Genomic DNA, 576,716 nt, shown 5'->3' with positions numbered 1-576,716 from the left:
GCTAAGGATGACAAAATTTCAAAACAATTACTCCAGTTATATAGCTCATGATATTAGTTTTAACTATAACAAAGACATTGAGAATAAGGTTTAATAATCTCAAGCTATCTGCAGAACAACTGGATGAAATTTGGGAAGTAAAGTACGGAAAGGAACACATATAAAATTCTATTAAGTTACGGGTGTATCTACCTTTTTGTATTGTAGCCTTATACACTTACTATTGATCGGTAAATAACATGAACGATAACAAACGAAAACGAAAAATAAATAAAATGAAATTTGCTTATGGCATTATTGATTGGGATACACCATCTGGCATGTTCGACCGCCTCGTCCCAGTCATTTTAATCGACCCCACTTGGGCGTCTTGCGCATCGGTGACGGTGACATAATCATGTGGCAACACACACACCCATTCTTGAGCAGAGAAAATCCCGGACCTGGATGGGAATCAAACCCAGTGCCCCGTGACTATCATGTACACAGGCAGCAGATGTGTACAGTAGATCATGACAAATGTAAGACTGCAATAAAATTCGTAATATAAGGAATGAAACAATAAGATCAGTTTTAAATATCTTTTACTTGGTAACAAGCTAGAAGGAGATACACTATGTGATCAAAAGTATCCTGACACCCTCAAAAACGTACGTTTTTCATATTAGGTGCATTGTGCTGCCACTTACTACCAGGTAATCCACATCAGCGACCACAGCAGTCATTAGACATCGTGAGAGAGCAGAATGGGGCGCTCCGTGGAATACACGGACTCGAACGTAGTCAGGTGACTAGGTGTCACTTGTGTCATACATCTGTACGCGAGATTTCCACACTCCTAAACATCCCCAGATCCACTGTTTCCGAATGTGACAGTGAAGTGGAAACGTAAAGGGACACGTACAGCACAAAAGCGAATAGGTCAACCTCGTCTGTTGACTAACAAGGAGACCACCGACAGTTGAGGAGGGTCGTAATGTGTACTAGGCAAACAACTATCCAGACCATCACACATGAATTCCAAACTGCATCAGGATCCTCTGCAAGTACTATGACAGCTAGGCGGGAGGTGAGAAAACTCGAATTTCATGATCGAGCGGATGCCACACATGCCGGTAAATGCCAAATGACTCCTCGCTTGGTGTAAGGAGCGTAAACATTGGACGATTGAACAGTGGAAAAACGTGGTGTGGAGTGACGAATCACGGCACACAATGTGGCGATCCGATGGCAGTGTGTGGGTATGCCGAATACCCGGTAAACGTCATCTGCCAGCGCGTGCAGTGCCAACAGTAAAATTCGGAGGCGGTGGTGTTATGGTGTGGTCGTGTTTTCAATGGAGTGGTCTTGCACCCCTTGTTGTTTTGCGTGGCACTATCACAGCACTGGCCTACATTGATGTTTTAAGCACCTGATTGCTTCTCACTGTTGAAGAGCAATTCGGCGATGGCGATTGCATCTTTCAACACGTTCGAGCACATGTTCATAACGCACGGCCTGTGGCGGAGTGGTTGCACGACAATAACATTCCTGTAATGGACTGGCCAACACAGAGTCCTGATCTGAATCCTATAGAACACCTTTGGGATGTTTTGGAACGCCGATTTCGTGCCAGGCCTCATCGACCGACATCGATACCTCTCCTCAGTGCAATCCGTGAAGAATGGGCTGCCATTCCCCAAGAAACCTTCCAGCATCATTACTGAACGTATGTCTGCGAGAGTGGAAGCTGTAATCAAGGCTAAGGGTGGGCTAAGACCATATTGAATTCCAGCATTAATGATGGAGAGCGCCACGAACTTGTAAGTCATTTTCAGCCAGGCGTCCGGATATTTTTGATCACATAGTGTAGACTGAAATGTAAGTCTCAAATAATGAATTATCAGCAGACGGATGAATGATAGAAGTCGGAACAGGTGACCATAACTTTTGTGACGGCTCCCCAAACCCAAGGTCCTCGGCGGTACTTTTGCGGCAGCCACCACAAATTGTATAAAGCGTGGGTTTTGAGCAGGATGTAGCTATGTCTGTTGGGCCGAAAAATAATTAATGACAAGAACTGCGCCAGCTAGAATGAAGAGATAACTTATCTTTATTTCTGACGAAACGTGCACCAGCAATACAAGTCCAAGTAATATCCAAGAGTAATCCGTGTACTGAGCCTAGTCGAATACAATAGCAAATATCACACTGCAATGGCTCCGCTATAAACTCCACGAAAGGCTAGCAATAGACAAGTGACAATAGACTGTCCGTCTCCGGGCCAACGCTCCTCCTTATATGCAAAAGGCAGAGGGCGCTGCGGACCCGAGCTCAGCCATGGCGCGACCTCTTCCGTCGGCGGTAACTCCCAGAGACGCCGACGGCCGCGACAGGAACTGTTGCCAGCGATGTCACGGTCAGGGCGCGCGTGTGCGAGTTGATTGGTTGGTTGGGTCCGTGGACACAATAATAACACCTAATCCTGAAAAAAAATGATGGTGGTGATGATCTCTGCGCCTCAGGTCAGAGCGCTGATCTGTCCGGTGCGGGGAGAAGTAGCCGACTTTTTCTAACCACGATGTGAATGTACTTTTTTTTGTGGCCAGAACATTATTATGAGGACGATATTGTCTGATTGATTCCAAATGTCCGATTCACAGCCTGGCTCGCTAGTGAGTAGTAGCGAGGCAGGATATGAATCGGATATTCAACAAAAATACGATCCCTTTTGAAAATGTCCGCCTCTGATGGGGACGAAACGTATGGTTTTAGAGTGAAATCCCTTCGACCACGGCATAATAGCCCGGAATATTTTATTAATTGTGACAACAGAGTATTGTTGTGTCACTTGTCTTTTATTAATGAAAGTTTTGCAAATGGAAGAATTTGTGTATAACATAGGATAAATATAGCTGTTTTAGGTGCAGAGTGTTGTTCAAACTGATCATCGGCGAGAGCGTTACTATCAACAATCAGCTCATTCAGTGTTAATCCACTACTTTCAATACGTATCCAGCTGTCTCAGGAATCGCACACTATGGTCATTAATTATTGTATCTTGCTCGGACGACGACATCAATTCCGCCAGAGAAGATACGGACGCTATGAGCTCAAAGAGACTGCGGGACACGTCAGCTCAGGATAGGTGGCACTCCTGTCGTTCAACCTATCCCTCCCAATAGAGATCAGAATGTCTTTATAAGCAGTGGCTGGCATATCATCCACCAAATGGACTTATATAACGCTACTGGAACCCAGCTGCCTACTGTTGGATAGGGCTAGGGATTGCTATATGGACTATTACTGTACTGATAACTACTTTGTAAGAGCTTATAGAATTTTGGGTATTATTCCACCACCATCGACTTTCCTCACTCAAGGTGATCCTAAACTTTGTTCTGGGTTTTTTAATTGTAAATTGATGGAGTGCATTTTGGTACACTTCTCACCTTCGTTGACTCATAGTTTGTAGCTCGTTTCTCTACGCAACGTTTTCCTTTACAGTAGAAGCATCACCAAATTTTTTTTACCACGATCTTTTTCCCAATAGGGTATTATTCCATTGCCTATTACAGTACAAAGTTCCATTTCGTGAATCATTCGTCAACTGTTTGGAAATTGTGCCACTAATAACTGAAGCGAAACTACACTCCTGGAAATTGAAATAAGAACACCGTGAATTCATTGTCCCAGGAAGGGGAAACTTTATTGACACATTCCTGGGGTCAGATACATCACATGATCACACTGACAGAACCACAGGCACATAGACACAGGCAACAGAGCATGCACAATGTCGGCACTAGTACAGTGTATATCCACCTTTCGCAGCAATGCAGGCTGCTATTCTACCATGGAGACGATCGTAGAGATGCTGGATGTAGTCCTGTGGAACGGCTTGCCATGCCATTTCCACCTGGCGCCTCAGTTGGACCAGCGTTCGTGCTGGACGTGCAGACCGCGTGAGACGACGCTTCATCCAGTCCCAAACATGCTCAATGGGGGACAGATCCGGAGATCTTGCTGGCCAGGGTAGTTGACTTACACCTTCTAGAGCACGTTGGGTGGCACGGGATACATGCGGACGTGCATTGTCCTGTTGGAACAGCAAGTTCCCTTGCCGGTCTAGGAATGGTAGAACGATGGGTTCGATGACGGTTTGGATGTACCGTGCACTATTCAGTGTCCCCTCGACGATCACCAGTGGTGTACGGCCAGTGTAGGAGATCGCTCCCCACACCATGATGCCGGGTGTTGGCCCTGTGTGCCTCGGTCGTATGCAGTCCTGATTGTGGCGCTCACCTGCACGGCGCCAAACACGCATACGACCATCATTGGCACCAAGGCAGAAGCGACTCTCATCGCTGAAGACGACACGTCTCCATTCGTCCCTCCATTCACGCCTGTCGCGACACCACTGGAGGCGGGCTGCACGATGTTGGGGCGTGAGCGGAAGACGGCCTAACGGTGTGCGGGACCGTAGCCCAGCTTCATGGAGACGGTTGCGAATGGTCCTCGCCGATACCCCAGGAGCAACAGTGTCCCTAATTTGCTGGGAAGTGGCGGTGCGGTCCCCTACGGCACTGCGTAGGATCCTACGGTCTTGGCGTGCATCCGTGCGTCGCTGCGGTCCGGTCCCAGGTCGACGGGCACGTGCACCTTCCGCCGACCACTGGCGACAACATCGATGTACTGTGGAGACCTCACGCCCCACGTGTTGAGCAATTCGGCGGTACGTCCACCCGGCCTCCCGCATGCCCACTATACGCCCTCGCTCAAAGTCCGTCAACTGCACATACGGTTCACGTCCACGCTGTCGCGGCATGCTACCAGTGTTAAAGACTGCGATGGAGCTCCGTATGCCACGGCAAACTGGCTGACACTGACGGCGGCGGTGCACAAATGCTGCGCAGCTAGCGCCATTCGACGGCCAACACCGCGGTTCCTGGTGTGTCCGCTGTGCCGTGCGTGTGATCATTGCTTGTACAGCCCTCTCGCAGTGTCCGGAGCAAGTATGGTGGGTCTGACACACCGGTGTCAATGTGTTCTTTTTTCCATTTCCAGGAGTGTATCATTCACCTCTTGTTGTGTGCTAGAAGCGCAAAAATTTCTGTCTTTTCAGTTCTTGCAGTTAGGAGAAATGTAATCAAACAGCATCCATGAAACAAATACTCATAAAATCGAAAAAAGAGAAGGAAAATTTGAGTTAACTTTCCGTCGAGTTCAAGGTCATTGGAACAGTAGCCCTGAGTCGGCAATAACCAGCAAGGAAATCAGTCTTAGATCTTTCGAAGGAACCATGAAGGAATGACTCAGTGAAACCACTAGAGACTAGGCTTGTCTGGACGCTGAATTGAATCTCGCTCTTCCAGAATACCAAAGTGCAGAGCTGCTCGACACATGGCGTTTTCACAACTGAGAAGAGCCGTCGGAACTCACCCGAATGTATTTGAAACTGTCAGACGAGGGAAACAGCGATCGAAGTATTATACAAGATTTAGCGGAGCTGTGCGAAAAGTCACCAAATTGTGTATAGGTCTATCCAGAACTTATGAATTCATTAACCATCTCTTCTACACGTACATATGTATTTCTCGAATCACATATCAGAATGTATATTTGGTACTATTATCATTTCCCCTCTTCTCGATTTCACTAGCGAATAATGCTCGAGAAAAACAACTGTTGATAATTTCTCTCATTTTCACGTCATGGTAATTTTCCGTGACGTGCGTGGAAAGCAATATACAACACTTCTCTTGTAGCGTCTGCCGCGGGAATTTGATGAGCACCTCTGACATGCTCGCGCTCTCTAAATCGACCTGTGACGAAACTCGCTGCTGTTTCTTAGAGTTTCTCTGTGTCATGTACTTCGTGAGGATCCCATTCCGACGACAACTAATCAAGAATCTCTCTAACGAGAGTTTCTGAGCTACCTCTTTCTCAGGTGGATTGTACTTTCAAAGAATTCCTCCAATAAATCTCAGTCTGACTTTTCCAACGATTAGCTTTATGAGATCTCTCCACTTTGTCCTTTGGGCTGAGGCTCTGGAATGATTTACCGTTTATTCTGTTTCCAGTGATTCGTCGACATATGTGAAATACAACAGTATTGGGTCATTCAGCCATTAATGCGTAAGGTGGTTCATTCATCTCTGATGAGGGTCAAATTCATCCTTACACCCAACTCCTATCCTCTGAAGATCTTCCTGCATTACGCTACTGTTCTCTGGTGTTGCGATTCCCCTGTTATTTAGAAACAATGACAGTACTTTAGCACTCCCTAAGCTAATTTTACATGTGATAATTTCGCTGCATTGAGGACGGCGTCAGGAGTTATATCTTCAAAGAAGTTCTGAATCCAGTCACAAAGCTAGTCCGCTTTTCTGGAAAACTGTATTTTGTTCACTCGACGAAATACTTTTTGAAAGCCGATGAAAACGGCATGAAACTAAGCGCCGTTATTTACTGCTCTCTGGAGTAACAAACTGAGTTGAGGTTCAGAAGACATCTGATTTCCGAATCCTCACTGATCCCCCAAGAGGAGATTTTCGTCAGAGAGGTATGCTTAAATTCGAAAAACGTCCGGATTACACAGTGTAACATTCTTTAATAGTAGTAATAACTTTAATAGTAATAACTGTAATAGTAATAATAACTTTGTGTTATCTAAATTTACTATGTGATGTGTTGGTGAGCAGATGGTGTGCTTAATCAGTTTTACTCTAATCCAAAGAAAAATTAATCAATTTAATCTGGAAAATCAATATGTAATGCCTATAATGAAATCAATGCCTCTGAAATTTACTCAGACTCGTGAGCACCGACTTCTAAGCCCTGTGCAATTAATTGATAAAATTCCCTGTGCAGATATACACCGAAATTCATTTTTCTTGCTCTTGAGTCGCAGCGGATGTAATCTCGGTATTCTGTTCACTCCACAGTAGGCATACACAATATTCAATCTTGGCTCAGCGAAGTGCAACCGCGGCCGTAAAATAGCTTCATTCAAAGAATGTCACACGACATGGTAGAGGCTGAGATACTGAGAACATGATATGCTAAGACCGAATTCGTCATTTAGAAAATTGTATTCAGAATAAAGTTTCTCCTTCACAGAATCTAATATGAAACAATTTACATTAACTTTAAAGTCAGTGAACTTCTACAATTCTCACTTACTGACGTAGTTAACAATACTTGGATCGTTCATGACAAAAGGTCTAACATCGTTTCACAAAATAGATTCCAAAATTTAACTTCCTTGTATCAGGTTTACAAAATACACAAAATTACAAATCTGGCATACCTAATCCACCCATACATTAAGTCTGATGTAAGATAGTTGGTTACTACATTCAAGGGACGGTACTGTTAGGATCAGCAAAATCCACATCACGTTGCTGCATACTTAAAACTAAATATCCAAAATTTCATTACCTTACAAAACTGTATTTTGCTGCGTCCATAGGCCAACAGCTAAATTCTCACAGCTAACCACTAGCGTAAAGTCTTACATCCTACCTATAACAGGGCACAATGGCAACTGCTACTGCGCTCTGCGCGCCCGTACTTACAATCGATTCTGCCACTCAGCAACATCATTGGTTCAGTGATGTCAAATATACAATCTCTTTTATATGTGATAACCAGTTTATGTCATTTTTCATGAAATATATTACAAACACGGGCTCCCTCACTCCTGAGGTGACAAAAGTCATGGGGTACCACCTAGTATCGTGTCCGACGTCCTTTTGCCCGGCGTAGTGGGGTAGCTCGACGTGTAATGGACTCAAAAAGTCGTTGGAAGTCCCCTGCAGAGATATGGGACTCATGTAGGGCGATCTGGGTGCTCAAATCGTTCGCTGAAAGTAGCCATAATTTTCTTAAAACCTACTGGGAAAAATTATGGGTCCAGTAACACCGTTCTTTGGAAATGCAAATAATCTCCAAGTAGTCGAAAATAACCATTTCTAGTGAATGACCGGTTCAGTTGGACCAAAGGACCCAGTCCATTCGATGTAAACACAGCCCTCACCATTACGGAGCCACCATCAGCTTGCAGTGTGCCTTGTTGACAACTTGGTTCCACGGCTTCGTGGAGTCTGCGCTACGCTCGAACCCTACCATCGACTTTCGCCAAATGAAATCGGAACTCATGTAACCAGGACACAATTTTCCAGTCGTCTAGGGTCCAACCGATATGGTTCAAAATGGTTCAAATGGCTCTGAGCACTATGGGACTTAACATCTATGGTCATCAGTCCCCTAGAACTTAGAACTACTTAAACCTAACTAACCTAAGGACAGCACACAACACCCAACAGATATGGTCACGAGCCCAGAAGAGGCGGTGCAGGCGATGTCGTCATCTGCCGCCATAGCCCGTTAACGCCAAATTTCGCCGCACTGTCCTAATGGACACGTTTGTCGTACGTCCCACATTGATTTCTGCGATCATTTCACACACTGATGCTTATCTGTTAGCACAAGCTGTTCTAAGCAGCCGCCATTGCTCTCGGTCGTTATGTGACGGTTATCGGCCACTGCGTTGTTCGTGGTGAGAGGTAATGCTTGAAATTTGGTATTTTCGGATCACTGTTGACACTGTTGATTTCGCAATATTTAATTCCGCAACGATTTCCGGAATGGAATGTCTCATGCGTCTACTCCCGAATACCAATCCGCGTTCAAGATCTGTTAATTCCTGTCGTGAGTCATAATCACGTCGAAAACGTTTTCACATGAACCACGTGAGTACAAATGACAACTCAGCTAATTCACTGCCCTTTTACGCCTTGTGTACGCGATACTTCAGGCATCTGTACATGTGCCATGTGCATATCACTGTCCCATGTCTTTTGCCACCCCAGTGTTTACGCATTTAGATGTACGGCGATGTCAGTATTTCTGGAGCCCTACAGTTTTTGTAATGTGTGTTCAGGTTTCTTCTCTATGGAAGAACAGTTATGAACTCTGAATAGATGAAAAATCATTGGTCACTAACAGGTTTCAGTTCCGAGGGGATAAAATGTATGGACTTAGGAGAATAATTACTGTCGGAGTAGAAGATAGTCTTAGCCTTCTATCTTGAGGATAGTATAGCTAGAAACACATGTTGTTTTCCGGTCGGTGTTTCAGTCTAGTGAATGATTTTAGAATCAATTGAAGTAATAAGCAATACAGACCACCATAAGCAGTTTCCGATACGAGGGTCAGTCAAAAAGTAATGCCTCCTATTTTTTTTTCTACGTTTAATTGTCAGGAAATTTAAATGCAATTACATAGGTTGAAAACCACAACATTGAGGATCATTTTGTCATTTTTCAATGTAATCTCCGCCCATCTCTACAGTTTTGGTCCATCTTTGAACAAGGGCATGTATCCCAGCACGGTAAAAATCACAGCTCTGCTTCCTAAGCCATTGACGCACGGATGTTTTGACGGCCTCCTCATCTTCAAAATGAATCCCACGATGAGCTTCTTTTAGTGGCCCGAACAGATGGAAGTCTGATGGTGCCAGGTCAGGGCTGTATGGGGGATGAGGCAAAACTTCCCATCCAATTTTGACAATCTCGTCAGAGGTGTGACGACTGGTGTGTGGTCTTGCATTGTCATGCAAAAGAAGAACATCTGCCATTGATTTTGTTGGGCGAACTCGCTGAAGACGTGCTTTAAGTTTTTTGAGGGTTGTGACGTATTGAACAGAATTTATTGTGCATCCCTGCTCCAAAAAATCAACCAGAATCACACCCTCTGTATCCCAGAAAACTGTTGGCATAACTTTCCCTGCCGATCGCACAGTTTTGAAATTTTTCTTCCTCGGCGAGCTTGTGTGACGCCACTCCATTGACTGCCTCTTTGATTCGGGTTCAAAAAAATGCACCCATGTTTCGTCCCCGGTCACAATTTTTTTCAGAAACTCATCTCCCTCCAAACGGAAGCGCTGCAAGTGTTGGGAGGCTATTGTTTTCCTTGCCTCTTTATTCTGATCGGTTAACATTCTTGGAACCCACCGTGCACAAACTTTTGAGTACCCCAATTGTTTAATAATCGTGATCACACTGCCTTTACTAAGAGAAATAATGCGACACACTTCATCTGCAGTCACCCGACGGTCACCACGAATGATGTCATCAACTTGCTGAATGTTGTGTGGAGTCACTGCACTCACCGGCCTGCCGCTCCGCTTTTCGTCAGTCAACGGTGTTTGCCCTTCAGCTTCCTTACAACGACGAACCCATCGTCTAACAGTGCTGACATCCACTGTCACAACACCATACACCTTCTTCAGTCTTTCATGAATGCGTATGGGCGTTTCACCTTCTGCATTCAAGAATTCAATCACACAACGCTGTCTCAAACGAACATCGATGTCGGCCATCTTACAAACTTCTGCTGTGCTGCCACCTGTTGACACAGAAAGTTACTACTGCAGTGGATTGCAGAAGAAGGTTTGAGGAATGGCGCCAAATTCAAATTTTTCACTTAACTTAATTTCTTTAAGTAGAAAAAAAATGGGAGGCATTACTTTTTGACCGACCCTCGTATTTTCTGCTGTTTTTACAGCCTTGAGACACGAGGCTGTGTTTAGTGCTACATTTTGAATTATTTTTAGTCATACACATTCAAGTGGTGTATCATACATCAAAGTATTTATAAGATATTGTTAATTCCTAAATTACAGAATTTTATGGCAAGTAAAATTCTACATCGTGTATGCGGTTAAACCATACTTTGTCTTCCATGCAGGATCTTGTACCTTGAAGTGCAACGAGTTATTTTCCCATAGACCATGTTATATTTGCAAATGAAATGAGTCTCTGTAATCATCTAATAATTTCACTTGTCCTGAAAACTAAAATTTCTGTTATGTACCAGTAGCTTCTGTTCCAAAATATATATAAATTGTAACTGATTTTTGATAATACTTTTACTTGACTTGATGTCACTTGCTGATCATTGGTGCATAGTAAAATAGTAGTGTACGAATAGATAACTAAATACAGGGTGTTTATAAATTAATATCGGGGTTTTAACGCTTTATCGTATTTATTACACTAAAATTACAGTTACAAATGATATGTCAAATGAAAGAGCAACTCAAACAGTTTTACCAAGAACTTTATAAATGTTCAATGTGAGCACCATTTAGCCGGCCGTCGTGGCCGAGCGGTTCTAGGCACTTCGGTCCGGAGCCGCGCTGCTGCTACGGTCGTAGGTTCGAATCCTGCCTTGGGCATGGATGTGTGTGTTGTCCTTAGGTTAGTTAGGTTTAAGTAGTTCTAAGTCTAGGGAACTGATGACCTCAGATGTTAAGTTCCATAGTGCTTAGAGCCATTTGAACCATTTTTTCAGCACCATTTCTCACACGCCACATATCAAGTCTACAGCCGACTTCTTCCCAAACACTTGCTTTGCATGGCCTCCACGTTCACCCGACCTAACGCCATGCGATTTTTTCCTTTGGGGCTTCATCAAGGTCCTTGTGTACGTGCCTCCACTACCAGTAGACCTCCCTGAATTAAGAAACCGGATTGAGGCATCTGTTGCTACAATCACTGAAGACACACTTATCAACGTTTGGAAAGAACTCGGCTAGAGACTTGAAGCGTGCCGTGTGACAAATGGTGCTCACATTGAACATTTATAACGTTCTTGATAAAACTGAGTTGCTCTTTTATTTGACATATCATTTATAATTGTAAGTTTAATGTGATAAATATTGTAAAGCGTTTAAACCCCGATAATTCATTTATAAACACCCTGTACAGTATTGACCAGATTTTCTCGATTGAAATGCTTTTAAATTGCAATAGAATATTTTTTGCTGGGTATAGGACCACGTCGTACGTTACAACATTTTTTCACATTTTGAAGAACCTTATTTCCCGGTGTAATTTTTGTAATATTGGGATAATACTGCAGCACAGAAAAACTGAGTGTCATTATTTAAAAATGAAATAAGAAAATGTATTATACTTTCATAACATGGAAGTATAGAGACAAATGTCTGGAAAGTCTTTCAAGGCACAATATTGCCTCCCACTGCGTTTCGGTGCACTGTCAGAAATAAACACAACAGCAATAACGATTAGATTACCTATTCTAGAGTCACTCGGTTTAGAAAGACATGCCTCATTTCTCGTTTTTATTAACGTCTTTTTGATGTCATCCATCATTTGTATTCAAGAGAAATACGACGGCTTAACCTTTTTTCTTCATTCCAATAACTATCAAAGTAAAGCTATTTAATATCCGTAAATAAAGACAAATGATTACGAAAACTCGTTTGATCACGTATATAACAAGAAACGGATCTGGAACACATCCCTAATACGCTAGATCAGGGGTTCCCAACAAAATTTTCTCGAGGACCCCCTCATTGAGCATGATTCGTACCTTGTCATATCACAATATCAAGTACCTAAAAAGCCAAATTAAGAGTCTTTTTATACGTTTTCTATTTTTGGTACTCAGAAAAAACATTAACAAATTCATTATTGAAAAACTATTGAGCTTAAAACTTTTTCAATTTAGCCATCATTGTTATTGTTAAATTTTTGATTATTGCTCAAAATTTTTGTCTTCAAATCTGGGTGTTTAGTATAACAAACTCCTTAAAAAAATAAAAATTGAGCATGAACTGAAAATGACAGGAAAAAATTAAAGCTGAGTGTATTGGTCTTTCAAGTGTACTACGCTTAAGCTTCCATTGAGTAGACATGTGTGAAAAATAAGAAAACACTAATTTTCATACAAGGTATTATTTATTTGAAAAAATACAACAGAGTACTCCATCAGTATAAAGTTAGTTTTAATGCTCAGTTCTTAATGAGATGACTTCAATCTGACCTTTGAGTCCATAATTTCTGAAATATTAGGTTCCAAACATGAGACTTTCACTCTGAAATCCGACGGAATGTCGAGCCGATTCCTATATTTGTTTTTATGAAACACATGGAAGAAAATGCTTGCTCACACCGATATGTAGTTGCAAATGGAAGGAACGTTTTCATTACCTAATCTCCAAGTTTATTGTAGTCCTTGCGTGCTGATGCCCAGAAGTCTGTAATTTTATCACCGATGAAAATATTTACCATCGTACCACAGCTGGACAGATCCACAAGTTGATCTTGCTCTTCTTCAGTGAGGCCTTGGATTTTGTCTATTTCTTCACAGCTGAAGGGATTTCGAATCTATCTCGTCAGGGTCAGGTTCAGGGAAATACTCTCTAAAAGTGGACGCTAGGCTGCGTAGATGCTCGGCTACCTTGATCTTGATCTGGTCAGGCAAACTCTCCTCTGATGACTCCAAGAATTGTTTTAAAGTAGAGCCGGCCGAAGTGGCCGTGCGGTTCTAGCCGCTGCAGTCTGGAGCCGAGCGACCGCTACGGTCGCAGGTTCGAATACTGCCTGGGGCATGGATGTGTGTGATGTCCTTAGGTTAGGTTTAATTAGTTCTAAGTTCTAGGCGACTGATGACCTCAGACGTTAAGTCGTATAGTGCTCAGAGCCATTTGAACCATTTTTTTTTAAAGTAGAAAAGTTAGTTAGTGACCCGTTTTCTATCCTTGACGCCCAGATATGACACTTTTTGACCATAGCACTAATCTTATCCTCAGCTTTGAACATGTCAAAATTTTTTCCTTGTAAACTCAAGTTTAACATATTCAAGTGTTCAAACACATCAGCTAAGTATGCATCTGAGCAAAGCCAAGAGAAGTTAGTGAGAAAATCCGCGTAGTTTGTGTCAAGAAGGAAGACACGAACCTCGTCTCTAAGTTCAAAAAATCTTGACAAGATCCTACCTCGAGAAAGCCATCTTACTTCCGTAGGAATAAGAAGTTGCTCATGTTCACTGCCGATCTCGTAACACAACAAAGAAAAGAATCTGGATTGCAGATGTCTAGTTTTAATGTTGTTGATCATTTGAACTACTTCGTTAAGTATTTTTGCAAAGGTTCAGGCAATCTTTTGGCTACTAAGGCTTCACGACTGATACAACAGTGAGTCCATTTCACCTCAGAGGCTACTGCTTTGATACGAGCTAGAAGTTCTGTTGTTTTGCCAGCCATTGACTTTGCTCCATCCGTCAACAAGCCTACACATTTTTTCCAGGTGATATCCTGTTCATTGAGATACTTATTTAATGCAGTAAAAATATCGTATGCTGTTGTATGCAGTAGTGCGCATGAAAAAAGAAAATCTTCGAACACTTGGTCCTCCCATAAGAATCGTACGAAAACCAACATTACAGCTTTTTTGATATGTCTGTTCTTTCATTCAATTGTAGAGCGTACGTGTCACTCATGCAAAGTCTAGCCAGCAATGTTTCTTCGATGTTAACTGCCATATCAGTCATTCGTCTTTGAACGGTATTATTTGAGAGCGGGACAGTTCCTTTTACCTTAACAGCTGCATCACCTAACGTTCTCTTGCAAAGTGTTATTGCTCAGCAATTGTGTGGTTTTCCCACATTTAGCAACAAGTTGAGTCACCTCGTAAGACGCAAGGGTTGCATTTTCATTTAAATTTGCACCACAGTGGTTGATAATTGTTTTACGAGGTGTTTTCAACTCTCCTAATTTATTTTTTTATAATATCTAATGATTTACTTTTGTACACTGGGTGCTTTGTTTCAAGATGGTGCCGGAGTTTTGCTGGTTTCATACATTCATTCGAAAGGCTTTCATAGCAAATTACACATTGAGGTTTAGGCTGCTGCTCAGGTCCAGTGAACGTAAAACCGATTTCCAAGTAATCAGAATTATATTTTCTAATTTTTCCAGTAAGCTAAACACTGATCTTGGAAGGATTAGGTTCAAGGGACGCCGACGATTTAGGTTCAATGGACACTGACAACTTCGGTTCGAGACTCACTGACTTACTTGCTTGAACATCAAATGCATTATCTTCCTCTTCATCTGAAGACCCTTCACGTTTTAACGAACCACTTTTTAACCAACGGTCGATTTTTAACTACAGGAACAGTAGCTTCCGCTAAAAACAACGCTTTACAAACACTACTGTTTTAATACAGAATATTGAATATGTAAAGCACTGGCAATAAATTAACAATGGCCGACTGTCGTCTAAAATGCGAGTTTCTCTGTAAAGTGACTGTCAGTTGTCAGCTGCAAAGAGGCAGCGCGCGCAGCTTAACGGCATACAGCAGAACTACACTACTGGTCATTAAAATTGCTACATCAAGAAGAAATGCAGATGATAAACGGGTATTCATTGGACAAATATATTATACTATAACTGACATGTGATTACATTTTCACGCAATTTGGGTGTATAGATCCTGAGAAATTAGTACGCAGAACAACCACCTCTGGCCGTAATAACGGCCTTGATACGCCTGGGCATTGAGTCAAACAGAGCTTGGATGGCGTGTACAGGTACAGCTGCCCATGCAGCTTGAACGCGATACCACAGTTCATCAAGAGCAGTGAAAGGCGTATTGTGACGTGCCAGTTGCTCTGCCACCATTGACCAGACGTTTTCAATTGGTGAGAGATTTGAAGAATGTGCTGGCCAGGGCAGCAGTCGAACATTTTCTGTATCCAGAAAGGCCCGTACAGGACCTGCAACATGCGGTCGTGCATTATCCTGCTGAAATGTAGGGTTTCGCAGGGATCGAATGAAGGGTAGAGCCACGGGTCGTAAGACATCTGAAATGTAACGTCTACTGTTCAAAGTGCCGTCAGCGCGAACAAGAGGTGACCGAGACGTGTGACCAATGGCACCCCATACCATCACGCCGGGTGATACACCAATATGGTGATGACTAATATACGCATGCAATGTGGTGCGTTCACCGCGATGTCGCCAAACACGGATGCGACCATCATGATGCTGTAAACAGAATCTGGATTCATCCGAAAAAATGACGTTTTGCCATTCGTGCACCCAAGTTCGTCGTTGAGTACACCATCGCAGGCGCTCCTGTCTGTGATGCAGCCTCAAGGGTAACTGCAGCCATGGTCTCCCTGCTGAAAGTCCATGCTGCTGCAAACGTCGTCGAACTGTTCGTGCAGATGTTTGTTGTCTTGCAAACGTCCCCATCTGTTTACTCAGGGAATCGAGATGTGGCTGCATGATCCGTTACAGCCATGCGGATAAGATGCCTGTCATCTCGACTGCTAGTAATAGGAGGCCGTTGGGATCCAGCACGGCGTTCCGTATTACCCTCCTGAACCCACCGATTCCATATTCTGCTAACAGTCACTGGATCTCGACCAACGCGAGCAGCAATGTCGCGATACGATAAACCGCAATCGCGATAGGCTACAATCCGACCTTCATCAAAGTCGGAAACGTGATGATGGTACGCATTTCTCCTCCTTACACGAGGCATCACAACAACATTTCAAAAAAAAAAAAAAAAAATTCAAATGTGTGTGAAATCTTATGGGACTTAACTGCTAAGGTCATCAGTCCCTAAGCTTACACACTACTTAACCTAAATTATCCTAAGGACAAACACACACACTCACCCATGCCCGAGGGAGGACTCGAACCTCCGTCGGGACCAGCCGAACAACGTTTCACTAGGCAACGTCGGTTAACTGATGTTTGTGTATGAGAAATCGGTTGGAAACTTTCCTCATGTGAGCACGTTGTAGGTGTCGCCACCGGCGCCAACCTTGTGCGAATGCTCTGAAAAGCTAATCACTTGCATATCACAGCATCTTCTTCCTGTGGGTTAAATTTCGCGTCTGTAGCACGTCATCTTCGTGGTGTAGCAATTTTAATGGCCAGTAGTGTATTTGCCTCTATCTAATTCTAGTTTTGCGCTAGAGTGTGCTAGTGCCAGTTGACCCTAGGAAGACGCTAGACGCAGAAGTTAGCGTTAGCTAAAGCTCTGCTCATGCAGAAAGCGGCCAAAACAAAAAATGTGTTATCATACGAAATATATTTGATATATGTTTTGTTCTAATAGCATTTTGCGGACCCCTCTGGCATAGCTCGCGGACCCCTGGGGGTCCGCGGATCACCTGTTGGGAACCACTGCGCTAGACCATATCCCCGGAAGAGGGTAGACAAATTTGAACAATGTATGTGAAATCGCCCTTGACATAGTAGATGTCACAAATGATGTTCAATCGTCCAGAGAGAGGACATCCCGCCACAGCAGGACCTACGGAATTTGTCGATGCCTCTGCAGATAAATGCTGCTAATACTTTAAGCGCCAGGCACTACCGCTCTCTGCTCCTCCATAATTTCCTTATGGAAACCAGTCATAACTCGTAAAAACCTATACGCTCGCCAGATTAATCTGTGTACCGCTTTGCGGATAACCACTGCCAACAGTTTAAGTGCCAAGCACATCTGTTCCCACCACCTTTTCATTCTTGACCAACCAGAAACATACTCCCCTTCTCCTCCCTCAAACCGCCACGCTTTTAAAACTAGCGTGTGTGACTCCGTTTTCATATAAATAAGTAGTTAAAGGCAAGGCAACATTTCCAGTTTTATTTTTCGCTTACACAACACAGTAAATGTTCTTAGGGGAGCTATTTCCTCGTTAGAGAATGGCTTAAATCTGATCGACAAACTGGTTTGTTCGCTTAAGACTTGTGGAACAACGCTCTGGGAACCAGGCCTAATTAAGCGATATTGGATTGAGAGAAATATGTTTCTCGTGCTTTAATATAGCACTTCTGTGTAATACATATACTGTTTGTTACAGCTGAAAACACTTACACAGTTTTGCACAGGGTCCAACACACGATCCATACTGTAGTTGTATATTGTAGCCTCCAGTCTGGTAACATCAAGTTTTTTAGCCAAGGACGACAAAAAAGTTTCTCGTAGTTGCGTGTCTGGACACTTTATAAAACCCAAGAGGTGTTTACCGATAACTATGTTCACACTGGGGCTTGTGATTTGACATATAATTTTTTAATATTTCTTTACAACTGGAGGTCATCCACACTAAACAGTCTGCTCAAGTTGTTTTATCTTTGACCACAATAACATTGGTGTTCCACTGTCAGTGTCGCTCCGTGTCGAAGTCGTGATTTGATATTATGTAGTCACAAATTTCGATTTTATTAAAAATCCCAGAGAGATCTTGCATTATGTTCAAATCCTGAGGTATAGTCGTCTACACGTCGCTGCTGCTATGTTCCAGGCGGCTCTTCTATAAGAAAATCCATTTTAACGTCCGCTACCTTCACTTTATATCGTACAGCCACCGGATCTTTATATTTCTTAAAAATGCTTTCCATTGCTCCTTTGTCGATTATTCCTCTCGCTGTCACATTGTCGTTCCCGTATAGTAGAAATGTTGGCTTCGCCTTGACACTATGTCTTGCAGTGATGAACTTGGAGAATTTAGTACGTAGATAATAAATGACACACTCATCTCCTTCTTCGACGTTACAGATCGTCCTTTCTCTATTTATTCTGGCAGTCTACTTGATAACAGATTTTAACTGCCATAACGCCATCGTAAAACGGTCTTGTAATAGGATTAAGCACATTTAAATTATTTTTGCTGAGGGCGTACCATTTTCGGTGTAATTTATGTACTCATTGTCAAAAACAAGACTGTCCAGGTTCTCTAACAGTAACCATAAACCAAAGCATTCATTGGTTGGTCTTATCCTCCTCCCTAGAAACTGGGGGCTGTTAAGCACTTATGGAGGTATGCATGTTGACACTTTTAACTACCACAAAAGGCAGAGTGGTTGCAGCGCTCAAGACTCCTTTTATACTCTAAAGCTCCAAGATGGTGGCACTTCCAGGAACGTGATCTTCCAGTGATATCTTCTAAATTTCGTTACACTTGTAATCCATGGATTCCAGTTATGATACACAAATACAGAATGGATCGTGTGTTTGGCCCTGTGCAAAACTGTTTAAGTGTTTTCAACTTTAAGAAACAGTATTTACTATGTGATCCACTGTATTTTGTGCCACTCACATCCATGTGCCGTCAGCAACCTAATAGCTTACAGAACAGCTGCTGTGTGGTGTTTAACAACGTTCTGCAGTTAGTCTATTGTGGTAACAAGAATATCCGAAAACTGACTGGTGTGCTAGTAAGTGTTCAAAATGGTTCAAATGGCTCTGAGCACTATGGGACTCAACTGCTGAGGTCATTAGTCCCCTAGAACTTAGAACTAGTTAAACCTAACTAACCTAAGGACATCACAAACATCCATGCTCGAGGCAGGATTCGAACCTGCGACCGTAGCGGTCTTGCGGTTCCAGACTGCAGCGCCTTTAACCGCACGGCCACTTCGGCCGGCTCTAGCAAGTGTGCTAGAACGTCAAGAACGAGGGGAAGCTCATGCATTTTAACTATACTTTGTAATTATCTACCTCTAAACTACGTGGGGATTTTTAGCACTGACTCCAACAGAGAAAATATATGTATTACACAGAAGTTCTATATTAAAGCAGGAGAAACATATTTCTCTCAACCCAGTATCGCTGAATCTTAAGCGAACGAACCAGTGTGTCGATCAGATTTAAGCCATTCTCTAATAAGAAAATTACTTAGTGAAGTACAATTAGTGTGTTGTGTGTACGAAAAATAGAACTGGAAACGTAAAAGACGGTAGCAAAAAACGAAAACTGGATTATATGACGAAGACAACTGCCATAAAAGAAGAATATATACAGCAACTGGAAAAAGTTATTGCAAATGTGCAGGCTAGGCTTACATGTTGCTTTAAGCACAGTGTGTGTGTGTGTGTGTGTGTGTGTGTGTGTGTGTGTGTGTGTGTGTGTGTGTGTGCTGAAATCTGGCTACCAGTGGGGAATATAAAATATCAGCACTTACAGTTAATAGCAATGGTAAGTGGCCATATAATTGAGTCCTGGCCAAAAATGATTTACTTCATTGAAGGACACACGAGAAACCTATTTATAAAGCTCGATTCCGAGCTGGATCTGATTCAAGGAATGGTTAATCGTATCTAAATGTGCAGCTGCGGACTTTGTGCACCTAGCGACAGAACCGTTTGCAGATCTTGAAACCAATGGAATAACAACATTTAATCATCACTCGGTTGCAAATGTCGTGAACATAGTGTTCTGTATGGATATACCACAAGAATGCGCGGCAGAACCGCAGGGAGCGAACGTCCAGGAATATGTGGAGTTTTATAATAAGAGTGTTACGCAAGAAATAAGAGGTTAACATTATAATCACGGAATGCCCTCGTCTAGAAGAACTGCTGGGAGGAACAGAGCTAATTGTGAAAGCCATAAAACAGATATTTTGCGGGAAAAAATAGATATGTTTTGGAATTTGAAAACATAGCTTCTTTGTGTTTGTCTAATTATTGGCTGGAGAAAGAGTTAGAAGAGCCCAATGTAGATTTAAATTAGAAGATAAAAATTAAAGTGGGTGGCATTAAAGCCAGATGAAACGAAAATAAAGAAAGGGTTATTTTCTGTGTATAAATGTATATGTAGAAGCTAATAAAAATTTGGTACAGAATACTTGTTTTTCAGATTTTCTCCACTACGCTAAAAAAATACAACAATGAGTCCAATTAAGATGATCTGGGTGTGTGGAGAGTGTGCAGTTGGATGACCTGGCAAAATAGTTGAAACTAGGTAGCTGAAGGCAAGGCAATCCTCATTTCTTACGCACATGAATTTCACACCTCAAAAGACTGTGGGGTTTTGGTGCTGGAATCATACTATCATAGAGAGAGGTGAGGGGGCAGTTCGATCCTCATTGGTCCAGAGGGAAGGGGAGAGTGAGTTCCCACCATTTTTATCTCACATGTCACAATTCTCCGGGTGATTCCCCGGGGTGACTTGATCAGTTCCCCGTGGTGGAGGGTGTGGTGGAAGAAAGGAGCACAAGTGTGTAACCTGACACTGAATGTGTAATATGACACAAGATGCGATAAGATCGTCATCTGGACCCGTTCCGGCCCTGTATTGCTGTTCATGTTTCCGGACCCGATACACACTGAAATCTGCACGCCTCAGTAAACATGCAGCTAAAGGAGCCAAAAAAATTGCACAGCCCAATGAGAAAGTGGAGTATCGTGCGCTAATTCGTTTTCTTCACTTGAAGGGAGCAACGGGGCAACGATCAGTGCAGGATTAATATAAGTGAAAATCATTAAGTGAAAATCATTCACGGACCAGTACTGCGTAACATTTTGTACATGTGAAATTTCGCCCCCTACTGGGTTCCACGACTGCTCACACATATTCTAAACATGTGCCAAACCGACGCAGCGGCGGGAATGTTTCAGTTGTGGCAGACCAAACCCAATGCCTTCTTCAGCCGTGTAATCTACATACAAGAGCGCTGTATGCTTCACTCTTTGTGTCACTGTTTGTGACACAATGACAAAGGAGCAAAGCAATCAGTGCAGACATATGGATTCAAACCTTCGAAAAATGCGGAAACGCAACATCGGGCGAGGTGATACTGTTATCTGGGAATGCTGTCATTTGATGCTAACAGATTTTTCTCGTGGCAGCAGACTGTCACAAGAACATACTGCTGACAACGTGGCGTGAAGCTGTCGGAGAGGGGATTTTTTCTCCACTACAACACACCAGTCTGTTCTGCTCTTTACGAAGTCGTATATGATGCTTCTGTGTGCTATTAAATTTTGCCTCACTTCCCGTATTCTCCCGACATAGCACCCAGTGATTTCTCCCTGTCCCCTCGGATGTAGAAACCATTACGTGGCATACATTTGCAAATGTCAACAAAGCGATTATTCTGGTTGAATGTTTTTGAACGGTAAAATGCATACCTCTGCACTTAAGTTCTCTGCCAAACGACCTGTAGTTGAGAAGTTTAACACTGTCAGCGATTCCGATGGTCCAACTTGATTTTTTTCTAGGCAGTGATTAAAACTTCATGACGGTTGTTAGTACATGATGATAATGCATTATACCCCTAGGTATAGAGGTACGTGTTAATAAAAATGTTTCGGTGTATGCCAAAGTATATCACACTGCCACCATAGCTGAGTGCTATGTGGAGGTCCCAGGTTCGGTTCCCGTTACTGCGAAGGATTTTTCCTTGGTTGGAGAACTGATACGAAGTGCACTCAGTCTCGTAAAGCCAACTGAGGAGCTTCCTGACCAAATAGTAGTGGCTCCACGGTATGGAAACAATACAAAATGAACAGGAGAGCGGTGTGCTGACCCCATACGCCCCTCCATACCGTACCCGCATGATGACGCAAGACCGAGGACGGCGGCTGGTAGACATTTCTTTGGCCTTCACGGCCTGGACGAGGAGCTTGTATTAAAGTACATCGCAAGGTCTCAGGCAGTTGTAGATATTTGAATTTTAACAAAGCTTCTTAAATGAAGAGATTGAAAAATCAGCCAACCAGTTGCAAGTAAAGGTTTATTAGCTCTTGATCTTGGTATCGAAACCTAGATCAAGAGCTAATAAACCTTTATTTGCAACTGGTTGGCTGATTTTTCGACCTCTTCAACTACACACAGATACTGTTTCGCAGATGTTTAAGATTTTGAGATTCTTAAATGTTTCATCTATAGCTGCATACCAAAAGGTGGTGAAAATTAGAGGATTTTCTAAACAGCATCTGAGATGGAGTTTGAGAGACTTTAAAGAGAAAAAAAACACACACACACACACACTTGCAAGATGTCAGCCCCAGCAACTGATCTCACCGCAGATATAGACTATATGACGTTTCGAATGTACAGCTTTTAAACTTCGCATGTGCACCCGTTGTTTGTCAATCCCTGCGCCCTACTGCAGGCGCCTAATGCCCGGCGCGAAGTACCATAGAGCGGTTTGAGTCAGAAGTCTGTGTTCACAATGTCGATGAACCAACAAGCGATACTATGGCAGCTGCAGGAGCGGTATGGAATGACAGACAAACTGTAGCGTTTGAACGTCAAAGAATGAGCTCCTGAAAGTCGTAATTATATGCGGCTATAAAAGGCACGCGAAAAGAGTATGGGACTTTTTTTGTCCCATTACTTGTACATTTCAGTCTTTCACGATCGACGAGAAGATTTATGTATTGCCCACACCACCAGGTACGATAAGGCATTGGCAACCGCTGGATTATTTCGCTTCTGTGGATTCAAGGATTCTGTACGCAGTTTTAACAACTCTCCTCGAATTCTAAGCAGCGATGCGAACTTCGGCCAGCGTAACAAAATCCTTCAAATGCAATCCCATATTTATAAGCAGTTACGTGCCCCAGCATTACGGTCAGTATTTCAGTAAGCTTGGTATCGAAGCGGCTACGCTTGTGACCGGATAGATAACTTTGAGCATCCAGTGAAATACGTTTTGACACTGGTAACGTGCTTGGATTATTGTGCCAAATTGTGAGGTTCCTAATTTGTAACAGGTTCCAGAGATCACTTTGGTTTGTACATTTTTATGTAGCCATTCAAAATTGCAGTGGAATTGATTGAGATGAATAAGTGTGTCACTAAAGAACTAGTGTAGCCCTATATGCTGTTCGTTATTTTCTCTGGATTCGAAAACTGAAACTGTTAAAGTGTTACAGGTTTTGCGCCGTTCCTCAGCCTGATCAGCAGGATTAAATAGTAAGTAGAAAATCATTAGCTGCATTCCACAATAGTTCGTCAGTTCTTTAGGTTTATTCATTTTGATATAAGTATAAATTGCCAAAACGAGATTGCCGAAAGAGAAGTTAACATATTGCGTACTCATATTACTTAACTCTTTTTCGGGAAAAATAACATGTGTACTCGAACAAGATCTCAAAACACGTTGAGCAAACGTAATACCCTTGCATCTCCTCCTTAAAAAAAAAAAAAAAAAAAAAAAAAAGGCTCCAAGCACTATGGGACTTAACATCTGAGGTCATCAGTCCCTTGACTTAGAACTACTTAAACCTAACTAACCTAAGGACATCACACACATCCATTTCCAAGGCAGGATTCGAACCTGCGACGGTAGCAGCAGCGCGGTTCCGGACTGAAGCGCCTAGAACCGCTCGACCACAGCTGCCGGCTCTCCTCCTCCCTCCCTATCAACATTCCACTAATTGGAGGGCTCTGTTTGTCATTGACAGGGAAGCCCTTGAGGTCGTAAGTTCAATCTTTAGTGAGGCTATTTGAAAGTGTTGTCTTAACGGTTACGACAGGAAAAATATTAGCTGTTAATGGCTTACCAGGTGCATCAAGTGGGCAACAGAAAATGAGTGTCCTGTAGGCGCAGAGATCGCACTTCTATGGGATGTATGCATTACACTTCACAAAATGGATATCGTTGCCATTCAAGAAATGTCCAAAACAAACCATTAACTTGAACCATGAACACCGAATGATAAATGGTTTGCCATGGCGAACACGAAGATACGCACCGTCAGGATCGAAGGCAAACTTCTTGAGAGTTACAAATCGTACCGGACGTCCAGCTAGGTATCCACTCTTAAATAATGCATAATTATAGAAATATATTGCTGTAACGAGGTGATGAGAACCGAAGGAATGTGATGGCATGCAATCGTATGCGAAACAGTCTGTCGTGGAGCTTATCATGAAACTGGCTATCCTTTAAGGTGTAGCTACAGATAGTGCGATTATACGGTTTAGAGGCACGAGAAAGGAAACATCCAGAGGCTGAATTTGTCCCGTCGTTCCAGCTGGCAAGAATTGCTATGCAACGCACTTTTCAGGAGCAATAGGGTGCTCTAAAGGAATACGATTTCTATACGCAGACCAGGAATCAAGTAAAAGCAAGTTATGTTGACCAGCTACAAAAGCAGTACTCAGAGTTGTATTTCTCGTACGCCCGTTTTTCCACTCTTGCTTTCTGTGGTGAAAATACTTCTTACTGCCCTTGCAAGATCTCTCACACGAAAAAGAATCGTAGGGGCCAGAGCACGTCCAACTTCTCGCAATACAATAAATAGCCTAACTTTCCAGCCAATTTAACACTCAGATAACAGTCGGCATTATTGCCTACGATTGCGTCAAGGCGTTGATGCCAGTTGATCTCAGTACATTTGTCTTGGTACCTCTAACCTCCAGAGTTCCTTTGATACGCATTTCCTCTTCAATGCCCGATTGATCAGAGTTGAAAACAAATTCCTTACTGAACGATGGGATAATGTGTTTATCTCATCCACAAGTTCTCGGGCCGAATCCGCAGTTTGCTGTGCATCGTCAAGTTGACACTCGGTTTGATATTTCATAATGTTACATTTTACACTTCTATAGCACTGTTTGAAGTTATGAAACCATTCATTGCTTCCCTTGACATCACTGTAATCTATATCGCACGCAATTTGATGTCCGTAATGTAGTAGGTTACTGTCACGAACACACCTGTAAACTGTATCAAGCATCCTTGAAACGCGCTACACCAGTTTTTGTAACAATTGTGCCTTGTCCTCCCTTGATTATCCGTAGTTTTCCTCATCCACTAAACGGTCATATTGCTGCGGAATTATTGGAAATCTGTTCATAATTGTCTTTTTTTTTTACTATGCTGTGGATGATCTTCCATGTACGTAACTATGTTTAGTAGTCGCTCCTTGCACAACGATTGTCCTTTCTTACGTTTGATTGGAGACGGGATTTGTGGCTCCCAGTCTGACAAGGACGATGAACTACATGGATCGACACATGTTCCAGTATCGCTGTACTCATGTACATAGTCCGCAAATTCCATTAACTCATCTTGCAGAAACCCTAATATTTCATCTGTCACTTATAGATCACTATGTGAAACTCCTCTGGTTTCTTTCTGAATTTCAGTTTCCGGAACTGTTGTTGTAGATATATTGCAGTGTTTGCTTTGTCTATCGTTGCCACTGCTATTGTGTAACCACACCACTAACACTGTGTCACCGTTGTGTTACCCATCAACTGTACATTTCAACTACGCTCCGTCGCCTCATGTTGTGCTCACCCTAGGATACCTCCCGTCGCAACCCCGTTGCCATTAGCAGCTAATATTGTGGTTCTCTCGTAGACAATGTGTGGGGCATAGAATGCTGTAAACATCGTTGCCCTTTTGCGACGTCGCACTCCAGCTGTACAGTACTTCGCAATCTGGCATTTGGCAACTACAGTGGGCGGAGCGAGTTGCCAATAACCGGCGCATGCGAAGTTTAAAAGCTGTACATTCGTAAGGTCATAAGTGCGTACTATCAGAAATGTGCCCTAATATTCGCGCTCGATCGATTGCCGTGGATGAGGCTGATCCGATGCGTGCGTGCTTTTTTTTTCCTCAGGAAAATACGAGATTAAATTGGTGACGTTGCCTTGTGAGAAGCGGAGACGGAGCGCGTGGTGGCGTCGCACCCCTTTAAGGATGAGTGGCTCGGCAGCGCCCCGGCTGCTGTATCGATTGTCGCCTCGGGCGCGGGCGAGTCGACTCGGACAGCGGGGCCAGGCCAAGCCCCACCCAACGGGCGCCGCCTTGCGCGCTGCCCGCCTGGTGCCTGCCACGCGGCGCGGAGGCCGCAATCGATGGGCCACGCCCCGGCGCGGCCACTAGCGACGACCGCACTTCGACAGGCGGGCCGGGTGAACTGCTCGGAAGGAAAATTAGTGAAGTTCCTGCCAGACACTGCGTCCTGTTGCAAGAAATATCAGGGATTATAGAGTAGTAACATTTTCGTGTAGACAATATCGAAAAACGAATAGTTGAAACGTATGTAAAAGTTGGGTAAAAAGTCAAACACACTCTAAGAAAAAAAGAAAACGACGCACCACCAGGAAACTGTCTGAATGGGACGAAAAATGGTAGATATGAAGTACATGTACAGACAAACAATTGATTAAAATTTCAGAAAAATTGCATGATGTGTTCATCAGAAATAGATTCATAAATTGAACAAGCCTAACGCTTTGGTCCACCTCTGATCTTTATGCAAATAGTTATTCGGCTTGGTATTAACTGATAGAGTTGTTGGATGTCCTCCTGAGGGATATCGTGTCAAATTCTGTCCAATTAGCGCATTACATGGACAAAATCTCGAGATAGTTGTAAGGCCCTGCCCATAATACTGCAAACGTTCTCAATTGGGGAGAGATCCGGCGACCTTACTGGCCAGGATAAGGTTTGGCAAACAGGAAGACAAGCAATAGAAACTCCCGCCGTGTGCGGGTGGGCAGTAAACCCAGGGTGACATGATGTGCAAAAAAAAAAAAAAAAAAAAAAAAAAAAAAAAAAAAGGGCGGGGCGTATAATGTTGTCGATCTACAGTTGTGCTGTAGTGGTGATACAGATGACAACCGGAGGGGTCCTGCTATGAAAAGAAATGAAACACCAGACCGTTACTCCTGGCTGTCGGTCCGTATGGAGGCGACAGTCAGGTTGGTACTCAACAGTTGTCCGGGGCGTCTCCTGACACGTTTTCGGCGTGCCATCTTATCGACTGGAGCAGAATTGTTTCAGTAATGAATCCTGCTTCGAACTGCGCCAAAGACAAGCGATTTTGTCACGGCATCCCTCAGAAGAACATCCAATAACTGTCAGTGCCAAGCCGAAAAACAGCTTGCTTAAAGGCTGCAGGTGCGTCAAGCGTTATTGAATTGATCATTTTGCGAATCTCTTTCTCTCGAGTAAATCATCCAGTTATTTTGAAACTGGAATCATTTGTTTGTCTGTGTGCGTATATCACATCTACCGATTTCCGTTCCGTTTGGATAATTACTTCGTTGTGGGCTTCTGTTGCCTTAGATTGTACATTGAAATAAGCAGGTTTTGTGTAAATCAGAACCTAGAAGCGTGTCGTCGTAGTTGTTACTGCAGAATGCTTCGCAATTCCAGGGTAGCCCACGGAAAGCACTATATTTTCAATTTGATTTCTACCAATTGTAGCGTGCATTTACAGAAATATAACTAACAGACAATTGCTCTATACACAATGTCACTACGGAAAGCCAAGCACAAGTTCATTTCTCAGAACGTACATCACACATGGCTTTCATCATTGATAATACATTGCTGAAGATGTTAGTGTAAGCTCCTCATTACGTTCTCAGTACTTTCTTGAGGATTAGCCTCTGTCTCTTCCGAGACTGCGACTTTCAACTCGTGGAGAAGCACCTCGTATATAATCAAGTGAAAGAAATGGAGACAAGGAAGTCGCAAGGTGTAGATGGAGTCTCACTTCCGTTGTACAGAGAGCACTTTGCGGTATTGGCCCCTTAGTTAGCTTGCATTTATCGCTAATCCCTCGCCCAGCGCAAACTCCCAAGGAGCCGGAAGAAAGCGTTGGTGACTTTCGTAGACAAGAAAGATAAAAGATTAATATCCTTAACCTCGGTTTGCTGTCCACAAATGAGCACGTACTTAGAAAGCATCGTTAGTGCGAGATTAAGCTTACTCTTTTCTCACATCATATCCTGCGAATCTTGGATGAAGGCCAATAGGTAGATTCAATTTGGAAGGAGAGAAAATTTTAGTGGCAGGGGAGAAATCACAACGCGAGCTCCACAGCGCTCAATTTTGGGTCTACTTCTATTCCCTATATATGTGAGAAACCTACCGCTAACTTCATCAAGCAGAATTTTTTCATTTTGCAGACGATACTAATGCTATAATAAATACCATTAGAGAGAAAGCAACAGAAGAAAGTGTTAATGGTGCGGTTCGAAGAATTATGAAGAGTTTCTCTTGAAACGGACACTCACTGAACTGTGAGAAAATTTACCATACTCAGTTCTGTACAACAAATAGTCATCCAGCAACTGATGTAGCACACGAACAGGAGTCTGTAAACAGGATAGAATGGTCTACGTTTTTGAAAGTACTTATCTATGAAACTTTGCATTGAATGAACCATATGACTGAGCTGCTAAGACAATGGAGAATATGTACTTTTGTTATTCGTATAATCGCTGTTCCTAGAAACAAAAAAATCAGTGTCCTGACATATTTTTAATATTTCCTCTCAATTGTTTCTCATTGAATGATTATTTTGGGTAGCACATCACTTACAAAGAAAGTATTGATTGCACAGAAGCGAGCAGTAAGAACAACATGTGGTGTTCATTCTTATTCGGTGATTAAATTCCTCATAAATAATAGATCACAACTTGAGAAGAATAGTGATATCCATAACTACAGCACAAGAGTAAATAATTACCGCCGCCGGCCGCGGTGGTCTCGCGGTTCTAGGCGCGCAGTCCGGAACCGTGCGACGGCTACGGTCGCATGTTCGAATCCTGCCTCGGGCATGGGTGTGTGTGATGTCCTTAGGTTAGTTAGGTTTAAGTAGTTCTAAGTTCTAGGGGACTGATGACCACAGCAGTTGAGTCCCATTGTGCTCAGAGCCATTTGAACCATTTTTAATTACCGCCTGCCGCTGTGGCCGAGCGGTATCAGGCGCCTCAGTCCGGAACCGCACTGCTGCTACGGTCGCAGGTTCGAATCCTTCCTTGGACAGGGATGTGTGTGATGTCCTTAGGTTAGTTAGGTTTAAGTAGTTCTAAGTCTAGGTTCAAATGGTTCAAATGGCTCTGAGCACTACGGGACTTAACATCTTAGGTCATCAGTCCCCTAGAACTTAGAACTAGTTAAACCTAACTAACCTAAGGACATCACACACATCCATGCCCGAGGCAGGATTCGAACCTGCGACCGTAGCAGTCGCGCGGTTCCGGACTGCGCGCCTAGAACCGCGAGACCACCGCGGCCGGCTCTAAGTCTAGGGGACTGACGACTTCAGATGTTAAGTCCCACAGTGCTTAGAGCCATTTCAACCAATTTTTAAATAATTACCTTTAATATCTAATATTATAGCTCAGCGGCTCAAAAACGAGTTCAAAATATGTCAATAAAAGTCTTTTATCATTTCTACAATAACGTAAAATGTCTGACAGGTAGCAATGCAAATTTCAGATCTAAACTAAAATCATTTCTGCTCCAGAACACCTTCTATGTCATAGGCGAGTTTTCATTTAAAAACGAGTCGCTTGAAAAAAAGAAAAAGAAAATCTAGAGCCTAGAGTTTCAGAGTAATTAAATGTGTAAGACGGAAAATTAATAGGATCATTAAAGTTGAAACTAATCATGTATACACAGTCAGTGAACTCAGTCGGTTAACATCATTTCTATTGCGCACATTACCCGTGGAACATGCAACTAACTAACTAACGTGGCCGAAACGTTGGTTTTTACTCTGTTTTACGTCGTCATTTTACTGAATCGGACTCCGGGAGAAATACATTGGTTCAAATACAAATTACTTAGTTCCTAGTCTCAGCAAAATGTTCGTTTTGAGAATCAGCGTATTTAAAAAGAAGACGCTGCGGCAGCACCCTCTGATTACCGACCTATTTGCACTCTTCTTGCACTGTCCAAGACCTTAGAATATACAGTCCACTACCAGCTAACAATCTACCTAACAACAAACTATCTACCAGACGAATACCAATCCGGATTCCGTAAACATTGTGGCACAACATCTGATTTAATAAAATTAAGAGATGACCCCAAGCTTACCATGGATGCACAAGGGGCGACTATCAAGTACTTCTTGTACTTTAAAAAAGCCTTGGGCACTATCTACTTCGATATTTTACGTGCCAGACTTGGCAGTCTAAACCTCTCGCAAAGTGCCGTGCAGTAGGTTTGCTCATACTTTACGTTTCGCCAGCAATGCGTTATATCCGGTCCCATAAAGTCACAATGGAGACAGAGTCAGGCGTCCATCAGGGTTCGGTATTAGGTCCTACACTCTTTGCATTGCATGTCGGTGATGTGTCATCAATTTTGTCCTACTACAAATACAATATGTAAACTGATGTCACCCAGTTGTACCTAAGCGGAAAACCAATAAACCTGAAGACAGTTATCGAAAATATTAGGGCCGATCTATGTGCATTATCAAAATCGGCACAGGATATAGGGTTAAAGCTCAACCCATCCAAAAATCGGGCGTTACTGTTTGGCCATTATAAACTCATTAGCCCCATATATCTGGAATGCCTACCATGTTTAACCCTAAATCGGAGAAACACCAAGTTATCTCCCTCAGTAAAGAGTCTACGAGTAGTAATAAATGAAAATCTAAATTTTACTGGGCACTGAACTGCAATGTGCAAGAAGGCATCAGCATCTCCCCATCCCTACAAAAATGCAATAGTCTCTTCCCTCTTGACCTGAAAAAGAAACTTGTACAAGCACTTATAATTACAATTATTGATTACAGCGATGTTATCCTACAAAGTCTTTCTCAGGAAAGAACAGAGCGCCTGGAACTGATTATGAATGCATTTGTTCGTTATATCTGTGATGTTAGACTCTTTGATCATGTCTAGCCATCATATATACAGCTGTCTTGGCTGCGTGCAGAAAAGCGCAGGGATTTTCCTGTCCTCTGTATTGTGTACTGTCATGTCAACGGAAACAGTCCCTCACATCTTTCCTCAGCCTTAATGCTCTTGTCTGAACAAAACGGCAGAAACACCCGTTTCCATCAGATCAAAATGTTTTTTGTCCCATACTATCGTTCAACCACTTTCTCTAAGTCCTTCTCAGTATTAAGAACCCGATTCTGGAATAAACTCCCGTATTTTATTATATAATTGAATTACACTTCCAGTTTCAGAAGGCAGTTAATGGCATATCTAGAACAGCAACAATAATGATTATTGTATGGACTTATTACCCTTGTACATCTCTCTTTCCAACCAGATCTTCCTCATTTCCAAATATTCTTAGCTGGTACAGTCTCCTTAATTTCCTATCCCCAGAACTCGCTACATCAGGAAACATCTATTTTGTACACCTATAAATTCTTCTTATATCTGCCACTATCATTATGGTTATTATTGGCATTGTTAACATCATTTTCGTTACAATTATCATTATGAATGACAGCAACAGCAACCGGCATTAACTTTATTAGTTCACAGTCAATATTATTTACTCACATTGTCAGCAGAGACACTTAAATCATTTTAATACTATTTGTCACATAGAAGTTGTTATTTCTTAGGTAAAATGATTTTAAAAAGGTACTGTGTGTGAAACCCCGGTCTGACATAAGAGAGGGCCTGACAGCCTTAATCAGATCCGTTAAATAATTCAATAAACATACGTAGCAAACTTTTATGTTGCGGGGCTCTGGCCGCCGAAGCCTACACACTTTCAGTTTCTTTACTTGTAACAGCCTTTAGAACAGGATGAAACCTACCTAAAGCACTTAACTCTTATTGTTTTGGCAATCAAGAACTTCAATAGTTACTAGAAATAATATTCCAGAGACTCATCTTAAAGTTTTACGTGGAAATGTGTAACTCTACAGATCAACTGAAGTTGAATGTCAATTACTACTGGGGGATAACACGTCTGATTGTTTATGATATTACTGGTCCATAAGATTTTCATGTGTGTGCCGGTGGAGAGAGAGAAAGAGAAGGAAAATGACGTAGCGTGGGAGACGGTAGGGGGGGGGGGGATAATCGTTGGTGAATTCTTTTCTCTATTTTTGATTAATGGGAAATACATTGTGTACACGAAATTATTAAACTGTGCCTTACAGTAGATAAGAGGTTAGTGTTTCTTTGTCAGCCGCTGACAGGTGACGTGATATTAGGCTGCGGAGAAATTCTGGTTTGTAACAAAGCTGCGCTGGAAAGGAAGATAAACATCCACTCACATTTTCTGCATTCTATTGGACAAGGGAAGGTATCCCCTGCCCTTCCTCCCTCCCCCCGCTCATCGTAAAGATTAGCAAGTTGTAACTAAAAAATTGTGCCCAGTTTTCTGTCTATCGATGTCTTCTAAAAGTGAGGTTAGCTGTAGGGTCCATCAGCAAGCGCTTTTTCTGTGCGTATTCTTTAATAACATTACCTCGCAGTTCTCTGTTATCGTCAGGGGCTGCTTACATAGGACATAGTGGAAGATGTCATAATTACGTGATTTCACTTGTGTCAGCAGACAACATTACTCTTACAACAGCCGGCCGCTGTGGCCAAGCGGTTATAGGCGCTTCAGTCCGGAACCGCGCTGCTGCTACGGTCGCAGGTTCGAATCCTGCCTCGGGCATGGATGTGTGTGATGTCCTTAGGTTAGTTAGGTTTAAGTAGGTCCAAGTCTAGGGGACTGATGACCTCAGATGTTAAGTCCATAGTGATTAGAGCCATTTGAACCATTTGAACTCTTAAAATATTCAGTTTTAATCAAATTTGATACTGTTATAATGTATTTGCGAGCTATGGCTAGCCTGAGTCATAGCGTGCGAGTAAAATGTATTCAGCTGCCGAGACCGCGGACACAGACAGCCACACAGAAGACTCCATCGCCAAGGTACCACGCAAACCGTGTTCCCTAATGCTAAACTCTTTCTCTCTCGAGTCCGCTCCAGTTGTTATGATTATTCCTACCTCCAAAGCCACACTTCACTGTCGTTTTGCAATCAGCCCACTAGCTCCACAGCTGCCCACATAGCGGAAGTATCGGAAGTATTGATTATCACATACGAGCTTTTCGATACTGAGTGTCCTTTTGAAAGTCGGCCATTAATATCTGTCACTGACTGTAGTCTGCTGTGCGGAGTCGTTTACAGCCAATAAATATCCTGAAAGCACCAGCCAAGGAGCGTAGCTCCTAACTGACAGCCTTGGTGGAAAATAGAGGCAAAAATGATTTGTGCTGGGATCTAGTCGTAGCCTAGGAGCCATCCGGTGTACCAGAGAAGGAAGACTACTTTTGGTTTATCGCCCCGCCGACGACAAGGTCATTAGAAATGGATTACAAGCTCGTATTGGGGAAGGGTGTTGGACGTATCCTTTTCGAAGGCAACATTCTAGGATTGGCCTTAAACGATTTAGGAAAGCCACGTGTAACCAAAATTAGTATGGCGAAACGGAGAATGGAATCATTGTCCTTCTGAATGCGAGGCCGTGGCTCATCACGGCACTTCCTTGCTGGGTGTCAAGGTCCTGGGCCTCTCCTAGGAGCACTTGCACATCTTTGTGATTTTTAGGTGGTTTTCCTCGCCGTTTTAGGCAAATGTTGACCTCCTACTCAATCTTCGCATCGTAAAATACGATACACAATCAGTTAAATTACGATAACACACTAATCATAGCTTCCTGGATTCATAGACAGATGACGTGCACGACTTTGCGTCTTTAGGTTAAGTGACACTGGGGCAACAGGAAGAGCAACCGGCCATAAACTCAAAATAAAATAATTTTGCTACATCTTGAAAACAGTGGACGCTCTACGACGGGTGAATGCTACGAAGGAGAGAGAGAGAGAGAGAGAGAGAGAGAGAGAGAGAGAGAGAGAGAGATTCTGATACAAACAAGTTAACAGTACAAGACTACAAGTAATCAAATCACACGTTTGGCATACTATCTAAGAGGACCACGGTGAGGGTCTTAGAAGAAATTTTTATACTCTCAGCCTCAGGCTACAGTAATAGTATCATTACCGATTTAGCCTTTTTAACAAGCCGTCATCCCTTGAGTAGAAGAAGTCACATGGCGACTTGGCTGCTGAACAGGTCACAATGTGCACATATACTGAAAAAAATAAAAAAGAATTACAACATAAGCCTTTTTGAGGTGACAGTTTATGCAGTGAATCCTGGTTGAAACACTAACTGTCACAAGATGGAAAATCTATGCATTCTAAAAAGTATAAAGTGCAGAAAGAAAATGTTTTATTCGTAGTAGGCTCAATTTGGTGATAGGATGTAATTCATTTATACCTTTACTTTCAACGTTCATATGTGCTTTGCTTCGTCCCTTGCGTGGTTTGTATCTGCCACAAAAAGAATAAGCTTCGTATCTTCTGATGACAGAGTTGTATAATGTAATGCGTACTTAACAAACGCGACGCTCCTCTTTCTCCTTCACTATTTATTTAGCAAAAGCATGATAGATGGACAGAAAGCACTTGAATCTGAAGAAAAGCAGGGCTATAGTACCACATTCTATTAAAGACGAAGTTTTTTGGTACATAGCTGTTTGGACAGTAGTGGTGGGAGGAGGAATCAACCGTGGTGTAGTTGTCATCCGAACTAATTTGAGGAAAACAACGGGGTCCTATCAGGATCACTCTCCAGGTATCCTCAAAGCGCTCTCCCTGAGTATGCACAACCATATCACCTCAGTTTGTGCAAGCATTCACCTCTAATATAAAAATCAGTGCGAGTAGTACGAGCACTGCAAAAGTGTTCTTTCTTCGGAACAGATAAATAAAAATTTAAAAAAATATCTACGAGGATAAAAATTAATAGAAGATCTATATCATGACTCATCAGTCAAAACAGTATGTCACCTTTTTAACAGTGTGTTGGTCCACCTTTGGAACGCAATACAAGATCGATTCTATGCGATACTAGTTCAACAAGTCCGGATGGATGTATCTGACACGAGATGTCTACCAACAGTTCACCTGGTTCCCCGCAGCTCGTGGTCTCGCGGTAGCGTTCTCACTTCCCGAGCACGGGGACCTGGGTTCGATTCCCGGCGGGGTCAGGGATTTTCACCTGCTTCGAGATGACTGATTGTAGTTGTGTCGTCTTCATCATCAAGGCAATGGCAAACCACCTCCACTAGGACCTTGCCCAGTACGGCGGTGCGGGTCTCCCGCATCGTTCCCCTACGCTCTGTAAAGGAGTATGGGATTTCATCATCACATAATTCCCGTAAATCACTGGCCGGTAGTGTGTGGGAGCGACGATCGCAACCGATAGATGTGTTCATCATATTCAGATTAGGCGGTGTTGGTGGCCAAGACATCTACGCGAACTGTGATATCATGCTCCTCTAACGATGCAGCACGATTTTGCCCTTGTGACACGAGCATTCTAATGCTGGGAGAAGCAACCATTGGGGAAGAGATCCAGCATCAATGATTGTAAATGGTTCGCAATAATGTTCATTTGGTCCACAGCTGTAATGCTGCTATCAATTACTGCTTCAAGACCCATAAGAGCCCAGGTGAATATCTCATGGCATAATACTGCACCCACGAGCCTGCGACCGGTGAATGTCTTGAGCAGCCACTCGCCTGCTTATTTGACTATCGAACTGGTGCAACAACAAACATGACGCACCTGACCAGGTGACACTCTTCTGTCGATCCACGGAGCAATCTCGATGATCCTGTGCCGACTATAATTGTAATTAACGATGCCATTTGCCCTTCTGCAGGGCCCTATGTACAGTTATGAGCTCTGAATGGTGTAACCCGAAACTCTTGCGTCTGCACCGGCATTGACTCCGTCAGATCTGCCTCACATCACCATCTCTACTGTCTTACAGAGCGGACAACCTTCTTATCTCAACATTGTGCTATGAGGTATGTACGTCCAGCACCTTGCAATCTACTCGTGGTTCCACCATCTTTCAACCACTTTCCATTGATGCTCACAGCAACAACACTCGGAAGCCGACTAGCTTTGCTATTACCAAGCTGCTCGTTCCTAATCGCTGGACATTGCCAAAATCGCTTATTTCAATTGATATGCTCATTTTCGTTCTTTATCGTCGCTAGAATGATTCGCTATTCGTCTCTGCTCACCTTACATACTTTACGAATCATGTCACGCACCTGCAACGCCACCTGGCTGTATTCATTGTCGGCGTAGACAGCGGCCATGTTTTGACCCGTCAGTATACGTCATATATCATCCCCTCTTTGTGGCCTGTGAATTACGTGAACACTGTAATCACGAGCGAATGTGGTTTATAAGTTAAAGCACACAGTGATTCGGTGATTGGCTGGGCCATGTTTCTGATTCCGGTCACCATCCTGCCTTTTGTGTAGCCTAGTGTCAGCGCACTGCTTGTGTGAAGGAAGGAAGGAAGCAAGGAAGTAAGACTGGATTTAACGTCCCGTCGACATCGTCTCTAAAGACGGGGCACAAGATCGGATGATGTCAAGGTTGGGGAAGAAAATAGCTTACGCTATGTGATCAAAAATATACGGACACGCCCCAAAAACATACTGCTACTACTACTGCCTACTACTGCCAGGTATTCCCTACTAGCGACCTCAGTAGTCATTAGACATTGTGAGAGAGCAGAATGGGGTGCTTCGCGGAACTCACTTGATTGGGTGTCACTGTGCCATTCGTCTGTTCGTGAGATTTACACTGTCCTAAACTTCCCTAGGTCCACTGTTTTCTATGTGATAGTGAAGTGGAAACGTGAAGGGACACGTACAGAACAAAAGCGTAAGGCCGACCTTGTCTTATGACTGACAGAGACCGCCGACGGTTGAGTTGGGTCGTAATGTGTAATAGGCAGACATCTATCCAGACCATCACACAGGAATTCCAAACTGCATCAGGATCCACTACAAGTACTATGACAGTTAGGCTGGAGGTGAGAAAACTTGGATTGCATGGTCGAGTGGCTGCTCGTAAGCCACACATCACGCCGGTAAATGCCAAACGTCGCCTCGCTTGGTGTAAGGAGCGTAAACATTGGACTATTGAACAGTGGAAAAACGCTGTGTGGAGTGACGAATCACGGTACACAATGTGGCGATCAAATGGCAGGGTGTGGGTGTGGCGAATAATTTGAGTTTATACTCCATGGCAAGTAGCAACGCTGTCTGTGGAAAACATCACTTGGAACGTTAAGTATAGGATACATCAAAATGTGGACACGCTAACATCATGTATTACTAGCACGTCGTGACGATAGATTCCAGGAGCATATATGCGCCTCGTTTGATGACATCATTTATTATCCTGCTGCATAATGTCAGTTGATTTGGGAGATACACCTCAGGTAACACAGCATATTTTCTTGTTAGATAGCAAGACACAATATAAAGCCGAAATTAGCGCAATAAGATTGGTCAATGTGCAGCTACAACAGAATGGCAGCTATCGTGACAGAAAGTGTATGTGAATGAAGTTGCCCGATTTGTGGTGTATCTTTGAGGAATGTCTAAAATGAATGCTATGCTCTTCGCAGTCATGTAAAATTGTGAAGATCAGTGGTCGCAAAAATATCCTAACTGAAGTGAACATAGACGAGTGCAGCAATTGTCAGCGATTTCAACCCGCAGGCATTGCTGCTGTCAGCAAATAGAAGTCCACTCAACCAGCTTCTGAGCGAACAACTCGAAGAGAATTGCATGCAGCAATGACTTGGATCCGTATACCTCAAAAACAGGCCATTTCTCATAGCGGTATATAAAGCTGAACTTCTTCAATTCGCCAAACAGGAGAGAAACTGGACGGTAGCTTACCGGAAGCATGGCGTGCGTGCACACACACACACACACACGCACACTTTCAGATCAGATAAATTTCCATTCCCCCCCTCCCCCAGCGGACAGTTTTCACCAAACATTCAAAATTAACGCCACACTATACAGAGACATAACTATGAACACGCGAGCAGCGACAATAACATAGCGTGTCTCTAAGAGTATGGCGACATAACCGCTTTCTCGAATCTTGTTATTGTGTAAAAATCGAGTGAAAATAGCTGAGAGTAAAGTAAAAAAGGCGTATAAAACAGTCTATATAATCACAATAGGAAAAGAAAACACACCGAAGAAGCACAACAGGACGAAAGACGTAAGTACAGGACGTGCATAACCACTAGTCACGAAAAAGTATTTTTAAAAGTAAGACCACTCTCTACGACCACTTTACAGATGGAATGCTGTCAAATGATAAGAGGCATAAAAACAAGTGGACCTGTGGAAACCCACTTTCAGAAGTAATATAGATTCAAGTGAACAATCGAAACAAAGTAAATGAAATGCATGTTACAATTTTTAGACAATGAACCTTGTATGATATTTTACAGAAATAAATCGATGCCCCACAGAAGATGAGACACTGGTGTCAAAACATGTTTCGGTAAATACAACAAGAAATACATTGTGATTTGCAGAAAAAATCCAGTCAAATATCGGAAAAGGACTGTACCTTGCAAAACGTGAGGTAGAAAATTTAATTTTTTTAACTCTTCCAAAATAATTGTAAAGACTGGAAAACCAAGCTTTACTCAAAAAAACATTAAAAATTTCGAATTTTTTTCAGTTGGTTCACAACATCTAAATTTCTTGTGCTCCTAGCGCCTTGGTTTGCTTTTCAAAAGAGCACAAAAATATCTACTACTTTGATTACTACAATTTTATTCTGCACCAAATACCAAGGGCACTACAGTTCGTTAAAAAGCAGTGATTTTATATATTTTATACTAAATGATAAAATACTTAGTTTTTGACCACTTTCATTTCCTTATCTGTTTATTATTATTATTTATTATTATTATTATTACTAGCGAAAATGCCCATTGGAGAACAATAAGCAGGTGATTCTTCAATAATTCTTAGGGTTCGTCTTATTTTCCCAATACTTCGTTTTCTCCTCAAAGGCCTTCTTTCTTCCTTCGGTCCACTTTGGTCGGTATGGTTATGGTTCCATATCTGGAATAAACTTCCACTTATCAATTTCACTTCTGAATGTATCCCTGTCTGATGTGTTTGTTATGTCAATTTTTGCTTTTGTCAAATCCTTCTTGCCCGCATCTCGTGGTCGTGCGGTAGCGTTCTCGCTTCCCACGCCCGGGTTCCCGGGTTCGATTCCCGGCGGGGTCAGGGATTTTCTCTGCCTCGTGATGGCTGGGTGTTGTGTGCTGTCCTTAGGTTAGTTAGGTTTAAGTAGTTCTAAGTTCTAGGGGACTTATGACCACAGCAGTTGAGTCCCATAGTGCTCAGAGGCATTTGAGCCAAATCCTTCTTGACTTCAGTTCCATACGAAAGACAAGGTTGTGACTCTCCTTTCTTCGATCAGTGTTGTAAAAGCTCTGACAACTACAGTTTGTCCTGTTCATCTTTTAACTCTTTTCCAAAGGATTTGTTTAATGAAACACGATGAAGAAGAATTACAGCCCTTTCTCAAATAAGAACTTGCTCCTTTCCAGATGCCTTTGTCCTCAGGAAAGGACATGCGAATGGGAACAAAATTTTCATTGTACAACACCTTTGTTCCTGTGAAGAACGTGAATGCAGATGGACCAAATAAATTTTTTGTCGTTGATGTAGGGTACCTTATAAGCAAATTAACTTGGTCTCGAAATGTTTCTTTCAAATCAATAGCCCAAAGCTGTGTCTCTTACCTGCAACGTCATTTTGGGTTTTAATTTGCTATTGTATTTGAAGGAGAACCCAAGCGATGAAGAGCAATGTAGAACAAAGAATCCTGAGAGGATTTGTAGGTCTTCGGTCGAAGATGTAATTGAATCACAGATGGTAAACCAAGTCCCTCAGAACAAGATTTTGTACGACGAACGAAATCGGATCGCTTGCTCACACTTGTTAAAAAGATATTTGCAGATTGTATTGTTGAGATGGACCAGGCACAAGAAGATGCTGACGTTATGCTTGTAACATCTGCCATATCAAGAAACGACAATTTTGGAAGTACGCTAATGACAGGTTTAGGACAAGGAATCAAAATTTATTTTCCTTAATGTCGGGAAGAGGATGTGCAGAAGACAAGTGGTTTTGCACAGCAACCTACAGTTAGACAGTGAAAAGACTCTGTCCACACCCATAGTTAGTGGACGTGATATGACATCCGCTTTTGTGTCAAGGAAAAATAAAGTCTTGCAACATTATTAAGAAACATGAACACTTAAGCTCAGCACTGGCCATGTTCAAGAAACCAAACGCTACTCTCATGAAATGATAGAAGCTGGTGAACAGATTATTACCGCATTGTATAGTGACGTCAGAAGTTCCCAGGCGCTAGAAGATTTACGGTATCAGCTCTTATCCAAGTCAGTAACAATAAGCAAATTGAATTTTGCCACGCTGCAGCACACAAACGATGCTGTGAAACGTCATTCGTTACGGAGTTACCAGCAAGTTCAAAGTCTGAATTGGAAATCTCTGGAGAAATGAGGCTAGACTCAGAGTAACCATCGTCAGAGGCCTGTTATGATCAGCCGAGATCCTGCCCTTAAGTCAGTTCTTCACATAGTTTCGTGCTCATTTAAGTTCAGCTGTTCGGAATGTACTCCTGCAGAAAAATCTTCCATTTCCAAGGACAGCAGTAGAGTCAAATGCGAAATCGTGCTAGAAATTTTATAGGAAGTAAGTGAATAAGACGTAAGTTTCACGGAAATTTTTGCGGAAACATATGTTGAAATCAACGAACTAGAAGAGTCTGACTCACTGTCAGAAGAACAGTGATGTCTGGTACCCACTCCACCTACTTACCCTGTTTCTACTTCTCAAGGCAGGCTTGGCCGATCGAGACGTTGGAAGAGACTAATATACACCTATGCATCTCAAGTGCGCCAAAGGCTGATCACACCCAGAGTGACTGAATACCGAAAAGTGACATGCTCAGTCGCAGTATGTAACGTAATATATGATACATTTCTACTATAAGGTTCAGTCAATTGAAAAAGTGAAATCGCACATATCCTCCTATGTTACATTTGTTGCGCATGGGCGTAGTATGACACATTAGCAGAGGTTGGTTACGTATCACTGGTTCCTTTCCCTTTCCCAGGTTAGATGTGGCGCCGTGTTTCAGAGTCATGGAGGTGCCAGTGACGGACGTTGCCGAGGAAGAACAACGGGGTGTGATACGGTTTCCTTGCGCGGAATGTGTCCGTCCAGTGGACATACACAGGAGAACGCAGGATGTGTATGGTGCGAAGTGTGTTTCAAAGTAGTGCGTAAGTGATGTCGGTGTTTTATGGTGGTAGGGAGACACTGATGGATCATGTACGATCCGGGCAGGCGACGAATCATATTCCTGATGAGACAGTTGCTTCTATTGATAATTGCATTCAAACTGATAGACGGGTCACATTGGATGCCGTTAGTGCTCAAGTATTTGTGCTCCATGACAGTGTGCATGACATTGTGGCAACAGACTTGTTTACCGGAAGGTTTGTGCTCATTGGATCCCCATATTTTTCTCGAGGAACAGCGACACAACAGAATGGAAATATCACTGAACCATTTGACGCAATGTCAGAACAAGGGCGGCAATTTGGTTTCCAAGATCATTGCCTTAGATGACTCCATTTGCCCACTGCTTCAATCGGAACCCAAGTGTGAGAGTATGCAGTGGAAGCAAGCGTGGTCGCCTAAAAAAAAAGAGCATCCGTTCCGCAACATGAGCTGCTAACGTCATGCTGACTAGTTCTTTCCCAGAAGAGAAACGATAAACGCCAACAAATACTGCGACGTTCTCTGACGGCTGCGGATAGCAATCAAGGATAAGGCCAGGATAATCTCACAAAGGGCATCGTCTTTTTGCACGACAGGCCTCATGTTGCCATACAAACACAGGATCTTTTGGCGTCGTGGAAGTGGGAAGAGCTAGACCATCGCTTTTCTGGATCACCCAAGAAACTCCTATGGGGCACCGCTATGCATCGGATGAAGAAGGGCACCAAGCTGTGACAGAGTGGTTCCATACTCAACCCAAGAAGTTCTTCTTCCAGGGCATTCATCATCTCGTACCATCGTGGTATAAGTGCCTAAGCAGCCATGGTCATTATATGTAGCTCTATCCAGTCTTTATAATAAAGTGTATACGTGAAAATGGACCGCCGACCGGCTTGGCCGAGCGGTTCTAGGCGCTACAGTCTGGAACTGCGCGACCGCTACGGTCGCAGGTTCGAATCCTGCCTCGGGCATGGATGTGTGTGATGTCCTTAGGTTAGTTAGGTTTAAGTAGTTCTAAGTTCTAGGGGACTTATGACTTCAGTAGTTGAGTCCCATAGTGCCATTTTTTTTGAAAATGGACCTTTTCATTTGACTGCGCCTTATACATAAACAGAAACTGAATTAAAAGTTGTCAAAAACGAGGATTTTTTTCCATTTTGCACAACGTTTGAAAAACCTTTTTTTTTTTTTTTTTTTTTTTTTTACGAACTGTAGCGTCCTAGGAATTGGGTGCACTAAATAAGCTGTAGTAATCGAATATGTAAATAATTTTGTGCCTCTTCGAAAAGGAAATAGACGCTAACGCTCTCTAGGAACACAAGACACAGATATTTTTTGAGAAAACTGAAACAACTCCGAAATTTTCAGAGTTTAGCCAAAATGAATTTTGTTCAAAAAACTTGGTTTTCGTATCTTTCGAACCATATGAGGGTGACAAAAATTAAATCACCTACACCAAATTTTGCAAAGTATACCAACAACTTGACTGGACTAAAGGTGGGGTTTAAAAACCGCAATTTAAAACGGAAACAGAAGCTTCCAATTCCAGCAAAATGATTACCTAAAAGACTGTTACCAGTTTTTTATGGAAACTGTAAAAACGACACAAAACACGATACTGAATATCGCTTGCTGTATTGCAGCACAATGTTACCACGTATATATCCCCTGTTCCCTCAAAAAGGCATCGCGCGTTATTTCACCTCTCGCCAGATTCACGAAGAAACAAAATGTCCTTTATTTCTTGGCCGCTTTCGCCATCCGTGAGACCAGTGCTGGTAAATTACGTGGGTTCACAGCCGCACTGGCGGCAGGTGTCCCGCCACCACGGGGGTCCGCCGTAATTAAAGGCTGGCCAGCCGTGGCGTGGCGCGGACAACGCCCAACCCAGCGGCGCCCAGGCCGCACTAACTCACCAGAGGAGCCGCGGCGCTTCTGGCCGCACCCAGCGCGCCGTCTCAGCTGCGTTACGTCGCGAAACGCCGGGGCGCTGCTCCAGCAGTTGCGTGCCACACTGTGCTCCGGCGTTGCCAGTAATGAAAGTGCTGTACCTATGAGCGGCTTGTTTAAATACTTTCAAGCGACTGCCGTTTCTACTTGGTTCGGGAAAATAAGTGTGGTATTAAGAGCTGGACCGAATTACTGAATTGCTGCACTCGCTTCATACACACTCACATACATGCACACACACACACACACACACACACACACACACACACACACATAGATAATACAATCAAATTCACCCACCTGCAAATGGTCGAAAAGAGACGGGGACCAAACTAAAAGCGCTTTTTATTGGGCTACTTCACATGTCCCGCCGCTCAGTCCTGGCCCCTATGTTTGACGCCAAAGCGACGGCTTTCAGGTTAGCTGGCTGAAATGTAATAACTGCTCAGTGCAAAGGTAGCCTTCATCTCTCATACAGCAGTGACAGGACCACTAAGCATATATCTTCCACACCCTCATCATGCCCTCGGTCGATATGACACTGCGGTGTGGTTTGGAATTTAAATCGCAGCATTAGCACAATGGCTATACCCCTGTCTGATAAACACTCCTCACAATAATTTCTTGTCCCACGACGATGTGAACTGCTTACATCCCAAGTCCAGTGTCACAGTACAAGCATGCTTTAGCGACCTCAGCAAGACATGTGATAAGAGCACTGCCCGCGAAAAGCAAGGTCCCTGATTCGAGACACTGTGCAATACAGTTTTAATCTATAAGGATCTTCCAGGCGCCAGCAGCTTCGTAAAATTCCACCTATTGAGCGTTACTATTATCATGACAGTCGATTCGAGTCTTACATTATTTTTGTCGTTATTGCTTTTAATGTCCAATAAGCCGTGCCAAGTTATTGCCACTACTTTAATATGCGTGCTAAACCTGGACATTCCACCAAAAAAGTTACCGCTATAACATCATGAGGAAACATCTCTTCAGACTGATAGGAATAAATTTAAGCCCACAGCAAACTGAAGTTTAGAGTGTGAAACATAACCATAGGATGATGATATTTCATTTCTGGGGCGCCCAACTGCGCGGTCATCAGCGCCTGTACAAAGTCCCAATTTTTGCACACTCCATTTTCTTTTCGCAATCCAATCTAGTCACTCTCACAAATGATGATGATGATGAAATGATGAGGACAACACAAACACCAAACCCCGGGCAGAGAAAATCTCCAACCCGGTCGGGAATCGAGCCCGGGACCGCGTGATCCAGAGGCAGCAACGCTAGCCTCTACACCACGAGCTATGGACATAATAATAATCATACGATGTTGCAGTGTCTAAGGAACATGGCATCGCACTTCTTACAAACACAGGCACTGCAGTATCGCATTTACCCACCAATACCAGGCTAGTGACTTTTGATCTAATGTCTCGCATGTACGGAAATTTCCGTGCATGAGTGCAGGTTAAAGGCGCATGGACGACGACGTATGGAAGTTTGGGATAGGCCGTGAAGCGTGCACGGATAGCTGAAGTGTTGGTGGCACGATAGCTCAGCGAGTTCGGTCAGAGGGTTTGCTGCCCTCTGTAATGAAAAACTGAGTGGATAGGTCAACGACGAACTTGAACTGGTGTCATGGGACGTTCGCTCCGAAAGAATACAACGAATAAAATGAGATTAAAAAAGTGTTTAAGGTGGCCGCTTGCGACAAGTGAGAAATCCATGTTCGCTTCCAGGTGCGGCATAAATTTTCAATTAGTCATTCCGTTCTACAGTTGGTGGTTGCCCTTATTCACAACCGCGAATACGTTTCCTGTGAAATGGAGATTTTTTCCCGCGTCATCCTGCAGGCAAGATACTACGCAACCACGCGAATATTAATTCGTCCTAAGAAGAAACATGTACCATCAACACAGTAAGCGATAACGAACCACAGAAAAAGTTTGAAGTTGGGATACGTCGCGGTATGTCACCATAAGACGAAACAAATAACTTATGTACAGGTTAATCTCAGAATAAGGCTGAAAGATTACAGGGAGATCTGGGATCGAATTGTAGAACACGATCCTGAGGCTTGAAGAGCTTTCTGTCCTCGGAATTTGGAATATGCAAACGCAGTAAATGGTATTAGTTGTCACTGACCCGCAGGCTGGAGAATGCAGCTACACGGACGTTTAATACGAATACGCAAATATCTGTAAATTGATTCCAGACTCAAATCATCAGTTGTAACTTCCTTGATCGACTCAGAAGCAGAGAACGAGCTGTTTACAACGGAAACTTTCTTGAATTTCGCAAAAAATACTGTGCCTTTACACTGTATTCTGGACAGACAAAAAGATCTTGATCAGTGGAACGAATCGGGACCCGTGTACTCAGTTTGATCCAACCTTGTAGATAAGATACGCTAACTGAGCGTATTTAGTTAGTACAAAGATATCCGCCATTAGTTTCGATCTTTTGTGTCAGATCTTGTACACGACATATTTTGGTGGAAAGCAAGAGCAAGTCTGGTAAACTGCTCTTCCACTGCCACTGGGCTGATCGTTTTCGATTAACCACGACCACATTATAAGAACACGATTTAAGATCAAAAAACAATTGATCACTAATTCACCTCGATGTCTAACGCGAATGGTTCCGTTTCGTTTTCTTTGCATGTACAGTTCGTCGTCGGTGACAATATACGTATCTGGCCAAGCCCCTGTAGCTGCAATGTAGTCCAGCATAGAGATAAATCTTCCTGGCATATGAAACCTGTGAGCCGGATCGGGACTCGAACCCAGCACCCTCCCCTTAACAGACAACGCTCATATCAGCTGAGATTCCGAGCTGTCTAACTGGAAGTTTCAAAACAGCGCACATTCGTGTGGAGAGCGAGTGACTTATTCTGGAATCATGTAGATATATGTATGTCCTCTTGGGGATGTTCCACGCTGACTGCACCCGATATTGCAATTATCCGAGGGATATTGCCAGTAACGTAGACCTGACGAGACACCATCGCATATTTCAACTGTGGTCACTGAAGGATAAGTCTGTGTTCGTGCTGGCAACGGTGGCTGACAATCACCTTGGAAAGCGTGTTGGAAAATGCGGTGTGTGTGTGTGCGTGTGAGCAGCGGTTTTATCCTTCTGGAAGTGCACGGTGCCGTAACGTAGAAGGAACGGCAAGAGAATGAGCTGGATATTGTTCTCAATCAGTGGAGTTCTGGTTCACCCTGAATATGCGTCGTAGCACCTTTCACAGAATGCTGCTGTACCACAAACGACAAAGTCCAAATTTTTAATCCCATGAAGATTGTATCGCGCTTTTCATTTCAGCTAAACTTAATTCCGCGTCGGTATGTACTTCGAAGTACTATTGTAATCGCAAAAGTGCGGTTATGTCGGCCACAAATGTCTACGCTCTATCTGTTCATGCGATAGAGTGATATTGCGCCCAGACGTATTGGCTCTTAGCTTTCATTCGGAATCTATGCTCAACGTTTCTTTAATGATTCTTCTGACGTTGTGCCTGCACGAGTGGTGACATTCTGAAAGATCACGCAGTGGTTAGCACACTGGACTCGCACTCGGAAGGACGATGGTACAAATCCGCGTCCGACCATCCTGATTTCCACAAAACTGCCTAAGGCAAATGCTGGGATGGTTCCTTTGAAAGGGCACGGCCGATTTCCTTCTCCATCCTTCCGTAGTCCGAGCTTGTGCTCCGTCTCTAATGACCTCTTTGTCGACGGGTGATAAACACTAATCTCCTGCTCCTCAACGGTCACCCTCAATGCTGGTGGGAACCTGTAAACTAATTAAGTTTCCAGAATGAAATTTTAACTTTGCAGCGGAGTGTGCGGTGGTATGAAACTTCCTCGTAGATTAAAACTGTGTGCCGGACCTTGACTCAAACTCGAGACCTTCGCCTTTCGCGGGCAAGTGCACTACTGACTGAGCTACCCAAGTACCCGTTCTCACAGCTTCAGTTCTGCCAGTAACTCGTCTCCTACCTTCCAAACTCTCTTCTGCGAACCTTGCAGAACTGACACTCCTGGCTGCGCGGAGTGACCGCGCGGTTAGAGGCGGCATGTCACGGATTGCGCGGCCGCTCCCGCCAGAGGTTCGAGTCCGCCCTCGGGCATGTGTGTGTGTGTGTGTGTTGTTCTTAGCATAAGTTAGTTTAAGTAGTGTTTAAGTCTAGGAACCGATGACCTCAGCAGTTTGGTCCCTTAGGAATTCATACACGCACACACAAGTACGCACGCACGCACGCACTAGCACTCCTGGAAGAAAAGACATTGCGGGGACATGGCTTAGCCACAGCCAGTTCAGTTTAGCAGGAAACACTTGCAGTATGAGCATTCAAGAGTATTTCCATGTTCAGTAATATGAAGTAGCTCGAATTCCTTGTTACACTTTGTGATCAAAAGTATCCGGAAACTTATTCGTGGACATTAATGTGGAGTGTGTTCGCCCTTTGACTTTATGGCTACTTAAACTCTACTGGTGACGCTTTTGAGCAGATATCGCAATGTATTTGGAGCAATTTCAGCCTATTCTTCATCAAGAGCCGAAACCAGAGAAGGCAGCGATGTTTGACGATGCGTTCTGGAACGAAGTCGACGTTCTAACTTATCCCAGAGGTGTCCCGTTGGGTTCAGGTAGGGACTTCCGGCGGGCCAGTCCACTTCAGTAATGCTACTGTCCACAAATCATTGCCTCACATGTATTGCTTTATCACAGGGGGCAGTGTCGTGCTGAAACAAACGATCATCGTCTTCGAATTGTTTCTCTACAGCATGCAGTACACAGTTCTGTAAAATGTATTCATCTCCTTCCAAATTTAGCGTTTACTTAAGCCGAATAAGGCGATCGGACCCTAAACCGAGAAAAACCACCATGTCATCCCTACTTCATTGCTCAGACTCCGCATGGTGGCAAGTAATGTTCTCCGCAAACTCAAACCCTTTCATCGGACTGGCACAGGCTATAGTGCGTCTCATCACTTCAACTCACTCCTTTCCAGCGGTCTACTGACCACTTGCGTCGCTCTTTATACTACCTCAACTGCCGCTTGGCGATGACTACAGATATTTGTGGCTTAGGAGGAGCTGCAGGGCCATTCTAGCACACCCTTTTTAACTTACGCACAGCCATTGTGCTATCTGGATTGCCCGTAGCATTTTGGAACTCTCTAGCGATTCCTTCCATTGATTTCATGCGATTTTTGGCGGCTAGCAACGTTCGACGCTCCCTGTCCGTCAGTGGATGAGGTCTTCCTGGTCTTGGTTCAGATGTACTCATTTCTTCTCGTTTTCACTCGAAAATCACATCACCTACGTCTACGTGGGCAGTTTTGGTAGGGTTTTAACGTCCTTGACGGATCTGTTATTCAGGTAAAATGGAAATGAGCGTTTGGCGTCATTGGCCGGGAGGCCCCTTACGGGGCAGGTTCGGTCACCTTAGTGCAGGTCTTATTACATTCGACGCCACATTGGGCGACCTGCGCGCCGGATGAGGATGATGAAGACAACACAACACCCAGTCCCTGAGGGGAGAAAATCCCAGACCCAGCTGGGAATCGAACCCAAGCCCCTTAGGCCGCTAGTCCGTGACGCTGACCATTCAGCTATTGGGGCGGAGTGTTATTCAGGTGACATACAGTGACTTGTCTGAAACCATTGAGCTCTCCTAACCAACAGATTTTCCTGTTAATGCTTCTCTACTGACAGCACGATACACCCCGCATCCTCTTAAACTGACGTGTCAGCCTCTCGTGACAAGTAGTGGTCACTTACGATTTACATAGGGATGTCCGGATAGTTCTGATCATTCAGTCTATATCGATAAGAGTACAGTCAGAATGTGAGGCACATCTTTCCACTGGTAACATGCAACTACGGCCACTTTTACAGCTGGAGCCAGCGGCGGCTGCAGGCCGACAGCTGTTATCGATTGCCGGCAGGCACGCCCCGGTCCGGGCCCGGCGCTGCGGGCCATCTCCTTGAAGAGAGGAGAGAAGTAGGAGGGCAGAGGAGAGGAGGGAAGTAGGTCAGCGGAGCGGCCGCCGCACGTGGACCATCGACCGCACGGGCGCGATCGGAAAGCCATCTGGGCGCCGGCCAACTTCGGCGGGCGGTCACGCGAAATTACTCACAGAAAACGTGAGCGCGCTGCTCACTTTACGAGGACTGCGCTTATTGCGTTCCTCGCTTTGACCCTTTGCGAATGGAGCCGTCGGACGCTCTAGCAAAACCGGCTTTCGACAGTTTATGCAACTAATACCGTGTTTTGTTTATCTGAAGAGAATTAATATGCTCAAAAGCATTCTGAAAATATATGTATGAACTGTACTGTAACAGATAAGTGAATTTTGTAATGGGTCAATATGCAGCAAAACGGACTCTACCGCAAAGCTGAAATCTTTTTAAATGTGCAAACTCGTGTCTGCTGAGCGTCATACCTGAATACAGATGAGGAAAGATGAGGATGACACACAAATGTACATCGAAATATATAGTAACGTGGAGAAAGTAAAACCCATTTCAGACTTACCGAGTGTAGCATTTCAAATGAAACACCAGTATTTGAAAATACACGAACTTAATAATTCGGATTGGTTCTATATGATAAGGAGTTGAATTATTAAAGTTTGATTATGGCGTTCCCAGTCACTTTCTGCTTAGGCGGATATCTCTTGTCTACTTGCACATCCGCAAAAATTTTTCACGCACATTTTTTTCTTTGACACGTTTCCCTACTTTTAGTATTTATTTATGGCTCTACACATTTCCTGAGTGAAGAACAAGCTTACAGACTGTATAAATTCATAAGACTTAGTAGATAATTAGGGAATTCAGGGGTCAGTTGCAATAACATTTAGTTTGTTTTGTAATGAACAATGTACTTATACTCAGGAAAATTATGCAACTAACTGAATAAAATCTTCGTTTCTTATCAGTTAGGAATATAATCATTATGAATATATATTTTATATAGTATTAAAACTGTACTCTTGACTGCGGTGTATTACATTTTGCCCCCAGATGTGTGTCAGTTGTAACACACATTGGGGTCAATTCCAACATACTCATTACGTTGTAAATTACAATTGTCGTAATATCTTCTACAAAATATCTTATGGCGTATATTATTTATATAATATCTATTGTAGTGATTATTTACTACCAAATGCAATTTTCCAGACATTATGAAGAAAGATGTAATTTTAACTGCTATTTAACATGTATTTGTAAACCTAAAATTAACCACACAAATATTAGAACACTGAGGCATAAAAGTACAAACACTTCAACGTTTGTAGAGAAGTAGGCAGTAAACATGAAATGTAAAGTGAAAAAACAACTCTGGCATTCATAAGGTTTGTCTCCCTTTGTGCAGCTAACATGTTTACGTCAAAGATCATCTTCGTCGCTTTCAGTTTCGTCGTCCTGAAACTGAAGTAGTAGCTTTTTTGGAACTTTTTGTCAGCATTTATTTTCCTTTTATATGCCATTTCTTCAAGTGCAAGTTGTTCTGAAATGCAATAAGAATTGAAATTTCTCCTTCCATTCTTGTTGGACGTCTTATGGAAAGTTCCGTTATGCTAGCCTTATAAGACGGGCGCTTCACTTGAGGTGAAGAAGACTCAGATGCCTTAGGTGACATTGCAGTGCTAGCTGACGATTCTCTTAACTTATTAATAGGACTATATGAGTTGGTTTCTGGATTTGGTCTGTCCATAACCTGGCTTGGTAGGAAGTTCGACTTCTGAAACATATGCCCATTAAAAGGCAAAATTCCACTTGCAGAGGATCATGACAGAATACTTGTTGATAGTGCTGCTTGAGTCAGGGCAGTACCAACTATTTCTGGAATATTATGTATTGTCATTCTTCTTCCTGGATGATCCTTCATCTGCGAATTTATTGCAGAGTTAAGAAGGGTCCCTAAACTCCCAAATATGAAACCGAAGTAGGTAAGCAGTGACTCTGCAATGACAAAAGAACTATTCCACTCTCTGTACAGAATTCGATACTCAGAAGATACACTGATCAGCCAGAACATAACTATCACCTACCTAATAGCCGGTATGTCCACCTTTGGCACGGGTAGCAGTGGCGACACGTCGTAGCATGGAGGCAGTGACGCCTTGCCGGAGTGGCCGAGTGGTTCTAGGCGCTTCAGTCTGGAACCGCGCGACCGCTACGGTCGCAGGTTCGAATCCCGCCTCGGGCATGGATGTGTGTGATGTCCTTAGGTTAGTTAGGTTTAAGTAGTTCTAAGTTCTAGGGGACTGATGACCTCAGAAGTTAAGTCCCATAGTGCTCAGAGCCATTTGAAACGTCCCAGTCGTCCGAACCATGATCGTCATGAACGGTTGTACGTGGTCTGCAACTACTGTACGATACTCCTGGCTGTCATGGTGCGTTGCCCAAGCTCCACTGGACCCATGGATTCCCACATGAAAGTTCCCGACAGCACAATGGAGCCGCTCCCAGCTTGTCTCCGTCCCGCAGTACAGGTGCAATGAGCTGGAAGACAATGGATTCGCGCCCTCCCATCGGCATGATGAACAATGTATTGGGATTCATCAGACGTTGCAACGCTCTACCGCTGTGGCAACGTCCAGTACCGATGGTCCCGTACCGATTTCAGTCGTAGTTGCCGATGTCGTGTAGTTAACATTGGCACATGCATGGGTCATCGGCTGTGGAGGCCTGGGATTGTTCGGTGCACTGCGTCTTCAGACACACTGGTACTTTGCCCAGTATTAATGCTGAGTTAGCTCCGCCACATTTCGCCGTCTATCCTGTTTTGCCAGTCTGCAAAGCCTACGACGTACGACATATGCGATGAGGGGTGGCCGCCTAATCCCATGATGTTTGGACATAGTTTCACCTTGGTTTCGCCACATTTTGAAGAAATTCACCGCAGCACTCTTCTAACACCCGCCAAGGCGTACAGATTTCGAAATGCTCGTGCCGAGCCTCTGGGCCATTGCAGTCTGCCCTCGGGCAAACTCAGATAGATCACGTGCGTTCCCAATTCCACACTACATGCACTGTGCGTTTGTCTGACTAGCCGGGTGAGGCTGCTATCACCTGGACGGGTTTACATCTATAGCAGATCGATGACCATAATATTTTGGCTGATCAGTGTATATCCCTCTCTCGTGTCTGTTCCAAAAAAGCAACACTTTGTCTTCTACCGAAAATTATACATGTTTTGCAAAGTGCTTCATAGAAATTAAAAATTCTGATCGCTGAATCCATTCAGATCCGTTGGCAGAAACGTACAGTAACAACTCACATAAAACTGTACCGGAAAATTTTACGAGGGAATAGAAGCAAAGCACGAAGAAACAATTTTACGTATTATTTACTTTTACGCGAATTATCACAAAATTTCTACGTTCTGTGAAAGTAACTCTTCCAGTTTGATTCTTTTCCTTCTCTGCCAATATTTTTTTTTGGAGACTGGACGGCGTGGACACCAGTATTGTATAGTTAAACACGTTCTGTTCCCGAAATTTGTGGTCATCTAATGAACTTGGAAGTTTCTTTAAAAAATGATACCATGTTTTTACGTTTCAAACGTGAATCCGGCCACTCTGAAGTATGATGTAGGTTTTCCGTGATTTCCCTGAATCGTTCCAGGCAAATGCCGGGATGGCTCCTTTACAAGTATAAGGTCGACTTCCTTCCCCATCTTTCCCTAATCCCAATGGAACCGAAAACATCGCTGTTTGGTTCACTCCCCAAATCAACCAGCCAAAACTGCTAGGCTAACTTTCTAATGCCCCTTGTGGATAACCCGTAATACAAATCGGCAGAATGTTTTCTTCTTCTGGTTCAAATGGTTCAAATGGCTCTGAGCACTATGGGACTTAACATCTATGGTCATCAGTCCCCTAGAACTTAGAACTACTTAAACCTAACTAACCTAAGGACATCACACAACACCCAGCCATCACGAGGCAGAGAAAATCCCTGACCCCGCCGGGAATCGAACCCGGGAACCCGGGCGTGGGAAGCGAGAACGCTACCGCACGACCACGAAATGCGGGCTTTCTTCTTCTGCCTGGCACTGAATACACGATAGTGTGGATTGTAGTCTCATTTTACAATATCGTTATTCCTCATTTTCTGACAAAATATATCCACGATACGTGACATAAATCGAATTCTCTCGCCCATCTTTAGGGAAGCAGCCTACTCACGCCATATAGCAGAATTCGTTTTCCATTGTGTGCCAGCCTAGTACGATGTAACTAGCTATGACGTCACGAATGTTGCGCAATACCTTAAAAGTAAAGTAAATAATCTGAAAAGCTAATAGCATGTCAGGAGTGATGCTAAAATGATAATGTGTTAAGTTTCAGTTTAGTAACTTACACAGTTTTCGAAATTTGGACGTTTTACATAAAAATCATCAGCGCAACAGGAAGGGGCTAGAAACTTCAAAATTTATATTCAGATTTCTTTTTCATTGTAATATAACGGAAACAGCATGCTGGATCTCACAAAGTAGTATTTTGGTTGAAATTCATGATTTTCTGTTTTTGTGACCAAAAAGTTCGGAAGAAAGATAGATGAAGTAAGTGATTAGATAAAGATAGGATGTTTGGATTTAGGTAGAATGGAGATACGCTATAATAACAAAGATGTGAGAAGTTTCAAAAGGGCAAATTCAGAGCTTATCGATTACTTGCAGTACCATTAAAATAATTCTCTCCCCAAAAGTATTTAACCTAGCCACATTAGAATTTTATTATAGATACTTACCTACGTGCTGATAGCACAATTAAATCGAGAGCTTCATTGGCCTTCAGCGAACGAAGCAATCAATTATTTAGTAAATTGAACTGGTGTTTTACTAGCCCAGCAGCTAGTCAGTAAGGCATTGTGGTCGGCTGCGCCTTCGGCGAACCGTACCGCGGCTATATAAATAAGAGCATGCGACCTGGAGTAAGGCCCCAGTTCTCTTCTAGATTCGTATCAGCGCGCACTCTGTGTCGGAAGCCGCGTTGCGTTTGTGCCGTTGCCAGGAACAGCCTTGGATGCCGTATTACGTAACTCGGTATGCACGTAACAATGAGTTCGCATGAGTTAATAACGGAACGACTCCAGTGATTTATTCTCAGTTTGCGTATGTCGTATTTTCACGTGTCGCCGCAGGACAGACTTTCTACCATTACTAGCGTGGCATTTGATGAGTATTAACATCAAATTTTGGCGAGCATTCGCTTTGAATATTTACATCGATAACGATTATTGAACAGTTTCATTACCTAGGGATAATAGGATCCGTGCAAAAGACTCTGAACAGCTCTGATAGTACGAAAGCTGATATGGGTAATCATTTGTCTTGAATTTTACGCTTTATCGTATTCAGAATATAGTGAAATTATTATAGTAAATTGCATTTTCTATGAATCCCAGACATCATCCTAAATCCTCAGAGTAATGAACTTCAATAATCAGTAACTCCAATTCTCCATCAGAGTGGGCACAGTGAACTCCAATTACAGGCATCACGTTTTTGCTAATCACTTTCTGGTTGCCAACACTGTAGCTAGAGAGCCTGTGTTGAGTACGGCAACATATAATATATATAAAAATAATTTTATTTTCAACGTGCCGCCCCGCACCACTCCTCAATGATTTTCTGGAACTTAAAACTTCCTTCACAGAAGCTTCCATAGTGTCATGTGGTACTTGCCCTCTCTCTTCTGTGCTTTACGATTTCTCTATAACAGAGATGAATATACACTATTTTAATAAATAAATCAAGTAGATGCTGTTCAACAAGATAAATTGTGCAGAAGTAGGCACAAACACGATTTGTTTTCACAGGGAGTCAATTTCAACATTCTAGAACCGTTCGCATGGACACTGGTAAAACTGACCACTTCGCACCATCAGTACATTAAAACTGAATAGCTCCGGTCAAAGGAGAAAATATACGTTCTGTCCTATGCGATATGAAACTACAATGTTTATCATATATTTTCGTACAGTGTGTCCCACGTAACTTTGCCACTTCATAAATTTCCGAAATGAAACAAAATGTGAAAAATACAATTGGCCTGGAATGCACCTATGTCAGAGGCTCACACAATCGCTGGAATGCAAAGCCCTTGCAAGAAAACAAACTTAATTTTCAACAGCTTTTTTTTCTTAATGGCACATGTACGTCTTTTTCTACCGAAATGAAAGCCAGAGATTAAATTAGTGATCGGGGACATGGTTTCACTGTTCTAAACCTTATACCTTCAGGTCTAAGTAGACTTTAAATATCGGAAAGGGTGCCACAGTTTCTGCAGTACGAGTAGTACTGTACTGCCGTAATTTGGGTGCCTGCACCGTCCTGAAGCCCAGCTCCATGCATTGCAGCAGAGCTGTGGCGCTCTTGCTATTGTTTGAAGTGTGCGTATTTCAGGTAGTATGAGGTTCCGAACAGTAAAAACAAGTCGATCATCACTAAATGTACAACTGGTTTTCATTATTGTAGAAAAAAAAACGTATATGTGCCATTTAAAAAACGCAACTTTGTGTTGAAAGTGATGATTGTCTTCATTTATGAAATCGGCAATCCTGCCAATTGTGTGAGCCCCTGACATAGGTGCATACCTGACCAATAGCATTTTTCAAATTTTATTTCGTTCCGGAAATATATGAGGTGACAGAGTTAGGAGGGAAGACCTGCATATCAGTTAAACTAAATTCCCCTATCCATTCCATCCTTGCCGTTGCTGGGGTGTCTTGCGTGCTTCAGCGACACAGAAAGCCGTACCACAAGTGCAACCACAACGGAGGGGTATCTGTTGAGAGGCCAGAATAAAGTGTGGTTCCTGAAGAGGGGTAGCAGGCTTTGGAGTAGTTACAAGGCAAAAATCTGGATGAGTGACTGACCTGGCCTTGTAACATCAACCAAAGCGGCACTACTTTGCTGGTACTGCGATCGGCTGAAAACAAGGAGAAACTACAGCCGTAATTTCTCCCAAGGGCATGCAGCTCTACTATTTGGTTAAATGATGGTGTCATCGTCTTGAGTAAAATATTCTGGAACTGAAATAGTCCACCATTTGAATCTCCGGGCGGGGACTACTCAGCAGGATGTCGTCATCAAGAGAAACAAAACTGGCTTTTTACGGATCGGAGCGTGGAATGTTAGATCACTTAATCTGGAAGGTAGGTTAGAAAATTTAAAAAAGGAAACGTATTGGTTGAAGCTGGATATAGTAGGAACTAGTGAAGTCCGGGGGCTGGAGGAACTTCTGGTCAGGTGAATACAGAGTTATGATACAAAATCAAGTAGACGTAATGCAACAGTAACTTTAATTATAAAAAAAAATAGGAACGCGGATAAGCTACTATTAACAGCATAGTGAACGCATTATTGTAGCCAAGGTAGACACGAAGCCCATTCTCACCACAGTAATACAAGTTTATATGCCCACTAGCTCCGCAGATGAGGAAGAGATTGAAGAAATGCATGATGAGATAAAAGAAATATTCAGATAGTTACGGGAGACGAAAATTTAATAGTCATATGGATTGGAATTTGATAGTAGGAATAAGGGGAAAAGGAAAAATCGTAGGTGAATATGGACTGGGGGAAAAGAATGAAAGAGGAAGCCGACTGGTAGAATTTTGCACAGATCATAATTTAATCATCGGTAACACTAGCTTTAAGAATCGTCAAAGAAGGTTATATACGTGGAAGAGACGTGGAGACACCGGAAAATTTCAAATGGTTGAAATGGCTCTAAGCACTATGGGACTTAAGTTCTGAGGTCATCAGTCCCCTAGACTTACAACTACTTAAACCTAACTAACCTAAGGACATCACACACATCCATGCCCAAGGCAGGATTCGAACCTGTGACCGTAGCAGCAGCACGGTTCCGGACTGAAGCGCCTAGAACTGCTCGGCCACAACGACCGGCGGAAAATTTCAGTTTGATGGTATAATTGTAAGTCAGGTATTTCGGAACCAGATTTTAAATTGTAAGACAATTACAAGGCAGATGTGGACTCTGACCACAATTTATTGATTATGAACTGTAGATTAAAAACTGAAGAAACTGCATAGGTAGGAAACTAAGGAGATCGGACTCAGATAATTTGAAAGAACAAGAGGTTATTGAGAGTCAGCGGAATGTGTAGCTTTGAGAGATGAAATAGTCAAGGCATCCCAGAATCAAATAGATAAAAAACAAGGCCTAGTAGAAATCATTGGATAACACAAGAGATGTTGAATTTAACTGATGAAATGAGAAAATATAAAAGTGTAGCAAATGAAGCAGACTAAAGGGAATACACACGTCTAAAAAATACGATTGACAGGAAGTGCAAAATGAATACGACGAAATATATAGAGGAGAAATGTAAACATATAAAAGCATATTTCACTAGGGAGCTCAGATACGCCTTCAGGAAAATTAAAGAGGCCTTTGGAGAAAAGAGAAGAAGTTATATGGATATCAATAACCCAGACGAAAAACCAGTCCTAAGAAAAGAAGGGAAAGCTGAAAGGTGGAAGGAGTATATACAGCGTCTATGCAAAGGAGATGAACTTGAAGCAATATTATAGAAAGGGGAGGTAGATGAAGATGAGATGGGAGATATGATACTGCGGAGAAGAATTTGACAGAGCTCTGAATGGTCTAAGTCGAAACAAGGCCCCGGGGTGGAAGATATTCCGTCAGAAATACTGATAGCCTTGGGAGAGCCAGCCATGACAAAAGCTTGATGTGCAAGATAATGAAATGGGCGAAATACCCTCAGACTTAATCAAAATTCCAGTTCCAAAGAAAGCATTTAACAAACTATCCGTTTAATAAGTCATGGTTGCAAAATATTAACTCGAATTCTTTACAGAAGAATGGAAAAACGTATAAGCCGACCTCGGGGAAGATGTGTTTCGTTTCCGGCAATATTGACCCTACGACGTACACTCTTTGACATAAAACTTGACCGGCGGCCGGCCGCTTCAGAGGCTATGTCCGCGCCGATCGCGACATGGGACAAAAAAACTGGCCAACTCCGGTTATCTGCACAATCTGGCAACACTGTAGACTGCGGCACTTCCTGGAGGAAAACTTGTCCCATGATAGAGAAACTCTAGGCTGATTACGCCTGTGGTCTAACGGTAGCGTGCGTTGTTTCTGTTCATAATGTCAGTGGATCGAGAGCAGCTGGCATAAAATATTTTTATAGCCTCTTCTGTCTGAATGCTGAAGACGTGAATGTAATGGTAGCGCAGATTCAATCTATTTCGCTTTGTGACACACCGATATCAAAATTTTATCCAGTAACGATTTTGCGGCAGATTTCCTGCAGACTGTCCTCCTCTGGACGCCGTATGCGGCAAAGCTCCGGGATCCATTTGCTGGCTACTGGCAGCGGCCGTGGCGACAGCAGCGGCGCTGCGCTCCCCCGTTCTTTATCGAAAGCGCCTGCTACCGCTCATCGCTTTTGATGATTTAAAACGCTTTATTATTAAATGTTGCTCCACAGAAAATTTCTACAATTTCCATTCACGCTCAAAAGCAACGGAGACAGACGCCCTGATTAGTAGGCGGGTATTATATTACATTAATCGGCAAGAGCTGAGTATGGCCCGAAATTAATTTTATAGACTGGGACGAAATTAAACCACCTCACTACATTCGATGAATTTATAAATGCTTCATACCTCGTTTCTTTTCCTTTCATACTCAATTATTTGTGCAACTTTTGGTCAATGTTTGGATGTTTTCGTCAAGCCAGAGTGAGCGTCTGTGGTGTAAAGTGTATTACAGTTCTTGTTTCATTCCTTATGGTAAGTCTATGCGATAAACTGTGTGAATACCTTGCAATGCATGCTCTGTAGCAGTGCAGGAACACTGCACATTTGGAGTTCCATGTATGGGTTCATGAAGTATTTATTGTTGATCGGAAGTGATAGTTAAGGTCATCAGATTTAAACCAGAAAAATTTGTCGTTTTGAAGGTTTCAGAGAACGGAAAGGAATTGCTAACGCCGGTGTTAGAAAACGTCTACAGTTAAATGCTATTGCAAAAATTTAGAAGAAGGGAACTACATTAATGAACATGTGCACTTCATAAACAACCTTCTGACATGTTAGACCTATATGACGAACAAAGCTCAAATTTATATCGTTGACAGTCGGTTTGAATCTTTTCAGGGTCTATTTTACAGTGAAGCACCTTGAAATTTGCAAAGCAGAAATCCATGATATTAACGTAATTTACTAAGTCGAAATCGGACGAAGATTGATGTTTAAAGGCATTCTTCAGATTTCGCATAAGACATTTTTACTAGCAGTTTGCAACTCCATTAATTAAAATGGAAAATAAAAGGTTGTAGTCAGCGGCTTTTACCGTGATTCGAACTGCTATGTCTTATAGTACAAGCACTGCAACGCACAAGGGAACCTCTGAGCTAACGACACACGGGCGGCCAGAGGCGGAATATAGTCACTGCGATGTTGCCTGAGCCTCAAAACGCAACCTTAAACACACGAACAGAGGAGGTGGAGATTACTGTTTTAACGTCCCGTCGACAACGATGTCATTAGAGACGGAGCACAAGCTCGGATTAGGGAAGGATGGGGAAGGAAATCGGCCGTGCCCTTCCTAAGGAACCATCCCGGCATTTGCCTGAAGCGATTTAGGGAAATCATTGAAAACCTAAATCAGGATGGCCGGGCGCGGGATTGCACCGTCGTCCTCCCGAATGCACACACAAACAGGTGTTACTTATGTGAAGAACGCCGTTCTTGGAGTCCAGAAATTAAATATACTTTCTAATTGTGTCATCTTGCAGTGGATTATATCGTACGAGTCTTCGATGTGGAAAACGAATGTCAAGTGAATTTAGCGAGGTAACGCCGACCTACACCCGGAAGTAAATGCACTATCAGAGTGTTGACAAATACTTGCTACGACGCTGCCATTTCTAGGCTCTCTGACGAGGCAGCTCTTCAGCGAAATGCTTGCCGTGATTCTCCGATACGGTTCTTCAGAGTGGAGACGCGCGCGCACGTTTGGTTTTTATGCGGCGTTCTCCCCTGATGGTTTCTGATGTCGCCTTGTGGGCTATGTATACATATGAGACATTCAATTATCATTAATCCAGAATGATACAAGTTTCAGCTTCCGGCGTGGAAGAAGGCTGTTGACGCCGACATTATATCATTTCAACGTAGGGAAAGCAAAACGGATCATTCAATGTTTCTCATTCAACATAAAGCATGTGAGATAATTTTCCGTAACGTTCATAATCATCTAAAAATACAAACGAAGTAAAAATACACCGGAAGCTTATTCGAATTGAGTATAACGATTTGCACCTCGATGTCGAATTTGTCCACTTGCAATCTTTTGCAGCATACACATAGAATGTCATGATTACCACGAGAATGAAGAAATATGTTGGTAAGGATGGAAGCAAGAAGAGACGCAGTCAACAAATATTCTATTCCTCATGGCATTCATTTCATTTGACACGTAAGAAGAGGTAAAGCGGGAATTTACTTTCGTTAACACGAAAGATATGCCGCACATATTGATAACGAGGAAGTCTGCGTCTTCATACGTTTCCTCCTTGAAATCTGTATGCTCTACTATATACTAAGTAGCCCGATCATTGTTTCAGTAATGTTACCCTCTTGTTTGACCCCGTAACGATGAACAGATTCCAAATGCATGTCTCCCTTCCTGGGTTGTTTTTTGTGTTTTATTGCTTGGAATTCCTGAATCAGACCACTGTGCCTTCCCCCCTCGTGGGTTAGGTCTCAAAACTAAACCGCTTTGTATCCAATGGCATAATTTATTCAGACAGCATCAGCATAAGACTATCAAACAAAGCCTTCCATTTACAGTTGCAGCACTCTAACCAGCACTGACCAAAGTGTAATCCACGGTCATGGTCCTAAATTACCAGCTGTCTGCTACTGTGGCAAAGTCCGTACTACACTGTCGATTCCGCAGCACCATTTTATCTGGTAACACTGTGTAGTTGCACAGTTGTGCTACCAGGTCTGTCCTCACACTGTCAACTTTATGTATCTCACTTCTCCTGTAGCGTAGATCACGAGGAGCCGAAGTAAATGAGTGTATTCTGCATGACGTAACATTCAGTATTCCCTTCGTTCATAGCCACTCTTCATGTGCATCGATACCAAATAGGAATGCGAAAACTCTTGCGAGTGAGAGAATGACAATAACAATCGTAACAAGAACAAGCAAATAATGAATGATGTTTATTCCAACGCAGAACGAGAATGGCTTTAAACATAAAAATCTGTATCTATATCTATATCCATATCTATTGATCTTTGAGTTGGCACAATGCAAATATATTCGTAGCATTTAGTTACTGAATTTAGTTCTGGATGTTTGCAGAGAAAAGGAAAAGTCGGTACTTCTCGCTAGTGTAATATAATGTGAACCAGCAACTACCCTTTCCTTAGAACACGACTCAAGCAGGTCCTCAAGTAGGTAGCAAGGCACTGCTGCATTCTCTTCCCTGACATTGCTCTGATGACGGTTAATGCAGATAGTTCCGATTATGAAATACAAAACGTATTGCAGGTTAGTTCCTAGGATAGTAACATTAAATTTGCGTTGTAGACGGCACATGAACGTGACGACTATCCATATTACTCATCAATATAAAAAGACAATATTTTGGGACTTTAGCAGGATTACTCAAAATGAATTCTGAAATTGGGTGACTGACTGCACAGGTGCTAAACGTCGTCAAGAGTATACGATGTCCTAATCGCATTAGGAATATGAAGATCGTCTTCGACAGCTCGCAACTTTCACATTGCTATCTCCACCCTACTCCAGACAGCCCTCGGTGGAGTTGCACTACGTTGCCGATGTTATGGAAGGCCTTCAAACCGACAACAGACCACATATTGAAAAATACAAGCGAATTCTCTTGCAGCGTAAGCTTATTGTAACTAATCTAAAAATTATTGGAGAGGAACATTGTCCTATTCAAAAAAAGTAAAATGTTACACACTGTTGACGTCAAACGGACATTATCTATGTCCTGTCTTGTGTCCTACTCATCTATAATATCAAGTGTACTATGAAAATGATTATATATAATGGATGATAGGGTAATGCATTGATACCAGATGGTGGGGGCCGGCCGGTGTGGCCGTGCGGTTCTAGGCGCTTCAGTCTGGAACCGCGTGACCGCTACGGTCGCAGGTTCGAATCCTGCCTCGGGCATGGATGTGAGTGATGTCCTTAGGTTAGTTAGGTTTAAGTAGTTCTAAGTTCTAGGGGACTGATGACCTTAGAAGTTAAGTCCCATAGTGCTCAGAGCCATTTGAACCATTTGAACTATTTAACACAAAATGACATTAAAAATTAAAGTTATTCACGAGCAGCTAGTTGAGAATATGTATGAACATTAAATGACACGACGAACTGAAATAATATGACGAAGAGTTCAGCGCTCACTGGGAATAGAGCCCCACACATATCGTTGTTGACTACACACAAAGAGATGTCAGCTACCGAATTTTTCTCCACCAGCTGCTCAGAATAGCATCTTGAACTTACAGTCATCTCGCAAATAGTTCTGTGTCTCACTGGGAGTTAAAAACGTCAGATATCGTTAGTGTTGACAACGAATGAAAATACATTAAAAATCAAAATTATTGTCCACCAGCAGATAGGTGTTCTCATGATAGAGCTTGATAATACATAATTAAATCTTTAGTGCCGGGCCAGGATTCGATCCCATTCACGCGTAATATGTGAAGGCGTTGAGGAATCTGCAGTTTTGAAAAACAACAAATTGTAGCCGAGCTGTATTGCCACGAAGGGATCAAATTCCGCGTTAAGGGCGGTCTGAGTTGCATTCCCAGTTTAGAACCAATTTTATCGACATACAGAAGCACAAATAAAAGATGGAATAAGTGTCCTGTGACCATACATAGCGTTTGTGTCGTCACTTGAAATAAATAACTAGTACAAGAAAGGTTACTGGTGATAGAGTTTCTACATGTCGCCACTCCAGACTTTATTGTGGTTCAACCTACCGTCTACTTGGTAAAGAAGGAATATCATCTTTAATGTGAATTTTCAGACCACGCAGCCATTATATCTCCTTCACTTGGTGTAGCCAGGAGAGAATGGAATCTGTCTCTCCCTATCTAAAATCATTGACGGAAGTGGGAATCGAACACAGACCATAGGTATAACAACCTACCATCCGTCCAACAGACCACGAAATCCTCTTCTCTGCGAGTCATTTTTCTATCGTAACGCAGTTGCGCCACACTGGATGAGAATTCTGACACACAGGTTCCCTGTAGTAATTTGCAGCATGTTCAGTAAATTCATTTACTTGGTTGACCGAATCACCATGAACTAGCTGCCTCGGCTACCCAGTGCATACATTCGACTATTTTGTAATCACAGAAATAAAATCACGTAACTGCCACCTACACACAACTGCCAACAGTGTAGGATGCAGAAGTTTAAATAGGAAGTGTTCCTTTCCACTTGAGCTATTCTATTGCGCTATCTGTTACTAGAAAACGTCGTTCAGTCCAAAAGAAAAGCTGTAACTGTTTGTCTCTCAGAAGTCAAGACCTGGCCATATGCATAATCTCACAGTGCTGTGGAATCCAAAGGTTCTGGAGGAATAGTTGCCGAGCTCTGGAGCTGCTGTAGCTACGTGTCAGCTTGTAGCATAGATAAGATGTCGCGAGTTCGAATACATTCAGTGCTACATTTTTTAAAACGCAATTCTGCTCTCTGCTGAAGGTATCAATCTAATGGAACTTTGAACATAATTCCCTTCACTTCTCAACCCAAAGTAGTCGCATGTGGAAAAAGGGCTAACTACTGTGACATTTTGTTCTATTCAGGTTTAATAGACAGCAGGCAGCAGATGCATCTCGAAGATGTGCAGGGAGAACGCATCGTGCCACAATATGTCAGAAAAGTATTTTCTACATTAGCCGTCGTGTGGTAGTGATACTATATTCTTCTTCAAACTTTGTTTGACAGCTTTAACTCAGAACAAGTTTTCTACATGCATGTAATCAATAAACTGCATGTGCATTGTCAGACTGTCATAGGTAACATCAGAGAATTCGCATATATCGTTGATGATTAATTTCTCTCTCATGTTTACTATTGTTTTAACAACACTAAAGGAAACCTTACGAAAATTGTGTACTGTATTATAAGAAATGAAATAAAACTAACCATGATAACCTTACGACGAAAGTATCTGTACACAAGCATGCCTCTATCGACACGAATTAGTAAAATACTACTCACTTAGATTTTGATTGGGTCTGTGTTTAATTGGTATGCTGTGTCATACTCAAGAGGTATGCAAATGTGGCATTTCATAAATATAGTTACGTATTCCTAGAAACACAAAATTCGCTTGTCAGTAGCGGAAAGAGGCCTTACCTGTTGTGCAGCATTGTAAGTTTTTCAACATTGCACTATGAGCTGAAAGCATTTTCTTGCGATTTCCTTATTGATGTTTGATCTGACTGCTTGTAGCTCTTTCACAGAAGGGATAAAAACGTTACAGTCAGCGAGACTGGAACTGCGAACCGTAACAGACGCTTTTTCACAAGTCAGCACGTTACCACAGAGCTGGCGAGGAGGTATGGGTCTTAGCTTCCTATTACGAGGGCAATAGTAACTAGAACTCGTAAACCGCTATTTGAAGGTCGAGATTAGTTGCGGTTTCCACCTGCAACGACTTTCCTGGGCTGAAAACCGTACATTTTCAGTCTTTTGTTACTCTTCAAGCGATAATAACTCAGATTATTCAACGGAAATGACAGGTAATATCAAGTGAACTTTGAGGCTTAATTCCGTGCACACCAGGAAGTAACTCGTCGATCACAGAGTTGCCAAACATACGTTGCCTTGTTGCCAAATCTCAGTTACAGTACCAGCAGGAAGAAGACGAACCGATGTGATCCTACAGCGGTCTGGGAAGTGACCATAGCTGGTGTCTCCAAGTCGCGGCTGCTACGGCCTGGAATACGTAATGCGTCTGATTCGCTTTCTGTAACTAGGTTTAGGGACTGAAGCGTAGTTACTAATAATACTCAGAACTGACTGAAAACTGAGCATCATAAATCAGTAACTCTCATTGTTGTTTTTATATTTCTTTCGTAAGTGTACTCAAAACTAAGAAAGTCATTCACAGGCGTTTTCGTGCCTCGCCGATAGTCGAGCACAACATACAAATAAAAATAAAAAGGAATGTGTGTGTGTGTGTTTGTGTGTGTGTGTGTGTGTGAGAGAGAGAGAGAGAGAGAGAGGTAAATAAAAAGCAATGAGAGAGAGTGTAAAAAATTGTTGTAAAGAAATTGAATCATGGTATTTAAAGAAATCTTTCATTAAAATGACACGTTCCACATCATTACGAAATGTCGTATTCATGATCTATGGAACAAGAGTTAATCTAATGTAATCTAATCTAATCTAATCACATAATATTGATGATTAGCCATGAAGAGTCATGAATTACCGAAATTTTGGCCAATACCAGTAACCATATCTAAACTTGAAAATAAAAGACGACAATTTTTGTAATAAACCGTGACTCCTATCAAGACCCTTTCGTCCCTGTTATCTAACCACGAAAGATGTCTGATATACCTCCATTCTGAAGTAACAAAGTGTGCATGCATTTAAAGATGAAGTGCATGATGTGAAGTTCTGTGACGGAGATACGAACCCAACACGTAATCCGATTGTTAACTAAGAAAAATCAAATGTTACGTATCGGTTTTTCTTACGAGCCGCTAGGTGTCTGAATCTAAAATAAGGATACAAACTTTTGTGCCTAAGCGACAATCGAACTGCACACCTACCGTGCATCCACGAATATAGCTTAAGTATCAGTTGCTTACTCATGAACAGTAAGATGTGTGCGTGTTTGACCAGAAATAACGACACCTGTTGCGATTGTTGGAAACACATGAACAGACATTGAAATTGCGCGTTAATTTTCACTAGCAGGTGGGTGTGCACTTGATAAAGCTAGAAATGAAATTATGAATATTTTTGTACTGGATCAGGTTTCAGACCCACATACTTACCTTTGGAGGAGACCTAGAGAAGATTGCAGTCTTGGGAAAAGGACCGAAATGACTGAACTATACTGTTCCGAGAGATTCAGATCCTCGAAAGAGGAGATACGAATTCGTATCACAGTCCAGCACCAAATTTTTAAACGTCTCTAGTTCAATCAAGTACAAGTAAAATAAGAGCCCTGTCCCTTTAAATGGCTATCGGTTCATCAAATAAAATAAAATTTTCTAATGTAAGTAAGCTTACTGGCGACTGTATTTCTGTTTACCATGACTTCCGCTGTGTCATTTCCCAACGTAAACCGGCTCTGCCCAGTTGGTAATGAAGGAACGTGATGTTTAATGCGGATTCTGGATTATAACGTCTTTCTCTTGAGGTTACCAGAGGTAAAATAAATCTGTTTGTGCCTCTTAAAAGTAAATGCCTGAACCCACGCATTGCACCTGTGATAGCTCGTTCCACCATACCATTGTGGCCACATTACCCAGCCCCAAGAGTGTGCTGTAACGGATGATGTGCTTAGCTTACAAAATTAGTCACGGTGGAAAAAATGCGAGTCTATTAAATGGTCAAGTAGAAGCAAGCTTCTGACGCAGAGATTATGCTATTCTCATGTCAGCAGGATGTAAAGACTCTTCTAGGCATCATAGGCTGGATGTGAAGCCATTTTGATTTTTCACAAATTCAGCAAATTTCTTAGTTCGAGAAAATCCACTGTGAAGTGTAAAGTTGCCGGATAATTCGATTATTACTGTTATTATTACTATCATTTTATTCATATATTGCTTTTTATTTCTCTCTCTCTCTCTCACACACACACACACACACACACACAAACACACACACACACATTCTTTTTTATTTTTATTTGTATGTTGTGCTCGACTATCGGCGAGGCACGAAAACGCCTGTGAATGACTTTCTTAGTTTTGAGTACACTTACGAAAGAAATATAAAGACAACAATGAGAATTACTGACTTATGATGCTCAGTTTTCAGTCAGTTCTGAGTATTATTAGTAACTACGCTCCAGTCCCTAAACGTAGTTACAGAAAGCGTATCAGACGCATTACGTATTCCAGGCCGTAGCAGCCGCGACTTGGAGACACGAGCTATGGTCACTTCCCAGACCGCTGTAGGATCACATCGGTTCGTCTTCTTCCTGCTGGTACTGTAACTGAGATTTGGCAACAAGGCAACGTATGTTTGGCAACTCTGTGATCGACGAGTTACTTCCTGGTGTGCACGGAATTAAGCCTCAAAGTTCACTTGATATTACCTGTCATTTCCATTGAATAATCTGAGTTATTATCGCTTGAAGAGTAACAAAAGACTGAAAATGTACGGTTTTCAGCCCAGGAAAGTCGTTGCAGGTGGAAACCGCAACTAATCTCGACCTTCAAATAGCGGTTTACGAGTTCTAGTTACTATTGCCCTCGTAATAGGAAGCTAAGACCCATACCTCCTCGCCAGCTCTGTGGTAACGTGCTGACCTGTGAAAAAGCGTCTGTTACGGTTCGCAGTTCCAGTCTCACTGACTGTAACGTTTTTATCCCTTCTGTGAAAGAGCTACAAGCAGTCAGATCAAACATCAATAAGGAAATCGCAAGAAAATGCTTTCAGCTCATAGTGCAATGTTGAAAAACTTACAATGCTGCACAACAGGTAAGGCCTCTTTCCGCTGCTGACAAGCGAATTTTGTGTTTCTAGGAATACGTAACTATATTTATGAAATGCCACATTTGCATACCTCTTGAGTATGACACAGCATACCAATTAAACACAGACCCAATCAAAATCTAAGTGAGTAGTATTTTACTAATTCGTGTCGATAGAGGCATGCTTGTGTACAGATACTTTCGTCGTAAGGTTATCATGGTTAGTTTTATTTCATTTCTTATAATACAGTGCACAATTTTCGTAAGGTTTCCTTTAGTGTTGTTAAAACAATAGTAAACATGAGAGAGAAATTAATCATCAACGATATATGCGAATTCTCTGATGTTACCTATGACAGTCTGACAATGCACATGCAGTTTATTGATTACATGCATGTAGAAAACTTGTTCTGAGTTAAAGCTGTCAAACAAAGTTTGAAGAAAAATAAAATATCACTACCACACGACGGCTAATGTAGAAAATACTTTTCTGACATATTGTGGCACGATGCGCTCTCCCTGCACATCTTCGAGATGCATCTGCTGCCTGCTGTCTATTAAACCTGAATAGAACAAAATGTCACAGTAGTTAGCCCTTTTTCCACATGCGACTACTTTGGGTTGAGAAGTGAAGGGAATTATGTTCAAAGTTCCATTAGATTGATACCTTCAGCAGAGAGCAGAATTGCGTTTTAAAAAATGCAGCACTGAATGTATTCGAACTCGCGACATCTTATCTATGCTACAAGCTGACACGTAGCTACAGCAGCTCCAGAGCTTTTTTTTTTTTTTTTTGTAACAATAACAAACATAAACTGCTTCTAGCACTTTTTTTTTAAATATGTAAGACGATGACTTTATAAAATAAAAGTTTTCTGGGAAACGTAAATAAGTAGACTTTTTTTTACATAATAGTGAAAAAAATAAAATAAAATATCCTGCTTCTGTCAGTACAAAACAATAACGTTCGACGTTCCTCTTTTAGGCGCGTACCTCGTTAATCCCGTCATACCTCGCGTTGGTGTCGGGTACGTCTTCACGTGTGTTTGTGGATCCTCTCCACTGTCCTGGTCCTTTCTTGTTCTGATACTTATAGACAATAATTACATTCTCCTACCCGGGACACCCCAACTGGGTGGGGGATCAAGCAAGGCACTCCCTAAAAAATTTGCGTAATATGATCGATATCTCGGATGTCTCATAAGCTGTGAGTGGTGTTCCTGTTGTAAGGCCCAAAAGTCAAGCACATTCTTACTGCCGTCTCGGAAAAGATAACGCACAGTCAAACCTCGAATCCAAGTCACTGCGTTTGTCTTCGTTCGGGGATAATACGTCCTATCTGGGAGAAGTAGTGTACGTGGTTCTATTGTTCGCGGCCCCACCCGAAGGAGGAAGGCGATCATTTTTTTGACCAAACACCATACGTCCGCCGAAGGACCGCATATCAGGCGATGCTCCTCAGTGTCTATAACATTGCACTGCGGGCGGACACAGTGGCTCGTCCGCCATATGAATTGTATGCAACCTGGAACGAGTCACGTATTTCCCATTGACCACCTGATACCACAGTGCGCGCGTTCCCGTATCAAGGTGTGGGTGGTGCACTGTACGCCATACCACTGACCACGTAACCGTTGGTTGGCGGCGCTCTACGGCATTATTCGGCCGTCGTCGAGTCAAGATGTGATATATATCACGTGCCGTTGCCGTCCTGGTAGTTGGTAGTTCCATATGTACATAACTGTGTTCCACAAAGAAGGTTCGCATATGGGCAAGCGATGGTGAGATGTGAGCCACCGCTACCGGAGCCGAACGAGAAGGTGGAGCGAGTTCGTCTATCAAGCTGCCCGTCAGACTTGTCTGGTGTCGTGTCCACATCTTTATCATCGTGGTTACATAAATAGCCACTGCTCGGTCGCGTACATGGACTAGTCCAAGACCTCCACGACTACGAGGAAGGGTGAGGGTTTCGTATCCTACCTTAAAAAGCAGACCTGTGCTCACAAAATATCCTAGTGCCGCCAGGATTCGGCGGGCCAACACCACCGGCATAGGAAGAACTTGTGCCAGGTGGGGGATGCGAGAGGCTAGATAAGTGTTGGCAAAGGTGACCCGTTGTATCATATCCAGTGCCCTTAACCTGTGATTTCGGACACTCGCACGAATTGTTTGCAGAAGATGTCTGTAACTCAGTGCCGCCGTGCGTCGAACGTCTGTAGTGAAGATAATTCCTAGGCATTTCATCGTGGTGATCGGCTGTAACGGTGCTACACTGCCTGTCGGGAGTCCTCTCCCGATGTTCATCGCTCCCGACTTTGCCATGTTCAGGCGACTTCCCGTAGCCATACAATACAAATTAATCCAATGCTAGGCCGCTCTTGCCTCGTCGCCTGACCGTGCTAAAAACACTAGGTCATCTGCGTATGTTCGGCATATAAACTTGTTGTGCCTTATCGTCATTCCTTGGAGTCGATTCCGGAGCCCGCAAAGCAGCGGCTCGACAGCGATGGCATACAATATCGTTGACAGCGGGCACCCTTGTCTGACCGATCGTGAGATGGTGATGGGCCCCACCAAGCGTCCATTGATGAGCACTTTGGATGCGGCTCCGTGGAGTAGTCTCATGACGACGGTGACAAAACTTTCCGGAAACTTCATTTTCGTCATCACGTCCGTGAGATAAGCATGACTCAGCCTGTCAAATGCGCGATCGAAGTCTATCGATACCAATACACCCCGGAGACGACATGTTGAAGCCAGTGCGATAACATCGCGGTAGTCGCTGAGTGCCGTTTGTATATTGCTAGCTCCTCCTAGCTGGGTTTGGTCGAGTGATATCACTTGGCGTATCACGCGTTTAAAGCGTGCTGCAAGTATCCTGGCGTAGATCTTGTAGTCGCAATTAAGAAGGGTCAGTGGCCGGTAGGCCTGTATCCCTGTGCCGCCAGATGGTTTGTGGATGGGGATGATCATTCCTTCCACGAAGGTGGGCGGAAGAGGCACGATGGGAGACATCAATTCGCAGTACATGGCAGTCCATCGTGGAGTCATGAGATCTTTAAATGTACGATAGAACTCTAACGGAAACCCGTCGGGCCCCGGCGATTTGTGCGACGCTCCTTTATCAATCGCTTCCATTACGTCGTCAACTGTGATTTCACCTGTTAACTCCAGGTTGGCCGACTCGTCGAGACACGCGGAGAGCGTTTGTCGGACCTCATGAAAGGCTGCCTGATCGTGTTCCACTTCTTCATAGAGATGACCGTAGTGTTCCACGAAAGCGTTGGCAACGTCTTTTTGCGTTGTCATGCGGCGACCATCTGGCAGTACGACCGTCTGTATTAAGGTTCTGCGACTACGTTGTTTTTCTCTGATAACGTGATAAATCGACGGGGATTCTCCACGGACTCGTTCAAAGGCCCTTGCACGGATTGCGACACCCTCCAGTCGGCGGCGCGTTATGGAAATTATTTGGGCCTGTGCTCGTTTTATACCTGCACGACGCTCCTGTGAAGGTGCTTGTACAGAAAGTTCGCGGAGCATCGTGAAATAAAATTCCGTCGTGTATCGCCGCCACATCATCTGCTCCCTTCCGTATGCAATTAACGCTCGGCGCAATGCAGGCTTAACGCATTCCAGCCACCACTGCAACGTCGTCGGATATGTCGGGAGGCGTCGTTCACACACGTGCCAAGTGTCTTCGACTAAGCGTTTGCACTCAGGTTCCCTAAGGTGTGCTGTATTCAGTTTCCAAACACTGCGACTCCTCCACACTTGTTGACTACTCAGGGAGACCGTGCATATATATGCTATGTGATCTGAAAAGGCGACAGGCCACAATTCTGCATCTAGGATCGCAGGTTCGAGACGACGTGTTACGTAGATGCGATCGAGACGACTTGCAGAGTGACTCGTGACGTAGGTGTATCCACGTCTGTCGCCATGTATCTTCTCCCATGTATCAATGAGATTCATGTCCTGTACGAGTTGCCGCAGCTCCGGGCACGAAGTATAACGTGGGTGTTGATCTTTTGGTGCGAGCACGCAGTTGAAGTCGCCTCCAAATAAGACATGTTCATACCGACCTAAGAATAGTGTTGCAATCTCCTCTGCATAAAATCGGGATCGGTCGCGCCGTCTGTCTGACCCCGACGGTGCGTAAATGTTAACGACCCGTACTCCCAGCACTGTGAGCGCCAGTCCTCGCGCTGACGGCAGGTACACCACGTCCTCGGCTACTATGCCGCTACGTAGAAGTATCGCTGTTCCGCTGCCGCCGTCAGTAGTAGGTGTAATGTACGTATCGTACTCATAGAGGTCGGGGAAGCTCTCAACACAGACTTCCTGCAGCAGAACGATGTCGACGTCTGACGCATGCAACATGTCTCTTAATAATTGCAATTTGACAGGCGTTCTGATCGGATTAATATTAATAGAGGCTGTTCGATATGCCTGCCGCTGTTCCTCAGTGCGTAAAGCGCACATGAACGCTTATGGTAATTTGTGTGCTTCTGCCCGGTGACATGCTGTCTGTGCGTCAGTCTGCATCTTCTGCGCGGTTAACATCCTGTGGACTAAGCACTCGCCATTGCGGGTGCGTCGTCGGTGTGGGGGTCAGTATCGGAGTCGTCGGCCCAGTTCCTGTGCTGGAGGTCCAGCTCCCGTCGTGTCTCTCCTGCCGGGCTGGCCGAAGGCGGTGGCGGTGCTGCGGTGGGTGGAGGGACTCCTTCCGTCGGCTTTCCGTCCGGTGTGTCTGTATTCAACCCCTGTGTAGCATAATTCGCGTCGTACTGCTGTGTGGGAGGTAGAACCTCCCGTTGCGCATCCGGATGCACTGTATCGACGTTACACCCAAGTCCGTCTGACGTGGACTGCAGTAAGCAGGTATCCGAAGGCGCTAGCCGTCGTTTCTTGTGGCGCTTCGGCGATCGTTGTTTGCGCGTGTGCGCCTCCGTATCCGAGTGCGGAAGTGACTCCCGGTGCTCAGGGACGAAAGCAGCTGTCGGCACAACAGCAGGATCAATTTCCATTTCTCCTACCGATCCTTTCCGCTCGGTTAAGTGCGTCGACGGCGCCGGAGCGGCAGAGGTGTGCGTCGTTTCGTCACTGGAGGCGGTCCCCGCCGCAGTCGGTTGCCGTAAACTGTCAGGATTTGGTAGCTGGTCATTCTTCGGGATGGGATCCGTTCGAAATGCGTCCGCATACGTTAGTGGCAGCGGCGTCAACGTGGACTGAGGTACGGTTTCGCCGTTTGGAACTTGCACTATCCTCCGCTGCATACATTCGGAACGGACGTAGCCCTCTTTCCCACAGCCTGAGCATGTTTTGGGTTGTCCATCGTATATGACTATAGCTCTGCATCCGCCGATGAACAAGTACGAGGGTACATGTTGTGTCAGTTCTATTCTGATTTGACGCACCCCATTGAGAACGGGGTAAGTCGTGAAGTTGGACCATTTTTCCTCAACGTGGCTAAGCACTCTTCCATATGGGCGTAAGGCGTCAACGACCAAGTCAGACGGAACCTCGAAGGGAAGTTCGAAAATACGTATGTTTCGTAAGCCCAGTCCTGCATGATCAATAGTTACTTCTCCAACATGTCCATCAGAGTGCCGAAATTTGAGTCCATGTTTAGTATCTCGGATGATTCTGTCACATACTGCATCGTTAATCAGCTTGACGTAAACAACACTGCTCACTATGGAGAGGTGGATTCCGATAAGTTCGTTGTAGTCAAGTTTAACTTCGTCTCGTAGGAACCTTTCTATTTCGTAGGCTTTCGGTCTCGCATATTCATTCGAAAAACTAATCTTGAGAGTCGACTTTCGGTATGCATGTGCCATTCTATATCGAGTCGTCTAAACGCGAGAGTACGCCGAAGAGGTAAACAACTGCGCGAGCGCGAACTTCTCCGGCAGGGACGTAAACAGACGTCCGTGCCGTAGCACCTCCGAAGGCAGACTGTGTTTAATATTCGCTTCTATAATGTAGGACAGTATTTCACAGTCGCAAAACTCGCATCCGAAACGTTGTCCTTACACTTAGTCGCTGACCATAAATTCTAGCTCAGAGTGACACCAGTTTAAATAACCTAATGTAGCGAAGACTGTTTGCCAGTGCTCTTTCTCACCGGAAAATACGCAATTCACTCATTTGGCTCCATAAGTACACTGTAACAGTAATTTCTGTGTGAAATTTGTCAGTAAGCTTTTGCCTTCCAACCGGCAAAATACGGCAGAGTACGGCCGGTAAACAATTCACAAACCACGATTTAGTGCCAATAAGACGATTTCTTTAAACATTGTCGAAGCTGAGGGAATTTAGTTTCTGCTTAAATCGTCTTAAGCAGCAACGTTCACAGATATCTCAAATAGGAAAAAGCTGTATATCCAGGTACGAAGGTTGTAAAACAAACTTCCCACAGTTTGTGTCAGGTTGATCTTTTCGTCTGATAACACTGCTTAAGTATTTTGTCTAAGAGGTATCACAAGTAGTATCCCTGTAGCTGTGGGAATCATTGGTTGAAAACGAGTTTAACACCAATGGGTACAGTGCTGCTAAATTTTCACAATTATTATCAACCTAAGTCTGAGTTCATCCACAAACTGAGGCGTATTTATAATATTGGAGCTAGACTGTGTATCCTTGTCTTTCTTGAGTGGTCATTGGAAGGCGTTTACACACACGTATACAATACTATGAATACTTCGAACGCTATGGTTAACGTTGCTCTCATAAACTACTTTTTTTTAATTCTTCTGGGTCTTCAGCGTGCAATATGTGTTGTAGATACAGTCTCAGACCAAAAAATTGACCGCCCAGTCGTTCACGTAAGGTGGACAATACAGTCGTGCTCCTCTCAGAATTATATGTCTGGCAATATGCTCGATCTAGCAACATGTAGACTGCGGCACTTCCCAGAGGAAGTCTTGACTCCAGTCTTAGTACATTACTCTTGACTACGACCGTAGTCTTGAGGTAAAACGCGAGACCAGCTAATATGATATTGTAGATTCGCTTGAATTACACTCATAGCTTCAGCACCGAGAGGAAAGGGGCGATAAAAATTTTGTCGATATGTGCTTTCGGTCGCCAGATGTCATATTAGATGGTCTCGCGTTTTACCTGAAGACTACGGTCGTGTTCCAGCAGCGGTATGAATAAAATGATAGTAATAATAACAGTAATAATCGAATTATCCGGCAACTTTACACTTCACAGTGGATTTTCTCGAACTAAGAAATTTGCTGAATTTGTGAAAAATCAAAATGGCTTCACATCCAGCCTATGATGCCTAGAAGAGTCGCCGGCCGAAGTGGCCGTGCAGTTAAAGGCGCTGCAGTCTGGAACCGCAAGACCGCTACGGTCGCAGGTTCGAATCCTGCCTCGGGCATGGATGTTTGTGATGTCTTTAGGTTAGTTAGGTTTAACTAGTTCTAAGTTCTAGGGGACTAATGACCTCAGCAGTTGAGTCCCATAGTGCTCAGAGCCATTTGAACCTAGAAGAGTCTTTACATCCTGCTGACATGAGAATAGCATAATCTCTGCGTCAGAAGCTTGCTTCTACTTGACCATTTAATAGACTCGCATTTTTTCCACCGTGACTAATTTTGTAAGCTAAGCACATCATCCGTTACAGCACACTCTTGGGGCTGGGTAATGTGGCCACAATGGTATGGTGGAACGAGCTATCACAGGTGCAATGCGTGGGTTCAGGCATTTACTTTTAAGAGGCACAAACAGATTTATTTTACCTCTGGTAACCTCAAGAGAAAGACGTTATAATCCAGAATCCGCATTAAACATCACGTTCCTTCATTACCAACTGGGCAGAGCCGGTTTACGTTGGGAAATGACACAGCGGAAGTCATGGTAAACAGAAATACAGTCGCCAGTAAGCTTACTTACATTAGAAAATTTTATTTTATTTGATGAACCGATAGCCATTTAAAGGGACAGGGCTCTTATTTTACTTGTACTTGATTGAACTAGAGACGTTTAAAAATTTGGTGCTGGACTGTGATTCGAATTCGTATCTCCTCTTTCGAGGATCTGAATCTCTCGGAACAGTATAGTTCAGTCATTTCGGTCCTTTTCCCAAGACTGCAATCTTCTCTAGGTCTCCTCCAAAGGTAAGTATGTGGGTCTGAAACCTGATCCAGTACAAAAATATTCATAATTTCATTTCTAGCTTTATCAAGTGCACACCCACCTGCTAGTGAAAATTAACGCGCAATTTCAATGTCTGTTCATGTGTTTCCAACTATCGCAACAGGTGTCGTTATTTCTGGTCAAACACGCACACATCTTACTGTTCATGAGTAAGCAACTGATACTTAAGCTATATTCGTGGATGCACGGTAGGTGTGCAGTTCGATTGTCGCTTAGGCACAAAAGTTTGTATCCTTATTTTAGATTCAGACACCTAGCGGCTCGTAAGAAAAACCGATACGTAACATTTGATTTTTCTTAGTTAACAATCGGATTACGTGTTGGGTTCGTATCTCCGTCACAGAACTTCACATCATGCACTTCATCTTTAAATGCATGCACACTTTGTTACTTCAGAATGGAGGTATATCAGACATCTTTCGTGGTTAGATAACAGGGACGAAAGGGTCTTGATAGGAGTCACGGTTTATTACAAAAATTGTCGTCTTTTATTTTCAAGTTTAGATATGGTTACTGGTATTGGCCAAAATTTCGGTAATTCATGACTCTTCATGGCTAATCATCAATATTATGTGATTAGATTAGATTAGATTACATTAGATTAACTCTTGTTCCATAGATCATGAATACGACATTTCGTAATGATGTGGAACGTGTCATTTTAATGAAAGATTTCTTTAAATACCATGATTCAATTTCTTTACAACAATTTTTTACACTCTCTCTCATTGCTTTTTATTTACCTCTCTCTCTCTCTCTCTCTCACACACACACACACACAAACACACACACACACATTCCTTTTTATTTTTATTTGTATGTTGTGCTCGACTATCGGCGAGGCACGAAAACGCCTGTGAATGACTTTCTTAGTTTTGAGTACACTTACGAAAGAAATATAAAAACAACAATGAGAGTTACTGATTTATGATGCTCAGTTTTCAGTCAGTTCTGAGTATTATTAGTAACTACGCTTCAGTCCCTAAACCTAGTTACAGAAAGCGAATCAGACGCATTACGTATTCCAGGCCGTAGCAGCCGCGACTTGGAGACACCAGCTATGGTCACTTCCCAGACCGCTGTAGGATCACATCGGTTCGTCTTCTTCCTGCTGGTACTGTAACTGAGATTTGGCAACAAGGCAACGTATGTTTGGCAACTCTGTGATCGACGAGTTACTTCCTGGTGTGCACGGAATTAAGCCTCAAAGTTCACTTGATATTACCTGTCATTTCCGTTGAATAATCTGAGTTATTATCGCTTGAAGAGTAACAAAAGACTGAAAATGTACGGTTTTCAGCCCAGGAAAGTCGTTGCAGGTGGAAACCGCAACTAATCTCGACCTTCAAATAGCGGTTTACGAGTTCTAGTTACTATTGCCCTCGTAATAGGAAGCTAAGACCCATACCTCCTCGCCAGCTCTGTGGTAACGTGCTGACCTGTGAAAAAGCGTCTGTTACGGTTCGCAGTTCCAGTCTCACTGACTGTAACGTTTTTATCCCTTCTGTGAAAGAGCTACAAGCAGTCAGATCAAACATCAATAAGGAAATCGCAAGAAAATGCTTTCAGCTCATAGTGCAATGTTGAAAAACTTACAATGCTGCACAACAGGTAAGGCCTCTTTCCGCTGCTGACAAGCGAATTTTGTGTTTCTAGGAATACGTAACTATATTTATGAAATGCCACATTTGCATACCTCTTGAGTATGACACAGCATACCAATTAAACACAGACCCAATCAAAATCTAAGTGAGTAGTATTTTACTAATTCGTGTCGATAGAGGCATGCTTGTGTACAGATACTTTCGTCGTAAGGTTATCATGGTTAGTTTTATTTCATTTCTTATAATACAGTGCACAATTTTCGTAAGGTTTCCTTTAGTGTTGTTAAAACAATAGTAAACATGAGAGAGAAATTAATCATCAACGATATATGCGAATTCTCTGATGTTACCTATGACAGTCTGACAATGCACATGCAGTTTATTGATTACATGCATGTAGAAAACTTGTTCTGAGTTAAAGCTGTCAAACAAAGTTTGAAGAAAAATAAAATATCACTACCACACGACGGCTAATGTAGAAAATACTTTTCTGACATATTGTGGCACGATGCGCTCTCCCTGCACATCTTCGAGATGCATCTGCTGCCTGCTGTCTATTAAACCTGAATAGAACAAAATGTCACAGTAGTTAGCCCTTTTTCCACATGCGACTACTTTGGGTTGAGAAGTGAAGGGAATTATGTTCAAAGTTCCATTAGATTGATACCTTCAGCAGAGAGCAGAATTGCGTTTTAAAAAATGTAGCACTGAATGTATTCGAACTCGCGACATCTTATCTATGCTACAAGCTGACACGTAGCTACAGCAGCTCCAGAGCTCGGCAACTATTCCTCCAGAACCTTTGGATTCCACAGCACTGTGAGATTATGCATATGGCCAGGTCTTGACTTCTGAGAGACAAACAGTTACAGCTTTTCTTTTGGACTGAACGACGTTTTCTAGTAACAGATAGCGCAATAGAATAGCTCAAGTGGAAAGGAACACTTCCTATTTAAACTTCTGCATCCTACACTGTTGGCAGTTGTGTGTAGGTGGCAGTTACGTGATTTTATTTCTGTGATTACAAAATAGTCGAATGTATGCACTGGGTAGCCGAGGCAGCTAGTTCATGGTGATTCGGTCAACCAAGTAAATGAATTTACTGAACATGCTGCAAATTACTACAGGGAACCTGTGTGTCAGAATTCTCATCCAGTGTGGCGCAACTGCGTTACGATAGAAAAATGACTCGCAGAGAAGAGGATTTCGTGGTCTGTTGGACGGATGGTAGGTTGTTATACCTATGGTCTGTGTTCGATTCCCACTTCCGTCAATGATTTTAGATAGGGAGAGACAGATTCCATTCTCTCCTGGCTACACCAAGTGAAGGAGATATAATGGCTGCGTGGTCTGAAAATTCACATTAAAGATGATATTCCTTCTTTACCAAGTAGACGGTAGGTTGAACCACAATAAAGTCTGGAGTGGCGACATGTAGAAACTCTATCACCAGTAACCTTTCTTGTACTAGTTATTTATTTCAAGTGACGACACAAACGCTATGTATGGTCACAGGACACTTATTCCATCTTTTATTTGAGCTTCTGTATGTCGATAAAATTGGTTCTAAACTGGGAATGCAACTCAGACCGCCCTTAACGCGGAATTTGATCCCTTCGTGGCAATACAGCTCGGCTACAATTTGTTGTTTTTCAAAACTGCAGATTCCTCAACACCTTCACATATTACGCGTGAATGGGATCGAATCCTGGCCCGGCACTAAAGATTTAATTATGTATTATCAAGCTCTATCATGAGAACACCTATCTGCTGGTGGACAATAATTTTGATTTTTAATGTATTTTCATTCGTTGTCAACACTAACGATATCTGACGTTTTTAACTCCCAGTGAGACACAGAACTATTTGCGAGATGACTGTAAGTTCAAGATGCTATTCTGAGCAGCTGGTGGAGAAAAATTCGGTAGCTGACATCTCTTTGTGTGTAGTCAACAACGATATGTGTGGGGCTCTATTCCCAGTGAGCGCTGAACTCTTCGTCATATTATTTCAGTTCGTCGTGTCATTTAATGTTCATACATATTCTCAACTAGCTGCTCGTGAATAACTTTAATTTTTAATGTCATTTTGTGTTAAATAGTTCAAATGGTTCAAATGGCTCTGAGCACTATGGGACTTAACTTCTAAGGTCATCAGTCCCCTAGAACTTAGAACTACTTAAACCTAACTAACCTAAGGACATCACTCACATCCATGCCCGAGGCAGGATTCGAACCTGCGACCGTAGCGGTCACGCGGTTCCAGACTGAAGCGCCTAGAACCGCACGGCCACACCGGCCGGCCCCCACCATCTGGTATCAATGCATTACCCTATCATCCATTATATATAATCATTTTCATAGTACACTTGATATTATAGATGAGTAGGACACAAGACAGGACATTGATAATGTCCGTTTGACGTCAACAGTGTGTAACATTTTACTTTTTTTGAATAGGACAATGTTCCTCTCCAATAATTTTTAGATTAGTTACAATAAGCTTACGCTGCAAGAGAATTCGCTTGTATTTTTCAATATGTGGTCTGTTGTCGGTTTGAAGGCCTTCCATAACATCGGCAACGTAGTGCAACTCCACCGAGGGCTGTCTGGAGTAGGGTGGAGATAGCAATGTGAAAGTTGCGAGCTGTCGAAGACGATCTTCATATTCCTAATGCGATTAGGACATCGTATACTCTTGACGACGTTTAGCACCTGTGCAGTCAGTCACCCAATTTCAGAATTCATTTTGAGTAATCCTGCTAAAGTCCCAAAATATTGTCTTTTTATATTGATGAGTAATATGGATAGTCGTCACGTTCATGTGCCGTCTACAACGCAAATTTAATGTTACTATCCTAGGAACTAACCTGCAATACGTTTTGTATTTCATAATCGGAACTATCTGCATTAACCGTCATCAGAGCAATGTCAGGGAAGAGAATGCAGCAGTGCCTTGCTACCTACTTGAGGACCTGCTTGAGTCGTGTTCTAAGGAAAGGGTAGTTGCTGGTTCACATTATATTACACTAGCGAGAAGTACCGACTTTTCCTTTTCTCTGCAAACATCCAGAACTAAATTCAGTAACTAAATGCTACGAATATATTTGCATTGTGCCAACTCAAAGATCAATAGATATGGATATAGATATAGATACAGATTTTTATGTTTAAAGCCATTCTCGTTCTGCGTTGGAATAAACATCATTCATTATTTGCTTGTTCTTGTTACGATTGTTATTGTCATTCTCTCACTCGCAAGAGTTTTCGCATTCCTATTTGGTATCGATGCACATGAAGAGTGGCTATGAACGAAGGGAATACTGAATGTTACGTCATGCAGAATACACTCATTTACTTCGGCTCCTCGTGATCTACGCTACAGGAGAAGTGAGATACATAAAGTTGACAGTGTGAGGACAGACCTGGTAGCACAACTGTGCAACTACACAGTGTTACCAGATAAAATGGTGCTGCGGAATCGACAGTGTAGTACGGACTTTGCCACAGTAGCAGACAGCTGGTAATTTAGGACCATGACCGTGGATTACACTTTGGTCAGTGCTGGTTAGAGTGCTGCAACTGTAAATGGAAGGCTTTGTTTGATAGTCTTATGCTGATGCTGTCTGAATAAATTATGCCATTGGATACAAAGCGGTTTAGTTTTGAGACCTAACCCACGAGGGGGGAAGGCACAGTGGTCTGCTTCAGGAATTCCAAGCAATAAAACACAAAAAACAACCCAGGAAGGGAGACATGCATTTGGAATCTGTTCATCGTTACGGGGTCAAACAAGAGGGTAACATTACTGAAACAATGATCGGGCTACTTAGTATATAGTAGAGCATACAGATTTCAAGGAGGAAACGTATGAAGACGCAGACTTCCTCGTTATCAATATGTGCGGCATATCTTTCGTGTTAACGAAAGTAAATTCCCGCTTTACCTCTTCTTACGTGTCAAATGAAATGAATGCCATGAGGAATAGAATATTTGTTGACTGCGTCTCTTCTTGCTTCCATCCTTACCAACATATTTCTTCATTCTCGTGGTAATCATGACATTCTATGTGTATGCTGCAAAAGATTGCAAGTGGACAAATTCGACATCGAGGTGCAAATCGTTATACTCAATTCGAATAAGCTTCCGGTGTATTTTTACTTCGTTTGTATTTTTAGATGATTATGAACGTTACGGAAAATTATCTCACATGCTTTATGTTGAATGAGAAACATTGAATGATCCGTTTTGCTTTCCCTACGTTGAAATGATATAATGTCGGCGTCAACAGCCTTCTTCCACGCCGGAAGCTGAAACTTGTATCATTCTGGATTAATGATAATTGAATGTCTCATATGTATACATAGCCCACAAGGCGACATCAGAAACCATCAGGGGAGAACGCCGCATAAAAACCAAACGTGCGCGCGCGTCTCCACTCTGAAGAACCGTATCGGAGAATCACGGCAAGCATTTCGCTGAAGAGCTGCCTCGTCAGAGAGCCTAGAAATGGCAGCGTCGTAGCAAGTATTTGTCAACACTCTGATAGTGCATTTACTTCCGGGTGTAGGTCGGCGTTACCTCGCTAAATTCACTTGACATTCGTTTTCCACATCGAAGACTCGTACGATATAATCCACTGCAAGATGACACAATTAGAAAGTATATTTAATTTCTGGACTCCAAGAACGGCGTTCTTCACATAAGTAACACCTGTTTGTGTGTGCATTCGGGAGGACGACGGTGCAATCCCGCGCCCGGCCATCCTGATTTAGGTTTTCAATGATTTCCCTAAATCGCTTCAGGCAAATGCCGGGATGGTTCCTTAGGAAGGGCACGGCCGATTTCCTTCCCCATCCTTCCCTAATCCGAGCTTGTGCTCCGTCTCTAATGACATCGTTGTCGACGGGACGTTAAAACAGTAATCTCCACCTCCTCTGTTCGTGTGTTTAAGGTTGCGTTTTGAGGCTCAGGCAACATCGCAGTGACTATATTCCGCCTCTGGCCGCCCGTGTGTCGTTAGCTCAGAGGTTCCCTTGTGCGTTGCAGTGCTTGTACTATAAGACATAGCAGTTCGAATCACGGTAAAAGCCGCTGACTACAACCTTTTATTTTCCATTTTAATTAATGGAGTTGCAAACTGCTAGTAAAAATGTCTTATGCGAAATCTGAAGAATGCCTTTAAACATCAATCTTCGTCCGATTTCGACTTAGTAAATTACGTTAATATCATGGATTTCTGCTTTGCAAATTCCAAGGTGCTTCACTGTAAAATAGACCCTGAAAAGATTCAAACCGACTGTCAACGATATAAATTTGAGCTTTGTTCGTCATATAGGTCTAACATGTCAGAAGGTTGTTTATGAAGTGCACATGTTCATTAATGTAGTTCCCTTCTTCTAAATTTTTGCAATAGCATTTAACTGTAGACGTTTTCTAACACCGGCGTTAGCAATTCCTTTCCGTTCTCTGAAACCTTCAAAACGACAAATTTTTCTGGTTTAAATCTGATGACCTTAACTATCACTTCCGATCAACAATAAATACTTCATGAACCCATACATGGAACTCCAAATGTGCAGTGTTCCTGCACTGCTACAGAGCATGCATTGCAAGGTATTCACACAGTTTATCGCATAGACTTACCATAAGGAATGAAACAAGAACTGTAATACACTTTACACCACAGACGCTCACTCTGGCTTGACGAAAACATCCAAACATTGACCAAAAGTTGCACAAATAATTGAGTATGAAAGGAAAAGAAACGAGGTATGAAGCATTTATAAATTCATCGAATGTAGTGAGGTGGTTTAATTTCGTCCCAGTCTATAAAATTAATTTCGGGCCATACTCAGCTCTTGCCGATTAATGTAATATAATACCCGCCTACTAATCAGGGCGTCTGTCTCCGTTGCTTTTGAGCGTGAATGGAAATTGTAGAAATTTTCTGTGGAGCAACATTTAATAATAAAGCGTTTTAAATCATCAAAAGCGATGAGCGGTAGCAGGCGCTTTCGATAAAGAACGGGGGAGCGCAGCGCTGCTGCTGTCGCCACGGCCGCTGCCAGTAGCCAGCAAATGGATCCCGGAGCTTTGCCGCATACGGCGTCCAGAGGAGGACAGTCTGCAGGAAATCTGCCGCAAAATCGTTACTGGATAAAATTTTGATATCGGTGTGTCACAAAGCGAAATAGATTGAATCTGCGCTACCATTACATTCACGTCTTCAGCATTCAGACAGAAGAGGCTATAAAAATATTTTATGCCAGCTGCTCTCGATCCACTGACATTATGAACAGAAACAACGCACGCTACCGCTTTTTTTCTTTTTTTTTCGCTCTTTTATTTTTTTTCTATTTTTTTTATACTGTGTGCCGGACCGAGACTCGAACTCGGGACCTTTGCCTTTCGCGGGCAAGTGCTCTACCAACTTTTTTTTTTTTTTTACGACCGTAGCAGTCCCGCGGTTCCGGACTGAGCGCCTTTTTTTTGTGTATGGAGGACGTTATTTTTTTTGTTTGTAAATTTAATAAAAGTTAATCCGATTACACGTATTTTTCTCATTACATCAATTGTAATATAAATAGTAAAGAAAATGACTGTGTTAGAAATTAAATAAAAAAAAACTGACGAGCGAGGACTCGATCCAGCGATTATTGGGCTTGAACGCTAACCACTTGTTTTTTTTTTTTTTGCAGACGCTCTATCCATTTTTTTTTTTTTTATACAGGCGACGGTGGGGGCGCGGGGGGCAAAGTGGGCAGGGGTCGAAACCTGAGGCCTGGCCACAGTGTCCCCCCCCACCACCACCGAGCCTGTGGTGTTTAGGGAAATAGGAGACACAGGAATCAACAGTTGTGGAAGGCGTTGTTATTTATTTATTTGCATGTGTTTTTGTAAGATTCACTAATATCATGAAATTATGGGAACACATCGGCGAAAAAGAAAAGAAATATAAATTCTGGTTAAGGAAAAAGGAAAAGCAAAAAGAAATAAAATCCGCGCAATCTGCGACGCGCTCTCCCATCCGCGGAGGTCAGAAGTAGAATAGATCGTAGGCGGTTGAAACTCAGACACCGCCAGGGGAGGAGCCAGGCACCCCCCAACTCAGTGGAGGTCTAACAAAGACCGCTCGAAGATAGTTAGCAAATAATGTTCGGTATCGTGGCGAGTTTTCGAGAGCTGCATGGGCTGTTCGTAAATAGGTCCAAAAGTCGAGGCGGGATTTAGGTCCCTCATGAAAGAGATAAGCGACCGCCCATCCTTTGACCCACGTAATAGCATGACATTTGGCGGCGGGAAAATGTCGGTCCTCCGGGTATAGAAACATTCGAGGTTCGATTGTGTCGGGTGGCACCCGGAGATAGCAGGCAATGATTTGCTGCACGAAGCGCCATACATCTTGCGACGAGGCGCATGTCAGACGGTGTTCATCAGTGTCCAGTTGCTGGCAAAGGAGACAAAGAGGGGATTCTGACACGCCAATGTTGTGCAGGCGCTGCTTCGTGGCAAATTTCCTGTTGACTATGTGATACCACAGTGCCCGGACGTTCGTAGGGAGGAAGGGCTGGTGGACGGTAGTCCACACTATGGGCCACTGGATGGAGGGATGTTTGGTCTCCATCACATTCCGGGGAACACAGCGCAGCAACAGGCTGTAAAAATCCTTAGTCCTAGGTGGGCGTGTATCTGGGAGACTGGTATGTATGTAATTGTAGTCGACAAAAAAGGTCGAAATATGGGACAAATAAGGCACGATATGGCCGACAGACACCGGTGATGAGGTGGAAGCAGGTAGGAGGACTTCAAGCAGGCTGCGTGTTAGAGATGTACCCTGGCCCATCCACTGTTTGCTCATGGTACTCATGTACAAGGCTGCAGCTCGCATACGGACATTGACGAGCCCGACGCCACCATACCGTGAGGGCAGGGTAAGTGTCTCATAACGGACTTTAAACATCGAACCAGCCGTGAGATAATAGCCAAAAGCCGCCTGAAGGTTGCGCCCAATTGCAGTTGGCAGAGGGAGAACTTGCGCGATGTGAACCAATTTTGATGCCACATAAAGATTAATAAACTCAACCCGTTGAAGTGTGTCCTGGCGGCGCAAGAGGTTCTGGCGGACGTCGTTGCGGATGACGTGTAACAGGCGATGGAAATTCGTTGCCGCTGTGCGTGTTACCGTGGGGGTAAAGGTAATGCCAAAGTACCGGAAAGTCCGCACAAGCGGCAGGGGTGCAACTTCACCCTCCTGGAGGCCTCGTCCAATGTGCATTGCAGAAGATTTGGCGACATTCATGGCACTGCCAGCGACAGCCCCATAACGGGTAATCAATTCGAGGACTTCCCGAATCTCAGAGCCGGAGCGAATGAGGAGGAGGAGGTCATCAGCATATGCCCGACAGCGAAAAGTGTGTTGGCGTAGGGTGAGGCCAGAGAGCTTGGTCGTCAAGCCACCAAGAAGGGGCTCAAGGGCAATGGCATACAGGAGGGTAGAGAGGGGGCACCCCTGCCGTATCGAACGGCAGATAGGTACCGGCCCTGCTAAACGTCCATTGACTTGGACACGTGAACTGGCACTGTCGTAAAGACGCCGGATGACGTCGAGAAACGGAGGGGGGATGCCCATTCGGGCTGCCACCGAAAACAGGAAACGATGACGCACTTTATCGAAGGCGCTGTCGAAGTCTATAGCGACAACCGCTGCCCGGAGTCTGCAGGCCGCCGCTATCGCAATTAAGTCGCGGCATTCCCCTGTGGCAGTCTGTATGTTAACCTGTCCGCCAGGCGTCGTTTGCTCTGGCGAGAGGATATGAGGGAGTGTAGTTCGGAGCCGCATTGCCAGTAAGCGCGCGAAAATCTTGTAATCGGTATTGAGTAGGGTGAGCGGTCTGTAACTCGTGACCATCGAACCTCGGGCTGGTTTGTGGACCGGTATAATGATGCCCTCAGCAAAGGCTGGTGGGATTGCTTGGTCAGATGTCATCAGTTCTTGGTACATAGTCGTCCACCGTGGTGCCATGAGGTCCCGAAAGGTACGGTAAAACTCAATCGGTAAGCCGTCAAAGCCGGGCGATCTGTTGACTGCACCCTTGGCGATGGCATGGTTCACTTCGTCTAGCGTGACCGGCACTGTCAAAGCATCCGCCTCCGTGTGGGGGAGGGTGCGCGTGACGTAATGCAAAATGGAGTCGTCTGCTGCAGTTCCAGCGTCTTCATCACTATAAGTACGACGGTAGTGCTCGACGAATGCGTGGACGATGTCATTCTGAGTGGTCACCTGCGTTCCATGAGGCGTGGTCAGAGTGCTGATGATCTGCCGACGACGCCTTCGTTTGTCGGACACTATATCATGCATGGATGGAATTTCTAAATCCGCGTGATCGTGGCGCCGCGTCCTTATCACGACCCCTTGCAGTTTCCGGCGTGCCAGCGCAATTATCTTCGCCTTAGTTCGTTGCCGTTCCAACTGGTTGTCCGGGGTTGGCGGTTGAGCATCCAGATCTCGGAGAATCGCGTAATAGAAGTCAACAGTGGTGCGATGCCAGTCGGCCATGTCCTTCCCGTATCTCATCAGTGCCCTCCGGATCGCCGGCTTGGCACAATCCAACCACCACGTCAATGTCGAGTGGTAGCGGGGAAGGCGTCGTTCGCAGGCTGTCCACGTTTCAGTGACTTGTTGGCGACACGCCAGGGCATGCAAGTGTGAGGTATTGAGTTTCCATGGCGCACGGCTGCGCCATACTGATTGCGGCGGAAGGAGGACCGTACAGATGTAAGCGCAATGGTCGGAAAACGCCAGCGGCCATCGTTCGGCGCCCCGTATCGCAGATCTAAGAGTTTGTGAGACATATATCCTGTCTAGTCGACTTGCGGAATGACTGGTAAGAAAGGTATGGCCAGAAAGGTCGCCGTGTTGAACTTCCCAGGTATCGTGAAGCAGGAGGTCTCGCACCACTATACGTAGCTCCTGGCATGTAGTATAGTGGGGAATCTGATCTTTAGGATGCAGAACGCAGTTAAAATCACCTCCTAGTAGGCAATGGTCATACCGCCCTAAAAACAGGGGAGCGATTTCCTCGGTATAAAACTGGGCTCTTTCATGCCGTCGGTCGGTGCCTGAGGGAGAGTAGACATTAATGATGCGTGTCCCCATGGCAGTGAGTGCCATGCCCCGAGCTGATGGAAGGAAGGCGACATCGGTCACAGAAATCCCGTGGCGGACGTAGATGGCCACCCCGCGGCCCATAGGATCACTCGCGGAGGCGTGGGCGGTATAGCCATTGATATCCGGGAGACTAGCCATGTGAACTTCCTGCAGAAGGGCGAAATCAATATCCGAAGCCCAGAACATCTCCTGCATAAGGCGGATTTTCACCATGGAACGGATGTTGTTGGTGTTGATGGTTGCTATCCGGTAGGCCTGGTGTCGGATTGCTGGAGGCTGGTCCACTCCGCTGTCCGCGCAAGGGTGTGGGCGTCGCAGCGGAACGTTATCCCGCTGGGCCGCAGGGGAGTCTGGGGAGAGTATGATTAGTGGTGAGGCCGTGACGGCGCAGGGTCCCATAACGGGTCCTGCTCCTCGACCTCCTCCTCGTGCCACGCCGTGGAAGCGGAAACTGGTGTATCGTCCATTTTGCCTGCAGAAGATGTTGTAATTGTGCGTGGTGTAGTATCGCCTGTGTTACGTTCAGGATTTAGTTCAGCGTCAGCACGGGGCGCAGGCACACCGATAGATGTCTCCGCGCTCATAACGTCTCCGTCAGCAGTAGCGGGTTCTGAGGCCTCGTGCTGGTCGACGGTTACGTCCTCCTCGACTTGTAACGTCTCCTCTTGGCCGGAAACGGTGCGACGTCTTCGCTTGCGACGTTTCGGGGAACGTTGTTTCCTTGTGCGACCCTCCATGTCAGACGACGCAAGGGAGTCGCGTCGTTCTGGCAGAAAGGCCGCTGTAGGAACGATGAGCGAGTCGATCTCCATCGTGTTTTCGAGGCCAGGGTCAGCGTCTGGTTGCGCCGGCATCTTCGGAGCGGCGTCGATGGCCGGCCGAGGCGGCGGGTCGTCCGAGGCGCTCTCCGTCGGTGTCGGGTCGGGCTCGTTGGTGGCGTCGTTTGTGGTGCCCTGGCGACGTTGCAAAGCGGTAGGAGAAGCTAGAGCAGCGGCATAGGTCACCGGTAGCACCGTAGGTTGCGACGTGGGTGGTTCTTCGGCAGCTGGAAGTTGCGTAATACGCCGTTGTAGGCATTCGGATCTAAGGTGGCCTTCTTTACCGCACCCGGAACAGGTCCGAGGCTGGCCGTCGTATATAATTATTGCACGGCATCCGCCAATCTGTAAATAGGACGGGACGTGGCTTCAGAGATCTATGGTGACCTGTCGGACCCCGTTTAGGACAGGATACGTCCGAAACTGTGTCCACTTCTCCGCAGTGTGGCCATGGACTGTGCCGTATGGGCGTAGTGCCGCGACGACTTCCTCAGCAGGAAGTTCGAATGGCAGTTCGAAAATGCGTATCGTTCGCATACCTAAGCCTGCGTGGTCGACGGTTACCTCCCCCACATTGCCATCAGCGTGTCAGAAGCGGAGCCCCTGTTTGGTCTCACGTAGTATGCGTTCGCACGCCGCGTCGTTAATGATTTTCACATAGACCGTGCTGCTCACGATGGACAAATGTATGCCGATAATATCGGTCGCCGGGATCTTCACTTCCTCTCGCAGAAAACGCTCCACATCGAGTGCTTTCGGTCGGGCATAATCTTTGCAGAAAGTAAATCGGAGGGTTGATTTACGGTAACGGTTCGCCATGGATCGTACAAGGTAAGCCGGCACTTAAGCAACGGCCGTCAGAAAGTAAACAAGGCGAGCTCGCGCGCCGCACGAAGTCAACACGTACGCGTCCGCTCTGTTGCCCTGCCGAAGGCAGACTGTTAGACCACAGGCGTAATCAGCCTAGAGTTTCTCTATCATGGGACAAGTTTTCCTCCAGGAAGTGCCGCAGTCTACAGTGTTGCCAGATTGTGCAGATAACCGGACTTAGAGAATTAGCGAGTTGGCCAGTTTTTTTGTCCCATGTCGCGATCGGCGCGGACTTAGCCTCTGAAGCGGCCGGCCGCCGGTCAAGTTTTATGTCAAAGAGTGCACTTTAGAAGATAGGTTAAGGAAAGGCAAACCTACGTTTATGGTATTTGTAGATTTAGAAAAAACTTTCGGCAATACTTTCTTTGAAATTCTGAAAGTAGCAGGGCTAAAACACAGAGAGTGGCAAGCTATCTACAACTTGTACAGAAACCAGACGGCAGTTATATGAGTTGAGGGGGCATGAAAGGGAATCAGTGGTTGAGAACTGAGTGGCAAGGCTTGTAGCTTATCTCCGATCTTATTCAATCTGTACACTGCGCAAGCAGTGAAGGACACCAAAGAATAGTAGGAATAGGGATTAAAGTTCAGGTATCAGAAATAAAGACTTCGAGGTTTGCCGATGATTTTTAATCATGCCAGAGTCACCAAAGGACTTGGAGGAGCAGTGGAATGGATTGGACAGTGTCTTGAAAGGAGGATCTAAGCTGAACGTCACCGAAAGCAAAGTAAGGACAATGGAATGAAATCTGGTTAGGAAACGACACACTTAAAGTGGTAGACGAGTATTGCTGTTTGGGCAGGAGAATAACTCATGATGGCCGAAGTAAACAGTATATAAAATGTAGACTGACAATTGCAAAAAAAGCATTTCTGAAGAAGAGAAATTTGTTAACATCGAATATAGGTGTAAGTGTTAGGAAGTCTTTTCTGGAGGTAGCCATGTATGGAAGTGAAACATGGACGATGAACAGTTTAAACAAAAGAGAATAGAAGCTTTCGAAATGTGGTGCTACAGAATAATGTTGAAGATTACACGGGTCGATAACGTAGCTAATGAGGAGGTACCGAATAGAAATGAGCAGACAAGAAATTTGTGGCACAACTGGTCCAAAAGAAGGGATGGGTTGATAAGGCACATTCTGACACACAACGGTATCATCAATTTAGTACTGAAGGGAAGTGTGAGGGGTAAAAATTGTAGAGCGAGACCAAGAGATGAATACAGTAAGCAGATTCAGGACGACGTAGATTGCAGTAGTTACTCGGAGATGAAGAGGATCGCACGGGATAGAGTAGCATGAAGAGCTGTATTAAACCATTCTTTGGACTTGAGACCACAGCAACATCAATAGCAACAACAACAGCAACAACAACAAGTTCCCTTACCTTGAAATCGGTAGAAAAAATTATAGGAAATTTATTTTCACTTCAACACGCTAAAAACAAGTTTCTCCTACACAACCAACTCAGAAGAGATCGTCTATCTGCTTTGTTCCGTTGCTTATGGAAGACAAGAGAAGCTATTTATTGGCGATTTGGTATTAAGTCGTACCACGAAACAGGTAAGTATAACCTTCTCACGCTCTTCGGTACATCACTGCCCCGTGTAACCTAATGTTTTGCTGTCCGCAACAAAGGCATCGATTCAGAAGAATAAATGTTAATCGAAATAATGCCAGTAAGATTAAAATTTGATCGTTATCAAATAAATACTGATACAGAACAACAATGATTGAGAGCATATTTTGTAATCCGGTTAAATAATTTAGTACAGTTAGCTAAGTCTGTAATTAAATAAGTAACTGAGATAGATTTAAATGTTAATTATTGAATAATGAAGTACGGTCGCTAGCTTACCTTGAACAAAGGTTATGAAGTTTGTATCTGACTGCTTGCATAGAAACTATTACGTAACACATCGTCACAGCACGGAAGCACTGTGACAAAAATGTTTCACATGGCAGTGCGCAGAATCACAACTAGGGGGGTCGGGGTATGCTCGGTTTCGCTATTTGAGCCATGATCATGGGTGGAAAGTTTTGGTTTAACTCGTCCCAGCGGCCATTTGTACAGCCATTCGAACATCAGGCAAATTGTGTGAATCGTTAATTGCTTTTTCCATAGATTCCAATTGGACTGGAAAGAATGTTCAACAAATATTACCATTTGTATGGCAACCGTTTGGATTTTTTGTGCAAATTGCGTGGAAACAGAACGTTTTTCTGGAGGTTTTTGGAAGCGTGTCACTTCTATACTTTGCACTTGTACGAATCGATTAAAACTTTGCATTAGGGTGGATAAATGAATAAAGTCAAAACGAAAATTTTGCTATCCAGTAAGCTATATCCGTTGTCGAGATACGATGGTTTAAAGTCGAGGTAAATGTAGTACATAAAAATTATTCTTACGTGAATTGAATACTCGGAAACGCTTTAAATTGGTTCAAATAAATAAAAACTGCATTCTTACGATAAAATTTTCTTTGAAAATCTAGCTGTATTCGAATTTTACTTATTTGGGAGTTTTTTTACACGTGCTACGCATATGTTTCAGGCTTGTGCGAAGCAGTTCAGATGTTGTAAGAAGGTATACAAATACATCTAATTAATAGTCGTCCTATTGTTTTGTGAAAGCTTTATCCATTGCCACTATGTAATCAACTGGGTTCGAAAGACAACTGAAAAAAATTATAGCCGGCCGTTGTGGCCGAGTGGCTCTAGGCGCTTCAGTCCGGAACCGCGCTGCTGCTACGGTCGCAGGTTTGAATCCTGCCTCGGGCATGTATGTATGTGATGTCCTTAGGTTAGTTAGATTTAACTAGTTCTAAGTCTAAGAGGACTGATGACCTCAGATGTTAAGTCTCATAGTGCTCAGAGCCATTTTGAAAAAATATCTATACCAGATCAGTCGTCGCCTTAGCAAATATCTACATCGGTTGCCAAACTATGGCGGGCTAATGTCAGACTTATGGTTGAGTTGGGAGCCAGAATGGAAAATGCTTTTATCATAGCACTAAAAAGCCGAATACGTTCTGGGTTGTGGTAGGGATGTAAAAGAATGGATAATATGATGACGGGAAAGGATCCTACTGTGGTTGATGACGTGGGTAAATCAGAGACACTGAAGTTAATTATGCTTAAACAATACTAACGTGATGTTCGCTGTAGATATATCTACGACACGGACAATCCTTATAAAAAGCTACACTGCTAAATGGCATAGTATTACGTTGTGGTGAACTGCAGATGATGATGCAGCAAAATGCATTTCGCGACTACAATAATTGGCAAAAGGTTCCTCTTTCAATAACGAGCAAATTGTGTTAACTTCAGCCCCACAGTACTCTTCTTCGGCTATTCCATTTGGCATATCCCCTTGATTACAACATGTACTGTGACCCAGATAAATGCACATTCATTAAACATATCCAGTGCTCTGCCGCACTTTTAATACCACGCCGACTATGCACATCATTACTCATGCTAGCACCTCCACCTTCTGTCCATGCTACTACACTGTACGATTGCAACTATTCGACTTTGTCTGCTTGCGCTCGCACCCCAGCGAAGCTAGTGCCATTCTCTTAACAAACTCTTTGAATTTTACAAAGCAAAATCACTGGCATGGCCAGCGTTTCTACTACAGAATTTTACAATATTGTTTTTGAATATTTCGTTACAAATGGAGCTACAGCTTTTTAATTGATGATCATTAGTAACATAATATTGAACTACATACTTTGATATTGAGTAAACAATATTAATATTGCAAAAATAAATGAAGTGGTAATTATGAAGCACTATGTTTTACTGTTATAACGCCTACTGCCACCTCTGAGGGTTTTTCTACGAACGACATATGTGCGGTGAATTTGAAATGTTACACCTGACTTTGTTTGCTGGCTTACCTACTTTTTGTGATTGAATACGTTTGCTTTGGATTCAAAGTATTCCAAATGCAACTAACACTTATGAAATTATAATTTTGTGTGTGTGTGTGTGTGTGTGTGTGTGAGAGAGAGAGAGAGAGAGAGAGAGAGAGAGAGAGAGAGACAGACTAACAGAGAGAGAGAAGGGGGTCGATTGAGGGATGGGGAGGGAGAGGGAGGGAGGGAGGAGTGAGGGAGGGTGGGAGGGTGAGAGAGGGGGAGGGGGGTGTAAATAAGAGGAACAGAGGAAGTGGAGAGAGGGGAGAGGGGAAAAAGGAGAGAGAGAGAGAGAGAGAGAAGGGTGTGGAAGATATAATGGTCTATAAGAATGACACGAGACAAATAAAGAATCGCAAATTTAAGGGATAGCGAGTGGTTTATGTTAATAGCTGAAGAGCTCCTGAAGGATAGCGGGATATAAAAATGGAGGAGAATAAGTAGAGAGAAGTGTCAGCAAGGGAAAGAAAGAGAAATGTCGTTTTGTGCCTGATTCCCTTAACAAATACACTGCTGTACAAAACGATAGTAACTTTCATATGAAGTGTTAAGTAACATGGGTCTATAATAACTGGACTATAAATAGAAAGAACTGCTAGAGTATAGTGCAGTAGACAAGTGAAAGAAATATGCAGTGAAACACACAAAAGGCAATTTCCCTGAGAGTCCGTATTTATACAGAGAGTTGCGGTACTTCGGATGTTCAGCATAAAATGTCAGATAAATACACCTTCACCCGTCTAAATTTCCTGTTGTTATTTTATTTAAGCAAAGACTTTCAGCGATGCATCACTCTATCTTCATACCAGGATGATCTAAGGAGTTGTTGTGTCAACAAAAACTCTACGGATCTGCAACGAGGTCCCCCGATGGCCACAAGGTCGGTAAGGAGTTCTTGAAGTAGGACTTTCCATTCCACCACCAGCTGGGATGCTCGTTGGCGCACGTGGACGTGCTGCAATGTCCCCTCAACGAACCCCACCTGTGTTAAATGAGATTTAAGTTTTGGGAACGGACAGGCCAGTGCGTTCGCCCAATATCTTCTCGTTTCAAGAGTTCCTCCATCTGCACCGTTCGATTCGGTCGCGCATTGTCATCCATAAAAATGAAGTGAGAGTCGAATACATCTCTGAAAAGACGCATATGGGGAAGGAGTACAGTGTCACAATAAAAGTGACCGGTGAATCTACCGAGTTCAAAGATTGTGTCAGTAAGCACATGCAACATTATGCCTCCCCACACCATAACACCCGGTCCATCAAAACGATCTTGCTCCTCATTGGGGGTTGTCCTTCACATGGCGAAGGGTGGGAACATCGGGAATAATGTTGAACGTGAATGTTTTGGTAGTCGAGCTGTTAATGTGTGAGGAGGCATCTTGTTGCATGGGCGTTCTGATCTCCAAATCTTTGGCACAATACACAGGCCGGTCAGCGTTATTCTGACACTGTAATCCTTCCCCATGTGCGTCTTTTTCGGCCCTGAATTCATTTTTATGGATGACAATTCACGTCCACATCGAACAGCGCAGGTGAAGGCGCTCTTGAAACCAAAGGATATTCAGCAAGTGGACTATCCTGCCCATTCCTCGACCTAAATCCCATCTAGCACATGTGGGATGCGGCGGGGTGATGTATTGTAGTACGTCCACTTCCACCAACGACGATCCAGCAGTTATCAACCGCTTTTATGGAAGAATGGAACGCTCTGCCGCAAGAACTCGTTACGGGCCTACAGGCCGTCATAAGAGCACGTTGCAGAGCATGCACTGCCGTCATCGGTGGTCACACGTTATGTTAAGTAACATGTACTGACTTTTGTAACGTCCAGGGAAACGTAATAAAACGCGATCACTATAGTGTAATTATAGTCTTTGAATAAAAGTGTTATTTCTGTTCGTTTCATTGCGTACTTCCTTCAGTTACCTTCTGAACTATACCGTAGAAGTTTCTAGGAGTAATCTAGCTTTCATCGAACTGTGTTACTTGGGAATAACGCATCATGCGAAAGCTACTATCGTCCTAAAGTTTTGGGCACTGCTGAATGGAAGATCATGCTATGATTCGTTCTGCAGAATGACTGCATCAGCAAGTCATGTCTCTGTTGGAGAACGCAAAAGGTAGCTGTTGTGTGTAGTTCCGTCAGTTTAAATGCTACTTGGAGCAGCAACGGCTTGTTTTCGAATTGTCTGTCGTTCGCAACTAACACAAACCCAAGTTGTTTCCTACTGTAACAGCCGACTCCCTTACACACGATACCACAACACGGCACAGTGCGGTTCTCAAATGGTTCAAATGGCTCTGAGCACTATGTGACTTAACATCTTGGTCACCAGTCCCCTAGAATTTAGAACTACTTAAACCTAACTAACCTAAGCACATCACACACATCCATACCCGAGGCAGGATTCGAACCTGCGACCGCAGCAGTCCCGCGGTTCCGGACTGCAGCGCCTAGAACCGTACGGCCACCACGGCCGGCATGCGGTTCTCAATCCGAGGCACAGATTTCACTTTGCCATCTACTTCATCTACTTCATACTGTTAAAGATGGTTCTGAAACGCCGTAGTCTGCTCTTTTATGTCCTTCTCGTTATTCCAAATATGAAAAATTGACCGTCTGTGCGTTGCCGTGACCTTATTGGTTAATGATTTTGGAAACTGCACTCATTCAGAGCGGGTTCGCAGGGAAGAGTCGACCCAGAAGCGTATTACCCACTTACTCGTACACTGAAATGATGAATGTTCGTGCAGTTATGTTTTTTTTTATGGCAATGGAATTTTTCATCTCATTAAAATAGTGGTAATGTAGTTAAGAAGTGGGCAGTAACTTTTGGGAACTATTTCAGTGCCGCAGCTCTCACAGTTCATAATTTTTAATTAAAAAAATGTGATTTCTTTTACTTCTGCATACATATCTGTGAGACTGAATACATGCAGCTCCATTAAAAATATCTCAAGAGAAACAGTCACACAACAACGGCACTGAGTTTCTCATTGCAGGCATAAATGATGCACAGACCACTCCGTGAGCCACTCTGTCTCACAACAAATATAATAACAAATTGAATTCTCTGACTGCAACTTCCATGCATGTTACATGAACCGCCGCACTTTACCTCTCTCACTCAAAACGAAGTTACACATTAATAAACTGAATTACCTGATCACATCCTACATGCTCTCAGCCACTCTAGATCAGATATTATGCAGCTGCCTTTTACATCATCAAAGCTTGGAGGTATCCGGAATTCTGTTATCTCTTTTCCCAACATTCATCCTAATATCTCTTAACGCACCATTATTACGCCACTATAGTAAACAGAAGAAACTCTCTCAGTTAACATATCCTAACAATCACTTTTTAAAGCAGTACATTTTCACGTTAAGTACAAAATTATCCATGATAAGTTCATTTGGATGTGGGCTTTCGTGTGGGGCCAAGTAACTGCCATGCGCATCGACGTCATAAATAGACACTAGGTAATTTAGCCGGCTTCACTTTCCACCTACAGCAGATACTGAAGGGAGAATACGTGAGTAGTGCATCACGATCCTAAGTGTGAATCAGAGAGCAAAGTGCTGATTTTGTCACTCAGTGTCTAATGCTGAAATCTTATTGAGGTATCGTACAGCCTAAAGTTAGAAAGTAAGGGGTGATGTGATCTTATAATAACTACAAAAGCAAAGACTACGCAGACAGTCTAGTCGAGCAAGTGCATCGTAAGGACACATATGAATTCAGGTCTGCAGCAAATCACAGCTACATTACAGATTGAAAGTGGCTCAACTCCCTTTTAAATAGTTGTTTCTGACATTTGCATTCTGTTGCTTTGAATTAACAAGCATACATACGAACACAGCTCCTCATCTATAAAACGACAATTTTGCTCATAATGACGTTGAGCTGTTTGCTGCTTAAGTAGAGATTCCGAAGATGCCGTTCGAATCACGTGTTTACATTCAACACTTACATTCCATCCTAGCGTTTTAGAGTATTCCGACACTTGTGAGCACAACAACAGCGAAACGTCTTAAATTCGACCACTTATAAATGGCTCTTGTTTTCTATCTAGAAGTGCATCCTGGTTTGGTTATTTGTCGCAGATCTGTTTTGTTTGTTAAAGAAAAGTACCTTATCTAATAATTTTTTCGCAATTTAACACCACCGATTGTTGAATTACGAGGTCCATTTGGAAATCTATGTGTATACTATAAAAATATCTAATTAGCTGAAATCTTAAAAACGAAATATTATATAATAAAATAACTGCGTGACAAGTGTGTTACCTGACTGGCCATCTAAATAATTAAGAAATGACATTAATCATTCTATGTTACGTGTCGTTAACATCTTTCAGCTATCTGGGTGATCTAGATGAACGTGAAATATAGAAATATAAATTTGAACAGCCAAGGTTTTTTATGACCATTTTCGGCAAATATAAGTTGCCATCGTTGGATCTGATGCAATTACATTTCAGTATAATGATGGGGATGTAATGAGATGTATTAGCATATGATCCGATGATAGAAACTTAGACTTGCCGAAACCGGCACCAAAGTAAAATTATAGTCAACAATCATGGCTGTTAAAGTATTTAGTTCTACATTTCACAATACTCTAGGTACAGTTTTAAAGTATTTCCGACCCGCAGAGTTCCGTACAAAATTATTTGTCTCCAAATCATCTACAAGTTGGGAATAGCTTTACACATTCACCACCGTTTCACACAGTGTACACACACCCATTAGTCCTTTCGTTATTATTTTTTTCATTTCCCTTCGATTGTTTTATAAGTATTAGGGTGTTGAAAAAATTATATATAAACTTTAAGTATCACAAATAATGATATTCGAAAAAAGGTGTAAGTAGCCATGTTAAGTATATTAAGCGCCTCTAATTAACGCTGTCCTGTAATAAGTGATGGAGACAAAGTTCAAACCGCGTAAAATTGTCGATTTACATATGGTATCGTTTGGAAATTATTAATTATATCTGGAACCGGCAACGAACTCTTTTACATAATTAATATCAAATATAACATCACAGCAAACAGTCAATAACTCTTTTTCTTATGAGTGTGAATTTATTACCTGATTTACGACAATTCAAATAAAAATTTTCGCCAATACCAATACTTTTTGTAAGCCGTAGGTACTCAGCTGTACATTTGAATAATCACATTGTTTTTGTGTATTACACTGTAAGAAATACTTCAACCAGCAAGAAGTGTTCCTATAATGATTTTGTGCCGTGCGTCTAAGTCTTCCACAATTTTTTTTTTCTTTTTCGACTTTTTGCCTCTCTGGTGGAATCACAGGTTGTGAAGAATCTCTTTACCAGAGAGGCCTGTGGTGCGAATGTGGACCGCGAGGTGGCGTGGCTCGGGCAGTTGAAGTCTTGACTTAGCAGCGGCACGAGAAAGGTGCGTAGTGGTGCCCTGTGCTGGGGGCGGCCCACGTATGTGCCGCAGAACGACTTGGTTCAAATGGCTCTGAGCACTATCGGACTTAACTTCTGAGGTCATCAGTCCCCTAGAACTTAGAACTACATCAACCTAACTAACATAAGGACATCACACACATCCATGCCCGAGGCAGGATTCGAAACTGCGACCGTAGCGGTCGCGCGGTTCCGAACTGTAGCGCCTAGAACCGCTCGGCCACTCCGGCCGGCAAACAACTTGGCCGCACTTGAAATGACAGCGCGGCCTAGTCATAGTTAGAAGCCGTTGTTTGGGGAGCTGTAATTTGGAAAAGAGCTCCCCTTTCCATGCACAATACTGGTGTTGCCCAAAGGAGATCGGTGGTTAAAGCGACGACTGGAGGTCCATACAGCCGTCACTACAATGTCACTGGGCCCTGGTACTGGTAACTCAACGTGAAGCTGAGTAACCTTATTGTCCATGGTGTGTTTTAGATGTTCATCTTGCAGAATTGTAATTGAGTCTGCTCTTATGAGGCACCATTATGTCCACTCTTTCGTGACTAGTCATTTGTTTGTTTCAAGTGTTCATGTTACAAGGTTGGTGTGGCCTATTATCTGTATCCATGTGTGGGATCTGTGGTAACTGTTTTATGTTTCAGGTGCCATCACGCCAAATTAATGATGTGTGTAATGTATTTCCAGGAAGTGTGCGCAAGATTTCGGATCTGTAAATCCACTGAGGTAGCAGCGGATGAATTCTTATACTGCAGATTTGTTTTTTGAGTTAAGTTATTACCATTTTAATTGAATAATTCACACATGGAACTTCCTGGCAGATTAAAACTGTGTGCCGGCTGAGACTCGAATTCAGGATCTTTGCCTTTAGCGCGCAAGTGCTCTACCAACCGAGCTACCCAAGCACGATTCACGACCCATCCTCGCAGCTTCAGTGCTGCCAGTACCTCGTCTCCTACCTTCCAAACTCCGCTGCAGAGTGAAAATCTCATTCTCGAAACATCCCCCAGGCTGTGGCTAAGCCATGTCTCCACAATATCCTTTCTTCCAGGAGTGCTAGTTCTGCAAAGTTCGCAGAAGAGCTTCTGTGAAGTTTGGAAGGTAGGAGACGAGGTACTGGCAGAATTGCAGGTATGAGGACGGGTCGTGAGTCGTGCTTGGGTACCTCAAATGGTAGAGCTCTTGCCCGCGAAAGGCAAAGGTCCCGAGTTCGAGTCTCGGTCCGGTACACAGTTTTAATCTGCCAGGAATTTTCATATCAGCGCACACTCCGCTGCAGAGTGAAAATCTCATTCTACAATTCACGCTCCTTAAATGGGCGTTCATCTGAAGAACTTTGCACCTAAACTTGATTCAAATTGTACGGTATTCCTGAACAGTAAATGAGCAAATTTTCAGCTATGGCACAGTAAAAAAAGCGCGCACAAAACTTGTGATAAAGAGGTTGCGCTGTCATTTGTTGTGTGCTTCATGTGCTTTCGATAGACTGGATTTATCTTAATACTGTTTTTAGGTCTGATTTGCGGTCAGATTGTTATTGTAAATTTGTTTAATGGTTATTGCATGTATTTGGAAATAGCCTTGGACATTTTATTCTCTTACCTCAAAAAGTTATCGTGCTGGAGTTGAAACTTTTAATAGATGTAATTGTTTTGGGCTCAAACACAATGTCTTCTAATAACTGTTGAGTAAGAACTGTTGTTAATAAATTTGTTTGGAAGGATATCTGAATTCATGCTAGCCCGGCACGTTATCACTGCTTCACAGATCCTACCGTACCAGATTTTACTAGTTTTGGGCCTTCGCCAGTCTTCAGATCGCGTAGCACACTTAGTAGATTAGATTTGTACGTGTCCGATAAGCTCCAACTGACATAGTGGCTTCTGTTCTTCAGCTGTGAACACTTGAAAACGGCCTAAGTACCAGTGCATTTCGTATGAAACCGCCGATGCTATTACAAGACAGGGACATCTGTTGATACACTGAGGTACTTCTACGAATGTAGTGCGTTTTGCGCTCACTTACGGGGTCCAAAGTTATAGCTGACGCGGAGATTGTGCTACATGAATGTAGGAGATTGTCATAGAGTTTTTTTTCTCTCTCTTTTTCTATTCAATGGCCATAGTGAGATCACTGACAATGAAAGTAAGTATATCTGAAGTAACTCTAACGAAAATTTGAGTCTGCACTACTGTTTTTATGAGTGATGTCGAGAGTAAAGCGTTTTTACCATTTTCTCGCCGTCATCAGCGGATATCTAAATAACTAAGCTCATCAAATTGCTCAAATTTTAACGACATATTCTCTCTACATTATATAGAAGTGCCATCTTCCCGGTTTCAGAAATGCGTTATCGAGAAGCACCCCAAAATCACGGGTTTTGGGCACCAAATCCGAGCCGCGGTTTCCAAGACGGCTACGCACAGCAAATGGCTGAAATTTTTATGATTTATTTCTAAGACGCTATTCTTGAACAACCTTAAAAGTTTTCTTCCTGTCCTTATCCGTTTCCTAAATACAGAGATTGAAAGTTGCTCTACTTGTAAACGTAAAATAAGCACTTAAAATCCTGTGTGAGGAGAAAACGTAGTTTATAAAATTATCATAAAAAGGGTTCTGGTAACGGCATGATATGGTACTGAAGCACACGCAAAATTTTTGTGCACGTAAAATCCGATATGAAGTGTAAAATTAGTTTTTCGTTAGTTCAATTTCACTCGAGTTAAGTATGAAAATTATACTGACCCGTAAAGTTCTTTCCGTATGAGTGACATGCACTGCTGTAGCGGGGAAAAGAAGGAACCAGGGCAAGCATGCTCCTATCGGAGCACAAAAAAGGCGAATATGTTCGTGTTTAAAATAGTCTGACTGAAAGTTGTGTGTCAGCTGACTCATTCTGCCTTCTTTAGTACTCTTAAAAATATGCCGAAAAATATTGGCATTCGGACATACTAGCGCTTTTTTGTACTGAGAGAGAAGGAGATAGTGGCAGTGTCGAAGAGATGGAAAAGTAATAAATACTGGAGGATAGAAGAGAGTGGTTGTGCTATAGAAACAAACACTAGTGTGAAAGGAAGAGAGAGACACGGTAGCAGTGGAACAAAGCTGACAGTGACACAACTGTGCTAGGAAAAGAGCGGCGACACTGCGGGGGGGAGGGGGGGGGGCGGTGGAGGAATGAAGAGAAAGAAAAAGTGTAAGTGGGTGAGACCCAATGATAATGAGAGACAGAGTATATGACAGTGACAACAAGGAAGCGAGAGATATTGATAATGAAAAGAGACAGCAGCAGTAGGAAGGAAGGAATGAGATGTTGGCTTTAAGAGAAAGCAAGAGGGAGACAGTGTCAGTGAGAGGAGGCTAGTCGTTGGACAACACGACAGGGACTGCGGCTGTGACAAAGGAGACAATTACTCTAATTAACTCTTTGTGTTCCTCTGTCATTGTCACCTTTGAGACTGTTATACTGAATGAGTGAGTGAGAAAGGGCAACAGGAAGTTGATGGGTATGAGCAACCTACAGCGATGGTCTAGATGGTGTGTGCGAGTTACAGTTACGGTAGCTTGTGGGAGCCAGAGGTGACCTGCATGATAAAAAGAGCTAGAATGTGTTCGCATGTCAAAATTTTTTGGAAAATTTGTAAAGGTGCTGCCAAGGATACGCAGATGACCTTGTCATAGTAATACTTGGCAAATTCACTGACACAGTCAGGAATATGGCACAAGGAGGGTTGGATATTGTGCAGAAATGGTCCATTAAACAGGATCTGAGGGTTAATCCTAAGAAGACTGTTGTGGTGCCATTTACGAAGAGACATATTCAGCATGCAAGTTGGAATCTAAAGCTCTTCGATGAAACTCTACCTGTGAAGGGGACAGTGAAATATCTAGGGGTAACCTTGGATGAGAAGCTAACTTGGACCCGTCATATTAAGAGTATCTGCTCCAAGGCAAAAAGCACTTTAGCGAGTACTAGGAGGGCTTGTGGCAAAAACTGGGGCCTAAGCCCCAGGGGTATGCACTGGATATACATCACAGTGGTTTGACCCAGGATTTCCTTTGAGGCCGTAGTGTGGTGGAAGAAGGTAGAACAGCGGTTTGCTGCTAAAGAGCTTGCTAAGGTGCAAGATTGGCCTGCTTAGCCATAACGGGCAGAATTAGCAGCACACCAACCGCTGGAATGGAAGCCATGCTGGATATGCCTCCACTTCACCTTTGGGTTAAGATGGAGGCAGCAGCTGGGGCATACAGACTTAAAACTGGCCAAAACTGGGTCTCATTCAGATATCCAGAATCACACACTAACATAGTGAGTTAGGTAAATATAGGTATGGCTGGGGAAATGCCCGCTGTCTATATAATAACTCTGAACTGCTTCGACAAGCCTTCCAACATAATAATTGGAAGTACGGAGCAGTGGGAGAAAACAGTTCGACACCGTATGGGGGACATCGTTTGGTTCACCGATGGGTCGAAAACAGATCAAGGCGTTGGGGCAGGGTTGTACGGGATTCAGCCAAGACTGGAGAGCAGCATCTCTCTAGGGAAACTGGCCTCTGTATTCCAAGCCGAAATTACTGCAATCAGGGCATGTGTGGAGGAGAATATGAGTAGGTGCTACAATGACCGTAGCATATACATCTATTCAGACAGCCAGGCAGTCCTGAAATCATTGGCAGCTCCTGCAACAAGATCTAAGATTGCTGCCGATTGCCACAGGGGTCTGGTGGAACTAGGGGGAAGCAATAGGGTGTACCTAGTGTGGGTCCCTGGCCACTCATGGACTTGTGGAAATGAACAAGCCGATAGATTGGCTAGGATGGGAGCAACAACTCCATTTATTGGACCGAAACCTGTCTTGACAATCACCAAGGCTATGATCAAATTAGAACTACGGAACTGACATGTTGGTCATGACTGGACTGATGACCGGCCATGGGAACTTCAAAAACCACCTACACACAATGGGTATAATGGAAGAGGACCCTAAATGTAGAATCTGTGATGAGGTGAAGAAACTGCATCACACCTAATCTTTGAATGCATGGCATTGGAGAGTAAAAGATACTGAATCTTTGGGACAACTAGACCTGAAGAAATTGTGTCTAACAAAAAACTGGTAGAGGGACTCCTTGCACTATTTAAGGGCACTGGTTGGCTTTACTAGACATACAGGGAGTGATGCCGCACAATAAACCTAGTTTCGGGGCGGGCAGTGGCGGGTTAGACCTAAGCTGTTTTAGCTCTCCTGTTAAAGTAAATCAGTCAATCAATCAAAGGTGCTGAGGTACCTGGAATGAGGCAGCTGGTATCCCACTTCTCGATCAGTCTTTTAAACGGGAGCGTATGCATCTATTTTGTGTTCCGATAGGAGCATTTTTCTGTGGTACATAAACGATATTCTGATAGTAATTTTTTTTAAAAAATTGGTTGACAGAAAACAGTACATCCCAATGAGGTAGTGGAGTCGTTAAAACACTGACCTCATTTTATTGAGGGGGCGGGTATCAAATCACCTGCCGTATATTCAGAGCTGAAACAAAAAGGTCAGAAATGACCCTCCTCTTATAGCAGACAAAGAAAAGTCCAGTCGTTCGATAGCAGTTTATGCTGACGGCCCCTCTCTCTCTGGCGTTTTCTTGTTGGAAGCTCGAATATATACGGCCGCAGCGGAAGCGCAGGTGCTCGGTCGCCGTGTGGATTGTGTATGCTCGCGGCGGCTGGCGCCTGTCACAGTAGAGCGGAACGGAGGAGGCTGAGTTTTAGGTTTTGCCGGCCGGTGACCGCCTGCCCCCCGTTTGTCTTGTCGCTGAACGCCGGGCCGGGCGCCGCGCTACACGTGTATTCGCGACCCGCGGCCGGCGCTCCATCATAGCTCTTTAATATTAATGCTCACTGACTTATTTGTTACGAGCCGCCGCGCCGGGCCACCTACGGACACAGCCGGCCCTTCACTTTGCAGCTGAGGCACGCCGCACACCACTTGGCGCAGTGCTAACTCACTCCTGGAGACGGTGCCTCTAAGAGATGGGCAGGTGCTAAGGGAACTTGGGCGAGAGCTTAGTCTGCTATTTCAAGGTATTATTAACCTGGGAAAGCACGACAGTACGATATTACATCCCGTCGAGTTTTGTGGTGCCTCTTTTCTGCTGATGTTGCAGATTGTTCCACTGGAATTCCTCTAGATTTATTGACTTGTAACCACCCACTTTTCGGATACCTAATGACCCACCTTTGAAGTGAAGGTCGTTAATGCTTGCCACTTCGGCGGTGCTTCTCTCAGAGTGTCCGTTTCATTTTCCGTTTGGTGCAACAATTTTTATAGCCAATATCTGGCTGGCAAGAAGACGTATGGTTGCATAGTGATGCCGTATGGTACTGCCATTAATGATCTGTCCGACAATTAAACTCTGCGGCCCACTTGAAAATCAACAGAATATTTAGCACTCCGTCTTCAGGCCACGAGTGGCCTACCGGGACCATCCGACCGCCGTGTCATCCTCAGTGGAAGATGCAGATAGGAGGGGCGTGGAGTCAGCACACCGCTCCTCAATTGGAAAAAAAAAGAAAAAAAAAGGTTTAAATGGCTCTGAGCACTATGGGACTTAACATATGAGGTCATCAGTCCCCTAGAACTTAGTACTACTTAAACCTAACTAACCTAAGGACGACACACACATCCATGCCCGAGGCAGGATTCGAACCTGCAACCCTAGCGGTCGCGCGGTTCCAGACTGAAGGTAGAACAACTCGGCCAGTCCGGCCGGCTCCCTCAATTGGCATCATGAGGCTGAGCGCACTCCGAAAAATGGCAACAGCGCATGGTGGCCCAGATGGTCACCCAACCAAGCGCCGACCACGCCCGACAGCGCTTAACTTCGGTGATCTCACGGGATCCGGCGTATCCACTACGGCAACGCCGTTGCCAATCAACAGAATATTGCATACTGGAACTGAGTTTTATTCTTCCTCCTCTTCCTCATTGCACGAGTACCACTTAACACATTATTCATTATTATTATTATTATTATGTGCGATTGGACCCATACGGATCACGCAAAGCTTTTCCGATTCAATTTTTTAATTCTCCAAACTTCTCTCATTCTTTCCCCATAAATTCTCTTTCTTTCCTCTGTCCATTTTGTCCCCTGTCTCTTGCAAACTTTATTCTCGGGTTGTACTTTCCAACTATGATTTTTTGCCTGTATACATTTCTGTTTATAACTTCTGAAGAATTTATTTGTGCATTTGCTAGAGCTGTTTTGGTTTCTTGTATCCAGGGTATGGTTTTCAATTTTTCAATGTATATTAAAATTTTGTGGGAGAGTCTGGGTGTTGGGAGTCTGTGGATATGACCGTAAAATTCCGGATGTCTGCGGCGAGGTTAGATAATTTTTCTGTAGTTTTCCGAGACTGTAACCTGTATCCATCTTCAGTTCTTTTTGGGCCAAGAATCTTTCTGATAATTTTGCGTTCCTCTTTCAGGATGCCTTCACGATCAGAGTTCTCAAGCAAACTTCGTCCCCAGGTTCCCATGTACATTGGTACCTTTAACATTATTCATTTATTTATCTATTTGCTATTTTCTTTCTTTCCTTTCTATTACGTTGGTTCCGGACTGAAGCGCCTAGGACCGCTCGGCCACAGCGGCAGGCGTGAAATCTCAAAAAGATTCATTAAGTACTTAAGTAACTTACAGTGTTCTAAGTAGTGTTTAATCTTACAGTGTCCTGGCTGCCGGTCACGTTATTTTCTTGTCCTCGTTTAAACTGGTTTTATGTGTACATGAACCATGGACCTTGCAGTTGGTGGGGAGGCTTGCGTGCCTCAGCGATACAGATAGCCGTGCCGTAGGTGCAACCACAACGGAGGGGTATCTGTTGAGAGGCCAGACAAACGTGTGGTTCCTGAAGAGGGGCAGCAGCCTTTTCAGTAGTTGCAAAGGCAACAGTCTGGATGATTGACTGATCTAGCCTTGTAACAATAACCAAAACGGCCTTGCTGTGCTGCTACTGCGAACGGCTGAAAGCAAGGGGAAACTACAGCCGTAATTTTTCCCGAGGGCATGGAGCTTTACTGTATGATTAAATGATGATGGCGTCCTCTTGGGTAAAATATTCCGGAGGTAAAATAGTCCCCCATTCGGATCTCCGGGCGGGGACTACTCAAGAGGATGTCGTTATCAGGAGAAAGAAAACTGGCGTTCTACGGATCGGAGCGTGGAATGTCAGATCCCTTAATCGGGCAGGTAGGTTAGAAAATTTAAAAAGGGAAATGGATAGGTTAAAGTTAGATATAGTGGGAATTAGTGAAGTTCGGTGGCAGGAGGAACAAGACTTCTGGTCAGGTGACTACAGGGTTATAAACACAAAATCAAATAGGGGTAATGCAGGAGCAGGTTTAATAATGAATAGGAAAATAGGAATGCGGGTAAGCTACTACAAACAGCATAGTGAACGCATTATTGTGGCCAAGATAGATACGAAGCCCACACCTACTACAGTAGTACAAGTTTCTATGCCAACTAGCGCTGCAGATGACGAAGAAATTGAAGAAATGTATGATGAAATAAAAGAAATTATTCAGATAGCGAAGGGAGACGAAAATTTAATAGTCATGGGTGACTGGAATTCGAGTGTAGGAAAAGGGAGAGAAGGAAACGTAGTAGGTGAATATGGATTGGGGCTAAGAAATGAAAGAGGAAGCCGCCTGATAGAATTTTGCACAGAGCACAACATAATCATAGCTAACACTTGGTTTAAGAACCATGAAAGAAGGTTGTATACATGGAAGAACCCTGGAGATACTAATAGGTATCAGATAGATTATATAATGGTAAGACAGAGATTTAGGAACCAGGTTTTAAATTGTAAGACATTTCCAGGGGCAGATGTGGACTCTGACCACAATCTATTGGTTATGACCTGTAGATTAAAACTGAAGAAACTGCAAAAAGGTGGGAATTTAAGGAGATGGGACCTGGATAAACTAAAAGAACCAGAGGTTGTACAGAGTTTCAGGGAGAGCATAAGGGAACAATTGACAGGAATGGGGGAAAGAAATACAGTAGAAGAAGAATGGGTAGCTTTGAGGGATGAAGTAGTGAAGGCAGCAGAGGATCAAGTAGGTAAAAAGACGAGGACTAGTAGAAATCCTTGGGTAACAAAAGAAATATTGAATTTAATTGATGAAAGGAGGAAATATAAAAATGCAGTAAATGAAGCAGGTAAAAAGGAATACAAACGTCTCAAAAATGAGATCGACAGGAAGTGCAAAATGGCTAAGCAGGGATGGCTAGCGGACAAATGTAAGGATGTAGAGGCTTATCTCACTAGGGGTAAGATAGATACTGCCTACAGGAAAATTAAAGAGACCTTTGGAGAAAAGAGAACGACTTGTATGAATATCAAGAGCTCAGATGGAAACCCAGTTCTAAGCAAAGAAGGGAAAGCAGAATGGTGGAAGGAGTATATAGAGGGTCTATACAAGGGCGATGTACTTGAGGACAATATTATGGAAATGGAAGAGGATGTAGATGAAGATGAAACGGGAGATACGATACTGCGTGAAGAGTTTGACAGAGCTCTGAAAGACATGAGTCGAAACAAGGCCCCGGGAGTAGACAACATTCTATTGGAACTACTGACGGCCTTGGGAGAGCCAGTCCTGACAAAACTCTACCATCTGGTGAGCAAGATGTATGAAACAGGCGAAATACCCTCAGACTTCAAGAAGAATATAATAATTCCAACCCCAAAGAAAGCAGGTGTTGACAAATGTGAAAATTACCGAACAATCAGTTTAATAAGCCACAGCTGCAAAATACTAACACGAATTCTTTACAGACGAATGGAAAAACTATTAGAAGCCGACCTCGGGGAAGATCAGTTTGGATTCCGTAGAAACACTGGAACACGTGAGGCAATACTGACCTTACGACTTATCTTAGAAGAAAGAATAAGGAAAGGCAAACCTACGTTTCTAGCATTTGTAGACTTAGAGAAAGCTTTTGACAATGTTGACTGGAATACTCTCTTTCAAACTCTAAAGGTGGCAGGGGTAAAATACAGGGAGCGGCAGGCTATTTACAATTTGTACAGAAACCAGATGGCAGTTATAAGAGTCGAGGGACATGAAAGGGAAGCTGTGGTTGGGAAGGGAGTAAGACAGGGTTGTAGCCTCTCCCCGATGTTATTCAATCTGTATATTGAGCAAGCAGTAAAGGAAACAAAAGAAAAATTCGGAGTAGGTATTAAAATCCATGGAGAAGAAATAAAAACTTTGAGGTTCGCCGATGACATTGTAATTCTGTCAGAGACAGCAAAGGACTTGGAAGAGCAGTTGAACGGAATTGATGGTGTCTTGAAGGGAGGATATAAGATGAACATCAACAAAAGCAAAACGAGGATAATGGAATGTAGTCGATTTAAGTCGGGTGATTTTGAGGGTATTAGATTAGGAAATGAGACACTTAAAGTAGTAAAGGAGTTTTGCTATTTGGGGAGAAAAATAACTGATGATGGTCGAAGTAGAGAGGATATAAAATGTAGACTGGAAATGGGAAGGAAAGCGTTTCTGAAGAAGAGAAATTTGTTAACATCGAGTATAGATTTAAGTGTCAAGAAGTCTTTTCTGAAAGTATTTGTATGGAGTGTAGCCATGTATGGAAGTGAAACATGGACGATAAATAGTTTGGACAAGAAGAGAATAGAAGCTTTCGAAATGTGGTGCTACAGAAGAATGCTGAAGATTAGATGGGTAGACCACATAACTAATGAGGAAGTATTGAATAGGATTGGGGAGAAGAGAAGTTTGTGGCACAACTTGACCAGAAGGAGGGATCGGTTGGTAGGACATGTTCTGAGGCATCAAGGGATCACCAATTTATTATTGGAGGGCAGCGTGGAGGGTAAAAATCGTAGAGGGAGACCAAGAGATGAATACACTAAGCAGATTCAGAAGGATGTAGGTTGCAGTAGGTACTGGGAGATGAAGAGGCTTGCACAGGATAGAGTAGCATGGAGAGCTGCATCAAACCAGTCTCAGGACTGAAGACCACAACAACAACAACAATGTGTAGAGAAGCACGGATAACTAAAGATTTCGTTTTAAACTTGCAGGTGATACAGCTTGTGTGTTTTTGTGTACGGTTAGCTACTTGTAGTAATCGCTTTACGTTACGTGAATTTATTGTATACTTGTTTTGATCTGTTCAAAATTTTGCAGATGCAATCTGAGCTATAGGCCAGTTTCATAAAGAGCGATTCTCGTACTATTAATGGCTGAATACGACACCGTCTGCGTAAGTTGATTAATTTGTTGGTAGCTCCATTGACACTCTTGAGGGTCGCCTCACATATAATTACGTGATTCTGATCATTAACCATTTTTTGTTTGCTGCAAGCTTGAGTCTTGATATTGTCATAAAGCATTAAGATCATGCTTCGACAAGCAGATACACTATGTTATCAAAAGTATCCGGACAACCCCAAAACATACATTTTCCATATTAGGTGCATTGTGCTGCCACCAACTGCCGCCGGCCGGAGTGGCCAAGCGGTTCTACGATCGCAGGTTCGAATCCTGCCTCGGGTATGAATGTGTGTGATGTCGATAGGTTAGTTAGGTTTAAGTGGTTCTAGGGGACTGATGGCCTCAGAAGTTCAGTCGCATAGTGCTCAGAGCCATTTGAACCATTTTTTGAACCAACTGCCAGGTACCCCATATCAGCGACCTCAGTAGTCATTGGACATCGTGAGAGAGCAGAATGGGGCGCTCCGCGGAACTCACGGACTTCGAACGTGGTGGGGTGATTGTGTGTCACTTGTGTCATACGTCTGCAAGCGAGATTTTTACACTCCTAAACATCCCTAGGTCCACTGTTTCCACTGCGATAGTGCAGTGGAAACGTGAAGCGACACGTACAGCACAAAAGCATACAGGGCGACCTCGTCTGTTGACTGTCAGAGACCGCCGACGGTTGAAGAGGGTCTTAATGTGTAATAGGCAGACATCTATCCAGACCATCACACAGGAATTCCAGACTGCATCAAGTACTATGTCAGTTCGGCGGGAGGAGAGAAAACTAGGATTTCATGGTCGAGTGGCTTCTCGTAAGCCATACATTACGCCGGTAAATGCCAAACGACGCCTCGCTTGGTGTAAGCAGCGTAAACATTGGACGATTGAACAGTGGTAAAACTCTGTGTGGAGTGGCGAATCACGGTACACAATGTGGCGTATGATGTGGTCGTGATTTTCATGGAGCGAGAGGGGGGGGGGGTGTTCCATCCCATGTTGTGGCACTATCACAGCACAGGCCTACATTGATGTTCTAAGCACCTTCTTGCTTTCTACTGTTGAAGAGTACTTCGGGGATGACGATTGCATCTTTCAACACGATCGAGCACCTGTTCATAATGCACGGCCTGTGGCGGAGTGGTTACACGACAATAACATCCCTGTAATGGACTGTCCTGCACAGAGTCCTGACCTGAATCCTATATAACATCTTTGGGATGTTTTCGAACGCCGACTTCGTGCCAGGACTCCCCAACCGACATCGATACCTCTCCTCAGTGCAGCACTCCGTAAAGAATGGGCTCCCATTCACCAAGAAGCCTTCCAGCAGCTGATTGAACGTATGCCTGCGACAGTGGAAGCTGTCATCAAATCTAAGGGTGGGCCAATACCGTGCTGAATTCCAGCATTACCGATGCAGGTTGCTACGAACTTGTAAGTCATTTTCAGCCAGGTATCCGGATACATTTGATCACATAGTGTATTTCTTACAGCTTCTGTAAATTATTGTGAGCTACTCTGAGGTTGTCTCACTGAGTATTTAGCGAAGTGTGGATATTTAAATCTGGTATAGTTGAATAGCACGTCCTTGCATTATTCAGGGTTTCAGCAAAAATTGTAAAATCTAGAATTTTTTGTTTAGTTACAGTTAAGTAAGATTCACTCGTCGAAACATGTTTAAGCTTCAAGTGAATTTTAGATTGTGCTGATGCTTCATTAATTTTCCCACTGTGACCTTAAATCCCACTCTGTGGTTGGACACATCACACTTTATTTTTCTTTTTTTTTTAATTACTTTCTTAAAACTTAACTTCCACTTCAGAGTAGAGTGTCAAATTTTCACTTTGTCAAGAAAAGAACTTGAACGTTCATGGCAAAGGTTTTGAACAGAGTTATCATTTTATGTAAATGTTTAAAGCAGGTCAGGGCAGGGCAGGGCGTGCAGCGTGCAGCGCGTTCGGGCTGCTTGCTGGCCTGCGCCCGGCCTGTCCTTCGGCTTCGTTCGGACCTCGTCAGAGGTACCCGGTACAGCACGACATTTCATTTAGCATTGCGATGCGGCATTTTTCGGTCGGCACAACTCTCTGAGTTCGGCAGAATCGTTAGCGGTGTTTATCCTTCGTCACTCGTTCGTGGTGTGGGACTCCACAGGTCCAGTGACTGTTTGCATAAAAAGAGTCAATCTAGCGACCTATCGTCACAGTTTTTTTTAAAACGAATGGGAGTAGCAGAAGAGAGGGATGAGAATTCTCAGTTCGCATATGTGACAAGTACTTCCTATTTGCTACTAAACAACATTACAGTACAATGCAGAGAGAGTTTAAATATTTAATTGGCAATGGAAGAACAAAAAATTACAACGATCGACAGGCGGGATCAATTGTTCTGTACAAGAAGCACTTCGTGCGAAATTTGCAGGCCTGGAGCACGTGAAGAAATTGTTGGCGCGAATAGTAAAATTTATGAAGCAACATTTCGCATTTTATGTGGACTTGACTGCAAACTACCCACAGTAAGACGTTGCAGGATAACTTCTTTCTGATCTGATGGGGATTATTTTAAAAAGAAAATCGCTTTGTAGAAGAACAGATTCTGACAAAGATGCTCAGTTTATCTAAGCTCACTGGCGTTAAGAAAAACGTGCGGTTTGAGAAAGCTCACTCGTTTTAAGGAAAACGTGTGGTTTGAGAATTCATTGTGGCCTTTTTCCGTTTTCTTTTCAAGACCGCATGCCGTTTCAGTTGATAGAGCCCCGTGCATGTGGCGATGTAGCTGATCGACCTGCAAGGTAATTCCAGTTTTAATTACAAACCTTTTTATGATAAAACTGTCCCGGACGTCTTCATTGATTTCCTCGGGTAGAGTTTCCACGACTCATTAATGAGGTTGAAAAAGTACTACAATTTTTCGAGCGAGATATTTGTGTGAAAGCCCTTTTTTCGATTATGACACTAAATAAGTCACGATTACGTGGTAACTTTAGTGCGAAACTCTGTGAAATTGTCTGCGTCTGTCCACATGACGACAGTCTGTACCAGATAAAAATTATATTATGTCTTCAGTGCGCCAAAAATAATTCAAAAATGGCTCTGAGCACTATGGGACTTAACATCTATGGTCATCAGTCGCCTAGAACTTAGAACTACTTAAACCTAACTAACCTAAGGACATCACACAACACCCAGTCATCACGAGGCAGAGAAAATCCCTGACCCCGCCGGGAATCGAACCCGGTAACTCGGGCGTAGGAAGCGAGAACGCTACCGCACGACCACGAGCTGCGGACCCAAAAATAATTAAATAATACTGAAAATTCGTTTTGTTTTTGTGGCCTACGTTGTTGGGAAATGTGAAATATAAAACCAAGTAGTGTGCATATGCTACTGTACTGCCATTTAAATGCTTTATTTCGTAGTCAGGTAGTCGTGAACCGTGCATACTGTAAGCTTCCACCTCCACTCGTCCTATATTTCAGTGGACATTGTCGGTAGCAAATTTAATTAAAGACAATCAGATATTGTGTAGTCGGGGGTGGAGGTTGGGGTGAGGGGAGGGGAGAATTCGCATACAGGTAAACACTGGAAGTTTAAGAACTGTGTTTGGGTGCCTAGGACACAAGTTCGATTTAAATTAAGCGTGATTACTATCCATTTCGCTTCAAATAGATGGCTAAGTTCGCACGGTTCATATTTCATAATCATATGAAGGAAGTATGTAAATGAAGTCACTAACAGTCATATTTCGCACTCCCACTCATCACTACTGTCACAATACTATTTAAATTATGACTGATGTTAATCCGCAAAGTTACCCTATACCATTACTAAATTTTATATGAAATATCTATGAAATTACTGTACCTTATAATTCACCTGCGATTATTAATTTTAACGTCTTGAGCTACTAACAACCCGAATACTGTTTTCTTAATAACTCCTTATTGCCATCTTTTCTTTTTATTACTAGTTAATAATGTTCCTCTCATCACGTCTCTCCAGTTTACGTATTATCCTCAGTAATTTTATATTCATTAATATTGCACATTAAGCAGACTCAAAATTCTGACTGCCTCCATTAGAATCCAGGTGCGACTCATTAAAAATGTTGGAACCAAGAATCTACGCATTACAGAAAGTGCATTGAGGGTAAACCGAAAAAGACGAAAGTAATCAGGAGCAGCAGAATGCGATAGTGATAAACTTCACATCAAAATTGAGGGCCATCGAATCGAAATAACGCATGACAGCAAGACGAAGCAAGGAGAACACAAAAAAGCAGACTAGCACAGGCAAAGAGAGCATTCTTGCCCAAAAGGAGTCTACTAGTGTCAAGTGCAGGCCCTATTTTGAGGAAGAAATTTCTGAGAGTGTGCGTTTGGAGTACAACACTGCACGGAAAGGAATCATGGCTAGTGGGGAAATGGAAAAGAAGATAACCGAAGCGACTGAGATGTGGTGCTGAAGAAGGATTCTACAAGACAAGCGACCGTGCCAGCTAGTAATCACCGGTATCCACCAAATTTATCGTTTATGCAGGACTCAGCGAGAAATAAAAGCGACAGAGTGGTAGCTCCTTATGGCCAGATGGCGCGAGTCAAGCGAGGCATGAACCATTCATGTTAGCGTCGTTGTCAGAGAGCGGTTGGCTCACTGGAAAAGTACAGAACGCTAATTCGAGGGTACTGAGTTGGAGCCTCTACGTTGACACTTTTTATTTTCATTTTCCATCTTTACATTACTCTCACTGCAAATAAAGTGAAACAATGCTCAATATATTCCATTTATTAGGCACGATAAGTAAAGGCAATTGACGGTTAAGGGGAAAAATATAGCAATGTCGCCATTACATCATGAAAATCTGGAACGCTTACAACAATCTTCTAAAAAAAGAAAAAAAAAAGAATTACTGATGCGATGAGGCCATGCGTTCAGAAGAATAAATTTATTTTGTTAATTGACTCGTGGCGAGGACAAACAAATCCACAATCATATGACGAGATTTTTCTAGATGAAGTAGGGTTGTCAACGTGCGTGGTATTAAAGTCATTCCCCCATTCCCCAGATACAGTCCGCTAGTGCAACCCTGCAATGTCTGTTTTTATCGTCCAGTAAAGAATTTGATCATAAAGCTTCAGAACTGTTGCCCTCACACACAGATAGAAAAACGAATAAACATCCCAAGCAGACTGCATCAAATGACATGTTACGTGTGGTTTGCTGCCAATCTTCGGCATGTGAGATAACCTTTCGTGAAGATGTACTAAGTGTCTTTCTGTAGAAACTTTACGACGATTAGGTAATTAAAAAACTGCTGCGTCTATAAGTGTACGAGATGCCGAAAAATACTGCTTCCCCTGCTTTTTTCAATGTATATCATCCCTACATGTGTAAATCATCTACTGTAGAATGATAAATATAATTTTATATACGAAGTTCTTATGTACACCTTACAGTTCCTTCTTGGAAATTTATTTGCAGTCCCAAATTTTACTTTGTCTTCCCTTTTTATGTGGTTTAAGAAATTGCTAGCTGTACGCTGCCACCCTTTGCTGTGGCTAAGTCTGCTTAAATGGAAAAGAGAGGAAAGAGAAATTCACGTTTTAATAGGTATGGGAACTGGACGTTCGTCCTAATGTCCTTCCCTCCCATGGCTCTGTGCATCGCCCCCTCTCCCTTTCTTTGTCCATGTCCTCCTCCTTCTCCCTCTCTGTGACCCATAACTCCTCTCCCTCTAATCTTCTCATCCCCTCCTTCTCTCTCTCTCTTCATCTCCTCCTGCCCTTTCTCTCAGTACGCCTCCTCCACCCTTTCTCCATTTCATCACCTCCCATACTAACTTTCTCGAACTCCTCCCTGCCCTCTTCATCTGCCCATTTCCATCCAGTTTTCTATGTAATTTCCTCACATCCTTCTCTCCAACTCCACTTTCTCCCCTGTCTCTGACTTTAAGCCTTGTTTAGTGTCTTCCAAATACGGGTCCTGTTCTAGTATTCTAATTATATATATATATATATATATATATATATATATATATATATATATATGAAGTGCCAATGAAACTGGGATAGGCATGCGTATTCTGATAGAGAGATATGTAAACAGGCAGAATACGGCGCTGCGCTCGGCAACGCCTATATAAAGCAACAAGTGTCTGGCGTAGTTGTTAGATCGGTTACTGCTGCTACAATGGCAGGTTATCAAGGTTCAAGTGAGTGAACGTGGTGTTATGGTCGGCGCACGAGCGATGGGATAGAGCATTTCCGAGGTAGCGATAAAAGTGGGGATTTTCCCGTACGATCATTTCACGAGTGTACCGTGAATATCAGGAATACGATGAAATATCAAATCTCTTATATCGCTGAGGCCGGAAAAAGATCCTGCAAGGACGAAACCAACGACGACTGAAGAGAGTCGTTCAACGTGACGGAACACTTTCGGAAATTGCTGCAGATTTCAGTGCTGGGGCATCAACAAACGTCTGCGTGCGAACCATTCAACGAAATATCATCGATATGGGCTTTCTGAAACGAAGGCCCACTCTTGTACCCTTGATGACTGAACGACACAAAGCTTTACGCCTCACCTGAGCCCGTCAACACCGGCATTGGACTGTTGACTGGATGCGTGTTGCCTGCTCAGTCGAGTCTCGTTTCAAATTGTATCGAGTGTATGGACGTGTACGGATATGGAGACACCTCATGAATCAGTGTACCCTTCATGTCAGCAGGTTACTGTTCAAGCTGATGGTTCTGTAACGGTGTGGGTCGTGTGCAGTTGAAGTGATGTGGAACCCCTGATACGTCTAGGTGCAGCTCTGACAGGTGACACGTGCGTCACCTGCATCCATTCGTGTTCATTATGCATTCCTACGGACTTCGGCAATGCGAGCAGGGAGCAGGACAATGCGACACCCCACTCGCCCAGAATTGCTACAGACTGACTCCAGAACACTCTCCTGAGTGTATACACTTCTACTGGCCAAGAAACTCCCCAGACATGCATATCTGGGATGCCTTGCAACGTGCTGTTGAGAAGAGATCTCCACCCCGTCGTACTCTTACGGATTTATGGACAGCCCTGAATGATTCATGGTGTCAGCTCCCTCCATGACTACTTCAGACATTATTCAAGTCCATGCCACGTCGTGTTGCGTCACTTCTGCTTACTCACTGGGGCGCTATACAATATTATGCAGGTGTACCAGTTTCTTTGACCTTTCTGTGTACATATTAAAGAGTTAGGCAGCTAAAATTATGCCAATATTAGAAATCAACGTTGTCAAAATTTCAGAGAAATCGGTCAAGAATTTCTGGAGATGAACAATTTTGGAAAACCATCATTTACATTTATATAGCGTTTCCCATTTTATTACATGTATATTACTTCTATAGCAGATGGCGTTCCAGTAGGTATATAAAAACACTTGAGTTTTCGAATACAGTGATGTGTCAAAGTATCAAACGAATCCGTGAAGTATTTATGGAGATTTGACAAACCTTTTCATTGGTATACGTCCGTGTTTTCATTTATTTGTTTTTCTAAATATTTATAACACGTAAACATATATAACTTTAATATTAGGGAAACACTGTTACCAAAAACCTCAAAGTTCTTGTAAACTATATGTTGCAAACTATACATTAAAAATTAGCTATTTAAAAACACGTATGTATTAGAATTCAACGTTATGCCAAAATTTCAAAGCTATTGGTGCAGAGCTTCAGGAGATTAACGATTCTGAAGAAACCAACATTTATATTTTTATGACATTCCCCCTTTTATTAAATATATATTACGTATATGGCAGATGGCGTTGCAGTTGGTATATAAAAACACGTGAGTATTCGAGAACAATGTGTCAAAATTTCAAAACAATTTCAGAGATTTGAGTTTTAGAAGAAGCAAACATCTACGTTGTTACAAACTGTAAATGTCCCTAATCGTAAATGTCCGAAAGTTTTCGACCAAATGCTTTGAAATTTTGACACAACGTTGCTTTGGAATACACGTGCGTTTTTGTGTATGTATTTCTTAAAATATGTGTAACACATGATTTTTATAAATTTAATATTAGATAAATGTTGTTACAAAAAGGAAAATATATAAACTGCGAATATAAGAAATTATCCTCATAGGAACACGAAGCAATGAACCTCGGATTGCCATGCTGTACTCTTCCCGATGCACTAACCCTTGCCTGTAAACTACGCTAACATAAATGGCCCATGTCTCACCTGACCTGCGCCAAAAATGATATTCTTGCTAAATGCCTGCCCATCTACAGCTCAGTTTCACAATTTCAGTCACTTTAATTTCTGACTAAGCCCTGCATACAGCAAACATCTGGACAAAATTGGTGATAATGTGCAGGTGCGGCCCCCTTCTGAATCAGAATAGGACTCTTTTTTATTACATTTAGAAACTTCACACGCAATACCTTTTGCATAACTTACTTATACCTTACACTATTTCTATTTGCACTAACGCTGCTAGGCAACGAACTGTTCCTGGATAGGGACAAACAACACCAATGGAGGAATGTAACTGCTACACATTATTTCACCAATGATGTGTAGTACTATGGTCAAACGAACCCGTCCTGTGTGTCCGTTGCTTTTCATGAGCATTATCATCTTCTGATCAGTATACAGAATGAATGTTTGTGCCAGCCAATCAGGGCCTAGCACCTTCTTGCACACTACTTTAACTTTGGATGTAGTTGTGTATTAACTGAGGTCTGAAAAGAATAAATCTTTCCAGATAACATGATGGGAGATTCGACTCTGTTTGTCGACATGTCGTTGTAACACTACAACCCAGCGACTCAAGTATTTTTAGCTACTTAATTTCATGAGTTTAAAACCATTTTTGTAAATATATGTATAAATGAATTTAGTCACTGACTAGTGTTTATGAAAATGTAATACATGCTGAAGGAATAAGTAGGAAATTATATCAAATCGTTGTAGTAAGCACGCTGGCAATGTCAGGGAAGTGTATATTTTCGGAACACAAGGAATATCTTTCATGTAATAATAACATCCTTGGTGCTAGAGTGTAGTCCTAGACATGAAGGGAGAGGAAGTTGTGAAGCATCTGTGATATGGTACAGGCGTGTGTGTTGACGCGCAAATGCCAAATGGCGATTCTGTTGGAAATGGTGTTATGTGACAGGGCAAAATATTACTGAGCGAACACATATATGGGAAAAATACTCGGCCACAAGACGATTTTGGAATTATCGAAGAATACTGTGACCCACAAATTCACTCAGACTGCTCGCTGATCAAGGAGAGGCTATTCTCAATAACGAATTTCATAATAAGCATTACATCGCACCCCATGCAACTCTATAGGAATTAAGATACACCTGGTATTGTGTGATAGGCATGCCAGCATAATAGCAATTTTTTTTTTTTTTTTTTTTTTTTTTTTTGGATGGGGGAAGAGGTGTTGGAGTGTGTTTGCTTGAAGCATAAACTTTGCAAGTGAAATTTTACTGATACACATCGTAAATCATTAGCAAGGTCGTTTCCTCTTGATATTATTTGCGTATGTTTAAGTAACATTAGTATTAAGAAATAGTTGTTGCCATGGATGGAAGTTTTGGTGGCGTTATTTGAAAAGTAATTAGTAAAGAATAGTTATTAAATTCGGTCACAGTTAGGCAATCACCCAAACAGACAACATTACTGTGAGTGCATTTTTGTCATGTATAGACATGGTTGGAGACCGTGGCAGTTATATAAAGTAAACTGTTGATGGTGTGCAGCAACCAGCCACAAACTGGTTTCAGGTTACTTTATTCAAAAAGTACAGTTAACGGTTTCGAAATTCTTACAATCCATCATCAGACGGTTTTTTCATGCTTTCATCAATACAGATTATATACTGGTCTCCTGTGAGTTGCACTTGGATAAACAATAATTTACAAATTACAAACGTGTAGCCAAATTGGCTACTCTGCATATTTTTGTTGGATTGCAAATTACGTGAAATGTCCATCTGCCGCAGTTGTATTAGCAGTTTTCTTGCAATGAAATACATTCTCAAAGATGTTTCTATTCTCACAGTAACAAACGTTGCACTACATTGTAAGCCACTTTCGTTCGGTCTCAAAACGAATTTTGCGATTTGCACCACATTTTTCGATGTCTAGCAAATAAATAAGAACATAAATTTTCTTGATCTTAAAATCTGTAATGCTAACCATAAATATCAGTTTAGTATCTTCAGGAAACCCACCATCACAGATGTCAATATTGACAACTCCTCATGTCATCCCAGCCAACACAAAACGTCACATTGCAGAGAAATGATAGACGAAATGCAAAATGTAGCTATGAATCACACAGATCAACAAAAGAACTCAATTTAATTAAAACAGTTGAGAAAAGTATGACTATGACTCTGTAATATCAGACATACTCAACAACAAAATAGAAACAAAAGCCACAGCCCCACAAAACAGTAATTCACGTAACATTCAATCCAAAACAGATCAGCCTCCTGCATAAGCCAAACCTACTTATACTGTTATCCCACACATAGGCCCAGTATCTTTCCAAATTACCAAATTATTTAAAAAGAAGAATATTAATATTGACTTCTCTACTAACAATAAATTACAGCAAAAGTGATCCATGATGTAAATCTTTCCAAGGCCACCTATAGTAAATCAGGAATATACAATCTCTAATGTGATTCATGCCCAAAATTCAACATTGTTTAGATTGGCAGAAGTTTTGAGGTTAGGTACAAAGAACACCTCGATGCCTTAAGGCTTAGAAACTTGAATGAATCTACATTTGCAGCCGTCATTGCAGAAGAAAACCAATCAGTGACAAACATTGACAGAATTATGAAAACAATACATGTAGCTAAAAAATGAGGCACTATGAATATATTAAAGGAAACAGAAATACATACACTCAAAAACACTTCCTCTGCTAATAACTTAATGAGCATCTGTATGGGCTAACACTGCTTTCCTGAAAAACTTCCAGAAAGTGCTTTTTATGCTCCAATATAAATAATATTTGTACATACCTCTGCAGATCAAGGAACATATGTTATAATATTGTGTGTATCTACAATAGTCTGTATTATTTATGGCACTAAATACTAATGAATTATAATCAACACCCTATTATCATCAACGACGTTCAGACAGCATCTAAGAATTCACGCATGTCTTGCCCACACTCGTATCTCTTTTGTTGAATAAAATGAGTTTGTAGTGCTATAACTCACAAAATCCCATGTATTTATCGTTTCTGTCTGTATTTAACGCCCTAGATTTAACGTGAAACATTATTTCACTCTAAAAAAACAGTAATTTACGTTTCCTTCCCCCCAAAACAATACATATCTTTGTATCATTGCATTGTAGTATCTTTGACTATTATGTACTTTGCAAACTGTGTACTTGCTTGGATGTGTTGTGTTCTATGTTGTTGACGTAAATATCTCCTAATACTCCAGCTAAGCTACTTCCCATTGAAAAACCATCATGTTGTTGGTAAAAATTATTGTTGAAGCTAAAATAATTGTGTTCAGGATGAGTGTATTTCTAGGAGTTCATAGATGTCTGTGGCACTAATTTCCTTATGTGAGACCTGAGTTTCTCCTGGCGCATACATTTTCAAACAACATACGGGAATTCAGCCAGGTAATATTTATAGCGACCGCCGATATTTCGGCGGGAGTACACCCCGCCATTTTCAAGATGCAAACTCAAAGGACAGGCGATGTACAGGCAAATTTAAAACCTCGGTTCTTGGAGTGATTCAGGAAAGATAAATCACACACACACACACACACACACATACACTGAACACTAATGCCACCAAAGGTGACCAAAGTTAGAAATGTCGATAGTGAAAGAGTACGAACTGGCAGGTGAGGTAACATTCACTCTGCCCCTCTGTTTTTTGACAAGAGCGAGAGCAGGATTCCAAGCAAAGTTTAAACAAAAACCTCTATCCCTGTTTACAAAGATGCTCGCTAATTTAACCGCAACTGCCTCCTTAATAACACTGTCCCAATAGCTCAACCTGCAAGCCAATACCTCGGTATTGTTATATAACATAGGGTGACCAGTATCCAAGCAGTGTTCGGCAGTTGCAGATCTACTTGGCTGCTGTAATCGTGTGTGCCGTTTATGCTCAGTACATCGGTCCTCCACGGTCCGGACAGTCTGAGCGATATATACCATGCCACAGCTACAAGCAATGCGATATACACCCGCCTTACGCAAATCAAGATCATCAATAACAGAACCCAAAAGCACTCTAATTTTATATGGAGGTCGAAAAACACATTTCACATCGTATTTCCGTACTGTAGTGAGTAATATCAGAGCTCCGCCATATCATGTAGCCATGCATCTTGCTTCTCTGTTGAGTCCACAAGTTTGTCGGTGTGAACATCATATCAGGAACTCAGCTGATTTCTTTCGGTATGTGTCGACATCCACTTACATTTTATTTAATGACCAGTATTACGAGCAGACAGATGGAGTTACGATGGGTAGTCCGTTGTCTCCTGTGATCGCAAATTTGTTTATGGAAGACTTCGAGGAGCGTGCATTGGAGTCGGCGCCTTTGAAACCCGCCTGTTTCTTTAGATACGTTGACGATAACTTCGTTGTTTGGCCTCATGGTAGGGAGAATTTGAATGTCTTTCTAGAACATAAGAACTCGATCCACCCGAACATTCGTTTTATGATGGGGGTGGAAGAGGATGGTTACCTTCCCTTTCTTGACGTGTTGGTTAGGAGAAAGGATGATGGATCATTGGGACATGCAGTCTACAGAAAACGTACTCATACCGACTTGTACTTACAGGCTAATAGTTGTCACCATCCGGCTCAGCGTGAAGGGGTACTTCGTACCTTGGTACAGAGGGCACATGTCGTTTCTGACGCTGAGACTTTGCCAGCTGAGCTGTCCCATCTTGAAGTTACATTTCGTTTAAAATGGTTATAGTGATAGACAGATTGAACGTGTGTTGCGCTATCGACCAACTGTACATCGGGTGATTGATGATAATTCTGAGTCAACACCTAAGTCTACTGCCTTTTTGCCTTACGTAGGAAACACGTCCAACAAGATCGGTCATATTTTATGGAAATACGATGTGAAATGTGTTTTCCGACCTCCATCTAAAATTAGAGCACTTTTGAGTTCCGTTAAGGATGATCTTGGACTGCGTAAGGCGGGTGTATATCGTATTCCTTGTAGCTGCGGCATGGCATATATTGGTCAAACTATCAGTACCGTGGAGGACCGATGTACTGAGCATAAGCGGCACACAAGATTACAGCAGCCAAGTAGATCTGCCATTTCCGAACATTGCTTGGATACTGGTCACCCCATGTTACATAATAACACCGAGATATTGGCATGCACGTCCAGCTATTGGGACAGTGTTATTAAGGAGGCAGTTGAGATTAAATTGGTGAGCAACCTTGTTAACAGAGATGGAGGTTTCTGTTTAAACTCTGTTTGGAATCCGGCTCTCTCCCTTGTCAAAAAACAGAGGGACAGAGTCAAAGCTACCTCACCTGCGAATTCATAGTCTCACTATCGATAGCTCCGACTTTGGTCATCTTTGGTGGCACTAGTGTTCAGTGTGTGTGTTATCTTTCCTGCTTCAGTCTGAGAACCGAGGCTTTAAATTTGCATGTACGCCGCCTGTCCGTTGCAGTTTGCCTTGTAAATGGCGGGGTGTTCTCTCGCCGAAATATCGGCGGTCGCTAAAAGTGTTACCTGGCTGAATTCCCGGAAGTTATTTGAAACCTAAGTTTACTGCCTTTCAGCCTTACGTAGGAAGCACTTCCAACAAGATCGGCCTTATTTTACGGAAATACGATGTGAAATCTGTTTTACGACCTCCATCTAAAATTAGAGTGCTTTTGGGTTCTGTTAATGATGATCTTTTGCGTTAAGGCGGGTGTATATCGCATTGCTTGTAGCTGTGGCATGGCATATATCGCTCAGACTATCAGTACCGTGGAGGACCAATGTACTGCGCATAAACGGCTAATACGATTACAGCAGCCAAGTAGATCTGCTATTGCCGAACATTTCTCGGATACTTGTCACCCTATGTTATATAACAATACCGAGATATTGGCATGCAGGCCCAGCTATTGGGACAGTGTTATTAAGGAGGCAGTTGAGATTAAATTAGCGAGCAACCTTGTAAACAGGGATGGAGATTTTTGTTTAAACTCTGCTTGGAATCCTGCTCTCGTCCTTGTCAAAAAACAGAGGGACAGAGTGAATATTACCTCACCTGCTAGTTCGTAGTCTTTCGCTATCGACATTTCTAACTTTGATCGTCTTTGATGGCACTAGTGATCAGTGTCTGTGTGTTATCTTTCTTGAATTACTCCAAGAACCGAGGTTTTAAATTTGCATGTACGTCGCCTGACCGCTGCAGTTTGTGCCTTGAAAATGGCGGGGTGTGATTCCGCTGAAATATCGGCGGTCGCTGTGACTATTACCTCGCTGAATTCTCGTAAATCGTTTGATAATTTCTTTATACCCAAACAGATTTTGTATTATAATGTTAATCGTTTCTTTAACATGGAGTTTTGTGTAGAGATTGACTAGCAAATTTAGCTGTGGGTGGGAAGTGGATGGCTTCAATAGAGGCTAGAGTTCGCTGAGTCTTAATGAGCTCTTTCAGCTTACAGATTATAAAATATGCAGAGCTGTTTCTCGAGTTTACTATTGGGCGAATAGGACAACTTCCTTCATGTGCATGTAGTTTTGGTATTGAGGAATTCATTGTGATAGAGCTGTGCACTTCATATGCGTTCAATAAAAAGTTATAGTTATTTAGAAGCTTATGGAGTTTAGTTTGGAATTTCATTTTGGGACCTCAGCAAAATGTATAAAAGCATTAAACTGACAGTTGAGCATGAAACACATAAGAGCATAAATTTTCTTGCTCTTAAAATCTGTAACAAACATCAGTTTGGCATCCACAGGAAACCCTTCACTGCAGATATCAGGACTGACAACTCCACCTGTCATCCCAGCCAACACAAAACGTCATATTTCAGAGCCAAAGTACACTGAAAGCAAAAAGTTCCTATGAATAATACCATTCAGTGACAAACATTGAAAGCAATATGCAGAAATTCCATGTAGCAGCATAAGGAACCACTGTGAATATATTACAGAAAATAGAAATACAGACACACAAAAAGACTTCCTCTGATAATACCCTTAATGAGCAGATTGTATGGGCTAACACTGATTCCCTGAAAAACTTCCAGAAAGTACTTTCTTTGCTACAATATCAATAATATTTGTACATCCATCTGTAGATCAAGTAACAAATCCTATAATATTGTATGTACCTACAATTGTCAATATTATTTATGGAACTACATACTAATACATTTTAATGTATCATCATCAATGATGTTTAAATAGCATATAAGAATTCACACAATTCTTGCTCACACTCGTATCTCTATGTTGAATAAAATGAGTTTGTAGTGTTGTAACTCACAAAATCTCATGTATTTATCGATCTGTCTGTATTTAAAGCCCTAGATTTAATGTAAATCTCTATTTCAGTCTAACAAAACAGTAAATAACGTTTCCTTCCACAATACTTACCTTTGTATCACTGCATTGTAGCACCTTTGACAATTACGTACTTTGCAAACTGTGCATTTTTTTCGTAGGCTATAAATCGTAATACACGGTGCAAATCGCAAAAGTCGTTTTGTGACCGAACGAAAGTGACTTACAATGCAGCGCAACTTTTGTTACTGTGAGAACACAAACATCTTTTAAAATGTATTTCATTGCAAGAAAACTGCTAATACAACTGCGCCAGATGGACATTTCGCGTAAGTTGCATTCCAACACAAATATGTAGCGTAGCCATTTTGCTTACAGGTTTGTAGTTTGTAAATTATTGTTTATCCAAGTGCAACTCACAGCAAACCAATGTATAATCTATAATGATGAAAGTAGGAAAAAAGTCTGATGAATTGTAAAAGAGTCGGAACCAGTAACGGTACTTTTTGAATAAAGTAACCTGAAACCAGTTTGTGGCTTGTTGCTGCACACCATCTGTGAGTTACGTAATGCAGTACACTTTCCACGAAGTGTTACTAGTCATTGCATGCTATTAATGATAGTAATTGTAATTAACATGACTGCATTCCAGATTCAAATCTTTAGTTTTCATGTTACAAGTGTTTTCTAAGGTTGCGCGAATGGATTTTGCTCAGCTGCTGCATTATGATTCTTGCCCAGTGTTTGCGTGATTTGAAAGCCATTAAAGTCATTTACCAAATTTAATTTTTGCTTTTTATTCTGCGGTCTAAATTCATTCAAATAACGTTTAGTGTACCAAACTACGATTAACTATGGTGAATCTTTATCTTATTACTATTTTTTACACATCTATCATTATTGTAAACAGTAAACACTCGTGCGATAATGGTCAGGTTGTAGCTAACTATATTCTATCAGTAATTTGTGATCTTCTGGTTCAATGCCTTGTTTCTATTAATTACCGAATTAGGTACACGTGTCACAAATAACCGTTTTATACACCGGAGCGTATATATACGCTATATCTTGAATACAGGCGCAGTAGTTTTTAAATCAAATAAGACGTACACAGTTAAAAACTGTGCTTTGATTCATTGTCTCTGTTTTTGGCGGACTTCAGTATTTTTTTAGGTTCGCAAAGCCGATTGAACTGTTGAATCCCACGCCAGGGCGTTCTACGGTTTTACCTAAAGCTAGTCCGTCTCTAGCCTCCCCCACCCATCGCGCCTTCCCCTTTCCCACCGTTCCACCCGTCTGGGCAGCACTTAATAGGGCCATGTAGAATTCGCTAATCTGACTCTTCAAATCTTATGAATGTGTCGGCGAGTACCTGCATGTCCGCTTCTTTTTACTTCTGCACTAGCACTCCCATGATTTTTGTGCATAACCTTAACATCTAAGTATACAGTCGTTACTTTCTTAGATAAGTGTTCTGTTTCATTGCAATGTCGGGAGCAAACACCTCAATACAAACAAAGAATGATCATAGTGAGAATAACCCCATACCAAAGGAATGACATATTTGTGAACTAGTTACCTGATCTGAATGGAGACATCCTCAAGGCCACTATAGGGATTGAAGGGAATTTGAGTTGTAGTAAGCAAACAGTGTTCTCTCTATTAAAGAACGTCTGGCACTCTAGGCAAAACTTTTTCACAGTCCATTAATGTGTCGTGCACGCTTGCTTTGTTGGGATCACGTCTACTCTGTTTTTCTCTTCCACTTTCAGCACCCACCACCTACCTCCTAGTTTCTGGAAGACAATTCCTGGAGCGTCAACTGTCCAAACAATAGTTTCTTGAGGTAAGTTTCGAGTTGATGGCTTTTTGGCTGAATGTTTGGAAACTTGTTAACAGTCTCAGTTGATGCCTGGATGCGCAGATGTTCCAACGGCATTTCACTAGTGTGAGGCCTGGCCACTGGGAGCAGCTGAGCCGGATTCGTCTTCCTGCCACCTGAGAGTGAGCGTTATGTGAGCCAGGAAAATCTCAAGTGTCTACGTGTGTCCAAATGTCTAACACTGCACACAGCAGAAGGAACAAATTCTCACTAGCGTGCTCTCGATACAGAGACAATTAGACACTGTGCATGAAATACAACACACATCCCCAAATCATTTTTTCATACCAGTTGGCGTAAAAACGTGGTCTGTTCCACCCCGGTAAAGTGTGAGCTTATGGAAAAAGTGGCATGTAAATATTACATTTTTCAAAAACGAGAATTTCCCACTATGGCTTCCTCGGTTATTTCTGGTGTGTGACACGTACAAGCTACAAATTGAGCAGGATAGTGCTGATATTTTCGTTCTGTTACTAATTGCTAAACACACTCTCTACTTACCATTTTATTCGTCGACATAAATGTCTGTATTGATCGCTATTTGTATCTTTATTTTCCTTGAAAGACACTTTACAGGTTTCTTCCACAGCCGTCATCAGTATCTGCCAGGTAAACAGAACAAACAAAAAGATATAGTTCTACAATAATTACAACAATATAATATAGAAAGGAAATTAAGACAGCACATTTTAAAAAACTTGATACACCGTATCTTGTCAGTTCACTCTTATAACTATGTCATGATTGGTGCTGTTTAGTGAGGCACCCTGCCTTGAAAAGCACTCTGCATCTGTTTGGTAGCGTTAGGAGTAATAGGACTTTTCAATGTTAAATTCCAGTTAAAGTTTGCAATTGCACAGTCATTCCATAAAAGTAGTCAATAAAGCAAAAAATAGGAATTGTCACACCAAAATTCAAAACTTTGAATAATTATGTAGAAATATTATTTCTTATTTGTGCTGTTTATCTGACAGAGTCTGATGATTGCAGTGTTGCCAATCCTGTCACACTAATTCTGCTAACTACCTTTCAAAATCTGCTAGAAACCGACCAGAAAAAAATTTGTATGAGTTACTTCTTTAACGAATTGTGTTAATACTGAGGATCTTAGGTTACCACTGCTAACTCCACTACTGCCATAGGCTTATATGATACTTATGAGAAAAACAATATTTTTTTTGTGAAGTGTGATAGTGTAGAAAACTCTAAACGTTTATTGCGGTTATTCAATTATTCTGAATATTACCTATTTTTGTAGAACTGATTCACCAAACTAAAAGTTGTGGTAGTATATTCAGAGGCGTCGAATACAAGCACGAATCGTCAGAATACGAGGGTCACTCCAAAAGAAATGCACTCTATTTTTGTAAAAATACAGTTTTCATTCTGCATGTGTGAAAGTTTTGCAGTGTGTAGATACATCCTTCCCTCTTGTTTTCAAACTTAGTTCAACCGGTTCCTGTGAGTGGCGCCATCTTAGCATGTCTTCAAGATGGTTGCTGCACTTGACGTTCGTCAGAAGCAGCGTGCTGTCATAGAATTCCTGTGCTGTGAAAACGAGACAGTGGGAAACATCCATAAGAGGTTGAAAAAGGACTACGGAGATGCTGCTGTCGATCGAAGTACAGTTAGTCGGTGGGCAAGCGGGTTATGTGATGAATGCGGGTACTGCAATGTTGAGGATTGTCCTCGTAGCGGCAGACCTCATACTGTACTCACTCCAGATAATGTGCAGAGAGTTAACGAATTGGTGACTGCTGACAGACGCATCACAGTGAACGAGTTGTCACGCTACGTTGGGATAGGGGAAGGAAGTGTTTGCAGAATACTGAAAGTGTTGGCGTTAAAAAAAGTTTGTGCCAGGTGGGTTCCCAGGACGTTGACAGTGGCTCACAAAGAAACAAGAAAAACGGTATGCATTGAACGTTTGGAACAGTACGAGAATGGTGGAGATGAATTGCTAGGAAAAATTGTGACAGTTTATGAAACATGGCTCCATCATTTTTCACCAGAGACGAAGAGGCAATCAATGGAGTGGCATCATGCAAATTCTCCCAAGAAAATAAAATTCAAAACCACACCTTCTGCTGGAAAAGTTATGGCTACGGTGTTTTTCGATTCCGAAGGACTCTTGCTTGTGGACATCATGCCAAGTGAAACCACCATAAATTCTGATGCACATGTGACGACACTGAAGAAACTTCAAGCTCGACTGAGTCGTGTTCGACCACATCGGCAAAAGCAGGATGTTTTCTGTTGCACGACAATGCACGGTCACACGTCAGTCAAAAAACCATGGAAGCGATCACAAAACTCGGATGGACAACACTGAAACACCCGCCTTACAGTCCTGACCTAGCTCCATGTGACAATCTTCTCTTTGGGAAACTGAAAGACTCTCTTCGTGGAACAAGGTTTGAAGATGATGACTCCCTTGTGCATGCTGCCAAACAGTGGCTCCAACTGGTTGGTCCAGAATTTTACGGTGCGGGTATACAGGCGCTGGTTCCAAGATAGCGTAAGGCAGTTGAGAGGGATGGAAATTATATGGAGAAATGAAAATATTGTTCCTAATGGATGTATCTACACATTGTAAGACTTTCAAACATCTAGAATAAAAGACGGATTTTCAAAAAAATAGTGTGCATTTCTTTTGGAGTGACCCTCGTAGAATTGAACATGGCGTTTCCCCTCCTGAAAGTAAATACTATCTTTTGGCAATATTCATTTCATTAATGAACCTCCCTACGTCTGCATTTAATCAAGGCTACACTACAAGTATCTTAGTCAAATTACACTGTTCACCTAAAGGCTAGTGTTTACTTGCATTCTCATATTTAGATACTTCAGACCATAAACCAATCGTGTCTGTCACATCTTCCGTCTCTACTAAGTTGAGTTTTACCACTGGAGCTATACGTCAGACAGACTGGGCGGTCTGATATCTATTTACGAAGCTAATGACGTGATATTGTCCTTTACTCTTCTTAAACAGTTTTGTGGTGCTATAGATGATACCATGCGCAGCAGTTCAACATTCTTCGGGAGACGGAATTGAAGCTCACTCACATCAGAATGCGATAATAAAGTTAATGCAAATTTTCCGACTCCCATTTCACTATCCACAGTCATTCTACCGTTAATAAGCAAAACTCTTACTTGCTTTTCAAAGGCGGAACCAAGGTGGCTTAGGATGAAGAAAATTCTTAACATTTACAAAAATCAGATCTTCTTGGCCCCTTTTACGATTACCATTTGTACAAGTGTTCTTATTAAAATAATGAGATCTTTCAGCCACTTGGTGGGGTCAGCAAATGTAGACTGGACCGCTTGATAAATTACGTCGCACTCTCTAGAATTGGTTGTAGAACTATGAAAAACAATTTGTTGATATTGTCTTTCTCATTTTATATAGAGTCTGAGAGACAGTGTACTTTTCATTCGTCGAGGCTTCCGTGAAGGCCACTGTTAGAGCCTCCCACTGATTAAGTAGGCGTTCCAACAGGGGGTTAACTGAAATCCATTGTGTTCCTGCGATTAGTAGTACTTGACGCGATCCACGTCGTTAAGTGCGTTGTCCAGATCACTGTAGGCCACACACCAGTTGTGTGTTTCTGAAAAAATGAATTCCAGATGGGCTATTAACTCTTCACAAAAGTGAGAAATGGCCAACTGGATGGAGTGACAAGAACATGGTATGAGGATCAGGTTCAGAATTTCTCGCTTCGCTACCCATGCCGACAATAACAGATCGGTTATCTGTACCTATGCCACGCCTTATCTACAATCTCAGTTCAGAGTCAGCTAATATAGCTTTCACACTTTCAGCAATTGTTTTCGCATCACCTGAATCATTTTCCAAAAGTTTGAGAAATGCTGAAACTCTACAACCTTTGTTTTCTGAGAAGTACAAAATACGTATACTGAAGAGCGAAAGAAACCGGTACATCTGCCTAATATCGTGTAAGACCCTCACGAGCACGCAGGAGTGCCGCAACACGACACAGCATGGACTCGACTAAAATATCAAGTAGTGCTGGAGCGAATGGACACCATGAATCCTGCAGGGCTGTCCCTAAATCCGTAGGAGTACGAGGAAGTGGAGACCTCTTTTGAACAGCACGTTGCAAGGCATCCCAGATATACTCAATAATCTTCATGTCTGGAGAGTTTGCTGGGCAGCGGAAGTATTTTAACTCAGAAGAGTGTTCCTAGAGACACTCTGTAGCAACTCTGGACGTCTGGGGTGTCGCATTGTCCTGCTCGAATGAACCAAGTCCATAGGAATGCACAGTGGACGTAAATGGATGCAGTTGATCAGACAGGATGCTTGCGTACGTGTCACCTGTGGGAGTCGTATCTAGACGTTTCAGGGGTCCCTCATCTCTCCAACTGCACACGCTATACGAGACACGTCCGACCAGGCAACATGTTTCCCGTCATCAATAGTCCAATGTGTGTGTGTGTGTGTGTGTGTGTGTGTTTGAGGTTTACGGGCGCTAAACAATGTGGTCATCAGCGCCCAATAGTCCAATGTCGGTGCTGACGTAAAGCCTTGTGTCTTGCAGTCATCAAGGGTTCACGAGTGGCCCTTCGGCTCAGAAAGTCCATATAGATAATGTTTCTTGCAGGTTCGCACGCTCACACTTGTTTATGCCGCAGCACTGAAATCTGTAGCAATTTGCGGAAGGGTTGCACTTCTGTTACTTTGAAGACTCTCTTCAGTTGCTGTTGGTTCCGTTCTTGCAGGATCTTTTTCCGGCTGCAACGATGTCGAAGATTTGATGTTTTACCAGACTCCTCATATTCACGGTACACTCATGAAATGGTCTTATGGAAAAATACCCACCTCATCGCTACCTCGGAGATTCTGTGTGCCATCGCTCGCGCGCCGACTACAACACCACGTTGAAATTCACTTAAATCTTGATAACCTGCCATTGTAGCTGCTGTAAGCGATCTAAGAACTGTGCGAGACACTTGTTTTCTTATACAGGCGTTGCCGACCGCAGCACCGTGTTCTGACCGTTTACATATCCGTGTATTGAATACGCATGCCTATACCAGTTTCTTTGGCGTTTCAGTGTATGTATATATTTATTTATTACATTTTTTATCACTTCACTGCTGCGCGAGGTAGCTGTACGGTCTGAGGCGCCTTGCCACGGTTCACGCGGCTCCCTCCGTCGGAAGTTCGAGTCCTCCCTCGTGCATGGGTGAGAGTCTTGTCTTTAGCGTATGTTAGTTAGATTAAGCAGTGTGTAAGCCTAGGGATCGATGACCTCAGCAGTTTGGTCCCATAGGAACTTACCGCAAATTTCCAACTATCACTTCACTACATTTTTTGCGATACATTTTCAGACCAATTATTTGGAAACACCGTTTACTCAGCTTAGTGAGATGAACAGCACACTGTACAGCACAATGCACACTCACAAATAAGGCCGTACCCCTTCGGCTGTAGCCGTTGTGACTGATGAAACTGTAGGCTGAAAATTCAGTTTAGACTGTGTAACACACGAAAATGATTTAACAACTTTTCCTTTTTTATTGGATTTAGAATGATCTCTGTCACGAATACTTGCAGTTGAGAAGGCATTGACAAGGAAACATCGCACCTTTCTTTTATCTGGCAGCACCTTCGTAACCAGTCTTTTAACTCTTCATATTTTAACCATTCTTCTCTACATTGTTGCATATATGGAGGTTTCTTCCGCATTTTTCAACAAAATCTACACACGTTGTATTGCAGATAATAAGAGTGGATGTAATAGCACTGCAGACTGTGTTGTAGCAAGTGTATTAGTTTATTCGAGCTGTGGTCCAGCTGCAGTCTGTTACTGCGTCACGCAGCAGGCAACAACAGTCAGAATGCTGATTGTTAACAATGTATTAAGGTATGTATTCTAAAAGTCCACCCAAAATATCAATTGCATTATTAACTCAACGTTAGTATTTCAATAATAAAGTGTATTAAGTTAACTAAATTAGATTAATTAAACTATCTGATTACGTTTCAGTTATTAAAATACATCAGTATGAGAACTCTGCCAGGTTTTCGGCTGCAGTTGAGAATAATATTTTCCGGCTTTAAGGAATACAAATCCGCCAGAATCATCTGAAATTCAGCCGAGTTAGCAACGCTGGATGGATTTAGTCGAATCACGTTAATACGTATTTAAGAAAAATAAAGAGATATAAACAGCGACCAAGACGGACAATTATACTCATTGGTGATAATGACTGCGGAGACATATATTGATTTTTAGTCATTTATAGGCGTTACCGTTGTATGTTACGATTTAATGCACTACATGCACTGCCGCCCTAGACACATTTTTAATCTCTAATTGTCAGTTACTGTCGATAGTAAAGTAATCACTGCGCTTTAGTAGTTGTGTTTTATTTCCGTAACAACCGTAGCAGCGTTATTCGGAGTAGCTATCTCGCTGACGTGGATAGAATTTAGAATTCATTTTTGCTGTGAGGGGTCCATTGACTAGCAATTACATCAGCTGAAATAACGTAATGGCCCCTTAGCAGTATAAATTACGTCATTAGAATTACGACCAGCGCTCGTTAAGGGCAGATATCACTACGGGCATTCAAATTACTTAAGTCGCTACAGAAATATTAAACAAACAGACAGATATTGAAGAAGGGAGACATACTCCTTCAATAGCAGATATAGTTTGTCATCTCTCTGAAAATGAACAGAGACGCTAACTGACCCAGCTCAAATGAGTGGCATGAAGTTTTGTTATTATTCAGTATCCGACCAACCAGTATTGTAGCTCCACACAAATATTTTTCGCGTTCTATCAGGGTGTACATGAAGCATGCAATCATTCACTGCGTAATATAATATGTTTGGAGCGATACCATTATACTGAACACAAAAATCCAATTTATGCTGCCGTTAAGATACTGTACTGCTTACGATTGTACAATCACTGTAGTGATTGAGCCGTTAGCGAGATAATTATATGTAAATTAAGGAAATCAACGAAGATAAAAATGAAGAACTTTGAGATCTTACGCAAGAAGTAATCGCACTGTTTAGGGAGATGGTATAGGAACTTATTGTGGAAACAAAAGCGTTCGAGCTCCCTTTCGTAGACTAGAATGCTTGCGTATTTGTCAGCGAGCTCGGTCGCAGCGACAGTTCCCGTATCAGCATCTGTGTGCCTGGCAATTTATGCCCTCAATTGCGCAGAGTAATGGGGGAGCGCGCGGCGGGCGACATTATACGGGACGGTATCGAAGTGGCCGCGGTGATAAAACGACGGGCGTGCGGGTTTATGCGCCCTCCGCGGCCGGGGGCCCTCCTCGTTAGCCTTGAGCTTCTCACGGTGCGTGCACGCGACAACATGAGACTGCAGCGGGGCGGGCAGAGATGCTGCGTGCCCCTGATTGGTCCGTAAATCAACATCGTGTCTACACAAAGAGGGAAGTACAGCATATGTATGTCGAATGGTGTATCAAACGGTGTCGCTCTGCCATTCTTCCCTACAAATTACCTACGCTGATAATCATATTATTACAGCCACTTTCTATATGCGTTGTGCGATGCCCACAGCAAGATGCCCATTACATACGTGACGCGAGATGGACTGATGAAATAATTGTATAGGTCAATCACCTAAAATGTGCGTCGCGAATATTGTGGAAATGGAAAGTGCCGTTTATGTGCGGTTTTCACAGAATGCATCGGTACTCAGGCACTCGTATTGTTAGCCGATCAACAAACTGTAATAACACATAGAAACTGTATTAATTGTGCAAACATACACTTTTTGAAGTAGGGTAGGACGTCAAACGGGCCGACTTGGAGCAGGAGAGGCATCTCAGGACATTTTAATTTCCATTTTCTATACTTTTACAAATAAATTCATAAAACTTTCTCAGCACCACCAGGAAGGATTCAGGGTTCCCACCCATTGCAGTGGACGTTCGAAAACATAACAAAATAATTTTTTTTACGTGCGAAATTTCATCATTTTTTCACTTACTAGTGGCTGCATTTGTTGCTATTGGTACACTTTTCTTCATAAGTTAGAGAGATCCTTCGATGAATTTTGCACAGCATACATACCATACTTACAGGTGTATGAAACTCTAGAATTTATTTAATTTATGAAAAGAACGAATGAACTGTTATAGTTTAAACTTCATGTTTAGAGACAACACAAATTTTATAGTTAATTATCTCAATTTTTACCACAGTTTTTAATAGATGTGGAAAATTCTAGAGTTTCATACACCTTTAAGTATGGTTTGTATGCTGTGCAAAATTCATCGAAGAATCTCTCTAACTTATGAAGAAAAGTGTACCTATAGCAACAAATGCAGCCGTTAGTAACTGAAAAAATGATGAAATTTCGCACGTAAAAAAATTATTTTGTTATGTTTTCGAACGTCCACTGCAATGGGTGTGAATCTTGAATCCTTCCTGGTCATGCTGACAAAGTTTTATGAATTTATTTGTAAAAGGATAAACAGTGGAAATTAAAATGTCCTGTGGTGCCTCTCCTGCTCCAAATCGGCCCGCTTGACGTCCTACCCCCCTTAAAGGAGCTATACCTCTGACATTATCAGACTAAAAGTAGGGTAAATTACAATGTCAGTGGCGTTCTTTGCAGGATTGTATTGTGAGCCGTTTACGAAATATGTTTTGAAGAATTCTCACACCGACACTTGTATAATACCTGTGGTAGCACACTTTAAAGAATTGTTGTTGTGGTCTTCAGTCCTGAGACTGGTTTGATGCAGCTCTCCATGCTACTCTATCCTGTGCAAGCTTCTTCATCTCCCAGTACCTACTGCAACCTACATCCTTCTGAATCTGCTTAGTGTATTCATCTCTTGGTCTCCCTCTACGATTTTTACCCTCCACGCTGCCCTCCAATGCTAAATTTGTGATCCCTTGATGCCTCAAAACATGTCCTACCAACCGATCCCTTCTTCTAGTCAAGTTGTGCCACAAACTTCTCTTCTCCCCAATCCTATTCAATAGCTCCTCATTAGTTACGTGATCTACCCATCTTATCTTCAGCATTCTTCTGTAGCACCACATTTCGAAAGCTTCTATTCTCTTCTTGTCCAAACTAGTTATCGTCCATGTCTCACTTCTATACATGGCTACACTCCATACAAATACTTTCAGAAACGACTTCCTGACACCTAAATCTATACTCGATGTTAACAAATTTCTCTTCTTGAGAAACGCTTTCCTTGCCATTGCCAGTCTACATTTTATATCCTCTCTACTTCGACCATCATCGGTTATTTTACACCCTAGATAGCAAAACTCCTTTACTACTTTAAGTGTCTCATTTCCTAATCTAATTCCCTCAGCATCACCCGACTTAATTCGACCACATTCCATTATCCTTGTTTTGCTTTTGTTGATGTTCATCTTATATCCTCCTTTCAAGACACTGTCCATTCCATTCAACTGCTCTTCCAAGTCCTTTGCTGTCTCTGACAGAATTACAATGTCATCGGCGAACCTCAAAGTTTTTACTTCTTCTCCATGAATTTTAATACCTACTCCGAATTTTTCTTTTGTTTCCTTTACTGCTTGCTCAATATACAGATTGAATAACATCGGGGAGAGGCTACAACCCTGTCTCACTCCTTTCCCAACCACTGCTTCCCTTTCATGCCCCTCGACTCTTATAACTGCCATCTGGTTTCTGTACAAATTGTAAATAGCCTTTCGCTCCCTGTATTTTACCCCTGCCACCTTCAGAATTTGAAAGAGAGTATTCCAGTCGACATTGTCAAAAGCTTTCTCTAAGTCTACAAATGCTAGAAACGTAGGTTTGCCTTTTCTTAATCTTTCTTCCAAGATAAGTCGTAAGGTCAGTATTGCCTCACGTGTTCCAACATTTCTACGGAATCCAAACTGATCTTCCCCGAGGTCCGCTTCTACCAGTTTTTCCATTCGTCTGTAAAGAATTCGCGTTAGTATTTTGCAGCTGTGACTTATTAAACTGATAGTTCGGTAATTTTCACATCTGTCAACACCTGCTTTCTTTGGGATTGGAATTATTATATTCTTCTTGAAGTCTGACGGTATTTCGCCTGTCTCATACATCTTGCTCACCAGATGGTAGAGTTTTGTCATGACTGGCTCTCCCGTGGCTATCAGTAGTTCTAATGGAATGTTGTCTACTCCCGGGGCCTTGTTTCGACTCAGGTCTTTCAGTGCTCTGTCAAACTCTTCACGCAGTATCTTATCTCCCATTTCGTCTTCATCTACATCCTCTTCCATTTCCATAATATTGTCCTCAAGTACATCGCCCTTGTATAAACCCTCTATATACTCCTTCCACCTTTCTGCCTTCCCTTCGTTGCTTAGAACTGGGTTGCCATCTGAGCTCTTGATATTCATACAAGTGGTTCTCTTCTCTCCAAAGGTCTCTTTAATTTTCCTGTAGGCAGTATCTATCTTACCCCTAGTGAGACAAGCCTCTACATCCTTACATTTGTCCTCTAGCCATCCCTGCTTAGCCATTTTGCACTTCCTGTCGATTTCATTTTTGAGACGTTTGTATTCCTTTTTGCCTGCTTCATTTACTGCATTTTTATATTTTCTCCTTTCATCAATTAAATTCAATATTTCTTCTGTTACCCAAGGATTTCTATTAGCCCTCGTCTTTTTACCTACTTGATCATCTGCTGCCTTCACCACTTCATCCCTCAGAGCTACCCATTCTTCTTCTACTGTATTTCTTTCCCCCATTCCTATCAATTGTTCCCTTATGCTCTCCCTGAAACTCTCTACAACCTCTGGTTCTTTCAGTTTATCCAGGTCCCATCTCCTTAAATTCCCACCTTTTTGCAGTTTCTTCAGTTTCTATCTGCAGTTCATAACCAATAGATTGTGGTCAGAATCCACATCTGCCCCAGGAAATGTCTTACAATTTAAAACCTGGTTCCTAAATCTCTGTCTTACCATTATATAATCTATCTGAAACCTGTCAGTATCTCCAGGCTTCTTCCATGTATACAGCCTCCTTTCATGATTCTTGAACCAAGTGTTAGCTATGATTAAGCTATGCTCTGTGCAAAATTCTACAAGGCGGCTTCCTCTTTCATTTCTTCCCCCCAATCCATATTCACCTACTATGTTTCCTTCTCTCCCTTTTCCTACTGATGAATTCCAGTCACCCATGACTATTAAATTTTCGTCTCCCTTCACTACCTGAATAATTTCTTTTATCTCGTCATACATTTCATCTATTTCTTCATCATCTGCTGATCTCACACAAGTGAATTTACTAGTTATGTGGATTCTGGTCAGTAACGAGCAACTGACCATAACAAGTTGTGTTCGAAACGACCACCAGCAGCGGAAATACACACTTTCTCGACTACGGGAGTTTCCTACAAAATGCTCGTGATGAGATATAACGATGTTTCCAGTATCGGAAGACTTTTGCCAACTACCTCATGCGAAAATTTAACGCTCCGACTCAACTTCGGGGTGTGCCCAGTGCGTACGGAACGCCAGTATAGTTCTTCTTTTCCCATTCCTGTAAAGATTCTGGTGCCCGAATGCGCTGACATTCACTAGCCCTTACATTTTCGGTTACGTGTTAGTGTTTTGAGGGCCACATTGCTTATTAAAAAGGAAGGAAGATTAGGATGAATGTCCCTTCGACATCGAGGTCATAAGAGACGGAGCACAAGCTCGGATGGCGTCAAGGATGGGAAAGGAAATCGGCCATGCCCTTTCAAAGGAAACATCCTGACAATTTCCTGCAGAGATTTAGGGAAATTACGAAAACTAAATCTGGAAGGGCAAGCGTGGGTTTGAACCGATGCCCTCCGTAATGCAAGTTCGGTGTGCTAACCACAGTGCCACCTGGCTCGGTCACAGTGTTTATTCCCTCCCTACACCGCAAACTGTTGTGGTGATGATGCCGGGGACGCCGTGGCCAGGCCGCGTGTGCCTGTCCCCTGCCCAGTCCGCCCCCGCATGCTGCTGCCACGATGGAGGTTAATCAGTTGGCTTCCCGTCGCATTTCTCACCTATTTGTTACCCTCATAGTCACCCCCCTCATCTATGATAATGCGACTCCAACGTTCTTTGAACACTGACTGTGATTCATAAATTTATATGTCAACGAAGTTGTATTGGCCTCTATGTCGTTTGGGTTCTCCATGGGAAAAGAAAATAAATTAAAAAAATGAAAAATGAGATAACGCAAATGAGAGAGAAAGCGGTAAAGCTCCTGACTAGATACTGAAATGTTGGAGGATCCAATCCTCGCATGGTCACTTTTTTCTTTCCTGCTTTTAAGCTAGCTTTTAACCTGGCAGTGATGTGGAGATTAGCCAGAAACGGATTCCACGTTATCCTGTAGCTCCACTTTTACAGCTCGGATAACTGGTTAGGGACATACAAGTCACCTAAGTGACATCCAGTTGATTGCGATCGTTTCAGAACATCTCCATAGCGAGGAAAGCATGCGAAACCAAAATCTTCGGGTATCAATTCTTTATGCATAAAATAAAGAGCAGCATAGTGGCGGGAAAGATGTTATTTATTTGGACACTTTGAAATTATACAGAAGACTGGTAGACTGGCAAGAAAGAGATGTAGGTCATTTAAGGATCATGAAGACATGGCCACAGTCTCATATGAGATTCAGAAATTTCTTGCGGATGAATGTACAAGATTTGGAACTGCTTCTGCAGGTAGTTAAGGGACGCATTTCGAAATATGACAATTACAGACTGTCACTTTCTGCTTCTCCCACATTGGCGATCGCAATTCTTAATTCACTGCAAATTCTTTGAACAATGGGCACTGATTATTCTAATTAATCTGATGAATAATGAAAAGGTAATCACCTAATCGTGAAATGTGCGACTTAACAGTTTGAAATTAAAGTACGCTTTTAACCAAGAGTTTCCCTGCAATCGTATGAGAATAACAGCATAAAAAATTGCAGATCCAAAAAATGTTCTGTTTTATTTTTTGTGCTTCAAGTAAAACGTTTTCCGAAGGAGCACTTCCATAACGTTGCTTATTTTACAGACGCTATGTTCTCTCAACAGCGCAGCAGTTATGATATGTGGGACTTATTGGAATTAATGGCCGGCCGAAGTGACCGTGCGGTTCTAGGCGCTACAGTCTGGAACCGAGCGATCGCTACGGTCGCAGGTTCGAATCCTGCCTCGGGCATGGATGTGTGTGATGTCCTTAGGTTAGTTAGGTTTAATAGTTCTAAGTTCTAGGCGACTGATGACCTCAGAGGTTAAGTCGCATAGTGCTCAGAGCCATTTGAACCATTTTTTTGGAATTAATGAAAACGTGGAAGGGAGGACCCACCAATTTAACTTTCTTTTCACATAACCTGTTTATTTAACAATATATAACCATAAAATTTTCTTTAACAAAATGCACAAATTTGCTAAATTCTTTTGACCTTAAACCTTAAGTTGAATAAGTTTTTGCAAAAGAAATCTAAAGTGCTGTATTGCAAAACAGCAAACAATATAACAATGATTACAAGACGTCCAGACCTGCAGCCCGCCCGTTATTGGGTGAAACAGCAGTATTTACTACCGCGCTGGACACAGTCTGTCTTCTGCAACACATGAAAACTATATAAGCACCATTGATGACAAGAGTGATAGTTACTCAAAACAGATGACGTAACTTTTAATTTGAAACATGTATGTCTAAAGGTTTTGGGGTTACGATGCCCACCTGTACTTAAAGGTTAAACAGATTAGGAAACAATATGACAATGATAAGGCTTACTTCAAAGCAACCAACCACTAATTTTAAAAGGCAACCAAGGTGCGACTGGATCCCAACCCGTTCCTTCTGATAATTTTATTTTGACTAAAGTCCTGGTGACACTTGGATGTTAATATTTCCAATGTTAAACTCCTTGTCAGTTATTAAGACTGCTCTGAAGGAACGTCTTAAAACCTTACTTGTGAACATTCATTACAAGAGAACTCACTCGGCGGGACCACAAGATTCAGCTAAAATACACAAATAATGACCCGGTCTTTCAAACACAGCAACGAACAGCTTAGTACAACAAGTTGTTCAGATTATAATTAATGTCAGAGAAATGCAATTACAATCAAAGAATTGAACCGGTTAACATCTAAATCTCACCACAGGGTCCCTCTTTGTTTAACGACAACCTGTGACTTAGTACAATTGTTCCGCTGTATTTACGACCAGGAGCCGATTCATTAGAACATTAATGATAGGGTAAAAACCAGAAAGGAAAGGCAATATAATAGAGGGGCAAACTTTCAAACGACAACTAGTGTCTTGGTACAATACTACTAGCCTATATTTACGACCAAAGAGCCGACCGTGTAAAACTCTGAGAGTCGGTTACAAACCAGAAAATAATGAGGGGAGGTTGACAATGACTCAAGTCACCAAGAGTATTACAGAATGTTACTCCCCTTTGTCAGCAAACAGTTCCATGGATCCACGGTGCGTCGCAGCGGTTACTGATTGGCCCTGATGAATGCCCGCATCTCGTGGTCGTGCGGTAGCGTTCTCGCTTCCCACGCCCGGGTTCCCGAGTTCGATTCCCGGCGGGGTCAGGGATTTTCTCTGCCTCGTGATGGCTGGGTGTTGTGTGCTGTCCTTAGGTTAGTTAGGTTTAAGTAGTTCTAAGTTCTAGGGGACTTATGACCGCAGCAGTTGAGTCCCATAGTGCTCAGAGCCATTTGAACCATTTTTTTTGGCCCTGATGAAAGTCAGGTAGAAGAGGGCAGCCAGGCCACGAGCGGTCGACCGACACGAATGTTGCCACGAACCACCGGGATGTCGGCCTGCTGCTTGTATTCGACGCTGACCCCGGTGGAGTGCTCCGTTATCTTAGCTCTGCGCCAGCCGTCCTTGCGCAGCTCGTGGCTTTGGCCGCTCGGACCTCGTGACCATCTCTTATCGTGACGCTACTGCCAATCCCCAAACTTCGTGCCTCGCCCTCGGGCCAGTGAACCTCTTATAAACAGGGTGGTCCATTGATAGTGACCGGGCCAAATATCTCAAGAAATAAGCATAAAACGAAAAAACTACAAAGAACGAAACTCGTCTAGCTTGAAGGAGGAAACCAGATGGCGCTATGGTTGGCCCGCTAGATGGCGCTGCCATAGGTCAAACGGTTATCAACTGCGTTTTTCAAAATAGAAACCCCCATTTTTATTACATATTCATGTAGTACGTAAAGAAATATGAATGTTTTAGTTGGACCGCTTTTTTCGCTTTGTGATAGATGGCTCTGTAATAGTCACAAACGTATAAGTACGTGGTATCACGTAACATTCCATCAGTGCGGACGGTATTTGCTTTGTGATACATTACCCGTGTTAAAATGGACCGTTTACCAATTTCGGAAAAGGTCGAAATCGTGTTGATGTATGGCTATTGTGATCAAAATGCCCAATAGGCGTGTGCTATGTATGCTGCTTGGTATTCTGGACGACATCATCCAAGTGTCCGGACCGTTCGCCGAATAGTTACGTTATCTAAAGAAACAGGAACTGTTCAGCCACATGTGAAACGTCAACCATGACCTGCAACAAATGATGATGCCCAAGTACGCGCGTACTTTTGTTTTTCAGCAAGACGAGTATCCAGCGGACAGTGTCTCGAGCACTATGGACTGTCAGCTCGGCGACCATTGTTGCAGTTTCCCACCACGCAGCATCGGAAACAGGCGCACTAACAGGTATGCGCCCAACGACGTCACTGCACACTGGAATGGGACAATGTCATCTTTACCGATGATTCCCATTTCTGCGTACAGCAGACTGATACGCGATGTTGTGGAACTTAATGACTGCGTCTTTTAATGTTATTAGCTGGCTAAACTAATGACAATATGGTACTCTGAACAGAGTTATGATGAATTAAAAGATAGTACAACACGCATTTACAACATTTATGTAGTAAAACCTATTGTTATTGTCGTTCAGTTTAATGAAAACTTGTTAGTAATAAAATCCATTCTGTAATTTCATCAGTCTTTAGTTTTGTAAATTTTATGTTATTGTACAACTACATTTTCTGTATTTTGGCAACGTTAATGATATTCTTTGACCTGTTTGTCAGTCTGGAATGTTTGTAATGTTTTATTAATCTAAATTGTGTAACTCATCCTCTAAAACTGTTCAACTTTTAATTGAAACCATCAAAATTACCATGTTAAACAATGTATGTAGCAATGTTCCGGTCGTTAGAATCTGCGCAAACCTCGGCGCCGACAGCCCGAGGCAGTAAGTTTTGAAACAGGTTTCATAATAGCCAGTTTTATTACACATTTTGGAAGGCTCAATTGTGTGTGACGTAATATTGTGATGCAATAAAGTGTTATAAAGTAGATTTACGCGTTTCGGCTACATCGTTTTATAGGAGAAGATTAATTACGACCTAAACAGCCTGACCATTCGGGAAATCCAGGATCTAATTTTCAGATGGAGAAAAATGCAGCGAAGAGATACACCCCACCTACCAACATCGGCAATAAAAACTGAGTATTTTGATTTTATTTATATAGACTGAAGCGGCGAGGGAAAATTTTGTTCGAAGGCCAGGACTCGAACCCGGTTTTCCAGCTGACCAGGCAGATGCGTTAGCCACTAAACCACCTCATCACAGCGCTGCAGACAACTGCACAGATTACCCTGGACGCCTCCGTTTTCGATCCAAATTCTCACTGCCGGCAATTCTGTTAATATGAAAGGAGAAATTTAAAGTAGACTAGAACGGCAGTGAGAATTTGGATCGAGAAATGAGGTGTGCCAGGGTAATCCGTGCAGGTGTCTGCAGCGCTGTGATAAGGTGGCTTAGTGGCTAAATGAGCTTTCGGCAATTGTGAGGAGAGCCGCGCGTTTTTTTTTTTTTTTTTTTTTCTTCCGGGTAACGTACGAAACTGAACGGTTTGTACGGAAGGAAATGCGTCTCCCGCCGCAATATTTTCTCGGCATTCATTTATCGACCCTTAGTACCGCTGTGTACATAAATCTGGTGAATGGAGAGCTATGCACCGACGTTGAGTGGCGCCGTGCTACTAACGATCTCAAGTTCAGATACTCTGACGGCCATATAGGAACTGTAGGGGTTGTTCACGCTGGTTTAGTCCACCGAACGTTACGGGTTTTCGAACTCCCGTTTGAGGTGCCATCGGACGTTGTGGTAGCCGCTTTTAAACCTTACGCCAACGTCGTCAGTTACGTTGCTGAAACGTGGAAGACGTTCGAAACGTACCGTGTCCTCAACGGTGTCTGGCAGATAAAAATTGAACGGAGGAAGCACATACCTTCCTACTTTGTAACTGCCGGCTGCTGAGCTGTTGTCATATACACAACTGTTCCGGTTGTGTCCAGGAAGTCCGACGTAGACTGGTTCAGACGCCGCTCCCTGCGGCGGCGACTGTGTTACACTATCTCATGCGTCCGCGGTGGGGCTCTCTGCTGTGCGCACTCTGAAGCAGTTGGCACCGGCGTCGACTCCTCTCGACAATGCAATGGACGGTTTGCCTGTCTCCGCCGGAGGCAGTATCAACGGACGATGGCCGTCGTTGTTGATCATGGAGTTTCACTGAACCGGCCCAGTGACACATCTGCCTCGTGAGTGTATGACGTCGATGCTGAGGATGGGCGTTCTGGAGATGTACAGAGCCTTGATGGATCGGCGCGCTCCCAGTCACAGTGATGTGCCCTTCCACGGGGTCTAACAGGGAACTTCCTGTGCTTTCCCCGAGTTTGAACCGCCTTTCCTTCTGGCAGTGGCACCTTTCAGGGTTACTGCATAGCCATGGTCAATGTCAATACTATTCACGTACACCAAACACTGACTTTAGCCCCTGACTTGGTGTATCCTGCAAACGTTAACGCTGCCCTCTTTCAGGAGGTGCACTTTGCAACTTTCTGTGCTCCCCATGGTTTTATAGCACATATCTCCCATGCTTCCCCTACTGGTAGTGGAGTGGTGATCCTCCTACATGACGGTACCTTTGCTGATACACTTTCCTCTATCCCTGATGCCAGAGGTATAACTCTCACGTTTAGTGGCGTCAGGATCGTCAACGTCTAAGCGCCGTCTGGTTCGGGTCGCCACCGTGAACAGTCTACTTTCTTCCCCGAGACAGTCACGCTTCTTTTCCTGGGACGGCAGGATGCACTGATCATGGGGGCCTATTTCAACTGCACCCAGGCATCCAAAGACCAACTACAGCGTCACTCTCCGTGCGCCGCCCAAGCGACAGTTCTCAAGCACCTCAGCCTCACGGTTTCTTGGGAGGATATACATGATGATCTTACAGGGCTTGCGCATTTCGCTAGCTATTCATCCTGCCGCCTCGATCGTGTTTAATCTCCCGCGACATTGTCAGTGGAGTGCAAACTGCTGAAGTCTACCCCGTTGCTTTCTCTGACCATGGCGCATATATCTGTGCAATCAATCTCTGCCGCCAAAGGGTGTGCGCGGCCGTGGACCATGGAAACTGAACAAGATCTAGCTTACTTAACTCGACTGCCGGCATCTCATCGAGAGGACGTGGACAGCTTGTCGTCTACGCATTGACGCGTATCAGTTTGCCTTGTCATGATTGGTGCTCTGCGCAAAGCCTGGCCTCCACAAGGCCTTGATTCGTTACGTTCGCGGCATGGCGGAGACGAAACCAGGAATTTTATTTGACCATTATCCAGGAATGCACTATGACGCTATATTCGCCAGAGCGCCAGGCGATGGCGAGTCGTGGCATGGCACAGCTGACACCCCTCTCTTGCCGTCACCTTGAAGGAGCTATGTTCAGGGTACGTGCACACGGCAGGTTAGTGCAGGAGCATTCGCCTATGTATCGCGTGAGAGCGGGACGGTGCCACCATAGGAGGAATTTGATTAATGTTCTTACAATCGATTATGGGCGACGTTTAGATACCCAACGCGATATACAGTCTGCCTTCTATGCACATTATGTCACGCTGTACTCTGAAAATGTCACCACCTAGTCATCAATACAGTGATCTCCAGACTTCCTCTGGCTTAGTTCCTGGGGATGCAACGATGGATCTTCTTGCTGACGTCACGGAGGACGAAATCGACGGCCTCCACTGGAGTTCTATCCGACATTTCGTCCCCTAATGGCGCCAGTGTGGACGGCAATCTCTCAGCTCCTTACGTCACATTTCGTGCAGATCCCAGATGGTTTCCCCAGCGGTCTGTTCGTTCCCATCACAAGCATCAGGATATCTCATGGATATGTGATTACGACTCCCTGACGTTGCTCAACAGGGATACCAAGTTCTTTACACGGCTGTTGGCTGCATGACTTAAACGGACGGTCCTGTATGTTGTTTCCCCTGATCGAATTTTCTGAGAGGTGCTAATTACATCCGCACTGTCCTTTGTCGCTATCGGGACATAATCGTCTTGCTCACGATCGTCGTATGCCTGGTTTCTGGCAGCTCTTGACTTCACCCAGGCGCTCGATCAGGTCGATCACGACTGACTGGAAGGGGTGGTCTGCAATATGGGATACCCTAATACTACCGTCGCCGTCGTAATGTGTTTCCTTCGTGGAGCTACGTCGCGTATACACTACAATGGCTGTCTCTCTCCTCAGATCTCGATCCGTCAATCAGTGTGTCGAGGCTGCCCGCTCTCTTCACTGTTGTATGCTTTCGCCGTAGAACCATTGCTCTGTGGCCTCTGTCAACGCCTGTCTGAGATGTCTCTCGGTGGCCATGTTTTCATCTGCACTGCTTATGCAGGCGTTCTCGTCATCGTTCTTCGTAGCGGCGCTGAGGTCGGGCAATCACCTATGGCGAAGCTCTGGTAGCTGTCTTAACCTCCGCAAATCGAGCGCCATGTCTGTAGGTGCGTGGTTTCCTGCGGACAGCGGTGCTCCATTGTGTGTAGTTGATACTATCCGATGCTTAGGACTCGATTATGCAAGTAATGTGCACCGCACGATTGCCCTCAACTGCGAGCATGTACTGTCCCAACTACAAGGTGCACACCCTCCCCCCACCCAAGGGGGCTCGCCACTCTTTGGCAGGTTCGTGCTTGGCTACCATGGAGCCCCAGCCTTTGCAGTACTTTTTCCCTTCTGTGCTGTACGTCTATCCTCTTGCTATTCTTCTTCCCCTCCCTTGGGGAACATGTCTGCGGTATTATTGGGAAAGTTCTGCACTCTGTCCTGAACTGTGAACAGTCTCAGCTTTCCTTTTGTCTCCGTTTTCGTTCTTTGTTTCCCTTCTCCTCTCGTTCCTCCGCTTCGGCGTTTGAGGATCCTCTTTTTTCTTCTTCTTCCCTGTACGCTCCTGCGCCGGCCCATATGTCTGACGTGTGAAAGGTGACTGGATAACGCGTAATTCCCAGCGCCAGGTCGACGGGTAGAGTTTGCACGTACTTCCTGGTACAGGCCAGGCCCAGGGAGGGTTGATTGCCTAAGCTGCAACCTTTCCAAATTGCCAATTGGTCCCTCTATCAGTTGTTCGGGAGGTGTGGCCTGAGGTGTGAACAATAACCTAAGGCGAGTGTGCCCCCTTGTGAAGGGGCACCGCAGTTGGAAGGAGTGCGCCATCGGAGACGTTGGCAATCATGGGGGATTTCCTAAAAATGAGTCAATCATCGTCTCCATCGACATCGACGAAACGTAAACGTAATGAGGCTACTGATTTGCAGACCCTTCCCACTGCACTGCGATTGCTTGTGGTATCACGTACTGAAGATGGTCGGTCCTTCACCACAGTCTGTTTATTATTCAGAAACGTGTTGATGCCGTTGCTGGCCCTGTGAAAACCTGCTCTCGTTTACAAAATGGTACTTTTGCTTTTGGAGACGACTTCTGATTCTGAAGCACAACAAATACTTGCTGCCTCACTTCACGGCTACCCAGTTCGTGTCAGGGCACATAGAACTTTGAATTCTTCTTGTGGTGTAATTTACACCAGGCTGCTTGACAGTCTAACCGAGGCTGAAATACGATCTTACCTCTCTGATGAGGGTGTCATTGCCATCCATCATGTAATGAAAAACGTCGATTCCTCCTTGGTGCCCAGCCACACTCTTTTCCTCATCTTTGATAGGGTGGTGCTGCCGCCCAAGATTAAAGCAGGCTATGAAATCAACACAGTCCAACTGTACATTCCGATTCTGATGCGCTGCTACCAATGTCTTCATTTCAATTACACTCGAACATCTTGTCGACACCCAGCCAAATGCGTAACCTGTGGCAGGGATTCACACAAGGGCGATTGTCTGTCTCCTTCACCTTGCTGTATCGACAGCAGCGGCGGCCATGCCGCCTCCTCCCGAGATTGTCCCGCGTATCTAGATGGGCAGGTTGTTCAGGAGATTCGGGTAAAGGAAAAAGTGCCTTACCCAGTAGCTCGCAAGTTACTGGCAAGTCGCAAATGCTGTGTTCTCCCATCTGGCACCTATAGTTCTGTTCTTGTTACCCCTCGCTCCATGAAGGACATGGCCATGCAGACATGCGACCTCAGATTTGTCTCTGAGGTTGTGAAGTCGCCCAGTGCCAAGGTAGCATCGCCGTCCCCCCATCCCGCTGAGCAACAAACCGTCAAACTCGCGCCTAAAGGGGCAAAGCTACCCACTACACAACCAGCAGGCAGGAAAGGACAGTAGGAGTACTCCCTTGAAGACTTCCTCCATCCCTCCAGCCAAACAACACCCAAGTCTTCTCCTAACCAGAAGGGCTCAAAGAAGTCCGCTAAAGACAAATGGTCTTCTCCTTCACTAACTCGAAGATTCTGGTCGCTGGTGTCACCACGTGGTCACTCAGCCTGGCCAGCCTCTGTCCTGCCAGTGCACACCACAAACCGTTTTTCAGCCTTGGACTCCACAGACTGACCGCACAAGCACTCCAATGCTTCTGTGGACCCCATGGAGCAGGATCCTCCTGCTTCTGTGCCCTGTAGTAGCGACTCTACACTGGCTGTCCCTCGGCGGCCGCCGAGTTGACACCCCTACATCTCTTCCTCCTCTTGACTGTCCTCCAATGGAACGTCTGTGGCCTTCACTCCCACAAAGAGGACTTACAGCTGCTTCTAACATCGCAGCATCCCCTTGTACTCTGCCTTCAGGAAACGAAATAGCGCCCTCAAGATTGCTTTGGGCTTTCACATTACTTGCCAATCCGTTCTGATCTTTCCCTGAGGTCGGCATCCCATCTCACTGGGGCGCCAAACTGCTCATATGGGATGACCTCCATAGTCAACCCATCTCCCTGACTACCCATCTTCAAGCTGTTGCTATTAGCCTTTTCGTTCCCCACCTTACTTTCTCCCTCTGTACCATTTATGTACCTCCGTCCTTCGATGGCATGAGGGCAGACTTCCTTCACCTTATTGGACAGCTACCTTCCCCATTTTTGCTACTCGGTGACTTTAATGTGCATCATTTTCTTTGGGGCTCTCCTAGGACCTGCCAGAGAGGATCCCTCTTGGCTGACCTTCGTAACCAACTCAACCTCTTCTGCCTTAACAATGGAGCACCCACTTTCCTTTCTGACTCCTTGCACACCTATTCTCATTTGGACCTATCCTTTTGCTAAGCCCAGCTTTCCCATCGTCTTGAGTGGTCCATTCTTTCTGATGCCTACTCGAGTGACCATTTCCCATATGCTCTCCATCTGGTGACTGCTACTCCATCCACATGCACGCTCAAATGGCAGCTTACTAAGGCTGACTGGCAGCTTTACTCTACCCTTGCGACCATCACAGAACATGATTTCCCGAGTTGTGATGACCAGTTGGACTATATCACCAACGCTATACTTACTGCTGCAGAACATTCTATTCTTCGCACTCCCTCTTTGCCACATCATGTCCCAGTCCCTAGGTGGACTGAGGCATGCTGCGACGCAATTCGTGCACGGAGACGGGCTCTCTGCGTTTTTACCCGCCACCCTACGCTGGAAAATTGCATCAATTATAAACAGATGCATGCAAAGTGTCGTCGAGTTCTTTGGGATAGCAAAAGAGCTAGTTGGATTTCATTGAATAGTTTTTAACAGTTCCACACCTTCCTCTGTCGTGTGGGCCAAACTCTGATGACTCTATGGAACCAAAATCCATTCCCCCATTTCTGGCCTGACAGTAGGTGCCGATGTCATCGTGTATCCTATTGCTATCTCCAACACCTTGGGTCACCATTTTTCGGAACTTTCGAGCTCTTCCCAATATCACCCTGTCTTCATCCATCGGAAACGAGTGGAGGAGGATCGGGCGATACCCTTCTCTTCTCCGAATCGTGAGTGCTACAATGCTGCCTTCACTATGAGGGAGCTAGATCATGCTCTCAGTTCATCCCGGTCCTCCATCTGAGGACCAGACGCTATCCACATTCAGATGTTGCAACACCTTTCTGCTTAACATGTACAACCACATCTGGGCAGAGGACACATTTTCCGGACTTTCATGTGAAGTCACCGTCATACCCATACATAAGCCCGGTAAGGACAGAAACATTCCTTCCAGCTACCACCCTATCTCTCTCACCAGCTGCATTTGCAAAATGATGGAACGTATAATTCGTGCCTGGCTGGTATGGTGGCTCGAGTCTCGAAATTTACTAATGAATGCACAGTGTTCTGCAGTTGACATCTCGTTACTTGGTCCACCCATGTCATGAATGGTTTTCTGCGGAAAACCCAGACTGTGGTCGTGTTTTTCGATTTGGAGAAGACCTACTACACCTGCTGGAGATCTGGTATCCTCTGTACCCTTTACACTTGGGGCTTTCATGGGCGCCTACCCTGTTTTCTTTGGGCATTTTTACAAGACAGAGTTTTCAAGGTGCGTGTGGCTTTTGCCTTGTCAGACACCTTTATTTAGGGAAACAGTGTGCCTCAGGGTTCTGTCCTGAGCGTCATCCACTTTGCTTTCGCCATTAACCCTATAATGGCCTGTCTCCCGCTGGGCGTCTACAGTTCCCTTTTCCTCGATGATTTCCCCATCCATTACAGTTCTCCACGCACTTGTCTCAGTGAGCGGCGTCTTTAGTGCTCTCTTGATCGTCTTCACTCCTGGAGCATCGCCAATGTCTTTCGTTTTTTCACTGACAAAACCGTCTGTATGAATTTCTGGCGGCGCAAATAGTTCCTCCCAACATCTCTACGTCGTGGGCCTGATGCCATTATCTTCGTTGACACTACGAAATTCCTGGGGCTCTTGGTCCTCTCATGTTTATTACCTGGCAGCCCGCTGTATGCAGTCCCTCAGTGTCCTACATGTCTTCAATCGTACTTCTTGGGGTGCCGATCGAACCACCCTCCTCCGTTTGTACATGTCCCTTGTCCGTTCGAAATTCGACGATGGCTGCTTTGTTTATGCATCTGCACGCCCATCCCTGTTACACTGTCTCAACTCTATCCATCATCATGGCATCTGTTTGGCCTCAGGCGCCTTTTACACCAGTCTGATTGAGTGTCTGTATGCTGAACTACTACTGCCTTACTGCCGTGACTTTCTCCTCAGCAGGTATGCTTGACATTTGTCTGTCATGCGTTGCCACCCCTCCTATTCCCCTATCTTTGATGATCCCTTTGATCGTCAGTATGGGCTTGTCCCTCTTCTCTGTTACCCCCTAGAGTCCGCTTTCGCCACTTGCTACGGCGGCTTAACTTCACGCTACCTGCAACTTTCCCAGTGGGTGTGAACCCTTCACCACCTTGGCTTCGTGATGCAGACCATGTGAACCTTGGCCTTCATTCGCTTCCTAAGGACACCACTCCTACCTTGGTCTGTCGCCTTCAGTTTCATGAACTTTGCATGGAACTTAGCTGTAGTACCTTCGCATACACTGATGGCTCTCAGACTGACCATGGGGTCAGGTCTGCCTTCCACTGGGAAGAGATTATTTTAACTCGGGTGCGTATTGGGCACTGCCTTTTTAGCCATCGTCATTTGCTCAGTGGCGCTGCCCCACCACTTTGTACACATTTCGCCCAAATTTTAACTGTCTGCCACTTCCTGTTGGAATACCCTTTTTTTACCTTTTACATTCCAGCTTGGGTTTGCCATCTGATTTATCAGCCGTTTCAGCGAATGACGCACGGGCTGTCGACCACGTTTAACTTTTATCCTGTGAAGCAATATGGCGAAGGCCATTTAATTTTTATTTTTGGACCTCCATTTTTGTATGGTGTTTTTTTTAGCCCTTTTTCCGCTTGCGTTTTTTGCAAGTAGCTGTCTCCTGTTCTATCCATTGGGACTGACATACAGTCGTTTCCCTCGTTTGTGTTCTGTAGTTTTGACCTGGGCGCGTATGGCCCCAGTTGTTTTTTGCACCCTAAAACAAAACAAACAATACGAGGTGGCCTCTTAGGTGCTAGAGGCACTGAGTTCGTATGTTTGCCACAGCATATCGGTTGGGTCCTAGACTACTGGAAATCTGGGACCTGGTCAGATGAGTCCAGATTTCATTTGGTAAGAGCTGACAGTAGGATTCGGGTGTGGCGCAGCCCCACCTAGCCATGGACCCAAGTTGTCAGCAAGCCACTGTGCAAGCCAATGGTGGCTCCATAATGGTGTGAACTGTGTTTACGTGGATTTGGACTGTGTCCTCTGGTACAACTGAACCAATCATTGACTGAAAATGTTCGACCACTTAGATGTATTTTTTTTTTGGATGACAATGCGCACCGGGCCACAAATGTTCCTGATTCGTTTGAAGAGCATTCTGGACAATTCGGGCTAAATATTTGGCCACCAAGATCACTCGACGTGAAACCAATCGATAATTTTCCAACGACTTGTTGAGTCCATGTCACGTCGAGTTGGTGTACTACGCCGAGCAAACGGAGATCCGACACGATATTAGGAGGTATCCCATGACTTTTGTCACCTCCGTGTATAAATACATATTTAATATAGTAAGGGGAAAAGTTGTTACCAAAAGTTTCGGTAAGTTCTTGACCTATTTGCTTAAAAATTTTGCATGTTAATCTAACAAACGTTCCCACGGAGATAGGCTATATATTTTTTAATATATCTAACGTATAAATGTATACTTAGTATACAATATGGAAACGTCAGCGATTTACTTAAAAATTTTACAGTTCACTCTAATAAACATTCATTTGGATACAATTATGTATCTTTTTAAACAATACTGTACTGGTTTTCTGTTAATACTGACTACAAGGACGACGTTTTTTTCTATTCTTTTTTTTTTTTCCTCACAGTCAATTTAAACTACCACTGCAGTGTGTTCAACCATCAGAACGACAGTTTCTCCTATACATATTCTTTCTCATTATACAGTATATGCGTATTGCTATTCAGTATTATAACAGTATTATTGGTATGTAAAAACATGCGCGGATCCGAATGCAACTTTGTGTCAAAATGTCAAAGTAATGGGATTAATGTACGGAGATTTGAGGTTTTGAACAAAAGACCATTTAAATTTTATTTTTGTTGATGACTCTTCGGTATCCGATCTGCAGACGGTACTCTATTAATTCTATCCTTTATTACTTTGAACCGTCGCAGGTGAGTCTGTTTCTGGGAGCCAGACATACTGTTTTGTTTTTCATGCTCGCTATTATTGCTATTTTGACACATAGTGTGGTTGCACAGAATTGCCAAAAGAGAACAAAATAAAAAACAAAACTTTTCAGCACTAGGAACATTTTTAATTTGTAGAATCTGCTTTCGTGTAAAATTAAAGCCAGGTAATAATTTATGAACAAACTCCACAATCTTTGGCATATCTTTCCACAGCGCATCACTCGTGTGGTCTAAGGTAAGTAATACACTCCTGGAAATTGAAATAAGAACACCGTGAATTCATTGTCCCAGGAAGGGGAAACTTTATTGACACATTCCTGGGGTCAGATACATCACATGATCACACTGACAGAACCACAGGCACATAGACACAGGCAACAGAGCATGCACAATGTCGGCACTAGTACAGTGTATATCCACCTTTCGCAGCAATGCAGGCTGCTATTCTCCCATGGAGACGATCGTAGAGATGCTGGATGTAGTCCTGTGGAACGGCTTGCCATGCCATTTCCACCTGGCGCCTCAGTTGGACCAGCGTTCGTGCTGGACGTGCAGACCGCGTGAGACGACGCTTCATCCAGTCCCAAACAGGCTCAATGGGGGACAGATCCGGAGATCTTGCTGGCCAGGGTAGTTGACTTACACCTTCTAGAGCACGTTGGGTGGCACGGGATACATGCGGACGTGCATTGTCCTGTTGGAACAGCAAGTTCCCTTGCCGGTCTAGGAATGGTAGAACGATGGGTTCGATGACGGTTTGGATGTACCGTGCACTATTCAGTGTCCCCTCGACGATCACCAGTGGTGTACGGCCAGTGTAGGAGATCGCTCCCCACACCATGATGCCGGGTGTTGGCCCTGTGTGCCTCGGTCGTATGCAGTCCTGATTGTGGCGCTCACCTGCACGGCGCCAAACACGCATACGACCATCATTGGCACCAAGGCAGAAGCGACTCTCATCGCTGAAGACGACACGTCTCCATTCGTCCCTCCATTCACGCCTGTCGCGACACCACTGGAGGCGGGCTGCACGATGTTGGGGCGTGAGCGGAAGACGGCCTAACGGTGTGCGGGACCGTAGCCCAGCTTCATGGAGACGGTTGCGAATGGTCCTCGCCGATACCCCAGGAGCAACAGTGTCCCTAATTTGCTGGGAAGTGGCGGTGCGGTCCCCTACGGCACTGCGTAGGATCCTACGGTTTGGCGTGCATCCGTGCGTCGCTGCGGTCCGGTCCCAGGTCGACGGGCACGTGCACCTTCCGCCGACCACTGGCGACAACATCGATGTACTGTGGAGACCTCACGCCCCACGTGTTGAGCAATTCGGCGGTACGTCCACCCGGCCTCCCGCATGCCCACTATACGCCCTCGCTCAAAGTCCGTCAACTGCACATACGGTTCACGTCCACGCTGTCGCGGCATGCTACCAGTGTTAAAGACTGCGATGGAGCTCCGTATGCCACGGCAAACTGGCTGACACTGACGGCGGCGGTGCACAAATGCTGCGCAGCTAGCGCCATTCGACGGCCAACACCGCGGTTCCTGGTGTGTCCGCTGTGCTGTGCGTGTGATCATTGCTTGTACAGCCCTCTCGCAGTGTCCGGAGCAAGTATGGTTGGTCTGACACACCGGTGTCAATGTGTTCTTTTTTCCATTTCCAGGAGTGTATATTACATATAGCAACAAAATTCATAAGGTAATTAGGAATTACATAAGAGATTTGTACCTCTTAGTTTAACTATTATATATAATTCCTACAGCATTGAAATAATTATTTTTATTGAAAGTTAAAAGAGTTAGACACGATGGAAATGGGCACCAGTTGTGAAGAATTACGTCAGTTTCTAGGAATTATTGTGTACTCTAATTACAAATTCAATGTAACTGATTACGTTTAGATGTTAGCTACAGGAATGTTAATGACTATTTACTTAAGAAATTAACAGAGCTCGTCTTCCCCCCAGAAAATCTCTTTTCTACACTCTGTATATATTACCCACGCTTCTACTAATTAATTTCAGTAAACGGTTTCATCGCGCTAAGCACCTCCGACACCAGTTCAGAAAGAATGTTAGAGTTCGTCGTCATCGACCTCGTTAAACCCCGTGCAATCGCTTGGAGGAGAATTCGCAGAAAGTCTTGGCAACTCCCTGTCGGGGGAATGGTGATAGTCGCGTTACCCCTGAAGAATGAATTTTTAATTCCAAAGAGTGTTTTACGGTGATCAGCCCGTCTGCTGTATCTTAATAGTCTTGAATTGCCGTATAAACAGTCCGTTTGTTTCTTTCCTTTGGCTGTTATGTACGCGTACTTCACACAGTGCAAGAATTAAGTAGACCTTTTGAACAAATGTAGTAGCATTGCCACCTCTCCCTATTTCAGAATTATTTCTCTCGCTTCACATCTCCTTAATGTGCTTAGCATTTGCAAGCAAAAACAACTATTTTAAAGCTATGGTGGCTTAAATCTTGCTGTTATGTTTTATTCTCGGCAATTTCCCTCCTTTACCGACAAAGGTAATTTGTGTTCCGATTTACAAAAGAATGCTAGATGTATTTAATGCCACTTGAATGTTCCATCTGCGTTGGAATTCCAATCTGTGTACACAGCTGGCAGAGAAACCATTAAGATGAAATAGGACATAAAACAGAATGGTGGCGTGGCTATTTCGTTTTGCTGCCGACGTTCTGTTCAGACGTTCCTTTTGTCTTGAATGAAAATCGTTATTCACCATCGTTCGAAAGCTTCGCTTTACTCGCCATTCAATCTTTTAATTAGATTTTGCCATTGAGGATGATGTAAATTTTGCTCTTATTCACCGTTTCCTTAACTGCCATCTTGTCCGGTATGTGAATTCCCATTCAGCAACAGCAATACACCGTTCAGAATATCTCAGCCTGTTATAATTGAAACGAATAGCCTTCGTCGTCGTAAAATCGCTCAACTTGTTAGTTTTCCCGCTGCTGGTCGTCAGCCCTCATATACCGGAGCTGTTGGATCGTTATTTCCGGAGATTAGCTTCTCGGGAGACGAACTTCGTGTTACACCAGTTTCTACAGTAACGTCTCCCGCATTTCGGAATGATGGTTTTCTTCTTTTCTTTTGTGCCTTCTGTAACAGGTCTTTATCAAGGAAGGAACGGTATAAACTACGGTCACGAAGAGCCGTTCCTACTTTCAACTTACGAGATTTAAGGGAGGCTTCGCGGATCTAGTTTTCGATGACCGGGCGGGATTTTGAACTAGAGGACGGTCGTTAACAAGGGAATGGGTCCAAACAAACGGTTTACTGAACTAAACGAAAGGACCGAGGAAATACTTCTAAGGATCAGTCGTTCACTGTTCCTTTCAGGTCGATCTCGTTCCCGACTCGGTTTCATTTGATCGGGCCCGTTCCTCATTCCAGCTCCACCGTTCTTCGTCCTGCGTTCGGCATTTCTTGTTTACCTCCAAACCTTTTCTAAATCTCGAGTTCTAGGTTTTTTGCGTACGTCGTCCAACGTCCATGGCCGGTAATTTATAACGTTGTTGTAACGATACATTAAAATCAACACAAGAAGCCCCAAATGGCTGTAACTTGGTATTTGATATGCTAGTGCGTTTTTTTTTAAAGCAGAGTCCCATAATTTCCAATTTAACTATCACAAATAATATCTGTCAACGCAATATTTAAGAATCGTTTATGTATGAATTGTTACAAAGAAATTAAATGAAATTATCGAAACTGATTACTATACCATCTTCAGTTTTGGCTTTGGCTATGCAACAGGTAATCTTCTGAGTGGATTGAAAAGCAATCAGGCTACATGGATTAAATTCTGATCTGATTCGTCCACTCAAGTCATCAACCTTTATCGTTCAAATTTTGAAAACTTCTGATCCCACTTGACTTTGACTTACTTACAGTATTTATGCAATAGGGGGGCCTTATGGACTGGTCCTCATTTACTATCTGTAAACTTACAGAATTTGAAGTTCAGTGCCATGACATAACTTCCTAAAGCAGTAGAACACAATTCTAAAGAAACTCGATAAATTAGGTTTAAAGATAGGAGATTTCCGTGCATTTTTAAGTGCAGTTGGAAAGCGGTCTACTTCAGACTTTTTCAGTTTTCGCCATTTATATTTCTTAGTCATTACGATTACAGGTTACACAGGTGTTTTCTGGACTACTTGATAAAGTCTTCGGAAACTTTTATGTGTTGTGCTAATATGGTTTTATTCATCTTAGTACACTACTGGCCATTAAAATTGCTACACCAAGAAGAAAGGCAGATGATAAACTGGTATTCATTGGACAAATATATTATACTAGAACTGACATGTGATTACATTTTCACGCAGTTTGGGTGCATAGATCCTGAGAAATCAGTATCCAGAACAACCACCTCTGGCCGTAATAACGGCCTTGATACGCCTGGACATTGAGTCCAACAGAGCTTGGATGGCGTGCACAGGTACAGCTACCCATGCAGCTTCAACACGATACCACAGTTCATCAAGAGTAGTGACTGGCATATTGTGACGAGACAATTGCTCGGCCACCATTGACCAGACGTTTTCAGTTGGTGAGAGATCTGGAGAATGTGTTGGCCAGGGCAGCAGTCGAACAATTTCTGTATCCAGAAAGGCCCGTACAGGACCTGCAACATGCGGTCGTGCATTATCCTGCTGAAATGTAGGGTTTCGCAGGTATCGAATGAACGGTATAGACACTGGTCATAACACATCTGAAATGTAACGTCCAGTGTTCAAAGTGCCGTCAATGCGAACAAGAGGTGACCGAGACGTGTAACCAATGGCAACCCATACCATCACGCCGGATGATACGCCAGTGTGGCGATGACGAATACACACTTCAAATGTGCGTTCACCACGATGTCGCCAAACACGGATGCGACCATCATGACGCTGTGAACAGAACCTGGTTTCATCCGGAAAAATGACGTTTTGCCATTCGGGCGCCCAGGTTCGTCGTTGAGTACACCATCGCAGGCGCTCCTGTCTGTGATGCAGCGTCAAGGGTAACCGCAGCCATGGTCTCAGAGCTGATAGTCCATGCTGCTGCAAACGTCGTCGAACTGTTCGTGCAGATGATTGTTGTCTTGCAAACGTTCCCATCTGTTGACTCAGGGATCGGGTGGCTGCACGATCCGTTACAGCCATGTGGATAAGATGCCTGTCATCTCAACTGCTAGTGATACGAGGCCGTTGGGATCCAGCACGGCGTTCCGTATTACCCTCATGAACCAACCGATTCCATATTCTGCTAACAGTCATTGGATCTCGACCAACGCGAGCAGCAATGTCGCGATACGATAAACTGCAATCGCGATAGGCTCCAATCCGACCATTATCAAAGTCGGAAACGTGATGGTACGTATTTCTCCTCCTTACACGAGGCATCACAACAACATTTCACTAGGCAACGCCGGTCAACTGCTGTTTGTGTATGAGAAATCTGTTGGAAACTTTCCTCATGTTAGCACGTTGTAGGTGTCGCCAGCGGCGCCAGCCTTGTGGAATGCGCTGAAAAGCTATTCATTTGCATATCATAGCATCTTCTTCCTGTCGGTAAAATTTCGCGTCTGTAGCACGTCATCTTCGTGGTGTAGCAATTTTAATGGCCTGTAGTGTAATAAGTAACCTGTTTCCAACTTGACCTTGTTCCTAAATATTATCTGTAAGAGTGAGCGAGATTTTAAATAGGCTGGTGATCGGAGAGTCTCTTTTCTATAGCGTATAGTTGCCATCTTTCTAGAGCCCCTCCAAAGATGTCTGGCAAAGTAGTTACCTCATGTTTATGAGCTCTTTCATTTTGTCTTGGCTAGATGTCTTAGCTAGATGTCCGCCCCACCTTTCCGGAAAGAAACGGGTCTTTGCGGCACTGTCGCTAGTCAGCGCTTTTTAAGTCACTCTGAAATTCGCCATCGTACTATGAGTATGCCCTGGTTCTCCGGAAAATGAGTTGGCATGATTACGTTTCAGATAACTGAACTTAACGGTTATTTTTTAGGTCATCATTCAGCTATTTAAATAACGCATTTCAGACCTTCTGCGATTTTATTCGTAATGTAATCCTGATGTATTTGCCGGCCGCGGTGGTCTCGCGGTTCTAGGCGCGCAGTCCGGAACCGTGGGACTGCTACGGTCGCAGGTTCGAATCCTGCCTCGGGCATGGATGTGTGTGATGTCCTTAGGTTAGTTAGGTTTAAGTAGTTCTAAGTTCTAGGGGACTGATAACCACAGCAGTTGAGTCCCATAGTGCTCAGAGCCATTTGAACCATTTGAACCTGATGTATTTACTGAGAGGTGAACGAACTTAACTTTGCGTTGGTTCGCCTCTGGCCATTATGCAAGCAGTTATTCGACTTCACATTCATCGATAGAGTAGTTGGATATCCTCCTGAGCGATATCGTGCCACACTCCGTCCAACTGTTGCACTAGATCGTCCAAATCCCAAGTTCGTTGGAGAGTCCTGTTCATAATGATCCAAACATTTTCAACTGGGGAGAGATCCGACGACCTACCTGGCCAAGGCAGGATGTGGAAAGCACCAAAAGAAGCAGCAGAAACTTTCGGCATACTGAAATGTAAGCAAAGAATGGTTTGTCAAAAGGGCAACAGAAAGAAATGAAAATCGTCGACATTCCACTGTGCTGTACGTGTGCCGCAGATGGTGACCAAAAGGGTTCTGCTATGAAAATAAATGGCACCCCAAAGTACCATTCCTTGTTGTCAGGCCATATGGCGGGCCACTGTCAGGTTGGTATCCCACTTAAGCGGCGCGTCGACGACGTTCTACGCTTATTTTCTTGCCCTTTATGGCAAGCCATCCTGGACTTACATTTCAGCAAGATAATCCCAGCCCGCAGACGGCGAGAGATTCTACTGCTTGTCTTCGTGCTTGCCACATCCTGCCTTGGCCAGAGAGGGCGCAAGAAATCTCCCCAATTCAGATCGTTTGAACCATTATGGGCAGGTCCTCCAACGAGATCGGGATATTGACGATCTAACGCACCAATTGGACAGAATCTGGCACGATATCCCTCAGGAGGACATCAAACAACTGTAGCAATCAATGCCGTGATTGACTTGCTCAGTTTGTGAAGCTCTTTCTCTTGAATAAACCAACCAATCTTTCTGAAACTGTTATCATTTGTTTGTCTGGACATGTACGTCACATCTCCGATGTCCATCCCATTCGGACATTCCTCCACGGTGCGTCGTTTTTTGTATTAGTGTTTTAGCAATGTAATTGTTAATTAACAAATACTGAGTGACAGTTTTGGATAAAAATTAGCTTTTAATTATTGGCCTATGAAAATAAAGTAAAATTTAGAACAGGCTTACAGTATTACATAAGTAGGTAAAAAGGGAACGGTGAACCAGTAGAAATGGACGGGTCCCGTAAACGATCGATCAAGTGAAACAGTTCCTCAAAATGAAGGAGCTAGTCCATTTCTAATTTGAACCTCATGGCGTACCATCTAGCTGTTTCTGATCCTATGTTATCTGTGAGAGGAAGCACCAAATCTTCAAATGTAGCCGGCTCGTGTGGCCGAGCGGTTCTAAGCGCTACAGTTTGGAACCGCGCGACCGCTACGGTCGCAGGTTCGAATCCTGCCTTGGGCATGGATGTGTGTGATGTCCTTAGGTTAGTTAGGTTTAAGTAGTTCTAAGTCCTAGGGGACTGATGACCCCAGCAGTTAAGTCTCATAGTGCTCAGAGCCATTTGAACCATCTTCAAATGTAAACAGCACACATATATAACAGAATTAACTGTAGTACACTAACATTCCACAACATCTTTTATGACAGTTGCAGTTCATAAATCTGGTCACACGTCATGTTTACATTTTCATTCAGTCATGAAATGTGTGCGAGGCTATTAGGAACCTACAGAATTTGAAATTTGCTTACATTGCAACTGAGGTCGAACCAAGGTACTGAGTGATGGATGGAAAGACTGTAAAGGATCAGGAGTGGAGGAGCTACCACTTCTTAGTACAGAGCAGGATACAAGAACGGTCCAAAGCCAGAGTCTGAAACCATCTTCAGAATGTAGTACGCAGTCACATTGATTGGTTCAAAGAAATAATTGATAGCCTAGGGAAGGCTCAAGACTAGACCTCGCCAAAGATTATTATCAAATACTAGTAGGCGAGAGGGGCAGGGAGAAGACAGTGTTCAGCACACCAACGAGACATTATGAATATAATAAAATGGCGATGGGCCTGAAGACGGCTCCATCTACGTTTCAGCGTCTAATGTATACCGTGCTGATGGGCGTGCAATGGAACAAAGTATTCATATATCTTGATGATATCGTACTCGTGGGCTCGCCGCTAAAAGAGCACAGTGCCCATGTCAAAGAGGTGTTTGACTACCTGCGGAAGGGAAATTTAAAGTTACAAAATTGATAAATGTGAATTTCTCCGCAAAGAGACTACGTTTCTGTGACGCATACTAACGGGAGAAGGGTTTAAACCCGATCCCACCAAGGTGGAAGCAATAGAAAAATATCTGCAGCCAAAGACAACGACACAGTTCGTGAGCAATTTCAGCAAAATTACTAAGCCGCTGCACGAACTATTGAAGAAACGAGTTACGTATAAATAGGGCGGATCCCAGAAGGAAACGTTCCAGCAGCTGAAAGAGAAGCTAATTAGCCCTCTGATTTTACAGCATCCGGAATTCAATATTTGGTCACGGCTGATGCAAGCTTTCACTCGCTAGGCTCATGTATCAGCCAAGGACCAAAGAGAAAACACTTGCCTATCGCGTATATATTCAAGACGCTTAACAAAGCAGAACCAAATTAAAGAACCAAATTAAAGAATGAGTTGCTAGCAATGGTATGGGCTGGCGAATATTTTCGGTCATACCTGTTGGAGAGGAAGTTCAAGATAATAATGGACCGCAAACCACGGGTGTGGTTAGGTAGTTTTTATGATCCGGCTGTGGGATCTGAAATTTAAAAACCTCTCTCAAACCGGCCTGATTTAGCTTCACTGATCAGGATAGTAAAAAACATGCGTATATTAAGGGAATTTACATTCACAAAGCAGGCTTATCGCATTCACACAGTTCAATACTGTTCTATCCTGATTAAATTGAGCTTAACTTAAATTCCATAAGGCAGTGCGACGAAAATTGTCAGTCGATCTCCTGAAAACATTTGTAATAATTATTAACTTTCGGTGATCACATGGGGAAGACCGGAGATCTGCTGGTAAGACCGTGTTAGCCCATTTATTGAAAGTAATAAACTGGATATCTTGAGCGTACAAAACGGCAGGTTCGTCCAGTGTAAATCAGACGTTCCCCACTGATCCCGTGCAACACAGCGTAGTAAGGAGACACTGTCAATAATAATCAGTTAAATAATACGCGAACACACTTACTTTAGTTCATGTATTAAATTCCTTCTTATACAGAATCTCATCAAGATGGCGACTAGCTCAGCAATACATACATATACATCTTCGTTCTTTCACGGCTAATCGGCAAGATCTGAATCATTCTTTTCATAAGAGAAAACATAGATAGCAGAGAAGCTATTCCATGGAGTAAATGCACGCTCCAAGGAATGATAGGGAGCCGGCCGGAGTGGCCGTGCGGTTCTGGGCGCTACAGTCTGGAGCCGAGCGACCGCTACGGTCGCAGGTTCGAATCCTGCCTCGGGCATGGATGTGTGTGATGTCCTTAGGTTAGTTAGGTTTAATTAGTTCTAAGTTCTAGGCGACTGATGACCTCAGAAGTTAAGTCGCATAGTGCTCAGAGCCATTTTGAATACTAGGGCTTGAAACTACTTTGCATTGATAATCATCGTATATTAAAGTTTAGGAATCGGTAAGATAAGAAGAGATATTTCGAGATATGTACTGAGTTATATAATTTATAAAATTTCTGAAAATATTGCGGAGAGACCGCTACAAGAGACATTACACGGCGTCTAGGCTGATGAAGTTCCGTCTAAAGTTACAGGAATATGACTATCAGGTACTGTACAAAAAGGGCAAGCAGAATCGAGTAGCCGATGCACTTTCCTGTGTTCTAAGGATTCTTGACGGGGATACGCAGCTGCAACAGAGTACCGAAGAGTCTGCCGAAGAGAGGGGTGAGCGTGGAGGGAAGCAGGCTGAGGCCGCTTCAGTCAACTGGAGCAGTGATAGCGGCCACCGAAACGCAGGACAGGGAAGGGACATCGACACGCCAGAGATAATCAGGGAGAGTGTGATGAGTCCCTTGAACAAATTGGCAGTGTTAACGCAAATGTTTATATCCCCCATAGGCGGACACCAGGGGATGGGGAGAACTTATGAGCAGGTGAAACAGTATTGCACGTGGCCTGGAATGAAGGCAGATATGGAGAAAATTATAAAATCATGTGAGAGTGTCAGAAAAGCAAAATAACCCAGCTGAAGACGAAGCGACCATTAGAATTAACTCTGACACCGGAATCCGTGTTTTTAAAGATGCAATATTGACATCTGTATATTGAGCAAGCAGTAAAGGAAACAAAAGAAAAATTCGGAGTAGGAATTTAAATCCATGGAGAAGAAATAAAAATGTTGAGGTTCGCCGATGACATTCTAATTCTGTCAGAGACAGCAAAGGACCTGGAAGAGCAGCTGAATGGAATGGACAGTGTCTTGAGGATATAAGATGAACATCAACAAAAGCAAAAAGAGGATAATGGAATGTAGTCGAATTAAGTTGGGTGATGCTGAGGGAATTAGATTAGGAAATGAGACAAAGTGGTAAAGGAGTTTTGCTATTTGGGGGGGGGGGGGGAATAACTGATGGTCGAAGTAGAGAGTATATAAAATGTAGACTGGCAATGGCAAGGAAAGCGTTTCTGAAGAAGAGAAATTTGTTAACATCGAGTATAGATTCAGGCGTCAGGAAGTCGTTTCTGAAAGTATTTGTATGGAGTGTAGCCATCTATGGAAGTGAAACACGGACGATAAGTAATTTCGACAAGAAGAGAATAGAAGCTTTCGAAATGTGGTGCTACAGAAGAATGCTGAAGATTAGGTGGGTAGATCACATAACTAATGAGGAGGTATTGAATAGAATTGAGGAGAAGAGGAGTTTGTGGCACAACTTGACAAGAAGAAGGGACCGCTTGGTAGGACATGTTTTGAGGCATCAAGGGATCACAAATTTAGCATTGGAGGGCAGCGTGGAGAGTAAAAATCGTAGAGGGAGACCAAGAGATGAATACACTAAGCAGATTCAGAAGGATGTAGGTTGCAGTAAGTACTGGGAGATGAAGAAGCTTGCACAGGATAGAGCAGCATGGAGAGCTGCATCAAACCAGTCTCAGGACTGAAGACGACAACAACAACAACAACATATTGACATCATAGATCCACTGCCACCAACACTATCCGGGAACCAATATATCCTGACATTTCAGGACTCACTCACAAAATTTGACTTGGACGAGTCACTGACCGACAGGACGCCAACAAGCTCGCGCGTAAGTAAGTGGAATATGTGATTCTGAAATTTAGAATCCCTACCGCCCTGCTCAGCGACACGGGTAGTAAATTCATAAGCGACACTATGAAGTGGGTCTGTAAACTGTTGAGAATAGACAAAGTGCAGACAGTCGCTTGGCATCCTCAATCAAACGGCGCACTAGAGGGCACACGTCACACACTAACCGGAATGTTACGGCACTATATTAGCCGAGGGCAAGACCAATGGGTGCCCTTCGTGACATTCGTGTTCGACACGATCCCGCATAGTACCACAGGGTACATTCCGTTTGAATTGTTTAGAAATTGCAACTTACCCGGATGGTTACAGAAAAAAAAACCGCGAACATAGTTGATAGATGTGAGGATTGCGTGACCGAGATCCGACAACAGACGCAGATGTTGCATCAGGATGCTTCCGTGGCGACACAGGCAAGCAACGAGAGAAATAAGGTCAATTACAATGAAAATCAAAAGCCAAAGGAATTTAGGAAGCATATCCGCGTGTTATTGTATGATGAGAGCGTGCATAGAAGGCGCAGTAAGAAGCTGGACAGTCAATGGCGAGTACCGTTCACTGTGGTTGATGTGCAGGGACCAGATGTAATAATTAGATTGAAAGAAAAGAAATGCAAATCGCTTGAAAGAGTTTTTTTGAGTCCTGGGGATGGTTACAAAAGTATCCAGAAGATACTCACGGTTAGGTTAGCAATATGAAGTGTAATGCATGTCAGAGTGAATTAGTGCTCACCTAACAGAGTTTGCGCGAATGGAATTGGGAGGTTGAGAACGCCTTTTCTATTACAGATGCCAGGAGTGAAGGCACTGTGGATGTCAGCCATTATGAGGAGTACGTTTCTGGCCGCCTCGCTGAACGAGGCAAGCCGCCACTGGACATACGAGTGCAACAGTTTAAATCGGCACCTTGGATATTACAACGACCATGGTATAGTTAGTCTGTATAGTACAACTTGGAGAATTGTGAGTCATTTTAATCTACGAGTATTGCACGAAAAAATCTGAGCAGACCAAAGCATTGGCCAATAGAGCATTTGCGCTTCGTGTGAACATGTTGCTTCAGGAAGGGTGAACACTGGAGAGTGCGAGAACGTTCAGAAAAAGGTAAAATGGCACGTGGGTAAATTTACTGAGGCAAAAAGTTAATTGAGTGGTTGGCTAGGCAGTAGCCAACGAGGGCTAAACGAGGAACACTAAACTTTATTGGTGAGATGAGCAAGGTACTGTTCGCTACGTTAGATGAAGACGATGCGGCATTCTTTGAAGCTCAAATAGATGCATTATGTAAAGCTAACATAGGTGCATTATGTAAAGCTAACATAGATGCATTACAGGGGCAACAAAGGAAGCTGTTGCGGTTATCAGACAGCAAGTGACGATAGTAAGGACGTCACTGACAGGGGTAAATCAAACACTGAACGCAGTAATCAAGAATTCTCGAATTATCACTGATGGAATCAGAAAGTTAAGCGCGCATGTGGAAGATTACGAGAACAGTACCAGCAGGAAGGTACAACAGGACCTAATTCTAATAACTATCTCGGAACAGTTATGGTCAATCACGGCCATATTTAATGAATTGCAACGAGAATATGACTTCTTGGTTTCTGCCAGCGTGAATGCACAGGAAGGTCTCTTAGAACCACATTTAATAAATCCTGTGCAGGTAGTTAAGTATCTGGAACTGATAAAATAGGAGAACTGAAAGACAAAAAGTTTCCAGTTGAACTCACTAAGGACCAAGGACACCTGCTACATCATATCATAAATTTAGACGTATTTTTAGCCGGTAATACATTAAGTTGTACATTAAAAGTACCTCTAGTTGTCAGTAATGCGTCCGCACCTCGTGGTCGTGTGGTAGCGTTCTCGCTTCCCGCGCCCGGGTTCCCGGGTTCGATTCCCGGCGGGGTCAGGGATTTTCTCTGCCTGGTGATGACTGGGTGTTGTGTGATGTCCTTAGGTTAGTTAGGTTTAAGTAGTTCTAAGTTCTAGGGGACTGATGACCATAGCTGTTAAGTCCCATAGTGCTCAAAGCCATTTGAACCATTTTTGAAGCCAGTAATGCATATACATTATATAAGGTATGGCCACTACCACCTGAGAACGATAAGGCAAAGAAATTGCTCATTTATATAGCAACAGAAAAGAAAATCATATTACAGACGAAGCGAAACGACAGGATGCGAAGCTGTCCAGTGACCAGCTATGCTGTAAAACGGTCACTTTGAGAAACCAGATCTGTAAACAAATTTTCATCTTAATGTCCACTTACGATCACGAGCGATGTGAAGCTAGTATGTTACAACCAGTAAGAGAAATTCCCAACGATTGCAATACATGGTCTTAAACGAAAGTACGTGGACGCCGATACAAGACAAGTAGTGGTTGTACGTAGCCCCAAAAGACGAAGCCTCAACAATATTATGTAATGATTCGTCGTCCAGCGACCTTATTGTGTGGGGCACTGGTAAATTTTGTAAGTAAATGTTAGAGATATGTGCACAGATTATGTTGCGGGCCGACCAATCATTCGACAAATATCAGTTAAATAGACATAGTTCTTATGTTAACCATAGACATAGATCGTTGTATAACAGACGAGGAAAAACCACTAGTGACTCAAATCCCCATATTCTCATCATTAGAGGCAATAATTTAGATGATCTAACAGTAGCAGGTCATAAAATAGACGACTTACAAGTCAATTAGAATACCAACAACGGACGACCTTCAGGGTATGGTCGAAGAGCGCGGATTCCATGTGGGGATACGCTGATTCGGTACTAATCTGTCTAGTAATTATAACCTGTTATATCGTGTTTATTGCAAATGTTGTGGAAGGTGTGGAAAACGGCTTTGTGAAGTGGGAGGCAGCTGCTGTACCAGAGTGTGTGACGAATACAGTAGGAGCTAATAGCAACCCTAAGAGCAGTGTGAGGTACACTCCCTCGCATCAGACTGAACATTACGGAGAGGAGGAAGATGTAGCAGAGTACGAATTGAGGTCCGTACAATGCACCCCTCTCTCCTACCGAGTGTTTACGGAACGTAGTCAGACTCCAAGACTCATCAGAAAGATGGAGGTAAATACACCTGTGTTGAAGTCGTTAGCGCTACGGTCTGTCAAGAGATAAATTACCACCAACCCATTAGCTATAACTCCAATGTGCAATGTATCGAGGTCATTAGATGACCTATATTTTTGTCAGTCCAAGTATAAATATGTAATGACTTGAATACTCGTGTGGTGAAGTGAAAAGAGTGACCTATATCTGACGTAAGGTGAAATGTAAGGGGTGTACTCACACCAAGCAACGAAACGAATGAGGTCAGTGACCTCGAATAGCAAAGTTTTGTTGAAAGGTACCATATACCGCAACCAATATGTAACCCAGTTTGTAAACTGGGTGCCCTCATAGAAATTGTTGTGAGATAAAGAACCTATAAACATTGTGATGTGGAACGTAATGTTGAAAATAAAAGCTGGCAAAGTCCACTGGCACACGGTAGTAGATGACGAAAACTTTGTCCGAGCTTACAAAATTTTCCCAGGGGTAAGGGAGGTGTCGCGAACGGTAAAACATTCAGTAGTAATGTATTCAGCTGAAGTTAGTAAGAAAGCAGAGAAATCGGTTCTTGGCGAGAGGAAGTGAAATATTTGTGTGACGAGTTAGACGCCGCTATCCAGTGTTTGATCAGTTAACAAGAAGTGGACACCGGAGCGTCACGAGGCTAGCAGCGGGCTGAGCAACTTGACATTTGAACGGTACAGGCACCAGCGCTACGGGTATATGACGGAAAAGTACAGCGGATTGCAATTGACACAATCCTCATGGCATATTAGGGAAGGGTGGTGCAGTGTGCAACGGACAACGACTCCTTATAAACAGGCCAACCACCGACTGGAGGGGGGAGATCCGATCGTGTCTGGGACACTACCGCTGTACCTCTTGGGATCAAGGGCTGGACTTGTATTATCTGTAACAGGCAGTACTATGCCTCCACCACAGTAGGACTTGTACTTTGAAGAGAAGAGAAGAGTAGTATGATCTAATATGAGCCATTCTACATACTTGTAAATAGTAACTCGTACGTAGGAAATGTGCCAGGGGGTATTCCCAGGGAACGTTTTCTTTCCTACCAATATATGATTTACTTCTAGTCTCCGACGGAATCCTACCGAGTTTCTTGCTCTACACCACTCAATAGTCTATTTTCAACCAAGGTTGTGGCAACAGTAGGCGGCAGTTCCTTACTGAAGTCTTCGAACGAGTTCGCCTTTCGCGCTTTGCACGTGCATTTCTGACGCCCTCTCAGGACACGACAGGTTGCTGATAGGAAACCCTTCCAGTCCATCTATGGCATGAATCAGCAAACCAGTGTTTAATAGTGTTAGTTGAAAACAGTCTTGGTTGCGATTTTAGTTTTTTTATTTATCAACTACCCGTTTCACCATATTTGGGCATCTTCAGGCTGAACTTAATTTGGTATTTCTTAGGCCGCTCCTTTAGACAATGTAGCTAAAGGGCTTCGTTAACCTCAGTAAATACTGTGAACGTGTACGCGTTATGCAGGTCTTGGAGTCACTCACGTCCATTTAGAAAGTATTTACTGATGTTAACGAAGGCGTTGTTGGCCTTATGTACTCGACGATGCCCTTTAGCTACATTGTCTAAAGGAGTGGCCTAACAAATACCAAATTAAGATCAACCTGAAGATGCCAAAATAAGGTGAAACGCGTAGTTGATAAATAAAAAAACTAAAATCGCAACCAAGACTGTTTTCAACTAATACTGGTAGGAAACCGTTTCTTGTAGACACGTTCTAAAGCCCGCGTCGATACGGCAAAAAGTCGGGCAGTTTTATTCACGATGTTGTCATGGGCACGTCTAAACATGATATGGTTCCTGTCTGCCATTCTGTAACGTCTCGACATCGATCCATCTTACTGCCCTTTGCTACCCACTCACATCCCTCAGAGCCCTGTTGTACACCAACAGTGGACCGCTTAGTATAATTTCTATTCTATCTAGACAGTTCGAAAGCGACCAGTGTGCTCCTTTAATGGAGCGACTAACAGTTTGTCCGGCGCTACTGTCAAAGAGTATATTAATATATTTAGCACGTCTCTGCAAGAGTTGATATTATTGGAAGTGAGGTTTAAGTGTTAGATTAATATTAAAGGATAATAACAGACACACCTGAATTGCCGTGCATGTTAAAGCGCCACTTCTGGGACGGGTAATTGCGCTGGTAACGAATCGAATTCGCCCGGTCGAGGGTCAGGGGTCGGTGTGTCGGTGTGTCGGCCAGCCTGAATGCAGTTTTTAGAAAGTTTCTCCCATCCCACTCGGTAAATACTGGGCTGATATCCACCTCTTGCTCCATATAAAAGATTCACAAACATTTCTAAAACCTTAGCTCACTTTCACATGAATACACTACACACATACACTTAGGGTAAACGTGTTCCGTCTAGGGGAGTAACGGGTTGACAGGAAGGGCATTCGGCCACCCCTTAAGCTTACCAAGCCAAACCGTAAATAACAATGCCGACCCTTGGCTAATGAGGGACACAGGCACAAACAAAAAAAACTGCAGAACAATGATACGAAGTCTGTAGATGAGACATAAGACCATATGTACTTACTGTAAATTTAAAACCAATAAAGTTATTCGAACAAGCGTAATGTTTTATGTTTTGTAAGGAACAGCCAAGTGAAAGCGAGACAGATGGAAAAAAAGTAAGTGAACTGTTCATTATTTCAAAAGTAATCGCCACAACTGTTATCTCATTTATCCGACTGCAAGACAAGACGGTCAATGCCTTCATGGAAAAAGTGTCTACGACTGCCTACGAAACATTGATTGTAAGCACCTTTTCGCCCGAAGCAAATCGCTCGCTTGTTGCCAAGTTTGTTTCAACTAAGCTGCAAAATTTTTACAGCAAAGTCCTTACACATACTCCATACAGTCCCGATCCTCCCCATAGGATTTCAAGACATTCGTGGTCGTCGATTTGCTTCAGATGAAGGGCTGTACATCTGGGTACAATCATGCTTCTGTAGGGAACCGGAAACATTTTTCTATGAAGCCATTACCATATTGCCTCACAGTGGGTACAATGTATTAACAGTTAATGTGGATTACTTTTGAAATAATACAGTGTCTATTTACGTTTTTCCTTCTGTCTCTTTCTTCATTTGATTTCTCCTTATACTTAGGTTGAAAACTCATAATTATAATGAAGTTATGTGAATTCATTTCTCAGTGAAAAATGTCTATCATATTACTCTCTAGAACCCTCCAGAATTTATAAGTATCATTCAGTTACATCATCCATCCTTCCCACAAGGTGAACCCTTTGCATGAATGGGTGGAAATGCTATCGAGCTTGATATGGGCTATGAAATGTGGGCTGTCGGCAGGTTCCTTTCATGTGTTGCTGGATAATAGCCATTTTTTGTTAAGCCTCTTCACGACAGTTGGCTCGCCTGTCCGTCAGCAAGTCATCTGCGGAGCGCCCTGGGCGCGTTCCACGGCAGACAGCTGCGGTTCACTCTGCTATGTAAAGTTATGCGCGCCGCGCCGGGCAGGGCAGGTGGCGTTCCGGCCCAGCGGCCGTAGACATCGTCGGGTCGAGGCCGAGGCCGAGGCTGGGTGGCCCAACGCACTCCCAGCATTCCTCGAGGGACTTCAGTTTCCTTTGCCGCCGACTTTTAATCAAATCTATCTACACAGCTATCACAAAAAGCGAGGGAATACAGAAGCCAAGAATCTCACATCGGTGTTGTGATACGGGTACAGAGTTTGTAGGGAGAAAATTCATCTAAGGAAAATCATGATTTCTTACTTGCACTTCGCTATCCTTTATGTAAGATTTCATCAAAGCGCGAAATATATCCTTTTTATATTGCTTCCTTTTGTCTTATTATACAGGGTGTTACAAAAAGGTACTGCCAAACTTTCAGGAAACATTCCTCACACACAAAGAAAGAAAATACGTTATGTGGACATGTGTCCGGAAACGCTTACTTTCCATGTTAGAGCTCATTTTATTACTTCTCTTCAAATCACATTAATCATGAAATGGAAACACACAGCAACAGAAAGTACCAGCGTGACTTCAAACACTTTGTTACAGGAAATGTTCAAAATGTCCTCCGTTAGCGAGGATACATGCATCCACCCTCCGTCGCATGGAATCCCTGATGCGCTGATGCAGCCCTGGAGAATGGCGTATTGTATCACAGTCGTCCACAATACGAGCACGAAGAGTCTCTACATTTGGTACCGGGGTTGCGTAGACAAGAGCTTTCAAATGCCCCCATAAATGAAAATCAAGAGGGTTGAGGTCAGGAGAGCGTGGAGGCCATGGAATTGGTCCGCCTCTACCAATCCATCGGTCACCGAATCTGTTGTTGAGAAGCGTACTAACACTTCGACTGAAATGTGCAGGAGCTCCATCGTGCATGAACCACATGTTGTGTCGTACTTTTTAAAGGCACATGTTCTAGCAGCACAGGTAGAGTATCCCGTATGAAATCATGATAACGTGCTCCATTGAGAGTAGGTGGAAGAACATGGGGCCCAATCAAGACATCACCAACAATGACTGCCCAAACGTTCACAGAAAATCTGTGTTTATGACGTGACTGCACAACTGCGTGCGGATTCTCGTCAGCCCACACATGTTGATTGTGAAAATTTCGCCGGCCAGTGTGGCCGAGCGGTTCTAGGCGCTTCAGTCTGGAAACGCGCGACCGCACCGGTCGCAGGTTCGAATCCTGCCTCGGGCATGCATGTGTGTGATGTCCTTAGGTTAGTTAGGTTTAAGTAGTTCTAAGTTCTAGGGGACTGATGACCTCAGATGTTAAGTCCCATAGTGCTCAGAGCCACTTGAACCATTTTTTTGTGAAAATTTACAATTTGATCACGTTGTAATGAAGCCTCATCCGTAAAGAGAACATTTGCACTGATATGAGGATTGACACATTGTTTGATGAACCATTCGCAGAAGTGTACCCGTGGAGGCCAATCAGCTGCTGATAGTGCCTGCACACGCTGTACATGGTACGAAAAACAACTGGTTCTCCCGTAGCACTCTCCATACAGTGACGTGGTCAACGTTACCTTGTACAGCAGTAACTTCTCTGACGCTGACATTAGGGTTATCGTCAACTGCACGAAGAATTGCCTCGTCCATTGCAGGTGTCCTCGTCGTTTAGGTCTTCCCCAGTCGCGAGTCATAGGCTGGAATGTTCCGTGCTCCCTAAGACGCCGATCAATTGCTTCGAACGTCTTCCTGTCGGGACACCTTCGTTCTGGAAATCTGTCTCGATACAAACGTACCGCGCCACGGCTATTGCCCCGTGCTAATCCATACATCAAATGGGCATCTGCCAACTCCGCATTTGTAAACATTGCACTGACTGCAAAACCACATTCGTGATGAACACTAACCTGTTGATGCTACGTACTGATGTGCTTGATGCTAGTACTGTAGAGCAATGAGTCGCATGTCAACACCAGCACCGAAGTCAACATTACCTTCCTTCAATTGGGCCAACTGGCGGTGAATCGAGGAAGTACAGTACATAGTGACGAAACTAAAATGAGCTCTAACATGGAAATTAATCTTTTCCGGACACATGTCCACATAACATCTTTTCTTTATTTTGTGTGTGAGGAATGTTTCCTGAAAGTTTGGTCGTACCGTTTTGTAACACCCTGTATATCAGGTGCATTATGCGAACCTTGAGCAGTCTTGGTTATACATATCTACAGGGCCATAAAAAATATCCTCTGGTACGATGCCTACTTTCCTTATGATTAAATACGCACATCCACTGATAAACTGCGGAAAGCTGTGATAAAGCTTCTAACTACCCGAACATGCACTGAAACTAACTTGTAAAAATATTGATCCCTAAGAACTTTCGAAGTGATGAATTCTGAATTCCTGAATGGTATAGAAACCGTAGTTTGCATGGCCGATCTGTCCTTAACACTCGTGTTCTGACTTTGTAACGACGATACGTTACCATTCACTCTATTGAATCTTGGACAGGCTTAGATTAAATACTGGAGTGTCTCTGAGAGTTTGTTCAGCTCTAATGACTCTCCATGTGATTTTGCATATTACGTTCCGTTTCTTTAATTCCGCTAACTTTAAGCTAGCTTTTTGAGCCTGTCAGTTTCTTTCTTTTCTGCGGTTTGAGTGAATCTTGATTTCCTGGCCCTTTGCTGTTCATCAACACTTGGAAGAAGATAAGATTCTGACTCTTTTCCGGCAACGTTTGTTTCCATCTACGAAAAATAAGAAAGTGTACATCGGTATGTTGGCAGTCGACAACTTATATTTTCGTACGAATCTCCTCTCTTGAACTGGAATCAAAATGTCGCAGTAAGTCGCTGGTTTTGCGGTGAGGTTAAAAAAATAGGAAGAGTACTGTCGCTGTTGAGTGGGAAACCGGGGGTTTTCGCTCGAACAGCTACCTTGCTCTTGTTCATTCGGTTTCTACTTGACTCTGCTGAGCGTAAAAGACTGTAATGAGTGCTTGCAGTGTACGTGATACCAGGAAAAGTGTGAACTGCGGTATCAGCACAAAATTCATTCCGCTCAACAGCATTAAGAGGTCACAGAACTTAAAATATCTTTTGGTGTGGACAAATAACAATCAGAATTGTGACATGCCAACGATGAAAGAGGTTCTGCACGTATATTTGCGTGTTAACGCAGGACGTTGACGCACAGCCTAATGATATGCGACTTTTACGTATTTACCTCTCCTTTTCTTGCTGTAAAAAATCATTAAAACGTCCTTCACTTTATCGGAACTCCGACCATCTCCTATTGGCCAAACACTGCGATAGTATATTGTGCACCAGTGCAGTGACGTAGTTGACAGCAGTGCGACATGTAACAATACACAAGTAACGGAATCCGCATAAGTCGCTTGCGCACGGCGAAATTGAAGGCATTGACAAAGTTGCTGCTCGAGTGTGTGCTGAAAGGTTTCGCATACTTCCACAGCTGTTCAGATAGAACTTTTCGGGAGTTTTTTTTCAATATGATAGAGTAAATAAATAAGATAGTGCGTATTCGTGGCTTGTTTACTACCTACAGTAGTACTGTGTGATTTTGACAATGTTACTATACGTATGAATTATGTAGCAGAGTTCTTGTAGAGTGTCAAATTCTTTAGGATTAAAGGAGAACACTTACTGAAAGGGGGAAGCGTTGAGTCATCGATAGCACACATAAAAGAAGGAAAATTTGCCAGCTTTCGGAATAATCCTTTGACGAGCTAGATTAAACAAACACACTTACACTCTCACACACGCACATACACACGCCTGTGCGCGTCTACAGACGATTCAACACTATTGCTTTTAGGTGAATGGTCTCCTTTAATCCTAAAGTATTTACTGTATACATGGTGAATCCTAAAATATTTACTGTATATATGGTGAGTATTCTCAATAGTGCATTAATTATTCTGAATTTTTTTTTATTAAGTTTGGAAACCGAACGCAAGCCGTCCATGCTCATTTCGAATGGTTTCTTCGAAGACGTAATGTTCATCAGCACTCGTCAAGTGGTGCTAGTATTGACTACATCTCATACTAACACGTTGGAATTGTCCACATTGATGAGTTGTTTTAAGTTGATTACCTTTCTTAACAATAATATAACTGATTTTTGCGAGTCATGTGCCAGTTGATATAAATAACCAAGTACCTTGGTGAGGTAAGGTAGAAGAACAGCAGTGATTGGGAGGCTCATACACTCAGGGCAAGGAAGGCGTAAATGAACTTTCAGTTGACTGAAGATGTGTACGATAAGAGATCTATCTCCTCTAAAGGAAATTTGCAGCATTATGTTACACTAAAAAAGTAGAATGTTTATACGCAGCCAAATGCCAAGAATTGCCTAAGATAGAAAAAAAACAGAAAACACATAAAAGATAGAGAGGAAAATCCTGGGAAAAATATTATGGCCACAAAACAAAACGATGAATACAGGAACAGGTGTAATGAAGATATGTACCAGAAAGTTAAACAATTAAATACAGCGACGAGAAAACGTAGAATGACGTTGTACAGCCATTTGCTTCGGACGAATGAAAACATACACAACAGACTTTTTGAACACGTCAACCGGAATAAATCACCCTTGTGCAAGTGGCTCCAAGAATTCGGAAATGATCAGGATGAGATGAAGATGGAAGAACACAAAATTCTGAACAGATATATGTTTCGAAACGAAGACATTAATTTCCCTTGTCAAAGAAAGGAAAAATAAAAAGAAAACTGCAGAAAAGTGCTCAAAAAGTTCGGAAACAACAGCACACTGATCGAATGATTCATTACTGGAAAAGCTGCAAGTTAAAACTAGTTATTTACGTCAACCACACTCACACAGTATTCTTTATCGAGTCACATTAATGTGACCATCTGCCAAAAGCCAGAGTAGCCAACTTTCGCATCACGCATGGAATGCCACGAAAACATTCCCAAACCATAAAGCTCTCTCCTTACTTGCTTTCAGACGTTTCACGCCATACATGCCACAAGCCATCTGTGCGACGGAGCATAAAACGTGATTCATTTGAAAAGGCCACCTGTCACCATCCAGTGGACGTATAGTTGTGGTATTATCATGCAAATACCAATCTTCGTCTTCCATTAATATCAGTCAGTATGGATGCGTGAACGAGGTGACCCATACGCAGCAACGTTCACTAAGCGGTCTTTAATGAGATGCTGTTGTTAGCCTTTTGGTTCATGTATACGATCAGTCGCTCAACAGTTGCACATCTATTCACCCGTACATATCACTGTACCCGTCGTTCACACCTGTCATCCACGACCAGTGGTGTATTACAGACGCCCCGCCGGCCGGAGTGGCCGTGCGGTTCTAGGCGCTACAGTCTGGAGCCGAGCGACCGCTACGATCGCCGGTTCGAATCCTGCCTCGGGCATGAATGTGTGTGCTGCCCTTAGGTTAGTTAGGTTTAATTAGTTCTAAGTTCTAGGCGACTGATGACCTCAGAAGTTAAGTCGCATAGTGCTCAGAGCCATTTGAACCATTTTTACAGACGCCCCGGCCCGGTGATTGTTAGAGCCATTTTGCCTTTTAACTACGGCGGCACATGAACAGTTTACAGACTTAGTCATTTCAGTATATGTCAAAGCGGTTGTAAGTAGGCTGTTTAGGTTTTTTTATTGGTAACGCCACCTCTGTGTGTTTGTGTACCCTTGAGTATTTGTGTACTTCCTGTCTTTATGTGTTTATCTGATAAGATGTACACTCCTGGAAATGGAAAAAAGAACACATTGACACCGGTGTGTCAGACCCACCATACTTGCTCCGGACACTGCGAGAGGGCTGTACAAGCAATGATCACACGCACGGCACAGCGGACACACCAGGAACCGCGGTGTTGGTCGTCGAATGGCGCTAGCTGCGCAGCATTTGTGCACCGCCGCCGTCAGTGTCAGCCAGTTTGCCGTGGCATACGGAGCTCCATCGCAGTCTTTAACACTGGTAGCATGCCGCGACAGCGTGGACGTGAACCGTATGTGCAGTTGACGGACTTTGAGCGAGGGCGTATAGTGGGCATGCGGGAGGCCGGGTGGACGTACCGCCGAATTGCTCAACACGTGGGGCGTGAGGTCTCCACAGTACATCGATGTTGTCGCCAGTGGTCGGCGGAAGGTGCACGTGCCCGTCGACCTGGGACCGGACCGCAGCGATGCACGGATGCACGCCAAGACCGTAGGATCCTACGCAGTGCCGTAGGGGACCGCACCGCCACTTCCCAGCAAATTAGGGACACTGTTGCTCCTGGGGTATCGGCGAGGACCATTCGCAACCGTCTCCATGAAGCTGGGCTACGGTCCCGCACACCGTTAGGCCGTCTTCCGCTCACGCCCCAACATTGTGCAGCCCGCCTCCAGTGGTGTCGCAACAGGCGTGAATGGGGGGACGAATGGAGACGTGTCGTCTTCAGCGATGAGAGTCGCTTCTGCCTTGGTGCCAATGATGGTCGTATGCGTGTTTGGCGCCGTGCAGGTGAGCGCCACAATCAGGACTGCATACGACCGAGGCACACAGGGCCAACACCCGGCATCATGGAGTGGGGAGCGATCTCCTACACTGGCCGTACACCACTGGTGATCGTCGAGGGGACACTGAATAGTGCACGGTACATCCAAACCGTCATCGAACCCATCGTTCTACCATTCCTAGACCGGCAAGGGAACTTGCTGTTCCAACAGGACAATGCACGTCCGCATGTATCCCGTGCCACCCAACGTGCTCTAGAAGGTGTAAGTCAACTAGCCTGGCCAGCAAGATCTCCGGATCTGTCCCCCATTGAGCATGTTTGGGACTGGATGAAGCGTCGTCTCACGCGGTCTGCACGTCCAGCACGAACGCTGGTCCAACTGAGGCGCCAGGTGGAAATGGCATGGCAAGCCGTTCCACAGGACTACATCCAGCATCTCTACGATCGTCTCCATGGGAGAATAGCAGCCTGCATTGCTGCGAAAGGTGGATATACACTGTACTAGTGCCGACATTGTGCATGCTCTGTTGCCTGTGTCTATGTGCCTGTGGTTCTGTCAGTGTGATCATGTGATGTATCTGACCCCAGGAATGTGTCAATAAAGTTTCCCCTTCCTGGGACAATGAATTCACGGTGTTCTTATTTCAATTTCCAGGAGTGTATATTGTAGAATTTTTCTAGTACTAAGCTACATTCACTATGATGAGGAATACTGTTATCCTCAAATATAATTTGCATTAATTATATGTTATTTTCTTTGTAAAGATGTTTATAGACATTATTAATTCTGTTTTGTTTCAATGCTCATGTGTGAAATTAATGTTTCGAAAACTATTCTCATTATTTTATTTATTTACTTATGTCATAATTCCTGTAACACTGATGTATATGTTTATTTCTGTTCTTTTGTAAAGTTTGTATTACTACAAATGTTATCTGTATTATTATGTTTTTAATTATGTATTTTGTACCTTTGTTATTGTATTCTTATGTTATAAAATTGTAATTGACAGCAGTTCATCAAATTAAGTAACTTGTAAGTTCCATTTCACTGCACACGTTTCTGTTGGTCATAGTATATGGACAATATGTGAGAAGTAGGGACTGTTAGTGTTTGCATGTGTGTTAATAATTCAGCAAGGGACTGGATAACAGCATTGCTGGTTCTAAGGACAATTTCAAAAACTTTGTGAGTGCACAAGTGGTGGTTTATGGACTTGCTATATTGTCCGCAAGACTCTTCGATGGTGATTGTGCACCTGCATAGTCACAACAGATGGCTGCTGGCCATCTCTACAAGGACTACAGTGGGTCTGCATCTTTGATGACCCACCAATACCATTATTTCTACAAGGACTACAGTGGGTCTACACATTTGCTGACTCACCAGTACCATTATTTCTACAAGAACTGCAGTGGGTCTGCACCTCTGGTGGCCCACCAATACCACAATCTCTACCAGGAATACAGTGGGTCTGCTCTGTGATGACCTACCCACCAATACTCTTCAACTTCGACTGACTCTGCTGTGGGTTTGCTCTGTTGTGGCCCATTACCTATCTGCATGTCAAGAGTCAGCACTGTCTTTCCATTGGAAGGACAACACTACTTCTTCAAGACTGCATGGAAATCCACTACTTCCGTGTGCATTTTCTTTTACTGCTCAGACTTTGAGAAAAACACTGCAATTCAACGATCAGGACTGTCTTTATGGACTGCGAGAAAATGTTTGCTTTTGACCAACATTGTATCAATAAGTGTGTGCATTTGATATCTTTGTTATTGTAATTATGAAAAATTTCTTCAAATCTGTATTGGCCACTGTCCAACACAATTTGTAAAATTTTTTGTGGGGAGCATGGGGGCTATGTAAGTAGGCTGTTTAGGTTTTTTTATTGGTAACGCCACCTCTGTATGAAAATCACTGGCTGTGCTGTGTGCAGTCTGTGGCTGCTTTGCATTGTTGTAATACTCGCCATTGTAGTGTTAGGCAGCTGGCTGTGAACAGCGCGTAGCGTTGCGCTGTTGGAGGTGAGCCGCCAGCAGTGGTGGATGTGGGGAGAGAGATGGAGGAGTTTTGAAATTTGTCATGAACTGCTATATATATTATGACTATTGAGGTAAATACATTGGTTGTTCTCTATTAAAATCTTTCATTTGCTAACTATGCCTATCAGTAGTTATTGCCTTCAGTAGTTTGAATCTTTTATTTAGCTGGCAGTAGTGGCGCCTGCTTTATTGCAGTAGCTCGAGTAACCAAGATTTTTGTGAGGTAAGTGATTTGTGAAACGCATAGGTTAATGTTAGTCAGGGCCATTCTTTTGTATGGATTTTTGAAATTCAGATTGCGTTGCGCTAAAAAATATTGTGTGTCAGTTTAAGGACAGTCCAGTAAAATTGTTCAAAGGGGACGTTTCACGGTATTCAAATTGTTCTCTCGCTGCAGCGAGCACGTCTTGAGTTACAGTTTCCACAATGGTTCAAATGGCTCTGAGCACTATGGGACTTAACATCTTAGGTCATCAGTCCCCTAGAACTTAGAACTACTTAAACCTAACTAACCTAAGTACATCACACACACCCATGCCCGAGGCAGGATTCGAACCTGCGACCGTAGCAGTCCCGCGGTTCCGGAGTGCAGCGCCTAGAACCGCACGGTCACCGCGGCCGGCTACAGTTTCCACAGCTGCTGTTACGCGATGCCTCAGTTCATTCATTGTAGTTGGTAACAGAGGAACATGAACAGTCTTTTTCACTGAAGTGCCAAAGAAACTGGTATAGGCGTGCGTATTCAAATACAGAGATATGTAAACAGGTAGAATACGGCGCTGCGGTCGGCAACTCCCATATAAGACACCGAATGTCTGGTGCAGTGGTTAGATCTGTTATTTTTGCTAGAATGGCAGGGTATCAAGATTTAAGTGAGTTTGAACGTGGTGTTACAGTTGGCGCACGAGCTATGGGACACAGCATCTCTGAGGTAGCGATGAAGTGGGGATTTTCCCGTACGACGACTTGACGAGCCGAAGACCCACTCGTGTACCCTTGATGACTGCAGGGCATAGGGCTTTACGCCTCGCCTGGGCCCATCAACAACGACATTGGACTGTTGATGGCTGCAAACGTGTTGCCTGGTCGGCCGAGTCTCGTTTCAAATTGTATCTAGCGGATGGACGTGTACGGGTGGCAGAAAACATGAATCCATAGACACTGCATGTCAGCAGGGGACTGTTCAGGCTGGTGGAGGCTCTGTTATGGTGCGGGGCGTGTGCAATTGGATTGATATGAAACTCCTGATACGTCTAGATAGACTCTGTCAGGTGACACGTACGGAAGCATCCTGTCTGATCACGTGCATTCATTCATGTCCATTGTGCATTCCGACGGACTTTGGCAATTCCAGTAGGACAATGTGACACACCACACGTCCATAATTGCTACAAAGCGGCTCCAAGACCTCTCTTCTGAATTTAAATACTTCCGCTGGCCACCAAACTCCCCAGACATGAACATCATTGAGGGATTTGTGGACAGACCTGCAGGATTCCAGGATTCATGGTGCCAATTCCCCCAGCACTACTTTAGACATTAGTGGAGTACATGCCACGTCGTGTTGCGGCACTTTCTCGTGCTCGCGTAGGCCCTACACAATATTAAGCAGGTGTACCAGTTTCTTTGGCTCTTCATTGTATAAGCGAATAATTACATACAGTCAGGTCCGGCGGCCTTGGAGGCCAGTAATGTAAGGCTGTGTCATCTGGTCCAGTACGACGGATCTGTCGTTCAATAATCCTGTGTTTAAAAATTCCCGCACTTCCAGGTGCCCCATCTTGTTGGTAAATGAAGTCTTTCAAATGAGTCTCCAACAGTGGGAAAAGAAAGATTCAAGCATATCGAGATATGTGCTTCCTGTTACAGTGTTCTCGGCAAATAAAAATGGACCATACACTTTTTCCGGTGAAACAGCACAAAATACATAAAATTTTGGGGAATCCCTTTCGTGTTGCATAATTTCTGTGGTGTTCCGTACCCCATATTCTCACATTATGACGGTTCACCTTCCCATTTAAATGGCAAGTTGGCTCGTCATCTAAACACTGAGCGTGAAAGAAAACTGTCAACCTCCATCTTGCTACGAACGAAATTACAGAACTCCCAATGTTGTTGTTTGTCACCTTCACGAAGACCTTGCAGTAGCTGAATTTGGTATGGTTTCATGTGTAAACGTCGACGCAACATACGACAGACGGACATCGGGGGCTTGTTGATTACTGTCGAGCTGCACGCCGGCCGAAGTGGCCGTGCGGTTAGGGGCGCTGCAGTCTGGAACCGCAAGACCGCTACGGTCGCAGGTTCGAATCCTGCCTCGAGCATGGATGTGTGTGATGTCCTTAGGTTAGTTAGGTTTAACTAGTTCTAAGTTCTAGGGGACTAATGACCTCAGCAGTTGAGTCCCATAGTGCTCAGAGCCATTTTTTCGAGCTGCACGGCGTACGGATTTCTGCCGGACTCCTTGTGAAACTATGGCGTACACGTTCGACGTCTATGTCAGACACTCGGAGACGACCATACTATTTTGCCTTTACACAAATAACATGTTTCTCGGGATTGTACATTTACCTGATGCATCAGCATTCTGCCAAGACGTCATACATAACTAGTGAGTAAATGAAACGGAGACGTAATTTTGTGTTGATTTAATGAGTGAGACTGAGTTGATAGAGAACGGTACACAGAATGAGAGCACCAGCGTTGTTCTGGTTTGCAGCTCTACTGATAAAGATCGTGCAGAAATTCACGAGCGCGATCTGTAAGATGAACAGACTGTGTATTGAACTTGGCCGATAGCACGGTCAGTAGGAGAAGGTAAGCAGGTTAAAATGTAGTACATCTCTCTCTCTCTAGTACAATGCTAAACAACAACAACATGTTGCCCACCATCCAGTGCATAACTATCTCCTCGCTATGTGGTACAGATACTACCTTGTTGTAGGATTATGTACGTACAACCACCATCTAGTGGTAAAGATATCAACAATGCTTTGGTGCACCACCAGTGGCCTCTCAATATTTCGGAAAAGGATGATAGACGGAGAGCTTGCACTGTATGCCTTGATACGAGGGAACGAGTGGCAAGAAAAGTAGAAATATGAATGTGACGAACATTTCAATGGTATTGATGAAGGAGACAGCTAGAAAATTTCGAAAAGGAAAAATATAGAAATAACAGTGACAGTGGAAAAAAGAGTAAAGACTAATAAAGTGTGAAAGTCACGCTGAACACTTATTACTGACCCGCGCTGCGCAAAACGCAATTTATTCGATTAGCTCTTGGACAATCACACATAAACAGAAATTCTACGAGCGAGGTGGCACAGTGGTTAGACACTGGACTCGCATTCGGGAGGACGACGGTTCAATCCCGCGTCCGGCCATCCTGATTTAGGTTTTCCGTGATTTCCCTAAAATCGCTCCAGGCAAATGCCGGGATGGTTCCTTTCAAAGGGCACGGCCGACTTCCTTCCCCGTCCTTCCCTAATCCGATGAGACCGATGACCTCGCTGTCTGGTCTCCTTCCCCCAACCAACCAACCAACCAACCAGAAATTCTATCACATCACCACTAAAAAACAAAAATTATTTACTCCTAAGAAAACAAACAGCGCAAAAGTTAAAAATCGTATCATGCTGATCTGAATGGACAGGATATTTGGACACTCATTCATTTATTATTAACTTGAGTAGAGATCAGTACAAAAGTGCACTTTTACTTGAACAACATACCTATCTTAATAACTGAGATCAAACTGAGGACAGCAAAATATGTAAGCACTTTGCCTTAGTAAAATTCCGCGGGATTTAGTGTCACACGAAATTAAGCATAAGCATAACAACCAGTGTAACAAGTACTTCAAGTTTTACTCAGTTTTAAAAATGGAGTATTTACAAAAACACTTTCTCATCGAATTCCTTAAAATGACAACAAAAGTCTTTCACCGTTGGCTGGAAAGCCAATGTTCATGCCCTTTTGGACGTCAGATTAATCGCTCCGTTTTCGCATTACGAAACGACTGCACTGGTTCCCGCTTCCCACCCTGAAAACAAGGGCTTTATAGAACAGCTGCGGGAGCAATTGGTAAGTAATTAGGTCGTTGAGAAGTACACGAGATGGGCAATCAGAAGCATGGACTTGCCCATAGAAGACTTTGCAGGAGAGAGTCTGGGTGAAACACTTCACTTCTAACTAGAAAGATGCACTTCGATGCTAGCTTTCCTCAGACCGTCTTCAGGCTTTTCCCCAATGCACTAGAGTAATAAAACATATTCAGCATGGGGCGACGAAAATATGGCTAAACAACATCTAAAATAAAAACTACAATAAATAAAAAGTAATATGTTATACGCATTTTGTCTGTTGGTGGCATTAAATGGAGCGGGATCCGTAGAAGTAAGAATGTCACTGTTGAGTAAGGCAGCTTTAGTCTACACTCAGTGTTATCAGCAAATCTAATCACTGGTATCCCTGAGTTTTAATCCCACTTCTGAAACTTACGTCATTGTTTCATCGATGTAAGGGCGAACTGGGCGAATGACTGCATCCTTTTTTTTCTTTTTTTTTTTAAGACATCAGTCTTATGATTGGTTTGATGCTGCCCGCCACGAATTCCTCTCCTGTGCCAACCTTTTCATCTCAGAAGAGCACTTCCGGCTAACGCACTCAGTTATTTGCTGGATGTATTCCAATCTTTATCTTCCTCTACAGTGTTTTCCCTCTACAGTCTCCTATAGTACCATGGAGGGTATTCCGTGATGTCTTAACGGATGTCCTACCACCCTGTCCCTTCTTCTTGTCGGTGTTTTCCATATATTCTTTTCCTCGCCGATTCTCCGGAGAACCTCCTCATTCCTTACCTTATCAGTCCACCTTATTTTCAGCGTTCTTCTGTAGCACCACATTTCAAATGCTTCTGTCCTGTTCTTTGACGGTTTTCCCTCAATCCACGTTTCACTACCATGCAATACTGTAATCCAAACGAACATTCGCAGAATTTTTTCTAAATTTGTGACTTATATTTGATGCTAGTAGATTTCTTTTGGCCAGGAGTGCCCTTTTTGCTAGTACTACTCTGCTTTTTTTTTCCCTCGTTGTTGCTTCCGTCATGACTTACTTTGCTGCCTAGGTAGCAGAATGCTTATGTTCATCGATTTCGTGATCACCAATCCTTACGTTAAGTATCTCGCTGTTCTCATTTCTACTGCTCCTCTTTGCTTTCGTTTTTCTACGAGAGTTGGAACTTTAATAGTGGCAACTGCTTATTTACAGCTCGTGCAAAATAGATACGTGTTTCAAACTTTTTCTGACCTTGAAAGTAGTCACCATCATTGTGTATAACCCGTTGTCAGCGATGTGGAAGTCGTAGGATAATCTTAGCAGTGCCAGTTGTGTTGACAGTTCGAGTGGCGCGGTCTATTGCCCGACGAATTTGTAGCAGTTCTGAAGCGAATGCCGTGAAGTGTTTCCTTCAGTTTAGAAATCCAGTTGAACTCTCGAGGGCTTAAGTCAAGAAAGTGCAGCAGGTGATGTAGCACTTAGCAGCCCCATCAGTCAAATAAATCAGTAACAACTTGCACTGTATGTGCTTGAGCATTTTCCTGCAAAATGATGGTCAGGTCCTGCAGAAAGTGTCATCACTTCTTCCTCTATGCTGTAAATTTTTGGAACACAACCTACGACCAGATTAGAGACAGACGTGATGACTATTTCTGTAGGACTTGACCATCATTTTGCGGGATAATGCTCAAGCACGTACAGTGCAAGCTGTTATTGATTTGTTTGACTGATGGGGCTGCTAAGTGCTATACCACCTACTGCTCTCCCATGACTTAAGCCCTTGTGAGTTCAGTTCGATTTCTAAACCAAAGGAAACACTCCACGGCATTCGCTTCAAAACTGCTACAAATTCGTCGGGCAATAGATCGCGCGGCTCGAACTGTCGACACAACTGGCACTGCTAAGAGTATCCTAAGACTTCCACATCGCTGGCAACGAGTTATACACAATGCTGTTGACTACTTTGAAGGTCAGTAAGACTTTGAAAGACGTATCTATTTTGTACGAGCTGTAAATAAATAGTTTCCACTATTTAAGTTCAACCCTCGTACGATTTATTCTCAATCCATATTTGTACTCATTACTGTTCATTTCATTCAGCAAATCCTGTAATTCTCTTTCTCTATAGCAATGTCATCAGTGAATCTCATTATTGATATCCTTTCACCTTGAATTTTAACTTCACTCTTGAACCTTTTTTTTATATCAGTCATTGCTTCTTCAGTGTACTGGTGTAGACAGGACAATAGCAGCGCAAGACTACATACTTATCTTAAACCCTTTTTGATCCGAGCACTTCGTTCTCGTTCTTGCCTGTTGTAATCATTCTATATTACCAGTATTTCCCTATTGCTTACATCTATATTCCTCAGAATTTCGAACATTTTGCACCATTTTACATTATCCAACGCTTTTTATGGATCGACAAACCTATGAACGTGCCTCGATTTTTCTTTAGTTCCGCTTTCATTATCAACCGCTACGTCAGAATTACCTCTCCGGTGATATTTTTCCGAAAATCAGATGGTGTATCACCAGACTCATACATCCTGCAGACCAAGTTGAATAATCGTTTTGTTGCGACTTCCCCCCAGTGATTTTAGAAATTCTGATGGAATATTATCTATCCCTACTGCCTTATTCGATCTTCAGTCTACCAAAATTTTAAATTCTTGGTGATCTTGGATCCTCTTCTCTTCTATACAGACTCCTACTTCTTCTATAACGTCTTCTCTCTCATAGAGGACCTCAAAGTAACTTTTCCAACTATCTGCTCTCTCCTCTGCGTTTAATAGTGGAATTTCCACTGCACTCTTGCAGTCTTGATGTTACCAAACTTGCTTTTAATTTCTACGAAGGTTGTTTTGAGTTTTTTATACGCTGAGTCAGTCTTTCCAACAATAATTTCTTTTTCGATTTCTTCACATTTTTCATACAGCCATTTCGCCTTAGCTCCCTTGCATTTCCTTTTTATTACACTCCTAAGTAATTTCCATTTCTGTATTCGTGAGTTTCCCTGAATAAGTTTGTACTTACTTCTTTCATCGACCAAATGAAGTATTTCTTCTGTTACCCATGGTCCCTTCGCAGTTACCTTCTTTCTACCTCCAAGTTCTGTGATTGCCCTTTTTAGACACGTCCATTACTCTTCGGCTGAAATGCCTACTGAGCTATTCATTATTGCAGTACCTACAGCATCAGAGAACATCAAACATATCTCTTCAGTCCTTAGTACTTCCGTAGTCCACTTCTTTGCATTTTCATTCTTCCTGACTAGTCTCTTAAGCTTCAGCCTACTCTACCACACTACTAAATTGTGATCTTAGTCTGTACACGCTTCTGGGTATGCCTTAAAAACCAGTGCCTGATTTCGGAATCTCTGCCTTACAACGACGTAACCTAACTGAAATCACCCCGTATCTTCCAAACTTTTCCAAGTACACCACCTCCCTTGAACAAAGTAGTCGCTATTACTAGCTGAAATTTGTTGCAAACCTCAATTAGTCTTTCTACTCTGTCATTTCTAGTACCGAGTCCATATTTTCCTGTAATCTTCACTTCTAATCCTCCCCAAAAAAATGGCTCTGAGTACTATGGAACTCAACTGCTGAGGTCATTAGTCCCCTAGAACTTAGAACTAGTTAAACATAACTAACCTAAGGACATCACAAACATCCATGCCCGAGGCAGGATTCGAACCTGCGACCGTAGCGGTCTTGCTGTTCCAGACTGCAGCGCCTTTAACCGCACGGCCACTTCGGCCGGCTAAGCCTCCCCCTACAACCGCATTCCAGTACCCCCACATTATTAGATTTTCGTCTCCCTTTACGTACTGAATGACCCATTCAGTACCCTCACATACTTTCTCTATCTCTTCATATTCAGCTTGTGACTTTGGCATGTATACTTGAACTATTGTTGTCGGTATTGGTTTGCCTCATTACTGACCTGTTCAAAGTGAAACATTCTCTGCCCTACCTTCCTATTCATAACAAACAGAACTCCCGTTACACTATTTTCTGCTGTTGTTAGTATTACCCTGTACTCAGCTCACCAGAAATCCTTGTCTTCTTTCCATTCCCTTTCACTTAACCCCACTATATCTAGAGCGACCCTTTGCATTTCCATTTTCATATTATCTAGCTTCCCTATCACATTCAAACTTCTGACATTCCACACCCCGACTCGTAGAATGTCATCCTTTCGTTGGGTACTCAATCATTTTCTTATGGTCACCTCCTGGGGGTCTATTCCGGAATCTGTGGAGAGATCATCATGACACTTTTTCAACTACACGCCACATGTTCTGCGGCTACACATTATGTGTCTTTAATTTAGTGGTTTCCATTGCCCTCTGCATCCTCATGTAATGGATCATTACTGATTCTTCCGTCATTTAGGGGCAGCTTCCCACCCCAAGGGCAAGAGAGTGCCCCGAACCTCTGTCCGCTCCTCCGCCGTCTTTGACAAGGCCGTTGGCAGAACAAAGGTGACTTCCTATTCCGGAATTCTTCAGTCACCAACGCTGATGATTTTCTTTTAAAATTTAAGCGGCGGTGGGGATCGAACGCGGGACCGATGAGGTTTTCATTTCTTTTCAAAGACGCTACACCCCCGCCCCCTTGTTGCATTTGGTCGTGGCGGATGACACCCGTTGAATCTCATCCTTCACACCTTCACTCAGCTTTTTTATTACAGAGAGCAGCCAGCTCTCTGACCGAACACGATGAGCTACCGTGCCTGCTCCCTAGACCACAGGTTCGTCCCACTCCTACATCTTACTTCCTTCTTCATCTTCCTTTCTAATTTGTTTCTCTTGGGTCTTGAATAAATTACATTATATCATCTGCCTTTCCCTGGAGCTTATTGCTATTTTCCTCAGAAGTTTGAACGTGTCACGATATTTCTTTAGTCTTGCTTCCATTATCAAGCGCAACGTCACAGCTTCCTCTCTGGTGACTTTACGTTTCCTAAAGCCAAACTGGTATCCTCTACCAGATCTTCAACAAGGGGTGTTAATTTTTTACTAATGGCGGAGGAAAAAGTCTAAATATCAATTACCCGTAGTAGCAGTGAGAAAATTTTTCGTTTTACAGTAAACCTTCCTTTAAAAACGAGCATTTTCATATGTTAAACTTAAGCTGGTTTGAAATGTTGCTTTATTATAGAAGATGGGAAAAAATGATCAGTACTATTTTAATAAAAAAGCAATTGGCACGGTATGCTGAAACAATGATGTCCCTGATTCTTTGTCATGGCTTAAGGTAAATAGAGGCATTAAGTTTATTCACGCACAGTCTGCATTGTTGGCAAATTTATTCAAGATGGCCAGTTCCCTTGGGTGGCCCCCCACTTCTTCACCATGGAAGGTAGATGCGGCAACATCGCATTATTGAATTCACCACCCCCACTCCTCCCCCTCCCCCAGTTCCCCTCCTCACCCACTTACCTCTCCCCTCCCACACTTCACCTCCCCTCTTCTACTTGGGATTTGGTGGGAAACAGACTGTCCGTGCTGAGTTTTTGGAGAGGAAGGATGTAAGGCACTGTTTTAATTACTTATTTAATTCATTTTTGAGGGTGTTATCCTGCTGCTGGATTCTCCTACAGCTGCCTCCACACTCGCCGCTCCCTACCCACACTTCCTGCGAGTCCCCCGCCCCTCCCCCAACCACACGATCACTTTTTCCGATCGCACGTGTGTACGTTTCCTTGAAGTTTGAAAAACGACTGCTGATAGTCCACAATACCTCCACAAAACGGTGTTCGAAACTGTTCTACAGCCACCCCCACCTGCCCCCATTTGACACCGCCCCCGCCCCCACTTTTGCCGATCGCGTGCGTGTATTTGTTCATCATGATGTTTGCCCTAGTCTACAATACTACTCGAAATTAGTGGGAAACAGTCCTACCCTCTCAGCCAGGAGTATTGTCCCCTACCAATCTACAAGTGTATAGCTGTTAAGGAACTTGTACGGAGATACATGCTATGAAGGGCTAGGACGGCAAACTATCACTGAAGTGTAGGAAGAATTACCGCCTACTGATCTACAAGTGAAACAGCTGATAATGAACCTGCCCACAGGTACATGCTAAGAAGGGTTGGGATTGAAAACTATCACTGAAATGTAGGAAGAGTTGCCTCCTACCAATCTACAAGTGTGTAGCTGCTTAAAGGCCTTGTACACAGATACATGGTAAGAAGGGGTAGGGCAGTAGACTATCACTGACTAGTAGGATGGCCAACACACACTACCAGAATTGACAAAAATGCTTCGCTGCTTAACTAAACAAAAAAACTGTCATGAAATAATCACCCCTAAACAACAGATCATAATGTAATACATGCGCTGAGAAACGAGAAGCATCATTGTTATAACACAACTACTGACAAACTGACCCCAAAAGATCTCGCCTGGAGAAAGTGGCAGCACTTGCAAGTATCGTTACCTCGACATGTGGATACTGTGGATACAGACTAAACAGCTGAAAACCCCTCCTACCCTTCCCTCCTCCCTCCCACTCCACCATTCCCCCTCCCCCCCCCCCCTGCAGGTAGGGATTCCGGTTTTTCAGACTGGTTCAAACCTATCGCTGATGGTCTACAAAGGAGGCATCCACTGCAGGTCCTCTGGTTGATTGATTTGGGGGAGGGGACCAAACAGCTTGGTCATCGATACTTTCAGATGAGGGAAGGTTGGGGAAGGAATTCAGCAATGGCCTCTCAAAGGGACCATCCCAAAATCTGCCTGAAGCGATTTAGGGAAGCCATGGAAGACCTAAATCAGGATGGCCTGACACTGGTTTGAACTGTTATCCTCTCGAATGTGAGACCAGTCTGCTAACCACTGCACCATCTCATTGAGTCTGCAGGTCGTCTGTTATGGGGCTGTTGGGTTGAGAATGATATATTATTTCCAATCTGCAGCTGCATCCTCCCGTAGGGAGTAGTTTTGCTTTTCTAGGCCTGTTCTAAGTTCTCACTAATGGAGCTACATATCACAGTGGAAAGAGGTAGCTCCAAGGCTGCTCTCGCCAGAGAGGTATCCACCATGACCAGTAGCTATTGAGGCCGCTGTGGGCGGTCGCTATTCAATATACTGGTCACTTCCAGCACCCTCCCATGCTCCACGTGCTCTCCTAACCTATGAGCACTCAAAATTAGTGTCTGTGGAAGTCTTAGAAGTCATTCGTATGGGTATTACATATATTTCAGAGGCGCAAATATTAACACAGAATATCGGCTTCCACGCTGTCATCTCGCATGTCAGAGAAAACACCAGTAATTTTTACATCTTACAGCAAGGTACAATTTGTATCACCTCCCTCCTCGTTATTTCTGAGTCGCTAAGTGAGTAAAACTACGAACTCAGTTTGCAATGTTGTTGTTAATGATGCAAAAGCAAACTGCTGTGGTTGGAGCTCTGTAACAATACATCTCATGCGTGTATCAACCTATCCACATCTCTTGTACATGTCTACATGTATAAAATCGATAACAAATCGTAAATGAATCGAAAACTTAAACTATTTTGGTGTGAAAACTACTGATCACCACAGAATGTTCTTTTCATTTTGGAACATTCATTGAGTAAAAGTGTGAACCTTTAAATCTATGAAAACAATCTACCGAAACATCTATGTTATAAGCTTTTATATGGTGGACATTTTCAGTGGAACAGTTGTGTCTAACATAAACTTACCTCTTATAAACGACTAGCTATTTTTTTTTTAAAAAAACTACACATTCACAATTATAATAATGCAGGAATTATTCCACGAGAACAGATACAACCGATTTCTTTCAGTCTGACAGACAAATTGCCATACTTGAGAGTGCTCCTTACATTCAAAATTAGTGTGTGTGTGTGAAAGTCTTAGAACTCAGCTAACAGCTGGATAAAAATAATTATTAAAACACAATCGGTTTCGCAGCTGAGGTATATGGCAAAGACAACTGTAACTGCAAAAACAAGTGGCCATTGTAGATGTGTAAACTGGACTTACATATAGCTTTCAACACTGTGTATGGGGAAGTGTGGCTATAGTGGGGGGACTATTAACATTTATAGCAAATGGTAATGAATACACGACATGTGTCGTTGGAGCAGTGGCCAAAATCAATACAACTGCATGTCCCGGGGGAGACTGAACTGATGACACAAATGTATGTCTTAATAGTGGAAGGAGGGTGCATTATAGAGATCTGGTGTGAAGATGAAACTGCCATATCCTCATATACCCATGCATCGGACCATGACTGCTGACATACAAAGATCTCACCCCACACGTGGTTATGCTTCACATGCCGTAGAAATAAAAGATGCAGAAAACTGTATTAATGCTGATTCTGTCCAAAGAGTTTGGGGTCAGGACTCTCAACAAGACGAGCAGTTCCGGTCGTCCTCAGTGACATTTAAGTGCCAGATCTTCCCAAGAACGCCACTGAAGTCACCGCTGCAGGTTCGCAAGCAAAAGGAAATTTGGATGAGGCATGACTTCCCAGCACACACGCATTTTTAGGACCATGCACATAGAGAATGTTTTGATGTTTAGCAGTTTGCATGAGGGATGTTGCACATTGTATTATTCCAATCAACGTTACACACATGTTAGTAATGAAGGTTTTTCTTTAGCAATGATACAGAAATTGAGAAATATGTTAAAGTGTCATTGGCTGAGAGCATCATGGAATCAACATAAGACATTTTTTGACTGGACAGTTCATCAAGAAAAGAGGTTTGGAACTCGAGTAATTGGGTAAAATGCGCTAAAATTATGGGAAACCTGATAAAAGTGTTAAAATTTATGTAAAATACGCAAAAATGAGAAAAATACAACAAAAATGAGGGCGCTTAATTTTTCTCCTGGTGTATGAAAATCATTCCATTCCACCACCAGTACACTGATACTACATACCATCCATGCTCTGTGGATTCAAGTTCTGCAAAATAAATCCTGTTCCACATGTGGTTATGTGTATAAACCAATAAAAAAATGAAATACATAGTGTCCAAAGATTTGGCAATCAGGAAGACCAACACTTGGGACACCAAAACAGTGCTCTTGCTCTCCTTGAAAATGGAGCACCAAAACATCTGCTACCTCACCACTGTCGAACAAGAGATTAAATGTAGACATCATCACAGTCGGACATCTCTTTTTAAACGCTTCACAATGCTGCAAACTATTCCAGTTTTCATATGTTGTGATGTTTTCCACATTTTTGTTAATAAGAAACACCACCTCCATCTTTTATCTCCACCATCCTGCTTTTATGTTGTGGGAGCAGTACACCCTACAATATGTGATGTCTGGCTTTCTGTAAGGGCCAATGGATCGGAAAGTGTTGATATCGGTTTACCACCTGACATAGTTCTCAAAGTCATTGTGTGAAAAGAGAATGAAAGTTGGTGTACAAAGCTGAAGCATTACACTGCTTGGCTGTGTGATAGAAGAAAGTAATACATCACAGTACTTATGAAACTACGACACAGACTGATAGTCTGTGGGGTATGATAACACTGCTTCTAAGTTTCTTTGTCTGTATCCACACATCAAGGTGAAGACATAGGCACTGTTCTGGTGGAATATTTTCTTTTTTTGATAGTTTTGTGATATTATTACAGTGTTCCATCTGTCTTTAGAACCAAGGCCAGGATGCACTCATAGTGTAATATAGTTGTCACTATTGTGTTTGTTTTTAATAATTGGTTGCCTATAAGAGGATTATGTCTCTCTCCTCTTAAGATACAATGGTACCATTCATAAGAAAAACATGTCTATCTATTCCAGAATGTTTGCTGAATATTGGTTGTCATGTTGATGTTTGGTCCTACCAGCATTACATTATTGGCTGAAGTCTTCTACTCACCACAGTGTGAAGAACTCACTAGCTGAATACGTTTTTAAGGACTTTTGGGTGGTACGAAGTGCTTATTTTGTAGTATATTCAATGTCCTCAGGTCATACCACGAGAATGAGTTTACAATGATTTAGATGGAGATTTCATTGATATATCTGATATTTGCACTTTTCCCATCACAGTATTCATTTCAAAAGCATCAGATTACACCCTTTACATTATATGAGATGAGGTCTGTTAGTACAATACTTGTTGTATCAAGCATAAGAATCACATCTGGAGAATACACGATGGCAATACTTCATGCAGAAAATGAGTGTCCATGTTTATTTTGTCATCTTTTTAAAATAAATTAGCTGACTTTACAGCACTTGAACTGTTGGGAATAGCAGCACTTCAGGCAGACACGCAGTTTGCTACTCCATGGGGAGCAAGTGACCTGTGTAAAGTTCCTCCATCAAATCTGCAGAAGGAATCTCATTCTTCCACAGTATACAAGAACACAAACACACACACACACACACACACACACACACACACACACACACACACACACAAACAAAGCTGTTATGCAGGACAGTGTAACATCTGAAACCTCTACCAAGTAGCCTTTGGACAGTTTACCTGAAAAAGTAGAAAAAATACGAGCATTTGTGGGTTATAATTGCATGCAGTGGCAGAAGCTGGTGAATGTGGGCATTGCGTTCTACCTGTCAGTGAGCAGAGTGGGTGGATTTACACACAGTGAGATGATTATTATAAGGGTACTTGTGTACATCATTCATGTGGGAAGTATTATTTCAGTGTCTTTCCTACATGAGGCTGATTAGCTGAGGACCACTTCCAAACAGCATGCTGCTGTTGATCATTCACTTCTTCACCCAAGGCTGATAGTCACATATTTTGCTATTATTCTGGGGGGGGGGGGGGCATCTTACCAAGAAATATCTTTTAACAGCTTGCAGGAAGCAACCTGTTCTTGAGTCTTTTGTCCCTAAGGAAACAGAATATCACTCCCAGTAGATGCATGTCTTTGTGTACCATCAGTGACAAGTTAGAATTGGCCTAGAAAACTAGTATGTATACTTATGGGAAGGAGAGGAGGAGAGGTAGGAGGGGAGGTAAGATTGGTTCTAAGCTGCATAGTATGTGTCCACACATGGCTCCCACCACTCTTTCCTGGTGAGATCTTAGTTTTTGCCATAGTTGTGTTATTACAATAATTTCTCTCACTTACCAGTCCATGTGTTCCATTAAGATCTGTTGTTTATAAGTGGTGCTTTTTTCATGACAATTTGGAAGCATAATTAGCGCAATGCAGCATTTTCTGTCAATTGTGGTAGCGTGTATTGGCCTTCCTACACTTCAGTGATGGTTTGCTGTCCTATCGCTTCTTACTGTGTATCTGTGTATAGCTTCATCAGCAGCTATACACTTGTAGATCAGTAGGAGGCAATTCTTCTGGCAGCGCCTGCAGATCAGTTTCCCACCTATTTTTAGTGGCATTGTGGAATAGGGTACACAGCAAGGCAAACTTATACACACATGAGATCAGGAGAAATGGGAATGGGGGATGGTGGGAAGTGGGGGAGTTTGTGGGGTGGTTGTCAGATAGTTTCAGGTAGCCCCCGGCGCCAGTATTGTGGATTAGAGCAGTTGGTCTTCGAACTCTGAGGCAAATATACACACACACACAATCAGGAAATATGGGGACAGTGTGGTGGAACGTGTTGGCAGAGGGTGGCGGAGTGTGGAGGCAGCTGCATGACAGTCTAGCAGCAGTATAACAGCCTCAAAATAAAATAAATAAATAAAGACTGTACCTTGCATCCTTTCTTTCTAGTAGCTCAACACAGATTGTGTCTCTTTCTGACAATTCCCAAGTGGGGGAGGATAGGGGAAGTAGGGAAAGGAGGGGATTTGGGGGATGGGAGGAGGAGTAATGAGCATAGAGCTGTCAACAATGTGATACTGCCTCATCTAACCCCATGGAGAGGAGGTGGGGGACCCTGCGGGGAGAGCCGCCATTTTGAATAAATTTGCCAACAATGCAGACTGTACCACAACAAACTTTATTCCTGTACTAAGGTATTCACGTAACTGAAAAGTTCAAGACTTGCCCACATCTTGTTTCTCACTGTCACAGCCAGACATCTGTCGAATTGCAAAGTGACAGCTACCCTAGTTGGGAAATATTTTTATGAAGTGATGTAGCAATGAGGTACAATGCCTCATTTACTTTAAAAGATAAAAAGTTTGTCTGCCATTTATACGAAACGATAAAAAAGGAAGGAAATTAAGGTAACAGTAACAAATTAAAAATTTATAATAATTCATTTGTAGTACACAACAAAATTAGGAAGCATATTATAAGTTGCCTGTGTCTACATAATGTGCCTTTATTTGCATGTAGCTTTGAAATCGGACAAATTAACACGAAAAATAGAGATCTTCAACCTTAGTTTTCACCCTTTACGAATGATTATCGTAATGCCCAAATAGTGGTGTGATTCCCAGTTACATCGCTTTTGAGCAGAGTTTTAAAAAAAATTTGAATCAATAGGAGAACATTAGCGATTTTTTTTTGCTGTATTCCATCACTAATCACTTTTCGTGAAAAGCAGCGAAAAGTGGATGGACTAATTTTTCTTTTACTTGCGCATTTAATATTTTGGTTCTATGTATCTTTCTATGTATCTTCAAACTGAGCCAAAATATTTGAGTCTTTGTTCGATTTCCATGTTTATCACAGGAAATAATAGGAATATAAAACCAAAAATTAGATACTTGAGAAACCTGTTACCTTGTGTGGTTGTAACCGTTAAGTTAAACTGGGCTAAAAAGAAAAAAAAAAGATATAACAGGAAGCCGGTTGTTTCAGCGATAACCGCCAGGGATTCTTTCAGAGTGTTTATTTATGTAGAGTGAGCACTTTCTGATGTCTGCTTTTCAAATCTTCAGTTTCAGAATAGTACCATCCAGTGGGAGAAGTTTCCTGGCTTCATCCGCACGCTTTGTGTCACGGGTGGTTAACAACAGGAAGATCCACAGGTGTAGGAGTTTGCTTAACTTATTTACAAAATTATCACTAGAAGGAACTCGCTATTTCTGCTGCTATTGGCCAGCGAGATTCCTACTCTGGCAGAAACAGCCAAGTTTCAGAGCGCTTAGATAGAGAACAGTTGCCTCTGGGCGATGAAGAGCAGGCCAACGATCGAAGCGCGAAACTGGCTGCCAGATGAGACTTGCTGTGGCATTCTAGTACTGAATACAGAGGGTGAGCTGGCCTGACTTCCCTGCCGTTACCGACGCTGCATCCCACGTTCATGCTGCAAGAGTATGGCAAGTACGCGCCGTCGTTGCCATCACCTATTTGGTAGGGGCGCGATTTTAATTAACTCCCATCAGGGGCTAATTTCTCACTTTCAACGTTATCGTGTTCTCCCAGCTGAGCCAAGGCTAGATTTAACATTTATAATCCCTTGTACATTTATTGAATGTTCTTTTATGTATCGTAGTGGGTAAGTCAGATGTTGATGTTTTCCGTGATAAACCTGATTCTCACAGTGACCAGTTGTTTCCGTTGTAGATAGATGATTAATATATCTATCTATGGTACCATATTTTCAGCCTTGACTGGGCCACCCCTGCTTATCATTCCATAAGACGTTTCTGTTTGCATAACATTGTCATTATCTTAAAAATTTGCATGATCTTATGGGGAGCTTCCCTTTTCTACAGGCCACCAGAGACTATAGCATCTTAGGGGATAGCTGAACAGCTCAAGTGGCACCCCAGAGGCAGAATAAACATTTCAGTAACGTTGGAATGCAGTATCAATAATACGCAGCCTGAGTCAGTTATACAAAGTAAGTGCCGGCCGTTGTGACCAAGCGGTTCTAGGCGCTTCAGTCCGGAACCGCGCGACCGCTACGGTTGCAGGTCCGATTCCTGCCTCGGGCATGGTGGGTTTGAGTAATGTCCTTAGGTTAGTTAGGTTTAAGTAGTTTCAAGTTCTAGGGGACTGATGACCTCATATGTCAAGTCCCATAGTGCTCAGAGCCATCTGAACCATATAGAATAAGTATCTGTGTGTGATATTTCGAAGGAGTATGAAACGGAATGAGTATATAAGGTCAGTTGTTGGAAAGGTGAATGGCTGCCTACGTTTTGTTGGGTTCTGGGAAAATGTAGCATATCTATGAAGAAGACAACGTAGAGAATACTTTTGGAACCCATTCTTGTATGTGTACTCAATGTGAGATCCCCATAGGGTCGGCTTTCAGGAAGAATCAAGCAGTTCCAACGTATGCCGCGAAATTTGTTATCGGTTAGTTCGATCAGTACGAGAGTGTTACGGAAATGCTCCGAGAGCTTTAATGGTAATCCTTGGAGGGAAGTGAGGATCTTCTATCGAAACATTATTGAGTTAGTTTAAGTACCCTAATTTGCAACAGACTGCAGGATGAATCTCCTACTTCCACCTTTCACCTCATACAAGAACAAAATAAGCGATATTAGTGATCGTACAAAGGCTTACAAGAAGTCACATCTTCCTCACGTCATTTATGAGCTGAACCTAAAGGGAATGTCTAGCAACCATACAAAAAAGAAACTACGTACAGTACAGTGATCTGTTAAGTATCTGTGTACACGTAGCCTGTGCTGTTCGAAACGCCTTCCGAAAATCGTGTTGAGACTCACGTTCAGCTCAACGAGTACAGCGGTCTGACGCGCAGCAAGTTAATCTATGGATCGGAACGACAGATAATTGCTCCTCGAACTACCCATCGCTCACGGCAGGGAGAAGATACAGCTCCTGCCTTTTCAACTGCACCCAACACATGTGGAATACTAAGAAAGCATCACAGTAATGGGAAGCAGGACCCTACTGCACCCATGCTGCGGCCAGCTTCTCAGATGGAATTTAATTTCATTAATACACTAGCATAATTTACAAAGCAGACTGTTACGGTACATAATGGTACATAGATTAGAATATTCTGCCATCTAGATGCTATTGGAGACCGTATTTTTCTAAGTACATTTACAGTAAAACGTGACTTTCTTTACGTTTACTGTTGAGTAACCTAGACCCGTTACCCAGACCGGTTACCCTCAGGTTCTCAGGAAGTATCCTACTGCGGTATGAGAGTTTCAACCTGGATTTAACGCTTTGAGTTTTCTGATACTTAATCTACAATAGAAGTTAATAAATCTTTAAAAAAGTATTGATGCAGGGATGACAGTTGATTCTGAACAGAAATACAGGAGTATGTAGCGTATTGGTCAAAAATAGGCAAAAACTCACTATAGTTATATTACGCTGTTGGCGAAAAAACAGTGGATGCAATAACTAACGTAAAATAAATAGAAATAAACCTCCGGGGAGACCTTAAAAAAGGAATTACCACATTATACAAACAGTCGTATAACAACCCAAGGCTGTCTCACTCTCCTAGACCAAATCGTTAATACTGCAATATTGGTAGGTGAGTCATCCAATCCAACTTTTGGTCGAATTCTTCTGATTCTCGGTTTCTGCTGAGGAACAAAGGTTTCATTACTTTCGATAAGATTTGCTATTTACTTCTCGTTTTATAAACCATGAAAACATTCTACTATGATTTGCATAAACAACAGGTTGACTCCAAAAAGATAATCATCCTGATATTCATCATGGTCAATTTAAGTAAAAACAAGTAGAATGCTGTTGTATAGGGTAAAAATATGTGCTGATATAGCAAGCTGTTACATTAGATCATAATTTTATCGATGTTGTTAAAGACACAGGGAACATTTATTTTAGTGGAAATATTCAGATACTTATCTCTGACTTGTAGATTCTTTGTTGTTGCTAAGCGCGCCATTATTGCGAGTATTGAGTTAGAAGCTAATGTGGAAAGGAGGAGGATGTCGGGCGTATTTCTCTGAAACTGATTATTGTTGTAAGTTTATGAGGTCAAGAGTGAACTTGGATGGAATTGTATCTGTAAGGAACGTGTTAGACCACAGAGTTCGCAGTACATCGACCATGTTACAGTGGAATTAGTGTCCTCAGTCGTTTTGAGACGAAGTCGCAGACAATCTAATTCCAGATCTTGAAGAAATTGAATCTACCCGTGGACGACTGCAGCCACTCCAGAACTTAATTACTGACGTAAACATATAGTAGCTACACTGCATTATTATTAAATGTGTGTGAAATCTTATGGGACTTAACTGCTAAGGTCATCAGTCCCTAAGCTTACACACTACTTAACCTAAATTATCGTAAGGACAAACACACACACCCATGCCCGAGGGAGGACTCGAACCTCCGCCGGGACCAGCTGCACAGTCCATGACTGCAGCGCCTTTAACCGCTAGGCCATTATTATTCTTCACCTAGAAAATAGTGATGATTCACTAAAATACACTTTGTTGATTTAGTTCCATTATTAGTCATCTATACTGTATGTGCATGTTATTGCAGGAGAGTAGGATAGTAGCAGAAATTCGCAGAAATAATATTAAGGGAACGTAATTCATCCACGACAGAAATGGAAACTCTGGTTAGACCAATTCCTGAGTATTGCTGACCAGACTGGAACTGTTACCAGGCCAGATTAATACATGAGATAGCGATGATCCACCGAAGATTTGCACGTATGATGCTATAATCATTTAGTCAGAGCGAGAGCGTTACGCAGACACACGACAAACTCCAGTGGTAAACACTAGAAAAATGTTAGCTTTTCAAATTCCAAGAGCTTACATCCAGGGAAGAGTCGGGCAGTATAATATTTATTTCCACGTACGTCTCACGAAATGACTATGACGAGAAATTAGAGCTCACACGGACGTTTACCAACAATCATTCTTCCCACACTCCATTTGCGAAGGGGTTCAAAGATAGCTAGAAGTACTCACTGCAAACACCGTAGGGTGGTTTACGGAGTATAGATGCAGATGTAGATTAAGTAAATTTAGGGAAGAAATCGAAGGAAAAAAGCTGGAAATACTACCAGTACTAAACGAGCACCAGGTTCTCCATGTTTCATTATTATTTTGCGGTATTTTTTTCCTCGCACTTTTGGTGTATCCTGCACGCTGCTACTGCGCAGGTAGCTGGCCTCTTGTACCGCGGCTCCAGTCCAGCAGGTGCAGGTAAGAGCGGCGGCAGCCAACTGCTGCTAGCCGGCGCGTCTGGGCCAGCCAGCCAAGAGGCGGGCACTCTGCCAAGGAATGCCTGCACCGTGTTGACGATGGCGCGCCGCCATTCACTATTCCCGGTGGCTGGCTACTCCCCTGCGCCTCCCATTCAGCCCGCCGCGCCACCTGCAGACGGCAGCCGCAGCCAGGCTACCAGACTCCTCGCGCGATTAACATCTCCCTCACACCTGCGCTTTCTTCTCCCGCCGCCTCCTCACGCCGTACAGCTGTGACGTCGCAGATTTGTCAGTGTGCCATCTTCAATTACGATGCGTTTCTCGTCCTCGTTTCAGCTTGTGCACTAGCAGCTCCAACACTTTGGCACGCATCTAACTGGTTTTTTCACTTGTGAGAAGTTGCACTGTTTTTCTTCATTTGTATTCGACATGCAACGCCTGTGGATTGTAATTATAGAAAAAAAGTGCTTTCATTAAGCTGAAGGTAAAACGTATTTTCCGAATTTCTAAACAAGTTAATGCCTCCATTACTCCATAGAGGGTGAGTGAGCGACCCCTACCGATAGGTTTTATGCAACCCGCAATGCCTTCAGATACCGCACGTGATATTTTCATATTCTCTCGCTCGCTACGCGCAGACTGTTAGTCCTACAGAAAAAATGAATGAGAGCGTTTTATAGAAAATTTAATGTAGTTAAATTTTGTACTGGGATACATTTCCGCTGGAGGCCATGCTTTTAGAGTTATTCAAGAAAAACGCGTTTGAAGGCAACTTTTGTACCTTTCTCTTGAATGATTCGAACACCATAGTCTCTAGCAAAAACGTATCCAAGTACCAGTTTAACTATGTTAAATTTCCTACAAAAGGGACCTTGTTCATTTTTTCCGTGGGACTAATAGTTGTTGGTCGCAGGATCGAATCCTGCCCCGGGCATGGATGTGTGTGACGTCCCTAGGTTAGTTAGGTTTAATTAGTTCTAAGTTCTAGGGGACTGGTGACCTCAGAAGTTAAGTCCCATAGTGCTCAGAGCCATTTGAACCATTTTTTGAGTAGTTGTCGCATAGTAAGCGGGACAATATGAAAATCTTGTGTGTGGTACTTGAACACGCTGTGGGTTGCGCTGCAGTCATGGACTGTGCGGCTGGTCCCGGTGGAGGTTTGAGTCCTCCCTCAGGCATGGGTGTGTGTGTTTGTCCTTAGGATAATTTAGGTTAAGTAGTGTGTAAGCTTAGGGACTGATGACCTTAGCAGTTAAGTCCCATAAGATTTCACACACATTGTTGTGGGTGGCGTAAGACACATGGGGTCAGCTGAATCATCGTGTATAATATTTCGACTGCGGTATTGTTAGTTGATATCTCAATCGTGTTTCCTATCCGCTTCTCAAGCAGACTGTTGTGGGACATTTCCTCCCTATGGAGCCACGGCGATCACAAAGTGGTTCGCAAGCTTCTTGCAGCTCTTGTCTCTCTCGGCTGTTGTCGACTTGGCAGTACTCTACAGGAGTGACCTCTTTGCCGCCTTGGTAACGTTGTACACGGCAGCGAGTAGTCACTCACTCTTGTAACGAGTAACATGATTATCATTCTCACGGCAGTAACGTAGCTTAAATAAACTTGTGATTGCTGCTGGTGTCCTAACAGCTGCGATGTTATAAGAAGAACAAATATGAAGGAAGGAGAAAACAGAGGAAGAAGGTAAATTCGTTTTGTAGAGATTCTGTACATAATAAACTTGCCATAATAATATTTGCGTGAAACGACTTAGAGGTGGTGGGACGCCTTAGTGTTAGTTTCTTCCTTAATGGTAATTATTAGTCTCTGAACAATTGTCAGTATTCAGCAATGAGTTTGGCTTTGGACGAGCCTGTAGATACTAAACTTTCCATAATAATATTCGCGCCAAACGACTTGGAGGCGGTGAAGCACTCTTAGTTTTTCCTTTAACAGTCATTATTAGTCTCTTTACAGTGCGGCTGTCGTCGAATCGGTTCCACAAGTTTGCGACTCCCGCTGTTAACTTTAGTGGCCAGCCTTTCTATAGAGAGTAGAGGACTCACTGACGTGACTGGACATGGGGGAACCTGTTATCTATCATCTTACAGGAAATTTTAAAGAATAATAACGTAAAGATTGAAAGGTCTCTGTTGGATTCCTTTCATGTTAATTTCTTAAATCTGTTGTCATTTACGGCATAAATTCCTCTTCTAAATTTACTGTGGCGTTTCTGACTATCTGGGAGGAGACTGAGTAGTGGAACGTGTTACTTTTACACGTAAACAAGAACGATCTGTCACACTACTACATTTTAAAACACAGTTTATATGTAATTCATGTCACACAGTCTCATACGGAACCTACATCCGCTTTCTTTTATATACTGTATATGATAAGATAGTGTCATCCCCCTTCCCTTCTGTGTGAGAGGATGAATGAGCAAATGTATTTCTAGTTGCATGCTTGAGGGTAGCAGACAAGCCTGTCTGCTAGGGAACAGTAGGACCAACGTCGGAACAGGTAGCTACGCTTTCTAAAAGCAGAGAGGTTTCTATTCTTTTCTTAGTATGGTCCTGTACGTCCCTTGTCATGTTGGTATAGGAAGCTGCCCCTCTGGCCACTTCCGTTTGTACTTGTGAGCCACCCTCAGGAAGGGACCACGGCAGTCTGTCCGCGGCGAGCATCTGAAGTGGTAAGACCTCCGGCTAAGCGTGTGTCTGCTAAGTCCGTAGGACAATGGATTTCTTAAGTTCAGCCTAACTGAAAATTTAATCACCTTTATTTCAGGTTTAGCTCTAAAATATCTAATGTTATCTTAAATTGCAACGCAGTGTAATTCGAGTGTGAAGTTCAGAATATATTCCGGTAGTTGCTTTGTCACTACTTTGTGAGTAAAGTTAAACCACGTGTTGATCAGTAACTCTAACTAGCATCATCAATCTTCAATGCGAATGTGCGTGAGATTATAACGTCTCGTCTTGACAATATTTTTCAATATAGCAACTTTTCTTTATGTTCAACCCACGTGGGGTGTACTTTGTGAGACCAGTACCACGTGCTTATACAATTGTTTGACCCATCAGGTTAATAGTAAGACGATAGTAACCAGTTCGAGGTTTTTCTTTTGTAAATTGCTTTTCGATGTAATTTATTTTAATTATCAAAATTATTGTGGAGTTACACTCTTTGTGTAAACCAAGTTGACCACGTGAAGCATGTGGTGTAACATCAAAGTAGCCCTCAGCTATTCTTTTCGGGAAGATTTCACAGAGAGTTAGTATGAATTTAGTATCCTAGTGTATGGTAATTACATGACGGACAGGATTGCGCTACGAACGTAACTTCTTTGGGTAACAAATTGAATCGGTTGGTTGTGGTTAATTTCCTCTTGCACATGTTTCAACGTTCTTCGTGTGTTATTTTATGAATGCAGTGTTGTATGCAGTCTCCCAGTCTTGGCTCCATATTTGATGTGTTCCGTAAGATTACAATCTCACATTTTCACAATCCTAAATAAGGCACCAGTTTGGTTATGAATCAAGTTTAAGATGCTGAAATTTCAATGATCAACGTTAAAATAAATTTCCAAATATAAGCTGATTTATTTCTTTTTATTTAAATTCTCTTTATATATATATATATATATATATATATATATATATATATATATATATATATATCACAGGTTGTCGTATGACTATTAAAAGATTATAATTAATGCTAGTCTGGTTGGGAATTTGGTAAGCTAGACTGGATACCTGGTGAAACAGTTGCGCAGTAATGCAAGGTTAACTTCCCCAGACAGCTCACAGCTTTTAAACCGCTTTTATTGTTTATCAGTACCGCTTTCATAGCAAATTAAAGCAACAACATTACAAGATGCATTCGGTCATAGGTGTTCATCCTAAACAGACTCGTGGATCAGAGCCCAGCAGTAAGGGTAGATAAATGGACAACGAACTATTTGCAATCTTCTTAACTAGTAACAAAACGCTCTGAACGTGTGCCAGTCTATGTTTATCACATGTATAAATACATATCGTGGTACCAAAAATACGAGACGTATTTCAGCTGCTAAGTTATGAGAAACAAGCGACTGGAGTTTTACTAATTATACACGGTGTTAAAAAGGACGTGTCTCATATATACATTCTTGCAGGACATAATACTGATCAAACCCAGAAAGAAAACCATTTAAGTGTATGTTTGAAAACATGTATTTATTGAGTTTTGGCCATTCTGTTCTATCTTTCCGCAGATTCTACAGGAGATGCTCAAAGTGGTAATCACTCAATCCTGCACATCCTTCATCGTTCTTTCTCGCAGAACCATTAACTCATGCGCCGGTCGAAGTGGCCGAGCGGTTAAAGGCGCTACAGTCTGAAACCGCACGACCGCTACGGTCGCAGGTTCGAATCCTGCCTCGGGCATGGATGTGTGTGATGTCCTTACGTTAGTTAGGTTTAAGTAGTTCTAAGTTCTAGGGGACTTATGAGCACAGTAGTTGAGTCCCATAGTGCTCAGAGCCATTTGAGCCATTAACTCATGCGAATGTGCCTGGTGCCCTCTGACTTGGTACATGCATGGGGAACACGTTCCTGTAACGAGAGCACGCTGCTGATGGGTGTGAAATACACCAACCTCCTTAAATGACACCACTGCCAAAAATCTAAGGATTAAGGTCAGGCGAATGGAGAGGTCATGCTACCGGGCCTTCTCGACCAATTCATTGATCAGTGGGGTTTGTCTTGCGCATTGTCGTACAAAGCGTAAAAAATTTGGTCTTTCCCGTCGTTCAGAAGTGACATCCATTGTTTTTCTCTAGGAGAAACTTTCTCCAATAGTGCGCGTATGGTTGTCACCCACAATTCATAACCATACAGTATACTGATAATAACGCCAACCTGATGACTTTATTTCGACCTTTGAGCCGAATTTCAAACTTCTGCATCGCAATGGGAGAAATTTACAGCGTTTTGAAGAACTGACCTTTAATTATGTTGTGCCATGTAGATATAGAGGGAGAAAGTGAAGTGAAATGGAAAAAAGAAAAGTATTTCTGGTCAGAAGAATATAAGGTAATATCAATAGCAGTGTAATACAGTGTAATGGGAGTAGGATCCTTTATGATTAGAAGGACAGGGCAGAGAGTGATTTATTGTGAACTATTTAGTGATAGGGTTCTTCTCATCAGCTTCGACAACCAACTAACACCAACAACAATAGTTAACATACCGACATCGCAAATACGAGATAAAGAGATAGGAAAAGTATGTGAAAATTTTGAACGGGTAATTCAGTATATAAAGGCAGATTATAAGCCAACAGGGAGATTAGAATGCAGTTGTGGGGGAAGGAGTAGAAGAATCAGTTATGGGACACCATGTTCTCAGTAGTAAGAATCAGAAGGGAGAAAGAATAATTGATTTTCTGCAATAAATTTTAGCTAACAATAGCGAATACTCGGTTCAAGAATCACTAGAGGAGGAGGTATACTTTGAAACGCCCCGGAATTACACCAAAGTCAGACTGAGATTCTGAAATCAGGTACTGGATTGTAAGGTATACTCAGCAGAAGATATAACTCAGGTCACAATTTAGTGACGATGAAGAATAAACTAAGGTTTAAGAGAATCATCCAAAAGGAAGTGGGATACTGAACTGTTATAGCACAGAATAGTAAGGAGCAGAAATTAGAAAATTTTATTAAAACTCACTCACATGCAACAGGTGGAATCACGTCATGCCAGAGACAGAGGCAAAAACAGGAAGCCAGCCAGATCCTCACCAAGCGAGGATATGCATTCAGCAGAGGGCACACTGTGACAGAGGAAGCGACACAAGCACGTTTGTTAGCTCATGAGACGTGTTGCAAGAAACTCTTGCACAAGGACACATAGCAAGGAACTGTCACAGTAAGTAACAGCCTTTTAAGTAACTATAGCAGACTAAGGAGAATACACATGTGGTCTTCAGAAATTAAGCCTTGCGTCAGCTCCCTTTAAATACCAACGCTCTCCAGCTCTCGTCATGAGCTGATAGTTTGGATCATTGGCATACATAGTAATAGCACTCTGTTTCTTCATGACAATATTGTAGTGAATCTATGTCCTAGATGCTCCAGCACAGTGTATGAGCTAGCTGAAGATCTACTGGAGATGATAGTCTTCACGTATTGAACTCCATGCTCCTCACCACCTGCCGATCGAGAAACTTATACTGTATTCTGGCAACACAACATTGTAGGGTGCAACCACTACTGAACTTCAACGCAGAAGCCAGCAACACGGCCTCTTGAAGTTTCATATTCCTGTTCAGCGCTTAGGCGCCACGAGGTACTGAAACCTATCAGATAGTAGGGAGGAGAAAAACCAACCACATGACTACCGACACCAGGTACATAGTGCATGGGTCATCAAGGGTCATTGTAGAATTCAGAGTGGAACCAAGGACTTTCCTGCAGCCATCCTGTTCTGCTGGGCAATGGTCGCGCCAGATGGCTGGCAATCCGCAATGGCGCCATGTTCACTGATATATCCGCCTGGGTGTGAAGACTGAGTTGATTCGACGGACGTCACCTAGAATCCAACATACAGCTGAATGAGCAACAGCATCCTATTCTATTTATCACTTCTTGCCACGTCTGAATGTCGGAAGAACGGTGACTTGTAAACATTGTGAATAGATGACTGAACTCTAATAATATTTTACTAGTGTTGAAGACGCGAGTGGCCTTACCGCAGTGGTAACACCGGTTCCCGTCAGATCACCGAAGGTAAGCGCTGTCGGCCTGGGCTAGCACTTGGATGAGCCACCATCCGGTCTGCCGACCGCTGTTGGCAAGTGGGGTGCACTCAGCCCTTGTGAGGCAAACTGAGGAGTTACTTGATGGAGAAGTAGCGGCTCCGGTCTTGGAAACTGACATACGGCCGGGAGGGAGGTGTGCTGGTTACATGTCCCTCCATATCCGCATCCAGTGACGTCTGTGGGTTGAGAATGACACGGCGACCGGTCGGTACGGTTGGACCGTCATGGCCTGTTCGGTAGGATGTGTGCTGAAGACGCTTCACAGGTTGCGAACAGCCATCCTGACTTCACCCAGAGGTGTCTCCACTCGGCCTTTTGTAGAATTAGGAATGATTAGACATATTTGACATTCGCTAAAAATTTGGTTAGTGCCATAAGGAATATCACAGGAGACATTTCAGTTAAAAAGGGATGGACGTATCGAAAACGAACAATCACAAATGTTGGGCAGACAGAAGTAACATTTCGTAGCACTCCCCCTTTGGAGGTCATCCACGGCACCCTTACTGCACGGTGGTGTGTGGACAATATTCTATACCCCATTTTGTTGCCCTTCATGGTAAGCCATCTTGGGATCAGATTTCAGCAAGATAATGTCCGCTCACTCATGGCAAGAGTTTCTACTGCCTGTCTTCGTGCTAGACATACCTTGCTTTGGCCAGCAAGATCGCCGGATTCCCCCCCCCCCCCCAGCCCCTCCCCCGTTTGGGAATGTTTGGATGATTATGAGTAGGGGTTTACAACCAGCTTGGGATTTTGACTATCTACTGCGCCCATTGGACGGAAAGTGGGCTCATTAGGACGTCCAACAACCCTAACAGTCGGTGCCAAGCCAAGTAACTGTTTGCTATAGGACCAGCGATGGACTAACGCGTTGTTAACATAATTAATTGTGAAGCTCTTTCTCCTGGAAAAAAAGTCTTGCAGTTTTTCTGAAATTGTAATCGTTTCTTCATCTGTACATGTACACCACGTTCCTTCGTGGTCGGTCGTTTTCTTTCTTTTTATTCTTTTTTGTCTTAGAGTGTATTTCTTCAAACATCCTGTAGGCAAGTAGTTTGAGGATACCTGAAGCATTGGAATAAATTAGGCTGTCTCTCCTTATCTACAATCTTAAGTCACTTTGGAAAATTACAATCGACAATAGCTGTTCGTAATGAATCAGTGTCAGGTCATATGATGGAAAAGTTATTACGACTTCTTAAAAACAGAACCCAGTATGATACCCATGACGCCGAGTGTTCATCAGAGTGTAGGGTATCGTTAGGAATGCCCTTGTAAAATATGATAGGAGTGCTGTTGTTCTGTATATACATAAATAATTTGGCTGACAGTGTGGGCAGCAATCTGCGGTTGTTTGCTTACCTTGTTTGTTACCTTCGGGAACGGTAAGGTGTCGAAGATGGGTGTCTGTAGGAAGATGCAAGACTGACTTAGATAAAATTGACAGTTGGTGTGATGAATAGCAGCTACCCCTAAACGTGGAAAAATGTGAGTTAATGCGGATGAGTAGGAAGATCAAACCTGTCAATGTTCGGATGCAGTATTACTGTCATGCTTTACACAGTCAAGTTGTTTAAATACCTGAGCATAACGTTGCAAAGCGATATGAGATGCAATGAATGTGTGAGGACTGTGGAAGGGAAGACGATTGTCGACTTCGGTTTATTGAGAGAATTTTAGGAAAGAGTGGTTCACCTGTGAAGGAGACAGCATATAGGACGCTGGAATGACCTCATCTTGAGTATTGCAATAACGTTTGGGATCCGTACCAGATCAGACTGCAGGAAGACATCGAAGCAGTTCAGAGGCACGCTGTTAGGTATGTTGGTAGATTCGAACAACACGTAAGTTTTAAGGAGAGGCTTCGGGAACTCAAATGGGAATCCCTGGAGGGAAGACGATGTTCTTTTTGAGAAACACTATTGAGAAAATTTAGAGAACTGGCATTTGAAGCTGACGACCGAAATATTGTACTGGCGCCAACAGACATTGAGCGTAAGGACCACGAAGATAAGATACGAGAATTAGACCTCATACGGGGGCGTATAGACAGTCGTTTTCCCCTCGCTCTATTTTCGAGTGGAACAGGAACGGAAATGACAAGCAGCGGAATAGGGCACCCTCCGCCGCGCACCGTACGGTTTCTTGCAGAGTATCGATGTAGATGTATAGGTAGATCATAGTACGGTGAGTTATTAGATTAATTGTTTCGGACTCATCAGTTTCCCAAATCACTGACGTTAACTACTCCAAACTGTGAGTAGTTCAATCTATTCAACGCTGTTCGGCATAGCTTGCCATGTTTAATTACACTGAGAATATTCTACACTTAGTCATTCAAACGAGAAAACAGAGACAAACTGAAAACAGCAGGTTTTTGTCTGTATGAGAAAAGCCGTAAACACGTTGAATTTATATTTGTTCCAATTGAACCCTTTTTGATATCTAGGTTGTGAAATGTCTTTTGAATTTTCGTTTTGCCTCAGACAGCATTCCCTTGTCACTTGAAACTGAATTACCTTAAGTGATATGAAATCTGGATAGTCTGTAACCTTAATGGAATTTCGTGTGTACACTAAATATAATTATTGGTATCTAACTTTGCGCATTCGGGAGGACGACGGTTCAATGGGATGGTTCCTTTGAAAGGGCACGGCCGATATCCTTCCCAATCCTTCCCTAACCCGAGCTTGCGTTCCGTCTCTAATGACCTCGTTGTCGACGGGACGTTAAACACTAACCACCACCACCACCTAACATTGTACGTACAAAGTGCTAGTAGTTCCGTGCACTGTTTATCTATGCAGCATGCTTTGCGTCCAGACATTATCCTTCAAAGGGTGGGATATTCTGTCGATTCGCTGGAGTAACTGCTGGCAGACACGCGATACAGAGTGCGAGAATTCGCCGCTGGGGCCCGCCTAATCAACTCAGCTCTCGCACGAGCGATTGTTGGCTCTGTACTCTCCAGATGTACGGCAACGATTTATAGCTTCGAAACACGCTCTCATTGTTCAGTGCTGTGAGAATGCTTTAAGGCCATCTGCAATGTGAGGGATTGTTTTCGTAATACCATATAAAAACCAAATAAACAACGAGAGATTATTCCAGGATCCCAGAAGGCCTTGGTCATCGCCTAGCCTGTGATAAACTATTTTCATATTTTCTTGTTATCGTCCTGTAGTCATCTTCGTTAACTGCAGTGGGTAAAAGCACATTCGCATCTTTATTAATTGAATATTGGTAAACAAAGATGTGATAAAGAGGTTGTGAAGAAGATGCTATAACTGACTTATGGTGTTTAAGAGGATACGATTGAACCACCACGTCTACAGAAAAATATGGCAAATCTCGTAATCAACGTTTTTGTAAAGCTATTATTACTTCTAACGAGAGGGTCGACAGCTTACGACAGCTATGCCGATATATTAATGAGGTATTGTTTCTGTGGCTCAAGCGACACTCTCTGTGCGGGGAATGTGACAGGCTAGTTGTTAGTTGATCGCACTCCAGACATGCACCTACTTGGGCATCGATTTCCTCATGCAAGGAGCATTTACTGCTGAACTTGTAATTCATTTATCTTGTGATCGTCTGTGTATAATCCACTGCGTCTACTGTTTTTATTCCGATACAGAACACTTTTACTGACTCGAAGGTAGGTTTCTACGATACACCAAAGTGCTTTACTACGTGTGGTGTGCTCTTGCTGTCTTGTGAACTGAGAACCAGATCACCATCAAAAATGTAGAGGGATCTTGAGATAACGTATGTAATCAACCAGGATGAAACTTGATTTGTTGACATACTCGTAACTTTGACACACTTAGAAGTGGCAAGAAATGTAAGGAAAAATCCGAGGGCCATTCAGAGTTGAAACCCAAGCCTAAAATCATACATATAATTTACGATGAGACGTCATTCCGAACTTCTGAGGCAAAGATCGAAAGATTGTAGGCAAATGCTGGCAACAAATCGCATTTGCTAGTAAACCGTGCTGCTTTTTTCTGTTATGCTTAGTATACACATTGCGAACATATTGTAGTGTCACACCATTTGAATTGCAGGTTTTATGGTGTTTTATAAGTTGTATATCTTAAGGAACCTGTTTTCTACGAACTGCTCTGAGCAATTGGTACGTCTGCCTCCATAACCTTAGAAATTTTCCTTTCTTCCTTCTTTCAGCCCACAATGTGAGGCCTTCTTCACTGCACACCGGATATCATTTCATCCTTGACTTGTTTCTTGGGAAGGTATGTCACCGAATAAAAACATGTTGTTATTTTTGTTTTCAGTTCGAAGATTAATGTGATGCTGTTCTACATGCTAGTCCACCCTGTAAAAGTTTCTTCATCTTTGCGTAAATGCTCCAGCCTACGGTATATACAGTTGAACTTGCTTACTGTGCTCATGTCAAGGCCTCCTACTGCAACCTTTACTCACTTCTCCTTTCCACTTTCTTCTCATCATTAGTAAACTATTTTTTGATTCCTGAGGATGTGTCGTACCACTTTTTTTGTTATGCGCCTTTTTTAAGGTCACTAACCATTTCGTTCAACAGCTCTCTCAAGTCCTGTGCCATCTCTCAAAGAATAATAATGATTTCGGCAAATCTCGAAGTTTTTTTTCTTCCCCCGAAATTACTCCTTGGTTTCCTTTATTGTTTGCTCAGTGTACAGACTGAATAATATCGGGGAGAGGCTACAATCCCCTCTTCCCACTCCATCCTCAACTACTGCTTAACTTTCGTGTCTTTCTACTCTTATAAATACCGTGTAATTTATGTATGATATTTAGGTAAATTTCGACTCCCTGTACTTTACTGTGGCTATCTAGAGAACTTCAGAGTGTGAGTCACTCATCATTGTCAAACACTTCCTATAAACGTAGGTTTGCCTGTCTTTGGCCTATCTTCTAAGACAACTCATAGAGTCAGCACAGCCTAGTGTGTTCCGACACACTCCTTGATCTTCGCTGAGGTCGGCTCCTACAAGTTTTTCTATACTTGGGTAAATACTTCGTGTCAGAATTTTGCAACCATGACTTATTGAACAAATGGTGCGAGTATTTCGCCTGTCTCACAAATCTTGCGCACCTGGTGGAATAATTTCGTCTTGACTGCATCTCTTCAGGATCTCGATAGTTCTAAAAGATATCGTCTGCTCCAGGGGACTTGTTTCGACTTAAGTCTTTCAGTACTCTGTTAAATTTTTCTTACAGTATCATATCTTCTGTCTCATGCTGCTAAGGTATACTTCTCGTAAAACGTTTTGAATGTTATCACAGTTCCAAAATTATATGTACTCTCACGTAATATTTGCTTGTTGTTCGAAAAAAAAATAAAAAAAATAAAATAAAGGGAAACCCACTGATACTGGTGACAGTAAACTGTGTGCAGATAAAGGCAGAATGTTTCAAAACAGAGCTTTTGCGGTCATAAGAGTCGAGGGCATGAAATGGAGTAGGTAGTTCAGAAGGAAGTGAGACAGCCCATTTTACATGCCATTCAGTCTGTACACTAAACAGGCAGTAAGGGAAACTGAGGAAAAAACAGGAAAAAGGAAATAAAGTCCAGGGAGAATAAATGAAAACTTTGAGGATTGACATTAACACTGTAATTCTGTTAGAGATAGTAAATGACTTGGAAGATTAGTTGAACAGAATGGACAGCGTCTTGAAAACAGGCTATAAGATGAACATCGAGAGTAGTAAATTAAAGGTAATAGAATGTAGTCGAAATGTATTAGCTGTTACTGAGGGAATTATGGAAGGAAACACTGAAAGTAGAAGAGAAGTTTTGCTATTTAGGAGGAAATTAACTGACCATGGAAGAAGTAAGGAAGATATAAAATGCAGACTCGCAATACGAAGAAAAGTTTTCATGATAAACAGAAATGAGATAAGATCTATCAAAAATTTAACTGATAAGAAACTGCCATGTGATTATCGTACTTAAAATCTGTGCAGGTATCTTTTGCGTTATTACACTGCTTTCACGTTCACTAATCGATGATGAATCCTGTTAAACTCCCTTCGTCATAGCGTCTTTCTGTATTTTATAAGTAACAGCAATTGAACGAGTTTCTTTGCACTTCCGGGTAGTACAATCTAGATTTTGTGCTCAGAATTTCTGGACGCCACAATATTGCAAGCGTACATGTAGTGACTGCAGGCACTAGAATTTACAGGTCTTAGCAGCAATATTAAAACTATTGCAGTCAAAAAGTTGTACCACAAGTGTACGAGTAACAAAACACTAATACGTTACCGATCCTCAGGTGAAGCCAAATTTTACTTAGGATTAAAATTCTTACATTGTACTGAGATGCGACTGTCAATTATCTATATTTCGAATTCTGCGACTAGCCTATGAAACAGGACTGAGAGCAAAGTAGCTATCTGACTGTGGGATTTCTTTGTATAAAACGTTGTATAAAATATTCTGACTTTCCTCTCAACGTAAATTCAGCTTGGATCAGGGAGAGTAATCTCGACTTTTACATGAAGACTATAGATAAAATAACTTGCTTACTCGTTTTAAAAATACCACAGTTGTGTGATCCATAAATATCTGTAATTATATTTAATTTCCAAATTACAAAAGGATAAGATTGAGTTTTTTTGTTTTAGAAAATACATAACTCTTTAATTGTTTTTTGTACTACGCTGCAAGCAACAGTTGAGTCGATTTGTTGTTCCACTGCTTTGAAATATAAAGTTTGATTCATTAAAACTTTGCACAACGTCGTCAGCACGACTAACAGTTTTCTCCTGTCATATGAAACAACAAATCCTCTTCGCACATATGCCACTGTTTGTTGATCAGTAGTATTGATTTCCATTTGCGACTCATTGATACTTGTCCCCAATCGATATTAATCGTCCTGAATATTGCACAAACTACACTACATTATCCTTTAGGGGCTTCACAGTGATAGGCATCCTATCCTTCGTAATTAAGCTATGTTCCGAATTCGAAATAAGTCTCCCACGAACTAGCTCAAGAAAAACGAACGACGATTTCTCTTGTTACAGCACTTTGTACATTAACAACAATTGTCGCTCTCAGGATTGGTTATCATTATACTACCTCGTCTGTCCGGGTATCGTCTCTGCTTCTTGACACGGAACATGTTGTTCGAGGATTCTAGGGACGGCTACGACACAGCGCCGCGATCACGCCACCTCTGCGCCAGAACTAAACGAGTCAACCGCTGTCGGACAGTGCACTCGCTCCTGGGTCTGACGATATCACGGAAAGTAGCTTAGTTATAGCCTACGGATTGTTTTCTGCATACAATATGTGAGGAAGTTTCGATGCATTGTACCGCATCGACCACAAGGTCATTAGGGACGGAACTCGGATTGGAAAAGTATGGGGTACCAAATTGTCCATGCGCTTTCACTAAAACCTTCTGGAATTCGCCTTTTAGAAAAATCAAGAGAAACTTAAATCTGGGTAGTCGGACGTGAATGTGAACCATAGTCCTCCTATATACGTGTTTTATGTTTCATCTCTGCGCCATCTCACTCAATTAGACGTAGAGTATTTACGGAGGACCCATGGAGCATTTGCTCTTCGTCACACAGACGAATGGCACAAAATAAAAACTACAGATAATGTGCACCTGCGCATTCAGTTATACTGTGATGGGAACCAGCATCTTCCTGGAGACAAAGCAACCCCATGTCCCCATTCCTTGGGTATTATGCCAGAATAGTTGATTGAAGACAACCTAGACATGTGTACTTGCTGGACCTCTGGAGTGAGCACGTTTATAACGTTGTTTTGGGCGCTGAGCACTGCTGGGATTTCGTGTCATCATTCTCACTTAGCTGTCTGTGATTGTTGGAGGATTCTTGTCGAGCATATTCCAGCAACGCTTCCAGTGGTTTCTGGAGTTAATGTCATGACAATTCGCCTCGGTCTTCAGAGTGAAAGCAGATTTACTGTCGAAAAGAGTAACTAGTTCGTATATGCTAGACCACTGAATACAAACGCACTGCACACAGTAATAACTTGGCCTTACGCAATGTAATGCGGCGACGTAATCCCCAGCAGACGACCGTTGTTTTCCAGGCAGAGAACCGCTAGCCTGTTCCCAGGATGTTAATGCAGCCGAGCATCTCATTTGACTCTGGGATGGTATCGTTTTCCTTCTCCTCTCTTCCCCACCCCGTCTGCAAGAGGTACAGGGTGTTACTGTGTTCTCTGAAGACAATGGAGTCAGATATCATCGATCTGATTCACACCTCGTTAGCAATACGTAGAGTCGCCTGAAGACTTGTATTACTGTTAAGATGATAACAGTCTCTTATTAAGAATGGCTTCTCTTTTTTGTTCCGTCTCTGTATTGACGTCTTCGGGAGCTATATTCGTAAAGCGCTGTTTGAAAATTTATTATTCCTTTTTATTGTTTAACAATGTTTAAACGTATTGCTCATTCAGTTATCAATAAAATAAGTCAGACAGAATTAGTTGCTCGTTTAAGTACTATTCTCATGTAACCTTAATTAGTGACACGTGGAATATTCGGTATTCTTAGCGGCCAACAGTTAAACTTTCACTCTTCGCTTTCTTGGAATTAAGTTTATGACACTACTGTATAAATTTCTATATGTAGCTGATACCATAGACTTCTTTCATCTAATTATTCTCAGAAAATAATACGTACGCATTAAATATGCACAGAAAAACAACTATAAGCTCTGATTCTGCTTCTGCCCCATAGGCTCACAACATACTAATTTTATATGCTTTACAGCGATTTCTACCCTCATCACTTTCCAACACAGTTAATGCTCTCTGTAATGACCTAGCTGTTGACAAGACGTTGAATTCTAACTTGTTCACTTCGCTACTGACATTAAACATGACTTGAATTCGTCGGTCTTGGGCGTGACGGTTTCATGCTCGTTTCCACCAATGACTTCCGGGACTTCTGTCAGAATGACAGACACAGTCTCTGCAAGTTATCAGCCGAAGACATTCAAGGTGGATCAGCACCGTTGCACCTCGTACAAGGATCTAGTTTTCACAAAATGTCGACAGTATCTGTGTGTTCCATTTTCTATGGCAATGTTCTTCAGGCAAGGCAATCGCATTGCACAGCAGTACCAATTTCTGCTGCCGGCCGGTGTGACCGTGCGGTTCTAGGCGCCACAGTCTGGAATCGCGTGACCGCTACGGTCACAGGTTCGAATCCTGCCTCAGACATGGATGTGTGATGTCCTTAGGTTAGTTAGGTCTAAGTAGTTCTAAGTTCTAGTGGACTGATGACCTCAGATGTTAAGTCCCATAGTGCTCAGAGCCATTTGAACCAATTTCTGCACACTCAAAGTGGAGCACACAAAGTGATTTATTGCGCTCTAACGTTTTGGAAACTGCCACTACGGTATGCTTGAGGGCAATGCCGGTGTAGGTTATGATGATGTAAAGTAAGTTTGCAATAGCACCAAACGTCTAGATAAGTAGTACAGTGTATCCTATTAGGGTCAGGTTAATGAGTGACGCAGATGTAAAAACGTAAGCAAACTGTTTCTTATTTTAGAAGTAACCGACATAACTGTTAGTAAATACATTAATCCCATTGTGAGACAAGACGGCCAATATTTTTATGAGAAAATGTTTGCGGCTTCCTACACAAACTTGATTGCACCCAGTCCTGCACCTCTTTATCCGAAGCAAATCGTCGGCCTCGGATATCTTTCTTCTTGGCTTCACAAACACGGAAATTACTTGGGGAGCGATCAGGACTGTCTGGGGGATATGTAAGGGATTCCCGGCGAAAGTTCTGCAGCACAGTGGAAACAACCTTACTACATGTGGGCCCGCCCACACTCTCCATAAAATTCCAATCTCTCTTCATGTGATTTCCATATTTTCGGAGCCATGAAGAAAGACATTCGTGGTCGTCGATTTGCTTCGAACGAAGAGGTGCTCGCGTGGTTACAAACACGATTTTGTAGGCAGCGTGAAACATTTTTTAATGTGGACATTGACCGTCTAGTCTCACTCGTATTAACACTTATGACGATTACTTTTGAAATAATAAACAGTTACTTAATTTTTTTCCGTCTGACTGGTTTCCATTTGACTGCCTCTTAGAGAAGTCTTGCACCATCGTTGACTGTGAACTATTGTCAAACTAGTTGCTTCATCGTTATCCCTGTTCTGAAGCCGACTAAAACTACTGTAGTCGGTATTATACTCTTCTGTTTTCGTTCTATGTTGATTCAGTTGTGAAGTCATGATTAATACAGTTACACTGTTAAGAAGAGATTAGTGATGTTTATGTGTGGGCACGAACGTCGACATAAAGGGAAAACAGTGACAGAAATAATGAATGCGTTAAGAGACCGCTTTCCATGGCCTTACTTCGTAATGCAGCCCTGCTCTATTGGGAGTACTGTGCTTATGTTTCAGGCGGTATTAACAACAGGTCGTGCAGTGGATGTGAGAAAACGCGAACAGAAACGTGTACCGCCGTTGCTGAAACAACTGAGCCGTCTCTAATGAAATAAATTTGCGAAGAGTTGCTAAAGTACTGTTGACGCACACAATATTGAATGAACAAATTGAAAAATATTTGAAAATGAAATTTTTTTAGACCGACGTTTGTGAATGAACTAGCAGACGACAACATTCAGTAGGAAGTTGCATCCTTCCGTGCTGAGCTGGAACAATTTAGAAATGCCGTGTCTCGCTTGGAAGTGTTACTTTCTGTGAATGTCCGAAATATCGCAATTCATTGAGGTATATTCTGTGAAATAGTTTGCAAGGAATTTGCCTGAAGCATCACAGTGAAGTGTTTGCGAATGGAATTTTTTTATTTGTACGTGAAAACATGGCAGACTATGGAATCATGGATCGCATTTGATTACAGCTGAACGGACCTCCATCATACATTGTTACTCACGTGACTGAGTCCCCTGATGGAACATTTCGGGGCCGTTAGGTTGGTCTGGGTTCGGCAACATCTCCAGACTCATGGAAATCGCTACTATAAGAGCCGATCTTATCTCACTAGATAATGGGCAACTCCCCTGTGGCTCATCGTCGGTAGAAGACCCGTGAAGAATTGCGCAAAACCTTTCGAAGTATAACCATGGAATACAACGTAAGCGGAGAACTTGGAGATGCACAATGTCTGTGTATGACACTACAGTGCACATACAGATCCGCTTGACACATAGTCTTTGTATGTTCGTTCTCCGATATACAGTATATTGCTTTGATATTGTGGTATTATGACTTCTCAGATACATTGTATTCTCTTGGAATTCTGCTTAAATTAAATCCGTGATCTACAGTCCACCACTCTAAAATAAATTCTCTTGGAAGTAAAGTGTAGCACGATCGTCTACCCATCACTATACGCTGGAAGGGAAAGAAACAAAGTAAAGGAAAACCAGTACCGCTTCACAATTCCAGGTCAATCAAGAATTTCCTGTATTATGTATGAGACGAATGTCTGTTTCCGTACGTTGAATACTGTATGGATAAGCGCTGGCGGCGAGAGAGGGATTGTCGGTGATGGGAGAGATTAATGAATATTTGTGCGGCAATAAAAAAGGAAGAGATCGTGAAGGAGATGTCTGGCGGCTGCTGTCAGGCGCCACGCCAGGCCCGACATGTTAAGACCTGACCGCCGCTGCCCGCGGATCATTCATTATTCCGCCCATCAATCACTGCGCGGCAGGACAGGGTGGAGCGCGCTGCGCCGCTTCTTGTAGACTCTAGACTGTAGATTGTAGACGGCGCAGCAGCTGCGCGGCGCGCAGTGACGGCCGGATGCTGAGCATACCCCACCCATCACCGCTGCAGCACTTGTCATTCAGGTAGGTACTGGAAGCGAAATCTCTGTTGACCCATCGTTGACAGTGGACATCAGCTGGTCTAGCAAATATCAATGAAATTCGCCGACAGCTGTGTAGTTAAGACGTTATTTTATTCTATTTCGACTATCAGTTTCGGCATTTCACTACGCAATCTTCAGGCCCCATACGCATCTCACAAAAGTAAACGATATTCCTATACAGTGCCACATATTCCTGGATGTCGAGAATTCAACACCTATCTCAAGTGCTTTCTTCGGAGAGCTGACTGCAACTCAATTTTTTGAACGCAGAGTTATGGATGTGAAACTCTGTCCAAACCTGGAAAGGACTGGGAAAAGAATCGTGCGTATTACTGATTATTTAGTCGTCCTAGAATTCGGCCAAAAGTTCCGGACTTTATCCGAGTCTCTTCCACATGAGAAAGGCAGTTGTTAGTACACCGAATTTGCAGATATAGCATATCCTTTCCAACGCCACGCGAAGTATGAAAGAAGTGCATTCCTTGTGTATTTATTTTTCCTATTTTTTATTATAAACCAAACAAAAATGGACCGTGTTTGTAGTGAAGTATCGAAAAAATTTCGTTTCCATGTGCTCGTGAAAACACCTTTGAAATTATGAAACATCAATGTAAAGAAATATGCATAATGTACAAATGTATAAGTACAGTATCCAAATTAAGAAACATTATCCCCGACAGATTCTGTAGGCTGGGCGCAGGTACTTCGCGTGTCTCCAACGCGATTTTGTAGATGTCTCTATGGCAACGCTTCTTCATAGCTCTATAGAGGGCTATAATTTTCACCTACAGCAGTTTGCGCTTCACAATTGAAAGCTGTCAGAATCGCTGCCATATGTCAGGGAATTTGTTAAGTTGACTCGACTGTAGGACTGCCTTCGTAGTAAAAAAACAAATGTATTAAAACTTCATGCATGACACTACAATTTTGCATGCATCTCACAAGGGAACCTCCCCATCGCACCCCCCTCAGATTTAGTTATAAGTTGGCACAGTGGATAGGCCTTGAAAAACTAAACACAGATCAATCGAGAAAACAGGAAGAAGTTGTGTGGAACTATGAAAAAATAAGCAAAATATACAAACTGAGTAGTCCATGTACAAGATATGCAACATCAAGGAGAGTGTGAGCTCAGGAGCGCCGTGGTCTCGTGGTTAGCGTGAGCAGTTGCGGAATGAGAGGTCCTTGGTTCAAGTCTACCCTCGGGAGAAAAGTTTACTTCCTTTATTTTCGCAAAGTTATGATCTGTCCGTTCGTTCGTTGAGGTCTCTTTTCACTGTAATAAGTTTAGTGTCTGTGTTTTGCGACCGCACCGCAAAACCGTGCGATTAGTAGACGAAAGGACGTGCCTCTCCAATGGGAACCGAAAACATTTGATCGCAAGGTCATAGGTCAACCGAGTCCTCCACAGGAAAACACGTCTGATATATTCTATACGACACTGGTGACGGCATGTGCATCACATGACAGTAATATGTTGTCGACCCACCTAACTTGTACACTTGGCGAATGGGTAAAAAGATTCTTCTACCTTGCCCGATTTAGGTTTTCTTGTGGATGTGACAATCACTCCAAAAAATGATGAAAACATAAGCGTTTGTCACATAAACTGAAAATAATAAGTTAAACTTTTCACTCGAGGAAAAGGCTTGAACCAAGGACCTCCCCTTCCGCAGTCGCTCACGCTAACCACGGGACCACGGCACTCCAATACTTGCTCTTTCCTTGTTCTTACCTATCTTGCGCATGGACTACGCAGTTTGTATATTTTGCTTATTTTTTCATAGTTCCACACAACTTCTTCCTGTTTTCTCGATTGATCTGTGTTCAGTTTTTCAAGGCCTATCCACTGTGCGAACTTATAACTAAATCTGAGGGGGGTGCGATGGGGAGGTTCCCTTGTCAGTGTTTCTGACATCGTATCTCCTGATCTATGTGTCATACAATGATATCATTTTGTAAGTAAATTCAGCGGCGTATTTGGATACTGTGTGCAAAAAGTGTTGCGAATAGAGATAGTTGTAAAGAAATAATCAATTTAAACGTCTTGCATCATGCGGCAGTTTTTCACTCATTGTTTATGACGTCATACCTCCTAGACTATGATGGTAATTGGTGTTCACCCCCGCAGCGATTGTTGCCTGATATTAAGGGATATGTGTACTAAGTTTTGTCGAAATCGGTCCAGAGCTTTAGGAGATGTGGAAAACACAAACACATACACACATTTTTATAATAGTATGGATTACTTATAGACGTAGACTAAATTGTGTAACTGTGGAATACCGTTTCAGCTGTTGGTGTAGTTACTTCTACTAGTCACTACTGGTTTTTTTTTTATTCACAGTACATAATTTATAATCACTCATCTTTCGCGTTTTTGCTTACGTTCTGTTCAAGTTTTATAAAGTATTGAAACTGCAACAATCTTTCGATATACATTGCCGTACAGCTATTGTTAAGATTTGTTCGACATACATTAGAAAAAAATCATGTTCCGGTCATCTGTAGATCATTGAATGCTAGTTGTTGTTGTTGTGGTCTTCAGTCCTGAGACTGGTTTGATGCAGCTTTCCATGCTACTCTATCCTGTGCAAGCCTCTTCATCTCCCAGTACCTACTGCAACCTACATCCTTCTGAATCTGCTTAGTGTATTCATCTCTTGGTCTCCCTCTACGATTTTTACCCTCCACGCTGCCCTCCAATACTAAATTGGTGATCCCTTGATGCCTCAGAACATGTCCTACCAACCGATCCCTTCTTCTGGTCAAGTTGTGCCACAAACTTCTCTTCTCCCCAATCCTATTCAATACTTCCTCATTAGTTATGTGGTCTACCCATCTAATCTTCAGCATTCTTCTGTAGCACCACATTTCGAAAGCTTCTATTCTCTTCTTGTCCAAACTATTTATCGTCCATGTTTCACTTCCATACATGGCTACACTCCATACAAATACTTTCAGAAATGACTTCCTGATACTTAAATCTATACTCGATGTTAATAAATTTCTCTTCTTCAGAAACACTTTCCTTGCCATTGCCAGTCTACATTTTATATCCTCTCTACTTCGACCATCATCAGTTATTTTGCTTCCCAAATAGCAAAACTCCTTTACTACTTTAAGTGTCTCATTTCCTAATCTAATTCCCTCAGCATCACCCGACTTAATTCGACTACATTCCATTATCCTCGTTTTGCTTTTGTTGATGTTCATCTTATATCCTCCTTTCAAGACACTGTCCATTCCATTCAACTGCTCTTCCAAGTCCTTTGCTGTCTCTGACAGAATTACAATGTCATCGGCGAACCTCAAACTTTTTATTTCTTCTCCATGGATTTTAATACCTACTCCGAATTTTTCTTTTGTTTCCTTTAGAATGCTAGTTATTAGTTGTAAAAGGAACTGCATGCGGTAAGTGAACTAACACCCAAAATTAATTTAAGACTAGGAGGTACTCTAGATTACATTCAGCAATAAGTACTCCATCTTACAAAATGAAGATTATACAAGCATAGACGAAACATTAATTAATTAATAACAAAGGTACGTATGCAAAAAGTATAAGATATTGAGGCTACTAGGAAAGCAAAGTAAAACAAACTCTCATACCTAATATTCCAACTGTTAAAGAGAGCGTGAAAAGTTTCGTCGAACGGTAACAGGGGTGTCGAAGAATATGATGAAGTGAACGAAGCTCTTCGGAAACGTGAGAAGGCACAAACAGAAAAGGTTCAAAACATTAACAGTGTGAAGAAGCGAAACAGAAATTTGTGGTAATTAGATACCACATTTCATCAGTAAAGATACCAGATGGTACAGTAAATAATAAGACAAAAAATTGTACGAACGTTTCAGGAATTATTTAAAATCAAATGCAGTTAATAATAAAAACAACTGCATTCCAGAAGTAGTTTCAGGCGTGTTCTGAAAAATCGTTTGAAATACGAAGTCGATAAAAACGCCACGAGATGGTGTTTCAATGTATATGATGAAAAAACAAAAAATTAATGCAAAAGCGACTTGCGTAGGAAGGCAATGCTGAAAGGTGTTGTAGGACTATAACAGTTCTACTTTCCTACAACGAGGAGAGGAGCTCACCAGCTGTATAGAAGAAAAAAAACCTGAATTTTAATGAGGCAAATGAATAAGCTTTCTATAAAAACTGATACAGTACGTATGTTCTCTTAGAAGTCAAGAACACAATTATAGACTGAAGCAATAAGTATGAATTACCTCTTTCAAAGATTCTGAAAAATCATTTAACTCAATTTCAGTAAACTTTATACTAACTTTTGTGTTTTAGCCCCACACAAATTTTCCTACAACGAGGAGAGGAGCTCACCAGCTGTATAGAAGAAAAAAAACCTGAATTTTAATGAGGCAAAGGAATAAGCTTTCTATAAAAACTGATACAGTACGTATGTTCTCTTAGAAGTCAAGAACACAATTATAGACTGAAGCAATATGTATGAATTACCTCTTTCAAAGATTCTGAAAAATCATTTAACTCAATTTCAGTAAACTTTATACTAACTTTTGTGTTTTAGCCCCACACAAACCAGACGGGTTGCCGTAGCGCATCACGTAGGATATAGAAGTCAAGATCGACGCTGAGTCGATTGTTGGAAACGTTGCAGAGAGCGAACATTACGAATGCAAGAACATGAGGTTAAATCAGTACTAATGAACAGAATCATTATCGTCTTAAATACAACATTTCAAAACTCAGGTCCAAAAAGCGAGGCAACTGTTATATATGAGGACCGGCATACTGAGACTTGAATAACAGGATACCAACCTTCGATCCAGCCGCTGGAAATGGCATTTATTCCATGAAGAGAGCCAACGACCGTCTCCTTCTAACGTACGAACACAATGAAGACAATGAACTCTGATCTGTGTGCTCTGTAGAGCCCAGGGACGGGCAATGTCTGGAGTACTCAACGACGGGTTCTAACTGAAATCGGTAGATATAAACGACTTTCACGAAGGGCAAGTTATTGTGGCTCGGTGCCTGGGAATTAGCAACTCCGAAACTGCTTAATGGTTAATGTGCTTCTGTTGCGAGAATCTATGGTGAGTTGAAGGATGGTGAAACCGCAACTAGTGACAAGATGTTGGCCATACACACCTCGTCATACAATGTTGAGGGCGGAAACATGCCTGCTCTGTAAAGCAAACAGTGGGATTTGTCGTCATTTATCAATATCGGTAACATATCGTGTTCTGATAAGTGACGGGTATGAAAAGTGCTACACCATGGCATCAGTCCGATATTTGTCAAACTTTACACGCTTGCACTTTTATTTTATTCAATTTGTATGACATTTATCATCAATATGAGTATGAGGTGTGACCCCCATTGGCACGAATACATTTTTATAGTGTTGTGGAATGGAAGAACAGCCTCGTCATCATGAAGAATTTCTTGAAGTACCTGAAACACATTCTGTGTCAGTTCAAGAAGGTTGTTCCCAGGAAGCTGATATGAAAGCATCCGTCCTTCTATCGCATCCTAGACATGCTCTGTGTGTGACAAACCAGGCAACCGGGCAGGTCAGTCAAGCATCCGCACATTCGTCAAGGCGTTCGCGATTTGAAATGCAATGTGGGCTTTTATATTATCCTGCTGGAACAAGCCATTTCATACATTGGCCATGAAAGATATGAAAACATGGCTTAACGTTCTTGCCACATACTGGCAAACATTCAGCCCCCCTTTGACAGTTAACGAATTAGTCCTGTTATCACTTTCGATAGGTGCACACACCATGACCCCAGAGTGGCGGCAATTTTCCAGTTGACACTAAGTCTACACCATTTAAGTGTCGTACGTGGTAAGGCGTCAGGGCCAGGCGGCACATGTCAGATCGAGATCTCGGCCTAGGTTCCACTATTCCGTTCCCGACGGACCGTGGTGAAACTCTGCCAGTATCCTATGCTGATTTTACCCGTCTATACGTCAGACTCAGTCAGTCCTACAGACCCTCTGCCACACTGTTGTCTTGCGTCTATCTCGAAATTACTTGTTCTGCACTCATCACACTATAACCAGCTCTATGTGAGACCTGAGGATGATATGCTCCTTCGTCCCTGCTGCTAGTGATTTGACCTTTTGGAAAATCTGAAAGATGGCAATAAGCTGCACGTGGATGTCCTCTGGTCATGCCGTATTGCGATATTCTCCCAAAATTTCCAATAACGATAAACAAATCCAACAGCTATTATGTACTCACATCACGCTTCGTTTGTGGGAATGATTTTTTCCATAAGAATGAAATTTTAATCAGCTTATCCAATAGGCATGAAAATACGGGATTATCAGCCGGGTAAGAAGTCGTATGGGGTTGTTGGCCGGGATACCCTGTAGGCTAAGTTCAGCCGCCTAATTAACGCACAGTGGCACCTTTGCTTCGGTAAGTGTGAGAGTTATGTGTTTAAGAGTATCTGGGATGTGGAGGTGACTGTAATGAATGTGTGTAATATGCTGTCGTTTATGTATTGTATTGATGATGATGATGATGATGATGATTATGATGAGAGAAGGGAGATGGGGAAACCAGATTCCGGCACTTCAGTCTGCTCCTGTCAAATAGTACCAAAGCGCCTGTGGAGGTTAAGTTCGCATCTGACGAAGGGATCGCCATCAACAGTGTCGCATGCCCTCACTTTATAAGACACTACGAAGAGATTAGGAATTTAATCCTGGACTTTGGCGCAAAGACCGATGATCATAGATTTTACACTACTGCCCTCCTCTCCTCTGCGTTAAAGGCTAAAACAGTCGTATGCTTTTTATTTCAATCTCTGGTCGCGATATAAAGTCCTTCGACGATGACCTGTTTCAGTCACTAATGACAATCTTCAGATCTACAGTATAAAAATATACAACTAGTGGACAGTCTATCTTTCAAAACAACACAGTATTTCCTATGAAGATATACTCTGATACAAACTGGGAATGTACAGATAAAATGAGTTAAAGCGTATCAGTGAATAGACAGGATATAATCAGTTACAAGATTAGAGCGACGAATGCATGGATTGTATGGCTAGACTATGTAATCTTATTTATGGACTGTTAATTGTTGTTTTAACCTTTTCTGTGGGAGACGTATCACAATGTGCGAAAAGCCCTCTAGCGGTTCTTAAGATCGCTAAGCGCCTACGTATCATCCTGGAGCTGATCATTGATCTGTCTTTTGTTCCATACAGTTATTTTGTCATATAGACAGTTTATCGTTCATAGGTAATTTATAGGTTACTATAGCCAGTGTATTACGTAAATTTTACTTTCTCCCGTAAATTCACCAAAAAAGTTTGTACATTTCCTTTAAGTAATTTTATATGTTACTAAAATGGTTCAAATGGCTCTGAGCACTATGGGACTTAACATCTGTGGTCATAAGTCCCCTAGAACTTAGAACTACTTAAACCTAACTAACCTAAGGACATCACACACACCCATGCCCGAGGCAGGATTCGAACCTGCGACCGTAGCAGTCCCGCGGTTCCGGACTGCAGCGCCAGAACCGCTAGACCACCGCGGCCGGCTTATATGTTACTCTATTCGTCTTTTATTTTATCACAGTTGGTTTCTACAATAATTTAAAAGTCTGCTATATGTATTTTACCTACTGTATTTTCATCATATTATGGTTCTTACGTATATGAAGAATACATCGAAGCCCACAGTAGCGAAATCTATGAAGCATATAGGCAAAATATTTCTGGTAGCTACTGCACTCCAGTATGTTTTGTACAGTAACGCCAGTTCTAAAATGACTGGGTGGACGATGTGGCCCATTTTACACGATATTTTAGTTCTACGTGGCGATGCTTTGCTGAGTGTATTTTTATGTTTTGACGATGCTATTACGGCTTTATCACACTAGGACATGTTGTTGAATATTCACGCTTTACCTTATTTTATCTATACATTCCCAGTTTGTATTAGAGTATATCGTCATAGGAAATACTGTATTGTTTTGAAAGATAGACTGTCCACCAGTTGTAAATTTATATACTGCAGAGCTGAAGATGGTCGTTACTGACTGAAACCGGTTATCGTCGAAGGGCTTTATGTTCTGATCAAAGACTGAAAAAAAAGCATTTGACAGTACCTGCATCACTGTTTGTAATTGCGACTATGTCGCAGCTTATAAAACTGTCATCTCACGGGACGAGTTAGCTAACGTTGACGTGGCGCTCTACAAGTTTTGTGACGTCGCTTCCCGCTTTTCCACGATGAGAAGCCATTCTGTTACGTGAAACACAAAATACGTTCTGCGATATTTCAGCAACGTACCATATAAACTAGAACCAATCGGAGCTAGAACGCTTCCTACAACGCAAGCAGAAAGCGAGGCGCCATATTGGATTTGTCGTGTTCAGTAGAATCCCGTGTACGCCGGGTTTTGTATACTACATTACAGTCTATGCACATATGCTGTTTCTAAGCACCCGCACGTTGAATGTATCTAGAACGAATCATTGTTGTTACGATTTGTTGCAATAAAATTACGGGAAACGTCATATTGGTAGTTAGAGAATTTTCGTATTTATTTATTTTCGCATCTAAAGCACGTGTTATGAAAGTAAGCCATTTTAAGGCAACGGCACATTGAAGATTCATAAAAAACGTGTCGTTTTTGTTAGACTGTTGTACTTAAATGGAAGTTATTGACATTTCAGCAATTAAAGCCTTTAGTTGGTCGTTAAACAAGAATAATAGTGAGTCATTCATTGCGGACCTGCAATGTAGTGTAGTGAGGTGTCGCGTTACAGTACATGGAATGGATTGGTAGAGGGTTCGACCCCTCCTGAATAGGCTTTTTCCATCTTCGCGTTTTTTGGATGGTTGTGCGGGATCCTTACGAAATTTGTAGCATAAATTTATGATAATATTTGATGTTATGTAAATATAAGTGTGGTCTCTGTCACGAGTGAGTTTGTTCGCTTTGGTGGACTTTTATAAGCTGTGTCCTTACTGACTGAACATGTATCTTTACTTTTTCTCTTATTATATGTTCACAGGGATTGAAGTTCTTATTTAAGAACCATAGACAGACCACGACTAGCATATGGTCAAGGGAGAAATGTGCGTTTTAACAGAGCTAACGCAGAAATGTTAAGCGCATCCATTTTCGTGATCGCACTACGTGGTTCGAGAACCAAATAAAGCCGGCAACTGCCGCTGGAGAGCGCTGAGAGCGCAAAATCATGTTAGCCAGTTCGTCCCGTGTGCCGGCTGCGCTGTCTCTCTCGGCGTGGGATTTCCTGTCTGCGTGAACGTGAGCGTTAGCTGCCCCGTCCCGTGTGATGACGTCTCAAGGGAAAACATCCAACAGCATGTGGTGTATCCAGGCAGCTACCCAATCAAGTGCTGGCCACTCCCCACGTTGCTTATTTTCGGTGATCTGACGAGAACCGGTGTATTCTACGATGCAAGACCCTTGGGGTCAATTGTGTAGCGTTCGGACAAGGCATTATTGATGTAAAATTTTCCATTTTTGTCACCGTTTATGTCAGGGGAAGCAGATGCTGACAGGTGTGAACATTACTGAACTATCAGTTTAATAAGTGGTGGTTGCAAAATACTAACACGAACTCTTTTTCAGAATAATGGAGAAACTGGTAGAAGCTAACGGTGAGGAAGATCAGTTTGCTTTCTGGAGACATGTAGGAGCGTGCAAGGCAATACTGACCCTACAACTTATTTTATTTTTATTATTATTCTCGTGTCAGGAACATACATAAGGCACAGTTCATACAATTATTGACAGATCAACACAATTTATATAATCCAGTGCCTGGTGCAGGTAGCTGGACACGCTCGACACTGAAGCATATGTTGAACAACATTTTCTTCTAGGCAGTCACATTGGGTTTTGTTTTCTCCAGTGTATCCCCATTTTGCCAGGTTAGCCCCTGATCTGTCCACTCCTAATCTAAACCTATTCAAGTCATTCCAGACTGCCCAATTCTCATCATAACCAGGGGGTAAAGAGTCCAATCTTTTCCAAACAGGAGGGCGGGATGTCTCAGCCCTTCGTAGTTGCAGCCTAGCTTCTTCATCAACAGTTGTTAGTTTCTCCGATGTTCTGAGGAAACTTTTCCTTGACCTTAGGCGTTGTGTATAGTGTTGTTGCCCATACATGGGATGCTTTTATTCCTGCTCCAGTTTGGTTCTTTCCCTATTGGCTGCTATTGCTCTTCGAACAGGAGGTGGTGAAATTCCTGCAAGGTTTTATAATTCTTAATGTGTCGTTTAGGGCAATATCCACCTGTTCGGCATGTGGTGACTTATACCAAACAGGACAGGCATACTGTGCAGTGGTATTGCAGAAGTTCGAATGGTTACAGCTTGGCTGCCCCACTGCGATCCGGCCATTTTTCTCAATAGGTAGTTACTGGTGGAGACTTTTGATTTGAAATTCATGCAGTATTTTTCGAACGCTAGAGATCTGTCGAGTATTATTCCTAGGTATTTTGGAGTGTCACAGTGTTCCTGTTTAACCCCTGGCCATTCTATCTTTAACTTACGGGTGGTTTCTCTATTTCTCAAATGGAAAATACACACTTGTGCCTTTGAGGGTTTGGTTTAACAACTTATCTTAGGAGATAGGTTAAGGAAAGGCAGACCTAAGTTTGTAGCATACGTGGACTTAGAAAAAGCTTTTGACAGGATTGATTGGAGCACTACCTTTGAAATTCCGAAGGTAGCACGGGATAAAATACAGGGACCGAATGCCTATTTACAACTTATACAGAAACCAGACGGCAGTTATGAAGCAAGGGGCATGAAAGGGAAGCAGTGGTTGAGAAGGGTGCGAGACAGGTTTGCAGCGAATCCCCTATGTTATTCAACCTGTACATTGAACAAGCAGTGAAGGAAACAAAAGAAAAATTTGTTTGGGGAGAAGAAGTAAAAATTTTGAGGTTTGCTGATGACATGGTAATTCTGTCAGACAGCGAAGAACATGGAGGAACAGTAGAACGAAATGGATAGTGTCTTGAAAGGAGGAATAAGATGAACATCAACAAAAGAAAAACTAGGATAATGGAATGTAGTCGAATTACATCAGGTGATGCTGAGGGCTTAGATTATGAAACGAGACACTTTAAGTAGTAGGTGGGTTTTTCTATTTGGATAGCAAAATAACAAATGATGGCCGAAGTACAGAGGATGTAAAAGACTGGCAGTGGTAAGAAAAGCATTCCTGAAGAAGAGAAAATTTTTAACATCGGTTATAGAGTCGGTATGGAAGCGAAACATGGTCGACAAACATTTTAGACAAGGAGAAAGCAGAAGCTTTTGAAATGTCGTGCTACAGAAGACTGAAGAAGATTAGATGGGTATTGTACTGTATTGTATGTGAACCGGGGGCCTAGAAACGACGGAGAGGCTCCGCCCTGGCCGCAGCCCCAGTGGTCCACAACCTCACGACGACTACCGCAGACCACTTCACCCCTCCGTCGCCCGACACCGAACCAAGGGTTATTGTGCGTTTCGGCCCCCTGTGGACCCCCAGGGAACGTCTCACACCAGACGAGTGTAACGCCTATGTTTGTGTGGTAGAGTAATGGTGGTGTACGCGTACGTGGAGAACTTGTTTGCGCAGCAATCGCGGACATAGTGTAGCTGAGGTGGAGTAAGGGGAACCAGCCAGGATTCGCCGAGGCAGATGGAAAACCGCCTAAAAACTATCCACAGATTGGCCGGCTCACCGGACCTCGACATAAGTCCGCCGGGCGGATTCGTGCCGGGGACCAGGCGCTCCTTCCCACTCCGGAGAGCCGTGCGTTAGACCGATCGGCTAACCGGGCGGGCTTAGATGGGTAAGTCATGTAATTAATGAGGCGGTGCTGAATAGAACTGAGGATACAAGAAGTTTGTGGCATAACTTACCTAAAAAAGGGACCGGTTGATGGGACACATTCTGAGACATCAAGGAAGCACCAATGTAGTAATGGAGGGAAATGTGGGTATACGAAGACAAAGAGATGAATACAGTAAGCAGATTCAGAAGGACGTAGGTTGCAGTAGTTATTAGGAGATGAGGCTTGCACAGGGAAGAGTAGCGTGGGGAGCTGCATCAAACAAATCTTTGGACTTAAGACCACAACAACAACATGTCAGGGAAACAGAAATGCTAAGGTTAACCCCGTTCTATCTTATTTTTGGAGAAAGGGAACCTGCCTGGAAGCTTGCGCCATGTGTGGAGCAGGCAATCCTCCAGGTGGTGCAGCCGCAATGCCGCGTGCCTGGCGGGCAGGGCGGCGCGACGGCGCAGCGCAGGAGGTGGCTGTGTGTCGCGGCGTGGCCGCTGAATAATGCAGCCAGCGCCATCGCCGGCTCTGGCCTGCCGGGGCCTGGGACCCGGGTCCCGGCCTGGCTGCCTGGCTGGCTCTCATTCATGAAATTCAATCGAGCTGTGGGCCGGCCGGCGCGTGGGAGGCGGCCGCAATAAACTTGTTAGCGATAAGTCAGCGCCCACACGGCGCAGCGTGGCGCGACCCACCGTCTAGCCGGGAACTTCCTGCCGCGCGGCCAGACGGCTCTGAGACAGCAGACGCCTGCGTGTGCAGGGCGAGGTTCTCCCAAAATGCGTATCACAGTACCGTAAATTGAAAGCACACTCTGAAATACACTGACAGAAATAAAAACCGGAACACCAAAAAATAATTAATGTAGAGTAATGAAATTTCCGGAATACGCTTATCTAGGTGACGTACTTAAGTTATTAACAATCCAAGATCACAGGTTAATGTGAGCGCGAGATAAGACATTCCAAATGTGACATGCTGGTGTAATCGTCAAAATTCTGAACGCAAGCATGCAAACGTGCATGAATTGTTGTACAGGTGCCGCATATGTTTATGGGATCTCCCCCTCTTTCCTAATCCCATCAGTTGTCCACATTAGTCTTTTATGAAGATTTGAGAGGAGCGGAGATTACAATAAACTTTCTAGCTTACTTAGCTTTTCATGTAGAGTTGGCTCCAGTTCTTCTGGTCTAGGGGTCTGATTCTTGAAGCTGAAAATGTCACATTCTAGGTCCACACGGTTGGATTGGGCTAAGATTGTTGTTGCATAATTTTTGTTTTTACGTTAATACGTTTTCTCGCATTTTGGTACATCATAGAGTCTTTTGATTTTCCAGTTTAATAAATCCGAAATTACATTGTTCATACAAAATACAAAACTACGTCCGATCACATCACAGGCATGCTTACGTCTCTCACACTCTGCAGAGATAGCCATATTCCAAAGAGTTTACGATTTGAAACTTCCTGGCAGATCAAAACTGTGTGCCCGACCGAGACTCGAACTTGGGACCTTTGCCTTTCGCGGGCAAGTGCTCTACGAACTGAGGTACCCAAGCACGACTCACGACCCGTCCTCACAGCTTTAATTCCGCCAGTACTTCGTCTCCTACCTTCCAAACTTCACACAGTTTTTCTGAACAAATGAGTTTCTTCTAGTTTCTGTTACATTATTACTTTCGATTGTTATTCCATAAATGAATCCAGAAATAAACATAGTAACCAGTACAGTATTGTGTAATTAATAATACAAATTTTAAGTGTGCCATTAGTTCGTAATTTCAAATGTTTCTAAAAAGTAATTTTAACTGTACATTCAGAACTAATACTTATCGATTATAACATCGAGACTAAAACATTTTATAAAGTAATTCATTTTCATAAATTTTCGCTTGAAATACAACATACTGTGTATAAAATTGCGTGAAAGTTTTCAGAAAAGCAACTGAGATATTATTGACGTGTCCAAAATTCGAGAAACAATACTAGTATCAACAACTGCTGTTGAGGAAAAGTAATGCTAGAGGAGCACGTCCCGTCACAAGTTCCACGCCTGTTGCACTTGGTCGGTCAATACAAGGGTTGTTAATGGTGGTTGTGGATGACGCTGGAGTTGTCGTCCGATGATGTGCCGATCTATAAGGCTAAGGCAACATACCAACACTTCGTAGACCATGTTGGGTTACAGCAGTGACACGTGGGTGAGTGTTATCCTGTTGGAAAACACCCTGTCGAATGCTGTTCGTGAATGGCAGCACGGCAGGTCGAATCACCATATGCACGTGCAAATTTGCAGTCAGGGAGCATGGGATAACCACGAGAGTGCCCCTGCTGTCATGCGAAATCACACCCCAGACCACGGCTCCAGCTGCAAGTCCGGTGTGTGTAACACGCACGCAGGTTGGTCGCCGAACCTCAGGTGGTCCCCTGATAACCAACACACGTCCTTCACTGGTACCGAGGAGCAACCGGCTTTCATGAGAAAATACAACAGACCTCCACCATTCCCTCCCATGAGTTCTCGCTTGACACCACTGAAGTCGCAGATGGCGGGGACTTTGTGTCAGTGGTAAGAGCGCTACAAGGTGTCTGGCTCGGAACTGCTCTTAGGCAACCGATTTGTAACAGTTCGTTGTGTCACTGCGGTGTCAGTGGCTGCTCATATTGCTGCAACACATGCAGTGGGTTGCGCCAGAGCCATATGCCGAACACGATATTCTGCCCTCTCAGTAGTGCATCATGGTCGTGTGGCGTCCGATCTTCTTGCCACTATACATTCTCGTGACCATCGCTTTCAGTAGTTGTATACAGTGGCTACATTCCTGCCAAGCGTTTCTACAGTATCGCAGAAGGCACGTTCAGCTTCTAGTAGGTCTCTTACTCGATGTCATTCAAATTCAGTAAGGTGTTGATAATGGCTTCTTTGTCGCCTTGAAGGCATTCTTGATTGACATCAGCTCACACCGTCCAGTCTCAAAGATAACTAAAGCTCACGGGACTAACAGCACGTATTTAAAGCAAACATATTTGTATTCTCATAGTGGTACTAATAGCGCTACTCTTATGAGCCTGGCGCGAAATTTGAATAAACGTCATCTTTATGTCGCACAACTCCTTTATGGTATTGAGATTTAGTTCTCGTCAGTATATGTTACAACTATAGTAATTCAGGCAAACATCAATTTTCTTCAAACACCCCGAGGATCATCTCACTGCTCCAATTCTTCCATCATATGTAAGGATGTGCTGTGCACTTCACTTTTGATATGATTCTTGGCAGTAAAATCCAGTGTTTTGAGGTCAGACTGTCTTGAAAGCCAAGGTACATATACTTACCGACCTTTCCATCTTTCATCAGCAAAAATGTGTTAGAACCACATCATGCAAGGACTATAGTCGTCAACCAGATGGATAAAATTTGAGTCCAGTTAGATGAGAACTTAATCGTAAAGCTTAGATTTCAAATACATTTGTACCGGATAGCTTAATACTTCATACTTTAGTCAGTGACGACCCAATATCAAACATTCGCAATTATCTCACAAAACTCCTCGTTTGTGGACGCATGTTTATTAGAATGGTTTTGCTTCTATTACAGTATATAATCACCCATGTCTGTTTTCCCTATTAGTCATGACGTACACTGTAGAATACTGGCATGTTGCATTGGTATTGATGATGGATGAGAGAAAGTGAAACCTGATCCTGGGATAAAACCTGCTCTCTCGAATAGTACCAACGTAGCCTCCAAGCTTAGCGTCGTCATCCGTTGGAAAAGTGACCATCAGTAGCGTCATATACTGCCATCCAATGGGCCACTATAAGGAGACATGAACTTCATCACAGGACGTTGGCGGAATGTGTGCTGACGGTATTTTATCCCCTCCTACCTCACATCAATGCCAGCCAAATTTGCGCGAAGAATTTTACTTACGAGCAGTATTCGGTTAGATAACTGTAGTAACGAGCATCATCAAACAGCGGTGTGGTAGCAACCTGGTGTACCAAAGCTGGGTAACAGTGAGTAGGAATGAATATAGATTTGAGATCCTACTGTTGTTCAGGTGGAAAAATGAGTGGCATACCATCTGGGTGATTATGCCTCTCCCAATATGAGTATGTGTCGCCGAGATGGACGTCACTCCTGTTTCCCCAATATGAGAGGTGAGAGAAAATTCACTGCAATTATTTGAATCCTGTCCCGGAATCCTATCCTTCTTCCTCAGTTTGGCAGCTAATTTATTTTCTATCATCATTCTCGCCCCTCTGTCCTAACCCGTCCAATACGCACATGAAAGAACAAATATTAGGATATTTCAATCAATTTCCTCTTTTCCTACACCACCCAAGTCGTAATGATTATTATCTAACGTGAATGTGAAGACAATATGGTAGTCGTACGGCGATGGCACGTCTTGAGTTTCTTATAGTACCTAATCCTGAGTGACTCCAATTACTGATTGTTGTTCTGTATTTACACCGGTGGTTGGAGTGGAAGTTATTACTCTATAAACACTTGATCATATGTTCTTCTTCTTTTGGTTTCACTTACTAAATTGCACAACATATAACTTACTTGCTTCAGTCCTCTCTCGACGGTTTCTTTTTCCAACCAAAACACTTAAAGCTACATACCGACCCCATTCCGAAATGTGGTGTTTTTTTATGAAACTATGTACTAGCTGCAACACTGAAGTTACGGAAATGCCGCACTCAGAAATTAAAAGAGAGTATATAACACATAAACAACCAAACAAGTTTAATTTCTCATTGAGTAGACGTTTTGAAGTTGTTATGTTATTGCTTGCAGATAGAAGTCATGAGAAGTTTCTAAAAAGATTACATGATCTTTGAAACTTCTAGTGTCTTGTGTAGATACCCTACCGTTATTTGATTCAATATAATGACTGCAGTTGCGCACCCTGAAGCATCATGTTCCACTTGCTGGACAAGAAACTAAAGAGCATTTAATCGCAATCTAATAGTGGCGACCCCCTAGGTTGACAACATGCCGGAGGAAACAGAACCACAATCAGCAGCTAGAAATGTTGATAACATAACAATTACGAAGCTATAAAATGCGTTGAGGACCATGAGAGACCGAAAATCATGTGGATTAGCTGGAATAAACTCGGAATTACTGAAATATACATGTAAATCGTTTAATATGTTCTGGAAATCCTGCAAAATTCCTGGTGATCTGAGAAAAGCTCTCGTGATATTTAAAAGAAATGATAGAATTATGGCAATTATTTAACATCACGTGTAAAGTATCTGGAAAAATAATTAATGAAAAATTACTTTCTATATCAGACATTTTGATACTTCGCCTAATCAGCCATAAACGGCGTATTTCTCTGAAAATACTGACTGGTGAAGAAGAGAGCCTAGAGACACGCCTCGCAGTAATTAATTACGAAAAGGCCATTGCTAGAGTCGTAGGATGCCTACTATTTGGTATTAAGATTAAACGACGACATCCTTTCCATCTGTTTGTTGTCATAAAAGGGTCCTACAGTGACACAAAAATAATACTGTAAACAGAAAACCAACTATATCAAGAAATGTTTATCAACCAAGGGGTACGTCGGGGCTGTATCTACTTCATTTTTAAATATTTTTTTAATATTTACAAAGACGATGTAACTAGAGAATGGAGGTTCAGAGCGAGCCCAATAATTGAAGTAAATGGAAGAATGGACGCAAATGCTGATAATCAAGTTACTATTCAACAAACTAAGGATGACAATTAGAGAGCTGTTAACTTTAACTTCAACAGAACTGCTCGGGGTATAACATGAAAATCTCCGAGCAAAAGAACAAGACTATGAAATTTACATTCAAATAACCGTTCTGAATAAAAAAAAACCCTAGATAAACAGACTTTTTGAATAAGTGTCTCATTTCCCACACTTTGGGTGTGATATAACTTACGAAATTTATGGTGATATCGGTAACAAACAGAATACATACGGAACATATGTGCAACAGTCCGAATAGTATTACCTAGGAAAATGAGAAAACAAACTGTGGGGCGGCTGGTGGAAATTAATGTTATATAAAATGTTGTAGAATGTAGAAACACTTCCCGGCCGATTAGCACCATATGTGGGACGGCTGGTGGAATTGATTGTTTATATAAAATGTTCCTATTATTTATGCTGTCTTTTGCTGTTCTCAACACTGGCTCTCTAACTACAACATTGGCAACCTGAAAGTGATTAGCAAAACGTGAAGCCTGTAATTAGAATTGCTAGTGCCCACTTCGTCTGAGAAATACACTTATAGCTATAGCTTAAAGCGCTGAGGAATTAGGAAATTGTCTGGGATTCATAATCAGAAACGATCGTGTAAAAACGTTCGCTATATTCTGAAAGTCACAGACGAAAAAAAAAAAAAAAAAGAATCCACACCATCTGACTAACAGAGCAGTTCAAAGTCTAATGCGCTGATGCAACTATAACTGTCCAAATTAAACGTTTAAGTGAATGCTCGCCATAATTTGATGATAATGTTCATCAAACGCCACGCTAAATAATGGTAGAATGTCTGTCCCGCGGCGGCGCGTGAAAATACGACATACGCAAACTGAAGATAGATAATTAAACTCATCCCAGAATTAACACTTCACTCGAAAATGATTTCATGGTTACGCATATCCCGAGTAACTTATTACGGCATCCGAGGCTGTTTATAGCAATGATACCGATGCGACGCGACTCCCGACACAGATGGTGTGCTGTTCAGCGTCTGGAGAGAACTGGGGCCTGGCACTGAGTCTAGCGGCGCTGCCGGCATCGCGAGAAGCCAGTTTCGCCTCACCGCAGTCGTCCGCCGGAGCAACCGGAGCCATGCCTGCAGTTGCGGGCCACGCAAACCCACAACAGCCGTCGGAGTGCCGTCTGCAGTTCAACGCACTGCGTCGCATCAGTAATCCTGGTATGCCGCGCCGGCAACGCCATACGTCGTGCAGAAGGAACTAAGTTAAGTGAAAAGCTGTTAAAAATTTTACTAACCTGCACGAAAAGACTGTCGGCGATGGAACTGCCAGAAGAAACCGAGGTTAAACTTAAATCAGACCCTATGTCTGTTGAAGGAACTGTAAATCCAGACAACGGTTCAAGTGTAAATATGCATTAAAATAGTAATGTTAAAGTGAAATATGAAGTATTGTCTCCTGACAGTAGTGTGGGAAGGGGCAATGATTCAATAATAGAGACCCCCGTAGTAAAGCAGGAAGCAGAAATTGTTAATATATTGGATGATAGTTTATCTGATGAATTAGAAACGAAACAGCCATCAGAGGTGGTAGAGTTTAAACAGGAGAAGTTAGATATGACTGATCAATTAGAAGTTTCATTTAGTTTTGATGATTCTGGTGTTGGAGCTAGTTTTTCGTCACCTGAGTGTGAAAAGAAACCAGCTAGTGAGCAACCCAAAGATACTGGGGCTATTGATTTAATTGTTATATTACAAGCAATAGCTACCAGTAATGCTGAATTAAAATATGAGATTGTGGCCAGCCAAACTAAATTTAATAAACGATTGGAGGTAATGGACGATACCTTCAAGGCCGGTTGCAATAAGTTGAAAGAGGTTCTGGACAGTTTGAATTATAAAATTGATTACAACCATGAGGATATTAAGAAAAAAGTTGCCCAACAATTTTCTGAAATGTATAAAACAGTAAAATTCGAAGTTGCTGAGGTTCGCAAAGACTTCCAAATGGAAGATGCGAACCTGGAGCACAAGTTAACAGAAAAGATAGAGGTGGAATCTGAACTGTGCTCAGATAGGTTTAAAGATGTTAATATAAAAGTAAACATTTGTCAAGCAGAAGTAGACGCAATCAAAACTGATACTACTCATATTGTGCAAAGAGTAGATAATGTTGAAATGAGAATAGAAAATATTAGTACTAACATTGCTAACACTGAGAGTAAAGTAGCTTCAGTAACTTCTGGTAATGGTAGCATGCAACAAATTGTAGCTGCAAACGCCGCTTTTATCGGGTGTCGGCAGTTCTTGCGGTTCAATCCAGATAAAAATATCCACCCGCTAGATTTCTGGAACGATTTTGAAGATGTGATTCCACCAACTTGGTCTGAACCAGAGAAAAACTCATTTATTAGAAGCCATTTAGCAGGTGACGCCATGCGATGGTCAGCTGATGTTACGTTGAAGTGTAAAACATTAGCGGAATTTAAAACAGCTTTCATTAATGAGTATTGGTCTAGTAATAAGCAAAATGAAGTGTTGAGAGAATTTTGGAGTGGAAAACGCTTCAGTGCATGCAAGGAATCTATTAAAGAGTTTGCCAGGTCATGGATTTCACGTTTGTCACATTTGGACGAAAAGCTAAAACCTGAAATGATAATACTAGGTCTTGAAGCCAAACTGCCATGGTATTGGCAAACTAGAATTATATCTGCCCCTAGAGACAATCTGGATCGTTTCATTGAGTATTTGGAACGTGTAGAACGTGTTGCTGCCAATGAGGAGCAAGCACGTAATAACAGAAATGCTAATAACACTAGTAGTAATTTTAAGAACGAGCAGAATGGCAATGTAAACATCAGAACAGTAGGTGTTCGCCATTCTAAGAGAGGTAGAAATTGGAGAAATAATTATCAGAACAAACAATGGCATCCAAATGACAGTAATTTTGTTCCAAACAAAATTATGCAGGTAAACAACAGTGCGGAAAGCAATGCTGTGCCATTTAACTATAATGGAAATAAAGGAAACAGTAATAGGCCGAGGCAGGAAAACTAGTTCCCGTCTATGAGGACACTGGCGCTCACCAGGCGGTTACTTTTCCTAAGCCAGTAATTACAGTAATTGGTAAGACAGATCAGAAAACTCAAACAGAACATGTGGATGAGCGGTCGGTAGCATCTAAGAATACAGCAGAAATATTAGATCACTCACAGTATTTGATAGATACCGTGTTAGAAACGCTTTCTAAGTGGGAAGAGAAAGAGAACGGCCAAACAACAGCATAAATAATGGGAACAAAATAAATAACATAATTCCACCCGCCGCCCCACAAAACGAGAATGAAATTTTATGAAGCGGTGCATGTGCCAGTTTCGCTGTATGACCGAGATACGCGGGTGGCGAATATTAAACATTTTAATCAGATACAAAAACTGGAAATTAAATTCCTGAGGTCCGCGAAAGGTTGTACAAGACTCTATGGAATTAAAAATGACGATGTGAGGAGGGAACCAAATATTATCATACAGAAGATACAGTCAACGAATATATAGATGTTTCTCATTCCTGAACAGAATTCAAGAAGGAAGAATATCAAAAGCAGGTTTGGCGAACAGATCGAATGGTAAAATGGACACTGAGATACAAAGGAAGTATTAACAACAGCTACCTATGTACCTGGAACGGGAGAGTGCCCACTCCTTAAAAGACGAAGAAGAAGAGGAACAAGAAAACGAAAGAGCCTAAAGCTGCCATCTGCCGTTGAAATGCAGAAACTGCTTCCTGTTAAAGGTGCTAACGTACGTTAGTATGCTAGCAATTTATTTTTGATTGAAACGAGAGAAAGGTAGTGAAATAATCTTAATTTTCTACGATACTGATGACTGGAAACCTACATCTAGCTTCTGAGTGTACATTCTTCATCTTGCATGTACTGACAAAGGAAGATCACTATATGTAGTCGCGCAAATTACGTATATTCATACATAACGCCGTTAACAGAGCAACAAAATATACATTTACACAAAAATTGTAGCTTCTATTGACTATTAGCACAGGATACCAGTCATCAAAGATACCATGAGAATACTTTAAGTGTGAATGATTTATTACACAAATGTATTATTTGAGACAAATAGTCAATAATATGAGATGAAACACTCTGTAGCTGAGTTTACGTACTTGACACAGAATCAAAGGCAAAACAAATCCAAGCCAGCAATAACAGCGTGGTCAGTGCATAGACAGTTCTCACCTGTGCGCATTTGATGAAACCAAGTTGGTCACAGTTCTCACGGAAACACTCTCCAGTTAATCCCTCTTCGAAGCAGGACTCCCAGGATGTTAGAAATACATCAGGAGTCTTTGGTGAAGTCGCATTGAAAAACGCAAATTTAAGTTGGAGAATCGTGCCGCCGAGAACTGAAAGCACACAAACGATTGTAGGCGTAAGAAATGGTCCTTGCATCACATGTTAATTTCATTGTCAGCAGATACCATCATTGAACAAGTCAAAACATTTTTGTCTGGACCATGTCTATGCACTTTGCTGAAAACAGCTTCTTGATGAATTCAACGTCTTCAGGAACTGTAGAATTGTATAGTTCGTCACTGCTGTTGGTTGTCGAGGAGTGAACCAGAAGTAGGGCTTTAGTTTTTTCGTATATATATATGGCCACATTACCTGTTCTAGGAAGACTTTTAAGTCCATCGTCATGTTAGCAGATTTGCTAGCAAACGCCTTGATGTTCGGTAAATTTATATTCATATTTGCAGTAAAATGACCGCTGGGTTCCGATACAAGGACATACAAATGGGATAGCAATGTACCATCCATCACAATCCCAGGCATCATCATATAAGAAAGAATGGACCTACAAAAGCAGCCACACACATTTATATGATACTGCCTGCGATTGTTATGAATGGTAGGCTGCTACCCCTCACCGACGACATGTTTCCTCCCATTCATCGCATTCGGGAGGACGACGGTTCAATCCCGTCTCCAGCCATCCTGATTTAGGTTTTCCGTGATTTCCCTAAATCGTTTCAGGCAAATGCCGGGATGGTTCCTTTGAAAGGGCACGGCCGATTTCCTTCCCAACCCTTCCCTAACCCGAGCTTGCGCTCCGTCTCTAATGACCTCGTTGTCGACGGGACGTTAAACACTAACCACCACCACCACCTCCCATTCACTGCGAGAGTCTATCCAGATCGTAACTCTTTATCAAATTTTGATAGGTCGGCATTAATTAGTTGATCTGATGACAGACGTTTTTCGTCAGTCAGAGACCTGGTTTCCCACGCCAATCGATAGGCTCTTTGTTCAATGTCGACAGTCTCTTCAAACAATCGCTAGGTAACTTTGTGGTTTATTTTGCGACACGCAGTGTTATTCTAATACTTAAATTTCTTTACACATGAGCTTTGAACTGCAGTGAACTGTGAGGGTCAATTCTCATGTTTATTTTCAGTGTGGTTCTCAGCGTATGGTCATGTACTGTTGCGTCTTCCTGTATCTACGGTACAAAATAATCACGTAGCTCACCATTTATCATATTCTGCAGAAGTTTTAAGTTTGACGAATAACCTCGTTCAGCCTATTTCCGAAGTTTTGTAACATAGTCTTGCTCTTTATTCTCTTTTTCAGGCACGGTGTCATATCAGTTGCTAATCCTGGACGACAGAGACGAGGAGGATCAACATTTTCATGTTTTTCTCTTGGTTGTTTTTTTCTATTTATTGTACGCATCAGTCAGATATCCTTCTGGAAGTTACGTTCGTTTTCGCCACCGCTACTTTCCTGGAAATCCGCCATTGATGACATTGCTTCACTCCACACTGCCACGGTGATATTTTCGTCATCTGACGCGTCTTCATTTGATGCCTCTGCATCTATAACGAGGTATAGAAACCTATGGTATTACAGCATCCTCTTCTGTCAACTGTTGTTTTATTTGTTCATAAATAACGCGCTCTTCTCGTGTAAGTACGTCTTCTGCAATACCAAAATACTCCACCAACAGTTTCACCTGCTGCCCGTCTCATTGGCCAGTATGAGAAACTTACTAACTCGTTAACACACTTCCCCACCACAAAGATAGTCTGATCTACTCTAACAGCAAATACAAACCTATCTGACGTACTGTGTCACTGCGCTATCATTGTAAAGGGAGAGCTCTAGTAAAGAAAGGAAAGCTACTACCGCCTTACCTGTTCCTCCCACTCCTGTCAATACACCTGCAGCATAGCAGCTAAAACGTTGCAAAGTGCTTTTGTATCTAGTCAGTAACAAAATTAAACAAGTTTTGTTCTAGTGTCCACAATATCTAGAGTGACCTTCCCTTCACAACACTGCATAATCTTCCTCAGTCTTAAAATTAATATAGACATGCGCTGTAAGGCTTCCTAAGAAAGTTCACTGTTGTTTCTTTTTACATAGTAATAAATATTTAGGGCCGAATACTCAGGTATCAGATATGTGGCCTGTGACGAAAAGCAAACTCGTCTTCAAGAATTTGAAGCCATTTGGACTATTTTTAAACCGTGACTGTCTCAAGACATATGTAAAGGTTTTTTTAAATTACCGCTACCAGTCATACATTTTGTCAACTATTGTATTACTTATTTATTTAGCGACATGTTTCGATGGTTAAACCTCATCTTCAGGCTAAATGGTATTACAAAAACAACTTTACAATAAGGTCATACTGATATTACATAGTCTTTTCGTACATAATGTTACCATATTTAGGTGTCATATAAGACAAAATAGCGAAGCTATTCAAAAAAAACAGACATCAGGATCACCTTTGCCACCAACAACAACTTAAAAAAGAAACTGATGCATGACATCTCACATCCCACAGAGAAACTTAACAAAGCAGGAATTTACAAAATTACATGTAGTCATTGCAACAAATATTACTTACATTGGCCAAACGGGACGAAATTTTAAAACCCGCTTTAAAGAACACATTGACTGTTTCAGAGTTGGCAAACCGAATAAATCAGCTATAGCGAAACATATAAATGAAACAGGACACAGTATTACAATAGACAACGATCTTAAAGTACTACATAATTTAGAAAAGAGCTGGAAAATGGACATTTTGGAAGAAATGGAAATATTCATCCATGGCCACATGGGGAATAACGAGATCCTGAATGGCCGGCCGCTGGTGGCCGAGCGGTTCTGGCGCTACACTCTGGAACCGCGCGACCGCTACGGTCGCAGGTTCGAATCCTGCCTCGGGCATGGATGTGTGTGTTGTCCTTAGGTTAGTTAGGTTTAAGTAGTTCTAAGTTCTAGGGGACTTATGACCTCAGCAGTTGAGTCCCATAGTGCTCAGAGCCATTTGAACCATTTTTGAGATCCTGAATGAAATGACAGACTTCAAAAATTCACATTTCTGTTCCAATTGCCCTACAGTGCTGCAAGAATGAAAGATACATAACATGACCGTCGTTTGACTCTAGCCCCAGCAACAGCTTAGAAATATGTAAAATAAATAATTTACATCATGATGTGTTCAATAATATTGTAACAGGTGCTCAATTTGTAATGTATTTCGTCAACCTGCACCTGTTATACGATAACAAGACGTGCAGAAAACATGTAAACATCTGACACCACATAGATCAACAATCGATAGTCAAATCGGAACCAGCTGTATTTCGACCGCCATCTTGTCCACTGCACTACTGAACTGTTTGTGATTGTGTTTCCAAGTTACTGCTATGTTAGTGACAATTTGTAAACAGTGACCAAGAGAGCCACGGGAATGGATACACAGCAACACATCACAACAAGGCTGTGACGCCAGAGGAACAAAGTGAGTGATCGTTACACAACATCAGTCCGGCTTCCAAAGTGACATCGCTTCTTACAAAGTTTTCTCTTCTTCCACAGCATGACCACAGCATTTACGAAAATACTATGTAATATCGGTATGACCATATTGTAAAGCTGTTTTTGTAATGCCATTTAGCCTGAAGATGAAGTTTAACCCTCCGAAACATGTCGCTAAATAAATAATACAATAGTTGACAAAGTGTGTGGCTGGAAGCGGTAATAAAAAAGAAAAAAAAGACATTTACGTAAAACTCGTCTTCATTCTTTTCATCAAATTAGGTTTGACTGTCAACACTGAACTGAGGTCTAGCTTTTCCTTCCAACGTTGTGGATTATGCGTTAGCCCTATTGTACGGTGACTGTAGCTCATGCATCAATAAACCAAAAGTGAAACGGGAACAAGTACGGATAATGGGTGAGGACGGATGGTAAGGGCGTATTAAAATATTCAGATGAGATGTTAACGGCTGTTTTCTGGCAGACGTCAGGAGAACACTTGTTCCGTACGTCAGCGTCAGTGGGCCGTGCCCGGCGTAGAATGCGCAGTAATGAAAGCAGCGGCGCCCGGTAATGTGGTGCGTGGCAGGGGGGGCGCACCGCCGCGGGACAAACACGGCCGGCTGGCCAGGCCCCGCCCCGAGTGCTGTCTACTTAGCGGCGCGCAAACACGCCGCTGCGCGCGGGCTCACTCGACATGCGCGAGCACTCACAGCGCGGCCTCAGCTGGACGCCGGCCGTCCTCGCCAGCTTTCAGTCCTGTCAGCTGCTTACGTTGCGCATAATTTATTTATTCCGTATGCGAAACTGTAGTAATTTTGTAAGCCCTTCCACAGCTTCACTGGTGGCTTCGTCAACGTCTTGTACACGGTGTTTCACGTACGACGCGAGCACAGTGTCCCGTGTTCTGCTGAACCAATACAGGGAGACGTGGTATAACGGACTTACAAGGGGACCCTCCATACTGTAAATCACGGATTTTGATGCGCTTCAAATATGTTGTAGAGGCACTTACCCTGAGTACCTGGCTATCCGGTTTTTTACCTACGGGCCTTGGTTTTCGAGGAAATCGTTTATGAAGTTCATTACGCGCTTTGTATACCCGCAAAATTACATATATTTCGAGCAAGTCAGCGTAGCGTTAAAGGTTGACGGCAACCGCACTGGAGGTACCGTGTTTTAATCCTGCTTCCATATGTTATTTTAGAACGCCGGACATTTGCCACACTTGCCCCTTCGCCAGGCAGCGATCCCTCAGGTAAGGGACGCCCTTCCTCTTACTTCTTCTGTCCGCTTTCAAACCGCCGTCTCCACATCTTACACGATACAACCAGTACGTAAGGGACCTTCTTCTTCGACATCTTGGCGAAATACAGAGCTTCTTCTCCGAAATATTTATATCTCTTGGGAAACGAAAGCAATTCCGACGATTATGTCAGTATGTAATTAGTTCTGCCAAGTATAAATATAGATCCCTCTGTCTATACGGTAGGTTCCTTACACGCTTACTGATTGCGATAGAAACAGTCCATCGCCATGGCAGCAACAAGAAAGGAATGCTGTAAAGAGAATGCGAATGTACGCTAATCATTTCTTTTTGATCGCTGCATTTGCGCCTACTTTAATTACTACAACTGCATGCCCAAAAGACAATAAGGAAAGAAGAAATGGGTATGTGAATGTTTGAAAAGAAGAACGACATAAACCATATTAATTTACTCTCTAAAATCCAATACCCCTTCCGGCGAAACATTAGTTGGTAAAGTGTAGCGGACAATGTTCAAAACGTGATCGGAAGTATGTTCATAAACAGAGATAAGAACATCTATGATTGACATGTCATCTAAAGTCGACGTACAATTTTAAAATGTTAGAAATAAGGAAATGAAGTAATACAGAATGCTATGCTTGTAACGTAGTTGTTGTTCTACATTGTTTAGCTCTGGTATTAACAGGGTCACAGAGAAAGCATCCTAGGTTTTGGAGGGAAAAGACGTAATTGTAAAGATCTCCACTATAACAGAAACAAGAAGCACAACTTAAGGAAAAATAATGTAATGTGTGTTCCAGCTCACAAGCGACATTGAAGCAGGTAGTTCCTGTGACTTAATAAGGACAGAGGTTATATTCGACAACCAGAATATATTAATAACTTGCTCCTTTTACCGATCCCCGGTCTCAGTTGAAACAGTTGCTGAACATTTCAAAGAAAACTCGAGTCTCATCGCAAATAGGTACCTTCCGTATGTTGACAAAAATACATTTTCAGACCCTACTGTAGATAGAAAACAACTTCCATAATTATTCTAAATACTTTTTATAAAATTATTTTAAACAATTAGTTCACGAGGCCATCCAAATTGTAAACGGTTACGAAAACACACTTGACCTCTCAGCCACAAATAATCCTGAGCATCACGACGGGTACAGGAATTAGTGAACACACAGCCGCAGTGAGGCTCAATTCCGAAACAAAGAAATTCACCAAAACTAAACCCGAAATATATATATTTATAAAAAATTCGGTTGACGTCTTTCTAAGAGACAATCTACAGTCCTTCCAAACTATGTAAGTGAAGACCATATCTGACTTAACGTCAAAGAAATACACTCCTGGAAATTGAAATAAGAACGCCGTGAATTCATTGTCCCAGGAAGGGGAAACTTTATTGACACATTCCTGGGGTCAGATACATCACATGATCACACTGACAGAACCACAGGCACATAGACACAGGCAACAGAGCATGCACAATGTCGGCACTAGTACAGTGTATATCCACCTTTCGCAGCAATGCAGGCTGCTATTCTCCCATGGAGACGATCGTAGAGATGCTGGATGTAGTCCTGTGGAACGGCTTGCCATGCCATTTCCACCTGGCGCCTCAGTTGGACCAGCGTTCGTGCTGGACGTGCAGACCGCGTGAGACGACGCTTCATCCAGTCCCAAACATGCTCAATGGGGGACAGATCCGGAGATATTGCTGGCCAGGGTAGTTGACTTACACCTTCTAGAGCACGTTGGGTGGCACGGGATACATGCGGACGTGCATTGTCCTGTTGGAACAGCAAGTTCCCTTGCCGGTCTAGGAATGGTAGAACGATGGGTTCGATGACGGTTTGGATGTACCGTGCACTATTCAGTGTCCCCTCGACGATCACCAGTGGTGTACGGCCAGTGTAGGAGATCGCTCCCCACACCATGATGCCGGGTGTTGGCCCTGTGTGCCTCGGTCGTATGCAGTCCTGATTGTGGCGCTCACCTGCACGGCGCCAAACACGCATACGACCATCATTGGCACCAAGGCAGAAGCGACTCTCATCGCTGAAGACGACACGTCTCCATTCGTCCCTCCATTCACGCCTGTCGCGACACCACTGGAGGCGGGCTGCACGATGTTGGGGCGTGAGCGGAAGACGGACTAACGGTGTGCGGGACCGTAGCCCAGCTTCATGGAGACGGTTGCGAGTGGTCCTCGCCGATACCCCAGGAGCAACAGTGTCCCTAATTTGCTGGGAAGTGGCGGTGCGGTCCCCTACGGCACTGCGTAGGATCCTACGGTCTTGGCGTACATCCGTGCGTCGCTGCGGTCCGGTCCCAGGTCGACGGGCACGTGCACCTTCCGCCGACCACTGGCGACAACATCGATGTACTGTGGAGACCTCACGCCCCACGTGTTGAGCAATTCGGCGGTACGTCCACCCGGCCTCCCGCATGCCCACTATACGCCCTCGCTCAAAGTCCGTCAACTGCACATACGGTTCACGTCCACGCTGTCGCGGCATGCTACCAGTGTTAAAGACTGCGATGGAGCTCCGTATGCCACGGCAAACTGGCTGACACTGACGGCGGCGGTGCACAAATGCTGCGCAGCTAGCGCCGTTCGACGGCCAACACCGCGGTTCCTGGTGTGTCCGCTGTGCCGTGCGTGTGATCATTGCTTGTACAGCCCTCTCGCAGTGTCCGGAGCAAGTATGGTGGGTCTGACACACCGGTGTCAATGTGTTCTTTTTTCCATTTCCAGGAGTGTAGTATCAACAGCACTCGAGAGATTCATACCAAATAAATTAATATCAGACGTAACTGATCCCACATGATACACAAAACACGATAGAAAGCTGGTTCAAATGGCTCTGAGCACTATGGGACTCAACATCTTAGGTCATAAGTCCCCTAGAACTTAGAACTACTTAAACCTAACTAACCTAAGGACATCACACACACCCATGCCCGAGGCAGGATTCGAACCTGCGACCGTAGCAGTCGCGCGGTTCCGGACTGCAGCGCCAGAACCGCTAGACCACCGCGGCCGGCGATAGAAAGCTGCTGCAGGAGCACCGATAAAGGCACATATAATTTAGACGAGCGCAAAATCTCCAAGATTGACGAAGTTTTACTGTGGCTCGAAATTTGGTGCGGATTTCGATGCGAGATGCATTTAATACTTTCCACAACGAAATTCTCTCTAGAAATGTGGCGAAAAATCCATAGGGATTCTGGTCCTATGTTAAGAAAACCAGCGGAAAGGCTCAGTAAGCACCTTCACTGCGGGTCGGGCGGCGAGTGAGGAGGAGGAGGAGCAAGAGGAGGGTGAGACAAGGGACCCAACCCTTCGGAGCAGGTAAAATCCTGGCAAATGTCCGCCGTGGCAAATGTCCGGCGTGGCGAATGTCCGCAAGCCTTATTTTATGTATGCAAGAACCGTCTGGAAAATTTGGTCCTAACGTTCAAAAACGAGTAGACGAATTAACTGGGAAATACATAAATGTAGTCGTGTCCAGCCTGCCACGGTGGCCGAGCGGTTCTAGGCGCTTCAGTCCGGAACCGTGCGAGTGCTCAGAGCCATTTGAACCATTTGTAGTCGTGTCCTGCACGAAATCCGTGAAGTTCACAAAACTGGTGTACGAAGAATTTTTGCGTTCTTTAATACTTCCGTACGTAGGATAGAAAAAAGTTTTTGTACATGATCGATTCGTGGGGAGGGCAAACCGATTCAACTTTATACGATCATCTATCCACTGATGAAAGGAAAGCGAGCACCTGCACCCTAAAAGTCGTCCCATCAAAGTGCAGTCCCTATTGTCAGCCCTGCAATGTTTATTTTTACCGACAGGTGAATATCTTCATGAAAATTACTCAGAATATTCCCGACTTGATGAAAGACGATAGACAGATCGCTTCTAGGGAAGATTCGATAAAATTACATTCGCCAATCCTACATCAATTCAGCGAAGCTAATTTTGAAAGCATGATTAGATACGCATGGTTCGCATCGAAATTAGCTGATGAAAGAGAAATCTTTTTGAATGCAAAAGAATTGTGTTTCCCGGCATCGCTCATGAAGAAACCGTGCGCCTGCAAGACGGTTGTTTCTATGATAAGTATCACCCACAATAATGCTCTGGCACACCAAGCAATGTGGTCGATGAAAAATAAGATTTTGTATTACTGAATGACAGAAAAAATTAATAACTGAATATATATTTATAATTTCGCACACATTACACTGTGTTGATATTCTTTGAAATGAAACCGAAAAATTCGGTCGATTTTGAAAAAAAAAAAAAAATGTGCCCGATCAAGATTCGAACACGGTGTCTCCATCGTGGTAGCAGTGAACCTTTATCGCTAGCACTGTTCTGACTTGCTCAGCATGCATATAATGTTGCGAATATACAAATCTCGCAATGAATTTCAAAATCGATTTTCTCAAAAACCAAGGCACGTCGCTGAAACACTGGACAGCCAGGTACTCAGGGTAAGTACCTCTACAACATAACTGAAGCGCATCAAAATTCGTGATTTACAGTATGGAGGGTCCCCTTGTTAGTTTTTTTTTCTTTTTTTATGTCGTTACCGCCATGATTTCTTTTCTGTCTACTTCAGACTTGTTGAGCACATACTGTGACATGTCTTTCACTTATTTGCCATACATTTTAGAGGTATTATGCATAACTCAAAAAAGTTATTTCTTTTATGAAACACAATCTGCAAAAAAAAAAAAAAAACTGTACTTCTAATAAGAGGCCCATGAGATAAAATACCACAACATTAAACAATAAATCAGATGAAGGCCCTTTCATTAAATTAGTTATTATTATAAGACTGTACAGTGTAAAAATCTTCTTCAATATTGTTTCTGTTTCCTTCTAGACGTGACCGAGCGGGGTGGTCCAGTGGTTAACACACATGACTCGCGTTCTGGAAGAAGTCGGCCAAACCCGCGTCCGGCCATTCTGATTTACGTTTTCGTGACTTTCCTAAATCACTAGAATCAAATGCCGGGATTGTTCCATTGAGAGGGTACGGTAGACTTCCTTCCACATACTTGACACAGTCCGAGCTTGTGCTCCGTCTCTAATGACGTCAATGTCGACGGTCCGTTACTAATACTACACGGTATTGCAGAAGTACGATGCAATGGTCTTTCAGACATGTGTGGATATCGGAAGGAACTTTGGAACACACTTCTGAAAAATACAGGCCCTGCATTATCGCATTTATCTGCCAACACACTGCAAGCGACTTTCAAATAAGATACATATGGTGTCTGTTCTTTCCGACGTGTGGATAGGTTGAGGATTTCGGTCTGACGGGAGGCGTGCTAGGGTACTCCATGCAGCTGCGACGGCCACTGTGTCTGGATGGCGTAGTGATCAGCGGATGTGCTAGTAAGCAGCAGACTCAGGGCCGAATCCCGGTCCTGCACAAATATTCAGCTTCCTCCATTGATTTAAATCAATGCCCACTAGCAGCTAATGTCAGTCGTTTCTTTGTATCTTCGTTAAATTAAAATATTTCCCCTGAACATGAATACGCATAATGAATGTAAGAGTGCAGTTTGTAGACACATGGTTGACGAGGGAAGTCTGTGTACGGATATGAGTCGTGCTCGGATAACCTAAAGGTGAGGCGACCGCTTGCAATAAACTGGAAACTCGGGTTCGAGTCCCAGGCCGGCATAAATTTTCACTGTCGACATTCCATTTCACTTTAGATGCGAACATTTTAGGTTAGGCTTTACCGTGACTGTTATTGACATTAAATGAAACACCAAGTTTACTGTTACCAGTCACCGTTTTATGAAACAAAACACAATGTTAACAACACAAGTATTAGCATCCTACACATCCAACCAAAAGGCATAAAACTAGACATCCTCGAAGCACTCCAAATATACAAACTCCAAATGAAACAACCGGAATCCATCTTAAATGACAAAAATGATAATATTTACAATAGTATCATCTCTGTTTTCAGTAACTGCCTACATTCTTAAAATAATGCACACACACACACACACACACACACACACACACACACACACACACACACGTGCACACACCTTAATATTTACCTAAATATTGACAGCCGCCAAGAGTACAAGAGATTGACAAGATTTTCAGATATTGCAGCACACCAACAACTTGTACCCCTTGTTGGCTTGAAACTGTATGTACATCAACTACTGGCACAAACTGTATATCTACCTGCATATTTTATAGCTTTAACCAATGTATTACCCCAACCTTCTGGCAGTTAATATATGTAACATGTAATCTTAAGACCCCTTGCCATGAAAATGTTTGCCGGCCATAGTGGTCCGATCGGTTCTAGGCACTACAGTCTGGACCCGCGCGACCGCTACGGTCGAAGGTTCGAATCCTGCCTCGGGCATGGATGTGTGTGATGTCCTTCGGTTAGTTAGGTTTAAGTAGTTCTAAGTTCTAGGGGACTGATGACCTCAGAAGTTAAGTCCCATAGTGCTCAGAGCCATTTTATAAGGGGCAGTCAAATGAAAACGAGACGAACGAGACAGGCTCCCAAAAATTTGGAAACTGCATGGGGAAATATCGGGCTTGTATGGAGAATGTGTAAGGGCTTCCCAGTGGAACTTCTGGAGTATAGCCGAAACGGCCTTGACAACACGTGAACGCTTGGACACTTTGCAAAAGTTGAAGAACTCCATGAGGGCGGAACGCCCAGGAATGTTGACGGACGACAACATCCTGTTGCAAGGTTAAGCTCGCCCACGCTTCTGCCAGCCCGCACTGTGGCAAGTGGATTATAATGGGAAGAAGTCGGAGCAAATCGTTGCGACATTTAGCACTTCAGACTGACGTCAGCAACATCTTCTCACGTAGCTCTCCGGAAAGCAGTCTGAAACACTACAGAGCAGCAGCGGCGCGTTGACTGAGATATTCAGACAATGTTTTTCGACGTTGTCTCGCGAATAGCTGTTGAAACCCCTGAGTCTACTGAGGATAGTGGACTCGAAAGATAGTGACCTGCACGGAGGTTTTTCGTGCTGTTGTCCGAAACAGAATGTCAAAAGGCCCTATTTGTCACATGAAGTTCACTCACTTGAAATTTGTGTTATTAGTGCGATTCACTTGCTCATCATTAATAACCGGCTGTTATTTTGGACTGGTGTCGTTATGTCAGGATAATTCGATCATAAATTTTGCCTACACATCGAGAGAGTGCTCGTATGCATGAGCCCATTCAGTTAACACCTGACTTCGCCATAAAAAAATTTATCGCCGCTATAATCTTTCACGCAGTGCTCAAAGACTCCTAGCCTGTTGAATAATCAACGCTGTAACGAGTGAAAGAATGCTAATAGTGGCATACTGAAGTATTTTATGCAAATTAACTTTTGTTTCCGTCAAGTTTTCAACATTACAATTTCTTGTGAGTATGGTAACAATTCCTCTATCTTCGCATTTAGACTGCAAGAAAATTTATAAACTTCTTTTCTTTTCTCATTTGTATTTTCCAGCACAGCTATCCAAACCAACTCACCGAAACTTTGAATCCTGTTACCAAGTCCAGATATGAACCATAACATGTTCCTACCGAAAATAATTTTTTGGTGATAATGTCATTATCTCGAATTAATTTTTACGCACTAGATTTTAGAAAAATATAAGTGCTGACATTAAAATCAAATTTTCCCACATCCAAGTGACATAATTCATATGCAACTTCTTTCAGGAGTTAAAAACGAGATAATGCAACCGGACGATCTAGCAGCGCCAACACAGAGTTACAGTAGGAGATGTTCACTATGGGATACCAGTAAACGACAGAAACAGATGTTGCGTACAATATTGTCATGTGTGTAATTCCATAACTTGTTCGATACTTCTACCGTTTGTCCATTGCGATGAATATAGGTGACACTTTCTCTTCTGATCTAATCCGTTCAGTCCCGATTTAATGAGGATTATACAAAACTCTTGGAATGATGCAAAAAGACCGAAGAATCAACTTCATAGTAGGGAACACAGGTCAAACAACGTATGAGCCGAAAGTTTTGAAGCCTACATGTTGTACAATAGCTCCGCCAACGTATATGTCAACCTATAGGTCACTACTTGTACCATATAATAAACTGGTTTATTAAGACCATTGACGGAAATGGAAATAGTTACACCACTAAAATCTTGGCTGAACGCTACCAAACTAATTTTCCAGTACTTCCATTCAAGTGGTTAAGGAGCAGTCAAATAAAAACGACAGAGAGTGAAAAAAGTAAGAAAAAAGTTATTATTTTTTCAAAAGTGATCGTCATAACTCTTAATACACTCCTGGAAATGGAAAAAAGAACACATTGACACCGGTGTGTCAGAACCACCATACTTGCTCCGGACACTGCGAGAGGGCTGTACAAGCAATGATCACACGCACGGCACAGCGGACACACCAGGAACCGCGGTGTTGGCCGTCGAACGGCGCTAGCTGCGCAGCATTTGTGCACCGCCGCCGTCAGTGTCAGCCAGTTTGCCGTGGCATACGGAGCTCCATCGCAGTCTTTAACACTGGTAGCATGCCGCGACAGCGTGGACGTGAACCGTATGTGCAGTTGACGGACTTTGAGCGAGGGCGTATAGTGGGCATGCGGGAGGCCGGGTGGACGTACCGCCGAATTGCTCAGCACGTGGGGCGTGAGGTCTCCACAGTACATCGATGTTGTCGCCAGTGGTCGGCGGAAGGTGCACGTGCCCGTCGACCTGGGACCGGACCGCAGCGACGCACGGATGCACGCCAAGACCGTAGGATCCTACGCAGTGCCGTAGGGGACCGCACCGCCACTTCCCAGCAAATTAGGGACACTGTTGCTCCTGGGGTATCGGCGAGGACCATTCGCAACCGTCTCCATGAAGCTGGGCTACGGTCCCGCACACCGTTAGGCCGTCTTCCGCTCACGCCCCAACATCGTGCAGCCCGCCTCCAGTGGTGTCGCGACAGGCGTGAATGGAGGGACGAATGGAGACGTGTCGTCTTCAGCGATGAGAGTCGCTTCTGCCTTGGTGCCAATGATGGTCGTATGCGTGTTTGGCGCCGTGCAGGTGAGCGCCACAATCAGGACTGCATACGACCGAGGCACACAGGGCCAACACCCGGCATCATGGTGTGGGGAGCGATCTCCTACACTGGCCGTACACCACAGGTGATCGTCGAGGGGACACTGAATAGTGCACGGTACATCCAAACCGTCATCGAACCCATCGTTCTAACATTCCTAGACCGGCAAGGGAACTTGCTGTTCCAACAGGACAATGCACGTCCGCATGTATCCCGTGCCACCCAACGTGCTCTAGAAGGTGTAAGTCAACTACCCTGGCCAGCAAGATCTCCGGATCTGTCCCCCATTGAGCATGTTTGGGACTGGATGAAGCGTCGTCTCACGCGGTCTGCACGTCCAGCACGAACGCTGGTCCAACTGAGGCGCCAGGTGGAAATGGCATGGCAAGCCGTTCCACAGGACTACATCCAGCATCTCTACGATCGTCTCCATGGGAGAATAGCAGCCTGCATTGCTGCGAAAGGTGGATATACACTGTACTAGTGCCGACATTGTGCATGCTCTGTTGCCTGTGTCTATGTGCCTGTGGTTCTGTCAGTGTGATCATGTGATGTATCTGACCCCAGGAATGTGTCAATAAAGTTTCCCCTTCCTGGGACAATGAATTCACGGTGTTCTTATTTCAATTTCCAGGATTGTAAATTTATCTCACTTTGAGACAAGACAGTCAGTGCCTTCATGGAAAAATGTTAGCGGTTGCCTACAGAGCCATGATTGTACCCAGGCATGCATCTCTTCATCCGAAGCAATTCAGTGGCTACGAATCTCTTTCTTCGGACACCAATAATATGGAGATCGCATGGGGAGAGATCGGAACTATATCAAGAATGTGTAACGGCTTCCCAGAGCAACAATCGTGGCAATATGTTGTTTGGAATAAGCTGCAGAAGTTCCACTGGGAAGCCATTACAAATCCTCGATACAATCCTGATCTCTCCCCATGCGCTTTCCATATCTTTGGTGCTCTGAAGAGAGACATTCGTGACCGTCGAACTGCTTCAGACGAAGAAGTACATACCTGGGTACAATCATGGTACGGTAGGCAACCACAAACATTTTTCTATGAAGGCACTGACCGTCTTTCCTCACAGTGGGATAAATGTAATAGCGGTTATGAGTCTTCTAGCATAACATCAAGTCTCGGCACGTCGGCCTGGAGTGTAACAGCAGAGATGGCTGTGAGACGACGTCAGCCAATAGTACGCTGACTAGGACTGCACCACGGCAGAAGCGTCCCCTATACAAAGAAAATATTAGCGGCGCTTCAGCTAGCCGAGATCGCATGAGAAAATCCACACTAGAAGACGAGCCCTGAGTTGTGAATAGAACGAAGGCAGTTCAATAAGTAATGCAACATATTTTTTTCTGAAACAGGGGTTGTTTTATTCAGCATTGAAATACACCAGGTTATTCCCCAATCTTTTAGCTACACAACACTATTTTTCAACGTAATCTCCATTCAATGCTACGGCCTTACGCCACCTTGAAATGAGGGCCTGTATGCTTGCACGGTACCATTCCACTGGTCGATGTCGGAGCCAACGTCGTACTGCATCAATAACTTCTTCATCATCCGCGTAGTGCCTCCCACGGATTGCGTCCTTCATTGGGCCAAACATATGGAAATCCGACGGTGCGAGATCGGGGCTGTAGGGTGCATGAGGAATAACAGTCCACTGAAGTTTTGTGAGCTCCTCTCGGGTGCGAAGACTTGTGTGAGGTCTTGCGTTGTCATGACGAAGGAGAAGTTCGTTGAGATTTTTGTGCCTACGAACAGGCTGAAGTCGTTTCTTCAATCTGAAGAGTAGCACAATACACTTCAGAGTTGATCGTTTGACCATGGGGAAGGACATCGAACAGAATAACCCCTTCAGCGTCCCAGAAGACTGTAACCATGACTTTACCGGCTGAGGGTATGGCTTTAAACTTTTTCTTGGTAGGGGAGTGGGTGTGGCGCCACTCCATTGATTGCCGTTTTGTTTCAGGTTCGAAGTGATGAACCCATGTTTCATCGCCTGTAACAATCTTTGACAAGAAATTGTCAGCCTCAGCCACATGACGAGCAAGCAATTCCGCACAGATGGTTCTCCTTTGCTCTTTATGGTGTTCGGTTAGACAACGAGGGACCCAGCGGGAACAAACCTTTGAATATCCCAACTGGTGAACAATTGTGACAGCACTACCAACAGAGATGTCAAGTTGAGCACTGAGTTGTTTGATGGTGATCCGTCGATCATCTCGAACGAGTGTGTTCGCACGCTCCGCCATTGCAGGAGTCACAGCTGTGCACGGCCGGCCTGCACGCGGGAGATCAGACAGTCTTGCTTGACCTTGTGGCGATGATGACACACGCTTTGCCCAACGACTCACCGTGCTTTTGTCCACTGCCAGATCACCATAGACATTCTGCAAGCGCCTATGAATATCTGAGATGCCCTGGTTTTCCGCCAAAAGAAACTCGAACACTGCCCATTGTTTGCAACGCACATCCGTTACAGACGCCATTTTAACAGCTCCGTACAGCGCTGCCACCTGTCGGAAGTCAATGAAACTATACGAGACGAAGCGGGAATGTTTGAAAATATTCCACAAGAAATTTCCGGTTTTTTCAACCAAAATTGGCCGAGAAAAAAAAATGTGTTGCATTACTTATTGAACTGCCCTCGTATTATTTGCTTGCATGGAATATGGAAGAACATTGATTATTTGCATGTCACCATTTCTTGCGCCCATCTTTGTAACTACACGAATTTAAGTATTGTCAATTCAATTTAGTGTAATAAAGTTCATTAATATCATTTGCTTGAATTGTTGTCTAGCTATCCGAGAAAACAGCTTCCTAGGCATCCTATATTAGGCGAGTGGGTCGGACACAACATTTTGATGATGAGGCTTCAAAAACAAAACCCGAGCCTCGCGGCCACGGAATTTTCTTTTGCGTTTTTGTGGTGCCTTAATTCTCTCTTGCCTTTATTTTGCAGTGGTGTTTACTTTTTGTAACAGTCTTTTTGTTACGCAGTGTTTTCGGGTGGTCGTTGCAGAAATTTTCTTTGCTTTTGTACTTAGTTTTCTTGCTTGCTTTGTCTGTTTCTTGCATTTGTCTCTTCCAGAATGACCACCTCAACTACCCCATCCCCTGCTCAGGCACCACAGCCATAAGTGGTAGATGCAACACAGCTAATGCAGATATTTCAGTTCCAGAATCAGCAAATATCTATACTGCTCAACACGGTGCAGCAGCTACCGACCAATACTGTGTGCGAACGAGCATCACCTACAGCAATTCCTACAGCTATACTGCCTTTTCACCAGTTTCGTAAAGAAGAAGAGGAATGGCTCGAGTGACTACAACAGTCTGAAGCCCATGTAATTGCTCACAATGTACTAGGTACTGTGAAAAGCCAATACTTTCTTTCAATGGTAGGAAGTGCGGTGTGCAGACTAAGCCATAAAATGTCCCTTACGCCACTCCGAGTGAACTTTCGTATGATCAGGTTGTAGATTCACTAACTATTGTGATCAGCAAGTGAATTTTGTAGCAGCTAGGTATCAATTCATCAATTTATAAAACGACTACAGTCGCTCGATTGTGAGAACATAGTTGGTCTTGATTCGTTTGATTTGTTTGGCTTTAACATGAGGAGGAAATGCAAATTCAGTTGTGCTTGTGGTGCTTTGTATTCAGAAGCGATCGTGTACAATGTACCTGATGTCAAACTCAGAAAACAGATTTTCAAACAGTCTGATCCATCATTTCAGCCGGTAGTGCAAATACTAGTTCAATAAGATTCAGGTGCCCTGTCTGCCGATACATATTAGCAGCCAGAAATTTTTCTGGTTGAGTACCTTATTTGTGATCGGCCCATTCAGCAGCAGTGGCTTGCTTTTGCCTCTCTGAGTAAACAACACTCCAAGTCGCATAAGCAGCTCACTAAACAGGCGTCTACACAGTCGAACATAATTAAGTCTTGCCCTTGGTGTTATTCGAGGCACAAACACCAAGACTGCCCCTCCCACCAAACTCAGTGTTACGCTTGTAGCAGGAGAGGACATGTACAATTCCTATGTTTGCAATGGAACAAACATAAGAATTCGGCCCACTCACAAAAGTCTAGTCACAAGGCCCATGTCTTTAATGCAGTATATGCAAAGATTGCATCAAGCATTCGCAAAAGTGGCATGCGAGCAGTTTCTTTGGTGCTACACCAGTCCAACAGACTTTTTGTTTATTTGCTTCTTTGTGAGAAATGTGTGAAATATCAGTTGGACACAGGTGCCCCTGTCACATTGCTGGTTCGTCACACATATGAACTGTTAGGCTCCCTACGCCTGTCTAAAACCAGCTTTTAATGGACAAAACATTCCCATTCTCGGAAAATGTACTTTGCCTGCCATGTATCGCTCGCATATGCGAACAGAGACTTTTACGGTGCTACAGTCGGTCGATTGTGAGAACATAGTTGGTCTTGATCCATTTCATTTGTTTGGCTTTAACATTCAGGACAATGTGTTGTCATTGTCTGCATTCCATGCAAATGACAGCACTTGCTAAAACAATTCCCAGAACTCTTTACTGAATGTGTAGACAATCCTAACAACTTTGTTGCACATCTTACTCTGAAAGACAATGCTTGCTGAAATTTTGCCGAGTCCGAACTGTTCCCATTGCATTACGGAACAAAGTAGCTGCTGAACATAAAGAACTGCAAGATAGCGGAGCTATTGCGTTCATACGAGCTAGTCAGTGGGCAAGTCCACTGGTTTTCCTCCCCAAACCTCCAGATCGCATTGGCCTCTGTGTTGACTTTAAGTCTATAGACAACCCACAAGCTGTGATTGACCGCTCAAGTGCCGAACTGTTCAAACTATTTGGGTGATATTGTCGCAGCAGGTCGTACACCTGAAGAACATGTTGCAAATTAACGTGCTTTGTTTTGTGTGTTACCTGATGCAGGATTTTTTTAAACCTGAGTTGCAGTATCTTGGTCATGTTTTAAACAGTAAAAGTGTACATCCTCTTAAGTCACATTTGTTAACCGTACGAGATTTTCCAATACCTCAAAATATCACAGAACAGCAGTCAGTCTTAAGGAAAATGAATCATTATATTCGGTTCAAACCGAAAGCTGCACAAATCGCAGCTCCATTGCATCGCTTGCGTCGCAGAAATGTCCCCTTTGTTTGGACGTATGAGTGCCAAGTAGCTTCTCAAACACTGAAAGATGCAATGCTCAGTTATAGATGCTTAGTTCACTTTGATCCAGACAATCCAGTTGTACTGCAAGTTGACACTTCCTCTTACGGAATCGGTGCAGTGCTTTCGCACAGAATTGATGATGAAGACAGACTTTCCGCATCGAAAGTGTTGTCCAAAGCTCAGTATAACTATTCACAGATTGATAAAGAGGCTCTGGCTATTGTGTATGAAGTCACCAAATTCCACCACTATTTGTATGGCAGAAAATTCAGTTTAGTAACGGATCACTAACTTTTGCAGTCCTTGTCTCATCTGACGAAACCGGTTTCTACACGAACTACCCAAAAAGTGCAAAGATGGGCTTTATTGTTGTCTCCAAATCAGTACAAGATTGTGTATCGTCCGACAGCTCAACATTGTAATGCGGACGCACTTTCGCGTCTTCCGATTGGCCCTGATACAGACTTTGACGCTTCTGCTGCATCTTGTTGTCACATCGATGCTCAGGATTCTGAGTTGCTTCAATCGTTTCCGCTGAACTATAGAAAAATTGCACAGGCCGCGGAAGCTGATTCCGATTTGAAGATTTTGATAACATACATTCGCACATCTTGACCTCGTTCCTTGCGTAGAATAAAGAACTCTGTAGTGCGCCGATACTTTGCACGTCGGCATAATCTCGTTACACGGAAAGGTGTGATTCTTGTTCAAGACGAGAGTGGACGGTCACGTGTGTTGATCCCTAAAGTTTTGCAAAAAGAAGTGTTGCCGTTACTTCACCAAGGACACTGCGGGATTGTTCGCTCGAAACAGTTAGAGCGTCGATACTGTACTTGGCAGGGTATGGGTACCCAAATAGAACAGATGACGTCACAGTGTCACGCATGTGCGGCAAATCAGTCCGCTCCGACACAAAAATTTTCTGCTTGGCCTAAGTCGCAATCACCATGGCAACGTGTACACTTGGCAGGACACTTTTTGATTGTGGTTGACTCATATAGCAAGTATCCTTTTGCAGTGCTAATGAACTCGGCAGCGTTACGTAGCACAATTCAGGTGTTGTCTTCCTTTTTTTGGCTCGAAGGTTTGCATAAGTCATAGTGTCAGACAACGGCCCCCCGTTCACGTCAAATGAGGTTGAAACATTCTGTGAACGCAGTGGCATACAACATCTATATACAGTCAAACGGTGAAGCGGACCGTTTTGTCAGAACCTTCAAGCAGCAGATGGCCAAACGTCGCTGCGCACACACCAGGCATCAAGCAGTGCAACTGTTTCTCACCTCCTAACGTTCGCACCCACGAGATGGACCATCGCCGGCGGAATCTCTTCAATGCCGCCGCCAGCGTACACTGCTCCATCTGCTCCACCCTCCTCAGCATCCGGCGCCGAAGAAAGGCCGCAAGTATCGCTTCCACCGCATGATACTGTCTTTTGTAGGGCTTTTAGCGGCAGCAGACGGTGCGCGCGAGCCGAGATCGTCCGTCGATTTGGCGCTTCGATGTATCTCTTTTCAGGTCCAGCGCCGACGTAACAATCAACTTCGCCACTGCCATGTGCACGGTGATCATTCTATGTCTCTTCCCCCAGATTCACGGATCCCGAGGACATCGCGGCCACAGCAAAGGGTGTCATCACGACAACGTGGGACAACCCCATGGAGACGGAGCCTTCGCCTCCTCTCGTCCTTCCGACAGAGCTGAACCCGCCCACACCGCAGCCGCCGACGCCTTCCCCATATGGTTATTGGCCTCCGGAGGTGGACGCGTACCCTTCTGGCCGTTTTCCGGGGGACACTGACGCTGTAACGAAGGCCGGATGGCGGTGTACGACCAGAAGCTTGACGTTCCGTGCAGCCACGGCTTACGATCCAGCACAGTGTCCACCCTCCGGCCTCTCCCGCCGTTGTCGCGCTCCCTACATGACGACCCTCCGGCGCTTTGGAGGGGGAGAAATTTTCTGGCGTAACATCAAACGCTGGCACGTCAGCCTGGAATGTAACAGCAGAGACGGCTGTGAGACGACGTCAGCCAATAGTACTTTGACTACGACCGAACCACGACAGGAGTGTCCCCTATATGAAGAGAATATTAGCGCCACTCTAGCTAGCCGCGACCGCAAGAGAAGATCCGCACTGGAAGACGAGCCGTGAGTGGTGAACAGTATTATTTGATTGCATGGAAATTGTATATACATCGAAGGACACTGATTATTTGCATGTCCCCATTCTCTTGCGTTCCATCTTTGTAACTACGTAAAGTTAAGAACTGCCTATTCAATTTTCTGTAATGAACTCCATTAATATAATTTGCTTGAATTGTTGTCTAGCTATCAGAGAAAACAGCTTCCCAGGCACTCTATATTAGACTAGTGGGCCGGACACGACAATGAGGATGGCTTTTGAAGTAATAAACAGTTTATTTGTTTTTTTCACTCTCTCTGCTTTGCATTTGACTGCCGCTTATGCAGTGAAGAGCCAAAGAAACTGGTACCCCTGCATAATATCGTGTATGGCCCCGCGAGCACTCAAAAGTGCCGCAGCACGACGTGGCATGGACTCGACTAATGTCTGAAGCAGTGCTGGAGGGAATTGACAGCTTGATTCGTGCAGGGCTGTCCATAAATCCGTAAAAGTATGACGGAGTTTAGATCTCTTCAGAACAGCACGTTGCAGGGCATCCCAGTTTGGTGGCCAGCTGAAATGTTTAAACTCAGAAGAGTGATCCTACAGCCACTGTGTAGCAATTCTGGACGTGTGGGGTGTCGTATTGTCGGTCCGGTTGGAATTGCCGAAGTGCACAACGGACATGAATGGATGCAGGTGATCAGACAGGACGCTTATGTACATGTCACCTGTCAGAGTCGTATCTAGACATTCCAGGGGTCCCGTATCACTCCAACTGCACACGCCCCACACTATTAAAGAGTCTCCACCAGCTTGAACAATCCCCTGCTGACATGCATGGTCCATGGATGCATGAGGTTGTTTCCATACCTGTACACGTCCATCTGCTCGATACAATCTGGAACGAGACTCATCTGACCAGGAAACATGTTTACAGTCATCATCATTCCAATGTCGGTGCTGACGGGCCCAGGCGAGGCGCAAAGCTTTGTTTCGTGCAGTCATCAAGTGTACACGAGTGGGACTTCACCTCCGAAAGCCCATATCTATAATGTTTCTTTGAATGGTTCGCTCGCTGATACATGTTGATGGCCCAGCATTAAAATCTGCACCAGTCTGCGGAATGGCTGCACTTCTGTCACGTTGAACGATTCTCATCAGTTGTCGTTGTTCCCGTTCTTGCAGAATCTTTTTCCGGCCGCAGTGATGTCGAAAATTCGATGTTTTACCGGATTCCTGATATTCCCGGTACACTCAAGAAACGGTTGTGCGGGAAAATCCCCACTTCATCGCTATCTCGGAAATGCTGTGTCTCATCGCTCGTGCGCCGGCTGTAACACCACGTTCAAACTCACTTAAACCTTGATAACCTTCCATTGTAGCAGCAGTAACCGATCTAACAACTGCGCCATACACTTGTTGTCTTATTTAGGCGTTGCTGACCGCAGCACCATATTCTGCTTGTTTACATATTTCTGGATTTGAATACGCATACCTACACCAATTCCATTAGCGCTTCAGTGTACATTATAATTCAAATTTCATTTTTATGCGAGCTTATTATCACTATTTTCAGCACGGAATAGATCCATTCCTGTGTACAAAGAGCGATGTGAGTACATAGTGCCTTTTGCCTGTGTCTAATGATCTGCAATTTTTCTGTTGAAGCGTCTCTACAAAATTACTTCATTGACTTTTACGATTGATACACATTTTCAAATTTCTGCCCAACCGTGTTTTGATGTCGGTGCTCCTATAAATTCAGACCGAGAGGTAGATGATCAGCTAGGTGCTATATCTGGCAGCCTTGCCGCCGTAGTGATATTTCAATACTAAATCACCAAATCTGAACTGTATTTCAGATTCAAATCATTTTTCACAGTAGTTAGATACGTATTAAAAGTTTAATTTGATACAGAAAACCAATCATCATATCTTAGCGTTATCATCCCATGTTTTCCTTGTCCCACACCTCGGTTTGTCTGCTTGGACACGTGTTTTTCATCTACTGGAGTGTCTATGTCTTTGGACTTGGGGTAAGTTTCTCTGAATGTAGGAATACTTTAGCCAAGTTTTGTGCATAACAAAGGGGTCGTCTGCTGGAGTGTCTATGTCTTTGGACTTAGGGAAAGTTTCTCTGAATGTAGGGACAGCTTAGCCAAGTCTTCTGTATAGCAAAGGGTAACTCCTTGTAGGGAAGCAGCCTACTCATGCCGTAGTAAATTCACATCAGTCTTTCCATTGTGTGCCAGCCAGTCCGCTGTAACTAGCTCTGACGTCATAAATGTTGCGCAATACTTTAAAAATCAAGCAAATAACCTAAAACATTTCTATCATGTCAGGAGTAATACTAAAGTAATGTATGTTGAATATCAGTTCGATAACTTTAGCCATTTTCGAAATTTGGACGTTTTCTGTAAAAATCATTGGCACAACAGAAAAGAGCTAGAGAATTCAAAATTTATAATTAGATTCATTTTTCATAATTATTTAATAGAAACAGTACTTTGGATTTCACAAATTAAAATTTTAGTGGAAATTCATGATTTTCTGGTTTTCGTTTTAAAACTTAAGGAAGCAAGATAGATTAAGTAGGCTAATGAATAAGGCTAGGATGTTTATATTTAAGTGGAATGGAGATCCGCTATCACCATAAGGATGTGAAAAGTTTCATTTGAATATCTATAAAACTATAGCGATAGCGTATCTCCAAAGGGCCAGTTCAGAGCTCGTCTACTGCGTTCAGTGTAATTAAATTAATTCTCTCCCCAAAATATTTAACTTAGCCATGTAAAACTTTTATCATGATTACTTACCTGTGTGCTGAATGCACATTTAAATTAAGAGCTTCATCGGCCATCAGCAAAAGAAGCTATGATTTATTCGGTAACCTAAAGTGGTGCATTACTAGTCCAGCGGCTAGTCGGGAGAGCCGATTTGATCAGGCGTTCCCTTAGCCGTCCGCACCGCGGCTTTATATACAAGAAAGCTGCGCGAGGAAGCAAAGCCCCAGTTCTCTCCAGACGCTGAACAATACGCCATCTGTGTCGGGAATCACGTCGCGTTGGTATCATTGCTACAAACAGCCTCGGATGCCGTATTCAGTTACTCGAGATACGCGTAACCATGAAATCTTTTTCGAGTGAAGTGTTAATTCTGGGATGATTTTCATTATCTAGCTTCATTTTGCGTATGTCGTATTTTCACGTGCCGTCGCGGGACAAACATTCTACCATTATTTAGCGTGGCGTTTGATGAACATTATCATCAAATTATGGCGAGCATTCATTCAAACATTTAATTTGGACAGTTATAGTTGCATCAGCGCATTAGACACTGAACTGCTCTGTTAGTTAGATTGTGTGGATTCTTTGTTTTATCTGTGATTTTCAGAATATAGAGAAAGTTTTTTTTTTCACGACCGTTTTTGATTATAAATCCCGGACAATCTCCTAAATTCCTCAGAGCTATAAGCTGTAACTATAAGTATTTTCTCAGATGAAGTGGGCACTAGTAATTCTAATTACAGGCTTCACGTTTTGCTAATCACTTTCTGGTAGCCAATATTGTAGTTAGAGAGCCAGTGTTGAGAACGGCGAAAGACAGCATAAATAACATTCTAAATAATAGGAACATCTTTAACAACAATAATTCCACCCGCCGCCCCACATATGGTTAATCGGCCGGGAAATGCAGTGTTTCTACATGCAAACAAATTTTATATAACAGCATAGAATTTTCCAACCTGTCGCCCCACATCCTGTGTCTCAAAGAGAGCGATGATCCGTCACGTTTGTTAAGTTTCCACGGTTAGAATATGCATTCTGTCTGTGCGCCGGCTTCCGGTGCACGGCAGGGACTTTGCACGAGTAGCGAGTGGCTTCACTGTGAAACGTCCCCTTAGAAAAATTTATAAATGACTGTGCTGATAAAACTCTTACGTTATTTGATTTTCATACAGCTGAGCAAAACTGAGCGTACTCAGATATTTCCCTCTTTACTTATTCTGATCATCAATAAACTGACACACAATATTGTTACCGCAACGCAATTTGACTTTCAATAATCCCTACAAAAGAATGGCCCTGACTAACAATAACCTACACCTTTCATGAATCACTTACCTCACAAAAATCACTCGAACTACTGCAATACAGTGAGCGTCAATACTGCCAGCTAAACAAAAGTTTCTAACTATGGAAGGCACTATCTACTGATAGGCATAGTTAGCAAATGTAACATTTTGATAGAAAACAAACAATGTATTTACCTTAATAGTGTTCAAAAGTCATCATATATCGGTTCATAACATCCAGTCTTACAAATTCCTTTTTCTGAAGGACACACGTTCAGATCATCCGCTCTCAAAACTCCGCCATCTCTCTCCCCACATCCACCACTGCTGGCGGCTCACCTCCAACTCTGCAACGCTATGCGCTGTTCACATCCAACTGTCCAACACTACAATAGCAAATGTTCCAACTATGCAAATCAGCCACAGGCTGCACACAGCACAGTCAGTGATTTTCATGTAGAGTGCTACGTGGCGTTACCAACATAAAAACCTAAACAGCCTACTTACAACTTCCTTGGTAATGGTCGAAGAGCCAACACCTGGTTTTAGTCCTTAGTTTTGTAATTATGTGAATGTGCAAGTTTCAGCTTAACTGAGTCCTTAATTCCTTTCTTAGTAGGTTTCTGCTGTTATATAGTAACTCGAGATGACTTGATAGGTAGGAATTGAGAATAATTTCGCGATTTTTGAAATTTATGCGCAGTGTTTTCTATGTGCTCTAAAACTTTGGGGTTGTGGGACATGAGACCACATTGATATATGACTAACATGATCCCTGAACAAATCGTGTAGCTGATTACGAGCAGTGCTTATAGTTCTAACAGCCAGTAGTCATATTACTCAAAGTCCTCTGTGTTTTGTACAGATTTGAGTAGCTTTCTCTGTGCGTGGTTGGTAGCCGTTACCACGTGCTTTCTTCTTGAGATTGTGGTTTAGTATTTGATGCAGGCAACTGAACCACTTTGCTGCTTAAGTAAATTTTATTGCTTTGTTTGATTTCTTGATCTTTCTTATCGGATAGCGAAGCGATTGTCAGTGATTTTCTGTAACTTCTACCCCCTTGGAAGAATCGTTCGTAGGACCTATTTCCTATTCATTGTTCTTAATTGCAATCTCGATTATTATTTTTTATAAATTTGTGAGTAATTTTCTGTTGAAGTATTCGACAAAAGAGGCTAGTCTCTCTCTGTCCACATTAGATCTTGTTTCCATTTTACATTATTATACGACTTTGTTCTCTGTGATGAATGGTTAGTCTGAATGTGTGCATGTGTAACCCATCTTTCCCACGGCACTTCCGATTTCTAATGATCATGTTATTCATTTACACATTTTAGATCGTTTTACCAGCAATATTCAGTACCAAAATTCCGTGGAAGGTTAAGGTTTTTCTGTTAAATATTCGTTTGTTCATGTACTCCCTTTCTGAATATATAATCATGAAATAAATGTGCAGTAAAAGTTATTCCTGATGTTAAATAGCTTACCCAGTATTCATCCAATTTCTTATCGAGTCTCTTCTAGACGAGCAGAGCTCCCACATGTATGATTATTAGTATATTTAAGAGCATTTCCCGAGCTGATTCCCCTACAGAATTTATCAATAATAATGAAGGAATATCAGAATGCCTCAACTGAGGCCTATCCTCTAATTGCTTTTTCTTCCCAAGAAAATGTTCAGGGTAATAAAGTGGTAGGTTGAATCACGTGGCGACCCGAGATTCCCTCTGTAATAAAATCCCAATTTAAATTCACATAATAACGTACCGTGCTACGGGACAGAATAATTTTCCATCAGCCAACCTAACTATACATGATGAATGAAAAAGGACTCTACAACTTTGGGATGATATTTAAATTTATTGAAATAACTTACAGAATCCATAGATTCGTCGTTTTTTAGCAAACAGCCTCAAGCTTCATTCACCTAGTGCATTAATATCCTACTCCGCCGCCAGAAACACCACCTTAGTGCACAGTTAAAGTGGCTACTTTCAATGTTGTGGAGCGTTTTCGCTATGTGGTTTGGTTTCATGAACCAAACTCTGCAACAATTGTCCGGCTTAAATTTCGCATCGAAAATGCTAAAGAACCTCCAAGCAGATTTACAACTTACTCTTGGAACAAGGGCTTTGTTGAGATAGGTTGTTCACTTGGATATAATAAACCACCAAGTTGCCGTCGTGTTGATGATAATGTCGAACAGGTTATTGAGAGCTTTGCCCGCAGTCCACAAAAATCAAAGTGACATGCATCTCGTGAGACTACATTCGCAAAAGACTGTGCAGCGAGCACTGCATAGATGTTTACACTTGAAACCATACAGACTCGCAATGGCTGATTAGTGATGCAGATAAGGGTGCTCTTGAGGAATTCTCTGGGGAAATGTTGCATCGAATAGACGACGACGAGACATTCCTCAATATAATAATCTTTAGTGATGGGTCAACATTTCATATCAATGGCACGGTGAACACCCACAACTGCAGAATATAGGATAGCGAAAATTCACATGCAACAGTGGAATACGTTCGTGATAGCCCAAAGTTAATGTGCTTTGTGCTCTTAAGAAATTGAAAGTGCCTTTCTTCTTTATGGAGAAAACTGTCACTGTTACTGAGTACCTGGATATGCTTGGCAACTTTTAATTTCACAGATCGATGAAGATGATCGAATTGGGATGGTATACAACCAGCAAGATGATGCACCATATCATTTCGTCATGGAAGTTCGAGATTGCCTCGATAATCGCTTCTCAGGTCGATGGACTGGTCGTGAAGGGCCACCTTGGTCCCCAGACATGACATCACTGGATTCCTCCTCTGGTGTCCCATTAAATCCTATGTGTACGTCCCACCCTACCAAAGAATTTAGCCGACCTGAAAAATTGAATCTACGCTGCCGCTGCACAAGCTGCACCAGTTTTGCTGCAACGAGTGTGGGAAGAAACTTATTACCGGTGGTATATTTGTCTCATCACAAATGGCAGTCACATCGAACCAAAATAACACTTGCTTGTGTGAAACTTGATGTTGTTTGCTTACAAATGACACATCTAACGTTTCTGTAAGTTACCTCAATACGTTTCTACATTATTTCAAATTTGTAAAACCCTTTTTGACTCACCCTGTATAGTTAAACAGGTACGTTACAATGCAAAGACAGCCACACAAAATGCCTAGAGGATGTGGATGTGCAGTTTATCGCCATCTTTCGGACGTTAAGAAAGGTCGAATCATTGGTCTAAAGGACACGATATCATCACACCAATAGCTCATAAAGTCAGCTGGCTGTAGTGAAATAGCCCGCATCTCGTGGTCGTGCGGTAGCGTTCTCGCTTCCCACGCCCGGGTTCCCGGGTTCGATTCCCGGCGGGGTCAGGGATTTTCTCTGCCTCGTAATGGCTGGGTGTTGTGTGATGTCCTTAGGTTAGTTAGGTTTAAGTAGTTCTAAGTTCTAGGGGACTGATGACCATAGCTGTTAAGTCCCATAGTGCTCAGAGCCATTTGAACCATTTTTTTGTAGTGAAATAGCTCTGAAACTAGTTGTGCCGAGATGATTCACCACAACAGGATGGCAAGAAGAGTAGGCACAGGCTTCTCCAGAAAGACCACACCACGAGATCATAAGTGTGCTCGATTGGCTCTCCGAATATGATTAACGGATTATTAACTGAAAACCGGTAACATGTTTCATCATGAAACGTCAGAAACAGATTACTGGTAGCTGGGATGAAATCTTGAGTTGCCGACATCTTCATCTCAGAGTACCACTTGCAACCTTCGTCCTCAATTATTTGTTGGATGTATTCCAATCTCTGTCTTTCTCTACAGTTTTTGCCCTCCACAGCCCACTCTAGTACCATGGAAGTCATTCCCTCACATCTTTACAGAAGTCTCTTCTCCTTGTCAGTGTTTTCTCTCCTCTCCGAATCTGCGCAGAACCTTCTCATTCCTTATCTTATCAGTCCACTTAATTTTCAACAATCATCTGTAGCACCACAGCTCTTCTGTTTCGGTTTTCCCACAGTCCATGTTTCACAACCATACAATGCTGTGCTGCAAATGTACATTCTCCCAAACTTCTCCCTCTTATTAAGGCCTATGTTCTTTTGGCCAGGAATACCTTTTTTGCCAGTGCTAGTCTGCTTTTGATGTCCTGCTTGTTCTGTCCACCATTTTGCTGCCTAGGTAGCAGAATTCCTTGGCATCTACTTTGTGACCATCAATCCTGATGCTAAGTTTCTCGCTGTTCTCATTTCTGCTACTTCTCATTACTTTCTTCTTTCTTCGATTTACTCTCAATCCTTATTCTGTGCTCATTAGAGCGTTCACTCAATTCAGCAGATCATGTAGTTCTTCTCCACTTTCACTGAGGATAGCTATGCCATCAGCGAATCGTATCGTTGATGTCCTTTCGCTCTGAATTTTAATTCCACTACTGAAGCTTTCTTTTATTTCCATCATTGCTTCTTCGATGTACTGATTGAATAATAGGGGCGAATGACTACATCCCTATCTTACACCCTTTTTAATCCGAGCACTTCGTTCTTGGTCGTCCACTCTTATTATTTCCTCTGGCTCTTGTACATATTGTATATTACACGTCTCCCTTATATCTTACCCCAATTTTTCTCAGAATTTCGAACGATTTTATATTGTCGAACGCTTTTTCCAGGTCGACGAATCCTTTCAACGATTGGTGATTTTTCTTCAGTCTTGCTTCCATTATCAACCGCATAGTCAGAATTGATTCTCTGGTGGCTCTACCTTTCTGAAAGCAAAACTAATCGTCATCTAACTCATTTTCAATTTTTTTCCATTCTTCTGTATATTCGCTACAAGAGCTGTTAAGCTGATTGTGGGACAATTCTCGCACTTGTCAGCTCTTGGAGTCTTCTGAACAGCAACGTGAATGAAATTCTTGTTGCCACTTACCCCAGTGCTTCTAGAAATTGTGATGGATTATTATTTATCCCTTCTGTCGAAAGCTCTTTTAAATTATGTTTCTAATACTGCGTCCCCTGTCTCTTCTGAATAGACTCCTGTTTCTTCTTCTATCACATCAGACAAATCTTCCCCCTCACAGAGGCCTTCAATGTACTCTTTCCACATATCCGCTCTCTCCCCTGCATTTAACAGTGGAATCTCCGTTGCACTCTTAATGTTAGTATCCTTGTTTTTAATTTCACCGAAGGTTGTTTTGACTTCCCTGTATGCTGAGTCAGTCCTTCTGGCAATAATTTCTTTTCCGATTTCTTCACAGTTTACATGGGGCCATTTCGCCTTAGCTTCCCTGCACTTCCTGTTTATTTCATTCCTCACAAAATTCTCCTTCTGTATTGCTGAATTTCCCTGAACGTTTTTGTATTTCCTTCTTTCATCGATCAACTGAAGTATTTCTTCGGTTACCCATGTTTTCTTCGCAGTTATGTTCTTTGTACTAATGTTTTTCTTTCCAACTTCTGTTATTGCCCTTTTTAGAACTGTCCATTTTTCTACAACTGTACTGCCTACTGAGCTATTCCTTATCGCTGTATCTATAGGTTTAGAGAACTTCTTGCGTATCTCGTCATTCCTTATTACATCTGTATTCCATTTCCTTGGGTATTGATCCTTCCTGACTAATCTCTTAAACTTCAGCCTACTCTTGAGCAATGTTACATTGTGATCTGAGTCTATATCTGCTCATGAGTGCGTCCTACAGTCCATTATCTGATTTCTGAATATCTGTCTGACCATGATGTAATCTAATTGAAATCTTCCAGTATCACCCAGCCTTTTCCAAGTATACCTCCTCCTCTTATGATTCTTGAGCAGAGTATTCGCAATTAATAGCTGAAATTTATCACAGAACTCGGTTAGTCTTTGTCTTCCCTTATTCCTTGTCCCAAGTCCATATTCCTCTGTAACCTATTCTTCTTCTGCTTCCCCTACAGCTGCATTCCAGTCTCCTGTGACTATTAGATTCTCATCTCCATTTACGTGACTATATTACTCTTTCAGTATCCTCATAATGTTTCTCTATCTCTTCATCTTCAGCTTGCGACGTCGGCATGTATACCTGAACTATCGTTGTGGATGTTGGTTTGTTGTCGATTCTGATAAGAACAACCCTATTATTGAGCTGTTCGCAGTAAAACACTGTCTGCCTTATCTTCCTATTCATAACGAATCCTACCCCCATTATACCATTTTATGCTGCTGTCTTCTTTCCATTTCACTTCACTGACCACCACTATGTCAAGATTGAGCCTTTGCATTTCCCTTTTCAGGCTTTCTATCTTCCCTGCCACGTTCAAGATTTTGACATACCACGCCCCGACTCGTAGAAAGTTATCGTTTCGTTGGTTATTCAATCTTTTTCTCATGGTCACCTCCGCCTTGGCAGTTCCTTCCCGTAGATCCGAATGGGGGACTATTCAGGAATCTTTTGCCATTGGAGAGATTATCATGACACTTTTTCGATTACTGGTCACATGTCCTGTGGATACACGTTGTGTGCATTTAAAGCGGCGCTTTCCATTGCGTTCTGCACCACCATGCCGTCGATCATTGCTGATTCTTCCGGCTTTAGGGACAGCTTCCCACCCCAAGGGCAAGAGGGTGCCCTGAGCCTCTGTCCGCTTCTCCGCCCCATTTGACGAAACCGTTGGCAGAGTGAGGGTGACTTCCTATGTCGGAATTCTTCGGTCGCTCGTACCGACACTCAATTCCACCGAAACCGCAGCGGCCAATAACGCAACTGTTAGCTACGGGCCCAGGATACTGTCGGCCACGACGTCAAGGCATTTACTCCAGTCGCTTCTAGAGGCCTCCTGGCAGCGACAGCGCTTGAATGCTTGATCACCGACCTGCCCTCTGGCGGCAACAAACCAGTCGAGAAGTTATTGCGGCCAGAGAGGCTAATAACAAGCGGGAGCTATCGATGTCAAAACGTGCCCGCACGGCACAAGCATCACGCTCATCAACAATTGCTTCAGAATGTCCCTTAAACGTAGCAGGGAGAGGAATTTTATTTGATGACCACATGCCTGTTGTAAACCGAAAGATGCCACATTGAACACATATTGTGAATGTTTCCTTTGTACGAATTGTGCATGTACATCAGATTATCACAAAGGAGTATCCCATTGAATTTGTATCATCACAAGCATACCAACGATAATTTTAGAAATTTATTATTTCTGCTTGTAACTTCCGAATGTTACACTCATAAAGTTGGCAGCATTCACCATCCCTGAAAGTACGGAAACTATCTAAAAGTTATTTATTTAGCTGGCAGAAACGCTCTGGAGTGTGTGGTTTCAATACTATCGAGTAAATTTTGCCCACTTTCGCAAGAAAAATCTTATAACTGTTCGTTTATCTACAGGCGTACGCATTTGCAGAGACTTTCAAGGTAGCCAACTATCCTTGAAAAAATTTCCACTTTTCCACGAAATCAGTTTGGCTCTTTGATTATGTACCTAGTATCATACGTATACCAGTATAAACAACAGACATCGAATACACTGGAACAGCGTTTAATAAGAGGGTTGGCTGCATTCATTTCAGCACTGAAGATCCAAAGAAACTGGTACACCTGACTAATATCATGTACGGCCCCCGCGAGCACTTACAAGTGCCGCAACACGACTTGGCATGGACTCGACTATTGTCTGAAGTGGTGCTGAAGGGAACTCACACCATGAATCCGGCAGGGCTGTTCATAAACCCGTAAGAGTACGAGGGAGTGGAGACCACTTATGAACAGCATGTTACAAGACATCCCATGTAGGCTTATGTCTGGGGAGTTTGGTGGCCAGCGGAAGTGTTTACACACAGAAAGGTGTTGCTGGAGCCACTATATTGCAATTCTGGACGTATGGGGGGTCGTATAGTCCTGCTGGAATTTCCCAAGTTCGTCGGAATGCACAATGGACATGGATGGATGCAGGCGATCAGACAGGACGCTGACGTACGTGTCAGCTGTCAGGGTCATATTTAGACGTATCAGGGGTCCTATATCAATCCAGCTGCACACGCCCCACACCATTACAGAACCTCCACCAGCTTGAACAGTCCCCTGCTGACATGCAGGGTCCATAGATTCATGAGGTTCTTTCCATATCCGTACGAGACTCGTCCGACCAGGCAACATTTTTTCAGTCATCAACAGTCCAAAGTCGGTGCTGACTGGCCCGGCGAGGCATTAGGCTTTGTGTCGTGCAATCACCAAGGGTACACGAGTGGGAGTTCGACTCCGAAAGCCCATATCGATGATCTTTCGTTGAACGGTGCGCACGCTGACACTTGTTGATGGCCCAGCATTGAAATCTGCACCAATCTGCGGACGGGTTGTACTTCTGTCACGCTGAATGATTCTCTTCAGCCGTCGTAGGTCCCGTTCTTGCAGTCCGCATCTCGTGGTCGTGCGGTAGCGTTCTCGCTTCCCACGCCCGGGTTCCCGGGTTCGATTCCCGGCGGGGTTAGGGATTTTCTCTGCCTCATGATGACTGGGTGTTGTGTGCTGTCCTTAGGTTAGTTAGGTTTAGGTAGTTCTAAGTTCTATGGGACTGATGACCATAGTGCTCAGAGCCATTTGAACCATTTTCAAACCCGTTCTTGCAGGATCTTTTTCCGGCCTCAGCGGCCGGCCGGGGTGGCCGAGCGGTTCTAGACGCTACAGTCTGGAACTGCGTGACCTCTACGGTCGCAGGTTCGAATCCTGTCTCGGACATGGATGTGTGTGATGTCTTTAGGTTAGTTAAGTTTAAGTAGTTCTAAGTTCAAGGGGGCTGATGACTTCAGAAGTTAAGTCCCATAGTGCTCAGAGCCATTTGAACCATTTTTGAACTGGCCTCAGCGATGTCGGAAATTGGATGTTTTCCCGGATTCCTGATACTCAAGGCACACTCGAGAAAATTTCGTACGGGACAGCCCGCATTCCATCGCCACCTCGGAAATGCTGTGTGGGCCTACCATAACACCACGTTCAACTCACTTAAATCTTGATAACGTGCCATTGTAGCAGCAGTAACCGATCTAACAACTGCGCCAGACGCTTGTATTATATAGGAGTTGGGGACCACAGCGCTATATTCTGCCTGTTTACGTATCTATGTATTTGAAAACGCTTGCCTGTACCACTTTCTCTGGAGCTTCAGAGTACTACATATAGCGTAGTGTTTGAACCATTAACATACAATTTTCATTGCAGGAGAATTGCCGTATAAGGCTTTGTGTCGTGCAATCATCAAGGGTACACGACTGGGAGTTCGGTTCCGAAAGCCCATATCGATGATCTTTCGTTGAATGGTGCGCACGCTGACACTTGTTGATGGCCCAGCATTGAAATCTGCAGGAATCTGTGGAAGGGTTGTACTTCTGTCACGCTGAATGGTTCTCTTCAGCCGTCGTAACATCTTGGTAATCTTTTCCCGTAAGATCTTAATTTTTGGCGGGGAGAGCCGATAGGGGGATTTTCTAACAGGGACATTATCCGTAAGACGGATATTGTAGGTCAGCACGTTGGTTACTCCTAACCTTTCACTGAACAACCTCGGAAACTCAGCCAACAATTCAGATATTTGCTGAGCCTCCGACGAAGGGAGATGAGACAGATCAATGCCGTTAATTTCAGTAGCCATGGATAACAGATCAGAAGATACACTGATCTTACGGCACTCACACAACCCAAACTTCTGCGTAGAATCGAATTTAAAGGAAAAGGTCCTCCCAGAATAGTCTAAAATAAGTTGAGTTCTGGAAATAAAATCACATCCTAACAGCAGGTTCACCGGCAAGTTGTCGACTAACACCAAGTTCAAAGGCCAAGAAAACCCGCCAACCGAGATACTACGCCTAATCCAACCCATCAGAGGCAACCATTGACCGTTAGCGACACGACATCTCTTGAGAGGCACGTTGTGGGGTTTCAATCTCGCTAGATGACCGAACTCGAGGAACCAGGCCTGACTAAGTAGAGAATAAGAGCTGCCCGAATCAAGTAAAGCGCAGAAAGGCTCGGACCCGAGATGTGCGCAGGCACAAGATGGCTGAAATATAGAAGGAGCGGCAACCCGGCCACACCAAGATGTTACCGGTCGTGGATACGAGCGCCGCATTCTTTGGCGTCACTTGTCCTGTCTGGACGATCGGGGCGACCAAGAGTCACGAACCAATGTCTCACATTGCCGCACCTAAAACAAGACCGTCGTCTCGAATTAAACTTTCTGTCATTAGACTCAAGACGAGATTGGGAGTGAACCTCAAGCTGCGCGGTATCCGCAGAGCTAGGCCCTTGCCGAACTCGCAAGGCCGAAACTAGTGCCCGCTGGGCAGTTCGAATATCTGCGTTTCGTTTTACGGTGCGCTATATAAGGGGAGCTCAGAATTTAGTGGCGGATGCTCAACCAATCTACCGAGGAGGGAGGTGAGAAGGGAACCTTCCCTGACTGCCAGGCCTTAGGGGGAGTACCCCAGCTGTTTAGCGATCTGAGCCGCCATCAGGAGGAGGACACACATTTAGGACCCATTTCTTAAGGTTTGATTCTCCCTATATTCATTATCTTGGCAGATTGTATACAGTATTTTAGCTAGTTTTAATAAATGCATTAGAAGTAGGGTGTTGTGTTACTTCTACCACCACTTGGCCCCGCTTCCTCGCCCGATCCTAGTGGCTCCTTACTTCCTTGATTGTTAGAATTTTTGCCCGTTAGCCACTATTGTCGGTTTCATTGTGGTAGCAGAGCGTGGTTTCGATCCACGGACCTCTGGGTTATGGGCCCAGCACGCTTCCACGCCTGAAACCCGCTAACATTATCAATGGAGACCACAACAGCCAGTTGCAAGGCCTCACGTAATCGGGCAACCAGCTCCGGCACACTCCCTTGCTCTGGTTGCCCACGAATCTTTAATTCATAGAGCAGTTGGTCCCTCTTGAGGTACCCCACACCCGGGCATGGTCGGGCCATAGCTACCCGAAAATAAATTCTCCAGACAGTCAAAGTTCCAAGCAAATCTTATCAGCTAACTATTACTTCCAATCATAAGAGGAAGTTAGCTTCTACTAACAGTTTTTAATCAGTGTTATATATCGGGAACACGGAAATGCATGAGAAGGTCAAGCAATACCTCTCTTTAATAGGAAATGATGCAAGAGTTTTCGTGTAATACCGCTATATGTGTTTTAAAGTCTCTCGAATATGATTTACTTTGTTAGATCCCTACTTCTTTCTTATCAAATAGAGAAACGCGAAGAATTAATGAAAAACAAAAGAATATGGTTGTAAAAAGAAAGACAGAAATAAAAAGTCTAGGTCAATAAAACTACACGTTTCGAGAAAAGCGTCAATTCGGAGCAAATGATTCATTCATGAAGTATGATTTTCACTATAAGTTTCGAAATCCTTAAACTGTGTCGTTATTGATGGTTTCATTCATAAAACGGCTGTTTGTATCGTAAATTAAAGGAAAGGTTCCTAGTAAATGAGTAAGAATGAACAAAAGCGAATATTATTTTCAGTTCATGAAACAGATACCTATGCAAAATATTTGAATGACAGAATGGCCGCTTGGTTATTATTTTACTTTCTAGTAATAATAGTAATAATAAAACTATAATACGTAATAACCGTTCACTAGTATTAAATGTAATTTAAGGAATAAATTTGTGAGAATTTACGTCTCTCCTAGAGCATCATGGACAGCTGAAAAACCAAAAAAGCAGAAAGTCGAACGTTTATTATGTGGTGTTACAGGGACCGATGAGATGAGAAACGAGGAGAATTAGTGACTAAAGGAATACGAACAAGACACTGACTGGAACAAATAATAGAATGATATGTTAAGACAACAGTGAATAGCTTACAAGAAGAAAGAGCCGGTTGGTCACAAGAAGAGACTGATAAATAAAAACACTGGTCTTTCGTATCCAGCGATCCCAGAAGTTGTTACATAACGGGAGGTATACCTGCACTTTAGAGCATGTGTGTGAGCGTGCATAATGTGAATTGGAAAGGAGGAGAGCCAGACAGAATGAGAAGAGAAAACACGGCTTGGTGGTACCTGCCTTTGCTTGTCTTTCTCGCACTCTCGTTATATTTGTTTGAAACTGACATGTGAGAACGAAACGTTCAAACTCAAGAAAGAATTAGAAACGCACATAGACCAGAGCACACAAAAATAATAAATAGGACAACCATAAAGGCAATTTCCGAGAAGGAATTTCTTTCCGGAACAAGCATCCCGTTAAACAGTACTCTGATTCTCTATCCATATCAGGGTACTGTACCTATGTGAAGTTCTTTAGCGTTGTGCTGAATGACTCGTTAGGGTACCCCGTAAAAGGTGTTTTCCCTTTTGCCTTGACAAATCTTGTAATAACGAAAATGTTTCCATAAAATCAGCGTTTTACCTTGAGTATCTTCTTTGCTGGAAAAGATGCAAAGGATACGAAACTGGATCATATTTCCCATAGATAAGCAAGATGTACATGCTGGATCGTGAATCACGTTCGTTGCATTACGGTGTTTGTAAGGTGGTTCAAGCAAACAACGTAAATCGCGCAAGTTGTCCAGGAACCGGCGTTTTCTGTCATGAAAATGAATCCTGCACTTAATGCCGCATTCACTCCAGTTTCTCGGTATGAGGCCATTTGGTTCTTACCGACTCTGGTGTGAAAATAGTAGTTGGTATCTTGTTTTAATAATGGTAGCCATCCAGACAGTGACTGTATTTAGTTATTGTAACGTCACAGTATGTTAAGAATGTGTTGGTGTCCTGAATCACTCACTGCAATCATAGGTTTTCATCCGGTAGTATCAACCAGGCCCCGGCCGGGGTGGCCTAGCGGTTCTAGGCGCTACAGTCTGGAACCGCGTGACCGCTACGGTCGCAGGTTCGAATCCTACCTCGGGCATGGATGTGTGTGCTGTTCTTAGGTTAGTTAGGTTTAAGTAGTTCTAAGTTCTAGGGGACTGATGACCTCAGAAGTTAAGTCCCATAGTGCTCAGAGCCATTTGAATCAGCAAGGCATAATGTCTGCAGTTCAGTATGTGACTGAAATAAGGATTTGCAACTATTGCTAGTGAACGGAGCATACCTCACTGCATTCCGATCATTCCGTCTGATCCTGTTCAGCGGTCGTGAGCGAATCCGGGGGAAACATGAGTGGCTGAAACACTAGGAAGGAGAGCAGTAATTAGTAAAAACGTGGCTGACCTGTTACTTTTTGCTGCTTGGACTATGTATTCTACTTCTCTTCCCATTGTGTACTTGCACAGGCTCCAATATGTCCACTTAGATTGGGCCAGACACTAGCAGTAGCTCTCTTCAGATGAATGTTCACGAATTTTGGTGACTTCTTGCAAGCCTCAAACCACCACTTCCCTCAGAGGATCGGAATCACACTTATGATGTCCCAGTCCTCTCTTTAAACAATAACATTCACGTTAGGCTACAGTGCCACACTGCAGCTAATTTGTCTCATGGAGTCGTTCTACACACTCACTGCATTTGATTTTCTCAGATACATGGATTTTGGTTATACCACTGATTGTACCAATGGGACAAAGCCCTTGTCAGTTTTTGTCTAATGCTGAATTCACACAATCACATCGCCGCAACGCACATAGGAGTGAAGAAAGCTCGTTCTTCCCTAGAAATAATCGTAATGATCTGTACTTCTCTTCAGACACTGCAGCCTTCTTATACACAAAGAGAAAAGTAAAGATTTGTGGGCTGAGTTAATAATGAGTTAAGAAGAGCGGCAATATTAGTACGAAAGAGTGTGTCAAAAATATTTATTCGATTTCAGAATGTTGAATATTCCACATAAATGAAGATAGAAGATTGGCATTAATTTTAATTCATACATGCAGTACAAAATTTTAAAACAACCACCCGTGTTAAAAAGGGGTATATGTTTTAGATGCAATTACACGGAACCTTTCGGTACTTTTGACAATTTTTCTTGGGGATGAAGTTTTCATTTACCTTTCAGAAATGTCCAGTGTGACTTTCGCCAGACAGACGACAGCCATCCACACGTTAGTCGAACATTTGCGAGCAAGTCTGGAGTTTTCACATTCACTGTTCTTGCTATGCAGCGTCGCAGTTCACCCAAAGTCGTTGTAACGGGAGCACTACGAAGAGAAGGTAATAGTACCGCGACATCAAAAATGGTTCAAATGGTCCTGAGCACTATGGGACTTAACATCTGTGGTTATCATTCCCCTAGAACTTAGAACTGCTTAAACCTAACTAACCTAAGGACATCACACACATCCACACCCGAGGCAGGATTCGAACCTGCGACCGTAGCGGTCACGTGGTTCCAAACTGAAGCGCCTAGAACCTCACGGCCACACCGGCCGGCACCGCGATATCAGATGGCCTTGAAGGTCGATGGTGTAAAAAGAGATCCGTACGCCCCTGATGGCCGATCCATCGCTGGCGCAGACATTGTTAAGAAGCGCTCTTACATGCAGGTGTCAGAGCGGTAGTCCTCCGTCCTGCTGAAAAATGAAATTTTTTGCATGTTTTCGTAACTGTGGCAATGTCCAATTGCGTAATAATATAGTGAGCCATCATGTGAGCGAGTAAGCATCAAGGACACCCCTACCAGTAACCACATGACCCAGCAAAGTACAGCTGTCGTCAAGATTAGCTTTTAGTTCCGATGGGTAAGTTGAAATTCACACCAACTCTCTACCGTTATTCTTGTAGATGATATAGTCTTCTGAAATCGGATGAACGTTTTTTGAAAGCAAAGGGTTTCCCTGTGTTTTTCTATGTCCCTCAGACCAGTAGGTAGTTGCTTGTTGAATGCAAGAGACAAACTACCAGCTATCACAAAAAGTAGTGTTTATAAAATCACATGCCTTGCTACATTGGACAGACGGGGAGGTCAATCTACACCAGGCTTAAAGAACACCACAGAAGCTGGAGATGCAAGTACACGGAACCTTTCGGTACTTTTGACAATTTTTCTTGGGGATGAAGTAGCAATAGACCAGCATTGTCGCATTGTCGCTTGTGGGTGATTGTACTTTATATAATCATTGAAAGCAGTTCTCAAAAACGGCCCTTTTAAGGGCCATAAATACTACACAATTACGGAATCTGCGCAGTTCGATGGACATACGCGGATATGTGACACATCAGCACAAATTCTACAATGTGTCTACGTAAATAGTGTATCACTGACAACCATGTAACACAATCGCATATAAAACTACGCTTCAGCCGACCAGTCAAAGCAGAAACTGTAAGGTAGTTGATAGTTCTAAGTTCTAGGCGACTGATGGCCGCAGAAGTTAAGTCACATAGTGCTCAGAGCCATTTGAGCCACTAAATCAGGAGTAGGAGGAGGAGTAGGTAAAACTACTCAATTTGTTCTTATTAATGGACCTACTTTATTTTGTGGTGCGAAGTTAAATTTTTCTTTAATGAAAGTTTCTTCTTCCTCCAGTTTGGGTAACGGATGGCTAACTGTAGCTTTCGTTGCTTGTAACAATGCTGGTAGAGCCGGTTTGGAATCCTTTGAAAGTCGGGAAATCTTAGCTTACCGTACTATACCTGTTTCTGAGATTATTATTGCTAGTGAGGGTTCCTACCTTTTACCTCACCGGAGTTTGTCTTTGTCTTGTCGTAGACGTTGTAAGATAAATTCTGATTGTAGCGTTCACTTATGGCTGAAAGCTAGTGGTCCTTCTTCATTGGAAGATTGTCGCATTATGGGTGATTGTACTTTATATAATCATTGAAAGCAGTTCTCAAAAACGGCCCTTTGAAGGGCCATAAATACTACACATTGATCTTGCCAAAAGCCGAGAAGCGATTCTTCTTAGTGTTGTAGCTCTCTGGGGCACTCGGATACAGAGGCCGGCAAATTTAAACCGCTGGTCCTTCCCCACTAAATAAAAATTAGTCACTCCTTCAAAAAAGCACAATGGCCCTTTGTGGTGGCGTAGATGGCGTGCAACTGTTACCAGGCGGTGATGTGACCCGCCACAGCTGAAGCAATTCATGGCAGTGAAGCAGCGTGCATGGCAATTATGGAATCTGCGCAGTTCGATGGACATACGCGGAAATGTGACACACTGACGGAAAGGAGCTGTCGTGTTTGGACGTACCCACGACCGGAACCTGAGTGAAGTTGTCCTGTTTGATTATACATCAGCACAAATTCTACAATGTGTTTACATAAATAGTGTATCACTGACAACCATGTAACACAATCGCATATAAAACTACGCTTCAGCTGACCAGTCAAAGCAGAAACTGGAAGGTAGTTGATTGTAGGCGTGTAGTGTGTTCCGATGATTCTCGATTTTGCCTGTTTGCAAATGACAGCAAGTGTCGAGTGCACCGACGATCCGACGACACGTTTGACCTGTAATATGTTGGGGGTGTAGCTCATGCTTCAGATGGTTCTGTGATGTTTCGAAGGTGCTTCTCGTACAATGACTTGTGCTGAGTCACGAAGGTTACCGTGAGTACGATCAGGGTGGTTTACTGTAAAATTTTTATTGACTTTTCTTGGACGTCTTCATGACGTATATGCTGTGGACACTCTCGTCTTGAAAGATGACAACAGCTGTGTTTTGACGTACTATCCTGGTATGACGAACAGTCAGGCTCCCTACCGCACATCGCCTGGTCCACTAAATCACCGCCAGCCGGAGTGGCAGTGCGGTTCTAGGCGCTATAGTCTGGCGCCGAGCGACCGCTACGGTCGCAGGTTCGAATCCTGCCTCGGGCATTGATGTGTGTGATGTCCTTAGGTTAGTTAGGTTTAATTAGTTCTAAGTTCTAGGCGACTGATGGCCGCAGAAGTTAAGTCACATAGTGCTCAGAGCCATTTGAGCCACTAAATCACCCTTTCTTATTCCTATTGAAAATGTCTGGAGCTGTTTGAAAAATCACTTGGAACGCAGCAGTCAACATTCCCGCATTGTGGTAGCTCTCTCTGTATGAAATACCTGTAGAAACTTTTGGACTTCCCTCCTCGCCAAATTGCGGCCATTATCAGGGATAGAGGCTTGTGTTAGTATTAGCGTGTCTTCTTGAGGTGACTAATTTTTTGTTCAATGTGTTTACTATGAATTAACATAACAAAATAATTAGCAGCATAAAGATGAATACCTTAGATTGCATTGTCACTACGACCTACTGGAAGCACACATGTCACCGTGTTATTTCTAATACTGCATGGAGGTGTTTCTTACTTTTTCTCACGTAGTACACCCGCAGAGACATATACACACACATATATATTTAAACACGCCCGCATTCGTAGCTCGGATAGTAAACAATGCTGTCGGGGTTGCTTAATTGGGACCTAGCCAGCTGGCCGCGAATCACGGAGGGTGCGGGGCGTCTACTTCTGCGTCACCATGGCTCCCACGCTGCCCACAGCGTAGGCGGCCGGTCGCCGCTATTAGGCCAACGGAAACCTTCGCACTACGCACGTCACTGCCTCTTCTGTGGGCCGTGCATCACGCGTGTCCGATTGTTTTAACTGCTCGTTAGACAGCTGGCGCAATTTACATGACAGATTTATGAGCTCATTTCTCGTCCGTTTCGCTTCTCCCGCCACGTGCACTGAGACGGAACGTCCGTGTGAAAGGGAGGCACAGTTTACTACTCGCCGGGAGCCGCAGCCGCAGCCCGAAGAAATGCTCGCATAGCCGACTGACCTCTGCCTTTCTGGTGGGCGAGCTTAGCCAACTGCAAGCTAATTAGGTAACAAACACAAGTGAGCCATTGCTGTAACTTGCAGTGCTAAATTACGATGTGCAGCTGCCTCAACTTCTTATGCCATCTATTTAGAGAAAATGTCTTTAGAGTGCTGCAAGAGCTGCATACGTACACACGCCTGATGCTGTATTTGCATACGCAGAAACGTACATCCCTGAAATTAACGTCACAGACTGTGGTATTCTCCCATGAGCACTTACTTCACTTACACAGTAACGCTGTAATTTTGCCCACAAAACAAGGATTAGACGTGAATGTAAACAAACCGTTCTCTCCCATACTCGTGGCAATCCCTTTCTGGCGATTAACGGGACATATCGATAACGATTCCGAAATATAATGATTACTTACATAATTTATATGTTTGCTTTGTGCTGATTAGGTGAGTGGATATTTAATATAAAATCTTGATTTTGGCGTATTTTAACAGCCGCAAGTATCCTTTTATCCACAGTTCGTGCCGGCCGTTGTGGCCGAGCGGTTCTAGGCGCTACAGTCTGCAACCACGTGACCGCTACGGTCACAGGTTCGAATCCTGCCTGGGGCATGGATGTGTGTGATTTCCTTAGATTAGTTAGGTTTAAGTAGTTCTAAGTTCCCATAGTGCTCAGAGCCATTTGAATCATTTTGAACCACTGTTCGTCACATATTTTTAATTCATTTATATTAGTTATGTATGGTGTAATTCAAGCTGTGCGTCAGAATTGGGATTTGAATAGGTGTTCTCTGTATGACAGTCAGACTTGCTGACCACTCACCTACTGAGTCGGACTTGAAATACTGCCGTTTTTACAACCTATTATACCAAAACATTTATGCGATAGAATCTTCATTTAAGGGCTCCATACCAATTGAAATCTTGAACATTTCAATTTCTTTTCATGTATCTTAGTCTACGGAATTTTCTCTTTGCAATGACATGCGCTGATGCGCCAAAGAAACTGGTATAGGCATGCGTATTCAAATACAGAGATATGTAAACAGGCAGAATGCGGCGCTGCGGTCGGCAACGCCTATATGAGACAACAAGTGTCGGACGCAGTTGTTAGATCGGTTACTGCTGCTATAATGGCAGGTTATCGAGATTTAAGTGAGCTTGAATGTGGTGTTAGAGTCGGCGCATGAGTGATTGGACATTATTGAGCACATCTGGGATTCCTTTGCAACGTAGTGTTCAGAAGAGATCTCCACCCCCTCGTACTATTACGGATTTATGGACAGCACTGCAGGATTCATGGTGTAAGTTCCCTCTAAAACTTCTTCAGACAGTGTGCTCCCTGCCGCCGTTGGATAAGCAGCTGCAGCAGCAAGTCGTATACCCCTAGCTTACTTATTTGTTACGTAGTTTAATTAATTTCTTTGCGTGTTTTTGGGTACTTGCATTGTTTAATTCATAAATTTCGGGCGTATTATAGTTTTTGAGAGTTGCTGCATCGCGCTTTAGTACCTGAATAGTGTAAATTCGCGTAGTCGTCTGTCTTCTGTTTTTGTTTTGAACGGTCAGTGTCGGTTGGTCACAGCCAGTGTGCTCCCTGCCGCCGTTGGATAAGCAGCTGCAGCAGCAAGTCGTATACCCCTAACTTACTTATTTGTTACATAGTTCAATTCTTAATTTCATTGCGTGTTTTTGGGTACTTGCATTGATTAATTCATAAATTTCGGGCGTATTATAGTATTTGAGAGTTGTAGCATCGCGCTTTAGTGTTTACTTCGTAGATTTTTACTTAAATTGCGTGTGAGTTTCGTATAGGAGGTGTAATTTCGAGTTTTAGTTACTGTAATCGTAAATTCAGGCAGATTGTAGCGCAGTCGTTAGGCATTTGTACAGGTTAGTTAATACATTCTTTGCGTGTTTCCCTTGCGTTATCTAGGCACTGACTCGTGTTTCAGTAACTGTTGTTCAACATCGATTAGAATGGACAGGGACTGTGATTTCTGTGTTCGGATGAGGGCTGAGTTGGCATCTCTTCGCTCACAGCTGCAAGCGGCGCTGACTTCGGTCGCGCAGCTTGAGGCTGTTGCCAATGGGCACCACTGTGGGGAGCCGAACTTGGGTATCACGGGGATATCAACCTCGTCCCGTCTGTCCCCAGATCGGTCTGCCGCTGTGGTTGCCCCGGTTGATGCCCGCAGTGGGGCTGAGCCTTCGCCTGTGGTTGGTTGGGAGGTCGTTCCAAGGCGTGGCAGGCAGCGAAAGACGTCCCTGGAGGCTGATCAGAAAGCCTCCCCGGTGCGTCTGACAAACAGGTTTCAGGCACTGTCTCTGGCTGAGCCAGATGCAGCTGCCTGCCCTGTTTCAGATGATGATTCTCAGTCTTCAAGGTCCGGGCAATCACTGAGGGTGGGCTTATTGGTAGTTGGGAACTCCAATGTTAGGCGCGTAATGGGGCCCCTTAGGGATATGGCGGCTAAGGAGGGGAAGAAATCCAGTGTGCGCTCCGTGTGCATTCCGGGTGGAGTCATTCCTGATGTGGAAAGGGTCCTTCCGGATGCCATGAAGATGCCCAGGATGCAGCCAGCTGCAGGTGGTGGCACATGTCGGCACTAATGACGTGTGTCGCTTTGGATCTGAGGAAATCCTCTCTGGATTCCAGCGGCTATCTGATTTGGTGAAGGCTGCCGGTCTTGCTTACGAGATGAAGGCAGAGCTCACCATCTGCAGCATCGTTGACAGAACCGACTGCGGACCTTTGGTGCAGAGCCGGGTGGAGGGTCTGAATCAGAGGCTCTGACGGTTTTGCGACCGTGTTGGCTGCAGATTCCTTGACTTGCGCCATAGGATGGTGGGGTTTCGGGTTCCGCTGAATAGGTTAGGAGTTCACTACACTCAGCTGGCGGCTACACGGGTAGCGGAGGCTGTGTGGCGTGGACTGGGCGGTTTTTTAGGTTAGAAGGCCTCGGGAAAGTACGGGGTGGGCTGCAATCTCAAAGGGTGCATGGCAAATACAGGACGTGCTTGGGTCAAGGAACAGTCGGAATTGTAGTTGTAAATTGTTGTAGTTGTACTGGGAAAGTCCCTGAGCTTCAAGCGCTATTAGAAAGCACAGAAGCTGAAATCATTATAGGTACAGAAAGCTGGCTAAAGCCTGAAATAAGTTCTGCAGAAATTTTAACGAAGTCTCAGACGGTGTTCAGGAAAGATAGAGTAGGGAAAGATAGAGTAGGCAGAATTGGTGGTGGAGTGTTTGTGTCTGTCAGTAGTGGTTTATCTTGTAGTGAAGTCGAAGTAGATACTCTGTGCGAATTGGTATGGGTGGAGGTTATACTTAACAGCCGAACTAAATAATTGGCTCCTTCTACCGACCCCCAGACTCCGATGGTATAGTTGCGGAACAGTTCAGAGAAAATTTGAGTCTCGTAACAAATAAATACCCCACTCATACGGTTATAGTTGGTGGGGACTTCAACTTTCCCTCGATATGTTGGCAAAAATACTTGTTCAAAACCGGTGGTAGGCAGAAAACATCTTCCGAGATTGTCCTAAATGCTTTCTCCGAAAATTATTTCGAGCAGTTAGCCCACGAACCCACGCGAATTGTAAATTGTTGCGAAAACACACTTGACCTCTTAGCCACAAACAATCCAGAGCTGATAGAGAGCTTCATGACTGATACAGGGATTAGTGATCACAAGGTCGTTATAGTTAGGCTCAATACCGTTTCTTCCAAATCCACCAGAAACAAACGCAAATAATTTTATTTAAAAAAGCGGATAAAGTGTCACTAGAAGCCTTCCTAAGAGACAATCTCCATTCCTTCCGAACTGACTATGCAAATGCGGAAAAAGCATGCGAAGTTCAGAAGAACGCGAAATCCCGAAGATTGGCTAAAATTTACAGACGCGCGAAATTTGGCACGGATTTCAATGCGAGATGCCTTTAATAGGTTCCACAACGAAACATTGTCTCGAAATTTGGTAGAAAATCCGAAGAAATTCTGGTCGTATGTAAAGTACACAAGCGGCAAGACGCCGTCAATACCTTCGCTGCGCAGTGCCGATGGTACTGTTACCGACGACTGTGCCGCTAAAGCGGAGTTATCGAACGCAGTTTTCCGAAATTCCTTCACCAGGGAAGATGAATGGAATATTCCAGAATTTGAAACACGAACAGCTGCTAGCACGAGTTTCTTAGAAGTAGATACCTTAGGGGTTGCGAAGCAACTCAAATCGCTTGATACGGGCAAGTCTTCAGGTCCAGATTACGCTGATACAATAGCTCCCTACTTAGCACTCATATACAACCGCTCGCTCACCGATAGATCTGTACCTACAGATTGGAAAATTGCGCAGGTCGCACCAGTGTTTAAGAAGGGTAGTAGGAGTAATCCATCTAACTACAGACCTATATCATTGACGTCGGTTTGCAGTAGGGTTTTGGAGCATATACTGTATTCAAACATTATGAATCACCTAGAAGGGAACGATCTATTGATACGTAATCAGTATGGTTTCAGAAAACATCGTTCTTGTGCAACGCAGCTAGCTCTTTATTCGCACGAAGTAATGGCCGCTATCGACAGGGGATCTCAAGTTGATTCCGTATTTCTAGATTTCCGGAAAGCTTTTGACACCGTTCCTCACAAGCGACTTCTAATCAAGCTGCGGGCCTATAGGGTATCGTCTCAGTTGTGCGACTGGATTCGTGATTTCCTGTGAGGAAGGTCACAGCTCGTAGTAATAGACGGCAAATCATCGAGTAAAACTGAAATGATATCAGGTGTTCCCCAGGGAAGCGTCCTGGGACCTCTGCTGTTCCTGATCTATATAAATGACCTGGGTGACAATCTGAGCAGTTCTCTTAGGTTGTTCGCAGATTACCGTCTAGTAAGGTCATCCGTAGACCAGTATCAGTTGCAAAGCGATTTAGAAAAGATTGCTGCATGGTGTGGCAGGTGGCAGTTAACACTAAATAACGAAAAGTGTGAGGTGATCCACATGAGTTCCAAAAGAAATCCGTTAGAATTCGATTACTCGATAAATAGTACAATTCTCAAGGCTGTCAATTCAACTAAGTACCTGGGTGTTAAAATTACGAACAACTTCAGTTGGAAAGACCACATAGATAATATTGTGGGGAAGGCGAGCCAAAGGTTGCGTTTCATTGGCAGGACACTTAGAAGATGCAACAAGTCCACTAAAGAGACAGCTTATACTACACTCGTTCGTCCTCTGTTAGAATATTGCTGCGCGGTGTGGGATCCTTACCAGGTGGGATTGACGGAGGACATCGAAAGGGTGCAAAAAAGGGCAGCTCGTTTTGTATTATCACGTAGTAGGGGAGAGACTGTGGCAGATATGATACGCGAATTGGGATGGAAGTCATACAATGTAAACTTTCACGGCCGGTATTGTCTTCACTTAAAACTTCCGGGCTGATAGGCCGTGGTCGAAGTATAAAACTGTCTCCTAACGTTTCGTCTCCGACTGCGGGAGACGATGGAAGTCATTAAAGCAAATAAGTTTTTCGCCGCGGCGAGATCTATTTACGAAATTTCAGTCACCAACTTTCTCTTCCGAATGCGAAAATATTTTGTTGAGCCCAACCTACATAGGTAGAAATGATCATCAAAATAAAATAACAGAAATCAGAGATCGAACAGAAAGGTTTAGGTGTTCGTTTTTCCCGCGCGCTGTTCGGGAGTGGAATGGTAGAGAGATAGTATGATTGTGGTTCGACGAACCCTCTGCCAAGCACTTAAATGTGAATTGCAGAGTAGTCATGTAGATGTAGATGTACTTGGGTCCATGCCACGTCGTGTTACGGCACTACTGCGTGGTCGCTTTGGCCCTACTCGATATTAGGCAGGTGTACGAGTTTCTTTGGCTTTTCAGCGTATTTTTGCCTTATTTCTGGTTTATTGATTCATTTCAACAAAACACTGTGTGGGCGTGACCATTTTCGAAGAATCTGAACAGTTCAAGATGATTCGTCAATTATTTGGAGCTGGGGATTCAAAAGCCTTGAAAGCAGTTGAGTAGGAGGAGCGATATGAAGAATATGTAACTACAACTAAACTGAAGTGGTCAAGTACAACACCGAATGGGTACAAGGCAGCGACGACTGAAAACTGCATATAAGAGAAAGAAATTGGAAGGTGGCAAAGGGTTAGATGCTAAAAACAGTTTCACCTATCATAGATTAAATGGAAAATTGTTATGACGTGGCCAACAGACAAAATGTTGGCAGCGTAGAAGATTAGAGAAAAGTTATATGGACAGTTTTGTTTTACATTTCTTCAAGAGACAGTAAACGCGATCATGGCATATGCCGTCTAGGAAGTCCTTCGTGGTGCAATAAAACAGAACACAGCAAAATGACGAGTATTTTATTCACAAACCACATTTACCTTTTGCCGTAGTGAAGGTCTTCAAAGAAACTTCCAGGGATTTTTCAGATGTAGGACAGCTGAAGAAATGACTTCATAGCCGCATTCAGAACCATAACACGAACAGCGCATTCTGGACCAGAATTCCCAAGACAGTGTTTGTGTCAGTTAGTACATTGCATTTTGGTGTCTTTTTTATGTAGTGTCAACGTTCAATGAAGGACTGCTGCAAACTGTTGATCTGACCGCAGCGAAACAAATGTTAAATTTAGATAAAGAAAGAGTTAAGGCATCAGAGAGAGAAAGCGCTATTGGAGACCTTGAAACAAGGGAAAAAAAACGCAGACGAGCAGGAAAAAGGTCAATTCAAGATGAAACGGAAGAGGATGTAGACAACACATGTTACGGAGCTGTAATGGACTGACAACTTTAAAGGCTGTTTCCCGTAAGTTGTATTTTTTAAGAATAAACTGTTCGTTTTCTCAGCTTCTACTTGCCACAATATGTTCAAAATTACACAATACACTGATCTGAGTATTGTGTATATGTTAAACAAGGGTTTTCCTGTTTTGTAAATCTCAATGAAGTTAGATCCTTATGTTCACTGAAAAATGTAGAGAATTTCTTATTTTGACGTCAACTTTTTAGAAAAATAACTACTATCTTAAAATTAATTATTATTCTTATAAATCTCTCTGTTAATGGGGTTACAAATGTGTTTACAAGATTTATTCCCAATATTTCTTATAAAAGTACCTTTCATGTGAATGAATTTTACATTATTTAATATAGGGATTGCCAAGTTGCCTGGACTCCTATAAGCCATATCAGCCTGGTATACGTGTATTACAAATTTGTGATGTACGTACTGCAGAAGAATACTGGGGGCACTACGCCACAAGCGGTTAATGAAATAAGTCCATTTTTAATATACCAAGGAATTTGGTGTGAACTCAGTCTTGTGGGACCTGTTGAGGTGCTATTTGAGTTAAACATCAAAATTACATTTTCGAGGGGTAAGGCAGTGTCGGCCAGCATTTCAGATCTTCTGCATCTAATCACAGAGTACCTTTTCTTTTTCTGTTTTCTTAGACATTCCGTTATTAATTTCCTCAGAATGAGTTTCCCGGGTGTCAGGTATTGCTTTGTGACAGATGCAACATTGGCAGATAGAGTGCGACAAAAATGCCTTAATGCATCTCAGTAGCAGTTGGCGATCAGACTGTTGAATGTGCCCTCACTGTATGTGGTGTAGCTTTTGCGTCTCAGAGAACAGCAATATCTGAGAGCGATAGCCAAGTTTTGTGCGTGGTGGTGAGCAAATTAAATTGTGACAGATGTCTACTGAAAATGAATGACTGACAGCCACTGGCCATGTTCAGCACCAAAGTCTTCAGCGATCTCTCAACAAACGAGGAAGTGTGCGCAGCAGACCTAGATGAGAAGTTTTCAATAAAGTACTTCTCTCATCTGACGTTCTGTAAAAAAATCCACAATGTGCTGTTTAAAATCATTCTTGAATGATTCTTAGTTTGCTGATCTCTCCCAGTATCTGCAGCCTCCAGCTGCTGTTTGGTATTAAGTTTTCTGAGTCCCTTTCAGTAACTGTTCTACCATCTACTGTGTTTTATCCTCGTGGATCAGCAGGTATTACAAGCTATGCTTCCCCCATAATAGCTCGCTAAGGGAGGCACCCGTGGCGTTGCTTTATAGCCAGGTGCTACTATCCCTGTTTCTCTATCCCTTTTTACAGATACATCACAAGTTTCTGGAATCATTCTTCAGCACTAAGTCAGTTTTAGATACGACTTTAATGTAAGCGAAACTTTCCAACCCCATGCCTGAATGTGCATTTGAATTATCCCTAGCTTTAGACACTTTGTTTAAATCCTTTTCCTAGAATGGAGAACTTCATCAATGTTAATGCTGTTGTCCTTGGTATTATGCGTGATCACTTTTGTCTTTGCTGTGTATTATTCCAGTCCATATTCTCTGGTAATTGGGTAGTCATTCCATGGAAAAAATTCTTGACTCACAATTACTTTCGACCAGAAGGCTATGGCAGTGCTACCTTAGTCGTCGACATTTTCGTAGTATGGAGCCTTGGCGATGAACAGCTCGGCGACATCTCAAAAGTCTCCACGCCAACTTAAAAGCTACTAAGGAGGTATAAAAGACCCAACAGTTAGTATGCCTATAAGTGCTGGTTACAAGGAATCGTGGCAATCTAGGACACAGCGTTCATAGAAAACCTATACCCCGAGACCGGTACCTGCACAAACTGTCACATAATCCAGAAAAGGGGAATGGTTAAGTCAGTTGTAACGCTCATAAGACAGATATGTGAGCCACAATACCTTGCATGTGACTGCAATACCAGCAATGTGTTTTGACTAGCAATATGCACTCCACCTCTTGCATAAGAAGTGTCGTGAAAACATTATCAGCTACAAGAGAGGCTCCCTGTGTTATTCTTTGATACAATGATTTTCGGTTGTAACACATCCAAGCAATGTATGACTACAGCTTTGTACACCTCTATACATTTCGTTTTTTCCACCCTGACTTCAAGGTCTGTGTCAGGTTCTAAATTGACATCAACACATTTCCTTCCATTGGCCCTCACAGAAAACTGGACATTGCATGGTGTACATTATGCTGCTGTTCCCACAACATACACAGGATGATCGAAAAAGAAGACAGAGACAGAGGCGGTGTTTCTCATTGACAAAAATGCAGAAGATGTCATAAGATATGGGAAATGGAAGAGTTTTGCGGCATTGTGGAGTGTTTCCAAACATCTGTCTGAAGGTGATTGATGACCTCTACTTTTACACCCATCTTTCACAGTGATAGGGTATCAGATGTCTTGGTGTTCCATTTCCAATGATTACTTATATAGCAATCATGCACACAATCATTATTTCATTGCTGGCCATCCCAGGAAAGTGTTGCTCCCCCTAAGACTCTCTCTCTCTATCTCAGTCAATCATTATGTGGTAATCACCAGGATACCAGCGGATGGATGGGATGTAAAAGACACTGTCTGTGTACTCTAACAAGCATCACAGTCGATATGCAATCGATTTTAGCAATATTAACAGTTTTTCATAATTTCAATACTGACCAGTGACATGGCCGCATGCTTCCCAGTTTCTGTATCATGACTAAACCACCCTTCCACTACTTTCTGAGTGTCATGTACTAGATAGTGAATGTAAATGAATGACTGTGCAGTAAATCCATTCATTGCTAATTCTGGAATATGTGTATGTCAAAATATACCAGACAGTGTGCTATACTGATCTAGATATTTGTAGTACATTGATCATAGTGCGTAATTTACGATTACGGTTGCCCATCTTTCCCTATGTGGATGGGAGTCACAGAGCACTCTCCGATTCTTAGGATAAAGTTAGAGACTGAAAGATCTCCCCACATTGGCTTTGACCAACCCTCCATGCAACACTGTCACTGATTTAATTTGCAGCTGACTAGAAGTACACCACTACATTTCATGTCTCATGAAGGAACAGAGCGAGCCGAGTCTGTAACAGCTGCTGTTCAGCAATGACTGTTCCACTCCAATCTTACTCATAGCAGCGATCGAAGAGCACAAGATCTCTCCAGATGCGTGCACGCCGAGGAGATTAGCACCTCTTATCAGTGCATAGTAGATATTTGAGTCTTGTGATGATATATAAGATGGTTAAGAAGGAAACGTGTGGTTTTATGCTTGACAAAAAAGTATTGTTCTAGTGTCATTACCTAAGAGATCTTGGTAAGAGAGAAATGATCATAGAACATAAACTCATGTACTCTAATGCAGGACATAAATGTCCAACATCTGTCATACACCCACCCTGTAAGTTTTCTATCCCACTCACCACTGTGACAAACTTTAATAAGATAAAACTACTTCCTTCTACACCAAAGAAAAAAAAAATAGAATCTTTGCTCAATGTAACTTTCTTGAGGTGCACAGCACCCACTGTTAACACGCAATTACAGCTCAGAAATTATACTATGCTCCCATTGTAACGTCTCGAGTCAATACGCGATAACTTTATTGCAGTAAGTTACAGCCCATAGCACTGGAGCCGATGGCATTGAAGGAGACAGCCAATTGTGTCGTAGCAATGACTCATTCGCACCCCTCACTATACTAGCCGTGGGAAGCAGTACCTGTGTCACTTCGAGCGACTGAATATTCAAACCCCTAAGAATCTAAATAAACTATATTAAATGTTATTTAATATTGTTCAAAGTCGATAGCCTGCCTTTTGTTATTCAAGAGAATATGGTATAAAAATTTCAACCGTCTATCTGCATAGTTTCGGAGTTACAGGAAATTGCCTAAAACACCCCAAACCGACATTTAGACTAAAAAACTCAGTTAGGAATAATAATTATGTCTTTTTTTATCATTCAAAATCATTACTGGCGTTCACAAAATGGCAGGTCAATTTATTTGGATTTTCATATTAAAGAACGTTAACTACTTTTCATTTTCGTAATACAAAATTCAGAAAAGATTATTATTTAATTAATATCTATTTGTTTTGTTGTTGTGGAATGAATGAGAATGAGTGAGAGCAGTGTCATGAACTAGTTCATTTGGACTCTGGACGTCTTAGTTAATACGTTGGATGGAGTTACTGTCTATGACAACTCAAAGTATTTAAATAAACAATATGCAACAATGCATACAAAATAAAGAAAATATCAGCCCAGCACAGACTGAGTTCTTTTCCCACCACCTTCAAAATGGGGGAGGGGAGTAGAGGAGGTGGAGGGAGAGGAGGGGAGAGGGCTGGGTGAAGTTAGGTTTGTGGAGGTAGCCCAGTTGACCTGTTTTCCCGCCAAAATTTGAATTACTTGCCATGACGTCAGTCCGAGGTTGCCACATCTGTGGCCGCCATTTTGCATCTGCCATATTGAATAAATAATACAATGCAAAGTTGGGTGGCACACCTGTAGCCCTAATACTTCTGTTAACTAACCAAGAGAAACGTTTAACATAATTTGAAGTGACAGATTCGTGTTTAAATCGAAGTTCCATAATGTAAAGTTTTGTGACGGGGACTCGAACCCAGCACGTAATCACATTCTTAACTAAGCAAAATCGGATATTAGGTATCGAATTTGTTGACCAGCAGCAAAATGTCTGAAGTTGAAGTGAGGATACAATTTCTTTGCCTGACCAGGCACCTAACGCCGTTGTTTTCTGTCAAAGAATTATTTATTCACCACTAGTGAGATGCGTGCGTGTTTGATTAAAAAGGACCGCAGCTATCGTTATTGTTGAAAGCACACGAAGAGAATTAAAATAGAAAATTATTTATCACTAGTAGTTAGGAGTGCAAATGGTAGGGCTTGAGATGAAACCATGGATATTTTTGTGCAGGACCAGGATTCGAGCCCACATATATGCCTTTCGTGGAGACCTAAACGATTTTGCCATCCTGGTGAAAACAACACTGTGATAGAAGTACGCCACGAGAGAGGAGATCTGAATTCGAATCTCAGTCAAGCAACAAATTTTTCATTGTTTCAAGTTCAAACAAAATAAGAGCACTGTGACTTTAAATGACCACTGAATTATTAGATAAAATAAATTCTCTAGCCTAAGGAAGCTCCCTGGCGACAGAGTTATGTCTGCCGCGACTCCCGTCTCTGCAATGGCCCGAAATAAACCGCCTCTACCCCACCTCGTAGCAAAGGACTGTGATGTTTATAATGCGAATTCTAAATTACGGTGCAACCTGACGTTCTTCACTAGACGTTACTGGAGGTGAAGGAGAAATTTTTGCTATTCCAAGAAATGTTTTATATCTAGAAATACAATTCAACAGTGCGAAGTTACCAATACTTCGTTTATTTCTGCCATTATAGGTATTAACGTCTTCATTCTGCTGCTGCCACATGTGTGCTTGAAGGAGAAATTTAATACTTCTTGTTAGTTTTTAGTAGCAGTGGCCCAAATATAGGGAAATATTTAGTGCGCAGCAAATGGTTGCGGCGATCTGTGGCAACCGGGTCGTTTTTCTATTCATTACTACTGCGGTATGCTGGATGACGTAATGCGTCCTTCTGTTTGCCAGAGATTCTCGGGAGGCAGAATAACCTTCCAACATGATCATCCTCCTGTCCATACAGCGAACTGTGTAAGCCACTGGGTTCAAATGAACGGAGCGGTTGGGCTGGCCTTCCAAAGATATTTATCTCCATCCCATAGAGCTCGCATTGGCAGAGGAGAGGTGTATTAGGTGTAGAAGACCAGCACCGACAACCAACACAGCGCTGTCCGAAGCAATGCATGATACCTGTGAAGAGTTGTCACAAAATAACAGATTCATGCGGAAACTGGATGCCTCTATTCCTCGGCGGTTAAACGCAGTGATAGAGGAGAACGGAAACTCGACACGGCACTGAATTATTGTGTTTTAACTGTAAAATTATTTGCGACTAACGAATGTTTCGTTTTCTCTCCTTTTTTTTTAAAAAAAAAGAACGGAAGAGCTGAATTTACATAAATACTAGGCTGTATATTTCACTCTTTTGAGTTCTTCGGCAGACCTTGATTTTAAATTATTTTATGGCAGTTGATGGAAGAAACTCAGGAAAACATGAAGCTAATTTTGTGTCTCACGTACCACATGGCGTCAGTTGATGATGAAGGCACCAAATAGAAAGTATTTACTTGTTTTACATAGAGGAAAACCATCACACTAATTTGTGCTCTCTTCATTTACATGCAGGATGATGCCAATTCTTACGAAAGCACAAAAAAATAGTATTTTCTTTTAGTGCCAAACTGAAATCACAGTGGGTAATAAAAGAATAATGTAGTGCAAAACCGTCAGTGTAGAGATAATACTTTAAAATTATGTATACTTAAAAAATTCTAGTTTTTTCCTAAAGTAATAGCTCTTATCACCAATTAAAAGCCGGCCGGGGTGGCCGAGCGGCTCTAGGCGCTACAGTCTGGAACCGTGCGACCGCTACGGTCGCAGGTTCGAATCCTCCCTCGGGCCTGGCTGTATGTGATGTCCTTAGGTTAGTTAGGTTTAAGTTGTTCTAAGTTCTAGGGGACTGATGACCACAGATGTTAAGTCCCATAGTGCTCAGAGCCATTTGAACCATTTGAACCCATAGTGCTTAGAGCCATGTGAACCATTTTTGAACCAATTAAAATTAGTTGACGTGACAGGTTTACAGACTCTTATCCGCAGGTTAAACATTCATGGCCTTAACCACTGCACCGTTCTACTAATCGCCGAAGTTATGCTCATGAAATGTTACGATCCCATCTGTAATGTCATTTTTCTTCGAAATAGAAATGATGTACCGAGTGAAAGTGGTGCAGTGCGTCTTTGACGGAAATACAGACAATCCATCTGACTTTAAATTCCATGAACGGAGCTACGAAGAATATAAGCTAATTCAGCGTGGCACAGTAAGTATGATGCTAGGTTTTATCAGATCTGCTTGTCTTGCAGAATCCCTTATCAACCACTGCTTCCCTTTCGTGCCCCACGACTCGCATAACTACCATTTGGTTTCCGTACAAATTGTAAACAGCCTTTTCGATCCCTGTATTTGACCTCTGCCACCTTCATAATTTCAAAGAGAATATTCCAGTAAACATTCTCAAATGCTTTCTTTAAGTCTAAAAATATAAGTTTGTCTTTCCTAACCTCCCTTCTAAGATAAGTCGAAGGGTCAGTACTGTCTCAAGTTTTCCTACATTTCTATGGAATCCAAACTGATCTCCCCCGAGGTCGGCTTCTACTAGTTTTTTCGTTTGTCTGTATAGAATTCATGTTAGTATTTCGCAACCGTCACTTATTTAACCGATAGCTCGGTAATTCTCACAACTGTCAGCACCATATTTAGTCCATATAAAATCCTAATAGTGGCAAAATCCAAATAAATGGATAAGTCCCCAGATATCACCGAGAGTGCAGCGTCATCATACATCATTGTAATAGGTAGTGTCAGACCAGTACAGTAAATGTCTGGGGGAGAATGAGATGGGTAAAACTCAGTGGTCACCTTCGTACTGATGTAGGGTATAGCGCGACAGAGTTCATCTCATCCCACCATCCCAGCTCAGTACACCGTGCTTTAGCACTCTTCAGCACATTTTCGATCTTCAGCACGACACATCAGTCACTGTCTGCTGATGCTTCTATTCCATATTTAGACGCTTTGAGCCTCTAGCAGTTAAATAATATGATGAAGTGAAAAGCAGTAGCACGCTGGAAGCAATTGGTACTTTCTTATCCACAGAATCTGCACTGTGTCCCTGAACTGCGACCAGAATGTTCTGGGATGACGTGTATGTGGAGCCCAGTACCAACCTGCTCTTTGCTGTTTAGGACCACTTCCGTGGGTTAGGGGTAGGCCAGGTGTCTTCATCACACAAGCTGATGACCAGAACTGTCATTAGCAGCTCCTTGTCCTGTTCCAGCATGCTTACTGGGTGCACTATAGGATCCTTTGTGGTCGCTGCAAGTCCAAATAAATTGAAGACGGCTGCAGGTGCTGACACCTTGGAGATCGATGCTGGTTCCAGCACATCGGCAGTCGCCTCTGCAGGTCTCAACAGATTTATGGGTGCTGAACAGGGAAGAAAAACAGTCACATGTAAGACCAAGACGCAAATAAGCAATAATAATAATAATAATAATAATAATAAACCTGGAAAAATTAGCAAACAGAACTGGTCTCAAAATTTCAGCTGAAAAAACAAAATTCATGACAAATATAAAAAACGCACCAAAATACATAGAAACACAAATAGGTAAAATAGAGCTAGCAAATAAATTTAAATATCTTGGAGAAACTATACAACAGAATGGACTACAAAAATCTGCAGTAGATGCAAGAATTAACAAAATGTAAAGAGCAAATAGTTTGACCAAAAATATTTACAACAAGAAATGTATATCTAGAAAAACAAAACTAAAACAATACACCACAGTGGTACGACCAGAATGTTTATATGGATCTGAATGCCTAACGATGAACTATAAGATGGACAAACTAGAGGTACCGGAAAGAAGGATTATTAGAAAAATAATGGGTGCAATGAAAACTGCAGATGGTTGGAAAATAAGAAGTAATGAGGAGATCTACAAAAATATAGGGAAAATATCTGAAGTAATGGCCAAACGAAGATTAACCTTTTTTGGACATCTCTACCGAATGGATGGAAATAGACTAACAAAACAAATACTCCTATATTTCTGGAAGAAGAAATCGACAATAGCATGGATTACAGAAGTAAGAAAAGATCTTGAAAGAAACAACATCAAAGTATCAGAAATAGCAGAAAGAAACCGTTTCTAAAAAAAATACTAAATTTGGAAGGCTTTCAAAGCAGAAGAAATAAAAAATCGGGAACAACATGGACAGAAGAAAGGAAGAGACTTTATGGGGAGAAAATGAGGGAATACTGGAAAAATTGGAAACAACAACAAAGGAAGAAGAGGAACAGAAGTTGTTAACGTGATCCTAGTCGGTCAATACGATCGTAGAAAAAAAAGAAAATAATAACTAAAGAAAAATTTTACATTCAATACTTACTTTTCCGCTTCCTTCTGTCTTTGCTTTTCACGGTCATATATCTGTTTTGACAGTGTTAGTGGCATTTTGTGTCCAGATCACTTTCCTGACTCCTCCACTTCCCCCAGGGAATCTATGCAGACCAGCTATCTGCGTCTGGTGTAGATCTACTGTGCAAGTATGAGAATATTTTCGAGGTGTTCGTGTGGAACGTGGGTATCAGCCACGTATTTACGGAGTTTTATGAGGGAAACCTCCTGAAAGCTACACTGAAGCTGGCCAGTTTCCCAGCCCTCGCTCCCGTATCAGGGAAATGTGCTCTCCAGAGCTCTCGGCTACGGAGGCGGGTACAGCAAGGTTTCCGTAAAACAACTATTTCAAAATTGTGCTAACCACAAAACGCAATTATACTAAATGACCTAGGGAAATGACAGTAATAGCAGGGTTGCATCGAGAATAAAATATTTCTGAAGCAAGAAACTATAGCGATGTCCAGCTTTGACATGTAGTTGGCGAAGCAATTTGTCATCCACACAGAAGGCAATGCTGTCTCATTGGATACCAACTGTCGGTGCAGATTGATGTACAGAACTATTCGTAATTAGGCTGCCTGCAGACGTGACGCACACTGTAATGATCCTCCATATTATGGGCAATTTTTAACGTCTTTCCATCACTAAATTTGAATTGTTTGTAGTTTTTTTATATAATTTATTCTCACAGGACTCATCTCCACCCTAACTATAACCTAACTGGTAACAATGACCTGCAGATGAAGTCGCAACAGTATCTCGGTAATTTCTATTAACCCCTTCGCCACAACCCGATCCCATCCTCCACTCTCTCCAGGTAGCAGTTTCATTCGTTTCATGGTAAATCATGTTGATGTATCTAATGCGTATAGCCTAACAGAGACTCAATAGAATACTCAGACCATGAATCAGCGTCGTCTTCATTACTGTGCCTGGCCGTTCATTAACTTCATATTTTGATAGCAAGTACAGGTCTCACAAGACATCTACACTCATGGAAATGGAAAAAAGAACACATTGACACCGGTGTGTCAGACCCACCATACTTGCTCCGGACACTGCGAGAGGGCTGTACAAGCAATGATCACACGCACGGCACAGCGGACACACCAGGAACCGCTGTGTTGGCCGTCGAATGGCGCTAGCTGCGCAGCATTTGTGCACCGCCGCCGTCAGTGTCAGCCAGTTTGCCGTGGCATACGGAGCTCCATCGCAGTCTTTAACACTGGTAGCATGCCGCGACAGCGTGGACGTGAACCGTATGTGCAGTTGACGGACTTTGAGCGAGGGCGTATAGTGGGCATGCGGGAGGCCGGGTGGACGTACCGCCGAATTGCTCAACACGTGGGGCGTGAGGTCTCCACAGTACATCGATGTTGTCGCCAGTGGTCGGCGGAAGGTGCACGTGCCCGTCGACCTGGGACCGGACCGCAGCGACGCACGGATGCACGCCAAGACCGTAGGATCCTACGCAGTGCCGTAGGGGACCGCACCGCCACTTCCCAGCAAATTAGGGACACTGTTGCTCCTGGGGTATCGGCGAGGACCATTCGCAACCGTCTCCATGAAGCTGGGCTACGGTCCCGCACACCGTTAGGCCGTCTTCCGCTCACGCCCCAACATCGTGCAGCCCGCCTCCAGTGGTGTCGCGACAGGCGTGAATGGAGGGACGAATGGAGACGTGTCGTCTTCAGCGATGAGAGTCGCTTCTGCCTTGGTGCCAATGATGGTCGTATGCGTGTTTGGCGCCGTGCAGGTGAGCGCCACAATCAGGACTGCATACGACCGAGGCACACAGGGCCAACACCCGGCATCATGGTGTGGGGAGCGATCTCCTACACTGGCCGTACACCACTGGTGATCGTCGAGGGGACACTGAATAGTGCACGGTACATCCAAACCGTCATCGAACCCATCGTTCTACCATTCCTAGACCGGCAAGGGAACTTGCTGTTCCAACAGGACAATGCACGTCCGCATGTATCCCGTGCCACCCAACGTGCTCTAGAAGGTGTAAGTCAACTACCCTGGCCAGCAAGATCTCCGGATCTGTCCCCCATTGAGCATGTTTGGGACTGGATGAAGCGTCGTCTCAGGCGGTCTGCACGTCCAGCACGAACGCTGGTCCAACTGAGGCGCCAGGTGGAAATGGCATGGCAAGCCGTTCCACAGGACTACATCCAGCATCTCTACGATCGTCTCCATGGGAGAATAGCAGCCTGCATTGCTGCGAAAGGTGGATATACACTGTACTAGTGCCGACATTGTGCATGCTCTGTTGCCTGTGTCAATGTGCCTGTGGTTCTGTCAGTGTGATCATGTGATGTATCTGACCCAAGGAATGTGTCAATAAAGTTTCCCCTTCCTGGGACATTGAATTCACGGTGTTCTTATTTCAATTTCCAGGAGTGTAGATACCAATATAATGTAACAAAATTGTCGGGAAAGTATAGTAATACAATATAATGGAATACTGACAATTCAGAATAGTTTCAACCGCAGTAAAAAAGTAAAGTTATGCGGCCAAGCATGTTTAATTTAACTACCTTAAGGCTTACTAACTTATCCTGTTCTGAACTGTACTTGAAGTAATGAAGTGTACATGATGAGGTATTATACTGTCACACTTTAAATGGCTCAGCGACAGGAGTGGCCGAGCGGTTCTAGGCGCTACAGTCTGGAACCGAGCGACCGCTACGGTCGCAGGTTCGAATCCTGCCTCGGGCATGGATGTGTGTGATGTCCTTAGGTTAGTTAGGTTTAAGTTGTTCTAAGTTCTGGGGGACTGATGACCTCAGTAGCTAAGTCCCATAGTGCTCAGAGCCATTTGAACCATTTTTAAATGGCTCAGTGTTCTGAAACAAGACAACAATAACAACGATGTAAGGCAAGCATAAAGCAAACAAGGCACGTTGTTATTGTGGTGTATGACGCTGTACAGAACAGTAAGGAGAGGTGGACTACAGAGTGGTGCAGAAATCTGTTGCCACAGGGAAGCTTGACAGGAGCAGAAATGATTAGTGAACAAATTAACACAGAAAATGGAATATTTACTTAACTTGTATTTCTCAAACTGTGCAAAGACTCATTACACAATGCGGCAGGAATCAGAGTACGACTCATAATGTCCCCAAGAAAAAGGCTCCCTGCACTACAGCGGGGACTGTGGCGTCAGCTATGTGGAGTCTGTGAAGCAGCAGGTAGTGAAGTGGCGACACCTACAACGTGCTGACATGAGGAAAGTTTCCAACCGATCTCTCATACACAAACAGCAGTTGACCGACGTTGCCTGGTGAAACGTTGTTGTGATGCCTCGTGTAAGGAGGAGAAATGCGTACCATCACGTTTCCGACTTTCATAAAGGTCGGATTGTAGCCTATCGCGATTTCGGTTTATGGTATCGCGACATTGCTGCTCGCGTTGGTCGAGATCCGATGACTGTTAGCAGAATATGGAATCTGTGGGTTCAGGAGGGTAATACGGAACGCCGTGCTGGATCCCAACGGCCTCGTATCACTAGCGGTCCAGATGACAGGCATCTTATCCGCATGGCTGTAACGGATCGTGCAGCCACGTCTCGATCTCAGAGTCAACAGATGGGGACGTTTGCAAGACAACAACCATCTGCACGAACAGTTCGACGACGTTTCCAGCAGTATAGACTATCAGCTCGGAGACCATGGCTGCGGTTACGCTTGACGCTGCATCACAGACAGGAGCGCCTGCGATGGTGTACTCAACGACGAACCTGGGTGCATGAATGGCACAAAGTCATTTTTTCGGATAAATCCAGTTTCTGTTTACAGTATCATGATGGTGGCATCCGTGTTTGGCGACATCGCGGTGAACGCACATAGGAAGCGTGTATTCGTCATCGCCATACTGGCATACACCAAGCGTTATGGTATGGGGTGCCATTGGTTACACGTCTCGGTCAGCTCTTGTTCGCATTGACGGCACTTTGAACAGTGGACGTTATATTTCAGATGTGTTACGACCCGTGGCTCTACCCTTCGTTGATCCCTGCAAAACCCTACACTTCAGCAGAATAATGCACGACCGCATGTTGCAGGTCCTGTACGGCCTTTCTGGATACAGAAAATGTCCGACTGCTGCCGTGGCCAGCACGTTCTCCAGATTTCCCACCAATTGAAAACGTCTGGTCAATGGTGCCCGAGCAACTGACTCGTCACAATACGCCAGTCACTACTCATGATGAACTGTGGTATCGTGTTGAAGCTGCATGGGCAGCTGTACCTGCACATGTCATCCAAGCTCTGTTTGACTCAATGCCCAGGCGCATCAAGGCCGTTATACGGCTAGAGGTGGTTGTTGTGGGTACTGATTTGGCAGGATCTATGCACCCAAATTGCTTGAAAATGTAATCATATGTCAGTTCCAGTATAATATATTTGTGCAATGAGTACCCGTTTATCATCTGCATTTCTTCTTGGTGTAGCAATTTCAATGGCCAGTAGTGTATATTGCAGCGGCACAGGACGCTCAAAGTACAGAGCTACTGGAGGTGTGTCACAGCAGACGCACTCTAATGGGTCCGTCACATCCCGCGCGACCGCTATCGGCATTAGAAGGAAACTTGCCATTCTTTTACCAACTGTAGGATGTCAGTAGGGTGATACCACAATTATGTCAGAAAGGTTAACAAAACAAATCGGGTAGATTTACTCAGGAAATTTTGGTGGATTACCAGTAGTGACTGGCAAGGACAAGGCTAATTTTAGTTAGCACCGTGGGGAGACACTTTTCACCTGGACGTAGGCAGAGACGTATGCTGGTCGACTAACTGAATTCCTGGCTCGGACGATAGTATCGATGCATTAGAGCGACCATCAGTACGGACAATCGAAAGCGCGCGGTCGCTGGCTGGCCGGCCGCCGCCGCCGTCGCCGGTGAGGAGTGGTGGCGCGTTCCAGGCGGCGCAGTGCCTTGGCGGCGCTTTGAAGCACAGTGGCCCTCTGACGCGGGATGAATGCGGCCGATACCGATCTGGGCCGCGGTAATTACGGCGCGCCGCCCCTTCTGGGCGCCGGGCAGCGGCGATAGGCCGCCGCGCACTCGCGCCGGTCATGTCGCTATGCCCGCTGAGAAGTCGTAAAAACGCTCCATTCAGCACGCGCTTTGTGCTGTCCTCTTCAAGGTTGACCACTGGCAGCAGGCGGTAGCTGCATCCATCTTGGCATTCGGTGAAGTTCAAGTGTATGAGATGCTTCTTTTCTCAATGATTTTTACTCTTGCGGTCTTGCTTGCTTTTGACAGAGAGTAAGAGGAAACGCGTTTAAAGTTGTTGCTGTTACTGTCCTTTGAGGTAAATTTTAATTCGTCAACTATTGTGATTAGCTTGTTTCGTTCATTGCAAAATGGCTCTGAGCACTATGGGACTCAACTGCTGAGGTCATTAGTCCCCTAGAACTTAGAACTAGTTAAACCTAACTAATCTAAGGACATCACAAACATCCATGCCCGAGGCAGGATTCGAACCTGCGACCGTAGTGGTCTTGCGGTTCCAGACTGCAGCGCCTTTAACCGCACGGCCACTTCGGCCGGCTTCGTTCATTGCACTGACAAGGGGAGGCCACGACGTTTGGAACTCGGATCTACTTCAAACTTCGTACACTCGTAGTACTCCATTAGAACAACAAAATGTGTAAGCAGTAGCGCCTACTTCTCAAGCGTTATAGACAAAATCGCAAGATAATTTCGGTCGTGAAATATATACCTGTGCGTTGCCATTTTTACCATGAAGCGCCGGCAGCCGAGTGGTTAGCGTCCAAGCCCCGTAATCACTGGATCGAGTCCCGTTCGTCTGTTTTTTTCTTTTTATATTATTTTCAACGCAGTCATTTTCTTTAATATTTATATTACAATTGATATAATGGGAAAAATACGTGTAAACGGATGAACTTTTATTAAATGTACAATATTATTTGGCGGTTTACTAATTTTTATTATCACAAATAATATAATATTCATAACTATCGACTAGTAAACGGCCAAACGCATAAAGTGATAATTAAAATGTATCTCCGTGATTTGAGAAATCCCCTATACCTGGAAGGAGCCCAAAACGACTTTTTACCTCGAAGTTTTGACCGGCACACACGGCTTTCGAAAGATGTACAATTAATCATCGCTTTCGGCATTACGAGTACAACTTGCAGGATGGTATTTTTCGTAAAAACATGGAAAACATAAAGTTAAACGGCACCAGCTGGATTGAATAAATGCTGTGTTTCCGCATACGCAAGGTCTTTTCAGGTTTTCCGTAGAAAAACAAACCTCGTTAACATTTTCAAAAACCTCTCTTTCAGACGAGAATTTGGAAGCAAACCATGCATAACGCAGTATTTACTTAAAAATCGACTCTGATAATTGGTTATGTAGTATCGAGGTTTTTTTTAATAGCGTGTTCCGAAAAGCAATTTCTCGTTCTCTTTCGATCAAATATGAACAATTTTGAAGACACGGACAAGCATACATTTTCATTATCACTTTTTGCGTTTGGTCGTTTACTAGTCGATAGTTATGATTGTTATGTTATTTGTGATAAAAAAAATTACTAGACTGCCAAATAATATTATAAATTTAATAAAAGTTCATCCGATTACACGTATTTTTCCCATTATATCACTTGTAATATAAATAGTAAAGAAAATGACTGTGTTGAAAAATAAAAAGAAACTGACGAACGGAACTCGATCCAGCGAATACGGGGCTTAAACGACAACCCCTTTCTTTTTTAATTTCATTTTTTTCTATATTGTTCGTTGAATCTGTTCAAGGCGGACGTCCGATGACACCCGTTCAGTTTGTTCGTTGATCCGTTGGCTCAGTTTTTTTATTACAAAGGATAGCTAACGCTCTGACCAAACACGCTTTCTTTTTTTTTCTTTTTTTTGCATTTTGTTCGTTATTGATCGTTGTGTTTGGTCGTTGCGGACGTCTCAAGACATCCTGTTCAAGTTCGTTGGTTGATCCTTCCACTAAGTTTTTTATTACAGAGGCCAACCGGCTCTCTGACCCAACACGCTGAGCTACCGTGCCGGCAAAGAAAATGACTGTGTTGAAAAATAAAAGGAAACTGACGAACGGAACTCGATCCAGCGATTACGGGGCTTGAACGACAACCACTTTCTTTTTTAATTTCATTTTGTTCTATATTGTTCGTTGAATTTGTTCAAGGCAGACGTCCGATGACATCCGTTCAGTTTTTTCGTTGATCCGTTCGCTCAGTTTTTTTAATTACAAAGGGCAGCTAACGCTCTGACCGAACACGCTGAGCTACTGTGCCGGCACCACTGGTCTGCCGCCGCTTCATGGTAAAAATGGCCACGCACAGATATATATTTGACGTCCGAAATTATCTTGCGATTTTCTCAGTTGAGAAGTACGCCCTACTGCTTACACATTTTGTTGTCCTCATGCAATACTACGAGTGTACGAAGTTTGAAGTAAATCCGCGTTCCAAACGTTGTGGCCTCCCCTTGTGAGATTTATGGTGCATATTCTCATCTGAGTATAAAATTTAGGTTTGTTGTGTGCTAAACCATTACAGGTCAGTGCCCGAATATTTCACTAACGCACTGATTTGCCGTCCTTTTCCAGTTTCTGTAACCCTATCATCTCCTGATACACTGACTGAAATGCAGCGTCAGTCTGATATTTTTAATCTACATAAATACTCTGCAAACCACTGTGAAGCTTATGGTAGAGGGTACATCCCATTGTATCAATTATCCGGGCTTCTTCCTCTTCCATTCACGTATGGAGCGCGGCAATAATGATTGTTTGAATGCATTTTTGCGTGCAGTTATTTCTCTAATCTTGTGCTCACGCTCCCTATGTGAGCGATACGGAGGGGGTTGTAGCATATTCCTTCAGACATCATTTAAAGCTGTGTCTTTAAACTCTGTAAGTTGGCTTTCTTGGAATAGTTTACGTCTATCTCCAACAGTCTGCCAGTCCAATAGCTTCGGCATCTCTCTAACTCTATCCCGCGAGTCAATCAAACATTTAACCATTCGTGCTGCCCTTCTCCATGTATGTTCAATATCCCCTGCCAATCCTATGTGGTACAGGTCCCACACACTTGAGCCATATTCTAGAATAGATTGCACGAGTGACTTGTCAGCGACCTTCTTTGTAGACTGACTGCATTTCCTCAGAATTCTACCAATAAACCGAAGATTACCACATACATTACCCACCACTGAGCCTATGTGTCATTCCATTTCATATCCCTGCAAAGTGTTACACCCAGGTAGTTGTATGAGTTCGCTGATTCCAACTATCTCATTGTCATTCTACTGAAGCTCCTAACATTATAGGGCTTTAAACTACAGAAGTTTCGCTACATTCGAAACTGATGTCCATTATCATCAGTAAGGACTATGACCACCTAGAGGCATGAATTTGTGGAAGTTCCGATGGGACCAAACTGCTGAGGTCATGGTCCCTAGGCTTACACACCATTTTATCCAACTTAACCCCTCGACCGTGCTGTTTGCTGTGGCGGAAAGCGCCCAGTGGCGGGTTATTGTCGGCCACTGCAGCACTGCTCAGGCGGGGAGTTCCGGCGCATAGAACTGTTCCCGCGCGGGTTAATCTTTCCGTGCCTCTAGCGCTTACTGTAGCTGCTCGTATTTGACACGCTTATGTCCGATTGTTGTGAGGGCAAGTGATTATGTAACAACTGAACAGCAAACAATTCGGAGGTTTTCACAGTAGTAACGCTGTTGCTTAAATAAAAATTATTTATTATTCATTTTTATATTCTGGGGAAGGGGTTTAGGGGTAGAGCTAAGAGAAACACAATTTCATGAAGAATATTTGTTAGAAATTACCTTTTGTATTGTATAGCTCAAAGCATGGTATTGCACACAATCCAGCATCGCACTCTTCACAATACACAAGCGTTTATCTTATTTTTTCCCGTTGTCATCCAGTTTTCTGCAACACACTAAGCATTTTCGTGTCGGCGTCTTCTTGTTTTCAGTACTGGTATGTGTTTGGGAAAGTGAAGGGCCTAGCAGACGCGTTGGGGCTGAAACTTGGTAGGGGTGTCCAACATTACTATGCTGAGAGGACGAAACAACATGTGCACTGCATTTTTCCAGTGAACTTTCGATTAGACGAATTTGAGAATCGAGTCATCCCAATTTTCCACCTAATTTCTTATATATAAGGTAAGAATCGAGAGCTGTGACGTCCATGAAATGGTGAAACTGCTTCATATAATATTTTCGCAGGCGGTTTCTTGTGGCAGTATAATTTGTCGTGTACTGGTCAGCCAAATCAACGCCTCCCATTCTGTCATTGCATGTCAGAATAACTTCAGGCTTTGTTTTTACTGTTCTCCTCTTCTCAGTTTCTTTCAGTTCGTTACTATAGATATTGGGTAGAGTGTAGACATCTTTTTTATCTCGTCATCCCATCTGCATCAAATTTCCTCTATAAAAGGTCCTACTTTGACCCTTCTCGAATTCCCCCCCCCCCCCCCCCCCCACTCTCAAGGCTGCTGGCATTTCTTTTCTGTTCACCATAACTGTTTCACTACAGTCAGTGCTTTCAGATACAAGAAAATCTAACAGCTGTGGACTTGAATAGAATCGGTCAGTAAAAACCGTACATCCCTCTCAAAATACCCTTCGAGTAAAGACAAAACAACTTTCGCCGCTGAAGGATATTCAGTACATTGTGGCTCAAACACTGTATCTTTTCCTGTGTAAATAATAAAGCGACACAAATAACCACTTTTTGCTTGGTAGAGGCATAATGACTTAATTCCGAAATGATCACGTTTCAATGGAAAATACTGCTTTATAGAAAACCGCCCTTTCCACAGTAGGAGGGATTCATCAATTGACAATTCTTGTTCCAAAGTATAAGCCTCTTCAAATTTTTTTTGTAAATGCTCAATGACAGGTTTCAGTTTGAACAGTTTGGAAGGAATTCCACAATCTTGTGAGTACAAAGCATTGTCATTGAAATGAAGGAATTTCAAGAGAAGACTAAATCTACTTTCAGACAATTTTTCGGAAAATTGGAGTTTCAACAAGTTCTCTTCTCGAATAATACATTTCGAATACGGGTTTTTGCACAATTCCTTGGAGAAATAGCAATGCAAACAACGCATAGAGCTCTCCATTATTTGTAGGTAGCCACTAGTGCACACGAGGTCGTTGCTTCAATTTGTCTGCATATGAACTTTTAAATTGTTCAGCATATTCGTCTGTTTCACTTAATATAATTGTTAACAAGCTGTCGTCAAACAAGAAGGTACAAATGTTTAATGGATCTGGAGGATCGTCGAAACAAATTTTTACTCCTGGTATGCCTGTTAAAGGAAACTTACTCCTATCAGAACTACATTTAACTGACCAAGAACTAGTGTCAGCAGTCAGCACTTCTTCTGCTACGTCCTCTTCCACACTTGACGTTTCTGTATCACTATCGCTGGAATTGTCATCACTGTCTTCTCCACTGCTCGAAAAACTGTCACTAGACCACTCATTATCGCTTTGGTTTAATAATAGTTCAATGTCTTCATCACGCAAAGACGAAGAATATGCGCACTTCGACATGTTTGCACTTGGAAAATTCTACTGTCTTTCAAAATATATTGTTTCAGTGGAAAGACTTCCAACGACATCCGTTGAAAGAAATTTACACTGTGTATAGCTAATGTAACGGCTGATATAAACGTCAAAATGAATTTCGTAGGCGGCTGACTGCACGCTCGAGCGACGTTCGTCGAGCACGTACCATGGCGCCAACATAAGGCCGAACTCAGTTCGACGAGCACGCCCGGGAAGAGAGCACTGCTGGACGAACGCAGTTCGTCGAGCACGACGACAGTGCAGCAACAGCTCCCGAGCCCAGTTCGTCGAGCACGGTCGAGGGGGTTCAACTAACCTACGCTAAGGACAACACACACACACACCCAATGTCCGAGGGAGAACTCGAACCTCCAATGGGGGGAGACGCGCGAACCGTGGCAAGGCGCCCTAGACCCCGCGGGATAGTTCTTTGGTTGGTTTAAAAGGGGGTGAAAGGGACCAAACTGCGAGGTCATCGGTCCCTTGTTCACAGTAGTACAATTATCCAAGGGAAAAAAGAAAACAAATAAGGAGTACGGCACAATAACAGGAGTAAGGAAGAACCAGAAGAACGACAGAAGGACAACGAACACTACAATGGACAAAACAGGACAAGAAAACCAGAGACAGACGCAAGAAACAGGGAGAAGAAACTAAAAACAAGAAAGCAGATTACCGTGGCTGGATGACCATGAGAATAAAAAAGGAGAAGCCAGCCACTCTGCAACGTATTAAAACCTCGACCCTGAAAGCCTTAGGGTGGACGACACAGACGAACAAAGGACATGCGCTAAAACTCAGATCAAATGACAAAACCCACCCTCACGAATAAAACGTAAAGCTATAGCTGCTGTTGAGGCATTGTCGCCCAACACCGAAGGTAAGATGCTGGGAAACTTAAAAGTCCACCACAGAGCGGTTAAAAGTGGGTAGTCCAGCAAGAAGTGGACGACTGTCATTTGTAAGCCACAGTGACACTGAGGTGGGTCCTCGCAACAGAGGAGGTAACGATGTGTGAGCCACGTATGGCCAATGCGGAGCCGACAAAGGACAACTGATGACCTGCTAGAAGCCTACAGGGAAGACTTCCGCACATTCACAGTCTCCTTAATGACACACAGTTTTTTGTGCATACTCTCATGCCATTCTGTCTCCCAAAACTGAAAATCCTTGAGGCTTAAGGCAGAACGCAGATCAATTTCAGAGATTCTCATCTCCAGGTGTTGTTTCTGCGTAGCCTGTTTGACCAGCCTGTCAGCAAGTTCGTTGTCTGGGATTCCGAGGTGTCCTGGGGTTCACACAAACACCACTGAACGGCTGGACCACTCCAGGGCAGAGATAGACACCTGTATGTTCGCTACCAAACGATGGCTGGGGTAGCACTGATCGATAGCTTGTAAGGTGCTCGAGGGAGTCAGAACAGAGAAGAAACGACTCACGAGAACAGGAACGGATATACTGATGTGCTCGAGATATAGCTACAAGCTCTGCAGTGAATACGCTGCAGCCAGCGGGCAAGGAATGCTGTTCAGTATGGCCTCTGTGGGCATAGGCGAAGGTAACATAGCCATCAGCCATCGAGCCATCGGTGTAACCAACTTCAGAGCTCCGGAACACGTCAAGAATCGAGAGGAAGTGACAGTGGAGAGCAGTGGAGTTAACGGAGTCGTTAGGCCCATGCAAAAGGTCCAGACGAAGCTTCGGCCAAGGGGTGCACCAAGGAGGAGTGCGTGAATGGACCTCAAGTATAGGTGTTAAAGTGAAGGACTCCAGAGAAAACGGATCGCTTGCGAACCGCAATCGTGAGCCCTGCCCTGGGCCGCCGATGCGGGAGATTAACTGCCGCTGGTGGGAAAAGGAGACAGTAATACAGATGCTCAGGAGAACTATGAATGTGTGCAACATAACTGGCGAGCAGCTGAGCTCGTCGGATCCGCAATGGAGGAACTCCAGCCTCCACTAGGAGGACACTGGTCACCGGGCTCGTTATAAAAGCTCCAGTCGCTAGGCGAACGCCACAGTGGTACACTGGGTCGAGTAAACGCAACGCTGAAGGCGCTGCCTAACTATAAATCACACCACCATAGTCAAGGTGGGATTGAACAGGGGCTCTTTAGAGCTGCAGCAGCGTGGATCGATGCGCACCCCATTTGGTGCTACTCAGGCAGTGGAGCACTGAAGTGCTGCCAACACTTCTGTTGAAGCTGACGAAGATGTGGAAGCCAAGTCTAACGAGCGTCGAATAATAGACCTAAGAATCGTCTCTCCGCTAGAGTGAGTGGATCGCCATTAAGGTAAAGTGCTGGTTCTGGCTGAACGTTACGACGCTGACAGAAATGCATGACACACGTATTCATGGCGGAAAACTGGAAGCCATGGGCTAGAGCCCATGACTGCGCCTTGTGGCTGGCTCCCTGCAGGCGACACTCAGCAACACCAGTACTGGAGCAGCAGTACGAAATGCAGAAGTCGTCTGCATACAGAGAAGGTGAGACGGAGGGTCCAACAGCTGCTGCTAGACCGTTAATGACCACTAAAAATGGGTAGACACTCAATACAGAGCCCTGCGGTACCTTGTTCTCATGGATATGGATGGAACTGAGGGAGGCACCATCTTGGACACGGAAAGTACGGAGTGACAGGAAGTTTCAGACAAAAATCGGGAGCCAGCTCCAGAGACCCCACTCATGCATTGTGGCATGGATATGATGTCGCCAGGTCGTGTCGTATACTTTACATAAGTCAAAAAAGACGGCAACCAGATGTTAGCGTATGGAAAAGGCAGACTCGAGGGACACAAGATTATCAGTGATAGAGCGACACTGGCGGAAGCCGCTACGTGACTCCAGGACCCACCCCAACCGCCGACACACCGTATGTTCCAGCAGCTTACAGAGAACGTTGGTGAGGCTGATGAGCCGATAGCTACCCACATCAAGCGGATTTTTACCGGGTTTTAGCACCGGAATGATGGTGCTCTCCCGCCATTGCAATGGGAAGACCCCATCACACCACATCCGGTCGAACATTACGACGAGATATCGCTTGTAGGCAGATGAGAGATGTTTAATCATCTGACTGTGTGTTCGATCTGGCCCAGGAGCTGCTCCCACTCTGTAAATAGGGAGTTATAGGATTCACTGTGGCGTGTAGTGAACGAGAAGACTTTCCCTTCCATCCACTGTTTGAGGGTGCGAAAGGCTGCGGGGTACTTCTCGGACGCAGAGGCTCGAGAATAGTGCTCAGTGAAGTGCTCGGCAATCGCGTTTGCACCGGTAGAGGTTAAGCCATTGATTTTAACGCCAGGGACATCTGATGGGGTGTGGTACCCAAAAAGACGTCTGATCTTTGTCCAGACTTTGGAAAGTGACATATGGCACCAAATAGTCGACATGTACCTCTCCCAACACTCCTGTTTCCATCGTTTTATAAGCAGGCGAATGCAGGCACGGAGCCGCTTAGAGGCTATTAGGTGCTCTAGGGAAGGGTGCCGCTTATGTCGCTGTAGAGCTCGCCGACGCTCCTTAATTGCCTCAGCGACTTCCGGAGACCACCAAGGGGCTGTCTTTCAATGGGGGCACCCTAGAGAACGAGGGATCGCGTTTTCCGCCGCAGAAATTATCGTTGTAGTGACGTGCTCAATCACAACATCGATGGCACCACGTAGGGGAGATTCAACGGTGACAGCAGAGGTAAAGGCTACCCATTCTGCCCTGTTTGAAACCCATATGGACAGGCGTCCGCAGACTTGACACCGGAGGAGTGACAAGAAGATGGGGCAGTGGTCACTACCACACAGATCGTCATGTGCTCTCGTGGATAGATGGGAGAAGCCCTGGGCTGCAAAACGATAAAGCTATGGCCATGTAACTAACATGAGTCACACTGAAATGTGTGGCAGCCCCAGAATTTAAGAGGCAGAGGTCGAGTTGGGACTGTAAATTTTCGATATCTCTCCCACGGCCAGTAAGCATAGTGCTACCCCACAAGGGGTTATGGGCATTCAAATATCCCCAAATATCCCAAGAGTAGGAAATATTTAGGGAGTTGATCAATCATTACAGCCAATACGATCAGGGGCACCACACCATCTGGAGGTAGATATACATTGCAGATGGTTATTTTCTGCATCATCTGTATCCTGACAGCCACAGCTTCCATAGGAGTTCAGGACATAAACGCTAACTCCACCTGACACCCTATCACATTCGTTATGTACCTTGTAATATCCCCTGCAGCCATGAAGGGCACAACAGAGAGGTATCTGTTGAGAGGCCAGACAAATGTGTGGTTCCTGATGAGGGGTAGCAACCCTTTCTGTAGTTACAGGGGCAATAGTATGGATGATTGACTCATCTGGCCTTGTAAAATTTACCAAAACGGCCTTGCTGTAATGACACTGTGAACAACTGAAAGCAAGGGGAAACTACAGCCATAATTATTCCCAATGGCATGCAGCTTTATTATATGGTTAAATGATGATAGCATCCGCTTAGCGGAAAATATTCCGGAGGTAAAATAGTTCCCCTTTCGGATCTCCAGGTCGGGCCTATTCAGGAGGCTGTCGTTATCAGGAAAGAGAAAAATGGCATTCTACGGATCGGAGCGTGGAATGTCAGATCCCATAATCAGGCAGGTAGGTTAGAAAATTTTAAAAGGGAAATGGATACGTTGGAGTTAGATATAGTGGGAATTAGTGAAGCTCTGTGGCAGGGGGAACAAGACTTCTGATCAGATGAATGCAGGGTTATAAATACAAAATCAAATAGTGCTAATGCAGGATTAGATTTAATAATGAGTAAAAAATACCAACACGGGTAAGCTACTACGAGCTGCATAGAGAACGCATTATTGTAGCCAAGATAGACACGAAACTTACGCCTACCACACTAGTACAAGTTTATACACCAACTGGCCCTGCAGATGACGAAGAGATTGAAGAAATGTACGATGAGATGAAAGAAATTATTAAGATACTTAAGGGAGACGAAAATTTAATAGTCATGGGGAACTTGAATTCGATAGTAGGAAAAGGCACAGAAGGAAAAGTGGTGGGTTCAATATGGAATGTGGCTAGTGAATGAAAGAGGAAACCGCCTTGTAGAATTTGGCACAGAGCATAACTTAATCATAGCTAACACTTGGTTCAAGAATCATGAAAGAAGGTTATATACGTGGAAGAGGCCTGGAGATACTGGAAGGTTTCAGATATATTATATAACGGTGAGACAGATTTACGAACCAGGTTTTAAATTGTAAGGTATTTCCAGGGGCAGATGTGGACTCTGACCACAATCTATTGGTTATGAACAGTAGATTCAAACTGAAGAAACTGCAAAAAGTTGGTAATTTAAGGGGATGGGACCTGGATAAACTGAAAGACCCAGAGGTTGTAGAGAGTTTCACAGAGAGCATTATGGAACAGTTGACAAATACTGAGGAAAGAAATACAGTAGTAAAAAATGGGTAGCTTTCGAGAGAAGAAATAGTGAAGGCAGCAAAGGATCAAGTAGTTAAAAAGATGAGGACTAGTAGGATTCCTTGGGTAACAGAAGAGATACTGAATTTATTTGATGAAAGGAGAAAATATAGAAACGCAGGAAATGAGACAGTCGAAAAGGAGTACAAACATCTCAAAAATGATACCAACAGGAAATGCAAAATGACTAAACAGGGATGGCTAGAGGACAAATGTAAGGATATAGATTCATGTATCACTAGGTGTAAGATAGATACTGCCTACAGGAAAATTAAGGAGACCTTTGGAGAAAAGAGAACCACTAGTATGAATATCAAGAGCTCAGATGGAAAATCAGTTCTAAGCAAAAAAGGGAAAGCACAAAGGTGGAAGGAGTATATAGAGGTTTTATGCAAGGACGATGTACTTGAGGGCAATATGATGGAAGAGGACGTAGATGAAGATGAAGTGGGAGATATGGTATTGTATGAAGAGTTTGACAGAGCACTGAAAGACCTACGTCGAAACAAGGCCCCAGGAGTGGACAGCATTCCGCTAGAGCTACTGATTGCATTGGGAGAGCCAGCCATGAGAATACCCTTCCATCTGATGAGCAAGACGTATGAGACCGGTGAAATGCCTTCAGACTTCAAGAAGAACGTAATAACTTCAACCCCAAAGAAAGGAGGTGTTGACAGGCGTGAAAATTACCGAACTATTAGTTTAATAAGTCACGTTGCAAAATACTAACACGGATTCTTTACAGACTAATGAAAAAACTGGTAGAAGCCGACCTTGGGAAACATCGGTTTGGATTCCGTAGAAATGTTGCAGCACGTGAGGCAGTACTGACCCTACGAATATATCTTAGAAGATAGATTAAGGAAAGGCAAACCCACCTCTCTGGCATTTGTAGACTTTGAGAAAGCTTTTGACAATGTTCACTGGAATACTGTCTTTCAAATTCTGAAGGTGGCAGGGGTCAAATACTTGGAGCGAAAGGCTTTCTACAATTTGTACAGAAACCAGGTGGCAGTTATAAGAGTCGAGGGGCATGAAAGGGAAGCAGTGGTTGGGAAGGGAGTGAGATAGTATTGTAACCTAGCCCGCCCGTTTGGCCGTGCGGTCTCACGCACGGCTTTCCGGGAGGGAAGGAGCGCCTGGTCCCCGGCACGAATCCGCCCGGCGGATTTGTGTCGAGGTCCGGTGAACTGGCTAGTCTGTGGATGGTTTTTAGGCGCTTTTCCATCTGCCTCGGCGAATGCTGACTGGTTCGCCTTATTCCGCCTCAGTTACACTTTGTCGGCGATTGCTGCTCAAACAAGTTCTCCACACACGCATACACCACCATTACTCTACCACGCAAACATAGGGGTTACACTCGTCTGGTGTGAGACGTTCCCTTGGGGGGGGGGGGGGGTGTCCACCAGGAGCCGAACCGCAAAATAACCCTGGGTTCGGTGTGGGGCGGCGGAGGGGTGAAGTGGACTGTGGTAGTCGCCGTGGGGTTGTGGACCATTGCGGCTGCGGCGGGGACGGAGCCTTTCCGTCGTTTCTAGGTCCCTGGTTAACATACAATACAATACAATACAATTGTAGCCTATCCCCAACGTCATTCAATCTGCATATTGCGCAAGCAGTAAAGGAAACAAAATAAAAATTTGGAGTAGGAATTAAAATACATGGAGAAGAAGTAAAAACTTTGAGGTTTGCCGATGACATTGTAATTCTGTCAGAGACAGCAAAGGATCTCGAAGAGCAGTTGAACGAAATAGACGGTGTCTTGAAAGGAGGATACAAGGTGAACATCAACAAAAGCAAAACGACGATAATGGAATATAGGGTTATTAAATCAGGTGACGCTGAGAGAATTAGGTTAGGAAATGAGGCACTTAAAGTAGTTGATGAGTTTGCTATTTGGGGAGCAAAGTAACTGATAACGGTTGAAGTAGTGAGGATATAAAATGTAGACTGGCGATGACAAGGAAAGTGTTTCTGAAGAAGAGAAATTTGTTAACATCGAGTGTTGATTCAAGTGTCAGGAAGTCCTTTCTGCAAGTATTTGTATGGAGTGTAGCCCTGTATGGAAGTGAAACATGGACGATAAATAGTTTAGGCAAGAAGAGAAGAGAAGCTATCTAAATATGGTGCTACAAAATAATGCTGAAGATTAGATGGGTAGATCCCGTAATTAATGACGAGGTATTGAATAGAATTGGAGAGAAGAAAAATTTGTGCCACAACTTGACTAGAAGAAGGGATCGGTTGGTAGGGCATATTCGGAGGCATCAAGGGATCACCAATTTAGTATTGGAGGGCAGCGTGGAGGGTAAAAATCGTATTGGGAGTCCAAGAGATGAATACACTAAGCAGGATGGAGGTTGCAGTAGGTACATAGAGATGAAAAAGCTTGCACAGGATAGAGTAGCATGGAGAGCTGCATCAAACCAGTCTCTGGACTGGAGACCACAACAACAGCAACAACATCCTCTCATCGATCAGTTCCTAGAGTTTGTACTCGGTGGAAAAAAACCACAGCGAGAACTTCTACTGCTTGTTTTCGAACTTTCCAAATCCTACTTTGGCCAGGAAGATCATCGGGTCTCTCCCCAATTGAGAACGTTTGGAGTATTATGGGCTGGGCCGTCCAACCAGCTCGGGATTTTGACGATCCGACGCGCGAACTTGTCAGAATTTGGCACGATATCCTTCAGAAGGACATCCAAGAACTCCCTTAAACAGTGCCAAGCCGAATGACTGCTTGCATAAGAGCTAGTTTTTTGAGTCCATTATTGGAAATTGAGTGCTTCTTTAAATTGGACTCGTATGAGACACGAAATCGGTTTTCGTATTTTCAATTAAGATTCCCAGAACTGTCGTGCAGTTGTTTAGGGACACCACAGAAGGTCAAAGGATGATTCGATGCGAGTTTGAACCTTGTGTCTGCTGAACAGGTATTGATTGTCTTAAACTCTGTTCTAATTTCTTATGTATTTATCTGTGCGAGTTCCATGGCAATTCGACAGTAGCATCACAACCTTCAGTCACAGAAATAGGCTTTTATTTTTATTTTGGGCCGGCCGTTGTGACCAAGCGGTTCAAGGCGCTGCAGTCTGGAACCGTGCGACCGCTACGGTCGCAGGTTCGAATCCTGCCTCGGGCATGGATGTGTGTGATGTCCTTAGGTTGGTTAGATTTAAGTAGTTCTAAGTGCTAGGGGACTAATCACCTCAGATGTTAAGTCCCATAGCGCTCAAAGCCATTTGAATCGTTTTTTATTTTGGGAGGACTCGTTTTATTCGGTAATGTCATCAAAACAATCATCTTTTTCAGTACCTTAAAAAGGGGATCTTGATGTAAGTTGAGACCAAAGTTTTGAGTTTGTATGAGGGGCCAATGATTTTCTGTCAGTGATAGGCGGTAATTTTCCATTCTGTATTCCATATGGCCACCTAACGACTGACGTTGACTGACGGCTGTTTCGATAACGCAGTGTGATTGCAAAGAGTCCCTCCCAGGGCTTTTTTTGTGTCTAAATGGAGTGCCTAAGTAGATGTTAATCTCCTTTTCACGTAGACTGCGGTAGAATGATGTCATCGATTATTATATTGTTATATCATGGAATCGACAACCCGGAGAAGTGATTTAGAAATCTTAACAGTTTGGAACGTACGCAAACGTTGGTGCTTACTAAAGAAGTTACAAAAATTATAATTCCCAGTTACTTCTAGACGAATTATACTCATGCAGAATTAACATTGGTGACGTACCCAAGTAACAGCTTCTACAAACAGTCGGATGTTTTTGACCAATGCAGCCTTGATATACGTATTTGGGACCGGAGAACAGTCAAACAAATTGTTTTTATTGACAATGAACCTGTCTATTACAATCAAGTAGAATGCCTCACCCTAGAACAGATCATAAACGACAAATTTAGAATCAAACATATCCGAAATAAAGTATGGAAAATATTTCTAATAGGGCGCATGACTAACTGGGTGCTACTTCCATAGCAGAGACACCAAACGTGTCAATGAATACAGCCGTCGAGCGGTTCTAGGCGCTTCAGTCTGGCACCTCGCGACCGCTACGGTGGCAGGTTCGCATCCTGTCTCGGGCATGAATGTGTGTGATGTCCTTAGGTTAGTTAGGTTTAAGTAGTTCTAAATGTAGGGGACTGATGACCTCAGATGTTAAGTCCCATAGTGCTCAGAGCCATTTGAACCCTTTGAATACAGCGATAACAGTTACACAAAACCTGGAACTGCCATACAAATCTGCCTTGCAAGCAAAGATCGTACAAGTATTTCGTTACAAAAATCTTCAGAAATATCATAAAGCCGTTTATTCAATGGAAAGCTAGAAAATCAGTCAATACCTCTTTCTAAACGCTGTATACCTCATATCATATTTACATGAAAATGGTAGGCACCAGGAGTCTCATGTGCTGTTAAAAATTCTGATTTTTTTAACAAATGTGCTTTTGTTCTCTTTTCGCTCGGTCGGAATCTATAATACAACATAAAATGTAACACATTGACCGCGAGAAAAATAGAATGTAAAACTGTCAAGCTTTGAACACTACAAAATTACAATAACTTCTCGAAAAGTGTCGAGCTGAACACAACACCCTGTGTTAAAAAGAATTGGCAACGAGAAGAGGATTCTCAGTGCGAATTAAGCTTCAAGAGGCAAAGTGAAACACTTGTAGACAGTCATTTAATAATGGAAAGTGGTAATTTTCGTCGTTAAAAACGAAGGTTTTTACAAGATCGGGAAACGCTAAAAACAGCTGTGGTCTTCAGATGTTCTGATGTAAGAAGTCACAAGCAATTACTACTGCGCTTTAGTGATGGGCGTTACTGAAATCACCGATGTTTATTTCGATTTAATCTTCGACGTCTAAACATCGATGGGTGACTGTAATTGATCACAGAACTTCGATGCTAAATAATGAATTTACAGAATTGTGAAAAATATATACAATATAAATATAATACAAATATGTATTATATTTATAAATCAATAAATTAATTAACATTGAATACGTCACTTTTTTTCTACAGATTGTACGAATAACACTTTTCAGAGACGTTTCCTTCTTCAATCTGTTGGGTTGTTGAAAAAAGGCATGACACACTTTTGAGAAGTATTTCAAAAGCTGACGCTGTGGTTATATAGCTAAAATATTTAAGTGTAAATTTCTGTTGTTTTAGACATGTTGCACTCAAGATGTTATGCCATTGTTCGAAAAGATGTTGTTGAAGTTCTAGAAGAGAATCTTTCGGATAATAACTGAGCTTTGTTTTCTTTATAGGCATTTAACCATCGAAAACTGAATTTTGCTCATAGGTGCGTTCCTGTTCCAGTGTGCAGATTAGTCTGTTCTTCATGATTTTTGTAAAGCTCACTCTGTAAATTAAATTTAGTTTCTGTTTCCCTGTAATCTCTCAATGTGTTGCCCATCATCTCTGACAGTCATTTCAGCAGGTGTTAGCAAATCCTTGATAGTTTTGATTGACTTCCAACATACTAAACCGTCTTGTAAGTGTTTCTTCTTGAATGTAGGATCGATCAGTGTTGATATGACTAATATATTAAGAGTCTTACTTGGTAACAATTCGGTTTTAGATGTCCATTATAATTTTACTCTTCAAATCTTTTCCAATAGTCTGCATATCAGGTACTTGTAGTTGTTATCAGGATTACTTTCACAGCTTGAACGATTTTGGAAATTTCACGAATTACGATCAGAATGTTACAACGGTGGCACATCAACAATATCAGCTGCTGATAGTGGACTACCATGGCAAATCATGATGTAATTAATTACTGGATGCAGCTGCAAAACCAGTGCACTTACACAGAAAGGTTAATGACAGCTAGTGGATACATCTTGAAATAGTCTGATTCTCTCTTTTATATTTATTTACACGCCAGGTTCCGTAGGACCAAACTGAGGAGCAAATCTCCAAGTTCATGGAACATATCAGTACATGAAATTGCAACATAAAAGTAATGACAGATGAAAATAAAATCTTTATGAACCAAAAAAGTCAGTCCATAAGTTTAACTAAATGCAATTAACAATACAACAAGGATTAGCTTAATTATTCAAGGAACTCCTTGACTGAATAGAAGGAGTGGACTATGAGGAAACTCTTCAGTTTCGATTATAAGCTCGTGGATTACTCCTCAGATTTTTGAATTCGAGCGGAATCTTACTGAAAATGCATGTAGCAGTATACTGTACACCTTTCTGCACAAGAGTTAAGGAAGTCCGATCCAAATGCAGATTTGATATCTACCGAGTATTAACTGAGTGGAAGCTGCTTATTCTTGAAAATAAGGTGATATTGTTAACAATAAATGACAGTAAAGAATGTATATTCTGAGTGGCCAGTGTCAAAATACCCAGACTTGTGTACAGGGGTCGACAAGAGGTTCATGAACTTATACCACTTATTGCGAGAACCGCCCGGATCTGAGCCAAAAATATCCTTTTAGAATGGGAAGAATTACCGCAAAATATAATACCATACGACATAAGCGAATGAAAATAAAGTAGACTATTTTTCGTGTCACACGATCACTCACTTCAGATACTGTTGGAATAGTAAAAACGGCAACATCAAGTCTTTAAACAAGATCCTTAACGTGGTGTTTCTACGACAGATTACTATTTATATGAACACCTAGAAATCTTAACTGTCCAGTTTCACTAATCATATGCCCATTCTGTGAAATTGAAACATCAGGTTTTGTTGAATTGCATGTTATAAACTGTAAAAACTGAGTCTTACTGTGATTTAGCGTTAGTTTATTTTCTACAAGCCATGAACTGCACTGTTTGAAACTGGGCCAGTACTGCACACAACATCGTTTACTACCAAGCTAGTGTCATCGACAAACAGAAATATTTTAGAGTTACCTGTAATACTACAGGCATATCATTAAATAAATAAGGAATAGGAGTGGCCCCAACACTGATCCCTGGGGCAGCCCCCACTTGACTGTACCACCCTCAGACCCCGTATCACAGCCATTCGCAACATTGTGAATAATGACCTTTTGCTGTCTATTCCTAAAGTAACAGCTGAGCCAATTGTGAGCTACTCCCTGTATTCTGTTGTGGTCCAACTTCTGGAGCTATATATTGTGAACAACACAATCAAACACTTAGTTAAATCAAAACGCATGCCTAGCGTTCGATGCCTTTTGTTTAACCCATGCAGTACCTCACAGAGAAAAGGGAATATAGCATTTTCAATTGTTAAATGAATTCTAAAGCAAAACTGTACATTTGATAACAAACCGTGTGATAAAAATGATCAATTATCCTTTCATACACAGCCTACTCAATACCTTTAGCAAACACTGATTGCATAGAAATAGGTCTTAAATTGCCTACATTATCCTTTTCTCCCTTTTTATAAAGCGGCTTTACTACTGAGTACTATAAACGTTCAGGAAACTGACCATTCCTAAAGCAAAAATTACAAATATGTGCCGCGTCTCCAAACCGCACACTTTTTTTATTTTATATGCTGTTTATGTTACGTAACATTTTAATTAACTGTATATTGCTTATTGTTGCGAGCACAAAAGATACCATGCGATTCTCACCATTAGTTTCTGTAGTTGAAAAACTTTAACTTTGTGCACCTCGACCTATTATGTGGGGATAAGCAGAACACTAAGGGATTTCCTGCTGTGAACATGTGATGTTTAATTTGGAAACTATTTTCAGGTAACCCTGATCTGTTTTTTGGACAACATGGTTGTGGAGAGAAGCAGCGATTAGTTTCCTGCCGTTATGTAGACAGGAGACCGTTTTTGAATTATTGACCCCTGATCTGGCCTGTTAGAAAGGGATCGTGTTATCATAACTGTAACTAATTATGGAATTAAACATGTCCTTCTCTACTTTCATCTCTGAAATGCACTAAAAATTACTCTTATTTACACATACAGAAGTTACATTATGCTACGTCCGCTAAACGTAACAGCTACAGTGGATTTTTTTAACATATGAACACTATTGGTTGCCACCACTAACACGAGAGCATGAAACAAAAAATAAAATTTGATTTTAATATTATTATTTGCCAGAACAGGTTTCAGCACAACAGTCTTAGATATCACACAAATAAAGTTTTAGCACTCTGATTTACGTAAATTAGTTACGTCACTGAGATTGTAATAGCAGTTGTCCATGTCCACCTGAAAATGATATAATAAAATCCACAATTCTCCTCTGTGTTCTCCGGCAAGCTGAAAGAAATAATTTTAATGTACCATTACCTGCCTGCTTAATTGCGGGAAATTGCTTTCATTCCATTATAATTTGAATTTGCTGCGGCAGTGGCTCCCGCGATCGCGGCGCAGCTTTCCTTCATGAAAAATTCTAAATATGCTGAAAACGACTAAAAAATGTGGAATGAAATTACAAGTATTTCTAACAATTTCTGTATTCAAGACGCAACATAAATTCAAAGTACACGCCTTTTTTATACATCAGTCTCCAATGGCGTCTTTCTCGAACAAAGAACAAAAGCAAGCTAATCAAGCATTCAAGCGAGCGTCACAGGTTCTTACAACTCTAACGGCTACAAGAACACAGAGAGAGTAACATTTAAGCTCCCACTATTTATAATTAATTCAGTACACTAATAAATATCTTTGTTAATTTTTTAATTATTGTCTGCTCCTATTCCACGCTCTCCGACCACAGACGTTATTTGTAAAGTATAGATACATAAATGTTGCACAAACACAAAAATGAAAAAACATTGTTTCCTTTTTTAACAGACTCTACATAATAGACAACCGTTCATACCGAAATGAAATAATAATAATACAGATAAATGTTTCTTTTTTCACAGATATTACACCGATTTAGCAAATGTCTTGCCAGAAGACGTCACATATGGCTAAATACAGGGCTAATATGTGCAGCACAGTACTTTAATATTCTGCTAGGCACTCCATCATATCCATGAGAGTCCTTAGTCTTCATTGATTTAATTATTGACTCAGTCTCCCCCTTGTCTATATCACAGAGGAGCATTTCAGACATAAATCTCGGAAAGGCATTTGCCAAGAAGGTTATGATCCCCTGTAGAAAATAAATTTTTATTTAATGCACCAGCTATGCTCAGAAAATGATTGTTGAATACTGTACATATACCTGATTTATCAGTAACAGAAATATTTTTACTATGAACTGACTTTATATCGTTGACCTTGTGCTGCTGATCAGACACTTCCTTCACAACTTGTAACAACAACGACGCTGTACTATTGTACATATAAGTATTTTTTTTTCTTCTGATTTTTCGATTAACTTGTGTAATTTATGTTCTGATTTCATTTCTTTTTTGTTTCATTCCATTGTGTTAAGAAAACTGTAAACAAGTTTCAATGTGAATATTAAGGTTTATGTCAAATGTCAAGCAATATTGTAATAGAACTGAAATGTAAAAAAATGTTGAAACTGTTGTAAGGTGTTTAAAATAGTAATTGTGCGTCTGGTCCATACAGGCAATGTGTTAGGATATGTAGAGTGCAAAACCTCGGGTGAATACCCTGTCTATAAGGGAGCGGTAAAAGGTGGATGGTAGGCGAGTGCTGGAAAATGCACGCGGGCATTGCACGGCACAACAGGCTCAGCAGTAGTAGTTGGACTTTGGCACTGGTTTGAGCAACACCTTCTGGAGCGAGGAGGCTCGCCTGGAAGACGTAGCTTCATTGAGCCTCGGGTATGCCGTTCCAACGCCCACACAGCATGTCAAAATTCCATAGGTACCAAATGGAAAAGTATTGCGGCGCTAAGAAGAATTAAAGTACCGATACGTCAAGAGCCATAGCTGTGGTTGTATGTGTGCTCTGTGCCTCGCCATCTCGCCGCCCGCCAACCACCGCATCGATACAAGCAGGTTGAAATTTTTAGTACTGTATTCGTATGGATCATAGAGTGAACTGTTCAATAATAACCTAAATTTTACCAGAACTTTCCCATCATTTAATTATCCTCACAACTAACCTAGACAGGGTCCTTTCCAAATGTTGCGCAATCCGAGTGTCCCGAAATGAAAAATTAAATTTTGTGTTAATAATAATTACTTGCAGACCTAGCTATGTTAGAATGGTGTTTAAAGAACTGTTTTGTAAATGAGTAACGAAGGTCTAACGAAGTTGAAAGATAACTTTAATATTGATATGGTAATGCAGTTTAATTATTTCGAGACAGATATGAAGGTATTCTAATGAGCAGTAAATAAGATGAAAAGAGTAGTAACTTATATACCGGAAATTTTGAACGCGTAATAAATTCAGTAATAATTTTTTTAATAGATCGATCATAACAGTTTCAGCCCCCCCCCCTTTTTTATTCATTTGATTTCTGTAGTGTTCTAAATTGGTTTGACCGGCAAAAGTTAAAATCAATATAAAAGTCAAAATTTATCAGTGTTTTATCTTTATCAAAATTGACATTTTGTGTGTGGCATGAAAGTGCAATTTCTAGGGTAACCTATTCCCGATTTTAGTCAGATTAATAGACAGTATAAAGTTTTGTAGTATAAATTATAGTGTAGTGTTATGTATTCATGGTTTTTCCATATCAGTACAGAACGTGAAACTATCAGTTCAATAGATTTTCTGGTTCTAAAATTCTACTATATTATGCAGTGTTACTACTTGTTGTTTTGCATGAATATCTACCAACTTGTATAGGGAAGAAACTCCGTTAATGCCTAATTAGGCTGGCGACCGTATTATTATTAAATTGGTAGCATCTTCAGTGTTGCTTTTGGTCCATCCTGACGTGTAGTTGCATTTCGGGTTTGCTTGACGGATCATTGTTATTACAGAGTGTGTGTAAGTCTGATTTGCCACCATTCAGCTACACGCGGTCGATGTCTGTAAGAAAATCCTTTCTCATAAGGTGAATTCCGCTCACTTACCATAGCACAGGCTTTAATGGGTATTGTGTGCCCCACGCGCACATTACAAACTGACCATATGGTTTCAATGTTATCCTGTGAATTAGCTATTCTATTTGCATACCATGTACTCTTTGCCTTCCTAATAACATTTTAAGCACCTTCCAATACTGTTTGTAATGGGCTACTGTAGCTTGATTGTGACTACTAATATTTTGATATAATTCCCACTTTGTTCTACATGATACCCTTAGCCCACTAGTCAGCCACCCAGGCTGCCTATTACTGCCCGTGCCCCGTTTGGAACGTTCTAATGGAAAGCAACTCTCAAAGAGCATGGGAAATGTGTTAAGGAAAGCGTTATATTTATATTTAGCATCTGTCTTATCGACACTATAAACATCCTGCCACTCTTGCTCCTTGACAAAGTTTAAAAAACTCTCTATTGCTGTTGGATTAACTTTCCCACATAGTTTGTCATTATATGTGACATTTGTTTGAGTACAAAAACCTTTTAGTGTTAAAATTTGGGCAAAAATATGTGAGTGTTCAAATGTGTGTGAAATCCTATGGGACTTAACTGCTAAGGTCATCAGTCCCTAAGCTTACACACTACTTAACCTAAATTATCCTAAGGACAAACACACACACCCATGCCCGAGGAAGGACTCGAACCTCCGCCGGGACCAGCCACACAGTCCACGACTGTAGCGCCGCGACCGCTCGGCAAATCCCGCGCGGCACAATTTGTGCATCGTGGTCTGAAAGGCCATTCGCCTATTTACTAACAGAATTCCCATCTAGTAATGAAGAATGAATAAAAATAGTGTCTATGGCTGTGGTGCTGCTCCCCTGCACCCTAGTTGGAAAACACATAGTCTGCATCAGATCACATGAATTTAGGAGATCTACCAACATCCTTTTCCTTGTACTGTCATATTCAAAATTTATATTGAAATCACCACAAATAACTAATATCTGGTACTTCCTAGAAAGTGAATCAAGAACCCTCTCTAGCTTGAGCAGAAATACTCTGGAGTCAGTGTTAGGGGACCTATAAACAGCTACAATTAGAAGTTTAGTTTCGCTAAATTCAACTGCGCCTGCACAACATCCAAATATCTCTTCAGTGCAGCGCCATGATACATCTATGGACTCAAATTGAATACCTTTTATATGCATAGTCACTCCCCAACCCCGCAAGGAACTCCTTGAAAAGCAGCCAGCTAATCTGCATGCTCGTAAAGGAAGCCTTTGAATTGTCAAATTTTGTAAGTCATGCTCCAACATACCAATAATTTCAGTCATCATCTATAAGCAGTTCACTAACTTTATCTCTAATAAGATATTTTGATGAAATATGCTAATTCCATTTCTCCTTTGAAACATGATTTCCTCTGAAGGTGAGCCCTTAGTTAGAGGGAATTCCTTTAAGCAGGTATACCTATCAGCTGACTTTAATCTAAAAAAGGTGCAGCTCTAACAAAAACTACTACAGGAAATTTTCCATGAGTGATCCAACCACCACCACTCATTACACTGTCACCTACAAGCTTTGCCCACCTCCCATTCCCATACCTACTGAGGTGCAGCCTATGCTTTGTGAAACCCAATTTACTGATAGACCCTACTGGCACCACTGAAATGTGACCCATGCCTTCAGCCACCAGCGCCCCTCCAGCCCCATGTTAACGCACCTAACAGCCACATTAAGTTGAGGCTGACCATGATGCTCAAACAGTTTCACAAAATGCACATTAGGACCACCAGTTTGGGTAGCTATCTTCACCAGGTCACCACGTACATCATGTTCCCCATCCTTATCAAGACTGTTCCCTGCTACACCCACTATTAATACTGATCCTCCGTAAAAATTCCTATGCAACTGCCCTATACTGTCCGTCACCTGAGTGGCTTCACAATGCTGGTGATACGATACTCATTCCTCAACACTTCCTGCAACTTCTGGCCAACACCTCAACCATGCAAACTACATAGCAGCAGAACCGCCTTCTTTCTGCTAGACTTTACAACTGACCTAGCCCTCCTAACTGCTGAGGACTGTTGCATGTTCCCTACATCTATAGCTACAAGAGGCGCCTCTCCACTCAGCTCTGTCAGTTGGTCAAATCTACTGCATATACACGATGTGTAACTGTCTGAATACCTCCTTCTCCTTGCTGCGTTCTTGCCAACTGCCAGTTCCCATTCCCCACCACCCTTCACCCTTCTCAACCCATCTGGTTCCTACTTTGCACGTTGTAATTGGACCTGTTGTAACAGGACCCCCAATGAAAATACTTTGAACAAATCCCACACCGTAACCCTTTACTCACAAAACTACGACAGAGCCCACGCTTCTCACTCAAGGCAAAATTTTACAGTTACTGAAAAAAACTACACATCTACTTTACCTAAGTTCAGTTACACCAGTAGGACTATTTATATAACTAACAATAGCGGTCTCTAAAATCTCTGTGTACTAAGAAAGCAACTACTTGTATTAATACTACTACACCACAGCTAGTACAAATACCAACAAAATTTCACAAAATTATTAGTAGCAAAAACCAAAAATTCAAGCGGCCACTAGAACACTCAACAAAGTTAAAACACTGAATGAAAATTTTACTTAAATATTTCACTAGAAACAATAAGAAACGTCTGATGAAAGCTAAAGCACGAAATTTACTAAACGACTTCAACGCACAGAAAACTCTATAAAACACAGTGAGCGAACGTTTCCAAAAGTTTATTACATAGTTATTTCACCACAAACAGCACGAAACATCGCTGAAAATTATTAAATTTAATAACTTTATAACAGTGCACAAATAACTTCGTCAGTACTGTATAACCGCTTCAGCTGCAACTGCACGCCGCAAAATGTAAACTCACTACTGAGGTGTGATGCTTGGACGAACGACGTAAGCACACTCACGAATAACAGACCACTCGATTTAATAACACAGGAACAATGACTGAGATTAATGAAAATCCACAAATAATTTACTTTTACGGCAAATATTAACAAAGATATACTTTAAAATAAGCAACTGAAAACAATCTTCATAAAATATTGACGAGCAAATTCAACAGTCCAGCACTCTTGACTTCCCACCAAAGATGCTCTCCTTAGCGCATCACTTGCTACTACGCTTTGTGTAAACCACGCTGCAATCCTTTTCACAGAGAACCTAGTAGCCTGGTTTTCTTGACAACATCGAAGATTCGTATTTTGGCTCCAATATGAATGATGCAGTATTTCAAAGACATCAGTATCGATACGGAAAATCGATGACCAAGCTGCCAACATCGATATTTTGTTAATATCGATTATCATTGTCAGTGCCTACAGCTCATGTCTGATATTGGTAAGTTTTTTGACATTTCTTGAAGCACAGAAGTTTAGATGCTTAACACGAAAGTCATTCAAGTCCGAAGTTACAGTAATGGGTGTTACAAACAAAAATTTTAATAAATAATTTTAACGGTGAAAGGCGACAGTGTTGTCTTAAAAAGGATTTAGAGACAACCGCTGTGTTGGAATAAGTGTTTAAGATCAAACGAAGTGAACTACATTTATCGTTACGTTTACAGCTTCGGCTAAATTGTGAACTATGACAGCGTTATTGATCTGACAGTACCACAGTGGCTATAACGTAGGCAGAAATTGTGACGGTACTTCGATTATTATAAAAGCGTAGCATTATGTCTAACGGTGCTGTCAATGAATTTAATACCTGCTGTACCGCCATGACACATAAAGGATGATAAAGAAAATTGGGGGGGGGGGGGGGGAGCGGGGAGCAGAGGACCATTGTAGCAGGAAGTATGTGGGCTATTTGGAAAGTAAGGACCGATCGATCGCGAAATGGAAACTGTAGTGAATATCCGATGACGTTTTGCATAGATGTGACTCCTGTATGCCCGTCGATTGCGTCACGTCGTTCTTTTCAGTTCTGAGTGCACAGTGAGCACGTGAAGCTGCGTAGAAATTTGTGTCTCTGCCATATCCGAGTGCCTGTGACAGATTTCTCCTGATTTCATGAAGCCCACACAGCGTAACTGTCATGCATTTCCTTCGTCACGAGAATTTTTGGCCGCTCACTGCAGTGGCAATGAGGACGCTCCTGCATCATTTTCGATGGGAAGTGTTTGATCAACCATCATACATCCCGGACTCGGCTCCTCCTGATCTTCAACTCTCTTCACATGAACCACTGGCTATGAAGAGAATTTTGGCACACATAACGAGCTACAGATGAGTGTAAAGAATTGGCAGAAACCACAGGCGGCTGCCGTCTTTGGTGAGGGTATTGAAAATTTGGAACAATGCTATGAGAAATGTCTGATTCGGTGCAGCGATTATGTAGAGAAGTAGCTGGAAGGAGTACCTAACTGTTGCAAATAAAACATTTACAATTTTCAACCTGGTTTCCGTTTCACGACCGATTAGTCCTTGCTCTCCAAACAGCTCTCGAAACAAACTACCTTAAATTGTCACACGCACTCTAGGTAAACCACTCTGGGTAAACCACTCAACTTCACAAGCAATGTTTTGGGCTTCTGGCTGACCCTTGTACCTATCACTTCACGCAAGCTGTAAATGGATAGTCTACAGTAAAACATGCCCAGTTCAGGAGAGAGCTAATTAACTTCATGCGCGCCCTAATGTTTCGTAAGATTCCATAGACTTAATGGCCTTATCATGTACATTCCAGTGCCTTTGCTAAATATCCACATACAACGGTTCAGATAGATTTTTTATGCAGTTCAGTCGTTTGTTAGTGTTTAAAATATTTCAGTAATAGCCTGTTTCAGCTAGTAAGAGGAAGATATTATATTAAACGTACACTGAGTATATCCCTAGGACGACTCGTAATACTCTACCGGAATCCCCAGCTACTTCTGGGAGCGCATACCTCTGTGCTTGCCGCAAGGTTTTGACTGTGCTGTGCGTGGCAGAGCTGCCGTGCCCACACACAGCCTGAAACTCTCAGTGGTACTAAAGATGGCGCTGTAGTAGTTCCTGGTTGGCAGCTGCGGTAGTTTGCATATGTAAGTGCCCGTGAGAGCCCACTTGCTTGTTGGCTAACATGCTTTGGTTCCTGCCACGATGACACAATGATGGAAATTTAATCTTTCATCAATAAGAACAAGCTATCGACACGGTGTCTGTATAGTTGTCGCTTAGTCTTTGGATTTTTACTTTCAGGAAATTTTATCACGCAGCATCACGTGTACATGCCACCAGAACGAACTCAAGATTTTATTGTTAACGCTGCCCTACTGCATTCAACGATGTACTTCCCTTTTTTCTAGTGACGTCCCTTAAGTTCACTGATACACCCACCAACCGGTTATCTGAATATGCAACAACCACGTCGGTTAACTCGCCTCCGCAAACGTACTGACCAGGCATTCGGCACAAATATTCTAAAATTTAGATCCGTAGTTCTGTCCTTATGGGTATCCTTAGTACGTTTTATTATTTTTCTGTGTCCTGTAGTGTAATCAGTTAACAATCCCTGATGACAGCAGTGGAAGCTGTAACTGGCTGCGCTGTGATTCCGGAGATTTCTCAACCAGGCGAACGTCGCATGCAACCAAAGATGATTAAAGAAGTCTACGATATCGCTCATAGATGCAACAACATATTTGTTCGTTAGGGTGGTAACTACACAAAGAGCCTGATTTGCGTCATTAATTGCACACTTTGGCCATCGACCAAACTGACGGGTGACTTAGAGCCTTGCAGCTTCCATTACGCGTGAAAGCTGTTGCACATAAGCCCCTCCTGTATTCCGACATGTGCTCAGTGAACTGACTTGTAGGATTTACAGTCCCTTTAGTCTCTGGCAATCTACATATTGATTACAAGCAACTCTCCGGAACCGTTTTTCTACCAAATTCATAATGAATTGTAACACTTCAGAATGAATAACATGTGGGCTCGTAGCCTTTCTGGGCATAACTTTTGCCATCATCAACGTAACTTCTTCATCTAGCGAAATGTTGTGTCATCTGAGACATAATTCGTTTCAGTGCATTGTGTTAGAACGTGAAGATCTGCTGCGTTTCTGCTTGCGTCCTTATTGGCATTAATTCTGCTGTCCGCCTCCGCTGCATGAAACGTGTTTCCAAGCCACAACAACATAGTAAGGCGCAGTGTTCGCAAACGAACAAGAGTAAACTTTCAGCTCAACTACATAGAAACACGTTTGGCGCACACAAACAAACTTGCGACAGCTCAGTAGTGGTCAAGTACCACAATGGTGACATGGTGTGTATTAATTTAGATCTGCGGTTGATTTCGGTTGCCTGTCACAGGATACACACAATGTAAAACAGAAGAAAAATAAAAGTAAAAACTCACTGAGGATGCAACAACTGTGGTGAAACATGCTTGGGTGTTGAAACAAATCAGTATTTTGTGTACTTGGAAAAAGGCAGACACCTCGTTAATTCAGTAACGGCCATATACCACTGAGTACGAATTTTTTCCATGATACAGTCTGCAACGCCACACATAATATATCTCAAATCATTTCTCCATTTAAAATAGCGATTTGCTATTTCATTGCTACACAAATTGTTTTTTCGTAGTACTTGTTAACTGTGACACAGTTTTAGCGACCATTCGAAAGATACTCGTATTTTCCACAATCAGTGAATAGGTGAGAGAGTTATACTGCCTTTGTCACCACAATTCCCGACTCAGCTTGAAAGCTAAAACGTATATCTAATCACTTAGAATGCAAAATCACACGTTTAGAAGATGGATGCAGTCATCATAAGAAATACTTCAACGCTTTCTATGCAATGCTAATTCTTCTGTTAAGCTATTTGTGATGAAGAAGACATGTACCTTCCAGACGCGTTAAAATTAGTGTGCTTTTGCATTGTGAGCGATTGAGCCTACTTTTTAGCTTTCGAGTCCGTTTATTTGTTTTTCTCTTAGACGCGAAGCACATCTGTAAGAGACAGATGAACGCTGTGGAAGAGTTCCTAGCCCTCATTGCTGAAGCTAAGACGATTATTCGAATTGCTTGGCTGTTTTTGGTGTGTTACGTGGCCATTATTACACAGATATCGCTTGCTTTGTTCGGCATAAATTTTTTGAGCAAAACACACAAAATAACAAACACCATATCACAATTTAGTTCGAATGTAATCTGAAAATCCTACTAGTCCCGCCACACCTCCGTGCACAGTTACCTACGAGTGTTGCCACTATGTCTTTTTGTCTGACCAACAATTTATGATACAACTTACAGACCTTTCTGACGGTTCATACAGTATGATTTGGCGGGTAGGTTAATGTTGAGACCCTATCCGAAAAGTACTGCCGGTTCTGCAGGGCATTTGAAACAGCTTCACGCTAAGACTATTTTCTAAATGAATGGGGATAGAAATTTGAAGTGTATTTTACGTCATTTCTCGAAAACAGAAATTTTCTTTAGGGGCTAGTTTTATATTGCTGGCTCATGGATCTCTCTGCTGCAGCTAACTTTCTTCCTCATTCAGTCATTACGTGTTGTGTTTCGAGTCAAGATGGAAATAACACAGAACATTAGTTTGTGTTCTCAGTTTCAACAGGGGCAGTACAGGTGAAAGAACCTGTGTGGTGTCACTCACTTCGAAGTACGAAAAGGTCATGCGGATCTCCCATCACATCATAGGGCTCCAAGTTGGCTTGATATCACTGTATGTGTTCCTATTTGGTAGAGGTTTTTGAAACGCTCCTTCTATGTCCCCCCCCCCCCCCCCCTTCCTGGAACTTTGGACTAACTGCGACGTCGCCCAGCAACGGCAGAGAATGCAGTAACTCATGATGTTTCACAAAACTATGGAACTAGTTTGATTATCTCCGAAATTTTTGGCGCCCGATAGACGGTGGATTGAACATCTGTGAAAAGTAAATGATAACTTTGATAGTAAATGTAATTGTAAAAAGTATCCCAATATTATATGTACAGGCATGTAAAAGATATATCGTCGCAAATGTGAAAATTTTTTTCGGGTTTCTCATTCATGCAGACTACATAATCTTCAAAATCAGATCTACCTTTTCGAAACACCCTATATTATTTTACTCTCTTACTTGCCGCTTAATGTTTCACTTTAGGTCACTCTATAAGCAGCTTAAGTTTACGGCAGGTAATGGTAAAATTTTTCCAATGAGACCATGCACAGTAAAATACTGTAGCCTTCAAACCAGCCTGCGGAAGGCGAGCAGTTTCGCCGTACTTCGTGCGCATTCTCCTCACACAATAGTTTCCGTTATTAGTATGGCATTACACCTTTTAGAATGAAGCTGCCTTCCTTCTGAGTTTACCCTGTAACCTCTTCAGACGTCCACAGGTGGGTCACCGGGGGAAACTGCCGCAGAAAGCCGCCTGGTTCTCTGTGTAGTGCCGCCCCGCCGGGCAGACAAACCAGAAGCAGACTGCAGGCATGCTGCGATGCTATCGCTTCGAGGATAGACGCTGCTGGCCTACACACCTGTTGCCTTAATAGCAGCGCCACAGTTCCCTTGTTTGCTGCGACCGCCTTGTTCCCAAAGTAAAATTACCTCGTGCTGCTGATGTGCATAGCTTATATACGATACGCCAGCCAGCAACAAGGACTTCATCTGTGACTTAGAACAGGAGCTATTCTGAACGAAGTACGCATTATCTTAATTTTTCAACATTCAACAGCGACCTCCTTGCAGGTTCCCGAGTATCAAAAATCTAAGATCTGAATAACATGTAAAGGTACTAGAGGCTTTCAATAAGTAATGCAACAAGTTTTTTTTCTCGACCAGTTTCTGTTGAAAAAACGTATAATTTGTTTGTTGCCGTTTCAGCCCCAATAGTTTCATGAAGTTCTGGTAGATGGCGCCGCCATACATAGCCCTCAAACTAGCCTCTGTAACCGGGGTGCGTTTCAAGTAGAGAGCTGTCATTGTGTTTCTTTTCGTGGAAAACCATAGCATCGCAGATATTCATAGGCGCTTGCAGAATGTGTACGGAGACCTGGCAGTGAACAAAAGCACGGTGAAACTTCCTGGCAGATTAAAACTGTGTGCCCGACCGAGACTCGAACTCGGGACCTTTGCCTTTCGCGGGCAAGTGCTCCACCAACTGAGCTACCGAAGCACGACTCACGCCCGGTGCTAGTTCTGCAAGGTTCGTAGGAGAGCTTCTGTAAAGTTTGGAAGGTAGGAGACGTGGTACTGGCAGAAGTAAAGCTGTGAGTACCGGACGTGGGTCGTGCTTCGGTAGCTCAGTTGGTGGAGCACTTGCCCGCGAAAGGCAAAGGTCCCGAGTTCGAGTCTCGGTCGGGCACACAGTTTTAATCTGCCAGGAAGTTTCATATCAGCGCACACTCCGCTGCAGAGTGAAAATCTCATTCTGAAAAGCACGGTGAGTCGTTGGGCCAGGCGTCTGTCATCATTGCAACAAGGTCACGCTAACCAATTGGATCTCTTGCAGTGTCGACCGGCCGCACACAGTTGTGACTCCTATACTATTGGGACGGGGGTGTCACACTCGTCCACCAGTTAGGGTATTCAAACGTGGGTGCCCTCTGGCTTCCTCAGCGCCTGATAAAGGACCATAAAGAGCAACGAAGGACTATCTGTGCGTAATTCCTTGCACGTTATGAGGCTGATCGTGTTAATTTTTGTCCGTCATCACCATAGGTGTAGATGAAGACGACATGGGAGATAAGATACTGCGTGAAGAGTTTGACAGAGCACTGAAAGACCTGAGTCAAAACAAGGCCCCGGGAGTAGACAACATTCCATTAGAACTACTGATGGCCTTGGGAGAGCCAGTCATGACAAAACTCTACCATCTGGTGAGCAAGATGTATGAGACAGGCGAAATACCCTCAGACTTCAAGAAGAATATAATAATTCCAATCCCAAAGAAAGCAGGTGTTGACAGATGTGAAAATTACCGAACAATCAGTTTAATAAGCCACAGCTCCAAAATACTAACGCGAATTCATTACAGACGAATGGAAAAACTGGTAGAAGCGGACCTCGGGGAAGATCAATTTGGATTCCGTAGAAATGTTGGAACACGTGAGGCAATACTAACCTTACGACTTATCTTAGAAGAAAGATTAAGAAAAGGCAAACCTACGTTTCTAGCATTTGTAGACTTAGAGAAAGCTTTTGACAATGTTAACTGGAATACTCTCGTTCAAATTATAAATGTGGCAGGGGTAAAATACAGGGAGCGAAAGGATATTTACAATTTGTACAGAAACCGGATGGCAGTCGTAAGAGTCGGGGGGCATGAAAGGGAAGCAGAGGTTGGAAAGGGAGTGAGACAGGGTTGTAGCCTATCACCGATGTTATTCAATCTCTATATTGAGCAAACAATAAAGGAAACAAAAGAAAAGTTCGGAGTACGTATTAAAATCCATGGAGAAGAAATAAAAACTTTGAGGTTCGCCGATGACATTGTAATTCTGTCGGAGACAGCAAAGGACTTGGAAGAGCAGTTGAACGGAATGGACAGTGTCTTGAAAGGAGGATATAAGATGAACATCAACAAAAGCAAAACGAGGATAATGGAATGTAGTCAAATTAAATCGGGTGATGCTGAGGGAATTAGCTTAGGAAATGAGACACTTAAAGTAGTAAAGGAGTTTTGCTATTTAGGGAGTAAAATAACTGATGATGGTCGAAGTAGAGAGGATATAAAATGTAGACTCGCAATGGCAAGGAAATCGTTTCTGAAGAAGAGAAATTTGTTAACATCGAGTATAGATTTAAGTGTCAGGAAGTCGTTTCTGAAAGTATTTGTATGGAGTGTAGCCATGTATGGAAGTGAAACATGGACGATAACTAGTTTGGACAAGAAGAGAATAGAAGCTTTCGAAATGTGGTGCTACAGAAGAATGCTGAAGTTAAGGTGGGTAGATCACGTAACTAATGAGGAGGTATTGAATAGGATTGGGGGGAAGAGAAGTTTGTGGCACTACTTGACTAGAAGAAGGGATCGGTTGGTTGGACACGTTTTGAGGCATCAAGGGATCAAAAATTTAGCATTGGAGGGCAGCATGGAGGGTAAAAATCGTAGAGGGAGACCAAGAGATGAATACACTAAGCAGATTCAGAAGGATGTAGGTTGCAGTAGGTACTGGGAGATGAAGAAGCTTGCACAGGATAGAGTAGCATGGAGAGCTGCATCAAACCAGTCTCAGGACTGAAGACCACAACAACAACATCACCATAGGCGATGAAACATAGGTTCATCACTTCGAACCGGAAACAAATCGGCCAAACCACCTCTCCCGCGAAGAAAAAGTTCAAAGTCACAACTGCAGCCGGTAAAGTTGTAAGGGTATGGTTGGGTTTTTGCTTATTCTTTAACTGAGAACAGCTGTGTGAGGTGAAATGACAAGTTTATTGTCTCAATATTTCTTACCAAATGACAGCTTTTCACACAGTTTTCAACTCACCAACATATAAACAGCGGAATGGATAACACATCTTGCCAACATCAGAAAGGGAAATAATTTTATACACAACAATGTTAAATATTAACTCTCTGAAAGAACATTAATCCTAAGCACAATATTACCAAAGCTTAATTGGAAGTTTCTTTACATTGATCCTAAGTTTAATTGGATGTTTCTTTACAAAATTGCTCCTACACATACATTATGATGTTGGTCAGTACTACGAAAATCGTCCTATTCCGGTTCAAAGTTAGGTACTGCTTTAAGGATGACAATCAAGTCTACAGTGGATGGTTAGTCAAGTGACAAATTTGAGCTCAAGATTACCGAAGGCCGCTCGAATTTACAGTGGATGCAAACTGGTGAACCAACAAAGTTTACCCCTCTGCTCGCGGTATTTACCTTAAGCTGCGACATGCTGCTGTCTGCAAGGCCGCTCTCTCCCACTGAAATTCCGACAAAACTAATCTGGCCTCTGCTGAACTTTCCAGCAGAAACTTTCCCTATGTTTCTCATTATGAGAGAAAACATGTACTCAGCCCTAGTTTTATTATGTGGCGATATACACGGGCATGGTTGGAGCAGCGTGCATATTATAGTGCCCTCTCAGTTCACGCAAGAACAATTAACTAATTTGGCTGGTTCGTTTCTCCACATTTTCAGCTAAACGTTGCTACAGCTAATTTTTTAGCTGGAGTGCAGCCGCTGTGAACGCAGTGTCCACACCAATTTCTTCTCTGCGTCGTATGGAGCATTAAGGGCTCCGTTCTGCACTTAACGCTAGTTCAGAGAAGAGTCAAATAGTTCAAATGGCTCTGAGCACTATGGGACTTAACTTCTGAGGTCATCAGTCCCCTAGAACTTAGAACTACTTAAACCTAACTAACCTAAAGACATCACACACATCCATGCCCGAGCCAGGATTCGAACCTGCGACCGTAGCGGTCACGCGGTTCCAGACTGAAGCGCCTAGAACCGCACGGCCACACCGGCCGGCTCGGAAAGAGTAACAGATAGTTTAAAATTTTTGTTTAAGTATTACTGGACGGAACTCACAACGTCTGCCACCATTGAGCACCAAGATGACTGCTATGATAGAAACGGCGAAGTTTCAGAGCTTCCAGAAGGAAAAAACTTGTTGCTAGAAGATCAAAGAGTACACTTCTGATTAGTTCGAGGAGAACATTCACACTAGAGTAAGAATGAATGATGATATGACCCTTGCTGTCGTGCAGAACGATGTCTACACTAGAGCATTCAGTATAAAGATAGATCGGAAGGTCTCCAGCCCGCTACTACCGTCGCCTTCTGTATATACGCCACCTGGTTGGTATGACGGGCGAGAGTTTTTATCACCGATTAAGTAGGGCACAGTATTACTTCACTCCTATCATGAGTTACACAGTTTTGACGCTTCGCAGCAGGCTGGTTGCTTTCAGTATGCAATTTGGTTTGGTGTTGAAACCTATTTTTTCATATTCTCCCAGTAATTTCCTGATCATGCTTACAGTCGCATATGTATATAATTCACACTACTTTGCTTTTATGGTGCTCACCCACCTGTGTCAAAGTTAGAATTCACCATTGAACCCCTTGTATTAAATGTTCAGTTGTTTATCTCAGTTAGTAACTTGTTCAAATGGTTCAAATGGATCTGAGCACTATGGGACTTAACATCTGAGGTCATCAGTCCCCTAGAACTTAGAACTACTTAAACCTAACTAACTTAAGGACATCACACACATCCATGCCCGAGGCAGGATTCGAACCTGCGCGCCGCGCGGGATTAGCCGAGCGGTCTCAGGCGCTGCAGTCATGGTCTGTGCGTCTGATCCCGGCGGAGGTTCGAGTCCTCCCTCGGGCATGGGCGTGGGTGTTTGTCCTTAGGATAATTTAGGTTAAGTAGTGTGTAAGCTTAGGGACTGATGACCTAAGTAGATAAGTCCCATAAGACTTCACACACTTTTGAACATTTTTTCGAACCTGCGACCCTAGTTGTTGCGCGGTTCCAGACTGAAGCGCCTAGAACCGCTCGGCCACACCGACCGGCTGAGTAACTTGTGTTTTGATTTTCGACAGTAAACCTGATTCTTATACTGACCACTTGTTACAGATTAAATGATCTCTTTGCACATTAACATGTCTATGTGCATGATGTGGTACCCATATTGTCATGCCTATTTGGGCCACCCCTATTATTTATCATTCAGTAACACATTTTCGTTGCATGGAATTATCATTTCGTAAATGCAATTAATTTGCACGATCGCGTGGGGTGCTTCCCTTTTCTGATGGTCACTAGAGATTCGACAATAGCATCGTAGTGATATGCGAAACAGCACAACCAACATACCACACATGCAGGGAGTGAACGCCAGTTCCTGATGCCTGGCAGGCAGCATCTGATGAGGATAGATGCTAAGCACGTCAGAGGCTAGATGGATCCTAGGTCAACCCTCGCTCCTCCGGAGCTGATGGTTGTCGATACAGCATGTAATCGCTTAGGATGACTGACGATGATGGCTGCACCGGTGTATGGTGGTACAGCGACAATAAGTCTCCGAGCCACACAGCATTAGCCCGCTCCACATTTTTCGCCGACTAGGTGCAGCCAGTACTTATAATGCTTGGATCAGGTGTAACGACATACAGATGCCAAGGACTTCCTGTAACTCCCCTCTTGCAATGGTGAAGGAGGGTCCTGAATTTCGGTATCACCACTGGCTGCTGATAGAGTCACCATGTCAACCAAACGAAGGCAGACATCACGGCGAATTGCTACAACAGCTGATTACTGCGAGCAGTGAAATTTGTAGCAATGATCGATTGCACTGGCCAACATGGCTACATTCCTCTCCTATTTGAAGAATTTGGCCCTCTGAGTTTCATGTTGCTTCTGAACTTATAACTGTATAGATAATAAATGCTTACTTTACACACTGTTTCTTCTGGATATACATTCATTTTTTATAAGTCCTTAGCTAACCATTTAAAATGAGCAAAACTCCACTTTATAGGCTGTACAGCCAGGTGTGTTTGCTAGGCTTGCAAGTACTGATGAATTAGTTATTAATTGCTGTTATCATGCCATTTCTCTATGAGGGCCAACATTATTGGTATAGGCTTCTATGTAAAACGATGGAGAGAGTGGAATTTGGAAGGCCCTACATTTGTGGTAGCAATAGACAGCGCCTGTCATCATCAAGACTAATAATGTGACTTAAGTAGAAGTTCCTAATGTAAAGAGTCGATACTGATTCAGCTGTATTGCCTTATATGTTTCCACAGCTGTTCCATTGAAAATTGATTCTTCGGAGCTGCCATCACCTGATCCAGGCAGGCGAGAAGTCTTTAGTCCAAGGAGATGTGTAGGTATGTTATGTTTTCACTGGACAGGCTCTTTAAAGGCTCTGAGCACTATGGGACTTAACATCTGTGGTCATCAGTCTCCTAGAACTTAGAACTACTTATACCTAAATAACCTAAGGACATCACAAACATCCATGCCCGAGGCAGGATTCGAACCTGCGACCGTAGCAGTCGCGCGGTTCCGGACTGAGCCCCTAGAACCGCTAGAACACCGCGGCCGGCCCCAAGCTCTTAAAGGTTCAAATGGCTCTGAGCTCTATGGGACTTAACTTCTCAGGTCATCAGTCCCCTAGAACTTAGAACTACTTAAACCTAAATAACCTAAGGACATCACACACATCCATGCCCGAGGCAGGTTTCGAACCTGCGACCGTAGCGGTCGCGCGGTTCCAGACAGAAGCGCCTTTAACCGCTTGGCCACACCGGCCGGCAAGCTCTTAAAGGAAGATCGGGTGTGCAGTGCAGTGAATAGGTGTCTTTGGTGTTGTGGCCGGCCGGCCGCTGTGGCCGAGCGTTTCTAGGCGCTTCCGTCCGGAACCGCGCTGCTGCTACGGTCGCAGGTTCGAATCCTACCTTGGGTATGGATGTGTGTGAGTCCTTAGGTTAGTTAGGTTTAAGTAGTTCTAAGTCTAGGGGAATGATGACCTCAGATGTTAAGTCCCATAGTGCTCAGAGCCATTTGAACCATTTTGTTGTGGTCGAAATTTACTGTCAGCATCATCTCACTTCTATGGTGGCCTCTCTCACAACCGCAATGCATTTGGAAAGGCGTGTCTAATTGCAGATGATATTTTCTCGCTTTGCTGGATCTTTCTTTTATCTTTACCTCCTACCACCCCCATCCTATCCTTCGAGGGCGCTGGTGGCACCGGTGGTAAATTTTCTGTGGTACTTTTGATTTGATGAACTTGCCCCCCCCCCCCCCCCTTGCACCATAATGATGTACAGCAGGAGCTGTAATGTCACATTGACTGGGTACATCATCACAAACACTTGAAAGAGACCTTGACAGTACATAATGACTTTCTCTGTTTTATCGTTAAGAAAGTACGGGTTGGCTGGCATCCCCTATTGTCTGATGTCTAGCTTTCCCTTTCCAGCAGTTTCCTGCTGCTCCAGGGCTTTGGAATTTGATTTTTGTACCTGGGGCCTCACGTCTCTGAACCTTCTTGCAAACTGTCGATGGCTGACACGTAATATCCCAGGATAGTTTACGTAACTCAGAAGGGAAGGCATTTTCCGCCCATACACGACCTCAAAAGGCGACAGTCCTGTACTCTAAGGCACCTTTAAGTCGTATGCTGCCACATCAAAACATCCCCTTCGTTATGGTGACTGTTCAAATAATAATTCAACATTTTATTTATGGTCTTTAGCTCCAGAAGCAATGTGCTTATGCATAACTCTCGAATTCGTTGGAAGTGGCACACTAGTAATTGATTAATCAGTTCAGACATAAAATAAGTTTCCTGACTCGTGAGCAGGCTTTCTCGTACCTCAACCTTGAAGATCCAGTTGTTAACCGTTGCCTGAACTACTCTTTTTGTTGATTTGGTACACTTATCAAACATACGTAGTATGAGAAGGGATCAAAAATGATTAAAACTTACTAATTACATGCTGGTATTTCATGAAGGGCCGAAGAATATTCACACCAATCATTTGGAGTGGTTGGATGGCCTCTTGTAATCTCTGCAATGGTACCTGCTGCTGGCTAAGCTCCGCTATTTGTGTGCAGGATACTCATGTATTGCTGCACGTTCTGGTAGAGTCTGTGTCACCAACAGTTTTCTGCTACACGTCATTTTGTAGTTCACTGTCCTCCATGTCCTGCCATAACTGTGGGCTTGCCTCAATAACTCATTGCGTAATCTAGCTGGTACAGTTATTATGTGTCCATGCTTCGTTTGTTTATTAAGTATCCTGCTGTCAGCAAAGAACTGCGTTTGTGTCACAAACTACTGACGTACTGAGTCAGAGTCATGCACCTTTCGCCGTTTGTCTGCAGAAATGCCAACATGTTCACAATGACAATTCTTTGGCGTATTGCCACCTGTACCCGTCAAAGACGAGAATGACACTGGAATTGAGTGACCCTGCATAGTTATCATTCCTGGCTAGTGATGCAGCTGCATTAGGTGCTGACGTGACACACCAGCACAGCTGCACCAATACAGATATTCTGAGGTATGTTCCAGCAACAGTTGGTGGCAGAGATGGTATCTGGGCAGTGAACCCCAGCCCTAAAAATCTGGTGGGACCTGGCGCTGGTAGATGTTAAGTGAGTTGGTGACTAGAAGGGTCCAATCTCGACCCTCAGTCCTTCGGAGCTGTTACTGATACATATGGCCAGTGATCCCATAGGATGACAGAGGATGGTGGCTGCACCAGTGGACAGTGGTAGTGCGACAATACTTCTCTGGACCACACAACAATGATCTACTCCACAGTAGTCTCCAGTTTGATGCCTGTTGGCCTTTGGGTGGCTAGCAGTCTTACACACTAGGCTGTACTGACACATAGACGCCACAGGCATCTCACAGCTGCCCTGTCATAGTGCTGAAGGGATATCCTCAATTTCAGTAAAACTACTGATTGCCGACTGAGTGGCCATATCAATGTATCTGGTGCAAACGATACGGTGAAACACTGTTCCAGCTGATTAATGATTGCACAGCTTATGCTTTGATGTATGTGTATAATTTTTCAATTAAATGATATTTAAAATAAGGAACTTTGGGAGAAATTAAATTTTGTCTGTGGCCTAGCAGTGTATGCTTGCTATACCAAAAGTACAGTGTGGGTAATTGAGTCTCTGCCATTGAATATACTTGCTGATCTAGTTCTCAAAGATGAATTTGAAATAGAGCTTACTTGTATGTTGAGACTTTTTTTGGCAAGACTCAAATTATTGCTCTTTCGTCCTTAGACATTGAACACAAGACAAAATTTTTATATTCTGGTGAGCATAGTAAAATCACTGATCTTGTAATACTATAATCCTTGACATTTATATCACAGAGTAGTATTTTTATTCAGTTTAGTGAAGAAAGGAAAAGAGTGAATACATGAAGAAGGAATCTCGTCCTAATGTGCTAGCTATTTCTAAATAGATCATAATCATTACTAGCAGTTTTTCAGTAACTTTCATTTCAGTAATGTACGATTTACATTGTATTCAGTTCACATTCAGGCGATAGTATCATATAGAAAGAGTTAGCATTACTTCTTGCGCTTTGCAAAATTGTCTCTCCCTGTCCTTAACTATGTGATACTACTGTAAGTACTTTTATTTAGGTTTGAGTTTATAGGCTGTCTATAATCAACTTTTTAATATGTAAATCCACTGTAGAGCCAACGAAACTGCCTAATATCGTGTAGCGCCCCTAGAGCACGCAGAAGCGCTGCAACACGAAGTCACATGGACTCGACTAATGTCTGAAGTAAGGCTGGAGGGTTCTTGTCTGGGGAGTTTGGTCGCCATCGGAACTGTTTTAACTCAGAAAAGTGTTCCTAGAGCCATCTGTAGCATTCTAGACGCATGGGGCGTCGCATTGTCCTGCTGGAATTGTCCAAGTCCGTCGGAATACACTATGGACAGGAATGGATGCAGGTGATTAGACTGGATGCTTACGTACGTGTTACCTATTAGCGTCGTATCTAGACATATCAGGGGTCCCATATCACTCCAACTACACCCGCCCCACACCATTACAGAGCCTCCACCAGCTTGAAAAGTCCCCTACTGACATGCAAAGTCCATGGATTCATGAATTTGTCTCCATACCCGTATACATCCATCCGCACGACACAATTGGGAACCAGACTCTTCCGACCAGGCAACACGTTTCCAGTCATCAACAGTCGACTGTCGGTGTGTATGGGCCCAGGCGAGGTGTAAAGCTTTATGTCGTGCAGTCATCAAGGGTATACAAGAGGACTTTCGGCTCCGAAAGCCCTTATCGATGATGTTTCGTTGAATGGTTCGCACGCTGACACTTTTTGATGACCCAGCATTGAAATCTGCAGCAATATGCCGGAGGGTTGCAGTTCTGTCATGCTGAAAGATTCTCTTCAATCGTCTTTGGCCCCGTTCTTGCAGGATCTTTTCCCGGTCGCAGCGATGTAAGAGCTTTGATGTTTTATCGGATTCCTGACACTCACGGTACACTCGTGAAATGGTCGTACGGGAAAATCCCCACTTCATCGCTACCGCGGAGATTCTGTGTCCCATAACTCTTGCACCGACTATAACAGCACGTTCAAATACGCTTAAACCTTGGTAACCTGCCATTGTAGCAGCAGTAACAGATCTAAAATCTGCGCCCGACATTGGTCTTATATAGACATTGCCGACCGCAGCGCTGTATTCCGCCTGTCAACGTATCTCTGTATTTTAATATGCGTGCCTACACCCGTTTATTTGGTGCTTCAGTGTATATATTAGGACACTTTCTTTCCTATGTAGGACAACCTGAAGATACTACTTTAACGCAATGAAACCGGCCGTTAATAAATAATCACTTAAAAGCTGTTTACGTTTTATTCATCTTCAATTTACCATGAAAAATGTGATCTAAACTGGTTACTGGTGTGGGGATATCTTACAACAGTGCTAGATAGGAAATGTTAAACTCAACCACATTATGTGAGTGATGAAGCTGTTAAATATGTAAAAAAGAAAGTCTTCAGTGTTAATAGTACTTGATAAAACCATTTCATTTAGAAAGGAAAACATTTCGACCAACAACGGCACAATCGCAGCATTGGTCTCAAGTGACGGAAGGGAACCATGGAAAGCACAAATCAAGATTACCTGAAAGGAATTCGGAGCCCTTATTCGACTTGCTGGTCGAGGTCTTCACGCACGGTACCAATAAAAGAAGTTACATAAGTATCAGCGATGCCATGTCTCAGAAAATTAATGGAAGTTTGTACTTACACCTAAAGATGCATCACGCGCCGAACTTGCTCGTCTGGAGAAATCATATTCAGGAATGTTTGATGGATGATAATGGTTCTGACTAAATCTAAACAATGTGCTGACACTTTGCAGGCTAAAACGAGTTGCATCGACGAATGCAAGTGTCCAAGTCTACAATCTTCCTTGGCTGAATCTCCTTGATGCCGGTACCATAGGTTTGTGTCGTTGCTAAACTTGCTACAAAGTTAGCTGTTCTACCTGAGTCTTTCACTCTCGCAAAGTCAACTGCCGCCCAAGCCCCAAACACATAGTTGTCCACGAAGCAAAAAGAACACAAGCGCTTTTTAGCGCAGTTACTTTGGTAGTTACGGAAAGTATTGCTGTTTTAACGACACAATCAAGTTTCGTGTCAATAACTTCTTTGTTATTTCTTTAGAACATGCTGGTTTTGCAAGTTTAAGGAAATTAGTCTGGCTGTCCTACGCCATATTCGTTAGTTTCCTTTTCTTCCAAGTAACTTCTACCCACTTCCTGTAATTCTCTTGAACAGTTAACTAATGACCCCTCTTACCACAATCCAGACGAAGAATTACAGCTTTACTGTCAGCGTATTCTGAAACATGCACTTGTCTGCTGTACTGAAATGGGGCATGCATCCTGTAGCGCTGTTCGTTTGTATGTCGTGGTTGTGTGGATGACTGCTGTGGTAACAACATAGGAGTGCGTTACAGTTATATGAATAATTGCACTGCGTTTTACCGCGTAAATGCTGCTTTTATGAATTTAGGAAAACCATTGTTTTCAGCCAAATTAGAATGACCGTTGATTTCCTTTTCTCCCACTGAACGACTTGCGTTTATTGCATCTCCCCCAAGCTTATAAGTCATGATTTCTCTTATTAAAATTACGATTTAACGTAATAGTTTTATTACCTTTTTTGTTTTGACCATCAGCCTTCTGACTGGTTTGATGCGGCCCGCCTCGAATGCCTCTCCTTTGCTAACCTCTTCATCTCAGAGTACCACTTGCAGCCTACGTCCTCAGTTATTTGCTGGATGTATTCCAATCTCTATCTACAGTTTTTGCCCTCTACAGCTCCCTCTAATACCATGGAAGTCATTCCCTCATGTCTTCACTGATGTCCTATCATCCTGTCCCATCTCCTTATCAATGTTTTCCACATTTTCCTTTCCTCTCCGATTCTGCGCAGAACGTCCTCATTCCTTACCTTATCAGTCTACCTAGTTTTCGTCTGTAGCTCCACATCTCAAATACTTCGATTCTCTTCTGTTCCGGTTTTCTCACAGTCCATGTTTCACTACAATACAATGCTGTACTCCAGACGTACATTCTCAGAGATTTCTTCCTCAAATTAAGGCCGATGGTTTTATATTAGTAGACTTCTCTTGGCCAGGAATGTGCTTTTCGCCATTACTAGTCTGCTTTTGTTGTCTTCCTTGCTCCGTCCGTCATTGGTTATTTTTGGCCTAGGTAGCAGAATTCCTTTACTTCATCTACTTCGTGACTATCAATCCTGATATTACGTTTCTCGCTGTTCTCATTTCTCCTACTTCTCATTACCTTCGGCTTTCTTCGATTTACTCTTTATCCATACTCTGTACTCATTAGACTGTTAATTCCATTCAGCGGATCACGGAATTCTTCTTCTCTTTCACTCAGGATAGCAATGTCATCAGCGAATATTATCTCTGACATCCTTTCACCTTGAATTTTAATTCCTCTCCTGAACCTTTCTTTTATGTCCATCATTGCTTCCTCGATGCACGGACTGAACAGTGGGGGCGAAAGGCTACATCCTTGTCTTACACCCTTTTTAATAAGACTACTTCGTTCTTGGTCGTCCACTCTTAATATTCCCTCTTGGCTGTTGTACATTTTGTATATGACCGTCTCTCCCTACTGCTTACGCTTACTTTTTTTCAGAATTTTGAACATCTTGCACCATTTTACATTGTCGAACGCTTTTTCCAAGTCGACAAATCCTATGGACGTGTCTTGCTTTTACTTTAATCTTGGCCGGCCGAAGTGGCCGTGCGGTTCAAGGCGCTGCAGTCTGGAACCGCAGGACCGCTACGGTCGCAGGTTCGAATCCTGCCTCGGGCATGGATGTTTGTGATGTCCTTAGGTTAGTTAGGTTCAACTAGTTCTAAGTTCTAGGGGACTAATGACCTCAGCAGTTGAGTCCCATAGTGCTCAGAGCCATTTGAACCACTTTAATCTTGCTTCCATTATTAACCGCAACGTAAGAATTGCGTCTATCGTGCCTTTACCTTTCCCAAAGCCAAACTCATCGTCATCTAGCGTTTGCTTAGTTTTCTCTCCCATTCTTCTGATATTATACTCGTAGCAATTTGGATGCATGAGCTGTTAAGCCGATTGTGCGATAATTCTCGCACTTTCAGCTCTTACCGTCTTGGGAATTGTGTGGATGATGTTTTTCCGAAAGTCAGATGGTATGTCGCCAGACTCATACATTCTAAACACCAACGTGAATACTCGTTTTGTTGCCACTTCCCCCAATGGTTTTAGAAATTCTGATGGAATGAGATCTAACGCTTCTGCCTCATTTGATCTTAAGTCCTCCATAACTCTTTTAAATTCTGATTCGAGTACTAGATCCCCTATCTCTTCTAAATCAACTCCTGGTTCTTTTTCTATCACACCAGACAAATCTTCCCTCTCATAGAGGCGTTCAGTGCATTCTTTCCACCTATCCGCTCTCTCCTCTACATTTAACAGTGGGATTGCCGTTGCACTCTTAATGTTATCACCCTTGCTTTTAATGTCACCGAAAGTTGTTTTGACTTTCGTGTATGCTGAGTCTGTCCTTCCGACAGTCATTTCTTTTTCGATGACTTCACATTTTTCCTGCATCCATTTCGTCTTAGCATCCCTGCACTTCCTATTTACTTCATTCCTCAGCGACTTGTATTTCTGTATTCCTGAGTTTCCAGGAACGTTTCTGTACTTCCTCCTTTCATCGATCAATTGAAGTAGTTCTTGTGTTACCCATGGTTTCTTCGCGGTTACCTTCTTTGTACCTATGTTTTCCTTCCCAACTTCTGTGATGGCCCTTTTTAGAGATGTCTATTCCTCTTCAACTGTACTGCCTACTGAGCTATTCCTTATTGCTGTATCAATAACCTTAGAGAACTTCATCCGTATCTCGTTATTTTTAGTACTTCCGTATCCCACTTCTTTGCGTATTGATTCTTCCTGACTAATGTCTTAAACTTCAGCCTACTCTTCATCACTACTATATTGAAATCTGAGTCTCTATCTGCTCCTGGGTGCACCTTACAATCCAGTATCTGGTTACGGAATCTCTGTCTGACCATGATGTAATCTAAATGAAATCTTCCCGTATCACCCAGCCTTTTCCAAGTATACCTCCTCCTCTTGTGATTCTTGAACAGAGTATTCGCTATTACTAACTGAAACTTGTTACAGAACTCAATTAGTCTGTCTCATCTCTCATTCCTTGTCCCAAGCCTATATTCTCCTGTAACCTTTTCTTCTACTCCTTCCCTTACAACTGCATTCCAGTCCCTCATGACTATTAAATTTTCATCCCCCATTACATACTGTACGACGCTTTCAGTATCCTCATACACTTTCTCTATCTCTTCATCTTCAGCTTGTGATGTCGACGTATATACTTGAACTACCGATGTCGGTGTTGGTTTGCTGTCGATTGTGATAAGAACAACCCTATCACTGAACTGTTCACTGTAACACACTCTCTGCCCTACCTTTCTATTCATAACGAATCCTATTCCCGTTATGCCATTTTCTGCTGCTGTTGATATTACCCTATTCTCATCTGACCAGAAATCCTTGACTTCTTTCCACTTCACTTCACTGACCCCTACTATATCCAGACTGAGTCTCTGCATTTCCCTTTTCAGATTTTATACTTTCCCTACCAAGTTCAAGCTTTTTCTCATGGTAACCTCCCCCTTGGCAGTCCCGTCCCGGAGATCCGAATGGGGGACTATTCCGCAATCTTTTGCCAATGGAGAGATCATAATGACACTTCAATTATAGGCCACACGTCCTGTGGATACACGTTACGTGTCAGTAATGCAGTGGTTTCCATTACCTTCTGCATCCTCATGCCATTGATCATTCCTGATTCTTCCTCCTTTAGGGGCAATTTCCCACCCCTAGGACAGGAGAGTGCCCTGAACCTCTGTCCTCTCCTCCAACCTCTTTGACAAGGCCGTTGGCAGAATGAGGGTGACTTCTTAAGCCGGAAGTCTTCGGCTGCCAGTGCTTACCATAATCTAAATCCTTCCGAAATTCATTTTCGCGTCATATAACTGATCTCAAAATACACGCAAAAATATTTTTTACTGCGGCAATCATACTTATTTTTAACTTTGCTAAGCGTTTCAGTAGTCATGGATTTTGGTATTTTTATAAATTAAAATTCATTTTTGTTACCAACATGTATTCTCTCTTTTACAGACAGGGATATGAGAAATAAGGTGTCGTCTTGAACTAACGAAGGAACGAGTTATTCACAATACTCAAAGGGGTTTTATTCATTTCTACGTGGGTGTAGAACCTGTAGTTACAGCGTAACTGAAAGCACGCATTTGCTTCATGGTGTCATAGCGCACCAAATTTGTTTCCCAATACACATTTCACGATCACAATAATTTGCACGTTTTACAATACAAAAATATTAGTCGTAATAAAGATTCTTATTGACGATGAACAGCTGAAAGGTATTTGAATGCATTTATGTTAAGGAATTCTTAGCTCTGCGTAATATTACAATGGTATGAAATTTACTACCGCAAATGAATGAAATATGATGAAAATCAGTCATATGGGTCTGTGTATTTTGACATGTTTATGTTAGGTAATCAAGATTCTTAATGTAATTGACAAAAATAAGGTTACTAGTTGTAACTGGCTACATAAATATTACTTTATTTATTAGTGTTAACATATACAAGAAAGTTTTTAAAATGTTGATTGATTCTCGTTCAGTTTCTTCACTTAGTAGAGTTCGTCCAATTTGCTTGTGTGTGAGAAACTCTCAGTTTCTTTAGAAAACCCAGTCTATGACACTGCTATAATTTATGCGGTTGATGTATTTTTTTCAAACCGGATATTGAAGTTACATATAGTTTTACCCAAATACTGAACAAGACCACAAAGAACTTTGAAGCTTTCTGAGTTCCAATAGATGTATAAATTGCTTCCGATATTGCGGGATGCAGTGCAGCGCACCTACTTAAATTTGTTGGCAGTTTCTTTTAAAAATGGCTCCTAAATACACTCCTGGAAATGGAAAAAAGAACACATTGACACCGGTGTGTCAGACCAACCATACTTGCTCCGGACACTGCGAGAGGGCTGTACAAGCAATGATCACACGCACGGCACAGCGGACACACCAGGAACCGCGCTGTTGGCCGTCGAATGGCGCTAGCTGCGCAGCATTTGTGCACCGCCGCCGTCAGTGTCAGCCAGTTTGCCGTGGCATACGGAGCTCCATCGCAGTCTTTAACACTGGTAGCATGCCGCGACAGCGTGGACGTGAACCGTATGTGCAGTTGACGGACTTTGAGCGAGGGCGTATAGTGGGCATGCGGGAGGCCGGGTGGACGTACCGCCGAATTGCTCAACACGTGGGGCGTGAGGTCTCCACAGTACATCGATGTTGTCGCCAGTGGTCGGCGGAAGGTGCACGTGCCCGTCGACCTGGGACCGGTCCGCAGCGACGCACGGATGCACGCCAAGACCGTAGGATCCTACGCAGTGCCGTAGGGGACCGCACCGCCACTTCCCAGCAAATTAGGGACACTGTTGCTCCTGGGGTATCGGCGAGGACCATTCGCAACCGTCTCCATGAAGCTGGGCTACGGTCCCGCACACCGTTAGGCCGTCTTCCGCTCACGCCCCAACATCGTGCAGCCCGCCTCCAGTGGTGTCGCGACAGGCGTGAATGGAGGGACGAATGGAGACGTGTCGTCTTCAGCGATGAGAGTCGCTTCTGCCTTGGTGCCAATGATGGTCGTATGCGTGTTTGGCGCCGTGCAGGTGAGCGCCACAATCAGGACTGCATACGACCGAGGCACACAGGGCCAACACCCGGCATCATGGTGTGGGGAGCGATCTCCTACACTGGCCGTACACCACTGGTGATCGTCGAGGGGACACTGAATAATGCACGGTACATCCAAACCGTCATCGAACCCATCGTTCTACCATTCCTAGACCGGCAAGGGAACTTGCTGTTCCAACAGAACAATGCACGTCCGCATGTATCCCGTGCCACCCAACGTGCTCTAGAAGGTGTAAGTCAACTACCCTGGCCAGCAAGATCTCCGGATCTGTCCCCCATTGAGCATGTTTGGGACTGGATGAAGCGTCGTCTCACGCGGTCTGCACGTCCAGCACGAACGCTGGTCCAACTGAGGCGCCAGGTGGAAATGGCATGGCAAGCCGTTCCACAGGACTACATCCAGCATCTCTACGATCGTCTCCATGGGAGAATAGCAGCCTGCATTGCTGCGAAAGGTGGATATACACTGTACTAGTGCCGACATTGTGCATGCTCTATTGCCTGTGTCTATGTGCCTGTGGTTCTGTCAGTGTGATCATGTGATGTATCTGACCCCAGGAATGTGTCAATAAAGTTTCCCCTTCCTGGGACAATGAATTCACGATGTTCTTATTTCAATTTCCAGGAGTGTATTTAAAGCATACAATGAATGTCAGTTTGTTTATGTTTATTTCTTAAATTATTTTCTTGGATTGACAGATTGTAAGTGAGAGCTGATGTCGTGTAGCTGCATCTGTTTGTAGTATAATTCTCATATGTTGATTTCCATCAATCAGTGGAATCCTGTATGATGTCTATCATTGATTGGTATGTTGATAATTTATATGAATCGCCAAGCTTAAGTGTTTTCTATATCAACCCTCGTAATATCTGGCTTCCTAAAATTTGGAAGGCAAGTTTATCCTTGTATCTGAAGACTGTTGTGTCAAGAAAACTAATTGTGTTGTTTTAAAATCATTCTTAGTTGTATTCTTCCTTTTATCTTCTTACAACGTAAGTTTTCATCATTCATATAGTGTTTCTAATTCTCAGGGTAAAAAATGTCGTGTGGCTAGGGCCTCCCGTCGGGTAGACCGTTCGCCTGGTGCAGGTCTTTTTTCGATTTGACGCCACTTCGGCGACCTGCGCGTCGATGGGGATGAAATGATGATGATTAGGACAACACAACACCCAGTCCCTGAGCGGAGAAAATCTCCGACCCAGCCGGGAATCGAACCCGGGCCCTTAGGATTGACAGTCTGTCACGCTGACCATTCAGCTACCGGGGCGGACAATTCTCAGGGTGAATCTACCTCTGTTGCACTCTAGAAGTCATTCGCCGCGATGCATACACCACAATGTTTCAGCTACAGCTGGTTTTCCATTTCCCTCCTTACTTGTTGAAAATACTGAACGTACTACCATTTTCAGTGTTATTCACATATTTAAAGAAAACCACCCTAAGCTCTTATTAAGCTACGCAAGCGTCAGCACAAAGTAAATTTGAAGAGATACTGGAGGTGGGTAGCACGTAATTCATTGTGACCTGCCGCAACTAATGAGACAAAGAGAAGGAAGCAAACCTTACTGGCAACTGTATACACTTAAAGTAACAGGGTTACGGCTTATGGACACTTCTGAACTTCTCAGTTCTACTTCTCAGTTAAATAGCTCCTCAATTTGCCTCACAAGGGCTGAGTGCACCCCGCTTGCCCGCAGCGTTCGGCAAACCGCACGATCATCCATCCAAGTGCTTGCCAAGACCGACAGCGTTTAAAATCGGTGATTTACGGAAATCGGCGTTACCACTGTTCCAGTGCTGTTGCCCCACAAGGTGTGTAAGACAAATATCCTTAGACTTCAAGGAGAATGACAATTCCATTTCCAAAGAAAGCAGGTGCTGACAGGCGGGAATGTTACCGAACAATCAGTCTGGTGAGTCATGGGTGCAAAATTCTAACACTAATTCTTTAGGGAAGTTGGGAAAAACTGGTAGAGCCCGATCTCGAGGATGACCAGTTTGGATTCCGGAGAAAAGTGGGCAACCCCGAGGCAATAGTGATCTTACGACTTAACTTAGAAGATAGGTTAAGGAAAGGCAAACCTACATTTATAGCATTTGTAGACTTAAAGCTATTGACAATGTTGAATGGAATAATCTCTTTGAAATTCTGAAGGTAGCAGGTGTAAAATATAGGGAGCGAAAGGATATTTACAAATGTTGCAGAAATCAGGTGGTAGTTATAAGACACGAGAGGCATGAAAAGAAAGCAGTGATGAAAAGTGCGTGAGACAGGCTTTTAGCCTATCCCAGACCGTATTCAATCTGTACATTGAGCAAGCAGTAAGGGAAAATAAAGAAATATTTGGGGAAGGAATTAAAGTTCAGTGGGAAGAAATAAAAACTTGTAGATGAATTAAATCAAGCGATGCTGAGGGTATTATACTACAAACTAAACACTTAAAGTAGTAGATGAGTTTTGATATTTGGGCAATAAAATAATTATTGATGTCCGAAGTAGAGAGGATATAAAAAGTAGACTGCCAATGGCAAGAAAAGCGTTTCTAAAGGAGATAAATTTGTTAACTTGTAATATAGCTCGAAGTGTCACTAAGTTTTTTCCGAAAGGATATGTATGGAATTTAGCCATCTATGGAAGTAAACATGGACAATAAACAATTTACACAAAAAGTGTACAGAAGTTTTCGAATATAGTGCTACAAAAGACTGTCGAAGATTAGATAGGTAAATCGTGTAACTAACGAGAAGGTAGTGAATAGAAACTTCCTGGCAGATTAAAACTGTGTACCGGACCGAGACTCGAACTCGGGACCTTTGCCTTTCGCGAGCAAGTGCTCTACTGTGCTGTGAGGACGGGGCGTGAGTCGTGCTTGGGTAGCTCAAATGGTAGAGCACTTGCCGGCGAAAGGCAAAGGTCCCGAGTTCGAGTTTCGGTCCGACACAAAGTTTTAATCTGCCACGAAGATTCATATCAGCGCACACTCCGCTGCAGAGTGAAAATTTCATTCAGGTACTGAATAGAATTGAGGAGAAAAGAAATTTGTGGCACAGTCCGACTAGAAGAAGGGATCGGTTGATAGGACACTTTCTGGGACATCAAGGGATCACCAGTTCAGTACTGGAGTTAAGGGGGGGGGGGGGTTAAAAATCGTAGTGGGAGACCAAGAGTCGCATACAACAAGCAGATTCAGAAGGATGTAAGTTGCAGTCGTAATTCGGAGAGGAAGAGGCTTGCACACAGGATAGAGTGACATGAAGAGCTGCATCAAATCTGTCTTCACACTGAAGACCACAACAATAACAATGTAAGCTGCTTTGTGCCCACATGGATACGTAGAAAATATAACCGTCGGGATGATATAACAAATATTTGACTTAATTATGCCAGATAAGCAACTAAAATGTACACATTCCTCCATATTGAGGATAATTGTTGTTATTATACTTCATTCCCAACCATTAAAGTTAGACCGGGCTGCTCGAAGAATGAGCAACATTTCAACCAAACATTACGAGAACTGGCCGAGGGAGTCCCAATTTGTAACATGTGGGGTGCCACATCCGCTTCCGATTGGCCTCACATCGAAGGGAAGCCTTCTGCAAATCTTGGTCTGAAGCTGGGATGGAAATCATTTTTAATTTGACTCTGGAACAATATATACCTGACAAAAAAATTTGAAGTTTGGTGTATTTGTATTTGTTCATGTAAGCACCGGGTAAAGCAAATGACTTGTTCGATTTGTAGTGTTGATTGATTGATTGACTGAGAGAGGTTTTGGGACCAAACGGCGAAGTCATCAGTCCCGCGATTCTGAAGTGAGTCACAGAAAAAGGAGGGGCTGCTAAAAGTGGATGGATCCAGTCAGGGGAGTCAAGTTATAAAATAATGAACTTTAAACTCACGCAGTAAAGGCATAAAAGATGAGGCCAAATCTAAAAACTGGAAAAATGAGGGCGGTCGTGGGGTCACAGATGGAGAAGACTGTAACAGAAGTCGCAAACACAACCAACCTGCCCCTGCTTCAAGACTAAAGTAGAGACTTATATCTGGAAATAAAAACCACTCTCATGGATGAAACGGAGGACCAGTTCAACCTGCTAATATTAAACTTAAGGAATCAGGAAGACTATACTTAACGTGAAGGGTCGAAAGAAGGGGTCATTCCACCAATATGTGAGATATCGTCAGTCCACGTTTTGGGGGTGGGTCGTTACGTAGCAGGAAACAATGGGTGAGCCAGGTATGACCAATGCGTAAACGACATAAAACAGTGGACTCCTTCCCAGAGGAGTGGAAGGAAGAGGGCCAAACTGCAGTAGACTCCTTGATTGTGCAGAGATCAGTACAATCAGCAGTAGCGCTCTGGATGGCATTGCACTTTTGGGCAAAGAGAGATTTGGCGTAGATCCGTAAAACCGCAGCTGGAATCATGAAAGGAAATGGAGGGTAAGTGTCTGCTTCTCTAGCCAAACAGTCAGCCAGCTCATTCCCTAGGATGTGCATATGACTTGGGACCCAGAGAAAGCAGACTGAACAGGCGGAATGCTCAAGGGCAGAGAGAAGGTCATGGATAACAGAAACCAAAGGGTGACGAGAGTAGCATCGGTCGATAGCCTACAGGCTGCTCATTGAGTCTGAACAAATTAAAACGCTGTGGATGGAGGCTCAAATGGTTCAAATGGCTCTGAGCACTATGGGACTTAACATCTATGGTCATCAGTCCCCTATAACTTAGAACTACTTAAACCTAACTAACCTAAGGACATCACACAACACCCAGTCATCACGAGGCAGAGAAAATCCCTGACCCCGCCGGGAATCGAACCCGGGAACCCGGGCGCGGGAAGCGAGAACGCTACCGCACGAGGATGGAGGCCTGAGAAACAAAAAGTAGTCCCCAGTAAATGGCTAGAAGCTCTGCTGTGAATGCACTACATGGTCCCAGCAATAAATGGTGATCGAAGCCAGTTTGAGACGTGAAATCCACCTTGTCAATAAACGTAGAACCACCAGTGTAAAAGATGGTGGCACCCTGGAACTCTGCAAGGAAGGCACACACAAGATGCCAGAAAACCATAGGAGCGACAGAGACCTTAGGACCCTGGAACAGATCGGTCCTAATCCGTGGTTCTACATGCCATCCAAGGGGGAGAGGGTATAGGAGGAAATGCATGGGGTGCAGTCCATTAAGTGGACATGGAGACCTTCACAAAGGGATGTGAGACGCATGCCACCTGCAGTCCCACCAGTGGACGGGTGGTAACAGGGAGACATCCCTCGTTGGCAAAGAGCACAGGGTACAAAGGATGGTCAGGGACTTGCTGAATGGCGATTGCGTAAGAAACAAGGAGTTCGCTCCGTCGGATATGTAGAGGGGGATTCCTACTTCTGTAAGGAGGCTATTAACAGGACTAGTGCAAAAGGCACCAATAGCCGTACGCACCCCACAATGATGGGCAGAGTCAAGCAATTTCAAAGTGGAAGTAGCTGCTGAGCCATAAACGTGACTACCGTAATCTAGTCTGAACAAGATCAGAGCATGGTAAAAATGGAGAAGAGTGGAATGGTCTGCACCCCAAGATATGCGGGACAGGAGGCGGAGAGCATTAAGCTTCCACATTCTTTAGGTGGTGGATGTGAGGCAGCCATGGCAGCTGATTATCAAAAATAAGGCCCAAGAAATGGGACTGTGCTACAATATCGAGGAGCTGGTTGCCTATGTAAAATTCTGGATCAGGGTGTAATGTGGGTCGACCCAAGTTTTGGAAGGAGAAAACTGGAAACCATGGGTGGTGGCCCATGCAGAGGTCCGTTGGATTGCGCCTTTGAGCTGGCGCTCAGCAGATCCTACCAAATGGGAGCTGCAACAGATGCTTAAATCATCGATGTACAATGCCAGGGCAACCAGAGGCCCAACATTGATCACAAGCCCATTGATGACAATGAGGAAGAGTGTGACAGCACAGAATCCTGTGGGAAACCATTCTCCTGGATCTGAGGGCACTGAGTGAAGTGCCAACTCGAACCTGAAAGAGCTTGTGAGATAAAAACTCACAGATAACAATCAGAAGGGGCCACAAATGCCCCAGTCATGGAGGGTAACTGAAATGTGATGGCGCCAAGCCATGTCACACACCTTATATAGGTCAAAGAAGACTGCAACAAGGTGACAGCGGTGAGTAAAAGCCTGTCGGATAGCTGATTCCAATGTGAGTAAATGGTCAGTTGGAGAACGCCATGCCCAGATGCCATAGTGACACAGGACAAAAGGCCCCGAGATTCGAGTACCCAAAATCTGAAGCTGACCATCCTTTTCAGCAATTTGTAAAGTACATTCGTCAGGCCAATTACATGGTAGCTGTCTAGAGAGGTTGGGTTTTTCCCTGGCTTAAGGACAGGTATAACAATACTGCCTAGTCATTATGCCAGAGAAGCATCCGTGAGCCAAATGTGGTGGAGGAGCCTGAGGAGCTTTTACCTCTAGGGTTTGTCCAACTGTTGGATTATCTCTTTGTGGATGGAATCAGGGCCTGAGCTCTGTCTTGTAAAGAGCTAAGAGCCTGCACCAATTCCCATTCAGTGAAGGGTGCTTTATAGGGCTCAACGTGTTGAAGATTGAAACAGGGGGGTCTGTTCAACTCTGAGTTTCTGCCAGAGGAAGGTAGTAGGCCAATGCCATCGCAAAGTGTGTCGTGAGGTGTTCTGTGAGGATCAATGGATCAGAGCACCTTGGAGGTTCAGATCCTGGAATTTTACTGTTGCAGGCGGCCTTGAAGGCTACAAAGCTTGGACCAAACCTGCGATGAAGAGGCATACGTCCCCAGGAAGGAAACATAGCACTCCCAGCATTCCTTTTTACTCCACTTAATAAGGTAACGAGCCTTAGCACGGAGATGCTTAAAAGTGAGGAGGTTGGTCAGTAAAGGGTGTCGCTTAAATCACTGCAGCACCTGTCAGTGGTCCTGGACAGTGACTGCGACATCCTTGGTCCACTGCAGTACCGGTCGATGATGAGGGGGGCCTGTGGATAGGGAGACAGCAGTGCCAGCAGCGTGAAAGGCTAATGGGCCCTGCAGAATGCCCAACATGGGGGCGAGTCTGCCTAGTGGCAGCAGGAAAGATAAAATCACCAGAAAGTGGTCACTGTCACAAAGGTCATCATGGGACGAATGATGCAGGGAAGCCACTAAGGCAGCGGAGGATATCGTAAGATCGATAGCAGAGAAGGAGCCATGAGTGGCACTGAAATGGGTAGGGGCACCATCATTGAGGAGACAAAAATCGAAGTCCGTGACAAGTTGGTCAATTTGGATACCCCTACCTCACTGAAGTGACACTCCCTCACAGTGGATAGTGGGCATTGAAGTCCCCAAGGAGGAGAAACTGGGGCGGGAGTTGCTGTATCGAGGTAGACAGTGCAACATAAGGAAGTGACGTACCTGGAGGACGATAGACATCGCAAATGGTGATTGCCAGATTTGTTTGCACGTGAACCACTATTGCTTCCAAGTTAGTATGTAGGGGGATCCAGTCACTGATGACATCGGAGTGAATCAAAGTGCAGACTTCACCAGATGCTACCCCAGAGCCAGCATGGTTCCGGCAGAATGCCTGATAACCACGAAGTACTGGAGAGAGGTCATTATGGAAATGCATTCCTTGAAGAACAAGACAGTACGAAGAATGGCAGGAGACAAGATCTTGAATTCCCAGTCGGTGACGATAGTATTGATTGCAATTTCACTGGATGATCATGTGCTGAGAGTCCAAGTTAGACATGAAGAAGCCGAGAAGGAGGTTAGGTCACTTGGTCAGTAGTTATCACTGACAAGGATGGGGTGACATCCATAAAAAAGATGTCAGACTCAGGTTGCGAGGGGGCAGATGGCACCTCTGTGGCCACCAGGGGCTTGAGATTTATGTTTCTTCTTCTTCTTCTCTTTCTAAGGTGGAGGGGGACAGGGCACAGAGGGAGTACAGGTTTCTGCAAGATCTGGAACCGAAGCAAAGAAGGTGACCTTGGGGCGCACGTATGGTGTGCCTCATGGCTGAATGGTGGTAAGAATCTTCTGGCCTGAGAGACACCAGGGAGAGGGGTCCCAGGAGGTAGCCTCATCACCAGCAGATGCCAAAGAAGTGGGCACTTCTTTGGCTGAGGAGGGGGAGTGGCTCCCTGGCTACCGGTGCTCCATCAGGTGTTGTAGGCCTCCGCCAAATCGGAAAACATGGCCACAGTCTGGGATTTCCGCAGAAAACCATTCATGAGATTGTTGGACAAAGTAACGAGGTGGTCAACTGCAGAACGCTGCTGTCGAAATCCACACTGTGCATTCGTTAGTAAATGACGAGACTCGAGCCACCATACCACCCAGGCATGAGTCATATGTTTCATCATCTTGCAAACGCAGCTGGTACGAGAGACGGAATGGTAGCTAGAAGGAAAGTTTTTGTCCTTACCGCTCTTAGGTATGCGTAGGACGGTGGCTTCACGCCAGCATCCAGGAAATGTGCCCTCTGGCCAGATGCGGTTGTACTTGTTAAGCAGAAAGTGATTGCCCACAAGAGAAAGGTGCTGCATCATCTGAATGTGGATGGCGTCTATCCCTGGGGCGGAGGATTGGGATGAACTGAGAGCATGATGTAGCTCCCTCATAGTAAAGGCGGCAGTATAGCACTCACAATTCAGAGAAGAGAAAGGTATCGCCCGAGCCGTCTCCGCTCGTTTCCGATGGGGGGAGGCAGGGTTATAGTGGGAAGAGCTCGAAATTTCCGCAAAATGGTGGCTCAAGGTGTTAGAGATAGAAATAGCGCCCATGATGACATCGTCAGGTACTGTCAGGCCGGAAACTGGGAAATGGATCTCGGTTCCAGATATCCGTCGGAGGTTGGCCCAGATGATAGAGGAAGGTGTGGAACTGTTAAAAGAACTAGTGAATGAAATCCAACTAGCTCTTTTGCTATCCTGAAGAACGTGATGATACTTTTCACAAATCTGTTATAATGAATGCAGTTTGCCTGTATAGGATGGCAGTTAAAAAGGCGGGGAGCACGTCTACATGCGCGAACTGCGTCGCAGCATGCCTCAGTCCACCAAGGGACTGGGACCCGACGTGGTAAAGAGGAAGTGCGGGGGATGGAACGTTCTGCAACAGTAAGGATAATGTTTGTGATACATTCAATCTGGTCATCACAACTGGGGAAATCTCTTTTATCGAAAGTCGCCATGGAGGAGTAAAGCTGCCAGTGGGCATTAGTAAACTGCCATTTAGGCGTGCTCACTGATGGGCTAGGAGTCAGCAAACGGATAGCACATGGCAAATGGTCGCTCGAGTAGGTGTCACAAAGAACGGACCACTCAAGACGAGGGGCAAGCTGGGCAGTGCACCAGGAGAGGTCCAAATGGGAATAGGTGTGCAAGGAGGAAAAGAAAGTGGGTGCTCCAGTATTAAGGCAGAAGAAGTTAAGTTGGTTAAGAAGGTCAGCCAAGAGGGCGCCTCTCTGACAGGTCCTGGAAGAACCCCAAAGGGGATGATGCATATTAAAGTTACGAAGTAGCAGAAAGGTGGAGGTTGTTGCCCAACAAAGGGTGGAGTTAGCTGCCCAATAAAGGCTGGAGGTAGCTGCCCAATAAGTTGAAGGAAGCCTGCCCTGGTGACAGCGAATGACAGAGACACATATAGGGTACAGAGGGAAAATGTCAGGTGGAGAAGGAAAAGGCAAACTGCAACAGCTTGAAGTTTGGTAGTCAGGGAGATGGGTTGACTATGAATGTCATCGCTTATGAGCAGCATGACGCCCCCATGAGATGGAAGGCTGACCTCAGGGGGAAGATCAAAACGACTCGGTAAGAAATGTGAAAGCTCAAAGTGGTCGTGAGGGCGCTTTTAGTTTCCTGAAGGCAGAGTACAAGGGGACGTTGTGATGCTAAAAGCAGGCATAAATTCTCTTTGTGGACCGAAGGCTACAAACGTTCCATTGGAGGAGAGTCATGATGATGAGATGTAGGGGTGTCACCTGGGTGGCTGACGAGTAGCAGTTGGGGAAGAGGCGCTACTACAGGACACAGAAGCAGATGGATCCTGCTCCATGAGGTCCACAGAAGCATCAGCTTGCTTGTGTGGTAGGTCTGTGGAGTCCAACACTGAAAAACAGTTGTTGGTGCACAGTGGCGACATGGAGGCTGGCCGGGCTAAGGTACCACATGGCGACACCATCGAAGAGAATCTTCGAGGTGGTGAAGGATAAGACCATTTGCCTTTGGTGGACTTCTTCGAGCCTTTCTGGTTAGATGAAGATCGGATGTTATTTGGCTGGAGAGGTGGAGGAAGTCTTCATGGGAGTACTCCTCCTGCTTTTTCCAGTGTAATGGTTGTGTAGCTGGTGGCTTCACCCCTTGAGGCGAGAGTTTGACGGCTTGTTGCACAGCTGGACAGGGGATGGTAATGCTACCTTGACACTGGGCGATTTCACAACCTCAGAGCTGAACTGGGGGTTGCATGTCTGCGAGGCAATGTCCTTCATGGAACGAGGGGTAACAAGAACAGAACTATAGGTACCAGATGGGAGAGTGCAGGGTTTGCGACTAGCCAATAACTGGTGAGCAACTGCATAATGCACCTTTTCCTTTACCTGGATCCCTTTAACAGCTCGCTCATCAAGATACCCTGGACAATCCCAAGAGGAGGCGGCATGGGCGCCATTGCAGTTGATACAGCGTGGAGAAGGAGGTGGACAATCGCCTTCGTGTGCATCCCTACCACAGGTGACACATGTGGCTGGGTGTCGACAAGATGTTCTTGTGTGGTTGAAACGATGGCACTGGTAGAAGCGCATCGGTTTCAGAACGTACAAAAAAATGGTTCAAATGGCTCTGAGCACTACGGGACTTAACATCTATGGTCATCAGTCCCCTAGAACTTAGAACTACTTAATCCTAACCATCACACAACACCCAGTCATCACGAGGCAGAGAAAATCCCTGACCCCGCCGGGAACCAGAATGTACAGCCGGATGGTGTTAATTTCATAACGATCGAAGGTGAGAAATAAAATTATAAACAGCCGACCAGTTGCAATGGATAAAGAAATTCTTTACCTAGGTTTCGACAAATATAAATTTGTCTTCTTCAGAAAGTAGCCTAAGGACAATGAACATCATAGCATACATTAGAAAAATGTCCCTGTCGATGTAACCATAGCCCTTGTAAAAAAGAATCTACTAAAACGTAAAAAACTAAGTGAAATTCAGATTGCGGAACTGATTAGTTTGCTTAAAGTCGATTTGAAATACAATTATTTCACGTTCAATGGGAAAATGTATGTACAACCACATGGTTTAGCAATGGGTACTCCCCTCGCTGGTATTTTGGCAGATGTTTTCATCAACGCTTTGGAAATAACGTTCTTCAATTCAAGTTACGCCACAAAATCCGTTATTATGTGCGTTATGTTGACGACAATTATCATTGCTTTTGACGGTAGTGATCAGGAGTTAGAGCTTCTCTTCAATACTTTCAATGGTTTACATGAAAAAATTTCCATCACAAAAGAACTTCAGAATGTAAAAGGTGAACTTAACGTTCTTGATTTAACAATTTCTATAGAGAATAGTTCCTTCAATTTCAACATCTTCCGTAAGGAAACGTATTCAGATAATGTCATCCCTGCTGACTCAACTCATCCAAAACTTCATAAACTGGCGTTTTTCATTCTGCCATTCACCGTATGATAACTACTCCTTTATGACCTGCCGATCAACAAAAAGAATTGAATGTTATCAAAGCGATTGCGGTTAATAATAGGTACAATCAGAATATGATTGATTACATTGAGAGGCACCCACATGCCTTGCTCATACTGTGGCATCAAGCAGTCAGGCCTGCAAGATGAGTGGTCTGCCAAGCGAGTGGATTCATTCTTATTTATCGAGTAACATGAACTCTCGTACTCACAATTAAGTCACAAATTAACCTCCTGTATGAATAATACGCAACGGAAACGCACGTCTGACTATCAGTAATTTACAGAACTCTGACTGTTCACTACGCACTGGCAATACCACATTTTCTTTTTCCTTTTATTTAACGGCTTTTATCAAGACGTGGCCACCACACTGAATATGAATGGCGCACACATTATAAATTAGGGACAGCATGACAACATAATTTCGAAGGAAAAGGCCACCAATCTTTTTCTTTTCACAATCTTATTTATTCCGATAAATTCTATAACCTAAACACACAAATTCTATAACCTACAACAATAACACATGAGAAATTCCGCCCAGTGGGCATGGCTTTACATTGGTGATTCTCTACCTTATGGTCTCGAAATTATTTAACGCTACAGTGCACTTTCTGGATAGGATGGTGGATCTTTTATTATATCTCACACTTCGACCCTCACAATCATCATCACGAAACTTTCCTCCAGACCGAGCAGTACAAAAGGAACACGCATAACCCACTACCTCTGAAACTACCTTGCTACTCTCCCATGCAAACCACACATACTTAAATTACATGACATACACCACACTACAACATGAAATACAACACAATAAATAGTCACAACACTATCACTTTCAGCTTCCCCACTTCAATTAGTATTTATCCCAGTTTCACACGACACTGCCCCACTTCGTAATTCTTCTTTCCTACTATGGACTCTGGAGATATATGCACGTCTTCCTGTGCAATGCAAGCCATGTGGCGTTGCTGGATAGACGGTTGACTCACCTTGCTTCTCTCTCAGAGTATTATAGTTTGAATCAAGTGTCACACGGAAACATAACATGCAAAGTAATATTAAGAGCATATTCATCACACACGCACGTCTTCAACTGATACCATGGACGAGTACTTCTCTTTATCCTTTGTCTCATACACAGATTGAGACTCACACAGTACTCAGCACGTGGAAGTACTCGTCTCTAATTTCAAGTCCTGCACACGCCATTTCTTAAATATTTCAACTTATTGTACACACGCTAGTAATTCAGCTTAACTTAAGCACACGGAAGTATTTCAACTTATTGCTACACGTGGTTTCATTGTGATCGTTGGTCACTTCCGAAGATTACTACGATCCCATTAATATTACCTGCCTGACATTTAATTCTCCCCACAAAAGTTCCTGAAATAGAGAAATTATTATTTCAAACTACTCTTAAATATTCCACATGCATACCATGTCTCCACTCTTTTGTCTTTACGGAGCACACCTAAGACAGGTCGTAACAGCACAAGATCCAGCGGCAGAGTGCTGAAACATGGCCGTTCTTCAGGTCCTCTCGCACCTCTGCTGAAGTGGGGGAGCACCTTGCTACCGTATTGGTCAGCCACATTTCAGGCACTCAAAGCTCAGGTAAATTTCATCTCTTTGGTCCCACCAAAGGTGGCCAAAGGATCGTCTCAAAGATGATCATATATTCACATTCACTATCTGCGGTTAGCAGACGACCATACATTCATTCATTTCACATATCTCACCAAACTGGATGTAGGGATTTATTTTGTGGGAGTGCACATGTGATCAATTAAATAAATAAATTGTCATTCTTTCCCACACTGGTATCCGGCTTCGCTGTATTAATTGAAATTGAGTTATTTTTACAAAAAAAATGTGTTGTTCTGACAAGAATAATGAAGTATGTTGTACCTATTTTCAATGTCGGGTGGTACTGTACCCTTTCAACATGTCCAGTAAGAAAACTTCCCAAAACTGTTCGACTTTGAGCAACAACCTCCCCACTGATAGCAAATAAGCTAAAAAATTTATTTCTATTCCTTTCTTCGTATCGTATAGGATAAAACGTCTTCTAATGAAAAAAATAACTGTAACGTCTCCTTCTCTACAGATAACAGTTTAAAGTGAAATCTTGTACATTCAGTAGACATGGCCGGCAATTGGTTTTCCAACTCAGGGGTTTACAAACTAACCTGTAATAGCTGTCCTTCATATTATATTGGTCAAACATGCAGAGCTGTGAAACAAGATATAAATAACACCTATTAGATAAAAAAGGAGCGAATATACACAGTTCTACTTTTTCTGAACACCTCCTGATAGCCAGTCATACGCCTAAACATTTAAGAGACACTGTTATCCTACACAGAGAAGTCAAAGGGCGTAGATTAGATCCGTGGGAAGAGTTACAAATTTTCAAATATCTTGAACTCAAGGACGGTAATATACTGAACGGCCAGTTGAACCTTGCTTGTAGACAATTTTTCGAAGGCTTTAAACCTGTACTGTTTATGGTATAACATTAATGCTGGTAACCTTAGTGGTTTGTTTCCTCAGGAAGCTATGATGCACCTTCAATGCTTTAAGCTCACTACCCCTTATGTAATGGTGATTTTCTCACGATGTATGTTTGCTACTACATCGGCCCTTATGTGATTTTGCCTGGCTCTAAAATTTTGATTTTCCCTGTGAATGTTTATTAACAGGATCGTGTACCAGTGTTCGTAATTCTTTCTTGACAAAAGCCATTATTGTCAATTTTAAAGTTCTGACGTGTATATATACCGTTTGTGGGCTGCACTAATATAGTAACGTAATTTTTTTTATATTTTGGCTGTATATGCCACTGGGCGTAAGTTTCTCGGCGTAAGCGCCACCTGCTTTTTGATGTATAACTACATTATTTGTACCAATGCTCCCATACTGTTATAACAGGAGTGTTAATTTCCTTCCTTTTTATTGTTATTTTACCTAAGGACGTTATTAATACTGATAATTTACACGTTGCCTTTGTACGCCAATTGGCACATGTTTCTCGGCACGAGCGCGACCTGCCCTGGTTTCAGAGTAACTACGCTCGCCGATTACACTCAGTCGGTTGTGAGCTCTGCAAGATTCATGAACTACTTTATATTTACGTGACAAACCCCAATCCTAGGGCTATATTTAATTTTTGACAAATGGGTCTATGCCGACAATTGTAAAAACGGTGATGGTACATTTGTCCTTACTAATGTAAAATTGTAAGTAACAGTCATCGTTATCATATTTCTGTAATGCAAGAGTTCTCTAATTTGTGTTAAAATTTATTCTTGGCTTAAGTTTCATACTTTTCTAATGTAAGCTATGATGTTCATTGGCCTTGGGCTACCTTCTGAAGAAGACAAATTTATATCTGTCGAAACCTAGGTAAAGAATTTCTTTATCCATTGCAACTGGTCGGCTGTTAATAATTTTATTACGTGGAACCGTTGCTGTAGTGCAGCTATGTTTAAAATATTAAAGGTGAGGAAGAGAGTTCAAGTGAACACTATGGATGAATCTACCTTTTTCAGTATACGGTGGACAGCAATGACACCCTGATCAGAGAGGTAAGATTGGATTTCGGCCTCAGTTAGACCGTCGACCAGCCTGGTGTACATTACATCACGGTAAGAATTCGAAGTTCTAAGGACCTTGACATGAACAGGGTAACCTTGGAGAAGTGAGGTAGCAAGCAGTTGTAGTGCTTGACAATCAGCAGTGGACTCCAAAAGCAAAGTGCAATTCTGTAAATGGGAGCAGGATTTCACGGGGTCAGCAATTGCATCTTCACCTTTCTGAATAATAAACGGATTTACCATAGCGAAGCACTGACCAACTTCAGTACGTGACAGCACGAGGAACCACGGTGCAGCAGGAAGGGTCTTTGATCCATTAGCCTCATTACGTTTACAGTTTTTAGATTTTGATTGGAAAGATGATTGACTCATTGCGAGGAAATCCCCCATGATTGCCAGTATCTCCGATGGCGCGCTCCTTCCATCTGGGGGCCCCCTTCCCAAGGGGGCGCATGCAGCTTAGGTGATTGTTCGCACCTCAGGTCACACCTCCTGAACACCTGGCAGAGGGGCCAATCCGCAATTTGGGAAGGTTACAGCTCAGGCAATCAACCTTCCCGGGGCCTGGCCTTTACCAGGGGGTATATGCAAACCCTACCTGGGGCTGAGAATTGCGCGTTACCCAGTCACTTGTTACGCATCAGACATATGGGCCGGCCTCCAGGAGCGCAGAGGGAGGAAGAAGAAGAAGAAAGAGGATCCTCAAACGCCGAAGCGGAGGAACGAGAGGAGAAGGGAAACAAAGAAAGGGAAATGGAGCGTAAAACACAGGTAAGACTGTTCGCTTGTCAGCAACAGAATGCAGATCATTCCCAATAATACCCCAGACATGTTCCCCAAGGGAGGAGAAAAAGAATAGCAAGAGGATAGACATGCAGCACTTAAGGGTAATGATGCTGCAAAGGCTGGGGCCCCGCGGTAGCCACGCACAAACCTGCCAAAGAATGGTGAGCCCCCTGGGTAGGTGTCTGGAGTGAGAAACTTGCGCACACATCACTGTAAGGAGTTTTCTTTATTTTATCCTCTATTCCACGGACGCACTGAGGTCTGTGTAAGTTTGATATGCGTCCTTATACAACGAGTCGTATTAGCAGACAACTGCGAGTAGTAATTTCGTTAGATATTCAGTATCTGGTACTTCAAACTACTTAATAAAGTATTAACTACTTTCTGTTCTGTTTTAGCAATCTCTATGACGCAACAAATGATTCTGCAATGCTATTCAGCTTGAATGGTTTATCGACACTATTACCATGTTATCAATAAAATACTTTTCTCGGGGCAAAAATTGATCGTTTACATCTTCAGTAGTTCAGTTTTATTATTATGTTTTCCTTTTTTATGTTTAGTGAAAAATGAGTTTTTTCTCGAAAATTCTAACAGTTTTATACTTTTACTATCTGTATTTATGATTCAGTTTCTGCATGTGAAAAATTCGTACTTATAAATACTGAAGTACATTGTGCACAACGGCTGCACCCTATATGCCTGTCACAGCTGCGTTTCGTCAAAGACGAGAGAGATGTCACAAGATATACGCTGAGCGATGTACCTCGCTAATCCTGCAATAAACTATGCGAACACCGCTACACCAAGATAAAATAGTCGGTCACGTTAATGACGTATCTACAAAATTTAACATCAGTAAACAAACAGTAGGTTAAATGTAAAGGTGATGTTCTGCGCTGGCAGTCCTATGTTCGACATCGAACGTTTGTGACATGCCGAGTCTCAGCAGTAACACAGGGATGTTAGGACAGGAGTCTGATGTCCAGTTCGAATAAAACACATTTAATACAGTCGAAACTACTTATTCGTTTCAAATTAGATTCATCAAAGTAACTGTAGTACACACAACACGAAAGCGCTCGAATGGTCCATACAATCTCTCAGATTCTGTTTCTGTAAACTTCACTTTGCTGTGCATACGGAGTCGATTCTTAAAATCTTAACCTCTCCTTAATACACCGTACTGAACCCTTCTTTATTGAAATCACAATAACAGTTCGATACATTGCAGCATCTAATTAAAACAATTCACAATTTTTATCAGAAATTATCACTTATTAAACTTCCATCTTCCATACAGTTCAAATCCACGAGCATAATATTTTAATAACCTTCATTCGCGTAATACTACAATCTGCAGGTCGCTTTCATTTAGCCTAGACGAACGGTAAGGTTTCTGCGGAACTGCTTCTGAAACTACTCACAGTTCAAGTTCAAATCCGTTACCAAAATGTCTGATAATCAAATAAAAACGTTCACATAACGCTTCTGGATACTCTCGAGCATCCTTCTCCCAAGAAAGCCACTCATATTCTCTTGGGTCAATAACAAAATCTCCTAAATCTTGACGACATTTTAAGTGGATAAAATATACATATCAGTATGCGCATATTAATAAAGTAATATCCGTTTGATCATTCTTCTTAGTTGATGTCTGAAATATTGATAAAGAATTCAGGTAGAAGTTTCTGGATAGGTATCATGAATCTAGAGCAGTGGACTGTGAAAAAGTGAAAGTAAAATATAATGTAGGCATCTGAATCTGATGTTATAGATGTACATAGCAAATGAAGTGACCGATTAAATGGCAAAATGAAGGGACACTAGAGAGACTATGCGAGAAAAAATGAGACGAAGTTGTCTGGCTCATACTAAATAATGGCGGTGATGATCTAATAATGCGTCGCACATTACATGTTTCAGCCTCTCAGGAAGGAGCTGAGAAAAATCCAAGCAACGGCTCCGGAACGTTGATATTTGAATATCAAAGGGACCAACAGCTCAATGGCTTCAATTTTTATTCACTGTATGTACCAGGCGAGATATAAAGGAAAAATGCAAACAGCTGCTTCAGAATATCTACTACTACTCTTTACAATGGATCACAAGCAGCGCATATAATGTATAGAAAGTTCAGGTGATATAGACCGCGCCGTACGTGTCTTTATAAATGTGGCTATGTCCAGGAAAAAAATTACTGTCGTGGTTGGGCTGGTTAAGTTTAATAAAACTTCGAAAAGAGCGGCCGCAGTTCAAAACGTAACACTGTCTGTTTATAGTAGCGCTGTTTTCGTAATGTCCATTCTATGTTTCTGTTCTTTGAAAGAGTAGGGAAACCTGACTTTTGCAACTGTTTATGATACACACCTGAACTTATCTTCCAGTAACATGGAAAACGTGAATTAACTAAATTCCTCTAAGCCGTTCTGGTACATTCCGTGTTTGTTAACCACTAACACGAAAAGGCATTTCGGAGGCAGTCGCGTAGAGTGTGAATCTTGGCACAGCAGCAGACGCCGCTCCGAAAATCACGTTGGAGCACTTGCAGCTGTCGCTGCTTAATTTCATTGCTTGCTTGCTCTTAATGACTCAAGACTGTCTTATTAAACGCGCTCCTCACAAGCGCCGAGAGTTATGGCTGCAGCTGTTCGCAGTCGTTACTTAGAAATCGCCAGGTGCTCCGTAAGTACGCCGACAACTAGCGAACTCCGCGAAAGCTGACACCTGAAATAAATGCTTACTACTTTTTCCTTCGCCACATGCTCATAAAACCAAACAGTAAAATTGTAGTTAACAAAGAAATGCTCCCACCTCCACACTCGAGGTCGTTAACCTTCACAAGCGCAACGGCGGTAAGCTTCGAGGCTGCCTTTCTAATCTCAGTGGCAGACGAAATTTTCATCAGAATTATTTTGCTGGCGAGGGGAAGACAAGCGTTGGCATTAAGTTACTGACCATCAAATTTAACATCATTGTCATCTGTGTAGCGTGTGACTGATAATTACTGCATAATTAACTCTTTCCAGGCCCATGGAGAAAGATCTATATTGAACTTACGTTTACCAAACAACACTAAATGTAAAATTCAAAACATATTTTTCCGCCAAGCTGTTTATTAAATTTTTCATAGGGTTTAAAGAGAATAGTAAAACAAATGCATTAAGAAAACAGGAAGAACCTGGTCAGCAACACGTTCTACAGGTGATGGATTAGTTAGAAAACACAGACTAAAATCGATAAAAAGTGTAACACAAGTAAATAAGAATAAGAAAACCGTGGTCATTTCACAAAACTTTTTCGTACTACAATGTTTTTTCGAGAAAATCTTCCATCAGTGCTCTACAATATATAATACTAATTCCCTTCATAAGCTCAAAGATTCACTCACTATGAAGGAAAGATGCAGGTCACGAAAAAAAAAAACTCAAACACATTCGTCATGAGCCTGACGTTAGCTGTTCGCGTATGTAGGGCTACATTATGAAATAATGTGTGCAGAGTTTGTGTAGTGTGTGCATTAATCGGTAATGAGAAGGAAATGAACAGCATACTACTAGTTCCATTATTACTTAACTTGCTTGGAATGTGGAAACAAAACAGTATTGTACATTATAGATCAAGGAATGAGGTTGCACTGTGTTGAACAGACAACCCTTGTAATCAGGAGGATGGAAGTTCCAAACCTCATCCGGTCATCCTCATTTAGGTATTCGCGATTTTCTCAAATTACTTCAGGCAAATTCCATGGTGGTTCCTAGTGCAAGCCCACAGTCGACTGTCTATTCCAACTCTACTTCAAACTGTACTTGTATGTAAATGCCTGAATGTATGAATTTTGATTTTTTCTTAAAATGCCAAGACATGTCCAACATGCTTGCAAAAATAGTCAACTGCTAAATAGATGCTACCGCTATCACTACCACCTCAACAACAACCACCACCACCACGACCACCACTACTACTAGAATGGTATGTGGTCCTGTTGGTGGTGATCCGTCCGTATCGGATGGAGACATTAAGTTTGGTAGCCCCATTCGTTCTGTTGGTCGCGTCATTGGGTTGTACCCGCCGGCCTGTCTCTCATCGTAACAACAATAAAAACTGGAAGACACTGTACACCACACGAAAGGCCACAGTCACCGACAGTGAACAACTAAATATATGAAAGGTCAGACACGCAGTCCACTGGAACTTTATCGTATTGTGTTGGACCAGACACTGAGCCACGCGGACATGAGGCAAGCTGAGAATCTTTTTACCTAAGATTCTACGATGTTAATATTCAGGTAACTCCTCTAAATTTATAAGTACGCTGACGGGAAAAGATCGCAGCAGTAAAAAGTAATTAACGCAGAGTAATGAAATTTTTGGAGTACATTTGTCTAGATAACACATTTAAGTGATTAATATTGCAAGATCACAGGTTAATGTAACTGCTAGATAAACCATTGCAAATGTGAAATGGTGGTACCTTAATAACCGGTCTATCCGCCAGAATGTTGACTGCAAGCATACAAACATGAATGCATTGTGTTGCACAGGTGCCGGATGTCTGTTTGTCGAATGGAGTTCCATGCCTGTTGCCCTTGGCCAGTCCGTACAAGGATGCTTAATGCTGTTTGTGGATATCGCTAAGTTGTTGTCCGATGATGTCCCATGTATACTCGATTGGAGAGAAATGTGGTGATCGAGCAGACCAAGGCGACATGTGGACACTCTGTAGAGTGCATAGGGCTACAACAGCATTATGTGGGCAAGCGTTGTCCTGTTGGAAAATGTTGCAGCACACCACATCGTTCACCAGACTGACTTACAAATTTGCAGTCAGAGTGCATGGGATAACCACGAGAGTGCTCCAGCTGTCATATGAATTCGCACCCCAGTCTACAACTCTAGGTGTAGGCCCAGTGTGTTTAGCACGCAGACAGGTCGGTTGCAGGCCTCAACTGGCTTCTAAGCAACAAACGGCCATCACGGGCACCGATGCCAAAGCAGCTGTCATCAGAAAGAACAAGAGAACTCCATCCTACCTTCTAATGAGCTCTCCCTCGACACCACTGATGTCGCAAATGACGGTGGTTTTGGACAGTGGAATGCACTCTACATGCCGTCTGGCTCGGAGCTGTCCTTGAAGTACTCGCTTTGCCTCTGAGCACTATGGGACTTAGCATCTGAGGTCATCAGTCCCCTAGAACTTAGAACTACTTAAACCCATGCCCGAGGCAGGATTCGAACCTGCGATAGTAGCGGTCGCGCAGTTCCAGACCGAATCGCCTAGAACCGCTCGGTCACATCGGCCGACCGAAGTGCTCGGTTTGTAACAGTTCGTTGCGTCACTGTGAGGCCAACTGCAGCTCAGATTTCTGCTGCAGATGCCATCTGATGCGCCAGAGACAAATGCCGAACACGATGGTCTTCCCTCTCGGTAGCGCCACGTGGCCGTACGGAGGCCAGCTCTTGTGGCCCTACATTCTCGCGAACACCACTGCCAGCAATCATATACAGTGGCCACACTCCTGCCAACTCTTTAGGCACAATCTCGTGGCTCTATTGCACTCAGTAAGGTGCCGATTATAGAGTCTTTGTCACCTAAAAGGCATTCTTGACTTATATCAACTCACCAGTCCATCTCACAGGTATCTAACGCTTACGACCGTTACAGTGTGTGTTATTGGCGCCAAATCTGAATAGACTCCATACTTCAGATGTAGAAACACGTCTGCAGACTTTCGTCTATGTCACACAACTCTACCTTGGTGTTGCGATATTTTTCCGCCGTGTTTTAGATTCCTGTGTCAACGGCCTTGCCGAAGTGGTAACACCGGTTCCTGTCAGATCACCGAAGTTAAGCGCTGTCGGGCTGGGCTAGCACTTGGATGGATGACCATCCGGTCCGCCGAGCGCTGTTGCCAAGGGTGGTGCACTCATGCCTTGTGAGGCAAACTGAGGAGCTACTGGATCGAGAAGTAGCGACTCCGGTCTCGTAAACCGACATACGGCCGGGAGAGCGGTGTGCTGACCAATTGCCCCTCCATATCCCCATCCAGTGATGCCACTAGTTGAGGGTGAGACGGCGGCCGGTCGGCACCATTGGGCCTTCATGTCCTGTTCGGACGGCGTTTAGTTTAGTCTCAAATTTAGATTTCTCATAGAGCAGGGGGCATTTCAAGAGTTCCTTTATGAAAGAGGACACCACGAGCTCAGAATACCACGACTGGGGGGTAGATTAGGACAGTATAGACAATGGCAAACATGACCTAGTTTTTTTATAGGAACGTCAATTTTGGGCGATAACAGAAATTGACGCCAAATAAGACAGTTTGCTGTTTACTTTCTGTGACCGAGTCGTTACAAATGGTTCAAATGGCTCTGAGCACTATGGGACTCAACTGCTGAGGTCATTAGTCCCCTAGAACTTAGAACTATTTAAACCTAACTAACCTAAGGACATCACACACATCCATGCCCGAGGCAGGATTCGAACCTGCGACCGTAGCGGTCGCGCGGTTCCAGACTGCAGCGCCAGAACCGCGCGGCCACTTCGGCCGGCCGAGTCGTTACAGATTTTGCTATTCATCTTGTAGGATTTCGAAAGTGTCGTGATTGGCACTGTATTGTCCACTTTCTATATAACTGGATGAGCTACGCTGTTATGATACTTCTTTCTCTGATCTCTCCGTACTTTCAGTGTGTGAATAGCTAATTATACGTTGTCTCCCCAAGTCAAGTTTGTATTGACAACATCCCTGATGAGTTCAACAAATACATTTTCTGGATCTTTGTTTTATAAGATATCGCGTAATGCAAAGCCAGTGGATGCATGTGGCATATTTCTGAGCAGTTCTCCGAAGTCCTCTCTACAGGGTGAATCAGCTAAAACTTGCAATTATTGCGGAAAGGGGAAGTGCCACTGATGTGCGATTTTCACAGGATGTATTGGTAGTCAGGGGCTCGTATTTTTAGCCAATAAACATACTGTAATTATATTTACGAAGCATATTTTTTAAATGGTACAATGCCTATTGACATTAAAAATCTGAAAGTAAGGTAAATTAGAATGTCAGTGGTGTTCGCTGCAGAATTCTAGAGTAAGTCGTTTATGAGATATAGTACATTGAGAAGTTTCAGCACCGACACTTGTTTGTGCCATTCAGCCTGCGTAGTGGCTAGGTACGATGTTGTGTTTGTTTACAGTGCGGTTGTGTATTCCTTGAGTGCCTTGTGACTTGCTAGTCAGTGTGTGACTTTCCAAGCAGTAGCTCGTGAGTGGACGATAGGGTTTACCAATACAGAAAACGCCGACAGGTTCATGGTGTATGGAGAAGATAGGAAGAATGTAGCTCGTTCTTGTACGGTGCGTGCTGCGAGATATCCCAACAGACGTCAACCATCTCGTCAATTATGTGTTGACTTCTTCAACCATTTACGTGAAAGTGGTGTAGCACCTACACAGCGTTACTAAACGAAACAAGTCACGACAGAAGAGGGGGAAATTGATATTCTTACTACTGTTGCAGTTGATCCGCAGGTTAGCTCCCGCACAATCCCGCGAGAAAGTGGCAGGAGTCAGGAAAGAGGCACCTGCACTCTCCACCGACATAGGTGCCATCCCTATCACATCTCGATCAAGATCTGCATGGAAAAGATAATGAGGATAATGCTAACTTCTGTACATGGTACAAAAGAAATACAAAGTTTCATAATAGTGGAGTGACTCTATTTAGTAAAATTGGATTACCAACAAAATATTAAACAACTTACAGATATTTGGTCGCAGCGTTAAAATCTTTTTTTTATTGTTCCCCAATGCTATGTCAAGAGGCATGGGACTTAATTTCATTTTCATTGTTCCTCAATGAAACCTTTATTTAGGCATCTTCGGATTGGCCTACGGAAGAAATACAAAATTTAATAATAGTGATGTGACCTCATTTAGTGAGACTAGATCTCCAAGAAAATATTTAACAACTTACATATATTTGGTAGCGATGGGTCGTGGGATACCACACATAAAATATCCCAGCAGGTAAATGCCCCTTGTTATAGTGTTAAAAACCCTGTTTGGTGTCCTATAAAATAGAATGAAACAGATAACCGAAAGACATTTTTAAAAAAAGTGTGTAACCTACTTTGTGCATAAGCTGACAATCCACGCTAGAATTAAGAAGGTTCAAATGACTCTGAGCACTATGTAACTTAACTTCTGAGGTTATCGGTCGCCTAGAACGTAGAACTACTTAAAACTAACTAACCTAAGGACATCACACACATCCATGCCCGAGGCAGGATTCGAACCTGCGACCGTAGCAGCAGTGCGGTTCTGGACTGAAGCATCTAGAACCGCTCGGCCACCCCGGCCGGCCTGGTTCAATCGCTCATTTGCTAATTACATGACCCAAGATGTGAATCTTGTCCTTTCGAAGTTCGGATTTCTTTTGTTCACTGTTAGGTCAAATGCAGATAAAGTTCCATCTAATATTTTCTCGTGCTTTTTTCACAATGAGATAGCTGTAAGGATGTTATCAAAGTAACAGGTAATTTATCGTGAAAGTAGTTCCCGTAGCACATTATCCAGTAATCGGATGAATTCGAATTATTCAGGTCAAATGATAAATCTGGTATTGATAACTTTTGACTTCATATGAAAAGACAGTTAAAGGCAGTACAATGTCTAGAATCTTTATGTAGTTTTATCTGCGAATAACTGCATTTCAAATAAATACTGCTAAATATCTTTGCTCCATGAAACTTTTGAAGGAACTCTTCAAGGTCCTGTGCTTCATCTCATTGTGGTGATATTTTTCTGCTGACTGTTTAGACATAAGAGCGCTTCTTATATCACTACTTCAAGTGACCAGATCATTGGTTGTTCAACAAAACTTATTTGACACGTTTTGGGCGTAGCCCAGCCTCAGAATGTCATAGAAAAGTTTTCATACGAAGTATAAAGTCACATAGGCGTGTCCTCATTATCAACGTTTCGTTGCTGACCGGTATTGATTGAAGAATTCTCTTAGGAACCTTACACTTTTGGCCAATCCTCATCTAGTTACGTAGGTGAGGCTTATCTTGCTATGTTCATCCGACAGCTCTGGAACTATGTTTTTAAAATGGTAAGGGAAGTGCCATTCTTGTTTGGATCAAAATTTCTGAAATTTGACAACTTGACTAATGCTACTTTATCCTGCAATTCCCGCTTGGTGGTTCCAAGTAGGGCTGATGATAAAATACGGATATATCGATACCGTTACTAAAGGCTTATCGATAAATATCGGTATCGAAATGGCAATATCGAGTGCCGATATTTTCATTTTATATAAAAAATTTTTCGCAATTTTCGGTAGATACTGTATTGGAAATTGTTCTTTTGAAACTGTAGTAGGCCATAATTTTACTTTAACTGTTTGAATGTATAACGCGAGCCGCAGTTTCATTGTAACTTCACCTTAAGTTCTGATATGTAAAAGCCACGTATAACACTATACAGCAACCTAGCATTACCCTCTGGGAGGAAATTAGAAATGTTTTGACCGTGTGTTTACCTTATGGGTAGAGGGCACAGAACAGTAATTTCGTATCTATGGCAATTAATATAAAAGTGAAAGGCTTTATTTTGTAAGTAATGAAAGTAGTGGAGTTCACGTGAATGAAACAACAAACAGTCGCCAGCCTAATTAGGCATAATAAATTGAAACATTAAGTTTAAAGGAAAATGAAACTGAGTTGCTAAAGTGACTTTCATTAATGCTCCTTTTAAATAGTGCAATGAATACACACAACTACCGGAAGAACTGAGTAGTGGGTAGCAGTAGTTACTATTTCCACAAATCAGCAATAGGAAGTTAAATGATATTTCACTCATAGCAATAATACAGGGTGATTCAAAAAGAATACCACAACTTTAAAAATGTGTATTTAATGAAAGAAACATAATATAACCTTCTGTTATACATCATTACAAAGAGTATTTAAAAAGGTTTTTTTCACTCAAAAACAAGTTCAGAGATGTTCAATGTGGCCCCCTCCAGGCACACGAGCAATATCAACCCGATACTCCAACTCGTTCCACACTCTCTGTAGCATATCAGGCGTAACAGTTTGGATAGCTGCTGTTATTTCTCGTTTCAAATCATCAATGATGGCTGGGAGAGGGGGCCGAAACACCATATCCTTAACATACCCTCATAAGAAAAAATCGCAGGGGGTAATATCAGGGCTTTTTGGAGGCCAGTGATGAAGTGTTCTGTCACGGGCTGCCTGGCGGCCGATCCATCGCCTCGGGTAGTTGACGTTCAGGTAGTTACGGACAGATAAGTGCCAATGTGGTGGCGCTCCATCCTGCTGAAATATGAATTGTTGTGCTTCTTGTTCGAGCTGAGGGAACAGCCAATTCTCTAACATCTCCAGATACTGTAGTCCAGTTACAGTAGCACCTTCGAAGAAAAAGGGACCAAAAACTTTATTGGCTGAAATGGCACAGAAAACGTTCACCTTAGGCGAGTCACGTTCATACTGAGTTGTTTCCCGCGGATTCTCAGTGCCCCATATACAGACATTGTGATGGTTGACTTTCCCGTTAGTGTGGAAAGTTGCTTCATCACTAAACACAATCTTTGAAACGAAAGATTCATTTGTTTCCATTTGAGCAAGGATAAAATCACAGAAATCGATTCTTTTAATCTTATCAGCTGCAGACAGTGCTTGAACCAATTTCAGACGATAAGGTTTCATAACTAACCTTTTTCGTAGGACTCTCCATACAGTTGACTGTGGAATTTGCAGCTCTCTGCTAGCTCTGCGAGTCGATTTTCCTGGGCTGCGAACAAATGCTTGCTGGATGCGTGCTACATTTTCATCACTCGTTCTCCGCCGTCCAGAACTTTTCCCTTTGCACAAATACCCATTCTCTGTAAACTGTTTATACCAACGTTTAATACACCACCTATCAGGAGGTTTAACACCATACTTCGTTCGAAATGCACGCTGAACAACTGTCGTCGATTCACTTCTGCCGTACTCAATAACACAAAAAGCTTTCTGTTGAGCGGTCGCCATCTTAGCATCAACTGACGCTGACGCCTAGTCAACAGCGCCTCAAGCGAACAAATGTACAACTAAATGAAACTTTATAGCTCCCTTAATTCGCCGACAGATAGTGCTTAGCTCTGCCTTTTGTCGTTGCAGAGTTTTTAATTCCTCAAGTTGTGGTATTCTTTTTGAATCACCCTGTAGTTACTATCTGAGTCAGTAATCAATTCAGCACTAAGATGTTAATTAAGACGTCACGAGACTAAAATTGGATATGACAGGAGCCCTGGCTTAACTAACATACAAACACCACAAATGAAGTTAAATAACACTACATAAACACTTTTATACTCTCACTATTATGAAAATGTGTCAGATTTCTTTGGCAAGTGCTATATTCCGTTTATCTTTATTATAGTAGAAATGAATACAGTGGGGACTGACAAGCTGAAACTGTCTTTACAGGCAAATTCTGTGACTATCACGAAGTAATAAGTGCTATCGACAGGGGATGTCAAATTGATTCCATATTTTTAGATTTCCAGAAGGCTTTCGACACCGTTCCTCACAAGCGTCTTCGAACCAAACTGCATGCCTACGGAGTCTCGCCTCAGTTGTGCGACTGGATTCGTGATTTCCTGTAAGAAAGTTCACAGTTCGTAGTAATAGAAAGTCATAGAGTTAAACAGAAGTAATATCCGGCGTTCCCCAAGGAAGCGTTATATGCCCTCTATTGTTCCTGATTTATATTAACGACATAGGAGACAATCTGAGTAGCCGTCTTAGATAGTTTGCAGATGATACTGTCATTTACTGCCTTGTAAAGTCATCAGATGATCAAAACGACTTGCAAAATGATTTGGATAAGATATCTGTATGGTGTGAAAAGTGGCAATTGACCCTGAATAAAGAAAAGTGTGAAGTTATTCACATGAGTACTAAATGAAATCAGCTAAATTTCGATTACGTGATAAGTCACACAAATCTGAGGGCTGTAAATTCAACTAAATACTTAGGGATTATAATTACGAATAACATAAACTGGAACGATCACATAGATAATATTGTGGGTAGAGCAAACCAAAGATTGCGATCCATTGGCAGAACACTTACAAGGTGCAACAGGTCTACCAAAGAGGCTGCTTACGCTATGCTTTTCCGCCCTATTCTGGAGTATTGCTGTGCAGTGTGGGATCCGCATCAGGTGGGACTGACAGATGACATCGAAAAAGTACAAAGAAGGGCAGCTCGTTTTGTATTATCGCGAAATAGTCGAGATTGTGACACAGACATGATACGTGACTTGGAGGGGCAATCATTAAACCAAAGGCGTTTTTCGTTGCGACGGGATCTTCTCATGAAATTTCAATCACCAGTTTTCTCCTCCGACTGCAAAAACGTTCTGTTCGCACCCATCTACATAGGGAGAAATGATCATCACGATAAAATAAGAGAAAACAGGGCTCGCACAGAAAAATTTCATTGCTCGTTTTAGATGCGTGCCGTTTGAGAGTGGAACGGTAGTGAGACAGCATGAAGGTGGTTCATTGAACCCTCTGCCAGGAATTTAATTGTGAAAAGCAGAGTAATCACATAGATGTAGATGTAGATTTCAGAAACTAATTGCAATTTGCCAATATTGATTTCTAACCCCACTTGAAACAGTTTATATGTTCATACTTTAAAGCAAGTAATTCAAATATTAAGTTCAACTAACTTCTGAAAACAGTATATAGTAATAATAAAAAAGAAAAATTACTTTCGTATAAGTTCAATTTGTGTGCCTTTCTCACTACCTGTGAAGCAGGTAATTTAACTAGCAACATTTATACACTTTGGCACTGAACTTTGGCACATTTAATACAGACACAAATCAATAGTTATTCAGAAACAGGATACTAGGTCTAGTGCACATTTAGTAAGGGCCCTACATTGGTTTCACGATAAGGATAATTTTAAGGTTCACACACATGTTTATATCACTGGAATTATTATTGGGAACCACTCACACAAACGTACTGGTCCATACTATGATTCATATCTGAGTCCCTGAAGCAGACGGAGCAGTGGTGCAATAATGGTGGCAAGCACGTGGTGGCTATCTTGTATCACAATCTTGCTGTTGAATGCTCTTTATAAATTCTTCTTGGCCATGTATTATCCTCGTTTTTGAGCCACTCCATAATAACAGGAGCACCATACGACTGCCGAAACCACATCCGAGGCAATTTCAACATAAATTGCCTTTCAAATGCCTCACTTGGCACCCTCGATGTTAACGGTACAACGGCTAGCCACGCCACTTACTGCGTAGCGTGCTCCCCCAGTAGCCGCCCAGATCGACCGCTAAACCCACCTTTTAGCGCGCGCCAGGGCCACTTCCGTAGCGTAGGGGGTTCCCTACACCTTTTTATACTTTACAATACAAGATCCCTAGCATGAACCAGTTTCTTATATATACATTTCTCTTTCTTAACATTCATATTTTATAAAGCTTCATTTCTTTTAAACATCATTAAGTTTTTTACAATAAGTACATAACAAACCTCAACTTCCCTCTGAAAATTCAAGATCTTAAATGGTAAAGAATAACCACTTCATAGTCACATACACATAGTTACACTGTTTAAACTACTTACAATCGATATTGCTGTTACAAAGGAGTCTTACTACTTTTTGGACTGTCATCACGTGCAGTCTTTCTCTTTGACTGTGTGAAGCAAGTCCGATTGTACTGAGGTGTGGCGGTGTGAATGGAATAACAAGATTTCCGTTGTGAAAAAATAGCACACTTTTGCGTTAAATAACAATTTTAATGGAACTTAATGCACTTTTTCTTCACATCCCAATTCTTCAAAAATCTAGATGACAAGCTTGGTCTTAGCGGTGGACCGAGACGTGTGAGGGGAAATGCTCACAGAATCGGCGCTCGGCGCTGCCAACAGAAATTGCAACTTTACTTCACCACGAAATTTTGACACTTCGACTGCTAGGCCTCTGGCATTTACAGAAATGAAACAAAAAAAAAGAAAAAGAGGGAAGTCGACATGAAGTGTTCCAGACAAATCTGACATGTGACGAAACCGAACGACGGACCGATCGGCACCTTTCATTGTGCCACTTACACGCAGTTAACATTGTTAGCAGAATGGTTATCGCCAAGTGTGAACGTGCACCGTTTCCCTTTCAGTTCTTGTTCTAAGAAGTACAAGCAGGCTACTAGCCTGTGATGTGAAGAATATTTAATAATAAGTAAATACTTAGATATATATTTCTAAAGGCGACAATATATATACAAAGTGCATTTATAGGCAAGTATGTCGAATTTTTTTTGGCGTAGATATATCGGCACTTTTTTCGACAATTCGATGGCCAGCAAAGATATTTTTCAAATATCGATATAATGGATTCCCGATATTTTTAAAAATAACAACAGTCCTAGTTCCCAGCTACACCACCGCCACGAAACAGTGACATCACTTTTCTCTCTGTTTGTTGTTGGTAGTGTTAGGGGGACGATGGCTACCAAAGTTCCACTGTCAGATACTGTGCCCGTCTGCCCTACTATTGCTTCAATCTGTCTTGCCACGCGGTGTAGCCTCGCGGTTAGAGGCGCCATGTCATGGATTGCGCGGCCTCTCCCGCCGGAGTTTCGAGTCCTCCCTCGGGCATGGGTGTGTGTGTGTTGTTCTTAGCATAAGTTAGTTTACGTAGTGTGTAAGTCTAGGGACCGATGACCTCAGCAGTGCCGGCCGGAGTGGCCGTGCGGTTCTAGGCGCTACAGTCTGGAGCCGAGCGACCGCTACGGTCGCAGGTTCGAATCCTGCCTCGGGCATGGATGTGTGTGATGTCCTTAGGTTAGTTAGGTTTAATTAGTTCTAAGTTCTAGGCGACTGATGACCTCAGAAGTTAAGTCGCATAGTGCTCAGAGCCATTTGAACCATTTTTGAACCACCTCAGCAGTTTGGTCCCTTAGGAACTCACACACATTTGAACAATCTGCCTTACTACTTCTTCAGCTGGTATCAGTATGAATTCAAGTTCTTTGCCCGTCACTTTCCGAGAGACATTGTAATATCACAGCTATGTTAAAGTTCATTTATTAACAAATGCTACCTACACTCCCACCTGAAAAAGCAGGTCGTAAAACGACTGTGTGCAACAATGTCGACTGAAGTAACACAGTTCTAATGAAACTCTGCTATATTCAGTCGGTCGCGGTGGCCGTGCGGCTCTAGGCGCTTCAGTCCGGCCAGCGAGATTGCTACGGTCGTAGGTTCGAATCCTGCCTCGGGCATGGATGTGTGTGATGTCCTTAGATTAGTTAGGTTTAAGTAGTTCTAAGTTCTAGGGGACTGATGACCTCAGATGTTAAGTCCCATAGTGCTCAGAGCCATTCGAACCCTTTTTTTTTTTTTTGTTATATTCAAAAATTATTTTGTCTCAGGGCTGCACTGTTCGCATACTGCTTTTACACGTGAATCTGAGTCCCTTTCACAATCAAACTACTCAGGTTGACTAATCGTCTGCTCGTGAGCACGATTACGATCTTACTGACCCAGGATACTTTGCGTGGCAGATGCACGTATCGGCAGCACTGTTTTAAGGTACGCATGTGGACACAAACGGTCAGTAACAGTTTTTTAACACAAAAATTATTCCTAACGATGCAGCACTCCACGGATTCCGAATTTATGTGAAACGAAATCTCTTTGTTTGGGCTCAATTTGACGGAGAAACCTGTAAGCTACATATCTTATCGTTGGTATCGACAGTCGCGTTAAGCCGAAAGCGTTGCATATGTTTTCACGCACTAGCGATGGTGGTTGGCGCGTAAGGAATTAGAAGTGGGATTCGTTGTTAGAGAGTAAACTGCAGTCGGCTCATTGGTTAGAACCAGGGAGCTCACGGTGTCGCTATAGGGTAAATCAGGGTGATATGGTGAACAAAAAATTTGGGCCTCGTAGAAGACAAGAATTTGTTTATTTAAACAAAATAAAAAACACTCCTTTCACAAAATACATAAGTATTACATTAACTGTACCACATCCTCTTTAAGGCACTACAAAGGTTAAAAAAATACTTATTTTTATCAGTTTCACCATTTCACCCATGTATATGGATGAAATGGCGAATGCCCTTTGGGTGAAATGGTGAACTTATTTCCCCTGCTTTTTGCCACATACATCACACATAGAGTGATATTTTGAACAGTCTTCATGCAGCCAACGTTGTCAGCTGATACATTTGATCCAATCCACATCCTTTTTAGTGCAACTGTACCGTTCACCGCACCCTACACAACAACACTCTTCATCACTGGAGTCATCATCATCGTCTCGCGATTGGATATCCAGTGACGAGTCGGATTCGGTGTCAGTGGTAGACGCTTTCCGTTTCTTAGGCTGCTTCTTTTTGATAATTCCTTTGGTAGTCTCTTGGGTTACGGTTTTTCCTTTGGTTACCGTTTTTCCTTTGGTTACGGTTTCTCCTTTGGTCCTCTTTTTAGAATTTGCTCTACCCTTCACTGACTCATTTTGTCGTTTTCTGTTTCGTAGATTGTCGATGTTTTCTGGAGAAGTCAAAACCTCAGCTAAAGCTCTGGAGTTCTTCCTTGCAGGTGCAACTTTATCTAGGATAGGTATCGGCGAAATATGGTCCAAGAGATTGCCAGGGGTTATTTGAGATTCTTCTGTTGCCACTGTCGAGGTCATATCTGCTGCTTCTGATGAAGACTGTATGTTTTCCTGTGGACTTTCCGCCCGTTGCGAACAGCCCAGTTGTGGTGAAGCTTGTATGCGTTCAAGTCCCTGATCGTTATCTACGTCTGCAGTTCCTTCTTCCGAGGGATTAGGTGTCTCCTACCAGTGCGAACAACTTGGTCGAGGTGAAGTAGGTCTGTTTTCATGTCGTTCGTTGTTTTCTTGATGTTGATCTGAGTCTGATGTTAAAAACAGGTATTTGGGGATGACATCAGGATTAAACGGGATGATTCCTGTGATTCTCTGTGTCTGGAAATTTTTTTATTTGGATTCATTTTTTTGATTCATTTTAATGTACGATTTGCTAGCATTGTAATAATAGGATTTCAGAGCTTTAAAAAATGCTCTGTCTAGCGGCTGTAGATAGTGTGTGGTTTGAATGGGTAGACGGAGCAAAATTATGTTTTTTTCTTCTGCAAACTCTAATGTATCCACGCTGCTGCAATGAGAGCTATGTCCATCCAAAATAAGCACGACTGTTCCCTCGGCTTCCTCGGTGCAAAATGGTTCCTTGGCCGCAGAAGAAAAATATCAGTTGTTACGTACGCCGACTTTTGTGATATGAAAATCGTGGAACCCGGCGGCATACCGTCCTTGTACTAGGCCTTTTCATTTTTTCTCTTCAAAACACAACCTGGGGGTAAAAACATACCCTCTCCATTGCAGCAAGCGATTACAGATATGGTTTCACCCCTGCATACTAAAGAAGCTATCGTGTGAAACTCTGCGTTGTGCAGGGCAGTGCAGTGAAGAGTGCCTCAATGTGTGACGTCACAGTATGTTTCTTGCGGTTCTAACACACAAAACTAACAGAGTAAAGACTCTGCATGAAATTACAAACTGAACATTGGTAGAATAAATTCACAAAATGCTTCTATTAAAATATCCATCAAATTTACATACCCAAACTAAGTAAAAGTTCGAACAGTAAATGATACACAAAGCAACATCGTAACACTGCTCTGTAAGAATAAGAATGTCTGACTAAAGAAATGAAATATGAACTAAATTTTACCTGAATTGAATTGAAGATAATTTGAAATGCAATTCAAGACTAAATAACCATACCGTGTCCTAACAGTGATGTTAAACTGGCCCTAAAAAACATTCGTGACTTATTCGTACCTTGTGAAAACGGAAACTCGGTACTGCTCGAAAATGGCGAATGTTATATTTCACCACATAGCAGTAAACCAGCTAAAGTAAACCTTTCCCAAATGCAATGCAAAGAAAAGCAACTATGCTAAGCATATCACACTTTAACCTTTAAGTAACTGTATTCCGCTAAGTGCAATGCGGTGACTCTCAGTTATAAAATAAAATTTTAGGAAGGGGACAGGGGACGCTGAAATAAACTGAACCTACTGAATGACGTAGAAGAGACTAGCATTAAAAAATAAAACTTCATTATGGACCTGAATTTTAAAGATTACAACAGTCTTCACAAAATTCACTTGGCTCTGAGCACTATGGGACTTAATATCTATGGTCATCAGTCCCCTAGAACTTAGAACTACTTAAACCTAACTAACCCAAGGACATCACACAACACCCAGCCATCACGAGGCAGAGAAAATCCCTGACCCCGCCGGGAATCGAACCCGGGAACCCGGGCGTGGGAAGCGAGAACGCTACCGCACGACCACGAGACGCAGGCCAAAATTCACTTCTTGTAAAAGCAACTTATTAATGAAATGATCAAGGAGTGGTGAATCTATCACTCTGAATACAGGCCATGTGAGCCGACATTATTTTTTAATATCGTCTCGAAAATCAAACGGATCCCAGAAAACAGAGAAAAATCATTTTCAAAACATGCCTTTCCCCAATTCGTCATAAATTACGCGAGAGCAAGCAATACAATGGCAACATTACCTGAATATCTTCACACTACGAGAATCAGTTTTTATAAAACATGTTTCCAAAAGCCAACATCCTCTGCTTCTGCTTCTCTGCATTGTGCAGTAAAAGTTACTTTGTAACCGCTCAGCAGCGTGACCGACACCAGATAGTTTGTTTTAGTACTCTCGAATACTACGATAATAGTACCGACAGCAAAAGATCTCAATAAATGTACTCATAACTGTGTTGTAGCATATTGACTACTAAAGACATCTGCCTGAGAAATATCCATTACACAAGTATGAAGTATGACACATCGAATAAAAGCAGAATTATTATCGAATTCCGGAAATAAGCTACAGGTCTTACATCACTTTACAGTCGTAACTGAGTTCACTAATAGACGATTAGTCGACTAGAGTGGTGTCATTGTGAAAGTGACTCTGATTTATATCTAAAAGCAGTATATGAACAGTGCAGCCCCGAGAATATAGCAGAGTTTCATTAGAGATGCGTTACTTCAGATGGTCTTATACCATCCAATCATTCCCTCCGTGCTGGACTCATACTGACTGAACCATTTCACCATGGCTATAGTGACACTGCCACAGAGGAAAGAGCACCCTTTGGCGGAGTTGCGTGTAGGGCGGAACGGCGTACGGTCGTAAAGCATAGATAAACTCTTTACCGCACTAAACTGCCATTTATTCCAGCCGGGCTGCTTGTAGACTGGTGGACAGTTAGGTGCACATTGTCTCAGTTTGTGATATTCTGACCCTTCGTGGAAAGGTCAGCGAAACACATAGTCGACAAACATATATTTTTAATGCCCAAACTGTGGCTTAATGTGTGACTGTATGTTACCGTGCCTACTTTATCGTGCAAAGCTGGATATCGAAAGTTTTTTCGAGCATTTAGAATGTTTCCCAAACATCAAAATTTCGGCTGGTTTGCGAATATCAAACATATGCCCTTGTATGATGCTGCCGCGTTTCAGAACCAGTTCATTGTGTAGCTTCTAAAGTAGTGCTACAAGAAAAGCTTTCATGCAACTGAATCTTTGCTTGAGCCCAATTAAAAGCACAGCAATCTGGGCCTGGCTGTAAAGAGAAAAGGGGGAAGCATTAAACAGAATGACTGGGAGAAGAAATTAAGTGGAAGAAAATAATGAGCGGTTTCGTCGATAGTTTGTCGACATTCACACAATTTTGCCGAGGAACACTCCAAGAGAGGTACTGAAGCGGTGGTGGGAAAAAGCGGAAATCTTATCTCGTGAGTCCGATGAACTCATTCTCTGACGCTCATGTGCTTCGTGCAAGGCCTTCCTGGGTCACAAATGTTGCGATTGCCCCTGATCTGCTTTCAGCACGAGAACAGGATGGGCGCTCACAGATTATTAGCGAGTCACGGCACTGCTCTCAGGCACGAGCTGCGACGCAGCTGTGTACCGTATGTACACCTAACTATGCCACGCTCTGCTTTCAGTTCCTTCTCTCCTTGCTCCCTCTGCTAGGCTTGCACTCAGGAAACACGACCGTTCGCGAGTCACCGTGCAGAACGGGAAAACCTCACTAAAGGACAAAGAGGACCCTCAAATAAGGAAAAAATAACAGAAAGATTTATTTTACCGAACCTGGGGGAGAACGACTGAAAGAGACACAGATCCGCCATTTACACACTCGCACATCCGTAGCCAGCACATCAGCGTTCACTGCCGTTGTGCTAAGTGAAATGCTGGTAGTCGTGAGCGCACAGTTTGATTTCATATTGCGTGAATTATGACACTGTCGAAGTTATAAGATTCTGTTGGTATTTAAATCCCTAAATCAACTGCATGATGCATATTCTCAATTTATCTGGCTAATACATTTCAGTCGATATACTTCACTGAATTGCATTTCTTGGAAGTTGTACTAAAGAGATATATTCATGTACTGACGTATGCAAATAATTATGATTATTCTAACAGTGAAAATTTTTATATAGGATGAGTTTTTCACCTTGTACAAACTTTAGGGACTGATCGATGAGAGAAGCCTTTTTTTTTTGGGGTCATCCGTCTTCTGACTGGTTTGATGCGGCTCGCCACGAAACCCTCTCCTGTGCCAACGTCTTCATCTCAGAGTAACGCTTGCTACCTACGTCCTCAATTATTTGCTGGATGCACTCCAGTCTATGTATCCTCTACAGTTTTTGCCCTTTACAGCGCTCTCTAGTACCATAGAAGTCACTCCTTCATGTCTTAACAGACGTCCTATCATCTTGTCCCTTCTTCTCCTCAGTGTTTTCCACATATCCCTTTCGTCTCCGATTCTGTGCAGAGCCTCCTCATTCCTTACCTTATGATTCCACCTAATTTTCTACATTCATCTGTAGCACCACTTCTCAAATGCTTCGATTCTCTCGCCGCGCGGAGTGGCCGTGTGGGTAGAGGCGCCATGTCACGGATTGCGCGGCCCCTGCCGCCGGACGATCGAGTCCTCGCTCGGGCATAGGTGTGTGTGTTGTTCTTAGCATTACTTAGTTTAAGTAGTCTGTAAGTCTAGGGACCGATGACCTCAGCAGTTTGGTCCCTTAGAAACTCACACACATATGGACACTTTCCATTCTCTTCTGTTCCAGTTTTCCCACAGTCCCACGTTTCACTTTCATATAATACTGTACTCCATATGTACATTCTCAAAACTTTCTTCTTCAAATTAAGGCCTATGTTGGATGACAGCAGACTTCTCTTGGCCAGGAATGTCCTTCCTGCCATGCTAGTCTGCTTTTGATGTCCTCTTTGCTCCGTCCGTCATTGGTTATTTTACTGCCTAAGTAGCAGAATTCCCAAATACGGTCGCCAATTATTCCGACTGCACCGATGCTGATGATTCGCTACCACCGCTGGAGGAAGGCAACGACAAACCACCTCCGTTAGGACCTTGCCTAGTACGGCGGTGCGGGTCTCTCTCATCGTTCCCCTACAGTGTGTCAAGAAGCTTGGGATTTCATCTGCTTCATGACCATCAATCGTGATGTTAAGTTCCTCGCTGCTCTCATTTCTGCTACTTCTCATTACTTTCCTCTTTATTCGACTTACTTTCAATCCATATTCTGATATCATTAGATTGTTCATTCCATTCACCAAATCATGTAATTCTTCTTCACTATCACTCAGGATAGCAATGTCATCAGCGAATCGTATCATTGGTACGTTCTCACCTTGAACTTTAATTCCACTGCTGAACCTTTCTTTTATTTCCATCATTGCTTTTTCGATATACAGATTGAACAGCAGGAGCGAAAAACTACATCCCTGTCTCACACCCTTTTTAGTCCGAGCACTTCGTTCTTGGTCGTCCACTCTTATTCTCAGTCTTGGTTCTTGGACATATTGTGTATTATCCGTCTCTCCCTGTAGCTTTCCCCTATTTTTCTCAGAATTTCGAACATGTTGCACCATTTTACATTGTCGAACGCTTTTTCCAGGTCGAGAAATCCTATGAACGTGATGAGAGGATACGGGCCAAAAAAGGTCTAATGAACCTATGTCGGGAAATGTATGGTTTCCATGCTAGAGACCATATATTCAATAATACTTTGTTACAGAGACTGCGATCCAATACGCGCCGTACGATGCAGTCAAGTTACAGTACGTGTTGAAAATGGTTTCCATGTTCCTCAACTCATGCGTGCGCGAGACGTAGCACCTTCTGTCTCACACGCTCACATCGCGAGGCTGCATCGAGTGTCAACGGCAGCATTAATACGCTGCTCCATTGTCTCCACATCTGGAATTGGCTCTGCATACACGCTACTTATGAGATGGCCCCATAACCAGAAATTGCACGGGTTGAGATCCGGTGAACGAGCAGTCCATGCAACTGGACTCCCTCGTCCGATGCACTGACCAGGGAAGACACGACTGAGATGCGTACGGACGTTAATGGCGAACAGGCCTGAAGCACCATCATGTAGCACCCACATAACCCTTCGAATCACCAATGGTACTTCTTCCAGCAGCGGAGGCAAAGTCACGCACAAGAAACGCTGATAGGTCCGCCCGTTAGGCGACGTGGAAGGAAGACTGGTCCCAAAATACGGTCGCCAATTATTCCATCCCACCCATTCCGACTGCACCGATACCGATGATTCACTACCACCATACTATGGGTCGGAGGAAGGCAACGGAAAACCACCTCCGGTACGACTTTGCCTAGTACGTCGGTGTGGATCTCCGGCATAGTTCCCCTACGCTCTGTCAAGAAGCATGGGACTTCATTACCATTTCCATACTATGGAGTTGCGTATACTATCCCACAGATGACTGTTATGAAAGTTGGAGATATCACTCCGCGTAATGGTGCCTCGTCTGTGAAGAGCTTCGATGACACAAATCCTGGAATCTTGGTTGCCTGGTGAAGAAACCAGTGATAAAACTGCTCCCGATGTAGAAAGTCTGTCACTAATAAACCCTGCACACGCATTAAGTGATAACGTAGTAACAATTGTCGTGGAGAATGTTCCACACGGTCGTCTGGCTTACGCTGTACTGGCGGGCTAACTGCCTGGTACTGACACGGCGGTCATCTTCCACATTCTTACTCACATTTTCCCCCAAGTCTTGTTCCCGAACATGTAGCGTACGTCCTTCATCATTTCCTGCTTCCTGCAATGACCTTATCTCAAACTAACGGCGATACACTCCTGCAAACATTGAATGCTGTGGTTGTTGTTGGCGAGAATAGGTCTCGCAATACAACCTTACTGCCCCTCGCCCGTTGCCATTTGCCTTTCCGTAAGTAAATACTACGTCGGCAAGCCCTCGATTCGAATACGGAACCATTGCGTGCAGCGCTTTACACAGCCACTGCAACGTGAGTCAACAAGAAAAGTCAATCTGACACAACATTACCAATTAGTATGACAGAAGAGGGCTCTTGGGCATGGTGTATGGCGAACAGTACCAGCCTCTGGGAGAAAACCATGCATACTGTAATAGTGGCTGTATGATGCAGCGCTTATTAGACAGCCGTCTCTGTAGCAAAGTATGGTTGAATAAATGGTCTCTAGCATGGAAACCATGCATGCATTTCCGGACATAAGTTCTTTAGACCTTTTTTGTTCCGTGTCCCCTCATCGATCAAACGCTAGAGTTTGTACACTGTGGAAAAAATGCTGTATTCATTTCATTGTTATGCCAATTTTAAAGTGGTCTGATAACTTAAAGTTATGGGTAGGGGGGAGGGGGAGTGAAGTAACGAACTGTGACTTCCCCCACAGAATTGAACACTGGACTAGAGAGTGACAGTCGGACCACAATACTGTACTCTAATAGAGTGAGTAATCTGAGCTACCAATGTTGTTCCGCCTTTAAATGAACTAATGATGTTTGCCATGGACGATATCTTCTGGATAACAGAGCAAAATTCAAAGGAACATTAGGGTCTCAAGTTTCAAGGAAATAAGAGATGCCACAAGTACACATAGGACAAGGATCAGGATGGAGATCGATAGGATCTTTTACAAAGGAATCATCTCGACATCCTTCTGGAACTATTCAGGGAAACTACGAAAAATATAAATCTGGGCTGTCAGACGTGCATTTGAACCCCTATACTCTCGACCGAGAGTCCATTCTGTAAAGTATTGCGACATCTATCACGGGTGTCACTCATCAAGACAATCGTTCGTGATGTGCTTCTGATGTAATACTTCTGACAAGCGCTACACATTTTGTGTAGCTTTATTTTATGCCAGGACGCGTGTCGGATGTTCCATCATCTTCAGCTAGCGTATTACATTTGCGAGGTGCCGGGGCTAGCAGTGTATTTAACACTAAATTCTTCTAGAATCTTCATATATAAAGGATGCCCTAAGCCCCCCCTATTCTAACTCCAACTTTTGCTGTTGCACATGGATTAAAAAAGAAACGCGAACTGACTGTAATCGACCATGCAAGTGGAGTAGAAAAGAGTTTGGCACCTGCAATAATTTAATTTGATAAATAAGTTAAATAAAGGAAAGTTTCACTAACGTAGTGAGAAATGAAAGGGTTGCTCTACCGATTAACAGAATGAAAGTTCTGTCCAAAATAACAACATGATTTATTATGACTAAAATCAAAATAATAAACAAACCACATGAAACATTTTACAATACATCAAATTGGCTCAAATTGGATACTCAAATAAATGCTGTGAAGGTGAAGATGTCCCTAAACTAGATTGTGACATTTATGACGAAGTGGTATGTGGAGCCAATTCCTTGCAACTCAAATCTTAAGAGAAACACACAGCCAACCCAACATTAATTGCTGCTACTGTAGTGAGAATTCAGACAATGAACACCCAAGACAGAACAAAGTTAGAAAAAGACGAACAGGCGCGCTCTGCTTAGCTCTGATTATCACCTAGGAAAATCCCTATCTGCCGGTGCTGCGGACATACATTACCAAACTGTCTTCTTAACTGCAACAACACGATCTGGCGTACCAGAGGCGATGGCTGGTTGCTTCGACGTCCCGTCGTGGTGATGATAATGTCGCGAGTGTAGCCCGAAACTAATTATCCTGGTCTTGTTGTTCCAGACTAAAGACTTCCTAGCAATACAAATGCGCCGCTGAGGGAGACGAAGAAGGCTCGCCACACAATCACTGACGGTACAGTGATTGATTTTAACACGCGAAGTCACACTGTAACTCCGATACAGTCAACTTTAGCCAAAACTGCTCAAGACAGGCAACATAGGCTGCTTGTACGCAGAACGCTCAATTGCCAACTGTACTCGGAAAGTTACGTTGAAGTCGAAACTTCAGCAACTTCGTCAAACAGTTACAATTAAATAAAAGTATATTAGACAGCCAACGGAAGGCAGGCTGTCCAGAGCAGCGAGAGCTCAGTCTTGTAACCTACTCCGACCGAAAGGCGAGAGCCGACTCCTCTAGAGCACCCGTACAGGCCGAACACAGAATATTCCCGCCCCCACGACAGTGGCCGTGGTTAAACGTTCCAATCAGCAAATCGAAAACAGTCGGAAAATTCCACTCTATTGCTGGAGCACTACCATTCCACCAATGGAGATTCTTGGCGCCAATTTCTGCACTGATTTTGCTACGTCACGGAGCTATGCCCTGAGCAAGCCAATCACAGTTACTATTTTGCAGAAAGCGCGGGAATTTTCCCTCCACAACTGCCTGGGTACACAAGTCACTCCCACGCCTCGCTGCTAGCCCGCCAGAAAGTGTTTTCGCTAAGTTTCTGCGAAGTAACGGAACCTCTAGCCCAGCCGCTACTTCAGGCCTCTGCGGGCGTGTCTTTTGACAATGTCGGCGTCTGGAAAGCATTCACTCGACTCCCTCACACCCGTCGGCTTAACCCTTTCAAGATCAGCAGAGCCCGCCTGTCACCGGACCACCCGGGTGACGAGAGACGTGGCGTGGGAAGTCCGCGTGTGAAGGAATAGCGACTTTTCACCACATGCAATTAGAGAGGACAATCGTAAGATAGAAATATGAGAGGGGGCTCATGCCACCTCTCATAGCCCCTACGCCATTTTAGATTGTAATTGGTGAGCGGTTGGCTCACTTAGGAGCAAGGTAGTGAGTCAATCGCCCAAGAACAATCTCGCAAACTGACTCCACATGCCGCACTCTATAAAGAAAATCACTGCAACTGAAAAATGCAGCTCATAGAGGGAGGATTATTTATGATGTAGCCAACTTCACCTTCTTAATATGGAACACTAACACTCACATCACACATCCATACCCAGGGAGCCCCTTCCAAACACCAATTCACACAGAGATTCACGCTCTAAACATGGCCCCGGCATGTGAGCCAAATATGGAGCAGTTTATTCTTTACAATCAGAGTTGGAGTGCTCCGCAATTAAATGCCCAAGATGTTACAACAATTTGAATCATTAAACTAACATGATACTATTTAAGTTAACAATCTCTTTTTGTAAGCTTTCAGAATCTAATTACAATCTCCGATTCATTCTGTCTCCCTGCAACAAGAATAACCTTTACAAAATGTTCCCTGAACTGATGGTCCATTCACAATGACAGTGGTGGTATCTGCTTCAGTTTATGGGGACTTCAGGCACACTGTTTGCATACACACAACAATAAATACAAAATACAAACAAAACAACATGGTGTGGAGAACAACACAGTAATTTGTAATTTGTGCGCCCTACTCTATCACTTACATAAGAATTACAATGTAAAACACAAACACATACAAGGTATGACATACATTACAAGAAATTTAAGAAAAAAAAGAAGGTTCATGAGGCGTCAAGTTGTGCTTGCACATTGCACAATGTTCACGACTGTGCTGAGAATGAGGCACTAAATCACATTGTTAGAAATATTCGAAGCACTTCACAAATTCGTTAGTTTCTCTCAGGGGGTTCGTATGTTGAGTCATATGCATTGATGCACGTGGTTCCATGTCTTGAGCATCGGAGGGGGGCTTTTGGGATGGGGCCACAGTACTGACATCACATAGGGCTAAACATCGGGTGTTGTTGCTAAGTTGTTGCAACAGCAATAGGGTGTGCTGGAGCATTTGCAGTACTCTGATGAGATTGCAGCAAGACCCACGCATATGATCACGGCAGTACGGTAGGAAGACACAGTGACAGGCTCTCCTGACGTCGATTAATTGTCTCTGAGGTATACTTGTTGGGATACATCACTAGTCTAGGTCTCTTCTCTCGCTGGACGTTACTTTACGTTTCCCAATATTGCAGTTCGACGAGGGATGATGGCACGTGGAGTGACTCCACAAGTGTGTAAGGTCATCCATACAGGATCGAACTAGGAGCGATGATTGCTGCAATTGCTCTCTAATAGAGAGGAGAAGTTAGAAATGAGACCATTCATTTGTTACAGTGTGTGGCACGATACTGCTTTGTGTATGCAGATCGGCCAATGCTAGTGAGTTGTAAAAACCCAAACAGTTGAGTATATAGCGTCCCTTTCTGTCCTGAGGCACATGAGGCGCAGGTTCTGACACGTGATCTTCTTCGTGTACTCACGACAACGTGGTCTGCCGCAGGGAATCCCTCCAAATGGCTGCCACGTCCGGAGAGCTAGCAGGCTGTCGCATATGGGTCGTGTGTCAGTGTCAACGGCCAGCCTCACTTTCGCTTGTGGCCTGGCGAGGATCCCGCCTAGTCCCTCACGTATATGGCCCGGTGACTGTCAGCTTGCAGGACCGGACGCTCCCACACCCCTCTCGTTAGGTGGCGCGCTGACGCTCCCCTACTTGCAGGTAGCCGAAGACCTCTTGTTTTTGCTCCGGCTGGCCTCTGCATTGCCACGATACCCGTCATCTTATGCCAAACTTTTTCCCATGACCTTCTATGTTATAATAAATTTACATAACGTCACATTGATGGTCTGTCATTTCAGACACTCTTATTTTACTTTTATAGTTATTAATCTATGGCTACCATTATAACAAAATCTTGGTGTATCTAATCTAGACATGGAAATAATCTATCTTGATATTTGTGTAGAGACTGATCTCACTACTGTACATGGTGTGTGACGCTATACTGGATGAACAACTAAATGTGCGGGCCCGCACCAATATTACTATTACTTATATAAATCGACAGTAGATATGCTCAAGAATTAACTACCATATGCCAACGATCTACATTCTATGTCTTCTGAATGAATTATGTTATTATGCAGGCTGAAGTTTTACTGAGCTATAAAGAAAATGCAACTATTCTACGTTCGCTCGCCGGTCGTCCCTCCATCTCGGGTCTGTGATTTGATGACCTGAAAAATAACATCCCAACAGGCACCCGCCGAACATTCCCACTTGTGGTATAAAACCCCAATAATATTAATCTAGTTATTGTTAAATCCTACGGTTTAACTTATCCTAGTATATCGTAACTTTCTTTTTTTTTTTTTTTTTTTTTTTTACGTTATACAATACTCTACCATAATTCCTGTTACGCTGAGATGTCTCGCTGCTCCCAGCTATTGACGACAGTGAACTGCGCGCCGTACGACATGGCCTCCGAGTTCTCACTACGCCTCACTGAAGCTCCAGAGACTGGATTAGCCATGGCTAAGACAATAAATTTATAGTTGAACTTAATTTTGTATGTGATGCAGTTTTAGCAATGAAAGCGCACCTTTCCAGAGGCAATGTAATATGACCAAGCCAAGACTGGTTCCTATTGAAGATTCAGTCGCCCACCACACGCCAGCTACACAGTATGTCACGAAAATCCAAGTATAAGTCCCTGGTTATTCATCTGTGACAGTCGCAAGCAGCATGCTAAATCCCCAACCAGCACATTGGCATGGTAGTCTTTATGCCCGCATTTCTACCGTCTAGGGCACCATTGGAGTCAAAGCTCACAGGTTCACCCCGACTTGCAAGACAACGATGCTGGCACATCACTGTAAAAACTATACTGCCCATATTCATCCTCGAAATCACGCAATATACCACAATCTTGCAGTGCACTGTTGCGTGCCTGCAAGCATTGGTATGAACGTCTCACGAACTGGTTGTGGCCGCTATAGAGCGTATCACGACTTCTCAGAACGCTTCTAAAAGCACGTTCTTGTATGCGCCCGTTTGTGCGACATCTCCTCACTTATCATTATCCCTCAACATGGACACCAGACAGGAAAGGACAAAAACATTGCTCATGAAAAGGTAGTGTCTCCTCCTCCATCGCCATTTGAAGTCGCGAACATAAACAAAAAGGATAGCAGCAGTAAATTCTTATGCGAGACAACGCAGCGTGTTAATACTTTAGCAATCTTAATGTATTAATGCAACGATTATTGTTCCCTGAAGAAAGGTACATATATTTGCCTATTCTACTATGTACACCACTTACACTACTATTATTCCACGAACTTCTTTGTGTGAGAGATGTGGTGGAGTCCTATGGACTAGCGCCAATCCCTTGTTAGACTCCCCCTCCTCTGACGTGCATTAGGATTTGCAGGTCTAATTTCAATCTCCCGGTTCTCCTGTTGTCCTTGATTTCGCTCTCTCCAATTACGGTCGCTTTGCCGCTCGTTATTCCTCCTGTCCCAGATTCCTTGTCTAGATTGACCCTGTTCCCTGACGTTCTGGTTTCCGTGTCTCTGGTTTCCATAACCTTGAATAGCGTAACCTTGATTTTCGTAACCCTGGTTTCCTTACTGACCAGTGCGATTATGCGATCTGTTGTCGTCTTCCCTTGCTGGCCCGTGGTATTTGTTATTTTGCGCCTTCTTCCTGTCCTTTGCATCTTGTTTATCGAAGACTACTTCGAGTTCGTGCAATAGACTCTTGAATGCTTCTATGTCAGATCCACGCTTCCCGACAAGTGTCTGTTGATACCTAACTGGCGATTTGGAAAAGCAAAATTTAATGATTTCTCCGTTGCTATATGGACTATCTAAAAACTGATTCTTCTTGAATAAATCATCAAAAAAATTGGTTGCGCTCCTATGCCAGGACACTTCCAGTTCAGGACAAAATATTATTTCCTCTTTAATCCTGTCTTGCGTTTCCTTTGACCAGTAGATCCGCAGGAATGCACCAACAAATTCCTGATAAGTCCGACACGTCGCTGCCACACCCCGCATCTTTTCCGAGGCTTGGCCTTCGATGTGTCCACACATGAATTCTAATTTTGCCTGGTTTGGCCATGACGACGGTAATGAATTTGTAAACTGCATCACCCAGCTCTTCGGATGCATCGACCCTCCATTATCTTTGAATTTCTGGAATTTTAGTATCGACAGGAAGTGATTCTGATCAAAAGCCTGTCCGGTCCTCGCACTGGTGTTGTCACTCGTTTCCGATACTTGCACATCTGCTGAGTGTCCTGATCTATCTTGCTGATAACTCTGATGTGCTACCTCTGTATCACAGTGGAAGTGGCATTCAGCATTCACTCTTCTAAGTGGGCTGCAATTATTGGCGCTATTACTCGCTGTTTCTGCGTGTGCATTGTTAGTTCCGCACTCTGTCACTGGGCTAGAGCACGGCGGGCTTTTCCTCGGCGACACAATTCTGTGTACTCCATCATTGGTATCCGAACGCGCAGTGCTCGAGTGCCCGTTTCGCTCTAGTTTTGCTATCTGACTCTCTACTTCTTTCATTCGTTTCGTGATGTTCGTAACCGCAATATTACCTTGAGTCTTTAAGACCGCTAGGGATTTTGAGTGGGCTTGTGTCGCACGTCGCAAGCGCCCTGCGAGTTGAGAAGTTGCTTTTGCGATTTTCATTGCCCCTTTTGCTGCCGTTTTGGCTAGGCCTGCTACTTTTTGTGCTACCATTAACATTTGTTTTGCTTCTCCACATTCTTTCTCTATTGTTAGTAATTCCCAAAGAATTTCCCATATATGCGAAATTATTGACTCAGTGTCCTTCTTACGCTGTTCGTCAGCTTCTTCCTTCTCCTTCTTACGTTGTTCTTCAGCTTCTTCTTTCATTGATCGTAGGAAGCTCAGTATTGGATTTATGTCATCTGTTTGATCCTCGCCACACATGGGCGTTGTAACTCTGGACACCTGGGCGCTAGAGCTCTGACGTGACAGAGCTGGCCCCTGTCTGCCCTCGTTCGTTTGATTATAAACTTCTGCTACCGTCGCGACCTGTGTGCCTGTCTCTGTTTCATCCTCTACCTCACTATCATAATCACGGCCGCGACGTTGCTCTAAGATCGCGTCCCAATCACCTTCCTCATCAATGACCCTGTCTTCCTGTCCTGCTAAAAATGTGCCCATCTCATCTCCGAACCTATCCCCGTCAGTAAACTGCCCCTTATCCATTATGCTATCCCCTTTTGATTTTGCTTCGCTCGATAATAGTTGTGCTTTACCTCTCATGATCATTGATGAAAAACAAATTTATCTAAAATGCACAATACAAATAATCTACTCCATATAATTTTCCACATAGACATAAAATTTCAATAACGCCGTTCCAACGCTGTAATTACATGCACTATTTGTTGTGGTACAGAAACCGCACACAAACCCGACAAAGTGTGATGTGGTACGGACACCACATCAAAGAAACACATAAAACAATCAACATACATAAAATATATACCCTGAAAACAAAAACAGTAATAATGCGCTGCTACATAAACCTAATCACCACGCAACCACAAGAAAAAGAACTTGGGTACTAATCATTAAAAAAATTACAGAAAAAAATTTGAATGTCCCTACTAAGAATACTGTTTGCATATCAGTGATTCACAGGAAAGATCCGAGGCTAAGGGTCGCCATTTTATGTGAGGTGCCGGGGCTAGCAGTGTATTTAACACTAAATTCTTCTAGAATCTTCATATATAAAGGATGCCCTAAGCCCCCCTATTCTAACTCCGACTTTTGCTGTTGCACATGGATTAAAAAAGAAACGCGAACTGACTGTAATCGACCATGCAAGTGGAGTAGAAAAGAGTTTGGCACCTGCAATAATTTAATTTGATAAATAAGTTAAATAAAGGAAAGTTTCACTAACGTAGTGAGAAATGAAAGGGTTGCTCTACCGATTAACAGAATGAAAGTTCTGTCCAAAATAACAACATGATTTATTATGACTAAAATCAAAATAATAAACAAACCACATGAAACATTTTACAATACATCAAATTGGCTCGAATTGGATACTCAAATAAATGCTGTGAAGGTGAAGTTGTCCCTAAACTAGATTGTGACATTTATGACGAAGTGGTATGTGGAGCCAATTCCTTGCAACTCAAATCTTAAGAGAAACACACAGCCAACCCAACATTAATTGCTGCTACTGTAGTGAGAATTCAGACAATGAACACCCAAGACAGAACAAAGTTAGAAAAAGACGAACAGGCGCGCTCTGCTTAGCTCTGATTATCACCTAGAAAAATCCCTATCTGCCGGTGCTGCGGACATACATTACCAAACTGTCTTCTTAACTGCAACAACACGATCTGGCGTACCGGAGGCGATGGCTGGTTGCTTCGACGTCCCGTCTTGGTGATGATAATGTCGCGAGTGTAGCCCGAAACTAATTATCCTGGTCTTGTTGTTCCAGACTAAAGACTTCCTAGCAACACAAATGCGCCGCTGAGGGAGACGAAGAAGGCTCGCCACACAATCACTGATGGTACAGTGATTGATTTTAACAAGCGAAGTCACACTGTAACTCCGATACAGTCAACTTTAGCCAAAACTGCTCAAGACAGACAACATAGGCTGCTTGTACGCAGAACGCTCAATTGCCAACTGTACTCGGAAAGTTACGTTGAAGTCGAAACTTCAGCAACTTCGTCAAACAGCTACAATTAAATAAAAGTATATTAGACAGCCAATGGAAGGCAGGCTGTCCAGAGCAGCGAGAGCTCAGTCTTGTAACCTACTCCGACCGAAAGGCGAGAGCCGACTCCTCTAGAGCACCCGTACAGGCCGAACACAGAATATTCCCGCCCCCACGACAGTGGCCGTGGTTAAACGTTCCAATCAGCAAATCGAAAATAAGCGGAAAATTCCACTCTATTGCCGGAGCACTACCATTCCACCAATGGAGATTCTTGGCGCCAATTTCTGCGCTGATTTTGCTACGTCACGGAGCTATGCCCTGAGCAAGCCAATCACAGTTACTATTTTGCAGAAAGCGCGGGAATTTTCCCGCCACAACTGCCTGGGTACACAAGTCATTCCCACGCCTCGCTGGTAGCCCGCCAGAAAGTGTTTTCGCTAAGTTTCTGTGAAGTAACGGAACCTCTAGCCCAGCCGCTACTTCAGGCCCCTGCGGGCGTGTCTTTTGACAATGTCGGCGTCTGGAAAGCATTCACTCAATTCCCTCACACCCGTTGGCTTAACCCTTTCAAGATCAGCAGAGCCCGCCTGTCACCGGACCACCTGGGTGACGAAAGACGCTGTGTGGGAAGTATGCGTGTGAAGGAATACCGACTTTTCACCGCATGCAGTTAGAGAGGAAAATCGTAAGATAGAAATATGAGAGGGGGCTCATGCCACCTCTCACATTTATAACGTTGTCACTATAAGTTTTTATCGACTGCATTTTCATTATTGCAACTGTCATTTCTTCTTTAATTTGTGGCTACTTTTTTCAGAAATGCGAAACACAATATGAAAAACACAATCACTTTTAGGCTGACTGATGCATCGCAACATTCATCATATAGCCTTGTATACACCTGGCTATTATGAAAGACTTTATTTTTAGTTTTATATTTATTGACGTACTATAATATAAATTTATGGTAATGTAACTTAATTTCATTCTGTATGTATAATTACACGCTATTACATACCACACTATTTTCTATTAAGTCAGCTTTTTGTTAATCAGCAGCAGTTGTAGCTACAACGTAATTACTATGTTATGCCAGAGAATGAAGTCTGACGTGTCTCTGCATAATTAATTGCAGTTCTGAATATATAAGTGTAAGGACCTACACAGTTTTAAAAATGTCCGTAAATATACTCAAGACAGTATCATACTGATGGTCACTGAAACTGGAATACCACGTCGAATACTACTGACATCTTATACACTAAATGCATATAGCAGGCCTGTAGTAGGAAGAATACATGATTAAATTTATAGGTGATTTGAGGGTATACGGGGTGCGAAATTTAATACACGGAGCTGTCGCTAGAACAACGGCTCAAGTGGTACCGAGCATGGATGGCCGAAACGGCTACGTAATTCGCTGCTACTTCAAATCTGTGCTAGAGCTCAGCAGTCGTAGTGGCTCGCGAGTAGTGTGGGGTGCCAGTATCACAACAACCCGTAACCATATGTTTTCAGTGGGTGAAATATCTACAGTTTATACTGACCAGGGCAGCAGTCGAACAACCTCTGTTTCGAGACAATCTATGATAGCATGAACAACATGCTGCCTAGCATTTTCTTGTTGAAAAAATAACGCCACAGAGATCTCTAAATGGGCTCAGCCACTACTATTCACAGTTATAAATGTAACTTCTGGTGTCCAAATTACCAGCTGTGAAAACCAGAAGTGATCGTGTTGTGTGCCCAGTGGCGTCCCGTATGTATCACCAATTGCTGCACCTATATGAGGATGATCAGTGCAGTCTGGCAATGTTCGCTCTTTGCGGAGCCCCCACACGTGGGTGTTGCATGCAGAGCCGGAACTCACCTGAAAAGGCACGGCGCTTGCTCTTGTGTCCAGCTTTGCCGCTGGGCACAGACAGCACTGTCGGCGCCCCTCTCTCTGCTTCCTCGTCAAGCGAAACCCCTTCAGTGGTCGCTTTGCGACCCAGCGAAAGATATGAGAGGTGTTCAAAACAAAGGTTAAGAAACAATATTGTGGGTATATCTGAAGTCTTTGTTCAGGAGCAGTCGCCAGAAGCCTGAGTACAATTATCCCACAAGCTGAAGTACTCCCTGTTCCCCGAATTCCTGTGGTTATGACAGGAGCCAGTCAGTCCTCCACCGTGTCATTCAGGTCGTAGTCGGAGTTCAAGCGCTTCCCTTTATGATGTCTTTCTTTCCTTGGATAAAGAAAATATATATATATATATATATATATATATATATATATATACCACTTCCACGTGTTTGCTCCGCTATATATATATATATATATATATATATATATATATATATATTGTATTTTTTTTTAGCGGACCAAACACGTGGAAGCGGTAGGGCGACTTGTCTCGACAGTAGGGCGTATGTTCAAGCTGCTGCGAATCGAACTTGACCGTTACACATCGTGTGACCTTGGAGATGTGCGGACGAGCCTTGTCGTGGAGCACAATCACTCCTTGCGTGAGTTGCCCAGGACGTTTGCTCTTGATGGACTCGCGGAGGCTACGGAGTGTCTCACATCTCACAGTACATGTCAGCGTTAATGGATTTTCCGTGCTCGAGGAATTCGATGGGTATCGCACCTCTGGTGTGAAGAAAGATGATGAGTATCGTATCTTGTCTGCTGAAAGCACAGTTTTCAATTTATTTAGGGGGAAGTGACGCCGAATGCTTCCATTGCCTAGACGTCATACTACGTTGTCCCAGAGAGGCATATGCAGATTTCAACCGGTTTGGTTGTTACGACGTTTAGTACCTTTTCATTTGAATACTCCTTATATATCTGTCCTATCGGTCGCAGTTGCATAAGCTTGTTGGGACTGTGTATGGCGTTCACATGACAGTCATGAGATCCCAACCAACGCGAGCAGTAGTTTTGCGGTACGACAAATAGCAATCTCGATATGCAACGATCCTGTCGTTGTCGAAATCCAACACGAGGTGGCGTACTTTTCAACTTGTTACACAAAACGTAACGTGAGCAGCCTTTATGAAACCAACATTCAGAAGCGATTTCGCAATGAGAAACACGATGCGTAATCTTTCCATATCCACAGAATGCAAATGGCATTACTTATGTGGTTGCATATTGGCATATCCAAGTACGTAGAACGCTTCAGCCGAGTTTGACGCTTGTTACATATCGCCTTCAAGATCGTGCAATTACAATGACCAACAGCAAGGTAACGGACTCTAATATCGTCTCCGATCCGAATTTCGTCTCCAAAGAATTTCCGGTTACCGACGTTGGCGACAAACGTATAACTGCACGTGCATATTTGACTTCAGTCTATTGTTTTGTTGAGAGAAACTGTGGTGTGCAGCATCTGTAGCTGACGTGTAAGAAGAAATTAATTTTTTTTTCTGAAATGAATTAGTGCAGTAATCAAATTAAGATCCTGCAATTCCTAGTGTGAGCACTAACTTGTGTTCGTATGGTGGGCTGAATTTCAGTAGTGTGTTGCAGTTTTCGCTGTGTAATCGCTGTAGTCAAGGGTTCGACTGTACTGGCCATTGTAATAAATATGGAACTGTCCCCCGTGGTGTTCATATTTTTGTCCCGGGGACGAAATTTGGAACTGTTATTAAAAACTGATTTTATTTACTATTTGTAAGGATTACTTTACTTTTTACATACGGGGAAACATAAGCGGAGCGACTAATTCATTGTACGAAATGTTTGGTTTATTATTACAAAATATACTCTTCATCTTCACAGACATACAAATTGATGTGAAGGCTGAAAACATCTTGGAAATGCAGTTCATTTATGACCTTCCAGTGATTTACACTAGTACAGGAGTCTAGCAATGACAGAATGGAAAAGTACATTTAAATTAATTGTAATTTTGAGAATTTTTATGTCAAGTATTGACTTTAATATGTTTTATCAGTTTAATTCTAACTTGCCTGCAAGTAGAGCATAAATATACCAATTTGTAGCCTTTTCCGTAACCGTTCAGAGCTTATACAGGTCATAAGGTACTAGGATGATGAAATTTGGACCCTTTACTTTATACATTGGCCTATTTGGTTAATACATACACAATATCATGCCTGTGTTGTAGTATTTCCAATTCCCATTCGTCAGATGTTCACTAAACTCACTCGACATTTCTTCGCTGATAGCTGGCTTTCTGTATTTGCGCTGATACTGCTATTCATTTAGTCAAAATTTACCATCTTGTACGCTGCAGTCCTTCATGGCTGTCGTGTAGATTTCTAGCACCATGCAACCATGGAACTGCATTGATAGTCTCACAGGATCAGGTCTCTACCCGCGTCTCTCAGTTGACCTGTTCTCAGCGAAACAGGCATGGTATGTCCGGCTACAGGCTGTAAAGCACCCAGTCGACTCTAATAGGGCACAGAAGGTCTTCTGCGTCGCATCTAATGATGTCATGCACCAGTACGCACTAACTGGTGCCTTGTCTGTGTGGCCCCCCGTATTGCTAGATATGTTTTACAGAAATACAACTAGATAGATTTCTTTAGTGATTTCATGATGCCTTCAGCTGCCATTCTCTTTATTTCATGTACTAATTTCTAATTTATTTACCGGGCGACGTGACTCAGTGGTTAGCACATTCGACTCGTATTCGGGAGGACGACAGTTCAAATGCTCGCCCGGCCATGCTGATTTAGGTTTTCCGTGATTTCCCTAAATCGCTTCAGGCAAATGCCGTGACAGTTTCTCTGAAAGAGCACGGTCGACGTCCTTCCCGATCTTTCCCTAATCCGATAGGACCGATAACTTCGCTCTTTGGTCCCCTCCCCCAAATAACCAACCCAATTTATTTTTTGACCATCACAAGCAGTCGTAGGAGCAAAGACATACATGGCATAATACCCCACTAAAGAACTGTCTGTAAGGTAACTTACAAAGCGCTTAGATATCTAACGACATGACTTGTTCCAATGTTAAAATCCCAAGATTTACTAATGTATCTAATGTATAATGCTTCCGTCTTTGATACATGATAATGGCCTAAGACCGAAACTGCATATCCGTACATGAAATAAAGAGAATGATAGCTGAGGGCATCACGAAATCATTCAAAAAAATCATCATAGTTGCAGAAGCTATCGAAGTGAAACTCCTAGGTAGTTATTACCATTTGCTTTGTAACTGCTTTAGCGTTTAGTTAAACGACAATATTTTAACCGCTGTCACTGCAATCAACTAAACGTTTTCTAGCTTATTACCAGTTTCACACCGCCGTATACGTCAAACCATTAAAGAGGGATTTTCAAGTTACATAAAATATTGGAATACTTGTTCATTTCGATTCTTCTTCAATATTACTGAGGACCGAGTATAGAAAATCAGTTTTAGCAGACCTCGCATTAGAGAATTTGTGAAGTTACGTCGGTTTATATAAAAAGTATTAACTGGTAACCTTTTCACCACATACACACAGTGAGGATGGTATAAGACCGATACAGTAGAGACGTTTTGTTGAAACGTCCATGACTGAAGTTCAGCCTGGGGATGGTTTTTCTGAAGTTCTTCGAAACATGGCAACTGTTCTCCTAGTGAAGTAAAGGTAGCGACGCACCCTTTGGCAAGACAAATTTGATGTAGTTAGGACACCTATTTTCACAAATTATCACTGTAATGTCTTTTTATGTCTAGTTGTACAGGTATAATGTTGATACCACCAATGAATGGTTACATGAAATCTGTGCATGCCTCTGTGTTGCTTCCTGTTGATACTTACCCCCCCCCCCCTTTTCCTCCTTTTCCGACTGGGCAACGCAGGGCTGTGGTTAAGGCACTGAAGTCGCATTCTGAAGTAATGCGGTACAAATCTCCATTCGACCATTCATATTTAGGTTTTCTTATTTCGAGTAGGGGAACTGCGTGTTTATTTATTGAAAAAGAAACGACATGTTTCCTTTCCATTTCGTGTTAATGCAGGAATTCTGCTCCATATCTATGAAGCTCCTCGCTGACGGGACATTAAACCATAATCTTCCTGTCTTCCATTTCTAGTCCCTTGGAGAAGTGAATATCTTAGTGCCTTCGCAAGAACCTTAATCACTCTTTGCTCACTGCTATGGCTACCCATGAGATAAATATCTGTTTCCATGAATTCGTTTCACAGACTGTATCCAAAATAGGATTCCATCGACTAAAGCCCTACAGTCGCTAACAAGGGCAGCCGAAGGCAAACCTGAGAAGACTCAGCGGAACAAAGTAAATGCATAGCAGGACCTGTTTGTATTAGCGGCAAGCAATGCACACAACAAATGGCAAAACAGGGCAGCATCTACTTCTCACTGACATCACCCACCCATTCAGTGATAGTCACAGCACACTCACCAGTCACGTAAAGCGAAGTGGACTATGTCAGCACACATGGACCGTAACATCAAAGATATATGGTACTGTGCGATTCAGCAATGGACTCCACGTCACTTTTGATTTGTTTTGTGCCGCTCTTCAGACAAGAAATGGTTACTATTCACGTTTTAAGAGCAAGCCCATGAGAAATAATAAAACTAGACATTTGTTAATACCTACTCCAAACTATGATTCCTTTCTCATACATGAGGACATTATGTGTATCATAATCTATTATTCCTAGGAGACTTCAAAACTAAGTTACACGTTATTATGACAAGCCAAGTAACTTTTTAGTTTATACTGCACTACACTTGAGAGTGACGTAGACTATTTCTTAACATAGCCACCAAGTCTTGGTACACAACGGTCTACCAATCGTGCGGTTCCTCGTCGATCCGCTCCTTAGTCACGGAGCCAGTCGATAATCGCTGTTTGAAAGTCCTTGTCGTTGGAAAATCTCTTTCTTTCTCATAGTGTTCTTTCAGTCGGACCTAGCACGGTCCAAGATCTGTATTTGCCGAACAACATCTCTCATGTATATGTAGTCTTGGTTAAATTGTTGGCACCATTTCACTATGGCTCGATGAAACGATGTATTTGGTCCATCTGCCGTCAAAATGTCACGGTGAATCTATGTGCAATTTAACGCTTTGACCACATGAATAGCATTGTCTCGCATGTTTCATCTTTGGCGTACCTTTCCAGTTGCCGCGCCATTTCTTAACAGAGTGTACGCCATGGCAGAGTGAAAGAATCATCCTGCACTCTCGCACTTTCTGAATACTCCGATTACTAATAGAACTGCACGCCACGGATTCCTTCATTTTCACTCTAGTACAACCTGACGTGGACACCATATACAAGACGAGTATTCAGCAGCAGGTCGCGCGGGAGTCTCTCATGCTGTGTTTATTGCAGATGCACTACACTTTTCCAGATTTCGCCAACATATCGAAAGCGTTCGTTCACACTCCCTAAATCTTCACAGCGACTGGCTTCAATAGTAAGATAATTCGACTTTTCTTAGAACAGGGTTGGATCAAACTGTTTTGTGAAGTTCCTTGTGAATGAACCGTTTAAATAATACAGTTTGAATAGTAGAGCCCAATTCAGTGCTAAGCTAACTGTCGGACCTCGGATAATAGGAAGTTGAGCCTAGCCATTCAGCCATGCATGAAAATATTTCTGCTGAAAACTTCCATCCACATCCACGGAAGTGGCGCGATGGTAACAGCATTTCCTCGCGAAAAACACGGTTGAAATTCCCGTGCTATCCTTAAAGCACTTCACGTTAATACGATAGCGATTGCTGCAAAAAGAGACAACGAGCGGTACACTCTCCAATTATTGTCCATTTATTCTAGTGTTTCGTCTCTAAAGAAATAATCTTCGACAGGACATAAGTCTCTAACCTTTCGGTCTACTTCCCGAGTCGAAACTAAAGCTTTAGATCTGACTGAAATCCTAGGTGATAGTAAGTACCTATTGTGATGATACGGTGATTGGCTCTGAGCACTATGGGACTTAGCATCTGAGGTCATCAGTCCCCTAGAACTTAGAACTACTTAAACCTAACTAACCTAAGGACATCATACACATCCATGCCCCAGGCAGGATTCGAACCTGCGACCGTAGTGGTCGTGCGGTTCCAGACTGAAGCGCCTAGAACCGCTTGGCCACACCGGCCGGCGATACGGTGATTCATGCGCCATATCGTCGATAATTTTCCGCCACACAATACATGGCAGGCAATAGTAAATAAATTTTATAATATTAATACAATTTGTATATATGTCTGTATGAATATGTGATGCTTTAAAATGCGTTTTACATGTAACATTTCATATCCCTCGCTTATCGGCGGCGGAAGAACTAGTCTTCACGTTCAGGCGGCAAAACCATCATCGGACCCCATTAGCACCAAATCGTCTGCCTTAGACGGCATCCTGACTCAACTCGCCAGATCCTGTGCTAATAATGAAGACAAGTGAATAAAATGTACTAAGAACTGTAGAATTATGAAAGCTGTTCATTTCATGTTCATCCTTAGATACGATTAGACGAAAACTATTGACGAATTTGACTGACGTTTTACATCTGGCAATCTTGCAAGTGTTGAATAAGGTCTACGTAATAAATATTTTAAAAAGTGCGAAAAGTTATCCAGAAGATTTTAGTTTCTGCTTGACGACTGTTTTCCTGTATAATTGAGTTCATGATGAATTATGTTATCTACTCTGAAATGAAGTTTGAAATATTTCACGAAAGAATTGAGTATTCAGAACAGAATCTCTGTAATTAGGTAAAGTACACAATGGAATTATGTTTGAATTTTTTCCAATTCTGATCGACAGTTTGTGAAAGTTATTTTCCAAAATATGGGTTTATTTTTTATTTTTTGAAGTAAGAGATATTTAATTGATTGCAGAAAGCATTGAAATGACAGTTACAATTTAAAATACCAGAGATTATCAATGTGTGTTCAGCTAAGCTGAAGTCCATAAGGCTAGTTGCTATGCACTACGTTAAGTGAGTTATTAATGATGAGTATTATAGCGTTTACGTCAGGACGTTAATAATATCTTAACGTAAATTTAGACGCATTTCATATTATTAACCGCACATGGTAAAGTGTGTTTATATTTCGTGGGTGAACTTTGCTTAACTTGAACCTGCTTGGTGATGATTCAGAAATAGTAGACTGCGTCAGGTCCCACAGTCATACGTTACTAGAGTGGCAAAGACGCATCTTTTACTGAAGCCTGGCCTTTGTTGTGGTAAGATGATGGCGTGAGGAAGTTTGTGTACAGTGTTGCTACGATTTTCTGAAAGGAAATGACGTTGTAAGGTTTACGAGGTGGTCTAAGCAAGTTTTGCAGCTGAGCAAATATTTGCGTACTAGTTGAGTTTAACGCATACATTGTAGAACCGTGTTATGAAAAGATCGTCAAGTTACGTATACATACTTTTAAAGAAGACTGTAGTTCTCGTACGAATACAGTTACGAATAAAGGGCACTTGTCATCAACTACAAATATCACGTTCTACATATAGGAGCGCTTCCATAACGAGCATACTATTCGAAGAAAAGCCGAAGTTGATCAAAACTAGTTAAAACACATAATTATCTACATCTGTTAATACTAAGTTTATTAAACCCCTTGAAGTATGCATAAATTATTTAAACACCGCCGGTATTTTAGATGAGGCAAACTGTAATATAATTATTAAAAGATTTATGTGTAGAACAAAAGCAAAAACGTGTAAGATGTTTCTACTTGTGCTTTCATTGGGAAGTGTTCCTTTCCTTGTATCTTCCTTTTGCTGTACGAAAACTTACATCCAAACACGACACATGTATTGACCATTATGTCAGAACTCTAAAGGTAACGTACTTACATCATGTTTGAATGATATTTCCGTCACATAAGTCCCTTCCTTATTTTATATTAGTATCACGATTTAGGTCTTAAGCCATTATCAAGTACAACAACGTTGGGTATAATTAGCCTTCGTTAAGTGAAGTCTTCGTCAAGTTATACTGAACTGGTTGCCCCACCGTGTGATTTCGGATATTGGTACTTACCCATACGCTTCGATACATAGTTCGATAGATCTTGATAATAACTTCATTTAACAAAGTCTAATTATATCTAACACTGTTGTACTTGATAATGGCTGAAGGTGGAAATCAAGATAGTAATATAAAATAAAGAAGTTTGTTCAGTCAAACGGCGAAAATATCATTCAGACATTACTACATGACTGTGACCCAAAAATATTAAAATTCCTTAAATCAGTTTATCCCGATTTCTTGCAACTGTTGTATCAGAAAATAAACAGCTGTTTACACATTCTTTGTGCAATGGTACGCGCCTGGTGTACGAGTTACTTCTTACAATAGGAAAGGCTCGTAAGAGTGGACCATATCCTGCGGCGGTGTGTGAAGACACTAGGGCCACTGTACTATCTAGAACTACGCTGTACCAAAACTAGGGTCGGGTAGTTTTGGAACACTGTATAAATAACTTATTTAATGATAGAATTACCGGTAGTATTGGTAGCATTACTACCGAAAGAAACATAAACGAATGTGTAAGAGAAAAACTGGGAGCCGACGACTTATATCGTTCTTTGTTTGTTTCGTTGTTTGTGTTGCACGCAATTAGAAACATATGTCATTCAACAATTTTAATAAACATTTTTGGAACGGCGATCAAAAAATTTTTAAAAAGTTTTTCTTTTTAAAATTCAGTCTTGATCGCACCACGTATGCTACAAGAACATAGATGACCGGTTTCGGTCATATCACATGACCGTCATCAGACCCATGGCATCCTTCGAATACTTCGAAGGATGTACATTAGGTACATAGGTGACCGGTTTCGGTCATATCACATGACCGTCATCAGACCCATGGCATCCTTCGAATACTTCGAAAGGTGCCATGGGTCTGATGATGGTCATGTGACATGACCGAAACCGGTCACCTATGTTCTTGTAGCATACGTGGTGCGCTAGAATACTTCGAAGGGTGCCATGGGTCTGATGATGGTCATGTGATATGACCTATGTTCTTGTAGCATACGTGGTGCGATCAAGACTGAATTTTAAAAACAATTTTTTTTAGATATGTCATTCAGTGTCAGTCAATTGTGTATTTTACATCCTTACAGAATAGACACTCCATTTTATAAGTAACAAAAATTGGTTGATCACTTAACTTCTGCTCTTTTTTATAACTATAGCAATTATTTTGATGCTAGCGCAGTTTCCATGAGCAAACATAAAAAGTTCTACGTAATTATTGTTGTTATTTTGTACTGAAGGGGAAGTTATTCATAATGATCAAAGACAATAATTTCCTGACATTATTGATAAACAAGGAAGTTGTTTATGAATAACAAGAAACTGTTTTATATAAGTTCGACGGAGTGCTGAAGTGATGGTTGGTTGATATTTTTTGTTTTGTAGTATTATTTTATTTTACCTTTTTGTTGAGGAAACTGCGTGTTCCAGCACTTTATATTAAATTTGTATTGTTTTTCTCTATTTTTACTACAACATCCGTCTACTTTACTTCACAAATCAACAGTTTTCGAAAAAAAAAACAAAAAAAATTAAACGTTAAAAATTCAATTTTTCTGTACTAACTGTTTATCTGTAACAGACAGAATAACTATGTGGAACAAAAATGCTTCATAGGTTACATGGCCCTTTATACGTCCCCAGTCTGTTGCTAAGCGATTTTTAGGGAAATCCAGTAAGACTCTGATCACATACCTAAAGAAACTGATCATTAAGAAGTAACGCCCGATAGATATGCAACACACCTAATGTACAGGTACTAAGTCTGACCAAAGCTGCTAGGAAAACTGGTGTAGTCTATGATTACTTTGGATAGTCTGCGGTTGTTTTACAACTATAGTACTACCCTTTTTCTGAGTGGACCAACGTCCGTTTTGAAGCACCCCGATGGCCCAGTTGCACGCCATGGCCACTGTATTTCCCTGGGCTGGCGCGGCCGCGGCCATCTCCGTGTCGACCACTGCCCTGGGAGCACTGGCCGGCTGGTGACGCGGCAGCAGCACACACGCCACGCACAGTGGAACAGCGGCCGCCGCAGACCAGAGGCCACGCCGATCTATTAAGCGATACGCCACCGGTCGCGCTATTAAGCCTTTAATTGCCCGTACTCTCCATTAACGGACCATGTCCGCCGTATAAATGCTCCGTGTTCTGTGTTCTGCTGCTCTCGCTTCCAGGGCACCGTGTACGTCGTCTGAAGATAATTTCCAACGATTATCGGCCTGTTTTCCTTAACGGCGGACACAGCTCTGTGAGTATCGTTAAGAGGCGGATGTACATGTCGACAGTTGTTAAACAGGGGCTAAAGTAGTTACAAAAGGACCTCGTCAGTGACATTTAATGACACACACATTTTGTACTTCTGAATGAGTTACGTGTAACGTGGAGTATTCATAAAGCTGTTACTTAATCACTATCACGTTTCAGTATCGAACGAGATCCAAAATGACTGAAAACCATGTTCAAAAGGTTATTTTGCAGCGAATGTATTTTTGACCGTAACTAAACTGAACTCATTTCGTACACGAAACAATAGCCCAGGAGACAACAGTAATAGATTTGTAACGAGGGTAGAATAATCATCAATTCCGTATAACGATAAGGCCAAGCAGTGGTCTTAATGAGGTGGGAGTCCTTCGGCTTAAGTGGGGTAGGAAGGGTACCCTGTTCGTGGGGCAACTGATTCTACTTTCTATCTCAGTGTTGTCCAAATAAAGCTATCTAAGTCGTTCCTATCTGCGGGGGTTCCTAACTGATCAGTTAAGAGAATAAGGGGTGGACGGAGATTGTTGTTGTTGTTGTGGCCTTCAGGTCCAAGACTGGTTTGATGCAGATCCTCACGCTACTCTATCATGTGTAAGCTACTTCATCTCCGAATAACTACTGCAGCCTATATTCTTCCGAATCTGGTTGCTGTAGTCATGTCTTCGTCTCCTTCTACGAATTTTATCCTCCCCCCCCCCCACACACACGCACGTCCCTCAGTACAAAGTTGCTGATCCCTTGAAAACTCAGACTGGGTCCTATAAACCGATCCCTTCTTCTAGTCAGGTTGTGCCACAGATTTCTTTTTCCCTAATTTTTGTTCAGTACCTCGTCATTAACTATGTGATATACCCATCTAATCTTCAGCATTCTTCTGCAGCACCACATTTCAAAAGCTTCTATTCTATTCTTGCCTAAATATTTTATTGTTTACGTTTCACTTCTATATATGGCTACACTCCATACAGATATTTTCGGAAAAGACTTCCCAAGACTTAATCTATATTCGATGTTAACCTTCCCAGCCGGCCGCTGGTGGCCGAGCGGTTCTGGCGCTACAGTCTGGAACCGCGCGACCGCTACGGTCGCAGGTTCGAATCCTGCCTCGGGCATGGATGTGTGTGTTGTCCTTAGGTTAGTTAGGTTTAAGTAGTTCTAAGTTCTAGGGGACTTATGACCTCAGCAGTTGAGTCCCATAGTGCTCAGAGCCATTTGAACCATTTTGAACCTTCCCAACACTTAATCTATATTAGATGTTAACAAATTTATCTTCTTTAGAAACGTTTTTCTTGCTATTGCCAGTCTTCATTTTATATCCTCTCTACTTCGGCCACCATCAGTTAGTTTGCTGCCCAAATAGCAACACTTAACTACTACTTTATATGTCTCATTTCCTAATATAATTCCCTCCGCTTCATTTTCCATTATCGTTGTTTTGCTTTTGTTGGTGTTCGCCTTATATCCACCTTTGAAGACACTGTCCATTCCGTTCAACAGCTCTTCCTTGTCTTCTGCTGTCTCTGACAGAATTACAATGTCCACGGTAAACTTCTAAATTTTTTACTTCTTCGCCTTGAACTTTATTCGTACTCTAAATTTTTCCTTGGTTTCCTTTACTGCTTGCTTAATGTACTAATTGAGTAAGATCGGGATGAGCTGCCAACCGGTATCAAATGGTTCAAATGGTTCTAAGCACTATGGGACTTAACATCTGAGGTCATCTGTCCAACAGAGAGCTACTTAAACCTAACTAACCTAAGGATATCACATACATCCATGCCCGAGGCAGGATTCGAACCCGCGACCGTAGCAGCCGCATGGTTCCGGACTGAAGCGCCAAGAACCGCTAGGCCACAGCGACCGGCAAACGCGTCTCATTTCCTGCTCAACCACTGCTTCCCTTTCACACCCTTCGACCCTTATAACTGCCGTCTGCTTTTAGTACAAGTTGTAAATATCCTTTCTCTCCCTGTGTTTTCCCCCTTCTGTCTTCACAGTTTCAAAGAGAGTGTTCCAGTCAACATTGGCAAAAGTTTTATGTAAGTCTACAGATGCTATAAACGTAAGCTTGCCTTTCTTAACCTACCTTGTTTGAGAAGTCACAGGGTCAGTACTGCCTCAAGTGTTCCTACATTTCTCTGAAATCCAAACTGATCTCCACGAGGTGGGCTTCTACCAGTTTTTTCATTCTTATGCAAGGAATTCGTGATAATTTCGCAACCTAGACTTACGAAACTGGTAGTTCGGTAATATTCACAGTTTTCAGCACCTACTTTTTTTGGAACTGGAATTATTACATTCTTGTTGAAGTCTGTCGGTTTTTCGCCTGTCTCATACAACTTCTATACCTGATGGAAGAGTTTTGTAGTGGGTGGCTCTCCCAAAGCTACCAGCTGGTCTGACGGAATATTGTCTACTCCTGAGGCCTTGTTTCAACATAAGTGTTTCAGTGCTCTGACAAATTCTTCTCGCAGTATCATGTCTCCCGTCTCAACTTTATCTGCGTCCTCTTCCATTTCTATAATACTGCCAGCAAGTTCATCTCCCTTGTACAAACTCCCTGTATGCTCCTTCCACTTTCAGCTTTCCCTTCTTTTCTTAGGACTGGTTTTCTATCTGAGCTCTTGATATTCATACCGATTTTTCTCTTTTCTCCAACGAATTCTTTAATTTTAGTGGAGGCAGTATCTGTCTTTCCCAGACCCGCTAGGCTAGCCGAGAGCGCTAACGCACTCGGCGGCTTAACGATGAGGGTCGGTGTGATGGCCAGCATGGATGTGGGTTTTAGGCAGTTTTCCACATCCCACTAGGTGAAGACTGGAATGGTCCCCACGTTCCGCCACAGTTACACGACTCGCAAACATCTGAATACATTCGCACTTTTCCATGGCTTTCACTGGATGTGGACAGTTGGGGTACACTCATTCCTTCCCGGGGGTACGGGGTGGCGACAGGAAGGGCATCCAGCCACCCCTTACAAATAAATTAACATGCCACATCCGATCGACCAGCAGTCCCCGAAAGTCGGGATTAATGCTTGGAAAGTATCTGTCTTCCCTCCTAGTGGTATACACCTCTGCATCCTTACATTTGACCTCTAGCCACTTCCTGTCAACCTCATTTTTTAGACGATTGTATTCCCTTCGCCTGCTTCATTTGTTGCATTTTTGTATATTCTTGTTTAATCAATTAATTTCAATATCTCCTATGTCACCCAAGGATTTCAACTAGATTTTGTCTTTTTACCTATTCATCTCTCAAAGCTACGCATTCGTCTTGTAATGTATTCATTTCCCCTGCTCTAGTCGATCGGTCCCTAATGCTGCCTCTGCAACTCTATACAACGTCTCGTTCTTTCAGCTTGTCGAGGTCCCATCTCCTTAATTTCCTACCTCTTTACAATTTCTTTAGTTTGAATCTTGTATCTACAGTTCATAACCAATTAATCGCGGTCAAGAGTCCACAGCGGTTAAAAAACGCAAGTAAAAGGCTAGTTGTTTAAATATACATTGATTGAAACTCAGGACCTTACTCACTGCCCTGTAGAGCCTTCACAATATACTGATACAACACGCAATTCACTGCAGAAAATTACAGAAAAGATACTGATAAAGACTTAAAGGTGGACAAGCACTACTGATAGGCTACTAAACAAAAGGTAGCAACAAAGTGGTCGCTGTACAGCAGCGAGTCCCAGACTTTTTGTGACTGCGTGCAGCCTGACATTTTAAGAAATTTGGATGTATCACTTTATCTTGTTCACTTTTTGTTGTTGTTGTTGTTTTTGGGGAAGGAGACCAGACAGCGAGGTCATCGGTCTCATCGGATTAGGGAAGGAAGTCGGCCGTGCCCTTTCAGAGGAACCATCCCGGCATTTGCCTGGACTGATTTTAGGGAAATCACGGAAAACCTAAATCAGGATGGCCGGACGCGGGATTGAACCGTCGTCCTCCCGAATGCGAGTCCAGTGTCGAACCACTGCGCCACCTCGCTCGGTTGTTCACTTTTTAACGAACCCTGAGTGGAAAGGGGGAGGGTGGGGGCGCGCATGTTCGAGCGACAGTTGCCACAGGGGTGAGGAATGTTGTTTTAGGGGAATAATTTTCGGCGTCTTGTTCAGGGTTGACAACACACATATGGCTTTTGCGTCTTGCATATCAAATTCCATGTACGGTAGAAATGTGACACAAGGAATTAATAAGGTTTTGTGGACGCAAAAATTGTACATGGCTGCACGTTCAGAGACCATGAATAGTTACATTTGAAAGAAAACATCCCTCAGTCACTATTTTTAACGAATTAACCGGATTCGAACACTGCTAGCAGTATCTTCCTCAGAATTTAAATCAAAGAATGGTCTATAACATGGTCACAGAATTATGACTAAAAACGTATGATACAGAGTATAAGTGCAGAATCATCGTCAAAGACTGGTAGTACTTATATGTCATTTATAAAATAATAAATGTACCAAATGGGCATTAGTCACAAAGATACTTAAGATAAAAAATTTGCGATCGCGAGCCACTAATGGCTGCTCGTTACTTCGCGGTTACAGGTTGCAAACGGACTGAGGTGCCCACGTTAACAAATGCGGCCAGGTGAACATGGCGCTGCAACGAGCGCGCCATCTAGTAACCGTAGATACAATTTGAAGGTCTTTATTGGCATCTTAACGAAGAAGCTTATTACCTGTACTTAGAACTGACAAATATTTTTCATATTAATTACAATTTTAATATTGACGATCTCTGGACGATAATTAATGAACATTTAGAAACTTCTAAACTAGGCATTATACAGAAGCATGAAAAGAAACTCAGCAAGCTTTTATGTCTGTTTCCTAGTGAAAAGTGTCCTCAGAGTACGTTTAGAAAAAGCGGTCATTCTTTTTACAAAAGAATTCTGAACAAAAGTAACATTATTTTTACACAGAATGAAACTATCCTTCTGAAAAGGGCTGAAGTATAATATCTCGGCCAATTTGTCAGACAGAAATGTGATTGAAAAAGTGCTTGTAGATCTTAAAGTTGGTCTCGACAGTAAAAAAATAGATAATGCTTGTCAGACTAGTATTGTTTTATGACGTAGCTAACAATTTCATGAAAAATACAGCCCCTATTCATAACGTTACGCATAATGATAGAAAATTGGTCGTTTCCATTAATAATAAACTTAAAGAAACAGAAGCCCTAATTACTAAGTCAGACAAAGGGTGCTCTTTAGTTATTGCTTATAACTCCGAATATATTTCCAAAACCTTAGATTTCTTTAACGAAAATAATATTTTGGAACTGCACGAGGATCCGACTCCAGTTTTACAAAACAAGGTCAGAACAGCAATCAACTACTCAAACCGTTTCAGAAGAAAATGCTCATTAACATGAACCCTCAGCCCCCAAAACTTCGGTCTCAATTTAAAATCCACGAACCTAATCATCCAATACGCCCGATATCTATTAAGTATGAATAGTGCATACCATGATCTGACCAAATTTCTACATGAAACTCTGAGAAAATCAGTAGTTTTTGTGAACAATATTTCCGCCCCAAATAATCACACCTTAGTCCAAAAAATAAAAGATTTAGAATGCAGTTCAGACACCAAGTTAGTTTCTTTCGGTATCAAAAATCTTTATACTAACGTCCACGTACAGGAAACGCTTACAACTGTAGAAAAAAATTCACGTCGGTTCAAAACAGGTATTTCAGATGAAAAAATCAGACTTCATGAATCTCATCTCAGTTGTAGTCAAGTACAACTATTTTGAATTTAATGGACATTTGTTCCGGCAATCCGACGGTCTCGCTATGGGAAATCCGTTAGCTGGTATCCTCGCTGATATTTTCATCAACTCCCTAGAAGAAATATTTTTTAATTGTTTTCAAGCTGCGTCACAAGGCATTCTTTCTTATTCCAGATACGTTGACGATATTCTAATCATCTACAAATGACCCGCTGACGGTGTTGATCGTATCTTTAACCTATTTAATGATCTTCATGAGAATATTTCTTTCACTATCGAATTTGAAAATGAGACCCGTCAATTAAATTTCCTTGACTTGACGCTTATCATTGCAACAAATAAAATTTCTTTCAATATTTTTCGTAAAGTAACATATACCGACCAGATCGTTCCTGCATCTTCTACTCATCCACAATCGCATAAAAAAGCCTTCTTTTATTCTGCTGTTCACCGAGCCATTTCCATCCCACTTTCTGAAGAAAAGTTCAATGACGAAATCAATTTACTTAAAACAATAGCAGTTAACAACGAGTATAAACCTAACATATTAGATGACGTCCTTAAAAGGGAAGCTGCTAAAAGAATTACTACGCTAGGCACTTCTGTTATCGGGTCTAACTCAAAAAAAATATTTCTCTATTCCTTTCGTGGGGCCTATCTCCTATCAGATCCAGCACATTCTTCGAAAGAAATACGATTGGAACGTTGCTTTTTCTACTAATAACAATTTGAAAAAAAAACTTCATTCATAATTTACATTTTATTCGCTCCCCTTTAGAAAATTCTGGTGTTTACAAAATTGTCTGCAATACTTGCTCCTCTTACTACATAGGACAAACTGGACGTGCCTTCACTACCAGGTATAAAGAACACTTGCTAAGAATAAATGGCACTACCCTCCAAAATTCGTCTTTTGCCGACCATCTTCTAATTACAGGTCATTCACCTAAAGCCATCTGCGTTAGCAACATTTTGCACACCGAAAAGAAAGGGCGTAGACTAGATATTCTAGAAGAGTTAGAGATTTTCAAACATCTTGGTCGAAAGGATAGCCTCATCCTTAACGAACAGCTGCAGCTACGTAACAAAAAATGTTTCAGCTGTATAAAGCCATTACTCGATATCTGACTTCGGGTATCCTTGTGCAGGTTGCCAAAATGTTCTTTTCCTTCTAAGGTAGTCCTATGTTTTCTAATTATCAAATGTTTCTTGGCTGTGTTTGTCAATATTGCTTTCTACAAGTTGTCATTCAGTTCTATCTATATTTTCATAATGATGTTTTCATGTTTTATCTTACTGTTATAAGCTTCAATGTAGACAAAATGTTATGTTGTATGCTACTATCAAACAAACATTGCTTTCTATTATGTACCAAATACTTTTCATTTGTAATCATTTCTGCCTATATTTCAATGTGAAGTAGCCTAATTGTATCAACAGCTACTAGATGGCGCGCTCGTTGCAGTGCCATGTTCACCTGGCCGCATTTGTTAACGCGGGCACTTCAGTCCGTTTGCAACCTGTAACCGCGTAAGTAACGAGCAGCTCTTAGTGGCTCGCCATCACAAATTTTTTATCTTTAATATCTTTGTGACTAATGCCATATTTATTATTTTATAAACGACATATAAGTACTGCCAGTCCTTCACGATGATTCTGTACTTGTACTCCGTCATACGTTTTTAGACATAATTCTGTGACCATGTTATAGACCATTCTTTGATTTAAATTCTGAGGAAGACATTCCTAGCAGTGTTGAAACCCGGTTAATTCGTTAAAAATAGTGACCGAGGGCTGTTTTCTTTCAATTGTTTTGTGGACAAATTTCTTACTGAGTCACTCGTGTTCACAGATGCTACTTATTTGTGGCAAATAATATGAAATTCAATTAAGCGTGTCCTGACACAAAGATACAATGAGTAAAAGAGGAATGACATTTAAAGTATTCATTAAACATTTACTTCACAAATAATATAAACCAGTTGTGCAATAAAGTGATAAATTGAACATGCTGTTAAATAAATTACAGTAAAAAATTCAGAATAAACTCAAACTTTGACGGTAAATCTGACTTCACAATCAAGAAATCAGACTTCAACACTCGATCAAAATATCGCCAAAGTCCAAACAAGACTCCTGGCCAAAGCAGCGACGGCTAATGAAGGGACGCGTGGAGATGGTACAATCCGATCTTCCTGTGTCCTGCATACAGTCCGTAACAAAGACTCTACATTAACATTATATAATGAGCCATTTCACTGTCATTTTACTTTAAAAAAAAGAACGTAAGAGAATAATTTTTCTTATATTATTACGTGCTTTGTTTACTTGTGCGCTTACCACCTGTAACGTCCTTCAGTACGGTACAACTGTCCTGGAAGTCCTGCTCTGTAAATTCTGCTTCTGTACTAATGATAACACGGGAGAATGATTTCAAGATAAATCGAGGAGTCAATGAAATGAGAGAACTGAACAGATGAGAGAGCGATCAAGGCATGAGGCTCGACATGAGGGCGCGGGAGGGGGCAGGGGGGAGGGTTGTTGCGATGTCTTCTCACTACATGATGATGCTCATAGTAGTTTGCAGCATCAAGCAGGCTACAACAATATTCCTGCACAAAGCAAATTGTTCTCTCTCTCTCTCTCTCGCTCCCTCCCTCCCGTCGTCATACGTCTCTGTTGAAGGTAAATGAGCAGCAAAACCCCAACGACACTCTAGACGGCAGACGCCAGGAGACCAATGCGATACTCGTTGTGCACTGATGTGGCCGAAGTGGCCGTACTCCGGAGTCTTAAGTCTTCGGTGTGATCGATCCTCAGTAAGTTTCCAAACTCGAAAAAATAGCTCTCCTGACAACTGCTGAGAAGGGAGGTGGTCAACTTCTACCTGTTGGGGTACAGAAAGAATGAAATTACTTCGTTCCCCAGACTTTTCCCATTCTACCATGACACTATAACACATCGTGTTACGAAGCATCCCAAAAACGCCATGTGCAGTGAGAAGCGCATGGGTGGCGTCTCAAGACCGGAAACAAAGGATGAAACGAGAAGTAATTAAAGAATAAGAAATCAGGTGACACATTCGGGACCTTTTGAGGACGAACAAGCCGGTGCACTACCCATAATTTGCATATCAATTTTATTTCGAAGTACCTAAAAATTGAACCGCGAAATAAAACATCTAAATAATTACAAACACGAAAGAAACTTTGTAATAACAATTCCCTAGAAACAGAGGAACTGAAATATGTAAATAGATTTTGGCTGCGGTCATTTTGAGATAAATTAATAAACTGTTCAGTATGACGGCGGCCGTTAAAATGATTCGGATTCACACCGAGCATCTTCTTGGTCTCGAGGTGCGCACGAACACGGAAAGGCCTGCTGTCCCAACGGCCGAGGCTGCGCCAGGTTAGGGAACCTTTGGTGCAAAAGGAAGCGGCCAGTTTTATGGCCCGGCAGGAGACAGCCAGCCGCTTGACCACCCAGCAAGTTGGTGCCGGAGGCACAATAGTGTGAGATGCTTGAAAGATGGCAGGCCTTCTGGCTCCTCCACAAGATGTGGAAAACAGAGTCAGGCTGATCCATCTTCCATATTTATTGATGATCGACTCTTTTTTTCATATCCAACCGATTCGCATAACGCATCTGGTCAGTCTGATAGGATAATAGCAGTGAAAGAAGGCTCCGAATTTGCATGGGAGGAGTCTATACGTGCATGAGTTGGAATATCCATCTTCTTTTCTCAAGAATATTAACTTCTGGCTCTGCTACAAAGCTGGAGAGATGAGACGGGCAGACTCAAGCAGCCGCATTCCGAAAGTGCAGCCACCCCAGCCGGATAATGGACTCCGGCACCTAAGTGTCGCCCGTGTAGCGAGGGGAATGTGAACTCGCCCCCATCCACCCACCCGCCGGCGGTTTCTTTAGAATTCTCCGTCGCCCGTAATCCTGGCGCCTCGCAAAACAGCTTTCCATTCACACCGCACACGCTGTGAAACTACGGCTTGTGTTAAAGAATTGGGACGGGGAACGATGCTTGAATGCCTGAGCCGGCGAGGAAGTGTTACGAGTTCTAGGAAGTCGGTCTCCCGCCGAGCTGGCGCCCATAGTCGCGCCACGGTGTTGCACAGAACGGTCCAGAAATGCGTACCGCGCCGTCGTGATTGGCCCTTTTGACTTACACGTTATCACTAGAATCGAGCCACCAGAGCGAAAGGCGGGAATAGTTTCAATTGGTAGGAAATTTGTTGCAGAGCAAAGATTGGCTACTCTCTTGAAAAAAGAGAGAAGTTGCTAGTTGTGCTGTGGAGAGAAGTTTAGGCGAGATCTATCGTTGTCGTCGCAGGAGACAGTCGTTTCAAGTACTCTTGTGCACACTGAGTAAAAGTTTGAGTTCTGAGTTTTGTTTGTCCGCATCTCCGAAGAATTTTCGGTAAGGTCGGGATCGGGCATCAGTAGGCGTCATCTACGGAAGCGGCAACATGCAGCAATCCACGTCGCCAGTCACAGCGCAGGAGGCAGCTTCAACTGAAAATGCTAATGTACCAGCACCGGCTTGTAGGCATTTCCTTCGCGACCCTAACCCGCAGCCGTGTAGCTCAGGCAAAGCAGCAGACCTCCGTAGTAGTGTCTTGTAGTGAGAACAAACCTAAGAGGAGCGTTCGATCACTGCACTGTCGATGTGAGTTGCCAGTCGTCCGTTGAAATTGATAGTATAGATATGACAGCACAATACCGTGCACTCGTAATCTTCATACTCGCCCAACTAGGAGACTTGACAGTGTATTTGATGTTACAGGGTGTCAATGAACAAATTGTCTTTCGAGAAAATATTCGAATCATAACAAACTTTATGTATAGTTTATGGCAAAGTATCACTGAGAGAATAAATCATTGTTCATTAATGAATTATAGCATTTCTCCAACCTACATACACTGTACCTGACATTTCTCACCTGCCATCTCCTTTTTGGTAGGGAGAATCTATTTGGTAGGTAGGCAGTTGGTAAATTAAATAACTTATACTCGTTGTATTAAGTTAGTCAACTGACCCAGAGCTGTACTGGAGGTTAGTTGACAGTCCTGATCACCGTGCGCAAGACAAAAAAATGTTTCAAATGGCTCTGAGCACTATGGGACTTAACTTCCGAGGTCATCAGTCCCCTAGAACTTAGAACTACTTAAACCTAACTCACATAAGGACATCACACACATCCATGCCCGAGGCAGGATTCGAACCCGCAAGACATGTGCACTATGAGTGAGTGTGGAAGGTGGCCCGCAATAATTAGCTTACATAGGCAAATGGCGCCAGACGCCAACCACAGGCTTACGTACATGCTGACTAGCTAACACAACCCCTGAGCATCGCCACTCTGGCCCATTACGTAGCGTCTTCTTAGAAGGTCCACCGACTGTCGTGTCGCCCGCGACCACCCATCGTCCATAGGTATGCTCCGCCGTGCTATGATGAAGTTTAACGGTTCATTACTTCGATCACAGTCTAATGATGATGCTCGGAATCGATCGTCATTTCAGTCGTCTGGCGATCGCAAGTATTTCGCTATACTGTGGGAGAGTAGCAGCCACGTAAGGTTCTCTGAATTCTAGACCCCTCTTCTTTGTTGCTGAACCCAGTTCTGTTGGTTCAGTGCTCTCTCTCTCCGAAATATTTTCAGTTAAATTAGTATAGTCGTAAGTGAATGCTATTTATATATGTCATCCTGCGAACGTGTCTATGCCCGTGGAAGCTGCCGTCGGTTAAGAGTATGTTGATTTGTGTTGATTTCAGAATATAACTCTTGGTGCTGTTTTTTAAATCTTTTATTTGAGTTGTGAATTTTACCACCTTCTCCCAAGGGTCCATTCAAATCAGTGGCTCGCTGCAAGTAGTGTCGCAGTCCATACCTTCGCACATTCTGATACTGGATAGAATAATAACATGAGATCGCGATGGCCCATCAGTATGTATCTTGCCCTCTAATGAGGGCAAGCTCGTTTTATTCAGGACTCCAAGGATGCGAAAACAGTGGCGGTCAGTTTAAGTATGGCAGTGTAATACTAATTGCATTGATTTTTAACAGACTCTAACGTCTGTCACATTTTGATGAAAATAGAAACTTCTCTTATAATGATCATATCAGAGATTATATTCCGCGATTCTGCCCTCCAGTACGTAAGAAATGTGGCTATCATTGTCTCTTATCTCCCCGGGTTTCTTAGAAGGGTTAATGAGCGTATAAATTTAAGCAAATATATAAATAATTTTAATTTTAATTAACTTGCGTCTCTGTCTTTGTTAATTTGCCTTGTGCGAGTGCTTATTTGCGCTGCTCGGCATGTGGCAAGGCTGGTTTTAGTTGCAGCGTCACAGGTTCATATAGTGACAAAGATAGTAGTGCAGTTCTCATGAACTAAGGTACTTGCAGTAGTAACACTGTAGATAGGAAAGTAATTCGTTAGGAAATTCGAGTAACAAAATGCCACTTTCACTGTTTAACAAAACCTTTGTATAAAGAGGTTAACATTCATTTATCACAATTACAGCCTATTATATGGAAAGCGGAAGTTGGATATACAGCCCACATTTGGGGGTTTACGTTAATTAAAATTGTCTGTGAAATATTGAATATTTTTAGGACTGCGTCTGTATTTAAAATTTATGAAACAATGTCTATTGCTCCAGTCTTTCCAAATGTTTAATTAGCATGACGTGTTTCAGGGGCACGCTGCCGTCTTCAGGCATGAACATGAAGCGTGATTTAGTTCATTTGGTGTGCGTGGCAGTGAACTTATGTGCCGAAATAGAATTCTGTACAGAAAGATACATATATTTTAGCGTGTACGTTAAGTGTCAAGTGATTTCCATTTTTAGATAAGTTAATTAGTGCTTCTTTATTAGAAATTTAATTGTCTGGCACACAGAGCACAATGACAAACACATCACGGCTTAATACTTTCACATACAGATGTGTACATTATTCCATAGAGTTTACTGTGAAGATAAACTAATTTCAATTGCTTAGATAGTAAAAAGTAACATGCTATACAGTGAAGATGAAACCTTTTTGGTCTTGATGTATTTGCCTAGATACTATTATTAATTGATAAAGATAATTTTTATTGTTAAAAACAATATTTTCAATTAGCTTAGCGTTGAACAATGGAGAAGTTATTGAAGAAATTAATATTGCCACTTTATAACTAATCATTCAGAAACATGTTACCATGTACTGTGAGACGAATGAAAATATCTGATTCTTCATCAAGACCAATTGATTTCCAGCTTTCTAAATTTGGATGGATATTGCTATTGATGGTTATTGTGGATGGCTATTTATTACAACTGTTTTTGTGGTAGACCTCGTATGTTTATTGTATCCTTTCGTGAAGTCACTCCCAGCTTGGCCTACGTAAAGGGCTTTACATGTGCTACATACTATTTTAGAAATGTCTGATTCTTTGCGTTTATCTTCCGTGTGTTTAAGGTGTGTCTCACTGCGTGTTGCAGTTTAATATATGTTATGAACGCTATGTTGCGCAGTCTGAAAATGTTAGTTATTTTGCAGGAGAGTTTGCCTTTGAATAGTACGCAAGTAGTGAGTTTGTTTTTCATTTTCTATGCGTTAGTTGGCTTATGATTGTTTTTTCTTTATTACTGAGGCATCAAAAGTGTGCCATCAAAGCCGTTTGCTGCAGCTATTTGTTCGATTATTTTGTTACTGAAATCAGTTTAGCCATTTATACTGCGATTAAAAAAGTGGAGTAATAAACAGATTTAAACCCAACTGATATTCCAAATAGACTTATACTGATCATATGATAGTCAGCACCACAGGGGCTGAACGATATATCACACTGGTAACGAGGTACTGCTGAAGCTATGAACATTCTCTCATTGCTACAAGGATGTTTAGAGTCTTTCAGATAGCAATTTTATTACTTCGTACTTATGAATACTACAACAAATAGTACTATAAAGATGGCTCGGCCGTGCGGTTAAAGGCGCTGCAGTCTGGAACCGCAAGACCGCTACGGTCGCAGGTTCGAATCCTGCCTCGGGCATGGATGTTTGTGTTGTCCTTAGGTTAGTTAGGTTTAACTAGTTCTAAGTTCTAGGGGACTAATGACCACGGCAGTTGAGTCCCATAGTGCTCAGAGCCATTTGAAAGATGGCTCAGAAAAAGAAAAGAAAAAAGCTACTGTCTGCTAATAAAAGCTTGGTAGTTGATGGCTGGAGGCACAACATCGTTGTTACAGGTAGTTTACGAAAACCAGTTCACAAATATTGGCCACTACTGGAGTTAACCTCCTCTGTGTCAGTTAAGGCCTGGAGATGGTGCACTTCAGAGGCTGAGGCGTAGATACGAATATTGTTGGGAGCGACTGCAAGCTACATCCTAAATTCATCAAGCTAATCTAGATGCGCCGTTTCTAACGAACGCCCCCCTCCCCTCTCCCCCCCCCCCCTGTTACTGCAGTGTGTTCCACTTAAGTTTTTGGTAGTATTCCGTCTGTGAATCAATCTTTGAGAAAAGCTAATATTATTTCCAGTACGTCTATTGACAACGTAACGAATAAATTCGTAATTGCTCTGAATGTGACGTAAAATTCGCGAGTGTTGTCGGCTAGATGTTGGAACTGGATGCCGGAAAACACACAATTCTTCGTTGTCATTAATTGAAGAATCAATTCTTTTTGGCAGCAAGTCCATCGGTACCGCACTTAAGAAAATCGATAATGGCTTTACTAAGTAGTTTCCTATTGTTACATTCGATTTCCAATACTATTAATTAGTCTTGTGCAGTTGCAAGTAATTATTTTGGGAATAACACTCTCATCAAGTCAATAGTGCGAGTATAATCCACCACAGTCTACACTTTGTGACCTTACGACTGAATACTAGTTTGCTGTACCACATGCTGCAACTGCAGCAGAGCACCACAAATACCACTGTACAGGCACTGCAAGTAGTCTTCAGTCATGAGGGTCCTCAATGTCACAGAATGTATGACCTTTGGCCGCCTCTGGGTTAAACCTCATAATGTGCAGTATTCATATATTTGGGTTGTGCAAACGATTCGCTTTGTCTTTCACTTTGCCAGTAACCTTCATGTCCTGTGGAACAATATGGTAAGCATTACTGGCCGCATATGAAGATATGTCGAGCGCATTGGTGTGGTACCTCACTACTTCATATGGATCATAGCACTTTACTCAGTAGATGAAGCTATCGGTATCCATATAAGGTAACTTTGCATCAGTGAAATGAATTTTCACAAACGTATAATGGAATCGGTGCATGTGTAGTTTGGATATGTCTAATTTCCACAAAGATACGTTTCAGGAATTCTACTGCAGTCTTCACCATCTCCACAGCAACGAAGTTCTTGTTGAAGATAATGACCCGTTTAAAATTTGATCTGGCGATATATTTCCTTATGCCATAGCGCCCATCCCAAGTTGTTCCAGTACAAATTTTGTTGTGTTTTTCAAATTGTCCATTGTCTTGCCAAAAGCGGCGTAAGTCATTAATTCAAAAAAATCTTTTTCGAAGTAATTCTTCATGGAATCCCTCCACTCGATATTTAAATCTATATACTCCTTCAACCAGAGTGACTGCTTGCCACGCGGAGTGGCCATGCGGTTTGTGGCGTCTTGTCACGGCCTGCGCGGCCCCTCCCGCCGGAGGTTCGAGTCCTCCCTCGGGCATATGTGTGTGTGTGTGTGTTGTTTTTAGCATAAGTAAATTTAAGAAGTATGTAAGTCTGGGTACCGATGACCTAAACAGTTTGGCCCTTAGGAATTCACACAAATTTGAACATTTTTTGACTGCTTGAAGGAGATTGTGTGGTTGAGTCTAACCAGATCCATTCCTACACTGAGACTCCTCTGGAAGTTTCTGTAATGCATAATATATCTCTGCTTGTTCCCCAACTTTATCAGTTTATGGATGGTGCCTCCTCACAGAATTAATTCCTCTGGGCGTAGTGGAAAATTGCTGTATACATTTTACAGACTAGAAGGGTATGTGAGACCTGCCACCACAATATACACTACACTAGAATCAGCCACTACTCTATCGATATTTCCACCTAATACTTTGCATTCGTTTTCGCAAAGCAATCGAAACTCCCCAGTCAGCAGAGATTGTTGGATATCAGCCCTGTATAAGTTATTCACATCCAGGTTCTTGATGTCCCTCAAATCGAGGGATACACTGTGAGTTATTTGCATTGGCGTGCCTATGGGCACATTGGCGAAATCCCCCATAGACCTTGCAATCATCGGTAAATAGTTACATCACAACTAACGTTTTCTTGAACTTAGCACCCGAAAACAATGCAGGTGTTTTGCAATAAAATGCAGTGTCCAGAGCATATGTGGTCATGCTTACGTTCCAGTATTTCTCAAAAACATTAGCTAGCAAATGCATGTCTGTGTTCATACAATGCTTTGCATATTCATCTAAATTTTGAATGTTGAACTCCTGCCAAACATTCACAGCATGCTCATACTCTGCATCCAGTACGGTATCACATGTAAGGTTACTGGTGAATGCAGTTTTATCGTGATGCCTAGTTTCATAGAAATTTCCAATGGTTGGTTGGTTTGTGGGGGTTGAAGGGACCAGACTAAAATTTCCAATGAACTCTAGATACTTGTTTGGCAAAACTTCCTTTCTTGTCGCAAGCTGAAACTTTGTTCCATCGGAATATGCACCTAAAGTAATGTAGTACGTATCAGTATTTTAAACATAGCTGCGCTACAGCAACGGTTCCACGTCAAAAGATTAAAAAACAGCCGACCAGTTGCAAAGGATAAAGTAATCTTTACCTAGGTTTCAATAGATATAAATCTATCTTCTTCAGAAGACGGCCTGGGGACAATGAACATCATAATTTATATTCAAAGTAAGATACATGAGTCAAGAATAAAGTATAACATATATTAGGAGAAACTTGTATTACAACATGTGAGAAGGATTGCTGATACTTACAATATTACAGTAACATGGAGTGAAGTATCCTAGTCATTTTTGCAAACATTTACATAACTCAGTTGATCCAAATAAAACATATCCCTGAGAACAGGGTTTGTCAGACATATAAAAATTAAGAACATAGTAGTTGAAGAGCGCATGGGCGACTGAGTAAAATCGGCCAGCGTAGTAGCACTGCGGCCAGGGCAGGTGGCGCTCAGGTCGCAAACTATTTGCCGATTGGCGTACTGAAGTAACATGTGAAGTATCAATAATAAATGCATCCTTAGATAGAGTTACAAAAATAAATAAATCATTAACCACTCCCGTTGTGACATACTGGGAGTTATAGGAGCAATCACGTAGAACATTCATCAAAAACAGGGCAGGTGGCGCTTTCGCCGTGAGTAATATGTAGTGGCATATACAGCCAGAATATAAAAGTTATATTACCATAATAGTGAAACACATAGGATGTATATAAGTAACAAATTTTAGAAAATCGTAATGGCTCTTAAGTCATAATTACGAAACCTGGGCTATAATCCAGTTAATACATATGTTAGAATGAAAAAATTTTTACATGAAAGCCCGTATATTGGCAGCCATACATCGTGAGAAAAATATATTACATAACAGGCAGTGAGCTAAAAGATAAGAAAGTGCATTATAGCTTCCTGAGGAAATGGAGTACTGAGGTTACTAGCATTTATGTTATATATTAAACAGTACGGGTTTAAAGCCTTCGAAAAATTGTCTACAGGCAAGGTTCAGCTGATCATTACGTATATTGCCGTCTTTGAGCTCAAGATGTTTGAAAATAAATAACTCTTCCCATAGATCTAGTCTCCGTCCTTTGACTTGTCTGTGTAGGATAACCGTGTCTTCTAACTGTTTAGGCGTATGGCCGGCTATCAAGAGGTGTTCAGCAAAAGTAGAGTTGCGATAATTAATTCCTTTTTTACCTAATAGATGCTCTTTATATCGTGTTTTCACAGCTCTGCCTGTTTGACCAATGTAATATGAGGGGCAGTTATTACAGGTTAGTTTGCAAATACCTGAATTAGAAAACCAATCCTTGGCAATCTCTACTGACTGTACAAGATTTCTTTTTAAACTGTTGTTTGTAGAGAAAGAGACGTTACAGTTATATTTTTTATTTAGAAGACGTTTGATCCTATACGATATGTTACCCAAGAAGGGGATGGAAATAAATTTTTTAGTTTCTATGGTATCTGTGGGGAGGTTATTTCTCAAAGTCGAGCAATTTTGGGAAATTTTCTTATTAAGCAGGTAATCGATCATATTCTGGTTGTACCCATTATTGACCGCAATAGCTTTGATGACATTCAATTCCTTTTTTTGGGCCGCTGGTGATAAAGGAGTGGTTACCATTCGATGAATGGCGGAATGAAAAAAATGCCAGTTTATGAGCTTTTGGATGAGTTGAGTCAGCAGGAATAATATTATCTGAATATGTTTCTTTGCGAAAGATATTGAAATGGAAGGTATTATCTTGTACAGAAATTGTTAAATCTAGAAAATTTAGTTCGCGTTTATCATTTTGAAGTTCTTTAGTGAAGGAAATTTTTTCATGTAAACCGTTGAAAGTGTTAAAGAGAAGCTCTAAATCGTAATCAGTGCCATCAAAAGCAATGAAAATATCATCAACATAACGTGCATAATAGCGGATTTTTTGGCGTAATTCTGAACTAGAATTGAAGAATTTTGTTTCCAGGGCGTTGATGAAAATCTCTGCTAGAATACCGGCAAGTGGGCTACCCATTGCTAGACCATCTGGCTGTACATACATTTTCCCATTAAATGTGAAATAATTGTATTTTAAAACGACCTTAAGCAAATTAATGAGTTCCGCAATGTGTGTGTTTCACTTAATTTTTTATGCTTGAGAAGATTCTCTTTTACAAGGTGTATGGTTTCATTGACCGGGATATTTGTGTAAAGGCTGACGATGTCAAAGGACACCAGTCTAGTGTCAGGTGTACAAAGTTTAGACTGAATGTTATTAATTAATTCCTTACTGTTTTTTATGGAAAAGTTATTTTCAAATGTGAAAGCATCTTTAATTTTAAAATGGAGGCGCCTAGCGAGCGTATGATGTGGACTACCTATACCATTCACTATAGGGCGGATAGGGTGATTTCGTTTATGCAGTTTAAACTGGCTTCTGAGCACGGGTGGTTTTGGGTTCATGTTTATAAGCTCTTTCTTTTGAAACTTATTGAATAGGCTGACGGAATTAGTTAAAGTACGCCGGATTTCATTTTGCAGTTCAGCAGTAGGATCTACAGTAACCTCAGTGATATCGTTTTCCTCAAAACACTTTACAGTCTTTTCTATATATTCATATTTATACGCCACGACGGTGGTGTTCCCTTTGTCACTCTTAGTGACTAAGGCATTGTGCTCTCTAAGTTTATGATTAATGCTATTTACAATACTAAATTCGTCCGATTGCACATTAGGGGATAATTTAATTTCTTTTTCTATTATGTTGTTACATTCATAGGCACATTTGACTTGCTCAGTTTTATCTAATTTCAGAGATTCTAAACCGATTTTTAGGTCTACAATGAGATTACAAACAGCAGGATATTTATCGAGTTTAGTAGGCAAGTTATATTTAAGGCCTTTGCACAACAAGTCATTTTCAGCCTGCGTAAATGTAATATTGGTTTTATTTAGTACTCTATCGTAAAATAGGCGCTTGACACTATTATCTGCTGTATTAACACTTTTTTTTCGTTTTAAAATACAATTATTTCACATTTAATGGGAAAATGTATGTACAGCCAGATGGTCTAGCAATGGGTAGCCCACTTGCCGGTATTCTAGCAGAGATTTTCATCAACGCCCTGGAAACAAAATTCTTCAATTCTAGTTCAGAATTACGCCAAAAAATCCGCTATTATGCACGTTATGTTGATGATATTTTCATTGCTTTTGATGGCACTGATTACGATTTAGAGCTTCTCTTTAACACTTTCAACGGTTTACATGAAAAAATTTCCTTCACTAAAGAACTTCAAAATGATAAACGCGAACTAAATCTTCTAGATTTAACAATTTCTATACAAGATAATACCTTCCATTTCAATATCTTTCGCAAAGAAACATATTCAGATAATATTATTCCTGCCGACTCAACTCATCCAAAAGCTCATAAACTGGCATTTTTTCATTCCGCCATTCATCGAATGGTAACCACTCCTTTATCACCAGCGGCCCAAAAAAAGGAATTGAATGTCATCAAAGCTATTGCGGTCAATAATGGGTACAACCAGAATATGATCGATTACCTGCTTAATAAGAAAATTTCCCAAAATTGCTCGACTTTGAGAAATAACCTCCCCACAGATACCATAGAAACTAAAAAATTTATTTCCATCCCCTTCTTGGGTAACATATCGTATAGGATCAAACGTCTTCTAAATAAAAAATATAACTGTAACGTCTCTTTCTCTACAAACAACAGTTTAAAAAGAAATCTTGTACAGTCAGTAGAGATTGCCAAGGATTGGTTTTCTAATTCAGGTATTTGCAAACTAACCTGTAATAACTGCCCCTCATATTACATTGGTCAAACAGGCAGAGCTGTGAAAACACGATATAAAGAGCATCTATTAGGTAAAAAAGGAATTAATTATCGCAACTCTACTTTTGCTGAACACCTCTTGATAGCCGGCCATACGCCTAAACAGTTAGAAGACACGGTTATCCTACACAGACAAGTCAAAGGACGGAGACTAGATCTATGGGAAGAGTTATTTATTTTCAAACATCTTGAGCTCAAAGACGGCAATATACGTAATGATCAGCTGAACCTTGCCTGTAGACAATTTTTCGAAGGCTTTAAACCCGTACTGTTTAATATATAACATAAATGCTAGTAACCTCAGTACTCCATTTCCTCAGGAAGCTATAATGCACTTTCTTATCTTTTAGCTCACTGCCTGTTATGTAATATATTTTTCTCACGATGTATGGCTGCCAATATACGGGCTTTCATGTAAAAATTTTTTCATTCTAACATATGTATTAACTGGATTATAGCCCAGGTTTCGTAATTATGACTTAAGAGCCATTACGATTTTCTAAAATTTGTTACTTATATACATCCTATGTGTTTCACTATTATGGTAATATAACTTTTATATTCTGGCTGTATATGCCACTACATATTACTCACGGCGAAAGCGCCACCTGCCCTGTTTTTGATGAATGTTCTACGTGATTGCTCCTATAACTCCCAGTATGTCACAACGGGAGTGGTTAATGATTTATTTATTTTTGTAACTCTATCTAAGGATGCATTTATTATTGATACTTCACATGTTACTTCAGTACGCCAATCGGCAAATAGTTTGCGACCTGAGCGCCACCTGCCCTGGCCGCAGTGCTACTACGCTGGCCGATTTTACTCAGTCGCCCATGCGCTCTTCAACTACTATGTTCTTAATTTTTATATGTCTGACAAACCCTGTTCTCAGGGATATGTTTTATTTGGATCAACTGAGTTATGTAAATGTTTGCAAAAATGACTAGGATACTTCACTCCATGTTACTGTAATATTGTAAGTATCAGCAATCCTTCTCACATGTTGTAATACAAGTTTCTCCTAATATATGTTATACTTTATTCTTGACTCATGGGCCGTTGATGTCCTCGATCCCGTCGGTAGTGACCATCTCCCTGTCCTTCTCACCATCTCCTCTACCCGTCCTGCCACTGCAGCCACCCGCCCCCCTGCCCCTCCAAAGTCTGTCCATGACTACCACCGTGCCAATTGGGATGCCTACCGGGAATCCATTGCCTTACAGGTCGACAGCCACCCCCTCACTTTCCACCACCCTGATGACATCACCCATGCCTCTTCCTTCCTCCAGAAGACCATCACTGACGCTGTGGAGGCTCATGTCCCTACCAAACTCATCCACCCTCACCGCCCTACGCTTCCTCCGCAGGCCGTCCTTCTTCTGCGTGAATCCCGCAGGCTCTACCGCTCCTTCCTCCGCACTCGTGACCGGGATACTCTCACCCGCCACCGGCAATTACAGCGACATATCCGGAACCTCCTTACAGCAAAGAAACGCCGGGACTGGCGTCAGACATGCACACGCCTCAACTCCACCCTCCCTGTCAACTCCTCCAAGTACTGGTCAGCCTTCCACCGCCTTACTGGTAGCCATCCCACCCCGCATTACCCCATCCTCCATGACGATCGCCCTTTTCCTGACAACCTCAGTAAGGCTAACCATTTTGCTTCCCACCTATCCGAGGTCTTCTCCATTCCTGACGATCCCCATTTTGATTACTCCCTCTTCCCCACTGTCCTTGACCGCACTGACACCTCGGTCCCCCCGCTCGCCCCTAGCTTCCAGTACTTGGATCGGCTACCCCCCTCCGACATCAACACTCCCATCACCATGCAAGACATCACACTCGTCCTCCGCTCCAAACGCAACACCGCCCCTGGTCATGATGGCGTCACCTACCGTCACCTCAAGGAATCCCCTCCATCCTTCCTGTCTGTCCTTGCTACCCTGTACAATGTCCTCCTCTCCACTGGCTTTTACCCTGACCTGTGGAAGACTTCCCGTGTCCTGCTGTTCCCTAAGCCTAACAAACCCCCCTCTGCTACCTCTTCCTATCGTCCCATCTGCCTCACCTCCGTGTTCAGTAAGGTCTTTGAGGCCATCCTCTCTCGCCGTATCCACTGCCACCTTAACCAGCACCGCCTCCTTCCTCTTACCCAATGTGGCTTCCGGCCTTCCTTCTCTGCTGACGACCAGCTCCTTAACCTTACCCATCTTCTTTCCCTCCAACTTAACTCCCGTCGCTCTGCTATCTTTGTTTCCCTTGACCCCCAGAACGCCTATGACCGTGTCTGGCACCCCGGGCTCCTTTTCAAACTCCAGACCTATGCTCTCCCCATCAACTTCGTCCGTCTCGTTGCTTCCTTCCTCTCCCATCGTCCCTCCTATGTGACTATCCACAATTCCAACTCCCGTACTTTCTACCCCTCTGCCGGCGTGCCCCAAGGTTCTGTCCTTTCCCCTCTCCTCTATCTCCTGTACACTGCTGATATGCCCAAACCTCCCCCTCCTGTTCATCTTCTCCAGTTCGCTGATGACACCGCCTTCCTAGCCCTTTATCCTACCCTTCAACGGTCCCAACGTACTCTCCAAACCCACCTTGACCAATTCACCGCTTGGTGCAACCAGTGGTTCCTCCGTGTTAATCCCTCCAAGACCCAGGCGATCATCATAGGCCGCACCACCCGTTCCTTCCGCCTCCATGATTTCTACCTCACCATTTATGGCCGTCCTATCCACCTCACTCCTACCCTCAAATACCTTGGCCTCACCCTCGACCGCCACCTCACCTGGACTCCCCATCTCCTTACCATCCAAAACAAAGCTCACAACCGCCTCCGCCTCCTGAAACTCCTGTCCGGCCGGACATGGGGTCTGCATCCTTCTACCATCCTCCACACCTACAAATCCATGATCCGCCCCATCCTTTGTTATGCCAGCATCGCTTGGATTTCCGCCCCTCCCCGGTTCTATAACGCCCTCCAAATCCTCGAACGCCATGCGCTCCGCCTCGCCTTCCGCATCCGCCTTCCGTCCCCCACGCGCATCCTCTATGACCTCATCCCCTTCCCCCACCTTCTCCTTTTCCTTGAACACATCCGCACCCTCTATGTTGTCCGTCGCCTTGATCCCCCCCACCCCCTGGTGTCTCCCTTCCTCTCCACTCCCGACCAGTTGCCGCGCCTTTACCGTTGTGTCCCTCCCTCTCTCCATCTCCACACCCTCCATCTCCTTTCCCACCACAACTTCCACCGTCTACCGCTCCCGGATGATGAGCTTCGCCCTGACATCTACCCTTCCTACCAACTCTAACCCCCTCTTCCTGCCTCCTCCTCAGGGCTCCCTCTCCTCCCCCTCCCTCCTTCTGAGCGGATTTCCCCTCCCCCTCCATCTCTTGTGCCTTCTTTCAGTGTCTCTGCGCTCCCTCCTGCCCTGTCTTCCCTTTTCCTCTCCCGCCCCATGTGTCTCCTGCCTCTTCGTGAACCCACGGTTCCCCTCCTCCCTTCCTCCCGCCGCTTCCCCAGCTGCCCCATGCTCTCCCCTCCTTTTCCATCCTCTCTGCCCTTTCCCTCGGCAGGTCCCACCTGGTAGTTTTATTCTTCGTCGTGTGTGCTCCGAGTGGGTTTTAAGTGTGTTGTTTCGGAGTGTTTTTAATACTGTGGCCGACTTTTAACCTGTGCCTGTGCATCTAGTGACTTCCATGTGTTTTAAGAATCACCAATTGTGTTTTTTAACTTTCTGGTGACTTTTTTAACTGTCCCCAATGAACGTCTACATATCAGTGTATTTTTACCTCCATTTTCTCCCCTTACTCTGTTTTATGTTCCCCCTTTTTACCTCCTTATGTATGTATTATTTTATTCTTGTTTTAATTGTCATATCACTCGGCTGAAGAGCGGCGGATTGTGCTGCTGACAGCCCTACCCTGCCCGCATGGGGCAGGGGAATGAAATCACAATAAAGAAAAAAAAAAAAAAAAAACTTGACTCATGGATTCGAGGGTTGGATTCCCTCACTTCCTCATCGAGGACTCGCACTGCCTGGGCTACTCTCAGGGTGTACCTTCGACGTGGAAGAGCCCTACTCGTGCTTGTCGCGTTGTTGCCCGTCTGCACGCCGTCACTGCTGCCCGCCGCCGCCGCCGCCGCCGCCGCCGCCGCCGCCGCCGCCGCTTGGTCGCCGTCTGTCGGTGCTCGCCGCCGCCGCCGCCGCCGCCGCCGCCGCCGCCGCCGCCGCTTGGTCGCCGTCTGTCGGTGCTCGCCGCCGCCGCCGCCGCCGCCGCCGCCGCCACCGCCGCCGCCGCCGCCGCCGCCGCCGCCGCTTGGTCGCCGTCTGTCGGTGCTCGCCGCTTCCTCTTCTGCCGCCGCCACCTGGTCGCCGCTTCTTCAGCCGCCGCCGCCGCTGTCGCCGTCTCTTGGTGCTCGCCGCTTCTTCTGCCGCCGTCTCTTGGTGCTCGCCGCTTCTTCTGCCGCCGTCTCTCGGTGTTCGCTGCCGCCTGCGATCATGGACGCCCCAACTACCACCATCATCTACACCTCTCCTTCACCTGCCCCCACTGTAACGTCATGGAGTGCTTCCTCTGGGATTCACCCGTCTCATGCACCTCCCCTACTCACAGTCTCCTCCCCATCTATCTCCTCTCCATCGATGTATCCCCACCTGTACGTCACTCCTGCTCCTACCCCTGTTACTGCCCCTGCTACTTCTCCCGCTACTGCCTCTGCCCCTGCTCCCAACCCCCCTCCCACTCCTGTCGCCCGCCGAGACGACTTCCCCCCTCTACCCCCTGCGACTACCGCTGCTTCCGCTACCGGAGTCTCCGCCCGCCGCGCCACAGTCGCCGCCACAGAGCGCCCTACCCTCTCATCCGGTGCTCCTGCCTCACAGGAGGGCCCTGCCTCCCACCACCTCCCCATCCATCCAGTCCCTCATCCCTCCTCCCAGGCAACACCCGCCAAAAAATCTTCCAAACGGCCCAGTGGCGACCTCTCCTCTACTCCTTCCTCCAAAAGGCCACTGCCCGCCCCGCCTCCCCCACCTCCCACTGACCCCACTATGGACACCACCCCACCTCCCTCCTCTCCAGCCCCCTCCCTGTATACCTTTGTCCTCGCAAACCCTGATCCGAAATTCCTGGATGCCCGCACCCTCACCCTTGAAATCCGGAAGTACATCCCCAGTGCACCCATCACCCAACTTATCCCTCGCAGAGACTCTGTTCTCATCAAGTCTCCCTCTCCATCCTTCCATACTGATCTCCTCCGGCGCCTTCCCCGCATCACCTTTGGGCCCCACGCATCCCTCACCCCATTCCTTACATCCTCCTCTCCTCGCCAACCCCAACCGCCTCGTCGTCCGCCGACCCTCACTGCCGTCATCACAAAACTCAGCCCTGTGGTCACAGAGGCTGAGGTGTTGGCGGAACTGAATGCCCACCCCTCCCTGGAAATCCGCTCTGCCCGCCGTATTTACAACTCCTCTGGCCCTACTTTCCTCATGCGTATCTTTACAGAGTCCGCCTCCTCCATCGACCACCTCCTCACGCAGGGAGCCCTGATTTTCAACCGCCGCCACCCTGTTGACCCGTCCCGTTCCCCTCCTCAATCTTACCGCTGCCAGCGTTGTCTTCTGTACAATGACCACCTCACCCAGAACTGCAAGAACCCACCCACCTGCCCCCATTGTAAAGCCTCCCACTTCCTCAAACAGTGTCCCAACCTTGCCTCCCCCCCATCCTGCAACACCTGCAATGAACCTCACCCCACCTATTCCTCCAAATGCAAAGCCAAGCCCCATCCCACCAACCCTGAACTCACTGTCCCCCTTCGCCCCATTGACCCACCTATTCACCCTAACAATTCCCTCCGCCCTCCCCCTACGGCAGAAGACATCATCCGGTTCCTCACCGTCGTCCTGCAGAACATCCACCCCTTCCAGCGCCCCCACACACTCCAGCAGATTTCCCTCGCTGCCCGCTCTGTTTTCCACTTAAACACCTACGCCACATACTCCCACAACCAGGCCCACTTTACCTTCACCCATCTAGACACCCTCGTTTAAGCCCCTCTCCCCTTCCCGCACCCTTCCCGCACCCACTCTCATGGCTCGTCAACAGTATCGTCTCCTCTACCTCAACATTCGCTCCCTCCTTGCAAACAAATACCTCTTCATGCATACCCTCTCCCAGCACCAGGTTGACTCCTTCATCCTTAATGAAACCTTCCTCCAACCCCACCATGTGGTCCGCATCTCCCCTTATCTCCTTCACCGCACTGACAATCCCCTTCCCCTAGCTCGAGGCGGGGTCGCTATCGGCCACCTCCGGCATCTCCCTGTCCGGCCACAACCCCTCCTCAATGACCCAACCGAACACCTTCTCCTCAGCTTCTTTTTTCCCTCCCTCACCGTCACCTGTGCCACTATCTATATTCGCCCCGCAGCTCCTCTCCCCTTTGACTTCATTTCCCATGTTGACCGTACCTTCTCCACCTATGTGATCGCCGCTGACCTCAACATCCACAGCCGTGACCCTGCCACCCTTCGGCGGTGGCATCAGTTCCTTGCCACCCTCCATGGTGACCTTGTTCCTCTCCCACGGCACACCGGTCCTGAAAGTAACTCCACCCCCGATGTTCTCCTCGCTTCCCCCAACCTCCTTGGTCGCATTGCCGTTGATGTCCTCGATCCCGTCGGTAGTGACCATCTCCCTGTCCTTCTCACCATCTCCTCTACCCGTCCTGCCACTGCAGCCACCCGCCCCCCTGCCCCTCCAAAGTCTGTCCATGACTACCACCGTGCCAATTGGGATGCCTACCGGGAATCCATTGCCTTACAGGTCGACAGCCACCCCCTCACTTTCCACCACCCTGATGACATCACCCATGCCTCTTCCTTCCTCCAGAAGACCATCACTGACGCTGTGGAGGCTCATGTCCCTACCAAACTCATCCACCCTCACCGCCCTACGCTTCCTCCGCAGGCCGTCCTTCTTCTGCGTGAATCCCGCAGGCTCTACCGCTCCTTCCTCCGCACTCGTGACCGGGATACTCTCACCCGCCACCGGCAATTACAGCGACATATCCGGAACCTCCTTACAGCAAAGAAACGCCGGGACTGGCGTCAGACATGCACACGCCTCAACTCCACCCTCCCTGTCAACTCCTCCAAGTACTGGTCAGCCTTCCACCGCCTTACTGGTAGCCATCCCACCCCGCATTACCCCATCCTCCATGACGATCGCCCTTTTCCTGACAACCTCAGTAAGGCTAACCATTTTGCTTCCCACCTATCCGAGGTCTTCTCCATTCCTGACGATCCCCATTTTGATTACTCCCTCTTCCCCACTGTCCTTGACCGCACTGACACCTCGGTCCCCCCGCTCGCCCCTAGCTTCCAGTACTTGGATCGGCTACCCCCCTCCGACATCAACACTCCCATCACCATGCAAGACATCACACTCGTCCTCCGCTCCAAACGCAACACCGCCCCTGGTCATGATGGCGTCACCTACCGTCACCTCAAGGAATCCCCTCCATCCTTCCTGTCTGTCCTTGCTACCCTGTACAATGTCCTCCTCTCCACTGGATTTTACCCTGACCTGTGGAAGACTTCCCGTGTCCTGCTGTTCCCTAAGCCTAACAAACCCCCCTCTGCTACCTCTTCCTATCGTCCCATCTGCCTCACCTCCGTGTTCAGTAAGGTCTTTGAGGCCATCCTCTCTCGCCGTATCCACTGCCACCTTAACCAGCACCGCCTCCTTCCTCTTACCCAATGTGGCTTCCGGCCTTCCTTCTCTGCTGACGACCAGCTCCTTAACCTTACCCATCTTCTTTCCCTCCAACTTAACTCCCGTCGCTCTGCTATCTTTGTTTCCCTTGACCTCCAGAACGCCTATGACCGTGTCTGGCATCCTGGGCTCCTTTTCAAACTCCAGACCTATGCTCTCCCCATCAACTTCGTCCGTCTCGTTGCTTCCTTCCTCTCCCATCGTCCCTCCTATGTGACTATCCACAATTCCAACTCCCGTACTTTCTACCCCTCTGCCGGCGTGCCCCAAGGTTCTGTCCTTTCCCCTCTCCTCTATCTCCTGTACACTGCTGATATGCCCAAACCTCCCCCTCCTGTTCATCTTCTCCAGTTCGCTGATGACACCGCCTTCCTAGCCCTTTATCCTACCCTTCAACGGTCCCAACGTACTCTCCAAACCCACCTTGACCAATTCACCGCTTGGTGCAACCAGTGGTTCCTCCGTGTTAATCCCTCCAAGACCCAGGCGATCATCATAGGCCGCACCACCCGTTCCTTCCGCCTCCATGATTTCTACCTCACCATTTATGGCCGTCCTCTCCACCTCACTCCTACCCTCAAATACCTTGGCCTCACCCCGACCGCCACCTCACCTGGACTCCCCATCTCCTTACCATCCAAAACAAAGCTCACAACCGCCTCCGCCTCCTGAAACTCCTGTCCGGCCGGACATGGGGTCTGCATCCTTCTACCATCCTCCACACCTACAAATCCATGATCCGCCCCATCCTTTGTTATGCCAGCATCGCTTGGATTTCCGCCCCTCCCCGGTTCTATAACGCCCTCCAAATCCTCGAACGCCATGTGCTCCGCCTCGCCTTCCGCATCCGCCTTCCGTCCCCCACGCGCATCCTCTATGACCTCATCCCCTTCCCCCACCTTCTCCTTTTCCTTGAACACATCCGCACCCTCTATGTTGTCCGTCGCCTTGATCCCCCTCACCCCCTGGTGTCTCCCTTCCTCTCCACTCCCGACCAGTTGCCGCGCCTTTACCGTTGTGTCCCTCCCTCTCTCCATCTCCACACCCTCCATCTCCTTTCCCAACACAACTTCCACCGTCTACCGCTCCCGGATGATGAGCTTCGCCCTGACATCTACCCTTCCTACCAACTCTAACCCCCTCTTCCTGCCTCCTCCTCGGGGCTCCCTCTCCTCCCCCTCCCTCCTTCTGAGCGGATTTCCCCTCCCCCTCCATCTCTTGTGCCTTCCTTCAGTGTCTCTGCGCTCCCTCCTGCCCTGTCTTCCCTTTTCCTCTCCCGCCCCATGTGTCTCCTGCCTCTTCGTGAACCCACGGTTACCCCTCCTCCCTTCCTCCCGCCGCTTCCCCAGCAGCCCCATGCTCTCCCCTCCTTTTCCATCCTCTCTGCCCTTTCCCTCGGCAGGTCCCACCTGGTAGTTTTATTCTTCGTCGTGTGTGCTCCGAGTGGGTTTTAAGTGTGTTGTTTCGGAGTGTTTTTAATACTGTGGCCGACTTTTAACCTGTGCCTGTGCATCTAGTGACTTCCATGTGTTTTAAGAATCACCAATTGTGTTTTTTAACTTTCTGGTGACTTTTTTAACTGTCCCCAATGAACGTCTACGTATCAGTGTATTTTTACCTCCATTTTCTCCCCTTATATTGTTTTATGTTCCCCTTTTTTACCTCCTTATGTATGTATTATTTTATTCTTGTTTTAATTGTCCTGTCACTCGGCTGAAGAGCGGCGGATTGTGCTGCTGACAGCCCTCCCCTGCCCATATGGGGCAGGGGAATGAAATCACAATAAAGAAAAAACAAAAAAAAAAAAAACTTGACTCATGTATCTTACTTTGAATATAAATTATGATGTTCATTGTCCCCAGGCCGTCTTCTGAAGAAGATAGATTTATATCTATTGAAACCTAGGTAAAGATTACTTTATCCTTTGCAACTGGTCGGCTGTTTTTTAATCTTTTGTAGTACGTATCCTCCTGAGGCAGAGTTTCAAGAAGCTTCTGGAGTGATGCCTCTATAAAACGCAACGAGTCCAGGAGGCGGACTCTAATTCTTGATGTCATTTACTTGGAGAAAGAAATATATATCTCACCGTTGTCAGGCAGGACACTGACGTGTTCATTCTCCAAACCGACATCAGCCAAGTGCTCAACCAAAAAGTGAGCATCATACCCTCTGAAATTGTGGAAAAAGACAGGTATGTGTCAAGGTAAATTATACTTCAGGTGGTATGTGTTATGGACGGCACTGCGGAACTTCCCCATTAGATGACAATGGCCCCTAAGGGGAATTTCGGCTTTCCAATCTAATGATTGCCTACAGATATGACAATTAGCCACCTTCTTGTACAAATCATAATTCTCCTTTGACTTGGTCATGGAAATGTTGATTCTGTAAAGCTTATGAAACTCCTATGAAAGTTTTTCCAGCTCAGTGAGCAGACAGATCGCAGTAATATCCACAATATATGATTTGTGATGGTTAAGACTCGAATTATACGAACATACAGCCTGGTATGCTGCCACATATGGTATGTGCTTTTCTGTGAAGGTGGTATGTGAGGCTGCAGAGTCACCTTCGCAGCAGGAATCACTCAAAGTTAGCATACATTATAAAAGGGAAAGTCACCCAAAGCCGGCATACAGTACAAAGGTTTAAGATTTTATGTCCCTCAGTGGGAATGACAACATGTACCGGTTTCCTGCTAGAGCAATTCATAAGCTGTTCAGCTAATAACCCACTTGTGAAAAAGACAATGAGGCACCTCAAGCAAATATGCCATTTATGCCTGTGTGTACTAAACTGGAATGAAAGGAGTTGGATCTTATCCTTGATCTATATGTAGTGATAATCGTCTACTTTGGAGGATAGCAGCATGTTCACATGCAGCTTATGCTGACCAGCAAATTCAGAGAAATAAAGGGGTCAAGCAACTTTGCTTGTAACTTCACCATGTTTATCTGGTTTGTTCCTTTTCAGGGCATAAACATGTAGTGATATCCACATATACTGTGTCTCAAATTTAGAATGTCCTGTATCTTAACAGGTAGCTCTATATCTTGAAAATTATAAAATCCATGAACATCAATATCTCTGTCATATCGAGATATACGCTCTGGATGAACCAAGTGATTTTTCTCAAAAACCAGAGTTGACAGTGCAAAACAATAGTTGTTTTTTCTATGTTGGGCACTACTACATACTTGCTTGGCTGCTATATCCTCAGGAAGCTCGATATATATATATATATATATATATATATATATATATATATATATATATATATATATATATATACTCCTGGAAATGGAAAAAAGAACACATTGACACCGGTGTGTCAGACCCACCATACTTGCTCCGGACACTGCGAGAGGGCTGTACAAGCAATGATCACACGCACGACACAGCGGACACACCAGGAACCGCGGTGTTGGCCGTCGAATGGCGCTAGCTGCGCAGCATTTGTGCACCGCCGCCGTCAGTGTTAGCCAGTTTGCCGTGGCATACGGAGCTCCATCGCAGTCTTTAACACTGGTAGCATGCCGCGACAGCGTGGACGTGAACCGTATGTGCAGTTGACGGACTTTGAGCGAGGGCGTATAGTGGGCATGCGGGAGGCCGGGTGGACGTACCGCCGAATTGCTCAACACGTGGGGCGTGAGGTCTCCACAGTACATCGATGTTGTCGCCAGTGGTCGGCGGAAGGTGCACGTGCCCGTCGACCTGGGACCGGACCGCAGCGACGCACGGATGCACGCCAAGACCGTAGGATCCTACGCAGTGCCGTAGGGGACCGCACCGCCACTTCCCAGCAAATTAGGGACACTGTTGCTCCTGGGGTATCGGCGAGGACCATTCGCAACCGTCTCCATGAAGCTGGGCTACGGTACCGCACACCGTTAGGCCGTCTTCCGCTCACGCCCCAACATCGTACAGCCCGCCTCCAGTGGTGTCGCGACAGGCGTGAATGGAGGGACGAATGTAGACGTGTCGTCTTCAGCGATGAGAGTCGCTTCTGCCTTGGTGCCAATGATGGTCGTATGCGTGTTTGGCGCCGTGCAGGTGAGCGCCACAATCAGGACTGTATACGACCGAGGCACACAGGGCCAACACCCGGCATCATGGTGTGGGGAGCGATCTCCTACACTGGCCGTACACCACTGGTGATCGTCGAGGGGACACTGAATAGTGCACGGTACATCCAAACCGTCATCGAACCCATCGTTCCACCATTCCTAGACCGGCAAGGGAACTTGCTGTTCCAACAGGACAATGCACGTCCGCATGTATCCCGTGCCACCCAACGTGCTCTAGAAGGTGTATGTCAACTACCCTGGCCAGCAAGATCTCCGGATCCGTCCCCCATTGAGCATGTTTGGGACTGGATGAAGCGTCGTCTCACGCGGTCTGCACGTCCAGCACGAACGCTAGTCCAACTGAGGCGCCAGGTGGAAATGGTATGGCAAGCCGTTCCACAGGACTACATCCAGCATCTCTACGATCGTCTCCATGGGAGAATAGCAGCCTGCATTGCTGCGAAAGGTGGATATACACTGTACTAGTGCCGACATTGTGCATGCTCTGTTGCCTGTGTCTATGTGCCTGTGGTTCTGTCAGTGTGATCATGTGATGTATCTGACCCCAGGAATGTGTCAATAAAGTTTCCCCTTCCTGGGAGAATGAATTCACGGTGTTCTTATTTCAATTTCCAGGAATATATATATATATATATATATATATATATATATATATATATATATATATATATATATATATATATCGGATCAATGAGATGCTCTGGATATCGAAGCTTAGTGCTTTTTCTGAGCCTGTAACTGCCATCACAGAAAACTTGGCCTGTATGGAAAATGTAACGTATTAATGTACACATATAAGGAAATACAGCGCAATGTTTTTTTTAACTAGAATATGTACTTATACATCGGAATCATCACTGGAGGCTGCTCCAGGGGTTGTACAGTACCACACCCAGACTCGTTGGCTCTCTGGTTTTCTCTCTTTGGCATTCAGCGACTGATCAAGTTCAGCCATCCTACATACTACAACAACAACAATAACTGGGAATTTCTTCTAACCAACATATATTAAGAAATTTGAACACATGCTCTGAAATTTGACGAAATTTTTAGCAGTACACTAAAACTAAACACGCAAGCAGTTGCTATAAAAATTTTTTAACGAAATGTACTATGAAATCTGAACACACTATGCTATGAAATTCGTTTCAACGAGGATGTACTAAGAAATCTAAACACACTGATTTGGTGAACTAAAGCTACAAAATTCGTTTTAACGAAAGTATACTATGAAATTCGAACACACAACACGTCGTACGAAATAACGAAAATATGTTCTCACGTGGCAAACCGTCCTCCGACTGCCTCAGATGTTTGCTGCCAATGGCAGTGCTGCTGTTTGCTGGTGCTGATCACTTCATGGTGGATGCACTGTTGACAATCCAACATAAGAGGCAGAGAGATGCACTAAGGATAATGGCAATTGAACATACAGACTATAGAAGAATGAAGATGAATGTGGAGGGTGTATGGTTTATGCAGACTAATGCTCTGCCCACTAATTTTGCAGGAACCAAAAGGAACACTTGTACGGGACAAAACCGTCCTCAGCAAATTGAGACAAGTCTGGCGTTTTCGTTCTACAGGATGTAGGTAAAACATCAATAAGTTGTTCTTCTTCCAGGAAGCCGGCCGTGGTGGCCGAGCGGTTCTAGGCGCTTCAGTCCGAAACCGCGTGACTGCTACGGTCGCAGGTTCAAATCCTGCCCCGGGCATGGATGTGTGTGATGTCCTTAGGTTAGTTAGCTTTAAGTAGTTCTAAGTTCTAGGGGACATGACCTCAGATGTTAAGTCCCATAGTGCTCACAGCCATTTGAACCATTTTTTTTTCTTCCAGGAATGTCTTTGTCAGCGTTTGTCAGCGAAAGAATATGCATCCAGCACTGAGTGCCGCGATAATTTTTTGCAATACATGCGGTTCCCTGCCAATTTGTCTTTGCGTGATGAGTGTAAAGTAGTGTCAGTTCAGCTCCCCACGGTTTTTTATGGTTATTTCTACATGTAACGATGTTTTTAGCTACCGATTTTTCGCATTATATATGATTTATAGTCAATTTATATGTGCTTGATCCGTGTAAAGTGGTATCACTTCATTTTTCCGGTTTTTCGTCACTATTTTTATATGTGGCGATGTTTCTAACCAACGTTTCTTCATGATATGTACGATTTGCCGTTAATTTCTACGTGCGTGATCAGGATAAACTCGTGTCATTTCAGTTACTCTCGCTTTTTCGTGATTATTTTTACCAGTGACGATGCTTTTAATTATCAATTTCTCATGATATATATGATTTACCGTCAAAAAGACGTCTGTTTTGCCAGATATCTCTGTACTGATTGTATTTAGTGCTACCATTGCAATCTGTACCAGTGTAATTACGTGGGATGAATGCTTATGTTGATGTTGACACCAATTTCGTGGTGGTATTACACTCACAATCGGAAAAAGTGATCCATTTGCGTATTTAATTGCTTTTGACAGGTCAATAAATTTTCTCGAAGTATGTTACAACACTTGCACCTTCGAAAATTAAGTAGAGAGCAGAGAATGATGAGCTTTTCCCGCCAAATAAAGAGATCCACAGCCTTGTCTCTTGCAAACCGATCAAATAAAGATTATTCAAATTGAATTTTGTAAAAAAAAAAAGAACAGTATATCGTATGAAATGTAACTGCAGTTTATTTGAATGTAGCATGAAATTGAATTCCTTAGCATGAAACTGAATTCCCCATCGGTTTTTAAATTTCCCCCAACCGGAGAAGGGATGAGGATTTCCTAGAGGTAGTGGGGTAGAAAATTAATGAATTTAACTACACCTGACCTTCTGGAAAATCAATTTCATGGTAAATTCAAATAAATTGCAGTTACATTGCAGATGATGTGTTGTCTTTTTATAAAATTCAATTTGCATAATCTTTATTTGATCAGTGTGCAGGAGATAGGGCTCTGGATCTCTTTATTTGGCGGGAACAGCTCATCATTCTCTGCCCTCTATTTAATTTTCGCAGATCCGGTGCTGTAAAATACTTCAGAAAAAGTTATCAACCTGTCAAAACGTAATTATATGCGCAAATAGGTCGCTTTTTTCCGAGTGTAATACCACCAGAAAATAGCCCTAAACATCAATATATATATATATATATATATATATATATATATATATATATATACTCGCTGTACATAATTACTCTACTACAGATTGCTATCGTAGCACTAAATATAGTCAGTACAGAGGTATCAGACGAGTTTTTGATCGTAAATAATACATATCATGAAAAATTGGTAGTTAAAATCGTCGTCACTGGTAAAGATAGTCACGAAAAAGCGCGAAAAACTGAACTGACACGAGTTTACGCTGAGCACGCATGTAGAAATTAACAGCAAATCATATATATCATGATTAAATGGTAATTAATCGATTTAGTTAATTAGTTAATAAATTTGCCACATCTGCACTAGAAGGCAGGCGAAAGAGTGGAGGGAGGGTCCGCCATCTTGAATGAATTAAAACTGTCATCATATCAGCTTTGCTATACTACTATCGTTCACAGTTTACAAAAATTCTCTTTGTGTTTCGCTGTGTGGAGAGAGATTCCGTTTGCTTCAGTGTTTCAGGGTAATGGTGCAAAGATAATGGGCCCAAGAGGGTGTGTATAGCATGCTTTAAGGGAGAGGAGTTAAAAATTTGCAGCCAGTCAGGGGGGACAAGCGTTGCAGAACATGGAGCGCCTTTGCGCACTGTGTTGGACTGCCCGTTACGCGATGCAGCTGACAACACTGGCGAGAGAGGTCCAGCTTTTGGTATTCGTACTGCAGCTCTCTCTGGTGTATGTGAGAACACTGAATTACGATTCTGTCATTCAAGGATCTTGGACAAGTGGGGGATGTTATACGGCTTACTATCCACTTCGATTTTCACGCTAATGCACTTAAGGTTAATTAATGCTTTAACTACTTTACCCTCTAAGTCAGGGCTCATTGAGTAAAGGTGTCGCTGAGGTGTTACGCGATCAGGGAATTCACAGAAGACTGACGACAAGTGTTAGGAGTGATCATAGATATGGACATTTTTTGCGTGTTCAGCCCCCTGTAGATGTCCTAGAGCAGGGCTTCACAACATACGTGCTCGCGGAGCAAGCTGTGAGCAGCAAGGCGCGAGCACGGAGCAGCGCGAGCACGCTACCCCCACTACCGGACCAGAGCGGGGAGTGGGGAGAGTCACGTGGGGCACACAACAGCTGCCGCCAGTCAATGTAAATCCTCGGCCACCTGCAGGGATATCACTCACGAATTATTACTGCGACAAATGAAACAAATAAAGGAGAATGTACACACGCCACATAATTTTATTAGCTTAGTGTATGCCTCTACATTCGCATTAATTTGTGAACTGTTACACAATAAAAGGTGTCACTGAAGTGTGGGATTCTCGGTTATCTTGTACTTTTTGCCCTTTACAATTGCGTCTATGTTCGGAGTAATTGTTCTTGTGCATTTTAGGCGCAGCGTGCAGTTTAAATTTCGATCAGACAATGCGTTTTTCAGGCGCGTCTTGTTACATTTCATTGCAGAGAACAGTTGTTCACAAACATACGTGGAACCGAACATTGATATTATTGTAGCCGCCAGTTTGTGCAAACGAGGAAATCTATCCTGAGGGAAGTGTCTGTAGAATTCCAAAATGTTTTTCTTGTTCTGAAATTTCTCTCTGTATTCTCTGTCACACTGCAGGTCAATAATTTCTTGCTGCAGCTCAGGACGAATCTCTTAAATATTCGCTGAATATGGAGAGAACAGATCAAAATCACTGTCTAGTGCTGTCAGGTCTTGAAAGAGCTGATCAACTAAACTATGTGAATAACGTTCACAGTCTTTGTGAACATCTTGCATGGATGATAATTTAGGAAAATGAGCTAGGTTTCCCGTTTCCAGCTGACTCATCCAAAGTGTAAATTTCATTTTAAAAGCTCGTATTCGATCTATGAAATGAGTAATTAGCAGATCTTTACCTTGTAGTAAAATGTTCAAAGCATTCAGATGACTAGTTAAATCTGCTAAGAACGCGAGATCACATTCAAACGTGCGCGCGCATTTCCCCTCCCTCCCCTCCCTCCCTACTCCGCAACCTTGCACCTCCTCGCGAGCACATGCCTGAGCAGACGCGAGTACTCGCGCTCAAATCCGGCCAGTTGTTAAGCCCTGTCCTAGAGCAATACATTGAGGAAATTCGCATTTCTAATTCCACCTTAGACGTGGAAGTAACAGAGAGGGAAACGGTGAATTATATTTTAGAAGGAATGAAGCGAGATGGTCGCTCGTATGTGACGTTTTCCCAGAAACCCACTACATTTCTGGAGTTAGACGGACTGGTCTCTGAAATTGAAGGTATACAATTTGCTGCCCCCCATAAACCATGGACCTTGCCGTTGGTGGGGAGGCTTGCGTGCCTCAGCGATACAGATGGGCATACCATAGGTGCAACCACAACGGAGGGGTATCTGTTGAGAGGCCAGACAAACATGTGGCTCCTGAAGAGGGTCAGCAGCCTTTTCAGTAGTTGCAGGGGCAACAGTCTGGATGATTCACTGATCTGGCCTTGTAACATTAACCAAAACGGCCTTGCTGTGCTGGTACTGCGAACGGCTGAAAGCAAGGGGAAACTACAGCCGTAATTTTTCCCGAGGACATGCACCTTTACTGTATGATTAAATGATGATGGCATCCTCTTGGGTAAAATATTCCGGAGGTAAAATAGTCCCCCATTCGGATCTCCGGGCGGGGGCTACTCAAGAGGACGTCGTAATCAGGAGAAAGAAAACTGGCGTTCTACGGATCGGAGCGTGGAATGTCAGATCCCTTAATCGGGCAGGTAGGTTAAAGTTAGATATAGTGGGAATTAGTGAAGTTCGGTGGCAGGAGGAACAAGACTTTTGGTCAGGTGATTACAGGGTTATAAATACAAGATCAAATAGGGGTAATGCAGGAGTAGGTTTAATAATGAATAAAAAAATAGGAGTGCGGGTTGGCTACTACAAACAGCATAGTGAACGCATTATTGTGGCCAAGATAGACACAAAGCCCATGCCTACTACAGTAGTACAAGTTTATATGCCAACTAGCTCTGCAGATGATGAAGAAATTGATGAAATGTATGATGAGATAAAAGAAATTATTCAGGTAGTGAAGGGAGACGAAAATTTAATAGTCATGGGTGACTGGAATTCGTCAGTAGGAAAAGGGAGAGAAGGAAACATAGTGGGTGAATATGTATTGGGGGAGAGAAATGAAAGAGGAAGCCGCCTTGTAGAATTTTGCACAGAGCATAACATAATCAGAGCTAACACTTGCTTCAAGAATCATAAAAGAAGGTTGTATACCTGGAAGAATCCTGGAGATACTAAAAGGTATCAGATAGATTATATAATGGTAAGACAGAGATTTACGAACCAGGTTTTAAATTGTAAGACATTTCCAGGCGTAGATGTGCATTCTGACCACAATCAATTGGTTATGATCTGCAGATTGAAACTGAAGAAACTGCAAAAAGGTGGGAATTTAAGAAGATGGGACCTGGATGAACTGAAAGAACCAGAGGTTGTAGAGAGTTTCAGGGAGAGCATAAGGGAGCAATTGACAAGAATGGGGGAAAGAAATACAGTAGAAGAAGAATCGGTAGCTCTGAGGGATGAAGTAGTGAAGGCAGCAGAGGATCAAGTAGGTAAAACGACGAGGGCTAATAGAAATGCTTGGGTAACAGAAGAAATATTGAATTTAATTGATGAAAGGAGAAAATATAAGAATGCAGTAAATGAAGCAGGCAAAAAGGAATACAAACGTCTCAAAAATGAGATCGACAGGAAGTGCAAAATGGCTAAGCAGGCATGGCTAGAGGACAAATGTAAGGATGTAGAGGCTTATCTCACTAGGGGTAAGATAGATACTGCCTACAGGAAAATTAAAGAGACCTGTGGAGAAAAGAGAACCACCTGTATGAATATCAAGAGCTCAGATGAAAACCCAGTTCTAAGCAAAGAAGGGAAGGCAGAAATGTGGAAGGAATATATAGAGGGTTTATACAAGGGCGATGTACTTGAGGACAATACTATGGAAATGGAAGAGGATGTAGATGAAGATGAAATGGGAGATAAGATACTGCGTGAAGAGTTTGACAGAGCACTGAAAGACCTGAGTCGAAACAAGGCCCCGGGAGTAGACAACATTCCATTAGAACTACTGACAGCCTTGGGAGAGCCAGTCATGACAAAACTCTACCATCTGGTGAGCAAGATGTATGAGACAGGCGAAATACCCTCAGACTTCAAGAAGAATGTAATAATTCCAATCCCAAAGAAAGCAGGTGTTGACAGATGTGAAAATTACCGAACTGTCAGTTTAATAAGTCACAGCTGCAAAATACTAACGCGAATTATTTACAGACGAATGGAAAAACTGGTAGAAGCGGACCTTGGGGAAGATCAGTTTGGATTCTGTAGAAATGTTGGAACACGTGAGGCAATACTAGCCTTACGACTTATCTTAGAAGAAAGATTAAGAAAAGGCAAACCTACGTTTCTAGCATTTGTAGACTTAGAGAAAGCTTTTGACAACGTTAACTGGAATACTCTCTTTCAAATTCTGAAGGTGGCAGGGGTAAAATACAGGGAGCGAAAGGCTATTTACAATTTGTACAGAAACCAGATGGCAGTTGTGAGAGTCGAGGGGCATGAAAGGGAAGCAGTGGTTGGGAAAGGAGTGAGACAGGGTTGTAGCCTCTCCCCGATGTTATTCAATCTGTATATTGAGCAAGCAGTAAAGGAAACAAAAGAAAAATTCGGAGTAGGTATTAAAATTCATGGAGAAGAAGTAAAAACTTTGAGGTTCTCCGATGACATTGTAATTCTGTCAGAGACAGCAAAAGACTTGGAAGAGCAGTTGAACGGAATGGACAGTGTCTTGAAAGGAGGATATAAGATGAACATCAACAAAAGCAAAACGAGGATAATGGAATGTAGTCAAATTAAATCGGGTGATGCTGAGGGGATTAGATTAGGAAATGAGACACTTAAAGTAGTAAAGGAGTTTTGCTATTTAGGGAGTAAAATAACTGATGATGGTCGAAGTAGAGAGGATATAAAATGTAGACTGGCAATGGCAAGGAAATCGTTTCTGAAGAAGAGAAATTTGTTAACATCGAGTATAGATTTAAGTGTCAGGAAGTCGTTACTGAAAGTATTTGTATGGAGTGTAGCCAAGTATGGAAGTGAAGCATGGACGATAACTAGTGTGGACAAGACGAGAATAGAAGCTTTCGAAATGTGGTGCTACAGAAGAATGCTGAAGATAACGTGGGTAGATCACGTAACTAATGCGGAGGTATTGAATAGGATTGGGGAGAAGAGAAGTTTGTGGCACAACTTGACTAGAAGAAGGGATCGGTTGGTAGGACATGTTTTGAGGCAGCAAGGGATCACAAATTTAGCATTGGAGGGCAGCGTGGAGGGTAAAAATCGTAGAGGGAGACCAAGAGATGAATACACTAAACAGATTCAGAAGTATGTAGGTTGCAGTAGGTACTGGGAGATGAAGAGGCTTGCACAGGATAGAGTGGTATGGAGAGCTGCATCAAACCAGTCTCAGCAGGACTGAACACCACAACAACAACAACAATTTGCTTGACGAAATGTGTAGCTTGCCGAATAAGTCACAGGAGACGGTAAACAATAATTGAGTAAGAAAGCGGGTCCCGTGCTTTACAGTGAGAAGGGCTGTTTTCGCCGTGGCAAGCGGAGACATCTGGCAAGGCATGGGGAGTGTCTGAACAGCTGACGCCAGAGGGAACGTGAACCGCGCAAGGTGTTGTTACCACCAAAACGATGTAAACGCGTTAGGCCAGTAATGAAGCGATCCATTACTTTGCTTTGCGTGGAGTTATGTGCCTTGCTTGAGTCTGGAAGCAGCCACCCATTACTGGATCACAATTCGTATTTGAAGTACCATACTGTATGTAAGCTTCCTCCTTTACAAGCTAGGCCCAGAGATGTCATACTGCCAATACAAAGGTGTTGTCTCTGGTGGGCAGTTTGCTGGAGAGTCTTCAGGATTTTCCATGGCCAGCAGAAGTGATCGTAGTTAAGATTTTATCGATTAATTTGCTTTTGGGATGTGAATTTATTCAATTAACCGGGTTGGTTCTAAATTTTGCTAATAGGTGTTTTTCATTTAAATTTTGTTCTGATACGGTGTTTCAATTGTTTTCTTGCCAGTGGGTGCAGGGGCTCAACAGTACTGTGGCGCTGGGCACTATGTCAGAGGTGAGTACCTTGGGAGCTACTCAAGTAAGGAACCAGTAGAGTTGCTCGGTAGATTTCCAGAAGTCTTAAATAACAAATTGTGGGTTACAAATAGGATTAAATACAAAAAAGGGTTGACCGATGACATGCTTGTCTGACAGCCTCGTAAAGGCTGCCACCCTCTAAGATGAGAGCTTTACTGCAACTCGTGGATAACATCTTCCGCAATGGCATTATAAGACCATCTGTCTCCCCATATGTCTTCAACGACGTTTTTGTCTCAAAAGAATAGGGGACAGGTTATCATCCGACGTCTTCAGAAGGTGACTTTGGAATCAGTGGTGCCGTCGGACTTACACAACTGTTTTACTTGGTTTACTGGTACGCGCCGGTCCATTGTAATGAATCTAAACCAGGCATATAAAAAAAACCGCATTTTGTACCGACTGGAATATCTATAAATTTAATAGAAATCCTTTCGGGCAACTGTTTTGTTGTGGCATTTAGACGCAGTAGTGGAAGATCTAAAGTTTAAAATCATATTCAACAACATAGATGATGTAACTGCATACAACATGTCATTCCAGGAGCACATCCAACGTCTGGAACAGGTTCTGATCAGCCTACGTGCGGCCAGCTTGTCTGTTAAGCCATCGAACATCAGTCTTTTCTGCAGCCGACAGTATCAGAACACATCAGGAAAGATGGCTGGATTTGCAAAGATTCTCCCTCTCTGTAATAAGAAGCGAATCGCCTGTTTTATGGGCATGGCAAACTTCTTTAGGAAGTTCGTGCCTAGTCTCGCCCAATTAGCCACACCGTTGAATAATTTGAGTAATAGCGGCGTAAGTTTTTCTTGGGGAGAAAGTCAGCAGTTCGCCTTTGACACCATTAAGCTGGCCCTCAGAAATCCGCTAGTCTAGACGCCCTTTCGTGTTTCAAACCGAGGCTTCTAATTCTGAGATTACTGCTGTTCTCTTGAAGAAAAAGATGGTGTCGTCGACCCGTGACTTACGCCTCGAGGATTTGAAGTTGAGTTGAAGTACTCAGTACTGAGTTTATGAATGGATGGCCCTGGCAGTAACGTTCACCCTGAAAAATAAAAGAGTTCTATTTGTAGCACTGCCAATCCACGCTTTAGACCGACAATCAGGAGTTAAGCTGGGCAGTGCACCTAATTTTCAACATTATTCTGCAGCTCCACATTCAAAATTCTTCGATTTGCTTCTGTTCCAGTTTTTCACAGTCCATACTTCACTACCACGAAATGCTGTGCTACGAACTCCATTCTCAGAAATTTCTTTCTCAAATTAACGCCTATATTTGATACTACTATACTTTTCTTGGCCGGGAATCCCTTCTTTGGCTGGGATAGTCTGCTGTTTATGTTGTTCTTGCTCCGTCCACCATAGATTATTTTGCTGCCTAGGTAGCACAAGTCCTTAATTTCTCCTACTTCGTGATCCCCAGTTCTTATGTATAGTTTATCGCTGTTCTCGTTTCGCCTATATCTCGTTACTTTCGCCTTTCTTCGATTTACTCTCAATCCATAGTCTATACTCATTAAAGTGTTTATTCCATTCAACAGATCCTATAATTCTTCTTCACTTTCACCGATGATAGCAGTGTTACCAGCGTATCTTATCACTGATGTTCTTTCACCTTGAATTTTAATCCCACTCTTGAACCTTTCTTTTATTTCCGTCATTGCTTCTACGATATATAGATAGAACAATAGGGGTGGAAGACTGCATTCCTCCCTTGCACTGCTTTTAATCCGAGCTCTTCGTTCTTTGTCTTCCACTCTTATTGGTCCCTCTTGATTCTTGTACATATTGTGTTTTTTGCCCCTTCCCTGTGGCGTACACTTGTTTTTCTCAGAGTTTGGCAATGTGACACTGTCGAACGCTTTTCCAGTTGACGATTTCTTTGAACGTACCTTCATTTCTCCTCATTCGTGCTTCCATTATCAATAGTAACGTCAGAAATGCCTGTGCAATACCTTTACCTTTCCTAAAGCCAAACTGATACTCAGCTTGCAGATCTTCGTATTTCTTTTCCGTTCTTCTGTTTATTATTGTCGTCAGCAACTTGGTTGCGTGAGCTGTTAAGCTAATTGTGCGGTAATTGTCGCACTCTTCGGCTCTTGCTATCTTCCATGTTGTGTGGATGATGTTTTTTCGGAAGTCTGATGGTATTTTGTCAATATCAAATATACTACACACGAACGTGAATAGTCGTTTGGTTGCCACTTCCTCAAATGATTTTAGAAATACTGCTCGAATGTTAACTATTCCTTCTGCCTCATTTGATATTAAGTCATTCAGCGATTCAAAGGCAGGCTGCCAATTTGTTACCGGTACGTTCGAACAACATGTAAGTAATATGGAGATGCTTGGGGAAATCAAATCGTAATCACTGGAGGGTCGGTGACGTTCTTTTCGAGGAGCATTGTTGAGAAAAGTTAGAGAACCGGCATTTGAGGCTGACTGCAGGACGATTTTACTGACGACAATGTACGTGAGGACCATGAAGATAAAGTAAGAGATATTTGCGTTTGTACTGAGACATAGAGACTGTCGTTTTTTTCTCTCTCTATTTGCAAGTGGAACAGAAAAAGAAATTAATTGTAGTTGTACAGGATACATTCCGCCACATACCATATGGTGGCTTCCAGAGAATGTATGTAAATGTTGATGTAGAAAGTTTCTTTTAAATTTTAATGTTGGGTCCCCTATCTCTTGTCTGTCGACCCTTGTTCCTTCTTCTGTCACATCATCAGGCAAGTCCTTCCCCTCACAGAGGACTTCAGTTCTACCTATCCCCCACCTCCTCTGCATTTAACGATGGGGTGCTTTTAATTTTACGAAGGTGATTGTGACTTTTCAATGTGCATAGTCGGTTCTTCTAACAATCCATTCTTTTTAGATTTCTTCACATTTTTCGTGCAGCCATTTGTCTTAGCTTCCCTCGACTTACTATTTATTTAATATCTAAGTGACGTGTATTCATGAATCTCTCTGAATATTTATGTAGTTCCTTTCGTCCATCCAGTTAAGTATGTCTTCTGTTATCTATGGTTTCTTTGCAGTTACCTTCCTTGTACCTATGTTTTTCTTTCCAAATTCCGTGATAGCCCTTTTTAGAGATATCCATTCTTCAACAACTACCTACGAAGCTATTCATCTTCGTAACTCTATAGCCTCAGTGAACTTCAAGCGTATCTCTTCATTCCTTAGTACTTCCGTATCCCACTTCATTGTGCACTATGTCTTCCTGACTGGTGTCTCAACTACAGCCTAGTCTTCGTCATTACTAAATGGTTATCTGGTCTATATTCGCTCCTGGGTACGCCTACCAACTCATTATCTGATTTTGGAATCTCTGCCTTTCCATGATATAATCTAACTGGGATATCTCAGTATGTTCCGACATTTTCCACGTATACCTCCTCCGCTTGTGATTCTACAACAGAGTATTCGCTATTACTAGCTGAAATTTATTGCGGAATTCTGTCTTTCTCCTCCCTCATTCCTACTATCAAGCCCATACTCTTCTGTAACTATTTCCTCTATCCCTTCAAATACAAACGCAAGCAAATCAACCATGGCTCTTAGATTTTCATTTCCCTCACGCACTGAATTACCCGTTCAATATCCTTATATACGTTCTCTAGCTCTTCATCCTTTGCTTGCTACCTACCTGAACTATTGTTGTCGGTGTTGGTTTGTTGTCGATTCTGATGAGAACAACCCTATCACTGAACTTCTCACAGTAACTCACTGTCTGCTCTACCTTCCTACTCCTAACGAATCCTACTCCCGTTTTATAATTTTCTGCTGCTGTTGATATTATGGTATACTCGTCTCACCAGGAATCCTTGTCTAGCTGTAGTCAGTCTAAACAAACAGCGCTCCTCACGTCGCTCAAGCGACGCCCAGTGTCGGCAGAAAGAGTTGGTTTGTATCCCGTTACAAACAAAATGATTTTGAGAACGGAATTGTACGCGCCCATTCGACATAGCGCTGCCAGATTAGTCGAGTGCGATATTTGTTTGACCGATATGTATTAACAGGGACAGTAAAACTCGAAGAACGACGAAAACTCCAGCAGCAAAAGCACTGTCCTGTCCCGTGCTGACTGCTACCGCCAAGCGTGCAGCGCTATTGAGTCGCTGCTGGATTACTGTTTATTCTTTGTGCTGATGCTGCTGCCAGCGAAATGTAACATGAACAATCGCGTCATTTTCCAGCAGTTAAAGTGCTGACTGAACATTTCAAGGTTATCTCAGACTGGTAGTGCCCTACAACTCACCTTGAAGAGCGTACATTGCTCTCCGTGGTGAGTACACACCCTATTGAGAACCACGTTCTGTGTTTTATGATTTCCAGGAGTCCATCATAAATCGCGGTGATCTCAGTGTATTAATGGCTTTCTATAAAGTGTCGTCTCTGTTTGTCTCACTGCATCTTTCTTTGAGTTTCTTTGAATTCGTTCTATGTACGGTCCAAGTTCCATCTAGTTACTTTGTTACTGGTCAGTAACATCACGCGAAAGTTACTTTAATTTTCACACCAGTGTATTATTCTCGTGATGACTATGCGAGTTCCACGATGGTGAGATGGTGGCAGCATATTGTTCGCAATGTCATATTCGGAACGGAGTTCTCTACATTTACCAACAGCGTTTTTGGAGAACTACGTCGTGTTTCTCACAAGAATTCTCGTTTAAGGTTCGCAAGTGTTTCTGTTACACTCTCGCATGTCGTATATCGTCTTATGACCATAGCAGCGCGTCTCTAAATTCCTTCAATATGTGTTGTCATGTCTACTTCATAAGGACTCCAAATGCAGGTAAAGTACTCTGGAAATGGGCACTTTGAAACCTTTAACGTGACTTCCTTTACAGATGCAGTGCATTTTCCCATAACTCTTCCAGCAATTCTGAGCCCTGCACTCACCTTTCTAATACTGATTTTGGGTGAACATCACATTACATGTTGTTTAGTAAGTACTTACACTACGTGATGAACTCCAGACTTTTATCATACATTTTTAGTCGCATATTATCGGATTGTTTATCTTTGTTGTAGGCATTAACTTGCATTTACCTATATCTGAAGACAGCTGCCATTTATTACACCAAGTGTAAATTTTATGTGCCTGTTTATGCATTTTCTTACAGACATCCAATGAGGATTTCCTTTGTAGACAGCACTACCGACAGCGAAAAATCTTGTAGTGCTGGTGATCATCTCTGATAGATAATTTATGTTAACTGATAGCGTTAGAGGTTCAAGTATGGTTCCTCGCGTCACAACCGTATGTCAACCCCGAATTTTTTTGCATTGTGCCATCTAGCGTAACGGGTTCTGTTACTTAATATCCACTGAAAGAATCACGTGCGTAGCTGCGAAGATATGCTCGTATCTCGGATGTGGTAGTGTCGAATGCCCTTTCGAATAACTAGGAGGACAAAATATAACTATTCACGTGCAGCTATTGTCTGATGTCGTATATGAATAAAACCTTCTGCGTTTCACTAGAATGGATTTCTTTATGATTCTGTGTTGATTCTTTGAAAGAAACTTACTTTCTTTGTGAACGTTATAACGTTTGAGCTTATAATACTTGAGCCGTTTCAGAATATTTCGTTTAAAGTTGGAGACGAAACTAGTGTCAAACCATTTCAAAGTTTCAGTTCATCATTAAATGCAGATATTTCGAAGTTTTATAAAAGTTATTCGTGTTACGAGGTACGACGAAGTTTCGCAGGAGAACTTACGTGAAGTTTGGAAAGTATAGACGAGGTACTGGCGGAAGAAAAGCTGTGACGAGGAGGCGTGAGACGTGCTCGGGTAGCTCAGTTATTAGAGCACTTGCTAGTGAAATTCCAAGGTCCCGGGTTAAAGTCTCGGTCCCGCAAGCGGTTTCAGTCTGCCAGGAAGTTTCATATAAGCGCACACTCCTCTGCACAGTAAATTTTAATTCTGGAAACGAGGAAAAAAATTGAAAACATCAGTCTGTGGCACTTTGTGAAGTCAACTGCAGACTTCTTGACGCGGTCATCTAATATTGCAACTTTAAAGGCCCAATTATTAATTACGGATGTAAAAATGAGGCCACGGAGTAGACTGCGTTATAAATATGTAAAAAGGGGCAGACGCAACTGTGTATGGCCTGGAGTTTTATCTCAAACATTTCTCACTAATGAAGAACTTCGTTACAGCGCTGTGTTACTGATACCGGAGGAAAGTAGCAGCGCAGCTTTGAACGACGTAGAGAAGGGACACTTGCTCTGTGAGTTGAAAACCTTCTTACTTTCGGAAAGAAACTCTACCGCCCATTAATCAGCGAAGAGCAGGGACCGGCGGCGAGCCAGAAATTCCAGTCCCTGGGGCGGCAAACAAAGTACCAGTCGTCCCGTGAGGCGGCGCGGCTTAATAGGTGACTTAGATAAACTCGACCAGCAGACGTTACAGCCAGCGGTTACAGGCTGCCGTCAGATAAAGTCTTTCACTATAAATAATTTTTCTTGATGGAGTAACTTTTCGTGTTCTGGAGAAATGTGTATCAGTTTGTGACATGTCAGATGCGACATTTCATTGGCTTTCACTACATTCTCGCTGATTGTTCTGGCCGCACACTTGTTCACGTTGTTGTTGTTGGTGCAGCTCCGATGAGAGACCGAACATGTGAACTCGTTTCCAAGCGTATTAAACATAGGTAACATTGTGCCAGAAACATAAATTTGATTTGTATCCAGCGAGTCAGTCGCAAGTATCGTGGCGGATAAGTAGGCAGATCAAGAGCCATAAAACGTCACTAATGCAATCTTAACGCGCAAAATGCGTCTACAGCCTGTATACTCGTATGACCGCAAGGCAAACAAGGAAGGATATACCTTCGTCCTGATGGTTACCTGAGTATCCTTTCGACAATCGAACAATATTTTCATGTCAACATAGTTTAATAGTGAGTGATTAATAAACAACGAAATTAAGGGTAGGACAGCACCAATGACCGCAGTACCTCGAGCCTTGCCGACTAGCACTGAATTTTATAGCTTGTAACTGAGTGGTTAATCTAATGTGAATCGCGGACAAAGTTGCCCACCGTAGAGCATATATTGTGCATTTCAACTACTTTCTCGTATTTTAGTAGAAAATAGTACTCACTCCCTTTAATTTTCAGAATGATTAAAGTATTGTTATGATGCACTACAGCTTGTGTACTGGCATTTAACATGAGTGAATCGTCAACTAATGACGGTGATGACGATGTTGTTTGGTTTGTGGGGCCCTAAACTGCTCGGTCAACAGCGTCCTCGTCAACTAATCCTCGCATTAAATGCGTATAAAACGAAAACGAAGCAGCGATGATCAGTCGGAGAGAAAGATTTAGTTTAACGATCGTTGCAAGTCTCCTGTTTAGTAATATACGAGGGCTGGTCAACAAAGACTGAGACTGACTTGTTTTCACAGATGGTTATTACTCCATTTCAGTATTCACATGATTTTTCCAAAGTCTCCCCTCCCACTTGAATAAACTTTTCATAGAGTCTCTGCCAGTCCTCTAAGACAATGGTACAGACCATTCACTGTCAGGTTCTTGAGAGTCCCCCTACTTTTCTTGAGCACTGCTTCAGAGTTCTCAAATAGAATGCCCCGAAGCTTTGCCTTTAGTGATGAGAATAAAAATAAAAATCACAAGGTACAATACAGGGACTGTAAGGCGGATGCGGTACTCGCACGAAGTGTTGAGTGCTATTGACAAGGGATTTGAAACTGATTCCGTATGTCTTGATATCCGGAAGGCTTTTGACACTGTACCTCACAAGCGGTTCTGTAGTGGAATTACGTTCCTTTGGAATATCGTCTCAGTTATGTGGCTGGATTCATGATTTCCTGTCGGAGAGGTCACAGTGCGTAGTAATTGACGGAAAGTCATCGACCAAAACAGAAGTGATTTCTGGCGTTCCTCAAGATAGTGTTATAGGCCCTTTGCTGTTCCTTATCTATATAAATGACTTGGGAGACAATCCGAGCAGCAGCCTTAGGTTGTTTGCAGATGACGCTCTCGTTTATCGACCAGTAAAGTCATCAGAATATCAAAACAAATTGAAAAACAATTTAAAAAAGATAACCGTGTGTTGCGAAAATCGGCAATTCACCCCAAGTAATGAAAAATGAGAGTTCATCCACATGAGTGCTAATATTAATCTGTTAAATTTCGGTTACACGATAAATCAGTCAAATCTAAAATCCGTAAATTCAACTACATACCTAGGAATTACAATTACGAGCAACTTAAATTCGAAAGAACGCAAAGAAAATGTTGTGGGGAAGGGTAACCAAAGACTGCATATTATTGGCAGGACACTTAGAAAGTGTAACAGATGTACTAAAGAGACTGGCTACACTACGCTTGTCCGTCATCTTTCACAATACCGCTGCACGGTGTGGGATCCTTACCAGGTAGGACTGACGGAGTATGTCAAGAAAGTTCAGAGAGGAGCAGCACGTTCTGTATAATCGCGAAATGGGGCAGAGAGTGTCACTGAAATGATAAAGGATTTGGGGTGGACGTCATTAAAAGAAAGAAGATTTTCGTTGCGGCAGAATCTTCTCGCGAATTTTCAATCACCAACTTTCTCCTCCGAATCCGAAAATATGTTGTTGACGCCGGCATACATAGGGACAAAATCACCATAATAAAATAAGGGAAATTAGAGTTCGAATGGAAAGATATAAGTGTTCGTTTTTTCCGTGCGTTGTACGAGATTGGAATAATACAGAGCAATTGTGAGGGTGGTTCGATGAACCCTCTGCCAAGCACTTAAATTTGATTTTCAGAGAATCCATGTAGATGTAGATGTATGCATGAGATAGCATGTATAACCAATATGCCCCAAAGCGCCGCACATAAAAACTCTATTTTCCTGTGCTCATACCTTGGCTTTTACTGGTGACAAAAGAATATGGTCGAGTGTTTATTTATACTCAAAAAAATGATCGCCTTAGTGTCATTACCCTACAGTATAGAGTGAAAGTATGAATAATACACTCTTTCTCCTGCTTTGTTAATGGAGGAAACGGGTTTGCATTTGATGTGTTCTACGGAGGACGTGATGGGACCTATCAAGGCACCATAGTTCACGGAGAGTTTCTCGGAAAACAACACAAAAAGGGTTTTTTAGATATCGTCGTCACCAGCGGACTAAAACTCAGCCAAGAATTCCATGACGTTTATGCACAACAAATAGCTGAAATTTTCTCGATCTCGAAAAATCTTAAAAATTTTCTCGATATTGTTATCTGTTTTTAAGATACATATGTTCAAAGTGATCTTATTCCTACAAGTAAAATCCACTGTAAAATCAGATGAGGCGAAAACGTAGTTTATAAAGTGACATAGAATGGAGAAATATGCATCTGAAACCCAACATTGTAACACTGAAGCAAATGCATAAGTTTTGTTCACATAAAAGAATATCTGAGGTGTAAAATTAGTTTTACATTATTTCAATATGACATAAGTAAACTAATGTATCCAAATTTTTCTTACCAATACATTTATTTTCATGTGAGTTACATGCCCTACTGCAACAGGGAAAAGAAGGGAACCAGCGGAAAAACGCTCCTAACGGGGCACAAAAGTGGTGTACCAGCTGCCTCATTCTACCATCATCATCACCTTTAAAATTTTTCCCAAAAATTTTGGCATGCGAAAGTATTAGCACTTTTTTATACTGAGAGAGAAGAAGACTGTGGCAGAGGCAAAGAGACGGAAAAGTAGTAAATACTGGACGACAGTAGACAGTGTATGTGTTACAGAAAGAGCGAAGGAGACAATGGCAATGTGAGAGAAAGAGAGGGACAAAGTGACAGTGGAACGGTAGGAAATGAGTGAAAGAAAGAGAGCCAGGGGTGAGGAATAAAGAAAGTGGAAGTGGGTGAGAGACAGTGATAATGAGAGACAGAGTATGTAGCAACGAAAACGAAGAACAAATTGTAGTAACAGTGAGAAGGCACAGCAGCGCTAGGAACGAAGGAATGAGATGTTAGCAGTAAGAGAGAACAAGAGGAAGACAGTGACAGTGAGAGAAGACTGTAGTAGTAGAACAGAACGAAGGGGACTGTGACTGCGACACAGGAGACAATGGCAGAGAGACACAAAGAAGTAACGGATCAAATGGCTCGGAGCACTATGGGACTTAACATCTATGGTCATCAGTCCCCTAGAACTTAGAACTACTTAAACCTAACTAACCTAAGGACAGCACACAACACCCAGCCATCACGAGGCAGAGAAAATCCCTGACCCCGCCGGGAATCGAACCCGGGAACCCGGGCGTGGGAAGCGAGAACGCTACCGCACGACCACGAGCTGCGGGCTCAAAGAAGTAATGGCAGTGAGTTGGGCTCAATGACTGAATGAGAAAGGGCGACTGAGATTGGATTGGATGATCGACTTACAACGACGGGCTAGTGCATATGAGTGAGCAGAGGAGCTTGTGGGAGTTTTGGATGAGTTGCACGTTAAAAAAAGGACGAATATGTTCGCTTGCCAAAACTTTTGGGAAATTTTTTAAAGATGCTAAGGTAAAATAAGTCAGCCAGTGCCACATTTTTGAGTCACTCTATTAAACAAACAGGAACATATTCCCATTTTTGTGCTCCGATAGGTGCATTTTTCTGCTGATGTCGAATTGAGCCAGAAATTGTATGATTTGATTTGCGACAAGAGGCCGCGTGTTATCATGCTGAAGTCGCCACCCAGTCTATGAAGGTTCCGGTCGTTTCCCTGCAATGTTCTTCCTCAGTTTAGCCCAGGCTGGTCCAAACTGTGCCCCTGGGGCTCTAGCACCCGCGATCGCCCGCGGCCAGCTCCCCGGGTGGATTCGTGTGTTGCTGCAGTGGCCGAGCCGTGCCGCTTAGCTGGCCGTGCGGACCGCCCGAACGCCAGCCGACAGATGTATTTGTTCTCCCGTTTTCCCTTCGGGCAGAGGACGTCTCACAAGTGCTTCAACTGGAACTGACCTGCTGTACCATATCCGCCTGAAGGACCGCTTTCTTATGTGTAAAACTTTGGATGACTTTTACAGCTGTCTTCCACGAGAGAAATATCCTCTTTTGCACAAGCACGCGGCCAAAGTTCTCTCAATGTTTGGTTCCACGTATATTTGTGAGCGCTTTTTCTCTCTTTTAAAGCTTGCTTAGACTAAGAACCGTTCATTCCCTGGCGATAAAAATTTGACCAATTCCTTGACGTTAGAACTCTCACGGAATATTGTACCAAGCGTAGACAAAATCGTTTCCTCGAAAAATAAAAACGTGTAAAATGTTGATCGTCTTCTTTAACATTGTTGACTGTAAGAATTAAAGAGCTTTATAGCCTTAATTCTATTTTAAAAAGCTTTCAAACTTGGTCAGTTAAAATTATTACGTACAAAACAGCAAACTAAGGACCCGATTTCTAAACTCTGAAAAGGGATACAAAAAATTGTAGCACGAAGTATAACAAAATATACTTACTTGTAACTACTAACAGTAAGAATGAGATTCTATATCCCTTACATAAAATGAATTCTAAAATAGAATATTTTGTTTACGTTAGATCTGACCGCGGGATAGTCCAGCGCAGAGCAGCGCTGCGCGGTCTCACTCGCTCTGCAGCTCTCTCTCTCTCTCTCTCTCTCTCTCTCTCTCTCTCTCTCTCCCTCTCTGTCGCTCCTATGCCGACACTGGCGACACACGGTCGCGGACGGGGCGCTGCACTACACTGTCTTGCGCTCGCGGGGCGCGGACGCAATTCTTGGATGAGCCTGGTTGTTGTTGTCGTCGTCTTCAGACCGAAGACTGCTTTGTTGCAGCTCAGCATGCTACTCTATCATGTACAAGTCTCCCCGAATAATTACTGGAACTAAGATCCTTCTGAATCTGCTTAATGCATTCTTCTCTTGGTCTCCCTCTGTGATTTTTACCTCCCGCGCTTCCTTTCAAAAATAAATTGGTGACCCCTTGATGTCTCAGAACGTGTCCTATCAACCAATCCCTGTCCTATCAACCGATCCCCTCTTCTAGTCACATTGAGCCACGAATTTTTCTCCCCAGTTACGTTCAGTACCTCATTTGTTATGTTTTTACCTAATATTCTGCATTCTTCTGTAGCGCCACATTCCAAAGCTTCTACTCTTCTTGTCTAAACCAGTGGTTCTCAAACTTTCCGATGAGATGGACCTCCTGTTTATCCGGAAAGTGATCTGTGAACCCCTTGCAATGTTATATGGAATTTCACATGGTATTAAAATAATGTGCTAATTAGAATTATTACTGACAAGAAGATCAAGAAAAGTAAGGCAGTAAGTAATTTATTCTTTCGATACATGAATGTTCCCTAGTGAACTAAATTTCAATACTGAAAATACGGTAACTTACAGTAATACAGTAACAGTACAGTAACACAGGGTTCTTTTTCTTTTTTTAGAGGAAATCCACATGATAATGTTCTCAGATGAGGGGTCTGTAATGCGAGGGATGGAGGGATGAAATTCTTTGTGTTTTTCCATAATTACATTGGCATTTGGAATACGTTTTGTCACCATCAGACCGCTGGACCTGATGGGATACCAGTTCGATTTTACACAGAGTACGCGAAGGAACTTGCCCCCCTTCTTGCAGCGGTGTACCGTAGGTCTCTAGAAGAGCGTAGCGTTCCAAAGGATTGGAAAAAGGGCACAGGTCATCCCCGTTTTCAAGAAGGGACGTCGAACAGATATGCAGAACTATAGACCTATATCTCTAACGTCGATCTGTTGTAGAATTTTTGGACACGTATTATGTTCGAGTATAATGACTTTTCTGGAGACTAGAAATCTACTCTGTAGGAATCAGCATGGGTTTCGAAAAAGACGATTGTGTGAAACACAGCTCGCGCTATTCGTCCACGAAACTCAGAGGGCCATAGACACGGGTTCCCAGGTAGATGTCGTGTTTCTTGACTTCCGCAAGGCGTTCGATACAGTTCCCCACAGTCGTTTAATGAACAAAGTAAGAGCATTTGGACTATCAGACCAATTGTGTGATTGGATTGAAGAGTTCCTAGATAACAGAACGCAGTATGTCATTCTCAATGGAGGAAATCTTCCGAAGTAAAAGTCATTTCAGGTGTGCCGCAGGGGAGTGTCGTAGGACCGTTGCTATTCACAATATACATAAATGACCTTGTGGATGACATCGGAAATTCACTGAGGCTTTATGCGGATGATGCTGTGGTATATCGAGAGGTTGTAACAATGGAAAATTCTACTGAAATGCAGGAGGATCTGCAGCGAATTGACGCATGGTGCAGGGAATGGCAACTGAATCTCAATGTAGACAAGTGTAATGTGCTGCGAATACATAGAAAGAAAGATCCGTTATCATTTAGCTACAATATAGCAGGTCAGTAACTGGAAGCAGTTAATTCCATAAATTATCTGGGAGTACGCATTAGGAGTGATTTAAAATGGAATGATCATATAAAGTTGATCGTCGCTAAAGCAGATGCCAGACTGAGATTCATTGGAAGAATCCTAAGGACATGCAATCCGAAAACAAAGGAAGAAGGTTACAGTACACTTGTTCGCCCACTGCTTGAATACTGCTCAGCAGTGTGGGATCCGTACCAGATAGGGTTGATAGAAGAGATAGAGAAGATCCAACGGAGAGCAGCGCGCTTCGTTAGAGGATCATTTAGTAATCGCGAAAGCGTTACGGAGATAATAGATAAACTCCAGTGGAAGACTCTGCAGGAGAGACGCTCAGTAGCTCGGTACTGGCTTTTGGTGGAGTTTTGAGAACGTACCTTCACCGAGGAGTCAAGCAGTATATTGCTCCGTTCTAATAACAGGGTGTTTAAAAAATGACCGGTATATTTGAAACGGCAATAAAAACTAAACGAGCAGCGATAGAAATACGCCGTTTGTTGCAATATGCTTGGGACAACAGTACATTTTCAGGCGGACAAACTTTCGAAATTACAGTAGTTACAATTTTCAACAACAGATGGCGCTGCAAGTGATGTGAAAGATATAGAAGACAACGCAGTCTGTGGGTGCGCCATTCTGTACGTCGTCTTTCTGCTGTAAGCGTGTGCTATTCACAACGTGCAAGTGTGCTGTAGACAACATGGTTTATTCCTTAGAACAGAGGATTTTTCTGGTGTTGGAATTCCACCGCCTAGAACACAGTGTTGTTGCAACAAGACGAAGTTTTCAACGGAGGTTTAATGTAACAAAAGGACCGAAAAGCGATACAATAAAGGATCTGTTTGAAAAATTTCAACGTACTGGGAACGTGACGGATGAACGTGCTGGAAAGGTAGGGCGACCGCGTACGTCAACCACAGAGGGCAACGCGCAGCTAGTGCAGCAGGTGATCCAACAGCGGCCTCGGGTTTCCGTTCGCCGTGTTGCAGCTGCGGTCCAAATGACGCCAACGTCCACGTATCGTCTCATGCGCCAGAGTTTACACCTCTATCCATACAAAATTCAAACGCGGCAACCCCTCAGCGCCGCTACCATTGCTGCACGAGAGACATTCGCTAACGATATAGTGCACAGGATTGATGGCGATATGCTTGTGGGCAGCGTTTGGTTTACTGACGAAGCTTATTTTTACCTGGACGGCTTCGTCAATAAACAGAACTGGCGCATATGGGGAACCGAAAAGCCCCATGTTGCAGTCCCATCGTCCCTGCATCCTCAAAAAGTACTGGTCTGGGCCGCCATTTCTTCCAAAGGAATCATTGGCCCATTTTTAAGATCCGAAACGATTACTGCATCACGCTATCTGGACATTCTTCGTGAATTTGTGGCGGTACAAACTGCCTTAGACGACACTGCGAACACCTCGTGGTTTATGCAAGATGGTGCCCGGCCACAACGCACGGCCAACGTCTTTAATTTCCTGAATGAATATTTAGATGATCGTGTGATTGCTTTGGGCTATCCGAAACATACAGGAGGCGGCGTGGATTGGCCTCCCTATTCGCCAGACATGAACCCCTGTGACTTCTTTCTGTGGGGACACTTGAAAGACCAGGTGTACCGCCAGAATCCGGAAACAATTGAACAGCTGAAGCAGTACATCTCATCTGCATGTGAAGCCATTCCGCCAGACACGTTGTCAAAGGTTTCGGGTAATTTCATTCAGAGACTACGCCATATTATTGCTACGCATGGTGGATATGTGGAAAATATCGTACTATAGAGTTTCCCAGACCGCAGCACCATCTGTTGTTGAAAATTGTAACTACTGTAATTTCGAAAGTTTGTCTGCCTGAAAATGTACTGTTGTCCCAAGCATATTGCAAAAAACGGTGTATTTCTATCGCTGCTCGTTTTTATTGCCGTTTCAAATATAACGGTCATTTTTGAAACACCCTGTATATCTCGCGAAGAGACCATGAGGATAAAATCAGAGAGATTAGAGCCCACACAGAGGCGTACCGACAAATGGATGTAGATGTAGGTGTAGATTAAAACGATTTCGCTTTAATGTTTTAATACAGCAAAGAGCAGAAAAGTTCTGCTCACACAAGTAAGTAGTAGGAAAAATCATCAAATGTTGCAATGATTTTTTAGACAGCTCCTCATACTCACAGCGCACACGCAGTCTTTCCATGTAGCATCGCAGGATAGTTCTTGTTCTGTGTCAGCTGCGAAAAGAAGAGACTGAAAAAGAAAGAAGACAACATGTAGCTTCAGTCATTGTAGGCCATGGATTTCTGAATTAGTGAAAGGATATTCAATCCAACAATTATCATATTGTGGGACAGGGAAATATTCTCGAGAACTTGCAGCCAATGCTCTTAAGTATCCTACAAGTGTTTTGTGCACTTCAGCATGGAGTTTTTTGCCTGAAGAATCAGTGAAGTTATTGACCTCTGGAAATGATGAATAATTATTGGGTTGTATTCTTAGTGGCCACAGCTGCAGTCTCTTTATTGTTGCTTCAACTTTACTTCCAGTCTGGAAGATATTAACATCACTTCCTTTGGACGCGCGGTAAGAGGCGCCATGTCACTGATTGCGCAGCCCCTCCCGTCAGAAGTTCGAGTCCTCCCTTGGGCATGGGTGTGTGAGTTGCTCTCACCATAAGTTAATTTAAGTAGTGTGTAAGTCTAGGGACCGATGACCTTAGGTGTTTGTCCCTTTGGAATACACACATCTCTTCCTTGAAAGTGTAAGTTATGTTCACTGAGAAAGAAGAGAATATCCACCAAATAGGCCACTTTAAATAAGCAATCAAAATCACATAATTTCTCACATGATAAAGAATGTTGCTTGTCTAAAAGAAACGATCGCACTACGTAACATGTGGTGCCCCCAAGTTTCTATCTTAGGGCCATTACTTTTTCTTATGTATATCAATGATCTTTCATCAGATTCAAAGTTTGTTTCGCTGTTACATGATACTAACATTACAATAAATAGTAAATTAAAAATAACCTTTGAAAGGTCGGGTAAATAAATTTTCATGGACGTTAATAAATGATACTTAGTTACTTCTCTGTGACTAAACCTTGAAAAAGTAGTGTCGGAAAGAAAGAAGAACTTGTAAAAGGTTTCCAATCATTATATGACTAAAATATGACGAAAAAGATGGAAAAATTTGTAGTGGTTAAATTCTTGGTATTACAGGATGAACCATGGACCTTGCCGTTGGTGGGGAGGCTTGTGTGCCTCAGCGATACAGATGATCGTACCGTAGGTGCAACCACAACGGAGGGGTATGTGTTGAGAGGCCAGACAAACGTGTGGTTCCTGAAGAGGGGCAGCAGCCTTTCAGTAGTTGCAAGGGCAACAGTCTGGATGATTGACTGATCTGGCCTTGTAACACTAACCAAAACGGCATTGCTGTGCTGGTACTGCGAACGGCTGAAAGCAAGGGGTAACTACAGCCGTAATTTTTCCCGGGGGCATGCAGCTTTACTGTATGGTTAAATGATGATGGCGTCCTCTTGGGTAAAATATTCCGGAGGTAAAATAGTCGCCCATTCGGATCTCCGTGCGGGGACTACTCAAGAGGACGTCGTTATCAGGAGAAAGAAAACTGGCGTTCTACCGATCGGAGCGTGGAATGTCAGATCCCTTAATCGGGCAGGTAGGTTAGAACATTTAAAAATGGAAATGGATAGGTTAAAGTTGTGATATAGTGGAAATTAGTGAAGTTCGGTGGCAGGAGGAACAAGACTTTTGGTCAGGTGAATACAGGGTTATAAATACAAAATCAAATAGGGGTAATGAAGGAGTCGGTTTAATAATGAATAAAAAAAATAGGAGTGCGGGTAAGCTACTACAAACAGCATAGTGAATGCATTATTGTGGCCAAGATAGACACGTAGCCCATGCCTACTACAGTAGGACAAGTTTATATGGCTACTAGCTCTGCAGAGGATGAAGAAATTGATGAAATGTGTAGTGAAATGAAAGAAATTATTCAGATAGTGAAGGGAGACGAAAATTTAATAGTCATGGGTGACTGGAATTCGAGAGTAGGAAAAGGAAACATAGTAGGTGAATATGGATTGGGGGTAAGAAATGAAAGAGGAAGCCGTCTGGTAGAATTTTGCACAGAGCATAACTTAATCAGAGCTAACACTTGCTTCAAGAATCATAAAAGAAGGTTGTATACATGGAAGAATCCTGGAGATACTACAAGGTATCAGATAGATTATATAATGGTAAGACAGAGATTTAGGAACCAGGTTTTAAATTGTAAGACATTTCCAGGGGCGGATGAGGACTCTGACCACAATCTATTGGTTATGAACTGTAGATTAAAACTGAAGACACTGCAAAAAGGTGGAAATTTAAGGAGATGGGACCTGGATAAACTGACTAAACCAGAGGTTGTACAGAGTTTCAGGGAGAGCATAAGGGAACACCTGACAGGAATGGGGGAAAGAAATACAGTAGAAGAAGAATGAGTAGCTCTGAGGGATGAAGTAGTGAATGCAGCAGAGGATCAAGTAGGTAAAAAGACGAGGGCTAGTAGAAATCCTTGGGTAACAGAAGAAATATTGAATTTAATTGATGAAAGGCGAAAACATAAAAATGCAGTAAATGAAACAGGCAAAAAAAGGAATACAAACGTCTCAAAAGTGATACCGACAGGAGGTGCAAAATGGCTAAGCAGGGATGGCTAGAGTAGAAATGTAAGGATGTAGAGGCTTATCTCACTAGGGGTAAGATAGATACTGCCTACAGGAAAATTAAAGAGAGCTTTGGAGAAAAGAGTGCCACTGGTATGAATATCAAGAGCTCAGATGGAAACCCAGTTCTAAGCAAAGAAGGGAAAGCAGAGAGTTTTAAGGAGTATATTGAGGGTCTATACTTGAGGACAATATTATGGCAATGGAAGAGGATGTAGGTGAAGATGAAATGGGATATACGATACTGCGTGAAGAGTTTGACAGAGCACTGAAAGACCTGAGTCTAAACAAGGCCCCGTGAGTAGACAACATTCCATTAGAACTACTGACGGCCTTGGGAGAGCCAGTCCTGACAAAACTCTACCATCTGGTGAGCAAGATATATGAGACAGGTGAAATACCCTCAGACTTCAAGAAGAATATAATCATTCCAATCCCAAAGAAAGCAGGTGTTGACGGATGTGAAAATTACCGAACAATCAGTTTAATAAGCCACAGCTGCAAAATACTAACGCGAATTCTTTACAGACGAATGGAAAAACTAGTAGAAGCCAACCTTGGGGATGATCAGTTTGGATTCCGTAAAAATATTGAACACGTGAGGCAATACGGACCTTTCGACTTATCTTATAAGAAAGATTAAGGAAAGGCAAACCTACGTTTCTAGCATTTGTAGACTTATAGAAAGCTTTTGACAATGTTGACTGGAATACTCTCTTTCAAATTCTAAAGGTGGCAGGAGTAAATTACAGGGAGCGAAAGGCTATTTACAATTTGTACAGAAACCAGATGGCAGTTATAAAATCGAGGGGCATGAAAGGGAAGCAGTGGTTGGGAAGGGAGTGAGACAGGGTTGTAGCCCCTCCCCGATGTTATTGAATCTGTATATTGGGCAAGCAATAAAGGAAAAAAAGAAAAATTCGGATTAGGTGGAGAAGAAATCAAAACTTTGAGGTTCGCCGATGACATTGTAATTCTGTCAGAGACAGGAAAGGACTTGGAAGAGCAGTTGAACGGAATGGACAGTGTCATGAAAGGAGGATATAAGATGAACATCAACAAAAGTAAAACGAGGATAATGGAATGCAGTCGAATGAAATCGGGTGACGCTGAGGGAATTAGATTAGGAAAAGAGACACTTAAAGTAGTAAAGGAGTTTTGCTATTTGGGGAGCAAATTGACTGATAATGGTCGAAGTAGAGAGGATATAAAATGTAGCGTTTCTGAATAAGAGAAATTTGTTAACATCGAGTATAGATTTAAGTGTCAGGAAGTCGTTTCTGAAAGTATTTGTATGGGGTGTAGCCATGTATGGAAGTGAAACATGGACGGTAAATAGTTTGGACAAGAAGAGAATAGAAGCTTTCGAAATGTGGTGCTACAGAAGAATGCTGAAGATTAGATGGGTAGATCATATAACTAATGAGGAGGTATTGAATAGTGTTGAGGAGAAGAGAAGTTTGTGGCACAACTTGACTAGAAGAAGGGATCGGTTGGTAGGACTTGTTCTGAGGCATCAAGGTATGACCAATTTAGTATTGGAGGGCAGTGTGGAGGGTAAAAATCGTAGAGGGAGACCAAGATGTGAATTCACGAAGCAGATTCAGAAGGATGTAGGTTGCAGTAAGTACTGGGAGATGAAGAAGCTTGCACAGGATAGAGTAGAATGGAGTGATGCATTAAACTCGTCTCAGGACTGAAGACCACAACAACAACAACAGTAAATTTAACTGGGAGGGGCATACCACATAACATCTGAAGCACTTAAACAAATCTCTGTTTGTTTTGCGAATGTTGTCAGACACAAGGGATGTAAAAATAAAAAAGCTAGCATACCATGCTTATTGATCTGATGGAATTACATTTTTCCAGAGACACATGAGTCTCAACTTTATCTTCAATACGGATAGAAGCTGAAGCAATGTATTAAAGTTTCTGTCATAGGCAGGACTTGAACCCAGGTCTCCGGCATATTAGGCAGATGTACCAGCCATTTCACCACTGTAGCATTATGGGTACCAGAGATGCATTGACTATCTAAGTCCGGGATTTCCCAATTACGTGCAATGCTGTGGTGCTATTTCAATTTCGGAGACCCTTTGCATAATGACGATGTGAGAAGGGAAAATGGGCTGAAGATTTGAATTGAAGTTCAGCTTGAATGGCTCTGAGCACTATGGGACTCAACTTCTCAGGTCATCAGTGCCCTAGACTTAGAACTAATTAAACCTAAGGACATCACAGACAACCATGCCCGAGGCAGGATTCGAACCTGCGACCGTAGCAGCAGCGCGGTTCCGGACTGGAGCGCCTAGAACCGCTCGGCCACAACGACCGGCTTGAAGTTTGTGTTATGGGGGACACTAGACTTAGGTAGTCCATGCAGCTCTGGTAAGCACAATGCTACAGTGGTTTAATGCCTAATGTATCTAAATAGTAAGCAGGAGACCTGGGTTCAGGTCCTGGTTATGGCAAAAATTTTAATTCGTTCATTCAGCTTCCCTCCTTATTGAAGATAAAGTACTATGCGTAATTTCATTCCGTAATGTCATACAGGATTATTTTCTGGGGCAATTCATCTAGCCAAGATAAGGTTTTCCAAGCTCAAAAACATGCAATACGAATTATTTGTGGTGTGAACTCAAAAAGGTGCCGAAGGGGGCTGTTTAAGGAGCTGGGAATACTAGCTACTACTTCCCAAGATATCTATTCCTTAATGAAATTTGCCATTAAGAGTATATCTTTTTTTCAAAGCTGAGTTCATGGAATCACTACTAGAAATAAGAATAACTTTCAGAAAGATTGACTGTGGTTCATAAAGGTGACCACTATTCAGCAATACACATTTTCAATAATATGCCACCAGCCATAAAATGTTTAACTAGTAATAAAATTCATTGTAGAGCACTCTAAATGATTTATTGGTGGTCAACTCCTACTCTGTCCATGAATTTCTTAGCACAACCGATTGATGGGTGTATGTTATTAATAACATCATATAAGGTGAGTACTGCGCACAATCTGACTTCTGTACAAATTTTGCGAACCAATACGATCATTATACGTAAATGGTGTAAAATGTTTTTTTTTATTTTATTTCTTTTATTTGATGATGCGTGGCTACAATAGCCTAAGAACTATCAAATGAACGTAAGTGTATGGAACATATAATATTTGGTGACAAGTTTTATGTCATTTTAAATGTAAATATCTTTAATACTGTTTTTTTCTTTGGTCGATTCCACATCCATAAGGGCAATTTCATTTGGGATTTCTGGAAGGTAAATCAGCATATCCGTTCCTTTTGTAAATATTTATTGTGTGTTCTTGTTTTATGATATGTTCCACATCAAGGATCAATTCGAACGAAAGGCACGGATAATTTATTCTAACCCGCAGCTCAAAGAAACGACATAGAACCTTCCGTCTTGACACCCAACGTGGTTCAACATCTAACGTAACTTGACTGTTCACTACGAATTTCTTCAAATAAAAGTGTGAGAAAATGGAATTTAGACAACATGATTTAATGAAATTAACAAATTTTGTAACTTCACCCATGGTATATTTCAAATCCTCAGGTATTTTTCTCGCTGCTAAAGCTTCTCTGTGTCTAAAGCAATGAGTATACTTTACTTCTGGTGCTAAGAGTTTCACTCGCGCCATTAGGCCTGTTTTCAAACCTGTAAAAGCACGTGGTCCGTCCGTAGTTTTAGCTACACATTTTTCCTACCTAATATCGTTGTTTATCGTGAATTTATTGCATGCACAAAACACATCTTCTGCCGTTGTTCTAAGAATCTCCGTACAGAACAAAAGTTCCTCACAGATTGTCTCTTTACTCTCAAAGCGGATGAAAACCAATAAATTTGCTTTTCCGTCTATGTCTGTACTTTCATCAGGCAGTAAGGAATTAAATGAGCTACATTGAATTTCTGAAATTGTTTTACCACATTGGAAAATATATTGTCAATTCCTCTTTTAACTATATTTTGGGAAGGAAAATTGAGATTATTTCCTCATGAGCTACATCACTTTCCATAATTTCACACGTAACTGGCAGGATTAAATTTTCTATAACTGTGTGGGGTTTCCCAGATTTAGCAGTTAGCAATGATATATGATATGACGATAAAGTAGTTTTCGTGTTAGTGTTGTTAACCAGAGTGGTTTTTGACATTACGCTTTTACTTCATTTCATTTCTCTGTGATTGTTTACAAAGAAATCTATCGAGTTTCCAACTGTTCCTCGTGTTTCTTCTCCAAATGGCTTCGAAGAAGAACATGTTTCATACTTTCGTTTCTCTCTACTTCATAACTCAAGACACAATGAGGCTCCTGGCTGTCATTACTACCTATGTATGTAAATCCACGAGGAAGGCAATCATCATACGTTCATGTTCCCTTGTACTAGCTTGCGAACATGAAAGCTCACTTTCACAAGCATGGTGCTATTTGGCATCATTTTCGTTTTACTGCAGAGTATTGAAACCATCAATCCAATGCGAGATTAACAAATATCGCTAAAAAAAGTACGTTGGTGAGCTCAGGAAACGAATGGCAATGACAAATCAATGTGTACACATATGCTTTTATCCTCTCCATTCATGTGTTATGTGTCATATCATGAACACGTGACACCTATGACTGTGTCTAATATCTAGTTTCTCCAATAAAACTTTTTTCCTCGTCTACTCTTTGATGGAATGTTAAAGGGGAAAAATATGACTGACACCATTCTTGACGCAGGAAGTGTGTATGGTGACGTCATACTTAAATCCCACCCGAGTTAAATTGACAAATAAAAGGCACTTAATAAACCTTATTATTGCTCTAGCTTCAAAAACACCACTTGTTAAAACTGTAAATTGGCGACAAAAGCTTGAAAAGATGAGGAGCTGTTAATTTGTGTTTCTCTTATCTAATTACATGATCTTGCTAATGAAGGGAAAAGAACGACCTCGAGTGTAGCTTCTCTTTGTTGCTTAAAAATACAGCAAGTCCCAAGTTTTAATCGTTTCTCATTTTTAATTGATTACTCACGGAAAATTAAAGAAGCAGAAAATTTTTTGCTTAAACAATAATGAGACCACCATACAATATTATCGTTGCAGAGCTGCTCTTACCTTTGCTGGAAAGGAAGCCATTAAAAACCAATGTTGTGTGTGTATGTAATTTTGATGTTTTTAATCTTTTCATAAACTCATTGAATCAAAAGAACGTTCTTATTTCTATGTTTCCATCTATCTTCCATGACAATTTTACATTAACTGCACCGAATTTGAGTTAATAGTTACTCGCAGTGGCGTATCTAGGAGCATATTTTCGGAGGGGTTTATCATCGTTTTCTTAGAAATCCCAGAATCAGGAAGGGAGGGGGGGCTTGATGTTTATAAGTAAAGGAATGACTAACATTCACACCTTTTTTTAAGAAAAAAACTGAAATTGGTGGTAGCGGTGGGAGCTTTCTGCCACTTGAAGATGAAAAACCATGAAATTCCGAGGCGCTGTGCAGTTAATGCTTTTGAAAAAGTGTCCTAGCAAAGAAGAAAATTTCCCTCACTTGAAGTAGTAGGTATAATTTCTAATTGCTTATTTTTTAGTAAACGTAAAAATGCTTCGTGCATAACAGCTGTGAGTTCCATTTAATTACAACACCTTCCAATTTTTAGGGTTCGCCGACCCCATGGCTAGGTACCACGAAACCCTCAGGGGTCCGCAGATCCGACTTTGAGAAACAATGGTCTAAACTATTTACCCTCCTTCATGGCTACACTCCATACAAGTACTTTCTGAAAAGACTTCCTTTATTCGATAACAAATTTCTCTTCTTCAGAAACTCTTTCCTTACCATTACCAGCCCACATTTTGTATCCTCTCTACTTCGGCCACCATCAGGCCAAACAGCAAAAATCATCTGTTACTTTAAGGGTCTCGTTTCCTAATGTAATTCCCTCAGCATCTCCTAATTTAATTTGAATGCATTCAGTTATCTTAGTTTTGGTTTTTTAATGTTCATTTCCTTTGAAGACGCTATCCATTCCGTTAAACTGCTATCCCAAGTCCTTGTCTCTGACAAAATTAGAATGTCATCGGCAAACCTCAAAGTTTTTATTTCTTCTACCTTAACTTTAATTCCTACTCCAAATTTCCTTTGGTTTCCTTTACTACTTGCTCACTGTAGGCTACGACCCTGTCTAACTTCCCTTTCAACCAACGCTTCCCTTGCATGCCCCTCCACTATTATAACTGTCGTCTAGTTGCTGTACAAGCTGCAAATACCCATTCACTAACCATGCGGAAATTATTATTCATTTGTCTTAGTGTCTCATAACGAAATGATGAGTCTTGGTTGTAAAAAGTGTATACCTCATATTGTGATTTCATTTGTTATTGCCTCTCTGTCCTCGGATGATACTAATTATGGTGTGATAACGACAGTACATCTGTGACATTGTGCCATGTCTTAGCGATTCACAGCACAATTGAATTCCCGCCTCGTCTGGCAGTTGGCGTCAGTACTGATATTACTTTCCTTCCGCAGCATTTAGAGTTATATTTTTTATCTATAACGTCAGGTCTTTAACTCTACGTTCCGACTTGCATTCTAGCCAATTAAAACTCGTCTCAGACCTGGACCCCAACTGAATCACCAAATAACTTGAATTTAGCGTCCTTTAGATTCCAGATTAGTATCTCAGTCAGTGATTTCTTTTGTAACTGCCTGCAGCACTTTCATCATTTTGTGCAACATACTAGGTTAACTCCTCCGTCTCAGATTCCGCACTATCTTCTCTCGATGCACCTCGAAAGGAGTTTATCAACACCGTTTCATAGAATTCCATGTCAGTCTGATCTTCTCTGATCCGCTATTACTTTCCCTTGATGCACCTTCCAAGGAGATTATCGACCCCATTTCACAGAATTACATGCCAGTAGGACGTCGGACGTCCTACCATCACCTCGTCGTCCCTTTCAGTGTCTTACCTAACATCTTCTGTCTCTAAATTTAGCTCTTCCAGCTCTCGTTCTTCTGTTCCACAATATGTATCAGTAAGTGACTTATTTTATTTTCGTTAATTCAAGTGATCAGTCAGTCAACGCCACGTGGTAATGATGGCGACGTGGTGTTGTGGACGGTATGAGGTAACGGGCGAGTTGTGGCGCCCTGGAAATGTCCTAAGTTCGGAGTTGGCGTGTCGATGAAGGAGACACGCCGGGAGTGCAAAAGTTGGCAGACTTTATGAAACCTTAATGGCAGACATGTCACAGTTCTTATAGAAATTAATAGTAGCCAGATGAATCGCGATACCTCAAAAAGAAACATGTACATTACCATTATTTGCACGACGATTCTTACGGTGTAATCAGATTTTCTATATGTTTATTAGTTTAAAGTTTAGTATCTGACAGTGAATTATACAAGTAACACCCAGCAACGAATTTCCAAAATCTAAACGGTTCATCCGACTTCGTCGATCGACGTGTCTTTAGAAAGCGACTAGTCTAAACCTAAATTGCTATAAATTATAGGCATGTAACTTGAATAGCGCATGAGTTATTGGAGGTCAAAGTGGTAGATTACTATCGATCGCATCAGGCCATAAGTACACCACAGTGACACGAAAAAACGGTAGCAGCTTGCTTATAAATATGTGTATTCGTTTATGTCTTTGTCTATATCCGATATATACTATTCATGAAGAAATTGGTTAAATATTTACTGTGTTTTAGAAAGCACAGAGCTATTAGACTACTGCCCTACCTTCGGTTCTATTCCTTTGATATATGTTTATTTAATTTGTTTATGTATTTAATTTAGAGCGTGTTTATGGTCCAGCCTTGGGAATATTTATTTAATTTCAAGTTATTTAAAGGTAAATCCAGTATTTCGAATGTGTTTCATATGTTTGTGTGGGTACGTTGGCTTGAAGATATGGCGCGAGCGCTCTAGCCAGTCACAGCACTCGTGAATGGGGAGATTGGATGAAAGCGGGAGAAGAGTTCTGGACAGTACGGCACAGGACACGGGAGTTTCTGGACGGGCAGTTCTGAAACGTGCGGCGTTAGGGAGAGTCGCACAGGACACGGGGAGTGCTGGACGTGACGGCGCGACGGATGCACGATCGCGGCAGGGATTAGGAGAGTGTGGAGCGGTTTTACACGTGGTCGCAGCAAACAGAAATACTTCGAAGTGGCAACTTGTGCACTTATGAGATCTCCATGGCTTCTACAATGAAGACGTAGTGTGTGTTTGGATGTGAATATCTCGCGAACTATGTTATTGTTCGCAACTAATTACGTGCAGTAGGAATCTATTGATTCCCTGTTATTCAACTTATATTTTATTTAATTGCTGGACCGTTGACACAAATAAGTGTTTTGTAGAAATATACCACATTCTCAAAAGTACTTCTACTATCATACTCATCATTTAAAATCGTTAAGATAGTACCTGCAGATTTTATTTAATTGCAATCTTTCATTTATAAATTTCTACGTTATATTCGTAATTGCCGAGTGATTGGAACCTTCGGCCATTTAATTAATGTGTATATTCATATTGTACACTATAGACTCAGCAGTATTTGGCTTGTAATGAAGCAACTACAGCCGGCCGAAGTGGCCGTGCGGTTAAAGGCGCTGCAGTCTGGAACCGCAAGACCGCTACGGTCGCAGGTTCGAATCCTGCCTCGGGCATGGATGTTTGTGATGTCCTTAGGTTAGTTAGGTTTAACTAGTTCTAAGTTCTAGGGGACTAATGACCTCAGCAGTTGAGTCCCATAGTGCTCAGAGCCATTCGAACCATTTTTTTTTTTTTTTTTTGAAGCAACTACCTATCCCAGCCCCTAGACAACGAAACCAGTCAAAATCTTTAATATTTCAACTCTGAGTCGGAGGGTACGTAGTTGAGGGCCACACCACACCAACACACCAACATCATTCATAACGTTTTCGAAAGCCCGTAACGGGCTGGAGGCCCATGGAGCGTCGTGCCACAGTCAGCGCCCCCTGATGACTGTTAGCAACTACGATGGATGTCTCGCTGCCATGCCAGCTGCGTCGTACTGACCGCTGGTGGCCGCTGGATTGGCGAGTGCCTTGACCTGTTAGGATTCAAGACAGCCCATTACCAAACTCTGCAGGGTTGATCTCACCGCAGTAAACGAGTGAGCGAGTTGTCGCGCAAGGACACCCACTCAGCCTCCCTCACGGCTGCCCGCTCTCTGGCTACCCGCGCCGGCCACGTTGGTACACCAGGCTTTTCAGGGCTTCACGCTGCGCCTGCTGTCCACACTGTACGTCTGACATCGCCGACCAGACGCGCGGCGCACCACCTGTCTTCTGCTCGATAATCTGTCCACTAGTCGAATCTGGCAAAAATTGTTCACCAGTGTGCGGCTGCCTCTATCAGTCATATTTTATATGCTTTGGGAGTAGTTGAATGTTTTTCTGTCCGCCTCTGACCTAAATGACATCTGCGGGCTTCTAGCTGTGTTATCGCCTCAGGGGGGCCCTCATATTCGGGGGCTAAACTGCAAAAATACAGTCCCCTGCAGATAAGCGATTTCTTCCTTATTGTGAACAGGCTCTGACTAATCAGAAGTCGAGTATGAAACGTTACTGTCCTGACCACACGTGAGAAAAAATGAACAAAAGTCATGGAGTCTCTGCTACGCTGAAAAAATCAAATGCAATTCGTAAATTTATCACTAATTAATTTGTTATTAGTCAATTCATTAGAATCCCACTGGAAAACACTGATGTGATACATCATACAACCCACACAGTCACGTGAGTTTGGTGTAAACTACTAAATCAGTTCAAAGGTGGTTCTTAATAACACAGCCGGCCGCGGTGGCCGTGCAGTTCTGGCGCTGCAGTCCGGAACCGCGGGACTGCTACGGTCGCAGGTTCGAATCCTGCTTCCGGCATGGGTGTGTGTGATGTCCTTAGGTTAGTTAGGTTTAAGTAGTTCTAAGTTCTAGGGGACTTATGACCTAAGATGTTGCGTCCCATAGTGCTCAGAGCCATTTGAACCATTTCTTAATAACACAGGTATAATTACAAATAAGTCATATAAGTGTGCCGTCAAGTGCCTGACTACTGTAAAATCCATTAACGTCAGCTAAACATCAGATAAATAAAACTCACCGCTGTTCTATCATTACATGAATACGACGTAAAAGAACTCATTTTTTTATATTCATTTTCAGTGGTGGCAGTTGACAATCTTTCTCTTTGGTGTCAGTAGAATCCTCGACGGCCATCGGTTATATGACGCCAGAGGCCAGGTACTCACTCGCCTTATCGTGGCTTAGAGCGTTGCCCATAAGTATTCCACCTCTGTGTAACATATTTCAGCACACTAGCACAAGGAAATTCCCCCTCTTGGACCATGTCTATATACTCAGCTTCCCATTTTCGCTCATCTCATTCAACAGATCCCTTGTCTAGAATATCACGTGAAATGTAATAATATCTCGGCAATAGACAGACACTTACATGTGACCTAAATTAGTTGGCTTCTGACATTTAATGCCAAAACGTGCGACGCTATCGCCTTAACTACTTTCTGTAGGCAGCCGCTACAACACTCCTCTCTCACGGCAACAGTACGGTTTAGATCTCTGTTGAACTCCTATGTGTCAAAAAATCTGTTCCTAATTTGAATTATGACTAGCGCTAAGTATTTTTTTTTTAAACAGGCGGATTGCCGCATCCAGAAACGTATCCTGCTTGAGGACTTGTCGGCACAATATTTTGCGAATCCGAAGTGGGAATTAAGTGGCAGCGTCTCTCTGACGCATTGGTGGCGGGTGCAGTCAAGGTTTAAGCCCTATAGCTGTTAAATAACCAGTTTAAACAGGACTCTAATCCGATGTAAGGATGACTTTTTTAAAGTCCAAAACAGTCATACCGCTTCAGCAATAAATGCGCGTATCTCTTGCGTAGTGGCCAGTGAAAGGAAATAAGTCAGTGAAAGGAAATAAGTCAATTTCCTTGACTGGAAGTGAGAAAGATAGGAGCTCATAAATGTTTTCCTGTACATGACACTCTGGCTTGTTGACATTTAAACACGACGATTTTAGAGACTAGTGAATAGCACTTAGTAAACAACCACGATCAGAATAACAATCCTGGACATTTCCAACCGTGCAGCTGGAGACAATGTTCTCCTGAAATTTACAGTACTACGCTGAAAACAATACTTGCGCTACTGCGTGAAACTGCTTCTTACGCCCTAACTGTTTCATTTCATTCCAATGTGAATGTGGAATTCACAGCTGTAAATCTGATATGTACGCTTCTCTTGGTGTCATCGATACGTAAATGCGTCGTGCGGTAGTAAACAGTTTCAGAGCCGGATAATATTTGGTCCCTATTCTGCGTTGTCCATGACTAGCTCACGACTCGCATCAGCGATAGTTTCTTTGATTAAACTGTTGGTTTTAAATGTTCAAACGTGTGTGAAATCTTATGGGACTTAACTGCTAAGGTCATCAGTCCCTAAGCTTACACACTACTTAACCTAAATTATCCTAAGGACAAACACACACCCATGCCCGAGGGAGGACTCGAACCTCCGCCGGGACCAGCCGCAGAGTCCATGACTGCAGTGCCTAAGACCGCTCGGCTAATCCCGCGCGGCTGTTGGTTTTATCATCCATCCAAAATCACCTATTTATCACAGGTGATTTATCAGTTGAATTATATGGCCTTTTGGAGAAGGGGTCCAGACGGCATAATATTGGCAGGTGTTAGGAAAGTTTGCTGATCAAAAGTACCTGGAGACCCCTATGTAGTATGAAATAGACCACTAGATGTCAAGAGATGCCGATCTACCAGTATGAAGGGGCGTGGGTTGAGGTTAGGTTATTGCCTGGTTAGTAGAGAAGCAGTGGCGGCAAAGTAGGTCAGTTGGGAGTTACTTCCGATGTGTTGTCAGTAGATGTCGCCTAAGGAGCAAACCCCTCAGGAGCATGTCAACCCTTCTAAAATTGCCCAAGTCGGTTACTGGTAACGTGGAAACGCGAAGGAACAACCGCATCTATATCAAGACATGGGAGACGTCATTTACTGACGGACAGGCGCAGTGGAGCATTTAGGAGGGTAACTGCAAAAAACTCCTCTTAAATCAGCTGAAGGAACCACTCGTGTGTTCCAAAGTGCTGTCAGCAGTGTAGCCAGCACAACGACTGTGCGTAGGGAGTTTAAGATAATGGGCTCCTCATAAGCCACACACTTGTGTAATTAATGCTAAGCGGCGCTTGAGATCGTGAGAAGAGTGACGCCACTAGGCAGCGGATGATTGGAAAGGGTGATTTGAAATGATGAAGCACGCAATCCAATGAAAGGATATGGGTTTGGCAAACGCCTGGAGACCATTACCTGACACCATATTCTGTGCGAACAGTGAAGTATGGAAGAAGTGATGCTAAAGTATGCCAGTGTTTTCGTGGTTAAGATACGGTTCCCCTGTTGCGCTTAAGAACAAGGCTAAATGAAGATGGATATGAACACATTTTACAACATTGTGTACAACTGAGGAACAATTCTGAGTCGATAATTGTTTCAGCATGACAGTGCACCGTGTCATAAAGTAGCATCTCGGAGGCAATGGTTTTTGGACGAAAACATTCCTGAGATGGACTAGTTCCCCAGATGATGACCTATGTGATGAGTTAGAACGTCGAGTTTGCTCCAGAACCCGGAGTCCAACATCATTACCTTCTCTGGATTTGCCTCTTGAGGAAGAATGAGATGCCATTCCCCCGCAGAATTCAGGTTTCTTACTGAAAGTGCCCCTAGCAGAGTAAAAGCCTGTCGAAGATGCTACTAATGCCAAAGACAAAATGATTATTGATATCCAACGTTGAAAATGAATATAAAACACCAAACCAATTAGAGGCACTTCTGTTACGTCATATTCATGTAATGATCCAATAACATCGAGGTTTCTTTGTTTGATCTTTGATGTTAATGGATATTAGAGTAGTCAGGGATCTGTCAACGTACTTGTATGACTTTCGCGGAAATATAACTGTGTTACTAAAAATTGTCTTTGAACGTGATTTAGTGGTTTCACCATCCTAGTGTGATAGTGTGAATTGCGTGATAAATTGCGTCAGGATTTCTCAGCTCGATTATAGTGAATTCACCAATGATAAATGAATTAGTTATCAGTATACGAATTGTATTTGATTTGTTCTGAAAAGCGGAGCTATTCCTCGACTTTTGTGAACTTTCCGACATGTGTGGTTAACATAGTAAAGTATTATACTCGACTTGTTCTGATTAGTCACAGTAGTCAGGGCCTGTTCAGCAAGTAGAGCAAGAAATCCTTTATGTGTAGGGGATTGTATTTTAGTTGTTTAGTCCCTAGTTGTGTGGATTCTCCCTGAGACGGGACATCTACTCCCGAAGCAAATACAAGACCGAATCAGAGATGAAACGACGCACATAATATAGCTATATTTTAAGCCTTTTACATGAGCGACTATCTTGTCTCAATCGACTACCCTTGGCGCGTGAGTCTACTATTGCGCCCCTGGCGTTTCATTCCTGTACTGAGTCTCTCATGTCACGAGTGGTCGTTTTCACGTCAGAGCCGAAATGGATGTGTTATTAGAAGTGTATTCTGTTCACTTTGGCGCCTGAACGGTGGGAGGGACCATACTTTTTTTGAAAAACTCGAAATATGATAACAAACTGAAAGAGCAAGTAATAATAATAGAGTTTATTAATGACAGAAGCAAAAATTCATAATAGATGTTCTTGGCAAAGATCGTATGGTAAATTCTCCATACTCCTAAGAAAGGAAGAATAAGTAAAGTATTATCCAAACATTTGGAAACACTTGTATTTATTTTCTCGAGATAATATATACTTACAAACAGACGAAGCAAAATTTAGAAGGCATTAAATAGCTCCTTTCTACTTTATCCATAGCACCTTGTTTTCTTTCTTAGTGCAAATTAAGATCAAAACCTATTTTTCTCCATAAACAGATTCCCCCCCCAAGAACCATGGACCTTGCCGTTGGTGGGGAGGCTCGCGTCCCTCAGCGATACAGATAGCCGTACCGTAGGTGCAACCACAACGGAGGGGTATCTGTTGAGAGGCCAGACAAACGTGTGGTTCCTGAAGAGGGGCAGCAGCCTTTTCAGTAGTTGCAGGGGCAACAGTCTGGATGATTGACTGATCTGGCCTTGTAACACTAACCAAAACAGCCTTGCTGTGCTGGTACTGCGAGAGGCTGAAAGCAAGGGGAAACTACGGCCGTAATTTTTCCCGAGGGCATGCAGCTTTACTATATGATTAAATGATGATGGCGTCCTCTTGGGTAAAATATTCCGGAGGTAAAATAGTCCCCCATTCGGATCTCCGGGCGAGGACTACTCAAGAGGCAGTCGTTATCAGGAGAAAAAAAACTGGCGTTCTACGGATCGGAGCGTGGAATGTCAGATCCCTTAATCGGGCACGAAGGTTAGAAAATTTAAAAAGGGAAATGGATAGGTTAAAGTTAGATATAGTGGAAATTAGTGAAGTTCGGTGGCAGGAGGAACAAGACTTCTGGTCAGGTGAATACAGGGTTATAAATACAAAATCAAATAGGGGTAATGAAGGAGTCGGTTTAATAATGAATAAAAAAAATAGGAGTGTGGGTAAGCTACTATAAACAGCATAGTGAACGCATTATTGTGGCCAAGATAGACACGAAGCCCACGATACTATAGTAGTACAAGTTTATATGCCAACTAGCTCTGCAGATGACGAAGTAATTGAAGAAATTTATGATGAAATAAAAGAAGTTATTCAGATACTGAAGGGAGACGAAAATTTAATAGTCATGGGTGACTGGAATTCAGTAGTAGGAAAAGGGAGAGAAGGAAACGTAGTAGGTGAATATGGATTGGGGCTAAGGAATGAAAGAGGAAGCCGCCTGATAGAATTTTGCACAGACCACAACTTAATCATAGCTAACACTTGGTTCAAGAATAATAAAAGAAGGTTATATACATGGAAGAACCCTGGAGATACTGCCAGGTTTCAGATAGATTACATAATGGTAAGACAGAGATTTAGGAACCAGGGGCAGATGTGGACTTTGATCACAATCTACTGGTTATGAACTGTAGATTAAAACTGCAGAAACTGCAAAAAGGCTGGAATTTAAGGAGATGGGACCTGGATAAACTGACTAAACCAGAGGTTGTACAGAGTTTCAGGGAGAGCATAAGGGAACAATTGACAGGAATGGGGGAAAGAAATACAGTAGAAGAAGAATGGGTAGCTTTGAGAGATGAAGTAGTGAAGGCAGCAGAGGACCTAGTAGGTAAAAAGACGACGGCTAGTAGAAATCCTTGGGTAACAGAAGAAATACTGAATTTAATTGACGAAAGGAGAAAATATAAAAATGCAGTAAACGAAGCAGGCGAAAAGGAATACAAACGTCTCAGAAACAAGATCGACAGGAAGTGCAAAATGGCTAAGCAGGGATGGCTAGAGGACAAATGTAAGGATGTAGCGGGTTTTCTCACTAGGGGTAAGATAGATACTGCCTACAGGAAAATTAAAGAGACCTTTGGAGAAAAGAGAACCACTTGATGGAATATCAAGAGCTCAGATGGACATCCAGTTCTAAGCAAAGAAGGGAAAGCAGAAAGGTGGAGGGAGTATATAGAGGGCCTATACAAGGGCAATGTACTTGAGGACAATATTATGGAAATGGAAGAGGATGTAGATGAAGATGAAATGGGAGATACGATACTACGTGAAGAGTTTGACAGAGTACTGAAAGACCTGAGTCGAAACAAGGCCCCGTGAGTAGACAATATTCCATTAGAACTACTGATGGCCTTGGGAGAGCCAGTCATGACAAAACTCTACCATCTGGTGAGCATTATGTATGAGACAGGCGAAATACCCACAGACGTCAAGAAGAATATAGTAATTCCGATCCCAAAGAAAGCAGGTGCTGACAGATGTGAAAATTACCGAACAATCAAACAAGTCACGGATGCAAAATACTAATGCGTATTCTATACAGACGAATGGAAAAACTAGTAGAAGCTGACCTCGGGAAAGATCAGTTTGGATTCCATAGAAATGTTGGAACACGTGAGGCAATACTGACCCTACGACTTATCTTAGAAGCTAGATTAAGGAAAGGCAAACCTACGTTTCTAGCATTTGTAGACTTAGAGGAAGTTTTTGACAATGTTGACTGAAATACTCTCTTTCAAATTCTAAAGGTGGCAGGAGTAAAATACAGGGAGCGAAAGGCTATTTACAATTTGTACAGAAACCAGATGGCAGTTATAAGAGTCGAGGGGCATGAAAGGGAAGCAGTGGTTTGGAAGGGAGTGAGACAGGGTTGTAGCCCCTCCCCGATGTTATTGAATCTGTATATTGAGCAAGCAATAAAGGAAACAAAAGAAAAATTCGGATTAGGTGGAGAAGAAATCAAAACTTTGAGGTTCGCCGATGACATTGTAATTCTGTCAGAGACAGCAAAGGACTTGGAAGAGCAGTTGAACGGAATGGACAGTGTCATGAAAGGAGGATATAAGATTAACATCGACAAAAGCAATACGAGGATAATGGAATGTAGTCGAATGAAGTCGGGTGATGCTGAGGGAATTTGATTTGGAAATGAGACACTTAAAGTAGTAAAGGAGTATTGCTATTTGGTGATCAAAATAACTGATGATGGTCGAAGTGAGAGGATATAAAATGTAGACTGGCAATGGCAAGGAAAGCGTTTCTGAAGAAGAGAAATTTGTTAACATCAAGTATCGATTTAAGTGTTATTAAGTCGTTTCTGAAAGTATTTGTATGGAGTGTAGCCACGTATGGAAGTGAAACATGGACGATAAATAGTTTGGACAAGAAGAGAATAGAAGCTTTCGAAATGTGGTGCTACAGAAGAATGCTGAAGATAAGCTGGGTAGATCACGTAACTAATGAGGAGGTATTGAATAGGATTCGGGAGAACAGAAGTTTGTGGCACAATTTGACTAGAAGAACGTGGTCGTGCGGTAGCGTTCTCGCTTCCCACGCCCGGGTTCCCGGGTTCCCGGGTTCGATTCCCGGCGGGGTCAGGGATTTTCTCTGCCTCGTGATGGCTGGGTGTTGTGTGCTGTCCTTAGGTTAGTTAGGTTTAAGTAGTTCTAAGTTCTAGGGGACTTATGACCACAGCAGCTGAGTCCCATAGTGCTCAGAGCCATTTTTTTTTACTAGAAGAAGGGATCGGTTGGTAGGACATGTTTTGAGGCATCAAGGGACCACAGATTTAGCATTGGATGGCAGCGTGGAGGGTAAAACTCGTAGAGGGAGACCAAGAGATAAATACACTAAACAGATTCAGAGGTATGTAGGTTGCAGTAGGTACTGGGAGATGAAGAGGCTTGCACAGGATAGAGTGGCATGGAGAGCTGCATCAAACCAGTCTCAGGACTGAAGACCATAACAACAACAACAAACAGATCGGATTTTCTTTCGGTTGAAACTATTTTCGTTAAAAATGTTTATTTGTTAACTTTTTTATTTATATGTAACGTAGTGTTTTTCTTTGACGAAGTGTTATAAAACGTTATTTCTTCCTTGAGCTCAGGTATTCCGTCTCTCTTGTGGGAGGACATTAGTAATAAAATTATCAGGTCCTCGTGCAAACACTGCATTGTGTCACGAAAACAAAGTAAACAGCGTCATAAAAATTAACAAGATAGAGAAGCAATCTATTACTATAATAGGAGTGAACTCGGCGGGGATGGGTTAACATTCGATGTTAGCAGACGATGCCACAGCCTAGGGCGTCTGCGCATGCGCACTCCGCAGTGTACTCAGCCTGCATCTCCGAATTTGGCACTGACGTCACAGACCCTGTCGAGACCTGATTGGCGGTTGATTCACGTGACGGGCACCTGCAACGAGCATTCTGTTTCGACTGGAAAGTTGCTCGTGTTTCGTTTTGCCTCACCACCTGCACTCGACACCTTCAACTTGTTGAGAACGGGTAGCGGCGGTGCAAGAACTGCAAGAAGCCATCTGCATAGCTGCAGCTGCCGTGGGAGGTACACAGACGTCGCTGCAGCCAAGAAATACTTGCGGTTGGTGAGGCGATGGCCGAGACGAATCGCTTGGACGCAGGGCGGCGGTGGCGCGCGGGCAGCAGCCACGCCGGCTGCCGGCAGCGAAAGTGATCACAATAAGAAGAGGAGGAAGCGGCACCCCCGCTGACCAATATAGCGCGCAGCGGGCAGTAAATATCCCGCCAGCTAATTGCGATGGGAGCCCGTAATTACGGCGCGCCGTGGCGACCACACACCGCCAGCCGCCAGGCACCAGACTCCGCCGTCGCCTTTGTAGCGGCTGTGGCTGCCGGCAGCAGACTCATTCATCCATCTGGTCACAGCGAGCCATTGGCGGCTCAGACGAAGTCTCACCCTTTTCCTACCCAGCACACCAACTGCGCAACTTTCCCAAAACTGCCCTTATCTGACTTGTAATTTTCTCTCATGCACTCTCCACGGCAAATCAGTGAGACATATTGTAGGAGTATGGGAATGTTAAGCTGAAGAGTACTATTGAATTTCTATTACAAAATCTACAATAAGTGCGTTATTACCTTAAATAGACAGTTAGAATGTCAGAAGGATAACGACATAAATTTGGCCGGGTGCGAGGAGGACTCCGGAGGACTCACCAACTGAGGATTCCGCACGGGCTTAATTACGTACCTGGACAGTTCATCAATTCCGGGTATCGAGGATGTTGACGGTTTTTGCCCGTTATCGACAGTAGAAGATATCGGTCCCAGGGACTCCAGGAATTTCGAGAATGTTTTAATTTGAAGTCTGAAGTCAGATGACAAACGGAAAAACGAATATTTTTTCGTGTGATATTACTACAAATTCACATTTCGGATTTTTCCCTTAACTTTTGCTGTGAAACTACTTCTTCCCCAAAGTCATGATTGTAGACCAATAGGAAATATCCTGTTGGTATTAATGAGTGAGTTTGCAAGTATCAAAATATGTGACATAAACAGTCGTATCTTTTGATGGCATTGGCTTAGAGCCTAATGCTTATTAAACCGCCAGGGTACAGTAGACATTAGTATGGGTCATAAATTTCAAATTGATACGTCCATCCAATCCTGAGTAAAAAGGGATCATAACAGATGGACGGACAGGCAGACAGTCTAATAAAAAATTTAAAAAATTTGTGTGGATATGATTTCAAATTCACAAATTTCGAATTTTTTCCTTTACTTGTACCGTGAAACGCTGGTTCCTGCCAACTTTCATGATTCTAGACCAATGGGGATTGCCCCATAGGTTTCTATGAGTGAGTTTGCGAGTATCACAACATGTGACATAAATGGCCGCATCTTTTAATTGCACTGGCCTACAAGCTTACGTCCACTACATTACCAAGTGACATAAATTTGAACTCGATATGTCTACGTGACATAAATGTTAACTCGATATGTCTACTTGTTACTGAGAAGCGGTCTTAACAGACAGACCGACAGACAGTCTGAACGCACAATTCGGATTGTTTCCTTTGGTGGTACTGCGAATTCTTCGTTTCTTGTCAAGTTCCGTGATTCTAGGTCAAGGGGAAGCATCTCTAGATTTTTAATGAATGATTTTGCGAGTATCAAAATATGTGTCATTAATGGAAGTATCTATCGATTGTATTGTCTTACAACCTTCAATTTTTAACCTCACCAAGGCCTGATCAGCATATATTGTAAAAGGAGTGTACAATGTGAGTGCAGTGAAAACTCAGAAATGAGTTCAGGTACAATTAAGGGAGTTATATGGCGTGGTTGCCCTCTATCCCCCATCCACGGAGAAGGTTACCGTTTTTACCTGAAGGACGTGCTTTGGAAGAATAAGTGCTGGGAAGTTTCGACCTCTAGGAATATCTAGAGCGTTTCAGGACATTCGAGAGTATTCGAGAAGATTCCAGAGTTCGAGAGTTTTTATCCCAGAATGTTCTGGAACGTTTCACAATAATCCAGGATGTTCTGGAATGTTCAGAAATAGTCTTAAACATTTGGGAAGATTCCAGAACGTTCGGGAACATCCCGGAACATCTCAGATCATTGTGGAACATTCCAGAATGTTTTGGAATGTTCTGGAACATTGTGGACCGTTCGAAGCCTTTTGGTATGTTCTGGAATCCGCCATTGGTGGGGCAACCATTGGCTGTTGTTGTTGTAGTTGTCTTCAGTTCAAATACTGGTTTGATGTAGCTCTCCATCCTATTCCATCCTGTACAAGCCTCTTCATCTCCGAGTAGCTACTGCAATCTGCATGCTTCTGAATCTGCCTACTTTTGGTCTCCCTCTACTATTTTTAACCTCCACGCTTCCCTTGAATTGGTGATCCCTTGATGCCTCAGAATGTGCCCTACCAGTCGATCCCTTCGTCTAGTCGGGTTGCACAACAAATTCCTCTTTTCCCCACTTCTAAACAGTACGTCCTCTTTAGTTACGTGATATGGCTATCTAATCTTCAACATTCTTCTGTAGCACCATATTCGAAAGCTTCGACTCTTTTCTTACCTGAACTGTTTATCGTCCATGTGTAAGTAGGCTGTTTAGGTTTTTATATTTGTAACGCCACGTAGCGCTCTGTATGAAAATCACTGGCTGTGCTGTGTGCAGTCTGTGGCTAGTTTGCATTGTTGTCTGCCATTGTAGTGTTTGGCAGTTGGATGTTAACAGCGCGTAGCGTTGCGCAGTTGGAGGGGAGCCGCCAGCAGTGGTGGATGTGGGGAGAGAAATGGCGGAGTTTTGAAATTTGTAAGACTGGATGTCATGAACTGCTATGTATGTTATGATTTTTCAACACTATTAAGGTAAATACATTGTTTGTTCTCTATTAAAATCTTTCATTTGCTAACTATGCCTATCAGTAGTTAGTGCCTTCCGTAGTTTGAATCTTTTATTTAGCTGGCAGTAGTGGCGCTCGCTGTTTTGCAGTAGTTAGAGTAACGAAGATTTTTGTGAGGTAAGTGATTTGTGAAAGGTATAGGTTAATGTTAGTCAGGGCCATTCTTTTGTAGGGATTATTGAAAGTCAGATTGCGTTGCGCTAAAAATATTGTGTGTCAGTTTAAGCACAGTCTTGTATAATTGTTCAAAGGGGACGTTTCACATGTTTCACTTCCATATATGGCTACACTCCATACAAATACTTTCAGAAACGACTTCCTGACACGTAACTGTACTCGATGTTAACAAATTTCTTTTTTTTAGGAACCCTTTTCTTGCCATTGCCAGTCTACATTTTATGTCCACCCTACTTCGTCCATCATTAGTTATTGTGCTTCCCAAATAATGAAACTCATCTGCTACTTGGTCTCATTTCCTAATCTAATTCCCTCAGCATGACCTGTTATATTCCATTATCATCGGTTTGCTTTTGTTGATGTTCATTTTATATCCTCCATTCAATTCAATGGTCGCCTCCAAGTCTCGGACAGAATTACAATGTCATCTGCAAACCCCAAACTTTTTATTTCTCCTCCCTGCACCTTAATTTCTACTCCAAATTTTACTTTTGTTTCCTTTACTGATTGCTCAATGTAGAGATTGAATAACATCGGAGATAGACTACAACCCAGTCCAACTCCCTTCGCAACCACTGCTTCCCTTTCGTGCCTCTCGACTCTTATAACTGCCACCTAATTTCTGCAAAAATTGTAAATAGCCTTTCGCTCCCTGTGTTTTATCCCTGCCACCTTTAGAACTTGAAAGAGCGTATTCCAATCAACATTGTCAAAGCTTTCTTTAAGTCTGCATATGCTGTAAAGGTAGGTTTATCTTTCCTTAACCTATCTTCTATGAGCAGTCGTAGTGCTAGTACTGCCTTGCGTGCACCTAAGTTTCCATGTAATCCACACTGATGGGCTCTGAGCACTATGGGACTCAACTGCTGAGGTCATTAGTCCCCTAGAACTTAGAACTAGTTAAACCTAACTAACCTAAGGACATCACAAACATCCATGCCCGAGGCAGGATTCGAACCTGCGACAGTAGCGGTCTTGCGGTTCCAGACTGCAGCGCCTTTAACCGCACGGCCACTTCGGCCGGCCGATCCACACTGATCTTCACCGAGATCAGCTTCTATTAGTTTTTCCTTTCTTCTGTAAAGAATTCATGTTAGTACTATGCAACCGTGACCTATTAAAGTGGTAGGGGTATGTAACGCAAGACGCGTCGTTTGTTCGTACGTCAGTTTTTTTTTTTTTTCAGTGACGAAAGGGGGAACTGAGAAAGTAGTCCAGTGAGTGAAGAAATAGAAACAGTGAAGTGTGAGTAGTCGACGTGATACAGTGACTGGATGTAAACCGAAAATAAAGTGTGAAAAGTGTGTAAACTATACTTAAGGTATTTGTTAATAATAACTTGATTTGATTTATATTTTAGACAATGCCCAAACATAAAAGAGGAAGAGATCTTGCCAACCTGAAGCAAAATGGCGAAAACAAAAAGCCTGCGAAGAGAACAAAGCACGTTTAAGTTCCTAATGAACGAGAATGAGCACTGTGAGAAGCAGAGAAACCGAAGAACAACGAAATGAACGGATTGAAGTATCAAGAATTGCGACAAAGTCTTATAATAAAAGACTGCGAACTCAAGCAAGCCATGAAAATGTCACCCTACGACAAGCGCGGACAAGGACAAGTAAACCCAGCCGGAGGTTCGAGTCCCCCTCGGGCATGGGTGTGTGTATTGTCCTTAGCATAGGTTAGTTTAAGTAGTGTGTAAGTCTAGGGACCGATGACCTCTACAGTTTGGTCTCTTAAGAACTCACACACATTTGAACGTTTTGAACATTTGACAAGTAAACAGTACAAGCTAACAAACAAAGCATTCCACTACGACCCGACGAAAGAATATAACAAACACAAACAAGTCATAATCGGAAAAATGAATAACATCTGCCAATTTTGAAAAGCGGAAAAGATCAGTAGAAGAACACTATCAATCTGTTGCATGAACGAAAAACGTCGATTACCACAACTGGAAGCACCTCCGCAAAAATTTTTACGTTACATAACCGGTGAGGCTCTAGAATCGAAACACTTTCTTCAAAATATAAAAGCGTATACTGTCTGCTTCCTAATAACTTCTTTCGGCGTCACTTCGGTCAACACTAACAGAGATATAATCTATAATGTTTTTTTCCCAATCCAAGGACAAATCTATCACAACATAGGATCATTACTACCACTACTCAACGACGACCACAAATTCCTACAAGTATATTTCATCGGAAACGAAGAAACAGAAATTGATCAATGATGCACAGATATCCATGGATTGAAACAAGAAGTATCCCAAGATGTATAGCGGATCTTACAAAAATACGTTTAACAGATTCACATATTCAAATCAGCACTAGACCGAATGATTTTTGATGACTATAAAGCTATAACTCGAGACAACAAAAGACCACCTGGAGAACACGAATGTCGATTTAATGCACCTCAGACAGTTAAAGTCACCATCGAAACTATGGACAGTGAAAACACAGGTCGTGATAGTTGTACAACGAAGAAGAGAAGGACTGCAATTCATTTCAGAGACACGTCTTTCATATGATACCCTCCAATATCCATTAATATGACTGCGTGGGAAAGACGGATATTATTTTAATGTGAAACAAATCCAACTTGAAACAGAATTAGAAGAAACGAAAATGTCACTTCCAAGGAGGTCTATGCTTACCGCTCAATGACAGTGACAATGAAACATACTATCACATTCTCAACACTTGCGATTTATTACAACAATTCCTGGTAGATATGTATGCAAGAATAGAAGCGGAATGGATGCTTTACATAGGACTGAATCAGATGAAACTACCCAAGGGAGAATACATCCACCTTCGAGATGCAGTCATAAATGACGGAAACACTAACATTGGAACAATGGTAATCTTACCCTTCTTGAGATACGGACAAGCCCCCCTGCATCGAGACGACATAATAGCCGGGGTTTTTGGATAAAAACAAATGAGATTTATTAAAGTCATGAGAAAATACCACATCTTTGGAACCGTTAGTGACTGGATGTACACAATCGAATGGCGAAAACGAGAATTGCCTCACTCACACAATTTCATATGGCTACTCAACAGAATTCATCCCACGGATACCCAAGCTGAATTTCCCAGTCACCAAGAAGATCCGGAATTGTACGACAAATTAGCGAAAAACAAGATTCGCCGAACATGCGGGCCATTAAACCCCAATTCGTCATGTATGAGTGACGGAAAATTACAAAAAGTATCCAAAACCATACTTGGACGACACACAAACCGGAGTTGATGACTATCCCAAATGCAGAAGACGATCATCCAAGAACTGGGGTTTCACAGCAAAAGTACGAATACGAAGCAGTGACGAACTGGAAATAGGTAATCAGTGGCTAATACCGTACTACACACTACTTTCCAAAACGTTCCAAGCACACGTAAACGTAGAATACCGCAATTTAGTGAAATTTATCACATACATATGTAACTATGAGAATAAAGGCAGTGAGAAGTATTTCAAATAGCCAAATACTGCGAGCAACAAAACAGAAACGACCAAATGGGAAGATACATCAATAGTAACGAATCAGCTTGGCAAATTTTTCTCTTATACGAACGCGAATCAACTATGCAACAACTCAAAATACATTTGGAGAATGGACAGAGAGTTTACTTCACGAAAGCCACCACCAGAAAAATTTCAAGCGAATCATCTCAGAACACAACATTACCAGCTTTTTACGAACTGTGCCAAACAGATCCATTTACGAAAACATTACTATATGTTGAAGTCCCTACCTGGTATACGTGGAACACAACAAGAAAAATCTTTGAACGACGAAAACAGGGAATTACAGTAGAAGATCATGCAGGAATCATGAAAACTGGTGGAATAGGCCTAGTATACACCGCACATCCGAACATCCCGAATGTTTCCATCTCCGGATGTTGCTACATGAAATACAGCGACCAGCAAGTTACAGAGATCTCAGGACGAATGACAGCTACATAGACCAGACGTACATAGAAGCATTCAAACACTTAGGACTACTGGAAAACGACAACTACTGGAAATTAACAGTAGAAGAAGCCTCACTTACAGCCTCGGCAGAACAAAAGTGAGACTTATTCGCCATAATTCTAACAACATGTAACCCGTCGAATCCAAAGCAGCTATGTGACTCCCTCCAAGATAGTATGAGTGATGACATATTGTACAAAATGCGAAAAGCTCATCCTAAACTGACCGTCGAATTCAACGACTACATCGTCAAAGAAACATCATTCGCCTAGAAGATAAGTGTTTAGGAGTTAACAACCAGACCTTAATACAACTTAGGATGCCAACACCATGAAAAGATGCTATAGTGTGCTAAACTCTGATATTAAAAGGAAAAAAAGTTACAGAATCAACGAACTACTTCTATGCATAACTCACATCAAACTACTCCCTAATGACAATCAAACGGAAATTTAGAACGTTATCTTTGTCCGCGTCACCAACAGCAATGGCGGAATTATTTACTTGGATGCACCAGGCGGTACGAGGAAAACGATCCTAGTAAATCTATTGCCTGCGGAAATACGTGCTAAACAGCACATCACACTTGCACTGGCATCATCCGTCATTGCAGCCACACTTGCAGAAGGAGGACGAACTGCCCAGTCTGTCCTACAACTATCGTTGAATATAGGACAAGAACTATTCCCGGTATGTAAAATCTCAAGGGCATTTGGACGGAGTGAAATACTAAACCAAGCTAAAACTATGTTCCGGGTCGAATGCAGAATGGCAAACAAAAAATTACTCGAGGCCATGGACAGAACACTACCAGACTTGCAAGGAACTCTGAGGTGGTGGTACTAGTTCTGTGCTTACTCTCAGGAGATTTTCGGCAAACACTTGCAGTCATCCCCAAGTCAACACCAGCAGACGAGATCAGTGCATGCTTAAAAAAATATATCTCTAGACACACATATGAATTATGCGACTAACAAAAAATATGCGAGTTGAACTATCGAAGAACGAAACAACAGTACATTTTACTCAACAGCTTTCACAGGTAGGCGGAGGCACATGTAAACTGAGCAGGTGATCGGCCTCATTAAATTCAACAGTGATTTCTGCAGCTTAGCCACTGCTGAAAACGAACTCATTAACCTAATTTATCCAAACATTATGAGATTTTCACTCTGCAGCGGAGTGTGTGCTGATATGAAACTTCCTGGCAGATTAAAACTGTGTGCCCGACCGAGACTCGAACTCGGGACCTTTGCCTTTCGTGGGCAAGTGCTCTACCAAATGAGCTACCGAAGCACGACTCACGCCCGGTACTCACAGCTTTACTTCCACTTGCCCGCGAAAGGCAAAGGTCCCGAGTTCGAGTCTCGGTCGGGCACACAGTTTTAATCTGCCACGAAGTTTCATATCCAAACATTGTTCACAACTATACCAATACGCACTGGCTATTTGAAAGCGTAATATTGGTAACTAAAAATAATATTGTCGACAATACCAACTTCAATATTCAATAGAAAATTCCCGGTGAGGAGAGGTTATAGGCCTACAAATCGGTCGACGCGATGGTAAACGTTGAAGAACGTGTGATCTTCCCAAAAGAATTTCTAAACCCTTTACAAGTACCAGGAACACCATTACACTGCCTTCGACTACCAATTCGATCTCTGATCATACTACTCAGACATCTCAACTCACCAAAAGTATGTATTGGGACAAGGATGATCGTCAAACAGCTACTGAATAACATAATCGAAGTCGAACTTATGACTGGCAAGTAAAAGGCTGAGACGTGGAACTTAGGGAAAGGCAGGATTCAGTGTGGACTGGGCCGTACTCAGTTATTGTTGGTTACTCAGTTGTTTTTTAATCACGTACACTTTATTTGGAAACAATTGCAAATATGGTTGACAATAAGGAACAATTATCAAATTTTACTGTTAAGACACAATGTCTAATGAAAAATTTCTTAAGCAAGTTGCACTCATGGGTGAAGGCCTTATTAACCATAAATTCAACTTATTTCTCGGCTGAAGGCCCCAATAGTAATAACTCAATAAAACATTTTGACGGCTCAAGGCCTAGATAGCAAATTCTTAAGAACGAGTTAACTTCTCCAAGAGATACTAAAATATTATAAAAGAGCACAGTCATCAAATTTTCACTATTAAGAGACAATATCTAATTAAATATTCTTAAAACAAATTGCACTCGCGGCTGATGGCCTTAATCACAATTATCATAATCTAACCAAATCAAGAGAGAAGTGGGTCTCAAACAGTGCTCCAAGGATAGACCTGGAAAAGTCGCTCAACTTTGTAAAGGATGAGACAGGTAGCCAAGAGTTGTATTCACTTAATCAAATGGCAACTCAAACTAGTGACAGCTTAAATGCAGGCCAACACTCTTGCAACATCTACCTCGCGTCTGATGACCAACACAATGATGGAATAACCCAGATAAGGCGGAACCGGTGAACAGCACTGCGTCTACAGAATCCGGTGTTTAGAACATCCAGAAGCAGAAGGACCCACTAAGACCAAAATAGTTCAAATGAAACAAATATTCTAACTACAATCAAGGAGGTTGTCGAACTATACATCTTACCGGACGGCAGCGGCAAGGCGAGGAAAGGTACAGTGCCGCGAAAATACGCTAACCTCCGGGGCAGGTAACAGGGCCGTTAGTGGCTACTAGACAGAAAAATACCACTGGTTGAACTTCATCAGTAAACACAAGGAATTCAATGATTAATAATAAAAGGTGGAAGATGGCTGATTAATTTCGCCAACTCCAAACACTCCACTCGCTGCTCTTCGTCTAAGTGACCCTGCGAGCAGCAACGCGCGAGCAAACGGCGTGATCTCAAAATAGTTGGAGTTTCACTGGTGGATTAATGTTCACTCAACTCAAACGTCCTGGTTCCGGTGAAGAACGTGGCTGTTGCCCTCACAACTACAGCCCCTCGATCCCGCAGTGCCTGCGTGCCGCCAGTGGTCCTGGCATGCCCTCGCAGTGCCAAACCTCACTGCTGCTCCGTCCCAACCGAACTACCCAGCACACGTCGATCCGGAAAACACTTGACGACCTTCCAAAGATAGTACTAGGGTACTAAAACTCGTTAACCGCTGCTGCTGCCGCCACTCTTGGACAGACAACAGTAGCAAACGTAGTGGCGCCAGTAAACATGAGAAGAAAACGAGACACCACTATCCCTATTACACGATGCCAACATACCAACGGCACCAACGCGAGCCGCAGCGTGGCTCAACTCACACACTGTTTATCCCCAGAATACCAATGTTTTCTACTGAACTGCCATTCCAATTTAAAAGACAGCAATATCCAATCAGCTTAGCTATAGTTTTCAATTAACAAAGTGCAACGAAAAACTTTAAATTAATGCGGCATTAACCTCAAAGACTCCTTTTCTCTTATGGTCTTTTTCTTGAGTAGGAAATTCGAAAAATTTGTACTTACATACCCGGACAAAAAAATAAAAAATGTTGTTCATAAAGAAGCACTTTAAATAACCGTAATATGTTTTCAATAAAAAAATTTTATCTCTTATGCCTTAACAAATATTATAAATAGTTATAATATGTTTTCAATGACATTTTTACCTCTTATACTTTAACGAGTATTATAAATAGTCAGAATATGTTATCAACAAAATTTTTTTTACCTCTTATACTATGAAGTTTATCCTCTTATCCCAACTACCACACAATCTCATATAAACTTCCTGAGCGAAGGCGCGTACACCCAGCTGGTATGTGACATAAATTTCAACCTGATAGTCTGCTTGTTCCTCAGAAATAGGGTTTTCAACAGACAGACAGACAGACAGGCAGACAGGCTGGCAGGTAGATGGACAACAAAGTGATCCAATAAGGGTTCAGTTTTCATCGATTAAGGTACTGAACTCTTAAAGAATGAAAAGGAAGAAAATTGTATAATAATCCTAAATCGAAAGCTTTTATACAGGGGATGTTTTTAAGCTAACGATGATATTATACTTCGAACAAAACACACTTTAAAAAGTGCAGTATGTTTACTTCAACATTTTGACACTGCGCAATTTAGTTCTTTATCTAGCTTCGTTTTCTTGTCTGTTTTTGGTTTGTGTGTTTGCACTCATCTTAAGAAACTTAGAAAATATAGATTTTATGGTGAGCCGATCTAGAGAATTAGTTCAAACAGGAATGAGAACTTTCAAATGCATTTGTCGTTCTCCATTGTACAGAGGGCTCGCCTGCACAACTAAAGAAAAAAGCACTTTCCTCATCAATATAATTTTCAATCAGCTAGACAGCGAAGTACACGAGCAGTGAATTTTCTGCAATGCTGTTATTGTTGCGAAGGTTGTTTCGACTTCGCTGCAGACCTTTCGCCGGAAAGCCCTTATACATTTTTCATACACCCACAAACTCTCCCCGTGCAGTTTCCGTATTTTTGGAGCCCTGAAGAAAGACATACGCGGCCGTTAATTTGCTTCAGACGAAAAGGCGCACAGCTGAATAAAATCATGAACCCGAAGAAACCGCAAAAAATTTTCCATGTAGGCACTGACTGCCTTGCCTCAAACTTCACTTACTGTTCTCCACCTGTCGCGTTTTTATTCGACTTCCAAACATTATATGTGGAGACGTGCGGTATAGGCCGTTTAAGTTTTTTGACTTTCATGTGTAACACTGGTGGTTAATCGGAATATTAATATACCATTCTCTAACCTAAAAACATGTTCTATGAATATCACAGTGTAATGATTTTTATTTTTTATTTTTAGTAGTTCACTTAATTACAACAAAAGTAAAAAAGATATTACTAGAAGGCTTGTAGAAAGCGTCTTTCAGTATCGGCCATTGTCTTTTCTGTAATAGTAAAGGTTGTTAACTATCAACTGCGCTGATACTTACTGAAAAATAATAGAACACCAAAGCATGGAAGCTTATCACTACTTTTTCAGCTCAGTTCACCAGTGTTTGGCTCATTGTTTTACAGAGATTACAAATAAAGTGCAAAATATTCTTCTGATCGACACATCCAACATGTGCCCACATTTCACACTTGATACATAATACCCAATCTTCTTCAAATGACTCCAAACATATAATTCGAAATAATATAACACTCCTGAATGAGATTTTCACTCTGCAGCGGAGTGTGCGCTGATATGAAACTTCCTGGCAGACTAAAGCTGTGTGCCGGACCGAGACCCCAAATAGCCGGCCACGGTGGCCGTGCGGTTCTGGCGCTGCAGTCCGGAACCGCGGCACCGCTACGGTCGCAGGTTCGAATCCTGCCTCGGGCATGGGTGTGTGTGATGTCCTTAGGTTAGTTAGGTTTAAGTAGTTCTAAGTTCTAGGGGACTTATGACCTAAGATGTTGAGTCCCATAGTGCTCAGAGCCATTTGAACCACTTGAGACCCCAACTTGGGACCATCTGAGCTATCCAAGCACGACTCACGCCCCCTCCTAACAGCTTTACTTCCGCCAGTATCTCGTCTCCTACCTTCCAAACTTCACAGAAGCTCTCCTGCGGACCTTGCAGAACTAGCACTCCTAAAAGAAAGGATATTGCGGAGACATGGCTTAGCCACAGCCTAGGGGATGTTTCCAGAATGAGATTTTCATTCTGCAGCGGAGTGTGCGCTGATATGAAACTTCCTGGCAGATTAAAACTGTGTGCCCAGGCTGTGGATAAGCCATGTCTCCACAGTATCCCTTCTTTCATTAACCCTAGTTCTGCAAGGTTCGCAGGAGAGCTTCTGTAAAGTTTGGAATGTAGGAGACGAGGTACTGGCAGAAGTAAAGCTGTGAGGAATAGGCGTGAGTAGTACTTGGGTAGCTTAGTTGGTAGAGCACTTGCCCGCGAAAGGCAAAGTCACGAGATCGAGTCTCGGTCCGGCACACAGTTTTAATCTGCCAGGAAGTTTCAATATAACACTGTTCACTCTCTTCTGTTGACCCATTATTTCCAATAAATCCCATTTCTATTCGGTGCTTTATAATTCCCTTTCCATTGCCACCCTTTTCGATTTTTATTTTTTATTTTTTTTTATTTTTCAGTACCCAGCTTTCTTCAACTCTCTTTCAGACTTCATCTACTTTTAATCGTTTCTCTTCGATGGCGAGCTTTTTCCCTTCTAACCGCTGTAAAGCTTCAACTGCCTCCCTTGCGGTCACTTTGTTGTATGTAACATTGCTCAGAGTCCTTTTCATACATTCTTCATTTCATTTTCCTCTTACTTTCTTCTCATCTTCCTCCATTTCAACTGGGAGAAAAGGAAGAAGGAAATATAATAATAAACCATTTAAAAATTGATATTACTTCTACCTGATACAGAAACACAATCGGGTGGCTGGTGCTGCAGTACAAACATGCAGTACGATCTAATCATATTGTACGTTCTCTCATAGAAATTATCACAAAAACGATTGATATCATTCCTTACAAAACACAGATGGCCGAAATATGGCAATAAAAATAACGATTACCTTAAACACGGGTACCACTAGCTTCAAAATGTTTCGTCAGCTAACCATCAAGAAATCAGAGCAGACAAAGCACTGAAGAGAGGAAGAAGATATCCGACGCCACTGCACATGGATATGCAAGCTTGCTTCTACTTACTGTACACTTCTGTGGTTTGGAAGTAAGAAGGGAAGTCATAGTAACGGCGGGTACTCTAAACTGGCCAATACTGCATGACTCTCCCCTGTAGTTCTCAGATAGCGAATGTAGTAATGTTCCTCAGGACGCTAATGTTCCTCAGGACGCCTTGTTACGACCACCACTTACAATACTATAATTTTCTCATTATATTATCGGATAGTTAAATTATCCTCCAGTGATGGCAATGTGATTGAATTATCGTTTTCTTGCCACTTCCCGCAACGATTTTAGAAATTCTGATTGAAAGTTATGTATCCCTTCTGCCTTATTTGATCTTAAATCTTCCAAAGTTCTTTTAAATTCAGATTCTAACATTGTATCCCTACCTCTTCTATATCTACTGTTTCTTATTGCTTCATGTCATCAGACAAGTCTTCCCTCATAGACGTCTTCAATGGAAAATTTGGAAATTTGTGGTAAGTTCTTATGGGACCAAACTGCTAAAGTCATCGGTCCCTAAGCTTACAGACTACTTAATCTAGCTTACACTAAAGACGACACACACACCCATGCCTGAGGGACGACTCGAACCTCTGACGAGGGAATCCGCGGTCTTCAATGTACTCTTCCCACATAACTGGTCTCTCCTCTGCATTTTATAGTGGAGTTACACTTGCTTTTAATTCCGCCAAAGGTTTTTGGCTCTGCTATATGCTGAAACCTTCAGACAATCATTTCTTTTCCAATTTATTCACTTTTTCATGTATCCATTTCGCTCTACTTTCCCTGCACTTACTTATTACATTATTTCTAAGTGACTTGTATTTCCGTATTCCTGAATTTTCCTGAACGTAACTGTACTTCCTTCTTTTGTACATCCACTGAAGCATTTCTTGTGTTCCCGATGGTTCTGTCGCAGTTGCCATCCTTGTATCTAAGTTTTTCTTTCCAACTGACGTGGCTGCCGTTTTTACAGATGTTCTTTCCTCTTGAACTGAACTGCCTGCTGAGCTATTCCTTATCACAGGAACTATAGCCCTAGAGAGCTTCAAGCCTATCTGTTCATTCCCTAATATTTCCGTATACCATATCCAAGCACATTGTTTCTTCCTGATTAGTCACTTAAACTTCAAGCCTACTCATCATCATTATCAAATCGTGATCTGAGTCTGTATCTGCTCCTGAGTGCACATTACAACCCAACACCTGACTTCAGAATGTCTGCTTGGTCATGATGTAATCTAACTAAAATCTTCCTACATCTTCCGGTATTTTACAAGTGTACCTCCTCTTCTTGTGATTCCCAAACAGAGCATTTGCTTTTACCACCTGAAATTTACTGCAGAACTCAATTAATTTTACTCCTCTCTTATTCCTACTACCGAGCCCATATCCTCCGGCTATCCTTTCTTCTATTCCATCTCCTACAAGCGCATTCAAATCCCCCATTACTAGCCGGTCGCTGTGGTCGAGAGGTTCTAGGCGCTTAGGTGCGAAACCGCGCTGCTGCTACGGTCGCTGATGAAAGGTCTCTGTTGGATTCCTTTCATGTTAATTTCTTACATCTGTTGTCATTTACGGCATACATTCCACTTCTGAATTTACTGTGGGGTTTCTGATTGGTTGGTTGGTTGGTTTGGGGAAGGAGACCAGACTGCGTGGTCATCGGTTTCTGACTCCATCTGGTAGGAGACTGAGCAGTGGAACGTGTTACTTTTACACATAAACAAGAACGATCTGTCACGCTACTACACTTTAAAACACAGCTTATATCTAATTCATGTCACACAGTCTCATACGAAACCTACATCCGCTTTCTTTTATATACTGTATATGATAAGATACTGTCATCCCCCTTCCCCTCTGTGTGAAAGGATGAATGAGCAAATGTATTTCTAGTTGCGTGCTCGATGGTAGCCTGTCTGCTAGAGAACAGTAGGACCAACGTCAGAACAGGTAGCTACGCTTTCTCAAAGAAAAGAGGTTTCTATTCTTGGTAGGGTCCTGTCCGTCCCTTGTCATGTTGGTATAGGAAGCTGCCTCTTGGTCACTTCCGTTTGTATATGTGAAGCACCCTTTGTAGCGGCCCACGGCAGTCTGTCCGCAGCGAGCGTCTGAAGTGGTAAGATCTCCGGCTAAGTCCGTAGGACAATGGATTTCTTAAGTTCAACCTAACTGAAAATTTAATCACCTTTATTTCAGGTTTAGATCTAAAATATCTTATGTTATCTTAAATTGCAATGCAGTGTAATTCGAGTGTGAAGTTCAGAATATTTTCCAGTAGTTGCTTTGTCACTACTTTGTGAGTAAAGTGGAACCACGTGTTGAAGATCTGTAACTCTAACTAAGATCATCAATCTTAAATGCGAATGTGCGTGAGATTATAACGTCTCGTCTTGACACTGTTTTTCAATATAGCAACTTTTCTTTATGTTCAACCCACGTGGGGTGTACTTTGTGATACAAGTATCACGTGCTTATACTATTGTTTGACCCATCAGGTTAATAGTAAGACGATAGTAACCAGTTCGAGGATCTCCTTTTGTAAATTGCGTTTCGATGTAATTTATTTTAATCATCAAATTATTGTGGAGTTCCACTCTTTGTGTAAACCAAGTTGACCGCGTGAAGCATGTGGTGTAAGCATCAAAGTAGCCCTCAGCTATTCTTTTCGGGAAGATTTCACAGAGAGGTAGTATGAATTTAGTATACCAGTGTGTGGTTATTTCATGACAGACAGGATTGCGCTACGAACGTAACTTCTTTGGGTGAAAATTGAATCTGTTGGTTGTGGTTAATTTCCTCTTGGATATGTTTCAACGTTCTTCGTATGTTATTTTATGAATGCAGTGTTGTATGCAGTCTCCCAATCTTGGCTCCATATTTGATGTGTTCCGTAAGATTACAAACTCACATTTTCACAATCCTAAATAAGGCACCATTTTAGTTATGAATCAAGTTTAATATGCTGAAATTTTAACGGAACAGTGATCAATGTTAAAATAAATGTCCAAATATACACTGATTTATTTCTTTTTATTTAAATTCTCTTCTTATATATATATATATATCACCAATTGTCGTAAGATGACTATTAAAAGATTATAATTAATGTCAGTCTGGTTGGGAATCTGGTAAGCTAGACTGGATCCCTGGTGAAACAGTTGCTCAGTAATGCAAGATTAACTTCCCCAGATAGCTCACAGCTTTTAACCCGCTTTTATTGTCTTGAATATCAGCACCACTTTCAGGACAACTTAATGCATCAACATTACACATGGCGACCCTGTTCTGTGATTCCGCTAGACTCTGGAATCTCTGAAACGTTATATTTCGAGTGTTGTATAATCTTAATTTTTTTCCCCTGCTGCGCTCAAACAACTTCTGCGTTGTTTCTGAGCAGACTTTCAAAAGATTCACGGCTTTGTTGAGCGGCGTTGTGTTGTTTGTCTTGTTTTGTTTTCTATATTTGTGTGTTTTATTTGTGTGTGGTTTTTTTTCGCTTGTAAAGTGCACTGACTTTGATGAAAGATATAAATTTGTTTTGCGTGTGAAAAAGTCCATCCTAGGATGGGTACCTTTCGTGTAACTGTCGTAATTTTTGGGGGATACATTTATTGTGATTAGTGTGTTGCGTACCGGATATAAATTGAACTAATTCAGACACGTAACCAAACTAAAATTAGGCGGTCCAACAACTTAAGCAACATGGACCAAGGGAATAATTTGATTTCGAATATTAACGCGTCAGACGGTTCCGAAAATGCAGTGGGGAATACTTCAGAGGAAATGCAAAACTTGACGAACGGGCTCACCGCAGAGCCAGAAATTAATTTGCCTCCAACTAACCAAATTGATTTGGCACAACTCATGAAAGCCTTATTGCATCAAAATAAAGAAAATGCAGAGAAATCTGAAAAATCGGTCCGCGAGCTAGGTGAACAAATAGATGAAAAACTAATCCAGCAGACAAATAAAGTCGACAAGTCGATGCAGAGAGTGTCCGATGATATCTCACAAAGAATAAACAATCTGGTAAGTGAAATAAAAAGTGATATTATTAAAGAATTAGGCCGTACATTTGAACAAATCGATGACCGTCTGCAAGCCTTAGAACAGGGCAAGCGGAGTCGCGATGCGGAATCGAAAGAGAGCGAGAAACAGCTACTTAGGAATTCCCAAGTGCTGAGAGAAGAATGCCAAAGGGAACACAAGCAGGTACTCTCCAGGGTCCAGGAGGTGGAAACGCATTGTCCCGCGTCCGTTAGCAACACAGAAGCGGACAACAGTCAAGCGATTCACGCACTCGAACGGCAAGTAGAACAATTGAAGCAGTCTGCGGTGGAGGACAACAGACACATACATAAGATTGCGGCATTAGCGGACGTCGTAGGCACGATGAAGGTGACAGAGAGTGATAACAATACTACACCAGTAGCGGTCGCAGAGACCGAAGAAGTGCGTTCGCTTCTTAGATTTCAGAAGGGACACTTCGAAGTGAACAGGAGGCACAAAACTGTAACAGGCGAATTACAAGAACGCATGGCGCATCTGGGAAGCCGCTTGGGGTGTGATTCCGAACTCGCCAATAGCACTAAAAAGAGCCGTACGAACAGTGCAGAGAGGGATTCCGGCCACAAGGGAGATTTTGACGACAGGGAAGAATGTATTTTGAGGAGCAGACATGAGAAAAATAGAAACATTCAAGGACCTCGCAGGGAGGAAATGCGGGGATTTGATTTCAAACATTTCCTTATGGTGAGAAAGTTCGAGATATTTCGAAATTCGCAAAAAGGAATACATCCACGAGCATGGCTCGAGCAATTTGAATTCTGTCTTCCCCCCGACTGGGCACGTTCATATAAGATAGAATATATGTGTGGCTATTTGGAAGGCGAACCGGCGATTCACATTGAGGTCGGCAGCGCGACATTGCAACTCCACTCGGGAGTTTCGACAAGCTTTTCTGTCCGCCTATTGGTCGGAAGCGGCACAAGATAGGGTCAAGCATGGCATAATTATGCTGCCAAAAATGAACCAGTCTGGTTTTGGCAGCCCAGCATGCTTATTCGACCACATGCTGCAGGCGAATCAATTTCTATACTACCCATACGGGCCTTCGGAACTAATTAGGATACGCATCGCCAAAATACCGATGCACTTGCGCCACGCCATTCTTGCGGGACGATGCAAAGAGGACGTGGAAACGTTTAAGACACTTCTCCAAGAGTTGGAATGTAATACAGGAGAATGCCCGCCTAATCAGGCACAAAGTTATTACAGGGCACAGCAGCGCGACCGCAGTCGTGGCCGTAGTACTAATCAACGGCGTGACGTGGTCGCGACGCAAACGGAACAATAATCGGGACCGGCCGTATAGAAACTGGGGTAACAGCCAAGAACACAGGTGGAACAACGGAAATGATCGAGGACGTGGACAAGATCGTGAACGCAACAGTTACGGCAATCAGAATCGATACTATGGTGAACACGATGGGAATAGGATTTTAGGCGGAGCACAACATGATGTTGAAATTCAGCCTCCTAACCGAAGACATAATCCAGCAAATGGAAATGAAAAAAAACCGGCAATGACAAATGATCAGCGCAGAAGGCGCCCAATCGGAACAAATGAGTGCCATGACAAATGAGCACATAAGGTGTATAGAGAGGAGAATGAATTGATTAGTTTAAATTTGTGACATATGCATTTTTAATAATATGTTGGTAAAAATAATGATAAAGATGTTTCTATGTGATTGATTGAAGTGATGTTTGTAGTTTTTTTCTTTCCTTGTGCAATTAGGATTTAGGTTGGTTCAAATGTGAAGATAAAAGGTTTCTATGTGAACAAGTGAAATGCTGTTTATGGTTTTTTGTGTAAACTGAAAAGAGTCGCTCCTGAGAGAAGCAAGATCTGTGTTGAATTAATGCAAAACTCAGGGGAATATCCGATCTGTGGGTATTATGGGTCTGGCAAACCCAGGTCCCCAGCTGTTAGTAGCCTTGTTTCCGATTTTCTGCTTCCAGTGCTACTATCTATCTATTACTATTCTATATCTGTCAGTATAAATGAGGATCTCTTACTATAGTATGCGTGCTGTATGAATATTTTAAGATAGGAAAACTCTGAGAAAGGAAAGAGTAAGTTTGGAATCTTGAAAACAGGATGCGATAATACGATTGTTTAACTAACGGCTTCCCAATATGCGATGATATGTTAATATTGATGATATATGTTTTTTGTTCTTTATAGCCGAGAACGTAAAGTGCTGTCTGTGGATTTCGTAAGTAGATTGATTCCCTTCAAGGTGAAAGAAGAGTTGTGGTTTGTGTAATCACCGTGGCCCTGAAATATTATTATGGTAGTCAAATGACAAGCAGTTTTCCAGCAAATGGAGAATGGAACAGAAAAATGGGTCCTTTTAGTAGTCTTGATTGATGTTGAGCCAGAGCCTGAAAAATTATTCTGCGTTAATACTTGTCCTAGAAAAGTGACGTTTATGTGTTTTGCTGATGCTGTGAGCATTACAGCTTACTGTTTTCGCTGGTTCGGGATGCACTGCAGCCTATATGAGTTGAACTGAAGAAATTTCTCTCTTGAAGGTAGAGGAAGATTAAATAATTTTGATTTTGGGACCGAAGTAAAGCTTGGTTTAATGTAATAAGGATGAAGCAAAACATTTGTCATTTAAACTACAGGAGGATTCGGATCTTTTGTGTCAGTTGGAAGTTCAATAGGATGTTAAAATGAAACTGTTTTACAGAATAGAGGAGACCACAATTTTGCCATTCATGAGAAATGAATCCAGAATAACCACCACAGGCGAAATAACTGATCTGGAAGCGAAAGGTAACTTAAAGAAGGAACGAAACTGGAGCAAAATGGGCAAGAAAATGTAGTATAACCAGTATGATGAAAATATTTTTACCCTTCTCAGAGTGAACTGTGTGATTAATTCTTGTGATAACGTAATTTTAGATGAAGTTGTCTTACTGTTTTATGTATAAACATATGAGTATGATAAATTTATAATTGCGAGTCTCTTATCAGGTGTGTCAACTGGTATAAATGTTTTGGCGTGTAAATAACCGTTGTTCTTTTTACTGTCTGTTTAAGGAAAGTTTCTCGATATTTATCATGTAAAAAGACATATGCTGCGAGCGTCATGAAGATGACGAATTAGAACAATGTTGTTGTGGTATAAACATTGTTGAAGTAACATTGAAGAAACTTGTTGGATTAACTAGTAGTGGATTGAAGTAAAATTTTGAGTAATTCATGTTTATGGGTAATTAGTTTGTAGAGTAGACAACAGGTGTGCATGTGTGTGTGTAAATAACGTGTGAACCCTATGCTGTCCTGACCTATACTTGCACAAGGCATAATCCTATTCATTGTAGTGAATTAATAAGTAGTGTTTGATTTATTAAAACGAAAGTGAATTGTTTCAATTTGAAGCATACCACATTAGTCAAGTGGATTTAGATATTATATTGTCAGTTCATTTAATTTTTATTTTTATACTGTCAAGTCATTTCACTTTTTTTTATATTGTCAAGTCACTTAACTTTAATTTTTATATTGTCGATTCATGAAACTTTTTTATTTGCAAAAAAAATTGTCTCACTTTTGTTCTTAAAAATTGTGAAAGACAATACTAAGTGGTATTATGTATGACATTCTGTAATCATATAACTATGATGAACAATTTCTGTGAATGCAGTTGAGAACGTGAAAGCGAACTGGCTACACTCTTATGAGACAGAGGGAGCAGCGAGGAGAAGGACTAGTTGTAGACAGGCGGGATTCCCAGCAAGACACACTGTCAGCCGGGCCACTTCTGGAGCGCGCTCGACAACAAAAGAAGAGTGCGGGGCAAACACTTTCCCTTGCACCTGGAGCTAATGGCCGGCCGCACTTGTACGACCCTTCGTGGAGGCAATGACCTGAGATGGCCAAGCAGTCCACCGCACGGAAATCCATCTGCTGGCAACGCACCACACGCACGCGACCATGACGAGACGGCCGCGGTGAAACGACAGAAGACAGGGGAAAAAGGGGCGTGGCGCCTTTTACATGTACTGCCCAGAGAAATTGGCAGACTTCAACGACGCCTATCAACATTTGCTGACGGATGCCCACTGTCAAGCAACAGTAAATCATAGATCGATGTTCTCTGGTTGCTAAGGGTGGCACAAAGAAGAGCCACTAAGTGTCATCCTTGCCCAGGATTATCAACCTACCGAGTCAAACGAGGATACCGGACGAATTTGACAACACAAACATGGAACCAAATCTAGATGTACGTGACATGGGCCACTAAGAGAAACTTCATGATGGGGCAGAGACGGCGGCATTGCACGCAACAGATGGACAAAAATCCCTACTGACAGCTGCGGCGACAAGCCCTGCACCCCCCTCCCTCTCCTTATATTGTGCCTTGGAACAGTGGAACTACTGAGTGTGCAAGTGAACAGTGATTATACAGTTCTTCGTCCAATACATATATGTGTGTATCTTTCAGAGAAACTTTGACCCATGTATTTTGCAGAGGTTCGATTTAATGGTGTTTTTTTTATTAGACTGACTCTTGTATTTTGTAGTTTTCTATTTTTTTTACTTTGACTCTTGTATTTTGCCGGTGTTTTATTTATTGGTGTTGTTTTCGACGTTGACTATTGTACTTTCAGAGCTGCTTTATTTATCAATGTTTGTTTTTGTGTGATGTATTAGATTTGTGAATCTTGTATCGTAAATTCGTTCCTAGGGCATTGCTTCGTTTATCAGTCAGATAGCTATTCATTCTCATTGGACTATGAGCGATTAGCCTTTGCATGGGGCATATTTATAGTGAGGAACACCATAAGTTGAACAATCACATAATTAATTGTAGTTTCAGTATAACGACACAGTGATCATTGTTTGCTAACAAACTGAAATATAGTAGAGTGATTGAATTAGTACCACAAAGTTATTTTAATTCTACAAATTATTAGTTTTATAAGATATAGAATTCTTTTTGCGATAACCACTTTGTGAAACATGTTTTTTCTCTTCTCATCTTTTTGACTTTCGCAGATTGTGCATTGTAATGTTCTGCTTTATAATACTAATGTTATTTTCATGGTTTTTTTTAATTGCTGTGGACCTTTGCTATTTTCATAAATTTTACTTGTTAATAAACAGTCATAAATTTTCCTGTGATCAGCTGGCTCTTGCAATGAGCAAATACTGGTGAACTCCTTAAGGGTAACAGCCGAAAATTGTTTTCATATTAATGACACAGGGACCATTGTTTTTACTTGCTGACCGAATTAGGTGTACAATATATTTTAAATAGGTGTCACAGATTGTTTTTTTCTCTTTGAAATTGGTAGATTCTAAAGATGTGTTGGAATTATTGTGTTTTAGCAAGTAACTGGTGACCTTTTGCCTTTTCTTTACATTTTCGGTTTAAGTTGGGAGTGAGAACCCTGCTTGGGAATGTCCTAGCATGACCAGAAAATTCCCTACACAGTCTTTTCCCAGAGCGTTGGGGTTATGAGAGGTCTCTGTTGGATTCCTTTCATGTTAATTTCTTACATCTGTTGTCATTTACGGCATACATTCCACTTCTGAATTTACTGTGGGGTTTCTGACTCCATCTGGGAGGAGACTGAGCAGTGGAACGTGTTACTTTTACACATAAACAAGAACGATCTGTCACACTACTACACTTTAAAACACAGCTTATATGTAATTCATGTCACACAGTCTCATACGGAACCTACATCTGCTTTCTTTTATATACTGGATATGATAAAGATACTGTCATCTCCCTTCCCCTCTTTGTGAAAGGATGAATGAGCAAATGTATTTCTAATTGCATGCTCGATGGTAGCAGACAAGCCTGTCTGCTAGAGAACAGTAGGACCAACGTCAGAACAGGTAGCTACACTTTCTAAAAGCAAAGCAGTGTCTATTCTTGGTATGGTCTTGTCCGTCCCTTGTCATGTTGGTATAGGAAGCTGCCTCTCTGGTCACTTCCGTTTGTATATGTGAAGCACCCTCTGTAGGGTCCCACGGCAGTCTGTCCGCGGCGAGCGTCTGAAGTGGTAAGACTCCAGCTAAGTCCGTAGGACAATGGATTTCTTAAGTTCAGCCTAACTGAAAATTTAATCACCTTTATTTCAGGTTTAGATCTAAAATATCTTATGTTATCTTAAATTGCAATGCAGTGTAATTCGAGTGTGAATTTCAGAATATTTTCCAGTAGTTGCTTTGTCACCACTTTGTGAGTAAAGTGGAACCACGTGTTGAAGATCTGTAACTCTAACTAAGATCATCAATCTTAAATGCGAATGTGCGTGAGACTATAATGTCTCGTCTTGACACTGTTTTTCAATATAGCAACTTTTCTTTATGTTCAACCCACGTGGGGTGTATTTTGTGATACCAGTACCACGTGCTTATACAATTGTTTGACCCATCAGGTTAATAGTAAGACGATAGTAACCAGTTCGACGATTTTCTTTTGTAAATTGCGTTTCGATGTAATTTATTTTAATTATCAAAATTATTGTGGAGTTACACTCTTTGTGTAAACCAAGTTGACCGCGTGAAGCATGTGCATAGCGCAGAGATACGTATCAGAGCACGTGGCGCATCGGAAAGAGTATCAATAAATCTGGATTTTACGACCCGTTTTGGGGTCATTAATCAGGCATATTTTATTAGGCTGTAGCGTCAAGCACGTGGATACTTCCATCGGCGTCTGCTAACCTAAGCACACTCAATTACGCAGTGTCGCTGTGAAAAATGGATTCTTGCAAGTATTGCCCCTACAAACTATCACCCTAACATCATACTGCTTCTACCTTCCATGCCTTCAGTGTCGAAAAGTAATACTGCGGCGATGTAATTTATATTGCTAAATGCATATGTATTTACAAATTCAAAGATCTGCAGTTCAATCGACTTACGTTCTCTTTTGATTGTGTAGACACTGTAGATATATTTTCTTCTGTTCAACTGACGTCTCACGTAGCCTGTGGAGTTGCTGCTGTATATGGACGGACCTAATTGTATTGAATTTTTAACCTCGTGCAAACAGACTTGATAGAGGGGACTATTTTATACACTTACTTCTAGTTGTTTGCGTGGTCATCCACTGCAGCAAGTACAGAAACATTTGTTTTGTAAAGAAAAAACTTCTTCTCTTGCTGTGCTGTAGTTTGTTCTCCCAGACGCGTTTCGCCTTTTTTAACGTTAAGGAATCAGTAGTGAGGTCTTTAATGTCACAGTTATGATACATTTTTGTTTTGGTATGTATTACTCGTAGGTTATAAAACAGTTCACTTCTTGCTTTTTATGTAAATAAGTGATTACTCACAGTTTATCGCGTTCTTACTTGGCATCTGCGTTTCTTTCGTCTGGTCACATGCTGTAGGTCGCATTACCGCTCCGTCTACGAAACAAACCATGTTTTTGTGTTTCAAGCATTTGGGAGAAGAAAAATGTTGGATGGCTGCCAGGTTTCCCAGTTCACTGGTGTAGCATACATGGTTGCCAGGTCATTTGTGCTAGGTTTAGAATTCTGTCCCAAATTTAAAATGGTCCCATACTCAAAAACGTCACTTAATTTTCCCAGGTAATACTGTCATAAGCATAAAGCTATGAAGTTCACTTGTGCTGTGTAGGTGTAATAGGCTAGGACAGGAACAACTGCGTCTTTATCTCAACAAGTGCTGCACCGGAACAGCCTCTTACATGCTGCTCCCACCACCCTTGTACTACCACCACCGCTGCCTTCGTCCCATCCATGATACAGAGGGTCTGCGTCTGGCACCGGAGCTAAGAATCACCACCACTGTCCAACAGTGCTCAGTAGGACGGGGCCACATTACAACAGCTGCTGGGTAGGCAAAATGCGGCCATCTACATGACTGCGCGACAGTGAAGAACAAATTTCGTTAGCAATGTGTGACTGAAGTTTTAACATCACCACCATGAAGCGTTCTGCACCAAAACCAGGCTGACCATGACTTCCACAGGGCTGGAATTTTTAAAAACACACAACAGTGGCAGTATAGCGGAATCCCCAACAGAGGGATTCCCGCTGTGCAAGAGATCAATGGCTAATGCAGACATGTTTGCTCTAAATACTCGCTCTCCTATAGCGTTATTAGGCAGTCACAAGATTAGTGCAGGCTATTGCCTATGAACAATTTTCCAGTGAAACATAATCCAATCGCATGCAGGAGAAGACCCCTATATATTTTATTTTGCTAGTTTACTGTACAGCACTCGTTCGAGCAGAGGTTGAGGTCGCAAATATCTGTGTATAACATTTATGAAAATTCATTAACTAGTTTCACAGAACCATCATGGTTAACATCGAAATCCATTGAAAAAAAAGTAGCTGTGTTTGATAAACGTTGCACGTTAGTACACCGTAATACTTAAGAGTTTAGCGTACAAGATGTAAGCATGGAATTGCGTATTATATGGGGATGTACCGGGTGGTTATAATTAAACTGACCGTATTCTGAGTGCTGCAAAGTGGGCTGTATGTTTCGTTGGGTACTGAAACGTCATAGGAATGTTCATTAATTGATGCTCTCGTGGAGTGAAAAAGAAAAAGAAAACAATAGTGCCACTTTCAGCCGCCAGGTGAAAATATGACGCTGTAAGCAGTCAGAATGTGAAATGTTCCCCGTTTTGACGTCAGGGGCTGTTTCTTGCGTATTGATTTCTTTTGTGAAGTGGCTTGGTGCTCAGGGTTAAAAAGGTTGAAGTTCTTCATACGAAATGCACCGCTGGCAAAGGTGTTTTATCAAGACGGCAGCAATAGCAGCACTGCATTGCGGGAATATTGTCGAAAGGAGCAGCTGTGAAGAGGCACCATGTGAATAAATGGGCTAAAGAATATGACCAGGAAAACTGAGGAAACAGGTTAGTTACTTGATGCCGTAGGGAGAGGGAGACGGCCTGTTAATGAATTGCCGTTGCTATAGCCGATCATGCAGCACATGCTTCAAATTCTGCTGCCAATGCTCGAGCTGTATCACGGGATTTGTCTCTATCCAGGCCAAGAGCTCAAAAGATTTTGCGGCGCATTTTACACCTGTATCCCTACAACATTTAGAATGTGCACCAAATGAAGCCCCAAAGACATTTTGCAACGCCGTGACTTTGTCTTTGTTTTTGACACGCATTGAAATGGATGACATGTGGTTGGGAAGTTTTCTTTGGATACGCAAGGCACATTTTACTCTGCTGGGTGCCATGAATGCTGAGAACTGTCGCTTATGGGGTTCTGCTTCGCCACATGTTGTGCAGGAACACCCACAACACTCAGTTTATGGGACGGTGCTGTGTGGTTTCACAAGCTCCTTCATTCTCGGTCCGTTTTTCTTCAAGACGATGACACCTCTTGAGCGTTTTAGATGTACAGTGACATCTGCACGTTATAAGGACCTCCTTGTGCAACACGTAATTCCAGCTTTAAAGGAAAGCAACAGCGCCCCTATCACTGTTTTCACGCAAGAAGGGGCGACACCACATGTCGCTTGCAAGGTGAAAGATTTACTTCAAGAAACCTTTGGTAGTGACCCAAACATCTATAGGCAATTTCAAGATGGGTGGCTTTTCAGATCTCCAGACCTAAATCCATGTGACTCCTGGTTGTGGAGACATCTGAAATATCATGTCTATCAGGGATGTATCCGGTCTCTTCCTGATCTGAAAGATAGCTTATGACGTCAACTCACTCTGATTACAACGACTTGTTGCGAGCAACTGTCGACCATGCTGCGTTATGGGTGATGCAGCATGTTGATTAATCGGGAAATCATACTGAATAGACATTGAAACTTGTGACCATATCCTAAAGAATGTGCCATTACCATCGTTATCATTTGGTCTTTCTAACCTTTTTCTGCACCCACACCACATCTTGACGACTTACAGTGCCATATTTTTACCTGGTGGCAGAAAGTGGAACTTTTTTTTCAGCGTACTCCGCGAGCGCACCGATTAATGAATATACCTACGACATTTCAGCATCGTACAATGTATGCAGCCCGCACAGCAGAACTCAAACCACTGACAGTTTAGTTATAACCATCAGGTACATATACCCGACTATATGTACGAGCTTACAAAAAATAAATGAAAAGTTTTAGCATAGCATGTAAGTTTCTCTCTATAAAAACATGTGTGCTAATGTGGTCAAATACTGTAGTGTTGACTGTGAGAGAGAAACTAAACATTCTCTTCACAAAGACTTTGTTGTAACTCACTGGCCTGACAATACTGCAGAAAAAGAAAAGAAGAACAATGGTTCACTACTGCCTGACAGTATACTGTAGTTGCATCAGGTTATTGTAAGAACACACGTCCTTAAGTCCCCGCTAATTCATCCAGATGGAATTCGCTTTGAATATGTATACTGATTTTCAAAAGCGCTGTTGCAGCTCAAATACCAATTACTCCAAGGAATATTTTCACCTACTGATGATATTAAACAAAAGACTTTCATAAAAAGTGGTGATGTTCTACCACCTAAAGCAGTAAAACCCAATCCCATATTTATATTTGATGTTGTTGCAGTGGAAAATGAAACAAAAATATGGAACTACTTTGGTTTATCTGATATAAGGATATCCCTATCTTTTATATGAGTCAGACGTATTCCAGGATTTCAAAGCCATTGATAAAGGATAATGCAAACCTTACTATAATTTTAAAACAAGATCATATATCAACGACATGTTGGAACTGACATGACATTTGAGAAATTAACAATCGATCGATATCGATCTCTTTCCCCAATGTTTTGGTCCAGAAACAGTAGTACACGTGCCCTCCAGATACGAATCTGTCGAGAAGCGGTCTACAGACCAAATCGGGACTCATCATGAAAAGAATAATGGCCCACCGTTCGACCATCCAGGTGGCAAGTTGACGCCTCCACTCTATGCGTTCCCGTATGTGAAGACACGCCAGAAGTAAACAGACAGCAAATCTCCAACAATAAAGACCACTCTGCCTTCTGTACACCGTTTGCCTCGATGCAATATGTCCAGGGGCTGATGCGAGGTCAGATGCCAGTTGCAGTAAAGTACTAAGGCGGTACTAGCGTGGCATGTGTCCGAGAACTAGTTCACTTTTAAGACGAGCAATCAACTTTTCGTAAATGAGAACAAAGAGTCGAAATCGTCTGTAAACTACACGATAAGACAACTTTAGTGATCTCCAAAACTGGTTCTTGTTCGTCCGAATTTTAGACACAAAATTTAGTGACTAGTTAAATTACAGTAAACATTTATTCATCGCCGTGGTTCCTGACTCCTCTGCGTTACTCTTAAAGAGTTAGGACATTTTATTTCAGTTTCGGCAATCTGAGTAGTGGACCTGTGAACTGAAGACTATGAACAGCACTTACTCCATCGCTTTCTGACTGTTCGCACTAATAGCTTTTCGGCCATTGCATGCGTAAAGCCTGTGGTATCCAAACGTGGCACAAGACTACTAAACATTTCAACTTATAAACCAAATAACAAACTAAATGATCGTACCCGCCCCACCGCAACGTGGCAAGAGTTTCTTCAAAGATATAGAGATACACAGTAACGCAAAATTAATTATGTTTATCTAAATTTTCATCTATGTCTAACGCATCGGAAAGGGTAGCTGTGTTCTTGAAACTGGGCATTGAAATTACGTCCCGTTTAGTCTATATTCTGAGCAAGACATTCAGAACAAGCAGTTTTTTAGATACCAGCGTATGAGTAAAGGTCGGAGCTGTTTCCTGTACTGTAGCGTAACCTGTGGCCTTAGTTATTCTTAGATCGAAAGATGTTTTAACGTTGTATGGATTCCAAGTGTTGGCGAGCTTCTAAGAAATTCTTCTTAAAATGGTTCAAATGGCTCTGAGCACTATGGGACTTAACATCTGAGGTCATCAATCGTCTAGAACCTAGACCTACTTAAACCTAACCACCCTAAGGACATCACACACACCCATACCCGAGGAAGGATTGGAACCTACGACCGTAGCAGTCGCGCAATTCCGGGCTGAAGCGCCTAGAACCACTCAGCCACAACGGCCAGTAGTTCTTCCTAAATATGAGATGTATACAACAGGGTTATCACTTCGCTTTTTATTGTATAAATTAAATAACCCATTAACTTTTACGACACTATTCTCTTTGCCGTAGAGAGGTGCCCAACAAAAAGGCAACGGCAGCAAACCCCTGCCACAGCTAATGGAAATAGCCCAAAGATCTTATATATAGCTGTTCCTCGTTTTCGTTTCACAAGATTTAAAAATATAAAACTCCCAAAGTCATCAGCTCCAAATTACTAATTTTCTAACAGGTTTCTTTTTTAAAAATAAAGCATTTAATTTCACGTTGTTGTTGTCGTAACCCGAAGGGCATCGCAACATACTTGAATCCCTCGGTCAAATAGAAATCGATGTGGGTTTTTCAGGTCTACTGACTCTTTGGCACGCGAGCGGCTTCATGCAAGGAAATAAGTGGGCTACAGGGTCTAGCTGAGGCTGGTCAGGTCTCTATCGTGGGAGACAATGCAGAAAGACCCGGGTATCAGGCTAGGAAGGTAGAAATAAGGAAATTAGCTTCTGGTTTGGTACCTTGGTCTGATTTTATTACTTCTTCCCGACTTTACACAAATACGTCGAGAAGCACAGGCATTGGATCATAATTTCAATGAGCGTACAACATAGGTGAGACTCACTACATACTCAAATTACTAGAACAAATAGCGTGCTTAGTCTTTCACTTTGGTTCGAATCATGATAAGGAGCTAGTTTCTTATTGCTCAAATCGAATCTTCAAGTTCCGTTATACGTCACACTGTGACAATGAGTCATATACACAAATAAGCCATCACAGACTAACTACTCACAACTCAGAGGTACGTAAGGCAAAAACGAAATGCCTTCTTAGCGTACAAACTTAACTGAATAGAGACTTTCAATAACTTTCTGCTGTTGGCTGACGGACACCCGAGGTTCGTCTGAACTCTGCCCACCTTGTCAACTGGTGGCCCCGTTACATTGTGTTGCGGCCGTTTGCTTATAGATGGTACACGACCCAGTCACATTTTACCCGCAATTCGCAAATCAGCCAGCCTGAAATCAGCGGTTTCTTAATGCTTATGACCTCATACTGGTCTGACGAAACCGTCATGCACTGTATTTCTCCATGTAGGTACCCAACAGGTTCTACTTCTCAAAATTCTTATCAAGAGGACCGTTTTTTTAATCCCTTCACAATTCGCTTATTACATTGTATATCTCCACATCTTTAAATTAACTTCCGCCATATCTAGTGAATCTTTACGAAACTAATGTCTTAGAATTGTAAAACTTCTAAAGTATTGTAACACTGAAAACTGTATAGTGACAAACACATACAGTTCGCTACGACAGCTTACAGCAAATACACTCCTGGAAATGGAAAAAAGAACACATTGACACCGGTGTGTCAGACCCACCATACTTGCTCCGGACACTGCGAGAGGGCTGTACAAGCAATGATCACACGCACGGCACAGCGGACACACTAGGAACCGCGGTGTTGGCCGTCGAATGGCGCTAGCTGTGCAGCATTTGTGCACCGCCGCCGTCAGTGTCAGCCGGTTTGCCGTGGCATACGGAGCTCCATCGCAGTCTTTAACACTGGTAGCATGCCGCGACAGCGTGGACGTGAACCGTATGTGCAGTTGACGGACTTTGAGCGAGGGCGTATAGTGGGCATGCGGGAGGCCGGGTGGACGTACCGCCGAATTGCTCAACACGTGGGGCGTGAGGTCTCCACAGTACATCGATGTTGTCGCCAGTGGTCGGCGGAAGGTGCACGTGCCCGTCGACCTGGGACCGGACCGCAGCGACGCACGGATGCACGCCAAGACCGTAGGATCCTACGCAGTGCCGTAGGGGACCGCACCGCCACTTCCCAGCAAATTAGGGACACTGTTGCTCCTGGGGTATCGGCGAGGACCATTCGCAACCGTCTCCATGAAGCTGGGCTACGGTCCCGCACACCGTTAGGCCATCTTCCGCTCACGCCCCAACATCGTGCAGCCCGCCTCCAGTGGTGTCGCGACAGGCGTGAATGGAGGGACGAATGGAGACGTGTCGTCTTCAGCGATGAGAGTCGCTTCTGCCTTGGTGCCAATGATGGTCGTATGCGTGTTTGGCGCCGTGCAGGTGAGCGCCACAATCAGGACTGCATACGACCGAGGCACACAGGGCCAACACCCAGCATCATGGTGTGGGGAGCGATCTCCTACACTGGCCGTACACCACTGGTGATCGTCGAGGGGACACTGAATATTGCACGGTACATCCAAACCGTCATCGAACCCATCGTTCTACCATTCCTAGACCGGCAAGGGAACTTGCTGTTCCAACAGGACAATGCACGTCCGCATGTATCCCGTGCCACCCAACGTGCTCTAGAAGGTGTAAGTCAACTACCCTGGCCAGCAAGATCTCCGGATCTGTCCCCCATTGAGCATGTTTGGGACTGGATGAAGCGTCGTCTCACGCGGTCTGCACGTCCAGCACGAACGCTGGTCCAACTGAGGCGCCAGGTGGAAATGGCATGGCAAGCCGTTCCACAGGACTACATCCAGCATCTCTACGATCGTCTCCATGGGAGAATAGCAGCCTGCATTGCTGCGAAAGGTGGGATATACACTGTACTAGTGCCGACATTGTGCATGCTCTGTTGCCTGTGTCTATGTGCCTGTGGTTCTGTCAGTGTGATCATGTGAGGTATCTGACCCCAGGAATGTGTCAATAAAGTTTCCCCTTCCTGGGACAATGAATTCACGGTGTTCTTATTTCAATTTCCAGGAGTGTATATTCACCTAGATACACACTAAATACAGCTTCCACATATACGTAAAAATTTACTTTTTTTTTGGGGGGGGGCGGGGATAAGTCTTCTCATTGGTTTGATGCGGCCCGCCACGAATTTCTCTCCTGTGCCAACATCTTCATCTCAGAGTAGCACTTGCAACCTACGTCCTCAATTATTTGCTGGATGTATTCCAATCTCTGTCTTACTCTACAGTTTTTACCTTCTACAGCTCCCTGTAGTACCATGAAATCCATTTCCTGGTGTCTTAACAGATGTCCTGTCATCCTGTCTCTTCTTCTTCTCAGTGTTTTCCACATATTCTTTTACTCTCCAATTCTGCGCAGAACCTCCTCATTCCTTACCTTATCAGTCCACCTAATTTTCAACATTTCCCTGCAGCACCACATCTTGCTTCGATTCTCTTCTGTTCCGGTTTTCCCACGATCCATGTTTCACTACCATATAATGCTGTGCTACAGACGTACATTCTCAGAAATTTCTTCCTCAAATTAAGGTCTATGTTTGATACTACTAGACTTCTCTTAGCCAGTAATGACCTTTTACCAGCCCTTCTGCCTAGGTAACAGTGTTCCCTAACTTCGTGACGGTCAATCCTGATACGTTTCTCGCTGTTCTCATTTATGATGCTTCTCATTACTTTCGTGTTTCTTCGATTTACACTGTCTATATTCTATACTCATTAGGCTTTTCATTCCATGCAGCATATCATGTAATTCTTCTTCACTTTCACTCAGGATAGCAATGTCATCAGCGAGTCGTATCATTGATATCCTTTCACCTTGAATTTTAATTCCACTCCCGAACCTTTCTTTTACTTCCATCATTGCTCCTTCGATGTATAGATTTCACGGTAGGGGGAAAAGACTACATCCCTGTCTTACACCGTTTTTAACCCGAGCGCGCTTCGTTCTTTGTCATCAACTCTTGTTATTCCATCTTGGCTCTTGTACATATTGTATATTACTCGTCTCTTCCTGTAGCTTACTCCTGTTTTTCTCAGAATTTTGAACATCTTGCACCATTTTACATTGTTGAACGCTTTTTCAAGGTCGACACATCCTATGAAAATGAGTTGATTTATCTTCAGTCTTGCTTCCATTATCAGCCGCAACGTCAGAATTGCCTCTCTGGTTTCTTTACCTTTTCTAAAGTCATTTAGCACGTCCTCAATTTTCTTCTCCATTCTTCTGTATATTATCCTTGTTATCAACCTGGATGCATCAGCTGTTAAGGTGATTGTGCGATAATTCTCGCACTTAACCTCTTGCAGTCTTCGGAATTGTGTGGATGATATTTTTCCGAAAGTCAGATAGCATGTCCCCAGATTCATACATGCTACATACCAACGTGAAGAGCCGTTTTGCTGCCACTTCCGCAAATGATTTTAAAATTTCTAATGGAATGTTATCTACCCTTCTGCCTTATTTGATCGTAAATCCTCCAAAGCTCTTTTAAATCCTGATTCTAATACTGGATCCTATCTCTCTTCTAAATCCACTCCTGTTTCTTCTTCTATCACACCAGACAAATCTTCCCCCTCATAGAGGGCGTCAATGTACTTTTTTCACCTATCCGCCCTCTCATCTGCATCTAACAGTGGAATTCCCGTTGCAGTCGTTATGCTACCACCCTTGCTTTTAATGTCACCGAAGGTTGTTTTGACTTTCCTACCTGATGAGTCAGTCCTCCTGAAAATCATTTCTTTTTCGATTTCTTCACATTTGTAATGCAGCGATTTCTTCTTAGCTTCCCTACACTTCCTATTTATTTCATTCCTCAGCGACTTGTATCTCTGTATTCCTGAACTTCTCTGAACGTTTTTGTACTTCCTCCTTTCATCGATCAACTGAAGTATTTCTTCTGTTACATATGGTTTCTTCGCAGTTACCTTCTTTGTACCTATGTTTTCCTTTCCAACTTCTGTGATTGCCCTTTTTAGAGATGTCCATTACTCTTCAATTGTACTGCTTGCTGAGCTATTCCTTATTGCTGTATCTATAGCCTTAGAGAACTTCAAGCGTATCTCGTCATCCCTTAGTACTTCTGTATCCCACTTCGTTACGTATTGATTGTTCCTTACTAATCTCCTGAATTTTAGCCTATTCTTCATGACTAATAAATTGTGATCTGAGTCTATATCTGCCCCCAGGTACCCACTGCAATCCAGTATTTGATCTCGGAATCTCTGTCTGACCATGCTGTAATCTAGCTGAAATATTCCCATATCAGCTGGTCTTTTCCAAGTATACCGCCTGCTCTTGAGATGCTTGAACAGAGTATTTATTACAGAACACAGTTAGTCTTTCCCCTCTCTCATTCCTTGTCCCAAGCCCGTATTCTCCTGTAATCTTTTCTTCTTCTCCTTCCCCTATAAGTGCTTTCCAGTCCCCCATTACTATCAGATTTTCATCTCCCCCTATGTAATATACTACACATTCAATATTCTCATGTACTTTCTCTAACTCTTCATCTTCAGCTTGCGTTGTAGGCATGTATACCTGAACTGTCGCTGTCGGTTGTGGTTTTGCTACCGATTCTGAAAAGAACACCCCTATTACTGAACTGTTCACTGTAACACTCTCTTTGCCCTACCTTTCTATTCATAACGAATCCTACTCCCGTTATACAATTTTCTCCTGCTGTTGATATCACCCTATACTCATTTGACCAGATATCCTTGTCTTCTTTCAATTTCACTTCACTGACCCCTACAACTTAGATTGATCCTTTGCAATCCTCTTTTCAGATTTTCTATCTTCCTACCACATTCAAGCTTCTGACACTCTACGCCCCGACCCGTAGAACGTTATCCTTTCGTTGATTATTCAGTCTATTTCTCACGATCACCTCCTTACAATGTGGTAAATACCACTAACGTTGCTCCACCAGTGCTAGACAACACATAACGTCTCTGTCACAGCACTGCCTTTCAAATAAACAACACATGTGTAAAAAAATGGTTCAAATGGCTCTGAGCACTATGGGACTCAACTGCTGAGGTCATTAGTCCCCTAGAACTTAGAACTAGTTAAACCTAACTAACCTAAGGACATCACAAACATCCATGCCCGAGGCAGGATTCGAACCTGCGACCGTAGCGGTCTTGCGGTTCCAGACTGCAGCGCCTTTAACCGCACGGCCACTTCGGCCGGCTCAACACATGTGTATGTCGCAGGCAAATTCACCCATATAGAAGCATCTTAATCCATCTGAACATGACGACATGTCGACTGAACCTCTAGCTGGGTTAAAAATAAAAATAGAAGTGACTGAAGAGGTGCACCAATATTTTTTATAGTCACTAGTAAGGACTAGTTGCTCTTCGACAAAGCGATAAAGAGATGATGATGATGCGAGAGACATAGTCACGAGATAGCTGTATGCACATATACAGATGACGGCAGTATCGATTACAAAGGATATAAAAGAATAGTGAACTGGCAGAGCTGTCGTATGTACTCTGGTGATTCATGTCAAAAGGTTTCCGACGTGATTATGGCCGCGCGAATTTGAACGCGGAATGGTAGTTGGAGCTAGACGCATGGCTCATTCTCTTGCCGAAATCGTCAGGGAATTCAGTATTCCGAGATCAACAAAATGAAGAGGGTGCCAGGAATATCAAACGTATGGCATTCCTTCCCATCATGGACAATGCAGTGGTTGAGGCCTTAACTTACCGACCGAGAGCACCGTTGGAAAATAACCTCAGAAATCAATATGGGACGTACGACGAACGTATCGGCTAGGATGGTGCGGGGAAATTTGCATTAATGGGCTATGCCAGCAGACGACCAATGGGAGAGCCTTCGGAGCGAAAGAGTACATCCCTGTCTTACATCCTTTTCAATCCGAGCACTTCGTTCTTGGTCGTCCACTCTTATTATTCTCTCTTGGCTCTCGTACATATTGTGTGTTACCCGTCTCTTCCTACAGCTTACCCCTACTTTCCTCTAAATACTGAACATCTCGCACAATTTGACATTTTCGAATGCTTTTTCTAGGTCAACAAATCCTGTGAACGTGTCTTGATTTTTCTTTAGTTTTGCTTCCATTATCAACCGCAACGTCAGAACTGTCTCTGCTGTGTCTTTACGTTCCCTAAAGCCATACTGATTGTCATCTAACTCATCCTCAATTTTTTTCCATTCTTCTGTGTATAATGATTGTCAGCAACTTGGATGAATTAACTTTTAAGCTGATTGTGCGGTGGTTTTCGCACTTTCAGCCCTTGCAGTCTTCGGAATTTGTGGTTGACATTTTTCCGGGAGTCAGATGGTATGTCGCCAGACTCATACATTCCACACACTAGCGTGAATAGTCGTCTTGTTGCCACTCCCCACAATGATTCTAGAAATTATGATGGAAATCAATCTATCCCTTCTGCCTTATTTGATCTTAAATTTTCTAAAACTACGTTAAATACTGATTCTAATAGTCGATCCCCTATCTCTTCTATATTGACTCGTGCTTCTTCTATCACATAATCAGAGAAGTCTCCCTCTCATAGAGGCCTTCACCTATCTGCTCTCTCCTCTGCATTTAATAATGGAATTTCCATTGCACTCGTAATGTTAGCTCCCCTGCTTTTAAATTCACCGAATATTTTTTGACTTTTCTATACGCTGAGCCAGTCCTTCCGACAATCATTTCTGATATCTTTACATTTTTCGTGCAGCCATTTCGCCTTAGCTTCTCTGCACCTCCTATTTATTTCATTCCTAAGCGACCTGTCTTTCTTGGTTTGAACTGACAACTGGAAAACCGTGTCCTGGTCAGATGAGTCCCGAATTCAGTCGGTAAGAGCTGAAGGTAGGGTTAGACCTATGGACCCGTCAACAGCGCACTGTACAAGTTGATTGTGGCTCCATAATGGTGTGGGCTATGAGTACATAGAGAGGTTAAGTGGTTACGTTCGGCTATTTGAAGACCATTTGCAGCCTTTCACGGAGTTCATGTTCGAAACAACGATTACATTTGTAAATTTTCCTCCTATCTATGTAATTATGTAGTTACGTATTTCTCAATTCGTTCGAGCAATCAATCATTCATAATAGGAAACACAGTCATAACTCAGTCACTCAAAATGATTCAGAAATTTTACATGTTAGAATGAAATCAGGCGATGATTCTTCTTCTCTGGAGGCTCGTGCTTTGCGGCAGTCTGCTAATCTGTACAAATAAAATGCCTCGTATTTTTGGGAGCGTTGCATAATCAGTCGGGAAACCTCAGATCAAGCGAATATTTGGCTTTGATGAAGTTAAACTTCCGAAGAAGTAATGGAGCTCTTAGATTATTAAATGCAGGTTCGTATCCAGTCTTTCGGAAGTTCCCTTCTGATTAACAACTACGCAATATATCGATGAATATCATTAATTCTCAAATATCAAATAATGTAAATTGTTACACACCTTTTGTATGGCGGAGCAATATATATATTTCCCTTTTAATCGTACATTTTCGTATCAGTTATCTTTTGTCATAAATCTCAATATTCAGATTACAATTCTTCAAACAATGCTCAGGCTAATCGGCACGAAGACAATCCCGGAAGCTTTTTTCTAACAACCACCAGAGAGAGAACTACAAAGAATAATTATGCGCTCATGGCATAGCTATTGTATGAAACTACTTTGCGCATGGATTCTGCGAGTATGAAGATAGATAATGAGTAAACGTCATTCAAGGGTAGAATTGTATCAGAATAATTCATTGAATATAAAGAGATATTACAATTGCCCCTCGCAGCGAGCAAAGTTAGTGACAATACACTTTGCGAGCTAACAGAAAAAAATTGTTGGGTTGTTTATTCAAAAGAGGAATATTTTGAATTAATAGAATTTTACTATAGAGAGTGTGGGTAACATGTTAAGACAGTAAGTTACGAGAATACCTAAGCTGTAGCTTTTACATGTACCGCGGTATACCCGCATCCCGAGTACATAACCAGGGAAGATGTAGATTGGTGTAATTACGAAAAAGGTCTACCCATCTGGGAACTGACCTTCACAGGGAAACCCTGGAAAACCCGGAAGAATAGATCCCATCTCAGGTATTAAAGAAGATAGGAAAGCCTAAATCCAGTAATTTTGAAATATATAGAAGCTCGATAGATTAGATCGAAGGAAAAATGCCTCATAGTCAAAAAAAAATTACAATAGTGCTCCAAAGAAATTTTCAAAATTCTTCTTTCGACGATGTAGCCGGCGATCTCGTTGTGAAGTCGATGGAACAGGAACACTGGGTACGGACAGCGGGTAGGCGACGTACAGCGTTTGGTGGAGGCGATGGCTTATGGTACATGACAGAAGCTGGTAATGTGCCGTAGAAACAGCAAGATGATCTCAGGAACAGATGTTCAGGGACTTGAACATGGAACAGGTTTAAAGTGGAATAAGAAAAGGTTCTGACTGAATAAATCCCTGGAAGAGAGTGGATTAAGGCAACGAAGTCCATATTTCATCGTTGAACTCAAAATCGGAGAGGATTCTTATATTCTTCCATCTGTATTAGACTGGAACATCCATCAGTCCTGACAATCGCGAATTTGTTTGTAGTCCTCAATACCAAAGTTTTCATTATTCTTATAATTAATTGATTTATAGATCCACCTACAATAATTATCATTAATGATGACGTATATTCATTTGACAAATCATCCACTCGCAGAATCTTCTTCATTCTGTCATGAACATTTATGGAAATATATTTCAACAATTATGTCCATAATATGAAACACACAAACTGCTATTCTTAAAATATTAGTTAAAATTCTTAAATTAATTCTCCTGGTAGAGAAGGCATTATTAAAAATCTAAAAATTATAATAATTTTCTCTCGCGCAACCAGAGAGTTTCTTCAATTGTTTGCAGCAGTGACATTATCGACTGTTGCTTTACTTTACAGTTCATTTGTTTTCTCGCGCAAACAGTGCACATCATACACACAGCGTATTTACCTACAAATCCCGCACTGTTCAAGTTTCCCACGCAATTCTCACATAAGTGCCGTGTCTTGAGGAAATGTAGATGCACTTTCATTGTATATTACTATGGCTTCTGCTCATAGTCCACACTTACAAACACTAGTAATTGACAAATTCTTCTACCTATCTTACAATTTTGTGCTAAACTATCACAGGAGTAATCTCACTGTCTCTTAACCTATCACAGGAGTTATCTCACTGTCTCTTAACCTATCTCAGGAGTGATCTCACTGTCTCTTAACCTATCACAGGAGTAATCTCACTGTCTCTTAACCTAACACAGGAGTAATCTCACTGTCTCTTACCCTCTAAACAACATAAAAATCTTGATATTTATATACACATTCGACTCTTAGTCAAATTCCACTCTAAATTCTTCTCCATATTTGGTAACACAGATCTACGATACTTTAAAAAATTTCTTAATATCATTATGCGGGAATAATCCCTTTATTCTTTTCGATTCGGGATATTCCAACAAGTATGATCCAGGATTTGGTATATTTACAATAACATATGGTCCGGTATAAATAAGATTCCATTTCTTTATGATCTTCATCAGTTTCGAGGAATGGATGTGTCGCCTCAATAAAACCTTTTCTCGAAGATGAAACGTCTGAATCCGGTGAATCCGTTTATCATATGTCAGTTTCCGTTATACTGCCTTTTTAGTTAAATTGACAAGTGGGAGTCGAATCTTTTCCTCCCATTTTAAATTCTGGTCTTCACACTTTGGCAGATGGTTTATCCAGAAGTTCTTTTCAATCTGACTAAACATATGCTCTGTTGGCGTAAAGTTAGTTGAGGTATGTGTCAGATTATTAAATATTTGTTCAAATTCTGACAAATAATCAGCCCATGATGTTTGTTTACTGTGACAGTATGTATGCATGAATCAGTTTAATTATAGGAAAACGCGTTCTATTGGATTAACTTGTGGATGATACCATGATGTCAAAATTTGTCGAATATCAAGCTGTGTTAATGTTTGCTTCCATTTAAATCCGGTAAAAATTCTGGCATTATCTGTAATTATGGATTTCGGTAAACCTACATGCAGAAGATAGTCACGCACCAATCTCACTACAACAGCTCTGGCAGTAGAACACTTTAATGGATATAGTTTTACATATTTTGTAAATACGTCAAAGAATCCTACAATGAATTTGACTCCGCCTTTTGATCGTGGGAGAGAGCCGCAGATATCACGCGAAATTAACGCCCTTGGCTCTCGTGGAATAACTGAATTCAGAACATGCTTACTACCTCTATTATCCGATTTTGCCTTTTGACAGAGTAAACAGTTTTGTATTGTTAGGTGCACTTTTCTCCGAATATTCGGAAAATAACAGTATGCTCCTATTTTATTGGCACATTTGATCACACCAAAATGTCCCCATGATAAGTGGGTAAACCAAATTAATTTTTCCTCATATTCCTTTGGGATACATAAACACCACCGTGGATTGTTGACCTTCCCACATCTGAAGAATAATACTCCATTTACTAATTTATAATGATCTAAACTAGCCTTTGAATTTTGTTGTTCCTTTAGCTGAATTATCTTCTTCCATCGAGGGTCTTTTCGTTGTAAATTTCCCATATCTCTACAAAGATGTACATAATAAGTTTTGTAGATATTGTCCTGCAACAGTAATACTGGAAAATCCGAAGTATTTACTGATTTTATTTCCGACGTTAAATCTTCTGGGGTCCTTGACAGTGCATCCGCAATAATATTTTCTTTGCCAGACACATGAATAATTTTAAATTGGTACTGTTGTAGTGTCATTGTCCAACGTGACAGTCTAGGGTGTAATAATTTACATGTTCGCAAAAAGGTTAGTGATTGATGGTCACAATACACAATCGTTTTTAAACCATATAAATAATAGTTAAACTTCTTGAATGTCCAGATAACTGAAAGTGCTTCAAGTTCTGTGGTCGTATAGGCTCTTTCACAGGGCGATAACACTCGACTAGCAAATGCTATCGGGCAGAATGTTGGTACCCCTTTTATTTTCCTTATTTGGAAGAGACAAGCACCTAATCCAACATCCGATGAATCCGTGGACAGACAGAACTCACAATTCATATTAGGGTGATATAATAAGGATGCGTTAACGAGTTGGTCTTTAATGTCTCGAAAAGCTAGTTCACATTCTTTAGTCCATTGCCATGGCACATCCTTCCGTAGAAGTCGGTTTAATGCCTTAGAATTCATGGCTTGATTCTTTATGAAACGACGGAAGAACGATGCCATACCTATAAATCCCTTCAGCTGTCTTTTATTCCATGGTGATGGAAAATTTCGAATTGCACTTCTCTTCTTCTCAGTAGGCAGGATACTTTCGCATCTATCATATGTCCTAAGAACGTAATTTGTGGTAAATCAAAATGAGACTTCTGTAAGTTTACTGTAATTCCGGTTTTCTTGAAAACAGCAAAAATCCTTTCCAAAATATGCAAATGCTCTTCCCATGTTTTCGTGGCTATTAATAAGTCGTCAACAAACACAGTTATACGACTACGCAATTCTGGTCCAAGAACATAATCCAACGCTGAAATAAATATTCCGGCACTAATATTAAGTCCAAAGGGGACAACTCTAAATTGGTAACTTCTCCCGGTATAGAGAAATGCGGTATATTTCCTAGATTCTTCATCCATTTGGACCTGCCAGTACGAACTTCTCAAATCTATATTTTCCGGATGCGTTCTTACAGGTACTATTATTTTATTAATATCTCTCGCATACAGAAATAATCTTACGTTGCCTCCAGGTTTTGGAACGACTAAGAGCGGAGAACAATATGGACTAGTTGATGGCTCAATCAAGTTCCATTCTAACATTCTATTTATCTCTCTTTCAACAGATTGTTTTAACGCCAAGGGATCGAATAGTGCGTGTAACAGTAAGTTGTAGTTGACAAATATACCCTCTAATAATTCCTGGTTTCTCATCAAAAATCTCTTAATAGGCCTCTAACAAATAATGAAGCTGCTGCCTTTGTTCTCCAGTAAGCTGATTTGATTCACTAGCTTTTATCATTGTTGTTTGGTTAAAGTCCTCCTGTTGTATCAAATCCTTTGAAAGCTCCTTCCAACGACCGTTTGTAGCGTCAATTAATTGAATTATGGCACTGCGACAATATTTCTCATGCACCGTCTTCTTTCTATTTAAATCCAGTGCTATCTCTTCTCCATTTAATCTAAATTTAACTATTCCTTCCAAAAAATCAATCTGACAATCGTACTCCTACATACTCCCAATACCAAGAATATAGTCCAATAATAACTTCTCCACTACAAGGAACGTGCATTTTATTGCTACATTTCCCATTTTCATCTCTAATTGTGTTTGTATTTTAACATTGGGGGAGCGTGCTCCCACAGCTCCGATGATTTTTCAGTTCTGTACCGGCAAAATTGGTACCTTCTCCTTCCTAATAATTCTCCTAAAAAGAGCGCCTGAGATGTCATTGGCGGAAGCGGCGGTGTCTAATATCACATTCTTTGGAACTTCCTCTATTTCAATAAATACTTCCGATACCGGAACACTCGATCAGTCATTATGACACGTTATTAAATCCTTTGTTAACTCTTCAGTCAACAGCTCACCATCATTACATCTTAACAATTGTAATTTTACTGTTTCGCCCCTAACAGATCCCCTGACCGCTCCTCCGGGGCACTGATTGTTGGTCCGATTGGTATTTGTCTCTTCAGCTGCTTCAGTGATTATCGGTTGTTGTGGTGAATACGGTCTATATTGTCTTGCTTGATTCGTGTAATAATTGTTGTTGTTCTGCTGGTGTTGGTAGGACTGTCTTGTGTTGCCATACATTGGATTATATCGATTAAAATTCCTATTGTTCCTAAAATAGCCCCTCGCTGCACCACTACTAAAGTTTCCATTATGGTTGTTTGCATTTTGTCCATTTCGAAGTCTCCTCGGATAGTGTAGTTGGTTATGATTATCGTTACTGCTACCATTACTGCCATTCCCATTCGAGTTGCAGCTCGGATTCGCTTCTATTGCTCTTCTTTGATATGACATTTCTCTTGATCTTTTATTGTACTCCTCAATTATATCAATATGATCAAGCGTAGTCATAAATGAGTCTATATCCTTATCATTTATATATAACAGCCGATTCCTTTTACTGGTGGGTAGTCTGGACTTGGGTATCCTAAGTATATCCGGCAAAGGAATCGGTACATCCCAATACAAAGATTTATTAATGTATTTCTCAAAATATCTCTTTCAAGATCCTCTAGAAAATGAGAAAGGCTCAAGATATAACACTTCCTGCCTAAGTCTTTCTTGTATTCCAGCAGACCAATATTTTGCTAGAAAAGCCTGCTCAAATTCTTTATAACATTTACAAGAAGATGTTTGTTCGGATGCCCACAATGCTCCTGATCCTTGTATATATCCAGATACAAAACTAATCTTTTGCCATTCTGTCCAAGATCGTGGAAATAGACCTCTGAAACTTCGAATAAAGACTACAGGATGAACATTCTTTTTGTCATGGTTAAAGATTTGAAATTGTCTCTGTTTAATCATCTTTTCCTCAACTGTACTACGATTCCAAAAATCATCCTGTTCGTACTCTTCCCTGTGGCTATCCGTTATATCGAATCTAAGTTGTGACGTTCCAGTTCTGTCTACATCAGATCTTGACGTGGACGGAATGTAACGCGCAGATTGAGAATTTTGTTTCCTACTTCTCGCTGTTTTTAAATTCTCCTGCGAGAGATTTAGTGATCTTTCGATATTTTCTTTCCAACGCGAGGATTCTTCGCCAAGTTGTTCACGAACTTCCTTTAACCCTTTGTTGAAAAAGTTCGCTTCGCAACTCTCTTAAATTGACTGTAAAACTACTTTCACAGTTTCTTCTATCGTTTCCGAAGGAAAATTTTGCCGCTCTAATGTCATTTCTGAAAACCTTCCCGCAAGTACATTCATTCTATGTTCCACTGTCGCCTGTTTTTCCTTCACTTCGTCAAATTGCTTCTTTAGATTATTTTGAGATTCTATAATTTCTGGTATGATAGCTACGGAACACTGTATGTCCTCTTGAGCTTTTATTACTTGAGGAAACAGTTCTACTTGTTTTTGTATCGTGTCAATTTTGACGGATACATATTCGGTTGGTTCCGCTTTGAATTTACTATTGTTTTCTTGGCATTGCTGGCGGACCTGCTCAGTTTGAGCAACGAGTTCTGTTCGGTCCTCTCTGCCTGTTCTTTTATTTCCTATGTCTGGGTATTTAATCTCTGATATAATTCGGTAAAGATTGCTCTTAATTGATTGTAATTCTGTTTGATTTTCAGCTAATTGATTTTCGAGTTCATTTTGTATGGCTGATAAGTCTTGTTTTACTTCAGATTGTATAACGGATAAGTCTCGTTTTACCTCCGCTTGGCCTTCGCCTAATAGAGACAACTGTTGCATAATAACAACTAAAGGGTCAACAACAGTCTGATCAGCTGTTGTATGAATGTTTTCTGACACCAGCGGGATTATTTATATTGCTACCACTAGCCACAACAGTCTCAGAATTGCTATCTGTGGCCTCTGCATCTGCGCAAACAGCAGAAGGCTGTTGCACGTCTCGTTGCTGATTCAATGACAATTTAAATGCCGCTCTAGTCAATACCATTAAATAACTGTCAATATCAGGTTCTAGTCACTAAATACAGTTTCAAATTTACTGTCGTAGACACAATTAACTTTCAAATTACTTCATAGATGGTATAAATTTCAATGTCCAGATACGAAAATCACACAATATACAGTTCTACAATATAACTACTATCTGAAAAAAAGTTCTTGTAAATTGATTTCAAACTATTTTAACTACAGGATAGAAAAAATTAGATTTCTCTGGCCTTGTTCTTTAGTCTGATTAAAAAATTGTCTGCAAGATGTGTGTCGCGACTCTTGACGCTGGATAAGAAACATGTGCCGTTGCCATGGCAAAATTACACGAATTAAGGTATGAATTGTTGCCACACCAGACTTCCATCTCTTCCCAAAACCTAAAATTTTTCTTGGTGGACGAAGATTCACTTCATGCGAAGAATTGATAGCCGGAGCTGACAACCTTTCTCAGGCATGGTGGAAACTCAATTTAGAGATGGGATCAAGGCACTGGAACATCGTTAGACTAAGTGTATTAATCTACAAGGAGACTACATTGAAAAATAAACATAGTTTCAGTGATGTAAGTAATTTTTTCTATTCCATTCTGAGAACCCTCGTATTTTATAAGAACTTTGGTATATGTACTGTGGATTTTTTTCCTACGAATTTATGATGACCAAGAGGTTGTAGCTAATTAAATTCCCCTCGCCGTTCCTTCCACCGACTTATTTTCCACTTTTTCCCATCATTTCACTTAACTCTCTCCCTTACCCCCTATCGCTTACCCCTTTTCTTTTCACTTACAAATAATGTTCTTCAAGCTTTTAATAGTCATTCCACTCCATCGTTGGCTGATTGATACAGCAATCGGTTGTCATTGTTCTGTGCTGAAAGTTAAATTGTGTCAGTTGCAAACTTATTTTAATTTAAAAATATCGCGTGATTAGCCATCATAAGATTACCTACCACGACAAAGGAGGCTAATTAAATAACTATCCTGTAAACATTATAAGGCATGATTCTAAGTTTTGCCAAAAATTTAAAAGCCGTAAACAGCACTCAAGTAAAATTGTCCAACGAAGTTCATAGCACCGGCTACCAAAGCTGTACGTTAACCAAATACACATACAGCCGTGTGGATGAAAATCCAGTCGTTAGTATAACTAAAAGAACTGTAGGAGCACAGACAGAAAATTTCGGGAATACGGCGCATACGTGTACAGCCCTCTCGTGTCCTAAATTTACCCCAACTCAAGAGACATCGCCGTGATGTTATTTCACTTGTAGGATTTGTGAAGCTCTTTCTATTGACAGCCAGCACGACACTTTGCGGTTTCATTACTACGGAGGTGAATTTCGACTTCGTTTGTGCCTTACGGCTGCATGTTCAACGTACCTCCACAACATCATGTAACCAGTAAGTGTAAAAATTCTTCGTAAGTTACTAATTTGTTTCTGTTATGCATTTGCCTTACATCTGCATTTTAACACATGTTATAGTGTTAACCGTTTTTGGTGTTTGTTACTGGCCCTTTGTTAAAGTTACCGAAACGTAGGTCAAGGGGTTTTCAAGAAACCTTGTAATAACGCAACTGATTTGGCTGTGGTTTCATCTTTTCTTACACGAAGGGTAACACATGTGTCCTTACGAATGAGTGGCTACATAGAAAATAAAATCTACTCTTAACGTCGAATATTTCGACTAGTTTGATGGGGTGTCAGCTCCTTCTTATCTCGTACTGATAGTTACACTTCTGCATTCCTGCTGCACTCAATATTCTCTATTATCTTTATTTAGCGACTCTTATAGAACTTATAGTTTCAATTCTCCAATGCTTCTGGTATTGTCAGTTTAACTCTTTCTGGGTCTCTTAGTGGATATTCCATTCACCTACCCCTTCCTTTGCTAAAGGATTTTCGCTTTATTTTTTTACGCGGATATTATTTAAATATATCTTGATGCTGTACCCTGTTTCTGCATGAAAATTTGGACATCATATTTCCAGAATTATTCAGCCCCCGTCCGTGTATGTTTCCGTTCTGGCGTAACGACAAGCGCCGGCTCGTAGATCAAGAACGATACAGCAGAGAGGACTATGAGACGACGTCAGTCAATAGCACGCTGACTAGGACGCCACCTCGACAGGAGCGGCATCTACTCGAAGAGAATAAAAGCGACGCGCCACCTAGCTGCAGCCACAAAGTATACTCGGACTAGAAGAGAGCACCTGAAGATCCGAAGTGATATTAACGATAGTAGTGACTTCTGATCTTTTGTGGTCAGCTTGTATGTTGTCTAGTTATCCGAGAAAACAGCTCCCTAGGCACCCTATAACACACGAGTTGGCAGGATCCCACAGTTTCTCTTTCCATTCAACACTGTACTGCATCACATGCTTTCAAAATCGTCTTCCTCAAAACAAGATTAGTGTCTGACTCCAGTACAGATACATGGTTGTATAAAACTAGTACGTTTCTGGCGTTTCTCTCAGCAATAATTGATGAAATCTTCGCACTTCTGTAAACGATCCAGTTATGGACAAAGTATTCGTACTTCGCAGTTGCCGAAGGATGAAGAGATCAACAGCATGATAGCACCAGGTTCTCAGAGGCAAGCAGATCATATGTTTAAACTATAAACTAAATCTTTGGGAACGTGTTTATAGGTGACATGTACAGGGTGATCAAACAGAAAGAACACATTTCAGTTGTTTATTACAGACAAACTTGAGATAGAAACTCAGTGTGCATGTCACATACAGATACTACATTACAGACTTCAATGTGATCACCATGCATTTCTCTAGAAACATGGAGACAGTAGTCCTTATCATTTCACACACAAATAAATAGGTTCCTGACAACTGACTCGACAGCTTCAGCACTTTCATTTTTCAGATCTTGACAAACTTGAGGTAGAAACTCAGTGTGCATGTCTCATACAGATACTACATTACAGCCTCCAATGTGATCACCATGCATTGCTCTAGAAACATGGAGACGGTAGTCCTTATCATTTCACACACAAATAAATAGGTTCCTGACAACTGACTCGACAGCTTCAACAGTTTCATTTTTCAGATCTTGAAGAGAAGCTCATCCACACAGAAAAATTGCAAGGATTGAGCTCTGGTGACATGGGAGCCCAAAAGCAATGAACAAGATCTTGTTGTTCATCTCTTCCAATCCCACATTGTGGGATGCTGTTGTTAAGATGACGCTGCACATCAAGGTGAAAGTGATGCAGGGCGATGCCAAGCATAAAGGTAAAATCATTTGAATCTTCTTGAAGTTGAGGAAACAACCAGTTTTTCAGCATATCCAGGCATGACATTCCTGTTATAATTTTTTCCGAAAAGATGAAATATCTATAAACTTCTTGAACACAATCGATACAAAACACATTAAGTTTTGGTACGTTAGTTTCATATTCGACGACGTCGTCCGGATTTTGTGACTTCCAAATGCTTGCATTATGGCTGTTTACTTCACCCATTAGATGAAATGTTCGTCTTTCTTATCCTAGAGAACTGAAGTGCAAAAATTGTATCTTCTGTTAGGGTCGACGGGACTCAGTTGAAGCAGTAACTGCAACTTGTGATAGTGCTTCATATACAGGTGTCGGGTCAGAACATACCACACCATTGTTTGAGGAATGTGAGGTGCCTGGCCTGCCCGTCTGGTGGACTTCTGAGGACTCTGTGTGGAAGCATCTCGGATAACTCTCGACATATTCGACAGTGGTGCGTGGTCGGCCAATGCTCCTGCCTTTGCACATGCAACCTACTATCAAGAATTTTATATGAGTCAAAACTCCGCTTTTACAGTACCGACGGCGGAATGCACGCTGCACTTGAACAATGGGTTGACTTCACGCATACTCCAACACACAAAATGATTTCTTTTCTGGTATAGTCACCATATTGCTACAAAAAAGCGCGTCTCAGTTAAAATAATTGAACCTTTCACTATTCAGTGATATGCTCAGTGTTTTTCTATCTTTTATAATTTGTCTTTAATAAACAATTACAATCTGTTCTTGCTTTTTCAATCATCCTCTATAATGTCACAATATTGTTGAAACAGAAAGTCTCCGAGGAGAGTGGAGCTGTATTGTGGCGTTCTTCCTATATTAATACACGACAGTAATACTTTTACACAGGTGAATAAGGCTCATTACCTGATATGAAACTCTGGTTCGATCCCCTGTAACTCATGTTAAGGATAACCTGGTATTTTACGTTAATTTCTCCCCTTCTCGGCTCTATTACCAAGTCCATTTAACTCTACCACTATTTCTCGGCCCTCTTTATTCCTGACTCAGCGCCCTCGTAACCACACACTTATAAAACAAAACTATCCTCAGCAGCGGCACCAAGTGTCTTTTAGGCGATTCCTTTCTTTCACCTAAAACTAAGGTGAAGCTGCTCTACCGTTCTGGTTCCCCCTTTCTGGCATTTTATCCACCCTGCTATGTACAGCTTTCTCTTTTACTCTTAAGTCATTGCAGATCAGTTATACAGATCCCTCTCAACCCCTCACTTAGGTCTTCTCGTCTAAGACACCAAGATATCACAGTGGAGCACTGGGCTTTGTGAATAATAGGCAGATTTTGGTTGCCTGAAATTAATGACTGAAGAACTTCCAACCAGGAAAATAATGTTGGTCTACAGAACGTAATAAAACAGTTCTTACTGGCTTCGGCGAAAATGGCATCATTCTGTTAAATGACCCTTGGATTGTCACCCATGGAAAGTGGGATTAGACATCAGGACAATAGTAGATTTGTTCGGTTAATTTCTTAACTCCGCCCCTCGGCCATTGTACACCAGGAACATCTTGTTGGAAGCAACCCCTCGCCTCTTATGCGAAAACATAGGCGCCTGGCATTGCTGACAATGCAAAGACTGGTGCCAAGTGTGGCACTACACGAATCTCGCTGTCAGTGTAGTCTCCAGATGTGACTATGATGACAGCATGGCAGCACAGCTGACGATGGCCGTGAAGTCCTACCAGCAAGTGGGCAGCTTCCTTGTCACTTAGGGCAGGCTGCTGTGCCTCATGGTCGAACAGCAGACCCCATACTGCATTCCAGTGTGTTGCTCTGGGTGTCACAGGCTAGCAGTATAGGCTGTGATACTGAAATCAGAATTTTTTAGTACACATATGGCTGCACGCAATGGTCGTATACGGCTTTAGGCACATACTCTAAACATTTCCATCGTGGCAACTGAGGAAAGGCTTCCATACTTCCACTAGCATACTACAGCGTCAGCTATTGCTACACCGCAATAAGCTGGCTGCACTTCCCACACAAGTTGGCCATGTTTTGCTTTGCCATGCATTACACTCTCACCAGCCTGCAGCTGGCTATGTTTCGACTCACTTGTGTTCTGGCATATTTTTGATCAAAAACAGTTGATACACTAAATTGCTCTTCTTTTTATGAAGACCCAGTTCCTCTGGTTGCCCAAACTAGATTATTCTCTACACTAGAGTTTCTGACCCTGTTTCGCCTCTCAATAATTATTCTACAGTTGGTTTCCTTAATCCTGTCAATCTTTCACATTTCCATGGGACCCTTACCTCTCACACCAAGGAACTTATTTCATTACTATGTTTTTCACACAATAACTCCAAACTCTTCATTCCCAACTTACAAGCCAATAAGAATTAATTATTCTTAGTAATTTATGTTTCAGGGTGTGGATCACTTTGCAAAAATCGGTTAAGTATTCAACTTTAACAGTTACATTTTAGATTCTTCACAAAGAATTGTTTTAAGGTTCGTTTTGAAACTTTGACTAAAATATTATATTTTAACATTTCTTAGCAGAGTCTAAAAACTGTTTTACCTGTTGTTTGACTTAAGAGACTGTTTTTGAAAAACTGGTTTAAATTTGTTAAGCACTTTTAGTATTTTTCACGATAAACCTTATTTTTGATGTTTTTTAAATATATTTTCCAAACAAATTTTTCACAAAACATTCACCTTTTATGATACTTGTGTTAATGTTTTTCCTAATCAAAAGATTTTCACTTCTTTCAGTGTATTTATGAGACTATTTTTAAATTTTATTAAGTTCTTTTTTACAAATTTCACAGGTATATGTTTGATTATTCCAAATATAATTTTTTTCTTTTACATGTTCTACATTATTTTCTCTATATTATTTTCATTTCTTTTTCATACAATCAGTACAACCGATTTTTGAGGGTAAATACTGTTTTGTTCTTTTTATTTCATTATATTTCCGTTTTTGTGTTTACTTAATGGTTAAATCACTTAATTTGACCTTTCCATTTATATATAAAAATTTTAAAAATTTAAAAAATTAATAATGTTTTAAAAAGGCTATTCCATACCATCATTTATTTATTATATTAAATAACGAGTTCTATTTATATGAATGAATTTGTAAAACACAATTTAATTTTGATTATGCAACTATTGTGTGAAATATCGAATCCCAACCTTTATACATCTACTTTATTACTTTTCATTCTTGACACTTTTTCAACAAGAAGGAATTCCAGATAATCCGTTTTCAACAGTTATTGTTCATAAAAGTTTTCTTTCAATTCTTACCTAATGATATATATTAATTTATATATATTTGGATTAGAATGCATAATATCTTCAATTTCAGATATTTCTGTTGACCAGTACATCGTATCTTGAAGATTCTTTTTAATTTACTTATTCATACTACATCACCTATTTTATATTTAGGTTTAGTATCTGGTACATTTCTTACATAAACAGTTTTCATTAATATTTTCTCATTTTCTTTACTTACATTTTCCAGTTTAATTTTTTTACAGATTTTTATTATTATACCCAGCAACTAGATTATGTAAATCAGATTTCTTCGACTTTTTTTCGTTGACAGTTGCATTAAATCTTCAATGACACACGTTTTTAATTCAGAAAATGTTTAAGACTGGATAATATGATACCTTTTCACTGTTTCTTGACATTCGTTGTTACACAATTCTTTTCCATTATGTGTTTGTAAATTCCTTGGACAATGTGTTTTACAAGTTTTTCAAATTGTTAAACCACATTTTACCTGTTTTATCTTTAACAAGAATGATACCAGCAAATTTCAAAAAAATGTCATTAACAGTTAACAAGTACTTCTATCCTATATTTGTTTTCGAACTTCCTTTCAAATTACCTGAATCCATTTCTACTAGATCTCATTGCCACAAATCAACAATATCAAAAGTAATTACATTTTTCTTTTAAAATATTTTCCTCATTTGCTTATGTAATTCATTAATAATTTCTTTACAGATAGGTACTTTATGATGCAGTACATTTCCAATATACACAATAACAATTTGTTTAACGAATGTACCCTTTTTAGTTCTATACATTGGACAGAAATCTTCAGTTCTTGGTTTTTCATTTTCATTGTTACTCTACAGGGAACTTAATATATGTAACTGTTTTATACTTTAAGCACAGTATTAGATAGTGATGAAAGACTGACTAATTTCAATTTATATAGATAAAAAATTAAATAATCTTTCGTTTTCATTTGATTCTAACAATAGTTCAAAGAATAAAACTATTTCTATATTTACTGGAACAACTTTAAGAGAATCATTGAATGTTACATTTCGACAACTTGATTTGTGTGTGATTAATATTAACTCATCAGTAAGAGCTCATTCATAAAGATTATCATGTACTCTTAAGGAAATAACAAAATTGTTAAAAGATGATTTTTATTTACATTTGGCACAGTCATACCAAATTTTGAGAGAAAATCATACTCTAAAATATTATCTTTTTTCTTGTACATTTACTTTTATAAACGAAAATTCAATTTTTTCTAAATCTCATACCTTATTTCAATTGTTTTCTGTGAAGAGTAAAGTCTGTTTTTGAGACGTAATCCGAACAAAAACCTTTTATTTCCTTTTTTCTATAGTAATTATCTAGATCAGTTTATTAAGATGACTCATCTCTTTGTTAAAATACGTTTTATTGACATAATTGTTGAATTATGTTAATGTACCTGTGTGCTCAGGTTTAATAACAAAATTGTTGAGGGCTATTTTTCTAAATACTGTTCAGTAGCAATATCACAAACCATAAGTGCATCTTTTGCATAAACTAATTTACACCTCTGAAATCCATATTATTTTTATTTACTTTAAAAGCTTTATCTATTCTTTAATGGAATTGTTTGATTAAATGATTGAAAACTTTCAATACAACTAAATTTGTTCATATTGACTTTCATGCTAGTTTTATTTTTTTTCATTTTGGAATATAATGCCTCCTTAATTTTCAGTGATAGAATATCATTGATTTTAGCAAAATATTTACTTTATTCTTAATTTTTGGGCCTATTGATGATCGAATACTGTGCATTGTATTTTCAACTTTTGATTGATTAACTTCAAATTTTCAAGTTAATTCTATTTCAGTTTTTGGTTCTAATGATTGAATAAATTCAATTTTTGATTCTAATATCTCCATTGCCTTATTAAGTCTAGATCATTCTTCTACTGATTTAATTTTTTATTCCTTTTAATTTATCATCATCTCCAAGATACAACTTCTTTCAAAAGATTTCCGTTTAATAAATTTAAAATTTCACTAAATTTGAACCATTTGATTATAGTTTTAAGACAAAGAAACACAAATAACCTCTAATAAATCCGTTAAAATCCGTATTCGTTCAGATTGTAAGTCATTTTTCCCTAATAATTTACTAATTCTTTCAGTATATTACCATCTTCCCCATGAACCATGGACCTTGCCGTTGGTGGGGAGGCTTGCGTGCCTCAGCGATACAGATGGCCGTACCATAGGTGCAACCACAACGGAGGGGTATCTGTTGAGAGGCCATACAAACATGTGGTTCCTGATGAGGGGCAGCAGCCTTTTCAGTAGTTGCAGGGGCAACAGTCTGGATGATTGACTGATCTGGCCTTGTAACATTAACCAAAACGGCCTTGCTGTGCTGGTACTGCGAACGGCTGAAAGCAAGGGGAAACTACAGCCGTGATTTTTCCCGAGGACATGCAGCTTTACTGTATGATTAAATGATGATGGCGTCCTCTTGGGTAAAATATTCCGGAGGTAAAATAGTCCCCCATTCGGATCTCCGGGCGGGGACTACTCAAGAGGAAATCGTTATCAGGAGAAAGAAAACTGGCGTTCTACGGATCGGGGCGTGGAATGTCAGATCCCTTAATCGGGCAGGCAGGTTAGAAAATTTAAAAAGGGAAATGGATAGGTTAAAGTTAGATATAGTGGGAATTAGTGAAGTTCGGTGGCAGGAGGAACAAGTCTTTTGATCAGGTGATTACAGGGTTATAAATACAAAATCAAATACGGGTAATGCAGGAGTAGGTTTAATAATGAATAAAAAATAGGAGTGCGGGTTAGCTACTACAAAAAGCATAGTGAACGCATTATTGTGGCCAGGATAGACACAAAGCCCATGCCTACTGCAGTAGTACAAGTTTATATGCCAACTAGCTCTGCAGATGATGAAGAAATTGATGAAATGAATGACGAGATAAAAGAAATTATTCAGGTAGTGAAGGGAGACGAAAATTTAATAGTCATGGGTGACTGTTTTTCGTCAGTAGGAAATGGGAGAGAAGGAAACATAGTAGGTGAATATGGATTGGGGGGAAGAAATGAAAGAGGAAGCCGCCTTGTAGAATTTTGCACAGAGCATAACTTAATCATAGCTAACACTTGGTTCAAGAGTCATAAAAGAAGGTTGTATACCTGGAAGAATCCTGGAGATACTAATAGGTATCAGATAGATTATATAATGGCAAGACAGAGATTTAGGAACGAGGTTTTAAATTGTAAGACATTTCCAGGGGCAGATGTGGATTCTGACCACAATCTATTGGTTATGAACTGCAGATTGAAACTGCAGAAACTGCAAAAAGGTGGGAATTTAAGGAGATGGGACCTGGATAAACTGAAAAAACCAGAGGTTGTAGAGAGTTTCAGGGAGTGCATAAGGGAACAATTGACAGGAATGGGGGAAAGAAATACAGTAGAAGAAGAATGGGTAGCTCTGAGGGATGAAGTAGTGAAGGCAGCAGAGGATCAAGTAGGTAAAAAGACGAGGGCTAATAGAAATCCTTGGGTAACAGAAGAAATATTGAATTTAGTTGATGAAAGGAGAAAATATAAAAATGCAGTAAATGAAGCAGGCAAAAGGGAATACAAACGTCTCAAAAATGAGATCGACAGAAAGTGCAGAATGGCTAAGCAGGGATGGCTAGAATACAAATGTAAGGATGTAGAGGCTTGTCTCACTAGGGGTAAGATAGATACTGCCTACAGGAAAATTAAAGACACCTTTGGAGAGAAGAGAACCACTTGTATGAATATCAAGAGCTCAGATGGCAACCCAGTTCTAAGCTAAGATGGGAAGGCAGAAAGGTGGAAGGAGTATATAGAGGGTTTATACAAGGGCGATGTACTGGAGGACAGTATTATGGAAATGGAAGAGGATGTAGATGAAGATGAAATGGGAGATAAGATACTGCGTGAAGAGTTTGACAGAGCACTGAAAGACCTGAGTCGAAACAAGGCCCCGGGAGTAGACAACATTCCATTAGAACTACTGATGGCCTTGGGAGAGCCAGTCCTGACAAAACTCTACCATCTGGTGAGCAAGATGTATGAGACAGGCGAAATACCCACAGACTTCAAGAAGAATATAATAATTCCAATACCAAAGAAAGCAGGTGTTCACAGATGTCAAAATTACCGAACTATCAGTTTAATAAGTCACAGCTGCAAAATACTAACGCGAATTCTTTACAGACGAATGGAAAAACTGGTAGAAGCGGACCTCGGGGAAGATCAGATTGGATTCCGTAGAAATGTTGGAACACGTGAGACAATACTAACCTTACGACTTATCTTAGAAGAAAGATTAAGGAAAGGCAAACCTACGTTTCTAGCATTTGTAGACTTAGAGAAAGCTTTTGACAACGTTAACTGGAATACTCTCTTTCAAATTCTGAAGGTGGCAGGGGTAAAATACAGGGAGCGAAAGGCTATTTACAATTTGTACAGAAACCAGATGGCAGTTATAAGAGTCGAGGGGCATGAAAGGGAAGCAGTGGTTGGGAAGGGAGTGAGACAGGGTTGTAGCCCCTCCCCGATGTTATTGAATCTGTATATTGAGCAAGCAATAAAGGAAACAAAAGAAAAATTCGGATTAGGTGGAGAAGAAATCAAAACTTTGAGGTTCGCCGATGACATTGTAATTCTGTCAGAGACAGCAAAGGGCTTGGAAGAGCAGTTGAACGGAATGGACAGTGGCATGAAAGGAGAATATAAGATGAACATCGACAAAAGCAAAACGAGGATAATGGAATGTAGTCGAATGAAGTGGGGTGATGCTAAGGGAATTTGATTAGGAAATGAGACACTTAAAGTAGTAAAGGAGTTTTGCTATTTGGGGATCAAAATAACTGATGATGGTCGAAGTGAGAGGATATCAAATGTAGACTGGCAATGGCCAGAAAAGCGTTTCTGAAGAAGAGAAATTTGTTAACATCGAGTATAGATTTAAGTGTCAGGAAGTCGTTTCTGAAAGTATTTGTATGGAGTGTAGCCATGTATAGAAGTGAAACATGGACGATAAACAGTTTGGACAAGAAGAGAATAGAAGCTTTCGAAATGTGGGGCTACAGAAGAATGCTGAAGATAAGGTGGGTAGATCACGTAACTAATGAGGAGGTATTGAATAGGATTGGGGAGAAGAGAAGTTTGTGGCACAACTTGACTAGAAGAAGGGATCGGTTGGTAGGACATGTTTTGAGGCATCAAGGGATCAAAAATTTAGCATTGGAGGGCAGCGTGGAGGGTAAAAATCGTAGAGGGAGACCAAGAGATGAATACACTAAGCAGATTCAGAAGGATGTAGGTTGCAGTAGGTACTGGGAGATGAAGAAGCTTGCACAGGATAGAGTAGCATGGAGAGCTGCATCAAACCAGTCTCAGGACTGAAGACCACAACAACAACAACAACATTACCATCAAACGAATCAAAAACAAATATCTAATTTTATCATTAGTAATAACAAATCCATTGTGTAATAATGTTATTGGAAATATCCAAACTACCTTTCCCCAGTAAGTTTTAAATGATGTGCTGTTAATTAATCAGTCGTGGACACACAACAAAAGGATTTACATTTTAATTGTTTAACTAATTCTTAAATATGAGAATTAGAAGAAGGATTATTATATTTTCTGAATTGTCTTTGAAACCTTTCTTTTAGTTTTTTCAGTGCAGATCCTTTTATTTCCACAGTTAAATTCTGACTTTTTTCTCCTAATTATTTATCAGAAATTTTAATTGTTTAACTAGTTCTTCCATATCTAAATTAGATAATGAAGATCATGTTTTCTGATTATGTCTTTGAATCATTGTTTTTACTTTTCCAGTCCCATTACTTTCATTTCCATCGTTAAATTATTTTTTTTGTTTACCTAATTATTTATCAACTTTTTTAATTTGATCAGTTGTAACAACCGAAGAAATACCATTCATTATCGAACCAATTGCTATTAAACAATGCAATAAAGTTTTTAAAAATGCTCATTCACTTGTGCTAATCCAGAACCTTTGTCCTCTTTCATTAATTATTCATTAATAGATTTTATAGCAGGAACACCTAATGTAATAAGTATATGTCGTCCAATCTTCTTATCTCTCCTTTTTGAGAATCAGTTACAAATTTTTGTTTGTTCATTACTTAATTTAAATTTAATTGGTTTTGGTTTAATTTCACCACTTGAAAGGAAGGTATAATCAAAAATATCTTTTCATTTGCATGGATTAGAAATTTAATAAAGAATTTACAAACTTCGACATTTTTGTGTGTCTTAATAGCTAATTGCCAGGATTTTTATCTGACAAACTACAGAAATATTCTTCAACCATTACTTTTACGAAATAGTTTTGTTTAATTCCTTTAGTTGCTTTTATTTTATTTCGATTATTTTCGTTATACACTGCACTGTAAATGAACAAAATTATAACATAATTTTTAAAATCAACAGAATCACATGTTTCACCTAACTCATCAATATTAATCTGTTTTTTAGTTAAAAAATTCTTTTATCTTTCTGAGCCTTCATATTCTTTTTCATCATTTTTCATGTTATGACCATTGAGTTGAACTCGATATTTACCAATACATTTAAAAGTAGCAATAGGTCTTAATCCAAAACTGTATTTTCACTATGGTTGTTAAGTTTCAACATTCCTTCAGTTATATTTATTTTTTAGACCTTTGTCTTTTAACTTTGTTCTTTCCATAATCTCTGATTGATTAGTCTTTAACAAAATTGGTTTCTCTAATTCACATAACATATAATCACATTGGTGAAATAAGATAATTTTTCTAAACAATTTCGATCATAAATAACTATTAACTATTCATTTGCTGCATTGACTTTTTAAACATTTTCTCTTATACCATCGATTTTACCAATTACAGGCTGATCTTTTTTATTAAATTTTTCATATTCTGTTCTTGGTTGTTTTCCCATTGTTTAAGCTTTTCTTGTTCTGCTTGTTTACTTTTCTGCTTTGTTAACCTTTTCTATACAATGTCTGGGTAGTGCATTGAAGGACAAATGTATTTTGAAAATATTTATTAAGGGTTAAAAGCAATAATCACTTACTTTAATGGTTTTAATTACCAATCAACATTCAGTATTCAATGTTCAACGATTTTGTTCATTATCCTTGTTTGATGTACAATCTTCAATATTCAGTGTTCAAACAATTCTTAACCATTTCATGTGTTTCCCATTATTAATTTTGTTTTCATATGTACCATCCAGAAGCTAGAATATAATATCAATCGTTAATGTTGTTTTCCCTCGGCTTCTCAGATCAATAAAAGTTCACTTTGTTTCTTTTTCTGTTTCTTCTCTGGAATTCAGGTTCCCCAGCTGTTTTCATTAAATGAAAATTATTTTTATTATTAAATGAGTAGATTATTTCACTTAAGTGAAAAATTCATATGATTTAAAAAAAGATTAACGGTTCTATAAAGACATACCTATAAAAATATGGAATTGGTTCATTTTTATACAACTTTTTGACACTGTATTTTACAACACAAGGTAGCAAACTGCACTGTGATAAAGAAAAATAGAAATTCCTGTCAGTCAATACAGTTTGAAAAATAAGGAATAATTTATTAATACAAAAATCTATCATGAATATTACAAAAGATAAAATTTTTAATTGCATTACTAATGAAAGTGACATTAAATTATGTACAGGTATAAACGAAAGTATTGGTAAAATTTTGGGTTTTAATAGTCAAATTATTTAACGCAAGCAAGAAATAGATGGTAATAATTTACTTAAAATCGTAGAATTCTAATTAATAAATATTTATTTTTAACTGGCCAATGGAATGTTAAATCTCAGAAAATTTCCATTGAGATACTAATATTATTTCTTCATTGAAAGCAAATGCTGAATTTGGAGGACAAATTAAGTATAAACCTAACTGACCTGTAAACATTCCAAGTCTTGATAGTACCAATAGTTTAGAAATTACTGTAACTAACAAAAATGGCAATTTGATTGACTTCAAGTGTAATGGATGTTTTAAAACTTCCTTAATAAATTATTTATTTATAAATGAATAAGAATGAAATTTACCAGTTTTACTCCTATTAATGAAAAAACTATTCATAATTTAAATAATGCAAACAAATAATTGGAAATTAATATTAATATTGAGAACAGATTTGTTGACACTAATCATTCACAACTTCATATGAATTTCAATAATTTGGAAATGATGGAACAGATTATCCAACTTACAGTGGAAAAACCCAATACAAAATATTTGATAATTACCTGATAAAACTGTTCAGCATTATCACAATTTAAAAAGGTATTCTGTATACAATAATACATGCATTCATTTCTTCAACAGCTTTTGTTCAATTAACTTTGTCTTTTTCAAATAAATTAGCTATTGAGTGAAATGTTCTTAATAATGGAAAAATAAAGAGGAAGAAAACGAAGTACTCTATCTGTTAGAATTATTTGGGAGATTTTTGAATTTTTTACATAAATAATTTGGAAAGGAGGTCTAACACCAATCTTTACTTATAGGCCAAAATCTGGAGATAACTTTCTTATGTGGACTAAACGTAACCATGCTGCAGTCAAAGTAATAGATTCATTCGAAAAAGAAGGTAAAATTCTCTTAGAATCGATGGAAATCTGTTTTTCTGTCATTTAATATGATGTGAAATATTCACTCAAATTAGAACAAGAAAGACTGAAAAATCAGAAAATTCCCATTTCTTTCTTTCAAACTCAAACTCCTGAAATAGCCAGATGAAGGGGAACAAAAAATTTTTATTTAGATATTAATATAAGAATTCTTCAGAACTTCATATACCTTATTTTATTTTTATTTCTTCCAGACAGAATGAAAAAAATCAGTTAATTGACTATTCTTTATTCAGTCATAATAAATTACAAGATATCTACTTAAAATGGAAGAAATGACCTTTTCCTCAAAATTATGGAACCATGACCCAATAATTAACTTTCTAAATGCTTATGATACTCCGAGATTTTAAAATAATAACACTATTAAATAACGATATTAATATAGACCCCTTCAATTTTATTAAAGAGTAGGCTATTTATGTAAGAAATATGACTAGATGAATGAACATTTTACCTACACAAAAAAACAGAAATGTAATTGTGTGTCACTTTGAATGAACATATAACGAAAATACATTTTCTTATGTCATTATGTAAGGTAAACATAATTTGACTTGCAAATCACAACACCGAATATTAACTGAAAAATTTTAATTAAGTAGATGAACTTGAAAGTATATTTCAACTTAAACATTTGTATATTTCAACTTAAACATTTGACATCAAAAACATAAATTTTTATACGTAAATCAAAGGAAAAAACTAAAAGGTACATTTCAGCAATAAATATTTCATTTGTAAAAATCTATATTTTTATTAAATAAAAGGAAAGTGTATTCTAACCTAGATTCCTTACACAAGTTACAAATCTGCAAAATTAGAAGTTTAAAGAGATATTCTATACTTAATGAACTGCAATTAATCAAAGGTACTGAAAAATCTGAGGGTTATATTAATATACGAAAATTAATGGGGTTATGAACATTCTAATTAAATTACACCAGAACTTCTAATGGATAAATAACAAATTAAGCAAAATACAAATCAATAAAAAATTTTATGTTGTTTCTTTCTGAATTTTGATTATGCTGAATTTAGAACAACTAAGTGAATTAACAGAAATTTCAGCATTTCAGTGTATATAAATTATGAAATGAAGAATAGCGAAAATACTGTTGAAACACAAGAATTTTATATTCAAGTTAAAGAAGAAGTAATCAATCAATATATGGATATGTTAATACAAACTAGATCGATTAATGTTAATACGAAATTTCATAGTACTGTTAAGAAACGAGAAGAAATACAAGAATTTAAATTGAAAAAAGTAATGAAGTTTTATTAATTTGAATTTAGAAGATTATTAACCCAGACCGACAATTTAACTATTAACAGAATTTCAATATATGCAAATGAAATGAATCTGGTTGTCTTCATTTTTTATAAATAATTTAGAATTAAATGTCAACAGACCTAATGCAATTTCTACAACTTTTTATATTGATTTACCGTAAGGATCCGAAGACCAGAAAGCCATAATTAACCTTAAAAATACGGATGAAAACGTTTTATTTATTCTGCGTAACCACCTTCATGTCCAACAGAAGATAGTGCATAAAGAGTTAGTAAATATAAAAAGTTTATTTTAGGATTAAGTGAAAGTTTTGAAACAGAAAAGTAAATTTTCCTGTTGACTTGAGAGATATTGGAAAATTAGAAGAAATCAAATATTTACATTAATGTTTATGCTTATAGTGAAAATATGATTGTATATCTTCTTTACCACACAAAAATTAAAAAAAGGAGTATGTAAATCTTCTCTTAATTTGAGAAGAAAATGATTCATATTATTGCTAGATAAGAGATATATCTAGATTAATTAGAACACGGTCAACTAAACATGAAGGAAAATTTTACAATTTTGATAGTTGTTCAAGATTCTTTCATTCACAAGAATCAAAAAATGATTGTAAATAATAAAAAAACAAAGAGTCGTAAAAATATACATAACCAAAAAGTTTAAAATTAAATTTAAAAACCATATTAATTCAGTAAGGGTACCTTCTCTAACTCATGCTGATTTTGAATGTTCATTTAAAAATACAACTACTTGTCAACCAAATCTGGAAAAAGCTTATTTATATGTATCAAAATTTAAATAAAATTTTCTAATGATAACTATAAATTGCCTGTCATGTGTACTGGTAAAGATTCAGTGAAAAATTCTGTTCAAATGTTAAAAAAAGAAACTAGAGAAATAAAAAAATTGTATGAACAAAATGTGCCATTAATAATGAGTAAAAAATATAAAATAAATTTTAAACATTCAGATACCTCTTTTATTCTGAAGAAGAATTTGTAGTTGGAGATTATTGACATTGAACAGGGAAAAATTGTGGAAGTAGTCATGAAGATTGACTAAACGAATTCAAAGAGGAATTTCTCAAAGTATTGGATATTCCCAATGTTATATTAAATATATGAAACATTTTGAACCAGGGAAAGACTCACATTATATTACATACTTGGATGGAAATAATTTACAAAGTTGGCCTATGAGTCTATACTTACCATTTCAAAACTTCAATTGGTTAGATCTTCATAATATTGAAAAAATGCTCGAAACACCAAGTTATTATAAACATGGACCAATTTTAGAAGCCGATTTGGAATATCCAATTGAATTACATGATTCACATAAGGATTTATCTCTAGCACCCAAGGGAGGAAATAAACTATTAACAATATTAAATAATGAAGAAAAGTATCTTTTACTTCTGCCAGTATCTCATCCCCTACCTTCCAAACTTTACAGAAGCTCTCCTGCTAAGCTGTGAGACCGGGCGTGAGTCGTGTTTCGGTAGCTCAGATGGTAGAGCACTTGCCCACGAAAGGCAAAGGTCCCGAGTTCGAGTCTCGGTCGGGCACACAGTTTTAATCTGCCAGGAAGTTTCATATCAGCGCACACTCCGCTGCAGAGTGAAAATCTCATTCTGGAAACATCCCCCAGGCTGTGGCTAAGCCATGTCTCCGCAATATCCTTTCTTTCAGGAGTGTTAGTTCTGCAAGGTTCTCAGGAGAGCTTCTGTAAAGTTTGGAAGGTAGGGGACGAGATACTGGCAGAAGTAAAGCTGTGAGACCAGGCGTGAGTCTTGCTTCGGTAGCTCAGATGGTAGAGCACTTGCCCGCGAAAGGCAAAGGTCCCGAGTTCGAGTCTCGGTCGGGCACACAGTTTTAATCTGCCAGGAAGTTTCAAGTCATGTGTTATTCAGTACATCCTTTTCTAAACTTGCGATCTGTATAGTGTGTCAGTCACTCATAGCTTTGTTCCCTTTTGCCCACTCTTTAATCTCTTCCACAGTGTCGTTCACCCTTCAAATGTCCTCCACATCAGGAGTGCCAAATACTGTTTCCATAAGCCGACCAACAACGTTGACTGAACCCCTCTTCCTTCATGTATGTGGAATAGCCCCCAGCATCTAGTTCATCTCACTCCTTCCTTCCTCGTATGCTCCATGTATTCTCCCACATATCTTGCCACTTTCATTGAGCTTCCTGTGCCTGTAAATTCCCTGAAGTAATCTGTCAAATGTTTCTTCTAGTCTTCTCGCCTTATTACACATCTCCCATGAGTTTATTGGCATCTGTATCACCCAGCGATCACTGGTGGTAACTATGTCTTCCTGTTTGGCAAACAGCACTCTCCTTTCCAGGTGCTGATTCCATAACGCTCACCCAAACGAAGATTGGTAGTTCCACTCTGAACCACATCATCCCGCCATCTCTGCAACTTATCTTTGTGTTGGAATACCTATTACTTTCCTCTCCCTTAAATTCATTGCTCATCTGCAGCTGCTTGTACTCATTACACTAAATCTACGCCTAAACTAGAAAAATATTATGTGACCATCTCCTAGGCCATAATCTATATAGGTTCCTTGCTACTGTTTCATTTGCAACCTCTTGTTTACCCTCTGATACTTTTCTCCTCACTCACCCTTTCTGGTCTGCATCTCCTATCCCTGGAATAACTTATGGTCTTCCTGGAAAAGATTTCAACTGCCCTATGTGCACAATTATCATTCTCATCGCAACTTAATCTTGACTTTACTGGGTGACATAGTCTTTTACACTTGGTATGGCCCCTAATATTTTCTAGAAACCTTCTTTGTCTCCCCCTTGCTGTCTGTGAAGTTGGTATTATTACCCACTGACCAACCTTATACTGTGGCATTCTTGCTGTATGGCTCACTCCTTCTTGTTTCTCCAGTTCTCATGTATTTTCCCTCTGTACTCTACTCCAAAATTCCCTAATCATTCTGACATATTCGGTAACAGACTCTGTAGTCTTCTCTTTCTTTGGTTTCAGTATGTCGAGTAGTAATCGAATTTTACGAACATATACTACTTCATATTACTTCTGTATTCGTATGCTGCTTTGAGTTGTAGGGAGAGACGATGTACTTCAAACAGACATTGCAGTTAGTGTGATGTGACTCAGTGTAGTATCCAAGCATCTCCCCAATTGTCCTATACACTGTTTCAGTTCTTCCATTGGCTTGTAGATGGAGATGACTCGTCCTTAACTTCTTCACAATTCGTCCCCTCGTTTGTTGTTATTCACAACCGCTTGTTCCACTTATGCTGCCTGTTGGTTTGGCACTGTGACAATTTCTATGTATCTTCAAAAATGATCTATGATTGTGAGTTCACACTTATTCTCTGCAGGTGCTTTACTGAGTGGAACTAAAACATCAATCCCCAGAAATTCGAAAGATGCTAATGCTTCAGATACCTTCTGCAATGGTACTCTTGTTCGACACAAATCCACTCTCTGTGCACTCTGTATGCAATTCCACATGTACTGGTTTACGTCCATCTGCCTATTAATCCACCAATACCTTCCTGCTACTCTTCTGTTGGTAGATCTGCAGCCTCCTTGAGCCGCTAATGTGTGATCATGAGCTTCTAGTAGCACTCTATTCCTTAGCTTCGCTGATACCACGACCCACAGTCCAAAATTGGTTTCTCTCTGTAGCAACCCATACTACATACAAAACTGTGACTACTTAAAATACTGCTCACATTTGCCATTCGCTGCCTGTGCAGTTTGCCACTCCTTATCTCATTACCCTCAATATGTAGTACTACTACTTTTCTGCTTAAGCCATCTGCATTTCCTTGCTTTTTCACAGGTTTATGTATGTATAACTCTAAAATCAAATTCTCTTGTACTATGGCCCATCGTGTCAACCTGCTGGAAAGATTATTCAAACCCAACAAAAGTTTTAATACCACATGATCTGTTATTACTCTAAACGTTTTACTGTATAAATAATATGTAACTCCATAAATAAGGCTAAACACCTCTTTCTCCATTGTGGAATAACTTCTTTCTGCAGAATGTAGGCTACTGGACGTACTGTACCTTCTATGTCTTGTGACAACACACAGCGAAGTGCTTTGATAAATCATATGATAAAACAAACTCTCTACTAAAATCCAGAAATACCAACATCAGACTCGATGTTAAAACTTCTTTTAGCTCCTCGAAATCCTGCTGGCACTCTTATGACCAAACAAATTTAGTACCCTTTTCCAACAATTGTATCACTGGTTTGGCAATATCTGCAAATCCTTTTATGAACTGGCAGTAATAGTTCACATGAGTCCCAAGAATGATTACAACTCCTTCACAGATTCTGGTATGGGAAATTGATGTACAGCTCTAATTAACCTTGAGTCTGTCTTAACCCTATCTTCACTTATGACATGACCTAGATATGCTAACTCTTCCATCACAAAATTTCACTTTGCCATACTCAAGGCTAACTTTGCTGCTTTTAACCTTACGAATACTTCCCTCAATCACTGCGTATGCTATTCCATGTCACTCCCATAGACGAGTTAAACTAAGCACTGCCATGGTTTTAAACGTCTGAGTAATCCATACAAGAATGTGTGAAACACTACAGGTCCATTTTTTAATCCGAAAGGCAGTCTTTTAACTTGGTAGTGTACCCAGGATTCTGGAAACGCTGTTTTGTGTCGATCCTGTGGTGCTACCTCTATCTGGCGATGACTCCTATTCAAATACATTGTTGAAAAATATTTGCATTGCCCTAAATGACCCAAGGTTTATGTGATGTTTGGCAAAGGTTAAGTGTCCAGTATAGTTTACGCTTTTAGGTGTTCAATCCATTAATTTTTTTGCCACCATTACTGTTCCTGCATTCCATGGACTATTACTTGCTTCAGTTATTCCATGTTTCAGACAATGATCTATAAATTCCTCCAAAATTGCCTCCAAGTATATTCTGTGTGGTTAGCAGTAGGCTGGTAATTCATTTCCTGTTGGTATGTGATGATGGGTAATATCCATAACTGGTAATGGGCCTTTTGGGAAAAAAATAAAATAAATTCTTAAATTCCGAAAGTAATTTTTTCATCCTTTTCCTATTGCTTCCTACTAGGTGCTTCACTTTTTCCTGTAAACGAGTTTCAATGGCGTCTGGTGATTGTCTGTGGCTGACACCCCTTGTATCCATTTTTCTTCCTCCAACCTCCGTCTTAGTCCCATGTCCTCTTCGCTAATATTACTATAGAAACTGTTACACTTTTTCCACCCTTTGTTTCTTGTATGCATACAGTACCTCATTCAAGTAAACAACGCACCTGATCTAATACTTCATTCTCTTCTAACTATTCCACCACACAAAATTCATATCAGAAAGCTAGACTCAAAGTAATTTCCCAGCACCCTTAGGTACACAGTCGTGTGAATCATGTCGTAGTGTGGTCATTCACAGCTTAATCAGTTTGTCTTCCGTGTAGACCCCCCTCACGACACCACTACACTGGCAATGGCTTCATATAACTGAAACATTTTTCCATCAAGTTCCAACCCATATTGCCAAAGATCGATTATGGCGCAATGCTGATACAAGAAGTCTAATCCTAGAATCATGTCGTATCCCTCATTCAGCTGTAGCGCAATCTTTACACATTGTCTAAATTGAACCAGACCCGGGCAAATGTCTATGTCCATCGATACTAAAAGTGTGATATCTTTATGCCTTGCTCCGTGCAGCCTGTGCCGTGGTGGGTCCCATCGCTTACGTTTCTCCAGTTCACTACTGGTGACCAACACATACGCACCTGTGTCCAATAATATCCTGCAACCATTTTTCCTACTGTTCCTCTAATCAAATAATCGACTTTCGCACATTATTTTGTAGCACCCAATCTTACTGGAAAGGACTGTAGTTGGATTTGGGGTTCCCGTTGGAGTTCTGGTTCTCTGTTTCTAAAACTTTATTCACATCACCCTGAGGCTGGTGACAATACTTCTTTACATGGCCTGTTCATCCACACCTGAAACATTTTAAATTAGCTGCAAGCACTGACCATTTACCCCGCATTCCAGTCGATAAATGGATCTCCTCACACTCTGTAGCTAAACGTGAAACTTCCCCTTTAAACAATTTATACTCGACTGTGCTTAACCTGACACACAATATTTTTAGCGCAACGCAATCTGACTTTCAATAATCTCTACAAGAGAATGCCCCTGACTAACATTAACCTGTACTTTTCACAAATCACTTACCTCACAAAAATCTTGGTTACTCCCACTACTGCAATACAGCTAGCGCCACTACTGCTAGCTAAATAAAAGATTCAAACTATGGAAGGCACTAACTACTGATAGGGATAGTTAGCAAATGAAAGATATTAATAGAGAACAAACAATGTATTTACCTTGATAGCCGGCCGCTGGTGGCCGAGCGGTTCTGGCGCTACAGTCTGGAACCGCGCGACCGCTACGGTCGCAGGTTCGAATCCTGCCTCGGGCGTGGATGTGTGTGTTGTCCTTAGGTTAGTTAGGTTTAAGTAGTTCTAAGTTCTAGGGGACTTATGACCTCAGCAGTTGAGTCCCATGGTGCTCAGAGCCATTTACCTTGATATCATCATATATATATCAGTTCATGACAAATTACAAAACTCCGCCATCTCTCTCCCCACATCCACCACTGCTGGCGGCTCACCTCCAACAGCGCAACGCTACGCGCTGTTCACAGCCAGCTGCCTAACACTACAATGGCGAGTTTTACAACAATGCAAAGCAGCCACAGACTGCACACAGCACAGCCAGTGATTTTCATACAGAGGTGGCGTTACCAATAAAAAAACCTAAACAGCCTACTTACATAGCCCCCATGCTCCTCACAAAAAATTTTACAAATTGGTTTGGGCAGTGCCCAATACAGATTTGAAAAAAATTTTTCATAATTACAATAACAAATAAATCAAATGCACACACTTATTGATACAATGTTGGTCAAAAGCTAAAATTTTCTCACAGACCATAAAGACAGTCCTGATCATTCATCACATTGCAGTATTTTTCTCAAAGTCTGAGCAGTAAAAGAAAATGCACACGGAAGTAGTGGATTTCCATGCAGTCTTGAAGAAGTAGTGTTGTCCTTCCAACGGAAAGACAGTGCTGACTCTTGACATGCTAACAGGTAATGGGCCACAACAGAGCAAACCCACAGTGGAGTCAATCGAAGTTTTGAAGAATATCGTTTGGTAGGTCATCACAGAGCAGACCCACTGTAGTCCTGGTAGAGATTACGGTATTGGTGGGCCACCAGAGGCGCAGACCCACTGCAGTCCTTGTGGAAATAATGGTATTGATGGATCATCAAAGAGGTAGACCCACTGTAGTTCTTGTAGATATAATGGTACTGGTGGGTCATCAAGGATGCAGACCCACTGTAGTCCTTGTAGAGATGGCCAGCAGCCATCTGTTGTGACTGTGCAGGTGCACAATCACCATTGAAGAGTCTTGCGGCTAATATAGCAAGTCCATAAACCACCACTTGTCCACTCACAAAGTTTTTGGAATTGTCCTTAGAACCAGCAATGCTGTTATCCAGTCCCTTGCTGAATTATTAACACATGTGCAAACACTAACAGTCCCTACTTGTCACATATTGTCCATATAGTATGACCAACAGAAACGTGTGCAGTGAAATGGAACTTACAAGTTACTTAATTTGATGAACTGCTGTCAATTACAATTTTATTACATGAGAGTACAATTACAAAGGTACAAAATACATCATTAAAGAACATAACAATACAGATAACATTTGTAGTACAGGCTTTACAACACAATAGAAATAAACATATACATCAATGTTACAGGAATTATGACATAAGTAAATACATAAAAGATCAGAATAATTATTGAAACATCAACTTCATACATGAGCATTAAAACAAAACAGAATAAATAATATCTAAGCATATTTACAAGTTAAATAACATATTATTAATACCAATTATATTTGAGGATAACAGTATTCCTCATCATAGTGAATAGTATTAGAAAAGAAATTCTATGAAACTACATAGAGACAGGAAGAAAACAAATAAACAAGGGTACACAAACACATAGAGGGATAACACAAAAGGAAAGGACAGGGTTTGTTTTACTGCAGTATTTTGCAAACAAAACTTTCTTTACTTCTCGGAGATCTCCCTGCGTTCTTCATTATTTCCAAAAGGTCCTATCTAAACCTCCTTCCTGTATTCTATTCATATTTCTCTCAAAATAATTATTTCTCAATGTACAATACTCATTTGGCCCAAATCTTTTTCATATACCTTGTTAATGCATTGCTTCCAATTCATCATAGTTAGTTTCTTATATAGTCTACCCCCTCTTAAGCTAACTTAAATCTACTGAGCTCATATATATACCAAGGGACGAGGCAATGCAGCATCACATAAAACAATTAATATAAACAGCAATGAAAAAAAACGCAGATTTGCGAAGCAAGCAGCATTAAGAAATTAGCAAAGCAATTGTAATATTACAACTAATCTAAGGCAATGTGCAGCAAACAATAAAAATAAATCATTAGTAAAACTGGCTTAACAGAATAATACAAAGTCAAATTCAATAACACTATGCCTGGCAAACAGCAGCAACTTATACCTAAACATGACATAGCTCAAGCAGAAAAAATATTACAGTAAAAATGGCCATGTTTAAAACTTACGTCACATCTTAACACTAGAGTGATGCATCACAAAAAACTTACTCTACGAAAAAAAATTACCAAGTAGTTGAAAAGAAAATTATGTATGCAGTTCCTGTTATTAGTCCCTTCTTATTGTTCTTTCCATTCCAAGAGCTCCTTTTTCGAAGAATGTGGGTCATAAAATAATTATTTAATAGATCTGTTGACAGAAAGTGTTCACATTAGCAAATGAAATTTTTTTTTATAAAACCCATGCTGCAACACAGCTGGAAACTAGATATCAAATGAAATAAGCAACTATGAAAGGCAAAGCATAAAAATATCATTCAATAGTCATGTGACATTTCATAAGTTAGTAGAAATTCTCACAACTCTCGTAGAAAGACGCTTGTCGTAATCAGGTGTGCAGATGTAAAAATATTTCTCGTCATTTCATTAGGCATTTCAGTAAATATCATAAATTATGAGCTCCACAGTATGCTTTCAACAAGGAAATGTCAATAGCGAGGATAATGGCCTCCCCCCCCTTTTTTTTTCTACCTGTGCTTCGGGAAAGGCACACCCTAATGGCTTGTTCTCCAGGTGTCTGACACAGCTGTGTGCCCACGACGCACGTGCAGGTGGTCACTTAACTTTCTTACGGAAATATTTACGACAGCAGTTTCCGCTACAGTGACAGTCTCATATAAAAATTTCAGAGGTCGAGAATTTACGTTGCAAATGTGTAGAAACAAAATCCTATGAATATAACAGTGTCCAAGAAATTTTCGCCGTCATTGTGATACATTCACGCATTTACACACATTTCATAACTCTTAAAGTACGATTCTTGGTTTCCAACATCCTTTTTCACAAGTCAAGAGTCCCTAACCGCTACTCATTACTCCTTACCTTATTACACATATATATATTCGTCGACGCTTCTTTAATATTTCATTATATGAAATATGTAGCATAATCAAATTCCTCATATAGCATCAGCTTCTTGACCATAAACATACCTCAGCAGCATAATACACATCGTCGTCGTAAAAATAACATCATAACACCTCAGTCAACTCTCAAAATCGTTGTAGCTTCCCCCAATAATTTCAAAACCTAAAAAAAATTCTCTGCTCATGTCAAAAGTGTCATCTGCCTCAAACGTACTTTAAAAATCGTGATCCCATACCAAATATATCATTCAAAGCTCTCATAGTATCACAATGGTTCCAAAAAAATATGAACAGTTCACAAAGTACAAACAACATACAATTTCATAAGTGTGAAGTTACCCAACTGTGAAATTGCGTAAACATGAAGTTATCCAACGGTGTAATTTCGTAAACATCTGCCACTGACGTAGTAAAAAAAATGTTTGTCTCTCTCAGTTAAATGATCAGATAGCTGTGTATTTTGTGTTGGAGGAATATGGTACCGATGTGTAAAGTTGTATAAGCAAATACCATATTAGCTAGGGCTCCTTGTGGTTGCCAAACACATGGTACACAAAGTAGGCACGTACCCCCTTGAGGATAAATGTAATTATACCCTCAGGTGTTACAGATTACAGCAATGGAATGAAATGTATCACGGAAAACCTTTGTATCATTGTACTCCAAATATCTTTAAAAATAAATGATTTAAGTACAAAATTAATCACTCAAATACGTGTACTGTAGCGCTAAACTGTGCGTCTTGTTGTAAGATAATCTCTGTGGAAGTGTCGTAGTTATCGTCCTCCGAAAGCTAAGTTCTGCAGAAGTCAATGTACTTACCTCATGATACACAAAAGTGAAATGCTTTGCGTATAGATATCGTAGTTATTATGCTTATTGGCATGATGAAGAAAGTACTGTACTGTAACGTATTGTTGTGCTACAGAAAACCCTGTTGCATTGTAGCTATACTACAAAAGTTACTACTAAAACCTGTTTTACTTTCCAGAAGATTTCAGAAAAACTGTGCAGATATAAAACAGATACACCGCAAAAGCAACATTAGCGTCGTGATATAATCGTGTAGCTGTCAAAGAAACCAAATGCTAAGTCATCTTTAATCCCACAGAAAGTACTTCAAAAAGGATGTATTTTCAAGCAAACCAAAATGTTGCATTAAAATCTCATTAGCAGAACTGGTAAATGTTCTAAGTATGTGAGCCTTATAGTCGTCACATAATCGTACAACAAACAAGCAAGAATGCACACACACAATAACACTGTGTCGTCTGTTCACAATAACAATGCATTCGTAATTTCTGTTTAAAAATGTTCCCTAGGTTCTAGACTGGATACTTAACTTCAAACATTGTTGCATGTTAACAGTTACTTAAGTCTAAAAAAAGCATACTAGAAATGTAAAGCGAAAAATTTTATGGCAAAGACTAAGTTAAAAAGCAGATCATCTCTCAATAAACGGTTTTACATGTGAAATGTGGTGCAACCCTTTACTCTTCCTAGTGCACAGAGTTTCAACTTTGAAGCAATTATCATGTTGTATACATCGGTAAAGAATGCTAAAATTTTTCTCAAGGCTAGCGTCTTATGTTATTTTTCTCGGAGCCAGCGGGCGCACGCGGCTGCCTGCTGTGCGAGTCATTGTCTGTCTCTTTGTTGGCGCGCGCCGTTATTGGGATTAGGAGACCTAACTTCTACAAATTCACTCTGACGAGAAGGCCCTGCCCTGTTTAAATCCCGCCAGTTCTGATGCAATTCAGGTCTGTCGTTACGAATATATCGTCTGTCGTCATGTCGGTAGGTTCCGTAGTTTCTTCCTTGTCCGTCACGTGGTGGAGAATTTCTCCCTGAATCGTAACTGCGCGCTGAACTGTTGAGTCTGAAATTATTCTGTCTCCCTTGATAATAATAGTTCTGATTCCCACATTGTCTGTTTCTATGGTTATTTCTGTCATATTCATTACTACGGAAATGCGATCTTTCTCTGTATCTATTATTGTGCCAGCGGTTGTCATAAGGGTGGTGTCTGTTTTGGTCACGATTTGTGTTATGAGAATAGCCTTGTCGTGTCCAGTTATTATTTCTGTCATCACGGAAATGTGGCGGATGTGACCTGTAATTGTTGTGCTCGTGCGTTCCGCGATTGTCAGTGTGTCAATTTCCAGTTCGTGTAAGAGTCCTTGAAATGCTTCAATGTCGTCTTTGCAACGTCCTGCCAAAATAATATGTCGTAAATGTTCAGGAAGTTTGATTAAGCAAATGCGGATGAGTTCTGAGGGGCTGTATGGGTTTGAAAGATACTGATTCTTGTGTAACATGTCTTCAAAATATTTCACAAGACTGGAAAATTCAGATTGTTCGAAATGTTTCATCATTATGATGCTATGTTTTACTCGGTCTTGTGTAGCTTGAGACCAATATGCTGAGAGGAAGGCATGATAAAATTCTCCTTCACTGTGACAATCGTGAATGACCGATCGCATTCTTACAGCTGGTTCATTCTCCAAGTAGCCACACATAAATTCTAATCTGTGCTGCAATGACCAGTTGGGAGGAAAACAATGAGAGAATTGATGGAGCCACGCTTGTGGATGAATGTCGTTGCCAGAATTCTTAAACGTTTTGAATTTACGTGTAGTAATGAACAGCTTATAGTCAAAATCATCGTGTCGGCGAGTCGCATGTCGGTCATTGTTACGTCGTGTCGGCGGTTCCATCTCAAAATTCGGTGTGCCTTGCCAATTTCTTTCATAATTTCCGAAGTGTCCTGTGTTATTATTTTGTGGTTGATCCGTATTTCTATGTCCCTCTTCCCGTATTGGGGCGCGAGTGTCCTCTGAAATACGTAATTCTTGTATTACCTGTGTCAGCTGATCTTGTACTTCGCGGATTTCTCTTTGGTGTTGCGTATTAATTTGATTCAGATTTTGTTTCAGTTTCCTAATTTGTTCGCTCTCTTCTGTGTCATTAAAGACTACCGGTTTTGTGTCGTTCAGATTATCATCTACCTTCGTAGATAAGTTAGTGAAGTGATCCGAAAGTTCGGCTACTTTCTCCGATAGTGAACACATTTCCTCAGTGTGTTTTTCTGAACCAAGTTTCAGATTGTCCATTTGTGTTGAAATCGAATCTACTGTGTCCTTCAAGTTTTCCTGAGTTTTTGCAAGTTGCGTAACCGAATCGGTAGATGCAACTGAGTCAAATTTAGCTTGTAAGGTCTCATGATTTTCATGAACAGTAGTTTGCAGTTCTTTTATGGCTGCTTCGTGATTCTGTAGAGCATTTTCATGACGCGAAAAAATAGGTTGGAAATGCTCACAAATTTGTGTTTTTACGTCGTTACAGACTTTTTGACATTTCGATTCAATGTGATGTAACTCATTAGTTAAATCCTCACGTGTTTGTTCAAGTGTGGTGTCTAACTTTTGAAGATTTTGTTCCATTGCGTCTAACTGTTGCTGTGTTTGTCTCTGGTGTTGTTCCATTGTGTCTAACTTTTTAAGATTTTGTTCCACTGTGTCTAACTTTTGAAGATTTTGTTCCATTATGTCTAACTTTTGAAGATTTTGTCCCATTTGTTGCATTAATTGTAATAACAGTGCACTGGTGTCTGAAACATGTTCCTCAGTGCTATTCGGCAGTGAAGTTGCACCGGCAACATTCACATTTTGACAAGCAGAAAATGTGTCTTGACTCATTTGAGAAAACGGTGAGGACCCAAAACCTGAGTCTACAATATTTGCGAGATTGTTTCCTGTCATTTCGGATTCCTGAGGCGAGCTGTTGCCGACCGATCGATCGATAATGCTTCCCTGTTCTCTAATTGTTTCACTGTCTACACCATTGTTTGCCGCCCGCTCCATTTCCCTATGCACAATTACCAAATTACTACTTTGAACATTAGTTAATTCATTACTCTGCGGCGCTAACACACTGCTTTCGTCTTCACTGTCATTTCTCAATTTAGTTTGGAGCCTAGTATTACGTTTTTCACACGCCATTATTGTCACAGTATTTCACACGACAACACAGAAAAGCACAATTTGAAGAGCAAAAATAAGAGAACACATTAACATAACACTGAAAATAATATCTAGTTAATTGCAGCTCTGAAATACTTGGTGCAAATCTACATGCGTGCCACACCTGTTTTACTGTACAACAATGAAAGACAGAACTACAAAGGAGATTTTCTCTACAATTACGCGCTAGCAATAAACAAAATCTACACTAATTACACAAACTACAAGAAAAAATCAGAAGATTCCAGTGAGGTATCCTGGCAGGGTCGACATATGAAATTTCCCCTTTAAACAATTTATACTCGACTGTGCTTAACCTGACACACAATATTTTTAGCGCAACGCAATCTGACTTTCAATAATCTCTACAAGAGAATGCCCCTGACTAACATTAACCTGTACTTTTCACAAATCACTTACCTCACAAAAATCTTGGTTACTCCCACTACTGCAATACAGCTAGCGCCACTACTGCTAGCTAAATAAAAGATTCAAACTATGGAAGGCACTAACTACTGATAGGGATAGTTAGCAAATGAAAGATATTAATAGAGAACAAACAATGTATTTACCTTGATATCATCATATATATATCAGTTCATGACAAATTACAAAACTCCGCCATCTCTCTCCCCACATCCACCACTGCTGGCGGCTCACCTCCAACTGCGCAACGCTACGCGCTGTTCACAGCCAGCTGCCTAACACTACAATGGCGAGTTTTACAACAATGCAAAGCAGCCACAGACTGCACACAGCACAGCCAGTGATTTTCATACAGAGGTGGCGTTACCAATAAAAAAAACCTAAACAGCCTACTTACAAACGCACAACTGTGCGCATATCCGTTGGACCCCCTGTCAGCACCCATGTTGACATTTCCTCATGCAACGCTCTTGAAAAAGCATCGAGCGACCTCTGCTCAGCTTCTTCCAAAATAATTTCATTGACTACAGCATCCTGTCCTAATTCATAGGTACATCCAGTAGTTTTCCGTATCGTATCTACAAATTTTTGCAGCATTTCCGTATATTTCATAGTTGATACCCCTAATTATTCGCTATAGTGTGTGTGGCACTATTTTGCTTCATATGTCTCTGAATGAACCCTTCTTTAAATTCTTTGAATGTTGTGGTTCCCTAAAGAGCTACTGTTAACCCTACATAAGTTTTTGCTTCATCTGATAGTCTCAATTTTGCAACACTCAATAATTACTTATCACACCAATCTACCATCTGAGCCAGATTTCCAGCGTCTCCCCAGAAGGCCTGCACACCCTCAGTTGGCCTAACAGAAAAAGAAACAGTTAACCTTGCGACAGATAAATCCACACCTCACTCTGACGATCGTGATTCGACCAACCCATGCATTTCTGTATTATCCGCTGATAATTGTGCTACATTTTCTAACAACATGCATACTGCTACTGGTTCTGGCACACCTTGCATATCCGATTCTGTCACAGTTTTGTCCTTGACAACATTGATTTTGACAACTAGCATTCACCCAGCAAGAAAACAAGATACGCTAACTTAGTCCTTACGTCTAATCCTGAGACATATCGACTCCCAGTACTGTCTAGCTGTATGCCCTTAACGATTACAGGTATAACATTTCACTGGAACTGATTTCGTACGAGGCGCTGATTGATCATCAAGGTTACCCTGTGCAAATCTAACAAGCACTAACCAATTGTGACTTTCATTACCTTTAAAAGTAGACAAATCCACTGGTTCTCTACTTGTAATAAAATCTACCTTACAAAATGTACGACTGTCAAACCTGTTCTCCTTGACCGAAGTACAATTTTTTTTTTGACTCACCATACCATAGGCTGTGGGTCCAGAGATTTCTGTAAGAAGGTGATGTCAATGTTCTGACACGAGTGTTAAATGACCCTTGGATTGTCACCCATGGAAAGTGAGTAAGGACAACTGTATTTTTTTCAGTTAATTTCTTGATTCCGAACCTTAGCGGTAGTACACCAGGAACAGCTTGGTGGAGGCATCGAGTTGCCTTTCATGTGAAACAATAGACATTTGGCATTGCTGACAGTGCAAAGATGATGGATGGATGGATGGAGAGGGTTGTATGGGCGCACGACGGCAAGGTCTTCAGCGCCAGCTCAGTAACAAATTGAGACGAGTGTCAATAAAATACTCAAAACAGTAAGATAAAACAGAACGTAAAACACAAGTAGCAAGCTTGGAAAAATATGTGCCTACCCACACCGAAGCGTAGGACGAAGCATGCCGTCAGCAGTAAAACATGGACAACACAGGAAGAAAGTGGTAGAGGGAGCTAAAACAATATAGCAGATGGAAGTGGCTGGCTGACCGCAAGGAAGAAAGGGAGGAGCCAGCCACTTTGCAATACACTAAAACCTCCAACCTAAAAGTTTAGGCCAGAGTCCAGACACGGGATGAGCAGGGCATCACTCAAATGCCACTCTCAGTGACATCTCTGGCTGAGACCATGACGACAGAGTGGCAGCGCAGCTGCTGATGGCCGTCAACTCTCTCTGACAAGTAGGCAGCTCCCTCATGCCTCAGGGCAGACTGCCCTGCCTCGCAGTAGAACAGTGGACACCATACTGCTGCCCACGATGTCGCTCCAGATGTCACAGGCTCGTGGTGTAGGCTGTGATACTGAGATGAGGATAATTTAGTACATGAATGGCTGAGTACTTATTTGCTACAGACTATGTTCGTTTAGTGTTTAAGGCACGCACTCTGAACACTTCTGTAGTTGCAAGTGAGGAAAGGCTTCCAGCCTTCTGCTAGCATACTGCAGCGCCAGTTGTTGCTACACCATGCCAGTTGGCTCCACTTCACGTCAGTCGGCCATGTTTTGTTTGCAAAGTGTAACACCCTCACCTGCTTCCCACTGTATTTGTTGCAACTCACTTCCACTCTGGCGTATTTTTTGACTGAATACAGTAGATGCGCTACAATTCTAAGACGTGCCCATTCACATACCTACATTGCCACCTCCGTTACAGAAACCTAAAACCTTTGAGAAGTTTTACTATATTTTATTTTTACTGCTTCTGGAAGAAAGTTTACAGGCAAGTTGTATCCAACTTGTTAAGGAAATATGGAATTGCGATTGCCATTATGAAGTAGGTGCACACAAGTATTCAAAACTTGGTAAAAAGATTCATGAGAAAAATATCCCAGTACTGTGTACTAGTGACTTACCAGTGTTTGAAACTCATATGCATCTTGCATTACTGTACAGATTATTGTGTTACCATAAAACATCCACTAAATAAACAAAGATGGTCCGTTGAGCCATGGAGACTGGAATTACAGTACACTGATAGTTACTTCTTTCGTTCATATTCTGTTCCTGGCTGTCGGGTTTTTGTTAACTAAAGCTTCATTTGCGCATTGTAAGAAGTTTTATTGTCTATTAAATATATGAACTTAGGCTTCACAAAGCAGTCCTCTTAGCACACGAAATATGCGTGAATATATTTGGTAGCTATATATTGTAACCACTCCAATGTTAATACAAAGCCACGTAATCCCGCGTCTTTTAGTTTTGACCGATCACAACGAAATAACCTTTAGGAAAAGTTTATTAAAAGAACAAATTTCTGAAATCCACAAATATCAAAATAACTCCCTCTTTAAATAACAAAACTATCATACACGTACTTTATTTTCCCAATACCATGAACTCGCTGGTTGCACTTTACAATTTCCCCTGAGTACGATTCACTCTTTTGGTACACAGTCTTCGCGCTAACGTATACTCAGTTAATACACATAACAATATCTGTTTATTTAATACTTTGCAAGCATATCATCATTCACACCAATAATTAAACAAATTAGTGATAATAAAAGTCGCAATAATTGCTATAAATAAAGTTCCGTTTTCCAAATATACTGTTTTAACTACTTGATAACTTCATAGTCCATAGGACGCTGACACCTTTCGGCCACAGGGGAAATTACTTGCAGCTAGCTGCTGGATCCCAGAACATCTGTCATGCGAGACATGATTCATGTATCAAGCTGTCTGCCTGCTACCGTCTCTTCCTTCACATAGGTGTGATGTGATACACTACTTCTTACACTCCCTTTGATTATAAAAATTTGCAAATAGATTTTTAATACATATACAACATTACAACTATTTTCCAAAATATAACAGATTTTCAAAAAGCAAACTTACTAAACTGAAATACCTAATTCTTACTTCGGACTTGGCAGTTCTAACACTAACTTAGCTTATCATTTTATAAACACTCATTTTCCCTGCCATTCTTTACAAAATCATTAATTATCCAAATTTTTTCACAACTACAAATTAACCTCTGTTTCTCGAAAAGTTCAGATTGTGTACAGCATCTTAGTTAAATGATGAATTTCATTCTTTACATTTTTCCTACACTTTTCGCTTTATAGTGCATGCATGTTTGTTGATTCATCCTACCTTATGGTTGGCACTTCACTACTCTCTTGCTACATTGAATCATGTATCTTACATCGTTATGGCACCTGTAACGTTCCCTGGCAACACTCACACTGTTAATAAACTAAAATTTAACTGTACTATATACGCCACTATGAAGCAATTTGTATATACTGTAATTATTTAACAAAAAATATTATTTAATTTTGTGTAAAGGACATTCGTTATTATTGTAATATTTTCTGTAGTAATATTCTCAATGTATTTATGATTGTAATATTTCTATACTCATAATGTAATTACGAAATATGTCAATATCTGCCATAAGAAACATGTAAAATACAGCCACAGAGGCGAGTAATGTTGTAAGATTGCAAAGAGACATTAACGGTCGGCAGTGGTATAAATAGGAATACATAATGTGCATTCTTTGTCGTCTTCCTCGAGAGCTGAGAGTGAGAGGAAGCTGTGACGTAGCATTTTATGAATGGGTAGACTTCTTTTGTCTGTATCTAGATTTAGCCGCCATTAGAGAAGAAATTACAAACTAATGTAAGTTGAATTATTGTTATGGTCTAAATACATTATAATTTAACAAAAGTGTGTATTACTAATGTAAATTAGCTTGCCCATGTCATCTATAACATTTCTTTAAAGAATTTTCAGCATTTTTAGCGGTGTTGCTGGGCTATGCCGCGACCGAACGATTTGCAGCGGCGGCACATTAAAAAAATTGTTCCGCTAAGAAAAATTAACCAAACCCGTAAATCGGGAGCAGATAAAAATTAGCAGTGAATTAAGAAAATGTTTTTCTTTTACAGCGATCCTGAGACTGACGGAATTTATTACTAGTTTCACATTTGTGCATTCATAGGCGGATAGTTAACGTTGAAATTTAACAATTTTGGTTCTTTCAAATAACTTAAATATATAGTGAAGTGTGTTTTATCAATGATAATTAAACGTCGGCTTGGCAATATTTATCCATTTTCTGCTAATAGAGACAGTCTTGTGTTCCATAGCTAACGCCAGGAAAGAATTCAGTAAATATTTTAAAAAAACCACTGCATTTAGAAAATGTTTGCCAAGGCCGAAATACGTAGAAAATTTAATTTATACAATTTTCAACTAAATGTTCTCAATCAGTTAATATGAATTTATCAGCATGAGAGGGTTGACTAAGTTCACGTAATTTTAAATGTGCTTAATTCTGTCTAAATAAATTTTTATTACCACACGTAAATAAGGGGTGCTATAACAAAGTTCGTACTGAAAGAGAAAATAATAAAAACATCATAAAGTAACATTTCCAATTCCCCCAACATTTTCAAATCAATTCACATTTCATTTTATTTTATATATTTTTTTTAATTTCATTAAACACCTTATTTGTGTGGTGTCCGTAACACTTCACCTTTACTTCCAATACACTTCAGAGTATAAAGACAGGATCATTTTCTTGAAAATACAGTTTTGTCTCAGACTACAGTTTTACACATCTTTCTGAAAGGTAAATATTAGTAAAGATATTTTCCTTGATTTTTTTTCCTTACATAACTAATGACATCTATAAATACTGTATTTTTACTATCCATCTCATCAGAGGTAAACTAACAGAGAATTTTCTACAATTGGCCCACTCAAGTGGCCCGAATATGAAACTACTTGAAAAACTGTTACCTCTCAAAACGAGAATGAAATAGTAAGTTAAGCTAGGTTACTAATGAAAGCATTTTCTAAATTTAGTTAACTAATTGAACATACTTACTTTATATTGGTTTAGCAAATTTTTTTTGAATCTTAAAGCAAGCTTAAATAATTTACTAATTATACAACATAACACAGTTACCAATATTTTTACCAGTTTCTCTCCCTCAAAGTTTATATACAGTCCCATATATTGTAGACAGGCCACCTTGCCTCTCAGAATCTTTAGTATAAAGTATTTTGACCTAATACAAAGCAAATCACATGAAAATATCACGAAATTATTTACGAGACTTTTCATGTCACTCTCACCCTCTCTTATGCTTTCACACTTTCGTCTTGTCATGTGAGTATTAGCAGATCGATCGCATATTCTCACTAAAGGTTCTTCATCACCACACTATTCATCTTGCTCCAGTAGTCATATGCAGTATTTTTCACATAATTACTACAAAATCCTTTATTCACATTTCATCACTACAGTGTTTCCATTTGTAATTAGTTACCTTTGTCCTCATTATTTTCCAAACATTGTAAGTAGGCTGTTTAGGTTTTCTTATTGGTAACGCCACGTAGCGCTCTGTACGAAAATCACTGGCTGTGCTGTGTGCAGTCTGTGGCTAGTTTCCATTGTTGTCTGCCATTGTAGTGTTGGGCAGTTGGATGTTAACAGCGCATAGCGTTGCGCAGTTGGAAGTGAGCTGCCAGCAGTGGTGGATGTGGGGAAGTGAGATGGTGGGTCCTCAGCTCGTGGTCGTGCGGTAGCGTTCTCGCTTCCCACGACCAGGTTCCCGGGTTCGATTCCCGGCGGGGTCAGGGATTTTCTCTGCCTCATGATGACTGGGTGTTGTGTGATGTCCTTAGGTTAGTTAGGTTTAAGTAGTTCTAAGTTCTAGGGGACTGACGACCATAGATGTAAAGTCCCATAGTGCTCAGAGCCATTTGAACCATTTTTGAGATGGCGGATTTTTGAGAGCGGGTGACCTGGACGTGTGTCCATCAGAAACAGTACATTTGTAACACTGGATGTCATGAACTGTTATATATATTATGACTTTTGAACACTATTAAGGTAAATACATTGTTTGCTCTCTATCAAAATCTTTAATTTGCTAACTATGCCTACCACTAGTTAGTGCCTTCCGTAGTTTGAATCTTTTATTTAGCTGGCAGTAGTGGCGCTCGCTGTATTGCATTAGTTTGAGTAACGAAGATTTTTGTGAGGTAAGTGATTTGTGAAACGTATTGGTTAATGTTAGTCAGGGCCATTCTTTTGTAGGGATTACTGAAAGTCAGATTGCGTTGCGCTAAAAAAAATATTGTGTCAGTTTAAGCACAGTCATGTATAATTTTTCTAAGTGGACGTTTCAA

The sequence above is a fragment of the Schistocerca nitens genome, chromosome 1 (assembly GCF_023898315.1).
Source record: "Schistocerca nitens isolate TAMUIC-IGC-003100 chromosome 1, iqSchNite1.1, whole genome shotgun sequence".
Classification (NCBI taxonomy): Eukaryota; Metazoa; Arthropoda; class Insecta; order Orthoptera; family Acrididae; genus Schistocerca; species Schistocerca nitens.
This window is presented reverse-complemented; position numbering follows the sequence as displayed.